The 564,660-nt window shown below is 46.9% G+C and overlaps 12 protein-coding genes, 5 long non-coding RNA genes and 3 other non-coding genes across 35 annotated transcripts in view; 11 read left to right on the forward strand and 9 right to left on the reverse strand.

The window, feature by feature from the left end:
• The window catches only part of LOC146427482 (uncharacterized), a 3,710-nt gene extending 661 nt beyond the window's left edge, over positions 1-3,049 (reverse strand). The window contains exons 1-2 of the mRNA XM_085081737.1: positions 2,908-3,049; positions 1-1,397 (exon numbers count right to left, since the gene is read on the reverse strand). The exon at positions 1-1,397 is cut by the window's left edge and continues 661 nt beyond it. Of these exons, the coding sequence (XP_084937863.1) occupies positions 164-1,381 (1,218 nt within the window). The 5' untranslated portion in view covers positions 1,382-1,397; positions 2,908-3,049 and the 3' untranslated portion in view covers positions 1-163. The remainder of the gene's footprint in view (positions 1,398-2,907) is intronic.
• A 46,900-nt stretch (positions 3,050-49,949) lies between these two features.
• LOC146427483 (uncharacterized) lies at positions 49,950-102,623 on the forward strand. The gene is made up of 78 exons (XM_085081604.1): positions 49,950-50,050; positions 50,155-50,222; positions 51,318-51,435; positions 51,930-52,017; positions 53,934-54,051; positions 56,047-56,151; positions 58,301-58,493; positions 59,334-59,470; positions 60,437-60,661; positions 61,190-61,331; positions 62,130-62,253; positions 64,257-64,448; positions 64,775-64,903; positions 65,664-65,843; positions 65,937-66,131; positions 66,573-66,721; positions 66,849-67,017; positions 67,809-67,943; positions 68,042-68,185; positions 68,281-68,482; positions 68,561-68,701; positions 69,298-69,480; positions 69,848-69,919; positions 70,157-70,283; positions 70,475-70,614; positions 70,912-71,115; positions 71,418-71,567; positions 72,024-72,203; positions 72,338-72,454; positions 72,784-72,933; positions 73,597-73,812; positions 74,567-74,671; positions 74,756-74,900; positions 75,003-75,217; positions 75,300-75,399; positions 75,987-76,153; positions 76,742-76,975; positions 77,335-77,432; positions 77,935-78,112; positions 78,320-78,547; positions 78,767-78,850; positions 79,015-79,188; positions 79,705-79,860; positions 80,142-80,262; positions 80,625-80,839; positions 81,481-81,732; positions 81,835-82,026; positions 82,993-83,142; positions 83,254-83,357; positions 83,764-83,981; positions 85,082-85,302; positions 85,644-85,790; positions 86,407-86,571; positions 87,243-87,394; positions 87,697-87,865; positions 88,479-88,587; positions 89,089-89,234; positions 89,571-89,696; positions 90,004-90,183; positions 90,501-90,725; positions 91,424-91,550; positions 91,796-91,995; positions 92,315-92,527; positions 93,580-93,725; positions 94,922-95,049; positions 96,044-96,176; positions 96,415-96,547; positions 97,005-97,157; positions 97,479-97,605; positions 97,795-98,006; positions 98,625-98,787; positions 98,908-98,990; positions 99,932-100,092; positions 100,330-100,459; positions 100,777-100,949; positions 101,036-101,114; positions 101,655-101,792; positions 102,152-102,623. Exons 2-78 carry the CDS (start codon positions 50,165-50,167, stop codon positions 102,193-102,195), a joined length of 11,802 nt encoding a protein of 3,933 aa, XP_084937730.1. The 5' UTR covers positions 49,950-50,050; positions 50,155-50,164; the 3' UTR covers positions 102,196-102,623.
• Positions 102,624-103,135: 512 nt separating this feature from the next.
• Positions 103,136-116,992, forward strand: C24HXorf65 (chromosome 24 CXorf65 homolog). 6 transcript variants are annotated; one of them, XM_085081682.1, is made up of 9 exons: positions 103,136-103,390; positions 103,550-103,587; positions 104,226-104,312; positions 105,072-105,188; positions 115,494-115,568; positions 115,883-115,987; positions 116,103-116,156; positions 116,238-116,356; positions 116,615-116,992. In XM_085081682.1, the coding sequence occupies exons 2-8, from the start codon at positions 103,563-103,565 to the stop codon at positions 116,312-116,314; spliced, it is 540 nt and encodes a 179-aa protein (XP_084937808.1). In that variant the 5' UTR covers positions 103,136-103,390; positions 103,550-103,562; the 3' UTR covers positions 116,315-116,356; positions 116,615-116,992. The 6 variants fall into 6 exon arrangements, with proteins under 6 accessions (XP_084937808.1, XP_084937806.1, XP_084937809.1 ...); XM_085081684.1 differs by having other exon boundaries at positions 103,137-103,390; positions 116,130-116,156; XM_085081680.1 differs by having other exon boundaries at positions 116,103-116,356.
• Positions 116,993-127,800: 10,808 nt separating this feature from the next.
• ATP12A (ATPase H+/K+ transporting non-gastric alpha2 subunit) lies at positions 127,801-148,173 on the reverse strand. The gene is made up of 23 exons (XM_085082027.1): positions 147,846-148,173; positions 145,921-146,070; positions 144,545-144,604; positions 143,496-143,699; positions 142,806-142,919; positions 142,241-142,375; positions 141,613-141,730; positions 140,816-141,089; positions 139,882-140,075; positions 139,346-139,455; positions 138,397-138,531; positions 137,908-138,100; positions 137,515-137,690; positions 136,362-136,498; positions 135,606-135,756; positions 133,572-133,740; positions 132,705-132,859; positions 132,080-132,203; positions 131,461-131,606; positions 130,723-130,856; positions 129,521-129,622; positions 128,460-128,551; positions 127,801-128,271 (listed from the first exon to the last, which is right to left on the reverse strand). The coding sequence occupies exons 1-23, from the start codon at positions 147,852-147,854 to the stop codon at positions 128,243-128,245; spliced, it is 3,111 nt and encodes a 1,036-aa protein (XP_084938153.1). The 5' UTR covers positions 147,855-148,173; the 3' UTR covers positions 127,801-128,242.
• Positions 148,174-165,737: 17,564 nt separating this feature from the next.
• LOC146427486 (uncharacterized) lies at positions 165,738-172,231 on the forward strand. Its single transcript, XR_014856397.1, has 3 exons — positions 165,738-166,955; positions 168,425-168,688; positions 168,784-172,231. It is a non-coding gene; the product is annotated as an uncharacterized LOC146427486 (long non-coding RNA).
• A 983-nt stretch (positions 172,232-173,214) lies between these two features.
• Positions 173,215-181,393, forward strand: SCN3B (sodium voltage-gated channel beta subunit 3). The gene is made up of 6 exons (XM_085081749.1): positions 173,215-173,861; positions 175,310-175,473; positions 176,686-176,911; positions 177,981-178,119; positions 178,625-178,721; positions 179,166-181,393. The coding sequence occupies exons 1-5, from the start codon at positions 173,807-173,809 to the stop codon at positions 178,686-178,688; spliced, it is 648 nt and encodes a 215-aa protein (XP_084937875.1). The 5' UTR covers positions 173,215-173,806; the 3' UTR covers positions 178,689-178,721; positions 179,166-181,393.
• A 3-nt stretch (positions 181,394-181,396) lies between these two features.
• On the reverse strand, positions 181,397-269,755 carry GRAMD1B (GRAM domain containing 1B). Of its 6 annotated transcripts, none has more exons than XM_085081744.1 (21): positions 269,028-269,755; positions 260,389-260,463; positions 216,614-216,824; positions 215,237-215,257; positions 209,464-209,484; positions 201,568-201,652; positions 200,404-200,507; positions 200,188-200,283; positions 199,767-199,847; positions 197,687-197,802; positions 197,085-197,241; positions 196,381-196,570; positions 195,722-195,865; positions 195,003-195,121; positions 194,217-194,359; positions 193,529-193,632; positions 192,657-192,860; positions 191,400-191,490; positions 189,185-189,292; positions 187,954-188,071; positions 181,397-187,343 (listed from the first exon to the last, which is right to left on the reverse strand). In XM_085081744.1, exons 1-21 carry the CDS (start codon positions 269,384-269,386, stop codon positions 187,254-187,256), a joined length of 2,637 nt encoding a protein of 878 aa, XP_084937870.1. In that variant the 5' UTR covers positions 269,387-269,755; the 3' UTR covers positions 181,397-187,253. The 6 variants fall into 6 exon arrangements, with proteins under 6 accessions (XP_084937870.1, XP_084937869.1, XP_084937871.1 ...); XM_085081743.1 differs by having other exon boundaries at positions 260,389-260,466; XM_085081745.1 differs by lacking the exon at positions 215,237-215,257 and having other exon boundaries at positions 260,389-260,466; positions 269,028-269,751.
• A 55,707-nt stretch (positions 269,756-325,462) lies between these two features.
• Positions 325,463-369,063, forward strand: CLMP (CXADR like cell adhesion molecule). The gene is made up of 7 exons (XM_085081614.1): positions 325,463-325,990; positions 358,601-358,758; positions 359,386-359,587; positions 360,770-360,937; positions 361,678-361,800; positions 363,714-363,855; positions 365,750-369,063. The coding sequence occupies exons 1-7, from the start codon at positions 325,963-325,965 to the stop codon at positions 366,042-366,044; spliced, it is 1,116 nt and encodes a 371-aa protein (XP_084937740.1). The 5' UTR covers positions 325,463-325,962; the 3' UTR covers positions 366,045-369,063.
• LOC146427490 (uncharacterized) lies at positions 347,794-348,278 on the reverse strand. The gene is made up of 2 exons (XR_014856373.1): positions 348,145-348,278; positions 347,794-347,948 (listed from the first exon to the last, which is right to left on the reverse strand). It is a non-coding gene; the product is annotated as an uncharacterized LOC146427490 (long non-coding RNA).
• A 3,387-nt stretch (positions 369,064-372,450) lies between the features above and the next one.
• On the forward strand, positions 372,451-377,643 carry HSPA8 (heat shock protein family A (Hsp70) member 8). Its single transcript, XM_085081571.1, has 9 exons — positions 372,451-372,609; positions 373,533-373,742; positions 374,198-374,403; positions 374,490-374,642; positions 374,749-375,304; positions 375,583-375,785; positions 376,033-376,231; positions 376,504-376,736; positions 377,145-377,643. The coding sequence occupies exons 2-9, from the start codon at positions 373,538-373,540 to the stop codon at positions 377,328-377,330; spliced, it is 1,941 nt and encodes a 646-aa protein (XP_084937697.1). The 5' UTR covers positions 372,451-372,609; positions 373,533-373,537; the 3' UTR covers positions 377,331-377,643.
• LOC146427492 (small nucleolar RNA SNORD14) lies at positions 375,415-375,511 on the forward strand. Its single transcript, XR_014856440.1, has one exon. It is a non-coding gene; the product is annotated as a small nucleolar RNA SNORD14 (small nucleolar RNA).
• On the forward strand, positions 375,862-375,958 carry LOC146427493 (small nucleolar RNA SNORD14). The gene has a single exon (XR_014856443.1). It is a non-coding gene; the product is annotated as a small nucleolar RNA SNORD14 (small nucleolar RNA).
• LOC146427494 (small nucleolar RNA SNORD14) lies at positions 376,811-376,907 on the forward strand. Its single transcript, XR_014856442.1, has one exon. It is a non-coding gene; the product is annotated as a small nucleolar RNA SNORD14 (small nucleolar RNA).
• Positions 377,644-399,490: 21,847 nt separating the features above from the next.
• BSX (brain specific homeobox) lies at positions 399,491-401,650 on the forward strand. The gene is made up of 3 exons (XM_085081999.1): positions 399,491-399,758; positions 400,449-400,645; positions 401,411-401,650. Exons 1-3 carry the CDS (start codon positions 399,491-399,493, stop codon positions 401,648-401,650), a joined length of 705 nt encoding a protein of 234 aa, XP_084938125.1.
• Positions 401,651-407,436: 5,786 nt separating this feature from the next.
• Positions 407,437-420,752, reverse strand: JHY (junctional cadherin complex regulator). Its single transcript, XM_085081714.1, has 8 exons — positions 420,297-420,752; positions 417,733-418,216; positions 413,691-413,792; positions 412,163-412,704; positions 411,183-411,426; positions 409,299-409,376; positions 408,578-408,703; positions 407,437-407,830 (listed from the first exon to the last, which is right to left on the reverse strand). Exons 1-8 carry the CDS (start codon positions 420,671-420,673, stop codon positions 407,639-407,641), a joined length of 2,145 nt encoding a protein of 714 aa, XP_084937840.1. The 5' UTR covers positions 420,674-420,752; the 3' UTR covers positions 407,437-407,638.
• A 2,266-nt stretch (positions 420,753-423,018) lies between these two features.
• Positions 423,019-435,747, reverse strand: CRTAM (cytotoxic and regulatory T cell molecule). Of its 5 annotated transcripts, XM_085081701.1 has the most exons (13): positions 435,308-435,747; positions 432,360-432,512; positions 431,260-431,412; positions 430,922-431,053; positions 427,817-427,987; positions 427,200-427,305; positions 427,120-427,163; positions 426,928-426,993; positions 425,841-425,903; positions 425,305-425,409; positions 423,822-423,989; positions 423,383-423,466; positions 423,019-423,251 (listed from the first exon to the last, which is right to left on the reverse strand). In XM_085081701.1, exons 1-13 carry the CDS (start codon positions 435,543-435,545, stop codon positions 423,100-423,102), a joined length of 1,635 nt encoding a protein of 544 aa, XP_084937827.1. In that variant the 5' UTR covers positions 435,546-435,747; the 3' UTR covers positions 423,019-423,099. The 5 variants fall into 5 exon arrangements, with proteins under 5 accessions (XP_084937827.1, XP_084937825.1, XP_084937826.1 ...); XM_085081699.1 differs by having other exon boundaries at positions 426,928-427,163; positions 435,308-435,746; XM_085081700.1 differs by having other exon boundaries at positions 427,120-427,305; positions 435,308-435,745.
• Positions 424,413-425,297, reverse strand: LOC146427498 (uncharacterized). Its single transcript, XR_014856367.1, has 2 exons — positions 425,107-425,297; positions 424,413-424,706 (listed from the first exon to the last, which is right to left on the reverse strand). It is a non-coding gene; the product is annotated as an uncharacterized LOC146427498 (long non-coding RNA).
• Positions 435,748-439,964: 4,217 nt separating the features above from the next.
• UBASH3B (ubiquitin associated and SH3 domain containing B) lies at positions 439,965-502,098 on the reverse strand. Of its 2 annotated transcripts, none has more exons than XM_085081832.1 (14): positions 501,788-502,098; positions 459,742-459,795; positions 459,017-459,203; positions 458,220-458,418; positions 455,988-456,157; positions 453,409-453,617; positions 450,050-450,185; positions 448,924-449,044; positions 447,920-448,042; positions 445,175-445,267; positions 444,026-444,170; positions 442,766-442,872; positions 441,658-441,767; positions 439,965-440,972 (listed from the first exon to the last, which is right to left on the reverse strand). In XM_085081832.1, exons 1-14 carry the CDS (start codon positions 501,937-501,939, stop codon positions 440,835-440,837), a joined length of 1,944 nt encoding a protein of 647 aa, XP_084937958.1. In that variant the 5' UTR covers positions 501,940-502,098; the 3' UTR covers positions 439,965-440,834. The 2 variants fall into 2 exon arrangements, with proteins under 2 accessions (XP_084937958.1, XP_084937959.1); XM_085081833.1 differs by having other exon boundaries at positions 459,738-459,795; positions 501,788-502,097.
• Positions 477,853-488,564, reverse strand: LOC146427500 (uncharacterized). Its single transcript, XR_014856390.1, has 2 exons — positions 483,072-488,564; positions 477,853-481,938 (listed from the first exon to the last, which is right to left on the reverse strand). It is a non-coding gene; the product is annotated as an uncharacterized LOC146427500 (long non-coding RNA).
• A 36,299-nt stretch (positions 502,099-538,397) lies between the features above and the next one.
• The window catches only part of LOC146427501 (uncharacterized), a 33,782-nt gene continuing 7,519 nt past the window's right edge, over positions 538,398-564,660 (forward strand). The window contains exons 1-2 of the long non-coding RNA XR_014856366.1: positions 538,398-538,687; positions 542,381-542,430. This is a non-coding gene — a long non-coding RNA (uncharacterized LOC146427501). The remainder of the gene's footprint in view (positions 538,688-542,380; positions 542,431-564,660) is intronic.

Here is a 564,660-nt window from a genome sequence, read left to right on the forward strand (position 1 = left end):
GAGAGCCTCTGGAAAGCTCTGTGAAAAAAAAACTTCTCAGATCTGCCTGGCAAGAATTCCCAAGTCCAAGAAACATTTTGCAAAATCCTGAGCCAGCAGCTGGGGTTTGTCACATCCTGAGGTCCATCGTCCTTGTCACTGGCCACCTGTGACCCCAAACAGCTCAACCTTCAGCATTTGCAGCCTCCATTTCCCCACTGCTCCCAAACCCCTCAGGCAGCAAGGGGAACACATCTGGGGACTCAGCCTCCTGCTCTGCAGGGCTGGGAACAGGAGTGAGGTGTTTTCCTGGGAGCAGCAGTGTTTGCTGGCTGACCCTGGGCTGTGGCTCTGCAGGACAGTCCCTGCTGCCCTCCTGTCCCACCCCACTGGTGGCTCCAGCCCTGGGCTGCTGCAGGAGCTCTCGGGGTCCCTCAGGCTCTGTGCAGCACAGAGGGCAGAGCACAGAGGACACACCTTGCTTTAGGTCACTCTGCTGCTTTGGCTGCTCTGGAGATGGCCACTGAGGGCACAGGGTCACTGCAGGGGTGGCACAGGGCACAGGGGACACCGCAGGAGCAGCACAGGGCACAGGGGACACCGCAGGGGTGGCACAAGGCACAGGCTCACCTCTCCCTGTGAACCCTGGAGGATTCTGCACTGCCAGGAGAGACACTACCTCTCTCAGCCAGCTGAGATCAGCCCTTTGGGGACACGGAGGGCTCACCTCAGCAGGGTCAGCCCTGCCTGTCCCCTCCCCAGCACACGGTGACATCTCCCTGCCTGTGCCACCCTCCCCAGGAGGCTCCATCTCACAGCCCTGGCCAGGCTCAGCCTCGCTCAAGAGCTCCAGGAGGGTGGGAATATTTCCATCCCGGAGGGTTATTCCAGCTCCCTCCCTGCCAGGCTGCCCTGGGCCCTGGGGCTGCTCCTGCTCTGCCCCCAGAGCTGTGCCTCCCACAGGCCGAGCCTCAGCAACATCAGGAACAAATCTGACTTCCACTTCTGTGTTCTTCACTTTCTCCTGCTGGTTGCCTGCTCGGGTCAAATCTTCAACCTCTCCTTCATCCTCCTCGTCAGCAGGGAGCACACAGAAATCCATGGGATTCCAGGCTGCCTCCCACCCTTCTGCCCTCCCCGTGGGATCCGTGGCAGAGCAGCTCTCTCCATTCTCCTCCAGAGCATCAGCGAAGGGCTGGCGGTCCTGCAGCCCTTTGGGGCCCTTCTTGGGGACTCTCAGGGCTGGGGTGGGGGGCTGAGTGTCCCACAAGGTGGCTGTGGCCCCCGGGGTGTGCAGGATGGGTTTGGTCTCGCTGCTCTCTCCGTTTGGTGCCTCCTCGCTCTGCCTCCTGCACCTCTCACAGAGCACACAGCACAGCTGCTGGCTGAAGCTGCTGCCCATCGTCACCCTGCAGGACCTGCGGGGAAAATGACATTACAGCAGCACTTTTTAGCATTAGAATGTCCTCACGGACCAGAGGTTTGTTGGTTTAGCTCCTACAGACACCTATGACCCCCAGGGAAGGTTGTGCACCAAAGGTCAGGTGTTGCTGATGAGCCACTAGCAGAGAGAGAAGATCTGGTTCTCTGTGTGCCATAAAAGAGAGTATTTTATTACTTAATTCCAACTTATACAGACTTTTCAAAGGTCACCCCGATTGGTCAGTCAGAAACCTCCCCCTAGGCAGACTGGCCAGGCCTGAACTGTCCAAATCTTGAGACACTGTTTTTAATAACATCCAAACTTTATCTTTGTTTATAAAACACAGGAAGAAGAGAGAAAAGAATTCTCTTGGAAAGGTCTGTGCTAGCCACAGTCAGGCAAGGTGTTCTCTTTGCTTCTTGCCCAAAATCCCAACTGAGCTTCCTACACCTGGGAATATTTTCTTCCCACACCTTGGGGAATAACCTTCAAGGCAGAGGTGAGAAAATCCCCACTGTCCAAGCTGAGCAGCTCAAAACCAAGAGTTTCAGTGCTCAGACAGCTCAGAACCCAAAGCCCAGGATTCCCATCAGTCACCCAGGCAGGTTTGTTAATTAGCAGGGGGGTAATCAGCACCCAGGAGGAAGTGCTGGTAATTCTGTCAATTAGCAGTTCAGGTGCAGCATGTTTGAAGGGCAACTCCATCAGTTGGAAGGGGCAAGTTAAGTTTAAACTTTGAGTTTAAACTACCACAAAATAACAACAATGGTCCTGGTTAATTAGGACAAAGGACTTGAACTACCCACAGAGAAAACGATTGAATTCTGGTTGAAGCCACATTTCCTTTTCAGGCCTGGTACAGAAAAAGGCAGTCCCAATCTCTGGGCTAACCAATCACAGAATAATCCATTAATTATGTCATTAAATATTTTAGGGCACCATGTTTTCCAGCTTCAGAGCAGCCCTCCAGCATCCTATTTCCAAGAGCTGTTAGAAATATTAAAATCTGAAGGCATTAAGCTGTGCCATGTGCTCTTAAACACCAAAATATTTTTTGAAGTCTGAGCTTATTTGTGGCCTTCATTTGGAATCACAGCAGAACACTTGGCTTAAGAACCAGAATTCCCAATAGTCAGATGGTTTCTATAAAGTTTCTACTTTTGTATTTGTGTTTCCTTTTCAAAAATTACCAAAAAAACCCCAAGGGAAAGAATTTTATGTTGTCCTTAAGTGCACCCCCTGAATAATTAATGGAAAATTAAACAACGAACATACTTGCATCAAAAGAAACCTCAGTTTTGAGTAACACTTTCAGCATTTCAACAAAAACTAAAAAGTAAACCTTCATACCATCATTTGAGGGCCCAAAGTGAGCTGAAAACCACACAGAATGGTCCCAGCATCTTGCAATTCATGTATTTTCCCAACACCACAATTAATCAAATGAAAACTAGAAAGCTGGGTTGAAAATTCTGAGGAAAAAAATTACCAAAAAAGTTACTTACCAGCTTAGAACAAAAAAACCCCCACCAGAACACAAGAAAAACCTCCCAGGTACCTTTTGCCCCCCCGAGCTCAACCTAAATACCACCAAGGGGTCACACAAATCCCCTTCCCCCTGCTCCTGGAGCACCAACCCCCTGAACCTTCAGTTCCCTCCCACTCCCATTCCCTTTGGGAAAAGCTGTTATCCTTTATTTTACAGCTGAGGGTGTTTTGGTGCTCGTTTTGTGCTGCTTTCTATCACAGAGAAAAGGAAAAATGAAAATGCAGCTTCTGTTTATCGAGGAAGAGTGAGCAACTGAGATATCCTGGGATAACACGAAGCAGAGGAACATTCCAGGATGGAGATTTGGGATTTCCCTTGGCTCTGGGTGACCTGCAGAGGGAGGGAATTCCCAGCTGTTGCCAGAGAGGAAATGGGACAACAACCCCACTCTCCCATCTCTGGGATTTCAGCACAAGGATGATGCAAGAATGGAAGATCCAACTCTCCAGTAATTAATTCACACCCAACAGTGGCAGCCCTTGTTCTACTCAAGACCTAGAGGCTGAGGCAAGAAGAATAAATGAAGTTTTCCTCCTGACTTTTTCCCCCTGAATTCCATGTTTTCCAGCTCCCTGTGGCTGCAGGGAATCTTTCAGCACGTTGGAAATCAGAGTTGTGGCTTCACTTTCAGGAATTTCTCCTCTATTGTCTTTAAATCTATTGAATGCCAAGAAAAAACCACCAAATCTGTGTCCTCAGTGTCCTTGGAGATCTTCCCTGAGTCAACAGAGGGCTCTGAGGCTTTTGGGGAATCTTTCCCCACATCCTTTTTTGGGAATCTTTCCCCACATCCACAACTCTTGCTGAGGAACACAAACCTGAGTGAACCTGGCCAGGATCTGCAAAATCCCAGGTGGATTCTTCCTTTTCTCTCCATGTCTCTCAGGGCAGCCTCTGCCTTTGAAAGTTTTCTCCCCTGGAGTCCTTAAACTGCTGTGGGTTTCTCTGGGTGGGCAGAAATCCTGCCTCCCCTCAGGAAGTGCTTTTTCCCCCTTTTCCCTTTTTTTTTTCCCCCACTTTTTCCTCATTTTTTCCCATCTCTCTTTCCCTTTCTTTCTCTCCTTTTTCCTTCCCCCTGTTTTTCCCCTTTTCCCCCCCCTTTCTCTCCTTTCCCCTTTTTTCCCTTTTCCCCTCTCTTTTTCTCCCATTTTTCCCATTTTTCCCATTTTCCCCTTTCCCCCTTTTCCCCTTTGTTCCATTCCCCTTTCCCCATTTTTCCCCATTTTTCCCCCTTTTTCCCCCTTTTTCCCCCATTTTCAGAAGGATCAGGTGTTATCCAGGCCAAATCCAGCCCAGGGTGCAGGACAGGGCTGGGAATGAATTACCCTGGTCAGATATTTTAACACTAAAATAACCCAGATCAATTCCATTAACACAAAATAATAGACCTAAAATAATAGACCTAAAAGGTTTATATGCTAAAATAATAGACCGAAAATGTGGCTTTTTCTTTGTGGTTTTCTCTATTGGCAGGGGAGGGATATGATCTCTTTTAAGGAGGAATAAATATGAGGTGAGAGAAAGTATTTTTGGTAAGATTTTTTTTTTTTTTGCTTTTGACAGCTCCTGGCTGTTCCCACACTTCTCACAGCCTGTGAGTCACTCCTTAGTCTACTTGCATTAACTTCCTCAGGACTTTATCACCTGTAAGTGTGATTAATTTGGGCCAAATTCAGCGGAAATTCCTCACCAGGCTCAGGAATAAAGAGTTTTCAGGCAGAGTTGGACAAAAAACAAATGGAATTATTAAACCCAGAGAGGACAGAGCTCCTGGTTTAAATCTGTTCCTCTTCCCTCCACCTTCCTTTTGTCCACCTCCTAAATTTTTAGTGGAATAAAAATAAAACCATGGATCCTGCCCTACATGGCACCCATCAACCACTGGAGACAACTTGGTGTGTTATAGGAAATAAAAAATGGAAGCAAAACTCTTTTACAAATTATTGTTTTAATATCAGCACCGCAGTTAAAATCGAACAGCCATGCAATTATGCTGTATAATTAAAAATACCCAGCGTGATAAAGCTTTTCCATGGCAGGACTGGAGAAAAAAACCCCAAAATGTCCTTTGGGAAAGGGACATTGTGTTGCTGCACAATGGAATTCCTTGACTTGAAGGAGAAAGAAGCTTCAAACTTCTGTTTTCTCAGCGAGATGTTGGATGGACTTGCAGAAGAATTGGTGCTCAGAGATTCCTGCAAATGCCCAGTTTGATCCTGGGGATAATTTATTGTATATAAAATTCGTGTTCTGTTGCACAAGGCTGGATGTTGTCAGCGTTTTGGGCTTTCCCTCTGTGGGGTAGGAAACTCCAACACACCCAAACTGTGATTTGACAGGTGCTTAATGACACCAGGATGTCACCAGGAATTTAATTTCCCCCATATTGTGTCCTGGCAGGTGGCAGAGGAATGTTCACCACGTCCATCAAACACAACTGCACATCACCAGCTGCTGTTAAACACACAGAAAATCCACTCAGAGTTACACACCTCCCTTGTTTTGGCATCTGGATGTGTTACAAATAAATCTCAGCCCACTAATTCCACTTTTTCTGGACATTATTCCCATCGGGTTTCTCCTCAGACTTGTGGCACATGCAAGATAACACTGATGCCATTTAAAAATAGGTGTCTGTGGCTTGGATTTAAATATTGTGACTTTGGGGTTTGACATGTTAACATGGTGAAATAAAGCAGAAAAATCTCATTTTACACCAATGTCTTGGTGTTTGGATTTACAGCACTGGAGGAAGACATGCACTGGAGGGATGAGGAGGAGAGAGCAGACATCACAATCTCTTCAGAGCAATGAAAATTATGGGTTAAAAAAGATGTTTTTCTCCAGAAACCTTAAAGCAAATCCCCCAGCTAAGCATGACTGAGCCTGAACAGGGTTAACAAACAGCTGAAACAGAAAAAAAAAATGAGACAATTTCTCAGCCCAGCAAGTGAAATGCAGCATTTTTACAGAAGGAGCTGCTTTGAACAGGAATGAAACTCGAGAGCCTGTGGTTCAAAACAGCTTTGGAGGATCCATGGGGCAAAGAGCTTTTCGAGTCAGGATGTCAAAGCCTCACTTTGGCAATCTCAATTAGAGACCAAGACCTCTTCACCTCATCACAGCACCTGGTTGTTCAGGCTCTGCACAGGAACCACAGCAGCTGGAGAAGAGCTGCATTTATCCAGCTTTTAGGCTTTTTCTCTCCCATCTCTTACCCAGTTCTTAGGTCTGGTTACAGCACCACAGAAAAAAAACCCCAAAAAAACGACAGATCTTTGTTGTAGCTGGTGGCTGAGACGGGTGGAAAACACTGAAATCAGAGTTCCAGCTGCAGATTTCCTTTGGTCCTGCACTGAATTTCAGGCCCTGAACCCAACCATGGAATTCAGATAACTGCATTTGCATCAAAACCCTAAAACCTGTCGGGTATCCTAAGCCCTAAAACCCATAGGGTATCCTAACCCCTAAAACCTGTAGGGTATCTTAAACCCTAAAACCTCTAGGGTATCCTAAACCCTAAAACCTGTAGGGTATCCTAAACCCTAAAACCTGTAGGGTATCCTAAGCCCTAAAACCTCTAGGGTATCCTAAACCCTAAAACCTCTAGGGTATCCTAACCCCTAAAACCTGTAGGGTATCCTACAGCCAAGTCTCAGCAGCACAGGGCTTGCTGCATTAAGAAGCTTCACCAATGGTGTGGAAAAATATTTTAAACTCTGTTGGCTGTTCAGCTGCTCACAGAGCTCCTCTTCAGTGTCCCAGAAGGCAAATCCTCATTTAATAACACGGAACAGAATCAGTTTCAATGTGGCAGCAGCAGCAGCCAGGCAGCTCCAGTCGCTGAGGACATCACCCTGAGGACACTGGGAATGCCACTCTGGAGCAGGAATTGTCACCTCTGTCACATCCATCGGGTTGTGTCCTGCGTGGAGACAAATCCCACTGCCCAGGGGAAACCCAGCCTGCAGGAGAGACATGTGAAATTGCCATGAAACTTCCTGAAATTGGGGATTTTCTGGAGGAGGTGTGGAAATTCGGGGCTGGAGGGGCTGTATGGTGACAGCCAGCATCTTCTGGACGCTGGGAGCTGGGGGAGGATAAGCACTGCAGGGGAAGCTGAGCACAGGGAGGGCTTAGGACTGAGAGAGGGGAAATGTTGGGTATTAGGAAGGAATTCCTCCCTGGGAGGGTGGGGAGGCCCTGGAACAGGCTGCCAGAGAAGCTGTGGCTGCCCCTGGATCCCTGGAAGTGTCCAAGGCCAGGCTGGACAGGGCTTGGAGCAACCTGGGATAGTGGAAATTGTCCCTGCCCATGGAACAAGATGATTTTTAAGGTCCCTTCCACCCCAAACCATTGTCTGATTTTATTCTAGGAATGCAGCCTGTCAGGAGAGCACACAGCTTTAGAAAAAAATGAAATCTGTCTGTTTTACACCCAAACTTTTCCACTCAAACTCAGTGCAGAGCCACCCTCCCCTTTGTCCAAGGCTAACACCTGATGCTCAGGGGTCACAAAATGCCTTTTGGCCACAAAAATCTCCATGGGGTAAAGAATCCATGTGCTGGGCAGGAGACAAATGGTAAAATATGCACAACAGCCCAGGCATTTCATCCAGTGGACAAGTTAAAAATCAGATTTCTGATATCTGCTAGCACACTAATAATTATATTGCACATAGCAGACTCATTTAATCCAACTGGGCTCAGCCCATAATTGCACAGAAAGTGCCTCTGGAGGACAGTTGCAAAGAGCTATTAAAATCATCCCCACAGAAATGAGTGATGCTGGCAGCAGCACAAATCACCTCCTGCCAGAGCAGCTCCCAGATCTGCTGGGGGATCACAGATCCTGCTGCTGACAATAAAGGAGCTGCTCAGTGCACTTTGGCTTTTTATTATTTGTTTCTCCCTAATTGCACTGATTTCCAGACAACACTGATGGCAGCCCAGCAGCATTTGTTCATTCAGCAGAGTGTCTCATGATGCCAGGTCAGCTTAAAAATAGACTCCTCTGTGGTGTGGAGCTCAGTTTGGAGATGATTTCTTGTCTGGAGCGTGAGTGATTACATGGATGGATTTCTCTTAGAGCTCTCCAGCTTGCTTTTCCTTTCCCAACCCACTAAAACCTCATCTGTAATCACACAGGAGATTGCAGCAGGGCTGTTAGTTTGGGAAATAATCTGTCTGTGCTGTTGAGCTTCCAACTTGCACGTGTATCAGGATGTTGTAAATGTTATTATCCCAACCAAAACTTCTGCTGAGCTCCTTTACATCCACTAGCAGAGTTTGAATTCTGGCCCTAACCCTCCTGGGGATGCTTTAGGATTTTAGCTTCTATATTTTCCATGTATCTGTAATCCTGTAATTTTTAGTGGATAACTCTGGGCTCCATACAGGTGCTAAGCTGCTGTTCTCTCATTTTTAGACAAAATTCCTCTCTAAGCTCAAACCTCAAGGACACCTCACTGTCTCAGAGCCCAAGATATGTAAACAGCAGTGAATTGGGGAGCAAACTTGGAGTAATTGACTTCATTAGCTGAAGCTGTAATTGGAGGATTAAACCTCAATATGCAAATGGACAGAACTTATAAAGTATGAAAAACTCATGACCTGCTGTCCATTTTGGGAGTAGCCCTGGGTGGGCTTTGTCTGCCCTAAATACACCTGAAATCCTTCAATAAATATAACTGCTTTTATTCTCTGAACTTTGTCCAGTCTCTGTTTTAGCTAAGCCTGACAAGGCATCACTGGAGGGGCAAAACTCAAGTTTTCAGCAAGATGGAATTTCACAGCTGGAAAAAAAAATGGAATTAAAGATATTAAAGCCCTTTTGGGAGTTGACAAGAGGTTAAAATGCCCACATAGCCACAACCACAGCTCAACAGCCCCACTGCCTGCGAGGTCACTGTGCTGTGACTCCAATTTAATTAAGAGGTGCTTCCATGGGGACAAAAAGGCTTCAGAGGTAATGCACTGTTAAAGGGCATGGAGCCAGCAATTGGCAGCAGTGGTGTGGCAGATAAAACCTTATCCCAAACTTCAGGCTCTGCTCCTCCCAGCAGCTGTCAAGTGTCTCTTGTACACCCAGCACAGCCAGCAGGGCTCTGAAGGAGAGTTGATAAAGCAGTTTAGAGCAAACAGCTCAGCTCAGAACACACAGCAAGCACAGAACATATGCAGAGCTCTCCCAGGGCAATTAAACACCAAAGCCAGGCCTGTAAAAAGGTGTTGAACATCTTCCAGAGAGCCCCTGCAGCAGGCTTGGCTGCTCAGCCTGTGAGGATGTGCATCCTGCTCCTCAGGCCAAGGTTAAAATCCATCCCTGCAACCAGCATTGCTGTGAAAACTCAACAGCTGGCCAGCCAGGGGCAGGGAAATCCCAGCCTGCTGCTTTCCCTGGGCTGATCTGTGCACTGTTCCCTCTGGACAAAGGGGAGGGTGGCCCTGCACTGATCTTTAGTAGAAAAATTTGGGAGTAAAACAGGCAGATTTCGTTTTTTCTAAAGGTGTGTGCTCTCCTGGCAGGCTGCATGCCTAGAATAAAATCAGAGAATGGTTTGGGGTGGAAGGGACCTTAAAAATCATCTTATTCCATACAACCATTGTATTCCAATTTCAGAGGGTAATATAAATAAGGAAGAATCCTAAAAAAACCCTCTGGATAAACATATATATGTGCTCTGGGCTCCAGCAGCAGTAACACATCCAGCTTAACACCCCAGCATTCGATTTTAAAATCTAACTGAATTTAGGCCTAAATTTGCCTTTTCTACAGAGTCAGAGCCTGCCAGCACTCCCTCCCCTCCACCCCAGTGTCAGAACGTGTACAGGAGATTATACAGATAATTTACACCAAAATCAGAGTAGCACTTGCTTCATAAAAACTGCAGAGAGCTCTCGGGAGAACAAAGTCTGCCTTTATCTGGGCAAACAGCACTTGCAGCAACACAAACATCCTCTCAGGTAGCTCCTAATCTGACAGGGGATTACAGGAGCTGCTGATTTGCTTTGCTTTGTTTTTGCTTTTTTTGCAGCTCTCACCATTGAGTTGCTGCACAAAAAGCACAGCAGTTCATCGGTGATTGACAGTTGTGTTAAGCTTTGCGGAGCAAAAACACCAAACTGAATGATGCTGCTGGTTTTAAGGGAGCAAAGAAAACTCCTTACAAATATCCTGATCCCTCTGAATCATCTGAACGTCGGAAATTTATTCAGCAGCCTGAAAAGTCTCAGATACTGATGAAAGCCAGGGGTTTTTTAAATACCTACACTTCTCTAACTGGCTTTGTGCTGCAGGATTTCCCCTGAGTCGTGTCTTGAGATGAAAGTTCTTGTTCAGAAGAAACACAGAACCAAACAGGCTCTGTGCTAACAGGTGCTGGGGGTGAGGAGCAGCAGGGAACACACAGAAATAGAAATTAAATTGGGAGTATAAATCAAATTTGGAGTATAAATGAAACAGGACTATGAATATCCACAAAAATGTGCAGCCAGCCTGGGATTCACACACCTGGATTCAGCTTCAGGGAAGGAGTGTGAGAAAGGGGCAGCTCCTGTCAGCACTGTGACAGTGAGGGAGGAAATTAATTCCAGCTTTTTCAAGTAATTTATTCACTGTAGGAAAAAACCCAACACTGGAACATAGGTGAGAACATGGGTTGGTAGCAAAGTTTTTCTGTCAGGTAGGAAGAACATTTACTATAAAAATGGTTGGGCTGTGCTTCCACAGAACCAGAAACCTTGAAGGTAACAAAACAAGCTGAGCTGAGAGTTTTAAGTCAAGACTAAGCTTGTTGGTGACTAAAACTTGGCTGGAATTCCACCACTGGAGCTTTGTGTGAATGGAATGAAACCATCAGTTCAGATGGAAGGAGAGAGTGGATTTCTGTGGGTAAAGGAAAGGCTGCAGAGGGTGTGGAGAAGGGCAAAAAGGAAGGGAGGGAGGAGGAAGGAAGGAAGGAAGGAAGGAAGGAAGGAAGGAAGGAAGGAAGGAAGGAAGGAAGGAAGGAAGGAAGGAAGGAAGGAAGGAAGGAAGGAAGGAAGGAAGGAAGGAAGGAAGGAAGGAAGGAAGGAAGGAAGGAAGGAAGGAAGGAAGGAAATCTACTGAGGAAGATTTGCTGCTAGAACACCACCCAGAGTTCTGGGGCTGGAGAGATGCAATCCTAGTGATGAAGGAGGAGGACAAATGGAGTTTGATCTGTTCTGGATGGTTTTAAGGCAGAGGAGGTGCAGAGAGAGGTGGAACTCTGAGTGAGCAGCTCAGAGGTGGTTCCTGCAGTGAAAGGCTCCCGAGGGCAGCACAGTTTTAGTCCAATTCCAGCCAAGTTTTAGCCACCAATAAACTTAGTCTTGACTTAAAACTCTCAGCTCAGCTCGTTTTGTTAACTTCAAGCTTTCTGGTTCTGTGGAAACACAACCCAACCTTTTTCACAAATTCACAAATCTCCCCTTTTCCTGAGGCTTCACCTCACCCAGAGCTGCTCCCGTTATTGAAATGGAGTCTGAAAATGAAGAGATTAAAGCTCTGCAGGAGCAGCAGTGGGTGAATTTCCTGGGGCTGCCAGGGATGCTCTACAGAAAGCATCACAAGAGGAGCCCAGGAGCACAAAGCCTCCCAATTAACTGAGCACAAGAGTAATTGCAAGAACAAAGCCATGGAGCAGCCTGGGCCATGTCTTCCCCCTTTTTTTTTTAGCAAGCCAAATGAAAGCTGGCTTAGGAGAAATAAGGACATAACTGTCGAGCAATTTTGAAAAGGAGAGTTGGTAGGAATGAAGAGAACTTCAAAAGATAAAATAATTTTTTTTTTAAGCCCTCATTATTGTAGCAGAGAGAAGAAAGTGTTAGGTCAGTGGGAGAGCCTGGAATTGCACGAAGCAAAGGGAAAATGAAGTCACAGAGCTAATAAAGGCGACTGATCAAAAATTGGAGCTGCCCTTGTTTGTGACAAAGAGCTTCTCCCCTCTGAGCTGTGATCTCCAAACCATCATCAATCACAGCAATTAAAGCTCTGCAGACTCCAGCCTGGCTCCTTCAGAGGGTTCAGCTGAAGGGACACAATTAACCCCACGATTCCCACACCCAGCACTGCTGCAGGGACACCTCTGCATGAAGGATTTACCCCACAGCCTCTACATCCACACACATCTATGTAATTTTTGGAGAAATTCCCCTTCCCTACACCTTTTTTTGGCCATGTTCAAGTGGCAGCATCCCAGCCTTTACAACTGAAGACATCAGAAATACATTTTGTTCTTAATCCCACCCCTTGTCTCACACAGCCATCCTTTAAAACTCCAAATAACAACCTTTATAGAGAGAATAAAATTCACATATTCCATTAAAATATTACTTTTTCTGGTTCGAAACTTTTTCTTTTCATGTATAAATAATAGTGTGAAAAAATGTATATGAGTATTTGAAAAAAAAAGTATGTAAGCATGTGAAAAAAATACATATTTTTCCTTAAGAGTTATTTTTATGCTAAAGGCTTCTGCTTTTTGTTTTAGTGCTGCAAATAAAAGGTTGTACTGAGGTAGTTAAGAACACCTGGGCTGGTGGTGTGGCTCTTCCTGTCCAGGAAAAAAAAAAAAAATAGGTGCTTTAATGCACTTTTGGTTGTACCAGATAAAAGTCAGGGTGTGTTTCCTGAGGTGAAATTCAGGATGTGTTCCTTGTTGCTGATTTTCATCTCTCTCAGTGCAGCTGAGGGGAAAAATTGGTATAAATAAAGAAAGAGCATAACCACCGAGGAGACAAAATAAATAATTCTCATATTCCCCTCGCTTGTAGAGTTGCTGGAGGTAAAATTGAATATAGAAAAGCAGGAAGGAGCGTCGGAGAAAGTGAAAGTTCAGCAAAATGAAATTCCATCAGGCTAAAGTGAGTTAGTCTCGTGTTTGGGAGGTAATCAGGTTGGGTGCAGCTCAGTGCTGAGGCTGGGAAGTGAAGTGTGCCTGACCTGTGTGAGACGTGGGGAAGCTGCTAAAATAGCCAAATATCAGCAGAGGAGTGGGGAAAAATATGTTCCAAGTGGTTTTAGAGAGAGCAGCTGGATAAAACTCAATTCAAAACTTGCTTCTTGCCACTCTGTGATCTTCTGGTGAAGCTTGGATTTAGCTTTCACTGCTGTTGAGAAGGGAAATTTGCAGGATAACTTGGCTTATTTTGGCTCTTCAAGTCGCAGGGTCAGAGAGGCTCTTTGCAAGGAGCTTGAGAAGTGGATTTTCTGTGTGTTCTCCTGAGGAATTATCAGACAGATCGTCCAGAACTAAGATCAAAGGTTTTGCCCTGACAGGAACTCTCCCTGTTCTCTATTTAGGACATAATTGAGGATTATTTAGTCCAAGCAGAAAGTCTTTTTTCTGTTCTCATTTTAAAACATGCATTAAAATAATATTTGGCTGTCAGAAACTTCATAATTCCATAAACCCCAGGTAGTTGTGCTAATCAAGGGCAGAACAACAGAGCTCTCAGCACTGCAAGCAATTTCCCTGCAGGGGAAAGAAACATCCCAAAAATGGACTTTGCATTGCATTGCCATGTGCTGCTCAGGCCACACATCGAGCTGCAGAATCAATAGAGCTCCTGAAACAAAAAGCCTGGACTGCCATGAAGGTTTAGCCAGCAAGGGAAATAAAATCCCTTTTAAGAGCACTCCTAATTTGGCTGATGTGGATAAATCTGCAAAACACTGCCTGCATTTATTGGGCAGGAAGGGCTGCAAGTTGGATGTGCATTTTCAGCTGTGAGGAATTGCAAGGCTCGTTAAAAGAAGAGGTTTGAAGAGATAAAGCTTTTGTGTAACTGAAAGGTGGCTTTTTGCCAATTAATGAGTTCTCTGCTGATTTTCCCCCCTTTTTTTGGGGCTGTCAGTGCAGCCTGGGAGGTTTCTTTGGAAAGCAACACCCTGCATTTTATAGAAATAAAAATAATCTTCAAATCTAAAATATTTCAATTTAAATCTGTCCACTTCCAGCCTCCTCAGAGGTTTTGTCTTGTCGCTCCCATGGAGATGAAGGAAGTCCTGGTGCTGATGGAACTCATCACCCACAAGGATTTCTCCTCGTGGCTGAGGCTCGTTGAGAAGGGTTTTTAAGAGCTAAAATTAATTAGTCCTTGCTCAGAGAAGCTCTTCAGGAAGCTGGTGGCTGAAGAGCTCCGTGACTGTTGCAGGTAATAAAATAACTGTATTTTCAGCCAAGGGACACTGATTAAATTGCTCTGGGGGTCACTGTTAGATAAGTGCTGTGTTATTGATGGAAAAATTAAACTAGGTGTAAACTGACTGTTCTGACCCCCAGAAATAAGCAGAAATTACCTGGCTTTCTGGCTGAAATGGATTAATTTGCAGTGGTGTTGGAATGGAGCAGCACTTGTGGCAATTCCCAGCTGGAATGGTTTGCATTTGGCATATTCCTCGTTGGAATTTGACCTTTTTTGGTTAATTAAGAACACCCTGCCAGTTGCTGTGGCCTTGCTCTGCTCCAGAGCAGAGACTCAGAGAGCTCCTTTCCTCAAAAATCAGGAATCTGTGATGGAGTTGCTCTTCCCTCCTAATTCATCCTCCTTTCTTGTAAGCACTGAGCTGAGAGTTCTGTGTGAATCCAGTCAGAAATCCTGAGCCTCTCCTCTCAGACTCCCCAGGCTCTCTGCATTGTTTCACAAGTCATAAATTGGGAAACTTCCCAAGCCTGGGCAGAACAGAGTATTCCTGGGCAGGTGATAAGCTCGTGGCCTTGCTTTCCAGTTCAGAGCTGGAATGCAGATTAGCCAGAGGTTTGAATGGAGATTTAATGGAGTCCTGAGCCTTCAGAGGGCTTGACAGAGAGGCTGCATGTGATTTTGGGCTCCCTCTGTGACTGAAACTGCAACAAATATCCAAAGGTCTTTACAGACTGGAATTCACCTTTCAGAGAAAGGATAGAGATGTTGGATCACAGATGTTTGATCACTGGTACCTCAGAGTCATCTGTCACACAGGGAATATTCAATATTTGGGAGTCACACAGCTCTGGGAGCTCCTTCTGGAAGGGAAACCTGGAGAGGACACTTTCTGAAAGCTCCAAACAAGACTTCAGCAAGATCCTTTAATTTTTTTTTTGTCCCTTTCACCTTTCAAATGCCCCTTAGGAGCCAGAACTCAGGTGCTGGACTTTATAAACTCAGTTTTGATTGGAATCCTCCAAGAAAAAGTGAGGAATAACACATTCCTACTGCAGGACAGCAGCTGTGAGTGGAAGTTCCTGGCTGGGATGGATTTTGCCCACAGACTGGAATTCAGGTTTCAGAGAAAGGATGCAGATTTTGGGTCACAGGCGAGCTGTTGGTACCTCAGAGTCACCTGTCACACTGGGAATATTCAATATTTGGGAATCACACAGCTGTGGGAGCTCCTTCTGGGAAGGGAAAGAGCTTTATCTCTTCAAACCTCTTCTTTCAATGAGCTTTGCAATTCCTCACAGCTGAAAATGCACATCCAACTTGCAGCCCTTCCTGCCCAATAAATGCAGGCAGTGTTTTGCAGGTTTATCCACATCAGCCAAATGAGGAGTGCTCTTAAGATGGATTTTATTTCCCTTGCTGGCTAAACCTTCATGGCAGTCCAGGCTTTTTGTTTCAGGAGCTCTATTGATTCTGCAGCTCGATGTGTGGCCTGAGCAGCACATGGCAATGCAATGCAAAGTCCATTTTTGGGATGTTTCTTTCCCCTGCAGGGAAATTGCTTGCAGTGCTCAGAGCTCTGTTGTTCTGCCCTTGATTAGCACAAATACCTGGGGCTTATGGAATTATGAAGTTTCTGACAGCCAAATATTATTTTAATGCATGTTTTAAAATGAGAACAGAAAAAAAAGACTTTCTGCTTGGACTAAATAATCCTCAATTATGTCCTAAATAGAGAACAGGGAGAGATCCTGTCAGGGCAAAACCTGTGCTACAAATATGGCATTTATTTTAATTTGCTACACATTTCAATTGGCTTTTGAAGGACAGGATTATAGGTTCAGACCAACTTTTTCTCCTTCAGGGCAGCTGATGAGTAAATGCACATGACTCTGGAGGTTCCACACCTTCAGCAGCCATGGTTTGGGTAAATGCAGAGTGGAAATTGAGTCCTGGGCTGTGTTTATTGTGCTACAAGCACCATGATGGGTAATAATGCTGAGGAGCTCCGGGAGGCTCATTTCCAGGAGAGCAGGAATGAAGCTTGCCAGGAATGAGAATGAAGAGGCTGATGCTGTGTGAGTTACAAAGTGCTGGTCAGGTGGGAAAATCCCAACCAGCTGAAATGATGGGAAAAGGGTGGAAAAAGGCATTTCAAGTGATTGTTGGGAAGATGGGTTGGTTTTTATTTTTCCTTTTGCTTAGAATAAGGAGAAGTATTTCTTTGTAGATACTTGGAAGAGGCTTTACTTTATCCTTTAGAGCTGAGGGTTTGTTCTGCCTGTGAAGATCCTGACCTCATCCAGTTTTCCTGAGGAGAAACTCAGGCATGAACCTCCAGTGGGAAATGTAGGTTATTTCCAAAACTTCCAAATTCTGCCCTCAGCTGGGAAGGAGGAATTTTGCCACTTAATTCATATTGTATTGGCAAAATTTGGGTTTGGATTTGTTTATCACTCTAGCGCCTGATTTATTTCCCACTGCTTTGATAATATTGAAGAGAATTTGATCCTTGCCTTAGTATGGTGATAAAGAATTTGGTGTCCTCACAGGCTCTGGTAATTTTCAGGAGTTTGGATCGAGGTGTCTCACCTCTGTCAGGCAGGTTATGGCAGAGAGGCAGAGAGAAGGAATATAATTCACAGATATTCCGTGTTTGACATGAAATAAAGCACAAAATGCACTGAGTGTCCTCTTGCTGCAGAAGGGAATCGCTGCCTGAATAAACTCATCTGTTTTTTCCCGAGAAAAGGAGGAATTTGGAGAGCTGGACTGGCAGTGAAAGCACCTCCTTGGGGAGGAATGATCCCTTGCAGAATGAGAGGCAGAGAGTGAAGATGGATACTTCAGTTCCCCTCGAAATGGAGGTGTTTGCTGCTTGTTATTTGATGGGGACATAAAAAAATGAACCAGGCTGATATTCCCCACGCTGCCATCGAGACCCTGTAGATTTATCACCACTTGTCACCTCCAATGGAGAATTAAGTGCACAGGGTGAGAGGTGGTTTTTCCCAAGTGCTCCCAAGCTTCATTTAAATTGGGAATCTAAGGGTGGCTATCGAAAAATGCCAATTTTCCCTGCGTGGTGGGAGAGAAGCTCCTTCAGGGAATGATTTGCATCACTCCTGACTTCGCTCCAGCCTCTGCAGCAATTGGTTTCCTCGGCTGAAATGAGCCCTGAGTGCTCCCAGAGGTGCCTGGGAATTCCTGATGGGAATTCCTGATGGGAATTCCTGATGGGAATGCTGGGCAGGATCCTGCTGGAAAATGAGTGTGTCACAAACCTGCTGGTGCAGCTGTGTGTCTGAGGGTGAGATAAAGTGGTTTTTCCAGCCTGGAAAAATGGCAGCTCTCCCTGTTTATAAAATATATCGACCCAGCAGCCCCATAATCCTGAGCTGGGCTTTGTCTCATTAGTCAGCAACTGGAAATTGCTGGAGCAATCCTGGGAATTAGCAGGAATTGCCATCTGGCCTGGCAAGAGGCTGATCCAAAGGTTTTTTGTGGATGTGTTGGGATGACTGAACACCATGTGCTTTAATCAGGCCCACCTGCATTCAAGCCTCTGTGAGTATTTTACCTGGAAAACCCAAATTTTTCATTATCAGCGCGGATTTGCTGCTGAGGAGAAGCAATTTTTTATCCCTGCTTGCTGAATGCTGATGGGGCTAGAAGGGGAAATAGTGAATTTGCCTTGCAGCAATTCTGAGGGTTATTTGGGGGCAGAATTTGTGTTTTCATGTGTTTTAATATTGCCAAAACACAACGAAATTGTGGGACTTGGGCTCTTCAGGGTTTCTGGGTTGAATTATCTACTTTTGGCCTTTAAAAAAAGCCTAAAAAGGGAGTTGCTGTTGTAGCCGGAGCTGTCCGTCGTGCTGAAATCCCAGGAATGCTGCAGGAATTCCTGCCCTGGAACACGTTGGGATACTGGGAATGATCTGAGGGCAGCAAACGGAGCATCCCTGGGAGGAGATGGGAATGAGGAATGTCTGCCAGGAAGTGCTGAGGGCAATAAACTGACCCAGGGAACACCAGGCAGGAATAATTTTGTTTCTTTTGATCCAGCAGCAAAATCCATCCAAAATAAACAAAAATTCCATCCAAAATAAACAAAAATCCATCTAAAATAAACAAAAATCCATCTAAAATAAACAAAAATCCATCCAAAATAAACGAAATTATTCTGTTTGGGGAACACGTGAGCTTCTCCCACTACAGGGAATTCAGGTGTGAATTTGAACCTGGAGGTGCTGGAGCCTCACAGATTAAAAAAAACTCAACAATTGCATGCTGAACACCTCCAGAAGACAGGCTGGCAGCCTCCTGGAGCTTCCTTCCTGGGATTTGTGGTGTTTTGGGAAGCTGGATGGACACCCCGTGCTGCTGTGGCTGTTCCTGCATGGCCTGAGGTGGGTGGAGAAGCTAAAATGAAATATCTCCTCCAGCTGGAAAATGCCAGAATAAAGCACTTTAAAGGTGATCAGGAGTCACCAGCACTGCCTCCCTGCTGCTCTTTAACTGCATTGTACAAACAGCCCATAATTTGCAATGTCTGCTTTCCTCCTTGGCTCCTTTGTCTTTCAGCTCCTTTTTTTCCATCTCCTTTTATGAAACTGTAATGTGCTGTGATGGTTCAGATCCCTTTGTGTGACCTCAGCTCATGATAGATAAATTCTTACACGGATTTGCCTGAGATGAAACCAGACAGAAATTACATTCCTCTGTGTTAACATGGCCCTTCCTTAATTGAAATTAATTTGTGGTTAAGGCTACAAGAGAATTACAATTTTCTGGAAGTAACACGAAGGGATAGACAGCTTTGTATGAGCAGAGCCTGCAATAATTATGTGTGAATGTCACAGAAGGGCTGGAGAAGTTTTCTGGTGGCTTCAGATGTGTGCAGTGATTCTCACATGGCCTCTGCTGGAGGAGCTCAGCATCAAAAGGGAGGGAAAAAGGGGAAGTTTTCACTGGTTTTGAGGGAATTTCCATTTTAATGGACTTCAAATTTCTATTTGGGGACTTGTACAAATTACTTTTAGGTCTGGAAGGGTTAACTGATGGATAATTTCTGGGGCAGGGAGTGATCTTGCAACAAACACCCACCACTGACCACTAAATCCCCCAAAATATTTCGCAGGACAAACCCTGTCAGTCTCCTCATTATCCCAGCCAAGTGGCCACGAGGATTTCCCAGCCACGAGCAAAACCCCGCAGATGCTCCACCTTCATTACTATTCCCACAAACCTGTCTTTCCTTCTGCTGAGCATTTCATGGCCCAATAAGCAGGACAGCACATCCTGCAAGGCAGGCTGAGCTGAGCCATCCCAGCCTCCCTCCTTTCTGCTTGGCTGCAGCTCCTGTTAACAGCACAACAAGAGCTCCTGTCCTGGGCTCTGCTTTCCTCGTGAGCTTTTGGATTTTTCTCCAGAGCTGCCTGATGTGCTCGTTGGAGCTTGAAGGGTTTCTTCCATGGCTGCAAGGTGTGTGGTGAGCACAGACCTTTCCCATGAGAAATTGTTCTCTCTTCTTCTTGTGTTTTATAAACAAAGATAAAGTTTGGATGTTATTAAAACAGTGTCTCGAGATACGGATTGTTCAGGCCTGGCCAATCAGCCTGGGGGGAGGTTTTGAATTGGCCCAATCCGAGTGATCTCTGAAAGTCTATATAAGTTGGAATTAATTAATAAATGTAGAACATTTTACCACACACTCGAGCCTCAGTCTCTCTCTCTCTGCTAGCGGTTCAACAGCGACAGATGTGTTGCTGTTTTGAGATGGGCACGGCGCACAGAAATAGAGCTCCAGGCCAGGAAGAAGGCAGAAAGGTCATTTATTGCTACAAAGTCTCTTTTATACTATGGCCATTGCCTCTAACTTGTTTTTCACATTATTCTATTGGTCAGGTATTCCTAGCACACAAGTTATGAGGAAAACAGCCTCCTTGCTGCAGGTGGGAAATCCTCTGCGATTTTCTGACTCATTGACTACAGTTTGTTTTGTTTCTTAGTTTTGTCCACTCTAAGGTTCTCATGGGTATGAGAAAGAGAGAGAGAGAGAGAGAGAAAGAGAGAGAGAGAGAAAGAAAGAGAGAAGGAAAGAGAGAAGGAAAGAGAGAAAGAGAGAGAGAAAGAAAAACAAAGAAAAAGAGAGAGAGAGAGAGAGAAAGAAAAGAAAGGAAAGAAAGGCAAGAAGATGGAGATGACATAGCACTTGTGCACTCTCAGGTTCCCTGGGTTAGGAAAATACTCAAACCTCCCAGATTTTCACCAGGAAAGGATCCATTCCCAGTCTCAAGTGCCCCTGGTACGGTGACAAGTGTTCAGTGCTTTTATATATCAACTTATGGACAACATTCCAGCTGCAAGGACTCAGAGCTCTCTCCAGAACTGCATTTCTCCTCCAGCTGGCACAGCAATAACCTCTTTAAAGGGAATAGCTGCCCATAAACGAGCAGAGAGCAGCAGAACTGCTTGTTGGAGGAGCAGAACTGCTTGTTGGAGGAGCAGAACTCTGCTGCTCTCCCCCAGGATGAACCTCTGGCGATGTGCAAATGCCTTTCCACCCCTCTGACAATGTGGAAATGCTTTCCCACCCCCCTGGCCTGGCTGTCCAGCTGTCACACCCAAGAAATGAGGAAAAACCCAACTTGTTTTCTCGCTGGGCATTCTTGTCTGCACTCGGAAGTGAAACAGCTGGGAGGAGAACGTTCCACGGCGTTTCCATGGGAACTCAGCAGCTTCTCCAAAGGGCACAAGCTGTGGATGCCTCTGAGTAATGATGTTCACATGTTCCCCAGCCTTATCCTTGGGCACCAGCAGATCCCTGGCTCTGGTTGCCTCGGTGACAGCGTTTTCCACCTCCTGGGCAGCCACAGGCTCGTTTGGATGCAAAGCAGAGATTTCTGCACCTCTCAGAGCATCTGCTGAACTCCTGGGGCTGTGGGTTCCTTTCCTGCCTGCTGGAAGTGTTCAGTGCCTGCAGAACTCCTTGGGGTGTTGAACTTTCTGAATGGTGACTCCATTTAAGAGTTATTTTACATCCTGGAAAATGAGGGACTTGAGAGGAAATTCATTTAATAGTTTCTAGTTTTGTGGTTTAATAGTTCCTCCGCTGCCTTAAAAGGGTTAAGTCCTTGTTTGAGTGCCTGAAACCTTATTTTATCATTCCATGTCAAAAATATTGGCAAACACCTGACTTCCCTTGGTATGCAACAAATCTCTTTTGATTCAATAAACTGCTTTTAGTCTGCTGGTTTTCCTCTGCTGGAGGTGTTGCTGTCTGAGTTGTGTGGCTTTATGGGGAACCATAACAACAAAAAGCACCAGCAAAGACTTTTGGAAGTCTGAGGTAAACTCTTCTGTGTTTGTAGGCTTTCTAGATGAAGTGTAACATCCAGTAAAATAAAAATAAATGGGTGCTTGCTGTGAGTGCACTGAAGTGGAGGGGGAGGAGGGAAAAGGACATTTCTTTCCACTAAAGCTGCAATAATTTAGGGAGGCAGAGAGCATTGCTCACAGTTTTTTTTTGAGCTGGCATCTTTATTTTAATGACCAAGGGCAGCCTGGTGTTTCTTAGTCAATTTTTTCGTGTTTGAGAAGCTAAGGAGAAATGTAGAAACCACATCACTCTGAGGAAAGTGATGTTCTAGCTCATCAGAGGGAATTATTTCTGCTTTTTAAAAGAGTTGAACAACCTGGATTGGGTGTTTCTGGTGGTCCAGAGGTGCTGGAGCTTTGGAGAAGGAGTTGCAAGAGGCTGGGAAGCTTTTAGACAAGCTGAGGAAAAGCTGAGTGTGTTCTAACAGACTGGGGCCAGATAGTACAAATAGGGGGGAAAATTGAGAAATTCAAGTTTTTTAATTACTTAAGTTGCTGCGATTCAGTGCAGGAGCTTTAAACCAGATCACAATTGAAATGAATTGCAGTTTAACAATCGGTTTGCAATCCCACTGAATTCCATACTGGCTGCCTGGATAGAGATCTGTGGATCTTCCTGGAAATGAGGGGAATAAGGTGACAAAGTGAAATATTCCTCGTGGCTCTGGCAGTGGAGAGAAGCCCTGGAAAAGTGCTAAAGAACTGGAATTATTCAGCAGCTGAGTGTTTAGCCCAGACCATTTCCAGCTACAAATCCATCTTTGAGGAGTCACACAATTGGTGTTAGCAGTGCTAATGAATGAGGAGAATCTCTCTTAATTGAGAGCTGCAATAGTTCTGTGGATTGGACTGCAGAAAGAGTTTCAATTTCTGGGAATTAGAGGCTCCCTTGGAGCCAAGCAGCCTTTTTCTCCTCTTCTCTTCTCTTTTCTCTTCTCTCTTCTCTTCTCTTCTCTTCTCTTCTCTTCTCTTCTCTTCTCTTCTCTTCTCCTCTCCTCTCCTCTCCTCTCCTCTCCTCTCCTCTCCTCTCCTCTCCTCTCCTCTCCTCTCCATGAAGAAAGCATCTGTTATCAGTGGGAGCTGAGAGGAAACTCCTGTATCTCATGCACAGACTGGGAATTGCTTCATCAAACTCCTCTGGGGTGAAATCTCCCCCCTGCTCTCCCCTGCTGAGGGCCAGGGAGAGGAATCTCTTTGGGGAATCTCACCTTCCTAAATCTCAGTGGAGCCCCTTGCTCGTGTTCCCCCTGTGCAGGGGAAGAAACCAAACCTTTCCAGGAGTACCCATATTTCTATATTCAGGTTACTTTTGAATGCTCTTCAAAAATACCATTAAATGAACCATTTATGGTTCATTAACCCTGAACCATTAATGGCTAAACCAGCACTATCTGAGGAGAATATTTGTGCTCAACCTGGGTGTTCAAAACCTCATTGGAGCTCCTCTGGAAAGCATGATTTGAAGATGTCTGTGATGCTCATGAGGAGCCTGAGGAGGTTCTGAGGATCTCCTGCTCTCCATTAAGGGGTTAACAAGGTGTCATCTCTGCCCTCACAGCCTCCCAAGAGCTGCTGTAAATCCTGCTGTACCAAACACTTCCCACTCGAGTGCAGCTGTTAATGGTGACCTTTACTGACAGATGGGAAAATCAGACACTGGCTGGGAGTTTATTCCTGCAGAGCTCAACAGGAGCTGTGTGAATCCAGCCCTGGACTTCCTCGGGCAGCAGATATTCCTCCTTTTCACAGGTAAATAACCACGCAGGGGGATGTAAAACCCAGGCCAGGGAGGGGCAGCTTGGTTGGTTTTTTACAAGCAGGATTCTCACACTTTCTCCTTCTGCCTTTTCCTGGCTCTGAGAAAGCTTAGCCCTGGCAGGGCCCATTAATTTTTAATTTAGTCCCCTCTATGCTGCACTGCTATTGTGGTTTATGAGGATATTATGTTGGAACAGAGGCCTGTAAAACAGGATTTTAAAGTTTGGAAAAGGCATGGTTGTCATACATAATATGCACGCTGTAGTAGAAATGAGTGGGTATTTATAGCACAGCTAATATTAATTATTTTTATTGTGATGTCAGCCTTGCAGGTCAACTGCAAGAGTAAGATGCTGTGGAAGCCAGAAACCTCCAGACATTAAATTATATTAATATGAAATGTTGAAAAGTGGTTAATTTGCATTGCTGCTTTTGTTTAAAATATTTTCTTGTATAAAGCCATCTCACCAGCGTGATATATGATTGTTAGGAGGGACATAATTCAGTCCCACTACAGGGGAAGCCCATGTGCTTACTGAATGGCAGAGCTGGGAGGTCCAGCCCTGTTTGAAATAAAAAATGACAGCAAAATAACATTTTTTGGGCAGCAAATTGCTATTTTTAATTGCTCACCGCATCTCTCTGTTGGTTGTGCTTAGTCAAGGTTATTGGCAAGGAGAAAATCTTCCTGTTCCTCCTAATTTTCATGTCACACAGATTCCTCCAAGGGATGTTTGATTCCCTCTGCTTCCTGAAAAGCTCCCTGGGAGGGGAAGCTGACAGCAAAATCCTCGCTGTGATTCTGTGCAGCTTTGGGAAGAAAGCTTTGGGAGATCAGGAGGAAAGCCCTGCAGTCCTTGAGGAGCTGTTTTGTACATCCTGGGGGGATCCCTGTAGGATCCTGAGATGGGTTTGAAGGTGGCTGCTAAAGCAGAGAAGAGAGTGAAATTGCTTCCTCTAAAATCTCCTCCTGAGCTGATCATTTCCTAAAAACTCAAATCCTGGCATTGCCATGCCATGGATTCCTCAGCTGCTCTGCCCTGGCTGTTTCACCAGAGCTGTGGTGAGCTGATGGCCTGGAAATAGAGGTTGGAGTGATCCTAAATAACCAGGGAATGATTCTGCTCTGAGCTGCTGAAGAGGAGAGTTGATGGAGGAATGTTTTCAAATTATCTCTGCTTTGTGTGCCTAGAAACCCACAAGGTGGAGATCTCACAGCTTTGGAGGGAATTTTCCAGCCTCTTGTGCAAGATGAGAAAAAGCTTTTATTAAATTGTGACATTGAGCTCATCCACCTCTTCATCTGGAGATCCTCACTTTGGATCAGGCTGAGGACCAGGCTGAGGTTGTTTTACTCCATGAGAAAACCCTTGATGTGGAAATAAGGAGCATCAGGAACACTTCAGACCTGTCTTGTTTGTCTGCAGGCAGAATGAAGAACCAAGAACTCAATGGCAGGGCTTGGTCTGTGCTGTGCCTTGCCTGAAGAGCTCAGCTTCAGAACCAGCTGAGCTGCTCTTGAAAAGGCTGCTGCCAGAGAGGGTGACTGATTCGAGAGGCTCATGCAGCCTGAAAATTGCGGCATCTTAAATCCCTGCAGCCTCCCTCCCTCCAAAACCACCCAAAGATAATGAAAACTTGATGGAGCGCAGGAGGAAGTTCCTCGTCAGCACACTGCAGTGGTGGGGAATCGGATTTTCACAGCTCACTAACCCCTTAAGTGTTTCATAAATCCACGAGATCTGCTCCCAGGATAAGGTGGCCCTGCAATCCGAGCAGACAGACTCTACCTGCTGTCATCCTTCTCGGAGCTGACCCTGCTCAGCAGGACCAATTACCCAGCTAACAAAGTGGAGACAAGTGTCTCCTCTGTGCCATCCTGCCCGAGCTGGAGGCATCGTGGTTGCCATGGCAATGTTGCTTGAGACACTGATAATGATGGTGGTGAGATAAAATAGGGAATGTAGGCTTTCCTCCTGGCTTTTGGTATGGATTTCCCTGGTTAATGATGAGCAGGAGGAGGGTTGGGCTTCTCCAAGCAGCCCTGGGTGCTGTGAGTGCTTGTGTGGGAAACTGGGGAGTTGGAGGTGTGGGGGATGCTGAAGGGAGGTTGGTGGGTGAGATTCTGTGCTGCATGGGAGAGCTGAGCAGGAACATCCCCAGGAATAACCCCAGGAACATCCCCAGGAATATCTCCAGGAATATCCCCCAGAGCTGAGCAGGAATATCTCCAGGAACATCCCCAGGAACATCCCCAGGAACATCCTCAGGAACATCCTCAGGAACATCCCCAGGAATATCCCCAGGAATATTCCCAGGAACATCCTTATGAACATCCTCATGAACATCCTCAGGAATATCCCCAGGAACATCTCCAAAAACATCCCCAGGAACATCCCCAGGAATATCCCCAGGAACATCCCCAGGAACATCCCCAGGAACATCCTCAGGAACATCCCCAGGAATATCCCCAGGAACATCCCCAAGAACATCTCCAAAAACATCCCCAGGAATATCTCCAGGAATATCCCAGGAATATCCCCAGGAAAGGCTCTTTGCAGGCTGCAGGGCAGGGAAAGCACATCCCAGGCTTTCCTGTAACTCTCTTCTTAAGCTTGGTGACACTTGTTCTGTGTGTCAGGGGAAGAATTCCTGTCCCACCCCCTCAGCTGCTCCTGGAGGAATCCCTGCTGGCCGTGGAATTGTAGAGCTGGGCAAAGGAAGAGTCACAAAGCTGAGACTTTCCAGGAGCTGATGGGACAAAGCCATGGATGTCCTGATCCTGCTGGTGGCAGGAGGCCCAGCTGGCACTCAGAAGGGACCTTAGGGATGAGCTGCTTGTCTCTCCATCCAGGAAAAACCCTGTGGAATGTGTCTTCTCAAGCTTTATTTTTTTGGAGAATTTTCCTGGCCCTTTAGCTGCTGACCTGTTTCAAGTCCTGGGCCAGGCTTCAGCTTGGTGGTTGAAAAATATTGATCAAAAAGGGCAAGTCGAAGGTTTTTCCCTTGTTTTCACAGCCTGACTGTCTACAAAGGTTATGGAAAGTCTGAACTTGTCTTCTGACAGGTTGACTTGAGTATTTGAACAATTGAGCTAAATTGGAGACAAGTGGATGATATTTTCAATCACAGTTTTGATGCAGGAGGTGCAGGACTGGCAGTCAGCCTGATTTATGGATATTATTGTTTAGGGACCTTGGGAAAATGGTGTCCCAGCTTGTTGCCTTGCTTTGCTTATTCAATATATGAAAAGCACTGACTGACCTTGAATCATTTAAATGTGGTTAATGTGCCTCAGCCTGGGGAGGGTTAAAAATTCCACATCCTGGTGTTGCATGTAATGAATTGTCCTAAGCCAAGATGACTTTCTCTGCACAGAATGGGCAGATTTGGTGCAGTTTTATCCTCTGTTTGCCCGGCCAGAGCAGTGATTGATGACCATCCTGTGTTTCCCAGAGCTCAGCACTCCCAGCTGCAGCTGTGGGTCAGAGAAACCCAACCTGGACCAAAGAATTGCTGATCCAACTGGCCAAGCTCTGCTTCTGTACAGACGGATTCCAAGTGGTTTTTTTAACAAATTCTGTGAGAAATGAAGCCTCTGTGCCCCGTGGGGATGTGAGATGTTGCTGGGTGAGGGCACAGAGCTGGGCTGGCAGCAGCAAGGCGCCGATTTGCATAGAGAAGGCAAATCCTTTACACAGTGCAGATAATGCACATTGTAAAACAGTTACAATAACATTCACTGCAGCCATGAAAACAATTTTACAGCAGATTAAACACACTTAGAAAAAGGGGAAAGATGAGTGAGAAGGCAATACTGACACTAAATTAGACTTGAGTCAGCAGCAGCGAGAGAACAGCAGAGAAAATGAGAAAATGTTCCAACTGTCCTGCTACATTTTTTTTTCCCCAGGCCAGCTCCATTCTGCTCTCACCTATTTTGTTGATTTGGGAAGCTTTGGGGCTCTCTGAGATAGTTATTAGTGGAAAACACTAGAACTGAGGTGAGCTTTACCTGAAATAGTGCTCAGAGGGCACATCAGTGACACAGTGACACAGCTGTTGGGCAAACAGTGGGTTGGTGGCTTTGGTCTTCCTTCTTTGTCATGCCAAACAACCTGTGAGTGCTTGAGAGTGCTGGAATCACCCTGCAGTGGGTCACTGGGCCAGCTGTGGGATGGATTGAAGGTGCATTATCAAGGGTGAGTTTCCTCTGCAGGGTTTGTCAGGCTGAGTTCTTTGTGAGGCTCAGAAGCTCAGGCAAGCGCTGAGTTTTGGTCCTGAAAAGGCCTTGAAAAATGAGTTTTGTGCCACTGTAAACCTGTAGGGCGTTGGAACCCACAAATTCTGGATTTCTGGGTAAGCTATGAAATGCTGTTTTCTGCCTCTGGATCACACAGACAGAAGGATCTCCACTGCCCAGGAGTTTTTGCCCAGGTGCTGAAGGTTCTGCCTAAGCCCTGAGGTCAAACATTGGCTGTGGCTGCTTGGCTGTGCCTACAGAATTTCCATTAATGAGCCACTGCTTCTTGACTCTCTGCATGTGTGTGCTGGCTGATGATGCAGGATTATCCTCCTGCAGCACACAGCCCCCTGCTCAGGAGGCAGTAATCTCGTTAGGAGGCAGATCTCATCTGATCGTTAAACACGGCGTGCTTACAACCCACTTGTCAGCTCTGCTTAATGCTGCATGCAGGGCTCTGCCAGAACCCTATTGATTCATTGGGATTGCTTGGCATCTTTGCAGATAATCATCCTTTTGCCTGACAGGCTGCTGGGCCTTTCAGGGGCACAGCTGGCCAGAAATGCCACCAGCTGTGGTGTTTGGGGGACTTTGTGGTGTTGTGGCTGTGGCTGGGCTCTCCTGCCTGGGATAACTCTGTTGGGGTTCAGGCTTAGTGTGGGTGACAGTGGTGGGAAGTAGACCAGTGTAAAAATTTTATATAACTTTAGTCAAAGGGTTCTGTTTGTCTTCACCCCTGGAAAAGGAATTTTAGGTTTCTCTCCAGGCATTGCTCTACCAGGTGAGGTCTGATGGACTCAGCATATCAACAGACTGGAGGAACCCAAAGATAAAGAGCTATCAGCAGAACATCAGCAGACAGCAGTGGCTATCTACACTGATACACAGAAATAAAACCCTGACAGAGGGGTGTGAGAGCAGTGAGAGCTGATAGAAATGTTCTATCACACCCTTGATCAATGTTTCCAGTCAGCCCCATTCACTGATTAAGGTGCCTGTGTGAATTAGCTCTTTTTTTGGTTAAAAATGAGCTGTTTCAATAGTTTTGAACCTTCAATGCCTGCTCAGGCACTGCTGCCCCTGTAGCTCTGTGACACTGCTCTGGGGAAGAAATTCTTGGAAAGTTTGGATATCTAAATGGTGCCAAAAATTCCCAAATTTGGGAGGCCAGGACATGGGAGAGTGCCTGTGGAAAACCTCCTAGTGGAAATCTGCTTGTCAATGGAGCTAATGCCTCCCTGTCCTTCCATCTGCACGAGTTGATTCTGATGGAAGATTGCAGCAGTTGTGCCTCCTGAAGGATGAGAGGGGGTTAAGTGAAAGTCAAGGAGCTGATTCTATCAGGATCATCTGGGATTTCCCGCTCTGGCAGATTCATTACTTTCAGAAATGATAACTGATTGTATCTGAAGAGGTGAGGGGGAGAGTGATTTAACTCGTGTCCATTACCTGTCAGCAAATAATGCTGTGTGCAGCTGTGAGGAGCCAAAGGAGTGCTCCTGACACTTCTTGGCTCTGCTGTTTGACTTTTCACTCAGAGCTGCTATTTGTGCTTCTTTTTTTTTTCATTTTTACACACAAATGCTCCATGGAAATTTCAATTCTCACGAGTGGAGGGAGAGGCACCTGTGGAATGTGTGCACTGAGTGCTCCTGGATAAGGGAGGCAAGTGGAGCGATTTGTTACGTGTTCAATCCTGCAATCCCTGAAAAACCTGGCCTGCTGCAATATTCTCATCTGCTAATCCCATTTCTACACGGCAAACAGTTTCCTGAAGTGTTGTTTGCACTCTGTCTCAGAGCAAATATGTATTCTTGATTTGAGAATAATTCCAGGTTTAAGTAACTTCTGCTTCCCTGTTCGCAAAAGTCATTGCTGTTAATTAGTCATGGGCAGAGATGAGATATTTATTTTAATGGGTTGTTTGCTCTAATTCCTGTATCCTTGTCTAGGTGTTTGGGGTGGAGGTGTAGGTCATGGTTAGTTGGCAAAGCAGACAAAGCCTGGCTGAAAGAGTTGTCAAATCCCCCTGGAATTCCCAGTGGAATGTGTTTGTCAGGCTGTGCAGCAATCCATGGGTTGGCAGCAGGAAATTCAGTGTCTCCCATGAGCTGTTCAGCTGGGGAGTGTCCCTGGTGGTAAGACAGCCTCTGGACTCCTCTGCAGTTTATTTGCTGCTCTGATGTGCTCTCCTGTCCAGCCTTGCTGCCACCTGGATTCTCCAGGTTTTAGGGATTTAATCTGTGTGGGGTTAGACTCTAAATGTTCCACATTCACAGCCCCGTGCAGGACGTGCTGAAAACCCTTCCTGGCCTGGGTGGAGTTCCCAGGAGCTCAAATTCCATCCTGACTCCTGACTGCCACCCTGCAGGACTGCTGGGAGCTGCCTTGGAGCTGATATATTCCATTTATCCACCCATAAATACTCCATTTCTCCATCTCCTATGCATCCAACTTGCCTCCCTGCTCTCTCCCAAGTTAAAATCCTGTGGTGCTGCTGTGAGGCTCATTAAGAAGTAGGGTTTGGAATATGTTCCAAGACTTTTATGGGAACAGCTCTCAGCAGCGGAGAGAGGTCGTATTTTGGTTGATTTCCCTGCGAAATAAAATGCAGAATATCTTGTGCTCGGTATTTTGGGGGTGTAAAACTTGTTTACAATGTGTGGAGCTGATGGAGTGAATGCAGTTTTACCCTGGCAGGGTTTTTTTTCTGGGGTTGAATATTAATAGAGAAATAGCTTTAAATTGTAGTCAGTGTAGTAAAAACGCTGTTAAATTCAGGAGAGGGACAATTCTCTTGCAGATGCTAAAAAAAAATAAAAATCCTGGAGGTTTCTATTTTCTGCCAGGCAAATAAAATGCCCAGAATTTGGGGTAGTTGAGCAGAATTTTTCACCTCAGTCATAGCAGCCTCCTCTAAAACAAACCCCCTAGCAAACTAGAACTTCCACTGGATTTAAATACCTGGAAGCTGTTTAATTAAATGGCATCTCTGGGAACATGACAGGTGGAGATCCATGTGAAGGACTGTGGGTTTGTAAAATCCTGCAAGAGTTTTAGTGGAAATAGTGCCAGATGCAGCAGCAACAGGCAGGACAAAGTTCTGTGAGCTTTGTGGGAGTTTTTTGCCTCATTTCTTGTGGGTTGGATGTTCCCTGGCAGGAGGGAAGAGGGAATTGTGAACCAAAGGCTCCTCTGCCTTCCCTGGAGCAGAGCTGCTGTCACTGCTGCTGTTCTGCTGTGGTCCTGGGAATTCTCCTGCCTTGGCAGGTGTGGGGATAACTCTGCCCCTGGCTGAGGAATGGGAGTGTTTGCTGAGGAGGAAGAGCCTCCATCTGTTCAGGAGAGCTGTGCTGAGCAGTGCCATCCTCATTACAGAGCAGCTCTCTCTCCTGGAATACGAAAGCACTTCTCATCCCATGATTTATTCACAGGGCTGGGGAAGGGAGAGGGACAGGGAGGTGGATTTTCCAAGAGGGGAATGGAAAGGGATGAGTTGCTTTGCCTTGCTTTGCATGGCAGTGCTAAGACCCTCAAGGAAAGTCCCCACAAAGAAAAAAAAAGAAATCACAGATCAAGTTCTTAGGACTTTTTCCAATCTTTCCTTGGCTTTCTCTTTCTATGTGATCTATTCACAGTTTCCTGCTGCTCTGATGAAGGTTTCCTGTGTTTTTCCTCCTCCTCTTGCCTAGCACTCCCTAGATCAGCATCAGTTTTCTGCTTCTCTTCAAGCTTCTCCTCTTTTGCATCTTGCTGTTCCTCCTCCCCTTCTTTTCCCCCTTTGTCTTCTTCTTCCTCTTTCTCACCATCCATCACATCAGGCTGAGGAGCATCAGTCTTTTTGTATTCTGCAGCACTGGGGTGTTTCTTCCCAGAACAGCAGGAAAAAAAAGAAAATCAGCATTTCTAACTGGAGATGCTGAAATTCCAGCCTCTGGAACACTGGAGAATATTCCATGGGTGTGGACTCCTTTTCTAGGTTTTGGTGCTCACTGCCCACACTCACCAGCTTTATCCAAAGCAAACTGACACAAAATGTGGTTTAATGTTTAATTCCACTCCCCTGCTTTGGCTGCCATTAGCACAGGGTGGGATAAGGAGAGAGAGGTGGCACAGGAGGAATGGATAAAAGCACTTTTTCTCAAGCCCTTTAGGGCTTTTCCAGCCCCAGGAGTTTTCTTACACCCTGCTTTGCTCTTGGCCTCTTACAGCCTGAATTCACAGTAATGTGAGAGCTCCTGTTTCACGTGGAAATCCAAAAAATTATTTGAAAGCATCACCTAAATTCACTCGTGAGCTGAGATTCCAGAGTGGATTCCATTGCTGGAACTTTCTGCAGCAACAGGAGCTTTTCAAGTGCCTCCTTCAGGGCACTGATCAGGCAGTGCTGGGCCATAAAAAAGGCATTTTGGGAGATTTGATGTGCAGTGTTGGTTCTGCTGCCTTTTCAAATCCACCTGCAGTGGAAACAGAGTGGGAAGAGAAGGTTGGTTGGGAAATGCTAATTACTGCTAATTAGTCAATAGTTCAATACTGGCTGTTGGAGGGAAAACAAGCAGGGTGGTGTGTGCACTTCCTTCCTGGGAGGAAGGAAAGGGAAAAAAGGGAATAATTGGGAAAGGGGAGTGAGAAACCAACAGACTTCTTCTGATTTAGTAACTCTGAACTTCAGCTCTCTGCCTGAGACTTTCCCAGGGAAGTTTTGATTATCTCTGCTGTGTTTAGCCCCAGCTTTTTGCAATGAAAATAAGAATATTTCTGGGTATGTGTGTTTATATCTAGACAAACAACAATAAAACCCCAGAACACACCTGTGTTTAACCTTTCTGACATTTTGAAGGATAATTAAGCGCAAAGGTACCAAGATACAAATATGACAAAACTGAGGATGGAAATTTGGGTTATGGGGAACAGAAGAAAGCAATTTATGCATGGCAAAAGAAAATCCTCATCCTCTGGCCACAGGTGGCTGGAAAACATCTTTCCCCCCAATACAGCCCAGCTTTGTGGTAGTTAGTGAACCTGAGATGTCTAGCAGAGCTGAGGGGGATTTATTTACATGCAATTTTATTTTCAGCTTTCTTTTGGCTGTTTTGACACCTCCTGGCAATTTTCCAAAGTGCTTAAACTGCACATTACAGTGAGGGATGTCTTTAAGCAGCTCCACATTGAAATTGGGTGAGGCTTATTTACTGTTTGACTCCTGGCTCTGACAGCATTTCTTTCTCCCAACGACTCCTGCTAAATGAGTTATTTTTCAGTGAGGCTGAGCAGATTCCCACACTTGCATCTCCTTTGCCATTTGCATTTCCTTTCTTTCCTGGCGCTGCCAATCACGGAGCTCCCTGGGAAAATGATGATTTTAGAAGCCAAATGTTGCCTGACAAGGTTTGTGCAGCAGAAGGGGCAGGAGAGCCAAGGAGGCTGAGGAGAACCTTGAAGCTTTCAGCTTTTGACTGACACAGGCAGCTGAATGAGAAAAACAACTTTATTTCATTTTATTCTTTGTTTTCTAACCAGGACGTATTGATTGAAAGACACAAGTAATGGTATTCCTGCAAAGAGGTTTAGGGTTGCTTTGATTAATGGGGTTTGGGATCCTTTTTTCCCATATCCACAGTGTCCAGGAGAAAAACAGAGTGGACAGAGATGCTCAGACTTTATTTGAAGGTCAGGATTTAATGGCCTTGGGGAGATGGGAGTTATTTCAGAATGATTCTCCTGTGGGACTTTAAAAACCACCTGCTTTGGGCTCTTCTTGCCTTAGAACTGAGCAAAGGCAGCTGGATGTGTTTACATCCTTGATTTCGATTTTTGCTGCTTTTGGAGCTCTGAGCTCCATTCTTTACCAAGCACTCAAGTAGGAGGGAGATTTACAAAATACAGATAACCCACAGCGGCCTTCAATTTGTCTGCCAGCACTCAGGTATTGCTCTGGTGAAGAGAAGGAAGATGCTGATGTTAAAATGAAGAATTTTCAATTCTTGAGCAGCATTTCTAAGTCTTTCTCCCTTGACTTTGGCTGTTGGACAAGAAATCACTTTGATTCTCTGGGTTTTGTGTTTACCTCTTGTTTTTGCCTCTTGTTTACCTGTTTTTGGTTTTTTTTTTGTGTGTGTTTCTGCCACAGAATTGATGTAATTTGGATCCCACGATGCTGACGAAGCTACAACTGCACAATTCATTTGTCTTTGCCAAAAGGAATCTGTCTTTATTTATATTTGTGGCTGTCAATTGGAACAGCTGTAAGGAGAGAGGATTTTGGGGCTGTTTTATCATTTGTCCTACAGCTGTGATTCTAAGAGATTCTCAAAAATTCTAAAATATTCTAAAAGATTCTAAAAAGATTCTAAAAGAGGTGTTGCCCCTTTAAGCCTGCTGTGCTCAGCAGAAGACTATTCCAAGTTTTGATCTAGGAAAACTCCTTAGGTAATTGGAAGTTTGCTTCCAAACAATCAATAACAAATGTCAGAAAGTACCAATCTATTCAGGCAATTAATTGGAGATGCTTAGGAGAAATTAATAATGAATGTTCAAGTGCTAGTTCCTTTTTAACCTTGCAACATTATCGAGACAAAGTAAACAGCAGAGGAATTAGAGTAAAGCAGACAAACTGGGGGGGAAATTAAGTATGCAAACGAGAGAACTGCATAAATCTCCATGTCATTAATTGAGGGAGAGTTCCTGAAATTATCATCTGGGCTGAATATTAAGTGTGATAAATAAAAATGAGATTTTATTTAAGAGGTGCTCTGTGGCGGGGGGGAATGGGAGGAAGCATTGCAGGCATCCCTCCAAGGATTGCAGCTTTTCCTGGTGCTCAGTGATGAACATGATGGATTTAATATTTGAGATGGATCCTGTTTCCTGTGCGTGCAAAGCAGCGATGATCAAAGCCTGGAATAACCACAGGCTTTTTATAACTTTTCATCAGGAAGGTTTGTAATTGCACTGCCTTTGTGTTTTACCTCCTGCAACCCCGAGGTTGTCTTGAGGAGTTGCAGCTGAGAAGAAAAGCAGGTAATTCACCTTCTGGCTGGGATCTGGGCTTGCTGGAAGTTCCTTCTTCAGGATGTCCTCTAAATGTTCTTCCTGCTGAAATTCCAGAAGTGTTTCTGGCACCTGAAGCACTTATACAAAATTCTCTGAAGAAGAAAACATTTACCAAAGCATCTCCCTGTTGATATCACGTGGAGTGTGCATTTTACAGAGGATTTCCTCTCAGAGTTCACAACGAACAGAGGTCTGGAGTATGTTTTAACTAATCCTGGTAGAGAATTACTGTTTTAAAGAGTAAAAAAGCAGTTTAGAGCTGTTATTTATACCATTCCCAGCTTCTTCTCCTCTGGCAGAATTCAGATGTGGGATACCTTAAATAAGAGCTAAATTCTATAACCTCCATATATGCAGCTGATATCTTACCTGATGGCATTAGGTACCCTGGCAATATTTAGAATATACTTTAATACCTGGTAAAACTGTTAAAATTGAGAGTTTAGCTGAATGGCTCCAGAATGAGTTATAAAATTGCTGTCAGTCATTACTGCAGTGAAGTTCTTTGGGATCTTCACCAGGAATTGCTGAGGAATTGGCTAAAACAACCACCAGAGGCAGCTTAGGAGCTTTTTCTGCATCTTCTCTCCATAAATCTCTTCCCTTTCTCCCTCTTTAAAAGCATTTGCTGAAATGCCCAAGGACTTGGATTTATTTCCTACCCATGGTTTTGGGATGAGGCTGCATTATTCATGGGGCAGCAAATCCCAATTTACCCTTTCCAAAGGATTTCCCCATTTATCCACCTCCTGCAGATGCACTTTGTGGCTGTCCAGTGATACTTCTCCCTTGCTCAGAATCACCTCCAGCTGGTAAAAGTCTGAAATTGTTCCTACCTTAACTCATGAGTGATGCAGTTAGGTGAGGCTTTAGTCTTAACCTCTGAAAATTCAACAGAAGTGATCTGCACTTAAAAATCAGAGTAGAGCTTTTCAGGATTGGTGTGAACTCATATTTGCCCTGAAATAAGTTGTTTTCAGCTTGAATATCACCCTGCAAATGCCTGATGTCTGGGATGTCTCACAGCTGCTGTTAAATCTCCACACAATATGTATTTTGTTTTCCTTTTCCAATTAAGATTGACGCATGGCTTTCATTCTTCCCCAGCAGTTATTGAAGAGCTGAACTTGCCAAAAGTGTGGCTCAAACTGTTTAGGGACATCTTTCTGGCTTTATGCATTTCCCTGGGAAGACAAAAAAAAAAAAAAAACTGGTTTTGTGAGGAGTATTGTAATTGCTTCAACAGGAAATGAATGTGGGGATGTGTCATGGTAAGTGTGACGAGATTAAATTTCTGCTGTCTCACTTCTCATTAGGAGCTGGAAAAATGAGGGTGTTAATTTTGAAGGGAAGTGACACCAGGGAGGGTGGGGAATGCAGGAGGGACTGTCTGATCAGCATCACTCAGATTTCAACCAAACATTCCCCTCCTCCATCCTCTTCCAGCCCCTCATTTTCTCCCACTGCAACAAGAAAAAAAAGGGAAATAACTCAGCAGGTTATTGGCTAAATCTCACCCTTGTTTTGCATTTGAAAATGGTGTCCCAATATTGATTTATTTCTGCTTTGATACTAATAGCTCAGAGTGGATATTCTGCTTATTTCTTCTCACTGCAACGAGATAAAAAAGGAAAATAACTCGGTGGGTTACAACCGAAATCCAGCCATGTTTTGCATTTGAAAATGGTGTCCCAATATTGATTTATTTCTGCTTTGATACTAATAGTTCAGAGAGGATATTCTGCTTATTTCTTCATCTTCTCTGGGAAGCCAAACAGCCTTGGGTGGCATTTGAAATTCAGGTTAAAAAGGGTAAAGTTTAGCAGGGGGAAGTTTCTAACTGAGCCCCCTGTTGGATAATGACTCCTCTGGGAAGAAAACACCAGGCACTGCTGGTGGAAAGAAGTTGGAATGACTTTTAAAAAATCCCCAAACTTCCCCCCAAGGTGTCAGGATGATCTATGAAATGCAGCTGCAAAGGTGATTCTGTGTAATCCTCATTTTGCTCCCAGTTTCAGGCATTAAAAGCAAAGAGAAGATGATGGAGCAGGAGGAGCTGAGCTCTGATGGTTCTGGCCAACACCTTGGAGAAGATATTTGAATTTTCCTGTGGGAGCTGGAGCCTTCCTGAGGGGATGGAGGAGTGGATATTCCTGCAGAACAAAAGCTTTGGGAGGAGTTGAAACCCAAGAGGGAAAATGTTAAATTTACCATGGATTTGTGAATGGAATGGTGGGAGCTCAGGTGCTCTCTCTTCATGAGCCCTAAATTCTGCCCAGGGTGGAATTCAGTAAATTCTATAGTACTGTAGTTTAGTGATTTAGTAAATAGATTTAGTAATTAGAAGTTAATTAGTAATTAGTAAATAGAAAGGTAAATTGAATGGTTTGGGTTTTTCCAAGTGATGATTTTCTCCAGTTGCAAGAATAAGAAAATTAAGAACTTCAGGATTTTACCTGAACACTGAAACTTCTCTGCTGCACCATCAGAACTGTCCAGCAACTCTTCAACAGCTCCTTTGGTTTCCCCCAAGAAAATCTGTTTACATGATGGGAAATTATTTCCCTACATGTTTTTACAAGTGATGAGCTGCCCTGCTGCCGTTTTTGGGATAATTGGCTTCTCCTGTGACTGCTTTGACACTGAGTGGTGCTGGCAAGGCTCAGCCTTTCTGTCTCAGCTCCAAAAGTGGTGTTTCTTGCTTGGTTTATTTGCCTAATATGCTTTTTTTTCCCCTTGAGCTCAGTAGAGATGTTGAATGTCAGCTGATCCTTTCAGAGTCCAGTTTGTTGGAAATTTGACTTCTGATTTATGTTGGGTCTGAAGGCAGTTTTTAACGGGAAGTTGAATGGTTTTTTTTTCCTACTAAAAATTTAAACATTAAAAAAAAACATCCAAAGAAGTACAAAACCACATCAGGGAAATGTAATTGAGAGATGGGAGATTTGAGACTCTGAAATAGTCACATTTCCTTTAATTTGTCTGGGTTTGTAGCCTGGTGTGGGATTTCCATCAGGGATTTCACATTTCAGATTAACCTGCCCTGAAAAGGTGACATCATTAATGATCAGTGATTGCAGCTTCAGCCCCTGGCAGCCCTGGGCATCAAAGGGACCAAAATCACAGGGGTGAGGCTGAGATGTCAGCCTGACTTCATCCCAAATTCCTGAATCCTGGCCAGGAGTGGATGCTGGACAGGATTGAGGCTCAGATAGCCAAAATTCTGAGCACTGATTCACTCCATGCTGAGGGTGACACTCTGGACTCAGTTTCATCCCATTTTTTTTCTGGAAAAACTCACAGATTTGTGTAAAACCCTGGACATCCTCTTCAGAATGGACCAAAATCCACAACAGTGAGCCTGACTTCATCCTGAATTCATCCTGAATCCTGGCCAGGAGTGGATGTTGGGCTGGGATTGAGGCTCAGATACCCAAAAATCTGAGCATTAATTCCCTCTGTGCTCTGGGTGACAATGTGCTTCACTCTAGACTCAGTTTCATCCCATTTTTTCCCTGGAAAAACCCACAGATTTGTGTAAAACCTCTCCAGGCTTGAGCTCTGCAGTGGAGAGATGCAACACGAAGGAGATAATTCTCGAATTCTCCCTTCCTGCTGCAGCCTCCACGGCATTGGAACAGAAAATAAAATTCAATTTTCTCTTCCCCTATGGAACAGAAAGTAAAAATTCAATTTTCACAGCATTTCCCTCCCAACCTTTCTCTCCCAATCCCTTTGCCAGAGGTGCTGGCCTGAGTAATCCATCCCTGAACTGCCTTGCCAGAGGTGAAAAAAAGGGAATAAAAAGCATTTTAAGTGCCTCCCTGTGACCCAGCAGCAGCATCAATGTGTCTGAGATGATCCAGGGCTTGTTAATTAATGTCCCTGCTTGATCCAAACCCCTGGCAGGTCGGACAGGCTGGAAAATCAGCACAAAGTGCTGTCTGGCTAATGAACTCTTGAAAACCAGCAGCAATTAAAGCATTAAGCTCTTCCCCTGGATTTTTTTTTTTTTTTTTGGTGTTAAATTGAAGGTTGTGAGAAAAGCAGAGCCATTAGGAGGGTTTTGTCGTCGTTCCTGAAAAGGATGAGGGGGGAAATGGGGTTGGAGGAGCAGGAGAGGAGCCAGGATTTCATATTTGGTTGAAATGCTCAGGGTTAGCTGGGCTTGATTCAGGATCCTTTTTAAAAAAAGCCAACAGAATGAAACAGAGTGAAACAAAAACCAAAAACGCCAAAACAAAACAAAACAAACAAAAAAAGAACCCCAACAAAAAAACAAAACCAAACCAAAACAAAAACCAAAAAAACCCAAACCAAAAGAAAACAAACAAAAACCCAACCAAAAAACCAAAACCAAAACAAAACAAGCAAAAACCCAACAAAAAACAACAAAAAACCCCCAAAACCCAAACCAAAAAAAAAAAGAAAAAAACAAAGAACCCTAACACCAAAATAAACCAACCAAACAACCAGGCCTGAACTGTCCAAATCTCGAGATACTGTTTTAATAACATCCAAACTTTATCTTTGTTTATAAAACACAGGAGAAAGTTCTCATGGGAAAGACCTGTGCTAGCCACATTGCCCAACATAGGCAGATTAAAACAATATAGTGCTAAAAATGAAAAAAGCACCTACTAATATTATTTTAGGTAGCAAAGAAGAATACAATTTAGGAAACCAATGCTCTTACCAAATCCAATTTTTTGGAGCTGGGGATGCATCAGAATCCTCACCCAATCCCACGGGAAGTAACCACAGGGCTGCGTCCAAGCCCAGGGGAGAAACTTTCCCTCACACTCCAATGTCCATGCAGAAAAGCTTCTACTTTTGCTGAGATTTTCGTGGTGTTTTATAGGAAAAAAAGTGTGGATTTGCGGTCACTTAAAAATTCTTCACACCTTGCAGCAAACCTGTGACAAACACAGCAATCTGTGCCAAAAACCCGCTGGAGCTCAGCTGGTGGCATTTGGGTTGGCTGCTGGTTTATTGGGATTTTTTGATTCTTTTTAGTTGGGTTGATATTTCAGAGTGGCTGCTGGATGGATGAGGAAGGAAAGAGAAGCTGTTCGATGTTGTTTTTTAAGTTGGGTTGCAATCAGAATTCTGTGCTGTGTTTCTTTTTTATTTCTTTTAAATGGAGTGTATTTTACATGTAAAAACCATTTTTTAACATTTAAATTTAAAAACCCCATTTTTTTACATTTTACACTTAAAAACCACACAGATTTTCGCAAATCCTGGTGCATGGGGTGTGTGAGGTTTCTCCCTGTAAATGAGGATGTCAATAAACCCATGGCTCCCCTAAATACCACCAGGTTCATGAGTTCACATCCAGGAATGTGGAATTTTCAGGAATATTTCCTCCCTTGGAAAACCAGGCAGAAAACAGTGTGGAAAATCTGCTTGTGGTGGAAGCAAGTTCAACAGTGAGAGTGTGAAGTTGTGGCAATCGAGCAGCAATTCCTCATTGAATTCCAAAAACCTCTTTATTTGCGAATTCTTGGCAAGGCTTGGCAGGGGCAGGAGTTGTAATACAAGTTTTGTTTCTCTTCCATCTGGGAATGCATTTCTGCTGGGAGATTGATTATTTTACTATTTCTTTCTTCGTTCTGCAGCTGCCTCTGCCACGATATTTATTTGAGGAAAAAAACACCCAACAAACCCAACCCAACAACTTACAAATAAGCATTTGCACAGAGCAAGTATTTGTAGATAAATACAGAGCCGAGCTTGCTTTTCCTCTGCTGACACAATATCTCTGAAATAACAGCCTGAATAAACGGAATAAATGGAATAAATGCTCTCAGAGCAGAATGCTTAGCTCAGGCCTTTGCTGCTGAAGGAATTGATTGTTGTAAAATGGTTTGTTTTGGGGATTATTTTGTGTTCTACCTCCTTCAGCCTCTCTTGGCTGCTTACTGCTTCGTTTGGAGCTGGTTTGGGGAGCTGTTTAAATTCAAACTTTGCTCTGGGTGCCTGGATTGTCTCATTTCTGTACAAAACCATTCATTCATCAGAAAATGCCTTCTCTGGGGCTTTTCCCAGCTGTGGAGAGAAGCAAGAGCCTTCTCCAGGATTGCTTTCCAGGAATTTTCTGGAAATTCCTGGCTGGAATCTGACCTAGAGCCATCCTGAGCAAGGATTTATTTCTTTTTTATCCAAATTTTATTCAAATTTATCTTGAGTGTAACTTATATTGAAAGCCCATGGGGAAGGTTTGGACTCCTGGCTGCCACCTGGAGAAGTTTAAAGGACTGGGAGTGAAATTTTGATTGAATAATTCTGAGGAATTATTCCCTCTCCCCAACTTGGCCTGATGTTTTCCCCTCTTCCTGCCCTGCAAATCAGATTTTTGAGCCCGTGGATTCTGCTCTGGATGTGCAGGAGGGAATGTAATTTTAAGGATATTCTCATTCTTTCTCCCTCAACCTCCAGGATTGTCTTTGGGGTGAGCTCAGCACTGAAGGGGATCTTTCTGTGCCTTCAAACCCAGGGAGGGCAAGAATTCATCAATATCCCTAATTCATCAATATCCTTAATTCATCAATATCCTTCATTCCTCAATACCCTCAATTCATCAATACCCTTAATCCACCAATTAATTCATCAATACCCTTAATTCATCAATACCCTCAATTCATCAATACCCTCAAATCATCAAAACCCTCAATTCATCAATACCCTCAATTCATCAATACTCTTAATTCATCAATACCCTCAATTCATCAATACCTTTAATTCTCCCCCTAAAGAAGCAATGCAAGGTTAAATTTCCTAAAGTTTCACCGCCCCACAGTGATCTCACACGCTTTATTTTATTCTGCATGAGCTGAAATGCAGAGCACTCCCCAAAAGTGGGATTTCAAATCCCCTCCAGGCCCCTTGCTGCTGTTCTTTCCCCCAACCTCTGTGTTCTTTCCATGATTAAAAATGGTTCTTATTGTCTCCAACCCAGATGGGTTTGCACACCTGCTGTGCCCTCCTGAAAATAAAACACCTTTTTCCTGAGCCTCTATTGCTCCCACTTTGGTGGGAGCTGGAGCTGTAATTTTCCCCTTCTGAGGTTATTTGGTGCTGCAATGGCTTTGGAGCTGGTGGCACCTGCCTTGGTGCTCAAAAATAGGGATTGAGGAAGGAAATGAAAGCCTGGGATGAGGATGGAAATGAAACCCCCTGCTTTGAAAATGATTCTGCTGCACTCCTCATGAATAGAACTCCTTCTCTCCGGGTCCTCTCCCTGCCAAGATTTCCCAGAGCCAGCTCTCAGCCCGCTGTTCTCCTGCCTTTGTCTCTCTGAGCTGACAATTAAGCTGCAGCTCAATTCTGTGGAGGGTCTGAATCCCTGACCTTGCCCTGATTGCAGTGTCAAAAGGGAGGCAGAATATGAAAACAAGAGCTGGGATTGCAGGAGAGCTCTGAAAACACTTCCCACTTGTCCAAGCATCACTCCTTCAACATCTCATCCTCTTCAGTTTTTACAGGTGACTGTGGTGTGGATAATGGCAGAGCAAATACAGCTTTGGAGAAAATAACCTCTGTCTGGGAATTACCTGCAAAAAAACCCTGATTTTTCTGTTTATTTTAAGCTGCCTTGGCTATTTTGACATCTTTTCCTCCAAATTTTTCCTCCAAATATCAACTGCTGCTGGTGGCAGAGCTGTGTCCTCCTTGTCCCAGAGGTGTCACAGCTGGCAGTGTCCCTCGGGGGCTGCTGGGGCTGAGCAGTGTCACCTGCAGCCCGAGCATCACACCAGGGAAACTCGGTGTGAAACTCAGATCCAAAGCCAAACTCGTTTCCACGACAAAATCACGGTGGCTGCTGGTGCTGCTAAGAATTTTGGCTCTGGTTTTGGCTTTGTGGAGCTTTTATGAAATCTCTGCTGGATTATTTGTGAAGGCTGAAGCAGTGGGAAGAGTCTGAGACAGGGATGGTGGTTGATCCACTTCATGAAGCATATTTTGCTCTCTAAAATATGGATAATGAGGAATAAGGATCCACTTCATGAAGCATGTTTTGCTCTCTGAAATGAGGATGGAACCTGCAGCCAAGAGGTGAGGAGGCAAATCTTTGCTGCCCCTGCAGAAAGACAAAAAAAAAAAAAAAAAGAAAATCTGTTGCAAAAGTCTCTAGCTGCTGCTAAAGAATTATTTAATAATGATAACAATTTAATAATTAAAGAATAAAATGCCCCTCTGTGTTATCACAGAGCCCTGTACAATCCCATCCTCCCCTGTTCATTTGAGTTTGGCTCCCCACTGAGCAGGATGGATGCATCCAGTGTATCCCAGGGAGCAGCAGGATCCACCCAGAGCTGGATTTCAGGAGGGCTGTGATGCCAGAACAGGATTACCTGAAACAGAGGCTAGACAAGGTTAGGAGAATAAGAAGAGGTTAGATTTATTAAAAGATTTTGAGGTACATTCAGGGCAGACAGAGCCTTGAGAGGCTACACCCAAAATGGACAGTGAGTCAGGAGTTCTGCACATTTTATAAGTTCTGTCTATTAGCATATTGAGGTTTAATCCTCCAATTACCCCTTCAGGTGATGATGTCAATCACCCCAAGTTTGCTCCCCAAATTCACTGTTTTTGCATATTTTGGGGCTCTGAGGCAGCAAAGTGTCCTTGGATTTTCCACCTGACAGGAAGTGTTTTGTCTAAAATGCTGGGAACAGAGGTTTTCAGCACTTTATATAGAACCTAAAGCTACACATCCAAACTACAGCTACATGAAAAATAAAAATCCTGAAGGCATCAGTTGGGTGGAAAGAGCTGAGGGAAGAACCTCTGAGCCTTCTGCCCCAGCAGCTGCTGAGCTGCTGAGCTGCAGATGTCCCCAAAGAGGGCTGCTCTCCCAAATTTCACATGCAAACAATAATTAGAGCAATCAATGCTCTGAACACAAATCCTGTTCAGGGCTGGCGTTGAAATAATCTCCCTTTTCTGCTGCAGTGGGGAAGGGAGAACAATGGAAGTGGAAACCATCGTTTTCAAGGGAAATTCTTTGTGGATGCCTTTGTGGCTTTGGAGGAAAACAAAGTACAGAAAACATGAATAGAAAATGCTTTGATTTCGGAGCGGAATTGACCTTCATTTTTCAGATGTAAACAAAATGGGTAAAATATCAAGAGAAAACAAGTTGCAGTGCTTCTTCTCCCTTTTCACTTGGTGACATTTCACCAGGCAATCTGTTTTCTTCCTCGAATTTCCAGTAAGAGAACCTAACATGTGATTGGTATTCTTGGAAATTGGTCCAACAGTCTTTCCAGGCAAGTTGGATGATTTGAAGTGAGTTCAGCTATTAGACACTGACATTTCTCCCTCTAAGAGCTTGGCTGGGTGCAGAATTTTAACACTTGTAAGTCTTCCAGGGCTCAGATTTTAAGAAGAAATTAAGGTCAAGGGATATGTGGAGAGAAAAAAAGTCACAGCTGTGAATTTTGGGGGTTATTTTGATGAGAAATATCTTAATGTAGAGGACTTTAAGTGCTCAATTCTGCATCACTCTTGCTCATGATGAAGAATAAGAAAAATTGGATTCCTGGCCCAGAGTAGTTGATAAGTGATAAAGAAAATTTGCATAAGAACAGCTCAAAGTGAACCCCAAAGTGCAGGAAATAAATTCATTGCTGCCTTTGTCCAGCAGAAATTATGATCAACAAATTGGAATTCATCTGTGTGATCTCCCAGAGTTTAGAAATGGAGATTTTTTTTCCTGTCTCACTTGGAATTTTCCAGACCCACTTTCCCCATCAGCAGTGCTGCCAGTCAGAGATGTGTCCCCTCTTTGAATTTCTTCCCCTTTTTTTAAAGCCTGTAAAGTGGATCTTTGAGGGGAAAAACGAAATGAACTCTCAAGCAAAGCTTAAAGGAACTTTTCAGTGCTGCTTGCTGAGCGACAGTGACTCACCAGCACAGAAAAAAAATCCACATTCTATGGAGCACAGCCTTTGTTCCAAGGAATAGGTGATTTTAACAATACCTTTTGAGATTTCTCTTCAGTCCCCTGGATGCTTCCCAGCTTTCTGTGCTGAAATTCCCCCTGGAAATAGGGGTGAGCTGCAGAAACTCAGCTGCCAGCAGCTGTTGCAATGGAAAAAGGGATGTGAAAGATGCTTGGAAGAATGGAATCAGCACGAGGGACTCCAACCTGCAGGTCCTCAAGTGCTTTTCTCCTAATTGCTAAAGCTTCCTGACACTCTTGGAGCAGCTAAAAGTGAGATAAAGTGGCTGTTCGAGTGTTTGAGCTTGGAAATGAGAAATAATGATTTTTGGGCACGCTGTGGGGAATAAATCAGGAATGTGGGTCTAATATATTTTTTTTATTTCCTGCTCTTATCAATTCCAGTGGATCCAAGGCGCCTCTAATTCAAACTGGACTTGTACAATATAAACTCTGTAAAACTTCCTGGGATAAATAAATATCCAAGCACCTTTGTTCAGGGCCACAAACCCCTGAAATGTGGATCATGTTGGCTTATAAAGACAGTAATTCCCAACAGGAATTCAGTTTGAACAAATGCCCTTTAGTCTCAGTCAGACACTGTGTGCATATTGAATATTTTCAGCTCTCACATGAATTCCTGATGGGATCCAAGTGGAATTTTTTTTTCCATCCAGTTGTTCCTCCTGGATGGACATGTTGGTTTCATCTCCCCTGTCCTGCCAGAGCCACTCCCTGCTTTCATCAGGATCTGAGTGCTGCACTGGAAACATCTCTTTTGTCAGAACTCTGGGATGAAGAGAGAGAAATCATTAAGAGCCTCTGATGGGCTCTGTGAGATTCCTTCATGTCCCACTCGCAGCTTTAGATAAACCACCTGCCTGATCTTCTGAAAGCCTTTTGTTTCCTCTTGTCCAGAGCTCCTTTCAATCATTTCTTATTCCATTGCTGGCACTCACTTCAGGCTTTTTCCTCTTTCTGCCAGCTCGGCCTTGGAGATTCCTGCCACACACCAATTTCCCTGCTCAAACCTGCTGCAAGGCCTTGGCAAGGCTTGAAAAGAATTCATTCTGCTGCTGCTGGCTGACAGGATTGATCCGGGCTTGGAGAGGATCTTCCAGGCTTTAAACTCTGCTGTCCCCTGCAAGAAGAGGCTTTTTGAAGTTGCCACAATTTGATAGTTAAATATATTTATATTTATTATCTATATATTATATATATAATATATATTATATAAATATTATATATTATATATTATATATTATATATATAACACATATATTTTATATATATTTTATGTATATATTCATATATTTATATGGTATTTACCTCTGTGGTGGTTGTGCTGATGTGGCTTTGTTTTGTTAGCTGCTGCTGTGATTTTTGTTGATTAAGAATGGAGGGAAATAATTAATGTCTGTGGTGGGGGGCATTTCCAAATTAAACTGCGATTTTCTCAGCAGTCAGCAGTTCCCTCTGCTTTCCTGCTGGGGCAGCAGGTTTGTTTGCCAATGAAATGCAGAGCAGGGGATGGAGAAAAGGAGATCTGGTGCTGGTTGGAGCTTTAAATTGGTGATCCTTTCTGCCCTGGCAGATCACAGAGCTCTTCATCCCTCTCCAGACCCAAAAAACTCCTCCCTTGGTCTCTTTGGCAAAACCTTTGCCCATTTTTCTTGCTTCCTCCAGCTATTCCAGCACCAGCTTGGTTTGGGAGTGAAGCCCTGGCCCTATTTCTATTTTTTGAATATTTTATGATCCAACTCCTCCAACTGTATGGAGGATCCAACAACATCAATCCCATTGCTGCCTATTTATTTCCTTTCCAGTGATGCACAAACCTCATTTTTGAAGCCACTTCCCCCTGAGCTTTCCATCAGCTGCTGGGGGGGATTTCAGATGTCCTTTTGGACAGCAAATCAGGGGATGTTGATCAGAATGAGGAGCTGGAAGACATCAAGAATTGCTGCTGGGCACAACTGGCTGTGGGGAGCAGAGATCTAAAGGGATTGAGCTTTTCCTGCCCTTCTCTTGAAGGACAACACAAGGAAATGGGAGATTTTCAGCAGTGTCTCTATGTAGTTTTTGTTAATTGCAGGATAATTATGTGGTGTGGTTAACAAATCTTGAATCCTCTCAGGGCAATCCAACAGAAATCCATCCTGGGCTGCAGTGGGATTTATAAAATTTCGGGAGCATTGACTTTCCTGGGACAACATCCAGGGAGAGCCCTGGGTTGTGCCTCAGGTTCAGCAGAGAAAATCCAAATTCTGGGAGGTGCAGCAGGAAGGGTCAGGCTGGTCCTGCCCATGCCAGAAAAGAAGAAATTCCTGCTCAGCTTCCTCAAAGACAAGTGGGATAAACACCCTGAGATCACGGAGAACATTTAACCAAGAGTTGAGCAGAGTTTGATTTGCAGGAGACAGAATGGATTAATCAACAGGTGTAGAGCAAACCGAGGGAATCCTGTCTGTCTGTCTGAGGGGAATTAATGGATGCTTTCAGCAGCATTTGTCACTCGAGCTGGGAGCACCTGGGGTTCAGACTTCTCCTTATTTGCTGTGTGTTCCTCCATTCTGTCCAAGCTGAGTTTGATGGAAATATATCTGATTTAGGTTATATCACTGTTGTCAAATCTCAGCCCTGTGGAAATCCAGGAATGTTTTGCTGTTGGTTCCTCTACAATCCCCACCTTGTTTTTTTCCCTCCCCTCCTGCTCCTTTCACTCCCCAACTCCATCACCTCTCCGTGCTGTGCTGCTGGATCTGATCTAGCTGATTTGTCTGATTTTCCATTCCAGCCATTTTATAAACCAAAATGCTGCCTTGAAGTTGCCATATCCTTCCTGCTGCTGCACATAAGGTTTTGATCCAAAATCACAGATTTTTTCCTTTTGTTTTGAAATCCCTGTTAGCTTTTGGGTGCTACTAAAAATTATATTTATACAAATAAGTCACAAAATAATTCCCAACGTTTTTCCCAGCTCCTGATTTCCCCCAGTTTTCAGCTCTGTGTCCTTTCCCCACTTCCCCTTTTCACCTCCACACTCGCTGTAGGTGAAACGAGATGTGCAATTTGGGGCATTTGCATATTTTTCATTTAGGAAAGGGATATTTTATCAGGTCGGATGGCTGAGGAAAATTGCCTCTGTGGAAATGGGAACCAATTTCGGGATGAGTGATGGCAGCTCCCTGCGAGCTTCCAGGTCATTCCTGTCCCTCCCTGTGCCTTCTCACCCCAAATCACCCCAAATCACCCCAAATCACCCCAAATTCCTGCCCTGGGGAGTTCCTGCTGGCTGCACATCTGGGAGGTGTTGCTGAGCTGAACAGAGTGAGATTTTTGGGGTCAAATCAAGACAAATGAGTGAGATTTTTGGGGTCAAATCAAGACAAATGGTGAAGGAGTCTGAATGTTTCAGGGCTGACTGATTTCTTTAGGATTGACCAAACAGTCCAGGAAAAGGCAGAGCTTTTCCAAACACAGCCAGGGCTGCAGGAGCAACATCCAGAGGAGAGATGAGTGTGTCAGTGCTGCAAGCTGAGCTATTTGTATCCCAGAGGGATGAATATGCTGATTCCTGGTCATCCTCCAGCACCTGCATGGAGAGGAAGACATTCCTATTTATTTTCCTGGCTGCAGCCACATTCCCATCCCTGCAGATGGATTTATAATTCCATCCATGTCCATTTGTTTGCCGACAGCAGAGGATGAAATGATAGCAGCTTTTCTTTAGAGCCAGGGAGAGAGAGCTGTGGCTCAGTGAAGTGGAGGGGTTTGGGGTGAATGCTGCTGCTGCTGCTGCTGCTGTGTGAAAGCAAATCCCAAAATCCTGCAGCGAGCTGAGGTCACTGCTGCCTCACAGTGCTTGAGGAGAAGCAATGAGGGCAGATTTTCCTGGCTGCAGGTCACAGTGGAAGTGGGAAGGTTCAAACTGGGTGTGGATGCAGCAGTTTTGGGAGGGTTTGTGTTGGGAATTGGGAATTCTCTGTGGTGCTGTCCTGGATTAAGGTGTGATGTCCAGCAGGCCACAGACCTTCAGAGCTCCAGGTGGCTGATGAGAGGAAGGACAAAGTCGGTGTTTCACCCCTCAAATGACCCCAGAATTAAACAGCTGATCCTTCCCCTTGCTCCAGAACTTCAGAGGGAATTTGACCTGTGAATTATCTCTGCATCAATCTGAGCATTCCCTAGCTAATTGGGGAAGTGGACACCACATCGAGTGAATCAAACCCTTCCTCTCATCCTTCCTGCCTCCTGTTGCATCTCCCATCTCTTCTGAACTTTCTGAAGTACGAGGGACAAGCAGGTCGAAAATGGGAAGAGAATTAAAAGCACTTGGCCTGGCGCCTGCCTTTACACTGTGCTGATTAGGTTTTAATTGGCAATTCTTGCCTGTAATATAAGATAATTGCAGAGATTTCCAGGAAGAGTTGTAGAATAGCAAGAAAAGACACATCTGAGTTCTGCTGGAGGAGTTTAATTAAAGACTCTTCAAAGTGCAACAGATGGTGCTTTGCTGGGCAGGAGAGACAGGCGTGAGGTCTGTCTGTGGATGTGATGGGATGGTCAGAGCTTCTCCTCCCTCCTGCCTGCAAATGTTCTCCACCACCTGCATTAGGGCACTTGGACAATTCAAGGACAATGCTCCATTTGTGTTTTGGTCCAAATTAGAAAGGTCTTTTTCCAGAAAGTGAAGTCAGGCAGCCACAGGGTGAAATTCCTCCTGTGGATGTGTGGCAGAGCTGTCCTTCTAATCTTTTTGCTCTCACTGAAGTTGTCCTCAGCTCCCTCCAGAAGTGAGCAGACAAGAGGGAATGGCTTCAGGCTGGAAGGGAGAAGGTTAGATGGGATATTGGGAAGGAATTGTTCCCTGTGAGGGTGGTGAGGTGCCCAGAGAAGCTGTGGCTGCCCCTGGATCCCTGGGAAGTGTCCAAGGCCAGCTTGGACAGAGCTTGGACCAACCTGGGATAGTGGAAGGTGTCCCTGCCAGGGGTGGGAATGATCTTTAAGAGGGAATGTTCTTTAAGTTCTCTTCCAACCCAAACCATTCTGGGATTCTATGAAACTTGGAAGAGCTTCTTTCCCCCCTAGACCCCAGCATCATCTAAGGGTTACCTTGGAAAAGGAAAAATCTGTGATTAATGAATATCAAAAGGGAGAATGCTGCTTCAGTAAGAGTTCAGCTGGGTCTTCAGCTTCCAGCAAAAACCTAAAACTGCAGAACAAACAAACAGGGCATGTTTCACCTGGGTGCTGAAGGAACTGAAGACATTTGGGACCCTGCAGGGCTCTTTTCTGGGGTGATCTTGGGCAGCCAGACAGGTCTGGGAGATGACAAATGTGCTTTGAATTTCCTTGTGAATGCTTGACAGGTGTTCATTATCTCCCATTTAAAGGCATTCATTTATCCCCCATTTATCCCCCATTATCTCCCGTTCAAAGGGGTTTTACCCCATTTTAGCCTCGCTGGGGCTGCAGGGAGTTAACTCTGTGTCCATCTCCTCTTCCTGCAGCTCGGTTTCCATTTCACTCCAGGCTGTGCTGCAAAGTGATTACCTGGAAGGGTTTGGGTTACACTGAACCTCAACAAAGGCAGCGCCAGACGCTCAGGAAACCTTTTAAACCTAAACTCTGAGCTTTTCTCTCTTTCAGCATTGCTGCCATGGCTCAGGCTTTGAGCTGGCTGGTTTTGTTCTGGAGCCTGAGGACTTTCCTCACAGGTGAGTGGGTGATTTACCTGTGCAGGAGAACTTCATTTTGGATTTGCTGGGTTTTGTTTTGAATTGTTGCTGATGCTGTTACCTTCTCAAAGCTGTAAACCATTAGAGATGGAAACTGTTTAGCTCACTTTCATCATCAAGGGGAATGAATTATTTTTAGGAATTCTTTCAGGAGAGAAGACAGAGAAGGTGAGGGCTGCATTCACCAAGAGGCTTTAATTTTCCAGGGAGGAAAAAAACCACACAAAAATGTCACTTTGCTCTGATAACAATAATCCCAGAGAGCTTCTTTGAGTGTAGAACAGAGGCAAGAAAACCTGGAATTTTCCTTCCCACCCTGCACACTCAGTTTGGTTCCCTGTGAGGAACTTCTGAAATCCTCATGGTTAGCAGAGTGAAGCCCAATTTTTAAAAATTAAAATTATTCCTTGGGAGAGAGGCATGGCAGAATCTAAATCTGATCATGAGAGCTGCAAAATGGGAAATAATTATTGTTTGTTCAATTCTTTAAGTTCAGCTTTCAGGTGATGAATTCTTTGTGAAGAATTTATTGCTGTCTTTTCATAGAATATCCTGTCAAGAGATTTCCTACAGAGGGATGGACTGAACAGCTGAAATAGAGAAAAAAGAGCAGCATTTTGATTGAAATGATGAAATTCTGGAATTGCACAACAGCACAGCACCTCCTTCATCTCTTGGCTCTTTCCATCTGTGCTGTTTGAGGTTTTTCAACTTTTTCAAAAGTTGAGCTTTTCAACTGTCTGGCAAACAAAAGATGATTTTTCCTAAAGCTGAGGAAGACATGGAAAAGGCTCCCTGCTACCTACAAGAGGTCTAGTTGGATAAATTGGGCATTTTCCTCAAGATTTTGTGCTCAGAATGTTTGCTTAGAAATCTTGAGGGGACAGATTTTAAACTTTAATTTCAGCCACCAGATTTTACACTTTAATTTTAGCCATCAGAACTTCAGACTGAGTGAGATAACAGGGAAACAATGCCATTGCACCACAGTGTGATAATTAATGGTTGTTCTGCTTGGAGTCTCGAATGTTTATCAATTGTACATTGAATTTATTTTATTTTATTTTATTTCAGAGGTCTCTTCCCTCTCAGCTGAGTGCAGCCTGGACTGTCAGAGGTTTTGCCTCATCGACTGCAGGCAGGGCTATTATTACACTGCTGGCAACTGCCTGGAGTGCCCAGCAGGCTTCTAGTAAGTCTCCTGAAATTGGGATTGAACACTTGGGATGTTTGACATTCAGTATTCCGAGGGTTGTAATGCAGGTCTGGAGGTCAGGCACAAAAAAAACCCCAAAAAACCCCAAAAAACCCCAGAGTGTCGTTTTTTCATATGTGAATAATCAGCTGAGCAGGAAACCCGCTAGGTTTGGGTTGAAACCTGCTTGATTTGGGTAAAAACCCGCTAGATTTGGATAAAAGCTCGCTAGATTTGGGTTGAAAACCACTAGATTCAGATAAAAACCCACTAGATTTGGGTTGAAACCCACTAGATTGGGATAAAAAACCACCAGATTTGGGTTCAAACCCATGATTTTGTGGCCACAAACATTTTATTTTGAGCAGTGGGCGAAAGGGGATATTCCTGTATTTACAAACCCCCCAGGCTGGCTGGCTGGCTGGGGATGGAATTCCAAAGGAATTCATTAATTTAATTGATGAATTCGTCATTTTTTCATCACCTCCCAGCTGCCCTGGAGGCCAAGCAGCTCCGAGGAAATGCCCACTGGGAACTGCAAACGAGCTCACTGCTCAGGGAGACATCTCAGCCTGCCAGGTGAAGTGCTTTTTGCCTCTCCTCCCCCATATTTTCCTTCCCATCATATTTTTGCAGCCTGCTTGGAGGTTTTTCAGGGAATTCCTGCACTTTGGGGCTCCCAGGAAGCAGGGTGTCCCTGCAGGTAGCCAGGAGGGAGCTCTGCCTCTGTGTCCTGTTTGTCCCACCGATGGGAAAATCACCATAGGGAACTGAAAATGATCCAAAATCTCTTTTGGCACCAGAGCTGGGGATCTCTGGAGCTGCTGGTTTGGGTTATTTGTGTAAAAAATGAGGTTCTGATGTCTTTTTGTAGTCTAGAAATGAAACTCGGGGTGATTTTAGTATAGGAGGTAATAGAAAAGTGGATTTTTATTGGAGTTTCAGGGGTGGTTATGGAGGAATATTTACACAAGTCTGCTCCCACAGGGGTGAGCACAGTTTTATGGATTTTAGGAAATTAGCAGAATTGATAAAAAGCACTAATTAGGAGGATAAGTGGTGATGTAATTTTTCTTAGGTCGAGCTTTTTTTCTGGAGCTTTCTACTTTTGGTACTAGTTGGATTTCTTTATGAAAATGTGTCACAAAGACTTTGTTTTCAGCCTTCCCAGGAAGAACCAAGATAGGAGAGGAGCCTTGTGCCCCCTGGGGTTTGGAGTTTTGGAATGTGTTTGGTCTTTTTAGTTGGGGAAAAGGGTAGGGAAAAGTACTGGGAAGGCTACAAATATAGAAAAGAAAAAATAGACATGTTTTAAAATCATATTTTAGTTATAAATATATATTTTTATATGATATATAATATATAAAAATATATCATATCATATATAAATATGTTTCATAGATAAATCTATTTTACATATAATATATAAAATAGATTTTATATATAGTGTATAAAATATAAACTTATATTTTTATAATATATATTATTTATAAATATATATTTTTATATATCACTAGCTATATATTATGTATAAATATATATTTATATAGTATGAAATTCATATATTATATATTATTAATATATAATAATATATTATATAGTACAAAATTAATTCCTCGGGGTGGGAATGTCTTGTTTAATGTAATTCCCTGTTGGATAGCAGGGTGTGGCTTTGATTCATCAAAGGAAAGCGTTCAGAGCACTTCAGGGCTGCAGAGCTAAGAGTCACAGGGTACCCTGAGCTGGAATAGATCCAGCAGGATCATCAAATCCAACCCCTGGCCCTGCAGACATCCCAACAATCCCACCCTGAGCAGCCCTGGGAGTGTTAGCCAAACACTCCTGGAGCTCTGGCAGCCTTGGGAATGTTCCCATTCCCTGTTCAGTGCCTGACAACCTCTGGAATGTTCCCATTCCCTGTTCAGTGCCTGACAACATCTGGAATGTTCCCATTCCCTGTTCAGTGCCTGACAACATCTGGAATGTTCCCATTCCTGCTCAGAGCCTGACAACCTCTGGTATGTTCCCATTCCCTGTTCAGTGCCTGACAACATCTGGAATGTTCCCATTCCTGCTCAGAGCCTGACAACCTCTGGTATGTTCCCATTCCCTGTTCAATGCCTGACAACATCTGGAATGTTCCTGTTCCCTGCTCAGAGCCCAGCACCTTCTGGGGAAAGAGCCTTTTCCTGACACAAAGATCCCTCTGTTGAAAGAAATAAATGTTTTTCAATCTAAATTCTGGCCCTGTTGGTGCTCAGCCCGTCTGCCTCCAGGAAAGCCCTGGAATGGTGGCTCAGGCTGTGGGTTTGAGGTGCCATTGCTGCATCTAGCAATTGTCATCGGAGAATGGAGCTGAAACAGTGAAGGGCAGAGAAGAAAGAATGCAGTAAAGGGATTTTCATGAGTTTTTCCTGACTCAGGTTTCCCTGGAATACTGCTTTGGGGCCCAAATTAGCCATTTTTCTGCTGTGGGTTTGTGTTTTCTCCCTCAGCCCTGTTCGGCAGGTCAGCAGTCAGACCCAAGCCGCACCTTCTGTGTCACCTGCACTGCTGCTTCCCTCCCAGCTGGGGACACTGGGGACACTGGGCCATGCCAGCCCTGCCCAGCAGGTAAATCCATCCCCCAGGTGTGTGCTGTGCTCACTGAAACACAGAATTTAAGGAGGCTGGAGTGGCATTTTTACCATAATAACATTTACCTGACTCAGTGGAACAGAGAGGCTCCTGGTGTAAAACTGGAGGTTCAAATGATTCCTGAGACCAAGCAGCTCTAAAGAGCCCATCAGGGGCAGAAATGAAAATGAGAGAAGCCCAAGGATCCCAGCTGGTTTTGGGATTGTTTTTGACAATCCTCCCAGCTGCTTTTTCACAGGAGAGGTGCAGCTGATGCAGCCCTGGATGTGCAAATGTCAGCAACAAGGGAAGCTTTTGCTTTCTCTTCTCTCCCTCTCTGATTCTTAACTGATCATCTGTAAAATTGGTTCCCAAACAGTCACAGCTCCCTCCCCTCCAGGACTCGATTCACTGGGTGCCACAAGTGCCATTTCTTGTCAGAGCTGTCGGCATTAGGAACCAAAGAGGGGAACACTGATTTTCTTACCTGATTTCTCTCTCTGCCTGACTCTCTCAAAGAAATCCAAACCAGCTTGTGTTTAGGAAATTGCTGTGTGCTGCTGAGGGTGTCACTGAGATGCACAGGGGAATAGAATGAGGTTTTGTTGCCTTTTGAAATTCTGATTCTTCAGCAAGAGGGCAGGGGAAGCTTTCCAGTGCTGAATGGCCACTGGCTGTAATTCCCCCATAAAAAGAGAGTTTTCTGCAGAATTAAAATCCTGGCATGTCCCAGGGAGGATTTGGTAGTCCAAGATTAGCTGATTCTTGGTGTTTGTTTCCTCTGAGTTATCACAGTGGCTTTTTGGTGTCTCTCCAAGCAAATCCCATCCTTCAGCACAGCCCCTGGAGAGGGAAGTTTGCAGCTGCAGGGAGCAGCAATGTCCCCAGTCCTTCCCTCCACCCTCAGGCTGTAATCCCCATTCCCCAGCCCACCTGAACCCCTGGAAAAGGCCCCTTATAGAGTGGGGTGTGGCTGTCAGTTTGTAGGATCAGCACTTTGCACTCTGAGGTTTTTCCATGCTTTTCTCTCTCCTCTAATCCCTGAATTCCATCGGGAGATGAATCCATCAGCAGCCCCAGGTGCCTCCTGCAGAGCCACCCAGCTCAGTAATTGAACTCTGATGTGTGTAATTAGAACCCCACCTATTAAATAATGAATTCCTGAGCTCCAGGTACCTCACCTGTTGTCCAGGAGAGTGGAAGAGCTCAGGGATCAGGAGCTCAGTGGTTCTGTGGGGGAGAGGAGAGAGCAGAGCATTTCTGTTATTTCCTGGGATTTGGTACAGAGTATCCCACGCTGGAATTCAGTGTTCCTAAATTTAATCCCCCCAGACCAACCCCAAAGCCCTGAGGTGAGAAGGAGCTGGAATTCCCTCACCAGCCTGAGATTCCCACCTTCTTTTTCCTGCTTTGACTGATTTTAATGACACCTAATCTGTGTATTTAGCACTGCCTGCGTGAGAGAAGTGCACAGCAATGGATTTCAGTGGCTCAGTTAATCCTTCCTCTTTCTCATTTTGCTCTTCAAACATCCATCTGGAGTTCAGGAAACTGCTTGATTATCACGTTCTGCAAAACCTGACTTGGGAAGAGCAGTTAATTCCAGGTGGATGTGAGCATTTTGTCTCTCCGTGTACAACTGGCAGCAGGATTTTAATTGAAAGGTGATGCACTGAACTGGAGAGAGGAATATGGTCCTTGGAAAAAATAACAGGAACACCTCAGCTGATCTTTAACCTCTGTGATCTTGGAGAGAGCAGAAGAATTGGAGTAGAAAGAGAGAGCAATTAACTCTAACCATGCTAATCAAACTAATTCAGCTAGAAATTTCCTTGTATGTTTTGCAGTTAAAAACGCCATTGTGTGTCAAATGTTTGAATTTCCTCTGCCAGCTCAGTTTTTACAAAAAGAAGAAATATCTTTAGATGTTTCTGAGAAGCCCAGAATGTCTTTTCTGAGCATAATGTTGTTTTTTTTTTAAATTCTCTGCAGGCCACTTCTGTCCTGATGGCTTTGCAGTTCCTCCATGCCCAGCTGGGAGCTTCAAGCCCAAGGAGGGAAATCTGAGATCCAACAGCAGCTCCTCCTGCTTGCCAGGTCTGTGCCCTAAAACATTGTCATTTTGGGCTTGCTGAGCTTACCCAGCACCTCAACTGTGAGGAAAAAGTCAGAAATTTTCTGGTTTTAAAGCTTATCAACAGCAGCTTCGCATGGGAGACACTTTTTAACACTTTTAGTGAAATTTTCCAGCCCAGTCTCCTCACTCAGACTCATTTTCAAGCTCTCTCCTGAGTGGGAACAGAGGAGTAGCATAATAAAGATTAACAAACCCCTTTTTCTTTGGGAAAGAGGTTCTTTATTTGTGTTTGAAGCACTCACAATAATCCTCAGCCCATTCCTGCAGCCAGGGGAAACGAGGTTACACAGCATGGAAAACCTTTTATTTTGGAACAGCAAAAAAAAAGCTATGAAATTTCTGCCTTCAGAAGCTGCAAAAGCCTTGCCCTGAAATTTAAAAACACCAAGCAGATGAGGGAATTTCATGTTCTGAGTGCTGCAAGGCAGCAGCACGAGGCTTCCAGGGATTTCCAGCTGTGATGCTTCCTCCTAAATATTGTTGTTTTGGTTTGGTTTTCTGAGGCAGCAGAACTTTGTTTTGTACACACAGGACTGAGTCACCCTAATGACTGGGGATGTGCTGAAAGCAATGGGATTTTTAGCTCAGTGATGGTGGAAATAAGTTGAAAAGGCAGAATAATGGAGGTTTGTTAGTAATTTCTGGTATGAAATCTTTGCTTGGGCATGGGAAGGGAGCTCTGGTTTGGTGTTTCGATAATCACACGTGGCTGAGGCTCACTCTGCCTGGGTTTGAGCAGCTCAGTGTCTCTCCCAATGGTATAAAAATGACTCTCTGTCCTTAAAAATGAGGTGCAAACAGGAAAATAGATGGAGGTTCAGAGAATGAGCTCAGCTCACCAAAGCAAACCTTGCCCAAGGCCAGGAGGTTCTATCCAGGGTTACCAATCCCAGCCAGGAGCACAAACCTGCAGTTCAGGTGTTCCCTTTGCATCTCTTGGGTTCTTCCCCTCCTGGGCTAAGAAAATCATTATCTCCTTCAAACCAAACCACATCTTTTCCATCTGATCATTTCTTTTCTAGCACACAGCTCAGCTGCTGAAGTGGCTTGACCATTGAATGACTTTTTTTTTCTTTACTCAAGAGTAAAAAACATGAATTAGTGTTTCCTTTTCACCACATTTGGGAACGTTCCGTAATGAAATGCACTTTCTGAACCTCCAACAGCAGCCAGGATGTTGGTTTATGATGTATTGATCCTGATGTGCCTTTAGGTTGCAACACAAACCTCTTTTGTTTAACACTTGGAGTTTTAGGGATGAACTAAAATCTGTCCTTCCAGCAGGTTTATCTCCAGCCTGAAAACCCCTTCATCCCCCTGGATCCAGAATGCAAGCATGGGAACAGCCCAGCTTTCCTGGAAATCCCAGGCTGTCTCCCAGCTGAGCCCCAGGCATGGTGATAGTTAACTGTACCTGCATCAGAGGCTGTTTGCAGGCTGATATGTTTATTATTTGAAACACCTCAATTATTTTAAATTTATTTTTTTCTGTTTATTTTATTTTATTCCATTTATTATTTAAAGCACCCCAATTCTATTTATTTTTTTCTGTTTATTTTTCTATTTTATTTTAATCCATTTATTGTTTAAAGCACTTTAATTCTACTATTTTTTCCTGTTTATTTTTGTTTATTTTTTTCTGTTTATTTTATTCCATTTCTTATTTAAAGCATCTTGATTCTTTTTATTTTATTTTTTATTTTATTCCATTTATTATTTAAAGCGCCTCAATTCTTTTTATTTTTTTTCCTGTTTATTTTTTCTGTTTATTTTATTCCATTTACTATGCAAAGCACCTCGATTCTATTTATTTTAAATTTTTTCCTGTTTATTTCTTTCTGTTTGTTTTAATTTACTGTTTAAAGCACCTCAATTCTTATCAGCATCTCTCAGACCACACAGCTGATGGTTTTAGTGCTTCCAGCAGCCACTAGCTGCACTAAATTCAGCCAATCCAACACCACCACCTCCTGGCTTTGCAGGAACTTCATTCCTCCTGTGGATGAACCATCAAACCTTGCTGCAGGTGGAAGCAGAAATTCAGTATTTTGCAGGATGCTCTGACCTCAGCAGGTTGTAATCCCTTTGTGACCCTAAATCTCTCTCTAGGCGCTGGGCTGTGTCTGAAGTGCCCTGCTGGCCATTTCTGCCCTGCTGGAGCCACTTTCCCCCAGCCCTGCCAGCCTGGCACCCACAACCCCCTGCCAGGGCAGGACAAGGCTGCAGACTGCACACCCTGCCCAGCAGGGACAGCTTGCACCCAGCCTGGCCTGGCCCAGCCCGACACCCAGTGCTCAGCAGGGTAAGCTGGAGGATTTTCTGTGCCTCTGCAGGAATTTCACCTCCTTTTCTTTCGCCTTGTGCAGCTTTTGCTGCTTTTCCCTGCTTGCCTCTCCCTGAGCTCACCCAGCACGGAGGTGTTGCTGGCTCATGGCTCCAGGAATGGTTCTGCAGCTTTCAGAGCTGCTGTCCCTTGGCTGGTGACATCCAGAAACCTCCTTCAGGCCCTGCTGATGGCTCTGCTCACCCAGGGAATCGTTTTGTCCTCCTGTTTTCCTCCCTGAACTCCGCCTGAGAAGTTCTGTGCTGCTGCAGCCTCCAAGGGCTGTTAGAATTCCCAAATCCCCAGGACCTCACAGCAGCTTCACCCCTTGGGGATGTGGAGAAGATTCCCCATTTCCAGCTGCTGGGATGGAGGGAAGAGAATCAGAGCCAGACCAGCTCTGAGAACCCCTGAGAATGGAATAGTTAAGACACAAATTGAAGATCACCACAAGCTGTCCCCATCAGGTTTTGTCACCTGCGCCAAGGTTTTATTGCAGCTCCTGGTGAATCAGTGTGACACAGAGTGTTCTGGGGGAAAGTTCCACAAAAGAAGTAGTAAAATTAGACAAAAATGAAGCCAAGACACTCATACCACGGCTGTGAACTTGACCTGGCTGAATAACCCAATTTTTGGTTAAAAAGTCTCACCCAGCCAGGCCATTCACAGAGCTTCACTGGAATTCTGCATTCTTGCTGCTCAGTTATGTTGCTGTCAGCCCTAAGTGCTTCAGCTCTCCCCCAGCTCCTCCATCCCAGTGTTTTTAGGGTGTTTTTGCAGAGTTCACCTCCCCTGGCACCAAAATCTGTATGTTCCCAGGTATGTGTGCCCAGCAGGCTCAGCCAGCCCTCACTCCCCCAGCAACGCCTGTCCTCCAGGAACTGTTGGCAACCACCTCGACCTCTTTGACAAGTCCCAGTGTGAGCCCTGCCCTGCAGGCTTTGTCTGTGCCAGAGGTACGTGCCTTTAGCACAAAATTAGGCTGGTTTTTGGAAAAAAAAAAATCACAGAGCCCACCAGAAGTGGGTCAGTGAGGCATCACAGCAATGGGAAATGGGAAAAAAAGTTTCCCTCTGTGCCTGCTGGATGAGGTAATTTTGCTCTGAGTTTTCTCTCTTTGTGCCAACCCTGGTTGCTGTTTAAACTCCATGACCTCGAGGCAGCCAGGTTTTACAGCCTTCCAAGTTTTTAGCTTTTTTTGTGGCCTCTTCACCTTCATCTCTGTGCCAGCTTTGGGCAGGGGCACCACACAGGAATTGGGGAATAATTGCTTTAGTAACCAGTTCTCTGATGGAGCCTCTGCTCAGCAGAGAAAGACATTATTGTTAAAATAATTTTAACATATGTTATTTTATTATTGCTGTTCCATTTTAAACGGGGGAAAGGCTCAAAATGAGGGGGAGATTGAACTCAGGGTTGTTCACAAGGAGCTGAAAACTCTGGGTGGAGTTGATGCCTTAGGATTTTAGCTTCTATATTTTTTGTGTATCTGTAGTATTAGTGTACAACTCTGGATTCTATATAGAGTGCTAAAACTCCTGTTTGCAGCATTTTTAGATAATTCTTCGAAAACTCAGAGTCTGAGGACTTCTTGCTGTCTCAGTAAACAGCACTGAATTGGGGAGCAAACTTGGAGTAATTGACTTCATTAGCTGAAGCTGTAATTGGAGGATTAAACCTCAACATGCAAATGACAGAACATATAAAATATGAAAAACCCATGACCTGCTGTCCATTTTGGGTGTAGCCCCTTGAGTGGCTTTGTCTACCCAAAATGCACCTGAAGGACTTCATTAAATTTAACTTCTTTTTATTCTCTTACCTTTGTCTACCCTCTGTTTTAGGTTAGTCTGTTAAGACATCAATATGAATCCACCACGCTGCCCTTCCCTGCTCTGAAATTCCTCCCTGTGTTTCCCCAGGCACAGGAGGCAAGCAGAAGCCTCCCAGCCCCTGCCCAGTTGGTCACTACTGCCCAGCAGGCACCAAGCACCCAGCCCAGCTCAGGTGTGCCCCTGGCACGTGGAGCAACAGGACCAGCCTGGCCTCAGCCCAGGAGTGCTCCCCTTGCCCTGCAGGATGGTTCTGTGCTGCAGGAGCTCGAGTTCCTACAGGGAGGTGCAGCTCGGGGCACTACTGCCCTCAAGGTGGGTGGCTTTGCGAGGAATTAGGGAGATTTGGGTCATTCCTGGCTCTGATAAAGGGGTGTTGTTCACAGAGGTGCATAGCAAACTGTATTTGTTGTGGATTTATATGGTTTGAACTGAACATATTTGTGCCATTATTCTTTCCCCCCTCAATCTGCAGACAATTACAAAGCCCAATCAAGTGCCTGATACAAGCAGTGATTCTAAGTTCAAATCCTCCTGCAAAAATTCTGCAATAATTGCTAAATGCTGGGGTGGTTGTGGTTTTGATTTTGTTTTGTTTTGTTTTTTGTTGTTTTTTTGTTGTTGTTGTTGTTGGTTTTTTTGTTAGTTTTTTTTCTGTTATTGTTTTGTTTTGTTTGGGGATTTTTTTTGCGGTTATCAGAGCTGCGAACAGCGATCTTTCTAAACACCTAAATATGTATTTCCAATTAAATCACGTCAACACTTAACAGCAACAAACCCCAGGAGGCCTCACTGTATTCAGATGCAGACTGAGGGTGTTTCTCTGCTCTGTTTTTTGGACAGGCAGCTGGAGGAGCACGCAGTTCCCCTGCCCTGCAGGATCCTACAGCACCAGGCTGGGCAGCGTTGGGCTGGAGAATTGCTCTGCCTGTCCTGCCGGAGCTTTCTGCCCCCCTGGCACCTCCAAACCTCTGCTGTGCCCACGGTGAGTGCAGGAAAATGCTGGGTGGCTGGGCAGGTACAAGGGAAAAAGCGCTATTTGTGGCTCTTCTGGGTTTAATTATGATTTTTTTGGAGTGTTAGAGGTGCCTTTCAGGCAAGTTTTGTCTGAATTGGGTGAGTTTTGCTGCAGAAACAGGAAATTTCCTTTCATCAAACTGTTGCCTTTTGGGCTGGTCTTAGAATTATGAGGCAGGCGTGGTTAAAGGGTTTTATTTTGGGGTTTTAATAGGATCTTAGGTGCACAACTCATCAAGGTGGAACACACCAAGATGCACTCACCATATCATGCATATATAATTATTATAGACTTTGCAAATTAGCATATCTGACAAGGCTTTCCCAATAAGAAACATAATAAATGAAGTAATGTAATGAAGTAATTTTAAAAAATTCCCCCCAAACGAGGCTAGAGTTTAGTTTACAAAATATGTTTTAGAAAGAAGATTTCAACCGAGGTTGAAACCTCGAGTTTTTGACAGCATAGAGCTCTCTGGCTTCTTGCTGTGGATGTTTGGTCTTTCTGCCTTGCAGAGCTCTAAAACTAAGCTAGAAAATCAGATTGCAAAAATTCCAAGCATGGAGGTTAAGGGTACAGAGGATACAGAGGATGTATAAAAGGTATAAAAATGTATAAAAGGGTATATTAAAAATATAATAGGGTATATAAAAAGAAAAGGCAAAAATCATCAGGCAGCAAAACCACCAGGAATTCAGGCTAGAGGTGCACTGTACTTGGCTTTTTGCTGTCTGGCAGTCTCCCTGTGCTGTGTTTTCCCCCCAGAGGATCCTTTCGCTCAGCCCCTGGCGCAGAGGAGGCTGCAGACTGCACCCCCTGTCCTGGGGGACACCACTGTCCCCAGCTGGGCACTGCCACCCCCCAGCCCTGCGGGGCTGGCAGCTTCTCCGTGAGTGAAAACCCCTTTATCCCATCCTCCAGCACTGGGATGGGCTTGGGAACTCCCAGGGGAGGCTGTGAGAGCCCCGAGGGAGGCACTGGGATGAGCCCAAGGATTTGGGGTGGTGTGGCTAGCACAGGTCTTTCTCATGAGAATTTTTTCCTGTGTTTTGTAAACAAAGATAAAGTTTGGATGTTATTAAAAACAGTGTCTCGAGATTTGGACAGTTCAGGCCTAGGGGGAGGTTTCTGGCTGACCAAGCTGGGTGACCTCTGAAAAGTCTATATAAGTTGGAATTAAATAATAAAAGCTCTCTTTTTATGCCACACTGAGAATCCGGGTCTTTTCTCTCTGCTAGCGGCTCAACAGCGACAGGGGTGGTTGTGTTCAGAGCTTTAAACCCCACTGGCTGGCTGTGCTGACCTACAAGGAGTTAATGTGGCAACACAGATTCTTTCCCATGGGAACTCTTCTTCTTCCTATATTTTATAAATAAAGTTTTTGTGTTATCTTTTGGAAGACAGGCAGTTCAAGCCTGGCCAGTCAGCCTAGGGGGAGGTTTTGAATTGGCCCAATCCGAACAGCCTGTGGAAGTCTATAGAAATTGTTAAAATAAATAATAAATTCAGAATCCTTGATCACCTGAGAAAGCTCCTGACTTTTCACTCTGCTAGCAGTCCAACAGCGACAGGTTAAAGTGCAATTCCAGAGGTTGGGAATGCTCCTGCACACCCAGCTCTGGAATTGCACCTCAATCCTGCTCCTGCTGCTCTTCCCACCCCAAAGGCATCCCAGTCCATCTGTCCTGTGGCTGTGGGGTGCAATTCTTGGGTTTTCACTGCACATTTTGCCACCTCTGTTCCCTTCCTGCTCCCAAGGGAGTGTGGGTTTGCAATGGAATTAAACTCCCAGGTGGTTGGGGAGGTAGAGCAGCAGGGTGGGGTGACAAATGGGGACAGTGCTAAGGTTTGGTTCATATTTATCTGCCCCAGACCTGTAATTAATAGTTGATAATTGATAATTGCCACGTTTCCCTGTTGGTGACAAGTTCCTGTATTCCAGTATCTCTATCCAGACCACTTTTCATCACTGCTCAGATTTGGGAAGCACCACTGGAACTCTTCATTGAGACTGGAGAGGAGATAAATCCCAAATGGAGATTTATATGTGGCAAACAGACCCAGATTATTCCTCATTTGCACTTGGAGTTGTGTGTAACAAGGACAAATGAGGGAATATGTCTGTATTTCCCCTGCTCCTGCTGGCAGAGGGTGTTGGATTCACTGCTGGGAGTTTGTGTGGATAATCCCCAGCCTGCTTTGTGGAGCACAGGCTTTCTCTTTGCAGGGTGGAGGCTCTGAATTGTATCCTGATTGCTGTCCAGAGCTGGGGGAAATTTGGAATTGGGAGGTTTTTTGTTGCCTGTGGTGTTGCTGAGCACAACAGGGAATGTTTTATATGAGCTGATTGTGATGAGCTAACCTACAAATGTAAATGAGCTTACCTAAAACAGAGACTGGACAAAGTTCAGAGAATAAAAAGCAGATATATTCATTGAAGGCCTTCAGGTGCATTCAGGGCAATCACAGCCCACCCAGGGCTACACCCAAAATGGACAGCAGGTCATAAATTTTTCATACTTTATAAGTTCTGTCCATTTGCATATTGAGGTTTAATCCTCCAATTCCAGCTTCAGCTAATGAAGTCAATTACTCCAAGTTTGCTCCCCAATTCACTGCTGTTTACATATCTTGGGGCTCTGAGACAGTGAGGTGTGCTTGAGGTTTGAGCTTAGAGAGGAATTTTGTCTAAAAATGAGAGAACAGCAGTTAGCACCTGTATGGAGCCCAGAGTTATACACTAAAAATTACAGGATTTCAGATACACGAAAAGCTAAAATCCTAAGGCGTCAGCTGCACTCACACCCTTGGGTTTTGCCTCACCACACCTTGCCCAGTGTGCAGAGGATTGCTCAGAGCTCCAAACTCCAACTGTCCCTTTTCCCATTGCAGGCGCCAGGCTCAGCCTCCTGCTCACCCTGCAGAGTTGGGCACTACTGTGCCAGCCAGCAGACCAGCCTGCAGGTGATGCTGCTGGCCATGGTGTGCCCAGCAGGGCTGCTGTGCCCCGAGGGACAGGCTGATGTCCCCAATGCCACCACCAACACCTGCCCACAGGGACACTTCTGTCCCCAGGGAGATGCTGTGAGTGACTCTGCCCTGGGGATTCACTGTTCTCTCTCACTGCGACGGTTGCTGTGGGAAAAACCTTTCCTAAGAATTTCTTTGCACTGATTTCTCTTCTCTTTGTGTGTTAATAGACCTTAGCAGTGTTTGCCCTGCATAGAACTGTTAATAATATAATAATATGTAATAACAGAATATAACAATAACATCAGGATGACACTTTCTGAGATGCTGTACACAATTATTCTCAATTCTTTTCACAGCTTTCACTGCTGCACGTTTGCCCTGTGGGCTGCAGGAGTCATTTTAGGATGTCAAAGACATTTTTTCCACTTAATTTCCAGGCCCAGCCTTGCCCCAATGGCACCTACAGTGAGCAGAGGGGGCTGAGCAGTGCTGCTGGATGTTCCCCCTGCCCTGCAGGGAAATTCTGCTACACAGAGGGGATGGAGCCTCCAGGAATTCCTCACCCTGTAAGTACAGCCCAGCTTCCCCTAAATTTCTACCCCAAATTTTTTATCCCGTAGCATTACATCAGCTAATGGAGCAAATTTGGTGCTTTGTGCCTGTTTTGTGTCTTTATTTTGCCTCCTGCCTGTCAGTGCAGCCTAGGAAAGAGAGTTCAAAGGTGAGGAATTGCTGCTAATGAGGTTTGGGATTTTTCACTGCAACTGTTTTGTCTCTGGGAAGAATGAACTCGTCAAATATTAATAGCTGCTAAAAAAAAGAAAAAGAAAGAAGTCTCCATTAAGAGTAAAAAAAAAGCAGATGGATTCTCTTCCACATGGATGAACCTGTGGGTTGATTGAAGAGCAAGGTGATAATTCTGTCCCAGTTACAGCTTTTCTCCAAGGGTGGAAGGAGAGCATCTCAAAACTTGTAGGGTTTCTCTCAATGACAAGATTTTCCCCTAAAGCCATCTTGCCTAAAATAATTATCCCACATGCTCAGAACTTTACTGGTAAAGCTGTAAATTCCCTTCCTTCCCTTCCTTTCTCCCCCATTTCCTTGCAGTGCAGAAACACCAGGTTATTCAAACTGCAGGTGAAGCTGAACAGATTCATAATAATAATAATAATATCAGGATAACACTTTTTGAGACACTGTACACAATTATTCTGAATTGTTTCACAGCTTTAGCTGCTGCACATTTGCCATTCAAGCTGCACATGAAGCTGAACAGATTCTTCTCATCTAGGAGGAAAGCAAACTAAGTGCATTTTTATTTTCCAGACAGGGGATTGCCCAGCTGGCTATCTCTGCCCTCCAGGCACTGGATTCCCCTTCTCCTTCCCCTGCATGCCAGGCAGCTTCTGGGACAATTCCAGCACGGAGGGAGCTGTTTGCAAAGCAAGCCCAGCTGGGCACTGCTGTGCCTCCCCTGCCATGACAGAGCCCCAGCCCTGCCCAGCAGTGAGTGATTCCCCTCTGTGCCACGGGAATAACTGCTTTATGGGATTTATTGGATACAAAAGCCCTAAATCATTAATCTGGTGTGTTTTGCAGGGTTTTTACTGCGCTGAGGGCTGCTCAGAGCCTGAGCCCTGCCCGGAGGGGACCTTCAGTGCCAGGCAGGGGCTGGCAGGAGCCTCGGGGTGCCAGCCCTGTGCTTGGGGTTCCTACTGTGCCAGCCCAGGGCAGACGGGGCCAAGTGGGCCCTGTGGGGCTGGATTTTACTGCCAGGGAAGAGCTCAGACTCCTGTAAGTCCCACTGAGGGGTTTTTCTCCTCCTTTTCTAATTCTGCTGCACTGTGTTGGTTTTATTTTCTTTTATTTTCCCCACTGTGGTGCCTTTTGTAAACCAAGGGGCTTGGAGTGTCCCAGTTTTGTGCTGCTCACTCTCGAGTTCATGGCACGAGGACCCTCAAAGGGTGGCCATGTCATGCTTTTAACCTCTTAATAACAGGTCACCAGGTAAAAAGTCCAGTGGATGTGAACCACAGTGTAAAATTTCATCCCTACTTATTCCCTTTGAATTTCCTTAAGTCAGCGTTGTCTGTTCTCTATACAAGATCACATCCCTTATGCTTTTTCTTTTTAAAAATTATCAAAAATATTTTAAATTATTAAATTATTAAAACAATTTTCTATATGTTAACCTCATTCTCTCCCTGTTTCTAACAATCCTTCTCCCACTCCCAGTGGCCCACGGATGGTGTGACAGGAGCTGTGTGTCCTGCTGGCTCCTACTGCCCCCCTGGCTCTGCCTTCCCCATCCCCTGCCCTGCAGGCACCTTCAGCAACACCAGTGGGCTCAGGAGCCTCCAGGAGTGCTTGGATTGCCCACCTGGGTGAGTTTTCTCCACCTCTGCAAGCAAACAGCAACCAGAGCTCCAAAATTCCAGTGACTTTATTGTATTGGGACTGTGAAAAAAGGCATTATTGCTACTCAAGGTGGTTTTTTTCCCCCCAACACAGGCTGTACTGTGATGGGACAAACAGCCAAGCTCCCTCAGGACCCTGTGAACCTGGTTACTTCTGCCCAGGAGGGGCCAGCAGTGCTCTGCAGCAAGTGGTGATGGAAGGACACTATTCCCTAGCAGGAGCTTTCAAAGCAGAGCCTTGTCCTCCTGGCAGCTTCCAGCCTGTGAGTGCCTGGTGGTGCAGCAGAGCCCTTGGGAACTGAAAAAAATGCGTGAGCAGAAATCCAGGAGGTGTTTGGCAGCTTGAAAAAGGCAGTTTTGGGGTTTCTGCTGACTTGGGTAATCACCACCTGCTTTGCTTTTACCCCACAGCAGAATAAGAACCAAAAACCTTTGGCTCAGGATATCAGATCACCAGTCCAGGGCTGCTGTCTGCAGCTCTTTGGGCAGTTTTTATTTGTGTTCTTGCACTGTACAGATCTAGAAGGGCTGCTGAGTCTTTGGCCTTGCAGGGCTGAAGTAACTTGTGCACATCCCTCACTTCTGTATCTTTTATATATATATATATATTTATATATTCAGTATTTTTTATATATATATTCGGTATTTTTTATATATATATTCAGTATTATATATAATACAGAAGATATATATAATACATATATATTATATATATGTATTATATATGATATATAAGATATATACAATACATACATATTTTAAATAAATATATAAATATAGAAAAAAAAAAAAAAACAAAAAAAAAAAAAAAAAATATACATAATATATAAATATATATAATGTATCTCTTTATGTATATATACATAAATAATATATATAATACAGAGCTGCACGGTGCTGTTCACAAACCCCAAACTTGCTCCATTCAGACTGCAGGTCCTTCCCTTCAGTGCTTATTTCATAGCAGGGAGTTGGCAGAATGCACAAAGTTGATTTATTCCCATTCCAAGCAGCAGCAGCAGCCCAGCCCTGCAGGCTCTGTGCTCTCTTTCAGGGCCGTGCTCAGTCTCAGTGCAGGGATTGCCCCGAGGGCACATTCTGCAGCGAGCCAGGCCTGGCTGTCCCCCAGGATTGTCCCAAAGGACATTTCTGCCTGCCTGGCAGCTCCTCACCTCTCCCCTGTCCAGCGGTAAGACGGATTTGTTTTCTAGGAGTTTTTCAGTATTTTGGTTTTCAGTGATTTTTCAGGAGGCTTCAGGGGCATCCAGTGGGTTTTTTTCTGTGCAGGGAACGTACACAGATGTGGAGAGGGCAGCATCCTGCAAGCCCTGCCCTGCGGGGATGTTCTGCAGCAGGGCAGGGCTGGCTGAGCCAGAGGGACATTGCCAGCCAGGGCATTACTGCAGCCAGGGCTCCAGCAGCTCCTCACCCGTGAGTGATCAGCATCCCACCTTGCTCAGCACCTTCTGCCTCCACCAAAGCTTTCCTCAACCGGAATTATTTGAGTTTCAACTCCCTGGCTTCAGGTGGGGCTTCCATTTGGAGATCTTTGCCCAGCAGGACATTATTGCCCAGCTGGCACCAGGCACCCCAGAGAGATGCCATGTCCTGCTGGCACCTGGAACGGCCAGAGAGGAGCCCAGGATGTCACCTGGTGCCTGCCTTGTGCCCCTGGCTTCTTCTGCAACATGTCTGGCCAGGATGCCCCTGTGGGACTCTGTGCACGAGGTGAGGCAAAGGCAGGATTTCTGCAGCTGCTTAGAAATTGGTTTTGACTTGGGGGAAAGAAATGTTTTCTGTTTTAAGGCTATTACTGCACGGGAAGGACAAAGACTGCAAGGCCAGAGGATGGTGTCACTGGAGATCTCTGTCCTCGGGGACATTTCTGCCCTGCAGGCTCAGCAGCACCTTCCCCGTGTCCCAGTGGGGAGTACAGCAATGCCACAGGTCAGGAGGGCAGAAATAAAACAGAGCAGAAATGCCACAGGTCAGGAACTGCAGCTTTGCAACTCCAGCATGACTCAGGGGAGATGGAAACACTGATCATAGTTTTTGTCTGTATCCAGGAAGGTCTTGAGCGCTGCTAGCTGCTGGGAATATTCAATATTTTGGGGGTATGGGGTAGAGCAAGGGGTGGAGCAGGAGTATTTGGTTATTTCCCCCTCGGTGTCACAGGAGGGATGTTTTCCCTGCTGCAGCAGCTGATGGGGTTTAGGTTTGGCAGAGTCACTCTGTGCACAGAGGGCTGGCAGCAGCTTTCCAGCTTTCCCTCTGCTCTGCCTGCCACCTAATGGGGAGACCTGGAGGTGACTCGGGCTGGTGGAGTGGAGTTTGCTGAACCAAATGCTCCTTGGAGAAACACAAATTTGAGGCTGGTGACTGTGGGAGAGCTAAAAAACAAACCACTTTATTTTGATTTCTGCTTCTCTAAGTGCACAAGGTACTTCTCTAAGTGCACAGCCAGGCAGAGGGGAGTTGTGCAGGTGGTATTTTACTACTGTTTCATTCCATGCTTCCTTTGAGCTCCTGCATTTCCCTCACAGGTCAGGATAGATGCTTTCCTTGTCCTGCTGGGTTTCACTGCTCCAAAGGGCTCCAACAGCGCTGCCCTCCTGGATTCTACTGCCCCCAGAAAACTGGGATCACTTTATATCCTTGTCCTCCTGGTACTTACAACCCCTCCTTTGGCCTGAGCCATGCTGAGAGGTGCCAGCAGTGCCCTGCAGGTGAGGAGATGCTCTGATTTCCCTGTTGGACCTAAGAGGGTGATGATCTCTCTCTCCTCAATCCTCTGGGGTTTTCACCTCTAGGAAATGCAAATGTAAAAATCCACAGTCTGAAGAGGATTCCTGTCCTGTTGGTGACCCCAGCGAGGCACAGGTTTTTGGGGGCTCTGCAGAAGGGTTTGGTTCACACCCAGGTTCCTCCTTCCCAGAGGAGCATGAGCTGAATGAGGATGGAGTTTTGTCACACTTGTGTGGCTGTTGAGGGATTTGATTCCTCCAACTCTTCCCTCTGCCTTCCAGTGCACAGCAGCTCTCCTGCTTTTCCCTCCCAGTTTACTGATCCTCTTTTCCCTCTGTGCTCTTCCAGGAATGTTCTGTGGAGATTGGGGATTGTCCTCTCCCAGTGGGCCCTGCTGGCCAGGATTCTTCTGCACAGCAGGTACAGAGCTGAGGATTCAGAGGGCAAAAGGAGTGCCAAAGCAGGAAGCTGTGGCCCTCTGGATCCTGCTGTCAGTTACTCCACTCTGCCATGGATTTCTGGCTCTATTGTCATGAGTCACAATCAGCTCCTCTCTTATTTCACCCATGGAAATGGTTATTTAGCCACGGGGAACAAACCTGCCTGTGAAACAACCCAAATCATTGAGGATCCCTTTGCTTTACCTCCCTCATGCAGGAGCAAGTGTCCCCAACCCCAGTGGAGCCACCAACATGAGCAGTGGTGGCCCCTGCCCCCCTGGACACTTCTGCCCAGCTGGCACCAGCACCCCCCAGCCATGCCCTGAGGGCACTTACTCAGACAGGTAAAGCTTCATGGCTCTGCTGATGCCAATTTTATTTCCTTTTTTATGTGTCCTTTAAGCAACGAAGTGCAGCTCAGCGAGGCTCACTGGAGATGTCCTTGCATTGATCAGAAGAGTTTTGTGGTTGTTTCACTTCACCAGAGCTGAGCTTTCACACCCACCGACTGAAACCCTTCCTTTGTCCCTCCCAGGCTGCACAACCAGCAGGATTCCAGCTGCACAGAGTGCCCTCCTGGCCATTTCTGTGCCTCCCGAGGTCTCACAGCCCCCTCAGGACTTTGCTCTCCTGGCTACTTCTGCCTGCCTGGGGCTTCCTCACCATCACCAGCCGGTGAGCAGCGCTGGGTGGAACTGGGGTTGGGCAACAGGCAGCTTTGAAACATGCTGCCTTTTCTCCCAATATTCCTGCTCCTGCCTCCTCTGTCATCCAAATCCCTGTGGGGATTTTGTACCACACGTGCCTGGGGTGAAGAGCAGCTGGTGTGTTATCAGATGAAATGCTTGCCCTGAGCACTGGGGAAGTTATCAGTGTTTGCCTGCGATGGGCACAGCTATTGCCACTTTTTGTGTCTCAGAAATAATGATTTCCAGGGAAGATTTCCAACCCACTGCCTCTCCTCCTTGCCAGGTGTGTGGGAGAAAGGAGGTCCTTGCCCTGTGAGCCACTTCTGCCCAGGAGGAAGCAGCTTCCCCTCTCCCTGCCCTGCAGGGACTTACAACAACCTCTCCAGACAAGCTCTGTGCTCCCCCTGTGCTCCAGGCTACTTCTGCCCAGAGAACACCACCAGCTACAGCACCAACCCCTGCCCAGCTGGGTTTTACTGCCCCAAAGGTGAGGTGGCCCTGGGGACAAGGAAATCCTTCAGCCAGGGTGAAACATCCTCCTTGAATGCAAGAAATTATCTTTGTGAACAGAGAGCTGAAGTGTCAGCCTGGTTCTTCATGGGGATAAACCCCAAACAATATTTTAAATTATAGCTATGCCTCACAAATTAAACAGCATCTGAAGGCTGTTTTGGCCATGAAGGGCTGTGAGGACCACAGTGGCAAAGGTGACAGGAATGATGCAGCAGGACTGAGAGCCAGGATTGTGTTTATGGTCTGTGGGAGATTCCTGCTCTCCTTGTCCCACAGGGACCAAGTTTGCCACGGAGTTTCCCTGTCCCAGAGGCTACTACAACCCTGACCCCATGAGCCAGAGCCTGGACAGCTGCCTGCCCTGCCCTCCTGGGCACTACTGCGGGCAGGAGGGGCTGACAGCTGCCTCGGGCCACTGTGACCCAGGTGAGTGTGGAGCTGTGGGTGTGGCACTGGGGACATCCTGGGAGGCTGATGCTTTCACCCTGCAGCTGTCACCACAGCCCTTCCAGCCTGTTGGCTGAAATGTAGGAATTTAGTAGGATTGAGCAGCCTTTGGGTGATGTGCTGGTCAGGTGAGCCCCAGGATGAGCCTGGTAGCCAGGAGCAGTCTGTGCATCTGAACCTTCCCAGGCAGCTGAACTGAGCCCTGTGGCCACAGAAAAGTACTGAATTTAAGGCTGCAAGATCTCTCACCATCTTTGTTAATATGGTTTTATATAGTACTAAATTTCATGGGAAATGATGGCCTGGTGGTGTTCAACTTGGGTGGTTTGAACTTGTCCCACACAAAGCCATCCCAGCTGCTTAATTTGTGATTTATTTATTTGATTATTGTGACAATTTGTGCCAGAGCTTCTCAGCCCCGTTTGCTGTTCCCAGGTTGGTTTTGCATCTCAGCAGCCTGGACCTCACAGCCCTTTGACCTGGACAACTACACCAGTGCCAACTGCCTGTGCCCTGCCACTGCCACCGGGGGCAAGTGCACAGCTGGCTTCTACTGTCCCCAGGGGAGCCCAGAGCCCCTGCCTTGTCCCCCAGGGCTCTACTGCAATGCCTCAGGTTGGTGTCTGTGGGGATGTTCCTGGAATTTCCATGGAGATGGAGCAGTGCTTCTCCCAGAAACTGCCAGCAGTGGTTTTTCCTGCTTTTCCCCCTTTATCTGAGCGTTGTCCCCCTGTCTGTCTGTCTTGCAGGGCTGGCTGTCCCCAGCGGGGAATGTGCTGCTGGGTTTTACTGTGCAGGGGCAGCTGCTGGCCCTAAACCCAGCGATGGTGTGACTGGCAACGTCTGCCCTGTGGGCTCTTTCTGCAGTAGGTGTTCAGCCCTGGGGGTTGCATGGCACAGAGTGCCTGAAACACTGACAGGGTGGGGCAGCTGCTGGCTGGGGTCTGAGCATGGTGGGAAAGTCCCAAATTAATCCTTCCCCTTCATTTGAAAGTGGGAGGTGACATCTCTGTCTCAATATCTGGACTTTAATTGGCTGAGTAAAACAAAGCCAATAACATCTGTCCCCTCCCATGCAGCACTGTTGGATCTAAGAGTGAAAAATAAGACTTCCCTGCTGCTGTTTTGTGTTCATCCAACCCCTGAGTGCAGCCATTCTGTCATTTTCCAGTTCTTTCTGTATTTCTCCTCGCAGCTGCAGCATCAGCAGCGCCCCAGCCCTGCCCAGCAGGCACCTTCTCCAGCCTGCCAGGGAGGAGAGCCCTTTCTGAGTGCCAGCCTTGCCCCTCTGGCTTCTACTGCCAGCAGCCTGGCCTCAGTGCCCCCACCGGGGAGTGCTGGGAAGGTGAGAGGGGAATGAAGTGCCCTGGGGATGTGCTCGAAGGACTGGGAGGGACAAATTCACAATAAAAGTCTTTCTGGGAGTGGAAAAGCCATTTCCCTGTGGGGAGAGCAGGCAGGAGCTAGAGGTGCTGCACAGCCAGAAAATAGGAGTTGTGTTTCCCAGGATCCAGATGTTGTTCTGTGCTTCCCCCAGACAACACCTGCCAGCTTGGTGGTGTTGTTTCCTCCTAATCCAAGTTTAGAGCTTTGCTGCTCACCTTGTTTCTCCTCTGTACTGGAGGAGAACATTTTGTCTCTCCCTGGAAAGGCCACTGAAGGTTAAAGCAGCTCAGATGTGAAAGCAGAATTAGCAACATCTGTGAATTCTGAGCAATTTAAATGGAAAAACTCAGATGTTCAGGGGGAAAACTTTATTTTAAGGGTTCCAGTAGCTGAAAGGGAGCACAGGGATCAGTGTTGGGTCATTAGGTGTTTTCCTGTGCCACCTGTCAGTTTTGCCCTGTTTTTTGGGGACCACTGGGGGTTAAATGTCCTATGAAGAGTGCAGTGAGTCAGACCAATAGCGATTTAAGGCCAGGTTAATTTTGTGTGTGCCTGCAGAAGCTGCTCTTTCACCCTGAGCAGCTCCTGTGACTCCATCCAGCACCTCCTCTGTCCTCCACAGGATTTTACTGTGACAGCCAGCAAGGGCCACTCATCGATGTCACCCTTTATCCCTGCCCACGAGGCTTTTACTGCCCACCAGGCACCAGCAGGAGCTCTCAGCACAGCTGCCCTGCAGGGACCTTTGGCCCCAGGCAAAAACTGCAATCTGTCCAGGAGTGCCAGAGATGCCCAGCAGGGAAATACTGTGAACTTCCTGGCCTTGCTGCCCCAACAGGTACATTGCTGCTCCTCTGAGCATCCTCATTCCTGCTGGAAATCATCGATGGCTGATGATTAGTGCAGAGGTTGGAGCTGGACTCCAGGGTTCTCACCTCAGCTGAGGTGAAATGTTTCATTTTACTTGTCAAGAACAGCTTGAAGAAGAAGAAAACCTCATTTTTTCTAAGCAAGAAGTGAGAGAAGGACTGCAGAAACCAGAATTCTATGTGTGATGCTTCTTTAAAAAAATCCAGTGTGGAGTTCTCCAGTGTCAAACCTGTCTAGATTTTTACTTAGAATTAGTTTGTGTTTTTAGCCTGGTTCCCAAATAATTAATCCTTCCATGCCATTGATGTGCTCATGATTAGGTTTAGCAAAGAGACAGAGGTCAAAACACTCAGCAATGACATCTCTCCATTTTTTCCAAGATTTTTTTTTCACATCTGATGATTTTTTTTTATTGGTCCTTGTCCTGACAGACCCTAATTCAGCAAAATTCTTAATATTTCAGGCTTCACTTTAGGATGTACTGAATGTGATTTTTAAGGTGAAATGTGTGCTGGGATATTGATTGGGATGTGGGATGTTTATTTATTGGGATGGGGGATGTTTATTGGAAGGTGGAGGCAGTGCTCAGGCTTCTCAATCTGTCCCTTGTCACCTGCATCTCCTCTGCTGCCCATTCCAGCAGGGATTGGTAGATGGCAAATGGCTGTATCTGAAATTTGTATTCCTGTGGTTTTTATTCTCCCATTATCCTGTTTTTCCAGGCGATTGTGCTGAGGGGTTTTGGTGTAAAAGTGGCTCCCGAGTGAGAAACCCCCAGGATGGAGAGTCAGGGCTGCCCTGCCCTGCTGGTCACTACTGTCCTGCAGGTAGGGCAGCTGTGGAGCAGCACTTCCCTTCATCCCAGCAATCCTGGCAGCATGTCCTCACCCTGCTGTGGCTGACCTTGCCAGGTGTCCCAGCGCCCCTGCCGTGCCCTGCTGGCACCTGGGCTGGCCGGGAGGGCAGCAGGAGTGTGCAGGAGTGCCAGCCCTGCCCTGGGGGACATTTCTGCAGTGGCACCGGGCAGAGGGCACCCTCGGGACCCTGCAGCCCTGGGTGAGTGGGGATGACCCCACACCCCACTGCCATGCCCTGCTGGGCTCTCTGAGGGTTTTTTTCCCTGTTTGAGATGCAGTTTTTCTGTTTGTCCTGCTGCAGGTTCTACTGTGCCAGGGGCGCCCAGAGCCCAACGCCCACCGATGGCCTGTCAGGAGCTCCGTGTCCAGCTGGTCACTTCTGTCCCCAGGGCTCCAGCAGCCCAGTCCCCTGTCCCCCTGGCTCCCACGGGCCCCATTCCCATGGAGAGCAGTGCCAGCCTTGCCCAGAGGGTCACTACTGTGTCCCTGGTGAGGAGCCCCAGCCGTGTCCCCAGGGTGAGTTCAAGTCACACTGAAATGCCAGCTTTGTCCTTGATTCTCCCAGCTCTGCTGATTCTGATCTGCTCTTCTTTTCCAGGGCATTTCTGTCCCCAGGGCACAGCTCTTCCCACTGCTTGTCCAGCAGGATCTTACAACCCTTCCCAGGGACAGAGCAGCTGCCTCCCCTGTCCTGAAGGGTGAGACACAGGGAGATTAGGGAGTGCTGGAAATGATTGTTTATCCATCACAGAGCAGGGGATGGGGGAAAATTAATTATTTGAGCACTGGAAAGCACTTGGGGAGGTGCTGTGGGGCAGCAGAGCAGCTGCTGGGCTGTTTGACACCACATTGGGGCCAGGAAAAGCCCTAACCCCACATCCAGCCCCACTGGGAGGGAATTTAGGCTGCTCAGAGCACAGAAACCATAAACTTACTGCATGTCTGGAGTAAAAACTGGTTCCCTTGGCAACAGGCTGGCACAGGGGAGAGGATCTCGAAAATCACCTGATGCTGAGCCTGGCTTTTCCCTGGGGGATTTATCTCCAATTACTGCCTGGATTGGAACTTGATTAACTTTTACAAGTTGATGAATCACAGCCTGGCTGTGTTGTGATTCAAGTTAAGAAAATGATGTCTCTGTGGCTTTTGCAATTATGCCATCAATTTGGCACTTGAGGAATCAACTCAGAGTGTAGTGATGATGCACAAGTGATGTGGTCCTTTCTGGTCAATCCAGCACAGGAGCCAAAATCCTCTTTTTTTTTTTCTTCTCTCTTTGGCCCAGGTTCTTCTGCCCCAAGAATTCCTCTTCCTTTCTGGAGAACCCATGTCCCCCTGGCCACTTCTGCCCTGCAGGCACTGCCTCTGCAGCTCAGTTCCCTTGTCCTAAAGGCACTTACAGCCCCCAGGCTGGCCGCAGCCGGAGCTCCCACTGCACCCCCTGTGAGCCAGGTGAGGCACAGCAGCCTCTCAGCGTGGTGACCCTGGGGACTGAGTGACCCTGGGGACTGAGTGACCCTGAGCTTCTGGGGCTGGTTTTGGTGCCTTGCTGGGATTACCTAAAACACAGGCTGGGCAAAGTTCAGAGAATAAAAAGCAGTTATATTTATTGAAGAGCCTTTGGGTGCATTTAGAGCAGACAAAGCCACTCAAGGGCTACACCCAAAATGGACAGCAGGTCATGAGTTTTTCATACTTTATAAGTTTTGTCCATTTGCATATGGAGGTTTAATCCTCCAATTACAGCTTCAGCTAATGAAGTCAATTACCCCAAGTTTGCTCCCCAATTCACTGCTGTTTACATGTCTTGGGGCTCTGAGACAGTGAGGTGTCCTTGAGGGGAATTGTTTTAACTAAAAAAGAGAGAACAGCAGTTTAGCACCCTGTGTGGAGTATGGAGTCTAGGGTTATACACTAAATAATGACAGGGTTTCAGATACACAAAAGTATAGAAGCTAAAATCCTAAGGCATCATTTTGCTCCCTGGAATGTCTCTCTGGGGGTTTCTGCCAGCACTGATGGCACTGTTTGCTCTCTCAGGTCACTTCTGTGCACTCCCCGGGCAGCCCCAGGTGACAGGACTGTGCCTGGCTGGGTTCTACTGCACTGGAGGATCTCCCAGCCCAAGCCCCAGGGATGGTGTGGTGGGGAACAGCTGCCCCCCAGGAGCCTACTGCCCTGGGGGCTCTGTCTCCCCCCTGCCCTGCCCGCCTGGCCGGTACAGCAGCTCTGCTGGGAACACTGGGATCCACGACTGCCTCCTGTGTGATGCAGGTAAAACACTGCAAAATGCTGAGTGATGAGATCACAGCCATTCCTAGGGCTCCTGTGCTGGAGCAGGCAGTCCTGAACAGCTGCTTTCCTGGAGAGAGGTGTTAGGGGGAGGACAGAGATAAATCTGCCACTTGTCCAGCTCAGAGGATGCTGGCAGTGCAGTGGAGATGGAGAGCTTCCCTTCCCACCCTTGCTCTGGGTATTCTCACCCTCAGAGGTGACACAAGTGCTGTTTGCCCTCTGCAGCTCTCCTCAGGAGAATCAAACACAATGAATATTTCCTCATCACAAATTTGCTGTTGTCTGGAGTAGCCAACATCTTTACTCTCCTTTCGTGGTGCCTCTTAATTTAATTTCAGGCTATTTCTGCAATGGCACTGGACTCGTGTCTCCCACTGGGCTGTGTGACCCTGGGTTCTACTGCAGTGGAGGCAGCATTTCTCCCAGACCTCCCAGGGTAAGCTGTGGTGTGCTGGAAATCGTGTAAAATATTCAAAATATCAGCGAAACTGAGTGTCTTAAGGTCACTAGAGTTCTCCTGCCCTGGATTAAACTCTCAACATCACCTCCTGCATCAGGTTTGTCTGGTTGATTGATGGTGAAAGGGAGAAGAGATAACAAAACACATCTGGCTTTCTTTGAGCTTCACATTGCAAATCTGAGCAGTAGTTCTGTTTTTCCATGTGGATGCTGCACAGCAGCCTGGGATGCCACATCAGATTAAAATTCCAGAGGTTAATAGTTCATGGGTTTGATTAGGATGCTGCAGCTGCCAGCCCTGCTCTGAGGCAAAATCCAGCAGGAATTTTTAAAGATGCTGACAAGAGTCAGCACTGTGCAGAGTTAAGGAGTGAGGGGGGATTTCAGGGTGAATGTCTGGCTCTCTTCACCTCCACAACATGACACAGAGCTTTCTACAAGGAGGTTTTGGGATGTAACTGTGGTGTTTTTCTCCCAAGCCAACAGCCAGCGGAGGTCCCTGTCCCCCAGGCCATGTGTGTGGGGTGGGCAGCAGCAGAGCCCAGCCGTGCCCTGCAGGGACCTACAGCCCCTCCTGGAGTGGCACTCAGTGCCTGGAGTGTCCTGAGGGCTTCTACTGCACCTCTGCTGCCTCCAACCTCACAGCTTGTCCTCCAGGTGGGTCTGGCTGTGCCATCCCTGGGCTCCTGGCTGGCCTCAGCCCTGAGCAGCTGCTTTTGGGGCAGGAGATGGGATTGACTGTCAGAGCAGTGACTAATTACAGGACAGACCCACCATTGTGGCTTGGGGTCAGTCCTTCCCAAAAAGAGATGAAGGGAATGCCTTTGGGAATCCTACCCATTCTGAAACCACATTTTCCTTCAGGTCACTACTGCCCCAGGAGCACAGAGTTTGCCACGCAGCACCCTTGTCCCCCTGGGACCTACAGTGACACTCTGAACCTCTGGGATGCTTCCCAGTGCCATCTGTGTCCTCCTGGCAGGGTTTGCTCCAGGCCAGGCCTGGCCAGGCCGGATGGACTCTGCTCACCTGGCTGGTTTTGTCCACCTGGATCCACAGCAAGCAAACTTGTGTTTCCTGGAAATTCCTCTGGTAGGGAGGGGAGCAGTCAAGGGTGGTGATGGTGGTTGTTGAGGGGGATATTGGGGTCACCTGAAGGATATTAGGGGGATATTGGGGTCACCAGGCTCAAGATGGCTTGCTTTCCCTTTTTTTCCCCTTAATTCAGTGCTCTAGCTCTGTTCTTCCTGAGCTATCTCAATGAAATACAGTGTAATTCTTACATTTCAACTCTGCCTTTCCCATTTGCAGCTCCAGCCCCAGGATCTGCTGGGCTGTGCCAAGCAGGAACCTTCTGTCCTGCTGGCTCATCTCTTCCCCTCCCCTGCCCTCCAGGTAGGAGCTGAGTCTTTCTTCCTGCTCACATCTTTCAGGTTGGGTTTTTGGTACCTAAATCCTCTTTCCCCTCATGCCAAGATCCCCAGGCAGCCCCAGCCTTGTGCTGGAACTGCTCCTGGCCTCTCCAAAAGACGCTGCTGCTGCTTTTCCCCATGCTCCAGGTCGGTTCTGTGCCAGCCCAGAGCTGGCAGCTCCCTCAGGTCCCTGCCAGGCTGGTTTCTACTGCTCAGGAGGCTCTGCAGTCCCAAACCCCAGGGATGGAGCAGTGGGAAACATCTGTCCCCAAGGCCACTTCTGCCCTGCAGGGAGTCACTCTCCAGCTCCCTGTCCCCCAGGTAGGTTTGCTCCCTGCTGGCATTTCCCTTCCCAGAGCTCTGCAGCCCTTTGCCAGGCTGGGCTGGAATTTTCCTCTATTCCCAAAGGAAAAGTTGCTCTCAGCATGGAAATTCAGCCACTGGATTGGAACATCAGCCCTGAATCACACAGGGATTGCAGAGCTGCCCTGGAGCTGCTGGTGGGGAGGGAAGCTCCCCCTCCACGGGAGAGATCATTAACAGCAGCACTAATGAGGCAAAGGGTTAAATTAGCTAAGAGGCTGTGGAACTTTTATTTCTTTCCTGGATTAATTTATAGTTTGTGTTAGCAAGGGATTGCACTGCTCAGAAATAAATAGGAATTCACCTTTAGCCTCTCCCAGGGAGTGCTGGGATTTTGGGAATTCCTTCCCAAACCAGCATCCTTCTGGGACTGGTGCAGCCAGAAAGTTCCTGTGTGAGCTGCAGCTTTGGGATCCTGATAATTCCTCCATGTAGGGATGCAATAATGGGATTTTGGTGGCTTTTTCTTCTCAGGCTCCTTCCTGCCTCACCCTGGTGGTCACTCAGCACAGGACTGCCAGCCCTGCTCCCCAGGCTGGTTCTGCTCCCAGCACGGCCAGAGCTCCCCAGAAGGGCTGTGTCAGGAGGGATGGTTTTGCCCAGCAGGATCTGTGTCAGACCAGCACTCAGGTAGGAATTCTTTGGGATTGTTCTTTACCTACGGGAGTTTGAGCAGCAAGATCCCTTCAAAATCTGATTTTACTTACAGCTGAAAGTTATGCTTAGAAATGGCTGTTGTAGTTAAAAATGTTTTCAAAAAATTATTCCAAGTAAGACAGGGTAAATTACTGGGTAATGCTAAGAAGCAGGAAAAATAGGGGATCTTCTCAAGGCAAAAAAAAAAAGAAAAAGCTGAAAAAAAATATATTTTTTTTTAATGTTAGAGGGGTATTTCTGTTTTTTGCTCCCAGATTATTTGTGTCCCGTGGGTCACTACTGCCCCCCTGGCAGCCCCAAGCCCCTGCCCTGTCCCCCTGGAGAATACCAGCAGCAGGCTGGCAAAAGCCAGTGTGAAACATGCCCAGCAGGAATGTGAGTGACGTGGATTTGCTCCTTCTTTTTGAACCTTTCTTAGGAATTACCAGGTGTATTTCCCTCTGCCTGAGGCTGCTCTGTGATGATGTACAAGATACACTTTGATGCACAAGACTGCTGCTCTTGTTCCTGTTTTCACACCACCTTTCCCTGTCTGGTGCCATTTTCTCATGAAAATGAAGTGGCTTCTTGTGTCCCAGGGAATCCCTGCTGGGATGGGCAGGGTGATCCTGGCTTTTTCTTCGGTTTTTCCAAGGAATTTCCTTCCCTTTCACTGTGTAGTCACTGCTTTGCATGGAGTTTATCTCTGGCAGAACAAAGGGACAGGAGGGATATTGGGATTTTTTTTTTTTTGGCAGGTTCTGTGCCCCACAGGAGCACCCAGGTGATGTCCAAGGGAACACCCACGGCGTGGCCAAACCCCTGGAGTGTCCAGCAGGACATTACTGCCCTCCAGGGACCAGAGCTGCCACCCAGTACCCATGTCCAGAGGGCACCTACAGCAACCAGAGCAGCCTGGCACACCCCAGGGGCTGCAGACCTTGTCCTGGGGGCACCTTCTGTGCCAGGGCAGGTAGGAATTGTGGGGGATTCAGCACAGCCCTGCTCTGCTTGGGGTCTGGGGATAGAGGGGAGTGCTTTGTGCAGCTCATCCAAATGGGAAGGAGCAGATTCAGGGATTTCTGGGACCCCTCGGGTAGGTTTGAAAGGTTTTTTGCAAACCATCTTTTGCAAGCTGATTTCAAGGCAGATTAAGGTGGTTTTGCCCTAGCAAAGGTTGTGAAACAAGAATCTTGGGGTTTAGGACTTATCTGGGTTTGATTGTCTCTGAGTGGAAAGACCAATAATGATCATTCACCTCTGAAAGGGAGATTTAGGAAACTCTCTGGGCTTTTATCCCTCTGCTCATCAGCTGTGGGAGGAAATATTGAGAGTATAGATCAAGCTTTTAACCCCTGATGGCCAGGAGGCTCTGGGACCATTGTGTCCCCAGAACTGTGGGGTTGGTTAATCCCAAAGCTGTGATTTAGGGGATGTCAGAAGTGTGGGGTTGGTTAATCCCAAAGCTGTGATTTAGGGGATGTCAGAACTGTGGGGTTGGTTAATCCCAAAGCTGGGATTTATGGGATGTCAGAACTGTGGGGTTGGTTAATCCCAAAGCTGTGATTTAGGGGATGTCCCTGCCTCACCTGACTCGCTGCTCGTGTCCTTTAGGGCTCTCAGCCCCGAGTGGTCAGTGCTGGCCTGGGCATTTCTGCACCTCCCAGGCACGTGTTCCCGGCCCTGTCAGGGATGCCACAGGGGCTCTGTGCCCCCCAGGGCATTTCTGCCCTGCAGGGAGCTCCGAGCCACAGCCCTGTCCTGCTGGCACCTTCCTGCCCCAGTCTGGGATGGGATCCCGCAATTCCTGCCTGCCCTGCCCTGCTGGGAAGTTCTGCCAGGGAGAAGGCCTGGCTGCAGTTTCTGGTGTGTATTGTGTGCTTCCAACATCCTTTTTTTCTCTTGGCTTGGATTTTTTTTTAAATGTTTTCTGGTTTCAATCCTAACCCCGCAGCTTTTCTCTTGCAGGGCCATGTCAGGCTGGGTATTTCTGTGACCCTGGATCCACACAGCCAGACCACAGGCACTGCCCTGCTGGCTCCTACTGCCCTGAAGGCTCAGAATTCCCAATCCCCTGCAGCCCTGGGAGCTTCAGCCCTGCCAGTGGGAAAGGGCAGGCAGCAGACTGCCAGCTGTGCCCAGCTGGGTTCTTCTGCAGTGGTGAGGATTGGAGGTTTCCTCACTTACCTCACTTTCCAGAGAGAGGAAAAATATTCCCCATCACAGCTCCATTTCTGACCCCCTTGGACACAGCAAGAACAAACAGAGTGCCCCAGGTCATTTTTAGTCAGTGATGCTTTCTAGCACTAAGCATAAACACCCCAAATCATTTTAATTCCAAAACCCCTGCTGGGTTCTTGGGAGCAGCCTCAGGTCACCCAGAACTCCTCGTGTGCTGTTCAACCTGCTCTCCACCTCCTGTGCATGTCTTACACGGCTCTGGCCTCGCAGGGAAACAAATATTGCTGGCAGGGAGCTCTCAGTCTGGCCAGCAGCCAGAGCTGGTCCTGCTCGGAGCTCTCACCATCTGCCTGCACAGGATGTTCATCTGCTCCCCAGCACAGAGCTTTGGGGTCACCCTGACAGTGACAAATTCACCCATCACCTTCCAGGGCAGAGAGGCTTTTCCTGGCTCAGGTGAGCAGCTGAAGCAGCAGGGGAGGAGTTGCTTGACGGAGCTAAGATGAGTTTTAGCAGAGCTGGAAGCACAACTGAGAGCCTCAAAATGCCAGCAGAGCTTTTGATGGGAGCCCTTTGTTTTCCCCAAGCGTTTAGCTCAGGACTGACTCACCTGGGTGAGGAGATGTTCTTTGCCTGAGGCTGAGCTCCAGGGAGTTGGTGCTTTCTGATGCCTGCTAGAGGTGGATGATGGACGAGATCATTATTTTGGATTTCCATTGTCTCTGATCTGGGCGAAACCACTTCTGAAGGGTCATGTTCTGCAGGCTCCTGCTGCTCATCTGCCTGACCTCCCCACCATCTGGGGCTCCTCCTGCCCCACGGGCTCTGCTTTCCTCTGCCCTGTGCCTGGCTGGGCCATCGAGGGAGGGAAGCTGGTGCTGTGCACAGACAATGTCATCATCTGTCCCAATCTCTCCTGAGCGAGATCCTTCCCTCATATCCCAGGTCCTGGAGCACAAACTCCTGAGCTGTGCCCTGCTGGGCACTTCTGCCTGCCAGGGACCAACTTCAGCACGGAGCACCCCTGTCCCAAGGGCACCTTTGGCCCCAGGACTGGTGCCACCAGCGAGTCTGACTGTGAGCCCTGCCCAGCAGGTGAGAGGGGACACAGGGGACAAACAGATGACTTCTCCTTTCCCATCACTGACCCCTCCAGGGCTGTTCTGTGCAGCTCCTCGCCCTGACGTTGTTCTCTGTTCTTTTCAGGGATGTATTGCTCAGCTCCAGGTCTGTCCCAGCCCTCTGGATTTTGTTATCCAGGTTATCACTGTGCCAAGGGAGCCACCAGCCCAGCGCCCTTCAAGCACAGGGTGAGTGCCAGGCAGCAGCAGCAGCAGCTCAGTGAGCCTGGGGACCTGGGGACCAGGTCTGTCACCATCTCCTGGCTTCTGGTGGCATGTTTTCCAAGCATTTCTGCTCCCTGAGAGCTCTGAGACATCCTACTCCTGATGTCTGCTGGAACACCTGGCTGCCCATGGATAAATTCTGGCCAGACCTTCATTTCTGCATTGCACTGGAGTGTGGGGTCTGGTATATCCTCTAAAATATGGCATCAGGGGCAGGATAACCAAAGCCAGGACCCTTTCATGCCAATGCTCTTTGCTTAGTTTCAGTGACAGCAAGTTTGTAGGACTGAGCTCCTCTGGGCCTTTCCCAGAACTTCTCTGCGCCAAATCCCACCTGGTGACACTTTCCCCCTGTATTCTCCCCATCCAGGTGGAATCCTCCAGCGCTGCCCTGCCTGCCAATGACATCTGCCCCGTGGGACACTTCTGTCCCCGTGGCACAGGGCACCCTGTGCCGTGTCCCCCTGGCTCCTTCTCCAGTGCCGTGGGGCTGGGGGCACAGGAGCAGTGCCAGCCCTGCCCGCCTGGCAGGGTCTGCAGTGGCCCAGGGCTGGCTGAGCTGGCCCAGGCGGGACTGTGTGACCCAGGGTGAGTGCCACGGTCACTGGGCGGGGACAAAGCACAGCTTAGCTGTGAGTTATAACCAAGGGAGATCCGAATTGCAGATCCTGGGCTTGTTCTCAGCCCTTGGGGTGGGATGTGGCTTTGCCTGGTAGTGATGCCTTGATGGGATAACCTGAGGTTACACAGAGTTAGGAGAATAAAAAGCAGATTAATTTATTTAAGTCCTTCAAGGGCATTTAGGGCAGACAGAGCCTACTCTGGAGCCTACACCCAAAATGGACAGAGAGTCACAAGTTTTTTATACTTTATAAGTTCTGTCCATTTGCATATTGAACTTTAATCCTCCAATTACAGCTTCAGCTGATGGAGTCAATTACTCCAAGCTTGCTCCCCCAATTCACTGTTTACATATCTTGGGCTCTGAGACAGCAAACTCTCCTTGGATTCCCAACTTAGAGGAATTGTTTTGTCTAAAAATGCTGAGAACAGGAGCTTTACCACCCTGTTTGGGGTCCAGAGCTAGACACCACAACTAAAGATATATGAAAAATATAGACACTAAAATCCTAAGGTATCAGTAGATATTCCTTTCCCCTTCATGTTTGCCTGACATCTTTTTTTCTGTTTTCAGTGAAAAAAAAATATTTTATATAAATCGCTATTGCAAATCCCTTATTTAGCCTCACAATCACACTTGCTGAGAATTTAGCCTTTTTTTCCCTTCTGAGTTCTCTTCCTCCACAAGGTGGTGCAAGAATCAGGGACAAGGCACCATTCCCAGCCTGTGCAATCCAGCAGGAAAGTGCCCTGAGCAGTGTCTGTCCAGCTCAGGAGCCTCAGAGCAAGAGGAAATCTGATTTCTTTTATAAGTGTAAGAGAGTCTTAGAAGTGATTTCAGTGCAGTGTAATGAAATTTCACGGGGAAAGGCTTCTGATAGCAGTTAGCACTTGAATTGCTTTGTCTAAAAACGAGAGAACAGCAGCTTAGCACCCTAGATGGAGCCCAGAGTTATACACTAGAGAATTACAGGATTACTGATGTATGAAAAATATAGAAGTTAAAATCCTAAAGCATTGCCATCCTCATCCCAGCTCTGGATTTTCTCTCTCTCTCTCTCTCTCAGCTATGTGTGCCTGGAAGGAAACTCTGCTCCCTGTCCCTCCGATGGGATCCATGGCTACAGATGTCCCCGTGGCTCCTACTGCCCTGGGGGCTCTGGGCAGGAGCTGCCCTGCCAGCCTGGCACCTTCAGCCCAGTGCCCGGGGCCAGTGCCTGCCTGCCCTGCCCACCCGGGCTGGCCTGTGCCTCTGCTGGCACCGTGCAGCCCCTCAGCTGCCCCAGAGGTGAGCCTGGGGTCTGCAAACCCCAAACTGGGTGAGGGGTGGGGGGTTCCTGTCTGTGCTCAGGGGGAGTGGGGTTTGCACTGTGCAAAGGCAAAGGGATCTTTGTGGCTGCAGTCACAGGTTCGGTTGCTGAAAAGGGGGATTTATGGTTTCTACTTAGCCTGGAATCAGATTGGGACCAGTTTTAATTTTGTCCTGTGTTTTCACTGATCACTGAATTCAGAAATCATTTTCAGCAGTGTTTTTTCTTTTTAAGCCTGGAGACAAGGGAAATGAGCTTTGCTCAGCACTCCCCTTCTCCCCTGTTCTGAGCAGAGTCTCCCTGCTCTCTCCATGCCCAGGGTACTTCTGTCCAGGCCAGACTGCTGTCCCTCTGCCCTGTCCCGAGGGGACCCTGAACCCCTTGGAGGGGGCAGTGGCCCCCACAGCCTGCAGGCAGTGCCCCGTGGGCAGGTTCTGCAGGGGAGAGGCCAACTGGGAGCCTGATGGTGAGTTTGGGGGATACCTGACCTCCCCCAGGACAGGGGCTGGGCTTCAGGGCTGAAACATCTCCCTGAATGGGGTAAAGGCTATTGCAGGACACCCTTCACCTGGGTCTGTGCTTATCAGCCATTCTTTGCTTCATTCTTCTCCCTGAGCATTTCTTTGGGGTGTTGTTTCTGTTACTGCATTGCTTTTCCTTCTCTCTCACAGATTTTTTTATGCTTTCACTTCCTTTAACACTTTTATCACTGCTCTTTCCATCCTCCAAAATCCTCCCCTCCCATTTACACACAGAGGAATTGTCCCTGGGCCAAAATTCCAGGGTTGGATACCTGGAAAGAAGAAAGGCAGAGCTCTTCCTATGGGAAACAAAACCCAGGGAAGCAGTTAGGGAGGAGATAAGGTGAGCAAACGCCAGGTGAGGTCAGTGAAGCAAAGAAAGGGATTGAGGCTAAGGGTTAACGAGGAGAGGGAAAGGCACAGCAAAGGTGACCAGCCCAGGCTATCAGCAGAGCTAACTCAGCACCAGGATGGGCTTTGGCCTCTCTGCTCTTATCTGCACCTTGGCAGCGGTCAGGAGAGCCTCTGGGTGGTGCTTTTCTCCCTCTGTGTGTGTCTCAGGTCTGTGCTCTGCTGGGTACTTCTGCCAAGGAGGAGCCACAGATGCCACCCCCCGTGGGACAGCCGTGTCCCCTCTCAGCGGGCCATGCCCTCGGGGACACTACTGCCCCCAGGGAACTCCATCCCCAGTCGCCTGCCCTGCTGGGACCCTCAACAACGCCACTGGTGAGTGGGATGCACCCCTGGTTTGTCCTGTGGTGACCAGCTGCCCCTAAGGTCAGTGGCCACATGTTCCTTTTTGCTGGTCTTAGAATTGTGAGCCAGACATGATTAAAGGGATAAAAGACTTCTATACCTCGGTAGTTTAATAGGATTCTATGGCACACCAGCTTTCCAAGGTGGGAAACACCAAAAATGCACACACTCTATAATGTATATACAATTTTATACACTTTGCAAATTAGCACATCTGTCTAGGATCCCCGAATAAGAAACTTAATAAATGAAGTAATGTGCCCCTGCTCTAAAGAATTCCCCCCCAGATGAGGCTTGAGTCTAGTTTACATAATATGTTCTAGAGAAGGTTTCAACCAAGGTTGACCCTCACATTTTTGATAGCATGGAGCTTTTTGGCCTCTTACTGTGAGCGTTTGGTCTTCCTGCCTAACAGAACTCCAAAACTAAGCTAGAATATCAAACTACAAAAGTTACAAGCTTGTAGGTTAAGGGTATAGAGGATACAGAGGACATATAAAAGGTATAAAAAAATGTATAAAAGGGTATATAAAAATATAATACTGTAAATATAAAGGCAAAACTTATCAGACATAATTTCCAGAGATGGTGACTACATGTCAGGTGTTCTCCCTGTGTCCCCTGTGTTTGTGTCCCCTCAGGAGGTGACTCCCAGGACAGCTGTGTCCCCTGCCACCCCGGGGCTTTCTGTGCCAGCGCCGGGCTGAGCTCTCCGACAGGACCTTGCTCTGAGGGGTTTTACTGCCCAGCAAACTTCAGCTCCATCAGCCCCACGGCCTTCCTGTGCCCCAAGGTGCTGCTGAGGGGTTCTCAGGGCTATTCCTGTGCCCCAAGGTGCTGCTGAGGGGTTCTCAGGGCTGTTCCTGTGCCCCAAGAGGGGTTCTCAGGGCTATTCCTGTGCCCCAAGGTGCTGCTGAGGGCACAGGGGGTTCTCACTCTGGGCAGGGCTGTTGGTGCCCCACGGTGCCAAAGGGTCACCCAGAGCTGATGGAAACACTGGTTTCACCCACACAGAGGTTTTGGGGATGCTGGGTTTATACAGACCCTGAGGTTGGCACTGTCCCCATGAAATCCTCTCCCTGCTGTGTCCTGCAGGGTCACTTCTGCAGCTCGGGGACAGTCCTGCCCAGGCTGTGCCCTGCCGGGCAGTACCAGCCAGCCCAGGGCTCTGCCACCTGCCTGCCCTGCCAGAGGGGATTCTACTGCCAGGAGCCTGTGGCTGGGAACCCCCAGCGCTGCCCAGCTCATTGCTACTGCCCCACAGGTACTCTGGCTTCCCAAGGGTTCAGTGGCTGTGACCCCAGTGTGTCACCTCAGGCCAGGGGATGGGGGGTGGCAAGGAGCCAGTGTGGCACAGTGGCCATCTGGGGGTCATTCAGCTTGAGAGTCTTGCCAGAGCATTGATGCCTTTGCTGGGCTTACCTGAAACAGAGGCCAGACAAGGTTAGGAGAATAAAAAGCAGATAAATTTATTATAATATTTCAGGTGCATTCAGGGCAAACAAAGCCCACTGGAGAGGCTACACCCAAAATGGACAGTGAGTCACGAGTTCTTCACATTTTATCAGTTCTGTCCATTAACATATTGAGCCTCAATTCTCCAATTACACCTTCAAGTGTTGATGTCAATCACCCCAAGTTTGCTCCTCCAGTTCACTGTTGGTTACATATTTTGGGGCTCTGAGGCAGCAAAGTGTCCTTGGATTTCCATGCAGAGGAATTGTTTTGACTCAGGGTGCTGGGAACAGAGGTTTTAGCCTTTTATATGAATCCCAGAACTACACCAAAGCTACAGATACATGAAGAATAGAAGGTAAAATTCTTGAGGCATCACTATAACACTCACAATGAAGTTTATTTTTGTCCCTTCCTTTTAGGGACAGGAGTTCCTCTCACTTGTCCAGAAGGCACCTTCACTCCTGAAAACATGACTGGCCTCTGGAATGAGAGGGAATGCCTGCCCTGCCTGCCTGGCCACTACTGCAGGTTAGCAATCAGCTCACCCTGGAGTTTTTCACTTTCTCTGGGGCAGTTTGGCACCCTTGTTTCGTGCTGGGAGAGCTCTTCCTGGCTTCTCTGCTGCATTTCTCTCACTCAAAGTAAATCAAAATATAAGCTTAGGCACAGGGTTGGGTGCAGAGGCATTGGATCTGCGAATTCTGGGAGGCAAAAGCAGTCTGGCATTGTTGTTGTGGGACAAAGAAGCACCTGAAAGAGGGAGTAGGTGGCATTTGTGAAATCATGGAAGTCATGCAGAAAGTCCAGCCCAGTGGAAAGTCACCTCAAGCAATTAGCCAAGGCCATGGAACTTGAACTGACTCACTTTAGTCATCTACACGTTTTCACAAGTGGAAAAATGTGTCTGTTTTCTTTCTCACATCAGAAGTCACTTTTAGTGCAAACTTTGCAGAGTTCCCATTGTCAATCCTCGCTCTGCACCAAACCAGCAGCAGCTCAGAGCACACAGACTGCTATTTTCCTCTCCAGGCACGGAAGGCTGGAAGGGAAATGTGCTGCTGGCTATTTCTGCCTGGCTGGAAGCTCCCAGGCTGCTCCCCAAGGCTTCCCCTTCTCCTGGCGTTTCCTGGCTGGGTGCCGCTGGGGCCAGCTGTGTGCAGGGCTGTGTCCTGCAGGTAGGTGAGCTTTTTAACCACATTTACCCCACAGAACACTGACTTGCTTCTCACCAAGGGGAGAGCACCTTATCTGGTTTAACACATTGCCATCCCTGCTTTAAGATTAGCTCTCCCTGTTGGTTTCCTCGTTTTTCGCATCTTTTGACCCCAAGGGGCTCAGACCAATAGGGCCACCTTGAATTTACAGTGCTGAGCTGCCAATCCAGAAGAATTTGAAGGCTCCTGGCTTGGCAAAAGTTCGTTCTGCAACAACAGCACACTCTAGCTCAGGTGTTTTTGCCCCTGGAATATCTGGATGTTTCACTTTTCTCTCTTTCCCACCCCTTTCTGCAGGTTTCTACTGCCTGGAGGGCTCGGAGGTGCCCACACCGTGTCCTGCCAACACTCTCCGAGCTCTTCCAGGGGCTGGGAAGAGGGAGGATTGCCTGCCCTGCCCACCAGGCCGCTGGTGCAAAGCAGGTTGGGGGGCAAACAGTGAGGGGAGGGGGTGGGAGCTGCTTTTTGAGGGAGTTTTGTGTGTTCCTGGCTCTGGTGAGGATGGCTTGGGTGTCAGATGTGGAACTGTGGGACAGAGAAAGGAGGCATTTAGCTGTTAATTCCAGCAAATATTGGAAATGTGGGAATTTAGGTCGCCAAATATCCCAGGTGGCAGAGGAGGGGCTGGGATGAGGAGGTGGATTGCAGGGGTTCAGGTAGCACCCAGGGTGGACATGGAGAAAAGGTTCCAATGGCATTGGAGATGCTCCCTGATGCTCTGTGTTTGTAGGGGACTCGGAGGCTCATCCCTGTCCTTTGGGACACTTCTGCTTCGGGAGCAATGGCAGTGACCCCAGCAGTGTCCTGGCTCCCCAGGAGTGTCCCCCACACACCTTCCGTGGGCACCCAGGGGCACGGAGCAGGGCAGAGTGCCAGCCCTGCCCGCCGGGCTACCTCTGCCCCTTGGCAGGTCAGTGCCCTGGGGGAAAGCCAGCCCTTCTCCCTCCTCTGGGGGAGAGAATTCCCTCCTTTTCCCTCCTCTGGGGGACGAAATTCCCTCCCTTTTCCCTCCTCTGGGTTGCAAAATTCCTTCCCTTCCCCACCTCTGGGTTACAAAATTCCCCAAGATGAGATAAGGAAGGGGAGAGCTAATTCCTGCTGGATCCTTTCTCCAAAATTCCCCAAGAGGAGATAGGCTCGAGCAGGAATTCTCTCTCCCTTTCCCTTTCCCCCAAATTCCCCTGTCCCTCCAACCTCCCTCTCCTCACTCCCTTCTCTTCCCAACAGGCCTGGCCAGCTTTGAGGATTACCCCTGTCCCCCTGGCCACTGGTGCCCTGGCAAAGGGGACACTTTCCCCTGCCCAGCTGGCACTGCCAGGATGCAGCCTGGTGCCAAATCCCTGGCAGAGTGTGCTCCCTGCTCGCCTGGGTACCACTGCCCGGATCCAGCGCTCACAGGGCTGCCCAACACCCAGGGGACACCTTGCACAGCTGGCTATGAGTGCCCAGCAGGTGACAGCACCTCGGTTTTCCTTATTCCCAGCAATTCCTCAGCCTAGATGGTGGATCAGCAGGGATTTAGTGTGGCTCTGGTCCCGTTCTCTCAGGATGTGATTCCTGTCTGATGCCTTAAGGATTTTAGCTTCTGTTCTTCATGTATCTCAAGCTTTAGTGTGTTGTTCTAGGCTTCATAAAGTGCTAAAAAGCTCTGTTCTCAGCATTTTAGACAAAACATTGCTCTCAGAAAATGCAAGGATATTCTGCTCCCTCAGAGCCCCAAAGTGTGTAAGCAACAGTGAATTGGGGGAGCAAACTTGGGGTGATTGACATCATCAGCTGAAGGGGTAATTGGAGAATTGAGGCTCAATATGTTAATGGACAGAACTGATAAAATGTGAAGAACTCGTGACTCACTGTCCATTTTGGGTGTAGCCTCTCCAGTGGGCTCTGTCTGCTCTAAATGTACCTAAGGCCTTTAATAAATTAATCTGTATTTTATTCTCTGAACTTTGTCTTGGCCTCTGTCAGAGCACTGAGGTATTAGCACTTCATTATAAATAATGAAATTGTTCCCAACAGTTCTGTGCCCTTTGGGGAGCAATAGGAAAAGCAGAGAGTTTATGGAAAAGTCCCCTTGCTCTCTGCCTCCCAGCACAGACTCCTCTGCTGTGGGAGTTTCCCATAAATGCTGTTCCCCGTTTCTCCTGCAGGGTCAGTGAATCCCAAGCCCTGCAGGCCTGGTTTTTACTGTGGAGCTCTGACAGGAGAGCCTTCCCTGTGTCCTGCTGGGTACCACTGCCCCGAGGGATCCTGGACATACAACAGCCCTGAGCAGCTGTGAGTATCAACTCCTAAAAACTCTGAATATTGGGAATTGTGCCTGGGATCCAACCTAAACCATGGCCTTTGTGCACTGTGCAAAAGGGATCTTCATGGCTGCAGTCACAGATTTGGTGGCAGAAGAGGGGGATTTATGATTTCTGAAATCAGAGTGAACCCATTTTTAATTTTGCCCTGTGTTTTCACTGATCACTGAATCCAGAAATAATTCCTAGAGATTTTTTTTCCTTTTTCCTCCCCAGGTGTGTGTTCCCATTCTACTGCCCCCCTGGCAGTGCCCACCCGCTGCCCTGTGAAGGAGGCCACATGGCCCTGAGCCTGCCTGGCCCCAGGGGCTCAGCTGAGAAATTCTGCAGGCTTTGTGCTGCAGGCACCTTCCGCAGTGACCCCCAAATCTCAGCCCCCTGCCAGCCCTGCCCAGCTGGCTTCACCTGCCCACCAGGTAAGCTTGGGGGAGGAGGGCAAGAAACAGCAGCTTAAATTAGAACCAGAGGGTTCTGAGTTCTGTGTGGGCAAAGCTCTCAGTGCTGTGCAGTTACAAAACCCTGGTGTGGGTTGTCATGTGGGTTTGCCACTGGATTTAGCTGGGGAAAGAAAAACTGAGATTTCTATTTAAATATGAATTAGACTGAAAAAAACGCTGCGCTGTACATGTGTGGATTTATATAGCCTTGTCTCTCTATATATAGAGATGTGTGGATGTGTCACTGGCACGAGCAAAGGGCACTCACTGGGGTCCCTAATGCCACCTCTCTGTGCAGGCAGTGCCAGCTACCAGCAGCAGCCGTGTCCCCGAGGCCATTACTGCCCGTCCCTGTCCCCTGTGCCACTGCCCTGTCCCCCGGGCACCCACGGCAGCAGCACCCTTGCCAAGCACAGAGAGGACTGCCAGGCCTGTCCTGCTGGCACCTTCAACCACCTCCCTGCCCAGGCTGCCTGCTTCCCCTGTGGCAGCTCTTCTTCCTCTCAGCCCGGTGAGTTTTGGGGTGGGAGTGGGATTTCCTCTCTGCTGAGGTGTCTCCTAATGGATCACAAGCCCTGGGATCCTCCTGAGTGGGTTTGGTGTGAGTTTTGCACTGAGTTTGGGTATGTGAGTGGGATTTCCCCTTTATTGAGGTGTTTCCTAATGGATAACCAGCCCTGGGATCCTCCTGGGTGGTTCTGCTGTGAGTTTCGGTGTGGCAGTGGGATTTCCCCTCTATTGAAGTGTTTCCTGATGGATCACAATCCCTGAGATCCTCCCAGCTCTAGGGGTGCTGCCAAGGCCCAGCAGCACTTCCTCTGTCCTACTCAGGAGGAGGATTCTATTTTCCAATCCTTTTCCCCCTCTTACACTTTTATCCAAGGGGATTTATCTCCTTAAAGGAAAGAAGAGGTGAGCAGCTCTACTAATTCTTGGTCTAAAGCAGTGGAATGTCACCAAGATTCCTTTAGCCACAATCTGGGGGCTTTGTGATAAATCTAGGTGTGCTTTGGAGCCCAAGGTGGGCACTGAGAGCAGGATGGGGTGAGATAAGGGTGGAAAAGTGTGGCACTGAGGGCAGGACGGAGTGGAAGAGGCTTCACAGGCAGGCAGCTGTGCCAGTACAGAGTGCCTGTTCATTACTCAGAGTATTTTCACTGCTGTCCCAGCATTTCAAATCAAGTGGATTTGATAGATTTGATGGAATCCTCAATGAATTTGAGGCTGTTGAGGCATGCAAGAGGCTCTTGGCAGCTTTGCCTGGCTGGTTGCCCCATCCAGGGGTTTCATCTCCAAATTAATTGCGGGTTTGTCAAAACACTGCTGCAAAGGAGCAGCTGGGCCTTTTTGCACCTCGGGCTGAATGGATGCTGCAGGAGAAGTTCTGATGATGGTGTTGGGGCAGCAAAAGCCAGCTGGCTGTTCTCTGGCTCAGCTCTGCCCTGCAAGAGGGACACAAATCCAGCAGAGGCACTAAAACCAGCACTGGGATGTGATAAAGAGTACAGGAGCTCCTTTTTTCCAGGCTGTTTTCCCCACCCTAACTCCAACCTGTGCTCCCAGGTGCCACCAGCTGCAGCTGCCATGGGCTCCACAGGGCTTTCCAGCAGTCAGATGCCTCCTGCATCTGCCAGGCAGGTTATGTTTATTATGATGAGAGAGGAAAGAACGACCCTGACAGCAACAGCGACCAGGATTGCCAAGCTCAGGTAAAATCAGGCTCCAAACCAGAATTGCTGTGGGATGTGGAGGAGAAGGAAGAGTGTTCAGGCCTTAGGCTGCAAGTCAAACAAATCTTTGAGGTGTTTTAATGGCCCTTTCTTTAGGATGTTTTCTTTACCAGGATCTTGTGGGGTTAAGTTTGAATTCATAAGAGATGGAGGCAAAGGATCTTTCCATGCCAGGGCAGTGGGGAGAAGCACAGTGTCTCAGGGGGAGGACAGATGCAGGAATTTAAGCCTCCTTATTGTTAATATGAAGTCCTTAATTAGCATTTTCATGGGCAGGGAGACACTAAAACTAATTCTTGTTTTAAAAGTGCATATTGTCAGTTTTTTCCTCTTTGTGAATGAACTTCTGCAGTGCAAAATCCCCTCCTGGCATGAGTTGCACAGCAATCTGGAGTGTCAAAATTCCACTCTGATTCCATCAACCATTTCCTTACAGCTGAACTTCTTCATTAGAACCTCATGAGGGCTTGGGATTGGTGGGGTGAAATTGAATTGAATTGGTGGTCTTGCTCTTTCTTTGATGCTTTCCTTGTTGGGTTGCCATTGTGTTGGAAGCCTGAAGTGCAGCAGTGGGGATGTTGCCCTTGGGCTGCTCTTAGGATTATGAGGCAGAGACAGTTAAAGGGTTTTACTTTGGTATTTTAATAGGATTTTGGGTGCACAGCTCCTCAAAGGTGGAACACACCAAAATACACACTCTGTATAACACATACATAATTTTTATGGATTTTGCAAATTACTATATTTGTCTAGAATTTTTTTACTAAGAAACTTAATAAGTGAAGTAGTGTCTCCCTTGTTTTAAGAATTCTTTCTCTAATGAGGCTAGAGCTTAGTTTACAAAATATGTTCTAGAGAGAACATATTTTGATAGTACACAAAGTATATAGTATATAATATATAGTATATATTATATATAGAATAGTAAACTTGGAGAGGTTTTTTGACAGTATAAAGCTCTCTGGATTTTTACTGTGGATGTTTGGTCTTTCTGCCTTGCAGAACTCCAAAACTAAGCTAGAATATTAGATCACAAAAATTCCAAGCACGTAGGCTAAGGGTCTAAAGGCTACAGAGGGCATATAAAGTGTATAAAAGGGTACATAAAACAGAAAAGGCAAGGGGGGAGGAGAATTTTAGGGTTGCTAGAGCTCACCAGTGTGGTTTTTCTGCAGGTGGCAGAGCTCTGTGCCCCTGGCGAGGTGCGGTTGGCATCCACCCGCCGCTGCGTTGTCCCCAAGCGCCACGACTGCACCGCTGCCTGCGGCACGGCGGGAGGAGAGCTCCACGCTCAGCTGGGCATGTGAGTCCCACAGCACAGGAACACCTCAGCAACACCTCACGGCGAGCCCTGAACAGCAGAGATGCTGATCCCATGGGTCATGCTGGGGTTGGCGGTTTTTGGGAAATTTCCATAGTTTGAGTTCCTTTATGTGGGAGTTCTGCCTTCAGTGGGGTCATTGGTTGTGTTCCTCTACCTGGAAAGGATTTCCCATGTTTCCACAGCTTGGGTGGAGACACCAGAGTCACCCAGGGACAAGGGGAGGGTGGGCAGAGCTCACATTTTCTGAGGTGTGCAACTTCTCCACGTGCCTCAGGCTGAGCCTCTCTAAAGTGGATGATCTATTAGATTTAGACCAGAGATGAAGAAATCAATCCTTGTTCCCCACATGTCTTTAATCGTCAAGAGTTTGGCTTGGGAGGAATCTTAAAGATCACCTAATTCCAGCAAAAAATCAATCCGTGTCCCCCCTGGACATCTTAAATGGTTTGGGTTGGGAGGAACCTCAAAGATCACCTAATTCCAACAAGAAACCAATCCTTGTCCACCCTTCAACATCTTTAATGGTTTAGGTTGGGAGGAACCTTAAAGATCATCTAATTCCAACCTCCTGACATGGGCAGGGAGATGCTAAAATCAGTTCTTGTCCTATGATACCATTTTTCTTTCTCTTTGGAAATGAACTTCTATATTTCAAAATCTCCCCCTGGCACGGGTTGCACAGAAATCTGGTGTGTCCAAATTCCACTCTGCTCCTTTCAACCATTCTGCTAAGGCTGAGCTTTAGGGAGGAGTGTGAAATGCTCTGTTAGAGGACTGGAGCTGGTCTGTGTTAGACACCAACCTGAACTGTTATTGGGGTGTCACATCTTGACCCTGGAGAGATGCACAGGGAGTTTGCTCCACCCTTTTTCCATGGATTCAGAGTGGGATCACCCACCCCGTGGGGTGTGAGAGCCTCTGGTGGAGTTTGCTGAGAAATCAGGGCTGCTCAAGGCTTTTGTCCCCTACTCAGATGTCACTGCAAGCAGTACATCTCTGCTGAGGAGCTCTGTGACCAGCTGTGCCTGCTGAGAGCCCCACGGATCTCACTGGGATTTGGGACCCACAGGGAGCTGCTGCTGAGGATGGACGAGGGGGAAACCAGGGTAGGTATGGAGGGAGGGATTGCTTCCTGAATATGCAGGTCTGGGAGAGCCCAGAAACTCCAGTGGTGTGAAGGAACTCCTCCAGGTGAGTTCAGGGCTGGTGCATCACAGAGAAACAACAATTCCTGGATTATAGGGTAAAAACCTCCTCCAGCAGCCCTTTAGAGCTGCAGTTACCCACAAATCAGGCTCTGAGCCCAGGGCTGGTTGGATCAGTGTTTCCCTCTGCTTTCCACAGGAGGTGTCCAACGTTCTGGGCCCAGATGAACACGTGCAGAACAGCCAGAGGGTGCACTTGGTTCTGTTCAGTCCCCAGGGAGTGCTGGGATTAGTTGTCTCCAGCACAGAAGTTCTGGATGCATTTCTCATGGGTAAGACTCGAGGCTGAACCCAAATTCCAGCCGCACCAAGCCATCCATTTCCTTCCATGCTGGCACAGCCAGTGGGTGGCAGGCTGGCACAGAGGGAATTCACTATTAGATGCTCCAAAATGTTTAAAAAGTAGGGAAATACCTTGTTCTGTCTGGGAGTAAACAATGGGGAATTCACTGACTGCGTGGTTAGGTCCTTTGGAATGGGTCAGACAAACATTGCAGGATGATTTTGGATTTCCAAGGAATTAGAAGGAAACTCCATTTGGAGGAAAATCTGTTGGCAGGTGTGTTGATTTGGCTTTGTGAGCTGGAATTGCCCACATTTACAAAAGAAATAATTCTCCAGGAATTGTCCAGACTTACAAAAGAAATAATTCTTCCTTGCTGTCAGATGTTGTCACACACTGCTCATATTGCAGGGTTCATTCTGGTTTTTTTTTCTTGCTTATGTCAGGAGATTTTTCCTCAGACCAGCTGCTGCAGAGAGGCCACAGAGCCCAGAGGATTTCCCCCAAAGCCACCCAGGCCTTGCCCCTCATCCCCAACCCCGTGGTGTGTCTGGACACAGGGGACACCATCCTCTTCCAGCTCAGCATCAATCCCCAGGGTGAGTGTGGCTGGGGCTGAGCAGATCTGTGTGTCCAAACCCTTCCAGAGCAGTGATTCCATGTTGGATATCCTGCATGGATCTATTCCTTCACCTCCCAGAGCTGCAGGCTGGGCTCTGTCAGGTGCTGCCCTGCTGGTTCCCACTTTTGAACTGGATTTCTGCAGACTTGCCCTGTGTTAGAGAGCAGGAATCTTTGTGGGGCAGTAATTAACCTCAATTAAACAAGCTGACAGGGCATTAGCTCTACAAAAGCAGTTCAGAGCTCTTTGGCAGTGAGCTGAGGTGGCTCAGAGCTGCTGACCATGCTGACCCACCCAGATCGAGCCTCCAGCCACTACCCCATCTACCAGAAGCAGCATCTCTTCAACAACAACCCAAACTGGGATTTTGGACCTTTCCGGAGGCTGGACCACCTCATCCAGGAGACTCAGCTCAACATCTCCTGGTAATTCCTGCTGTGGGGTGGGCAGGACTTGGGAGGGAGTTTTGGACAGAACCAGCAGGTCCTTGGTGGTGAAAACACCAAATTTTGCTGTGCTCAAGTCCTTGTCTTTAACCACCCTCACAGATGGAGGATTTCCTCCACTGAAGCAAGCTTGGATCAGGCAGTGCTTTCCTCATTTTTCTCCTCCAGGTTTGCCCATGTGTTCCTGGCCTCTGGGACATATGTTTTCAGGGACAGCTCCGTTCAGGAGCACTTCCTGATCGTGACAGTGAACGAAGCCAACGTCAGCTGTGACCCCAGGGCTGTGTCCTTCCAGCCCTCCTCCCTCTTCCAGCTGGCCAGACATGGCATTTTGAAGCAGCAGGACCTGAACTTGGCTCCCAACTGGGCTGCTATCACAGGTACAGCTAAAACTCTGGCATTCCTCCCTTCAGGTTTACCTTTCCTCTCCTTCTCTCAGTGTGTTTAAACAAGCATTTTCTTTGGAAATGCCATCAAACCACTGCTTTGTCAGCTTTAATCCCTCGTTTCTGAAGAGCTTCCCAAAGTCCATTGCTCTCCAGCCAAGAACCTGACTGTGCTGAGAGAGGGAAGGAGCAGTTGTGCTTCTCCCCACGCCCTGTTTGAAGAGCTCAGCTCACTGAGGGCTTTGTTTTCCTTGGCTTGAAAGCAGAAAGTGACAGTGTATTTCCGTGATAAACGGAGCTGAAATTAAATACATTAAACACATTGAACACATCACCTAAAAGTTGACTCAGGGCTAAACACAAGGTCAGGTCAGGTCTTTGCTCTGAGCCAGGTGTGGTGAGTGCTGTGTACACAGCAGTCCTGCAGTGGGAGGCCAGGCAACAACGAAAATGAAAATTTGGCTGGCAAGCACCATCCTGGCTCTGAAAACTCTGCTCCTCATCCCCCTGCAGCAGGAACAGGGAGAAGCAGAAGAATAATAAATAAAAAAATGCTGAATGGTGTTTTTGTGCTTCTCACTTCTTGCCCTCCTTCCCTCCCACCTTCCCCAGCGATTCTCTTTGTCCTGGGCTTCCTGGTGGTGCTGCTGACCACCCTGGCCATCGTGCTGCAGCCTGCTGGCCCCAAAATTAGCCCCCTGAAGAGCTGGAAGCCACGCTGGAGGAGCCTGGGAGAGCCACACATCCCACCTGAGTACATCCTCCTCAAGGACAGGTAAAGCCCAGCCTTTGCATGGTCCTGCAAAAAAAAAATCTACCCAAGAAACCTGGGCTGGGATCTGATCTTACTGAGGACAATGAGATGCTTTTCACCCTCTTCTGGCATTCCCTCCAGCCTCGAGTTCTACCAGATGCTTGGTCCTCGTTGTTCTGGAGAAGATGCTGATTCTGGAGAGAAAGGAGCAGTGCCCAGTGCAGGTGAAGTGCCCCAGGTCTTCTCCCATTGTTTTTTTCCCACTTTTCCCCCATTTTCTTGTCTTTTGTTAACTGTCTGGTGCAATATTTTCACACCTGCTCACCCAGAGTTTCCTGCACACACAGGAGGCCACACTGGCACTTTACTGAGCACATTTCCACAGCACACACACTTCCATCCCAGGCTTAATTCCAGGGAATTTAACCCCTGTCATTGGGATAGGTTGGAGATTTTTCCCTGAGGAATTAAGAGAGCAAATCCCCAGCCTTGCCAAGCCCTTTAAAACAGCAGCGAGTTGAGGTGACAGGTGAAGGAAATAAAGATATTTTAAGTGGGTTTTTTTTGCTTCCTCTGCTGGTTATTCCATTCCCTGAAGGCACGTGACTGCCAGGCCTTGTTTGCTTTCTGGGAATGAGCTGAGCTCGGGAATTTCGGGATGTGCTCAGGGAACAGCAGATGGCAGCAGGTAGTGATGCTGGGAGCATCCCTGGGAGCATCCCGGCCGTTTTCTGGACGATTTGGGAGCTGATAGTAACGCTCTGTCATCCTCCCCCTGGCTGGGGAACGAGAATTTCTCAAACACCTTCTGCCACATCCGTGGCTAGCACAGACCTTTCCCGTGAGAATTCTTTTCTCTCTTCTTCCGGTGTTTTTATAAACAAAGATAAAGTTTGGATGTTTGTTGAAACAGTTTCTGAAGATATGGACAGTTCAGGCCTAGGGGGAGGCTTTGAACTGACCAATCTGGGTGACCTTTGAAAAGTCTCTATAAATTGGAATTAAATAATAAAAGACACTTTTGCGCCACACTGAGAACTTGGTCCATTTTCTCTGCTAGCGGCTCAACAGCGACACACATCCATTTTCCTTCCTCACAAAACACAAAATAAACTCAAATAAACTCATGTCCAGTGTCTGAGTGTGAGCTTTCCCTGTGTTTCAGAGAGCAGCTTCCCCCCGAGGCTCCTGGAGGATTTCAGTGTTCGCACTCTCTACGATAAGCTGGAGGATCAGAATCTGCACTTGGCCTTGCAGCTGGCAAAGCACAGGATGGATGTGCTGCTGTTCCACAGCGGGATCAGCCAGAGCATCCAGAGCCTCGTGGTCAGTGGGGAGAGGATTTGGGGACAGGGAGCCTTGGAACAGTGAGAATTGTGAGATAAAGCATTCCCTTGAAGTGGAAGTTTATTGAGTTTATTTGTTGCAATGGGTGTTACTCTTTTCGACACCTTATTTTGGCACAAAATAATTTTTAATGGTTTTATATGAGGGATTTATGTGGGATTTTATATGGATTTTGAGGCTTGCAAAATATAACACTGCTGCTTTTTCTGTGAGCAGGACACGGTGCAAGCTCAGGATGGTGAAACCCTGAAAAACTCTGCCAGAAAAGGGATTTGTGAGCAGAAAGCTGCAGAGCAGAGCTGGGCAGCAGCAGGTGCTGAGCTGGGGGAGGATTGTCTCCAGCCAGGTGAGAGGAGCAGAGTGCAGAGCCAGGGACAAGTTCAGGGTGAGGGTGAAGCAGTGAGGAGGCTAAAAACAGCCCTGACTCATCCACAGGAGAGAAAATTGTGTCTGCCAGGGTTGTTTTGCCAAAGCTGCAAGCCTGAGTGCACCTGAACTCGGGGAGGGCTGAGCACAGAGTTCTTGGGAAATGTTGTGGATTTTGAGGGTTTCACACTATGTTTCCAAAGAAAAGCTCCTGCTCTGGGTGTTGTTCTGGATTTAATTGCAGTTTTCCCAATGATTCTGGAGAAACCCACTGAGATTTCCCGTTGGGTTCATCAGGTGCTCCGTGGCAGGAGGTGGCAGAGTTGATGAGAGCTCTGGAAGTGCTGCTTGGGAATTCTGCTGATGGGAGCAGAGCTGGGAAAGCAGAGCTGGAGCTCCAGGAACAGGAGGCAATGGGAGCTGCACCCTCCCTGCTCAGCCTGGCCAGGGAAAAGAAATCACAAGGCCAGGTGAGCTGCAGGTGGTTTTGGGCCTCCTCTCACCTTTCTGGGAGTTTTTCCATTTATTTAACTCTTGGGCTCTTTTTACCCCACAGGACCATGAGCTGCCTCAGCACTGGGAGCTCTTCAGTGGGAAAGAAGCTTTTTCCAGCCTCCCTGGGCATGAGGAGCATGGTGAGGGCAGTGCCACAGCTGTGGAGTGTTTTCAGAGGCTGATTCTATTCTAAGAGTGCAAAAATGGTGTCTGTGTTTGCTAACAGAGCAAATGCATCATTATGTTTCCCCATTTATGCTATTTTTTTTTTACTTTCACATAATTTTTAAATTTTTTGTATTTTTGCTGAGCTGCCAGCTCAGGGCAGCCACTTCTGCCTCCTCTATCCACCTGTAGGAGAGAAGTCAAAAAGTTTCCACCCTTTTCTGTCTTTCTCTGTAGGAGAGAAGTCAAGGAGTTTCCATCCCTTTACACCTTTCTCTGTAGGAGAGAAACCATGGAATTTTCATCCCTACAGACCCTTCACACCTTTATATGAAGTGACCACCTGTAGGGCAGAGTCTGGATGTCATTAGAATAATTAAATGCTACTATGGAGAGGCCAGGAAGATTCTCTCCCATCATTCTGTGATCCTCACAGCCTTCTCTCTGCCCACTATGGTATTTCCTCCTTGCAGAGCCTTTTCCTTTAGGTTTCAAAAAGTCCCCATTTCTCCCAGGTTTAGATCTGCAGCTGGTTTATCTGACTGAGCTGGAGCTGGAGGGTCTGATAGCAGCTTCCCCCCTTGCCAAGACCCTGTGTGAGATCAAGGAAGCTTTGGTGAACCTGCAGCAACCCTCAGCTCTTGGTGATTCAGGTAATTCATGTTTTTCCTCACCATGTGCTGCTTCAGAGCAGGAAATAAAGCAGGAGTTAAAATAAGCAGCATTTCTTCTGAACAGAGCATTTTCCTCAAGCAGTTGCTGAATTTTTTAGGCTGTGACGTGCAGAGTTTGAAATTAATAACGGCATGGGCTTGGTGTAATTATGGGAGGATCATTTGCATTAGTTTGAAATTCAGATATATTTAATTTCCAAAGGCCTGGCTCTGCCTGGATCCTGCAGTCCCTGGCTGCAGGTCCTGCCCTGGGTTATTCCTGTTGGATTTGGCTCTAGTGGTGCCACTTGGTGCCCACTGAATCTCCAGTGGGCCTTTATTCTGAATTTCTCCACCAGACAGCAAACACCAAGCCAGCCTGGGGAGCTCAGCCCTCTTCTGACTGCAGCACTCCTGGGATGAAGCTGCTGCTGGAATCAGAGGAGCTGCACTGCTCAGAGCACTGAAGGGACAGGAGAAGGAGCATTTCGTGTTCTGAGCTGTGAAATTAGCCACCAACTCACTTCCTGGAGGAGCTGGACTGACCCTTGGCAATGGATAAAGCTGGATTTTGGGAGAGGTGTTTTGGACAGAACTGCTTTACCTGGAGTGTCAGAACTGACAGATATTTAATTAAGCATGTATTTGGTCAAATACAAATCAGTATTGTGATCAATCATCCATCTTCTTCTTGCTTAACCTTGAAATATTTTCCCATTTATCTTGGATGATCAATAATTATCAATAATTTGTGGCCTGAGGAAGGAGGCTGAAGTCCTTGGTGTTACTAATTCCATGGTTTTCATTGCATCAATAAAGCAATAAGCATTAGACCACAGGTGGCATAAAAGCCTCAATTTATCCATATATTCTGTACAGCCTTTCTGATTCTGAAATGAAGGATATTTGTGAAGTTTTCCAGCATTTTACAGCCATACTCTCAAGCCTTGCCCAGCCCCTGTGCATGTTTTCAATGCACTCTGTAAGTTCTGCTGCAAAGTTCTCTCCAAATGTGATTTTTCTGAGCAAAGATACACTGGAACTCTTCCTCCACGGGTAGCTGCTGGTGTCCAGTGCTCTGGGAGCCTGATTTTTAATTTTTTAATATCCCTTTTCCCATTCTGCTCCTCTTGCCCTGCCTGCCAGGGTTGTGAGAAGGAATTGTTTCCATGGAAGAGGAGAGGAATCTCTTGCACAACACTGCTGATCTCCAGGGGAAGGGCAGCAACACAACACTTGCTGAATGTCAGCCAGCACAGCCCCCTGGCAACCCCAAACAGATCTAGCCAACAGCAAAGCCAATTCTCCTCTCACTGCAGCATTTCCTGCTTTGTTTCCATGGGAAGAGTTTGGTGATCCCAATCCTTCCTGACTCCCAGACACCAATCTGGCTTTGCTCCCTTGCCCTAACCCCAGTGGGTGTTCAGGGAGTGAGATTTGGGTGCCCAGGAGTTACAGCAGAAACTCTGAGCTTTGATCCCACCAGTGGATCCAGAGGAGCTGCAGGATTTTGCTGCTCCTTGAGGTAGTTCTGCATTTTCTGAGGATTTTGCCACTTCTGGTGGTTCTGCATTTTCCTTGCTCCCCAAAACCAAAAGGTTTGTTTCTCTTCCTCTGCTGTTTCACCCTGGGAGAATTTTGGGGCTTCCTGGGAATGGGAACAAGCAGGCAAACCCTGCAGAACCCCTGCAGGTCACTGGGATCGCCTGTTGGGGAATGTGGGAGGGAAATAAACCTGTCATTGCTTTGTTTTTCAGGTTTTCAGCTGATATGTTCATAACAGTCCTCCATGGAGGTAAGAATCTGTTGTGCTGTTTCTGATGTCCCCAGGGAAACCTGGTCCCCACCAGGTGACAAAGATCTCTCTGGGACTTGTGGCTCCAGAGCCTGTTTGTAAAAGGCAGGGCAGAAGGCAGCTGTAAACAAAATATGTCAAATTTTGATTGTAGCAGTATTTCCATGAGGAAATTGTTTTGTTTTAAATCAAACCAAAGATGCACATGTGGGATTTTGCTTGAAATTTCCTTTTTTCCACCTGCTGTGCTTTTCTTAATTTCAGTTGTAAGTGGAAAAACTCAGAGTTTCAAAGTATTTTGGGTATTTTTCTTTTTTTTTTTTCCTTCCCCACAAACCCAAAGGACATAAATGTAAAGACCAGAGCTTCACAGAGATTTTCTCTTTATGCTCTGCTGACAGTTCTTGGAAAGAACAAATAAAAAGAGGAGTGGTGCAGCTCTTGGGTTCATTGCACCTGTGAGGTGTTTGCTGCTGACAGCTCATTTCCCAGTGCTCTCTGGAACCTCCTGGAAGTCCAGCAGTGACATTCCCTCGTGCCAGGAGAGTTCCCTGATGAGAGATCAGCTGCAGGGTCACCCAATCTGCCATTTGGAGAGGTTTATTTTCAGTTTCTTTGACTTGTGCTTCTCTCAACAGAAAATAAAAAAGCTCTTTTCAACACCAACTGCAAGGTTGAGCTTCTCCTGGAGAGCATCAAGCGCTGCTGTGGCTGTGAGGAGGGAGGTAGGGCTGGAAGAGCTGCTGCTGGTTTTGTCCTTTGGAGCTCTTGTCCAACCTCCCTGTGTTCCTGTTGCTTTTTGCTGGTCTTAGAATTACGAGCCAGACATGGTTAAAGGGATAAAAGACTTCTATACCTCGGTATTTTAATAGGATCCTATGGCACACCAGCTTTTCAAGGTGGGAAACACCAAAAATGCACACACTCTATAATGTATATACAATTTTTATACACCTTGCAAATTAGCATATCTGTCTAGGATCCCCCAATAAAAAGCTTAATAAATGAAGTAAGGTGCCTCTGCTCTAAAGAATTCTCCCCCAAAATGAGGTTAGAGCTTAGTTTACAAAACATGTTCCAGAGAGAAGGTTTCAACCAAGGTTGAACCTCAAGTTTTTGATAGCATGGAGCTTTTTGGCCTCTTACTGTGAGTGTTTGGTCTTCTTGCCTAGCAGAACCCCAAAACTAAGTTAGAATATCAGAATAAAAAAATTACAAGCATGTAGACTAAGGGTACAGTGGATATATAAAAGGTATAAATATTTATATATTTATATATATATATGGGTGCATAAACTATAAAAGGGTATATAAGAAAGAAAATAAAAAAATCATCAGGCATCAGTTCCTCCTCAGAGGCTGCCTCTGGTTTTTCTTTGCCGCTGATCGACCCAGGCTGAGAGATTTAAACGCTGTGAGAAGACAAAGCTCAATAAAAACACCTAAAGAAATTGTCCATCTGAATACAATTCCGGGTTTTGCAGATGAAATCGAGCTGGCAGATGAGCAGGGCCAGGTGAAGGATTTGCTGCAGCACAAGGAGCTCTTTGGGTCAATACTCCTGCAGGAGAGGCAGCGCTGTGTCCTCCTCAAAGTCACACGTAGGTCCATGTGCCAGTCTCTGCACTCAAAACACTTCTAATTCCTTATAAAGAAATATTGCCTGATATATATATGATAATATATATTATATGTGTATTATATATATGATATACATGTGTATATATATTTATATATATTATATATATTTATAAATGTGTACATGTGTGTATCTGTGTGTATATCTATGTGTATCTATATGTGTATATATGTGTATCTGTGTGTATATATGTGTGTATATATGTGTATCTCTATGTGTATCTATGTATATCTATGTGTGTATATATGTGTGTGTATGTGTGTGTGTATGTGTGTGCATGATGGTGTGTGTCTATGATGTGTGTGTGTCTATGATGTGTGTGTGTCTGTGATGTGTGTCTGTGATGTGTGTCTGTGATGTGTGTGTCTGTGATGTGTGTGTGTCTGTGATGTGTGTGTGTCTGTGATGTGTGTGTGTCTGTGATGATGTGTGTGTGTCTGTGATGTGTGTGTGTCTGTGATGATGTGTGTGTGTCTGTGATGATGTGTGTGTGTCTGTGATGATGTGTGTGTGTCTGTGATGATGTGTGTGTGTCTGTGATGATGTGTGTGTGTCTGTGATGTGTGTGTGTCTCTGATGTGTGTGTGTCTGTGATGTGTGTGTGTCTGTGATGTCTGTGTGTCTGTGATGTGTGTGTGTCTGTGATGTGTGTCTGTGATGTGTGTGATGATGTGTGTGTGTCTGTGATGTGTGTGATGATGTGTGTGTGTCTGTGATGTGTGTGTGTCGGTGATGTGTGTGTGTCTGTGATGTGTGTGTGTCTGTGATGTGTGTGTGTCTGTGATGTGTGTGTCTGTGATGTGTGTGTGTCTGTGATGTGTGTGTGTCTGTGATGTGTGTGTGTCTGTGATGTGTGTGTGTCTGTGATGTGTGTGTGTCTGTGATGTGTGTGTCTGTGATGTGTGTGTGTCTGTGATGTGTGTGTGTCTGTGATGTGTGTGTGTCTGTGATGTGTGTGTGTCTGTGATGTGTGTGTGTCTGTGATGTGTGTGTCTGTGATGTGTGTGTGTCTGTGATGTGTGTGTGTCTGTGATGTGTGTGTGTCTGTGATGTGTGTGTGTCTGTGATGTGTGTGTGTCTGTGATGTGTGTGTCTGTGATGTGTGTGTGTCTGTGATGTGTGTGTGTCTGTGATGTGTGTGTGTCTGTGATGTGTGTGTGTCTGTGATGTGTGTGTGTCTGTGATGTGTGTGTCTGTGATGTGTGTGTGTCTGTGATGTGTGTGTGTCTGTGATGTGTGTGTGTCTGTGATGTGTGTGTGTCTGTGATGTGTGTGTGTCTGTGATGATCTGTGTGTCTGTGATGTGTGTGTGTCTGTGATGTGTGTGTCTGTGATGTGTGTGTGTCTGTGATGTGTGTGATGTGTGTGTGTCTGTGATGTGTGTGATGTGTGTGTGTCTGTGATGTGTGTGTGTCTGTGATGTGTGTGTGTCTGTGATGTGTGTGTGTCTGTGATGTGTGTGTGTCTATGGTGTGTGTGATGATGTGTGTGTCTATGATGATGTGTGTGTGTCTATGATGTGTGTGTGTGTCTGTGATGTGTGTGTGTGATGATGTGTGTGTCTATGATGATGTGTGTGTGTCTATGATGTGTGTGAGTCTATGATGATGTGTGTGTGCCTGTGATGTGTGTGTGTCGATGATGTGTGTGTGTGTCTATGATGATCTGTGTGTGTCTATGATGATGTGTGTGTCTATGATGTGTGTGTGTCGATGGTGGTGTGTGTGTGTCGATGGTGGTGTGTGTGTGTCGATGGTGGTGTGTGTGTGTCTATGATGATGTGTGTGTATCTATGATGTGTGTGATGATGTGTGTGTGTGTCTATGATGATGTGTGTGGATGATGTGTGTGTGTCTGTGATGTGTCTGTGATGTTTGTGGATGATGTGTGTGTGTCTGTGATGTGTGTGATGATGTGTGTGTGTCTGTGATGTGTGTGTGTCTGTGATGTGTGTGATGATGTGTGTCTATGATGTGTGTGTGTCTGTGATGTGTGTGATGATGTGTGTGTGTCTATGATGTGTGTGTCTGTGATGTGTGTCTATGATGTGTGTGTGTCTATGATGTGTGTGTGTCTATGATGATGTGTGTGTCTGTGATGTGTGTCTATGATGTGTGTGTGTCTATGATGTGTGTGTGTCTATGATGATGTGTGTGTCTATGATGTGTGTGATGATGTGTGTGATGATGTGTGTGTGTCTGTGATGTGTGTGATGATGTATGTGTGTCTGTGATGTGTGTGATGATGTGTGTGATGATGCGTGTGTGTCTGTGATGTGTCTGTGATGTGTGTGATGATGTGTGTGTGTCTGTGATGTGTGTGATGATGTGTGTGTGTCTATGATGTGTGTGATGATGTGTGTGTCTGTGATGTGTGTGTCTGTGATGTGTGTGATGATGTGTGTGTGTCTGCGATGTGTGTGTCTGTGATGTGTGTGTGTCTATGATGTGTGTGATGATGTGTGTGTCTGTGATGTGTGTGTGTCTATGATGTGTGTGTGTCTATGATGTGTGTGTGTCTATGATGTGTGTGTGTCTATGATGTGTGTGTGTGTCTATGATGTGTGTGTGTGTCTATGATGTGTGTGTGTGTCTGTGATGATGTGTGTGTGTCTATGATGATGTGTGTGTCTATGATGATGTTTGTGTGTCTATGATGATGTGTGTTACTATGATGTGTGTGCCTGTGATATGTGTGTGTGTATGATGTGTGTGTGTCTATGATGTGTGTGTCTGTGATGATGTGTGTGTGTCTATGATGTGTGTGTGTCTGTGATGTGTGTGTGTCTGTGATGTGTGTGTGTCCGTGATGTGTGTGTGTCTGTGATGTGTGTGTGTCTATGATGATGTGTGTGTGTCTATGATGATGTGTGTGTCTATGATGATGTGTGTGATGATGTGTGTGTGTCTATGATGATGTGTGTGTGTCTATGATGATGTGTGTGTCTATGATGATGTGTGTGATGATGTGTGTGTGTCTATGATGATGTGTGTGATGATGTGTGTGTGTCTGTGATGTGTGTGATGATGTGTGTGTGTCTATGATGTGTGTGTCTGTGATGTGTGTGATGATGTGTGTGTGTCTGTGATGTGTGTGTGTCTGTGATGTGTGTGATGATGTGTGTCTATGATGTGTGTGTGTCTGTGATGTGTGTGATGATGTGTGTGTCTATGATGTGTGTGTGTCTATGATGATGTGTGTGTCTATGATGTGTGTGATGATGTGTGTGTGTCTGTGATGTGTGTGATGATGTGTGTCTATGATGTGTGTGTCTGTGATGTGTGTGATGATGTGTGTGTGTCTATGATGTGTGTGTCTGTGATGTGTGTGATGATGTGTGTGTGTCTGTGATGTGTGTGATGATGTGTGTGTGTCTATGATGTGTGTGTGTCTATGATGTGTGTGATGATGTGTGTGTCTGTGATGTGTGTGTGTCTATGGTGTGTGTGATGATGTGTGTGTGTCTATGATGTGTGTGAGTCTATGATGATGTGTGTGTGTCTATGATGTGTGTGAGTCTATGATGATGTGTGTGTGTCTATGATGTGTGTGTGTCTATGATGTGTGTGTGTCTATGATGTGTGTGTCTATGATGTGTGTGTGTCTATGATGTGTGTGTGTCTATGATGATGTGTGTGTGTCTATGATGTGTGTGTGTCTATGATGATGTGTGTGTGTCTATGATTTGTGTGATGATGTGTGTGTGTCTATGATGTGTGTGTGTCTATGATGATGTGTGTGATGATGTGTGTGTGTCTGTGATATGTGTGTGTGTCTGTGATGTGTGTGTGTCTATGATGATGTGTGTGTGTCTATGATGTGTGTGTGTCTATGATGTGTGTGTGTCTATGATGATGTGTGTGTCTATGATGTGTGTGATGATGTGTGTGATGATGTGTGTGATGATGTGTGTGTGTCTATGATGATGTGTGTGATGATGTGTGTGTGTCTGTGATGTGTGTGATGATGTGTGTGTGTCTGTGATGTGTGTGATGATGTGTGTGTGTCTGTGATGATGTGTGTGATGATGTGTGTGTGTCTGTGATGTGTGTGATGATGTGTGTGTGTCTGTGATGTGTGTGTGTCGGTGATGTGTGTGTGTCTGTGATGTGTGTGGTGATATGTTTGTTTCTGTGATGTGTGTCTGTGATGTGTGTTTCTGTGATGTGTGTCTGTGATGTGTGTGTCTGTGATGTGTGTGTGTCTATGGTGTGTGTGATGATGTGTGTGTGTCTGTGATGTGTGTGTGTCTATGATGTGTGTGAGTCTATGATGATGTGTGTGTCTATGATGTGTGTGTGTCTATTATGATCTGTGTGTGTCTATGATGTGTGTGTGTCTATGATGTGTGTGTGTCTATGATGTGTGTGCCTGTGATGTGTGTGTGCCTGTGATGTGTGTGTGTCTATGATGTGTGTGTGTCTATGATGTGTGTGTGTCTGTGATGATGTGTGTCTGTGATGATGTGTGTGTGTCTGTGATGATGTGTGTGTGTCTGTGATGATGTGTGTCTATGATGTGTGTGTGTCTATGATGTGTGTGTGTCTATGATGTGTGTGTGTCTATGATGTGTGTGTGTCTATGATGTGTGTGTGTCTATGATGATGTGTGTGTGTCTGTGATGTGTGTGTGTCTGTGATGTGTGTGTGCCTGTGATGTGTGTGTGTCTATGATGTGTGTGATGATGTGTGTGTGGCTGTGATGTGTGTGTGTCTGTGATGTGTGTGTGTCTATGATGATGTGTGTGTGTCTATGATGATGTGTGTGTCTATGATGATGTGTGTGATGATGTGTGTGTGTCTGTGATGTGTGTGTGTCTGTGATGTGTGTGTGTCTGTGATGTGTGTGTGTCTATGATGTGTGTGTGTGTCTGTGATGTGTGTGTGTCTGTGATGTGTGTGTGTCTGTGATGTGTGTGTGTGTGTCTGTGATGTGTGTGTGTCTGTGATGTGTGTGTGATGATGTGTGTGTGTCTGTGATGTGTGTGTGTCTGTGATGTGTGTGATGATGTGTGTGTCCGTGATGTGTGTGTGTCTGTGATGTGTGTGTGTGTCTATGATGATGTGTGTGTCTATGATGTGTGTGATGATGTTTGTGTGTCTATGATGATGTGTGTGGATGATGTGTGTGATGATGTTTGTGTGTCTGTGATGTGTGTGTGCCTATGATGTGTGTGATGATGTGTGTGTGTCTATGATGATGTGTGTGGATGATGTGTGTGTGTCTGTGATGTGTCTGTGATGTGTGTGGATGATGTGTGTGTGTCTGTGATGTGTGTGATGATGTGTGTCTATGATGTGTGTGTGTCTGTGATGTGTGTGATGATGTGTGTGTGTCTATGATGTGTGTGTGTCTGTGATATGTGTGATGATGTGTGTGTCTATGATGTGTGTGTGTCTATGATGTGTGTGTTTGACTATGATGTGTGTGTCTATGATGTGTGTGATGATGTGTGTGTGTCTGTGATGTGTGTGATGATGTGTGTGATGTGTGTGTGTCTGCGATGTGTGTGATGATGTGTGTGTGTCTGTGATGTGTGTGATGATGTGTGTGTGTCTATGATGATGTGTGTGTCTATGATGATGTGTGTGATGATGTGTGTGTGTCTGTGATGTGTGTGATGATGTGTGTGTGTCTGTGATGTGTGTGATGATGTGTGTGTGTCTATGATGATGTGTGTGATGATGTGTGTGTGTCTATGATGATGTGTGTGATGATGTGTGTGTGTCTATGATGTGTGTGTGTCTATGATGTGTGTGTGTCTATGATGTGTGTGTGTCTATGATGTGTGTGTGTCTATGATGATGTGTGTGTGTCTATGATGTGTGTCTCTGTGATGATGTGTGTGATGATGTGTGTGTGTCTGTAATATGTGTGTGTCCATGATGTGTGTGTGTCTGTGATGTGTGTGTCTATGATGTGTGTGTGTCTATGATGATGTGTGTGTGTCTATGATGATGTGTGTGTGTCTATGATGATGTGTGTTTCTATGATGATGTGTGTGATGATGTGTGTGTGTCTATGATGATGTGTGTGATGATGTGTGTGTGTCTGTGATGTGTGTGTGTCTGTGATGTGTGTGTGTGTCTGTGATGTGTGTGTGTCTGTGATGTGTGTGTGTCTGTGATGTGTGTGTGTGTGTCTGTGATGTGTGTGTGTCTGTGATGTGTGTGTGATGATGTGTGTGTGTCTGTGATGTGTGTGTGTCTGTGATGTGTGTGATGATGTGTGTGTCCGTGATGTGTGTGTGTCTATGATGATGTGTGTGTCTATGATGTGTGTGATGATGTGTGTGTGTCTATGATGATGTGTGTGGATGATGTGTGTGTGTCTGTGATGTGTCTGTGATGTGTTTGGATGATGTGTGTGTGTCTGTGATGTGTGTGATGATGTGTGTCTATGATGTGTGTGTGTCTGTGATGTGTGTGATGATGTGTGTCTATGATGTGTGTGTGTCTGTGATGTGTGTGATGATGTGTGTGTGTCAATGATGTGTGTGTGTCTGTGATGTGTGTGTGTCTATGATATGTGTGTGTCTGTGATGTGTGTGATGATGTGTGTGTCTATGATGTGTGTGTTTGTCTATGATGTGTGCGTGTCTATGATGTGTGTGTGTGTCTGTGATGTGTGTGATGATGTGTGTGATGTGTGTGTGTCTGTGATGTGTGTGATGATGTGTGTGTGTCTGTGATGTGTGATGATGTGTGTGATGATGTGTGTGTGTCTGTGATGTGTGTGATGATGTGTGTGATGATGTGTGTGTGTCTGTGATGTGTGTGATGATGTGTGTGTGTCTATGATGATGTGTGTGTCTATGATGATGTGTGTGATGATGTGTGTGTGTCTATGATGATGTGTGTGATGATGTGTGTGTGTCTATGATGTGTGTGTGTCTATGATGATGTGTGTGATGATGTGTGTGTGTCTATGATGTGTGTGTGTCTATGATGATGTGTGTGATGATGTGTGTGTGTCTATGATGTGTGTGTGTCTATGATGTGTGTGATGATGTGTGTGATGATGTGTGTGTGTCTGTGATGTGTGTGATGATGTGTGTGTGTCTATGATGATGTGTGTGTCTATGATGATGTGTGTGATGATGTGTGTGTCTATGATGTGTGTGTGTGTCTGTGATGTGTGTGTCTATGATGTGTGTGTGTCTATGTGTGTGTGTGTCTATGATGTGTGTGTGTCTATGATGATGTGTGTGATGATGTGTGTGTGTCTATGATGTGTGTGTGTCTATGATGTGTGTGTGTCTATGATGATGTGTGTGTGTCTATGATGATGTGTGTGTGTCTATGATGATGTGTGTGTCTATGATGTGTGTGTGATGATGTGTGTGTCTATGATGATGTGTGTGATGATGTGTGTGTGTCTATGATGTGTGTGTGTGTCTATGATGTGTGTGTCTATGATGTGTGTGTGTCTATGGTGGTGTGTGTGATGATGTGTGTGTGTCTATGATGTGTGTGTCTATGATGTGTGTGTGTCTATGGTGGTGTGTGTGATGATGTGTGTGTGTCTATGATGATGTGTGTGATGATGTGTGTGTGTCTATGATGTGTGTGTGTCTATGATGTGTGTGTGTGTCTATGATGTGTGTGTCTATGATGTGTGTGATGATGGTGTGTGTGATGATGTGTGTGTGTCTATGATGATGTGTGTGATGATGTGTGTGTGTCTGTGATGTGTGTGTGTCTGTGATGTGTGTGATGATGTGTGTGATGATGTGTGTGTGTCTATGATGTGTGTGTGTCTATGATGTGTGTGTCTATGATGATGTGTGTGTGTCTATGATGATGTGTGTGATGATGTGTGTGTCTATGATGATGTGTGTGATGATGTGTGTGTGTCTATGATGATGTGTGTCTATGATGAGTGTGTGTCTATGATGTGTGTGTGTCTGTGATGTGTGTGTGCCTATGATGTGTGTGATGATGTGTGTGATGATGTGTATGTGTCTATGATGTGTGTGTGTCTATGATGATGTGTGTGATGATGTGTGTGTGTCTGTGATGTGTGTCTGTCTATGATGTGTGTGTGTCTATGATGTGTGTGTGTGTCTATGATGTGTGTGAGTCTATGATGATGTTTGTGTCTATGATGATATGTGTGTGTCTGTGATGTGTGTGTGTGTCTATGATGTGTGTGTGTCGATGATGTGTGTGTGTCTATGATGTGTGTGTGTCTATGATGATATGTGTGTGTGTCGATGATGTGTGTGTGTCTATGATGATCTGTGTGTGTCTATTATGATCTGTGTGTGTCTATGATGTGTGTGTGTCTATGATGCGTGTGTGTCTATGATGATCTGTGTGTGTCTATGATGTGTGTGTGTCTGTGATGTGTGTGATGATGTGTGTGTGTCTATGATGATGTGTGTGTCTATGATGATGTGTGTGTGTCTATGATGTGTGTGTGTCTATGATGTGTGTGTGTCTATGATGCGTGTGTGTCTATGATGATCTGTGTGTGTCTATGATGATCTGTGTGTGTCTGTGATGTGTGTGATGATGTGTGTGTGTCTATGATGTGTGTGTGTCTATGATGATGTGTGTGTGTCTATGATGTGTGTGTGTCTATGATGTGTGTGTGTCTATGATGCGTGTGTGTCTATGATGATCTGTGTGTGTCTATGATGATCTGTGTGTGTCTGTGATGTGTGTGATGATGTGTGTGTGTCTATGATGTGTGTGTGTCTATGATGATGTGTGTGTGTCTATGATGTGTGTGTGTCTATGATGTGTGTGTGTCTATGATGTGTGTGTGTCGATGGTGTGTGTCTATGATGTGTGTGTCTATGGTGGTGTGTGTGTGTCTATGATGATGTGTGTGATGATGTGTGTGTGTCTGTGATGTGTGTGTGTGATGATGTGTGTGTGTCTATGATGTGTGTGTGCCTGTGATGTGTGTGTCTGTGATGTGTGTGTCTGTGATGTGTGTGTGTCTGTGATGTGTGTGTGTCTATGATGTGTGTGTGTCTGTGATGTGTGTGTGTCTGTGATGTGTGTGTGTCTGTGATGTGTGTGTGTCTGTGATGTGTGTGTGTCTATGATGTGTGTGTGTCTGTGATGTGTGTGTGTCTATGATGTGTGTGTGTCTGTGATGTGTGTGTCTGTGATGTGTGTGTGTCTGTGATGTGTGTGTGTGTCTATGATGTGTGTGTCTATGATGATGTGTGTGTCTATGATGATGTGTGTGATGATGTGTGTGTGTCTATGATGTGTGTGTGTCTGTGATGTGTGTGTTTCTGTGATATGTGTGTGTGTGTCTGTGATGTGTGTGTGTCTGTGATGTGTGTGATGATGTGTGTGTGTCTGTGATGTGTGTGTGTCTGTGATGTGTGTGTGATGATGTGTGTGTGTCTGTGATGTGTGTGTGTCTGTGATGTGTGTGGTGATGTGTGTGTGTCTGTGATGTGTGTGATGATGTGTGTGTCCATGATGTGTGATGATGTTTGTGTGTCTGTGATGTGTAAGATGATTTGTGTGATGATGTGTGTGATGATGTGTGTGTGCCTATGATGTGTGTGTGTCTGTGATGTGTGTGTGTCTGTGATGTGTGATGTGTGTGGATGATGTGTGTGTGTCTGTGATGTGTGTGTGTCTGTGATGTGTGTGATGATGTGTGTGTGTCTGTGATGTGTGTGTGTCTGTGATGTGTGATGATGTGTGTGTGTCTGTGATGTGTGTGTGTCTGTGATGTGTGTGTGTCTGTGAGAGATGTGCATGATGTGTGTGTGTCTAATGTGTGTCTATGATGTGTGTGTGTCTGTGATGTGTGTGTGTCTGTGATGTGTGTGTGTGTCTATGATGATGTGTGTGTGTGTCTATGATGATGTGTGTGTCTATGATGTGTGTGTCTATGATGTTTGTGTGTCTATGATGTGTGTGTGTCTATGTGTGTATTTTTTTTTATATGTGTGTATATATTTTTTTTATATATATATATGTGTATTTCTTAAATAAATATTTGCCCACGCAAAGGGGAAGGCAGGAACTTAATAAAGTGGATTTGTGGCCTGGATTGCCAATTGGAGCCACTGAGCATCCTCAGCTCCACTCAGGAGCTGGTGAACACTTCCTGGAGGAAGAGCCAAACACCACAAACTGGGCTCTGAAATGAAGGCTGGGCTTGAACATGCTCTCCTGGAAGTCAAGGCTGCCTCCACCCAGGGCAGGAATCTCCTGATGGTCCCGTTTCTTCCTCTAGGAACATTTGGGTTGAGCATTTCTGCCTTTAATGCTGTGTTTCTCCCTCACAGGACAAGATGGTTCCCAAGAAGCTGTTTTTACACCATTGCTGAAAAACCAGAGCATTGTCACCCCAAAATTCCTGGGTAGGAGTCTGAAATCAATGTTTCTATAATCTTGTTCCTAAACATGAGAGGAGAAAACACCCTTTTAGTTGTCATCCTATTGGAGGAATAAATAAATCCTATTGGTGGCTGGAGTAAAGATATTTTTAATTTATAGCCAAAAGGAGAAAGCTTCATTTCCAGCATTAAAAACTGAGTAATGAAGAAAATATTGCTTAATCTCTTGTCACTGAGTGAGAAGTCCTGGAGCTGTGGAGGACACGGTGTGAACCATGGAACCACGAAAATTACATCGGATTTTCTCTTCTCAGCTGCTTTTTCTCTCCTCCCTGCAGCTAAACTGGGGAAGTCAGGGGATTCCAAATTGTCACCAACCCGAGGGAAACCCAGAAAATATGGCAAAAAACCCAACTTGCTTTTGGAAGCTTCATCCACAGAAGGTGAGTTCCTGACCTGAGTGAGAGCAGAAATTCCATTTTCTTTGTGTTCTCATCAGCTGCCTGGGAGGGTTTTGTGTTTCTCCTGCAGGTAAAAAGTTTTGTGTTTCTCTCGTAGGTAAACACTTTTGTGTTTCTCCTGCAGGTAAAAAGTTTTGTGCTTCTCCCGCAGGTAAAAAGTTTTGTGTTTCTCCTGCAGATAAAAGGTTTTGTGTTTCTCTCGCAGGTAAAAAGTTTTGTGGTTCTCCTGCAGGTAAAAAGAGTCAACCAGCACTGGGCAGCAAGAACAAAACCCTGGGATTGACTTCCAGAGAAACTGGGAAACACTGACAGTGCCAGACGGAAGGAGCTGCTTGGAGCTGAGTTTTGGAGGTTTGCTGGGTCATCCCCTGTTGATACACTGAATTTATGGGGCTGCTGGCAGAACCCTGGGATAGGCAATTCCTCAGTTTTGGGGTGATGACCCCACTGACCCAGACACAGCCCTGATCAATTCCCCTGATCCTCACAGACACAGAGCTGGGCTGGTGAATCACAGCCAGCTCATCTGTCACACAGTAGTTCTATTCCTGGCACTGTTCAATTGTTCACTTGACAAGTTCTCAGTGCTTTTATCTTGTATTTCACCAGCTTCTGCAATTCACTTTATAGCTCGTGAGATAGCTCCTATCTTCATGGGATGGACCCTGGCCAACAGAGGTGTTGATTCATCAGTCCTGCTGGGCAACAATCACACTGGAACATCCACTACGATTAGAAAAGTGTGTAAAACTGTGTGTAAAAATGCAAATCGCCCTGCAAAACCTAGAGATAAACCTTTCTTCCTCTAGGCTCCTCCTAAAAAAAATAAAACAGGCTGTAAAATGTAATTATCGAGGGCATAACTTTTATCTCTACACCACCCAGGTGTTCACTGATCTCGGAAAAATCCACAGGTGATTTTGAAGTCGCAGAACTTGGGCTTATGCACGTCTTTGGTTGCTGAAAATATATTGAATTAAACAAAAACATCTCCAAAATGTATTTTTTTAATTGTGGCACCCAAATAAGCAAAGGGCTGTTGGGATTTCCCAGCAAGATTCATGTACTCGTGGTGATAGAGTGAGGATTCCCTGTGTTTATGTGAGAATGACAGGAAAACCTTGGAAGTTTTTAGCTGTTGATGTCACAGGAAAGTGGGATCCATATTTTGTACAAGGAAAAGAAATGAAGCAGGACAAAATCTTTTTTAAATCAGGTTTCCAGCCCACTCATTAGAAGGGCTGGAAGGAAAGTGAAATGAGGAAGGAGAAACTTAGTTTTCCTTGTTTCCTTGTAGTGGTTGGGAGCATTAGACCCTGAAAAAGCAAGACCTGGAAATTCCACTTTTATCCACCACCAGCAACAGGCATCGATTCCCAATCTCCCCCTCACCCATCTGTCAGCCAGAGCGAGTTCTGACAAACCAAAGCCCAAAAATACCGCAAAATCTGCTCTGTTCCCTGGCAGAAATCTCCAGAGTCACCCAGCAACCACCCTTCACCTGCCCTCCCAAACCCAACCTGCAGGAGCCACAAAAGCTGCCAATAAACCCAATTCCTGGCCAGGCAAACACAGATAAGGTGGAGGAGAAGGTTTTCCAGCTCTTCCCGAGTTCCCCTGCAGAGCCCGGAGCTGCTCAGCGCGAGTGGCGCCAGGGAGGAGCGAGCTGATAACGGGATGTGGTCAACAAGGAAATCAGAGGGGTGTGGGTGGGTCAAAGGCCTCCTGCGGCTCAGGTCAGGCCCTTCTGGGCAGCTGGGATTGTTTCCCAAAATCCTGGAGCGGCAAACTCTCCGGGATCCACGGTGTGAGGTGAAGGGCAGGAAGGCACAGCCCTCGATAAGCTGGATGTGCTCCCCAAAAACACCGGGAAATCACAGGGAAAAGGGGCAGAAGTTGGGAGTTGGGGCTAAAACAAGACATGGCTCTGTTTCATGAAGTGCTGCTGGCAAGTTGGGTTGACTCCACATGCATGAAATTTTGATATATTTTGCTCTGGATGAGGTCAGGACCTGAGGGGTTTATTTTGGTCTTGTCAGAGGAGGCAGAGTTAATTTTTCCTCCTGTTGCCAAAGGAGGGTTGCACGCTCAGTAAACAGTCCTTGACCTCTCTCCTGGGGAAATAATTTTAGATTTAAGATGCAAATGTTATTTGATCCAGAGCAAGTCCATCAGCAAATGTCTCCCATCAATGATTTACCACCCCAAGGAGTTTTCCTGCAGTGTATTTACCTGTGTTTTGTAGGTCAGCAGTAACTAAGAACGAGGAAGACTTTGTAGTGTTATAAATCCTTTGCTTACCTTGGCTTCTCCACCTTCCCTGAGCAAACTGCACCTCCAAACCCCTTAGCTAAGCTCAGAAAGAAAATGTTCATGCAGGGAATCACCTCCCTGGGGTTTTATTCTTCTGTGGCCTTGTTTTTTTTCCCCACATCCTGACACATTCATTTAGGGTTTTTGCTTGGAATGTTCATGAAACACATTCACCTTTTGGACTGGGAGGGAATTTGAGGCTGGGTGGTGGAGATCCTGCACTCAAGGAGGAATTCACCTTGTGGAGAGGTTAAATCTCAGCCACAAGCTATTCTTCAACCTCTCTGGGTGCTGCTGGGGGGAAGGAAAGAACAGCCAAGAAAGCCCAGCTGCAGCTGGGAACTGGAAGGTTGGTCTTGGGAACATTCTGTGTGCTCAGGAGGGAATGAACTTTCCTGCAAAGCAGCTCAGACCTGGCAGAAATACGGGATGATTCCAACCTGACCTGGCAGAGCTGCTGAGAGACCCTTGGGAATTTAGGGTAAAATCCCTTTTGGCCACAATGAAAGCACTGATTCTGGCCAGGGCTGAGCTGCTCCCAGCTTGGCAAAGATTTAAAGCATGGAGAGCTCTCCATCTTTGCCAAATGACTGATCTGGACACCTAAAATGCAATAAGAATCGAACATCATTGTACTTCTGCCCTCATCCCAGGAGCTGGAAAGAGGGAAGCTGCTCCAGGGAGCTGCTGGCAAAGCTGTCCATGTTTGGGAGCAGCTGGAAGTGGTGGGAAATTGGAGCTGAGGTGGTTTGGAGTGTTTGGAACTCTGGGCTCTGTCCACAGCTGGTTTTTAGGGGAATGGAGCCAGGTGAGAACATCACATCAGGCTGTGGCTGCAAAGCTGGCAGGATTTGGGAAAACACACAGTGTGTCCCTGCCAGCACATCCAGGGAATGTCCCTTTGTGGGACAGCGTGGAAACTCTCAGAACTCATAAAAAATCTCTTTCTGAGCCTTTCCAGGTCACAGGCATCTTCTTTATACACCAGGCAGCCACAGAGCCTTTTCCTGCTATAAAATCCCTGTCTGGACTTCAGTTATCATCTATCAAAATCCCATAGGAAATGACATTTAGAGTGTACTTTGCCCTTAAGTCACTCTTCTGGGATGATTTTATTTGTGAGGGAAAAACAAAACACTGCATGAGGGAAAAGATGGTTTTACTGAGTAGAATTGGTTTGCTAGGGACAGTGAAGGTGATGGAAATGATCAAATTAGATCCAAGGGAAGCTCCTAAATGGCTGAAATTTAGCAAATGGTAGCTTCAGACAGGAATAATCTAAAAGGATGCTCCTGCACTATCATTTTCTGGCTGTCTTAGTGGTTTTTGGTTAAAGCAGAGACCTGACTCTCCTGCTCCTTGTGACCAGGGGAGTTGGCAAAAGCTTTGCTGTCTCCAGGTTGTTTTCTGCAGGGTTTTGATGTGATCTCTGTGACCAGCCTGCCACTGCTTTGACTCCTGCCCTGCTCAGCCTTTCCCTCATTTCTTGTCTCACACACTGAAATTCTCACTTTTCTGTCAAAAAGGAGGAGGCTGCAGGGAAGCAGTGCTGCAGGCATCTTTAAAAATAGCAGTCTGGGTGGTTTTCTTCCTCTTTCTGTCACATAACCAGTGCTTCTGCCTGGCTGCTCCCTGCTGCCAGCTCTCCCTGCAGGCAGGAGCAGAACTGTGCTCTGCAGAGCTGTGCTCAGAGAGCTCTCAGCTTTAACTCTCCCCATTCCCCACAGCTCTGCACCCCCAGGAGAAGTGAGAGCAGCTTCTTGAGGCTGTTGGGCTTTCTGCTTTGGGGGAATTCCCTGCTGGGGATTTGACTGTTTCCTTACTCAGTATATTCTGGTTTTTATTTTAATATTTAATGTAATTTAATTTTTTTTTTAAATCAGAACTTCTGGTGCTGCTGAGCTGTTCCATCTGCTCCCAGCCCTCTGGACTCTTCCCTCTGTCCATCTTTCTCTCCATCCCCACAGCTGCCAGGACTCTGCTGAATGCATTTTACACTTTATTTAGGATTCACCCATCAGGATTGCTGCTGTTGAGCTGCACACTCTGATTTACAAACCACTCAGAACACCAGGGAAATCACCGAGATTCTGGCTTTAAAAAAAATCACATTTTGGCTTTAAACCTGGATAGGTTTCATTTCAAATTTCTGATTTTTCCTCTCAGAAATCTGGTATAGAGGAGCAGCCTTCAGGCCTGGCTAGGGTAGGAATTTCTGCTTTAGCAGCAAGACTTGCCCAGAACAATGTGGTTTTTCCTGTCGTTTCTCGGTTGCACAGCCCCAAAAGTTGTCTTTCTATCCAGTTTTACGAGAGTGGTGGCTGGAGAAGTATGGAGAATATGCAGAGCCTGGATGGCTGAAGAAATCACAGCTTGGAAAAATAAATAATGCAACCACTTCCAATATTTTTATTGTCAAGAAAGTTTAAGATTAGGACTTTTCTTGCCTGCTGGCAGCAGGTGACTGATAAAATACTTTTTATTTCATCCCCTTGAGATTGGAATGGGATTGGGTTATTGATCTAACAGTGGGGTTCCACTATGATGTATAAAAGAGCCATTCAGAGAGCTTTTTGGGGTGAAATTTTGAGGACCAGAAGCTCAGCAATAAGCTGAGCTGGGTTTGGAGCTGAAGGCCCTGCTATTTCTATCAAAACTGTTATAAAATCTCTGGTTTTGTGAAAGGTGCAGCTCAGCTGGACAGACCCCAGGCTTTGGTGCCTTGCAGGAGAGAGAATTTAATGTCCAACCCCTTCCTTTGGCAGAGAAATCTTCTTATTTGTATATTTTTTAATCTTTTCTGCCTGTTTTGCACCTCACTGTACATCCCTTGTCCTGAAGGATATTTATTCTATTCCCTCTGGCAACAGAGAAAAGGAGAATTTTGTGTTACCATTTTGTGTTACCATCTACCACAAAATCAGTATTTTCTGATTTATCTTCTCCTTTATGGCTGCTGAGCCTTGCTGGTGCAAGAATTCTGATTTTTGGGCTTGCAGGCAGCTCCAGGGGTTCGTGTTCTTGCAGGGAATTAATCAGAATTAAGGCTGAATTTGCTGATTGCCCATCAGAGAGCCTTTGCTGCTGTTTGGAATGGCTTTGGTGTCCTTCTCCTGGGAAGGTTTTTGTATCTGGTGTAAAATTTTCAGTTCACCTGGATGTTTTAAGGGGATAAATACTGGAACATATCTGTTCCAAAGGGTTTTTATGTAGGAAAACAAGTCACAGGAGCCTGTCAGAGTGAGGGGGTGGAACACACAGGTACCAAGTTGAGCTCCTAAATTCCCTCTGGTTATTTTTCAAGATCATTCTGGTTTTTCATTTAAAAAAAAAAAACACCAAAAAAAACCCAAACAAAAAAGCAATTATTTGTCTTGTTCACTCAGGGTTTTGGCTTGGAATTGTCATGAAACACAGAAGGAATCAATCTTCCGAATCTTTTCAAAAAGAGTCATCACCTGCTGCAATAGATTTTCCAATTAAAGGGGCATTAGTTAAAAAAAAATCCCAATGGTGTTTAAGAGTAGATTGTTAAATAAAGAATGTAGTTCCAGACCATTTAGGGGTTTTGCTGGGTCTTCTAGAAAAAAAAATTGTGTTTGTCCTAAAATTTGTATTGCTCTCCTGGGTATTCTCCTTGAAATTCCTAGCAGAACATTCCGAGGGTTTTTAGCAGCACCAAACCAGCTGAAGTTGATTCCAGCTGAGCTCCATTTCCTAAATAGCATTTCAGAAATGTGAGCATTCAGCTGCTGCCAAATGAGCTTTGAAGATTGCATCTCCCAGGTTACAGCAGCTAGCTGTGCTGCTCTGGGGATTGGGGTAAATCCAGGGAATCTGCTGAGTGCACAAGGGCTGGGGGTAAATATCTGCAATTTCTCTGTTCATTTGGGTTTTATTCACAGCCTCATATTTTGTGCTTTCAGATGAAAACTCTCATTCCATCTTGGGAATTAATTTCTCATCGTGGAGTCGAAGGAGGCTGAGCTGTGCTCTGAGCAAGGCACTGAGTGTGATTACAAATGCAAACTGTGCTGGGCTTGCTGCTGCCTGGAATTTGATGGGCTGGGCGATTATGGGGTGCCAGAAAATACCTGCTCCTGGGGAGGTCCTTCCTGCTGGTGGGTCTGGACCAGTTTGGCACTCGTTGCAAAATAATGTTTTGGGGAAAGTTTGTGAACTTGACCTAGTGTAACAGGGCATGACTTGGGAGGAGGGGATTTCCCCCTGAGAAGAAGTAGAAGAAATGAATGTAGAGTTATCAGGGGATGGGGCTGGAAGAGCTCAGTGGGGTCTCTGAAAATCAGGGTGCTCTCTGTTGGGTAATTCCTAAGAAATTTCTGACAAAGTGTGAAGGTTCCAAATAATCCCATTCTTCCCATGGAATGTTGTCTCCCTCCCCATGGTTTGCTGGTGTGAGTTCCCCTTGCTGCACTCTCAGAGAAGGGATTCCCTCAGGAATGGCCATCCCAGGAACCTGTGGAATTGCAGGAACAACTCCAGGCTGTGAGCTGGGTGTGACTCCTCAGCATCCCTGTGGCCATTTCTGTCCCCAGTGGGTGTTGGCAACAGCTGTCTGCAAATATTTGCGTGAGAATGGGAATTTCTGTGGTTCCCTTCCCCTTCTGGCAGAGGTAAGCAGGGCCAGGAGTGTCCTGGTGGCTGCCAAGGAGATTTCTTGCACTAGAGGTGGTGAACCAGAAAAGAGTTTTCACTGTGTAATTTGGCTGCAATTTTTGTTTGAAAAGGTGACTCCTCCCTGTGAGTTCACAGCACTGAAGACACTCTCACTTTGTAGGAACACAAACCTTCACTTTATCCCTGTTGTCCTCACTGAAGGCTCAACATCACAAATTCTCTGAAATTCTTAATCTCTTGGATTATATTCTGTGGTTAAAAATGTAATCCAGGGACATCCTGGTTTTCAGGCATTTGCAGTGTGTTCCAAGGCTGATTTCCAGGGAAGGGAATGTCCTGAAAAGTCTCCACACCACTCTGAGATATCACACGTGGCTCTGCTGCTGCCCAGATCAGGCTGGGGTTTGATCCCAAGGGGAAATCCAGACTGGATTCCCAATCCATAGGAATCTCAGCACTTCCACAGCTCTGACAGAAGGCAGGAATTACTTTGTGTTCCCATCTTGAAGCTTGACTCACTCTGGGACAAATGGGCTCAACAACTCTGACTCATTCCAGATCTGTGTGTTGGGAAGGAGAATCTCAAACCCCACTAACTCCAGGATAAACTCCTGTTATGAGTACATTTTTGAGGATCAAGACACAGACCCCATGACAGCACAATTCACCACCTTACACAGATTTTATGAGTACATTTTTGAGAATCAAGACACAGACCCCATGACAGACCAATTCACCACCTTACACAGATTTTACAGCTGCATTGCACAACATTTTTGGCTCTAAATTCTCCCTTTCCCCTTTGCTCCAGAGGAACCCTTTGCCCTCAGCCAGCTCTCCCTTTCTCTGGGTTTGCTCCTCACCAGACTGCAGGAATTGCCAGTGAAAGGGAGGTGAAAGGGGAAAGTGTTGGGATTTTTTTGGAGCTGGGAGGGGAGATGGTGAGAGCTGGTTCAGACTGGAGGGAACTGTGCAAGGAGCTGCTGTGCAGCAAAAGGAGGTGAAGGAAAGCTGGGAAGCTCAGGGTAATCAGCAGGGACATCAGACCTGCCCAGGCTGGCTGGGGCTGGAGCAAGGAAGAGTTCTGTGTTCAGGAGAGATTGCTCAGGTTATGAGGTGGGGAGTTAACTCTTGCTGTGCTTGCAGTGCAGTTGTAGCAGAAAATCCCACCCTGCTTGAAGCTATATTAACTTTCAGTTCAAAATCTGCTTTTCTCCAGGGCACATCTGAATAATAAATGATTGCTTCTTACCTGGCTGAGGGCAATGTGTGCCCCTGCTGAGGCTGCAGAGAATTCACAAGGAATTCACAAGTAAGAACTGAGTGGAGGAATTGCATTTTCTGCTTATTACTTAGCACAAGAGTATTTCTCATTATTTGTTTGTTCATACATGTTCTCTCACCCTTCAAATAATGATAATAATTATAATAATAGTAGTGATAATAATAATAGTGATGGTGTGCATCTAATAGGAAAAAGGCTGAAGGTTCTGTGTGAGGCTGAATGGAAAAGCCAGACATAAACCTGACCTGAAAAACAAATTATCTTCCTTCCCAGCTCTCACATAAGGAGCTTGCCAGCTCAGTTTTTCAGATTTCTGGATTAGAGTGTGTTTATTCTGCCCAGATTTGGAATTTAACTAAACCCCTCTAAGATTTCTGATCTGGGAGCCACCAGGGCACGGTGAGCATCTTTAACCTGCTCACAAATGGGAGGCAAAGCAGATTAAAGGGAATAAACGCTGCAGCACTAAGTGTGAGAATTAGTTTGTGATGCTGCTACTTAAAAACCCATTCTGAGACCAGGCAGAAAGTGCCTTGGTGTGTATTTGAGTTTGCAGCTGGGTTATCTCACCTTCTCTGCACTTTTCCTCGTGCTTAACCTGAGCACTGCGATGCTGTCTGAGTTTATGGGGTTAAGAGGCTGTTCAGCTCCACATTCCCTTGCAGCAGGTCCCACTGGCCTGGGAGGTCCTGCTGCTCTTCCTGCTCTGCTCATGCAATGACCGACCTGCCCTGTCCTGGGCAGTAATTCCCAGCCCTGCTGGTTCCAACCAACCCCATGGGCAACCAGAGCATTCATTCTTCCCATGCCTCTGGTCTGTTTTCCTTTTGCAACCCTGCAAAGTTCCTCTGGGTCCATCCTCCTTTTGTAACACTGCAAAGTCTGGGAGGTTTAGAAACACCCAATCTGTCTCGAGGCATTCACAGGCTCTGCCTTTGTGATAAATCATGTTGGGGTTGGGATTTCTTGTCTTTTCTGCTGCTTTGCAAGGCTCTGAGTTGGACTTTCTGCTCAGGCGTGGATGTGGTAAAACAGATTGCAGAGAACATTTTGTCGTCTCGGGGAGATGTTGGTGTGATTGAGTCACAAGTTCTCTCAATTCTTCATCTCTAGAGATCTCAGGGTGCATTCAGAGCTCTCTCAGGTGTGATAAAGGAACATTTGGAACACCAAAGAGCATTTGTTGGCAATTCTTGCTAAAAACCAAAATTGACCCTGCAGGTGCAAACTATTTCAGAAGCATTTGCTGGGTTTGAGCTTTGCTCCAGATCATCAGCTCCCTTTTTATTATATATTTTATTTATATATAGATATTTATTTATTTTATATATTATATATTTTATTTTAATTTATTTTAAATTTAATTTATTTTTACTAACCTTCTAAGTGGCTTCTTCCCCCCCAGAAAATGATTATAGATGTGGGAAATGTGAGGCTGCAGTTCCTTCCCATCCCCCTTGCCCAGAGAACACATGGAGACATCATTCGGCAGCTTCCAGTTGCCATGACAGGAGACAGAATTCCTTTGCTCTCCTCTCAGGAGCATATGTGGAAGTTAAAATGAATGAATCACATCCATCTTTTAAGTTTTCCTCTCAAAATTCTCTTTTGATTCCCCTCCTCTGCTGCTGAGTTTTTTCCAGCTTGCATTGCTGTGTTTCTTCCTATTCCTTTATTTGACTCTTCTTCAAGCCCAGAGCAGCCAAAATTCCCTCTGGTGCTGCATTTCCCTGAGCCTGGATAGTCTGTGATATTTAAAAGGACATTCCTAGAAATACAATGACGAAGCCAGAATTATTTCTGCAGCGTTTGGCCTTGAAATCCTGGGAAATTCCTTTCCTGTGGCTCTGTGGTTTTCTCTTGCCATGCAGGAAAATCCTGAAAATCTATAGATAAAACATTCTGAGTATGGTTTTTTTTAGGGGTTGTTTTTGGTTGGTTGGTTGGTTTTATTTTGTTTTCTGGCTTTTGGTTGGGTTTTTTGTTATTTTTTTAAATTTTGGCAGCAAAATCTGTTGGCTGTGGCTGCAGCCAGAGGTGCTGTGGTTTTATCCAGATAGCAACAAAACAAAACAGGGAGAGCCAAAAGCCTCCTGCTCTTCCCAGGGATGTGTTTACGAGGTGAAAACTGCCAGGAGTTAGAGCACAACGAGAGAAAGTCCTTTTTGAAAGAATTCTTTGTAGTCTTCAGCCCGTGGGAAAAATCAGATTTTGCAGAGCAGCCAGTGTGCTTTTAATCCTAGATAATTCCACACAACCTCCCCAGGGGTATTCCAGGTGACCTCTCCAGGCATTTTTCCCAGGTTGTTTCAAAAAAACACGTTTTGTTTTTGAAGCAAAATAATAATACTGAAGTAAAATAATATTCCACATGACTTTCCAGGCATTTTTCCCAGGTTGTTTCAAAAAAATGCGTTTTGTTTTTGAAGCAAAATAGTAATATTGAAGCGAAATAATAATACTGTATTCTCTCCTGCTTCTGTGCAGCTCCCTCACCCTGAATTTCCTCTTTTCCTTTCCTCTTCTTCCCTCCATTTGGACAGGAATTTCGGGCAATCCGCAGGTGCTGCAAAGCAGGTTGTGCTGCAGCTGCTCCTCATATCTTCCCTATCTTTGAACCAGGAGATAAAATAAATCAGTGCTGGCTGCTGGCGAGTGCCAAGGTGTGAAATGAGCCACCCTGGCACCTCAGCCCGTGCTGCTGCTGAGCTCCAGGATTGCATCACCGTGATAACAGCGCGTTTATCTGGAATTATCTGGACCCACCCGTTGTTTTCAGGCTCATTTTCTGCTCTCTTCCTCCTTCCTTGGGAATTCCTCTTCTTTGCTTGTCTACAGGAAAAACACTGATAGCTGGGATAATTGATATGGGAGTAATTAGTGCCCAGCTAGGCTGTGAGGTGAGGGGTTTTGAGGAAGGAAGGTCACAAAATTCAAAAAGTATCTCCTAGCAGGGATGGGTGTGGATTTTGGGAATAGTTTTGGATTGGAAACAACTCCTCTCCTTCTCCTCCCTCAGCTCTTCCCTTGGTTTCTCTCCTCTATAATCCCTCTTGATGTTTGCTGCAATATTCTGCCTCTGCTTGTGGTCTAAAACTTGTCTAGGCTTGTATTTAAAAATGAAATATCAACATGGAATGTTTATTTTTTTTTTTTTTTGTTTTAAGATGGGGAAAGCTTTTGGCAGAACAAGAAATGTTCCTACTGGTTCTTGCTAAAGTCACCTCATGCAAGACTTGGTTTCAAATAGGACTTTACCTGTACCTAACTAATCCTAAATACCTAATTAATCCTAAAACTAATGACTCTAATATCTATTTTGTCTTGGAGATTGTCACCTTTGGGAGGCGAGCACTGAATTTGGGATCTCAAAGTGTTCAAATCCGCTGGTTTTAACCTTGATTTTCAAGACACCTTTGTCAGAATGGATCAATGTTTGGTCTGTTAATAGGGATTTAAAAAGCACAGTAAGAAAACCTCTTCTTTCCTCTGTGACCCTATTCCACTCATTTCCTTTTTGTCTCTATAAAAAAATAAGACAGAGAACAGTTTTCTGGAAAAAAAAACCATTTTATTATCAAATTATTCCTATACAGCACTTTTACCCTTGGCGAGGTAAAACAGAGCTATGCACTCCCTTGGAATTCAGTTCTACCCGAACAAAAACCAGCAAATAACACCTTCAGTGCAAATGAATGCCTCGGATTGTGTGGGATTCCTGTCTTTTGTTTGTTTTCCTCTCAGAGTGCTCTCCAGCTTCATCTTTGAACGAGGGGAAAATCGTAGCTGTTACAAAAATAGGTAGTATTTCAATTTCCAGGCTTTACAGTACAGTGGGAGGTAATTTCTCAGCCTCTAAAGTCCTTGTTTCTTCATTCAATTCATGAAATCTCTTCACCCCAGCACGGGGTGAATCCATGCTTGATATTGCACAGGCAGGACTTGAAAGCAGCAGAGGCTGGGTCAGCTGGGGAAGGAGCTCTCCTGTGCCCAGGGCTGTCTCAATAATACATATTCTTGTCCCACCAGCCTGCAGGAGGAGAAGGAAGGGAATTTAAAACAAGAAAAATTGGTTATTTTTTCCTCAGAAAGGAAAAGCAATCATTGGGGGAAATGGTTTGTTTTTCAGCAGTCAGCTGTGGGTGGGAGTGAAAGGGTGGGAAAAACCACATTTAATTAAAACATGAAAGTAAGATTTAATTAGGAGAATGCACTCACTTCCTGGGTATCTCCTGATGAGCAGCTTGCGGATTTCATCGTAGACCCAAATGAGGATGGCAAAAGGCACAGCCACAAACCAGTACTGGAACCTGCCAGGGAACAGAAACATCCAGAACCAGCTCAGCTGCACTTCTGGGCTCTCTGGCTGTGCTGTTCAATGGCACTGAAACAAATCTGGCCTCTTGGGCCTCTTCTTTTTCTTAATTAATCACTGGGATTGATGATGTGATGTGAAACCCCCCAGTCTTTAGTTAATGGATTAATTTATTCCAGGTCCTGTTCAGAAGGGAGTGTTGCCTGCTGGTATCACAGTAATAAATCACCTGACTGTGGTCTGTTTGGAATGAATGTTAAATGCTGTCTGTTGTCACCAAAGAAATATTTAAATGTTTGGTTTGCACAAGAAGGTTTTTGGATCCTCTGTAGTAAATCTAGGAGAAGCCACAGAATAATGTGGAAATTCTGGCAATAATGTCCTTTTTGGCCAAGAATTAGTGATAAATGTAATGAATGTTTTTAAATATTATTCGTGGAGTGGTGCTGCATGGGCTTCCTGCTCCCATTGTGTGTCCAGATGAGGAGGGAAGGAGTGATGCCTTAGGATTTTAGCTTCTATATTTGCCATGTATCTGTAATCCTGTAATTTTTAGTGTATAACTCTGGGCTCCATACAGGTGCTAAGCTGCTGTTCTCTCATTTTTAGACAAAATAATTCCTCTCTAAGCTCAAACCTCAAGGACACCTCACTGTCTCAGAGCCCCAAGATATGTAAACAGCAGTGAACTGGGGAGCAAACTTGGAGTAATTGACTTCATTAGCTGAAGCTGTAATTGGAGGATTAAACCTCAATATGCAAATGGACAGAACTTATAAAGTATGAAAAACTCATGACCTGCTGTCCATTTTGGGTGTAGCCCTAGGTGGCTTTGTCTGCCCTAAATACATCTGAAATCCTTCAATGAATATAACTGCTTTTTATTCTCTGAACTTATTCTAACCTCTGTTTTAGGTTAGCCCATCAGATGGCACAGGGGAAGCTCAGTGGCATCAGAACTCACCTGAGTGGAGTGAAGTTCAGGGCTGTGACATGTCCAAGGCCGTAGGTGAGGATCAGAGCAATTCCTATCTGGGAGAAAATCCCCACCCAGATGACTTTGTTCCTGCAGGAAAAGCAGAGAGGAAGAGTCAAACCCCTCAGTGCCTGCAGGAACCTCCTGAAATTCCCTACCATTCCATGAAATTCCCTGCAATTCTCTGCATTTCCCTGCACTCAGGGGCTGGGCTGGGCAGCTCTGTATTGCACTCTGAGTTCTCCTGGCTCTCCTGGCAGCATTCCCAGCTCCAATCCCTGCAGGAGACACCCAGGCTGAGTTGCTCAAGGCTCCTGTGGCTGGCAATGCTCAGGGTGACTCAGGTGTTAATGCAAGGAGGAAGCACACCTAGGTGTAGCTGCAGATAAAGGATGGAAAACAAATTGCTCTGCTATCAGAAAGCCCAGAGTCAATGCCAGCTTTCCTGCTGGCCTCTGGCCCAGCTGAGATTTGGGTATTTGGATAATTTGATATTGCAGCTCCCCTGGGACTGGAGGGCGCAGGGAGGTTTGCAGAGGGCGGCCAGCACTGTCCTGGCCAGTTTGGCCAGCTGCTATCTCCCTCCTCAGAGCTGGAGTTATCTCAGAGAAATCCAGACCTGCTATCTCTTGATAAGCACATAAAGGAGTGCAGAAAATAATCTGGGAGAGAAACTCCTGGTTTTTTTTAATAGTAAACATTTTAGTGAATGGGGAGTTAGTTTTAAGCTGATTTTCAGAGCATTTTCAGTGCAACCAGCACAATGTCTTTAAAGAAAACCTCTATCCTGAAGTGGGAAAGGGGCTGAGGGGAGGTGTAATAAAATATTTGCCTGAGATTTGTGATTGCTTAAGGCCAGACTTAATCTCTGTGCAAAGACTGAAAGTGAGAGGGGCAAATCACTGAGCTCCTGGACGGAGCAGGAGGCTGACTTGAGCTGTGGGTTTAGATTAGATAGGAGAAAATCCTTCCCTGTGAGGGAAATTCTTCCCAGGTGAGGCTCTGGGAAAGGAATTCCCAGAGAGGCTGTGGCTGCCCCTGGATCCCTGGAAGTGTCCAAGGCCAGGCTGAGTGAGGCTTGGAGCACCCTGGGATGGTGGAAGGTGTCTCTGCCATGGCAGAGGTGGAATGGGATGATTTTTAAGGTCCTTTCCCACCCAGATCATTGTGGGATTGTCTGCAAAACCCACCTGAAGAGGCCCTGCCGGAAAATGGAATTTCTGCGTGTTTTCCTGATGATCAGATCAGCCACCTGCTGGATGGTGATGCTGACAAAGAAGGCAGTGTAGCCAGTCCACTGCAGGTATGTCCGCTGGTATTTGGTCTGTGAAGGAAACACCAAAACAAAAGTGGTAAATCAGAGCCTCACATCTCCCCCAGGCCATTCCAAACCTTGCTGGGAGGCTTTATTTCAGTTCCCAAGGTGGGAAGGCAGAGTGACTCCAGATTTAGGCACAGAGTGGTGCGATTTGGTTCAGTTTTAGCCCGCGAGTCACGAGGCTGCAGCACGAGCTGGGGCTGAGGGGTGTTTATGTGGATTTATTGGTGCCTCCTGTGCCTTGTGATGCTGCAGGCTGAGGGAGGGGGAGGCTGCACAGGGCTTGGCAGAGGTGCTGCTCATTAGCAGGGCTGGCAGAGGATGGCAATGATTGATTTGGAGGAGTTCGAACATTAAGTCCAGAGAGCAAGATACACCTCTGAGTGAGAAATTACAGGAGAATGAATGAAAGAGCAGAGGCTGAATGGAAGAGCTGCCTGGCAGGGAGCTCTAAACAACCTCTCCCTAGGCAACATTGGATGAAAACTAAATTCTATTTGCATTTAAACCTCATTTGCATTCCCTACCCCTTTATTCTGGGCGAGAGCACAGAATTTTTAAGCAGCAGGTGGGCGAGAGACAGAGCAGGGAGTTTTCAGGGCTGCTTTACCCATTGCTGGCCGTAAGAATCCTCAAAGTCATTGATGGCATTGCTCTCCCAGTCGACTCTCACTCCCAGCAGGGTGGAAGGGAGGAATCCTTGCTCGGCATAGACGGTGAAATAGGTGACAAAAGCTCCCACTGACTGCATGATTCCTGCAAAAATAATTTATGGGGGCAGGAATGAGGAAAACCCCAAGTTGAGGAGCACTGGGGGATGTGCTGGATGTATGGAACATGCTAAAGGTGGTTTGAGAGTTCTTGGTGCACTAAATTTCTTGCCCTCTGTAGATAAAACATTGTTTTATCACCCAAGAAACAATTGCTCAAGAAGGATTTTGGATCTTCAGTAGTAAATCTAGAAGAAGGCATGGAATAATATGGAAATAATGACAATTATGAAATTGAAACATGCTAAAGGTGGGTTGAGAGATCTTGGTGCTCTAAATTTCTTGCCCTCTGTAGATAAAACATGTTTTTATTGCTGAATAATGAGCAACAAGATGGGCTTGGTGACTTTGCAGAGGAAGGAGCTGAGTCCCAGCCCCCAATTTTTTTTTTTTAAAAACAAATCAATCTGAGTCTGTGTTGCTTTGCTGACACAAGGCAGAGTTTGGGGTCCAACCTACCTATCTGCAGGTATGAATACACAGCCAGCTGCTCGTTCACCAGCCTGTCTTTCCTCTTGTTCCGAGGCCTCCTGTTCATGATGTCACTCTCAGCTTTCTCATATGCCAGTGCCACCGAGGGGATCTGTGACAGAAACAACCCATCAGGGTCTGGGGGGGCAGCTTTTGCCTGATTCTGGGGGGTTTTCAGCAATTTTCAGTTCCCAGTGGTTCTGTTGGAGGCTGGCAGGTACAGGAATCTGTGTGGATTCCTCTGAAGGTGGGAAGGGTTTGGGGAAGTTTGGGATTTCCACAGATCTGGTGAACACTGAAGGCTCTTTCAGATCCCTTGGGCTGGGCTGGATGGGATGGCAGGAAGCTGCAGAAATCCCTCTGATCCCTCAATTAAAACCCCCAGATATTTGCTCCCTGCTGATCTTAGCCTGGATCAGATGTCTTTGCTCTCTGCTCCCCCTCTGTTGTTTTCCACTCTCCTTCCTCTCCACCTGGTTGCTTTTAATCCCCTTTTTCACTGCCTCACTCAGCTGTAGGGTAAAGCCACCAACCCCTCTGTTCTGGATGTCCCTTTGCCCCCATTCCCTCTCCCTGGACAGGAATTTCCAGCAGGAAATGGCTGTAAACTCACAATATCCGTGCCCAGGTCGATGAAGAGGATGGTGATGGTGCCAATGGGCATTGGGATGCTGGCAATGATGTAGATGAGGAAGGGGCAGAGCTCAGCAATGTTCTTAGTCAGGGTGTAGGCAATGGTTTTCTTCAGGTTGTCAAAGATCAGGCGGCCTGGGGGGAGAGAAAATACTTCTGTCAAAGGGAATTTTTATCTTTTTCTTTTGTATTATTACTTTATATATTTAGGTTCGTATTTTATTTTTAGGCTTTCCAGAAAAAAATTGAAATTTATCTAAATGAAGTGAAAACATTTACTGCTTATTTTTACTTTTCCTCATATGTTTCCTCATGCATTTCGTAGCTTATTTTGTTGTTTTTAGTCTTTTTTTTTTAAACAACCCTCCCTTAGAACCTTCTGAAAACTCAAGTGTAATAGAACATTTCCTTCAGTGAGGAAGTCTGAGGGGAAAAGTCCCATTCCCCAAAATGCTGTAGTTGTAATGGAAACCACAAGCTCTTCACAGTGGAAGAAGAGTGGGATGAGTATTCCTGTCAGAGGAAGGTGAAGGTGATGTGTGAGAAAGTAATAGAGGGGAAAATGTGGAGAAAACAATTTATATCTTTGTGAGGCTTCAAACTGCACTGGAACGAGTCAGGAAGTGCTTTTATCTGGAGTTTGATCAAACAGAGACAGCAAAGCGTTATTCTGTGTGAGAGAGGGAGAGGATTTCCTTATTCTCTGATTGTTGTGTGTAAATTGAATTAATTCCCAGCTTTCCCAAATATCAAATAACAGATGCAGAAAGAGAAGAGAGGAGGGAAAGATCAGGAGGCTCTGGCAGTAGCTTGCAGCTCAAAATGGGAGAAACAACATTATCTTTACCTTCCTCCACTCCAGTGACAATGGAAGCAAAGTTATCATCCAGCAGGACCATGTCAGCTGCATTTTTGGCTGCATCAGAACCAGCAATCCCCATGGCAATCCCAATATCTGCTTTTTTAAGGGCAGGGGAGTCATTGACTCCATCTCCAGTCACAGCAACCACTGCTCCCTGGAACAAGCAAAAGGATCCAGCTGTGGATTTGGGAGGAGAGGGTGAATCCTGCCATCATCAATCTGTATTTCTAGCAGAAAAATTCTGACTGGGAGCTCTGAATCCTCTATGAACCCACATTAAACACAGGCAGGGACCAGGAGGGTGGTGGGTAGGGTTGGGAGAGCAACCTCAGAAATTTGTGTGGCTCCCTTTAGAGCAAAAACATGGAAAATTCAGGGATGTGATCCACTGCATCCTGAAGAGTGGACATAGATGCATTTCAAATGCAATTAATGTGATAGTTGGAATAGAAGGAGGATTAAAGATTTGGATGTCTGCTCTGTGGCCATGATCCATCCCTGTGTGAGCAGAGCCAGCTTCACCCCTGACATCTGTGGGGGATTTGATCAACACAACCTCTCTTCTCCTTTTTATTTTTTGTTTTAGGAAGGGCTACAGAGTCAGCCAGGTTCCAGCTGAACTGTAAATTCTGTAAGTGTTGAGTTAGATCCCATTCTCATCCTATCCCAACAGCTCCTGGCCATCATCCCTCTGTGCTGGGATTTCTCTCATAATCCAAAAGATGGAAAACTCTGATTATCCAGCTCATCTTCTTTGTTATCTCCCTGTGAAACCAACTTGAGGCTGTGCTCTAGCTGATGCAGAAGTCTGTGGCTCCATGCAAGGCAGGGTGTTCAGAGTGGGGGAAAAACTGATTAATAAAATGCTGAATTTCCTGTGCCTGGGGGGATTGAGCACAGTGTCACTACCTATAAATAATGCCATGTACTGAAGGGCTTATAAGCTCTAAGCACTAAACATAGCTGGAGCCTGGCTGGGGGAGGTTTGTTCCTTTTCATCCTCTCAAGAGCCAAATCTGCCCGCAGTGTGGGTGTCTGAGCAGTGCAGAACACGTTTACCCACCGTGTGCCTAGCAGAGACCATTCAAAAAATAAAGTACACGTGAAATGGAAAGATTTTATCTCTGTTTTTTCACTCTCCAGAGAGCACTCCAGGCTTAAACCCAGCGAGCTGATAGTGCTGATTGGGAAGCTTAGTGCTGGCAGAGGTACAAAAATAAAATAATATCTTGTACCACGTCTTCTCTGCTCAGTCCAGGCACAGCAGTAGCGTGGATTTAATTCACAAAATCTACTAGGAAGATGTCAGTTTTGAGTGGAGAGTATTTTGATGGCAATTTTTGTCTTTTACAGATATCTGTAAATGCCTTTTTTTTTTTCTTTTTTTTCTTTTCCCTTTCTGTGCTGGCTGCACTCCAGGCTGCTTTACATAATATTGCCCATGGATGGGACAAATTCTCCTTAATTCCTGCTTCCTGATTTACAGCCTTGGGAAGTAACACAGATAAGGCTTGGTGGTGCATAAATCATGCTCTGGCATTTCGTGGGGTTCATACCTCAGAGTCATAAGTGGTTTAGGGTGGAAAAGACCTGTGAGTTCACCTGTTGAGCCACTAAACAATTCCACTCCCAAACATTCCTGTGGGCAGGAGGACGTCGCTCTGAGCAGCCACAGGAGATAAGATGAGAGGATGTGGCAGCACCGTTGCTTTTATCTGGATTTAAAGAATTTCTGAGGAAATTCTCCTTCCCAAACAGGACACAGGAGGCTTTGTGTGCAGCACAGCTGTGACAGGGACAAGCCAGACCCTGACTGCAGCTCCAGACTCGGGGGAAAAACTCATTTTGCCACCAGGAGTGTAGCAGGAATCTGAGCGGCTTGGACTGAGTCCAGGCAGTGTTTGTGGCAATCTGTTAGATAATGTTCTGGCACGGGGAAAAGAGTATAAACAGAGCTCGGGGAGCACTGGGAATTGGCTCCCAGCCCTGGGATCTGTGGGTGACCTTTGCCAGCCTCACCTGCCTCTGACAGCCCTCCACGATAATCAGCTTCTGCTGGGGTGAGGTTCGGGCGAAGACGATTTCGGAGTGGTTGCAAAGGATCTCATCCAGCTGCTCCGAGCTCATGTCCTTCAGCTCCATCCCGTTCACCACGGCTGCTGTGGCCTCCCTGCAGGAGGGCATTTCCAGGGGTGAATTTCCAGGTTGAAAGGGTAAAAATAGTGTGGTCAAATGTGGGTGCAGCTGGATAGGGGGAAAGCAGTAGTTGCAGAGGGGTTTGTTGTTAACCAGCAGGTGCTGCAGAACTCCAGAGTGGCTCAGAGTTACCTGGAGACTGAGAGGACTCGTGGAAGCTTCAGAAAAAGCATTTCAAAGAGGCTTCTCAGTGGGAGGGACAGAGGAAGACATGGCTTCTGCAAAGAGCTTCCATCCTGCCCTTGTGATGTTATTGTTTCAGCACTTAAGGGGTGAAGGAGGAATTTGGGCTGATGGTCCAAATGAGGTCGTGTGATGCTGAATTTACATTTCGTGTATGTTTTGTCAAACGGGCAGTGACAGCAACTTCCACGTGATCTGCAAAGCCTAATTTGCTAGATTTTCCTCAAGGGCAGCAAAGATGAAAACCACAAAGTGAGCACATTTCAGTGGAGACGCCACGAGGGCAGGAATGTGTCGCAAAAAAAGCAGGAAGCAGAGGGGCTGGGGGATAAAATCAGGGTGGAGAGAGCAGGGAAATGAAGGCTCAGGTGCTGCCCAGGCTCTGCTGGCTCTCACCTCCTGTTCACCTGCTCCACGGGGATGTTGAGGCGCTTGGCAATGTCCTCCACGGTCTCACTGGTGGCTGAAATGATGCCCACGCTCTTGGCGATGGCCTTGGCCGTGATGGGATGGTCACCAGTGACCATAATGACCTGAGCAGGGACAAGTGAGTGACCAAGGGATAAGGCAGAGATAAGGGGAATGTCCACTGTTGCGGAGCAGGAAGCAGTTTGGGATCAGAGCAGTGCTGTGCACACAATAAAGGGAGATTATGGGATGTAATTGCCCAGCTCTGACTGACATCTGGGCTCTGCCTCTCCTGACTGAGGCTGCTTTAGCAGGGCTCTGAGGGAAGAACTCACAGGCAGCCAGATTACAATAATGCAGAATAAAGGAGCCTTTATATAAGGATCTATATTAGGTATGTGCAGTGGGGAGGGTTTGTTAGAATATTGCATCTTAAAATGGATCCTTGTGACTGAGGTGTCCTGACAGATAAGGCACAGCCTTTCCTCGCTTTTCTTGAAGAGAAGTTGCCAGATTTGTCTTCAGGCTACAGAAAATTTCATCAGGGTTGGGGCTTGGGATTCATCTCCTCTGAGATCTGTAATTCCAAATATGATTTTCCCCTGATTTAGATAGATTTCACCTCTGCTTGGAGCTGAAAGTTTACTTGTGGGTCCCCTGGGAATGAAATTAGGGAAATTAATACTTCAGGTTCAACTTGAATGGTTTTGAGATTAGTGATTCCTTTGAATAAATGTTCGTATCAGGTTCCCTGTGTCCTGCTGCCTTCTCTAGAATTTTTTCTGTCACCTTGCTCAGTTTACAAACAAGTAATTCCAGCTGGTGTGGGTTCTATATTCTAAAAACTCATCTGATGAGAGAGTATCTGAGTTTTTGCAAATTTGGATTTCCAGTTTTAAAACTCTGTGCAATTCCTGTAGTCTGATTCCCACTTAAATGACAATGTTTTGCCTCTGGGGACTTTCTAAGCTGCAATTACAGGATGGCATTAACTAACATTGGGATTTTTGGGAGCTGTTGTGTTGGAAGAAAGATAATTAATGATGATGTGGTGGAAGATCTTCTATTTTAAATACCTAAAACAATTACCAGAAGCCTTTCAGCAGCGGAATCACCACGTTTTTCCCTGACAAATCCCTACCTTGATCCCAGCGCTGCGGCACTTGGAGACAGCGTCAGGCACTGTGGAACGAGGAGGGTCAATCATGGACAGGAGACCCACAAAGCACAGGTTGGAGGTGGGGAAGTTCATGGAATCTGTGTCAAACTGGAAGCTCTCTGGGAACTGGTTTTCAGGCAGGTACAAGTGGCAGAAACCTGAAGAGAGATTGAGGGTGATGGGATGGGCAAGAGATAGTGGGAGGAAGAGAAGAGCTTGATAAATCATGAGGGTTTGCCCTTGTTTGTGCAACCCCAGTGCACTGAACCATTTTTCCAGGTATGCTGGATATGCCAAGACTTTAAACCCCATTTCACAGATTTTACAGCTGGATTTTGCTCCGTTTTCCCAGGCAGTCCCTGCAGCTGCACTCACCCAGCACTCTCTCTCCCATGCCCCCCAGCTCCATGTAGGCTGTTTGGAAAGCTTCTGCCTTCTCACTGTCCAGAGGCTCTTCCTTGCCGTTGATCATGATGGTGCTGCACCTCTCCAAAATCCTCTCTGGGGCTCCTTTCATCACCAGCAGGAAGCGTTTGTCGTGGGGGTCGTCGGTCTCATGGATGGAAAGCTGTGCCACAAACAGGAAATTAGCTGGAAGAGCTTAAATGGTCCTCATTTGTTTCTAGTTTTGCATGGAATTAATGTTCTTTGCCATTAGGATGTCATGTACTCCATCAAACGCACTGAGATGTATTCATTGCAGCTTAAATTGCCATCAATCCACTGAAATACATTCATTACAACTTAAATTTCTTCTGTTGTTGAATTACCCTATTAAGGCTTCAGGGTCACCCATTGTCACATTAGGCCCAGTGATAGAAACAATCAATCCAGCATGATTAAAAAAAAAAAAATGAAACCCACCTGGAATTTGTTGGTAGAGTTGAAAGGAATTTCAGCCACTTTCTTGTTCTGTGCTCTGATGCTCATCACATCCCCCAGAATGACCTCAGAGAATTTCAGCAGAGCTGTTTCAGAGGCATCTCCAACCACAATCCTCTGTGGGCACAAAGGAAGAAACTTTAATATTTTTCCGGGACTTCTTGAATATAAAAATGTAGATTCCTTGTGCAGCATGTCATGGAATCGTGGAATTGCAAAAGTCCAGGTGCTTTGAGCTGATTTCTTCTTTTGTGCCCACTACTATATTCAAGAAGTCCCAGAACAATATTTTTATTTTAAAATAGAATTAAAATTAAAATAGAAAATTGGGATGTCTAGTTTGCTCTTGGAGTTGGAACTGAGCCTCAGCAAAGAGAAGAAAAGAGTATTGGGAGCTGTAAAGCAGATTTGGGGTCACACTCAAGTCACTGCAGGTGAGCTGAGGGACAAACCCCAATTAATTTGAGGATGGCATTGATGAGTGAACAATAAATTTGTTCTGGTAGCCCAGTGACTGGAATTTACTACCTTCAAGCAGTCATGTGGAAAGACATTAATTAAGACATGTTCACCTCTGCTATATTAAATTAATAGTGCAGTAATTACTATTACTGCCACTTGTATTGCCTTTTTCCTGGCAGGCACAGCTGGGTTTGGACAATGCTCTGAGGCACAGAGATTTTTTGTGGTTGTCCTATTCAGGGCCAGGATTGGACTTTTGGATCTCTTCCAATTCAGGATATTCTGTGATTTTGTGAATTCATCCTCTTGGCTGTGTGGGTTTTTTCCCTCTTGTGTGAGTGAGCAGCAGTTAAACCTCTGTCAGTAGGAACTTAGAGGGCTGGCATGGTAAAATGAGATTGCTAAAGCCCAGCAGAGCAAATTGCTCTTCCAGAGGAAGGGAAATAAGCTGGTGTGAAGTCAGCAATACCTTCATGATGGGGAGGTTTTCCTGTCCTGGCCGGAATTCCGCCCGGTTGCAGAGAGTGACAATTTTGGATAACGCTGTCCACGTGGCAGAGCTTTGGTCAAAGGGCTGAGCTGGGAGGAGTAAAACACACATTGCAGCCTTTAGCACAGTGCATGGCACAAGCAGGAGCTTAAGAGTGAAAAAGCAGAATTGGCTTATTTGCAGAAAAAAAAAAAAATTGACAGGTTCTTTTATGGAAAAATATTTTTATGTGAATTTACCTCCCTCAGTGTTGGCAAAGGAGTTTGGGTGATGTTTCTATGCTTAACTCCCTACTAAATGTACTCTTGGCAAAAGGCTATGGAGTAGAACCTCCTCCAGATTTACTTCTATGAGTGGAGTTCAAATATTAACTCTTCTTTTCACCTCTCTGCATGGCTACAAAGGCATTTCCACGTGCAGAAGGAAGATCTGTCTGATTTAGCCATCAAAAGCCATTCCCAGCGGACATCCCAGCTTTGATCCCAGATCCTCCCCTTCCCACATCCCACATTTACTTGTCTGATCTTCACTGGTGTCGGCTGAGTAGATCTGGTTGTCAAACCAGAGGTGGGCAACAGTCATCCTGTTCTGGGTGAGAGTTCCTGTCTTGTCAGAGCAGATGATGGAGGTGGAGCCGAGCGTTTCCACAGCTTCCAGGTTCTTCACCAGGCAGTTCTTCTTGGCCATGCGCTTGGCTGTGAGGGACAGACTCACCTGGTGGGAGGAAAGGGGCCCTTTATTCATTTTGGCATTTTTTTAAGGCAATATTTTAAATTTTTTTAGCTTTTTTGTTGGCCGCATTGCATTTTTCCCCCTTTTTTTAAAATTAGAATCGGAGTCTAATTTTGGAATAATTCTAAATCGGAAACTAGTTGGGTTGTAATTAGAACAAGTAGATTTGCTGCTGATAGGAACCTGATAGATATAATAATAATAATAATATAATTTATTATTAAAAATAATAATATAAATATAAAAATATAAATAAAATAGGAATGTCTTATCAGTCCAGAGAGTGTCTGAGATGGAAGGACCTGCAATGGGCAGGGAGCTGCAGGTCACCAACCTCACAAATCCTGCAATAATTCCCTTCATTCTCACTCTGGTTGTTTGCTGCTGGGGTGCTTGAGAGCCAGCAGTGCTCAGCAGGTGTTCTGCCTCTCAGCCAGGGAGTTTAGTGGTGAATACGTGGGAATAAGTGGAGTTTTCACGTGGCTTTCAGGGTACAATGTCCCTGCTTCCAAGTGGGAACAGGTTGTGGGGAAATGAGTCACATCATTGTGCTCGGCAGCACTTGGAGAGCCTCCTTCCAAACCAGATTGAAGGCAAGTGACTCAGTCACACCAGAATTCCCAAATGGAAGGGCTTATCCTTGGAATCAAAGCCTCCACCCCATTCAGACCCAACTCAGGGCAGAGCTGGAGCGGCAAACAGCAAACCCAGCAGGACCTCACCGTCACGGTGGCCAGCAGCCCCTCCGGCACGTTGGCCACGATGATGCCGATGAGGAAGATGATGGAGTCAAGGATCTTGTAGCGCATGGAGACGGAGATGATGAAGAAGAGCACCCCGATGGAGATGGCCACTCCTGCCACCAGGTACACGAAGTGCTCGATCTCGATGGCGATGGGCGTCTTCTCGTTGCCCACGCCCGAGGCCAGCGAGGCGATGCGGCCGATGATGGTGCGGTCACCCGTGTTGATGACAATGCCCGTGGCAGTGCCTGCAGGGACACAAACTGTCACCTCCAGGGCACACAAACACCCCGAGGCAGCTGCAGCCTGGCAGCCCAACAGGTAGTGTTGGAAAAACCACAATTGAAATCGATTCAGATTCAAATCAATTAATTGATTAGTGCAGCCATAACCACACTGGGTGTTAGGACAAATGCTAACTGTGACCCCCGAGGTCACACTTTATTTTAATCTGCTCAGAATGAAATTCATGAAAAATTAAACCTCTCTGAAGTTGCTTGAAGCAGAATTGCTTAAATGAGTTAGCAGGACTAAGCAGCACCTGTGCAGGTACCATTTTGGGGACCCTTCTCTCTGTACCCTGATAAATAACAGAGAACAAAAATGTTCACTTCCCCTGAAGTCGCTGAATGGAGGTCAAAGACTAACTAGAAACAAAGATAAAAGGATGTAAGGTGTGCACAGAGGATGGTAGATGTGGCTGGAGCCAGTGGAGGAACAGAGCAAGGGGATCCAGTGGGATTTCCATGCCCAATTTCGGGATCAGCTCACCTTCCACGCAGGTGGTGGAGTAGAAGGCGATGTTCCTGGTCTCCAGGGGGTTCTCGTGGGTGAAGTCACAGGAGCGGGACTGGGGCTCTGACTCCCCTGTGAGTGAAGAATTGTCCACCTTTAATGAAACAGAGACAAGGCCATGTTAATTCAGCAGTGCACAGTGGTGTCCAGCCCAGGAGCTGAGGTGGCAGCTTAGTTAATAATCAGGGACATCCAAATCTCTCAGTGCCTTTTCTCTGAGCTTCTGCCATGCCTGAAACAACAGATTCCTCTGGGTATTCAGTTCAGCCAATGCTGTGGGTCTGCTGGTGGGATTTTCAGCAGCAGCCTGAAAAAAACCCCACAGTTTTGAGGATCTGCCTCCAGAGGAAACCCTCAATCCTGTGTTGGTGCATCTGCAAAGAGCAGGGCCAGAGCATGGCCTGGATCTGATGGCTTTGGGTGTCCAGGGAGGGAGCTGACAATCCTAGAGGAGCTCAGCATCCCATTCAGGCTTCTGCTCTCTGATTTCATTAATCATGTCTAATCCAAAAAACCATATTGGCTGTGCAGGAACTCCTTCTATACAACAAATCCCTCCAAACTCTGTTTTCCCTTTCCCAGAGCTCTCCCCAGCCCTGCTCACCTTGCAGCCCTGGGTGAAGATGAGGCGAATGTCTGCAGGGATTCTGTCCCCACCCTTGATCTCCACGATGTCCCCAACCACCAGCTGGTCTGCTGGCAGCTCCTTCTTCTCGGCATCCCTGAGGACCAGAGCTTGCTGGAAGGCAGAAATGGGACAGAAATTAGCCTTGTGCCACCCTCTGAACTGAGATCCTCCTGTCTGTTCTGAGATCCAGAGCAGGGTGAGGAAGAGGCACAGATTTGATATCCAGCTGGGCTGCTCAGGCTGGAATTTGGGGGATGTGAGAAGGGATGTGGCCTTGGAGATGGGGAAATGCCTTCCAACCATCAGGGCTGTGCAAAATGTGAAACCAGCACATTTCCCTGTTTCTTTCCAGGTTTTAACTGGGAGCTGAGCTCTCCAATCCAGGGGTGGATGGAAAACAAGGATGTGCATCCTGCCATTCACAGATCCATAAAAACAACCACTGTAATGGTTTGGCATTCAGGATTTTGTTATCTGGGCTTCCCTCATGCATTATTGGGGTGAATTTTGAGCTCAGCTGGAAGGCCTTGGTGGTTCTCACCTGGGGGATCATCTTGCTGAAGCTGGCCATGATGTTTGTGCTTTTGGCTTCTTGGTAATAAGCAAAGATGCCAGTGAGGATGACAACCAGAGCCAGGACTACTCCGAGGTAGAGCTGAGCAATAAAAGACATCATCTGGTTAATTTAAGGCAAGTTTTCAGCAATTCCTCTGCTAGAGTAAATCACAGTTCTGTTGCAGCAGGATTTTAAAATGAGGTGTTGGCCAGGTTAAAGATAGGGTAAGAAAAGGACTTTCAAGTGCTGCCCTGCAAATGATCAGTTAAATCTTTTGGGGGTTTTTTGGTGTGTATAAAAAAGGGTTTTAATACTAATTTTTCCCATCTATCAAAAATCCTTGTCTAACCTGACACAAACTCCAACAAATTAGAGTGTAACAAACAAAAATTTTTTTTTTTTAAATAGCAGAGTATAACTCAAAAGGGAATTAGTCAAAGACTTCAGTGCTGCTCTCAGAGTACTCAAGAGCTGTGATTATGCCCAGTGGTTATAAAACCTCCCCACAGCACTCTTTAAACAAGTGGTGTGTGAGGCATTTCTGAGCTTTTATCAGAAACCTTCAGCAGCAGAAGGGGAGAACAAGAGGCTTCCTTGTAGTTACTGAGTAACTGTGTAGTATTTCCACCCCTCAGATCCTCACAGGTCAGACCCTGAGGTTCCTCATGCACTCACGTTGTCGAAGGCTGAATCCACTCCCTGAGCCAGCTGAATGCCAAAGGAGATCCAGGAGAACCCAGCTCCGATCCAGAGCAGGATGGAGAAGCCTCCAATCATCTGCTTGAGGAATTTCACGATTTCGGGGGTGGCTTTGGGGGGAGTGAGGGCGTTGGGACCATCCCGAGCCAAAATCTCAGCTGCTCTTGCACTTGAAAGACCCTGCAGAAGGAGGGGACACGTTTAGAATGAAATCACAGAGAAAAAGATGTTTTCCCTCAGCTCAGAACAAAATTCAGAGGTTGACTGTGTCACAAACGACCTGCAACTCCAATTTCCAAACCTTCAGAGTGGCTGCTGTGAATTATCTGTTATGAAGAACCAGCTATTTCTTTCCTGGAGCAATGAATTTGAGGCCAAGTCCATCAGGAGTTTCCATTCTGGTGGTTGGCAATCAAACAAACCTGATCTAAGCGTTTGGAAAGGCAAGGAAAAAACTGACATTGGGTATTTTGCTGCTGTTTCTGCATTTCCACAAGGTGCTTGCAGCTCAGGGGGTTCTTGAGATTCTTGTCTGTGCTCTGGCTGTGCTGACTGCTTGGATATTCAAATGTCAGGTGTCAAAGGGACTCAGGTGTGTAATTTCTCAAATCTAGATTTTCCTTCACACCCAGCTCGTCCCACGCAGCTTTTGCTGGAAATCATTATGGTGAGAAATGAATTGTGGTGAAATCAAAACATCAGATAAAAGCTTTAGGAAAAATGAGCTCCTGAGGTCCCATTTTGCACAGGGAATTTTGGATTTCAAAGCAGTAGCTCAGCCTTCTCCAGACTCGGGAGAAATTCCACTTTAAATCCAAGTCAGTGCACGTTTCCTTGCTGGTTTAGGCTTTACTGGGAAATTCCACTTTAAATCCAAGTCAGTGCACATTTCCTTGCTGGTTTAGGCTTTGCTGGGAACACCAGTGCAGCCACACATATTTAATAATGAAATTGCTGCTCCTGGGAAGCTCTGGGGAGGCCAGAGGTGACTGATTGAGCTCCTTAACGATGCCCTGAGGACTTACTTTGTCAATGCTGGTGCCATACTTCTTCTCCAGTTCCGAGGTGCTGAGCCTGTGATCATCCTGCATTCCCAGAGAGAGAGAGAGAGAAAATTACAGTGAGAAAAAAATTACAGTGAGAAAACTCATCAGACTGTTGAAGTTTTTATTTCCAGATCTGGAGAGTGCTCAAACTGCCTGCCACCATGGATGCAATTGTATGACACCTCACTTTCATTAATTAGACAAACCTGCGCATTGATGAGCAAAATATCTTCCACTGGAAAATTATAAGTTTTTTTTTCTATTGATTTGCAGAGTGCTTTTGCAAATAGCTCCCTCCTCCAGCAAATCTGTCACCAGAACAGCATGGTGTGTTCATCCTGTGCTTCTCTGGGACAAATAATTCCTCTCAGGGCTCAGAATGTGTGTGACAACAACCTCTGCCCTCGATTGCCAGGGCAGGGAATGTGAAATTATCCTCCACTGCCTGGTGGAAAGAGGCAACAGGTTCTGAGCACAGTTAAAAAGGGTGTGGGAGAGGGAAATCTCAAAGCTCTTCTCCCTGGCCTGCAGTGACACCTCTGTGGTATCGCTGGCCTAATTATATCTTGTGCTGAACTGGGATTTAGAAGCCAAGAATTTGCGAGATCTCCCAATTGTTTTCTCAGGGTGATTCATGGGTACTTGGGTGAGTCAATTCCTGTCTGTGCTTTGGTTTCTCTTTGGAAACACCGAGTGAAGTCAAATCCCCTAGTGGCAAAGACAGCAGGGACTGAGAGATATGAACCTGCTGGGTGAATTGATCAGAGAATGAGGGATCAATCTCTGATTTTGGGGTTCCCTGAGCTCTGAAATGCCACCCAGGCTGTAAATAGCCTCTGCTGTGAGCTGCTCTCCCAGCAATCCCGAAAAGAGGTCAGTATAATTACCCTGATGTTTCAGATTGGGAAACTGGAATGTGTGGAGAGGAAGCAACATTTCCAAGAGCAGCCAGCAGGTCAGTGGTGAGGCAGGAGAGAAATATTGATTTCTTGAAGGTCAGAGCAGTTGATTTGGGTAAAACCCCAATTTTAATTGGGTAAAATCCCAATTAAAGCTGGGAAATGCTGGGATCTCTGGATTCTGCCTCTCCCTCAGACTCCTGGCTGGCTGTGCAGGTTGTCAGGATATACAGATGGCAGTGATTCCATCTGGGGAATGATTGACTCCTTTTTTGGGCAGATAATGTTCTGTACCACTGGTGCCCTAATTAGATCAGAATTGTTCTCCCGTTTTAGGTGTTCATCCTGCACAGCATCTTTCTGGGGAAAATCCTCCCCTGTGCTGGATTTTCAGAGCAGGGCACTGCAATTCCCTGGCTTTCATGGCATGTGGGATGGAAGCTCAGCAACACTCACCAGGTCCAGCTCTTTCTTGAGCTCTTCTGCCTTCTTCTTTTTTTTCTTGTTGCCTTTTAAGTCGTTGTGCTTCTCCTCCTCATCCTCGATCTCTGGTTTTCGCAGATCTTTTGTCCCGTAGATCTCAACTGAGTAAACATCAGACTTTTTCTGCAAAAGACCACAAAAAAAGTCAAACTCTGACAGATCTACTGCTTTTTAGGCAACCTACAAATTGCTCCATTCCCTTTCTCCTGGCTGTCAAGGTGTTTTTTCCTGCCTTGTCCTGAGATCCATCCAGGTTGTGTTGCTGGGATTGTGGTCAGGACACCATCAGATGGAAATTACAGAGATTCCTTTAGGGATGTGCAATATTTCCAGCAGTTTGTGATCCAACACCAAGTGTAGGAAAATACTGCCCAGGACCTCAGCATTGCTAGTGAAAATTATTAATTTATTTGTCAGCTCCAAGAAGAGATCAGTGGAAAAGCAAAAAAAAAAACTGTAAAAGGGAGGGGAAAATTATCCATTGAGAACTTGCTTGTTCCTGGAGCTTTTCAGGTCCATAAGGACAAGATTAACTTTTTCTAGCTAAAATTAACATTTACAAATTTCTATTTGCACTCCACGAAAGGCAGGACTGGAGGCAAACACCAGACTGGTAGCCAAGGAGGAGCTGCTGTGTTTCTGCTCACACAGAGCTCAGAACCAGCAGGGATTTAGCCAACAACTCCCTTATTTTTGCCAACAGAATATCAGGCACAAGGAGCTGTTGACCCAGGGAGGCTGCTGGACCTCAGGGAATGTTTTGCTTCCCGAGATAACTTGGGGGTTGTGCTGTTTCCAAACCCTCAGATAACTCTGGAGTGCAAACTTCCCTTCCTGCATAATCATAACGTTCCAGCTCCCAATTATCCTGGAAACCACACTGGCTGACCTCATTTTGGAGGCTTCCTTGTGGATTAAAGCCCAGATGTTTGGGAGATCCCCCTGGATGTCCCCTGGAGGGACAGCAGAGCACCAAGGGGCTCCTTGGAGATCCCACAGCAATGAGGAGTAGAGATCCCCATGGCTTACAGGGAGCTCAAATAATGGAAACAGCAAGGAAAAACCAGTAATCATTGGGATATCTTATGATTTAACCCTGGCACCTTATCCTCAGCTGATGCAAATCTAAATTTGTAAATGCTCATTTTATTTAGAAAAAGTCAATCTTGTAGTTATGGACCTGAAAAGCTCCTATTCTATTCCTATTCCTATTCCTATTCCTATGCCTATGCCTATTCCTATTCCTATTCCTAATCCTATATATTCCTATATATTCCTATTGCTATTCCTATTCCTATTCCCATTCCTGTTCCTATTCCCATTCCTATTCCTATTCCCATTCCTATTCCTATTCCAACACTTGATTTGGTTTGGTGATGCCCAACCCAGAGACAGGACATGCCTGTCCTTTGTATTTTTCTTCTGCCATGCTGAAGATTCCCAATCTGTTTTATCTACTGGGTTTTTTTCCTCACCTTCCTCCTCCTCTTCCTCCTCCTCTCTTTAACTCTCCCACCCAAAAATCTGTTCAGCTTTTAAAATCCCTATAAAGGAGAGAAAAAATCCCTATAAAGGAGAGAAACCAGGAGAGAAAGGCAACAGCTCTCTACTGGGAGAACTTAGCAGAAGGAGGAGAAAACTAAAGAAAATTGTTGAAGTTAGTAAAATCTTTTGCTCACTTGCAAGCGTGACCTATGTTAACCTTTAGCCTTCAGAGTTTCATAAAATCTCAGATTTTGCCTCAGATTTTTGGCTCAGCCAGTCCAAGAATTCTTCCCAACCCAAACTGGCACCAGGTATTAATTCAGTTCTTCACTTAGCCTGTATTTATAGCACAGATTTACCAAATTAAACTTCAGAAGAAACACGAGGTGCAGTTCCTTGAGCTCTGTACCCACCTTGACCATCTTGCTGAGCTTCTTTCTTTCCTGGTGGAGGGGAACAGCCAAGCCACAGCCTCTGGATGGAAACCCCAAATTCTCTGGATGAAAACCCCAAATTCTCTGGATGAAAACCCCAAATTCTCAGGATGAAAAGCCCAAATTCTCTGGACGACAAGCCCAAGGTCTTGGGGTCTTGGGGTCTGTGGTGGCTCAGAGCTGTCCTGCAGTCCCCAAGCTCCCCGAGGTGGTGTCTCCCTGTCCTGTGGCCAGCAGGGGTTAGCTGGAATTCTGCTCCCACCTCGGCATCCTCCAGGCAGGACGAGCTCCCTGTCCCAAGCCTGTGGAGAACGAGCCCTGCTGGCTGCTGCTTTATAAATCAGCATCTCTGCTGCCACTCCACCCCTCCCCTCGCAGGGCCAGCCCAGCTTCTGTTTCACCTGGAGTAGGTGGAAAAATACCACAGTAATGGGCATGTGGGTTTCAGGTCAGATAGGTTCTAATTATTCCTTTGTAGTGTTTGCTCACAAGTAGGGAACAGGTGGATTATTCATCTTGCTGGGAGCCAGGAGTTTCCTCCGGAGCTTTTTCCAGCTCCAGATCCCCTCGGGATCCCACTGGGCTGAAGGAGAGCTCTGCAGGTTGTGTCTCACCTGCCCAGGTGATGTTCTCTGGGCCTGAGGTCCCTCAAAGTCACATTTCTGCCCCATTTCGGTGCCAGCAGGGATTTCATGCTCTTTGAAGCTTCGTGGTTTGGACTTCACTCTCAATCCTTGCCTTGCATTTTGTGTGTTTTTCACCTTCATGCTGAGCTGGGAGAAATGCACTTCCTGGTGGTTTTTCTTACCTGAACAGCTCTTTGGTAGTCTGGCACCAATTAACAGCTCCCAGACAGGAGTGATAATGAGATTTGTGACACTTCTGGTACCTGGCTTGTCTCATCACTTGGGAGCAAAGCTGATTTCACTTCTGAGAAACTGATGGAAAATGATGAACTGATGGAAAGCTGAGTGAAAGATGGGGAATGATTTTCTGCAGTTTAACATTATTTGGGGAAAGACTTGTCTTTCATTCATCTGACCTTGCTGACCAACAACTCAGCAGTTGCTCTTTAATATTCTATAATCTTTAGTCTTTAATATGATATATATGATATGGTATATATTCTTTGACACTATATAATCCATAAACTTTAATTTAATATATATTCTTTAACACTATATCATCCATAAACTTTAATATGATATATGTTCTTTAATACTATAGAATCTATGAACTTTAATATGATATATACTCTTTAATACTATATAATCCATAAACTTTAAATCCCTTTGAGATACTGTGTGGTGCCACCAGTAAGTGACTCAAACTGTGGTCAGAAATCTGATGTATTAATGGAGATAACCAACGCTGCCTTTATCAAATCAAACAGGTAGAAGCTCTTATCGGAGGGGAAAATCCGAGTGACATCATTTATTACCTCAACAGGAGCAAGAATAATTTATATTCCCATCGAGTTTCCAGGAATTTGAGTCTCAGCCCTCCTCGAGCTGTTCCCACTTGGCAGTTTGTGTGTGTTGGTCTTTTTCCATGGCATTTTTCAATCCCGGGATGTTGCGCAAGGTGCAGGAGCACTCTGGAAAGGTTTCATGCTCCATTCCTGCTGCTTGATGTACTCACAGCTGGGTTTGTCTTGGAATTTCTTATTTTTCCTACATCTCTGAGTGCTGGAGGTTTCACAGTGTGAGCCAGAGCAGGGATGTATTGGCTGTACCCAGAGAGAATCTGTGTTTTGGGATTTCCAGCACTGAGATCCTCCTCTGTTCTGGGAAAGATGCAGAGCAGGGTGAAGAAGAGGCACAGGTTTGAGATCCAGCTGGGCTGCTCAGGCTGGAATTTGGGGGATGTAAGAAGGAAAATGGCCTTGGGGATGGGGAAATGCCTTCCAGCCATCAGGGCTGTGCAAAATGTGAAACCAGCATGTTTCCCTGTTCCTTTCCAGGCTTTAACTGGGAGCTGAGCTCTCCAATCTGTTGGTGGATAGAAAACAAGGATGTGCATCCTGCCATTCACAGATCCATAAAAACAACCACCGTGTACTTTTTAGTAATGATTTGTCATTCAGGACGTTTATCTGGGTCATTTGGGCAGTTTTTTTCCCTTTGCCTTCTATAAATCGCGGTGGCTTTTGCCTGGGGACGAATGTTAGAGATGCAAATGAGGGAAGTGTTTGGCAACAAAGCACCCGGTAACCCTGCTCCGCGGGGAATATTTCCTGACACATCTGTCTGCCCAGGGATGTGCTTCGTGCCCAGGAACTGAGCTGGGAAAGTCTCTGCAGACGATTAATTCGGTGTTTGCAGAGGATGGAGTTGGCTTTGCTGCTGACCAACCACCCGTGGCAAGCTCAAAGGGTAAATTCGATGTTAAAACCCTATGGCTAAAATTCCATTCAGCTTGTCAGCTGAGGGCTGTAAGGCATCCTTACAAAATAAGGATGAGAAGTGCTGTAAAAAGATAAATCTCTTATTTTTCATGGACCAGCATCAGGCGGTTGGACAGCTGGGATCATCCTCAGTCACTGGAGCCACTTGTCACTGACAAAAGAGTCACTTGCCACGGACAAAATCTGTGTTTTGCCATTGATTCTGCAGAAAATGTCCCAGAAACAGAACCCAGATGTGAACCCGAGCTGCAGTTTTGGGCAAGGGCTGCTGCACAGCCAAATCCTGCCCTGTGCCATGGCCTGGCAAGCTGTGGCATGTCCTGAGAGGAACACACCTGAACTGCTGGCACTGTCACGTGTGCTCTTCGTGTCACAAGAGCCACAGCTGGGCCAGCTGAGAGGGGAAAATGAGTTAGAACGGTGCTGCTTTCTGAGTATCAGGCTAGAAAATATAATGTGGGCTTTCTGAGTTATTCTGTCTCATTTTTTCACCGGAATTAAGACCTTTTTTGATCCTATTTAACTCCCATGTCCAAATGCCAGCCTGGGAAAAGACAGCCAGGAGAAGGGTTTGATGTTATTCAGCACAGGGAGGTCAGATTTCTTAACTCTCTGTGGCTGATCGCAGAGCTCAGATTGTCAAATTCCTTCAGGTTTGGAGGTAAAAGTGTGAATGTTTGTGAAGGATTTTGGAGTAAGCAGAATGCAATGGCTTTGCCTGGTGGACTTTGCTGTGTTATTTACATGTCTTGGATGAAGCAGGACAATCACTGGCAGTGGAAGGACCTGAAGCCGCAGAGAGGGCGGCAAATCGATGCCCAAATCTGCTGAAATGTGTTTAAATTTGCCCAAATTTAAATTTTCGCAGCGGTGGGGGGCGCCGGCTGCACTTCCGAGAACGGCCGGCAGAGGGCGCACGGCGCTCTGCGCTCAGCCATTCCCAAGGTAATTCCTGAAAAATTCCTTAAATTCCACAGAAATGAACTCCTGCCTGCCTGGGTGTCCCCGAGCACCCCTGTCACCTCCCCTGCAGGCTGCACCGGCACAGGAAGGGACCTGGAGCTGCTGGGGAGAGCCCAGAGGAGGTTCCAGGATGATCAGAGGGATGGAGCAGCTCTGCTGGGAGGAAAGGCTGGGAAAATTGGGATTATTCAGCCTTGCTGGAGGAGAGACCAGGGGTGACCTAATTGAGCCTAAAAGGGAATTTCTACAGCGGTCTGGAGTGACAGGACACGGAGGAATGGCTTCAAACAGAGAGAAGATTTAGATGGGATATTGGGAAGGAATTCCTCCCTGTGAGGGTGGGGAGGATCTGGGATGGAATTCCCAGAGAAGCTGTGGCTGCTCCATGATCCCTGGAAGTGTCCCAGGCCAGGTTGGACAGGGCTTGGAGCAATCTGGAATAGTGGAAAGTGTCTCTGCCATGGCAGGGATGGAACTGGATGGGTTTAAATTCCAACCCAAACCATCCTGGGGTTCTATGACTCTACAGAGAAATTATTTGCTTGGTTTTGTTTGGAGTTTGTTTGTTTGTTTCCTCCTTCAAGGCCAAAGGTAAAACAGAACCTGAGCTCTCTGAGGCAGAGAAGAGGAAGGGCTGAGGATTTATTCTGGGTTTTTGAGGATTTGTTCTGGGTTTGAGGATTTATTCTGGGTCTGAGCATTTATTCTGGGTCTGAGCATTTATTCTGGGTCTCTTACCCAGCAGGTAAGTTTTGAGGATTCCTCATTTCTTCACTCAGCAGAGAGCAGAAACTCCCCTTCCCTCTGTGCCAAGTGCTAAATCTCACCTGTCATTCTTCATTATTTAACCCAGAGATGTTCAACTATAATCCACAGGCCACAAATGATGAGCCAAGCACCTCTAAAAACCTCCCAGGAGCCAAATGAACACAAAGTTTAGGAGGCATTTGGGCAGAGGGAATTTAGGCATTGCCTGGAAACCACTCCTTGTCTGAGCATTCCCCTCCCGTGGGGGAATTGCACATTCTGCTTTCTGTGCTGCTCATGGAGCTCCTGAAAACCCAAATTTCTGGGCTTTTTCCCACCTCTAATTTTTCCTTTCTCGTTGATGAAAGATGAGCAGGAGATGCTGAGGAGCAAAGGGGTTAATTCCCAGCTTTCAGGATGGCATTTTAGATGCTGAGCTGTGCTGTAACCTCATTAGAGAGGCCATGATGACTCGATGTCCCCACAGAGCTGGCAGTGCCACCACAGCTTTAGGTCATTCCAGGGCAAGGTTTTGATTTTTATAGAAGGATTTGGCCTTTTCCTCAGCTTTTTGAAGCTGCTGCACTGCTGAGGTGAGTTCTGAATACCCACCAAGAGATGACACAGGTGGAATTTGTCATTTCACATCTATGTATTTCAATATATCCTTTATTTCTTCCCATGCCCTGGTTAATCCTGGGGAAAGCATTTGGTCTTTTCATTTCTAGTCCTGTTTGCTGAGGTTTTTTTTTGATTTCTACAATGATATTGGTCACTTTTTAATGTGGAAAGCTGCTCATTCCCAGCATTTTCATGTGGACCATCAAAAAGCCATGGCTGCCTTTAATTTATATATATCAGAGGGTGCTGAGCTCACTGCTGCCTGCCAAAAAAAAAAGCTCAAAAATCAGAATTTTTTGTTATAGGGGATATTGAGAATCAATTTTCCATTGACAGTTTCTGTCTGTGAGGAAGAAAACAAGTCACAATCTAGTCACAGCATCCAGGGCTGATTTACTCTTCTTAATATTTTATCTTCCTGCTTCCTCGTGCTCCTAAATCTGAACCATTACTGGGTTCATATTGGTTTAGAAATCAGTGAGAAAAATTGATCTTCCTCTTGGTAACTTCCTGGGGCTCTCAGGAACACTCAGGGCTGGAAATTGGTGCAAAAACTCAGCATAGCTTCTTTCTTTAAATGTGGTAATATTTCAAATATTTCATTATTTATAGGAGTTTGTAAATTCCAGCCTTTCTTTCAAACCTCTGCTGTCTTGGCTGCTTTGGTAAAAAAAAAAAAAATCTATTTTTCTTTTCAAATTGTTATCAGATGAGCAGAATAAGGAACTCACAGAGCCAGCCTGTGGTTTGCAGTCAGAATTTGCTCCTCCAGAACACACCCAGCCTCATTCCTGATGGACACCACAGAATTGTTCAGGATGGAATCAGGAAAACGGGGTGGTTAACAGAGGGATGTGAGTTTTGGCTCCCCTGCTGCTCAGTCTGGACACACAGGAAGAGGAATTGGGGTTCTGCAGGGGCGTGTTGACCCCAAAGCAGCTCTGCAGGCGCAGGGGAGGAAGTGGGCAGGCTTGTAAAACTGCTGGAAGGTGTGATGTGTCCTCAGCAGGCACAGCAGCATGGAATCCTGGCATGGTTTGGGTCACAGCGACCTTCAATCTCATCCCATTGCAGCTCTGCCAGGCAGGGAAATCTCCCACTGTCCCAGGCTGCTCCAAGCCCTGTGGTTCTGTCCAGAATCAGCAATGTGTGGTCAGCAAAAGTTTCCTTTTCCAGCCCCTGAAGAGTCTGATGCTTTAGGATTTTTGCTTCTGTATTTTCCATGTATCTGTAATCCTGTAATTTTTAGTGTATAACTCTGGGCTCCATACAGGTGCTAAGCTGCTGTTCTCTCATTTTTAGACAAAATTCCTCTCTAAGCTCAAACCTCAAGGACACCTCACTGTCTCAGAGCCCCAAGATATGTAAACAGCAGTGAATTGGGGAGCAAACTTGGAGTAATTGACTTCATTAGCTGAAGCTGGAATTGGAGGATTAAACCTCAATATGCAAATGGACAAAACTTATAAAATATGAAAAACTCATGACCTGCTGTCCATTTTGGGTGTAGCCCTGGGTGGGCTGTGATTGCCCTGAATGCACCTGAAGGCCTTCAATGAATATAACTGCTTTTTATTCTCTGAACTTTGTCTAACCTCTGTTTTAGCTAAGCCCATCAGCCATCACTGGAGTGCCAAAATCCTGGCTTTACAGCTCACAGCAGCTGCTGGCACAGGCAGCCAGGAGCTTTGGGCACAGCTTGCAGGGCTGGGGTGGCACAGAGGTGGCACAGGGGTGGCACAGGGGTGGCACAGAGGTGGCACAGAGGTGGCTTGTGGCTCACAGGAGCTGGCACAGCCTCACCTCTGCCAGGGTTGCAGGAGGAAGCAAAGTTAAAATGTCAGGAGTGGGAAAGGGTGTTGGGAGCTGTGGGCTTCGGTGGCTCGGTGGGGGAAGGAGGTGAGCCACGGTTCAAAACGGCTGTTCAAAGCTATTTTGGTGGTTTTGCTCTCCCAGAGAAGTGGGTGGGTTCTGTGGAGCTGCTCCTGGAGCAGGCAGAGGGGAAAGCATCCATGGAAGCATTTAAAGAGGAGGCTGTTTCCCCCTTTTCCCTCATTTTTCTATTTTATTTTTTCCCCCCTCTCATACAATATCGTCACAGTGGGATTCTGTTGGTTGCTTCAAAAAGAAAGGAAGGAAAACATTCTCCACTCAGCTCCTCATACCTCCTGAGGTATTTCAGACAACCTGCATGCACTTTGTTTTTTTTCATTTGTATTTCCTGCTGAAATCCTACCCTCCAGAAACTCTACCCTCTAGAAATCCTATCCTCTAGAAATGGTCACGTTTGTGCTCTTGAATAAAATTCAGAAAAACCTCCTGGGGTCAGGGAAAATGGCCTTGAAACGGTTCAAGGTGTTGCACAACTGAGCTGCAAATGCAAGCAGCATTTTCCCAGTGGAATTTGAGAATCACGAGGGTTGGTTGCACAGCTCGGTGGGAAATCCTCCCTGCACTCCTGCTGGGCCTGCTGCAGAAAATATTTTGGGTGAAGAAAAACTCGTTTGGTGTTTGCCAAAGCCACGTGGAGGGAATTGGCCACATCTCTGTGGCTGCCAGGGTACCTAAAGGTGCCACAGCATCCTGGGGCACAGAGCCTCACTGGGGGTGCCACAGGCAGGAATTCAGGGTAAGATGAGGATGTGGAGAGAGTGCTGGGGGAGCAATTCCCAGTGCAAATCCTCCCCTGGGTCTGGAAGGCTGTTTTCATCTCATCCTGGCTGTTCTGTCTAACCTGGTGCACTCCAGCTCCTGCCATGGTGCAGAAATCACCATGGAATCACTGTGGAATCACCATGGAATCACCATGGATCACCATGGAATCACTGTGGAATCACTGTGGAATCACCATGGAATCACTGTGGAATCACCATGGAATCACCATGGAATCACTGTGGGATCACCATGGAATCACTGTGGAATCACCATGGATCACCATGGAATCACCATGGATCACCATGGAATCACCATGGAATCACCATGGAATCACTGTGGAATCACCATGGATCACCATGGAATCACCATGGAATCACCATGGAATCACTGTGGAATCACCATGGAATCACCATGGATCACCATGGAATCACTGTGGAATCACCATGGAATCACCATGGAATCACCATGGAATCACTGTGGATCACCATGGATCACCATGGAATCACCATGGAATCACCATGGAATCACTGTGGAACATCCTGGCACTAAGGGAAGGAGGAAATTTTGGGTGCTGCAGGTCCATCCTGAGCAGCTGAAGGGATCAGCGCTGACATTCCCTTGCAATGCCATTCCTGGAGCTCCACCTCCCTCCCTGTCCCCTGGGAGGTGACAGAGGTGTGGAGAGAGCAAGGAGCCTCTGCAGCTCCTCAGAGCCTCCCAGCTCTGCCCAGCAGTGCCACCCTGACCTTGAGTTTCACCTCACACTTTCCACCTCGAGGCCCTTGGTGCTGCAGGAAACTCCAGCCTCACCTTTCCCCTGTTTTCCTGCAGGGAAAATGCCCTTGACTGTGATTTACCCTGGATGGTTGGAGTGCTGCTGAGAACCAGTCCAACCACCCACCACTGGAATAAAGGCACTTCAGTAAGAAATGCATAAAGTTACAGACCTGGGGCTTGGCTGGCAATGAATTCCCTATTTTTCAGTCTGTTTGGCTTTGGAAATCACTCAGGATAGCATGGGTAATGTTTTTTAAATTTCTTCTACCCACAAGGAATGCAAAATTTTTAGATGCATGACGTGCTCCAGTGTCTCCTAGCCTTATTTTAGGGAAGCATTTGTGTTGAGCAGCTCTGAAATGTTAAGTAGCAGAGGTTAGCTGGGTTTAGATTTTCTCCCTGCAGCTCTTTGTTTCATAAGTCAAGGCTGTGGTATCTGTTTTTGCTGTGCTCAGCTCGGGGAAGGTCACAGGTTTTTGTTCTCATGGTTAAAAAAAGAAATTAAAATGCCCTCAGTGAGTGAGAAGTAACATCTGTGTCAGGATTGGGGTTCTTTTCACCAGCAGATCGAAGAGGAGTTGGCAGAGGAGGTTGGGAGCATCATCTCCTCTCTGCAGATGGAGAAATGGACTCGTGGAAAGGCTGGACAGGAAATCTGGGAGAACTGTGACCTCTCCATGTGTGACCCTGGGCAGGAGGGTGAGGATGAACCCTGACTTCTCCATTTTCCTGATCTCTGTGTGTTCCTTGCCTGCTGAATTTGCTAAAGAGCTGCAAAACCTGAGTACAGAATAGCCTGGGATGGGATGGGATGGGATGGGATGGGATGGGATGGGATGGGATGGGATGGGATGGAGCTCCTCTAACCCAGCTCTGCTCTCACCACTCAGGCTGTCTCTGCAGCCAGGAGGAGGAAAGCAGCACCTCCAGCAGCAGTTTCTCCTGGTGGCAGCAGGGATGGATGATAATTACCCCGAGGAGGCTCTCTGTGCCCTGCCTGGAGGAAGGCAGAGCTCTCCAGATGACAGACCTGCTTTGAGGGCAGGCAGACAACTCCTGTCCTTGGGAACAAATGCACAGGGATGAGTCCAGATGGCATCATTTCAATATTAAACCAGCTTTGATTTGGCTTTTTTGTTCAGAAGTGCCTGAGCCAGCCCAGGATGGGAGCATGCATAGTCCTTGTGCATCCTGGGAACACATTTTTCTGGGAATTGAGCTGGTGCTGGTCACACTGATTTGCTGCAGAAATACTTGGCTGTTAATGCTGACTTTTCCTGAAAGAGGATCTCGCAAATCCCATCAAGTTTTGCTTCAAGAGTCAAATATTTTGAATGCATCTGGGGTGAGGAGATTTGGGGGAAAGCTAAGGATGAATGAAAGGCTCTCAGTGTGTCACCAAATCCATCTCAGCTCGCAAAGTTTTGTGATGAGTAAGTGACTCTGTTGGGAGCTGTGAGCCAAAATAGAATCACAAACTGCTTTGGGGTGGAAGTGCCTTAAAAATCATCTCATCCCACCCCTGCCATGATCAGGGACATCTTCCACCATCCCAGGGTGCTCCAAGCCCTGTCCAGCCTGGCCTTGGACACTTCCAGGGGCAGCCACAGCTTCTCTGGGCACCCTCAGGGGCTCCCCAGCCTCCCAGGAATAATTCATTCCTGAATATCCAATCTAAACCTGCCTTTCTGCAGCTTAAGGCTTTTGACAAGAGGGAAAGCAGAGTCCTTTTGGGGGTGGCTCTGACCTGAGTGGTTCCCAGCATGCAGGAGGTTGTTCCTCTCCTGGGACAAATGCCAGGTGCTCCATGGACTTGGAAGTGGGAGAGAGGAGTCAAAAGTGAACTAATTTACAGGAGACGCTCTGAGCTTAATAAGTGTCACTGTTGAGCTGCTAGCAGAGTAAGAAGACCCAGGTTCAAAGTGGCATCAAGAAGAAGATTTTATTATTTAATTCCAAATTATATAGACTTTTCAAAGGTCACCCAGATTGGTCAGTTCAAAGCCTCCCCCTAGGCCTGATTGGCCAGGCCTGAACTGTCCACATCCCAGAAACTGTTTTTAATAACATCCAAACTTTATCTTTGTTTATAAAACACAGGAAGAAGAGAGAGAATAATTCTCACGGGAAAGGTCTGTGCTAGCCACAGGCCTGACCTGAGTGGTTCCCAGCATGCAAGAGGTTGTTCCTCTCCTGGGACAAATGCCAGGTGCTCCATGGCTTTGGAAGTGGGAGAGAGGAGTCAAAAGTGAACTAATTTACAGGAGATGCTCTGAGCTTAGTAACAGCAAGGGCTGTGAGGTGCAAAGTGTGTTTATGTTCTTGATAACCCTGGGAAAACATGGGAAAGGCAGGGGATGGCTGAGTTATCCTGTCAAAGCTTTGTTCTGTTCCCCTCATGCTTTACAGCCTGTCCTGCAGAGATCCCTAGCAGCACAAGCATCAAGTGGTGCAAAGTGTTCACTTCAGTGATTTTGGGAAGTCGATTTTGGTGATTATTGCAAGACTCTGACTGCAGCCACTTCTGATGCCTTATCCAGGTTTACCTGAAGCAGAGGCCAGACAAAGTTAGGAGAATAAAAGCAGATTAATTCATTAAAGGCCTTTAGGTACATTTAGGGCACACAGAGCCTAGAGAGGCTACACCCAAAATAGACAGTGAGTCAGGAGTTCTCCATATTTTATAAATTCTGTCTATTAACATATTGAGCCTCAATTCTCCAATTACCCCTTCAGCTGATGATGTCAATCACCCCAAGCTTGTTTCCCCCAATTCACTGTTGTTTACATATTTTGGGGCTCTGAGGCACCTAAGTATCCTTGGATTTTCCACCTGAGAGGAATTGTTTTGTCTAAAATGCTTGGGAACAGCAGCTTCAGCACCCTGCATGGAGTCCAGAGCTACACACTAAACAGAAAAAATACAGAAAAAATACAGAAAAAATACAGAAACTAAAATCCATCACTCCCAGGGCAGTGTGAGGATGCTGGGATGAGAGCAGGGATGCAGTGCAGAGGATCCCAGAGCTGGGAGCAGCACAGCCCCAGCAGTGAGCAGAGTTCATCAGCCCTGCTGCCTCCCGGCGCTAATTGGTGTTTGCACAGCACTTTGCAAATATCAAAGCAGCGCTGAAATGCAGATGATAAATGTGCTGATTGGCCTCTCTGCTAATTAGGCAGGCAGGCAGTGGAGATGGATGTGAAATATGGGATTGGGTGGGATTTCTGTGCTACAGTGGGGTCTGGATGGATGGACTCATTCCCTTCCAAAGGGTGGGTGGGCTGGGAAAGCAGCTGAGCTTGGAATGTGCAGCATTTTGGGATCCTGACTCCACCAGGTGCCCTAAAATCCATGGGAACAGCCGTGCTAGTGGCTAATTCACTGTGAGCTCTTGTGTCACGAGGGTTAGAATGTCTGAGTTCTCACTGACATCCGTTTAGATCTGGGGATGTGCACAGCTCAGTCACTGACCCAGGGATTTATCTGACATGAACCATGTGCTTCCCAGCAGTAATAAACTCCAGCTTTATCTCCTTGTGATTGTTTTAAATTGCAGTGCAGCACAGAGAGTGCAGGGGGATGACTAGAAAATATCCCAAATGTGTATTATTATTATTCTTCTCTCCTATGAAAACTGTAATCACAGCAAATTAAAATACATGAGTTCGTATTTTCCTCCTTGGAAAGGAAGTCAGATCCTTCGATATTTCATGTGCACAGAATAATACTTTCATTTTAGCTGTTCCAGAACCCTGAACATTTACACTCCTTGGCACTGTGTTCCCAGCATGTAGGAGTTCAGGCTGCTGCACCATTTGGAAGCAGATTACTCCTTAACACAATATATTTTAAGATTAATAATTTCAGAAGTTTCTGGGCATCCGTTCAAGAGAAGAGCTCCCTGGAACAATGTCTGCTTTTATCAGGTTATTGCACGAAATCAGCACTGCATTCAGATATTGCTGTCTTGCAGTATCACCCTGAAGGATTTTATTCAGCGACTCAAGTGATACTACAAAATGAGCATCATTTTATCACCGAGTGAATGCATGTGAAACCAAACACCAGAAAGGAGGAATTAAATGCAATGCTGGCAGGAAACAAAGGCTGGGACACAGCAGTGGAACAGCTTTGCAAAGTTCAGGAAAGAAAAAAAATTGCATCATAAAGAAAATCGGGCTTAATAAATTACCAGTCCTGTGGGAATTGTCTTGTACTCTGAGAAGTAATTTTGTGTTTTTCTTCTCATCAGGATGATGAATGGGCTGGTTCTGCCTAGGGGAGAATGTTTAAGCACAAGGTAAGCACTAAAAATGAAAGCTCCATGTTTCTGCAGCTGCCCTTGGTGGAATTGGCTTCTGCAAGGAAGAGGCAGAAATTAGGATGGTTCCAAAGGAAATCAAGCAGTTCCATTCTGATCCATCAGAGAGAGATGATCCCTGGAGAAGTCCCTGGCTTATGCCAAATCATCTCAGCCACCCCAGGCACTTGATTTTGGATTCAAATGAGGAGACAGAAGCTTTCCAGCTCTCCAGCCTCCTGCAGGACCTGTCAGCAGTGGCCTTTGGGCTCAAACCAACCCTCCCAGCCAGGGAGAGCCAGCTGGAAATGACACCTTGGCAACAGTTAAATTAAGAGTTTTAATTAACAGAACCCCTTTTCTGCTGCACAGGTGCCCCATGGAGCTCTGTCAGGGTCAGGCTCTGATTTACACCTGCCTGGCTTCCTCCTGGGCTGACTCAGAGGCCAAGAAGTTTCAGTCCAGTATCTATTTTAATTTCTACACCTTGTTGGTTCCTCCTGAGAGGGATTGGATATCTCAGCTGGTATCACTGACATCTCCAGTGATAATCTGTGGGATGCAGAGTGTCAAGAAGTAAAAATCCCAAATGGATGGAGGCTGAGCATTGCCACTCCTGGGGGTAAATGACTCCACTTGCCCTATTCCCACCTTCTTTGGGGCCTTCTAGTGCTGCACTCCTGAAATAAATTCTCTTTTTTCCTATTTCTTGACTGTTTAACACTCTCCAGCTGGACTTTTTGCTCTAAACTCACATGTGAGTGCTGTGACCCTACAAATTCAGAGATCCATTTGCAGTCACGACAAGCCTGAACATGGATTTCCTTTTGCTCATTTCCCCCAGATTTTTGCCCAAGCAAAACTTTGCCTTCGCTTTTTTCCTGGATTCTTGCTCTAGCCAGAGCCTGGCTGTGGCCCTGGGTGCACTGAGCAGGACAGGGAGCTTTCACTTTCGGGTGTCACAGCCTTGGTTGTGATGAATTCCTTTGGTTTTGGGAGTGTGTGGGGTTTGTTGCGTTACAGAGCTTGTTTAGGGAGATAATCCACTTATCAGGCCAAGAGCACCTTCTCTCCCTAGCAGACAGCAAATTAGTTCTTCCCTTTCTGAGGGAGATAAAAAGGGATATTCTAACCCAGAGGAACAGGGCAGTGGCACGGGGATGACAAGATCAGAAACGACAGGAGAACAAGGAAATGAAAAACGCTTTTGTTGAAGAATGGGTGCAAAATCTGAGTGATTTACTGCAGCAGCTCATTCATCAGGGGAATTTGGCCTTGCCTCACTCTAATCTAAATTGAATCTAATTTAGATTCCAGGCAAGGGATGGGAATCCTTTCCTGAACCAAAACAAGCCTTGCCACCTCCTACCTTTTCATTACTCATTCCTTAATTTGTTTGGGTTTGTTATGTAGGACACTCAGGAAGAATAGCTTAAAGCTGTGTGTGCTGGGCTGAATCTGCTGTTCTGATCGCTGCTGTGCTGCACATGGGGCTGATTTTTGATCCCATTTCCATGCAGGGCTGGTTACATCCACATGCCTGGGACCCCCAGGAGGAGGGGTGTGAACATCTCCCTGTTTTTTTTCCTGAGTGCTGAATTGCCTGGGGGAGAAAACTGCAGCCTGGGGCTCAAACAGTTCCTGGGTTTTGGTCAAAAATCAGCTCTGCTCATGCAGAACCATCAATAGAACCATCAATAGAACCATCAATAGAACCATTAATCAGAACCATCAATCAGAACCATGGATCAGAACCATCCTGGAGGGAGGCTGGAGGCTGGTTCTCTGCACCTTTGGGTTCTCTGCCTGCTGACCTACTTTCTGTTCTTGCACTATAAGTCAATAAACAGCAAAACTTGGCCTCCCAGCCCGTGCATGTCTGGGAATGGCATCATCCCTTCCCTGGGGCTTGCCAGGGCTGCCAGCTGCTGCTCAAGGCACTCCTCAGTCCTCATCCAGGGCTCTCTTCCTGCTTAAAATGTGTGCCACAGGTTTTTCTGAGCCTTTTTGTGTTTTCTGGGGAGGGAGAGGTGAAATTCAGCCATTGATTCCAGCAGAGGTTTCTGTCCCAGACCAGTGCTGCCTCCTCATTCTTGAATTCCACGTCTGATTCTTTGCTTCTCTGCATCTTACCTCCCTCTTTCCTGGAAATCTATCCCAGTTCTGAGGTTTTTGCTTTTCTGGGAATGCTGTGCTGGCTGCAGGGATGTCCTGTGACCCTGTGGGGATGTTCTCCATGGCCTGGTCATCATCTCAGTGCCATAAATCCTGTCACACCTACAGGGATCATTCCCATTAGGCTAATTTGTCTCCTGCTGGCTCTGAACGAAACCTTGGGCTGTGCAGGCTGTTAAACCCCAAGGATAAAGGGGTGGATTGCAAATTCAGGACTTGAGAAAAGCCCTGCCTGCAAGCAGTGAGGGAGAAATGGGGAAATGGGCAAAAGGAGAGCTCAGCAGGGGTGGTGAGAGCAGCTTGGGTTGGGGGTTGATATCAGGATACAGCTTTGGCTACTGTTTAATTCCCTATTCTTTATTGAAACCCCAAAGTTCTGTTTTCTTTGCTGACTCCAAGCCTGTAGCTCATGTTACAAGTTTGGAGTGTTGCTGTTAATTTTGCTTCATTTCTGCTTGGGTCAGCCTGGAAGAAGGGAGCAGGTTTAAGAAATCTGTTTTCTCAGCCTGCAATGATCCACAGGCTGGAGAATCTGCTGGAAGAAGAAGCAAATCAGCAATTTCCCTGCAGAGCTGGAGGAACAGAAAAGGTTCAACATCCCCACTGGAGCAGAGCATGTCGGTTTGAAGCCCTGAGTGGCAGTGGGTTTGGTTTGCTCATCTCTCTGCCTCATTTCAGAGCTGTTTGCTGCTTTTTCCTCACGGAAAGCATTCCCAGCCTCGTGAGGCAGGTGGGAGGTGAGCCCAGCCAGCTGGGGATGGCAGCAGGGACGGTGGGGATGCAAAACCAAAACCCTCCAGCCCGTGTGAGCAGCTCTGAGCGCTCCAGGCAAAGGCTGGGAGCTCTGCTGGCTTGCAGGAGGAAATTCCAGTCGAAGCCGAGGCTGGCTTGACCTGGTTAGAGCAGAACACAGGGACAAAACAGCTCCTTTCCCAAGAATCATGTTGCCCAGGTGAGTGTTGGGGTCTGCTGTTCCGGATATCTCCTGCTCAAAAATCACCTCTCTTCTCCTCCAGCCTGCTTTAGTCATTCTCTCTCCTGCTTTTCTCCCCTCTGAATTTTCCTCTCAGCAGCTCAGCTCAGCTCTTGGATGCAGTTTGGCACATCCAGTCTGGTGGCACTTATTGCATCTTATTGCACGTGGAGCTGAAAGGAATTTGCATTTTGGTGTTTCTGGAATGCAGAGCCACCCCGTGAAATGGGAGTTGGCGGAATCAAAACTGAATTATCCTTTTAAATTCTTGATAATTACATCGGGGGGATCAGCATAAATTAGTATTTTTTTAAAGAAAATGTTTTTGGCTTAGCTTTAAACCAGCTGGAGATAAGGAATTCTGGACTGGCAATGTTATCATGCAGAAGGTGAGTTTTCCTGCTGTGATCAACGGCAGGTATTTCCCATGGCTGAATCTGAGATCTGCTGGGGTTTGGGTTGGGCTCATCCAGGTGAGCTGAGCTCTGTCATTTTCTGGGATCATATTTCCACAGAATCAGGAAATGCCACCACTGCCAGCCTGAGCAGATATCTTCAGTGATAATGCCAATTCTTGGATCAAAACCAGGACAAGACAAGGAGGCAGCTCCTTCTCACAGCTCTGTCTGTCCTGGATGAACCTCCCGAGCCAGCATTTTGGGCTTTGAGACCAAAATAACCCACAGGAGGATCTATACACTGCTGGAAATGCTCCTGGCTGCATCAGATCTTCCTGAAAAACCTCAGCCTGTGTCTGGAATTGTGCCATGGATTCCCAGAGTTGGGTTCAGCCTTGCTCTGTTCCATGCTCAGTGCCAGTCGTGGGATGTCTTTGAAGCTGCCTGGTGAGCATTTTTTGCTGGAAAACAGCAAATCAGCAGGACATGGAGTCGGCTGATGGAGAACTGTGGCTATTTGCATATTTAATAACTCACAAATCATGAAATGCAGGTGATTTAATGCCTCAAGAAGGAAAAATGCACGGGAAGAGGACAAAAAACACCATGAAACATTGCCAGGAGGGAAGCTGATTTTAGCACTGGAACCCAGTCAGCCAAGGACTCTCTGAAGTTAAAAAGACAAAGCTTTCCAGCACTTTAAAGCCCCGAGGTGCTCCCTGCTGTCTGGTGGCTCTGCTGCTCCAGGAGTGTGCTGGGAGCTGGGGAAGAGCCCATAAAGCTCTGCCTAGAAAGGGAAATGAGGTGAGGAGGTTTTGCTGAGCCAGGCGAGGCAGGGAAGGGAACAGGCAGTGCTGAAGCAGCCCTGGCGTGGTCATGGGGCAGCAATGCAGGAATGGGGGTCACTGCGGGGCGGAGGTGCCATAAAGTGGTCATTAGAGCAGGAAATGGGAAGTGCAGAGCCCTCAGCCCCAGCCCAGAGTTAACGTGTGGCCTTGAGCAAATCACCTCACCTCCGTCTGCCCCTGTTCACACTCTTCCTCCTGGCAGGGAGGGTTTGGCACCCTGCGGGTTCAGGAGATAAAGGATTTTATTATTTTATGGGTGGATGTGCACCCAGTGCCCACAGCAAGCAGCATTGCCCCTCCTTGTCTGTGTTGTCTATATTTCCAATTTAATATTTATAGACCCCACAGTAGCTGGGAAAAGAAAATCATCCTTAATACTCTTAACACTTAATGCTCTTTATTCCAGCTGAGGAGCTCGCCAGCGTTTTAGAGGGAGCACATTTCTCTCTAAATTGAAATGAGCTCCCTCAAGCTTTTCTTGAGGATGTGTGAAGTTTTATTGCTGCTGCCTCAGAAATGGCTTCACGCCTGTGCCTTCAGAGTGTGCACTAATGTGCTTTATTGCCTCTGTTCTTAGGGTAAACAACCAGGGGTGATGTTTATGTGTTTGCTGTTGCCCTGAGATGCTGGGAAGGGGTGGCGATGCCTTTGGTATGTGAGAAAATGGCTATTTATAGAAGGTTTTTTTTTCTTAGGAAGTGTCATTCCTTGTCTGATTGGCATCAGGGTGGGAGGGAGGAGGAGGAAGGACTTTTGTCGGAGGGCAGGGAGTTCCCTCCGTGCAGGAGGTGAGGAGCTGATCCTTGCCAGGATCCCACTGAAGTGCAGCTGACTGAGAACCTCTGGCAGGGATCTCTTTTATACTTCATTGCTTGGCTTTATTGGAATGACATTTCTGGCTTAAACCTGACCTATTTGATAGGAAAAGGGAATTTTGATAGAAAAAGGGAAGCCTTTTCCCCCAAAGGCTTTGTTCAGAGCCAAAAAGTGGACATCACCCCATGGTTTGCTTACCATCCCTGAGAGTTCTGAGTGAGCTCTGCCTCCCTCAGCCTGCCAGGACTGTTCTGCTGATCCTGTGGGGAAAAGCCTCGATAATATAAAATATTGGGGGCTTTCAAATGGAAACTCCACTTCCAGAACTGTTTGTAATCGAGGATTGTCTGCCCTGCATGAAGGAAGTCTGGATGAGGTGCTGAGAGCATCCTGAGTGCAGGAATGGTCAGAATTTAATCCCTCCTGTCCTGCTGGCTGGGTAGTGCCTTTGGAATGGGAATGATCCCAGTGCTTAGTGGGTCACACCAGTGACCTTTCACTTCATTCTTCCTGGGAATTCGTGGCCCCGTGGATGTTCCCAGCACGTCCACTTTTATATAAAAGATTTTATCAGTGAGGAATTTATTGTGTTCTCTTTCTGACATCACCAGTGAGGCTCCCTGTTATCTCTGGACCTGGACAAGGATCCTTTGGTGCTAAATCCACACAAACAGGGAAGAAAAGAAGGATTAGAGTCAAGTGGTTTCCATTTGATAATTCAAATATCTGCATTAGAATAAAGAAAAATGTTATGAAAGGAGTAGTATGAAAGTAAATTCTCTCAGGAGAGCAAACCTCTCTCAAGCACAGTAAAAACAAAAGCCTTGTTTTTTCCATCAGCAGCAAGTTGTGCTCATAATCACCTCCTTCTGGGAGCATAGTGCTGATATTGTGATTTCTGTGTGGGTGAGGGTGATCAGGACTGACCAGCAGCACTGTCCTGGAGCATCTCCAGCACTGGAAGGAAACTGTTTTTCCAAAGTGCCACCCAAAAAGGCGATTTTGGTGTTAATTTCGGGGGTGGGCAGGCAACCACGGCACCATCAGGAATCCCTTGATTCATCCCCCACTTATTGCTGTCAGCTGGCAGCGATTTCAGCTCCTTGCCAAAACCACCGACCTGGGCTGCTGACCTCATTCCTGCTGCCCTTGGAGCAGCAGCCTCGCTGACCTGCAGGCAATTACATGACTCCACCTGCCTCCGGAGCTCGGGGATGCTCTGCTGGTGGAATTGAGTTCTTCCCCGTGCCTTCCCGAGAAAACCTTTCCAGCGGGAGGAGCAGGGAGAGGAAGGAGAGGTGAACACGTGGAGTGGAGCAGGGCTGGAGCTGAATGCCAGGGTTCGGGCTGGGGAGGAATTCCTGCCTCCCTCCTGCTCTTGCTGTGCCGTGGAAATCTAATCCCGAAGGTTGGACAGGGATGATGCATCACTTAAGTCCTTTATGGCCAGATGCTTTCAGGATGTGTCAGAGCTGCTCTGCTGCAGACATTTCATGGCTCTGCTAAAGCAGGAAGCTCAGATCTCGGCCTGAAAGGGGACAATTTGCATATGCTCACCACCTATTAATTACTGCAGCTGATTAGTTGCCATGCGACCCTTTGATGTAGATTTGCACCCCCGGCTTGGGGTTTTTTTTTTTAAAGAGAATTAATATATTTCTGTAATAGAAACACAGAGAAATCAGTCTGAGGGAACTGATGTATTTCTGCAACATTTCAGCAGCTTGAGAAAAGGTGCGATGCAGACAAATCATTTCTTTGTAGATAAATTAAACAGAGTTTTCCTAGAGAAGAACTCAGTAAATCGTGGGGCAGAAAGCCCTCAGCGCGGTTTGTAAAGCATTTTCTCGGGAGCGGAGGGTCACTAGGGAGCAGCAGTGACCCCAGATGGGCTGGGCAGAGCAGAGGACAGGCAATGTGTCCGGCTGGCAGAGCAGCCCGCTGGCCCCGGAGGCACAGCGCTATCTGCCGGGGCTGCGGCAGTGCTGCTGCTGGGTGCAGCATCGCTCAGCTCGGGGTGCCTTCCGAGCGCCCGAGCACGGGCTGGGATGGACAAACACACACACAGACACACACACAGACACACATGGGTCCTCCCTTTTTCTTTTTATCTTTTTCTTTTTCTTTTCCTTTTTCTTTTTCTTTTTTTTCTTTTTCTTTCCTTTTCTTTTCCTCTTCTCCACCTCTTCTCCTCCTCTCCTCTTCTTCTTCTCTTCTTCTTCTTCTCTTCCTCTTGTTCCCCTCTTCTTCTTCTCTTCTCCTCCTCCTTCCTCTCCTTTTTCTTGTTTGCTGTTTAATGCCCTTCCCTTCCCTTCCCTTCCCTTCCCTTCCCTTCCCTTCCCTTCCCTTCCCTTCCCTTCCCTTCCCTTCCCTTCCCTTCCCTTCCCTTCCCTTCCCTTCCCTTCCCTTCCCTTCCCTCTTGCTCCTACCCAGGCATTTCCCATAAAATTTCCCCTAGGAGTATTTGGGATCTGGATGGAAACCTATGATGCCTCTAAACTTCTTCTTTTTTTTTTTCCTAACTGTTTCTTTGTTTAAAGTTAATAAAACAGCCCCTAAGCCAAGCAAACTGTAGCAGAATATACCCAGCCAGGAGGAGGAGCACTGCTTTGACACTAGTGCCAGCAAGGAATTTCCTTTGAAAAATTGGTGTTTTGGGGGGGGAAAAGTAAGATTTTACAGACTCAAAGCTCTGTGTAACTTCTAATGTTTTACACAGCAGCTTTGAATTTGACCAGGGAGATATTCCTCACTGACAGAAAACAAAAGACCTTTCAATTCTGTTGTATTTAAGCCGGAAAATTTCTCTCTTCTTCTCCTTCCTCTCCTTTATCTTGTGTGGTGTCTCATGTACCACACACATTTTTGTCATTTTAGATGAAAGATGATGACAATGTGCTACGAGCAGGACCGAGTTGGAAACCCACAGATGGAGGGTGCAAAACACAGCCAGAACACAAAAGAAGTTTCTGCTTCCCAATGGGAAACGTGATTAAAAGCAACAAGGAGCATCCAGCCAAAAATCTCATTTGCAAAGTCTCCTGGTCTTTGGAGGGATTTGAAAATTATTTATGCCTGTATTTGCTGAGAGCTGGGAGGAGATTCAGCCTTATTCATGTTTAAGGAAAAGCAGCAGCCAAGGTAAGGCAGCAACATTTGCTGAACAAGCTTTTCTCCACCAAAACGCAATCGCTGCACTGAGCTGAAATAATTGATGCATTTGTGTGTTTTACAAGCAGTGAGAATCCCGAAATTAAATGGGCAAATGTGAATGAATATGTGTGGCAACCTGACACGCTAATGGCTTTTCATCCAGCGCTGGAGGGAATGAGCTGAGAGAGTAGAGGACTAAAAGCAAATCTGTGGAAGTGCCACCTCATTAGGCTGGGAAGGGAAAAGCAGCCCTTCACTTCCAGCTCACAAAGACTTCCCTCTGTGCTTGATTTTCTTGGCATCCAGGCCCAGAAAACAATGCCCAAAAGCACCTGGAGCCACACCAGGGCTTAGAATTTCCAGGATGTATACAAGAGCACACCTCCAACTATGGCCTGTGTTGAAGGCCTGGAGGGAAAAAATTAAAAAGGTGTTTATTTAATTGCTGTCCACAACATGTTAGTGATGTGCAACAATGTGCTTTTCTTGGAAATGGAGAGGGGAATTCTCAGCCCCAGGGGATCCCTGACCCTGCCAGGCTCTGTGCATGCGCAGCCTCTGCCTGACGTGAGGCTGCTCCTCCTTTGAGGAAGCTTCTCCCTGGCTCTGGAGGGCAGGGAATGCTCACAGCCACTTCTGAAATCCAGCCCTGCTCCTTCCTTGGCCTGATGGAAAAACAATCCTCGGAGCCAAGGAGAGATAGAGGAGGTTGGGTTTGCTCTGGGAGAGGAGGATGGCAAAGGGAATGTGACTTGTGAGCAGGAAGGGAGAGCAGGAAATCAAGAGCAGGCACGATCTGGATCCAGTGGGAAGAGGTCCTGCAGTGACAGAAAACACAGGGCTGCTCAGGATGGAGCAGAGCTTCAGCAATCATAGGGATATTCACACATTCCATGGGGAGGTAGATATGGCAAAAAAAGGTGAGACACCAATGCAGGCAGATGTTTGTGTAGAGAGAGAATTGGGCAGCAGAGGCACTGTGGATATCTGCATTTAAGGCATTCATGAGGATCTACCCTCTGGAATATGGGTGGGAAGGGGCTGGGTGCACCTGGAAACTGCAGATCCAACCCTCAGCACTGCCTCTGTGCATCAGCTGGAGATGTGGGTGCAAAGGTGTGTGAAGAGCCAAGCTGGAGCTGTCTGTGCTTCAGAGCATTCCCAGGATCCAGGTGCTGGCAGGAACACAGGAAACTCATTTTCAACCTCGAGTGTGAAAAGGGAAAACTGAATGAGCCTTTCCAGCCCTCCAGGCACCCTGTGAAGGCAACCAGAGCAGCCATGGATTTGACTCAAGGATGCTGGAGTGTGTGGGCAGGATGCCTACATCCATCACATCCAACATCTCCCAACTGGCATTCATCATCCTGCAGGACTCTCCTGCAAACCCATCCTGGCTGGGGCTGCTCTGGGGGAGCAGTGCCAGGGGGTCTCTGTGGTTTTGGGTGGGTTTGGAGCCCTGCAGTCTGGGCTGGCAGTCTGCTGCTGCTGATTCTAGCCGTGCTGTGGCTGCTGTGCAGGGCTGGGCTGATGTGATGGGCATGGCAGGGGGAGCTCGGTGCCAGGCAGCCCAGACACGCAGGGCTCTGTTCCCACTGCCCTGTGCCAGCCCCAGGGACCATGGCAGCGAGGGATTAGTGGGGGCAGGGTGCTGAAATTATTTTTATCTCCTCGTCTTGTTGTGCCTGTGCACAAGTGCCAGCCTTTTCAGCCTTCTTTTTTTTTTTTTCTTTTTTTTCCTCCTGTGAAGCATTAACTGGGTGGGTTGCCATAGCAACCCCCGCATGATAAGTTGGGCTGCTTCTTGCAGAGATTCCTCCCTCAACAGCCAAGATTTCTCTCTCTCAATGCTCCTATCCCCTTCCCCATTTCCCCAGCAGTGCCAGTGCTCTCTGTGGTGCCCTAAAAGCTCCCCCTGCCCTCCAGCCAGTTCTCTGGAGGTGTCAGGGTGGGAAGGAGCAGCTTGTGCATCCATCTGGAGTGGGATGGGCTGGAAGGATCTCTGGCCTCCATCTCTAGTGCAGGGCTCAAAATTAAAACAGCCTTCCAGCCTGAAATCCTGATTATTTGCAAGTTTTCCTGAAGAGGGCAGGGAGGTGTTTGCTGCTCGTCCCAAACAGGCACAGGGTGACGTTGGAATGGTTCCCAGCTAAGCCCAGACTGAAGCAAGAATGAAATGATCTTGTCCTTTCATTCAGTCTCTCTGAACGAGCCCAGAGAAGTTTGGTTTGAATACAAAACCCCACACATGTTGGATGGACTGGGCATTCAATTTATTATTAAACTGGATGGACTATGGGCATTTATTCCAAATCACCCTGGATTTTGTCTGTGGTACACGAGGCAGGCTAGAGGTGAAGAGTCACAGGTGAAGGATAAACTTCTCCAGAGCTGGGGAAGAGGGTGTGACCTCCCTGATCTGTAGCTTTTCACGTTAAAATCCACCCAAATCCAAGGCCTTTTCTTCACCTCAGGGCCCCACTTCCCTTCTTTAAATAGCAGCCACAACGCTGGTCTAGAATGAAGTAACTGAGGTTGGTAGATGAGTGATTCTGAGGGAGAACTCATGACTTTTTCAGGATGTTTGTTTGCCGCTGTAATTTAAATTGTTTGGCAGCAGGTTCTGGAGTGCCTGGGGTTAGAGGAGAAGAGGTTCCTGTTTCTACCTGGGGAGCAGAAAGCAGGAGCAGCGAGGGCTGAGGGGTCAGTCAGACTCTGCCTGAGTCGGTGTGGTAGAGCTGCTGCTTCCTCTTAATCCTCTTGGCCCCTGAGTCTCCTCCCTGGCAGGATTGTCTGTAATAAATGTAATTAGAGCGGCAGCAGCACAAACAGTGCAGCCCTGCTGCTCCCTGCTCTGCTTGCTGCCTTCCTGGGAATAGCTGGGATTTCCACGGGGCTTTGTGGAGCAGGTGGGTGTCAAACCAGAGAGCCAGGGGCATCATCCAGTAGCTCCTGTGGCTATAAAAAACCCAGCAGCAGTGCTCATCTGCCATGCATGGCATGGATTGTTCCAGAAGGGTTAGGAGCAAATCCTTGTGGCTTTACCTGCCTTTCCCTTCATGCTGTTGTGATGATGACAAGGGGCAATGGGACAAAAGAAATGGCTCAATGTCCTTCGTGCAGCTCTGGTTATCACGTCTGCTGTTCAGGGAGAAAAGTCAGATTTTAAGATTTCTATATCCATGCTGGATGGCTTCTAAGGAGGGGATTGGAATTGTGGTGCTGGCATCTGCAGCTTGCAAGCTCTTGCTCTCCCAGGTCCCACCTGGCTCCTGGAGATGCATTAAATAGGTTTTTTTTCTTTTGGTGGGTTGGTGGAAGAGTGCACAGGTACCCAAAGAAACCTGGGAGCAGAGGGGACAGTGAGGACAACCTGACAGCCAGCATGGCCAGCGCTGTGGTTTCAGGAAGCACAGCCAGCCGTGGGCTGGCACAGGGCAGAGTAACCTGTGCAATCAGCTCAGAGAGGCAGAACAAGGGCTCAGGAGGTGTCCTTAACTGGGAATTACTTGGAGCAGTCCCAGCAGCCTGTGAGGGTGACGTGCAGGCAGCGTGTGGCTATTGGCAGATGATGAATGCAGCCTGCTGATACAAACACAATTAGATGATGTCTAGGAAGAGTGCTGACTTTGTTCTGTGCCTGCTTCCCTCGAGGAGAGCAGGGACCTGCTGCAAGTGTGTGCCTGCAGCACCAGACCCTTGTGTCCACCCGGGGTGGCCACAGAGCTGTGGCAGTGGCCACCAGCAGCAGCGTGTGCCCAGCTGAGAGCCTGGCTGCAGCTGAATCTGGTGTTTCTGCTGGCTGCAAGTGTCTCTGGGTGGGTCTGGCTGCCTGCACGCTGAGTTTGGGCACTGCCAGCCCGTTCCCTGTCAGGCTGAACTCCACAGATTGTGCTGTGTGTAGAGCTGCAGGTGCTTTAAAAGGTGATTGATTGAATAAACCCTTCATTTCTCCCTCTCTGTCCACTGTGACCTTCAAATCTGGAGGAGCCCTCCAGGGCACGGTGGCCTCAGTCCAAGAAGAGAAAGCCCAGCCTGCTGCTGGCATTAAATTCCCTGGAATCAGACAGGAACATGAGGCGAGAGGATTTCCCAGTATTTCCAACTGTGACCTTGGGAGCATGCAAATGTTAGCATTATACTTATTAGCAGCAGAGGCCTTTCTGTGACCCCGCAGGGATAACTCCCCCCATTTCTCCCCCCTTGGCTTTTTTTGGAGGCAGGGCAATGATGCTGATCTGTAGTGATGATCTGTAGAGACAGGGCAAGGAGCGAGGGCTACAAATGGAAAGGGAGGAAATGCAGATATTGGGGAAAAATGCAGATATTGGGGGGAAATGCAGATATTGGGAAGACATGCTTTGCCATGAGGGTGGTGACAGACCGTCCAGGGAGGTCGTGGCTGCCCCATCCCTGGCCGTGTTGGGAGGTTGGCTGTGGCTCGGTGGGAGTTGTCCCCGCACATGGCAGGGGGTGGGACTGGATGAGCTTTAAGGTCCATTCCAACGCCTTAACACCCGGCGATGACGCGATAGCCTGCCTGTGATCTGCCTCCAGCCGAGCTGGGCGCTGCCCGCGGGACCACCGGAGCCCCCGGTGCTTGTGCCGAGCCGGGAGGAGCCCGGGGCTGGGGGAGGCGGCCGCGCATGTGCCGGCAGTGCCCCCCGCCCGGGCTGCTCCGGCATCCTCGCCATCCTCCTCGCCATCCAGCTCTCCATCCAGCTCGCCATCCTCCCCGCGGGGCGCTGCGCCCCCAGCCCGCCCAACCACAGCTCCGCGGCCGCGCCCCGCCGAGCGTCTCCCGGCGCGGGGCACCTGCTGCTGCTGCTGCTCATCCTCCGATCCTCCTTCGCCGCTGCTGCTCCCCGAGCGCGGCTCCGCTCCGCCCGCGCCCTGCGCAGCGCCGGCCGCGCCCGCCGAGCCCCGGAGCTGTCCGGCTGGGGCTCGGGCTCTGTCCGTGGTGCTGCCGCCCCCGCGGCCGAGCCCAGCCCCGGGACCGCGCCCGCCGCCCGCTGCTGCTCGCCCGGCATCCTGTTGCGCCGGGAAGGCGGCGAGCGGGGGAAGAGCACCGTGCGAGGAGGCTGAGCATCGCCCCGGCTGGGAACAATGGCTGCGTTGCCGAGGATGCTCTGCGCGGCCGCGCTCGCCCTGCTGCTCTGGGGTAGGTGCTGCCATTCCCTCTCGCCTCCAGGCAGGTTCTCCAGCACCCCTGGGGCTGGCGGGATGCTGATGAAAGCAGGGGGAATGCTCCCTTCGTGCCTGCCTTCCGAGCGGCTGCCTTGGTGAGGGGAGAAGGGAATTACGCTCGGGCAGAGTTGGTGTGAGTGTGACAGAGTGAATGCGAGCGGAGAGAGCACCTCAGTGCCGAGCAGACTCACGGCACAAAGCATGACCGTGGTCTTTGCCGTTTGCCGTGGGATGGAGATTTGCAGTGTAATTTCCCATCGGCTTGCCTCGGGGAGGGTGTGCAGCCCATCAAGCGGTGTTTCAGTGCCGGTTTGCCGTGCGGTCTGTGTCAAGTGGAGTTAATCAATTGATTGCAACTGCAGTTCGGTTCCTGCCACGAGAAATGTTGGGTGGATTTGCCACACTGGATGTGCGTGTGCCTCCAGCTCTGTGTGTGGGTGCCTGGCTGTGCACAGAGCTCGTTGAACCAGAGTAAAGCAGGATCCAGGAGCTTTTCCTCCTTTCTCCCTGAAAGGTGACGCTGTCCGTGGAGCTGGTAGTACGGGAGAATTGGAATTGCTTCCAGGAATAGTCCCGGGATGATATGTTGCTTGAGAGAGTGGTTAATGGTGCCTCAGAGGCTGGGGAGGAGGGAGCAGCCAGCAAAGTCAGCGTCTGGGCTCTGGAGACAGCCCTGGCCAGACAGAGGCTGGGATTGTTTAGCCCAGGGGACAAATGTCAGCAGGGATTTGGTGGGAGATGTCGTGCTGAAACGATCCCTTTCTGCTCGTGTGTGGCTTCACATGCAACCATTTCTGTCCTCGTTGCAAGAGCAAGGCTTGAGAGTTGCCAGCGTTAGCACAGCTCTGCTTGGAAGCATTTTGAGCAGGAATGCCTGGAAAATCAATAACTCTTCCTGCTGCCAAATTTACTCCTGTCCAAGCCCCTTGGTTCCCAGTGGTGCCCAGGGACAGGAGGGGTGCTGGACCCTCGCAGATTTTGCTGAATTAAAGCATCCAGACCTTTCAACTTAGCACAAAGATTGAGCTGTTCCTCCACTCTGGAATTCTGGGCTTTCCCTCTTTCCCACATGCCAGCCTGTAATTGCTGCTCTAACAAGAGCATGCCCAGCACGCATGGGAGGGAATGAACAATGCCTTTAAAGTGGCATTAATTACCAGGGAAAGATGAAAGTTGTGGCAAAGCAGATGCTGGAGAGGTGAATCTGTGCGAAGTGATCACCCTCTGTTAATCATTATGAATTATTAATATTTCAGAGAAGGAAGCTTGGTAAAATCTGACATTTGAGACTTAGCTGTTATCAGACAGTGCTAGTAATAAATCAAACCATTTTCCACTGGGGACATTAATGCCAAGATGTGAATAACTGATGTTTCTTTCATCCTGTCTTAACGCTCCTTTCTCTGCTGCTCCTTCCCCCAGCTGGATTTTGCTCCTCAGTGTGTGTGGAAGTCCCATCTGAGACTGAGGCTGTCCAAGGGACAGACATGAAGCTGCTCTGCATCTCCTGCATGAAGAGGGAAGAGGTGACAGCCAGCACAACGGTGGAATGGTTCTACAGGCCTGAGGGAGGCAAGGATGAGCCTGTATGTATGGCTGGCAGCTCAGCCCTTTCCGTTCCTTTCCTTGCTTATCCCATTTCCACACCTGGGAGCAGCACAAACTCACAGCAGGAAAAGCTAGAATCAGTCCTTGAGTTCAAATATTTGAATTGTAGATAAATAAATGCCAATTTCCAGCCCCATTCCTTCAATACCTTAAGCCCAGTGTCTGAGGATGTCAAATATGGACTGACACTTGGCACCCTTGTCTGAATCAGTTCTGAATCCCAAAGCTGCTCTTTTGGAGGTGAAATTGGCCTCTCATAAGTCTGCAGGACAGGATTTGCTTCTTTTTGCCTCAGAGAAAGCAGTGTTATCCTGACTGTGGGAGGATCTGCTTTGGATTCCTGACAGGAAAAGGTACAATTGATTCTCAGAGTGAATCAAAATGGAAATTGCCCAGATGAGGGGCAGCTGGAATTCAAGGAAGAATGGTGAAATGGAGAACAAGATAAAGGCTGAATGCACATTTCTTTCCAGCTGTTTTATCTGAGTCTGAAGCATTAAATCAGTGGTTGTGATTGAGCAGGGCCAGGCAGGATAACAAATATTCTCCTGCCTGGGGGCTAAAGGGATCAGGCTAAGGAATGAGATGGAAATTCACTTTCAGTGACCCGGGGGATCCATTTGCCAGTAAATGGCACCCCAAAGAACACCAACCAAAGTGAGCTGGGGTGGGCAGGGCAGTGATGGGGGCTGTGGTCAGCCAGATTGTCACACTGGCATATTTACCCTGCAGCCATTCCATCTCAGCTGAACATCCCACAGCTCCCCAAAAAGGGCTGTTTGTCTCCACTCTCTGTATTCTGTGGTCCTTTCCTTAGCTGATCTCACATGCACTGATGACAGGCACTTTGCTGGCCACGGAAACTACAGAATCTCAGTTTTTGGTTTCATGGCTGATCCTTTGTGTCATTGTCCACGTGTGTCTGTGTTTTCCTGTGCCTCAGCTTTTCTCCCTCTGTGATGGAGACATTGAATTTCTGATAACTGATTTCTTCTGTCTTTTGATATCCATTTTTGTCTCCTATCTAGACATTGCCTTCTATCTCTTCTGATGTTTTGAGGCGAAGGCTGATGGCACACGAATAGCTGCTGTTACCAGGGCAGCTCAGAGCATCCCTGGCTGCAGCTGGAGGGATTTGCTGCCCCTGCCTCACCCCATGACTAACCACAACCATTCCCATTCCCTCACAGATCTACGAGTACAGGAAAACCAACCACGAGTTCCCGAGCCGTTTCAGCGGCCGGATCCAGTGGAACGGGAGCAAAGACATGCAGGACGTGTCCATCACCGTGCTGAACGTCACCCTCAACGACTCGGGCATCTACACCTGCAACATCACCCGCGAGTTCGAGTTCGAGATCCACCGGCCGCTCTTCACCAGCTCCCGGCTCATCCACCTCACCGTGGTGGAGGAGGGTAGGAAGGGCTGCCGGGAGGTGCTGGGTGCTGTCCCTGTGGGTGTTGTCACCCGGGGGTGGAGTTTGTCACCGCACGGCGGGAGAGGGCTCGGAGTTTGTCGGTGGCAAACACCACGCAGGGCTCGGGAGGAAAAACCTTGTTTGGTGGCTGGAGGATGTTTTGGGCACAGGCTGGTTGTGTGTGATGGTGGGAAGGCACAGAGCCTGGCACAGCTGGGCACAGCTGGGCACAGCTGGGCACAGCTGGGCACAGCTGGGCAGGCGCACGCAGAGGTTTCCAGCTCCTCCCGTGGCGGCTCTGGGATGTTACAGCCTCTCCCAGCGAGCTGCAGCGTTTCCTTGCTGCCACCCCCTCCCTCCTGGAACAACCACTCATTCTCCATTTTGCTGCTAGTCCCTGGCTTCTCCTCCTTCCCTTGTAGCGCTCCTGTAGAGTTCTTCCTGCTCCTCGTGGTGTTGCTGGGCTCGGTGCTGCAATCCCGGCGTGTCACAAACCCGTGGGAAACCTGCTGCTCTCAGGGCTTCCAGCCCTCTTGTCTGCCCTGTTCTTCCTCTCCCCCACGAGCACCTCGGGGTTTTGATCCCTTACAGATCGCCGGCGGCACGACAGAGCCGAGCAACACCAGCGAGTAGGGCACGGGGAGGAACCAGAGCGTGAGGATGAGCTAGGTGAGCAATCCGGGAGGACGCGGGGGTGGCACAGGATGCCGCGCTGGCTGAGCGTGTTGGATCCCGCTGGAGACACGCTCTGCCATCCCTGCCTGTTGCTGTGTTATCCTGCCTGTGGGAGGATCTCTGGGAGCTGCCCTGGATCCCTGACAGGGAAAGGAAATCTTGATTCTCGGAGTGAATCAAAATGGAGATTGCCCAGATGAGGGGCAGCTGGAATTGCAGAAAGAATGGTGAAATAGAGAACAAAATAAAGGCTGAATGTACATTTCTTTTGCCCTCCTCCCAGCCTAAAGGCACCTGGATATCTCTGGTGGGTTAGGAAGGGTGGCACAAGGGTGGAAAGTGCCCTTGGAGCTGCTTGAAAATGATCAGAGGTCATTTCCTTTCATTCACAGCTGGAGAAGACTTCACCTCTGTCATCTCAGAAATTATGATGTACATTCTGCTGGTCTTCCTCACCCTGTGGCTGCTGATTGAAATGATCTATTGCTACAGGAAGGTCTCCAAGGCAGAGGAGGCTGCCCAGGAAAACGCGTAAGTGTGGAGCCCCTGGAGATGAGAGCTGTTCTGTTCTGTTCTGTCCTGCCAGGGCTCCTCACATGTCCCAGAGCAGACTGCAAGATTAAACTTTGCTATTACACGGTCTGGTTGATGTTTGCTCTGTCCAAAATCCTAGCAGTGGTTAGGAACAGAGAAACAGTCCCCTCGCACCACACACCAGGGAGGGAGTGAACAGCATTCCAGGGGGTCTGGTTTGGATGGTGGAGATGCTCTGCTGGAAGGTCTGGTTCCATCCTGGCCCATTCCCATCTTTCCCCACACTGGGCCTGGATTGGAGCACTCTGTACAGCAGGAAGGCTGATGTGTAGGATTTTAGAGCAGGGAAGGTGTTTGTTCCTATGCCAAGGGGAATTTCCTACCCTGAGCATCTTCTACAGGTGACATTTGTTACCTCAGGGACTTCCAGGCACCCAGCAAAGCTGAGTTCACCCAAACTGGGGTTTACACTCTGTGCTTTCCTCCTTCCCTCCAACTACAGGACAGACTATCTTGCGATTCCGTCAGAAAACAAGGAAAACTGTCCTGTGCCTGTGGAGGAGTAGCAGAGAGGAGTCAGTGGAGTGAACGGCACCAAGGTGGGTGATGAGGAGACACCTGGCCACTGCTTGTGTCTGTCCACCCCTCAGCCTCCCTGCCGTGGGGCTGGACATTGCTGGGATGTGGCTCTGCTCCTCTCTGGAGCTTCCCAGTGACCTTAGAGGAACACAGGTGTCTTTAGTTGGGGCTGTGCTTGTCCTGCTTGAACCCCCAAACCAACACGTTCACCTTCAGGCCATGATGTCATCACACCTCCTTTGCCCATTCCTGTGGAGTTGGGAATCTTAACTTTCCCCTGGAGAAGGGCAGCTGTGCCCATGAGGACTGTGAGGGCTCTGTCTCCAAAGGAAACTCTTCTAGGAAGGAGTTTTTGTGTGCTAAAGGTTAAAATCTGCATCTTCCAAACTCCCATTCACCTCCCGTGCTGACTGTGTTGCGGTCCTCACTCCGGTGAGCTCCACGAGGAATTCTCTCCCTTGCAGGGGCTCTGAGGACAGAAGGACCATGCCAAACCAGCCAGGTTTGAGGGGAGCTCTGCGCCGTCGGGAGGAACCACGGGGAAGTGTAAATTCTCTCCCATTTGCCTTGGACTCTGTACAGCCTTGACTTTGGTCCCGTGACCCCAGCTGAGCTGCCAGCCCACTGCTGAAGGACTCTTCTGCTGAAGTGAACAGCACAGGGGTGTGGGCAGCATGGCTCCTTCCCCAGTTTCGGTTCCATCGTCACCTCGATGGCTTTGTAAATGTCACCTGTCACTTCTCAGCTGCTCTCACCGCCACCTTTATTTGCTAAACGCGCTCCTTCTCCATTGCAGAGGGTAAGGGTATGTATGGCACGCTGCTCTGAGCTGGGGGACTGCCAAGGAGGCTCTCTTAGGGGGTTATTCCACCACGTCCTGTGGCCCAAGCAGATTTATTGGTGTCAAAATAGGAAGAATTTAATTAGCTAATTAAGTCACTCTGGGCTTTGGGCTGTCCATGCACCAGCAGAATAGGGTGAGGACTGTAATGCACTAGAATTGAAAAGTGTGTGGTAGGGAGGACAGAAACCTGTGCCACGTTCACACTTTCTTCTGGAGGGAATTTAGATCCTGAATGAAGCATTCCTGCTCTGGGAAGGAGGATGATGTAAGTATAAAAATCCCCTTGCATTTATCAGCTGTCAAAACCCTCAGCTCCTTGCAGCAGGTTTGCTCCATGGGAGGAGGAACCTGCAGAGCCACATCCTGCAGCAGCTGGCAGGGCAAGGAATGGGATTCACCTTGTTCTGGGAAACCCCAGAAAGGGAGGCAGCCTCACGCTGGTAGGCAGGAGGAATAAATAGGATGCAAAACCCTCGCAGGATGGCAGTAAAATCGTTGTAGTTTTTATCACTGTGGTGACAGCTCTCTGGTGCTGTAGCAGCACCATCTAGAGGGATAGACAGAAAACACCCGTTTTCCTCAGTTAATCCTAATTCTCTCTTGGGGTAATTAATCACCAGTGTGAAAAGCCTGCGTTCATCGTAAATGATCCCCTGCTGCCCAGGAATCACACTGGAAATTCCATTTTGCCCCTGAAAATTTACTTTTTTGTAAATTTGTTTTCTGCCCTTTGGTGTAGATAAATTGAGCTCAACAGCTGGGATTGGAAGGAGGGAAAAGGCAGAAACGTTAGCCAGGGTGGAATTGAGACCAAGTGGGGAAGATCTGGGTTTGTTGTACGGCAGAGGTTGTGACATCCCTGCTGCAATGGAGCCTGTGCTGCTTTGCCAGAGTTGACAGAATTTTGCTCCACTGACCTCTTGTAAGTATTCCCAAAGTGCTCGTGACTCCAGGCATGCTCCCCACCTATGGAATCCCCTCTGCTTTGTTCTGCTGCTTTTTATGTGTTTGCTAAAATCACAAATTATCCCATTTGTAAGTCAGGCCCAGGCCAGATTCCCAACTGGCACTCGTTCAAAATTCCTTTTTTTAGAGTGGGTGTCAACTTTAGTAAATCCAGTGCAGTCTTCGTAGTAGGATTGCTCCCAAATCCAGAGCCAAGCCTGGCAAAGGGAGAACATTTTCCACATGAAGCTCACTTGCAGTCTGGGCATCAGTTCCCTAAAACCTGATATCCAAACGGGATGTCCAAAGGAATATCCAAGCAGCTCCGCTTTGAATTCAGCTGGATGTCATCTTTTTCCCTGCCCCAGTTTGCCTGGCAGAATCCTAAACTCAACAGAGGAGGGATTGGGTTGTAACTCTGGGATTGAGTTACATGGCATTGAGTCCATGAGGATTTTTTGGACACCTCTGTCCCACTTCAGCTCTGCTCCTCAGTCCCTGTGAACCACGGATAACCCTCTGGTGTCACCCTGTTCAATCAAAAAAAGGAGAGAAACCAAGGACTTCTTGAGAGCTACCTCAGGTGGTAAAGAAGGGTCGTCCCTTGTCCTGCACCTCCCCGTGTCCCGCAGGCATCTTCTGAAGATGCTGTTTTTTCAGACAGATCTTTCACTGTTCCGATTCCTGCAGACAGAGGTGACCATTGCCACGAGGTGTTCCGAGCAGGAGGAAAAGGGGTGCAAAGTTTTGCTCAAGAATCTCACAGTAAAAAGAATAATAATTTAAAAATTAGTGATTTTTCAAGACCTGGAAGAGATGGTCCTGGCAAAGACTCTCTCTGTGTGTTTGCACTGACAGAGGAGACTCCGGAACAGGCAGGATAATAAAAAGAACCAAGAGGCACACTGGTTGTTGGATAGATTTTTTAATTGATACCGTACTTCCATGGTACTAACTACTTACACGGAGTTTGGCTGCAGAGCCTGTACAATTCCTACGTTCCAGCATCGCTTTTGAACCGCGGGGTTTTGGTTTTTTTTAGGTTTTTTTGCGCACAGCGCAAAGTTTCCAACAGTCGGGACAACTCCTAAAACAAACCCACAATCCTTCCCCCACCCACCCCAGTCACCTCAGCCAACAGCCCCCTGCCTCCCGGGCTCTGGAGGGCATTCCAGGAGGGAAGTGGTGGTTGTAGGAGCTGCTGAGGAGAGGAGAGCCTCGTTCATCAGCAGCTGAGCACGGGGATTGCAGGATCCACGCGGGGAGAACACGCTCCGGGTTTTTAGCAGCTTTATCCAGCCCTGGAGCGCATGGTGGGAGATGAAACCCCACGGGAATGGTGCTGTCCCAGAGCCACGCCAGGCCACTCCCGGGAGGTTGTGGCACTGCCACTGCTCTGCTGCTCCTCCCTCCCTCCACGTCCAGCCCAGAGCCAGGTCGGTGCTTCCATCCCTGCTCTCCCAGTGCCGTTTTCCAGGAGCTGGGATTGCTGAGATGGGGATGACGTGCATGGCACAGGCTCCAGCTCTCTGCTGGATGAAGCTGTGACCCTAATTGCACCAGGAGCAGAGCAGGGATGTGACCACGTGGCTGCATTTGTTCCCTACCTACCCTCGGAGTTTGGGTTGGGGAAGGTGGCCTTTAACGTTAGCAATGGAATTGGCCTAAATGAGTGAGGTAACAGAAACGGCCCGAGGAGGAACCTCCCCGAGCCATGTGCAAATATAATTCCTTCAGCAGAAGGAAGTCCTTTTCCCTACTGAAAAAAAAATAAAATAAAATAAAATAAAACACATTCACTTGAAGAGCATACAGACTGCAGGAGGGGAAGGCAGGCAGGGACAGCACCAGGTCAGACCATCTATGACACAGGGAATGATTGTCCAGCAGCAGAGGTGGGAGGGGACAGGGAAAAGCCATAGCAAGCACTGCAAAACGTGTGGGAGAGGAGGAGGGCATGGCATGCCACAGATCCATGCTAAGAGAAGCCCATGCTGTCTGCCTAGGTCAGGGAATGGCCTCAAGCAGCAGTCGCCCAAGACACGAGGAGATTATTTGGCCAGTGTGCACATCTAGAAAAAGGAAGGTTTTATGGCACAGAGAGACTCGTGCTGGAGGGACTGCAAAGCACGGAGGTCAGAGCGTGTCCTGTGGGGGAATGGGCTGGGAAATCAGCACAGGAACCACACTGACACTGTTCTGGGAGCCACTTCCCTCGGGGGCTTTGCTCTCAGCGCCTCTGCTCTGAGCTGTGTTTTAAGCAAGCCCCTGCCAGGTGTTTTAAGTGGTGCTGAGACTGAAAAGACTAAGCCAGATTCCACGTGGCTGTGCCATGGAGAGATCTGTTGGTGGCAGGCTGGCACAGATCCCGTGGGGAGAAGCCCTGGAGCTGAGCAGGCAGTGCAGAAAGCACTGATCTGGCAAGAGCTGGGTGCTGGCAGCAGGACAGAGCTGCCCCCCTAGCCAGGCACTGCTGCTTTAAACAGTGATTTTAAGACTGTGGAACCAGAAAGTTCCAGCTCTAAGTCAGGAAAGAGTTGATTTCTGTGCTGGCTGGGAGGAGCAGGTGCTGACTGACACAGAGCTCCTGGGCAGAGCAGCTGCTGCAGCAACCAGAGCAAACCCTAAAGGTCTCACTCACACCAGAAGTGTCTCCAGCCACCCTCTGGAAAAGAAATTTCTACCTTCTTGCATAAAGGTAAGAAAAAGCTCCTGTGTGGCTACCTGGACAGTGCTGAGGAGTCAAGGAGGCTGAAAAGTCTGTCCTTATCTACAGCCAGGTGAGCTGCTGGAGCTGCCTGGTAAGGACACAGATGAGCATTCCAGGATTAGCATTCCTACAGAGGATATCCCAACACCTGCACTGTTATTTCAGAGGCAGTTTTGTGCCTTCAGGGCTCCAAATCCAGCAAAGCCTTGTGCTTTGAAACCTTTCCTCTCCCAATTCAGGGTCATATTACACTAAAGACGTTTCCTATCCCTAAGGTTTCTCTTTTTTTTAAGATGAGAAGCATCCAGGCAGGGTCAGGTGTCAGAGCTGGCTGTAAATGCAGCAGAACAGGCAGCTCAGGGGAGATCAAATTCGTGTGCCTTCCTTCTCTTCCCCCAAAGAACTCGAGGGAGCCAGGAAGGATTTAGTATCAGTTAGTGTGAGTTAATAGCAAAGTTTTCTGAGTGAAGAGTGCTTGAAGTGCAGAGCAGCTAAAAAGCATCATTATCCTGTTAATGCACAGCTTTCTCCTCTCCTTCCCACTGCAGGTGCCTTTCTATCTTTTATTTTTCCTTTTTTTTTTCCCCTGGAACGTGCAGACCCAGCAGTGCCCCTGCCTTGGCCATCTCACCACCTGCAATGACCTGGTTTTTGGTCCTTCACAGACCTTACAGGCAGGTGCCACATTAGATACTCTGGTATCTACTTGAGGAATGCCTGGTTGCACAGCAGCTTATCCAGGACCCAAATCCACACCTCCCAGATGTCAGAACTGCTCTGAGACAAGCACCAGCTGTGGATTTATCAGAGTTGAGGTTGGACCAAGCTCAGATCAGTGAGAATGTCACAAACTGGTGGATCAGAACCTTCTGCTCCTCCTCCTCCCTCCTCCCAACAGGAAGCATCTTCCTTGGCAGGAATTAGGCTACAAGCTGTTGCCATTACTTTGCTTGGCTGGCAAAATGCCTTTAAAAAAAAAAAAAAATCCCCATTTTTTTTCATTGTTCAGATCCTGCAAATCAAAGGCCAGCAGATGTGCAGGTGGAAGGGTCAGACTGGAAGCACCTGCTGGGGGAAGGATGGAGTAATAAAGGATTTCTGGCACAGGGGAGCAAGGGGAGAAGCAAAACCCTGCCTTGGCTGGGAGTGTTGAGGGAAACACCACCCTCTGTAACATTATTCAGCTTGCTCAGCCTCTCACTCCTAGAAAGTGTCACTGATCCCTCCAGGAAATGCAATCCAAAATTGTCTCTGGCTCCAGGAGGAGCTAACCTGTCAGCTGGGATTGATCAGGAGCTGATTCCCATCCCAGCTCTCCAGAGGAAGTGAAAACACTCCAAGGTATTGTTTAAGCCCTCACCCTTAGTGCCTTTAACACCTTGCTTTTCCCCTTTTTATTACCACTGTGAGAGACTGAGAGGCAATAAAAGATTGTGAATTCCATCCAACTACAAGCCAGACTGGCTGCCAAGTGGGAAAAAGAAATAACTAGGGAGAAAAAAAAACCCCTAAGTCCTCAAAGAGAAACCTCCCTCAGTGTGAAAGACATCACCAGTAGTTGGTGCTCACCAGCCCTGTGCTCTTAATAAATAATTGAACATTGCTGAGTGTCAGGGTAGGTGTCAAACAGTTTAAAAACCCAGTTTGATGTGCAGGTAGGACAAATATTAAAGTTGAGTTGCTACAGCTGCCTGGCCTGACAACAACTGAGCAGAGCTTGTGCAGTTCTGTCTCTGGAGCTCAGCCCAAGGGAACATCTTGAGCCTGCAGCTGGAAATCTGCAAATCTATCTGACAAAGATCATGTGAAATTGGTGAGAAACAGTTCTATCAGCAGCATTTAGCTGTGAGCCTCTCTGATTTCTCTGTCTCCATCCATCCATGTACAAAACCCTCCCAGCCAGGTGGAGGAGACCCTGACATTCCAGGTTCCTCTTTCAGTGTGTTTTTCCCTTCCTGCCATGGGCAGGGTGAATCCCAGGCATTCCTCCATGTCATCCTGCTGGAGGATTTAATTCCTGCTTGGAATTAAATTCCAGAGAAGGGAAATTCCAGCAGCAGGGGAATTTTGTGTGCTCAGTAATTGTGGGAGTGGCTCAGGGGGAAAGGGGACTCTGGGACAGTCTGGCAAGTCACAGTGGGGAAAAGGAGCCACAGAATGCCCTTCCAGGGCCCTAGCACCTCATTTTCATGGAACAGCAGCCATTTCAGCAGCCTCCCTGCAAAAAAGGCAGGGAGCAGTACAGTAGTCAGCAGCATTAAATTAAATAAATAGTCATAAATACACATTTCTCCCTGGTTTTCCCCAGCTGGGCTTTGCTTTCACAGTCTTTTTGATAACCTGGCTTCATCCAGGCTCCTTCAGTTGTGAGGCTGGTGTGGGGCATGTTTAGCACATGGAGGTTGCAGGCAGGTTGGGAGAAATCAGCAGGTTTTTCCTACATCCATTACCTTTCCCTAATCTGAGAGGGTTTTCCTTAGACTCCACTGAGGACATTCCTGGCAGAGAATGATGTGAGAGTAATTATCCACCCTGGTGCTCCCTGCTCTTCACTGCCCTCTGCAGCAATGGAGGAGCTGCAATTGCACCATTTCCAAACTGGGAATGTGCAGCTGCCTCCCTCCTGCCAGCCAGAAGGTGGAAAAATCCCAGTGTTGGACAAAGTGGGCTCCACATTCCCCTCATCTGCCTGGCTGGGTGATGGCAAAGCACGAATTAAACACTCCAAGCAGCAGCCTGGATCCCAGCCAGTGGAGTTTGTGCACAGCACAGCCTCCCTGCTCCTCCTCCTCCTCACCTGGCTGCTCATGGAGTCTGGAATTATCCCCCAGAACACCTGAAAATGCACTTTGGCCTTTTTTTAGTGCAGCTCCAGCACCTGGCTGACCCCCAGGGCCAATCTTCACACCCAGCCCTGTCCTGCTGGTCCATTTTTCCTTCCCTCCCTTGGTCCCTGTGACCCTTCCTGACCTCTCCTGGATTTTTGGAAGCTTTGTTTCTCTACAGCTGCAGTTATGTAAATATCCACAGTGCTGGCTGTTGCTGCATAGATGCAATGATATAAATTCATCCCAGGCAAGGAGAGGAAGCTGTTGTTTTTCCCCGTTTTCCCCCAGATTTTACAATTCAGGGGCTGGGTGAGTGAACAGGAGAGAGATTTGCTGAGCTGGGTAGTGGGAGTGGCTGCAAATCAACACTAATTTTGGGTTTCTCTCTCCATTTGTGTCCTCCCACTGTGGTGATTCCAGCAGTGATGCAGCACAGGGATGGCTCAGGGGCCCAAGCACACAGAAAGCTGCAGCACAGGCAAAGGGGACACTGTCACAGGGGTGGCTCTGGGAGGCACACACTGCCCTCCCCACCCTCCCCTTCCCTCCCTGCAGCATCAGCAGGCAGCAAATTGGTGTTTGTGGGAGGATTGCAGCTCAGCCACGCTCTGTGCTCTGCACTCTGAGCCAGACTGGCCACCCTGACAGCAAATTTCTACCCCAAATTTCTGCCTGCCAGGGGGATCTGCCCTCCACAGACCCACAGCAACTCCTCCTCCTCTCCAAACGTGGAATAGTTTTGCAAGGGGTCGACTGTGATTGCCAAAACCTCTGTGCCCTGAAGCCAGCAAGGTCAGGGAGGTGACAGTGTCCCCTTTTGGAGCTAAATAGAGTGAAGCAGGGACCTCCATGCACAGGGGGGACAGGGACAGGGACAGGGCAGGGGCACTCACACTGATGCTTCCCTTTGAAACAACAGAAACAAAACAGACAGACAGACACACAGCCAGGAATATTACAGAGGAGCAGTGCACACCTCAGTGCTGGGAGAGCACAGCCCTCCCACACACACACACCCCACGCTCCCAGAGACACTCCAGTCCAGCCAGTGTTGGAGGTCACTCCTTCCCCTCTTTAGGCTTTTTTTTTTTTTTTATCTCTTAAAATCTGTATATAATATATATATTTATATCTGTATATATATATATATATATTTATATATATATTTATATGTCCTATTTACACATATTGCACACCGTCCTCTGGCCTCCTGCATTCCTGCCTGTTAATGGAAACGTTTCCTTTTCTCCTCTGGATCTGAGCCGAAGTCCCGAGACCCGATGCCATTCTGGAGGTTTATTAGTGAGTCCTTCATCTGCAAGACAAGAGATTTCTCCACTGTGGAGGAGAAAAACTTTGGAATTTTTTGCCCTGTGAAGTAGCAATGCCGTTATTGTGGTTTTGGGAGTGGGGAGTCAGGGCTGGGATGTGAAAATGGGGAATGTTCTCTGAGGAGGGGATTCTCTATGCTTAGGGGAGAGCAGCTCTCATTTAGGGACTCCTGAGGAAGCAGCTCTCATTTCTGGACAATTTTCTCAGCAGCCCCATGTATTTTTAGGCAGCACACACTGAAATTCCTGCCTTTGTGCCAAGGGAATGTTTCCCCTTCCTCCACGTAACCTGCATGGAAATCCAGGGTTCAGATAAAACCAGTTTGCTCTCCGAACTGGGATGACAGAGATTGGTTACAAAAAGTGCCAAAACAAGCTTTTTGTCCTTACAGGATCCTCTCCTTGCCAGGCAGGGACCCTCTGGTGTGAGAGAGCAGCCGTGGCACCCTGAACTCCCCACCACCAGAGATGGATCTAAGGGAATTGACACATTGGGGGACTCTGGGGAAAGCTGGGAATGCTGAAGGATGGGGAGCAGGACTGGGAGGCCACAGTGACCCCCTGGTAGCCCTGCCTGGAGCCCTGCAGCCTCACCTGGTCTAGGAGCATCACGGAGGATTTGATGATCTCACGCCATTTCTGCAGCTCTGAGTCGTGGTACTTCTGCTGGGACTCCAGCAACTGGGCCCATTCTGTCTGGGACTGGGGTAACCTGCCAGAAAAACACAGGCAAGAGTCACAAAATCGTACCATTAAATGTGGTTTTAAATGAAAATCAAATCATTGTGTCCAGATTTGTACACAAAATCACGTCATTTGCACAGGAATCTCTGTGAGAAATTCCTATTAATTAGAAATATCTATTCCAGTTGTGAGGAATAGCTGCATTTGGTCTCTTTTCCATGGCAGGTATCAAGCCCTTCCCTTCAGACCCATTTAAACCCCCAAAACAGAAGTGGAATCAGGACAGATGGAAGCATTCCAGGTGCTTGGATGGCTTCAGACACTTCCACAGCAATCGTGGCTGCAACACAGAAATTACCCACATGGAGACACCCAGATAATTCCAGCCCTTGCACATTACACTGTGCAAAAGGCACATAAGTTCTGCACTTAAATACTGCTGGAGTAGTTTAAATAAACACCAAGAGTACCACAGGAAGATAAAATCACTTTGAGTATCTATAATCACTGGAAGCATCTATCCATGGGGATGCAGCAGGGCTGTTGTGTGGGAGGTAATAATTCCCTTTCCTAATCAGGAGAAATGACACAAATGGAGAAAAAATTCCACCACAATGGTGGCTGTGAATGCTTAAAGTGAGGCCCAGTGTAGCAAGGGAACAACTGGGACTCCAAAATAGGGACAAACTGGGACAAAACCACCTCAGACAAGTGGATTCAGGATGTTCTCAGCCTCTAAAAACAGACATTTCAGGCAGGACACCCTGCTGATATCTGGACTCACACCTTCCAAACCACAAACCTAGCAGAGTGTGTATCACAGCCCCAAATTCTCCTCTGAGTACAAAGGAATCTTTCTAAGACTCTGCTCTGCACACAGAGGGAAGTTTGGCAATCAAAAGAGGGGAAACGACCACCTTGGCCCAAAAACTGCTAAACATTTATTCACAGAGCATCCTCTGCTTCCTGGGATGTTGGGAAGAAGCAGAATGGCCTTAACTCTGCTCTTCAACTGCAGTGAGAACACTCATGGCCCTTCAGCTTCACCTGCTTTACCCCAAAAATGAGAGCCCAGAGCTCTGGTGAGCTGGGAAAGCTTCCAATATCCATCAAAAAGAAGGGAAAACCCTTCTGCCTGTACCTTTCCTGCAGCCTCAGGCCCTGCCACGCTGTCAGAGTCTGGGTGGTGTACTCCAACATCCAGAGTTTGTAGAACAGCATCATGTTGAGAATGACCAGCAGCACCAGACTGCAAGAAAAAGAGAGGAATCTGTCAGTTTAGGAGCATTTTATAGCTCATTTCTCTCCAGGAACGCCTGGGGGAAACACCCAGGAAGGTGTCTGAGGCCCAGTCCATGCTGTGAGTGGGAATTTAATCAGTGAGCACCCAAAACTTCACCTCGTGGAAGAAATGAGAGAGACAGACAGACAGATGACAGCTGAGACAGAACAGGCTGGGTGAGTGGATGTGCTGAATGCAGAGAAAGGGAGGGAAATGGGAGAGTGAAGAGGTCAAAAAAGAGAGAGACAGTACCTGAAACAGATCCTAATGGGAGCAGGGAAGAGAAAAGACGGAGCAGCTGCAGGTTAGAAACAGAGTGACACAAACAGGAGCAACTGGGCTGAGAGGAGGAGGCTCAGACAGAGCAGGAGGAGCAAGGAAGGAGCAGAGGGAGAGGCAGGAAGGACAGACAGGGATCTGTGTGCCTGCACTGTGGGGAAGGTCACTCTGGCTGCTGGCACAGCAGAGTTCACATCCAGCCTTGCCCGTGTCACCCCCTGGCACTGGGAACACACCACAGCCGTGCCCTGCCAGGTCCTGCCCTGCTCCTGTCATCCCCAGCAGCTCACAGGGGCATTTCCTCTCCTCCTGGGGAATATTCCAAAATTCCACACAGGGGCATTTCCTCTCCTCCTGGGGACTGAATTCCAAAATTCCATACAGGGGCATTTCCTCTCCTCCTGGGGAATGGATTCCAGAATTCCATTCAGGGGCATTTTCTCCCCTCATTGGGACTGAATTCCAAAATTCCATACAGGGCCCTTTCCTCTCCTCCTGGGGAATAGATTCCAAAATTCCACACATTTCCTCCCCTCATTGGGACTGAATTCCAAAATTCCACACAGGGCCATTTCCTCCCCTCCTGGGGAATGCATTCCAAAAAGCCAGGCTGGTGCCTGTCTCTGAACAGTGCAGCTATTCTGCTGGAAGAATGGCCCACTATGACCAGTTCAGTCAGGCGGGTGGCAACTGGCCAGAGGAGTATTCTGGGAACATCACAGAGGGCTCTCTGACCCCAGTGGGGCTGTCAGGAGACATTGGCATAAAGTATTTTTTATATCTTCTTATCACAACAGTGCTTTACACCACCTCATTTATCACTGGTTGGGTGTGCTGCAAACCTCTGTGCTCAGAAACAGAAAGGAGCTCACCTTGAACTCTAATTTCAGTCCCTAAATCCCAGCTTTTCCCCACCTCACTAAAAAGCTGGTGGAGCTTAAAGAAAAGCTTAGATCAGTGCTTTGGACTGCTCCACAGCACCTGCCCAGCACTGAATGAAGCCTGCTGTGAGCCCTGCAGAGGAGCAGGAAATCCATGGATTTTAGGCATTAAACTGAGCCACAGGGACACAAGAGGCCAATTCCCACCTCACTTGGAGCACACATCCCAGCCCAAGGCTACCAGCCCTGACAGGTGTGGCAGGAAAGTCACCCAAACCAAATAGCTCTTGCTGCTGAGCTGATGAAATCAATCTCTTGTGCTTCAGGTGTTTCTTTCCTTATTTTGCAGAAATCATCTCTGAAAAGTCCAGCTGTTTCCTGGCTGTACCTCTCATCAAAATTGCTGCCCAGGACCAGACATTAAAAAAAGGAAAGATGTGACAGGCTCCTCACAGACACTGAACCCTGCTGTGGTAGCACAGAGACTCCCAGAGAGCTTTGCACAGTCACTGTCCTTGGGAGCAGCTCGTTTGTCACCAATTCAATCACTAATTTTAAACTGCCCCCACACACAGAGCTTCTGTGTGCCACTGAAAATCTCTAAACTGAGTCCCTGCAATAAAAAATAAATAAAAAAAATAAAACGCTCATACTTGTTGGATTTCTTCTCTTGCAGGTATTGCCTCACTCTCCTTGCACAGCTCTCCCTGTCCTGATTGCCATTGTCATTGTCCCAGAAGGTCCCAGAGCTGCCTTTAGAACTCCCAGAACAGCTCTGCAAAGCCCATGTTTGGCTAAAACAAGGGCAAAACCGAGGGAAAGGAGAGAAAGGAGCACAGAGCTCGAGGAACACCGAAAAACCAAAAATGTTTACGGCTGGCTGGGAAGGCAAACAGAAAGAAAGCATCACTTACACGAAGCTGATGACAAGGAGCAGCTTGGAGACACTCTGCAGGTGGAAGCCACTGGGGCTCTCCTCGGGGATGTGCCGTGTCTGAGTGGAACCTGAGCAGATGGGATGCATTTGGGGTGAGAAATTGGGAAGGGCAACCCTTCATCCTCCACCCAACACAGCCTCCCTGCTCCTGACTGACAAAGCTCTTGTTCTTCTGATGCCTGATGATGTTTGCCTTTTTTATATACCCTTCTGTACATTTTTATACCTTTTATATATCCTCTGTATCCTCTAGACCCTTAACCTCCATGCTTGGAATTTTTGCATCTAATATTCTAACTTAGTTTTAGAGTTCTGCAAGGCAGAAAGACCAAACATCCACAGCAAGAAGCCAGAGAGCTCTATGCTATCAAAAACTCGAGGTTTCAACCTTGGTTGAAAACTTTTCTCTAGAACATATTTTGTAATCTAAACTCTAGGCTCATTCGGGGGTGCGATGTTTTAAAATAGGGGGAACATAACTTCATTTATTAAGTTTCTTACTGGGGGATTTTAGACAGATGTGCTAATTTGCAAAGTCCATAAAGATTGTATGTGCACTATATGGTGTGTACATCTCAGTGTGTTCCACCTTGATGAGCTGTGCACCTCAGATCCTATTAAAATACTGAAATAAAAACCTTGATGCCTTAGAATTTTAGCTTCTATATTTTCCATGTATCTGTAATCCTGTAATTTTTAGTGTATAACTCTGGGCTCCATACAGGGTGCTAAGCTGCTGTTCTCTCATTTTTAGACAAAACAATTCCTCTCTAAGCTCAAACCTCAAGCACACCTCACTGTCTCAGAGCCCCAAGATATGTAAACAGCAGTGAACTGGGGAGGAAACTTGGAGTAATTGACTTCATTAGCTGAAGCTGGAATTGGAGGATTAAACCTCAATATGCAAATGGACAGAACTTATGAAGTATGAAAAACCCATGACCTGCTGTCCATTTTGGGTGTAGCCCTGGGTGGCTTTGTCTGCCCTAAATGCACCTGAAGGGCTTCTCTGAACTTTGTCTAGCCTCTGTTTTATCTAAGCCCAACCAGACATCACCCTTTAAACCCTTTAACTGTGTCTACCTCATTTCCAAAACCACCCCAAAGGCACCACCTCCCCATCCCATCCCATCCCATCCCATCCCATCCCATCCCATCCCATCCCATCCCATCCCATCCCATCCCATCCCCATCCCATCCCATCCCCATCCCATCCCCACCCCCAGCCCCTCACCTGCCACGTGCTTGATGCGATGTGCCACCTCCTCGTCGGTGGGGGTGGTGACAGGGCTGAGCACCTCCTCCAGGTGTGGCACCCGCAGGTGGGTGTGAGCGCGTTTCCTCCGCCGCACCGTGGATTGCTTGCTCACCTTCTCTTTGGGGGATTGTCGGTGCACCTCGGCCAGGTAGGAGCTCTCTGTTTTGGTCAGCTCGCTCTCTGCGGCACCAAGAGGAGCAGTGAGGGTTGTGGCTTTGCAGGGAGGAAGGTTGAAGCTCTCCAAAGGCAGCTGCTGGGCCCAAAAGGTTGGCACAGCTGGAGAGATTTGTGCCCCATGCTCCTCACAGCTTGGCCAAACCTTCACCCCATACTGCCTGGCAGGATTTGATATCCTTATGTCTTCCTAAACTACATAAATCTGTAGGCAACTTAGGCAAAATGTGCTCCTTTTTTAATTTATTTTTTTATTGTATCTAATTTTTTAATTGTATCTGATTTTTTTCTATTTATATCCAATTTTTTACTATATTATCCTACTAAGTATTTCCAGTTAAATTCTTTTGAGCTAGAATTAACAGAACCCACTGCCCATGTACAGAAACCACAGAATATGACTCTGTCTTTACACAAATTGTTCTCAACCTGAGTCAGTAAGTGTTTATGAGTAAAATGTCACAGTAAGCCTCAGTTGCCCAAGATCTTTGATCATTAACCTTCTTTCCAAAGTTGTTTTCTAGAAGTCTAAGAGAGTCCCACGTACTAATTCCTTTAATTCCAGCAGGTAAAACCAACAAATGCTCTGGTAGCCACTTTCATAAGCCACTCAGGTTGGATCATGCTGCCCATTCTCAGGGAAACACAAGTGCCACTGTCATTGCCACCCTTACCCAAATGACGGAAATAATCCTCCAGGCCACTCCAGAAATTCTTCTCAATGAAGGATTTCACCAGCCCCCAAGGCTGTTTCCTGTAGCGTAATTCTGTGGAAACCCTGTCAGGAGCAAAGGGACAATCATTCCCCTGCTTTTGCTCCCCGGGGGTGACATCAGCTCACAGTCTTTGTCAGTGTAAATACAGGAAATCATCATGCACACTGTTATTTCTGGAATGCTCTCAGCCCTTCATGTTTCCAGAGGAGAAGCACTGCTGGAAAAGTCTTTCCAAAGGCGGGAAGAGCCAAGAGTACTCTGTGGACATTTGGTCACTTGGCAGACATTTAGGTTGTCATTACTGAAGTCACACAGAGTCACATGGATCTAGCTGTGCCTGGTTCCCAATTCCTCTGCTTCTCCCCCCAAGCACAGTCTCATGTATTGCTTATCTCATGTGATAACAGGCTCTGCAAACCTCTACATCCAAGAAGGATGAAAGAAAAATCTGTAAATCCTCTCCCTGATGGAGCTGTGACTCCTCCACACCTGACGTTTGCTCCGTGTCACCCCAGCAGGTGAAAATCCTTCTCTTTGTGACAGGAATGTCCCAGCAGCAGCACCAATAACCCCCTCAACCCCTCCCAACACACCCAAACAGCACAACTCCCTCCCAGAGGTGCCTTTTACCCCCCAGGAGAGGTACCTGAGTCGGCTTTTGTTTCTGGCAACACGAGTCAACGTGTAGCGGTTGATGGTGTAGAAATAATCGTGGTAGGGGACGTCGTGAGTTAGCACCTCTGCATCTATGACATAGCACTCGCTCTCCTGGCTGGCTTTGTACATTGTCTGCATGGAAAACAGAGTTCAAGGCTGCTTTTAGTGGGGTTAGGACACAGTTTTGAGAGATTGGCACCTCCAGGAGGACTTTACAATCAGGTGACACCCCATGGCCCAGCCCTGGCTCTGCAGGGAGCAGCTCACCCTGAAGGGAAGGCAGAGGAAAGCAAGGGTTTCACCCACATAACCTTATGGACATGTTTTAAAAAGGGAATTCAGCTCCAGCCTTCAGGGTTTTGTACAGAGGTGTTACAGACAGTGCCAGGTCGTTGTGACCTTTCCAAGTGTGACCTCCCTTCTGGTATCTGCCTACCTGAACTAAAACCAGAGGTTTGAGCATCAATTCCAGCTAATAAATGTTCTAGCATAAATTATTCTGTCATTCTAAACACCACAAAACCACATCAATCACTTCTTTTAAGCATTTCTGACGTGCTTTCCCCTTTGCTGGAAGAGCAAACCTCACCCAGAGGACAGACAGACACAGCCAAGCAGTGTAAGATTAACTACTCAAGGCTGCTGGGGAGTAAGTTAATACAGAGAAATGTGAATGGGAAATTGGGCAAGAACAATGAAAACATGTCCAGGAGAAGAAAATAACTCTCAGAGTGGATTCTACCAAGCTTGCCAGCCCTGCTGCCCTTGCACTCACCTGGGTCTCAGTGACTGTGGCAGTTTTGGGGGCCAGAGGGTTGGTGAGGGTGATGGTGTACAGGATCACTCTGGTCTGATTGCCGTTTTCCTCCTTCTTCCAGGGGTGAAAGATAATATCTGAGAGGACAAAAGAATATTCCAGTCAAGTGTTTGGAAATGGATCTCTGGTCAGCTCCCTGAGGAAATCTTAACCATATAACCAAGCTGGGGATGGTATTTCCTTCCCCTTGGAGAGCCTGGCTGCTCTAGAGCTCAGCTGAGGGTGAAGAAAAGGCTCCTGTGCTAAATGGGAATATATTCCCCTCTTTCAAGTGCAGGGAAAGGTGGAGAGGGTGGGGATTTATCTCCTCCAGCAAGCCTACAGTGACAGGGAAAGGAGACTGTGGCACACCAAGGGATGCTCCCTGCAGCTCTGTCTGTGCCAGTGTGGAACTAAAGAGCATTTTCCTCACCCTGCTAAGCCTTGAACAGAGGATCAGGCCTGAGGTGATGGTAAAAACATTACAAAATCTGCTTTTTCCATCAAGAAACTCTTCCAGCAGTTAGAAAATGTAACCACATGGACACACAGATTCTGCCTGCTGTTGCTTCCTGTCAGCACAGACCACACCATCCCAAAATCCACTCCGAACGTCACCCAACCAGACCAAACCCCACCTCCAAGGTGGAGACTCTCCCCTGCAGCCCCCTGGCAGAGCTCCAGCAGCAGCAGCTCACCCGAGAAGCGGCGCTGCTCCATGAAGTCCCTCTGGAACTGGGAGTCAGTGAAGAGCAGGTCGTAGAGCTTGTCCACGCTGAAGTTGAACACCTCGTTCACATACTGCCGCCCGTTCAGGTCCTCGTAGAAAGCTTGCACTTCCCCTGGGGGGAAAGAAATCCAGCATGACCCTCCAGGATGGTGGAGGATGTGTTTCCACAGCTCCAGAACTTCAGTATTTCAGGAAGAACCCAAAAAAGGGACTTCTAACCCTGTTTCTGCACTGATGCAAAGGCAAGAGTTGGAGCACCAGAAGGGTGATTAACTACACAGCTTATTTTAGGACATCATAAAATTTTTAGGCACATCCTAAATTTGAAACACATCCTAAAATTTAAAATGAAAGCCCAGGTTCTGGCCTAAAATCTGGCATTGTTGTTTTTCCAAGCCACAACCTCATGTTAATTCAGATTATCCCAAAAGCCAACATGAAGCTACACCCAGAGCAGCACATGGGATGAGATTTCCCACTTTCTGCAGCTCACAATGCCAATTCTTTCCATCTTCAGAACTCTCAGGGTCCAGGAAAGGATTTCAGTGTTTGCCACTCCATTCCCTGGCAGGAAAGGATGGGATAAGGCTGGAAACACCCCTGATGGAATGGCCATTCCCTACATACCTTCATCATGGGTGTCTGAGGAGTCACTGAGCTCAGTGGGAATGTCTTCATTGTCATTGAAGTCCAGGGAAGGCGAGTTCACAGGGCCAATGATGTCGATCTTCTCTCCCATGATGTTGGCAATGCCAAGGTCCTTCTCCACAGGACTCTCTGCCACTGCCTCCTCCTCCTCTGGGAGAACTCCATCGAACTGCAGCAAGGACAGGGCAGAACAAGAGCCAGATCAGCACCTGGAAATGGGGTTTGTTTCCAAAAACCTTACATTTGTGAGCCAATCCCTGAGTATTTGGCCTCGACATAGCTGGAGATTAAACAGAGAGAGGAGGACTATTATGTTTGTAATACCTCCTCTCAAAAAAATCAGTGCTCGAGCTTTGGACACCACGTCCAATCCTGGTTTTGCTCCTAACAAGCTAAAAAAAATTGAAGTAACATCTAAACAAGGTCTGCTCTGCCATAATACCAGGAGGACACACCCTGTTTTCCAGAGAACCACTGAAGGCAGAGAAGAAATTATAACTCCTTTATATCCAAGGGGTTATCTTTATCCACAAATAAAGTAAAATACACTTGCTGCTGAGAGTTCAACATCACTGACCAAGGACTGTCCCAGCAGCAGAAGAGGAACTGGAAGATGACCAAACCTCCAAAAACCTAGGAGCTGCTGGATCTCAGGCAAAAGGAATCCCTGGGACAGAACTCACCGAGGCTGGGGCTTCACTGCTGCCCGTGGAGGTCAGGGTGCTGGCAGTGACAGATTTCTTTGGCAGCTGAGGGCTGGCTTCTGGCTTGGCCTCCATGCTGCTCTTGGAGGAGCTGTCGTTGACTTCATTCTCCTCCACGGGGATTTCTTCACAGTAGCTGGGACGCCACAGAGAACACAGGTTTTTATCTTTACCCCTCTCACAACAGCTACAGCTGGACACACAGAGCAAGTGAGAATGGTCCTATGAAGTTTCCAGGCTGTCCAGAGGTAGGGGTGGCTCAGTGCAGGGGTGAGCAAGCCCTGATTTTTTGGGTGTTTATACCCAGACTGGCAAGCATCAGCACTTTCTGGCCATGGAACATTGCCTTGCCTTGTGACTGGGATGCTTTGGCTTTTCCAGAACTGCTCAGCTGGCTCAGCAGGCATTCCAATCCCTCCCAACTTCCACGAGGAAATGCTACACTTCCAGCTTTTTAGGCATCACACATTTAAGAGCAAACAGTCAAAATCCCAAAATCTCTCAGGACAAGCAGCACCTCCTGCTCTCCCAGGACAGCCTCTCCTCCCTGCCAGGCACAGAGCTCCTCTCTCCCCACTCACCCCATGGTGTTGAAGTCATCATCAGGAGGCACATAGTCTTCATCATCACTGGTCAGGCCCAGCTCGTTGCCATAGCACTGATGGACAAAGTGCCAGAGCTCCTTTGGACACAGAGGCTGCAACAGGGAATGGAGAACATCACGTATTTGCACCCAAAAATGCTGGAATATAATGAAAGTTTGGAGTTGCCATTGCCAGGGGATATTTATTGTCCTGAAAGGAGAAGTGAGAGATTCTGACAGCCCCTGGTGGGAGGTGAGAGCTTTTCAGTGGGCTCAGCTCGGTGAAATTCCATTTTATGGCGTTTAATTCATTCATCTCCAGTTTACAAATTGCCCCCACCAAGCACAAACAGGCCCTGTCACCAACAATCCTCCACCATCAGCCCATCAGGTTCTGCCCTAAAAATCTCACATTCTTATTTTCCCATGCCACAATCTCACATTAATTCACATTGTCACAAAAGGCTACACCCAGAGCAGCATATGGGATGAAATTTCCAACAAAACAATGCTGGAATGGGATAATTAAAGCAGTAAACCTGCATTTCTCTCCACAAATGCTTCCCCACCTCTTCTGCTGTGCCTCCATTTGATGTCTGCTGCCCCACCAAACCCCAACACTTTATGAGGGTTTTTTTCCCCTTCAACTCTGTTTAAATTAATGCTGCCTAGAGAATCCCAGCTGAATGGAAAATTATCTAAAACAGCAACAAAGAACAACATTTCCTGCTGCAGTTTGAAATAAAAAAGAGTTTGTATCACCAGACACTCCTGTGAAAAGTACATATTCAGTTAAAAAGAGAAAATTAATCATCCAGACCATTGATAAAAGCTGGGATTCTAGGGATTCAGCTCAGTTGATCACCACATGACTGTGACATGAGGCCCTGCAAAATGGGGCAGGAAAACTTGTGATTTCAAAATGTGATTTAGGGATGAAAGGGGATGGATTTTTACCCATGAGAAACTTATGACCAGCGACAATGATTTCTTGGTAATGAGGGGAAACAAACCCAGTGAGCTTTTGCTGAGTTGCTGGCTTGAATTTCTTCCCATAGTAACTGCATGGGATAAGGCAGGAATTTTTTAATCTAACTCCCCAAAGCATCAATCAAAAGCATGGGGAAAAAAAGCCTCTAATGAGGAACTTTTATCCAGAAAAATGTCTGACTGTTCCACCTCCTTCCCACACACATTAATTCCCAAACATTGCTTATCAGAAAAATTGCACTCAGCTCTTTCTCCCCCTCTCTCCTGCCAGCCATGGATCCCACATTTCTTCCCAAAAAGTCCTCTGGAAGTGCTTCCTGCCTTTATCATTCCCTAGTTCAGCTCCCTTCTGCCTTGACCTTGAGACCAAGGGTGCTGAATTCCGCTGGGAACTTCCCAAAGCTGCTCAGGTTACACCACATGGAACACCACAGGGCAAAGTGATCCTTCCTCCTGCTCAACCCCACCCTGGCTTTTGGGACAGGGTATTCCTGCTGCCTCATTCCTGCAGCGTTCCTGAGCTCCAGCCAGGATATCCTGAAATGCTGGGAGTGCTGGAACATCAGGCTAGAAACACCCCACAGGCTGAGGAACACATTCTTGGGGTCAAATATAGGATTTACAGGGTGTCTGGCACAGCAGGAGCACATTTATTTTAAAACCCAACTGCTCTTGCTGGGATTTGGGATGCCCTGGAAACTCATTTTCTGTCCTATCTGGACCTCCACACTTCTGGAGCACAGCCTGCTCTGCCTGCACTGTGAGTTATTTCTGCTGCTTTTTGAGCTGCTTTCTCGAGGGCTGCTTCACTGTGGAACTGCAGGCTTCAAAAAAAGACAAAAAATTCCCTCCTGAGACGCTGATTCCTCTCCTCAGGGAGGCAGGGTGGCACCTGCTGTGTGTGCACAGCACCAAATTCCCTACAAAAAGAGAATTGTGCCTGCAGTCATGAACCTGCTCTGCCTGAAGTCTTGTTTTTACTGTCCCTAAGTGATTTTCTGCACAAACATCACCCAGATGTGATGCTCCTGCCCACATCCCTCCCCTCCCTTCCAGCCCAGCCCAGCCCTGAGGCTGTGTCTCTGTACCTTGTCAAGGAGAGCGTTCTGCCACAGTCTGAACATCATCATGTACGTCCTGTCTCGAGCCCCAAAGGAAGTAAAAAAGTGCTGGATGGGGAGAGGTGGAGAGAAAAATCAGGTCAGGAAAAGCCAAAAGAACAGGGGAAGAAGACGACAAGGCTGTTTGGGATCACTTTCCAGCTGGAGTGAGCAGGCTGAAGCTCATGGGGAGGGCAGGGAGTGAGCAGTGAAACAGCTCTGGTGGGGATGTGCTGCTGTAAAATCTGGTGTTTTATGTGACCCCACACCCCACATGTGACCCCACACCCCAGCTCAGCACAAATCCTACTCCCAGCCCTTTTCTATGGATATTTCCCCAGTCTGGACAAATCCCACACCACACTCCAATTCCCCTGCCCCTGCCTGACCTCAGCCATGCAGGATGTACCTTTTCAGTGTCAGTGCAAACTTGGATGGCATTGGGAATGAGCCGTGCTGTCTTCTCCTTGGTCATGGAGCAGATGTCCTTCAAGCGAACTGTCAGCTGCAGCAGAGAGGGAAAAACACCAGGACAGGGAGAAACTGGTGAGAAAGGCAGGGGGAAGAGACCTCCCAGAGCAAAGCTGAGCACCAAGCCAGGTTTAGGGCAGAGGAAGAGCCTCACCAGGGTCTCCCAGCGGAAGATGTTGCTGTAGAAGCAGATCCAGTTCTCGGAGAGGTAGAGGCGGCCCTGCAGGAGGATGTCTCGCTGGAGAGCACATGAGTAATCTGTGGGAGGACAGCAAGGGACAGTCAGGAGCAGGAAAACCACAGGGTGGGACAGCCTGAAGGTGAGGATGAGCAGAAGCCACTCAACACACCAAGGCAGGGCCAGCAGGAGCCAAGCCCAGCTGCTGCTCTGTCCCCTGGGCTGTTCCTCCCAAGGACATGTCACACACAATCACTCTCCCTGACTGGTGATGCTGCCCTACCAGCTGCCCACTCTGCAGTGTCCTCTGCACTATTTCCAGATTTCATCTGTCTTTTCCTCACTGCCTCCCGGTGTCATTGGTCATTTCTCCCCCAGCTCAAGCATCCCTAAGGATTTCCATCCCTCTGCTGGGATGGGCATCTCTCACCAGTGATGTAAGGACAGGACCAGATGCTGTGCACCAGGCAGGCACTCACCAGCTGGGAGTGAGGAAGGGAAGAGCAGCCATGTGTGATCAGGAATGTTGGGGAAAAGGGAGGTGTGTATGATGCCTTCAGGATTTTTAGCTTCTATTCTTCATGGATCTGTGGCTTTGGTGTAGTTCTGGACTTCATAAAGTGCTGAAAACCTCTGTTCCCAGCGTTTTAGACAAAACAAGTGCTCAAAATTGAAAAATCCAAGGACACTTTGCTGCCTCAGAGCCCCAAAATGTGTCAACAACAGTGAATTGTGGGGAGCAAACTTGGTGTGGTTAACATAATCACCTGAAGGTGTAATTAGAGAATTGAGGCTCAATATGTTAATAGACAGAACTTATAAAATGTGAAGAACTCCTGACTCTCTGTCCATTTTGGGTGTAGCCTCACGAGGCAACTTTGTCTACCCTGAATGTACCTAAAGACCTTTAATAAATTAATCTGCATTTTATTCTAACTCTGTCTGGCCTGTTTCAGGTAAGCACCACATACATCATCCCCCACCAAATGAGGAAAACCCACCAGAAACCACAAAACCCAAGGGAAACGGGGGCTCTGAGACAAAACAGCCTTGCTCCTCAATGGCAACGCGTGAAGAACAAAAATCCAGATTTTCTGTGTGATTTTCCTCCCCAAACCCAGCCTGGAGGGCTTGCCTTACCTACAATGAGGCGCTCCGTGTCCGGGAGCTGCTTGAAGAGCTTCCTGAAATCCTCGTTCCGCTGCTTGTAGGTGGGGCTGAGCACCTGCAAGAACAGAGGCTCTGCTCAGCACAGGGGCAGGGAGCAGGGGAGGGGAAACAGGAACACCTCGGTGGAGGAGGAGAGGATCAGATGCACTGACAAAGCGCGAGGCCAGGAGCTCCCATCATAGCCCACGGTGATGGGAGGGTTTGGCCTTCAGGGCAGGGAGTGAGAGGAAGAGGAGAAGCTGACTTGGAAGAGCAAGTGGAGGGGGGAAAGGCTGTGCCCTGCCTGTGGAACGGGAATTCTGCCTGCCTGCAATCCTACACTGCCCGAGGTACAATGTGTGCTCTGCTGGTAATGTGTCAGTCACCTGCCAGCGCCCAGGAAGGGCACAGCTACCCCAGAACAGGGGTGGTTCACCCCAAAAATGGGTCATTCGGCACACAAAATAGGCGATTCGGAACACAAAATAGGTGATTTACCCCAGAAAATGGAGGATTTACCCCAGAAAATTATGTGCCCCAGAAAATGGATGATTGACCCCAGAAAATGGATGATTGACCCCAGAAAATGCATGATTTACCCCAGAAAATGGAGGATTTACCCCAGAAAACGGGTAATTCAGCACAGAAAATGGATGATTTACCCCAGAAAATGGGTGATTTACCCCAGAAAATGGAGGATTTACCCCAGAAAATGGGTAATTCAGCACAGAAAATGGGTGATTTACCCCAGAAAATGGATTATTTACCCCAGAAAATGGGTGATTCAGCCCTGCCAGAGGAACCTGAGCAAGCACTGCCACCAAGAGCCCAGAATTCCCCACCCCTCTCCCCACCCAGCAAACCCACAGCTCCATGCTGGGATGCTGAGGACACTTTTGGGGGCTCAGCAAAGGCTCTCCTGAACCGTGTCCTGCACTGATTTGTGTCCTGGCCTCACAGAAGGGCTCAGGAACACAGAGCTGCTGCTGCAAGGATATCTTCTGAGGGCAGAGCTTCCAACCAGACAAATTCACATCTCCCACAAAATCTCCAATGCTCTTTCTCTCACAAATGTACAGAAGAAGCCACCTGGGGTGCAACTTTTTCCCTCTCTATTTCTCCCCTAAAATCCTCTTCCAGAGGCACTGATCTCCCAGGGCAGAAAGGTGGGAAAAAAAATCCAATCCTAAAAATCAGAGTCATTCCAGGAGGAAGCTCCAGCTTGAGAATGGTGGTGGAGTCACAGGGGTGGGAGGAATGCAGAGTTTATTTGGAAATTAGCCTCCCAGCGCTGCCAAATGCTGTCAAATCAAAGCAGATCTGATGTTGCTTGCCAAATCACAGACAACCCCTCGCCCCCAACAGCATTCCCTGCTCCTCACACCGACTCAATGGACTGGAAACAGAATATTCCAACATCAGCTCAGCACTTCCAAGGTTTGCTTCAGCCCTGAAGGAAAGGATCTTACTCTGAGTAAAATCCGCCAAGCAGCAGATGACAGAAATATGGATTTTACTTACCAAAGCCCTGGCCTGAACATCTGGAAAAGATCTTGGGCTGAGATGGGCTCCAGCAGGAGCCCAAGCCAAGATTTCCAGGAACAAGCAGGCAGGATGGGGATGGAGAAGGGAGCAGGGATAGTGAGCAGGGCTGAGCTCTGGGCTCAGTGCAGCTAAGTGTGGAGAGACCTCTAACCTGCCCTAGCAGAGCTCTGCCAGGCTGCAAACAGCTCCTTTCAGAGACACTCACAGCTGGGATTTCATCAGATCCAGGGCTGACATTTCCTCCAGATAAATCCACAAGCCCCTCCAGGTCCCACCGCAGGCAGGGCAGCTCTTGATCCAGGAAAAGATCCCAGAGAGAGCCACATTCCAGCAGGGAATCCATGTCCTTCCCCCAGCACGGGCACAGCTCTGTGTCCTCTCCAACTCTGCTCTTCCTCTTCCTTGTTTGTGTTCAAAGTCGACCCAGACACAGCAGCTGGGCAGCAGTTTGGGTGTTTTCCCCTCCTTCCCTGCCCACATCCAGCAGGTCTGAGGCAGCCTCAGTGGATCTGAGTGAGGATTTGCCCTCCAGAATTTTCCCAAAGAGGCTCATCGGGGTGACTGTGCTGGCAGGCACTCTCTGTGCTCTCCTGCTGGGTTTCTGCCTCTGGGCATCCCTTGCAGCAGCCCTGGTAGCCCTGGCAGGTGTGTGCAGAGCACCTGAGCTGTCCCCAAGCCCAGCAGATGTCCAGCAGTGCAGCTCCAACCCCAAACAGCTCCGGCTGTGGCTCCTCCAGCCCTGCTGGGACTCACGCAGCTTCCAGGACCCGACAGGAAGGCAAACAGCTCTGAGTTCAGCTTTTCCCCCTCTTTGGCAGCAGAAAAGCAGCAATTCTCCCTCCTCAGGCTCTGCCCTGCCGTCCCTCTGCTCTCCAAGGCAGCACAGTGTCTGGGTTTCTCCTGAAGGGGCGGCTGGGGAAGATCCCAAACTGACTGCACATGCCTCAAGTTACTGGAGCTGGGGAATTCTGCCGGCCAATGCCCTGCAGTAACCCGGGCTCAGCCCTGCCTCCAGCAGATGTTTCCTGTCATGGAAAGTTGCTGGACAGAGTGTGCTGGGGAGGCGAGAGGGGAGAGCCTGGGCTGGAGGATGGGGCTGGCAGGAATCAGCCCTGGGACACCACAGGGACAGGGATCTGAGGGGCTGCAGCACTGCTGGCTGCATCTCTGAGCCCACTCTCCCCCTTGAAAAAAACAGGAACTTCTAGGATTCATTCATTAGTCAGGTCAGTTTGGAAATGAAGAACAAGGGATCCTCCAGCAAATGAACTCCCTGCAGGTCCAGGAGATTGCTGGGGTGCTGGCACTCCTTGTGTTCCTGTGCCCTGATCCCCAGCCTCTCCATGTCCCTGCAATCCCAGGAGGTTGTTTGGGGTGCTGGCACTCCCTGAGCCTCAGCTTCTCCATCTCTCTGCAATCCCAGGGGATTCTTTGGATTTCTTGGAGTGCTGGCACTCCTTGTGTCCCTCTGCCCCATGTCACAGGCTCTCCCTGTCCCTGCTCAGGTGTAGAAATGCCCAGATCTCTTTGTTTTCACCAAACACTGAAATAAACCCCTCGTTCTTCCTGCACTGGGCACAGAGAGCTAAAAAAACCACCAACCAAACAGCCTCTGCAAAGGCTCTGCTGCACTCCAGCCAGGGGTGTAGTTAGTTCACTGACAGCTCTGTCTGCTCAGCTGCACCCCAAAATCCTGCTGCTGCTAGGGAGCACACAGGTGTCTCTGTTCAGCACTGTTAGAGGGAAGCAGTGCCTCCATCTGCACCCCAAAATGAGGGAAAAATAAAAAATCCCCATTCTGTAGCCCGTGAAGGACAAAGAATTGAGGTTACAGCCACCTGCACTGCTTTACTGAATGGCCCTCTTTGCTGGAAACTCCAAATGGGATTGAATCAAAAAAAAACCCACCAGGATGTTTAATCTCCACCCCCAGGCACCTGCCTTGGCAGGGATGAATGGCAGCAGTGATGGGAAGAGCTGGCCTGGAGGTGCAGGCAGCAAACATTAACCCCACTGCAAACACAGGGACAGGACAGGGTGGCACTGCCAGGGCAGGGAAGAGGCTCCTTGGGGAAATGGGGACAACAGGGTCACTCCTCCTGGGGACATCTCCATGGGGACACCCACAGATCCTCCACGGGAAACCAAAAGCAAATATTGCTGGGGGATGGACAGGATGGGGAAGTCTGAGAGAACAAGAGCTGAGGATGTTCAGGTCACAGAAATCAGCGGGGCAGAGATGGCAGCAGGAAAAGAGGACAGGGCAAGGAAAACCTCATCCAATTCAAACAACTGATGGACTTTCACGATTTATATTCCTTCTGGGATAAACAGAATACACTCCCTGCTTGTGGGGGAGAGTTCAGACCCCACTGCTGCAAAAACCCTACAAAGAAAGTGGCCACCTGTCCCCCAGCATTTCCTCTAAACCCCTTCTGGCTGCTCAGATTTTCCATCTTTTCCCTTTTCCTCCTTTTAAAAGCGAATGAAGAGCAGAGGAAGGCACTTCACAGTACTCACTGCCCATCTGGGCTGGAAAATGGGTTTGAGTTCATCATCCTCACATGAGTTTGCACCCAAAGTTCACTGCTGATTTAGTGCCTCTACAAGCCAGCAACTGAGCCAGGCTGCCAATCCAGCCTGGAGACATGGAAAATCCGACAGGATGAAAAACACCTGAAAGGCAGGGAGTTCACACTGCTCCAGAAATGATTGGACCAAATGGTTGCTGGGATTTACAAGATGATTTTGTGCTGATTTACAGAGAAAAGGGCTCTTCAGCACCCTGGATTTTTGCATTAAACTGAATTTAACAATTGCTCCTGAGGGAAGATCTGCCATCTGTGGGGAAGGTGTTCCTGAAGTTCTCCCTGAAATGATGCAAAATTCCTCTTTGTATAGTTTGAGTCTTTCCAGCAGCTGAGTTTCCCCTCCACTGTGGTACCCACGAGGTCTCTGAGGAAAAGCCCAGCACATGAAGAGCAGCCAGGGCTGATTGCTCACCGTGCTCAGCCTTGTGATATCAGCTGATTCCTCAGAAGCTCAAGAGCTGCTCAGAGTTCCCCACAAAGCCTCTTTGCAGCATCACAACCCACCCCACACCCTCAGCCAGCTCCTGATTCCTCTTCCACAAGCTTTCCCTGCAGTTTTCCCAAAGGAAAACTCAGGGTTCTCCCCTTTTCCCATCTCCCTACTGGCATTTTGGGTTTAGTTTGGAGACTTCCAGCCCAGATTTGTTTGGAGAGCTCCAGCAGAAGAGCTCCTGCCCCACTGCCTGCAATCCTCAGGGCAGACTTTGCCCTCCCAAACTCTATTGATCTGCCCAGACTCACTGGGACAGCAAATATCTTAGTGGTATTTAACACCCAAAAGAGACAATTGGTGTCTTGTCACTGCTCAGGTCAGTTGTAAGAAGAAAAATATTCAAAGCATGTGGTGGATAAAAATAAAGGAATACAGAGCAGGGCAGACTTTGGGATCTAAACTGAAAATATTATATAGCTAAAGAGAAAAAAACCTTGTGGACACATTTAAATTTCACTTCTTCCCTGGTGTCATTGTGCTTTCACTCACTTTTCAAGATCATCTTATTTATTCCCTTTTCCAGAGCATCCTCTGGATTCTCCTGACGCCTGGTGCTGAATTTGAGAAGCAAACTTTGCTACAGAGGAGAAGAAACACTGCAGAATATAGAGACACACACCCTAATTTAGGAACAGGGAAATAGGAGGGTTCACAGCCCAGGTGAGACAGAATTAGGCAGGAAAACCACAGCAGATTCACCAGGCTGAGGCCTCAACTGTGACACTGAAACGAGAGCTCTTCATGCTCAGAAAAGAGGCTTTTTGCCCAAAATCCACAGAGAAGAAGGAAGCAGAGAGATTTCACCCCTGGCAGCAAAATATCTCCAGGTTGTCTCTAATTTTAATGACACCTGCTGGGTGACAAATTCCTTTTCTCAAGTGTGGGTTGCTGACATCCCACAGTGCAATTCCTCCTTGGGGTCCTCAGGGCAGTGAAACCCAAATTTCCACCCTCTCTGAGTACAGCAGGTGGACAGAGTTAAGTCACTTCTCTGTTTCGGTAAACCAAATTAAAAGTTTGGTTTTGAGGTCTATTCTTTTTTTTTTTTTTTAATGAATTGTTAAATTATTTAAAAAACAATAAATCCATTAAGAATAACTCACCCTGCAGACACACAACCCAAAGCAGACACAACTGATGGTTAAACCACAAGTGACCAACAGATTTTTCCTCCCTAAGAATCACAATATTTCCAAACCAAAGTCTCCATGTTTTTCCACATCAGAAACACCTCAGGGATTTTTTTTCTTCTTCCTTTCCACTGCCCTCCTGCTCTTCCACCACGAGGACATGAACACAAAGCAAACCCCAAAAGGCTGAGTGCCTTTTCTCCCAAATTAGGCTTCTCTCCTCAATCTCCCAGTGCACCTGGACCAGTTTGCATCTGTCCTCTGGAAAGCCAAGCAGAGAAAGCACCACCAGCCCGAGGGAGGGAAAGGTCTGCCAAACCAATCGTGACCTCAGCTCACCCCTTTCCTCCCCTTCTCAATGTCAATCCCAAAAAAAGCACTGCTGGGATCGAAAGGAGAACACACAGGGCAAGAGAAGTTGGTGGCATCTCAAGGAAAAATAAAAAATAGAGAAAAAGGAATCCAGGAGAGGGGAAAGGGAAGGTTCCAACTGGCCAAGAGGGATGCAGTGCTACAGAGACAAAAAGACCAGTTAAAAGCAGCAAGAATATGAAGTCATCTTAGCAAACTGGTGATGCCCTGGGGATTTTTTGAGGTGCTCTTTGAGGCAGGGATGATTTTTTGGGTTGTGTTTGCACAGTGTGGCACCCAGGGCTGCTGGGCTGGCATGGAGAACAGTGTGGAGGGTGTTTGCTCTGAGCATGGTGGGGTTGGTGAAAAATGAAACTGGGGGAAAGTGAGCAAAGAAAATGGTGAGGCTTCGTGAAGAGGGAAATTCCACTGAGTCATTCCTAGAGCTGCTCTCAGAGGGGAGAGGAATGGAGCAACCAGAATGGTCCAAATGGCAGAAAAATCCTGCCTGGAAGGAGCTGGCAAAGAAGGGAAGCTCTGTCTAGGAGATGCATTAGCAAATTTTTAATGGTAATAAGACTGCCAAGTAGGACTGACTGACTTCCTGGAGTCTGCAGCTCATCCATGTTTTCACACTGCTGCTTTTATCTGGCCAGATTGTCTCTGCTAACTAGAAAATGGGTTTGTTTTGCTTTGTTTATAAAGGAAAATCATGGGGTGGGGTGGGGAAAACCACAAAAAAATGCAGCCAGTGCTTACTCTCCGGATGTACTGTCTCTCATGCTGAAAATATATGGAGGAAAAACAAGAGAACAGAAAGATAAGATAGAGAGGACATGAAAACACAAGAGACCCACAGAAGCAGAGCACAGCAAAGCATCATGCAGCAGGGGAATGGAGCTCAGCAGCCACAGGCAGAAGCAGTGAGAGCCAAAGTCACCTTTAGGCTGGTGACAGATTCAGGTTTTGGCAGCAGCCAGGTCAGGCTCACACTGCCACACCCCACAGTCCTTAGCTGAGTCATTCCTAGACTTGTCCACCACTTTGGGCCCCCATGGTTTGTGTTTTGTTCTCCATGCTGCTGCCTCTATCCCTCTCTGCTCCTGAGATCTCTTCCTGCCCTTGCTGCACCCAGCAGGCTCCTAACTCTGCCTCTCTCAGCTCTGCCAACCTGCCCAGTTTCAGCCAAAATCACACCTTCTGCTGCCCACATTTGGCTGTCTAATGGCTGCAGGAGGGCAGCAACTGGGGCTGACCATGGGATGGCTGCTGCATTTGCCTATTTCTACTCCAGAGCCTCGAGGCTGGGGAGCTGACCGTGCAGAAGTGACCCCTTTGTGACCCACAGCAGGATGGAAACAACCCCAAGGCAGAAGCAAAGGGTGGTTGGTGTTTCTATGGGGTCTGGAAAATAACTCCTCTCTCGCCCCCACACCGCCCTGAGGGAGGCAAAGGGTCGGCAGGGTGGCAGCTCTGTCTGTCACCATGTCACCAGGTGTCACCACGTGTCACCACAGCACGGTCCCCCCGTGCTGAGAAAGCAGAGGTGCAGGATGTGGGGAGAACCACCAGAGTGACCAAAAGCACGTAGCTTTTGCTCTGTGCCTCTGGCATCCCTTTCCTCAGGGTGGCAGCCCTCCTCTGCCAGTGCTGAGCCATTTCCACCTCCTCCTCCTGGAAATGGTCAGAGTGCCCCAGTGCCACTGCAAAGCCCCTTTGCACCTTCCCCCCTCCCAGCCCAAATCCACCCAGGGACAAGAGAAATGGCAGTACTTACATTATACCAACTCTGGCTTTTCTGTAAGGACAAAATAAAAGAGAAGCATTAGTCAGCACAGAGATCTTAGGATCAAAAAGGAAGAGGGACAGAGAAAGCAGGTCCAGTCTGGTTTGTGTCATTAGTGAAGTGAAAGTGGGATTAAACAGCAGATTTCAATGGATTTCAGTGTGGTCTGACACAGTTATCCCCAGTTAGAGGAGCAAGGGACAAATCCAGCAGCAGGAGTCTGTCACAGGAAACAGGTCAGGCCAGGTGTGCATGTCCCCATGCACACAGACATGCTGTCACCTTTTCTGCAGACCAGCAGGGCCAGCCAGCAACAGAGGAGCTCATCATCATCACCATCATCATCACCATCACCATCATCATCACCATCATCATCACCATCACCACCATCACCATCATCATCACAATCATCACCATCACATCATCACTGCAGGGTCTTCCTTCTTGCCCTCAACACACTGCTAAGGCCAAGGACACAGCTTTGCTCACCAAAGGCAAATGTTCCAAGAGTATTTTGAATTTTAAAAGGGGAGACACACACACACACAGAGCCAGGAAAAGTGTTGTAGAAAATCGCTAGAAAAGCTAAGCAAGGAAAAAAAACAAGGCTGGGATTTTTTTTTTTTTCAGCATTTCAGTGCACAATGTTTTGCATCATCTGCACATGTGATTTTCTCCTCTCTTTTATTTTATTTCTTGTCCTTATCATGGCATTTCAGAAGGTTTGAGAGGACAGGCCACATGGCACGTTGGAGCACACAAAAGAGCTGGCTCAGCTTGGAAAGCCACGCTGGGCAATGTTCAGCTGGAGGTGAGATTTATCTGCACAGGGAGAGGAAGAAATGAGCTTCCCACTCCCCCTGCAGCCAGGCTGGCTTTCCAAGGGCAGCACACTGAGCAGGGCTGGCAGGATACACAGGAATCCCCAGTTTTGGGGGGATTTACCTCAGGGCAGTGAAGCCTGGGGGCACTGCAGCCTTTCCCACTGAGGGTGGGCAGCTACAGCTGTGCTGTCCTCTCTCCCAACCACTTCCACACCAAATTCATGGGAATAAAATAAATGGGAGCTGAGGATAACACACAGAACAGAAGCAATATTCCACTGCCTCTCCTTCTTTGGAGCCATCTTGCTTCTGACCTTGGAGGATTTTCCAGGCTTTGCACCCAGTTTGGAGCAGGAAGGGAAACAAACTGTGCTGTGATTTGCCCCAGAGCCTGCAGGAGTTTCCCTGGGAACTCAGCTCACAGGGACACAGAAAATGCACAATAACTGGGGTGGCCCAGCAAGGACACATGGGGTGTTCTGCCACAGGAAAGCAGTGCTAATGAGATCAGATTGGAGCAGAGATTCCTGGGAAGAAACTCTCACTGCTCCCTGCCCTGGATCTCCCTGCAGTTCCCTGTGCTCCTCCTGTGTCACATCCCTGGCACCTGGATCCACCACTGGCACTCCTGGATCCACCACTGGCACTCCTGGATCCACCCCTGGCACTCCTGGATCCATCATTGGCACTCCTGGATCCATCATTGGCACTCCTGGATCTATCCCTGGCACTCCTGGATCCATCCCTGGCACTCCTGGATCCATCATTGGCACTCCTGGATCCATCCCTGGCACTCCTGGATCCATCCCTGGCACTGCTGGATCCATCCCTGGCACTGCTGGATCCATCCCTGGCACTCCTGGAGCCAACATTTCCCAAGGATCCATAGCAGAGCTCCCAGTTTTTCTGGTCTCTACAGAAAAGCCCCACAGTAACACAGCGCACAGGCTAAAATAGCAAAATTTGACATTAAAAAGAGGAACAACCCGTTTCCCCAAATCCCAGGGAGCCAGTAAGAGCTGAAGAACTGAACACAGAGCATGGGTGATCAGCCAACCAGAGCAATTTCCTCTTCCTTCCCACTCTTTTCCATACTTGGCCATCCCCTCCATTCATAAAGGATCGGGTTGAAGTCATCCCTGTCTGCAAGTAGGACGTGGAAAAAGGCCTTATGCAACCCAGCCTCCACTAAAAAAAGCAGCAGGGTAATTAATCCCAACCATGCTCCCAGCACCTTGTCCTCAGGAGCACAGGGCCCGGCATGGAGTGATTTTCCTGCAGATTTGTTTTGCCATCTGTCTGCCTTAATGAGCAAAAGGCGTAACTCAGAGATTCCTGGGGAAAAAAAAAAAAACCTCATAATCAAGCTATAATTGGCACTCACACAACGGTGGCACTGCTGTCACCGTGGCTTCTCAGTCAGGGTGGCCATGCTGGGGTGTCAGCACAGCCCAACAGGATTTCACTCCCCTCTGCTGCATTCATTGCAGGAACTATTTTTTTTCCTCTCCTCATATTTGAATTTCCCCGAATCAAAAGGCCTCTATTAAGGAGCTCTGCAGGTTCTTCTTTAAGCTCTTCCACACCAAAAAAAAATTGTACTGACATCCATAATTATACTGGCATCCATAATTTTACCAACATCCTTAATTATACTGACATTCAAACTTCATCTTTTGCCTCCACCAAGCTCAACAGACTTGTCCAAAATCCAAAGAACCTCAGCCCTTAAATCTCTCTTCTATTTTATATATATATATTTATTTTTTTTAAACTCACTGAGTCAGAATACAGGGAGATGTGAACTGTGAAAATCAAGAGACAGTAAAATGGAGACGGAGGGGGGAAAAAGAAAGAAAAAAGGAAAAACATATCCTTACTTTGAGCAGGTTAAGTCTGTCATACTGGAAAAAGAAACCATAAGCATTAGAACTGAAAAGAGAAAATAAACAAGTAACAGAAGAAGGGAGTTGCACACAGACAGGGAGAAGATGTGAGTGGTTTGCACAGACAATGCTACAGGAGCAGAGAGCAGAGCTCACAGTTACTGGGGGCTGTAAGCAGGAAGGACTTGGGAGGAATGTGAAAAATGGAATTATTTTCTCTAAGCCTTTCATTGCTGCCTCTAAATATTCCTGATTTAGTGCTCTCCCACCTGCATGCACTGCCAGGGGAGGTTCCAGCTCTGCAGGGCACACAGGGAGCAGTGGTCACACAGAAAAACTTCACCCCGAGAGCTCCATCCAAAATTAGTTTTTACCTCTCAGCATGGGAGCAGCACCACAACTCACTCCTTGCTGCTCCCCAAGGGGAACAGAAACCTTTTGCCATTGGAATATGTGGCACAGAGCTCCAGGAGTGTCCCTAAATGCCTTTCACAGAGGCACAGAGCCAGGGTGAGGGCAGAGCTCACCTCATCTGTGCCCTTCCAAAAGCTGTGCTGTCCATTTGGCTTCTGAATGGCCACAGCTCCGGGAAATTGATGGAATTCATTCCCCAAACCCTCAGCCCAGCCCAAAATTATCAGAATTTCATGACCAACCACCTAAAGGGGGTTTATCCCATCAGTGGGAGGGGGGAATGAGAAGAGCCAAACTCTTCTCATCGCGGCAGGACAAGGTGTGACAGTCATGAGCTGCAGGAAGGGAATTCTACGTGGAGAGGAGGGAAAAGGCTGTTCACCAGAGTGGTTAAGCACTGGAGCAGGGGCCTGGCGAGGCTCTGGGATCTCCAGCCTTGGAGGGCTGCAAAGTGTGGCTGGACAAGTCTTCAGACCAAGCTGACTTAACCCTGCTTTGAGCAGGGGCTTGGGCAAGAGACCTCCTGAGATACCTTCCAACATAAACTGCTCTACAACCCCCCAGAACCTGCACCAAAATTCATGTTTTCCCCCTGACTTAATAGCAATCCTCAGCATTCACCATTAGCTATGGGCATTGGGAAGAATTTACAGGAAATCACTTTTATCCTTGGGCAAGAGCAAAATAGTTTAAAAATACATATTTCATCGTTGGCTGCTAGCAAAAAAATGGGGTTTTCCTGAGTTTGGAGAGCTGTTCCAGAAGCAGCAAAAGCCTCAGGCTGACTCAGACCTTGGTCCATGGCACAGAGGAGAGGTCAGGGTGGCAAAGCAAGCTGCAGGGAAGATTCCCTCGGGATGCAATTCCAGTGCTTAAAAACTCCTGGTGAAGCACTCCCTCTGACGGCAACGCTGCAGCACCACAGAACAGGACAGACAAAAGAGGGCAGGGGACTCAAGCAGATCTGTCAGCAATTGTACCAACACAGCAGCAAACTCATGGGCTCAAGCTGTTCCATCTCATTAGCCACCCAGGTTGGGAAATCAAACCGTTCTTCCTGCAGGACATGGGTGGGGAGAGGAGAAGAGGCTGAGAAAGGAGAGTTTCAACTCTTTGCCCTCACATTCTTTGTTCCTGAGTGCTCCCTGGAGGAGCAGACAGCACCACCATCTGCCTGGGGAGCAGCAGGGGGTTCAGTGCCTGAAATTCTGGGTTTGTGCCTGAGGGAGCAGCTTGTGGAGCATGGAACAGAGCTCCAGGCTGAACCTGGGTGACCCTTGTGGGTCCAACTTGGAATATTGTGTGTGAGCAGCACGGGAGGCTCTGGCAGGGATTCCCTGCCCTCTGAACCCATCTGGGCTCCACTCCCTCCTGTTTCACCAAGTGCCTCGCAGTGGTTGGGATTTTCCCCCCAGAAAAGCTGCAGGCACCTCCCAGCAGCACTGCACACACATTTTACAGACACCACTCTGCTCCAGGCTCCTTCCCAGCAATCCTTTTCCTAAAAACCTCCACCTCAGCACAGCCTGGCCATGAGCTGGCCTGGCCCACACAGCTCTACTCACCAGCAATCCTGTCAGACCTTCCACAGCATCTCTTTCACACCTCACCTGAGACTTTAGTCCCACAGTCCTCCTCTGCTGTTATCCCAGCTACAGATACCAAGCACAAGACAATCTGTCTAAAAAAAAGACACAAAGAAGCTTCCAGCAGACACCAGCAAACCATGCAAGGTCAGGCTGGTCACAAGGACCACGACCAAGGGAGGACAGTGAGCCAGCACTGCTCTCGGAGAACTTGCCTAGAAAGAAACCTGAGGCATCCACTGGGGAAAGGCCAAGACAGGGATTTTGTGGGTTGTGAAGCCATCCAAGCCATTCTGCTTTTTATCAAGTGGAAATGCCAACAGCCTGGCACTCTGTCCAAAAACATCCCACCTGCGTTTCTGCTTTTTCCACTCTTCTGGGGGGAGCACAGAGGTGCGAGATCAAATCCCAAATGATCTTATCTCCAGCCTGAGCACCCACAGAGGGATCTTCTCCACTTATCACCTCTCAGAGCGAGCCCATGAATTCTCACAATTCATTGGGGACAGGTCTGTTCTACCAGGTTCAAGCTGGGTTCATTTGAAATCACCGATCTTTAATATTTACATCACACAGGAGAGCGTGCAAGGGCAGTAAGCTGAGATCACTGGCCACGAAAATGCTATTCATCGTGAAAAGCAGGGAGGAAGTCATGGAGAACAACTCTCATTTCTGAAATCACGGAGGAAGGAGAGAGGAAGGAGAAGGGATTGTGGTTCTGTTCAGCTCCAGAGGATTTCTCCCTGGCAAAGACAGCAGCTCGCTCCAAGGGAGGGGGGAAAGCAGAACTTCAAGGCTACAACGATTTGGCAGCAGCTGAAGGAGTGTGATGAACAGGCCAGTTCTCACCCCGTGTGAGCAAATATTAACAAGATCCCAGCGATGTAAGTGAAACCAGCTTCCAGCTACAGGCACGGGGCTGAGCTCTTGCTGACATTCTCGCAGCCACAGCAGGAGAATGCCTGACTGGGGTCAGCACTCAGCACCAGGGCAGGGTTCCTGAGTGGTGAGACAGCTCTACAGTGGGGGACGGGAGAGAAAAAAGAAGGCTTACTTTGGAGAGGCGCTTGTGTGACTTAATCGGAGAGAAAGCATGCAGGAATGAAAAGAGAGAAATTAGGGAGAGAAGAAAAATTACCTCGCGGATCGAGAGAAGGAAAACCCACGCACCCAACAGAGAGCACTGTATCCCCCCTTTCCTTGTGGGAAGCACCAGGAATTGAAGTTAAGTTTTAGCAGCCACTGTGTTGGTAAAATTCTCACTCCTATCACCTGAATTCACAGGATTTTGTGGGCCAGGGTGATGCAGCTCCTCTCTGCAATTGCCCTTCCCAAGGAGCCTTTCCCTGGAGCATCCCCCAGTGTGGCTGCGAGCACAGCGTGCCCTGCATCCTGCCTGCCTCCCTGCAGGGCTTCCTCTGGGAGCACAGCGCTGGCAGCACCATCCCCGAGGTGTCACCCAGCCCTGGGACAGGGTTTGTAGGTCACTGTGTGCACAGGAAGCCAGGCTGACCTCAAGGGCGACCTCAGAACGCCAATGATTCAGCTTGAAAAACACTTTCCCCCCCTTTTCTGAGCTCCCAGAGTCCCCCGTGGTGGTGAGAGATCAGAATGTGGGCCACTGAGTCCTGTCTGCTCTGCTCAGTGGCCACACAGGGGAGGGGATGAAGAGTTCTTGTGTGTGTGACACAGTCCAGTGACAAATCAGGCAAAGATATAAAAACTCATTTTATACAAACCAGCAGGGTTCTGCCTGGGAAATTATTGAGGCTGAAACATCTCGCTTCAAAAACCTGGACAAACACAAGTGCTCCTGACAGCTGATGATAACACATCACTGATACTCCAGGGTTATAATCAATCATATTTGGCTCCCCAGCCCCTTGTGTGTGTTTCACCAGGTCCTACTGCTCACACAAAAACTCAGAGCCAAACCTGAAAACCTCCTCTCCTGCACAGCAAAGACAAGGCTGTTTCTAACATGGTCCAAAGACACAAAATGTTCCTGGGGAAAACATCTAACCAGGGCAAGTCTGTCAGAACACTGCAGTGATGGAATGGGCAGAGGGCTGGAAAACTGATTCTGTACAACTTGAACCTCATCTCAGAGGGCTTGGGCAGGACTGGGGAAATGCACTGGGGAAATATTATGTATTTCATGACCCTTCATGAGCCAGGTGATAAAAAGTCATTGCGACAGCTGATTTTCAAGGTCCTTCTCAAAACCACAGAGCCTCCCAAGGAACAGGACCTTGACTACAGAGAGTTGGAGTCAATGAGTTGACTCAGAGCAGAGGACTCCCAGTTGGGAGAACTTCCAGAAACGCAATGTGGGGAGAGGGAGGGAAGTCAGGCAGAGAGAAAAAGGCAGTGTGGTGCAAGTCCAGCACTGGGGACACACCGTGGCCAGAGCCGTCCGCTCGCTCCTCACCTTGGAGTTCTTGGCCCCACTGCGGCCTGACTGGGAGGAGCAGCTGCGCTGGACCCCCTGCTCCGGCGTGGAGGGGGATTTGTCCGAGGAGTGGTCAGAGCCCTTCTCCACCATGGCGTCCCCCGGGGCGTCCTGCGGCGTGGGCGAGCGGGAGCGTTTGCGCAGGATCGGGGAGCAGGCGGGCGTGCTGCGGTTGGAGTTACTGGCAGTACTGCGGGAGAGGAACAGACACAGCAGGGTTAGCCATCCGCAGGGCGAAGGCAGCTGCACCCACAGATTTCCCCACAGCACGGCAGGCTGAGCTGCTTCCTGCAGAAACGCACTCGGTGCCCCCGTGGGGTTAGGCAGTTCTCGCTGCCGGTGGCACAGGAACTGCTGGCAGTGCCTTTCCCACCCACCCTTCAGTCCCTCTGACCGCAGGGCAGTGCCCACCAGAATGAACCCAGTGACTCCTGCGGGCTCCCAGAGTCTCAAACGATGAGCTGAGCTTAAAAATAACCAAACATGCGCTCAAGGAAAAGGGAGATGTCAGCCTGTTCTTGATGAGCTTTGCCCCTCCTTTATCAGCGCAGCTAATTCCCAGCAGGATGCACAAAAATGGGGTCACACCTTGCAGAAAACACCCCATCAAAGAGCATCAGAAACACCAGGGCTCTGGGAGGGGAGCTGTGATGACGTTCAATGCAGCATTTCCTGTGCAGAACCATCCTTTCCCACACCAGTTAGAGCTCGGCATGAAAAAGGTTTGCTATAACTGAAGAGTCTTTGTGATTAAAACAAAAAAGAATTAAGTTCCTCTTTCACAACGGGAAAAGCAAGGCCCTTCAGAGTTTTACAGAAATTATGAGAAATTATGAGGGGAATGGAACTTCTCATCCCCCTTCCTCAGCATTTCCCCAACCCCTAAATCAGCAAGCCAGTAATGCACATATTAATACAGAACAGGAAAACTCAGATTTCCTCACTGCTCCTTCTCTTTTGATGCCTCTTCTTCCTGCCAGACTCTTCAAAACACCACATGCTACACCCATTTTCACTACATCACTCATTTCCTTCAGGAGACAAATCTATTTCTGACCACTGCAGACATCCTTGAGGCTTTTCCAGCTGGTGCTGCTCCAGCCAGCAGGTTACAGAGGCTGATCCAAGGGTTGGATCTGTGCTAATTTCTTCATGAGAATACCCAATGTTATCTCATGAGCAACACCAAACAGGCTACATCTGACAGCAGAGGCAGCAGGAAAAGGATGGAGGAATTGCAACTGCAAGGGAATGAATTGGAGAAGTTGGTACAATCAGACTCTTAAGGGCTATAATTTAAGCCAAATTATATAAACCAAGGCTTCCTTCTCACACTGATGCACAGCAAGGATCGTTTCCTTCCTGAAACTCTAGAAGAGCTGAGCACGTGCCTGAGCTTTCATTAATTCCCAGATAAAAATCATATCCATCTCTCACTCCTAAAGATGCCAAAACCATTTTACAAGGCTCAGACACGAGCAGACAATGCAGCACACTCCTCCAAGCAGTTATCAGGTCTGGTTTTGGTTTAGCACTGGATGAACTGGTCTCATAAATTAGCTTTTATTTGCTCTCTGCTTGTGTCAACGCTGAAGTGATGAAACTTTCCTTAAGCAGAAAGCACACAGCCAAGCTGCTCATGCAAACAGGGCTAGAATCAGATTTCCTAGGAGCTGGCAGTGGGCAGGAACAGCAGCATGGAGCTTCACAGGAACCCCTGGGAAGATGCTTTCACCAAAATAAAGTGTGCAAGGTCATATAGGTAATGAGCAGGCTTGGGAAAAATGGGTTTGCAAAATGTTCTGCAGGCAGGAAGTTGGATTAAATTACAGGTTCTGCTCTGTTACCTGTTTCTACTCAATGGGATGAGAAATATAGATATAGAACAATCAAAACCTGTTCAAATGACACCTAAACCTCCAATGCAGAGACAGGCAGAGCAATTCCCCCTCAGTTTGGGGTTCTTCATGAGCAATGGCACATCCCATTGTCACACCATCCTGTCCTGTGCCCTCCCTTTCCCTGGACAAGGCACAGGAATGCTGAATACTAAACCAGTGCAGCAATATTCAAGATCTAATCCCTCCAAACAGTAATTTGAAAGACAAATAAAAAAATGATTTGCGCTGTTCTCCCAGCAGCACTGCCTGCAGCAGTTCAGGTTATGTCATGAAGGAAAAATATCAGGGATTACTCAGCTTATTGAAAAGAAAGCATCAGGTTTCTTCAGAGACTTTTGGCTGATCCAGTTAAAAAGGGTGTTTCTCCTGCTAAACTCAATTTTAGAGCTGTACTAGTGACTCCAAGCTCATCAGCAATGCTTCCAGAGATGGAAATGGTTCTGAACTGCCATTTCTACAGACTCTAGAAAATGCAGTCTCCTAGCTAAAACCTCTAAATTCTGAGGCTCTGTTGCTCCTGCTTCCCCCCAGCACACTTGAGGCAACACAAGCTGGTTTATGGGAGAGATCCCCAAAAAGGCAAGGCAAGAATTTGAATCCACTGTCCTTGACTAGCACATCCCTGGGCTAAATTTGTCTCAACACACCTACTAATTTTCCCTCCACAGTTCTGCAAAACCTGAGTTCACCATGAACAAGCTCAGGCTCATTTTCAGCTCGTGCTGGTTCAGTTTCACTTTGAGCTCGAGCTCAGAGCAGCTCTGTACACACCAAGGCAGATTCAGTCCAGGCTCTGTTTGCTTTCAGTTTGCACTTGGGAGGTTTTGCTGCTGCTCAATGAAAGCACAGAGTGAGCAGCTCCAGACCAGGGTGCAGCTACATCACATGCAGGAGAAACTCAGGATGAAAATGCTTGAAAGCTGGGTGCTATTTTAATTTTTTTATGGTCTTACAAAGCTCCTCAAGGTGGGATTTTCAGTCACAACTGAGCACAGGAGAAGCATCAGCACTGCCTTGCTTAATTAGAGCTCTCAATTTCATTTTAACTCAGTTTTTAGAGTTTGCCCAGGCTCAGATCACACTGCCATAGCCACAGTTTTTGGTGCCAGGCACAGCCTCGGGCAGGTTTTGTCTTCTAAGCTTGTTTTTTTCATTTAAAAAACTAAATCCATCCACATATATTGTGTGTGGATTCTCACCTTTTCAGAGGTGGGGTGGGAAATCACATCAAGGGCTCTTTCTTTGGCTCTCCCTGAAGTCAGGGACACAAATCCCAAACCCACCAGGGCTGAATCCCTCTCCTCCTATCTGATGACTGGGAAAAGCTGAATATTCCTCACATCAAGGATTCCACAGATGGAGAAAACAAAGAGTCTGTGAATTGAACTTTATGACAGAGGGGATGGGAAAGCACAAGGCTGCCCCTGCCCTGAGCCCCAAAAAACTCTGCTGCTCTTGCTCCTTCCCTGGAGTTTGAATCCAGCCCAAGGCACAGCCATGACGAACGCTTTCTGCAGTTTCCATGGAGACCAAGGCCTGCCATTGAACCAGGATGCAATGCCTGAAATGCCAAAACGGCTTGACCCACTTTGAAAAAAAATAATTGTAATAAATAACGCTTTAGAGACCTAATTGCCCAGAGAGCATTCAGAGCCTCACATCACCCTGCAGAGTAGCCTTCAGTGGATGGGACAGATTAAGTGAGGACAGAACACAAACAAGCCCACCTAAGCTGCAGCCCCTTTGCTCCTGGGTGAAACCCCTGCAAAGAGCACTGCGAAGCACAGAAGGCTGAGTTTGTCTCCTTGCTTCACGTCCTTGCTGTGCCTAAAGGGAAAAACTTGTCCTAGGGTTGGAAAAATCCCATCAGCAAGCGTGGTGGGGATGGGGAAGGAGCCAAACTTTGCTCAGACACGGAGGAAAAGCATCAATATCCAACATGTAGTAAAGGAAAAGCATCAATATCCAATGTGCAGTAAAGGACTAGTAGCCTGGAATTGTAGTGATAGGACAAGAAGTAATAGGTTCAGACTGAAAGAGGGGAAATTTGGGATAAATATGTGAAAGGAATTGTTCCCTGGGAGGGTGGGGAGGCTCAGGGTGCCCAGAGAAGCTGTGGCTGCCCCTGGATCCCTGGAAGTGTCCCAAGCCAGGCTGGACAGGGCTTGGAGCACCCTGGGACAGTGGAAGGTGTCCCTGCCTGTGGGACAGATGATGTTTAAGGTCTTTTCCAATCCAAACCCTTCTGAGATTGTCTAAGCTCTCCTTCAGGCAGTGCAAAAGAACATCAGCAATGCACAGACAAGCCCCTGGTCACACCCTACCCTGGGACACAAGGCAGGATGCAGAAAGACCAAATTTCCTCCTCCAGCAGAGTATTTCCTGTAAAGATCTGGACCAAGAGATGAACAGGAGTGCACCAAGCAGTCACTTTGGGGAGAGGTATTGCACAAGTGAAGCTTGGTGCTCTCAGAGCTATAAAGGAACCCTGAGGATTCTTTACAACACTCCCAGGAGAGCTGGACAAGAAACCTGACTGTGTTCCAGCCTGTTAAATGAATTCTGCATGAATGACACCCAAGCAGTCCTGAAGTGACAGGAAACTCTGTCCATCCCACCAGATCCAAAATCACCACCCTGTCTGTCACTGCAGCACAGGCATCCCTGGGATTCACCCAAGCACTTGCACCAGTTCTTCCCCAAATCACAGGAGCCCCAGGAGGCAGCAGGCACCTCCAGGAGAGCCAATCCCAGCACCTGGGACACAGATAAATACAGCAAATCCCTTGGATCTGCCACGGGCAGGATGTGGGTTCAGCCAGGAGGAATCACTCTGTCAGGAAGAGGAGCAAAGGGTTGGCAGGAAGGGCAGCTTAGCTAAACCAGAGGAGCAGCTTCAGGTACAGAGCACTCCCCACCTTGGCTGTGACCATCAGCAGCTTCTCAGGGGACACAAAAACCACTGTGACACCATTCCCTGCAGTGCATTCCTCAACCCCTGTCACTTCCCAAGGAAGTCCTGATCTGCAAAGCTTAAAGGCCTCCAAGTCTCCCTCAGTTCTCCAAAGATTTTGCCTTCCAAGAGTCATCCTGCAATTACTCATTTCTCCCTGCAGCACTGACCTGATAATGAGCTCCTCCAGGCCCAAAACTGGGGTTTGTTCTGCAGTTGGAGCTTTATTCTGAAAGTGCTGAGCAATATGTGCCCAGACCAGCAAAGATGAACATACTGAAGCACATATTTAACTCTCTCTGTCTCAAATCTATGAACTCTGCAAAGTCCAGCCTGTGCCTTCACTTTTCTGAACAAGAGCAGAGGAGATCCTCGAGCACAACACAGAGCTGTGCTGATAGTCTGGGAAAGAGCAGGAAGGTCAGGAAGGCACCTCAGGCCTGGCTGCAGCACTGAAAAGAGTTAATTCTCCCCAGAAACAGCTATTAGAGGGGTTAATTAGACGCCTACAAAGATACTTTTCTGCCACACAGTCTGACATCAGTGGAAAAAGAGGAGATTCAGGAGCTCATTATGCAGTCTCCCAAACAGCAAGCAGATGGCAACAACTTTTGATCACCAACCTACACTCCCTGCAAATTGATAATCCAAGAATGAAAACCTCCACAGATCCTGGAGCAATTCCCTGGGCTCGCCATTGCTCTACAAGCAATAACGAAATGTTATATTTCTATTACATCTCCCAGCAAAAGAGATAAAAGAGAAAGCAGTAAGTCAAAAAGAAACAACACCTGCAGGGCTGTACAGAAACCAAGGAGTGTTTCATGACAAGTGCTTTGAAAAGAACCATAAAAATAGTCTGCCTTCTGCATGTTTTTTGGCAGAAAAGTCCACCCTTGTTTGAGATTTATTTGGTCTATTTTGACATTTTTGCAGAATGCTGTCCTCTTATGACATTCAATCACATGTTTACATATTCATGAAATAAAATTAATGCAATTATTATGCCTCAGAGGATTAGCAAATCACTGCAAGCATTAGGAAGGAATTTGCCTTCTGCCCACAGCCAGCAGTGCAAGGTTGGGCAGATGCATTATTAACCATGTCATTGTCCCTGTGGATCACCCGATCCTGGTTACCACTGGAGACAGACCATGGACAAATGGCCTCATCTCTCACAGAAACTCCCCCCAGGCTGGCTGGGAAGCAACCTTTCCCTTCTTGCTTGGAGTTACTGCAAAAATCCCAAGGAAAAGTTGGAAAATGTTTCTGAAATACAAGACAGAGCTGAATAATGCTGGCCAATAATGCACCAGCCACGAGGTGGAAAGGATCAAAAATGTGCAGAGAACCAGCATGGGTTATAAACCATACCCTAAACCCCTCCCTCAGTCACAAAGTATTGCAATTCCATTGCTCCAAAGCAGGAAAACCATGTCAAACCAAGTATGATGGGTAACACAAAGAAATCTGGGGAGCAAGAAAGGGGAAATAGCACCAAGTAAGAATTTCCCATCCCTCTGAAGGTGACAGACACAGCCCCACCGTGTCACCTGCAGGTCACCCACCCCACAGCTGTGCTTCCCCAGGAGGAACAGATCCAGGCTTTGTTCTCCTCTCCTCCCCACCACACTGTCAGCAGCAAGAACTGCAATATCTGATGCTCCCATCAGCATCTCCAAGCCTGGAACTTGGAGCAGAACAGAGCTCACAAGTCTCATCTGAAAAACAGACATAACAACAGCAGACACTGTAAACCACCTTTGATGTGAGGGAAGTTTTGAAAACCTGACGGCTCAAAGGATAAAAATAAAAATGAAAATAAATCCAGGCCTGTTTATTTCAATCCCCATCGTTTCCAGGCTAACATCAGACTCTCTGAATGGTTTGGGGATGCAGTGCTGCTGTCACATGTGCTCGGCTCCAAGGGAGAGTGAGATGAAGCAATAAACACCCAGGCTCATTTCTGGAGGAGGATGTAGGTGTGATACAACTCCCAGATTCCCTCAGCAACAGCTCAGGCACTTTTCCCATCTCCTGCTCTATGGACTTTATCCCCAGCACAGCGTTGTCCCCCTGAACACGTCCCAGTCTGGTGGCAGGGATTGGACAAACCCCAGATTAAAGTGTGCCTGAGGAAGGCTCTGAGCACACCTGCGGGGGAGGACAGGATATTGTGCAGCTCCGAGCCAGGAGACAAAGCTGGAGCTCTGCATCTTCCCACTCACTCCCCCAGCTCGGCAGCAGCAGCCTGCACAAGCTAATGGGAGATGTTGTGATCTTCAAAGCTGCCATCAAAGCCATCTCCTTTGTTCAGCCCTTGATGTTGCCTCGCTTTACCTTTCTGAAAATTATGCAACAATTGCACATCCTCCATGCATCCCCCTGCTCTGCTCCAGCCATGCAGCAGCACTGGCCAGCTCCAAGGTGAAAACACAGAAGGTTTTACCCTCTCAGCCCTTTGTTTGTCCTGGGGGATGGCTCAGCCTTGTCCCTCTCCTTTAACAGATTCTCTCTGGCTCCATCCGGCTGGTTGGCAGTGGCATGAGAAACTGGAGGTTTCTCCAAGAGAATGTTGGGGATTCCAAGTTATTGCAGTGCTGTAAAATATATCCCCAATGTCTGACTTGAAGTTGCCACCCTACTGAGTCAAAATCACAAGCTCCATCCTAAATCTATCTGCTCTTCCTGCAGATGCATGTGATTTAATGAAGGGAACAGGAATATATTCTCTTTTCTGAGCCATGATTTCCATGATGGACAGGACAATGCCACTCACCAGTAATCTAAGAAAAAGCAATTTTTTAGGGCATTCAGCAGATTCTGCCTGACTATAAACACACACAGTGTAATGAATTCTCACTTCCTACTACTCTCCCCTGCCAAAAAGAATTAAAAAAAAAAAGAAAAAAAAAAAAAGCCACCTGTACAGACCGTGGAGCACAAACCAAATCCTGCCTCTCCCCATCAGTGCAAACACACAACACCGGCAGAGGAAGGCAGAGCGGAACCACGAGCCCTTCTCAAGGCAAGCAAGGAGCACATGGGCAAACAAACCCAACCATATTCCCGCAGCAGCTCCGTGACGCATCCAGCCTCGACCCCCTCCTGCCCCTGGCTCTCCCCGGACCCAGATGTTGTGCAGGAATAATGTCCCCGTGGGAATGGGGGATGGGGGACACGGCAGGGCGTGGAGGGGAAAGGAGGAGGGGTGAGCGAGAATGAAAGCTGGGGGGGGGCGAAAAAAAAAAAAAAAGAAAATAAAAGAAAGAAGCAAAACAAAAAAACATTCAGATGTGCCCATTGTTTGGAACAATCGAAAAGGCTGTTTTAGCAATTCCGCTCGGCAGGAGAGGCCGGGGCACGCGCGTGGGGGCTGAACAAGATGGAAAATAAAAACCGAACGCAAAAGAAAAGGCGATCAGCCCGCGGGAAGGAAGAGAAAACGAAGCATCTCCGCACCATGATGTCACGCTGGCCGCTCCGGAGCCCCCCGAGCGGAGAGCAGCGGCGGCAGCAGCGACAACCAACATGGACTCCTCCGGCTTTAATCTGCCTGTGTGCCATGGAGGAGCCCTCGGCACGTGTGCCACGGCGGGGGACAGCGAGAACAGCAGAGCACCACTGACCTGGTCGCCATCGGGGAGCGTGGAGCGGCGCGGAGCGGCTAGGAATTCATTCGGGATTCATTGGGATGCGCTCGGGGCTCATTCATTCATGCACTCGTGCGTGGCGAGGAGCGGAGCGGCGAGGCGGCAGCGTACTCACCTCCTGCACCATGGCACGGCCCTTGCCGGGGGTTCACGGGCGGGCAGAGCCCTCGCTGGGCGCTGCCGAGCGGGCTGGCCCGGCCCCGGCCATGCCTGTCGCCCGTGATGCTGCCCGGTGTCGCCGGCAGCGCTCGCCGCTCCCGCACGCCCGCACAACACACGCGTGCGCAGCCGCTTTACATAATGCACCCGCTGCTCCCTCCCGCCGGCTGCAGCTGCCCCGGGAAGCGGCGAAAGGGACCCGAAATGCCTCCCGAGAACTTGGGCAAACCCTGCGGGGTAAAATATTGTCCGCCCACAGCGTCTCTCCGGACGGCCCCGCTCGCATCTGCCCCCGAAAAACCAGCAAAAGGGACCCTTTTTCCCCAAGAACTCGGGGAAACCCTGGGACTTAAAATCCGGCAGGTTGGGAACCTTGTGATTGTGATCTACAGCCTGTTGGGAACAATGTTGGGAACATTGTGGTTGTGATCCCTCCCTGCTGGCCCTGCTCAGGTCTGCCCCGGGAATCCTCAAATGGGACCCCAAATGCTTTCCAAGAACTTGGGCAAACCCTACGAGTTAAAACACTGACCACCCACAGCCTGTCCCCCGCCAGCCCCGCTGCATCTGCCCCGGGAACCCGCAAAACGGACCCCAAACGCTTCTCAAGAACTTAAACTGTGGCTTTAAATCCGACAGGCTGGAGACATTGTGTTTGTCACCCACTGCCTCCCTCCCTGCTGTCCCCGCTCGGGTCTGCCCCGGGAAACCTTCTAAAGGGACCCTAAAAGCTTCCCAAGAACTTGGGCAAACCCTGGGAGTTAAAATCCAACAGGTTGGAAACACTATCCAGCCACAGCCTCTCTCCCACTGGCCCTGCTGGATCTGCCCTGGGAACCCACAAAAGGGACCCCAAATGCTTCCCAAGAGCTTAAACAACCCCTACGAGTTAAAACACTGTGTTTGTCCACCCACAGCCTCTCTCCGGCCGGCCCCGCTCACATCTGCCCCGAGAAATGCACCAAAGGGACCCCAAATGCTTTCCAAGAACTCGGGCAAACCCCGGGAGTTAAAATCCGACAGGTTGGAAACATTGTGTTTGTCCTCCACACGCGCCGCGGGGAGAAAGTTTCACAACGTGTAGAGCGAGAACAGCCAGGAAAACTAAACCCTAATTAAGCAGCCGCGTGGATTATCTAAACTGAATTAAACAACGCTCATTCAGAGTTAAGGTGACCTCAACTCAATTTAGCTGGCTTTGTCTAGGAAGCTAATTTGGTTTCTTTTTCTTTTTTTTTTTTTTTCCCTGCTTATCCATGTGTAAACAGGCCTGGGATTTTTAAAGAAACATTATCAAGCAAGGTTTACAGCTCCACAGCAGCATGAGGAGGTGGTGTTTCTTTTGGGGACACTGTATCCCTACAGACCTGCTTGTGGACATCTTTATTCCACAATAAGGAGAAGGATTTCAGTCCCTCTCAATACAATTAGTAAGGGACAATAAGTGCCTCTCAGTACAATAAAAATTAGGCTGAAGGATGAGAAAGAAGAGAGCAAAACAATCACCCAGCTTGCACTTTTCCTTCCAGGCTATGAAGCCAGGCCTGTGTGTGCAAGGAAATGGTGCAGAAGTGAACTGGAACTGTTCTAACACCCCTGGCTTGAGCACAAGTGTGGAATGACACTGAATTATTGGGCTCTGGATGCTGTGGATGACCCCCTGGGGACACACTGCTCCCCACTGATAACAGAAGGAGCTGTGCCTCAAGCACAGCAAACACTCATCACTCTGCCCTCCGCCTGCTTTTGTTGCATTTTACCCTTTCCACACCCAGGGTCGAGCATTTTCTCTCCTCTTTACAATCATTCCCGGCTTGGAGTGCCAATTCCCAACGGAGCATCTTCCCAAAAGGCTGATTATCCGTCATTTCGCTGTCCTCACAATCAGTGGGAGCAGGAGCTGCTCCAGCAGGCTCAGACAGTGCAATTTAAATGATGCACAGGATTTTAAACTGAAATTTTACATTTTCACCACCACCATCTTTATCCGGATACTTCAACAGTACCATCACCTACATTTACTCAGAGGTTACACCTAGGTGCACATGAATTCAATATTTTGGTGCCACTGTTCTAATCAGTTCACCACTCCATGAAGTGATCCATCAGCCTGATGTCAATTCTGTTGTTTCCAGTGCTTCCCAAAGTTTGCCAGCTGGAGAATTTACACATTTATTCCAAGGAAATGGCATGTAACAGACAAATCTTCCCGTTCCCTGTGTCCAGTGGAACAGAACCTCACATCTCAGGGGTGTGACTCCCACTGAAATGCCATGTCTAGGATTGTGCCCAGGCTCCACGAGTGGATAATGTGGATAAACTCAGGTAAAAGCAACAAATACTAAAGGCACTGAATCCTCTCCACACAGCCTGGAGGCCAAGGATTGCCAAGATTTAAATGCTCACCTGGACCAGGTTTGGTCTTTCAGCTGAAAGTGCTAGAAGCTGTAACTGGACAAATTCTAGACAAGAGAAACCTATTTTGGGAAGCAAACAAAACTAACCACTGTAACTAATTCAAGGCTCAATTATCCATCTGTGGCAAACATTATTATGCAAGGGTTTGTGTTCTCCTAAATACTGTTCTGTACCTCGAACCAGAATCAATTCAAGCCTCATGCTTTGCATTCAGCAGGACTTGGAATGAGATCTCTGAATGGTCCCATTCTGTTTTACAGCCTATGGATCTTTCAGTGCTCTTTTTTCTGTTCCAGAAAGTGAGAAAATAGTCATAACCATAATTCTTAGCCTCTACAAATGTTGATATATTTAGTTCAAACTATTAAGCTTTGGACATGACACTATTTTTCAACAGACACAAGAGTTACACTGACCCAAATGCTGTGATGAAATTCAATATAATGGGTATTTCAGATCTGGAAGCACAGAGAGCACACAAAGGCTCAAAGCAGAGCATGGAGTGGCAGGGTATGCTCAACACATGAGGTTAAGTCTAACCCACCCTTCAGACTGTCAGGAGAGAAGATGAATCCAACAAAAGTTCTGCTCCCAAAAGCGCTGGGAGAGCAGGAGTAAAAATGCAGAGAAAAGCTTCTTAGGCTTTATCTGGCATGGCGTGCAAGGGGCAAAGGTATGGGGAATTTGGAAATTCACACAGCACCTCAAATGGTTCACTGACTTTATCAGATCTGCCAAGTGTCACCCCAAAGCCCTGAGCTGTACAAACACTTGTCACACCAGACATCCCTGGCACTGTGCACACAGCTTGTTTCGTGGTGATGGAAGTTAGATAACACTGCACTGAGAGAGGATCTTTGGGGGCTTTAAGGAAGTTCTTCTGACATAAAGCTGCAAGTTCCTGTTCTGTTCAAGAGCTGCAAGAACTCATTTTATATCAACTGGGTTTGCTTGCATGACTCTGGGGTTCGAGACTGAGGATAAGGTGATGGTTTTCCTGCTGACCTATTCACGGCATGGAATGCCCACACACCTCAGCCTGGACACCACAGCTCTGCCAAGCCCTGCAGAAGGACCTGGGCAGCCTTTCCCCCAAGGATGCTCCGATTTAGGGCTGTGTCAGGCTCTCCAGGCTCTTCCCCTACCCAAGTGCTCCTTCCCTGCCTGCAGGGCTGTGTTGTGCCTCTGTAACTCAAGCACTCTCATGCATATTGCATCCCCCAGCTCCGAGGAAATGAGGCACTGGCCGAGTAATTAAAGCCTGGGGCTGATGACAGATCCGAGGGAGACAGAGCAGGGCCTGAATGTCCAGCCTGCAGAGCATCAGGTGGGGCTGGGATCAGCTCTCCAGGCGGCCAGAGCAATCCTACCCTCCCTGGAAAGCCACACCAGCCATGCAGAACAAAAAGAAGCCTTTAAAAGTCTGTCTGCAGGACGTCAGGCAACAATGAGCACCCGGATTGGAAAACACACAGGGTTTCTCATTTCCCCCATAATTCTTTGTCCACCTTTAATACGATCTGTTTGGAAAACTTAAAGCCATGGGGACAGCTGCTCCCCAACATCTCTGCTCGTCAGCTGAGCTCAGAACACAACCAGAAGGACACACTTTCATTGTAGCTCCAGCCTTGCCTTTGGAAAAGACAACATCAGAAATATCAAGAAGCCAAGTCCTGAGGGAAAACTCAGTGCTACAACCTCAGGATGTGCAAGCAGGATTAGCATGAGTGGGTAACTGGGTGGCAATTAGCATTTTGCATGTTTAATTTTGCTCTTGCTCATCCCACAGCTGCTTTTCTGCAATTCACACTCCTTAGCTATGAATGGATGGACTCAGGGCACAGTAGGGGACATGGGGACATGGCACAGGGTGAGCTCCCTGACTGGAATATTGGTCCTGTCTGATAATTCTGCTCGGCCCATGTTGATAAATTTAATTCAAACGATTAAGGTTTGAACAAGACACATTTTTCAACAGTCACCAAGAGTTACACTGACCCAAATGCTGCCATGAAATTCAATATAATGGGTATTTCAGATCTCTCACTCCTGCCACTCCTCAAACCCTGCAGAATTCCCACCCTGGGAAGCAACAAGAAGCACTCTTCCTTCTCCCCTTGTGGAAAATCAAGTCCCAGACAGGTACCAGACCAAGCAACACTCTTTCTGAGCTGACAATGGCATTTTCACAGAGTCTGTGGATTCCTCCGGCAGTGGGGGCTGGAGGAGGCAGGAATCATGTGCTCCCAGGCATGGGGAGGGAGAGGGGGAGGAGGAGAACAAGGAGGGAGAGAGAACAAAGTGTCAACATCTTAACTGGGACACAGAAAGAGGCAGTTCTTAGTAAGAACTTAATCCAGGATTAACAAGGGGTCAGCTACCTCTGCAAGGAGACTGCACTAAAAGGAGCTAATTAGCTCTCCTTAATTGCACAGAAGGAGCCACACAGAATTAAAGGCATTCACCACCTCACCCAGGAAACACAGCCCTACCTGTTGTCCCCAACACCTCAATCAGCACGTGGGGAGCCTAAAGCAGGAGAGGAGCAGTGATGGAGGGAAGGGAACAGGTAGTGGGGAGGTTCAGCATCAAGCAGGGCTGGAGTGAGAGTGGAGCCTCCATCAGCTGGGAGAAGCATTTGCAGCATGGCCAGCAGCCATCCAGACAGCTTCTCCATCAACCACCGCCAGGAACTTCCCAAAATCCCTGAGGGAACTCCAGCTGTCACTTTCACAAACAGGGATATCCACGAGGATGTTTAACACAGCTCTGGCCTTCCTGAATTCAACAGGATCTCTGAAAACGAGGAGGAAGAGCAGCACAAGGGGAACCAGTTTTGCCCTGCAGGTTGAAACCAACATCCCACCACGGGCAGGCACTGCAGGATGAATGTCAGGATGAACAGAGAGCACACAGCACCACGGACAGCCAGCAGATCCCACCTGGGAACCACCAGGCTGGAATGATGCAGTGGAAAAGGCTGCCTGAGCTGCCCACCCACAAATCCCCTGCCTGGCACTCCTAATCATAAATTACAAAGACACTCACATATCTTAAGTTGCCTGTCAGCCTCTGCTTGGTGCTAAATCCATCTCCTTTTTGCTGCGGAACCATTCCATGTTCTGGTGCACATTTTACCCCAGCAGCCCTTGCTGTGCACTGACAGATAATGGATCCGGCAGTCAGAGCACTTGGAAATGAAGATTAACAGGCACATCAACAGCAGCTGTCTCTGAGATGGAGCACTAATAAAAGGGACTCCTGCATTTATTTGGGGTCTAGCACCGTGCTGAGGGCTTGGCAGGGCAGGCAGACAGGGGGCTGAGTGCATCCCAGAAGGATCGACATCCAGTTTGAGGGAAGACGAAGGGAAAAGCAAAACGGGTTGACCAGGGAAGGCAATCCTACTAACAAAAAAATAACAACAGAAACAGGAGCTCACTGTGAAATCATTGCAGTGGTGCCTCCATTATTTATCCTGCTTCTCTCCCCTCAGGACAGAGTTAAATGTCATGCCACCGCACTCGCAGTGGCATTGCAGGGGCAGCCACCAGGGGACAAGCAGCAACAAAATTTCACCTCAAACCCAACACAAACAAACGAGTTCTTGGGATGCCACTGGGAATATGAGACAGCCACCCCCTCTCTGTCCCCAGTGAGCAGCAACCCTCACTTGTGCTCCTGTGCAAGCTCAGCACAGAGAGAGAAGTCCCTGACATCTGGCTAAAGCTTCGATTATGCCATTGGGGAGAGAGGAACGAGCACCACCCAGGCTGGGCAGCAGCAGCCTCCTGGCACAGACAGCCCCACTCCTTCCACCCACCAACCCAATCCTGCTCCATTCCACAGGGCTGGGAGAGCTCAGATCTGATCATAAAGAGAAGGAGAAGTGTCCAAAAGGGCCCAGGGTCACACATCTCTCTCCAGCGCTGGCTGGTGCAGTGTGTGCTTCTGCATCATGTTATTGTGTTACAGCCATTCCAGCTGCTCCATTCCTCCCGGCTGTTCCCACAGCTTTATCCCACCCAAAACCTTCCTGCAGCTTCTCCACAGCACTGCCCCACTCTCCACCTTCAGGCTTGCCCTGTGCCACCTCTGATTTCCAATCCCAATCCACCCGGATCCATCCCAATCCCACTGACTTCTTTAACCTCACTTGACCCTTTCTTCCAGACTCCTGAAACCTGCTGGGCTCACCCAGAAATCACCAACACCAGCAGTGCAGCCCCTGCTCCCACAGAGCCAGAATATTTCTCCACCTCAATTCCTCCTCAGCTTTTCCCCCATCCCTTCCACCCCACCGAGATTCCCCCATCCATTCCCATCCCATCCCCATCCCCATCCCCATCCCCATCCCATCCCCATCCCATCCCCATCCCCATCCCATCCCATCCCCATCCCATCCCATCCCAGCCCCGCGCATCCTTTTTCCCTTGGCACCGCCTGGCCTCGCAGCACAGCCAGACACAAAGGAACCTGCGCGCACGGGAAGGAATCCCCGCCTGCCTGGGAGCTGAAAAAGCAGGAGCTAAACGATTCCATCGCCACCTGTTAGCGCATCGCCCTTCCCGGGAGGTTCCTCCCCGCTCCTCCGCGCTCTCCCTGCGGCCAGCGGCGACTCTGCCGGCGGGGAGGGCATGGAACCACTCGGGAACCTCGCTGCCGCTCAGAGGCATTTCACGGCGGCGAGAGGAGTTGACAAAAAGATTCCCCGCTCTGATAACGGCGTGGCATGGCTGGAACAAAGCCGCCTTTGCAACGCGCTGCCCGGCGCTGGCATCCGAGCTGGCTGCTGCCCACTGGGGAGAAAAGCTCCCGCTGTGGCTTTAAGAATGTCCCGCAGCCCGCATCGCCCGCTTAACCCTGCCTGCTCCTCGCTGCCCAGGCGAAATTCCGGCACTTCTCCTCTTCTCCTGCTCTTACCCATCTGCCCTGCCGCCCTGCTGCAGCTTCTCTGCGCTGCTGCACAGCCCAGCCGGAGCTTTACTCAATATTCTGTGCTGCTGCACATCCCTGGCATCCCAAACAGCGATTTATTAAAAATCCCTGCCCTCCCCGCTGTGCAAACCACCAGGGAGCACTTCGGTGACGACAAAGCAGCGGAGCAGCCAGCGTGGACACAAACATCCCAATCACCTCGAAATTCCACTTCCCTGCTCCCACAAAGCTGTCCCACTGCTCTGACTCTTCCCTCCCCAACCTTATCAGGCAGCACAAAGCAGCGATTTCCCCTAGAGAACAGCAGGCAGCGACAGCAGAAATATTTGCCTCCAACACAGCATTTCCCAGCACAAACCCTGCGGAAGGCCAGCCTCTGCACGGAGGTTATACAATGCAGAAGGTAACAGTGTGACTCATCTCGAAAGTGTATATAAACACACTTAAAAAACCTGTCTCGGGAAAAATAAGCAGCGGCTGTGTCGGATTGCCTTCTGGGGAAAGCAGGAACGCTGCCCTGCTGCTGTCCTTGGGTTGCTATCCACCCCGGGCAGGTGTAACAGAGAAAACAAAGCCATGGCCAGCGATTCAAAGAATTTAGAAAACAAGAAAGCAGCACGGATGGACAGGGGAAAAGCCCAGAGCAAATGAAAAATGTTCCTGCAACATGATACAGGAGCAGGGAGGACTAATGCAGTTTGGAGCTGGTCAATCACAGCTCACGGAATGATGAAATATTTGCTCTGTACGATCAGTTAATCCCAAGCAGGAACACGTTAGGAGGGTGGCAAACAACCAGAAAGATTTTCTTACAGAGCAACGAGTTCAAAGGGAAGCAACAAAAACATCAGGGCACTCATGAGGCTCGTTTATGAAAACAAACTCGAAGGGTAAACAAAGTGGAGTGGTCAACAAATATTTGAAGAATGTAAATATTGAAGAGAAAGAGACGCTGTATTAAAAGGTTTGGGGTGTTTTTTTGACCAAGGAGCAATGGGATTATATGAAGTTGTGGGAAAAAACCAAGCCTGAAGTCAAATCCTCACAGGCAGGAACAGAGGAGAAGTGGAAGAAACTTTTTCACTTGTCATGTTTATAAACAGCAACAGGTAACTTAATAAAGACAAAGTAGAACCATAGAACCACAGAATATCCTGAGCTGAATTACTGAAGTGCAGCTCCCTGCACAGATACCCCATTGGCAGGAGCATGGATCAATACCTCAAATAATATCATTTTTTATTCAGTCTCCAGTTCTGCTTTCCATGATTTTCAGCTCTTTAAAGAGGCAGCAGCCCAGTTTGCAGCTATCATGACTCCACAGGTTTGCAGTGATCAGAGTTAGAGATCTTTGAGTGTTCCAATTTAAAGGATTGCTTTGACTTGCTGAATTTTTGCTCCCAAAACTTCCAAGACACACATTTTGAGTTCCACGTGGGAAACGTTGCAAAGTGACATCCAAATCATCCCGAGTTCTTTAATCAGGGCTGAGATCCTTGAAAGAACAGCTGTCCTTAAGGCAGTTGTGGGATCTCCAAATATGAGCAAAGCACAGGATTTTGGGACAATTCTATGGATTCAGCTTGTGGCTTTGGGCAAATTCCCTGTGAGAAGTGCAGGGGACATGGAGGGATGGTTTGCATTTCTCATCCTGGCTCCTACATCAGTAGAATTTATTCTCTTTAGAGAATTGCTTGAAGCTATAATCATTTTTTACTCTCCTAAGCCAAGCTTCCAGTAGGGAATCAATACACAGCTACTAATAAACACAACAAAAGGAAAAACACCTTTAATCTCCGTGTGCCTCCTCTGCAAAGCAAGGTTAATTCCACTTCCTTTCTTCCACCCTTTGTCCATCTTGACTCATTAGGATGGAATCTCCTCCTCCAAACTGGAAGTGGGCATGAAAAATCTCCCAGCACAGCAAATCTGCTTTCAAGAGCCTCTCTCACTGTAAAACAACACCATTTTAGCAACAGCTCTATTTCCCAGGTCAGTTGTGCTATCAGCTGCCTTTAAAACAGAGAAGAATCCACAGGGAACTTATTCTTCCTGCTGGAAAAATAATACAGCAGGTATTTGAAGGAATGATGTAGCTTTAGTGCCCTGGGGCAGCCGCTGAATATTGCTGAGGTTCTGCAAGCTGTGGCCTCCAGACACATCCTTCTTTCATGGCCTGCAGCTCAGCAAGGCTTTTCCTCCCAAACCTCATTCCCAAAATGTGCTGAGGGGCAGCACAGGAGGCACATTTCTCTGTAAAAAAGCCAAATTCCAGCTCTGAGGGCTGCACAGCCACAAGGCAATCTCCTCATGAGCACAGGGCACTTCTCCCACATCTCTGAAGCTGCTTTATTTCTGGTCCTGTGGGGTCAGAAATACTCCAAAATTACAGCTCTGGCTCTGCAGCAGCTCTGCAATCCCTCTGTCTGTGCAAGGCTGGGAATTCACAGCTCTGGCTGTGTCCTCAGTGCCCCAGGGCTGAGAGCTCACAGGTGATGTCTGTGCCATCCTCAGGCCTGGACACCTCCTGCTGGCATTTAACCACAGCCTGATTTGCTCAGGAATTCATTAAGGAACAACCCTAATTAGAGGCAGTTGTTCTTACATTGAAGATAAACAAGTTGTGTATTCCTCCTCCAGCTAATTTGTTTTAATTTTATGTGCAAATCTGGATGGTTCTTCTGTTACCAAAGCTTTGCTACTCCTGAATATCCACCTCAAAATCCACCTTTTTTTTTTCCTCCCCAAGTCTCTTTCATTCCACTCATTTTCTCCTCCATTTTTCTCCTTCCAGTCCCAAGGCCTGAAATTAGGTGTGGTCCAAACCACACTCCTCCAAACCTGGTATTCCAAATGGTTTGAAAATGATTCCAAATACAGATCCCAAATATAAATATCTCCCCCAAAAAATCCACAAATTGCTCCTTCTCCACTCCTCTGCCACATGCACAGAGTGGCAGTGACATTGTCAAAGGAGAGTGGCAGCATTTTGCATCTTTTTTTAGTTGGGAAAAAAAGCAGAGCATCTGCCCCCAGGTCAGTTTGCTGTGACCACAGAGAGCATTCTGTCCTGGAAAAATGGTTGCAGGGGAATAAACCGCTGGAAAATGTAAAGTATAACCAACAGCACAGGCCTAAATCTGGCCAAGAGGAAAACTTCAGGAGAGGAGAAGCTCAGAGAAAATTCCAGCCTCTTGTGCATTCAGCTCTGCAAGGGCACCCAGAAGGAAAATCAATTCTGTGCAGAATTTTGGTTTTGGTGTCTCCATTTCTTGAGCTTGGATATTCTATCCTTGGATATATTATTGCTGTTGTATTGCCACTTATTTAATTTACCTCAGCCAGGCTCAAAAATCCTGAAATGAGTAGTTTGCAGCCATAATGAACATCGATTAAAAGAACAATGGCATTAAGATGCACTTTCTAACCAGGCCTGAACTCAGAAGCATTCATGGGAAGGTTCAAGTGAAAACACAGCAGCTGCTCAATCAACCACAGGAATACCATGAACTAGTTGAGAACAGAGAGAAATCTGTTTCCCAGCAGGAATTTCAGCTGGAAAAAGCAAAAGAGGCCTTGACCAGGACACGGTGACTCTGGCAGGAAGTGCCACAAGGGGGTTTTGATGGCAATTTTTGCCTCTTTCAGGTCTTTCTCAGCAGAAATTCCTTGCTGAGCAGAAATGAAGCAGAAATTTCAGCTGTGTGAGTGCTTCTGCCCAGTCCAACACAACCAGGGTGAATCAGACATGGGACACCACCCAGCACCCCCTCCCAGCACTTGTCCCCTGAAAATCTCTGCTCCAGGGGGAGGGAGGAGGGAGAGGAGAGAGGTTTGCCTCATTTTACAGGCAGGGAAAGTGGGGAGAGGCAACACCAGGGTACAAGTGGTCAGTACAGATCCAGGCTCTGGTGACTCCCAGCTCTCCCAGCCAGGAGCTTCTGTCCCTTTGGAGGTGACCAAGCAGTCAAACAGCACCCAGCAGCCACATTTCATCCCTTCCTCACTGGATTTCCCCCTTTTTATGCTTTTTAGAGAGGAGGAGAATCTCTGGAGGAGCCTCACTGCTGCCTCATTCACCTCCTGCCCTGGGCGAGCAGAGGCTGCAGAATTCCAGAGCAGTTCCAAGCAGTTTGCCCTTCACTTGACATTCCTGAGGCTGGAGACACTCAGCAAGGTGATCTTGCCGTCTGATAAGAGGGAAAGGCAATTTCCCGGCAAAACAAACGATTAGGATTCAATTAGCCAAAAAAGAATCTGCAGCCCGAGGAGAGATCTGGGGAGAGATTCTCTGCAAACTCTGGAAAGTGCAGCATCTTCACAGCCCAAGTCAAAAACTCCTCTGTCTGGGTGTCCTCAGGGAGGTTTCAATATGCACATATATATTAGAGAATAAAATTACAGATGTTTATCCAAATTTAAGTCAAACATCGCTGCCAAAAGCCAACCACATCACGAACAAAAAATACGAAAGGGATGCTTTTGCCAGTCTGTTATCACACAGAGCTACAGCAAACCCCATCTCAGATCAAGGGCTTCAAAATGACTTGGTTTTCCTTCAACTGGTCTCCTCCCACTGTAATTCCATATTTTTTCTGGCTCTCTTGGTGCCCACGAGTGCAGCCTGGCCAAGGGAATTGCATGCAAGGTTTTTCCTTGACTTTAATGCACTTGGATTGGGCTCCTCACTGCTTCCTAGGGCTTCCCACTATGGAAAAGACCAGAAAAAATAACACAAAAGACAGCTAAATTAGCACAAAACCTGCTAATTACCCCTCAGTCACTACGAGCCACAGAACCATCCACAACACAAATCTGCCAAAGTGGCTCTCCCAGTCACCTGGCACGAGATCTTCCTGCTGGAAAAAGGATGCAAAATGCACTTTATGGAGAGCCAGGAGGTTCAGGAGGTCTGGCCAGCTCAGAATGTTCTGGATGCAGGGGGAGACCAGCGACCTATTAATGAGGTTTTGCTCTTCCTGCCGCAGCGCCGGCAAATGGGAACATGGTGATTGCTCAGCTCCCTTTGCAGAATTCATAAGGAGTTAAGGCCTCACCATTCCCAAATACCAGAGGATATTTCTATGTATGTGGGTCATCCCGGAGGGTTTTTAGCTGAGGATTATCAGCACCTATTTCCTCCCCCTGAATAAAAGGAAGATGTAGACGCAGAAGAATCAATGAAGAGAGAGGAGACTGAAAATGCAACATTTTACCCTGTGATGTGAAGGTCGAACGGCACAATGTGCCCAGCAGCACAATTATGTAACTTTAACAGAACTATTTTGCTCAGCTTCTCCAGAAATTGGGGAAGAATCGATTTGGAAATCCAATTCGGTTTGGGATCGTTTGCAGTGCCACAGCACGACGTTCACTGTCGCTGCACGCAGCAGCTCCTTAAGTCTCCGCAGCTTCCACACGGAATTGGAAGTGATTTAAACAGCTTCATCATCTCCCTGGGTAATCAGCGAGGCACAAATCCCCAACACCCACGTTTGTCACCTCTGTGGCACAGCCAGGACTCTCCGCGTGGCAGTGGGGACAGAACCATCCCTCCTGTCCCTTTCTCACCAGCCTGGTGCTTCACATCTCAGAGGTGGAAGAGCAGAGCTGGGTGGGACAAGCGTGACAACTCAGGAAGCCCTCTGTCCCCTCCGCCACGCCCTGGGACATGGATTTCCAGAGCCAGGGAAGGGCAGAGCAGCCTGGTGAGGTACACAGAGCCCCCGAAGGCGCAGCCTCAGAACTGAAACTGCCTGGAGTCAATCTGCGCTGCTCCCTGACATCAAACAACTGCTAATTTTAGCTCTGCTGTTCTGTAACCCTACCTAGTTCCCATCCCACCCCCACAACTACATAATAGATCCTTCCTTCAGATAAGTAGGGTGTTGGAACATCGAGAGGGTTTTTTTTTTCTTTTTTCTCACCCACAGGCACTAGCAGAAAAATGAATTACAGATTTATTTTTAGTGGAGCCTTTGGCCCTTATTTCCTCTGTAGGTTCCAGATCGCAGGTTCTGCAGCTCAGAACTATTCTGATCAACACAGCAGCACAAGCAATGCAGAAGGAACCACAAAAGGAGGAAAATCAGACACGCAGAGTTTTATCCAGTATCCCATTTATGGGACAACAAGTTCAGCTACCAGCTTGTTTTTATCCCTGCAACGCTCTTTTGGCATAAGAGTCTCATTTTTCATGGAAGATCTAAATCAGTTTCCATCTCTGCTGGATCATGAGCTCCCCAAAACTCCTAAGAAGGAAGAGCAGGGCGAGCAGCACAGCCTGAGATGGGAGGGGAGGGAAAGCCTGCTGTGGTTTTTGGCTTTCTGAGATTTCAAGCTGGAGGCCTGGCTGATTCCAGTCCCTGAGGAGCTGAGAGATAACAGCAGTGTCAGCCTGGAGGCACCAGCTCTGTCTCACAATGCCATGTTGCAACATAAAGACGGCGACAGCACTAAAACCCAAAAACTGATTAAACCGAGACAGCAGACCCTGCTGAGACAAAGTGCTGTTGTCATCTGTCCTAACAGCATCCTCGGGGGCTGCAGCATCATCCCGGCCAGCAGGACGCTGTGACGGTGCAGCAGGTCCTTGCATCACGCCACTGTCACCCTGTGATGTCACCCAGGAGCTCCTGTGGCCCGTCAGGAGCGTGCTGTGCTGCAGAGCCCTGGGGACACCGCCTGGCAGCTGCCACCACATGGGGATGACATAATTCCGGGCTGGGTGAGGTGGTGCTGCAGGAAATGCAGGGCATGGTGAGAGGGGCAGCCTGCCAAAGCAGGGCCAGAGGTGGCCAGGGGGTCCCTGGTGACACACACGGTGGGGTCTGGGGGGAGCTGGCAGCACAGAAGGGATGTGGGGCTGGAAAACAGGGAGAAGTGCTGCTCCTCAGGGTCAGAGTGCTCCCCTGGCAGCGTTCTGTCCCTCCCTGGTACAGACAGAAATCATGTGTCTCCCTGAGCATGGCTCCAGGAGGAGATCGGGGTTAACCCCAGCAGTGCCACCCCGAGCAGGAACTGCTGCTCCTGCACAAGGACTGAAGGATTTGCTTGCATCCCATGCACTAAATGTGTGGTTTTTTTCTTTAGACAAATACTAACACTATAAAGCCTTTTGATATCATGTCCAAGCCACATTAAATACCCCAGCAAGTTTGGAGAGCTCTGCATTCATTCTCTCCTTAAATCTGTGCTCCTCCAGTCAATCCAGCAGGGCCAAACACAGATAAAACAGGATGAAATAGCATCCCTAACTCACCCTCCCGTGCCTGGATACCAAATAAACAAAACTGCCTGTAAATATCCTCAGGGGGAACAGAGTGACAGCTGCAAAGATCCGAAATGCTCTATAATTCAATACGGGGAGCAATCAGAACGTTTGATTTTGGGACTCAGAAGAAGATGAAGGGGGATGCTGAAGAGGCAGGGCTTGGGTAGCACTTCCCAAGTGTCCCCAGGAGAGCCAGGGGAACTGATTGGGTTCTCTATTGCTTCCCAGCCGAGCAGAGTGGCCCAGCAGTGCCCAGAGCCCCTGCCTGGAGCCCGGGAAGCGAGAGGGAAGAGTGGCACCTACTGCAGCCCTTCCTTCCCTCCTTCCTTCCTTCCTCCAGCCCACGCTAAGCTGCTTATGTCCCCAGGCCGGCCCTGAATCCTCCAGCAGAGCTCCCTGCCGAGCTCCCGGCCTGCCAAAACACCAACTGGGATCAACTGGGAGCGTCAGAGCACCCCAGTTCCACTCTGAGCAGCCCCGGGGGTGTGGGGAGGCAGGCAGGATGCAGTGGGGCACTGCAGATCCACAGCATCCCAGCTGGCAGCACATGCTCTGCTCTGCCGGTACTACACCGAGCGATTATGCAACTCCTCAGCCCAACTGCACAGCACAGAAGGCAGCAGATCGCTGCGAGAGAGAGGCTTTTTTTCTTTGGTTAAAAAAAAAAAAAGGTAAAATGTTTTCCAAAAATCCATCTCGTTTGTACAGTCGGGGTAAGGCATAGCCACGTACACACACAGGGAAAAAATAAAAGGCTCTCAGGGTAATTAAATGAAAGACAGAATTAGAGAAATTAGAAAAAGAGATGACCTATTGAGTCATGCCTGGCTCGGGTCTGTCCCCCGGGGCCCAGAGCAAGATGCTTCCTAGTGCTATACTGTACTGCTTTCATTTTTTGCACAGAAAAAAAAAAATTAAAATTAAAATAGCAACAATAAGTAAAATAACAAATGCAAAAAATAACTTTGCTGTTTTCTCACACTTTACAGGCGAGGATCTCAAAGCTCCACATTCATCCTGATGCAAACCAGAGCACTCGAGAGGGAGGCTGTTATTTCTATGATTACTTCCTTTTTCATTACAGTAAAAAAAAAAAAAAAAAGGATTAAGAAAAAGAAACAGGCCTTCCCATTGCTCTTGTCATCCACTTCAACCTAAATTACGAAGTCACATTCCACTATTAACTTTGGAACCGTTCCCATCTGATAAAGTCCTGGTTAAATCAATCTCATCATCATAATTCAAAAACTATTTATTCCAACTAAGTGGTTTTGACCTATTGGATACTTAAAATAGTTTTGACATACTCAGGATTCCATGCAAGCCTTTGGTGGTCAAGTATATACTATATTATATATATATATATGTATGTAATTGTATCCTCTATTACATATATATATATATATATTTACCTGTCCATGTAAAATACAAACTTGACCAACAAAAATATTTACAGTGTGAACATTTTGGATTCACACAGCTTTGTAAATTGCCTTTCACCCACACAGTGTTTTCCTTCACTGCCCACTTAGCCAAACCTGGCGAGTTTTCCCCCAAAACACCCAGGAAGGACGGAACAATTACCAAGCACTCGGGTACCTTGCTGGAAGCTCTCGGTTCCCTCGAACTCTGCTCTGTTCCTACAGCACCAAGGCTCATCCCCAAAAGCAGCTATTTAAAGGACAACCCGAGCAGGAGCCATTCCACGCACGCTGGATCCAAAACACTTTTTTCCCCCCACCTTTCTCCGGCAAAACCTGCCCGTGCTTATTTCCCTGTGTGACCCAACAGCCCCCGAGCCCGGGCGATGCTGCTCATGGCAGCGGAGCGGGGCTGGCGGCGGGGAGGAGATGCGGCCGGAGCCCGGGGAGGAGATGCCCGGAGAGGAGCGGCTGAGCCCTGCATCCATGCCCGGAGCTGTGCCGGCCCGAGCAGCCACTCTGCATCCATCCCCGGAGCTGTGCCGGCCAGGAGCGGCTGAGCCCTGCATCCATCCCCGGAGCTGTGCCCGGCCAGGAGAGGCCGAGAGCCTCATCCATCTCTGAATCCCGTGCCCGGCCAGGAGCGCCGCATCCATCCCCGGAGCTGTGCCCGGCTAGAAGTGGCCGAGAGCCGCATCCATCTCTGCATCCTGTGCCGGCCAGGAGCGGCTGTTTCCCGCATCCATCCCCGGAGCCTCTCCCGCTGCCTCCCTCCCTCCCTCCACCCGCATCCCGCAGCAGTCCGCCCGGCCATGCCGCAGCACGGCACCCGGCGGAGCGCGCATCCCTTTCCCCACCCGCAGCGCGGCGGCGATTTCGGGGAGGGGGCTCAGCATCCCCCCGCGCCCTCCCGGCGCGCTTACCAGGCGAGCTTGAACCCTTTCATTAGTACAGCCACGATAATCCGCTGCCCGTGTCCTTGTCTGCCCGCTGACAGCTCCAGAGGTCCCAGCACATATTGCAGCAGCCGCGGGCGGCGAGGGTCCCGCGGGGAGCGCCGAGCCCCATGCGCCGAGCCCCCCGCGCCGGGGCACGGCAGCCCCCCGCGCCCCCCGAGCGGCGGAGCGGCGCGCAGGGCTCCCCGCAGCAGCAGCAGCAGCAGCGCCGGGGGCTGAGCCGGCCCGCTCTCTGCTGAGCATGTGCAGCAGCGGCGGGACCGCGGCATGCCATGGCATCCGTGCTGCCCGCCGCGACACGCCGCGACACGCCGCGACACACGGCGCCCGGCCCCGCCGCGGGGTGAGCCCGCAGCCCCTCCCGGCTCTGCCCACCGCTCTGGGGCAGCCCGGAGCTAGGGAATGGCAGCCCGGGGGGAATGGAGCTGGAGGATCAGCCCGTGCCACCCCCCGCGCCATGGGCACGGGCACATCCTGCCCGCAGCGCTTTGTCCGACCTGGCCTTGGGCACCCGCAGGGATGGGGCAGCCACGGTTTCTCAGGGCAATCTGTTCCGGCGCCTCGCCCCCCTCACAGCAAAGAGCATTTCCTATTATCTCATCTAACCCCACTCTGGCAGTGTGAAGCTGTTCCCCCTTGCCCTGTCTCTCCACACTCTTCCAAAAGCCCCTCTCCATCTCTCCTGTAGGCTCCCTTCAGTCCTGGCCATATTTCCACCCTTGTGAACTCAATTTCTGGGGCCAGCAAGAACAAACTGGAGTGCAGAAGTTCCCTCACACACATGGATCGTTCTCCTTTGGTCTTTTCCTGCAGCAAGAGGTTTATTTGCTTTACTCTTCAAGCCCAAAGTCCTCTAGAAGGACCTGTAGAAGAACCTGGAGGAAGAGGCAGAACAAGCCCAAATCCTCTCCTCCCTCTCCAGGGCTGCAATATTTGGTAGTTGATCCTTGTGGGGGAATTTGCCAAACCACCACCTCAACTCCCTGACTATCCCAGAGCAGAGCTGAGCTGATTGTTCAGGCCAGAAAGAGAACTCCATCTCTGAGGATGCTCTGGAAGCTGGGACACATCACCTCAATTTCCCTCTTTCAATCTGCACCCATTCCTCCTTGTCCTATCACCACAGATCCTCACACAGATCCTTTCTCCAAGCACAGCCTGCTGCTCCTGAAGATGGCTTGGTAGGGAATGGGGCAGCATATTTCAAATAACTGAAAATTTAATTCTTTCTTCACTTCAAAAAGTGAAGCCTGGAGTGTCCAGGGATGAACATCCACATTCCTACTCCATACAGAGAGCTCTGAAGGTGTTTGGGCCTGGAACAGGGACAGTCCTGCTTGTAAATCCTGCAGGAATTCATCCATTTTAGGGGTGGTAGAGGAAAGACAGCAGGCAGCTATGTGTAAATAGAGATTCTACTCTCATGAAGGGCTTTTTGTGGTTTTTTGTTATTTTTTTGCACTCCTACCCCCATCCCCATGGCTGCAGATAATTAAGAGTGAAAAACCTTGACCTGTAAGATCACCACCTCCCTTCTGTTCACTGCTCAGAGGACAGGAAGGTGTTTGGGAACAGCTCTGTTCTAGTTTTCAAAGCTTTCAGTGACATTTGTCCAAGGAAACATTGAGACTCTGATCCCCTTTGGAAAGTAACAAATGTGGTTCTTTGCTTTCCTACTTCACCTGATGACGACAAAAGATCTTTTTTCTGATTCTCCCAAACCCTGAAGAGATGAACAGCAGCAAAGTCCCAGCTCTGGATTCAGCAGAAAGTCACTTTTGGAGGGTTTGGATCATTCCAGGGCTGGGGAAATGAAACAGGATCTGGGCAGTGGGGATGAATTTGGGAAATTTGGGAACTAACACCGAAATGGGGAATCCTGCAGGAGAGCAGGAGGGGAGATCCCAAATCCCTGCTTTGGGAGATGCTTCCAACAAGAACTTTCCAACACATTTCTTTGTTTATTTCTAGGCAAAAAGCAGAGATTTAACCATAAAGCTGGGCACAGGCCTTTCCACATGACAACCAGCACAGAAAAAAACCTTCAAATCTCACCCCACATAATCCCAGACTCAGCCCTCATTAGGTCCAACCCACACCAGCCTGGGCTGAGCTTTGAGCTGAGCTTTGAGCTGAGCTTTTCTCCATGAGATGCTCGGCAAGTGTGGCCTGCAGGTTGTCAAGGAGGGAGGCAAATCACAAATGCTGGAAAATGGGTCAGGAGACCTGCAAGCTTGGCAAATCTAGGACAGACTAATGCTGCAGAGTCACATGTTTGGAAATCAAAGCCCAGGCAAGAAAGGTATTAAGAGATAAGCAGTCATGCACTTTTTCTTTCTCTTTTTTTATCCAAATAATGGGAGGGTTGGGGAAATTATCAAAAGAAAGAGATAACTTGGAAGGGGTTGGTTTAAATGTCTGGCTGGTCACCTGGGCCACAATCCAGCTGGAATTTGCTGGCCAAAATCCTCCCAGCAGGAGCCTTGGAGGGACTGTGGGTCACCAACCAGCCCCAGGCAGGTGTCACTGCCATTTCCATTCCCATTTCCATTCCAATTCCCATTCCCAATCCCATTCCCAATCCCAATCCCAATCCCAATCTCACATTCTATCTGATCCAGCTGCATGGACAAACCCTTCCCTTACCCTCCATCCTCTGCATGTAACTATTCCAGCGAAAAAATAAAATTAAAAAAAGATATTAAAATTTAACTAAGGCAAGCCAAAAGCAGCTGTAGATATGGAGAGGGATGGGCTGTGCACAGCCACCTCCTCAGTGCTAAGAATACCTGTCAGTCACATGCAAGATGAACTCCAGATTAATTATCTGCCTACTCAATCCACCCCACAAAATGGGGAAATGGAAAAAAACCACTCAGAGCTGTGGCTTGAGGGGTCCAAACCCATTTGTGGCCTCTGATTTGGAAAAGGAAATCCTACAAATCCCTCTCTTCTCACTCCTCTGAGCAGCTACAGGTTGTAAATTCAGAAAATGGTTGTAAAAAGCATCCCTGATAGGGTGTTTTGTCTGTATAAATGTCAGTAAAACTGGCAAATATCTTAAATGATCATGTTTTGCATTCAAAAGAGCTTTCCCAAGCTGTTGGCATTTTGGTAAAAATTATTTTCTTTTTCCAAAAGAATAATTAAAAATAGTCAAGAAAGAGTAAACATTGGGTTTCCTTAGAGTTCGTTTTGATGTTTTGTGAAAATAAACATCATAATTGAGTTGAAGAGCAGCTCTGAAACATGTGCAGGTGTCCTTCCAGAACCATAAATATATATTTTCACCAACAGCCACCCTTCCTGCAAGATGTTAGACCAGAGATTCATTTTCCCCTCTAGCCATAAAGCCTGTAAATCAAAAGATTTTATTGGAATGCCATTGGGATTGTTTGGGGAAAGGACCTCATTTTTTCATTAGATGCATCATTTGCTTTGCATCAACAATAAATAAGAATAAGACAAGTTCATGTGGTCGTGTCGTCCTGCCCCATCCCTGTCCTTCTTCCCAGGAAAAATTCCCATCAACTTCAAAAAGAACTAAGATCATTCTCATCCTGGCCTAGAGCCAGCAACATTTGGAGTATTCCTGGTCCAGCTCAAGAATTCCATTAATAAAACCTCCCCTGGGGCTCCTGGTTGCTTCCACCAGCAGCCAGGAGGAGGAAGTCAAGCAGCAGCAGCAACAACACACAAACACTAAAACCAACAACAAAGCCAAAAAAAAAAAAAAAAATAGAATTTTCTCCCAAACTGAAGAAAAACTTGGAGATCAGGAGCAGCAGGAAAAAAAAAAAAGACCGGATGTGTTCCTGACCTGTAAGTACAAACTGTCAAAGCCTCATGAATTTTAAAAGTTAGCTCTAGAATACAAAAAAACAGAGTGGGTTTTTTTTTTTTTCCTGACCCCCCACTTGGATGAAAGAAATCCTGGATGGTGCTGTCCAGATAAAACAGGGCTTTCCATGGTCTCTGCAGAGGCAGAAACATCTGTACAGAGGGACAGGAATTAGGGCTTGGCGCTGGAAAAAAAAGGCAATTTTTGCCCAGGATTTTGCCACCACCCCAGTCAGGGCCTGGGTGGAAGCTGGAAGCACAGAGGTAACCACAGAAAGGAAAAAAGTCGTGCAATAATATTGAATATTTAGCACAGTTTGATTCACACACAGCTGGTCTGTCCTTCTCCCTCACACACACTTCTCCAGGCAATCCCAGCCAAGTGCTACCTGCTGAAAGCCAAGGAAATCATCCCCAAAAAGCTCCTTGGTGCTGGAAAAAGGCTTGGCTTTCCACTTCACTCATCAACCCCTTCCAGCTCAGGGGAAGAACATATTTCCTTCAAGGTGGAACAAATAAATCAGCTGCAATATCTCCCCCCACCCTAAAATCCTGAGGATTTCCATGTGGGTATTTGCAGGGCAGACAACAAGAACCTCTCAGTGTCAGGGGTGAAAGGCTGATTTTATAATCTCCATTTCCACTCTTGGATTACCTGGGAGGTGATCCCTGCTTTCCCAAGAAGCTCCACATTGAGCTGATTTTTCCCTCCCTTCTCCAAGAGTTTAATTCCTTTTCCTCTTGGCATTTTCCAAGTTCACCGACAGCTCTGGAAAGCCCCAAGATGAAGATGAATGGATTAAAACTGCACTTTTTTTTTTTTAATTTTTTTTTTTGAGCTAGATTTGGGGCCATTCTTTGGCATGGCAGGAAATGCCAGATTCTGAGGCAGCCTGGAAGGTGCCTCAGCAGCAAAGGAAGAGACACAATGGAGAGAAGCTGTGACAGAACATCCTGAAATCCCAGCCCATGGATCATTCCAGAAAACAAACCTCTTAAACCTGCTCAGGAGTTCTTCCAGGCTGACCCTAGCAGAAATTAGGAAAAATTAACAGCATCTCATTAATGCTCCAAACTCATTTTCAGCAAGGACAACAGAACTTTGGGGTTTCAATAAAGAATAGGGGATTAAACACCAGCACTTGCCAAGGTTAAGTCCAAATAAACCTGTGCACATTCCAGGAATATCCACATAATTAACTCCCAAGTTGTATCTGGTTTAGGAGTTTCAATCTCTACTCAGGTTTCCATTTCTCCAAAGAGAGAATTAGATTTTCAGTCCATTCACGCTGAGATGGTTCTTTAACACTGTAGGTCATGTTTCCCTTTAAAGAAACTACAAAAAACAGGTACAGAGAAAACGAATTTTGAAGTGGCTCTGTTGTTTGTGTCATTGAAAATGTCTATTTTTCAACCCAGAAGAGCTTGAGTTCCCCAAAATGCCACCACAACTCAGACTGAAGTGCCACAGACCCTCTAGCATCCTCAGTGGGATTTTTTTTTTTTAAACCCTACAGCTTGAAGTGGATTTGCAGCACTTGAAGTTCCAGCAAATATGACAGTGAGGGTGAGTTCACCTTCGCAAAACAACATTTATCCAGAAGCACATCTCACCATTTATTGACAAACACTTAAAAACTCAAAACCTGTATCAAGGAGCAACCCAGCCCCAGGGCAAAACCTTCACCAGCATCATCCAGGCTTGTGGGAAGTGGAATTGAAAAGGATGGGATGTTCTAGGTGGAATAAATGTAAAACTCAGCTTGGATTCTGCATGAGACATGAGCCCTTCAATGCTAGCAGCACAAATTGAGGGATTTAACCATGGATTTCTAAGGCCAGGAAGGAGTTTTTCCCTGGAATTCATGAGGAAATGTTGCCATGCTCAGGGATCCAGCCAGAGCAGCCTCAGAACCAGGGGGGTTATAACTGTGAATTAGTTAATTATTAATTAATTAGCCCTTCCCCAGGCTTTGCAAGCCACGGCTCTCTGCAGCACCACTTGGTGAGCTCATCCTCTGCACTCCAACCCCACTCTGATCCCCAGGAGAGTCCCTTAGTGGCCAAGGAAACCAGCCCTTGGCTCTAAAGGCACCCATGGTCCTTGCTGTGCTGTTCAGCCACTCGGTGGTGACAGCACGGTGCTTCCAGGCCATCCAGCCATTCCACCAAACCCAGCTGGATCCACCCAGCTCCACTCCCAGATTTCCAGGCTGCAGGGAAGCAGAGCCCGGCAAAAGCCAGCAGCACAGGCAACAGAGAAGCCTCGCAGAGAAGGGCGGATGCATCCATAAGCTCGAATTACTTTCTCGCTCGACACTCCCCCGAGATCCCTTCCAAAATAAAAAAAAGAAGCTGCCAGGAGGAATTTCTCCTCGCACAGCCATCCCTGGGAGTGGAAAGCTGCACCATCTAGTGTCCCTGCCTCACCCAGCAGCCCAGCAGGCTCTGCCAGCATCCCTGTTCCCACCTCGGATGCCTCGGGAGGACCACAAGCTCCCCTATTTCCCTCCCTGCCACCCCCGACCTTCACCTCCAGCACCACCACTCCAGCATTTCCTCCAACCTCACACCTGTAACATCCTCCCAGGGCTTCGTTTCATTTCATTTCATTTCATTTCATTTCATTTCATTTCATTTCACTATTTCATTTCATTTCCTCATCTCATTTCATTTCCCATCCTCAGCCCAGCGCTGGAGGGTGGGCAAGGGGCAGTAAAAGGGTGGAGAGACAGAGTAAGAAGGTGCCAAGCGAAACCACTTACGCACAGTGAGGCCGGCAGCATTTCCATCCTACCTTTGCTGTCGCCATATCAGACGTCTCCATGCTTTCTGCTTGGCCTAGCAGTGAACAAGGGCAGCGGGGGAGAAGGGAGGGAAGGAGGGAGGGAGGGGAGAGAAAGGGAAAGTCAAAAGAGGATGAAGAACAACAAGACAAACAGCTCGACGGGAGGGTGAGAACAATGGGAGTCGCTTAGGGGTTAATCCCGAGCTCTCCCTGCTGCCCCCCGGAGCAGGGCAGGGAAAGCATCTCAAGCAGGTGGTCCCAGTTTGGGGATTTGTTTGGAATTTGGCACAGGACCTGAGTCATTGCCTTGCCCCCAACTCCTCCCCCCTGCCACCACCCGGGGGTCGAGCAGGATGCTGAGGAGGGCTTCATCCTCCTCCTCCTCCTCCTCCTCCTCCCAGCTTCCCTTCCAGCCTGAGCTCCTGCAGGGCGCAGGGAACAGCCCAGCTCTCCCCCTGGGGAAGGGACAGTGCCACCACCACCCCCCGAGTGGGCATTCCAGGGGAAAAGGAAGAAAGCAGGCGGGCAGTGGGCAGTGCACAGGTGGAGGAGGAGTGCTCAGACACGAGGAGGATGGACGTGGGGAGGGAAGAGAAGAGTGCGAGGGCACAGGCAGACAGGTGAAGCAGCGATGGTGCAAAGCAGCCATACCAGAGACCAGGGACAGGGACACTGACAGGAGCAAAACGCGGGCTGGAGGCTCCTCAGCTGCATCCCACTGAGCTCACTCACCTCACAGCAACCCTCCCAGCACTGCTGCCAGCCCAGTAACTCTTTGGTGCACACTGGAGGCACGGAGCCCCAGCTCAAGGTGAGCTCGCTGCCAGCAGCAAGAGGCACCCGTACTGCGTGGCCCTGCCCGGATTGGCGGAGCACGGGGACTTCGTGCCGCCCCACTCATCCCCCAGCTTCTCCCTGCCGGTCCTCCTGGCCTACTTTGCTCTAGAAAATCAGCCTGGGAGGCTGGGAGGCAGCGCAGGGATGCTGCTCGCAGCTCCCGGGAGCACTGCTGGGATGGGCAGGGAGGGATGCTGGCTGGGAGGGAGGGAGGCAGGGAGAAAGCACCGCAGAGCTCAGGCAAACCCAGAGCCTCTGAGGGTGAGGAACATCGCCGCCTGAAAGTGCTTATTCATCCCGCCGTGCTCAGGAGCGCAGCAGGAGAGAGCAGAGAGCGGCAGAGGAATTTCCAGCGTGGTTTAAACTCGCCGAGGGGCAGCTGAGCCTCTGCAAAACCACGGCACTGTTAGCCCCTGAGTGCAGCTGAGCATCCCCAAAATCAGAGCACTGCCAGCCCCTGAAGGGCAGCTCAGCCTCCCCAAAATCAGAGCACTGCCACCCTCCTGAAGGGCAGCTCAGCCTCCCCAAAATCACAGCACTGTCACCCCCTGAAGGGTAGCTGAGCCCCCCAAAAAACAGAGCATTGCCACTCTCCTGAGTGCAGCTCAGCATCCCCAAAATCAGAGCACTGCCACCCCCTGAAGGGTAGCTGAGCCCCCCAAAAAACAGAGCATTGCCACCCTCCTGAGTGCAGCTCAGCATCCCCAAAATCAGAGCATTGCCACCTTCCTGAAGGGTAGCTCAGAATCCCCAAAATCACAGCACTGCCACCCCCTGAAGGGCAGCTGAGCCCCCCAAAAACCAGAGCACTGTTAGCCCCATGAAAGGCACCTCAGCCTCCCCAAAACCACAGCACTGCCACTCCCTAGGCACAGCTCTCTCACACACTCACCCCACAGAGCAGAGCCACCCGTGGGGGTTTGGTATATTCAATATTTTCCAGCCTGTGCTGGATGGAAATGGAACAGATGTCACCTTCCTGCCGACGGGCAAAGGGTCAGGCAGGCTGGGAACAGGCAGCAATTCTCAGCATCCAAAGCGCCCCAAAAAGGCCATCAGCACAGAGAACAGCCCTGTCTTGGCACAGAGAAAATGGATATTTTGCCATGTGTTTGTGCTGGGATGCATTCATGCATGCTTGCACCCACCAGAGCTGGCACACTGCACTCAGAATACACAAATGCTCTGCAAGAGGGGGGGCTTAGGTGGGATATTGGGAAGAAATTTTTCCCTGTGAGGGTGGGGAGGCCCTGGCTGTGGCTGTCCCTGGATCCCTGAAGTGTCCCAGGCCAGGCTGGACAGGGCTTGGAGCAACCTGGGACAGTGGAAGGTGTCCCTGCCATGGCAGGGGTGGCACTGGATGGGTTTAAGGTTCCTTCCATGCCAAGCCATTCCATGAATCCATGAAATACAGCCTTACCAGGGATACAAAGCCCATCCTATGAACTCATACTTCAGCCTCCTAAGACACCCAGCACAGACACAAAGACACACAAACAGCAATTCCACACACTGTGGACAATCTGCTCCTCAATCCCTCCTTCGTGAAGCCACCGATGTCCCTTAATGACATTTCTACTTCTGTGCATTTTCTACAAGTGCTCACAGCAGCATGGGAGGGAGAAAAAAAACCCCAAAACAGCTTTCTGAAGGACTTCCAGCAAAGAATCCTAATTCTACAATTCAGAAAAAAAGTTGAATTTCCACGTCGCAGCCTCTCTACAGCAGAGGCTCTCTGTAGCTCCAGAACTGAAAAGCAAACAGGAAACATCTCCCGAGGAAGTCCAGCGCTCGGAAGGGAACAGCCCACTGTGAAATGCCTGAGCTCTGGCTAGGAATCCGAGGCTCTATAAATAGCCACAGCCATGGTGGTGTTAGCCTGGGGTTCGAGCTCGTAATTGCCTCCGAAGGGAGATGTTAAAAATTAAAAAACATTGCTTTTTACATGCATTACCTGCCCCTTCAAACAGCCACAACTCTGTCACAACACAGCCATCAGGGCATCCTCTGGATGACTTCACACTCCCCACAGCAGCCTCACCTCTCCAAAACTCCCAGTGACTACAAAATTCCCTTCTCCAAGTGCCCACGCAGGGCAAACACAGGGCTGGGGAGGCTCAGACAGATTAATTCGCCAGGAAAGGTGCATGACCTGCAGGCAGAGAGTGCAACGTGCTGCCTGTGAGGCAGAGAATTCAGCTTGCTGCACTCCCTGATTCTCCCACATGGTAGAAAAAGGGAAGGCTGAAGGAGTTAGGGAAGCAGCAGCAAAAAAAGGAAAAAAAAAAACAACAAAAACAAACCCTCTGTGGGTCTGGGAAATGCATGCAAAACAAAACCTGTTAGTGACAAAGGCAGTGGGAGGGGAAATTAGAAACGGATCAGGAAATGTTATGGGGAGAGAGAAAAAAAACTGCCACAGAGAACGTGAGAGTGTAAGGGAGAGAGAGTTTAATTGGAATTAGAGAGAGTTTGATTGATATGCACCTCGGTGTGCAGGTGTACAGATCGCCAGGAAAATGGGCCAGCTGGGTAAAATCCCGAGTCCTTCTCGCAGTCAGCAGCGCTCTGCAGCCTGACAGGGCACAGCAGATGCCATCACAGCATCTGCCAGCCAGGGCACACCTCCATTTCCCTGGCAAAAAACCTCACCAGGGACTCCTCTCTGCTGCAGCAGCTGGGAAGTCACATGAGGTTCCATTTCCAGAAAAAAAAATATGCATTTCTCTGTCTCTCTGGGCATGATGGGAGCTGTAGTCTCATGGTCAGAGCTGAGAGTGTCTCAGAGCCATTTCTGAGCTCTGACTGCAGGTTTGGAAATGAGCAGCAAGGTGGAGCTGGGGGTGGTGGGAGGGAGAGGAAGGTGGGAGAGCAGCACAGCACCTTCAGAAATACAGAATGGAGAAAAACAGCTCTCCAGCAAGGGGAGAAGGAAAAGAATTCTCTAGAGAGAATTGGGAATAGGAAGAATGTTTGTGTCGGGAGAATGAGGGGCAGCAGCAGGAGGGCAGAGAACCTGGGATGAGTCAGGATGTTCCCACTGCTTTCTTGAGGAATATTATAATTTAAAAAATTCTGCTTTCACAGAGCCTTTTGGCTCCTTCCCTCCCTCCAGTGTCCTGCTGGAGCTCAACCTTCCCTTTTGCTGAGGTGCTGCAATAATCTCTCCCACCCCAGCAAAGCCTCAGTCACTCTGAAAAGCTGCTGAACAGAGAGCTCCGTGACTCATTTCCTCAGAGAGAAATTCCCTTTTATTTTCTGCTGAATTCAAAGGAATTCTGCTGAATTCAAGTGACATCTTCGAATTTCTGCCTTCACTGCAAAGAACTCGCAGCCACTGTGGAAAAGCAGCAGGATGTCATTACCTTGGGCAGAAATATTGTGGCCTGATCATTTTTGCACTTAGAGAGAAGGAGATCCTGAAATGTCTCATGGCTTGAAATAAATCCCATCACACCACAGCCCAGCACCTGAACAGGACAAGATTTTCACTCAGGATAATGCTGAACATGCAGCCTCTCAAAATCAGAGTGCTTTTAAATGCCTAAAGCCTTTAGACCTGTTGGAACTGAAGTCTTTCAGGTCCATCAGGCTAAATCTTCCTATGGAGTCCAACAACCTGGGGTTGGCAATGCCTGAGGGATCATCCATGGAGACACTGGAGAAACCAAACCTTCTGCTCCCATCCAGATCTGGAGGTATCTCATGCCATATCCTATAAAAAACAACCTCAAGTTTCAGATCAAGGGGTGAAGAACACACCCTCAGACATTTTTTGGGCTTAAGAATAAAAACCAATTGAGGGATGACTGCGATGGAAGAGAAAAATCCCGAATCCTTCATTTCTGAAACCTGAGACAGGAGAAAGCAGCTAAATCAGGGGGACAAAAACAGAGCTTGAGGCATTTCAGATCACACTCCCCTGGGAACCCAAAACCACCCCTGGTTTCTCAGGGCACTCATGGCTTGAGCTCACCTGAAGAAGGCTAAGATCCTTTTGCAGAGGAAAGAAATAATGAGATCATACAACACTGGAAACTCTGCCAGACCCATATCCCCCAAACAGGCCCATATTCCCTGACATTAAAACAAGAGGAAGGGGTTCAGGAGAGCCAAGGTTTGGGACTGGGCACTCCCAGGGGGAAGGAAAGCAGGCAGCAGAGGAAGCTGAAGGAAAACAGGAGGTTAAAGTTGGGGGAGAACAGGGAAAAAAAAGCAGAGGGGCTCAAGGACAGGGCTTGGCTGGTCCCATCCCAAAGCCTGACCTTGTTCCACCACCTCATCACCAAAATGCACAGCAAATCCTCTGCCCGGGCCAGGGAGGGAACGGATGGGGAGGGAAAGGAGGAGAGGGGAGAGGAGGAGAAGAAGAAAGGCAGAGGTCAGCAGCACTCACACGGTTACAGTCATCGGCAGCAAGGGGCAGGCTGTCCCAGCCAGCTCCCACCTGAGGGACAGTCAAAGAGGATAAAATCCCAGCCGGGTTACACACGCACAGTGGGGCAGGGGGAAAAGCAGCACAGAGCCGTGACCTCGGAGTCCAGCGAGGAAGGAGGCAGGGCTGCCATGGGGCAGCTCGGGGATGGCTTTTTTGGGGCTGCTGGTGGCGTGGCTGCAGCCTGGCCCCAGAGGAAGCAGCAGTGACGAGGCTGATGAGAGGGCAGAGCTGTGCTGGGAGCTCCAAGAGCTGGAGCTGCGCAGGGCTCTGGGCTCTCAGCTCTGCTCTCGGATTTCTCCCATCACAGGCAATTCCATTTTAAAGGAACAGCTGCCTTGGAGCTTTCTGCCAGCTGCACTGCTGCTGTGGGGTAAGGAGCACAGAGCTGAGGGGATTCATTCTCTGTTGAAACAAAGAGAATTGGAGAGTCATGATAACCAGAATGAAATCCTTAAGGCCAGAATTTACCAACCAGACTGTCACAGTGTTTCCTGAGTCTCCTGAAACAGGGGAGAAAAGACCTGGTGAAGAGTCAGGATGTTTAGCTCAGAAGGAAGCCAGAGGATGCCTTGCAGAGGTAGCATCCATAAAGGGATTTATGGATTCTACCATAAACAGATATAAATAAATAAATTCATCCATCCATCCATTCATGGATTCAAGCTCATTTAGAATGGTTAGTACCTCCCCTTTCTGACAGCTGACCAAGAAGTGTAAATATTTTCCAAGGTAACCACTGGAAATCTTTTCACATCCCAAAGACTTCTAGCACTAAAAGCATGGAATATCCACGATGAAGTGTGTGTGTGCTGACTGCAAAGCCAGGAAAGAGCTGATCTCTTCAGGGACATGGCATTATCTTGAAAGGCCAGCAGGATATTTCACCAAACCTGGGCAAAATAACTCAAATTCCCAGCTCAGACCAAGAGAATTCCCCTATTCCTACAGAGAATTAAGAAGAAATGCCCTGCACTGAGCAGCTGCACCTCAGGAAGAGCTGATGGCTGTGAGCAAAGGGCTCTGTGAGGACAGCAGCACAGGATTCCAGCTGAAGGAAGCTATTCCCAGATCCTTTTCCAGCAGTCCCTGGGGAGGCTGAGGCAGCACCAGCAAGGCTCAAGAGCACTTTCTCCTCAGCTGCTTGGGCAGAAGGATCAGCATCCCCTGTGCCCTCAGCTTCCCCAAGCTGGCAACAGCAAAACTCCAGCTCATTGTGGGCCCAGGTTGTCCAAAAACTCGAGTGGAGGAATGAAAAAGAAAAACATGCTGTAAAAAATAAACCTCCTGTTTGTGCCCTCTGGCATCTGCCAGTCCTGTCTGCCAATTTCTTGGCTCCACCAGTGGGTTTGAACTCACTTATTCCTGAACTTTTTCCTCCCACCTGTGCATTTATCCTTTTTACACCCACTGCACATCAAACAAGTCATTGTAAATGAAATTTTGCCCCATCTCATCCCCAGGATTGCTAAGTGAAGCTTGAAATCGTTGAGATTTTATTAAATTAAAAGGCAGATTAAAGCTGTAGCAACCCCAGGAGCTCCTGCCTTGGGACATCCTCCTCACCCCACAGCTGGGAGCTACAAACCCTGGGATAAGGGTGGGGAAAGATGGCATTTACACCTCACAGACACCACAAACAGCAGCTCCACCTCTAACTCGCCTTTTCAGCACAAGAACAGACATCCTGTGGTCCAGCTGGGACGTCTGGCATCATGTTTTAGACTTTTATGAAGTGGACACACATTCCCACCCTTCAGGAAGTCTTCTGAAATGGGCAATGTCCCTTTTAAACCGGATTTTGGCTGCAAATGTCACAAAGAAGCTAAAGGACACATTAAAGTACTTTCATTCTCACATATTTTTTTTATCCAAGTGCCAATCAGATTTACATTTGAGCTCTGTGCACCCAAGATCTCCTTGAACAGCACCCCAGAACACCCCCTAGGAAATTCCACACGCAAATAAACGTTCACAAAACACTCTTGCCAAGCGACAAACCACATCTGCAACGACCCACGAGGAAAACACATCAGGAAAAGGCATCCTGAAGAGCTACACCCCATCCCACCCCATCTTCCTTGAGCATCACCTTCGTTCCACTGCCCTGCACTCACCACTCGGGATGGAAGGAAGGGACAATGCACTCCCCGAGTTTTTCAGTGCAGCAGGAACACACTCCTGGCGTGACTCACGAGCACATCTTGCTCCTGCAGTGCTCCCGGAGTGAAGGGAGGTGGGTTTCTGTGACAGGCACACAAAGAGGTGTTGCCCACACGCTGCTTTTTGCTGAGAGAAACCTGCCCTCGTTTCCAGCAGCCTTTCATTCTGTTCTCAAGGCATGACTAGTGCAGCTAAAATTCCCAAATCTTGCAAGTAATAAGGTTGGAAGGACAGTTAGGAGCTCCTAAATGTAGCCCACACTCCCCAAATTCAAACTTTATCCCCATCAGGTGAGGTGGGAGCTCTGAGCTGGAGATTTAAAGCCAAATCTGCAATGTAAATCCCAGAAACCTGCAGAAACCTGGCCACAGGAACAGAATTCACCACCAGGCTGCCTGACAAACCTTTCTCTGCCTCTCTGAAACGCCCAGCTCTGCCTGGGAAAAGCTGAAACCAGTTGGGTTCTGGGAGTTTCTCTGCTGGTTCACTTCCTAGCAGAACTGAAGTATCAGCACTGCAACAGGAGCCACAGCAGCTTTGTCTTTCTCTGCTGCTGCTGCCCTTCATTTGGCCAAAAATTGGACCATTTTCAGACAATCTCAAAGCTCAGGGCCACACAGCCCCTCTGAGAATGGCTCCTTCTCTGCCCTGGGTGTGGGCCGGAAGGAGGTGTGAGCAGAACAAATCTGAATTAATCCCTCAGAACAAATCTGAATTAATCCCCTCAGCAAGCAGCCCTGCTCTCCGCGGCCAGTTGGCACCTCGGAGGCAGGGAAGGCAGCCCTGAGTGGGGCATGGCAGCAGGGAAATAAATGTAAAATGTGAAATGGGCCAAGGAGCCCAGGTTTGAGATGGTTTAGGTATGATCTCTATGTGAATCATTTGGATTTACAGCATTTAAATGTAAATAATCGTGATTTACAGCATGCAAATGTAAATAATTTTGGTTTACATTGGGTTTTTTGTGTAAATGATTTTTTTATTATCTCTTGTAAACTGCCATTCACTTCCCTCTCCTCCGTTTCCAACCTTGTTCTTTCCATGCTCTCCTCTTTTAATTAAAACTTTCAATTAAAACACTCTGCATCCTTAAACCTGATGGGAACAAGTCCTTGGACCAAGCAGGAACAGGCTCATGAATTTGGGGTTAATCTGGGGAAAATTCGAGGTAATTCATGTACAACTTTGCCTCCTTTCAGTGCCTATGGGCTCTGCTATGTGCACACATCTCATCCAAATCTGTGGCTGAAAGATCAAGGTTCAATCCCAACCTTACCCACATTTTTAAATTATTTAAGTCAATTTAAAGTTAATTTAAGTCAAGCACAATTATTTGGACCCACCCACTCAGCTCTGCCTGAATTTGTACTTACACAGAAGTGGTGTTTCAGCATCTGAGCAACTCAGACTTAATTCACCACCTCTGTTTTCCTGGGAGGTAAAAAATGGAATTCTCCTCATTTCATAAATAGCAACATGAAGTGACTCACCCAGGCAAGCAGCAAGCAAAGAAATCAGCCCTAAATTCCCACAAAATTACTCTCTCTGGCACATCCCACTAAATCCTTCCTCCTAAAAATACCCACAAAGGACACTGTTACCCCTAAATTCCCACAAAATTACTCTCCCTGGCACATCCCACCAAACCCTCCCTCCTAAAAACACCCACCAAGCACACTGCCACCCCGAGCTGAAGTTAACTCCCCTTCAGCACACCCCAGGCACCTCAGAGACAGGAGAACTCACACGGATTTGCAGAGGGAAAGCTTTTTCCTCAGGGAGGAGACGCAGGGCTGGCAGACCTGCCTCACCACGGTGCCACAGCACGCCTGGCCAGGGTGAGGCTTCTGCACCATGGCAGCACTGCCCAGCCCTCCAGCCAGCAGCAGCACCCAAAACTAGGGAGAAATGACTGCCAGAGAGCCCTGAGTGCATCCAGAGCTGGGCAAAACCTTCAGTTTTCTCCTGAAAGCTCCAGGAGCTGCAGCGTGGTGCTTGGAAATCCCTCGGTGAGAAGGGAGCTCTGCCAGCAGCACCCTCGGGTGGGTATCCAGGCTGGGAGCATCCCAGCCACCCTCAGCTGCGTGTTCTTCGTTTTTTTTCATCTCAGGATCAACTCAGCAACTCAGCATGCTTTTGTTTTTAGCTGGGGCAGCCTCTTTCAGCACTTTGCCAGCTGTGCTGAGGCTGCTGCAGCTCATTCCCTGCTCTGAGCTCCTTCTGCTCCTGCCCTGCTCGGGGACACCAGGGGCAGCAGCTGCACCTGCCAGGGCATCCCTGCTCCCCTTCTGCTCAGCTTTTGTCACATCTGACAGGCCTGATGGGATCCTGGGCCCTTGTGGGGTTTTTAGAGTTTTTTTTAAAAGAGTTGATGTGTCACTTGATAAGTGACCAGAACTGCCTTGGAGTTCATCAAAATTCTTTGAAATTCAAAATCAATTCTTTGACATTCAAAAATCAAAATTGGAGTTCTCAGAGCTCCAAACTCTTTTTCAGTGGTCAAAAATTTACCACCACAAAACCAGCCAGAAACAGCCTCCTGGTTCAATTTTTAGGAGTCTCAGAGATTCAAAATGACTCAGAAAAAATTCTCAGCTGTGCTATTTGTAATAGTAGTTAGCAAGCTCTCAAAGGCTATGTCATCCTTCTCACTCATTCATGTCCATATTACATAAAAAGGTGTGTTTGAGTTCTTTCTTGGTGAAGTTTCATGAGCACAAACCAACAAGATCCTACTACACCAGTAGAGCCTGAGGGAATTACAGCAGTAAATGAGGAGAAAAACCAGCAGAAAAGGCAATTTACTGCCCCTCACATGGATCATTTTAGGATCAGTATCCTCCATGAAAACAGAAGTTAAGTGTAATTAAATTTAAGCAGCAGGAACCTTGCAGGTCAGCAGGCTCAGCCTCACCTTGGCTCTGCATAAACAGGGTTGAGAAATCTGACTGTGCTGCTGAAATGTGGAAAATATCATTATCACCAACCAGAAATTTATTAACAAATCCTAACCCAGTTTAACCCCTGAAATTCCAGCTCAGGTGGACTAACAGCACATCACACAGAAGTGATGCCCTGAGAACCAAACTGCTTCACTGTCCTGCCTGCAAACACCTCTCAATCAATTAGGGATGTTCCGTTAATTAGCCCAGGCTCCACATCCTCGGGGAGATGGATAATTGGAGTGAAACAGAGAGGGAAAGGTGAGCTACAACTCCCAAGTGCCGATTGTGAGCCAAAACCCCTCTTGGGACATTAATTTGCTCCTCAGGGTCACTTTCAAGTGAGTCAATCCCTGCAATTTCAGGGGTTGGGTGAATTGTCCCACTTCAAACTGATGAAAAATGCAGCTTTTCAGACACTGCTAAAACCAAATTAAATCACATTTCCTGTCAGATGAATCAGAAAATAAATCAGTGATAACTCAGGGCTCACAGTTCCTGCCCAGCACAAGAAAACTCAGCAGATTCAGGCTCAAAAGTTGAACTACAAGATACAGCAGAACTCCTCATCATGTGGCTCTGAGCAAAGCAACAGTAATAAATCATGCGCCAAAATAAACAACAAAAAAAAACGTTTTTTCAACAGCTTTTGTGCCAATGCTGCAGTTTGGGGCAGTCATTAATCAACCCAAATTCGAGTTTGCTCTGGAACTTCCCAGCAGTTCTCACCCAGCTGCTGCACACAAGTTCTAGACTTCAGAGCTCTCAGAACACATCAAAAATGAACAAAACAACCCAGGATGCACCCAGGAAATTCCCCTGCTGTGTTTTTAGGGATCTGCTAATCCCAGCAAGTGTGGTGGAGCTGCTGGAAGTTGGGGAATGAGCCTCAAAGGAAAATCCAGGCTGCTTCAGGGGCTGGAGGCATTGTCCCACTTCTAATGAAAAATGCAGCTTTTCAGGCATTGGTGAGACCAAATTAAACCCCATTTATTGTTAAACAGCTCTGAGAAATACGAAGAAAATGAATCAGGAGCTGGACCAGCTGAGCAGGGAGTGGTGCCAGCACAGACTCACCTGTCCTCCCGCATGAAGGGACTCAGGAATCGCGCAGAGTCATCGTCGTGGCTGCTCTGCTGGCTGCTCTGCTGGCTGCTGCAACACAGACACCACAGTTAGGGCTGGGGGAACCCTGGGAAACGTGCAGCTGTAAATCCAGATTGAGGGAAACAGGCAAATCTGTGTAACCTCCTTGAAATATTCAGCTTTAAATCCAGATTGAGGAAAACAGACAAATCTGTGTAACCTCCTTGAAACAGTCAGCTTTAAATCCAGATTGAGGGAAACACAGGCAGAGCTGTGTAACCTCCTCTGGAATACCCAGCTTTAAATCCAGATCACAGAAAACAGATCTTTGTGAGCTCTGGAACACTCAGCTTTCAATCCAGATCGAGGGAAACACAGAGAGAGTTGGAGAACTCCCTTGAAACAGTCAGCTTTAAATCCAGATTGAGGAAAACACAGACAAGTCTGTCTAACCTCCTCTGGAATACTCAGCTTTAAATCCAGATCACAGAAACCAGGTCTTTGTGAGCTCAGTTTTAAATCCAGATAGAGGGAAACACAGACAAATCTTTGTAACCACATTTGGAACACTCAGCTTTCAATCCAGATCGAGAGAAACACAGACAGAGCTGTGTAACATCCTTGAAACACTCAGTTTTAAATCCAGATTGAGGGAAACACTGACAGAGCTGGAGAATCTCCTTGAAATATTCAGCTTTAAATCCAGATTGAGGGAAACACAGACAAATCTGGGAAACCTCCTCTGGAACACTCAGCTTTAAATCTGAATCAAGAAAAACACAGACAAATCTTTGTAACCTGTTCTGGAACACTCAGCTTTAAACCCAAATAAAGAAAAACACAGGCAGAGCTGTGTAACCTCCTTGAAACACTCAGCTTTCAATTCAGATCGAGGAAAACACATTCAGAGCTGGGGAACCCACTCTGGAACACTCAACTTTCAATCCAGATCACAGAAAACAGAGCTTTGTGACCTGTGGAGCACTCAGCTTTAACAGCAGGTCGAAGGAAACTCAAGGCTCACACTCCCCACTTGGGGTTGAAAAGCAAAAACAAGAAGAAGCATTAAGTTTCTATCTGATTTACAACTGCCAGGAGGGTTTGGAGTCTCTCAATCTCATTTTTCTGAGAACCTTTTGAAACACACGGGTGACTTGGCACATCACCTGGACAGCATCTCACCGTTCCTTCGAACAAAACATTCCAACTCCACACTGCTGGGTGTTTGCACTCTCCCCAGCCCCAGGTGGAAGCACAAAAGAGCTCTCAAAACCAACTTTTGAAGTGGCCAGCGCCGGATTTCTGGTGAGCCTTGCGAGCTGAGCCCACCAGATGTCACTGTCCCCCTTGCAATGGGTGTTTTGAGGGCGACAATCGCATTTCTGCACATTTATCCTGCCGAGCTCTCCTCACTCCCCTCCAGCAGCTCCAGGGACTCATCAGGATTCTGCTCCAGCTTCATTTCCTCGCTGGCAAGCCGTGGGCAGTGCTGGTTGTGCCTCAGGTGAGGCTGGAGGTGTTTTTGGATGAGATTCCACCAGCTCTGCTGGGTACCATTGGCTCTGCTGCCATGGCAACAGCACAGCCTGTGCATCCCACCCGGGACACTCCGGGAACTCAGACTGGGATCAATTCCTCTGCTGAGGAGCTGAGTTGTTAAATGAAATTACTTCAGGTCTCTGTCTCATGCTGGCAGTCACAGTTTGTGCTGCACATTGCAGTGTCCAGAGGCACAGAAATACAAATAGGGGACAAAAAACCAAAAAAAAGGACAAAAAATACAAATATCGACAATTACATCTTTTCATTGTAAAGAACAATTCTTAGCCAGTATCGTCTATTTTGGGGGGAAATGGTACCAAAACTGCAAACAGCACGTTTCCATCAAGTGTACTTAATAATTTAAAAAAAAGATAAAGGGATTAGTTTTCTCTTCCCTCTTCTGATAAGAGTTTTTGCCAAAGAATTTGCAGTTTTCTGCGAGGAGTAAAAAGCCAATGAACCTTATTATCGTTCAATATTTTCACTAAACACCTGCATTTTGACCAGCAGCTTCTCTGAGGCCTTCAAGGGCTCTTCCTGATTGAAATGACCTTTCTGAGAACGCAGCTCCTGTCCTGGGGACACGTTTAGCATTTGGGGACATCACCCACCTGGCATTGCCCACCCTTTCTGCCTCTAGAGCATGAGACAGAACATTGTTAGTGCTGTGAGAGAGAGGAGAGCAGGCTGAAGCTTTCAGAAAACACTAATTAGTGCCCAGGATTTATGAAAATCCTCAAAAAAACAATCAGAAATCAGCCTCTGAGGATGGACATAGGGAACCACAGAACTCCTGCAATAAGGGAATAAGAATTCTATGTTGGCTGCAGGATATAAATCAACAGCTGTGTAAGGAAAACACATTCCTAAATCAAAGAAACATTTTTCTTGCGTTTCTGAGCGTAATTATTGCCCAGTGAACTGGGAAAGAGCACAGAGGAAACCACCTTTACCCTCCTTTTTTCAAAGGAATTTTCCTCCTTTTGATAAGAGTAAGCATTGAAGGGATTATTTCCGTAATTTCTTGTTTCTGCACAGAAAACCCACCAAAGTCTGCCCTTTCAATTCAGATGGAACAAAACTTACCCAAGGAGAATTCCCAGTCAATCCCAGCCCAGCAATGCTGGGAATACCACTTGAAAATTCCCTTTAGGACAACTGAGATGAACCTTAGACCTTTCCCTGCTCATCCACCCATTAAAGCTCACATTCCAAATCAAGGCTTAAAAATTAACAGGAAGCAGGAATTGCAGCCCCTGGTGATACAAACCCTCAGCTCCAGATTAGGAGCAATGAGAAAATCAGAGAGAAATGAGTTTTTACAGCAAGTTGTCCCTTCAGCATGAGTTGTTCACTACAAGAGTGCTTTGGATAAAAGTCTGGGAGCTTTTCGCACAAAATGAAGTAATTTCAACATCCCCCCCAATAAGAAACTTAATAAATGAAGTCATTGTCCCTCTATTCTAATTAACCACCCTAAATGAGATTACAGCCCAGTTTACAAAATATGTTCCAGAGAGAGAGAGAATCCACCCGAGGTTGGAACCTCTAATTCTGAGATTGTTTAGATCTCTGGGAATGTTTGGTTTTGCTGCTTTGCAAAAACCCTAAACTAAGCTAAATATCAGACTGCAAGAATTATAAAGATATGGGGCTCAGGTGCAAAGAGTGTGTAAAGGGTAGAAGGGAAGGGAATGGCTATAAAAATATCTAAAAATGTATAAAAAGGATATAAAAAGAAAAGACAAAAATCACCAGGCATCATCCCCTCATCCCTTTCACAAAGGAAAACACCAACACCAACCTCAGCTGTCAGGACAAAGCCTTTCACCAACATCTTATTTAACAGCAAATATCTTATTTAACAACCAACAAGTTCTGCCTTGAACTCGAAGCAGCATCCAGTGGAAAACCACCGTGATAAGGAGAATTAATGAGAATTAATTGTTAAATAGCACTGACAGGCACAAGGCACAGCTCTCAGATGGCCCCGTGGCAAATATTTGCTGACCAGATAAGATCAACAGCGTTTCAGCTCCAGGCTGTTTGTAAATCAGTCCGTTTGGATACTCTGGGCTGACTGGTCACCCCAAACCACACAAATACTGAAAGGCAAATATTTTAAGAGAAAACCACAAACTACTGCACAAAGGCAGTGAGGTTCAGCCAAAAAAAATACCAGAGCTGGTGGAATTCACAGGCACTTGGCACGGATTAGCACAAACAAATGGCAAAAAAAAAAAAAAAAAAAAAAAAAAAATCTGCAGTTGCAGCAAACAGCACATCAGCAATCCCAGGAGAGACAGGCTTGCAGCAGCTGAAAAAAAGAAAAAAATCACTTTTTTGGGGAGCATTTTAGGCCTAATTTGAACTTGCAGGTTCAAAAGGGAAAAAGTTCCATGAATATTGAGTTGCTATTGGTGTGCTCTCACACTTCAGACGAGAAGAGACACCACAGAAAGGAAACTTTAGAGACACCACAAAAAGGGAACTCTGTGCTCCTGGCCTTTCCAAAGCCACCCAAGGCAGAGAAGAGCAGACCAACAGCTTTCCCCATCTGACATTTGCCTTCCCAAAAACCTCACTTAACCAACTCCAGCTACAAGCAGAACATGGAGGGGAAATGCATTTGCCTCTTCCTCGGTGAAATCATCAGTTCCTCTCAGGAAGGACATTTTAGCAAGGATTGGAGCAGAAAGGAGCAATCCCAGCCCACACCCAGTTCCCAGTTCTTGCTGGGTGCAGCCCCACTTCCTCCCCTCGGAGCCACAGCTGGAACAGCTGGAAGGTGGAAGTTCTGCAAAGGCTGTAAAACTGGGAACTGCAATGGTCAGAGTGGCTCACTGGGCAGCTTCTCAGAACGCTGTGACCTGGGGTGACCAAAAACCTCACCCAGCAGGGCTGCCCAGAGCTCTGCAACCACCACAGAGCACTTCCCTCTTCACTCTTTTTTAAGTTTTTTTAAATTTAAAAAAATATCAGGAAATACCTCCATGATATTACCTAAAAGTTCAGATCACTTTGCCATAATGGGAGAGGAACTGTAGCCTTTAATCTTATAAATTTTTGGGGTTTTTTGCTTTTCACAATGAGCGGTTTCTTAGGGGGAAAAATAAAAATCACATTGCTCAGGTTTTTTTCCCTCTAGGAAATACCACAATATTTGTCATAGGTGTGGAAGTAAAAGATGAATGAATATTAATTTATTCCCAGAAAAGCTCGGAGTGAATTTCAATTTAATTAAGGAAAGCAAAATCATTATGGAGTACCTGAAATTAAAGATTCACTGACCTTTATAAGCCAATTCAAAATATCTAAGCCACCTATTCGCAAACAGCATTTTTAGCTAAAGTTTCAACAAATCAGCAGTTCACTGTTAACTGATTTATCTCACTGAAGCAACCTAGAGAAAGTATTTTAAGGAAAAAAAGTAGAATTTTTACCTCAGAGCAGGAAGGGAAGCAGCTCAGAGCACAGAGCTGAGCAGTGCTGGAGAGTCTCCCCTCATTTGTTCCATTCTATAAGTTATCAAGATTTCATCTCAAAAACCTCCCCAGCTGTGTAGCTGCAGCTCAAGGAACCTGCAGCTCCTCAGCACAGACACTTCTCTGAGCTGGGATGGAATTCTTCTAATAAAACACCTCATTTTTAACGTGTTGGAGGCATTTTGGGACTCAGACAAGCCTTTCCTTTTGGGCGAACCCACAGCGAGTGTCGGAGTTCCCAGCAGAAAACCAACCTGAGTGAATCATCTTTAGAAATGCCAAGAGCTACTGAAGAAGCTAATCCGACAAAATCCACAAGTTTTGCAGCTTTTGGAGCACCAGCACTTCATTCCTAACCAATCTCAGGCCAAAAGGAGAGCTGTCCTTCACTTTAAACCTATAAAATCTACTCAGCATTTCTTGCCCAAAAATCACACGAAGGTCCTGAGATTCCTTCCGAGCAAGGGTGGCTTGAGGAGGTAAATAATAAATCAGCTCCCTCATGCCCACATCAATAATGCATGCAGGTTGCATGCACAGCAAAATGCCACCAGATTGCATCTCCAGGCTCTGAAGGGAGAAACATCATCATGTCTTAATAAAAAAACCATGCAGGGCTCATCCTCCATAAGGCTGTGTGCAGGTAATTATCTGGGTGGCAAGTGATGGGTGAGGAGTGAAGGTACAAAGCTGCCTGCATCCCTCCTAAAAATAATATTTTTATTATCTGAACACCGACCTTGAGCTTTGGATCATTATTTTTTGAACAAGGACACGTTCCAGGGAGAGTCCAACCTCCAGGAATTGCCTTCCTGCCCTTTCACCTTGAACAAAGCCGAGGAAAGGGTCTCACAGCCATCTCTGCTGTTTAATGGGAGGAAAGCACAGCCTCCCTCCTGCTCCAGCAGCTCCGGCAGGTAAACAAACCTCACAATTATCCAGGCTGTTAAAAACTAACCAGGCTGGAGTTTCCGGATGAGAACAGCAGCGCTGGAGCATTAGGGACAGCGTTGGGAGTGCCGAAAGCGTTTGTTTATTCACTTGGATGCTCACCGAGGGTCACAGAGCGATTGCTGTTGCTCGGGGCTATGGCAGAGAGCTCAGCCTGATTTCCTGGGAAAACCTTCCACCGAACAGGTCCAGGGCCACAGGATGGGGATAAAAGTTATTAGGCTCCAAAAATGGAATTCCAGCAGGTTGATAGGCAACTCAGCTGGAGAAATGGAGTGACTGGAGCAAACTGCATTTATTTCTCCAGCTTATTTCTCCATTTATTTCTCCATTTTTTTCTCTGATGGGTGTCCCTTTACCAGGTGAAATCTGGGGATTTGCACACCTGTAGGATGCCTGAGCTCCTAGCAGGGAATGAATGGCACATCTGGGGAATCTCTGTGACACCTGGACAGGCCAAGCCAGGGTTTGGGGAATGAACTGCTGGACAAAACCCTTCAGCCTCCAGCACAGCTGTGTCCCCAAAGGGTGGCACAGAAGTGGCACTGGTGGCATCTGTCACCAGCAGAACAGCAGCAGGACAGAGCCAGGGCTCTCTCTGAGTCTGAAGCAATCTGAAGCTCACAGGACACCAGCCCTGCTGGTTTAGGAATCGATTTCACTCAGGGCACAGCAAAGCTGACCCCACGTCTCTTTCCAATTAATGGCACACAACCCTTCAGGGTTTATCACCCTTTCCACGGCCAACTCCCCCCAGATTCTGCTTCCTCTGTGCTGTTTGCAGCTGGGGAGTGAAAGCCCAGGGATGATCTCTGCACTCTGCACAGTGCCCAGCAAACTGGGCTTTTCCACTTGGGCTAGGGAGGGAAAAATTCCATTTGAAAGCAGTGTTTGCCATGGCAGAAGGGGTGGGATTGGAGCCTGTGGCACATGAAGCAAGGAGGTGCCACGCTGGCTTTGGTATGCTAATGCCACCTAATCCAGCCACCACTTCACCTCTTTTCCAGTCCCTGCTTCAAAAACATCACCAAGAAATCTCTGATCTCTTGTCAGCATGGCCTTGGAAATGACATGTGTACAAGAAAAATCAGTTCTTTCTTGTGCCTTCACACCAGCAGAAACATGTCTTGGCCTGCCTGAAACACATGCCCCATCAATAAATCCCAATTAAGTCCTTCAGCTGAAGGATTGAATCCTTCATCCTCTGAACTTCAGACCTTAGCTTGGAGATTCTGACACTTCAGCACATGCCTCATGCATTATCTTCCCCATTTCATGTGCTGTACCTGAATCTCTCCTTGTCTCACCACAGCTACGTGAAAATCCGAAACATTTCCCAACCAAGAGATGTTTTTCAATGTGAACTTGCTGAGAGGGATTATCAGACCCTCAGTGGCATGCATTCATTGGTAAAAGTCCTTTAAAAATTAATAAGCTGACAGACTGACCTTGCTAAAGGGACCTGATGCCAGAAGAGTTATCACATAATCAGAGTGGATATTAAAAGCTCTGCCCTGGAAACAGTCAATCACCAGGGCAGACAGTGAGTCAGTGTGGTCTGGTGGGTGCAGAAATGCTAAGTTTCTCTTTTTCTGGACGTGCATCACATCATTTAAACACAAACCCACAGCTCAGCTGCATGGCAGCTGCAAGTGACGGAGGGAAACTTGACCCCCACTAAGCCAGCCTGAGGATTTATAAAGCACTAATTTCTTGGAGAAATCTTTACTGTGTCTGGTGCATTTGGGGCCTTCAGGAAAGGCAGATTGTTCCACTGCCCTGTGACAGGAAGAGTTAACTCCACTGCATGTGCCCTGCAGAGGTTACACAAGGTGCAGCTTTCTCTTCCTGTGGCCACACAATACAATGCTGGGCATTCGTTCCCCTGTGCTGACAGGCTCCTGGAGGGCTCTGGGAATGATCTGTGCCCTTCTGGGCCAGAGGACTGAGTGACTTTCAGGTCTGGAAAGCTGGCAAGGACTGAACTCAGACACCTCGACACACAGACCCACTGGGCTGCTTGGTTTATCTCTCTTCTCCTCTCTTTGCCCCAATACTGAACTAAAGATATCAAGGGAAATCTCAGTGGTAGGAATGAGCATCACCAACAAATGCCAGCAGAGGTTTGGCATCGCCAAAAAACACTGGCAGAGGTTTGGCATCACCAAAGACACTGGCAGAGGTTTGGCATCACCAACACTCTCAGAGGTTTGGCATCACCAACAAACACTGGCAGAGGTTTGGCATCACCAAAAAACACTGTCAGAGGTTTGGCATATCACCAACAAACACTTTCAAAGGTTTGGCATCACCACTCCTGCCCAGGTAATGCCAGCAGAGAGGTCACTCCTCTCTCTCAGGGTCTCCTCAGGACACCTTGGTGAAGTCAAATCTTCACCTCAGTGAAGTTAACTCTTCACCTTAGTGAAGGGAACTCTTGTCACCCGCTGGCTCTGTGTCACCTGGAGGACCACGAGCAAGGACAGAGCCTTGTCCTGCCATTCCCAGCCATCCTCCCTGGCACCAACCAGCACCGTGACACATTCCAGCCGACAGGCGAGGACAAACTCCAGCGAGAAGCACACCCAGCGCCCCGCCAGCCCCTTCCTGCCTGTCGGGGAGCAGGGATGGGGGAGCGGCCAGCAAACCTACCTGCTCTCACTGCACTCCTTCTTCTCTCGGACGCGCAGCCACTTCCGAAGGAGGAAGCGCTTGCGGCGCGGGGAGGCACTGGGAGTGGAGCAGTTGGACCAGGGGGTGTCCTCGTCACTGGACGGGGTGATCTCAATGGATGGGAGCTGCAGGTATTCCTTGCTGGAGGAAGGAGACTCCTGGAACCTGCCGGCCTCCAGGCTCTGCTCCTGCACGTTCTTCATCCGCCTCATCTTGAAGCGCTTCCTGCGCAGGGTCGGCGTGGACGAGCTGGACCAGGCGCAGCCCTCCAGCACCTGCTGCTCGGGGACCTGCAGCGCCGGGAGCTGCAGCGTTTCTGTCATGTTGGCAGCTGGCATCGGACGCCCTTTTCTCCTCCTGCTCCCACCCCCAGGCACCCTAGCTCGGATCGGGGTGTAAAACCACACCGCAAAGCCGCCGCTCGCCTTCCTCCCGCTTCCTCCTCCCTCTGGCCAGCTCTGCCCTCCCCGTCAGGCAGGAAACCTCATGTTCTTCACGTGCTCTCATCTAACACCAGCGCGCTGGGCAGGGACGGGATGCTCCGGACACACACATGCCACACGGGAAGCCAGTTTCAAGTTTCTTTTCTCCTTCTCTCCTCTACAAAAAGTCCCTCCCCTGCCGGGTGTCTCTGGGAGCAGATTTAGCAATGACACAAGGGTTGCTAGCCAAGGCTTGGCTGGGGTTCAGCTCCCCTGCCCAGCCTCCCTTTGCCTTCTGCCGGCTCGGGAAACAAAAACCTCCCCGCGAAGGAAGGAAGGAAGGAAGGAAGAAAGATTCCTGCTCTGGGAAAACTCGGCTGCGGTCTTCTCGAGAGGCGAGGCAAGCATGGAGAGGAGCGGCGTGGAGCTGTGGGGAGGGCAGAGAGAGAAACAGAGGGAGGGGAGGAACAGCGCTAGGTAAAAACCAGGAGAAAGAGAGGCAGGAGCAGCGTGCTGTGCTTGTGCAGCGGGTGAGACACGGGCAGTGGAACCGCGCTGCTTATCCCGAGAGACAGGGTTTGTGTTCCCCAACGCGCTGCTGCCACACATCACCCACTGGGAAAGGGGTGAGGAGGGGAAAAGCCTCCTGGAGGAGCCAATTGGGCAGGGTTGTCCCTTTTGTCCCACCTTCCTGCTCGGCCAGCCCAGCCCCGCAGGGAGGCAGCGAGCCAGCTTGGGCTTTCAGCCTTCTTTCACAATAATTTGAATTTTTTTTTTTTGGTCCCCATTGACTGCTCACGGAGGAGGAGGAGGGTTGAGGAGCAGCCAAAAAAGCAGCAGCAGCAGCAGCAGGTGGCACCAGAGCTGGTCGGGCTTTTCGCTCAGTTTCACCGAGTGAAAGCTGATTTAAAAGAGTTCTCGTGGGGCGATGCTGCTTCCAAAATGCAGGGGTGGAGGGGCTCAGGTGCAGAACCCACAGAGACACCACACAAGGACAGACACAGGACAGATCCCACATTTCAGGGGTGCTGAGGGAACTTTCTCAGGCATCCACACACCGAGGGGAAAACACTCGGAGCAGCAGCAGCCGCAGGACACGGCTGGAGAGATTCTGGTGATGAAATCAAACCGGGAAAAATGTGACAGATTCTCCATCAGGACCCTCTGAATTTCACTGAGTGATCCTGCATGAAGCTCTATTTCCATGTGAAAAAAATAAAAAATATACATAAAATTAAAATCTTTTAAGGCAGTGACTAAAATTCAGCTGTGTGAATTTCAAGCATGCTCTCTCTCAAAAAAAAAAAAGAAAATCAACACAAAAATATCTCTAAATCAATCTGACACAGCTTTAGTTTTCATTGTTCCGCAGCCTGAACCTTTAAAAATATTAGCTTCAGGTTAGAAAATATTTGTCAACCCAAATCAAAATAGTTATTCTTGCACGGACTGCCTCGGTTTTGTTTGAAAATAAACTTCACACGAACTCTGAACATCAGAAAGTGCCATCTAGGACAGAGATAAAGTGTCAGAAAAGGGAGATTTATAACAGCAGGAGCAGGGGGATAGGAAACATTTCAATCAAATGACAGAGCCGTTGAAATGCTCAAGTGCTATATTTAATTTCTGCTCTGTCCTTCTTGCTCTGCTCTCTCTGTAAGTTAATAGCTCGACAGCTCCTGAGATGGATTTCTGGAGAATCTGTCACCTCGCTCTCCATGCACCAGGTGCACACACACAAACAGAGTGCCTTCCACAAACACCCACTGGAAGGGAGAGAAACTCCACGAATATGGGTTGTTGGTTTCTTTTTCAGTCCAACACACAAAAATCTATAGTTTAGATAAAACTCCAACGTTTCAAAAGTTGCTTGAGTAGCTTTGCGTCTTCTCTGTCTCAGGGGCAGGTAAATCCCTTCTCTCCCTGCTCTGGAGGAAGCTGAGTACTTCAGCCACATCTTGCCATGATTTCTACCTTCTCACCACACCGTCAGAAGCATAACATGACTGGAGAACTGGAGAACCTCTAAATCCCAAAAATTCCATTTCATCTTCCCCCCAGGGGCAATCTGGGGATGAAACCCCTGGAGCATCACTCCTGAATTTTAACCAAGAGAAGGTGAACCTTCACACAATGCACCCCCTCCTCTGGGGGAAGGCATGAGCAGCCCTTTGGAGATTTTCATCAAGTTTTTTTCCATGAATTAATGAGTTTGCTCTCCCACGGAATCTTTCATCAGCTGCACCAGAGTCTCATTGAACTGCAGCCACAAGTACAAATAAGGGTCAAAGCTTGCATTCTCCTCCAGCACAGTGGACACTGCAAACCTTCAGAATCCCTACAGCAATTAGCTAATTAACCCTCAGCAGACTCATCAGCACTGCTCTGGGCCAGGGCAGCATTTGGGAATCAATTTACTATGCAAGAAAATCTGGTGATGTCACCAGGCTGATTTCTGCTGCCACAACCAACACAAATTCCTCACCCTCATCCCCACTGAACTTCAGTGGAGCTCACTTCAAGAAAAGACTTTTTTATCCTGGAAAAAGGGAATAATTCCCTGGGAATTCTCCCCCTCTGTGAGGCACCAGCACAGGGAGTGTCTCCTTTAACTCCCAGCCCTCCAGGGATTAGTAACCAACTCTGATTTCACTCCAGCACATTTTTATCCTGGAGAGGAGATGCTGGGCACCTGCCTGATGCTCTGGGATAAAAAAGAAGCTCTGCAATGGGAGCAGCTCCAGCACCTGCCATGGAGTGAGAGATTCCAGCCTGAGCCAGGACTATTTCTGACCCCATGCTGCTCCCAGGAGGGCTGGGCTTTGTTTAATGACGGTTCCTGCAGCTTAATGATCCATCTAATGATGGATTTATTCCAGCAACAAACTCTCCAGGTTGATCAGCAGCCTGTCTCCTGCACAGATATTCTGGGCGCTCCAGGGTCCTTGGAGGAAGGTTTGCAAATGGAGCAATTGGGAAAGAAAATTCCTGTGGAAAAATTAAAATCCCTTCCCTGAAGGAAGAGCATGAACTGATGGCAGCCCAGATTATTTCACAGTCTGCACCTTTCCACAAGGGATGGCAAAGTGGGAGATAATACAGAGCAGTGGTTGGCACTGAGAGTACACTGTAAACCACAATTTTATTAATGAAAAGCAGATCTTTTCAAGCACAGGAAACACATTACAGCTTCTTCAGAGGTTGAACCAAGTCCCTGAGCTGCACATCTGGCTGCAGCAGCTCTGCCAGCTCAGGCAGGGAGATTGGAGCACTCAGAGCCTTGCAAGAATTCAAGAATTCAAGCAGAATTCCCTTTTTTCTCTCCAGTTCAACACCACGTTTCACTCATTTCCCTTCCTGTGCACACAGCTGAGAGCAGCAGCTTCTGCAGGAGAAACCTGCAGCACAGGTGTGACCCTGCTGGGGCAAAACTCTGCTTTTCCAAAATTCCAAAACATGCAGGGAGCTTTTTGTTTGTTTGGCATTTTTGGTGAGAATGCTGAGCTAATTTTATTTTTAAACGAACAACTGCTACATTTATCCACATTTACTTTCATTTTCTACCATCCTTCTGCAGGAGCAGTGATGTTATCTTTGGAGCTGATCTCAGCCAGGCACTTCAGCCACCTTTTGGTGGTTTTGCTCATTAAATTAGACAAGTTCCATCACAATCTGACAGCTGAGAAGCTGTGGACACGTGCAAGCAGCACGAGTTGAGTGGCAATTCTCCTTTCAGTGCCCTGCAATCCCTTTAAAGGCTGCAGTTGCTCTCCCTGGAGCAGACAGAGCCCGTTGGATTTTGGCTGGTGACACCTGATCCCTGCATGTGCTGTTCTCTGGATCTCTGTTCCACAAGCAGACAACACAAATTTCACTGCAGGGCAGGAAATGGCAACTCTTGTTCTGCACAAGGCCAAATGGAAACCACCAAAACCATCTCTAAACTCCCAAGAGCCACTAAAGAGACAGAGGGACAGGAAAGGTTATTTCCTATGATTGGTAAATTCATTTTATACTAAATATCTAGAAATTTCTCGATACCCTTGCTGTCCATCTCCTCAGCTCTCCACAAAGCTGCTGCAGCCTCCCATCAGGCAAATGCCTGAGCACAAGTGTCAGAGTTCCTCCCCATCTCTCCAGCAGCCATTTGATCAAATATTTGGTGGACAACTGCAAACCCTTCTGCTCCAGCTGCCTGTGCCATTCACACCCTAATCCTGCACTTGTGGAAATGAAACCCTCCAAGTGCAGCTCCCCACCCCCAGCACAAATTCAATATACAGATATCACAGGGCACAGACAAATCTCTCTGTTGGGGTGTATTTCACGCCAAAAAACGTGTTTGATGCATGAAATGGGCACAGAAAACTCATCCCCGTGGTTCTGGTTTGCAGAAAAAGCACATGGAATGTGTTTGTAAGGCTTTGCCTCACCTGCAGCATCTATCTGGGGATAATTAATGATCTCCAGGCAGGCAGAGGTTCCCCTAAATGAGTGTGGAAAAGCTGAGAGCACAAAGGAAATCCCAGAGGAAATCCCACATTTATCAAGTGGAATCAGAGCTCTGAATGTTCCCCCAGGGCAGGAATTTCCACCTGAGTGTGCAGCTGCAGGTGAGAAACAATGGGTGAGGAATGCAGCAGGTCCTGAATATCCTAAAAACCACCACAGCTATTGCCCAAACAAACACCTGCCTCCTGGTCACACCTTCCCACAGCCATTTGTTCCTACATTTTATTGGTTCCTACATTTCATTTGTTCCTACATTTTATTGGTTCCTACATTTTATTGGTTCCTACATTTTATTTGTTCCTACATTTCATTCGTTCCTACATTTCATTTGTTCCTACATTTCATTTGTTCCTACATTTCATTTGTTCCTACATTTTATTTGTTCCTACATTTCATTTGTTCCTAGGTTTCCCCTTGCCAGGGATGCCTGGGGTGAGTTCCACTGCCAGCACAGGTTGTAAATAACCTAAATACACACAGATTTTTGTGTGCCAGAGTGTCTCACTGACCCAGATCCCAGCAGCAGCTGAGTGAAACAATTCCATTGTTTAATGGAATGGCCATCGTTCATTGGAATAGCTGGGAGCTGGCAGGCTGTGTCACCAGGAATCTGCTTTCCCCTGTTTTCCCTGCAAATTCTCATTATTATGTTCCAGTGAGGCTCCTGGGGAAAACAAAGTCAAACTCTCTAGAGAATCTCAGTCATGATCTCAAGCTTCACTGAAGTGCCCAGCAGGACTCAACTCCATGCATTCCCAGAGCTCCTAACACCATTAATAACCAACAACTAAACCATTTCCCCCCTTTTTCTTCCCTTTTTATATACAAGTGGCAGCAGAAGCAAACAGGTGATTCTCCTCCAGCTGTTTTAAGTCACATTGATCCATCATAATTCCTATTTTTATACACCAAGATCATCTCTCAGCAATTCAGGTTTGCAATAAGTGTGATTTCCAAGGAGAACTACCCAAAAAAAGCTTTATTTTCCTCAAAGCCAGGGAGATGAGGTATGGACCCTGGATGTCAGGGTTCCTGCATTTAGCTCCTTTGTCCTCCAGAGAAAACCATTTCACATTTTGTCTCAATTTCCTTTCGGATAACATTGAGATGAAGAGCTGCCTGATGTACTGGAACTGTGGAGGTTTAATTTAAGAAAGAACAGAAGTCACATGGTGATCTCAAAAGTCTCTCAGAATGTACAATCCAGGAGAATTCAGGAGCTCAGCTGAGCTCTGGGAGCTGAAAATTCCATCTCCTGTCGCCAACGAGATCAACTTCAGTACAAAACAAGCATCCATTTCAAGGTGGAAAACAAATAATTCCTTGTTACCTCTCCTTCCTGATCAGAACCAAAGCAGAAACTGGAATCCAACGGCTTGTGAGCTAGAAAATCTGTTTTGCTAAAAATGAATAATTTCCTGAGAAAATCTGTTTTGCCTGAAAATGAATAATTCATATGTCTGACAACCTCGCCGTCCTTTTTTCCTTTATTAAATCTGAGTAGGGGGGTTTTCACCACTGTTTGCTGAGCTTCAATCCTCAGAATTCTCCAATTCTGTCTCATCTGTGGTGCCAATTTCTCTCCTACCCTGTCAGAACCATAACTCAATTTGCAGGCAACAGGGAAATATTCTCGAGTTCCACATCAATCTGGCTGCTTCAATATTGCACCTCTGCTGTTTGTCTCTGCTCTTTTGATTTACAGCTCCCACCAAAATCCATGGCCACTGCTGCATGTTTACCACAATTTCCAGGCATGGGGGAGTTCCCAAATGCAAGGATCCCAAAATTTTGGTTTAAATTCTGCCTTAAACCAAGGGCTGTGATGAGTGCAGTGTGATGCAACACTATGTGGAAAGAGGAAAAGCAGATATTTTTAAAAATAATTAAAATTAGCCACATGTAAGTAATCAAAATAATCAATATTAGCACCAAAAGATACCTGGGACAGAAGTTGTTTTTCCTTCAATCAGTTAAAAAGAGGCTTTTCTTTGACAGATATTTGTTGAAAAAGGGGCATCCCTGGGTTTGGCTCAGTTGGCCACAATCTCAAAGAGTAAAACGTTTTATTTAAATATTAATTGTGTCCCAAGAAAGCAGAAAATCTGTCCATCTTTTGGGACCTCTTGGTCCTCTTCCCCTTCAGCTGCCTTAAAGAGAATAATCCTAAATTTCATCCCTAACAGATTGGACCTGTTGCATCTTTGATCTTCCCATCAATATATGGAATTGTCTCTGAAGTCACCCTAAGTGTGTTTCTGAGTTACCCCTGGGTTTGACCAAGCTGGAAAGAAGCTCATGAGCTTCAAGCATTTCTTCAGATCATCCAGAAAATTATTATGAGAATCCCAGGGAGAGTTTGCAGAGGGTGAATTCAGCTTTCCCCTCCAGCACAGCTAGAAATGCCAAAATTGAGGGTTCAATCCCTTTAGGAATTGGATCCTTGTAGGTTCAATCCCTTTCAGAATTGGATCCTCGTGGGTTCAATCCCTTTAGGAATTGGATCCTCGTGGGTTCAATCCCTTTAGGAATTGGATCCTTGTGGGTTCCCTTCCCACTCAGAATATTCTGTGACTCCATGATCTTAAATTCACATCACAAATCTCTTTGCTTCACCATCCAAACTGCAATTTGGATGTTTATCCAGGGATATAACAAAAGCCCTAAAAGGGTTTTACACCTGTCCAGTTCCCATTCCTGCCTCCCCAATCCTCAGCCCAGATCTGGCAGAACCCAAACACCTCCCAGGCACCACAATTGGCACCAATTTTCTTTCAAACTGTTCCTCCTCTGCCATCCTGTTAAACACAGCAATTGCTTTCAACATTTGGAGTGTCTGAGCTGCCACCAAACACTGCCAGGTGCTTTTGTGCTTTTCAGTGCTGATTTCTCCCATAAATTCACCAGCCAGACACAAAAAGCAGCTCTTTAACCCCAAGAAACCTCTCAGCCATCTCTGGCTGATCATTAACTGCTTCAGAGCTCTCCAAAGCAGCCACATCACTCATTTCTTTGGTCCAGTCGATTGAATTCCAAACTCCAGGGCTCCTTTCTGGTTCTGGGTGTTCCAAAAAGGAGCTCATTTTAGGGTTGTGCATGAGGCAGGAGGCACAGAGGGCACAGGGAAGGTGTTTGGGTGCCTGTAGGGTCCTCCCAGAACATCTCTTATTTGAATTTAGATCCTTCCAAAACATCTCTAATTGGAATTTAGATCCTTCCAAAACATCTCTAGTTGGAATTTGTCTCGCTTAAGAGTTTATCATGCTTGGGGTTAGTTTTTTTTTTTTTTTTCCTTTTTAACTTCAACATAAAGCAATTTTCAAGACTGAACTAATAATTTACAAGCAGGACATCTTTTCAAGCTCAAATTCCAGCTCCAGCTCGGAGAGGTGTGGGAGAAAAAGCCAATTCCAAGCGGTGCCACCCCATTTGGAACAGCGTTGGAAGGCGGGAAGAGATGAAATCTCTGAACCATGAATTCAGTGTTCGAAGTTCTGCCTCTTCGTTACAAAATCATTCAGCCCAGCCTCAGCCTCTGAATCAATAACCTCTGCAGGAATGAATCCCCAGCTCCTTGCAGAATCTTTTCATTAGTTATAAATACACCTGCCATTCATTTTTGCCCCGCTGCTCTCTCACTCCCACTCCTTCCCAGCCAGCCACTATTAGATCTGAGCAAACAATGACATTTATGAGATTATTTTCTAAAAATGATATTGCTGGGCCTCTCGTCACTGCGCCTCGGGCTGAGCTGCACAATGGCACCTTGGCAAGGTTGTAATAAAAAAGCAGAGATTAAACAGAAAGAAAAGGCCCCAGTAAGTGGAAGCTCAGTGAGGCATGAGATAAATGTCTTTTTGAACACACTGGAATCTGGCAATTAGCTCACACATCAGCGTGCCTGATGTGAATAACATCCAATAATTAAATGTAAGGCGCAGACCTTGTCTGAGTGGCTGGTTTGGAGCTGAAATAACCCATTTGTAATTAGGCATAGTTACAGTGGTGCTGGTAGCAGGGTGACTTCCAGGTGCTCAGTGAACTCTCCAAGAGTAAAACTTTTTGTTTAAATATTAATTGTGTCTCAAGAAAGCAAAAAACCTCTCCATTTTGGGAGACTTCTTGATCCTCTTCCCCTTCAGCTGCCTCCAAAGAGAATAATCCTAAATTTCATCCCTAACAGATTGGACCTGTTGCATCTTTGATCTTCACATCAATATATGGAATTGTCTCTGAAGTCACCCTAAGTGTGTTTCTGAGTTCTCCCTGGGTTTGAACAAGCTGGAAAGAAGCTCATGAGCTTCAAGCATTTCTTCAGATCATCCAGAGAATTATGATTAGAATCCCAGGGAGAGTTTGCAGATGGTGAATTCAGCTTTCCCCTCCAGCACAGCACAGGTAATTAATGGTTCATTAAATGGTAAAAGTAATTAATAATTTTACCAGATTTTACCTAAAGAAACTTGGGGCATGGAGGGGAAGGAGATTTATCTCACAGATTGGTTCCTGCACAGCCTTCCAGACAATCCTTGAATGTTACACAACTTGCACCAAATTTCAGTGAAATTTCCACTTCCACACCAATTGGGATTGTCCTGTTTTTTGGAAAGAACTTAATCCCAGCAGGAACCAAACCAGGGACAAAACTAATTGCTAATTGCCTCTACAAGCTCCTTGTGCTCAGTGGAATTAAACACTGTGCAGGAGTTGTTATGGAGTTTTTCCAAGCTTAGGAATGGACAGACAAATTAAACACACAAAGAGCTGTGTGCTGAGGCACAGAAATGCATCCCCAGGCAGCTCAGATCCCACCAATCTGCCCATTTAGTCCCAAATTCAGAGCACCTAATGAGGAGGCAGCAGCCAGACAGATGGAGGAGCAGGCTGAGTCTCTCCCCCTCGAGAAGTGAGGATTCAACAGCATCTGCTGCAGACATCCAGAAGGTTCCTGTCACACAAATAAAAATAATCATCATCTGTCAGCCTCAGATCACTGCAGCAGCAGTTCATGGGGAGCTGAGATTCTCAGCTCCAGGAAATCCAGGCGTTCTGGAGGAGGAATTCATGAGTGTGAACAGCACTGCCCTGGCAGAGGAATCTCCATCCCCTGGGGTTTCCCCCAACAAACTCACAGGCAGCTGCAGGAGTTGGGTGTTTAATGAATTTACACAATTTCTCAGCAGGTGATTGCAACAAGCCATTTTCTCTAATGAACCTATGCCAAAAAATTAGGACCAGAAGAATAGAAAAACGCAATTTATGTGTCTCAAAGGACCTTTCCTTTAAAAAAAGCCAACAAAACCCAAAACACTCTTAAGTAAGGGAATCAGCAGAGGAGGGAAATTAATGGAGAGGTAAAATTAGAGCACAACACTGCAGAGTTCCTCCCAGCTGGGGACAAAATGCCTGGAAAGGCATTGGAGCTGATCTGCCTCATTCCCTGGGCACAGTTTGTATCTCAGATTTAAGTTTGCAATCCAAGTGTGACCCCAAGAGCCACAGAAAGCACAGGGTTTATGCACAGCTCTGTCTCTGAGGTCTCTATGCAATGCAGAAAATCACATTTACCTGCCAGGTAATGAACTCCAGAAATGCAGAATAAAACTAAACCTAAGCTAGATACAATAGAAAGGACAAAGACCCATTATTTCACTCAAATAAGTCACTAATGAGCTCAAAGATGTGAACATCAGTTGAAGCAACAGGCTGAGGTGAACTCACATTCCTGAGATCCCTTCACATTTTCCTGCCCAATCCCATCTGTCACACAAAGCACTCACCACTGAGCTTATTTCTGAGGAGAAAAGAGCATCTAACACCCTATAATTCATATAATTCTACTCAAAACTGATATTTACCTTACACACAACCATATCTGTCATTTCCCTGCACATCCCTGGCCAGGAAGATGTGTTTTACAGCACTGACCTGCAGAACTCAGCAATTTTGTGTCTGTTTAGCACTGACACTCCAATTCCAGCAGCAAACTCCTCCACATTTATTGCAGCTTCCTTCACAAACACATCAAGGAAACTGCTCTTGTTCCATATCAAAAAAAAAAAACCACCACAAGTTACAAACTAATTTAGTGCCCATTGCTGCACATCCTCTCCTCACGCTTTGCTCCTGTTAGCTGATTTTTTTTAGTAGTTTTTGAACTAAAACTGCCAAGGTTTAGACAATAAATGCCCCGTAAAGCACACTTTCCCCACAGCCAGTGTGGAATGCTCGTGGTTATGCAGCACTCATGGGGTTAAACAGTCACCTCTGACCATCTCCATGGGGAAACCTCTGCCAAAAAAATCATTTATTCCATCCCCTTCAGGAGCTGAGGTGGTGCTGGAGGGGAAGCACACATGGAATGGGCAGAAAAGAGGAAGTGGAGGTGGTAAAATCACGGTAAATCCTGCTGGACAAAGCAGGAGAATCAGGCAGGAGATTCCACCATTCCCTTCCCAGCACCAGCCCAGGAGTGCTTGCAGAGCTTGAGGCAGCAAACAACGAGACTGTGATGGACAAAATTCACTTTATAACAGCTCTGACCCTCATCTGGCTGAAGCTGCAGGAAGTTCAGGGGTTTGCCCTGGCATTGCAGTGAGCACAGAGAGCAAGTGCAGCCCCAGTGCTCCTCCTGCAGCTGCCAGCAGCACCAGAAGGAGCAGCAGCTGCCAGGAGGGGCTCAAATCCCATCCTGATGTGTTCCCCACATGCTGCTTCCCTGAGGAGTCTGCAGCAGCTGCTTTGAGGGCAGAGAGATGTGAGAGGAGTTCTTCTGGCACAGAGAGCTTTGAAGACATGATTTTTTGGGAGCAGCCAGTGATTCCACACATCCTTTCTCCCTCCAGGAGGGCTCAGCAGCCTGAGTGAGTGTGCAAAAATTAAAGGGGTTTCCTCCCACCTCCCTAGGATGATCAGTGGGGTTGCAGCAGGAATTTGGCTTTTCCCCAGGTTTTTTCCCCTCGATGAAAATCCCCACCAGGGGTGCAGTGAAGCTGCCAGGGTGGGACAGCAGCAGGGATGCAGTGAGTTAGGGCTGAGCTGATCCTCCCTGGGCAAACTCCACGTCAGGCACCTCCAGCTCCAGGGGAGAGAGTGACAGAGACACAAAGAGCTGCACTTTTCCAGCAGGAGACTCAAGGCTGACATTTTCCCAGGTTCACGTCATTTCTTTAACGCAGCAGTTGATTATCCACCTCCAGGCACTGCAGGGAATTCAGCACTTCAGCCAAACTCACCAAACTTGACAGAATTTACCCTCCATTGATGAGTCATTAGCAGAGCTTTTCCCATTTTCCTCTCACTTCACTCCACTGGAATACAATCCCAGACCACTGGACTGACACACACAGCCAGGACTAATTTCCTTCAGAGAAATTCTAACCCTTTTTCCCAATTCTTCAAAAGGATCTTTCAAGATTACAGCCACAGGATGTGATTCAGAAACCCCTGCAAGCATCCAAGGCTCCCTTCCCTCCATCAGAACAAGTGAAACATCCCTGGAAGTGTGGAGGATGTGGGAACATGAATGGTGCTGCTCTTGACTCTTTGTCTTCAGTGACACAAATCACAGATCAGTCTGTATTTCTGTCAGACTGTGACACAAATCACAGAGCAGTCATTTTTGTTAAATAATTAAACTAATTCTTGCCCAAGCAGTTGAAATTTAAGTTCAAGCAGCTGGGTGGTGTAGGAAAGAACGTGGCCAAGCTCTGTTTCAGGGAGTTTAGGATCTGCCCTCTTGTTTTCTCCCAAAAATGTGTGGTTATCCTTTTGTCATCAGCTCCAGTGCAGATTTTCCACCAGCTTGATTTCCACATTTCCCAGGCTCAGCTCAGACTCTGCCATTCCAACCCCAGTCATTTCCTGATCTCTGCTCTGCTTCCAACACAAACCAGCTCTGCTTCCTGCTTCTCCTGAAATGACACAATCCTCTTGGTCCTGGCTTGACAGAATTTACTGGGAATATTGCACTTTCTTCCTCCTCTCAAAAAATACTGGAAGTTTTTCTTCTAAACTCTTTTTCTCTAGATATACAATCAGCTTCAATATTTTGAATAATTTAGGTTTAATATATTTCTTCCAACCTTCTTGAAATATTCAAACCCAAAGCTTATCTCCAGGAATCACTGTCCTTCTAGAACATTTGCCACCGAATGAAGTTTATTACACCATTGTTTTTTCATCTCAAATACCTTTATGGGCTACACACGTGGCACAGATAAGCTTAAATCTTGAAATCTTGAAATCTTTTTTTTTTTTTTTTCCCTTTTTGAGCTGCGACTTGCAGAGTTTGAGCTTTATTAAGCCAGGCAGTCCCTCGAGGGTTTTTTTCCACCGTATTAGAGAGGATCCAGAATAAGTAATAGGGCAGGGAACAGTGCCATCCTGCGTGTCAGGAGCACACAGCCACACTTGGGGGTAGCAGGGATCCCTCCAGCCCTGCTGAGCACATCCCAGCCCTTCCCTCCGAGATGTTGCCATAGAAACCTCGAGTTATGTCTATAGGGGAACAGGAGGAAAAAAAAAAAAGGTTTCCTAAAGGTATGGATGGAGCAGCTCCATGGAAACCAACCCTGGCTGTCAGAGGGATGGAGGAGGGGGTTTGTGTGGGAAGGCACGAGATGGTGATGATGATCATCTCGATATGCAAATAGCAGCCAGGAGAGGCAGCAGAGCTGTCAGTGCCTCAGCTGGGCTGGCTGGGGACTGGGGGGACAGGAGCTGCTGGCACTCTGGGGAGCAGGGGTTGGCCAGGACAGCTGGCAAATGGTGATGCCTCAGAGGCCAGGCAAGGTTAGGAGAAAAAAAAGCAGATTAATTTATTAAAGGAGGTGCATTCAGGGCAAGCAAAGCCTACTGGAGAGGCTACACCCAAAATGGACAATGAGTCATGAGGTCTCCACATTTTATAAGTTCTGTCCATTAACATATTGAGCCTCAATTCTGCAATTACCCCTTCAGGTGATGATGTCAATCACCCCAAGTTTGCTCCCCCAATTCACTGATGTTGACATATTTTGAGGCTCTGAGGAAACAAATATATCCTTGGATTTCTATTCAGAGGAATTGTTTTGGCCAAAGATGCTGGGAACAGAGGTTTTAGCGTTTTATATGAAGCCCAGAGCTACTGCAAATCTACAGATGCATGAAGAATAAAAACTAGAAACTCTTAAGGCATCAATGGCTCAAATATTCCCCACCCACACTGCCAGCAACCTGGCACAAACCCAAGGGGATCCAAGCTAAAAAGGGTTGGGAGAAGTCTCAATTCACACCACAGCCCTGGCTGGCTCCAACCTTACAAACACACCAGCCTGCTCGGAAAAAAATCAAGAAATTCCTGTTAAATTTGCATCCCACTTGTCTACAAACATCACCCCATCAGCCACTCTGGAAAAAAAACACAGTATTTATTCTTTAAATTGACGCTGGGAGTGCAGGCTCTGGAACAGAAACCTTCAGGAAATTCCCCTTTGCCGCATAAAGCAGGAGATTAAACCCCAGCAAGGCATATTATTGCTGGATGGTGCTGAAGCCAGCGAGGCCAAGAGTCAGCCACCCTGCACATCTCCGTCTGATGCTGTTACCCCCCAGCTCCCTCAACAGCCCTCTGAGGTGAACATATGCTGCTCTCTCATGGTGAAATAAGCATTTAAAGAGATCAGGAGCCTCCAGCAAATGAGTCAAATCTAATCCTTAATCAGCACTTGCTAGCTCACTAACCCCAGACGAATTATTTAATGCTGGTTTATTGAAACGATGAGAGCAGCTGGTTATCTGCAGCTTGACAGGGAGTTGAGGCCAGCCAGGACCTGCTCTGTTCATTCAGCACTGGGGAGGGTGAGGAGAGCACAGGGAACATCCAAACAGATGTGGGAGTGCCTCAAAAATTCTTCCAGAAAAGGGAAAAAAAAGAGCTTTTGCAGCATTTGGCTGCTTTATCACCGAGGAACACTTTGTGTGGTTATAAAAGGTACTGAGTTACAGACATGTGTGATAATCCCAGCCTTTTCTCTCCATTCTTTTCCCATTCTATTTCCCTTTGCCATTCTCTCTCTCTCTCAGAGATTATATTTTCTCGAAAGGAGTTTTGTTCTGGAGCATTCACATGAGTCCTTCCAGCTGGAGGACACAACCCTGAGCTGGGGGAATATTGTGCAACAACAGCCTCAGCTCTCAGCCAGACAGCCTCCACAGCAGCTATTCCTATTTTTTCCTATTCCTATTTTTCCATTCCCATTTTTCCATTCCCATTTTTCCATTCCCATTTTTCCATTCCCATTTTTCCATTCCCATTTTTCCATTCCCATTTTTCCATTCCCATTTTTCCATTCCCATTTTTCCATTCCCATTTTTCCATTCCCATTTTTTCAACTCCTATTTTTTCATTCCTATTTTTCTATTCCTATTTTTCCATTCCTATTTTTCCATTCCCATTTTTTCATTCCCATTTTTTCATTCCTATTTTTTCATTCCTATTTTTTCATTCCTATTTTTTCATTCCTATTCCTGGAGTTAACGTGAGGCAGAGCTCCTCCCCAGCAGGAGCAGAATTCCAGGGCACACACAGCTTCCTGCCCTGCCCCCAGTTTGCCAGCCCCTGCAATTCCATGTTTTTGCAATCTTACACCACACAGCCCTCAAACCTCTTCCTGCCCGGCTTGATTTCACATTCCCCCCCTCTGCTTGCCAAAACCTAGCTCCCAGAACACTTTATTTATAAAATTCTCCTCTCTCCAGGGCTCAGGAATAGCCTTCCTTGTCTCACCATGTTTTGAAAACTCTGCCTTCTCCACTGCAGAATGTTAAAACAAACCTCTGGGGGAAAAGACATCACAAACTCAGCAGGCAAATTATCATTTCAGTGGAACAGATCCATGAAAATTCCAGGATTATGTTCTTTGGGGCTCTTTGGGGCTCAGAATTGGTTTGCACCTTATGCCAGTGAGGGGAATCAAAGCTGAGCTTTAGATTAAAGATCAGTGTTGCTCCAGCAAGAACCAGACTCAGATTTTACATTTCCCAGGTGTTAATTCCAGGAGCATTTGGCTCCACGGAGACAAACAGTTTTAATAAGGAGTTTTGGTTAATCACCAGGCACAAGCAGGCAGGCAGACAAATCAATTCCCAGCAAACACCTCCCCAGCCCAGAGAGGAGCTGCAGGAGGTACCTGAGCTCCTCTCACATCTCCAGAGCACAAACACCCCCTGCTTCTCTTGGCCTGCCAGCCAGAGCCACAGGAACTGGGTAAACAGGCAGGAAAATATCCAGAGGAAGCTGGAAAACATTCCCAGCTCTTGCTCCTCTCCTTGACACGACTCCCAGGAGTTAAAGAAACATTTTCCCTGCTGGAATGGTTCAGATTCTTCCACTCGGCTGAACTTTGCACACCAAACCCTTTTCCTGATTTTTTTTTTCTCAGAACTTGTAAAACTCCAAGCCATTAAGTGGCTTTAAACAGAGAGGAATTTAAGACAACAGCTGGAGCACTGCTGACTCTGCCCCAATCCCCAGCAGGATATTCCTTTCCCAAGTATTTATGCCCTTCTACTGAAAATTTAGGATATTGAAGGATGTGTCTCTTGTCAACATAAATGTAAGTTTTCAGGAAGGTAAAATTCAGTGTGAAGGACCTCATGCAAGGTGCTGTTGTCAGAAAACACCTTCCAATATTTTCTCTGGGATGCAAATACACATAGAAAATTCTGTTTCTTCCCAGTCTCAAAAGTACAGAGTTTGTATTGCACTCCTTCCCCTCCCAGCCAGCACTGGGACAGCTGAGACACACCCACCTCACCTAACAGGAAATTCCCTGTTTATTCCAAGTCCATCATTTGTTGCCCACGTTCCTTGCTTGCACTGCAACTCCAATCATTTGTCATTCCAATCATTTAATTGCAGAATGACCACTAAATGCCATTGTCACCCTGGAGGTGGCAGTTCAGCATCACAAGGAGAAGGACATTGCTTGTAATAATCAGAATTCCAACCCAGGGGAGAGCAGCCACCCTTCATTCCCAGATTACCCTGACAGACCCTTGGAGTGTTTATTTTACTCTAAAGGCACCTCTTCCACATCATTAGAAATAATTATTAAATTCTTTTTCCCCCTCAATCACTCCATTACTTCAGTTGCTCTCTGATCCTGACACATGGAGTTGCATTTTTTGTTGCTCAGCTCTACAACCTGAGCTCTCCCTTTTTAATGAGAATATTTTGCTTTTTCCAATGGGTTCATTCCTCAATCCAAAACACTCAGGGAGGTGCAGCAGTTCCTGACTTCACTTCCCCCTCAGATAAGAATTCCAGTAAAGCAGAACAATCAGCTGAATTAACCCCCTAAGAATAAAAAAAAACAAATATTATCTCAAGAACTCTGCTTACGATCCGAGGGTGCTAAAGAAAGGAACAACAGACAGTAATGATTAGCAAGTTCTCCCCAGCTCTCCCAGCAAACACACAGATGGCACACAGACAGTCAAATGCTACACACACATTTCGTGACATTTTGGAAGCAGCACATTTGGATTTGAGTACACCAAGCTGTTACTCAGAGCAGCTTTTTTAAATTTTTTTCCCCATTTTTTTTTTTGCCACCGACAAAACCCTGCCTCGTTTATTTTCATCTTTAAACACACCCGCAGCACATTTCTTTGAGCATGCTCACAGTAAAACTATTAACATGGATCTGGATGTTGCTGTGACCAGTTTGCTTCTCCCTCTTGAGTCTGGAGGGAGCCAGTGGGGAAAGGCAAGCAATGTGTGAACCCAAGAAAAGGAGATTTAAAGGATCAGAGCCCTTCAGAAACTTTTCTTATTCCTGCTAGTGAAGTGACTTTTTGATGCCTCTGCCAAGTGGTTAAAGCTCTGAAAGAGCAGGTCAGGCAGTCCTGGGGTTCTTTGTCCACCACAGAGATGTTTTTGCCATCCTCCTTCTTCCCAACCCATGCAGCAAACGAAGATGCCCAATTAATTCCCCTTTTTAAATCAGACTCCAGCAGAATCCCTGCATTCTGGGGCTGATGCACCATCATGAAATATGCTTATTAAATAAAAGCCATTGCAGAGGTTTTATAAATAGGGAGGTTTTTTTACTGAGGAAGCAGAGCTGGCAGCCCAACAGCTGCCACAGCAGCAAGGGATAGGACAGAGATGTGGATTTCTGGATTTTGTCAAGCAGTTGTGTGGCAGGAAAACCCCAGCAGCATCTGCTGTGAGCCCAGAATTGTGCAGAATCATCCAAGCAGTCACCAGCACTCATCTTCAGAAGGGAACAACCCAGGAGCTGCTGACTCCCAAAATGCTGCTATATATAATATAATATATATAATGCTCACCTGAGCCTCTCACAGGCTTTATGCCAGAAATCAGAGACTCAGTTACTCCCATCCTCCAAACATCCCTTCAGCCACAAATCCCACTCTTATTTAAAGTTTCCACCACATCACAAAGGAGGAAAAGACAACTCCCTGGTGGGCAGGGTGTGCAGGTTTTGGCCTCCAGCAGATCTCAAGTCGTGCTCACCCTTCAGGATGAGGGGATGTCTCCAGAGAGACAGAGAGAGGAGCATCAGCAAGCAGATCATCTCAGCCACAATTACACTTGGCATTCAAATTGCAGCCCAGAATAATTCCGTTTAGCCTTCACTGACTAACGACTAAGAAATAAAAGGCATCAATAAACATCACAGAGGAACGACAGGCTGACATCAGAGCTCCTTCCATTGCTGCTCCTCGGGAAAGACTCAGAAACAGGGGGAAGGGAAGCTGCAAAAGCCCTGCTTGGAGAGCTCACTGCCTCTTGAACACAACCAGCTCACAGCAGCCACTGCAGGATCTCACAGAGATGAATGTGAAAACCAAGATTTATTTAGAAAAAAAAAAGAAAACCGAGATTATTTAGAAATAAACAGAGCGACTTTGGGTTAGGAGTGGGTTTGAAGGGCCTGGAATTTGAGCCATGGCACTTAATGACAGCATCTCTAGCAAAAGCCACTCCAACGTGTGTTTTACCCACCCAGAAGGTCCTAAACCCTTCTGTGTTTACCCTGAGAGCACTCAGTGTTTAAATAGATCTCGAGCAGTGTCCCCTTTCACAACCCAATTTAAAAAGCTTTGTCTGCTATTAGTTGCCATTTCAACAAGCCTGAGGTATAGTCAACTCAGAAACAGCACTCAGCACTGGTTTTAAATGACTTTTTGCCTTCAGCTGCAATGCCAAAAGCAGGGCACATGTCCCTTATCTGCCTCCTGCACACATTTGGTTCTTCACACCCCATAAAGCCCTGCCAGGAACCCACCTGGCTGCTCTGCTCCCTCCCAAGTGCCACTCCAGGGGGACAATGGCTGTGGCCACATGAAAGGCCAGCCTGGCAGTGACAGACAAACCCCATTGAAGAGCAAATGGCTCTGTGGTTCTGCAGGAGCAGCTCCTCTGATCCCTGCTGCAGCAGGGCGAGCTCAGCTTGGTGCCCCACAGCTGCAATCCACATAATCCCTGCTCTGCCACCAGTGTGCTCCGCTGGGAAAAGACAACAGTTTGGCTGATAAACCACTGATGGGATTAGAAGGTTTGTTTTTATCTCAGGTGTCCTGTTCCCTGGGGAATTCCTCGTGTCCAGCTGCCCCACCACAAACCCAGGGATGTCACCAGAGCCAGGACAGTGTCATTTCTCAGCCAAGGAGCTCCTGTTGAGGGCAGAGGCTCACCCTTTCAAATGGTCACTCCTCCCGAAAGCCCAGCTCTTCCTCAAAGGTACATTAGGGGATAAAAGGCTTAGCTACACAAATAGTAAACATCCAGCTGGCCTGAGCTGCTTACTCCAGCCATGGGATTGGAAAGGCTTGGGAAGGGAGAACCAAGTCACCCCTGAGCTCTGTAAGGGGTTTGAAAGGGAGAACAGAGACCCTGAGCACTATGAGAGTTCAGACAGGGAGCAAAAAGACCCTTCTGAGCTCTGTAAGGGTCTGGGAAGGGAGCAGAGAGACCCCTGAGATCTCTGAAGATTTGGAAAAGGAGCACCAAGTCACCCCAGAGCTCTGTAAGGGCTTGAAGAGGGAGCAGAGAGACTCCTGAGCTCTGTAAGGGGCTGAAGAGAGAGCACAGGGACTCCTGAGCTCTCTGAGAGTTCAGAAATGGAGCAAAAAGATCCTTCTGAGCTCTGCAAGGGTTTGGGAAGGGAGCACAAAGATCCTCTTAAATGCTCTGGGTGTTTGGAAAGGGAGCACCAGGTCCCCCCTGAGCTCTCTGAGGGTTTGGATAAGGAGCACAAAGTTTCCCCTGAACTCTCTAAGGGTTCAGAAAAGGAGCACAAATTCCCCCCTGAGATCTCCAAGGGCTCCTCAGCTCAGGGCAGCACTCAGTACAGATGCAGACAGAGCATTTCCAGGCTGAGATGCCACAGACAGCTCAAAATCACACCCAAACCATGCAAGGGGATCTCCCAGGGCAGAGGCTGAGCCATTCCCATCCAGAGCAGCCTCACAGCAGCCCCAAGTCCAAAGTTTTGGGGACACAACCCCATTCTGCCCTCGACAGCTTTGTTCAGTCAGAGATCAGCTCCAGTTCCCTTTGTACCCCAAGGCCTCATTAAAACAAAATTAGGAGCTTCTCTCAGACTGCCCAGCTAGACCAGAGCTGCTGTACACAGCAGTCAATTTTTAAACTTTCCCTTCCTTGTGGCACAAGGGAGAATTCTTTCAAACACTTAGGCTGCTCTAAGATGAAATAATTAGATTTCCCCCTCTCTGTCTAGCCTAGATCCCCAAAGCTTTCCCTGGCAAAGGCAAGGAAGAGCAGATGTTCAGTTCAGATGAGATTAAGAAGAAATGTTCCACATTGGTTCCCCTACCCTGTAGAAGAAAAGGTAGAGACTGAAATGAAAGGCAAGGGAAAAGATCTCTGATTTGATAACTGCTTCTGCTGTTAAAAGCGACAAGAAACTGGTGAAATTTGCCACCAAGAGGAAAATGAGGCAGAACCAAGGAGCTTGGCTTCAAAAATCACCTTGGCCTGAAGAACTTGGGTCCAGTCTATTGATTTTACCTTGCCAACCACTCATAAGGCTCCAAAACCAAATCCTAATTAATTGCTGGGCACCCCAGAGGCAGGAAAAGTTAAACATTAGAAGGGAAAAGAGTAATGGCAGAAGAAAGAAAAACCAGGGAGAGCCAAGGAGAAATTGATAAATTAGGTTAGAATAAAAAGTTTATATGTGTACATCAGCTGCAGTGACTCATGTGATAAAACATCCCACAGCCAATGGAGTTGTTTGGAGAGGTCTCCAGGGAGGAAAGCAAGAAAAAACAGAATAAAAACGAACCAAGACAATTATGTGGATGTTTCTTTCAGTCACAACACAGCTCAAGCTGAGGGTGAGAAGGGAGGCGAGGTGTGTGGGTTGAGACACAAATAACGATTAGAGCTGTTTTGTTAAACCTGTATCCAGATAAAAGGTTGCAATTCCCAGCCTGGTGATCAGAAAGAGATCATTCTGTAAGCATTTCCCAGCACAAAGGGTGGAGCTGATGATGGGAAGAAGCCTTTTTTCCCCATGATTTCCATTAGGGTTGGCCCAGTCCTGTCCCAACCATGGCAAAAGCAAACACTCACATGGGTGGGATGAACGAGCTGCTGGTTTGCTCCATCCTGCTTTTCCAACTTTTCCAGGTGTCCTGTTTGGAGAGATTTTTCTAGCACCTAGGTGTGATCAAAGCCCTGCCATGGGTAAGAAATCACATCCTAAAGGCTTCTCTCCAGCAGGACTGGGGGCAAAGCTGCCTGGCTTGGCTCAGGGCTTTGGAGCACACTGCTGTCACCAAGCTTTGCCTTTTTATCCTGCTAATCCCAGTAATCTCTGGCTCTTTAGTTAAGTTAGGCCCTCAGGAGTTACCAGTTTTATGCTCTGAAGATTCAGGATGGGGTTAGAGCAAATCCAGTTTTTTTTCCCTCGAGTCAAATCTCAGAACTCTCACTGAAGTGGGTAAGAATTACTAAATTAACTTTTTTTGTGTGAGCTCCTTAAGCAGCTCCTAAGGGAAATCCCCAGAGAGTCTGCAAACAGAAGGGCATATTCTGAAAGAGAACACTCTGGACACCTGAACATGAAATTACACAAATTAAGTGCTCTCTCCACCAATTTCCTCACCTGTAGAAGAGGGAAAACGTAAAAAAGAATTGAGACCATAAATTCTAGGACAAAGCACTACCACTGAAAGGCAGTGCTGATCCAGACCTAACCAAGCTGTCATCTCCCTCCCCAGAATTTCAGGTTTAGGGACTAAAAGTGGTAACAGAAAATGGGTTTGCACCTGGCAGGCAAATGCAGACCAAACACGTTCAAAGTGTGAGGAAAGGTGTGCTTGACTCCACAGAAAGGACAGCAGAGGGACAGGGAGTAAAATTGGAGAAAGGAAGTGAACAGGCAGCAGACAGGCAGGGGCCAGGTGGGTAAAAATAGCCTGGGTGAGTTTCTTATTTTGTTTGCCATAAATACATTACTGAGAGCTCTCAGCACAGCAGGAAGAAATCACCTTGGATGAACAAGGGGAGAATATTTCTCATTCTCTTCGAGTTGCATTCAACAAAAGGAGTTTGCAGAGCGACCCATGACTCCAGCCTGATTGTTCTTCTGCTTGAATTATTTACTGAGCACAGAGCTCCTGGGTTTGTGTTCACCAACAGCCTGTGCCTCTCATCACCAACCCCACAGGGACAGCTCTTAGCCTGAATAAAAGTGTGGTTTTTTGTAAAAAAACACACTTTCAATTCTCCCAGTCACTGCTCCAAGGCCACAGTCCCTGAGAGAAGCCCTCATGTCACCCAGGCTGTGTCACAAATCCACCTGGATGCAGCTCTGCCACATTCCCAGCATCCAGAATGTTACCCAAACTTGGGATTGACAGAAGCCATCCTTAATAATATCACAGAAGTAAAAAGGGAGATTTTACCCTTCAATATGGATGTGACAATATCAGATTAGAACATTGTTTTTGTAAATAAACCTTTACATCCACAGGTGCCACAGGAGCAGCACCCACCCCATGTAGCTGGAAATTCAGATCCTCCTTGATCTGATCTTGATCTTTGATCTTTTGATTTCGAGAAGCAGCCACCTCTTTGGCACATCACTTCTTTGGGCTTTCACTCTCCCTTGCAATAATTAATTCTGCTGGGGAAGTTTCTGGAAAGGTCAGTCGGAGCTCACAGTCGGTGCTTTGCCTGTGGATAATTGCAGGTGGAGAAATGCTCCGAGGAGCTTCAGGTGCAATAAGCACTCCTTGCTCACTTCCCTCCCTTCCTGGTGCTTACAAACCCTCTGCCAGCAAGTCCTGCGAGCTGAGAGGTCTTTAATCATTTGGGTACAGAAAGAATATTAACCCAACAGTGCTCCCTCCTGGGACTGTGGCCTCAGGCAAGGAGGAAGTCATTAGTTGGACTCTGCAGCCCCAACTCGCTCACAGCAGTGCAGCCGAGCTGCTGCTTGATTAATCTTTTATTTCAACACAGTTTATCTGGTAATGTTGGAGGTTATTTGTCCGTTTTCCCTGCCGCAGAGTTAATTAAAAGTGTAACAAAGAGCAACACGCAGTTCCAGGAGTGTTTTTTCCTGTGGTAGCATCACATAACCTGATGTATGTATTGTGCCAAGTCCTTCCTCCCTGACCCCAAAAACTGCATATTTTCACAGGAGCTGCTTCAAATAACCCCTAATTCCTTGGAAAATAATGGGAATAGAGCAAACCAGTGGTTCTGTGCAGTCAGAGGCCTCCCAGCCAGGCATGGGTAGTGTAAATGACCTAGTTAGGAATGGAAATGTGAGTGAGAAAACTGCAGGAACCTCACACTCAGTCAGGGGTTTCACTGCCCTGCCCAGCCCTGCTGTCCTACCAAACCACAAGTGGCACCAAACAATTTTGGTCCAAACAGCATCAACAATTTTGGGTTGTGACCACCTGGTCAGTTCGGGCAAACAAGCCAAGCAGAGCATGGGGGAAGATCCATCAAAAGATCCATCAGAGGGTCTATTGGAAGATCCATCAGAAGATCCATCAGAAGATCCGTCGGAAGATCCGTCGGAAGATCCATCTCCCTTCCCTGCATGTGCTCCATGTTTTGTGCAATTAATTCCATGCCATGTTTTGTGCAATTAACTCAAGCCAGGGCTGTCACATCCGAGGAGCTGTTCCCCGTGGAGGGCAGGAGGTCCTGCAGCCCCAGGCTCCTTGCCCTTTGCGCCATGTCGCGTTGTCACAGCGATGAGTGTCACCCCACGGCCGGGGACAGCAGCCTGCCCGCTCTCATCAGCTTCTCCCGGCAGACAGAAGGGCTGGAGGTGATCATAATTAGCTCCAAATGGCACTTCCAACCCTCTTCATCCCGAAATAGCTCGCACAGGACACGGGGAAGAGGTGGTGGAAAACTGCGGGGCAGCGGGTCGGAATTGGGGTGTAGGTCATGGAAAAGCCTCCAAGAGCACAGCACAAAACCAGAACCCAGCTGGCCATCCCCACCCATCCCTCCTGCCTCAGAGCTGAGGTTTCCAGCTCCTCCATCCCCGAATTTTTCCTTGTCATCAGCAGCCCAAACCACGACATTTTGCGTCCCTTAAAATTGCCGCTCCGTTTCCATCGCTTTCAGGCAGCCAAGTGTCACGAGCCTTCAAAATACCCCAATTCCATCGTGCCCATCTTGCCAGGCATCCACGGGAGGAGGGGAGGCTGCAGGGAGGATGCAGAAAGGCGTGGGCAGGTGTGAGAAGTGCTGCAAACAGCAGAAAGCTGATAACAGAAATAAAACTGTGCCTCCGCGGGAACTGGATGGGCTGAGAAACACAACACCTCCCCTGGGTGTGCAGACAGCAGACACCACGTGGGACACTCCAGCCCTGGTTTTGGGGTTGGAATTCCACAGTAGGATCAGACAGAGTTACAGGAGAAGCCTCAGCTACCCACCAGCACAAGAGTTGGATGTTTCCCCACAGCAGCAGGGAATATCCACAAAGCCAGAGCTGGTAAGAAAGGATAATTCTGATAATATCCTGTGAGAGGATAATTGTCTGCAAAGGAACATCAGCAGGGCACTTCTACAGGCAGCAGGATCACCAGGGGGTTTCCCACCAAGGTTTCAAGCCAAATCCTACAACCAGACGTGGGGATGGCACAGCAAGAGCTCCTGAGGTATCCAAAAGTAGGGAAAGGGTTTGGGGTGTGTAAGTTCTTACAGAGCAGTGAGAGAAGAGACTGTGCCTGAAACGGGCAGATTGGAGAAGTCTGGAGGAGAGCAGGAGAGAGGAAAAGCTGTGGTGCAGCCTGGTTCCCATCCCAGCTACAGAACATTTGGATTTTTCATTCCAACACCCTCTGGGATGCTGCTGGCAGCTCCTCCTGGCCACAGGCACAGCTCCACTCATTCAGCACCGTTTGGACACTGAGATATCAACACCCCCAAATCCCCACCAGCACCATCAGCAGGTTCCTGACCCTAACTGACCCTAAATGACCATTTTCTGTCACTGCAGGAGTGTGCAGTGGAGCAGGGACAGAGCTGCAGCCCCCGAGTGGCCTTGTTTGCTCTCTAATCAATCATTTCATCCTTAAATAAAAGTTAAAATACAGATGTCACCCTCTGCCAGCAGGGTGGACCCTGCTGTTCATGGATAGACAGCAGGCAAACCTCAGGCTTTTAACCTCAAAACCTCAGAGTTTCAGATAAACTGTTCAAGTATTTACAAATAAACACTTGTGAATTGTTAATAAACACTTGTTAATTCATAGGTGTGAAAGAGAAGGAAATTCCCCACATATGCTCAGTGACCACACACCTAACCCTCTTCAGTTTTGTTGGACTCTCCTTTAAGGAAATCATTTCTTTTAGAGACTCAAGGACTAAACCCAAATATTTTTAACTTCACCCTGCACCTGCATCCCCAGTGGAGATTGATCAGAGCATGGAAGTCACTGATTTGCATCTCATTATCATGGATGTTTACTGCAATCTGCAGCTCCAGGTCTGATCCCAGGGCAGATTGGGAATAAAGCTGTGCCCCACAACCCTTTGGGACAGGCAGAGGGCACAGGGCAGGTGAGCTCCAGAATGCAGCATCAGGAGAATGTAAATTGGTGGTGCTGAAAATAGGCTGTTCATGTAGAATCAGCAATTTGACTTTTTGCATCAAAAGACATTCCATAAAAACACTGGAAATGTGACAATTCCTCATTTCTCCCTCCTCTTTTCCTGCTGTGCATTTTGCTGTTGCTGTTTCCTATTCCTGCCCATCCCCAAACCAATTTCAGATTTTTCCTTAACCAAGAACCCACAACTCCAGCGACCTCAGCCCTTATGGCATAAATCAAATTTGGTCCAAGAGAAAAGCTTGAAAGTCTGTTTGAAAAAAAAAACCAAACAAAACAACAAAACCAAAAAAAACCAAACCAAAAAAACAGTGGAGTGTGAATATTTACATTAAGACATTTAAGTCATTGATGTTGTTAAAGAGCAGCAGATGCTGGAAATTCTCTGTACAAAAAAGCTCAAAGTCATTGAATAATTTCACCTCTGCCATGTGCACATCACTGGCTAAAAACCACATTATTCCCAGACAACTCAACTGCAAGTTGTTTGTCTTTTATAAATGGCAGCTTTGAAGGAAGTTAAGAAAAAACACACAAAAAAATAAGATTATTCCCTGCCAGGTGTTGCGCTTTGTTTCCTTGTCCTCCTGAAGGTCTCCTTCAAGGTTTAATTTTTTGAAGACATCAGGGAATCAGTCCTGTGTTTTCTTCTCACTCACAGCCTTTCCAAAATATCTCTTTTTTCTGGAAATCCCTTCATTCCACTGGCACTAATCAGGGATCCAAATACACTCCTGCTTCTCACCAGAATGAGCAGAATCCTCTTTATTTTGTGAAATTAGAAGGAATGAAGACATTCTGAGGCAGCATCTCAGGGTGGTGTTTGGAGGGGCTGTGCAGGTGTGTGATGCAAACCCCAAATATTCCCTAGAATTCCAACGTTTTCCATCCCTTCAAGGCTCCTGTCCCCACTGCTGCCACATCCACATTTTTTACACCATTTTTACATCATTTTACACCATTTTTACATAGTTTTTCTCCTCCAAGCTCCCTGCCAAGACTTCCCCCTGACCCCCTGGCACACACAGAACCCTCAAGAGCTCAGTTTCTGCTCCCTCCTGGTGTTCTTTTGTCTGGGAGCCCTTGATCTCTGCCTTCCGAGCAAGGAGCTGACTAATTGGCAGATGAATTTTAATGTCCACATTCACCGGAGGAAATTGGTGCTCTGAGGTGTCCAGCCCATGTTCTTTTCAGGGTAGGCAAAAAATTGAATTATTCAACTCTGCTGCTTCCGTGCTTAGGGAGGAAGAAAAGGCAACAGGAGCTTCAAGGCTTAAACTTTTGGTTTTCCAAGACCAAACTCCAGGCTTGTTATTAATATTCATAAAATATAGGTTGTAAAGGGGGAAAAAAACTATTCAGAGGTCATCTAATCCAGATCAAGCAAGATGCAAATCGTGGCCATTCTTATATACATGAAAATTCTGCTACAAAGATCTTATTTAACATTTACCCAATGGTTTCAGGCTTCTTGCATGGGAAAGGTCAAAAGCAGATGATGCTGACAGCACCTGATATCTCCATATTGACCTGAAATTTCTTTTTCCCTCTTTGCCTCAGCGTGTCCTCATGAAAAATGCACACGGGCACAATGGATTGGATCTCAAATCAGGCAGAATTTTGGGTTTAGATAAATGAAAGACAAGCTCTGGTCACCAATCAGTGTCCTTACATTCCATTTACAGGGCTTGCAATTGCTCTGAGCAGCAGGACATGAAGCTGTGGGAAAGACTAAACAGAAAAAAACCAGGGAATGTTTCCTAGACCTCAAGCTTTCACCTGCTTTTTCCTTTCAATTTGACATTTCTATCCAGATCCCAGCAGCTCAGGAAACCTGCCATCCCTGCATTCACTCCTTATGTTCACCATACAGCACTAATATTTTAGAAATATTTCTGTCAGGCATCCAGAGACTCACAGCCGCCTCAAACCCCCAAGATTACCAGTGTCATCTTTTATTTAAGGCCCTAATGCCTGCTCCTGAGAAGGATCACTGCTAATGAGATTAGCTGGGTGTGCATCTGGAGCTCAGTGTGCTCACAGAATCACCAGAATCCACCCTCCAGCCAAGGGGGTTTGGCAACTGTTTGGTGCTCTAAGCAATGCCTCCTCTCACACAGACACGTTTGTGTGGATTACAGGAGGTGTTCAAGCTCGTTCTGGAGGCACACAGACAACTGGCTGTAAAAAGTGGGGTCTCACTGATGCTAATTTGCTGCAATATTGCTGCTCTGAGAACTCAAAGGAGAGGTCTGGACTGACCTGCTGCGCTCCACAGCCTGCTAACTCCCATTTAGCCTGCTATTGCCAAGGCAATCACTTCAAGGAGGAAGCTAGGAAGAGTTGTTGACAGAGAGAAAAGCTGTTCGAGGAAAAGAAAATTAGAGGAAAACCCCCCAGAACTGAGGTACAAGAGCAGAGCGGAAGGTTTGGGATTGAAATTGAATAGCTGCACAAGCGCTTTGCAATCTTAAGGAGGTCCAAAAAAATACTCTCAGAGTTATCTGAGCACACCATCCTGTGTCAGTTATTGCTTTGGGGGATTTCAGTGCTCTGATTCCCAAAGACCTGCCCGAGACACTGAAATCCGGAATGAACAAAGCCAAAAGTAGCAGAATTTCTCACCCCCTCCAAAAAAACCCCAGCAGATCTCCCCCATCACAGCCTGGTCCACAGTCCATGTTAATAGCTTTACTTGCAGCAACTTCAATTCTCCAAACAAGCGCCCCAGCTCGCGCCGGACCCTCCAGAGGGGACAATCCCCCAAAATCCCTACTTTTATTCCACGCCGGCAGCGCGGCGCGGTCATTGCTCAGCCGGCTGAGAACCAAACCATCCCCAGCAGCTCCGGCAGCTCTTGCCGTGCTGTGCCAGCAGCAGCAGGGCTCTTACCTGGCTCTGCTGGCAGCGACACTCATCCATCAGCCGGAGCGGCGAGCGGAGCATCCCATGCGGGGAGGAGGAGGAGGAGGAGGAGGAGGAGGAGGAGGATGCGCTGCCGGAGCCTCAGCGGGATGCGGAGCGGCGACAGGCGGCACAGCCAGCCGGGCTGGAGCTCATGACAGCCCAAGGACACGCAGAGAGAGGCAGCAAGGCGGCTCGGAGCCTTTCCGAGCCTTTCGGAGCCTTCCCGAGCCTCTCGGAGGCTGTTAACCCTCCCCCGGCTGCGGCGCCGCTCGCCGATCTCCGGGGATGCTCCTGTCCAATCCAGCCGCTCCGGCGGCAACACCTCTTCCACGGCAGGTGGGATGTGGCAATCGGGAGGTTTAAAGGCTGTCAGAGCAGCGACAACCCCGCTGAAAACCCCCAAACCTGGGGGTGGGGATGGGGAAGGTACAAAAACCTCCTTATCAGCAGAAGGAGGAAACCCCTGGACTAACCAAATCCCAAACACACAGGACTGGAGGGGAAATCTCACAGTAGAGTGGGTCTGAATGTTTCTGTTATTAGGAATATTTCTATTTCCTCCTTTTAGAGCAGCGTTAGGGAGGTTTTGAGCATCTGCAGCAAGAACACAGTTCTTGGGGAGTTGAAGGATTTATTTGCTGCCAGAATCAGAGGGGTTAGAGCAACACCTGACAAATACCTGATACAAATGGCATAGAGGAGACACAGATGCTGAACCAGGTTAGGCTAAGGAAACACCAATACCTGATCCAAATGACACAGAGGAGACACAGATGAGAACCAGGTTAGGTTAAGGAAACACCAACACCTGATCCAAATGGCACAGAGAAGCCCCAGCTGCTGAAGCAGATTAGGTTAATGGGTAATCAGGTCCATTCCAGCATTAAACCACTTGCACTAGAGCACACCAGTCCTGCTGCCAGCAGCTCAGAGCTTTGTGTGATCCTCCCTTCCTCATCAGGATCACTTTCCTCTTGCACACTGCCTCGATTCAATGACCACAGACCAAATATTCCTTCCTTAAAAACACACCCTGGGGGTTTGGGCACCAGGCTCTCATTAAGTGTGATGAAGTCACAATCCATTGTGGGGAGTGAGGCTCAGCTGGCTGCTCCTGCTTCTAACCACAGCTCAATACAGCACCTGAGCCTTCCAGCCCTGACAGAAACCCCAAATCCCATCCTGGGGCTGCCAGCTCTCGGGGACAGAGTGATTTGTACAATGGACTGGGTTTTGGCAGGCTGGCATGGCCCACGCCAATCAGAGAGAGGAGAAATTAAAATTAAAAAGCACATTTCCTCAAAGGCACTCGCTCAGGACCAAACTCACACCACAGAGCACCAAGGTCAGGGAAATGAAGCACACAGTGAGGAGAGCAGATGGCAAAAAGCTTCACAAAGCAAACCCCAAGGATCAACATCCTTCCCCTCCCTGGACAGCCCCAGTCAGACCTTCCTCCCTCCTGTTTGCTCTCAAAGCAAACCTCAGGCTGCTCTCAGAGATCCAGACATTGGCAAACTCCAGTGTTTGTCCCTCAGTACCTGTGGGGCACAGGGCTGAGCCCAGCCAGGTTTTGCAAGGATGGGAACAGGCTGGAGCCAAAGAGATCTCCTAGAAAACAACTTTATCCAGCACTGGGAGCATTCCAGCCGCCAGACAAAGCTGCAGACAGGGCTAAAGGTTCTGTCTGCTCTGCAGGACACATCCCATTATCTTGGGCAGTAAATGCCACAAATAAACAGAGCCAGAGCAGGAGGGTCCTTCACCCTGCTCAGCCTGTCCTGCTGGAGCTGCTGGAATAGTCATGGGCAGCACGAGGAGAAGGGAAATCTGACATTTCCCAGAGAAGAGAGTGTCCCCTAATTCCCAGGGTGAAAGCCCCACTTCACAGAGGGGTAGAACCTCCACACTGTTCAGATTTATCATTAAATTAAAAAAATTAATACATATTAATAATATACATGATCTAATATAGAATATCTATTAATGAGATAAATATATATTACCTATTTATATATAATAAATACAGATAAATTTAAATTTATTAAATTTTCAGATTTAATGCTGAAAACCTGCCAGGATTCAGCCCTGGCTGCCACTGAGCTGTGCAACACTGACAGAGTCAACAAGCACCACCCTCATTCCAAGCACCTCACTGAAGTTGCTCTCTTGAGATGTTAAGCCAGAAAATCTCCTTAATTAACTTTTTCCCGTGAATTTGTCTTCTCGGGAGCACAACCAGCATTTAAGCCCATCACAGCATCAATTATTATTACTACTACTAATAATTATTATTATTATAAACATAACACAGCCCCATCCCTCGGTGTTTCACTGAGGAAACTTTGCCTGGACTCCTTAAAAAAGCACAGAACACACAGCAGACTGGAGGTGTAAAGCACTTTTCACTCTGCTCTGCAGGCAAAATGTTCTCTCTCTGCAAGAAACCACCCTGCAAATCCACATTTTAATCAGAATCTTGGGTTACTCTGCCCAGATTTGAATAAAAATTGGTGCTTAGGAGCCAAAATTTGTCAGGGATGCAGCCATGGTTCGAACACAACCCTGACTGGAGCTGGTTTGCTCTGTTCTCTTCATCCCTCTCACTCTGAGTTCTCCTCTATAAAAAGCAGAGCTGACCCTTTGCAGAAGCCAAACTCCTTCATGCATCACCTGCCAGCTCAGAAAAACATCCTTGAAGGGAGCTGTCAGTGCAGAGCTGAAAATATTCCGGAGATGGCAGAGTTACACGGGGATTTCCACGGGAGCAACCATGGTGACTTTTGAAGGCAAAAAGAACAGCGATGGCACCAAAAAAAAGCACATTTTCTGTGCTCACAGCCAGTGGGAAATTGGACATCCAGATCTGAATCTCTTCCCTTGGAAAAGGGGAAAATCTGTGCCCCATTTGACCTCTTCAGGCTCTGATCTCCCTCCTGCAAAGCAGGGAATCAACACAAAGCCAAGCCAGGGCTTCCCAGAAAAGGAATTTGGCCTCAAAGGCTCATGTGGATGTTGATAAGCTGCAAAAGGAAAACAGTTTCACAAACAAGAAAAAAAAAAAAAAACCCAAACCTCAAACGTTTTACTGAGCCCACCTAGACATGGGATTAAGTCTGTCTGCACAACAGGTTTGTATTTATTTCCCTCAAATATTGAGGTTTGTATTTATTCCCCTCAAATACTGAGGTTTGTGCTAAGACTCAACTCAAGAATAACAAAAACCCCAAACATTTCGCTTTTAACAAAGGAAAAAAAAAATAAAAATAGTAAAAAAATCAGTCAAACGCTGCCTTATTACTACACAAAATGAATTTCCTTTATTCTCTGAGCAGATTTAGCACCTCCATGGTGTTCCCTGCTTCAAAATGTTGCAGCAGCAGCAGCAGCCCTTCAAGGCAGAAATGCAGCATCCCATAAAGGCAGCAGACAAATTGGCAGGGATGGGATGAGAATTTGGGGCCATTCTGAAGGGGTCTCAGTGGTGCCATTGCTTTGCCTTTCAGACCTCATTAATTTAGGGCCACGTGTCCATTTCTGTCCTGCACCAAGCAGGGGAAGCAGCTGGAAGCTCAGCGCTGCAAGCACCAAAAAATTCCTAAATTACCCACAGCTCCAGCCAGCCAGGAACTGCTGGGATTAGCTTGTACTTCTTCAGCTGCCAATTAGAGGGAAAAGCCAAAAAAAAAAGGTCTCATTCTTCACTTGCAGGTCTTTAGGGGAGACCTGGGGGAAAGGGAAATTTGGCCCTCTTGTTGCAATGGGATTTATTTTCCCTTCCCACCAAGCAGAAATTTGAATGTGAGAAGTGGAGCAGGGAGAGAGGAAAGCAGAGTTTTTAAAGAGAGGAAATTCAAGGAGAAATGGAGCAGCTGCTGGTGTTTGGGATGTGGATAAATCTCGAATTTATATGATTTTAGAGGTCACCAGACATCAACTCAGCCCCTTGGGCATTGGGCAGGATTGTTCCCCACTGGGGATAGGTGGAATATTTAAATTCAAATCTCTCCTGACCACCATAAGCTGAGGATTGCTCAGTTCTTCTGTGGGAAATGACATCTAAACCAAGAACTTAAAGTCCTTAAAGAGAGGAAATTCAAGGAGAAATGGAGCAGCTCCTGGTGTTTGGGATGTGGATAAATCTCGAATTTATATGATTTTAGAGGTCACCAGACATCAACTAGAAACCAAAATTCCATGTTGGATTTCAATAAACATGTCCAGGAGAGTCTGGCTGTGTCATTTCCCATCCAAAGTGGCTTCACCTCCTCTCCTGGGAATCAGCAGTGCACTCAGACACTTCTCAGGAAATGTTTCCCCAAAAAACTTATTGTTTCCTAACCCACATCAAACCACTCAAACCACTCAAACACCTGCAGAGGGAAAAAATGAATATTTGTCAGCTGATCACAAGGTTGGATTTACAGTCTGTCAGCTCATCATTGCTGCACAAACATAAAAGGAGTTCCTCAGAAATGGGATTTTTTTTCCTTCTGTTGAAGAAGCAGCTCCTAAAGCTTTGCTCCAATTTCCTTCTGCATTTTCTGCCACGTGACCAAATTTAGTGTCAAATAAATCAGAAGATAAAATTTATCTCAGTACCTGGGAGTGCTGAAGCAGAGAAGTTAAAGCACATTTAGCCTGCAGAGAACTTGAACATAGAAATATTAATTTCCTCTCTGAACCATTTCTTGGTTTAAATGCCATTTTCCACAGAAGGGCTGAACATTCCTCAGGTTGTGGAGGTCAGGACATATTTGAAAACCACTTCTAACAGATATATATATTTTTTCTCCAGTTCAATATTCTGTAGAAATACTCAGAATTTCTCCAGTGAACCATTGCATGCTCCTCTGAACTCGTGGTTACTTCAGGCTACCCACTTAAAACAAGAAAAAAAAGCCCAGATGAGAAATTGGATGTAAAAAAAAATTAAAAAATAAAAAAACCCAAAAAGCCCTCATGCCCTGACAACAGGGCTGGGCAAAACAGACTTGGCAGCAAACAAATGTGAGAGCTTTGAGGGTTTTTTCTCGGGAAATAAACCTATTATCTGAGTCTGGCACGCTGGAAAACGACTCTATCTTTCTTTGGCAGACTTGTGGCTGAACTGCTCCTCAGTGAAACTTTTGGAGTGTCAGTTCCCTTCAATCCTCAGCTTTGGACCAGGAGAATAAACAAAGCTGTTGAGACAATCAAGCCCCTGGCAGGATGACTGACAAGGTCCTTTTTGAAATGATTAGATGATTCATTTACCTATTTTCAACCTCTGATGCCATTCCTGAAGGGTGAAAAACCCCAAATCCCATTTTCAAATTTCAGTCTGAATCCACAGATTGAGGTGGAGCCTCAGCTCCCTGGGCTGATCAAGCCAAAAAACTTCCACCAACATGTTTCTAAAAACTTTTTTTTCTCTCCTCCTATTAATGCTAACACTCGGATTTTGAAGTGGATTGCCTCACACACTGCTGAGGAACCTTTTCACTCCCATTTCCTGAGCAAATGGGCTCAGCACTGAAGATCAAGCACATTGTATAACCTGAGCAGAGCCTTGCAGGGTTTCCACAAATAAAAAGATTTGCAAATAATACAAAAAGGTCCCAAACCTGCAGAAGGCTGAGCTGTGTGGAGCTATCCAAGAGGATGACAAAATCCTGCTCTCCAGCAATGCCACTTGCAGGATTTGACAGGTTTAGGGCTGAAGTTCCAACCCTTCATCTTCAAATTTTACCTTTTTTTTTTTTCTTTTTCTTTTTTTTATGGAAAGGCAAATCTTTGTGCCAAGTTCTGCACCAATAAAAGGCTGGTGAGAGTCCAAATTTAAACTTCAAAAAGTAGATTCTACTCAGAGAAGTTGGTTCAACTCTTTGTTCATTGGGGAGGGAATATAAACCCTAGGTGAGGGCAGAATTGTTTTTTATAAGAAATATTTTTTTAGAATTTATTTTTTATTTATAATTTGAGAATCCAAATAAATTTCCAGATTAATGGCCACAACTGGGGATTTTTGCTTTAAGGTCAGGCAGAGAAAAGAGTCACAATATCTTCAATTTAGCCCTTTCCCCCCATCCCAGTGGTCATTGCCACCGAGGCCAAGAAAAGCACAAAATTTAAATTCCATTAGGCACAGCCAGGCAGCAATAAACAATAAATACCAGAGAGGAAAAGTTCACAAGGCCTCCAGGCTCCTTCTTTCGAGGGCTGTGGTGTTTAATAATAAATGGGAGATTAATACAGCTCTCCATCACCAGGGCAGACCCTGGGGGAAAATCCTGATTTTATTAGACCAATTTAACAAATTCCCAGTGTCTGCTCCTTCCCAAAGCCACCCAGACACACACAGCATCCAAATTTAGCTAATTTCCCTCTGCTTTCCAGCATTTCCACAAACAAAACCTCCGTCAGGGAGATCTCTGCAGCAGCAGCAGCAGAGAAGAAAGGGAGTGAAAATTCACCAGGATATCAAGGGCATCGTTCCTGCTGAGCAATAAAAGAGATCCTCTGCAAAATAAAATAATCAGGAACTTCCAGTGGGAGAGCAGGAGTTGCAGGGAGCAGATGGGGCTGAATTTCCTCGTTTTTCTGGAATTAAACCACAATAAGCATTGCCCAGCCTGGCCTTGGGAAGAATATGGACTGTGGCTGGTGATGCCAAACCCCAAACTTTTCAACTCTTCAAATACTTTAACACTTAAAAAGTCTTTATTCCTCAAACTCCAAGACTTGTGCTTAAGTAAAAATAACCTTAAAATGTCTTTATTCCTAAATGCCAAAAAAAACCCCAAAAAACAAAAAAAAACCAAACTTAAAAAGTCTTTATTCTCAAACTCCAAGATATGTGCTTAGGCCAAAAAAGGCCCTTAAAAACTCTTTATTCCTCAAATTCCAAGACTTGTGCTTAGGCAAAAATACTTTAAAAACCTCTTTATTCCTCAAATGTGCTCAGGCAAGAAAAACCTTAAAAACTCTTTATTCCTCAAATTCCTAGACATGTGCTATGGCAAAAAAAAATGTTAAAAACTCTTTATTCTCAAATTCCACACATAAACTTAAGTAAAAAAACTTAAAACTCTTTATTCCTCAACCTCCAAAATATGTGTTTAGGCAAAAAAACACCTTAAAAAGTCTTTATTCCCAAACTCCAAGATATGTGCTTAGGCCAAAAAAGCCCCTTAAAAACTCTTTATTCCTCAAATTCCAAGATTTGTGCTTAGGTAAAAATACTTTAAAAACCTCTTTATTCCTCAAACTCCAACACATGTGCTCAGGCAAGAAAAACCTTAAAAACTCTTTATTCCTCAAATTCCTAGACATGTGCTATGGCAAAAAAAAAAAAAAAAAGTTAAAAACTCTTTATTCCCAAATTCCAAGACATTAGCTTAAGCAAAAAAACTTAAAACACTTTATTCCTCAACCTCCAAAATGTGTGTTTAGGCAAAAAAACACCTTGAAAACTCTTTATTCCCAAACTCCAAGATATGTGTTTAGGCAAAAAAAACCTATCAGCTGCCTGGATCTTGAGCGTGGCCATTCTAAATATTTAAAAATGGGCTCTGCTTAAAAACCCAAAAATCATGGTTTCTTCTCCATCATTTCTTTCCATTTACGGGGAGAAATTTTAAAAATTTTAATATTTCATTAGGAAAGGGCAAGTCCCTGTTTCACAGCAGGTTCAGGATGCTGCTGCATCCCACTGGTGCTTCTCAGCAGCATCAGTGGAGTGGAAATAAGCTGAAATTCAGGATAACACGTTCCCTTCTGACCCTCATTTCCTTAGGGGTTGGCTTTTCCTGAGCTGCCCTGGCAGAAAATGTGATACCTGTTATCAAAACATACCTGTGAGACAGATTAGGGGAAAAAAAAAAAACCAAAAAGCCCCAAAATCATTTTTTAATTGAGCTTTTATACTTATTAACTGAAACAACATAATGAGAGAGGCAAGTTTTCAGCCTTAGTTATGGAAAGCTAAAAAAGGCCAATTATTACTTAATATATACCAAGGAGAAATAATCCAATGCAGAATAAAATTTGCTTCTTCTGGAGGTAAAGATTAGATCATTTTCAGCAGCAGCAACCAGAGAAAACTTGATATGAAATCTGAGGATTCAACTAATCCAATGTGAGAGACAAATCCCTACATGGAAGAATTGAGGCAAACACTTGCCTGTCTCAGTAAAAAACCTGGAGAAGCCTGGAACAAAAAAAAAATCCTTCATTTGCCCCTGGGTGATGAGCAGGATTTGAATTTTAAGCTCCCTAACAGAAGACAGTTACATGCAAATCCTTTCTTCCATTCTCTAGATCCAAACCATCTGAACACCTCTTGGGTTAGTTATTTATTTATTTATTCATTGTTCACCAGATCGAAAAGTATTAATATTCCACAGTTTCCTGGGCTGGCAGCATTTCAGGCTGTCGAGCAGCAAAGTAAAATATTCACAGCAACCACTCTGGGAAGATCTATCAGCAAACAGCCTCGGGGAGGAGAAAAAGAAGTGGTGGCATTTGCCAATATTTCAGTGTGACAAATTCCCTCATCAAAAGAAAACCTAAAAAACACCACACAGACGCCTTGCTAACAACTTTTTATTCACCCCCTGCTTTCTGTTGTATTTATATATATATATATTAATATATCACCTCCATACTGTGATTTTCTGCACACCCAGGTCACACTGCTCTTTCCCCAAGGCCGTTTTTTGGGGGTGAAAAGCTCCAGAGAACACAAACTGGGCTGCCTGTGGAGACAGAAGGTAAAGACAGAGTCACTCAGAGACTTCTCGCCGTGATTCACTTTTTCCCCATCCTCCCTGCAGGATTTGGGAGATGCAGAGCAGCTTTTTTGGCTGACAAGAGGTTGCGTGGCAAGAAGCAGAGAGATGTGTCTCCCAAAATCAAAAAGGAGAGGAGTTCTGCCAGTCTCCAGAGAGCAGGAGGGAAATTAGGAGGAAATTTGGAGCCCTGAGGGTCAGAACTGGTGGCAGGCAAGGCCAGCAGCACTTCCCTGCTTTTGACTCCTAAAGCTTGTGGCAGCAGCAGGTCTGCCAGCCTGGAACAATCACAATTATTTCCAGTACTGCAGCGAGTTATGGACCTTCCCAGGAAGAATTCATGCCAGAGTGTGGTTTTTCATAGCTACAGGGGATGCTTCAAATAGAGCAGGATGAATTCTTTTTGCTGGTATTACCCAGCCTTGTGCTCCTGCTGCTGCCTTGCCCTGCTAGGCTTTGTTACATAAGCACAGCCAGAGCTTTGCCAGAGGCTGAATTTCCCTTTTTTTTACATCAGGCAGATGAACTCCCCAGTCTGAGCAGGGGGGAAAAGCAGCTCCATCACATCTGGGTAATGAGAATCTGCATTACCTTGACAATTTTGTGTCACAAGCCCTTCCAGCCTCCTTCAGCAAATCCTTGTTGATTTATCCAGCCTGGAGAGAGGATGAGCTTTGCTGCAGAAACCTCAACATCACTCTGTGAAAAACTGGGGGGAAGAGAGAAGCTTGGAGTCAAAAATGGGGGAACAGCTGAGCTTTGCATCCCAAAATCTCAATATTGAAGCTCTGACTGAGCCAGAGATTCCCATCAGGACAGGGAGTTTGTGTTGTTGTTTCCCAGGAGGACACAGAATTCCCCACCCTGAGCTGCCAGGTGACTTCAGGGACTAAAGATCGAGATGCTTCCACAAAGAATTTTGGGGTTGCATTTGGGTGACGAGATCAGGATAAATCCAGGTTTAACCTCACTTCACCTGCTCCAAAATCCCTCCTTTTTTTCCCAGATCTCCTAGGGATGTTTTCAGGTCCTATGGATGGATCCTCACCCACATCTCCCTCCACATCCAAAGGCTGCTCACCCTTCCAGAGATCCTTAGGGAAAATTGAAAAGCTCCAACAGGCATTTCACTCTCTCAAAGGAGCAGAAACTTTCCCTTTTCAAACAGAAAAAAGAGAAATGTCCTCAAAAAGGGGAACTTTTTTTTTTCTATTTTTTTCCCCCTGAATCCTGTGTGTCTTGAAGGCAGGAGAAGCTGCTCAGATGTCAGCCACAAACTGCAGGGAGCAGGATGTGGCAAAGCCTCCTTGCAGCACTGCTGGGCTTATTTTAAGCCCTCTGTAATTGATTTAATTTGCATGCAGTGGCCTCGGCAGGGCAGGAACTCTGTTCTGCTGGGTGTTTACACAGCACCTCACTAAACAGATTGTCCATGCTTGAAGCTTCTAAATGTTAAATTGTAATAGTTCAACAGTGAGGGATGTAAATCTGTTTTTATCTCTGGCCTAAGGGGGTGAATCCAGCTCCTCAGGGGAGTCACAAGTGAGTTCCAAGGTGTTCTGAGTCAATCAGACACCATGTCAGACCACTGACCTTCAGAAGGCCTTTTTGGAGGTCAGATGGGGAATTGTGGTGCCACCAGACAGGTTGGGTTTGGCTGTCAGGGGTGGGAAAAGGACTTTTTCTGCCTCCCACCCTCCTGAACCTCACACCCTTGGGATGGTGAGGGAGGCAGATCTATGGCTCAGCAGGATTTTACAGAAATCTGTCAGAATTTCTTTAGCAACATCATCATCCCCAACACCATCAGTGCTCTCTCTCCACCATATTGCTGCTTTTGGACATTCCTGCTCCAAGTTTCTGGCTGTTCCCATCGAACAGGACACTCCACACTGCTGCCATGCCCTCTCACACCTCATTCTGGAGCCTAGAGCACAAACCCACCTGAATCCTCCCCGTGCTCAGCAATTCACAGCACATATTCTGCCTTCCTTCTCCTTCCTGAAATCCCTTTCCGGTGGAAAAATCTCCTTTCCCCACCAGCAGCACCAACACTCCCAGACCAGCTCTTCACCACCACCTTCCAGCTCAAATCTGTTTTTCTCTGATTCTCTGACACGACGGATTTTTGCCCAAAAACCAGAGAATTGTCTGAAATCTCGTTAAAAGCACAAATCCTGGCTGGTTATTTTGCCCTGGGGGTTTTGTTGCATTCACACACCCACAGCATCCCTGGGAGGATTTTTAAACAGCACCAGTGCAGCTCACAAACACTGCAGAACTGAGACCAAGCAGGCAAGGTTTCCTTTTGATGAAATAATCGAGCTGACAAGGCAATATCTTTGAAATTAAGCCAAAAATAGCTCCATTCAGCAGTGCCATCAACACCAACCACCAGGACCTCACTCCTTCCCACCAGTGCAGACCAAAGTCAGGAAGAAGAAATCCACCAGAAATAATCTCTCCTCAGACTTTCTGGGGCTCATTTAAAAATCTCCATTCCATTGCTAACCCAGGCTAGCCTCGCTTAACTTCCATTTCCAGATAAAAATCATGACCTAGAAATGAAATTTTTTTGCTGTGGGAAGCAGCAACGTTGATAATTGCAGTGCAGGGCAAGGAAAGATAAAAGCACTGGGGAAAGGCATGAAGTGTCTCAGGAGGCCTGGGCAGAAACACATTTAAGCTTTAACGTGGTGTGACATGTGCAGAGTTAATAAACTGTTGTTAGATGGTGATCCAACCTCGTGAATCCTCTTCCCAAATTCCAGGGATGAACACCAGGCTCTGGTCAGAAGCACTGCAGCTTTTCAAGCTAAGTGCTCTTTAAATTCCTTTTTTTCTCTGCTCGTCCTGTGCAGCAATTCCTGGATCTTGTGGGTCAGTTCTGGCAAAGAAATCAGCTTCACCTGCTGCCCTTTCCTGCTTGTCTCACTCACCCTTGCCTGGCTGCTCTGCCCGGAATTTTTGCTTCCCAGGATGTGTTCGGCAGAGCTGGAAAAGGAAAGGCTCGGCAGGGGCTCCACCTGCTGGGATACAGGGCAGCCTCGGGCTGGGGATCGCCCAAAACAGGGATGGGAGCTGAGCAAGGAGCTCAGGAATCACTGGAATTCACAGCATCCATGCAGACATTCCTTATCCCACCGAGCTGCAGATCCACGGGGCAGACACCTGGATGAGACAAAAACTGGATGTCTCATCCTTATTCAGCCACTCTAAATCTCATTTTTCCTCTGTGATTTGTGTTTCCCTGAGTGGAGCTGAGGACAAACCCTGCTGGGAAAGCTCCACCTGCCCTCCAGCCTGGAGCAAACCCTTCCAGGCAGCAAATCCTTCTGGATTCCCCAAAACAGGGATGAGGAGCTAAGCAAGGAGTTCAGGAGCCTCTGGAATTTATATCATCCATGTAGACATTCCTTATCCCACTGAGCTACAGATCCACTGGCAGACACCTGGATGAGACAAAAACTGAATACTTTAAAAACTGGATGTCCTCTCCTTATTTAGGTTCTGAAACCTCCTAAATCTCATTTTTCCTCTGTGATTTGTGCTTCCCAGAACATCCATGAGTGAGGACCTCTGGAATTCTTGTGTATTCCATGCAGTATTCCATGTGCCCATAATGCTGCAAATCCAAGGCACAGACACCTGGGTGAGACAAAAACTGGAAGTCCTCTGCTTATTCAGGCTCTGAGCCTTCCTAAATCTCATTTTTTGTGTGTGATCTGTGCTTCCCAGAACAACCCTGAGAACCTCTGGAATTCACAGCATCCATGCAGACATTCCTTATCCCACTGAGCTACAGATCCACTAGCAAACATCTGGATGAGACAAAAACTGAATCTTTAAAAAACTCGATGTCCTCTCCTTATTTAGGTTCTGAAACCTCCTAAATCTCATTTTTCCTCTGCGATTTGTGCTTCCCAGAGCATCCCTGAGTGAGAACCTCTGGAATTCGCAGCATCCCTGCAGAATTCTTGTGTTTTCCATGCAGTATTCCTTATGCCCATAATGCTGCAGATCCAAGGCACAGACACCTGGGTGAGACAAACACTGGATGTCCTCTCCTTATTTAGGTTCTGAGACCTCCTAAATCTCATTTTTCCTGTGTGATTTGTGCTTCCCAGAACAACCCTGAGTGAGAACCTCTGGAATTCACAGCATCCATGCAGACATTCCTTATCCCACTGAGCTACAGATCCACTAGCAAACATCTGGATGAGACAAAAACTGAATCTTTAAAGAACTGGATGTCCTCTCATTTAGGTTTTGAAACCTTCTAAATCTCATTTTTCCTCTGACTTGTGCTTCCCAGAGCATTCATGAGTGAGAACCTCTGGAATTCTTGTGTATTCCATGCAGCATTCCTTGTGCCCAAAACACTGCAGATCCAGGGCACAGACACCTGAATAAGACAAAACCTGGGTGTCCTCTCCTTATTTAGGTTCTGAAACCTCCTAAATCTCATTTTTCCTCTGTGATTTGTGCTTCCCAGAACATCCCTGAGTGAGAACCTCTGGAATTCACAGCATCCATACAGAATTCTTGTGTATTCCATGCAGTATTCCTTATGCCCATAATGCTGCAGATCCAAGGCACAGACACCTGGGTGAGACAAAACCTGGATGTCCTCTCCTTATTTGGGTTCTGAGACCTCATAAATTCATTTTTCCCCTGTGATTTGTGCTTCCCAGAACAATCCTGAGAACCTCTGGAATTCACAGCATCCATGCAGACATTCCTTGTGCCCAAATGCTGCAGATCCACTGGCAAACATCTGGATAAGACAAAAACTGAATCTTTAAAAAACTGGATGTCCTCTCCTTATTTAGGTTCTGATCCCTCCTAAATCTCATTTTTCCCCTGTGATTTGTGCTTCCCTGAGTGGAGCTGAGAACAAACCCCACTGGGAAAGCTCCCCCTGCCCTCCAGCCTGGAGCAAAACCTCCAGACAGCAAATCCCTCTGGATTTGACCTTCACACCCCTCAGTGTTGTATTTCCAGCACCAAGAACATTTTCCAGCAGGATTTTCCTGGTCAGGCAGGGTTTATCCCACATTTCAGGATAATCACAGCCAACAGGCCAAACTGCTGCAGCTTCCTGCAGGAATGTGGATGTGGAATGGGAGCAGAAGGAGGTTGTGCTCCTCAGGCATCCCACAGGCTTCCTGCACATGCAGTTGTTCCCTCTGACTGGAAAATCCCAATTTTGGTGGCAGCAGGGAGTAAGAGGAAGGCATTTCTATTTATTCCTCACACCTTTTTGTGTTTAAGGGGATTTTTTGTGAGGTTTTGGCAGTGTTTGGGTGAAAATGCAAGGTTTTGGGAGGTGGTTTTCCTTCCAGAAGCAGGCTGTGCTGCAGTGAAATGGAAAAAAAAAAACCCACGAAATCCTAAAAAAACAAAAACAAAAAAGTCGAAACCCCACACACTCAAAAAACCCAAAACAACAACAAAAAACCACCAAAAAAAAATCCCAAAACACCAAAAAACAATACAAAAAAGGACTTAAAAAAAAAAACTGGAAAAGCAAGCAAGCAAATAAACAAACAAAAAAACCAAACCAAAGCAAACCCACAAAAAATCAAAATATTGAAAATATTAAAAATGGTTGCCCCTAGAATTTTTTCAGGCCACAAACTCCTTTTACAATAAGAGCATCAATAGCACAAAAACATTTCCAGGTTGCCACTGACATTTTGTTGCTTGCAAAAAAAAGAGAAAGAATAGAAATATATCACAAACACCCAGTGCACACGAGGTTCATCCCTAGCGAGGCATGGATGGGATCCTACCAAACCTAAAATAAGGAATAGATTTTTCTAAAAATCAAAAAAAAATTTTAAAAAAAATAGAAATTCAGAAAATGAGGTGTTGCTTCTCCCACCACTGTATTGAGGTTTATCAGTGCTGAGAGGCTTGGAGGAGTTATCAGTCAGATATATTCATCAGAATGAGGAAAGATCTATTCATTCTCGTCACAAATTGATTTTTTTTTTTTCTTAAGGACAGCACAGAAAAAATCGAATCATTTCATTTTTCAAAGGCTTCTCATCAATCCTGGGCAGTGGAAGTGTTCCAGGGCAGCCCCAGATGGTGGAAATATCAAGTAGCTTCTTCTCCATGCCTCGTTTTTTATCTATTTCAGTTGCGTGTGGGATTTAAGTACATTGATTAATGGAGTAAAAAAGCCCTTTGAAATCTTCAGCAAAGACCCAGCGCTCAGGAAGTCGCTGCTATTAAAATTTCCAACTAATAAGCTACAGTTGGCTTTGTGTTCCTTTGATATGGATTTGATGGAGCTGCTTTTGAAAAGGGCAAATTAAAATTTACCAAATGGATTTTCCCTTAGCGCAGCATTTAGAAGTTGGAAAGAAAGAGCTGAGAGTAAAAAACAATTGTTAAGAAGGAAATTGTTGCGAGGTAAGGCTGTAAAAAATGGGAATTAAAGTGCTGGGAGCATCCCTGGATTTCAGCCTCCTCCTCCCGCCCGAGCCCACGAGGTGGCATCGTTACTAAAAGAATAAAGGCTCAGGAATTAATTATTTCACAACCCATTAACCAACAGCCAAACTCAACCCCCGAGCTCCGGCTGAAGTTGGGAGATTCCTTTTCCTCCAACAAAACAGCTTCCAAATGCCACTTAGTCCCTTCTAACCAAAGAAATCCAAAGTCAGATTGGCTGTTCTTCCTTTGCAGAGCACCTCCTGCCAGCAGAGAAAAATCAAATTGCATCCAGGCAGCTCCTCGGAGGGACAGGAGCCTCAGTGCAGTATCCATAATAGATATATTTGGTTTGAACAGCAGCTGCTGCCTGAGCTCCAGCTTTAATAAACCTGGGCCTGCCATGCCCCAGAGCTCTCATCCTGTTGTGCATCTCCTCTGCAGCCCTAATTTTCATAACAATAACATCAACAGAACTGCTCGCATCACTTCCATTGCTTTTGACATCTGCCTCAATATTTAATGACTGGAATAGGCCACTGCCTTCCATCTTCCTGTCCCTTGTTCCAAGCTGGAGATTTTTGCCTGTTTTGCCTCCCAATGATAAATATGTCCCCATTTTATGTGGCCAATTGCTGAGAAATGTTGCATCTCCATTCGGCAGAATAATAACATTTTTCTTCCCCTCTCAGCAGCAGTTTAATGTCAATACCCACAAAGCATTTACAGCAGGTATCTCATGGAGATAAAACTGTCCCCACTACAGATGGAGAGATAAGGAGTAAATTTAAGAGCTGAAATACAGTTTTATAATGATATATTAATCGTTAAGAGCAGCTAATTAACATATGGTTGGGGTGGAACATTCAGAGGCAGACACATCCTATCAAAGCCCAGCCGTGCTGATTCCACCTTTGAATCAACCTCATCTTCAAAACCTCCAGCTGAGATCAAAGTTTGTTAAAATCAATCCTGATCTCCACCTCATTTGTGAATTCATTCATCAACACCACCCTGACAGGAAAAGAGAATTTCTCCCTAATTAACGACTGAGCAGTTGCAACAATAAATGTTATTTTCTCTCAGCTATTCCCAGCCAGGCTGAACAATTCCAGGTTTCCAGCAGAGCAGGGAAGCTGAGGCTGTGCCGTTTCAGATCACCCTGCCCTTCTCCAGCCCCGCGCTAATCGATGTGACAGAGGAGAATCTCAAACAAGGTGACATTTTCTACCTCGCTGTGCAAAACACCGACTAGCAGCGGGTTGCATTCCCAAACTACCACGAGCACCTTTCCAGCTGAGGGGAAAACATCCTCAGCAATCCCTCATGCCTCAGGCAGGTTCTGCACACGCATGGATGGCAAAGACCTTGGAAAGATGCTGGGTGAGCTTTCCTGCAGGAGGAACGACAGAAAACAAACCCAAAATCTGCTCAGATTCTCCCCATCTGGTTAAATTTCTCTTTTTCAACCATGAAATGCTTCCCTCACCTCGTGTCCTTCCCTGGATTGCCAGGCAGGCTGTGAACACCTCCTCATTTCCATCGTTTCCCAGGTTGGGATTAACTTTTCCCGGAGCTCCTGAGGAAAAGAGTCCCCAGGCAGGCCAGAAAGCTGTTCCAAGAGAGGATTATCCCTTCTCCCAGGAATTACCTGTCCTTTCTCATCAGGCAGATGAGAGAAGCAACAGGGAGTGAATGCCAAGGCACAGCTGGATGAAGCAGCTTGGAGTTCTGTCCTCATGTTGGGTAAAATGGAATGGGAGAAGACCTTGCCCTCTGGCCAGAATTAGAGGATTAACTCGTAAAATCTGGGAATTCTAATTAAAATCTGGGACTTCTAATTAAAATCTGGGAATTCTAATGAACACAGGGAGCAGAACCTAACAGTGTTCTCAGCATGGAATTGATGCTCCATCGATGGGTGGCTTTCACTGCAGTTCTCAAATTAATGATCAAGAGAAGTTCTGGGAGATAAAAGCAAATTTTTCTCTTTTTCCTTTCGCCAGAACAAGGCAGCTCCTTCAGGAATGAATGCAGAGGGTTTGGCTCCTGACTGTTCTCACACTGCTACTCCACCTGACCCTGCAGCTTATAAAAATTAACATCCAGAAGCCAAGCTTGCAGCAGAGTTTGCCCAGTTAGAGGCACTAATCCTAGCAGAGCACGACTTGTCAATTATTCATGAAGCAGCATTTTCCTTTCCTCCCCGTGGTCAGACACCGAAAAAGCCACAGGATGTGGCAGATGATCTGTAACAACCTGCAGATCTGCCTGGAACACTTTCCCCCTTTAAACAAGCTTTTAGTTATGTTCAGCAGAGTGTGGAGCTTAATTTAAAAAGTCCAAAGGACCCAAGGAGCATCGAGAAACCCAATTTTTGGGGGGCAAATCCAGCCTTGTTCGCATTGGCATCCCAATTTTGATCAGCACATGAGACATTTGAGGTAATTCCCTCTCTGTTACATAACTGCCACCCCTTGCTGCCCCTCAGATATGCAATCTCTCCACTGCAGCCAGGTCCTGTCAGTGTACAGATCAGAGTACAGGTCCTGTCAGATTCACTGCCAAATTACTGCCAGCCATGGGTGAATGGAGGGCTGCAGAGCTGTCAGGGCAGAGCTCACAGTCAATGTCCTCTCTCAGGGCATCAGTCAAGAGAAAAAAAAACAAATCCCTGACCTTGGCAGAGCAGGGCTGAGTCTCTGCCTCACAGCTCTCTTTGGTTCCCAAAAATGAGGGATATTTGCTGCTCCATCCCTCCATTCTCCCTCTCAACACTTCAGCACCAGCAAGGCTTTCGCTTGGGAGTGACTGGAGAAAAGACAGGGCAGGGAAAGAGAGTGAGCTGCACGAAAGAGATGATTTTATTACATTTATTATCACACAGAAGAGAAGATTTTGTTAGGTTTATTATCACCTGGACAGGTGGGAGTTGTCTCAGCAGAAGGACAAAGCCAGGTCCCACCACAGACTACATTTCCTGTGTAGTCTAATTATTAAATCTAATTATTTCCAAACCTCAGATGGTTTTTTGCAACTTTTCTCTGCCCCAGCTGTGGGTGGAATACAAAGTAAACTCTGACTCTCCTTCCCTTCTGAAACTCAGAGGATTCATAACTTCAGTTATTCAGGGAAAAGGATCAAAATCCACCTCCAGACTGAGGGTGGTGATGCAGGAAAAGCTCATCAAAGGCTGGAAAAGATTTCCAGGATCATCAAGTCCACCTTTTGACCAAACATCCTCTCGTCAACCAGAGCAGAGCACTTTCAGTGTGACCAACAGTCAGAACAGCCAAATAAATGGGACAAAAAAGTTGCTGCTAACACTCTTTTTTTTTCTTCTTTTTTGAAAGGCCAAGATAATTTCAATTTAAACTCCAGGTTAATGTCAGGCAAACATCTGTCAGTAAAACCTCTCCAGGTATCTACAGCAATATCAGTGATTTTTCCCCAGAAAAGGAACTTCTTGGTGAATTTTCTCCCTGTTTTCCCTCTCTCTGCAAGGAATGGGATCCAGCAGTGGGGAAGAGCTCCATCTGCACACTTTACAGTGCCAGAATTCTGCTTCCCCCGGGTGAGACCACCCAGCAGCCCTGCTCACAGACAGCAGGGCACAACTTCCTACCATTTATCTCCCCGAGAGCTTTTTTGCTTTATCATCTCCCAGACATGTTATTTTGTCTCCAGCTCCGAAGAGACACACAATGTTCTCAGGAAAGATATTTACATTTTGAAAGCATTTCCATTAACTGGCTTTTTTCCCTTTTTTTTTTCCTTTTTTTTTTTTCCCCTTTTACTTTTTGAAGGTCACTCATAAATAATTCAGGGCTACATACTGAAAGAACATGCAAAGCTCAACTTTGTACATAAGCTGGGGCTAAAGGAGCGATTTCCATGGATAGAGAATCCCAGATGATGCTCCACATGGTGTGTAAAGATGTTTCAGCACAGGAATAATGCAGCTCTGAGGACAAAAACACACTCTGAGGTGCTTTAGGGGATTCTGTTGAGCTCAGGAATGTTTGATCCTGGCATACAGGCAGAGGGTGAGAGGCTACATGAGCTAAAAGCAGAGTTGTGAGCACACTGTGAGTCACACTAAAGCTCAGGACTGTTTCTGCTCTGTGCAATTCCACAGGAGCCCTGGCGTGGGGTGACAGATCAAAAATTGGTTTGGTCTGGTCTGGTCTGTTCATGATAAATATAAGGCTTAAGTTTTATTTTACTCTGTCGACTGAAAACAGTTGATTTTTTTTTCAATCTCTTAAGGCACTGTACACAAATTAGCTGTAAACTCTGCTGGTTATTAAACAAAGCTTGAGTGATCAATACACAGCAGCTCTCCCACCTGTGGAGGCAGAAAAATCCCAGTTTCCATTGTGGGTCCATACATCCCTTCAATCAAAGGTTCAGTGTTTGATTTTATTCCTCCAAGGCAGCCCTGGTGGGAGCTGGAGAGGGAAGAGCACTCCCTGCCAGGTGGGAATTCTGAGATCTGCCATGAGTCTGACCTGGTTGGAGCAGCAGCTAATGGAGATTCCCCGAGGATTTCCCCCATTCACAGCCCAAAATCTGCAACCACAGCAGCGTGAGTAACTCTCCCCCTGCAACTGGTTAAAGCAGATTATCTTCGTCACACGCCTCGAGTCCCAAAGGACTCCATCTCATCCCAGTCGTCCTTTGCAGGGTTGATTAATTCCCTGAAATGTATTGCCGTGACAAAAGACACGAGCCTTGCCCGGGACAGATCTGTCGAGTATCTGTTGGGAGCAGGAAATGAGTCACCTAAATTTGGGATCCACTTTCCCGCAGCATCTGTTCCTCATCCGAGGGCAGAGCGTGATAGTGAGCATCAGTTTACACACAGAATACACCAGTTGGAGTTCAAAAAACGCAGGGAGGTGCAGCTGGTAACCCCAAGGGGTGAGCCAAAGGGCCTGGCTGGTGAGCAGCTTGCTCCATGTGCACCTCAGCCACAGCAGGAGGAAAATCCTATTCCCATTCCATGTTTCTGGCAAAGGCTCCTTGTTTGGGGTGAGCCTCTCTCCAGCTGACTGCAGAGTACAAACCACATTTCTCCCCCTCCAGCTGAGAGATTTCCATCCCTACCTTTGACCTCTCTGTCCTTTCCCCTCCCCTCCCCTCCACCTTTTAGAAATATTTTGTATTTTAAGTTGGTCGCGAAAAAAAAAAATCTCGAGTTTGGAGCTTTTCCAGGTTGGAGCCTTCACGTCCCTGTCAGCAGAAGCCTCTGAGTTAAGAGAAAGAAATTTGCAAAAATCTGACACCTGCCACTTTCCATTGAGCTTTGGGTGGAAAATGTCCCTGGCCTCTTCCATTTTTAATGTCAGAGCCAGCCTGGCGGAAAAGATTACCTCCAGGTAAAGTCATTCAGAACAGGAGGCTGCCTGCCAAAGCCCTCCTCTCTCTCCCTGCTCCACCACCACAGCTCTGCTTTTCCAGGGATAACCCCACACAGGGGAGCTGCACAAAGCCCCACAGCCAGGATTTCGGGGAATTTGGGAGCCCAGGACTCGATCCTGGTGGGATTCTCCTGGGAAGCAATGGGGCAGGCTGTGCTTTCTGTAATTCCTTCACTACAACAACAACAACCAGCACATTTCAGGAGCTGGAGGAGAACAGAACAGGATTTCTGGGAATTCAGGAGTCCAGAACCTGATCCTGGTGGGATTCTCCTGGGCAGGAATGGGGTATTCTTACAGTAAGGATGACCCTTACAGCAACAATGACTCTAAGTAAGAATTCCAGCTCATTTCAGGAGCTGGAGGAGAACAGAACAGGATTTCAGGGAATTTGGGAGTCCAGAACCCAATCCTGGTGGGATTCTCCTGGGCAGGAATGGGGCAGGTTATGCTTTCTGCAATTCCTTCACAAAAACAGCAGCAGCAACAACAACCAGCTCATTTCTGGAGGAGAACAGAACAGGATTTCAGTGAATTTGGGACCCCAAGACCCAATCCTGGTGGGATTCCCCTGGGCAGGAATGGGGCAGGCTGTGCCTTCTGCAATTCTTTCACAAGGACAACAAGAACCAGCTCATTTTGGGAACTGGAGGAGAGCAGAACAGGATTTCTGCCCCTCAGGGTGTATTTGTGAGTCCAGGACCTGATCCTGGTGGAATTCTCCTGTCCCCTCTGCAATTCCTTCACAATTCCAGCTCATTTCAGGAGTTGGAAGAGAACAGAACAGAACAGAACACAACAGGATTTCTGGGAATTTGTGAGTCCAGGACCTGATCCTGGTGGGATTCTCCTGTCCCCTCAGCAATTCCTGCACAACAACCAGCTCAAGAGGTGCCAGTGTGGGAATCTCCAGCTTCACAGATATTTAACAACCTTCAAATGCCCTTTTTAGTCTTCAAGTGGAGGATCTCAGCTGGCAAAATCTGCTTTGTCCCCTAACCTGTAGGCTCACTGGGGAGCCTGCATTCCTTGTATCCTTCCAGGACCTGTCCAGCCAGGAAGGATTGGGATCCTCACATCCCTCCAGGACCTGTCCAAGCCTGAATTCCCCATCTCAGGCATGGAAGTGCCCATGGAGAGGTCTCAGGGCACAGCTGCTCATCCTCCTCTCAGCTTAATGGATTCCTTCAGCGCAACACAAAGTTCCTTTTTTTCATCAGAATTGGCTCCAAGTGCCATTTGGAGCTGAATGTTGTAACTTGAATGCTCCAAAATGGAAGGAAATAAAAGCAAAAGAGATGTCATTCTTGCCTCACTAATGCCAGGAGATACTGATGCTCTTTATTTATTGATGGAGTGCTCTCACTCCGGTCTAGCAATCTCAACATCCTCATGAATATTTCCATGCAGAGGGGAAGGAGATCCTTCTGCTTCTCTCCTTTCTGCTGGGACCATGAAAATTGGTTTCCTTTGAGATGCTGGGCTGTTGTCATTTGGCCACCAAGGAGCAGCAGCAAACTCATCTTGTCTCTCTGCTCTGACCAATCTCCTCGTAATCCACAGAAATTCAGGTTCAAGCAGCCAGGAAGAGCTTGGAGAAATATTCTTCATTTAATATCATGATTAATTCACAGCATGGGTAGGGCTTTTCCAAGTCCTTGAACCGGTGCCACCTCCCAGGAATGGTCACGGGAGGTGAAAAGGAACTCTTGAGGTTATTTATCAGATTCATAGTGAGGAGCAAAAAGAGGGAATAGGATTCCTTCAGAGCACAATGGCACTGGGTGGATCAGCCCAACACACTGATCCTACAGGAAAATTCCAGCAGGAGCCTGGCTGCAGTTCAGAGAATAAAAAGAAGATAAATTTATTTAAGAACCTTCAGGTGCATTCAGGGCACTCACAGCCCACCCAGGGCTACAGCCAAAATGGACAGCAGGTCATGAGTTTTTCATCCTTTATAAGTTCTGTCCATTTGCATATCAAGGTTTAATCCTCCAATTACAGCTTCAGCTAATGAAGTCAATTACTCCAAGTTTGCTCCCCAATTCACTGCTGTTTACATATCTTGGGTTCTGAGACAGTGAGGTGTGCTTGAGGTTTGAGCTTAGAGAGGAATTGTTTTGTCTAAAAATGAGAGAAGAGCAGCTTAGCACCTGTATGGAGTATGGAGTCTAGAGTTATACACTAAATAATTGCAGGATTTCAGATACACAAAAATACAGAAGCTAAAATCCTAAGGCATCACCACTGCTTGAGCTCTTCCAAGGGACAGGGCAGGATTTCATCCAGCCCTGAAACACTGCAGAGCTGTAAAGGAAACTCCATCCCAGCCTCCCATTTCCCTCACTGGAGATCTCCTCTCTCTTCCCCAGTGTCCTCTGGGTTTAAAAGGCTTTGACTGGAGCCCCTGGGGCTGTCAGGAGAGCTTTGCCCAGCGAGCAGGAAGCTTCCCAAGTGTCCCTGAGCCACCCAGAGTCATTGTCACCACCCTGGTGACCAACCTGCCGTCCTAACAGGAGCTGAAAGAGCAGGTCTGGGAACCTTCACTCCTCCAGCCTCACATTAAATTAGTAATATACATTAAATGATTGCCTTAGCTGGCATGATTTAAACATCACCTCGCAGGACATTTGCCTGGAGCAAGCTGCAGCAGAGGAGCTTTGGGATTATGTAGCTCAGCTATGCATGAGTGTTCAACATCATCTCTGCTCAGGGAAGTGTGGCCAGAGCCCTGCAGGAGCTCCAGGGAGTTCTGGAGCATATGGACACCTAAATTCATCAAAAATCACACGAAAATCAGGATTTTATAATGGTTTTGGACGGCCTGGAGGATTCCCATTTGTGGCTACCTTCCTTAAAAATCCCAACTCGGAGTTTCACTGGGTCAGGCACCCCAGAAATCCCAGGGATTTCATGAAATCTTAGCAGAAATGCCTCAAGTTACCTACACAGAGTTGTCTTCCTTTATTTATTAGTGCAACAGGACACCAAAGCATGGTTTGCAGTAATTAAATAGAGCAGTGGCATTGGTGCTGAGCTGCACAGTTAAACACAGGGAGAGCAGAGAGGAGAGGGAAAGGATGTGGAGATCACACAGTGACCAATCCTGCTGGGAAATCACCTCCTGGATCCCCCTCTGCCCTTCCCTAAGGCTGAATCATCGAGAAATGCAAGAGAAACAACTGAATCCATGAAAAAATACAGGAAAACCAGAGTGGGGATAACAACAGTCATAAAGCATTCTCTCCATTTCATTTCATTTCATTTCAATTTCATTTCATTTTTTTAAAGTTGCTTCTTTTCAAGGTCAGCACCTCTAGATAATATGTTCTACTATTAAGAGTAAAATAATTTATAAACCAAACATTTCCCATTTTCTTAACCAAAGCAAAGGATTTCTCTTTCCACAGGCAGCTGGCAGAGTTGTGTCCCACAGGCTGCAGCCTGTGCTGGAAGTGGCCAGGAATGTAAACTCCAGCCTGGGGTTTGCCAGAGGAGAGCTCAGAAAGGAGAAGTTGGACAGAAGTTACCTGGAAGTAATTCAGAAGCACATTATGGCTTGGAATTTTGGAGTATTATTATAGTTTTGGTTCACAAGAAACTTTAAATTTGCATTTAAAGTATCAAATTATTTGTTTAACCCTGAACAGAAAACTCCAAGTTCACCTTTTACCTTCAGCACTTTCATCACATTTACAGACATTACATTTTTTCTGCCATCACTTTGCACTTCTCCCCCAACCCTCCCTGTTTAATCCCCTGTACTCCACACCTGCATTCACCTTTTTTTTCTTGCAGTTGTAGCCTGAAAATTGGAGATAAAGACAAATTATTATTTGTTTATGGTGCTTTGGTGTATTTTTTAGACAAGTTGGTGATGTTTTATTCTCTGAAGTGTTCTGCTGGAGCTCGGCTTGTAGACAAAGGTCTTGTATTGTAAAAATATTGAAAGATTTTATGGTGATGAAAATTCAGCCTTGTAGGTTTTAACCTGGTTTGCTTTCTAGTATTAATCCAGTGTGAGTAGTTTATGCTCAGATTTTTGGGTTTGAAGCATCAGCACGAAGCCAGGAGATTGAAAATTCTCTTTCTGTGTGTGAGGAAATATTTACTTTTACCCTACTGAGAGGAGTTACAGCCTCACATAGGAAAATAAGACTATGAAATAATAACAGGGGTGTTTTCCCCTAAAAGAAACAAAAATAAACGTTGGAGCTTTGTGGACTGAGGCTCTGAGCTGGAGCTTTAAAGGACTTTGTAGTTGGTTTTTTTTGTCTCAAATGCATTTACTGAGTGCTGAACCTCACTGAAGGCAGATTTTCTGATACTAAATGACTAATAATGCTTTTATAATCAATTATTGAAGCCTGGCTGGGAGAGGAGAGCTCCTTAAACAACAACTGCATTACAAGGCAATGTCTGAGTCCAAATAAAGTGTAAAGCAGCCTTTCCTCCAGTGGCTGATTGTGAAAAGAAATCTGTGTGAAGGGTTTGATTTTGTTGTCTGTTCTGAGGATTATTTGTGTCATTTGGGGGTTTTTTGTGTGTTTTTGGTGGTTTTTTCAGTTGCAAACCCAAAAAGAGAACAGAAAGGGGTTTTGTTCAAGAGACACAAACTCAAAGTGATGAATGGATTTTGTTCTTTCACTGAATTTATCAATAAGCTGCTAAAATAATTTAAACTGTGTGAGATCAGTTGATATAGAGAGCCCTGGAGAAGAGAAAATAATGAGAAATAAACCAAGCTAAAGGGTGTTGGGCAAGCTCTTGGGATGTCAGATTTTTTAAGATTGAAGGGAATGCATTTTCTGAAAGGTTTGATCATCCAGATGTCAAGAAGCTAAAACTGAGACACCACAAAAACTGATCTGTGGCCCAAGAGGATTCCTAGATGTTTTAATCTGAACTCCATCATTTGGGGTTTGTCAACAGCATACAGGAGCTCTGATATACTGAAAAACTAACTCAATTTATCAAGGTTTTTTACCAAAAAAAATTGAAGGTTAACTCCAGCATCAGTTTCTCTTTGCCTGCTCTCCCTGGTGAGAATTCCTGCTGCACATCCCATGCAGCTCAGAGCTGCCAGAAATGTCCTGGAAGGAATTCACCCTCCTGCAAAAACCAAGTGCTGCAGAGAGGAGCTTTTCCCCAACCCCAACCAGCACAGAGTGACACCTCTGTCTGTGCTCTCACAGCCCTAAAGGAACTGCTGGAAAACCCAAAAACCAGAGGGAGAATCCCTCCCAGAGGAGAAAGGGATGTGGGAAGAGGATAGGAATGGTCTGGGGTGATGGAGAGGAGATTTTGGCTTCCCCTTCCACCCTCCCCATGCAGTTCCAGGGCTCCTCTCCAGCCCCGTGGTGAGGAATTGATTCCATCAAACCATCAGGACGCTGGGAATTCACAGCAGAGCTCAGGACATCTTCTGTCACTCCTGTAATGCAGAGAGACAAGCTCGGGGCTGCCTGCCTGCCAGAGCGGGGGAGGCTGACATGAATTTCTCTCCATTGATTCTGCACTGAGAATCAAGGGGGTTTTGGGTCCATTCAGGACCTAAATCAGCAGCAGGTTTGGTTAGGAGTGTGGGGAAAAGTTCTGGAGGGATTTGGTTCCATGGGATGGGCAGAGATGCTCAGTAGGAGCTCAGATATTCACCTAATGAAGATGGGATTTGGATAATCAATCTGTATTAGATGGATGTTTTAAAATATTGGGATACAGAGGGGAAATCAGTTCTGGAGAGGAAGAGCCAAATGCTGCTCTTGTCTCAATTTGAGGCTGGGAAGTGCAAATAAAACTTTAATGAAAATAGGTGCAGAAGGATGATTTTTATCCCTGTGATCCTCCCCGAATCTGTCTGAACCCAGGGTTTGATTCTGGCCAGGTTAGCACTGTTTGTTGTCTTCCCATAAATGCTTGGGAGTTGGGAATACACCAAAGGTACCAAATTCCTGCAGAGCATCCAGGAGTCGTGTCCCTCGCTGAGGGCTTCATGAAATATTTCTGCATTTCATAAAACATAGAACACCCTGAGCTGAGCCCAGCTCTGGCTCTGCACAGGGTTCCTTTTCACCCCAGGAGAGGGAGAGCAGCATTTCATCCCTGATTTGATGGGGGAACCATAGAGGAATTGTGGGCAGGTGGAGTTAGAAAAGAGGAAAAGCTTGAAAAAGGGAGTGTGACATCCCAAACCACAGGCTGGCAGCCTTGCCCGTGCTTTGCTTTGTTCCTTGAGGCTTTGCAAACACTTTCATAACTGTTCCGAGGGGAGGAATTTCTGCTCTGTAGTCCAAGGCTTTCCCTCAGCACCAAGGTGGGTAAATTTGCTCCATTTCCCTTCTGCTGTGCATGGAGGGCATTTCTTTCTGGGGTTTCTGGGGTGGTTTTAAAAATCTGCTGCCTTGAGTGAGGGTGAAGCTGAAATGGGCTGTGAAGGTCTCTCTGTGTGCATTAAAATGCTTTTTGGTAGGGAGTTAATATTTGCACCCCACAGCAGCCAGTTTCTGCTTGATTGGGCTTTTCCCTCAGCAGTAAAACATATCTACAATGTGAAATTAAATCCATTTTTAGGGAATCCCTTTCCCTCCTGAAAACTCCAGAAGAAAACCACGAAGCAGGCAGAGCAAGAGTTCCTTTAAGCCTGAAATCTCCAATTTCCAGTGCAGCAAAGAGCCCAAAGCTAATGTCTACATGGGATTGTGTTTATCATCCTCTTTTTCCAAGAATCTCCCTCCAACCCCTGAGTGACGAATCTGATCTTTTTTTCCAAGCCAGATTTTTTTTTTTCTTTTTGCTGCCTCCAAACTTAACTGTTTTGCCACTCGAGAAACCCTCGTTTCTCTCTCAAATCTCTATATTCCTGCTGGATTTTTTTGCTCTACCTCACCCACATGACTGGTCTTCACCATTAATCCCAGCTGATGGCAGGGAGGGGCTCGAGTGGGAGGCAGCCATGTGGTGAACATTGAGCTCAGTGTTTTCCCCCTGCCTCTCTCCTTCCCAGACAGGCAAAATTATTCTCTGCTGCCGTGGATGTGAAGTCCTCGCTGTGCTTTTCCTCTCCTCTCCCCGAAACTCTCTGAATTTGCAGAGATCCCAAAAATCCCCGGCCGGATCGGGATGGAAGATGGACCAGGAGATGACTAGCAGGAGGGAAGAAAGAGTGAAGTTGGTTTTTCTGGCACATGGATGCAATTACTGCATTCCAGAGGCGTTCCTTTGAATCCTGTGCAGGTCTGCCTGCCGTCCTTGGGAGAAGGGAAGGAAAAGGGAGGAAAAGTCCCTCTTGCTGGGAGACGGAATGTCTGCATTTTCAATCCTCCTTCTAGGTAGGTTGGCTTTTTGGTGCTCTTTGGGTTTTTATTTAATCAAACTTCCACCCAGCCCTCTCGGTGGGACTGGAATTCAGTGCTGGTGAGTTGGAGAAAAGGGGGTTGGTGAGGAGGAAACTTTGGTGGAAAACTGTAATTTTGAGTTCTGATCCTTTCCTGGCGGCTTCGTGAGCAGGTTGACAGCCAGAGAGCTCGGAATATCTGGATTAATTTAAAAAGTTGGTGGTTAAACAACCTCGTTTGGGAATGTTTTAAGAGGGCAGAATGTTTTCAGGGATAAACGAGAGAGGGGTTTGAACCTCTGGGGCGAAACAAGGTGAATAAAATGTCTTTGTTTCAGGCAGAGTGTCAAATTTGTTTAACTGTGTTGCTTTGCTTGGGCACTCGGCGTTCAGCTTTTGCAAATAAAAAAGGGGTTATTGTCTGCAATGGGTGGCTAAGATTAGAAACAGATGTGTTGGAGTGCAGCAGGGAGGAGAAGGGGGAGAAAAGGATGGGGGAAGGCGAGAAAAGGGAAAAAAGAGCTGCTGGAAGGAGGGAAAGGAAAGAGAGAGATTTGTTGGGGAAAAGAGAACGGAGAAGGAGAGTGAAGGAGAGCTGTTTGTTAACGTGCAGAGAAGAGTTTGCAGCCTGAGGGGCTCCTTGCCCACCCTGGTGGGGAGCAGCTCAGCTCTGAACCCTCTGTGGGGTGAGGATTGAGCTGCTGCCCACCCTGTCCATCCTGTCCATCCTGCCCACACCTCTGGGAATCCCAGGCTGTGCCAGACCTGCTGCAGGTGTGGGAAGGAGCTGAGCTGATCCCAGGAGGAGCTGAGCACCAGGGGATGAGGGATTTGAGGGCTGGGAACAGGCAGGACAGGATTTTGGAAAGCTCTGAAGAGCTGCAGCAGGGACAGCCCAGCTGGAGTTTCCCAGGTGTGGAACGTGAACCGGAGATGGATGTTTGGTGATGTGAAACACAACATCTGTACAGCTGCTGATCAATTGCAGAAGTGGCTCTGGGCGTTGCTGTCAGCAGAGGTTTTGTCTGTAGGGTTGTGGTGGGGTTTGGGTGAGCTGGGGGATCTGGGGATTGTCCCCCTGCACCTCTGCTCTGACCATTCGTGTCTCTGTGGGGTGGGGAGAGGTTTGGAGAGGAGTCCAGGAGATGGGAGCAGGGCTGAGGACAGCTGAGCTCTGCCAGGGCTGCCCAGCCCTGCAGCAAGTGGAATTTGGGGACACAGAAAGGTTGGTTGCTCACCTTACAAATGGGAATTGCAGCCTCTGATCCCATTCAGCTGCTGAATATTCCAACATGTGGAAGGTTTGGCGCAAAAGGAACAAACTGTTGCCGCAGAAAAGTGGTTTTGGCTGTGATGTAATGACAGCTTACCTTTGCTGTTTTGTCTATAAAACACAATTGGATTTATCAATATATTTTGATATACACATCTGCACTGTGACAGGAACACAGGAATGCAAACAGAAAGCACTTTGCCCTCACCTGCAGTCAGGTTTCTCAACCTCTTTTGTCCAAGCAGTGGTGAGGGGAGAATTCTCTCTAAAACTCCGAGCAAAACCTGGAATATTTTGTTTCCTGGTCCTGCACTAGTCACTGAGCTGACCCTGTGCTTTACCTGCAACACCAGCTTGGTCTTTCTGCTCCTTGTCCAGCTTCACTCTCCAATATTAGAAGAAAGTTCCAGGGAAAAGCAAGGGAATGTTGTGGTTCTCTGTTCCTAGATCCTCCTGAATGCAAGGAGGTGGGGAGTCTGATTTGCTGGCTAAATCTGGATTTTCTGCAGTAAAAAAGTACAGAACTGCCAGTGATGTCTTGCTATTTATTATTTTTGCTGATAAAGTGGAAGACTAATGTGGAAAAAAAGAAAGAGTTTAGAGAAACCTTGAAAGGAAGGTTTGGGTTTTCATCATGAAACATCCCAATAACATGGCTAATATATACAATTCTTGTCTTTTCCACTGTTTACCTCTCTGGGGCACACGAGCAGCTGTGTGAGGAGACAGGAAACAGGAGCCAATTTGTTTCGAAGAGACTTTATTCAAACAAGACAAGATGAAAGACTTTGCTGAGTGTGGACAAGAGCATGACCAGGCTCACTTTGCCAGGAAGGGAAAAGAGGCAAAGAAATGAGGAGGGAAAGGTGGTTGATGCTCTAAATGTGACAGAATTGTGACCAGCTGAGGGCTGAGGTGTCACAAACCTGGAAAAGCAGAATGGGAATTTCAAAGGGATTCTTCATTTCTGAGGGGAAAAAAGTTCATAATGGGATGTTGCATTTTCCACCCAGTAAAGAAGTAGCCAATTAAAGCCAATTTAATACATATTTGTTACAGAACTGATTTGAATTTTCAGGGCTGGAAAATCTCTGCCTTTCCCCCACTCTTAATTAATCATGAATGTTTTTATGACTCTTCCATTCAAGGAAAAAGCTGATTTTCTGGGATCCAGAGCGTTCCCAAGGGTGATGTTTGCATGCCTGGCTTTGTCAGTGTACTTTTCGTATGGTTCCATGTGCTTTGCTGAGCTGTTGGCAGGTGGGAGTGCTGCAGGCACTGCTGGGCTCGGGGCAGATGTGACACCCCAAATCCCACCCCTGCCCTCCAGCTGTGCCCACTGACCCTCCCCAGCAGGGCTGGGGGTCACTGTTGGGGAAGGTGAAATAGGAAAGCCTCGTAGATATGATTACCTTGCAAAAGATGCTGAGAATATGGAAAGTGTAAGCGAGATTGAGATGAAGACAAGGTTTGAGTTGAAGAATAACTAGAAAACAATGGTATGGCTACTGAAGGTAATCCCCCTTCTTGATGAAACAATCCCCTCTGCCTGCAGACAGGTCCAAGGGTCAGAGCAGACCCTGCTTGCTTGGCAGAGGGTCCAAAATGCAGCTTTTAAAGTTTAAAATATAACCCCTTATGGTAATGCTATGATTCTTATAGGTTGTATGTGAATTTTGTAGGGTTTGTAGCTTGTCCTAGATTGGTTAAAGAGAATTAGAATATTCAACATAAAAGGTTATTTATTGTATTGTAAACGGCAAATCACTCTCTTTTTTTGCCTCTCTCTTTCTCTTTCTCTCCCTTGCTTCTCTGACCTGCTCTGAGCTCCATCTTGCAGCCTGGCAGGTTTCTCACACCCACCCTCTTCCCAATAAACCCCCATGCTCTAAACCCCAACTTCAGAGATCTCTAGCTTCTATTCCATCCTCACAACCAAATACCACAGAATTCAATCCTACAGGTCACCAGGTGAAACAACCCCTGGGTGGTGACAGAGTGACCCAGCTGGGTGCAGTGGCAGCTGGGGGTCACTCTGGGGTGGCACTGAGAGCACAAATCCCTCCTGAGCAGCTCAGCTATGCCCTGGGAGTTCTGAGGTGGAGGGATCTCTTTCAGAGGAGTCCCAGAGTGCTCCTCAGCAGAAAGGTCAGGGAGCAGCTCCTCGCAGGGCTGCTGGCATGAGGAATGGGCTGTGACAGCAGCACTTGCCCAGGTGGCAGCGGGCTGGAGCTGGGAAATCCGAGCTGATGGGGAGGGCGCTGGGTGAGCCTGGGGCTGGGCTGCTGGAAAACCCAATCCTCCTGCTCCCAAAAACCTGCAGGGCTGGGATCCTGGAGATTCTGATCACTAAACCCTCCTGTCTTATGTCCCATAAGTATTTGGTTTTTGAAGGAGAGCTCTCGGTGAGCTCGCTGGGAATGGGGGATTAATGGGATGATGCTGCTTGGGAAAAGGAAAAACCAAAGAGACAGAGTTCAGGTGGCTTAAAACAAAGCTTGTGGACTTTTATTCCTGCTGGTTTCCCAGGAGGAGTAGAAAGCAAAGGAGACAGATTTCAGGTTACTTAAAACAAATCCAACAAACCTTGATTTCTGCTGGTTTCCCAGAAAGAGTAAAAACCAAAGGAGACATTTCAGGTTGCTTAAAACAAAGCTTGTGGACCTTTTATTCCCTCTGATTTTTCCAGGAGTAGTAAAAACCAAAGGAGACAGTTTTTAGTTTGCTTAAAACAAAGCTTGTGGACCTCTCATTCCTGTTGATTTCCCAGAAGCAGTAAAAAGCAAAGGAGACAATTTTCAGCTTGCTTAAAACAAAACTTATGGATCTCTATTTCTTGCTGATTTTCCGGGTATTTCCAAAATTTGTCAGTGACAACTAAAATATGTAATAAATTTGCTATTTTCTAGTGTTCTCTGGCTCCTTCTCTTGCCTTTGACTGTTCATTTCATGGTGCACTTGGTGGGAGAAGGGCTTTGCCCCATGTTCTTACAGAATTTAGAATTTAACTTGGCTCAGGAGTGCTGCAAAAACCCAACCTGTAGCTGTGAAAAGAAGTTTTGTGTGTGATTTTTTGTCTTGATTTCACCTCCCTATTGTCACTGCCTTCCGAAGGAATGCAGGGAACTCGGTTGTGTATTTAGCTTAAAAAAAAGGATTGTTCTCCCCAGGACAGCTTGGTGTAATTGATAATAATTCCTCTCAAATTCCAAGGGTGGACAACAAAACATCAACTGTGTGAAGCATTCAGGCTGTTGGAGGAGTGTGGATTTCATTCCAGAGCTCTTTATTGGAACTCTGCTCTGGGAATACCTAAGGAAAAGGGATTTATTTGGCATTCCAGGGGGAATTTGGAGGAGCCAGGCAGAGCTGAGCTGCTATCTGGCAGAATATCAGGGTTAACACTCCTGGTGAGACACTGCAGTTCTTCCCCAGCCAGGGATGGTTTGCATCAAATATTTGCAGTCGAGACACTTGATGATAAATTGCCTGTTTTTCTCCAGTGGTGTTTTGTTTTATGCGGAATAGTTTGGATTTTTAACGTCTAAAAAATATGTTTATTTTGGGGTTGTTTGTTGGGTTTGTTTTTTTTTTAATCCTTTCTGCTTTTTCCATTTTACCACGAGGAAGAAAAGGAGAAAAGAGTAACCTGCCAGAGCGAGGAAAAGCAGTGTGCCAAACTTGTGGAGATTAAGTCATTTTTATGGGAAATCAAGCTGGAGGGAAGGCAACTTTTCCCAATTTCCCATGGAAAAAAAGTGCTATTTTGCCTTTGTACCCACCCTTGTCTCCTCCACACAGAATTAGGGGTTGGTTTCTGTGGGTGCCACTTCAGAGGGACATTTTGAGCAGCACAAGCTCCTTCCCAGAAATGCCATTGCACAACTGCTGGGAGATATCCTGGTGTTTATCCTCAGGATCACAGAGAACAGCCCTGTTCTCCTCTAGGCAAACATGGGGTTTTTGAAGGGAATTCAGCAGGTTTGCAGTCTGGGATTTGTCTGCAGAACTGCAAAGAGATGTGAAGAGTCACTCTGACAGTCTTAAATGTGTTTAGAGAATCTTTTAAGTCTCATTCTTTGCTAAGCTCGACTAAAAACTGTGTATAGCACCAAGAAAATGTGATTCTGCAAGCTGCTTTCTCTGCCTTTCCCCCATAGTTATAGTCAAATTACACCTTATAATTCTAATTTTTTTAAAAAATCTATTTTCCCTGCGCTAGCCCAGTGCTTGTACCTCTGAAATGTGTTTTACTGTGCACATCTTGTGTGTCACAAACCAGGCAGCTCTGGGTGCAGAGGGAGCTTGGTGGTGCCTTGCTGAAAAGATGAATGACTCTGTTTTGGTTGGGGTTTTTTCTTTTCTTTTCTTTTTTTTCTTTTTATTTTTTTTTCTTTCCCAAAGCTGCTTCTTCATCCGTTTTTAGACGTGGTTGGTTCCAGCAGCAGCCCAGCAAAAAGTCAAGGGTGAAGTCGGGTCAGGGAGGTCTGACTAGAGACTGGACAGGGCAGGGAGGATGCAGGAACGGCAGGGCAGGAAGCACAACAATGGAAAATGTGTGAAAAGCCAACAGGCACGAGGCTGAACTCCAGCTTGTTCATCTCCTGGACTCTCTCCTCCCTTCAGGGATGCTGTGGGGAGTGACAGCAACCTCTGCCAGCCAGGGATTCAAACCTGGCCTGAAATACTGGGGAGGTGAAGGCAACAGAAAGCAGAAACTGGGTTATCAACCCAGAATAAAGCTGCTCCTCCTTACCAGAAATATCCCAGCTCTGGAAAAAGCAGGAATGTGAGGAGGGATGGCACTGCCCTGCTCAGCAGAGCACCAGGCCAGGCTTTAACCAACCACACCTTGTCACCTTGCTTTGTTCACCTCACTTGGTTTCATCAAAGCTTGGTTTATTTATCTCACCTGTTTTCATCACACCTTGGTTTGTTCACCTGACTCCTCGATGAGCTCTGTCTCTCCTTTGCAACAAGTTGGAAGCCTACAGACCTTGATTCCTGCTGATTTCCCACAAGCAGTGCAAACCAAAGCAGACAGTTTTCAGGTTGCTTAAAACAGAACTTGTGGACCTTTATTCCTGCTGATTTCCCAGAAGTAGTAAAGACCAAAGAAGGCAGTAAGGAGGACTGAGAAATTCCAAGGTGCTGAATGGGATGGGAGGTCACAAACCCCACCCTGTCCTCATCTGCCCCTTCCCTTTCTCCAGGAAATAATTTGGCAGCTGAAAAAAAGCGAATATTTAACTCAGCATTTCCCTTAATTAGCCAGCCCTGGATCCACAGAGTCAGAGCTGCTGTCCCACCAGAATCCCTGCACAGCACAGCTCTGAGCCTCCCTCTCCTCCTGGGGAGCTGCCATGGGTTTTTCTGCGGCAGGAAAACCAGGCTGAGCCCTCAGTGGATGTGAGTGATGGTTGGAAAGGTTGGAGTTCAGCTTGGTGCCTGCAGTGAGATTGCCTTGGGAAGGAGAAGGTCAGTGGGGATGGTGGTGTGTGTGTGACAGGAGGAGGCTGCTCTCCTGGGAACTGCTCTGAAATGGAGCTTGCAGGGTTAGAGGCAAGGGATGACCAGGGCTGGGCTGCTGCTGCTGCTTCTGGAGTGGAGAAAATCCCTCTGAGGTGAAGCTTTGCTTCACCCCAGCAGTGCCCAGAGAACATCTCCAGCCCTCTGACAGAGGGGAAGCTCAGACTGAGGTGTGTGCACAGTGCTGGAGCACTCAGAACACCTAAAACCTTCGCAGCTCTGACCTAAAACCATCTTCCTCCTAATACATAAACCCTTCATACTTAACCCTTCATACTTACACCCATTTTCCTTCTGACACACCTTCAAATGTGGATAGCAGTGATGAGCAGATCACTAACAAACAGCTGAAAGCTGAAATCCTTCACCTGGAGGGACTTCTCTCTATTTCTTAGTAAGATATTTATCACGTATTAATGGCCTTTTGGTGCCAGTGTGCTGAGAAACTCCACTAACAGTGTGAAACACTGCTGTGCTATCAGAGAAAGCTCACAGAGAGGAAATCCTGGGCTCTGTGTGCTGGGGCTCTGAATGACTTCATGCTGCATATGAAAATAGAAAAATTAGGGGTTTTATCTCATCTATGCCTAGAGTGTAATTGTGGCTGAGAGTTCTTTTGAGAAGATTCTTTCCCTCAGTGCCTGGATGTTGTTAAGTACAAAGAGGGCTGGGGAGAGACCTTTGCAGAACTGGAGTGTTAAAAAAAATAATTACTCCATTCCATTCCCTTTGTGCTTCAGCAGAACAGTGGAATGAGGTAGTTTTCCAGCATTTGGAATATTTGAGATGTGTGCTGGATGAGTCTCACCGCTCAGATTACCCAGGCTGCGTTTTTCCTTCAAGAGCTGCTGGGATTTTAAAGGTCACAGGGCTGTTTAATACAGATATGAACCTTTGTTGGGCAGGTAGGGCTGTGGAGTGCCAGAAATCACAGAGTGTCTTTGTGTCTGCTGTGCTTTCACACAACACAGCAAGCCTGCAATATTGAACTAAACCAGAGTCAGGCACTTCTTTATTTTTTTTTCATTTAAAAAAAAAAAAATATTGCAGGGTTTTCAACCTTGAAGGCAAATCACTTTATGACTTCATTGTTTAAATTTAGGTTTTGTTTTGCGGGGGGATCGTTAGACTCGGAGCAAAAGCCTTGTAGCCCAGGGACTGTCACTTCTGATTACTTCCAGTGACACTTCCAATTATTTCCAATCACAATTCCAGGGACAAGAGGAAAAAAGGAGCCACGTTCTCCAACATCAGGGATATTTTTTTTTCCCCTTTCCCCCTTTTCCTGAACAAAGGAGCATTTCTCCAACCTCTGCAGGGAGAGGTGCAGAGCTGCATTTAGAGCTGCTGTGGGATTTTATTCCAGAGTGAATCTGCTGGGGTGGGACTGCAGGCCGTGTCTGGCAATAACCCTGCCGTGGATCCTGCTTTGCTGAGGAATATTAAGGAAATTATTTCGTTTTCCCCAGGCACTTGCTGGCACTAGCACTCGTTTCTGAGCAGCTCCTGGCTGCTGGAGCCTCCCTGCCCCTTGTGAGACATGAACGTGCTCAGGAGCTGCTCTGCAGAGCCAGCAGATCAAAAAGGGACACAAAAACCTGCTGGGGTGACTTGCAGGGACACCAAACACAGGGGTTGGTGCAGTGTGCTTCGCCCAGATGAGCTGCTGTGCCCTCTGAAAAACGCAGCAGGAGCACTTCTGGATTTCTCTAGCAGCATCACTGGGAGCTCCTGGAGCATAAAAACATCTTAAAATGGTGTCAGAGCTTTCAATCACACTTGGTGAAGCTTCTCACTTGCTCAGTGGTGCTGGGCTGGGCTGGGAGGCTCTGCTGGGTGCAGGGGGTGTTGGCAGCTCTGCTTCATTTGCTTCAGAGCAGTGCAGGGCTCTGCAAAAAGGAGGTTTTACATTTTATTAATGTATATTTACTAATTGGATATTGTATTAATGATTGTTTGCTGTTTGGATATTGGGGTGTTGGCAGCTCTTTGCTTTATTTGCTTCAGAGCAGTGCAGGGCTCTGCAAAAAGGGGATTTTACATTTTATTAATGTGTATTTACTAACTGGATGTTTTATTAGTGATTGTTTGCTGCTTGGATATTGGGGGTGTTGGCTGCTCTTTGCTTCATTTGCTTCAGAGCAGTGCAAGGCTCTGCAAAAAGGGGATTTTATGCTGTATTAATGTATATTTACTGACTGGATGTTGTATTAATGATTATTACTGTTTGGATATTGGGCAAATGGATGAGCAGCAAACCTGGTGTTTCAGGGCCAGATTTGGAGAACCTGAGTTAATTTATAATGCTGGACCTGAACATTCCCAAAGCAGCAGCAAATGAAATTCAGCTTCACGTGGTGACAGAGAACCCTTTTCTCTTAAAGCAGAAATTAAAATTTCTGAATGTGGCTGAATGGCATTCTGGTGATTGCTCCTCACTGCCTGCAGCCCCTGCTGCTGGCTGAGTGCTGGGAATGTTCCCTTGCCCATCCTACTCAGCTCTGCTGGATGTCCCCAGGAGCCACCAGGGCCACCTCAGCCCTCCCTGCCAGGCCAAGGCAGGTGTGCTGCAGGATGGACGCTGCTGTGACATTCATTTTCAGGGTGTTTGTCACTCGAGGACACACCACACATCCTTTAGCTGAGCTTCCAGCAGCTCAGTTCCACCTGAGCAGTTTGGCATTCTGGCTGTGTGCAGACCTCTGAGGATTCCTGCTCAGCAGCCCTGATGCTTTCTGGCATTTGCTGTTTGGATGCCTGGCTGAGGTTGTTTCCATCCCAGGCACCCCGAGCTGAGTGTCACCGAGGTGGCACTTGGGGACAGCTGGGCTCTGCTGCCCCAGGAGCCTCAGCAGCTCACAGAAGGAGTTGTTCCAACCATCCAGCGTGATGGAGATGTTCCCACAGAGCAGCTTTGTCTGGGCTCTGGGCAAAACCTCTCCTCATTCCCATTGTTCCTTGCTTGGAGACAAAGGGAATTTTAACCACATAAAGCAGAGCTTTTGTGTTCACAAATGCTATGGGGTTTTTTTGTTGGTTTGTTTTTTGTTTTTTGGGTTTTTTTTTTTTCTATTCAAAGGGGAATTTTAAGCAATTTTTACTGTCTTCTGGTCAAAGAAGTATTCAGAACCTCGAGGTTCCAGCCTTGATTTCACCAGTGGCTCAGTGGTTTAGTGGCTCAGGCTTCATTTTTAAGTGATTCAGGCTTCATTTTTAATTGCCTGCTAGTTTTGAGTGTCCACTTCGAGTGTTAGAAAGGATTGACACTGCAATTTGTGAGTGTAGGAGCTTGGCCACATCAGATGGGGTGTCCTTTAACCCCCCAAATTTTTGGGGGTGCACTGGAAAGCTGCTTTGTGCTCATTCTAAAGCCTCAGCACTCAGAACCTTCCCCTCCTGAGCTGCAAAGTGCCCTGAAATCACTGCAGGAAAGCAGCTGAGAGTCTATTCCAGTCTCTTGGAGGTGGCAGATCTGGTTTAATGGGGGAAAGAGGTTTCCCATCAGCGCCACTCGCTGTGCCAAATGCATCCCAGCTCTCCTGCCTTTGTCAGCTCCTTCCATTTAGCCCCAGGCCACCCCTGGAGGCAACAAAACCCACAATTCTGCAGCTATCAGTGAATTCAGGCCCAATAGGACCTGCTGGAAGCTCCTGAGCTGCTCGGCTCTGCAGATAACCATCCTGAATGACACCAGGCTGCTCCTCTAATGACTGCAGCTCGTGTTTTTTTCCTGTTTAGCAGCGCCCTGGGCATGCTGCTCCCATTGTGGGGCAGCAAGGAATGCATTCCCATTAGGAAAAGGCTCCTTTCTCCATATCCTCCACAAAATCGGGATGTGGATGGAGGAAATTTAGCTTTATTGAGCAAGGCAGAGCTCTTCAGGCTGATATTTTCCTGGATTTTAAGGCAGGGAGTGTTTCTTTGCCTGTTTGCACTTTTCCTCACAGCCCTCGAAGGTTTGTATGGAAATCTTAAGTTTCAACCAGTCTTTAACTGGTTTTGTCCTGCTTGCTTCCCTCTGTGTCATTCCAGAGCAGAAATTCCTGCAGGAAAGCTGGGAACTGGAGTTGTCCAACTTAAATTCATTCTTTACTTCCTTCCCTTCCTCCTGACAAACACCTTCAAGCAAAACCACGCAGGGGGATAAAACAAAGCTGATAACAAAAGCTGATTATTCATGCATGTGGAATGATTTTAACTAGCCAGTTAGGCAATATTGACATTTTCCTGCCTTATTTGTGGCCTCCTGAGCGCTGCTGGAGCCTGGTTTTGGTTCACAGGCACCAATGGTGGGATGAAGCACAACCTGCTTGGTTTTCTGGGTTACAATGGTGGTGCAGGGCATGTCCTACCCCACCTCAGGGAATTAAAAACCGAAATATTTGCTATGGGTGATTCACTGCTGTGCTTTCTTACCCTCTATCACCATCCCTTAACAGAGGCAGTGCTGGGCAAGGGATGTCCTTTGCTGTGACCAATAAAATCTGCCTCAATCTGCCTTCCCCGAGGAGAACCCTCCCAATGCAAACCCTTTTTCTCACTCTGCCATGGCACACGACATATGCAGGAGCCTTTCCCCTTCCAGTGCCACCCCTGCCTGCCTTCCCCACCCCAGAGCAGCCTCAGAGCTTCTCCCCCACCGTGCTCTGATGCAAATGGGTGTGCAGCAGCTCTGTGCTGCTGGCTGGAGCTTTTCCTTCCAGTTCCTGTCCTCGGGCTTGTCCTCTCAAGATTTCCTTTTCTGCAGCGTGGAAAACCCAGAGAAACAGCAGCTCCAATAGCTCCTGGCAGCTTTCATGCTGATGAGACAGGCTGGGAGTGTGCTGGAGATCTGTTAACTCTCTGTGCACATCTTTTCTTGGGGATTTTGGGGTTTTTTACAAGCCTCTGGTGGGGCGTGGGATTGTCTGATTCTCGCAGTGTTTCTGTCCTCTCCCTGCACTGAAAGCACCTGGTTTAGCAAGTGGAGCTCAAGGACATCTTCAGCTCATGGAAGGCAAATTAATTTCCAGTTCCTGCGAGGAGGGAGATTCTCCAGGCAGGAATTAGCACTGCTTTCCCACCCTTGCTGCTGATTTAAATGCTGCTTCATCTTCTGTGATCATCTTATAAAAGCAAGAGGGAGGGAAAAAAAACCTCAAACACTGAAAAGCAAATAAATTCTGTTTTTTCTAAAATATCTGTGTGGAGATTGGAACTGAGCTCGCTCCATCCTCTTTCCTAGAAAAGATGTATTTAACTGGAAGTAGGAACTGCCTGGCAGTGAGAGTGAACTGCCCTGGATTTGGGAGGTTTGTGATGTTCCTCTCTTTGGAGCACACTTCAGAAGGAGAGATTTGATGTCCCAGCTTTGTTCTGACTCCTGCTGTGCCACTGCAAGCCTCAGTTCACACGGGGGACACAGCGTGTGGTCTCCTCATCCCCAAAACTCGACATTCCTATCAGCAAGTGAGGAGTGGAGGGTGGAGGAGGCTGTCAGAGGCTCTGGGATCGCTCTGGGCTGAGGAGAAGGAGTTTCGGAAGGATTTGAGCTCCGGGAGGAAAGGGCAGGAGCAGCTCTGTGCTCTGATCCGGAGGAAACAGCCCTGAAATCATTCTGGGGCTTTATTTTTCTGTGTCAGCACTGTCAGAGCCTATAATCCTCAAGCAAAGAGGCCAAGCTACCCTAGCCAGAGAAGGACTCCGAGTGAGGAATCCCCTTCAGCAAGGATGTGACAAGCAGACTGACAATGTAGAAGGAAAGGGAAAACATCCCCAGCCAATATGCATAAAATTAGGGCCTGATTATGAGGCAGAATTAAAAATAACCCAGGCAGAATTCCCCTGGTGGAGGGAGCAGCAGGATGGTGGTGCCAGGCAGGCATTTCTAACAGCAAAAATCAGGCAGGTAGTGATGCTGGGTGAGCACAAACTGCCTCCTTCCCTGGCTGGTGGGGACAGGAGGGTTATTCCTGCAGCCCCTTGGAGCAGCAGTCGCTGCTCATCTCCTCCTGTCCCCCTCTGATCCTGGAGTTGTGTATAATTGATGAACTTTCCTAGGAGATGCTGGGGAAATGTGCTGGGTGGCTGGGAGAGATGGGATTTCCTGCAGCAGCAGGGCTGGGCTGGGCTTTGGGGTGCAGAGTGTCCTGGTGGGCTCTGCTGGTCATCCTGGTGATTTTTGATCTTTTTTTTACACCCTTTTTACACATCTTTATACCCTCTCCTTGTATCCTTTACACATTCCTTGTTCCTCAGCCCTACATGTTTATAGCTCTTGTAGTTTGATATTTAGCTTAGTTTGGGGTTCTGCAGCATGGGAAGACTTATAGCTATCATTTATAACTATCATTATAAATGTTATAAACTATCATTTATAACTATCATTATAAATGTTATAAACTAACATTTAGAACTGTCTCAAAACTGGAGGCTCCAACCTCCTCTCTGGAACATGTTTGTGTAAACCAGGCTGTAGTCTCATTTAGGGAGGGTAATTAGAATAGGAGGACAATTATTTCATTTATTCAGTTTCTTATTGGGGGATTTAGGTAGATATGCTAATTTTTGGTGTCCATAAATTTGAATACACTTTATACAGGATGTGCTCTCAGCATATTTCCACATTTGACAAGTTGTGCACCTAAAATCCTATTAAAACCAAGGGAATACCCTTTTCCCCTATATTGCTGTGTCTGCTGCATATTTTTCTGCTTTTAAAGCATCATCCAACTTCCAGGTGTCCTGGAAAACTGAGCAGGGCACTTCCCTCTGCTTCAGGTGGAGGTGGACACCTCCTGCAGGAAGCACAAGCTTGGAAAATCGCATTTAAAACTTTATAGCCAAAAAAAAAAGTCATAATTCCTTGTGAGGAGGAGAGATGGGAAGACAGGAATCTGTGGGTTTGCTCCCAGCTCCAGCGGTGACTCTGTCATCTGTTGGAATGAAAATTTCCATGCTAAAACTCAATTCTGCTCTTGATGAACTCATCTCAACTCTCCAATCCAAGGCTTTTAAACAAACCCTTTTGAAGCCTTGGCTTCCCCAGCTGTAAAAAAAAAAAAAAAAGAAAAAAAAAAAAAAGAAAAAAAAGGGAAATATCTCATTATATAATGGAGTTTATGGTCTTCAGACCAAACGGGGAGTATTGGTAAATAATTTGATTATGGTTTTTATCAGGCTGCCCTCTGCAAAGAGCCCATGCTGCTGTCTGCTTGCATTTGGATTTGGTGTCTCTGGGATGGAGCTGTGCTGACACAGGCAGCTCTTGCAGCATTTAGGGAAGAAAGCTTTGAAATCTTAAGGAGCCACACAAGCCCTTGCCTGAATTCTTTATAAATTTTGTAGGAAACACACTCAACCACACTTCCTAAAAGAGGAAATGCTTGAGCCCTGTCTCCTGTGTTTAGGATAAACAGAGGCCAGATAATTTAATCTAAAAGGAAAAGGCTCTTTTGAGGATAAACAGCCTGAATAAAACATTTCTGAGCCATGGCCCCCTCCTGCCAGAGCAGTTTGGATCCTGCAGGATGCCAGGAGCAGCTCTGAGCAGGAGAATTGTCCTCACCACCACCCACCCTGGAAATCCTGCCTGCTCTGACCATCCTGGTACCAAAACCACCCCAAAAAAACCCCTTCAGGATCAACCAGCACCCTGCAGTTTGGCTAATTGTGTGTAAATGTCAAATACCACCCGGCAGACACTCTGGGTTTGTTTCTGGCCATTAATGAGGGCCAGATGGGGCAGTCTGGGCTGATGAACTCCAATAATCTGCAGTGTGGAGCTATTTGATTATTTTCTTTCGTTTTTTTTTCTCCCCTTCTCTACGAAGCAAAAAAATAACAAACAATTCCCAGCGCTGTGAAGCTGTTGCTGCTTTCTGCTGGGCTGGAGGAGGTCTGGGAGGGAAATCCAGGCTGGAGAGAGGGAAATCAGGGATGTGTATTCCTGTCACTGCAGATAGAGCAAGAGGAGAAAATGGGGATGTTAATTGTCAGTGCAAGAGTCACACATTTAATTCTGTGCCAGAATGTAATGAGGATGTGGCACAGAATAATAACAGGTACAATCAGGGCTGGGATGCTCACTTGCTTCCTGCTATTTAAAATATCCCCTCAGGCTGTTCGCTGTTTTCCAGTTATTTAAAATATTCACTCAGGCTGCTAGCTTGTTTCCAGTTGTCTAAAATATTGTATTAAAATGTTGCTTGCTATCTTGTTTCCAGATGTTTAAGATGTTCGCTTCTGCTGTTATCTTGTTTCCAGTTATTTAAGATGTTCACTTTTCCTGTTATCTCGTTTCCAGTTGTTTAAGATACTCATCTCACCTGTTATCTTGTTTCCAGTTATTACCAGGAGCTGGTTTTAGGGAAAGAACACAGGAGTAGGGTAAAATATAAAAAACTGATTATTCCTCAGCCGGTTTTTCCCCATCAGCAGGAACCAAGGTGCTCATTTAGGCAGAATTCCTCCTGCTGTGGCTCCCCAGGTTTGTCTCAGTTATTCCAGCCCTGGGAGATCTCACAATTCCATCAGTTTGCCTTGGGAGCTCTCTGGGCAGACAAATCAGAATTTCACTTCTCTTGCTCCTGCCTGAGAGCAAACACGGGAGTAAGGAGCTGGGAAGGCCAGGATTAGAGGAATTTATCTAAATGATTGTTTCACTCTGAAAAAATTCAGTATCAGGTGGAAATGGAAGAAAACCCACGAGTGGAATCAATTAGTTATAAGGAGAACTTATTGTTGGATATTAGGCAGTTTGGGAAAACCATGGATTTATTATCTTGGAGAAATAAATCTAATTTCACTTTCCTTCTGAATAGGCTCAATAGACAGAAATAACTTTCTGGACAGAAGAGAAGCACTTTGAATCTGTTTTCCAGCAGCTGGATGTTCCATTTCTTGATATAATTTCCATAATTCCTGGGGAAAATGGGTCCATTTCTCCCTTTGCCAGTGTTAGCATCATCTCTTCTGCCCAACGAGGCCACTTTGGGAAATGATCTCTGTTCTGTAGGATTAGACATCTCCAGACAGGAAAGGTGAGAATCTGCCAAAAAACTACACAAGTCAAGTTTTGCTCCTGCTGTGCTTGTTGTGGGCTAGGAAGATGTGTCAGGTTTTGCTGGAATTGTTTTATTGCTGTAACTCCAAGTTTGTCTTTTTCAAGGTATTTAAGGATTTTAAGGATTTTAAGGACTGCAAGCTCAGAATTAAAATTGGGATGCTGTTCAGCCTCGATGATCCCATCATTCCAAGCAAGTTCCCAGCTTGCCATGGGAGAAAGGGAACCAAACTGTGGAGGAAACTCGAGCTGACTGAGATTTTTTAATGTTTCATGGCTCACATCTGAGCTGAAATAAAAAGCTCAGACACCGCCTGAGTTTCTGGATCCGAACTGCTGAACTTGAGTGGATCTGATGAGTTGATGTCACAGAGAAAAGAGGTTTTCTCAGAGCGATGGAGGAGCTGAACCAAAACCAGGCTGAGGGACCTGTTGAGGGGGTTGAGCTTTGGATTTTTGGGAGTTTCATGGAGAACTCTCCATGGGGTGGAGAGCTGATCACCCCCATCTCCCTGCAGCTCTCTGTCTCTGGCTGGGTCAGGATGGAAGAAATGTGGAAATAATTGGAATGTGGGGCTTTGTTTAGGAGCTCCTGCTCAGTCTGGGTGAGGGGAAGGACCCTGCAGGACCCCCAGGCTGCTCCCAGCTGGGTTTGGGAATTCTGTGAGGCTGCAGATGCTCCAGGCTGTTTGCTGTCACACCCAGGATTTTGTCCGAATTTGCTCTCTGCACCTCCTGCTCAACCTGCTCACCTTTCCCAGTAAATCTATTTAAAACCAGCAGCGATGTGTCCAGGTGAGCACAGCATGTGTCACACCCACCCCGATGGATTGCTGCGATAATCTCCCTCTTTCCAGGGAATCTCAACTCATTGAGTCATGGAAATCCCAGCCTGGGTTCTTAATGAGCCCTGGATGCTAACAGCATCTGACAGGGAGGCTGGTTCATCAGCCTGCCCGGGCTGGGATCAGGACAGCCCCTGAGAGCTCTGAGTCGTGGAAATATCAGCCTCTTGGAGGCCTGGCAGGTTGGCAAAGGCAGGATGGAAACTAAATTTCAAGCAGTTTGTCACACCCAGGTGCTGATGGAGCTGCAGGGTCTGAAGCTGGGAACTCCGTGGTGATGTTCTGTGCTCTCTGCTGCACTGGAAATCGGTGAAACTCCATCAAAACTCACCTAATTCTGCTTTGAAAGATCTACTATTGCAGTTTTATTGTTGGTTGAGAGTTCAGTTGGTGGAACTGTGCACTTTCAAGGCCCCATTGAACTGCTATGGGCTAAAAATCTCTATTCTGAAACAAAGCTGCTTCATCAATCGCCACAAAGTCCAAATGCAGGTACAGAAATCTATTTCCAAATTTATTCCAATGACTGGACCAAGTGAGTTCTCACACTAAAACAGACCATGCAGGTGTCTGACTGACTTTCCTGTTTTCCTTCAGTCTGTCTGCTCAAATATCCTTTGTGACCCATCGGAGCTCCACATGAGAGGCCTGACTTCTCCTCAGCCTTATAATTTGTTCTAAAGATATCCACAAGGCTGCTTTTGTCCTCCTGAGAAACCCCAGGGGGGTTGAGGCTTTGTCAACCTTACCAGCTCTTTAAAATAACATTTAACCAACAGAAGTTCGGGGAAAATACAAAGCCAGAGGAATCTGAGTGCAATCACAGGCTGCTAAATGGGTGGCATTTGAAGGGGGTTGAAATTGTGAGGAATTGCAAAAAAAATCCTTCAGCTGTTTGTTTTTTCCCCAAGCCACTTGATAACCTAAAAGTTTTAAGTCTCAAATCCTCTTCTATGAGTTTCTTCCTCAGTCTCAACTTGCCTGGTGTCTCTTTTTCTACACACATTTTAAGATGCCCAGGATCACAGCTTAGTTATTCTTTATGCAGCAGCTAAATAAAATATATCCTTGTCCAATGTAAATAATACCAATCCACATCTCCAGCTAGGACCTGGAATTTGCCAAATTATATAGCCAGAAAAAAAAGCAAAAGAGAATTTTTACCAAGTAGTAATTTAGCCCTGAATGTGAAAGCCTCAGCTGCTTTAATTCTCCATATTCCTTTGGAATAAATCCCCTTCCCAAAGCAGGCAAGGCTGCTGCTTGTTTGTAGCATTTATCTCAAATTGTTTATTTATTCCATCCTAAAAGTTCTTTTGGGGGGGAAATCTCTTCTCAGCTCCCAAATGTGGCCGCAGCAGTAAATAGGAAGCTGTGACATTAAAAGTAATTGACATTAAAACGCTGTGACATTAAAATTAATCATGTTTGATGGATGGTGGAGACTGAACCCACAAGGCTCCCGGGTTCATGTTCCAGCAAGCTTTGACATTCATTCTCCCCCTCAGTTCCTGCAGCACTTATGTAACTTTTCCCCACCACTGGTCCCGAAATTGAGATGTCCTGGAGGGAGGGGTGGCTGGGGTGGGGAGGAGAAGGGATTTTCTTGGAATTCTCTGCTTGGGGAGGTGGTGTGGAAGAGTTGTTTTATTCTGAATTCGAAATTAATATCAGCTATTCAGAACTGGAGCTGAAATGGTCACATTGGTATGAAATGAAAATAAAAAGGATCACTGGGATGTTGGAGCAGAGCTGGTGGAGTTGGTGTGGAGCCTTTGTTCCCAGTGCTGGGACAATTCCAGGCAGAAAAAACCTTGTAAAAAACCCCCAAACCCAACCAAAAAACCCCCAAAACCCAACAAAAAAACCCCAAAACCCACCAAAAAACCCCCTTGGCTCTTGCAGCCCAAACAATGCCATTTTTTCTTGCCATTTTTAGTAAGAATGGGAAAACATTTCCTTTCTGCACCAGCAGTGCCAGGTTCAGGAGGAAACATTCCCAGCTGCCAGCATGGAGTGAAAAAGAAACTGAGTGCTTTTCCTTCAAGGCCTGGAGCTCCTCAGAGCTGGAGGGGATTTGCTCCAACCTGACACCTGGAAAAATCCAGCCAGGAATACTGGGAGAGCCAGGAAAGCTCATCATCCCCATGATTATTTCACAGAACAAGGCTTGTGTGAAATCCCAGCTCCCCAAAGAAGGGAGAGCTCCCCAAAACTCACCTAGAGGAGGGACAGAGAGGCAGAGATGCAGCATTTTTAATTTCCAGGACAGCATTTTCCAGCTGCCTTTTTTAGCCATGTGGAGCTGGAGAGGCCTCGGAAAACGAAGAGATGTTTTGGGAAAGAGCCAATTACCTCCTCCCAGCCTGAGCTCAGGGCTGGCTCCACTCCTAGCTGGAAACCAGAAGGAATGAGCTGATTTTGGGGTTTTTTTCCCATCCCACTGGGGGCTCTGTGAGGTGTCAATCTCTGGAAGTCAGCAAAGCCTTTTTTTCCAGGGGTGCCTTGCATGAGACTCTGTAAAATTGATATTTTTTTAAGCAAAAACTGTGTAAAAAAAAAAATTAGCTGCAGTTAAAGTTTGGCCTCATGGTTAGGGGATGAAAACTGCCAGGTGAGAGATTTCCTTTGGCTGGACATCATGAATTTTAGATTTATTCCCACCTTGGTAACTCTTGTCCCACCCTGAGTTATCCATCCTGTTTTCTATACCTGTTTTTCCCCTGCAAACTGAAAACAGGGAGAGTTCAGAGCTCCAGTGAGGAGAAAACTGAGATTTTAACAGAGAAAAGTTGTGATTTTGGTCCTTTTTTATCACCCAGGTGGCACTGTGGGATCTTTGCCTACGCAAGGAAGAAAAGTGAAAATTATAAGGTTTAAAAAAGTAAATAAATGACACTCCTGAATAGAGTATTTCCTTTTCTGGGCACTTTTCTACTTCCTTTTGTTGTCACCCAAGTCCCTGAGAGAAGCTTAGAATCCCTGAGATGGAAGGAATCCTTCAGGATTATCAAATCCAGCTCACCCCAATAAACCCACCATGCAGATTATCCCAAATTCTGGGATTTGGGAAGTAAAAACAACTTAGAAATTCACTTTTTTGGGCTGTTTTGCAGAAGTTTTTGGGCTGTTTTGGATCCCCCAGCTGTGGAGGAGGTGAAGGGGCTGAGGGTGAACAGCAGAGCCCAGAGAGCTCCACGCACAAAGTGCTTTTATCTGGGATTTTTTTCTGCCTCAAAATGCCTTTTAAAGCAGGGGGAGAAGCTGTGTCAGCTCCTATTACAGAAAATGGATTTTCCTGAAGAATTCAAGCCAGCAAAAAAACCCCATGAGTGCTGCAGAGAGCAGCCAAATATTTTGGTGGCTCCTCGTGGCGATTCTGGCTCCAGAAAATCGGGAATTTTTGAAGCCAAAATGAACCCCTTGGAACATTAGCTTGCAATAACACAAATTCCTTGCAGGAAAGCAGATTTTGTGGGGTTTGCAGATGTAAACTTGGGGTTATTTGTATTTCCAACATCACAGGAGGGAAAGGAAGCAAACTGGAGGGGTTGAGCTCCCCAGTTCTGGTTTCAATCCCCCAAATCACAGCTTTGAATGATATCAAATACCCTGCTGGGGTAAAATCTGAATATTTGCTGCGTCCCTTCTTGTGCTACTTTGTGGCAAATTCATTATTCATTAACAGCACTCCCAAATTTCAGTGCTGCCCAAATAAACATCAGGAAAACCCCAATATTTCATAGATGTTTTGCCCTGCAACCTCAGGCAATCCCAAAACAATATCAGGTGATGGATCTGACCACTCACTGGTTTATTTTCCTTTCCACATGATGGGAAAGAGCTGATACTGGAGTGAGAGTGACAGCTGGGACCTCCTCACAGGTATTTCAGCACAGAAAGAGGCTGAATTCATGAATTTCAGCACAGAAAGAGGCTGAATTAATCCAATTTCAGCACAAAAATGCTGAATTCATCAAATTTCAGCACAAAAATGCTGAATTCATCCAATTTCAGCACAGAAAGAGGCTGAATTCATTAATTTCAGCACAGAAAGAGTCTGAATTCATCAAATTTCAGCACAGAAATGCTGAATTCATCAAATTTCAGAACAAAAAGAGGCTGAATTAATCAAATTTCAGCACAAAACGAGGCTGAATTCATCACATCCTGAGCTCTATTGTCCCCCAGACCACCCAGGCTGGGGTTTGGAGCTCACCTGGGCTGTCACAGTGCCTGAAACCACCTGTGGCCCCTCAGGGACTCCTCTGCAGAGGAAAAGAGCTTTCTGTGCCTATTTTGGGGCAGTTTAGATGTTGCAGTGAAGCAGCAAAGACGAAGGTTTGAAGACTTGACTCTCCAGGATCCATCCCTGACTCCAGCCATGGAGTTTGGCACAGAGCAGTCAGTGAAAAGGCATTTCTGGAGGTGTGTGGCTCACAGCAGGCTCAGCTCCCTTTGGAACAATCCCAAGGATGTTCATTCCACATCCTATTCCAGTGCTTGACTGCTCTCAAATTGAATTTTTTCCCCAAAATCTGACTGGAACTGAAATTCCCCTGTTAGGACTTCTCCCACCCAGCTGTGCACCTCTGACAAGTCTGGCTCTGATTCCTTCAATTTTCCTGTTCCCTCAGTCAGCTTTACCTCTTTCCCCCCTGAGGCTCTGCAGGATTCCTCACTCAGATGGGAAAGGACAGAAGGGAGATGAGAGAAGCTGCAGCTTGAACAGGAAACCCAACTTGTTCTGCAGGGCTTGAGGTTCCCTTTTACCTTGAGCTGAAATGTTTCCCTCAGGGGATATTGCCCAGTTTGGGGCTCCCCAGAGTGAGATAAATGTTGGATGAGTCCTGCTAAGGACTACAAACATCATCAGAGTGTCTGCTTGGAGGGGATTTGGATTGCCTTGGGAAATTCTTTCTGACCTCCTCTGTCCTGTGGTTCACTTCTGGCAAAACTGAGATATAGGGGTTTGTAGTGGGTGCTGCAGGTGTTTTGTTGTCCTCAAAAAGTGGCTCTGAAGATGATGCTTTGATCAAAGAAAATCCAAACTAGCTGTTCCCAGGATGGGATCAGTGTAGTGTAGTCTGATTTTTGTTCTCAGACTCTTCTCCAGTGGTTTCTGATGTTTATTCAGCTTTGTGAAAAGTCAGGGCTGTTGATAAAAACACTCCTTGGTGTTAGGGAGATCAGTTGGTGGAGCTGTGGTGTGGACATCAGTCTGAATGAGGACACAGGGATGGTTTCCAGAGCTGGAGATGGCCTGAGAAGGAGGGAGGAACACCCCCAGTGTGGGGCTGGTCAGCAGTGCTCCCATTCCCCATTCCCCATTCCCCATTCCCCATTCCTCTCTCCCCATTCCCCAATCCCCATTCCCCATTCCCCATTTCCCATTCCTCATTCCCCATTCCCATTCCTCATTCCCCATTCCCATTCCTCATTCCCCATTCCCAGCTGACCTTTGCAGTGTGTGTGCTGATCAGGGTTGCCCTTTTCACATCCAATTAGCAGCACTGTTGCCTGAATCCCATTTTCACCCTCCTCCTCCTCCCTCCAAACCTCTCCCTGCTCAGCCCCCTGGAAACTCCCTGCTGCTCACCAGGGCTTCAGCTCTCACTCAGGGTGGTTTTTTTGCCCTCAGCAGGCTGATCCCCAATCCCTGCCCTTCCAAAGGGCTCTGTCTCTCCAGCCTCACTCGGGGCATCCCTCTCTGTGCCAGGGAACTGCTCTGCTCTTTCCCAGCAAAGGTCACAGGAATATTTGGCAGGAGAGAAGCTCACAATCTCCTCGCTCAGGGTTCCCTCCAGCCATGGCCCTGGGCTTTCACAGATCCGGGGGCTCTGCAGGACCCTTGGTATTTGAGAACATGGAAAATGTGTGTAACAACTCAGCTGCTGGCAGGGGAGCCCAGGGTGGGCAGGAGGAACATCTGCTTCCCTGCCAGCCTCATCCCTGTGACCATCAGCAGTGCTGCAGCTCCCGTGGACTCAGCTCTCTGCAATAACATCCCTCTCTGTCCCCCCAAAACGCTGGCAGGTTTTGTTCTACCTCAGGGAAAGCTGAAGTTTTATTTTTGGTCTTCCCACCTGCATTTTGGAAAGGTTGCTAAAATCAGAATTGAAAAGTGGTAATTTGGGCATCTTTCTGAGGGAAGGGAAATGGAGCTGCTTTCCTGTTTAGTCCTGATGTCTTTTCCAAGAATCCTAATTGGGGACTTAACTCATCCTTTGAACCTTTACAGATGAACATTTTCATACATCTACACTCAAACTGAAAAAGAAAGGGCACAGCTTTGTAAGTAAAGAAGTTTAAAAAAATCCCCAAACCAACCAATAAACACAATTTGAAAAAAAAAACAACAAACGCAATTTCCCAGATGTTTTTAAATCTCCCAAAATTTTGACAGAAGCAAAAAAAAAAAATTAATATTTCTTCATTTTCTCAGGCTGTTTCTTAGGCTGCAGCAGTGTTGCTGCACTTTTTATTGTGCATGATCCTGTCCTTTTTAGGTTTGCAGGCTGCTGTCAGGTGGAGTGGATCCAGAAGTTGGGATTTGGCAATTAGCTCCAAAGCTGGAGCCCTGTGGGGAGCAGAATCCCCCTCTGGCTCTTGTCACTGCAGGAGAACACCTTGGGTCACTGAAAACAAAAACATATATATAAAAATGCAGGAATGATGTTAAATACTTCGTGTTAAATAACATTTCTTACTTTCCTGTGTCTGAGTTTTCAGTGTCTCCCTGAATTTCAGGATGTGCAGTGCTGTCAGCCCAAAGAGCTGCTCTGCTCCCCTTTGCAAAGGGAGAATCCTTTCCAAACTGTGCTTTGTCTCCTTTTAAAGTTCTCAGCAGCGCAGTGTTCAGCCCAGTCCTTGGCTTGGAAATATGATTGAGAAGAAATTTGGGATAATTTGGAGCACAGGGGTGAGGTGAGCACACCTCGAGGTGAGGCTGAGCTCAGAGCAGTGTGAACTCACAGAGCTGCAGTGAGTTCCCTGGGCAATTCCAGCTCCCTGAAATGCAGCTGGGAGTCTCTCCCAGTGTCTGCAGTGGGGTTTGCATTCCTCACTAATCCTCACTGCTTCAGAAAGGAGGATTCAGAGCTCCTCCTCCTCTCTGAGAGCTCAGGGCAAGGTCCAGATGCTGCAAACCCTGGAAACGGCGGAAAAAATTAGAGGAAAGATGTTCATATTCCCAGAATCTGTTTGCAGCTGGTACAGAGCTGTGCCAAACTCCATGGGAAGAGCAGGGAGGGAGTTGATTCCCAGAGACCAGAATTAAAAAGTTGATCCTTTATTTAATTCCATCTGGTTCACACCAGAGCCAGCGAAAGATGAGGATCAAACAATGAGGTTTCTTTCATTTTCTTAACTCTGCCTTCAATTAATAGGAAAATAATTGCTCCTGCCTGCAACGGAATGGATGAGAAAGAGGCTGCAAACATCTGGATTGACAGAGTTTGCTCACCACTGCTCCAGAGTGAAGCTGCTGCTCCTCAGCCTGTGCAGTTTGCACCTTGGCTCCATCTCTGGAGCGTTCAGAGTTTCATTTCCCCCTCCCAGGACTTCTGGGGGTGCTGGGGAGGAGCTGCTGCTGCTCATTTTGTGCCTCGGGGTAGCCGTGGCTTTGAGGCTGAGCGGAGATGAAAAGTGACAGAGTGTTAATACATTAGGCATTCATTTTGTATCGTATTAGCGGCGCTTGTAGCGGGGAAGGGAGATGTCACAGCCGGTTAGGTGCAATTAGGAGCCACAGATGAACATCTCGGGGAGGTGAGAGGCATGTGCTGAGCTGGGAGTGAAGGCTGTGCCTTCAGACTGCTGGAAATGGGAGCTGGGGGAAAGCTGCAGGGAGGGATGGAGCTCACCTGGGAATACCTGGAGTTTCTTTATGGCAAGTTGAGAACGAGTTGAATTTCCAGAGGTGCCTGATGGTTTTTTGTCTTTTCTTTTTTATACATTTTTATACCCTTTTACTATATTTTTATAGCCATTCCCTTCCCTGGTACCCTTTACACACTCTTTGTACCTTAGCCCCACATATTTATAATTCTTGTAGTTTGATATTTAGCTTAGTTGGGGTTTTTGCAAAGCAGCAAAACCAAACATTCCCAGAGATCTAAACTCTGTCAGAATTAGAGGTTCCAACCTCGGATGGATTCTCTCTCTCTCTGGAACATATTTTGTAAACTGGGCTGTAATCTCATTTAGGGTGAGTAATTAGAATAGAGGGACAATGACTTCATTTATTAAGTTTCTTTTGGGGGGATTTAGGTAGCTATGTTAATTTGTGAGGTCCATAAAATTGTATACATACTGTACAAGATGTGCTTCTCAGCGTGTTTTCACCTTTGACAAATGTGCACCAAAGATCCTATTAAAATGAAGGTAAATTCCCTTTTCCCTTTACTGCTGTGGCTGCTTCACATTCCTACCAACCAAAAAGGCAACACCAGGACACCCAGCAGCTCACTGCCTCCTGATTAAAATCTTACACCTCCAAGCAAAAGGATAAAAATAATACAGGGAATCCTCACCCCAACATTTTTATCAGGAATCCTTTTCAATCTCTCAACTCTCTTCCCGTCTCCCCAGTTTTCTGAGTTAGCTGATGCAACCTCCTCCTCGGATTTCAAACCGGGCGAGGAAAGCTCTGATGGACAAATCCTGCTTTGAAAACAGTTTTGTTGCTGTCTCTTTGGGTTTGTATTCTGGATTCTGCTCGGTGTCTGCCTTGGGCACAGAACTTCATTTCTCTGTGCCTTCATTTGTGGCTCCCTGAACTGACAGCAACAAGAGATTCCCTGGGAGACTGAGGCCTAAGAATATTCCTCAGACAAGAGAAATCCTAGAAATTATTACTGAAACCATCTTCCTGCTCGCAGTTTTTTGAAACCAGGCAGAAGGAGTGAAATTTCCGATGTTTTGGGATGGAATGTTTAGGGGTTTTTGTTCTTTCAAAGCTTTAAGTACAAAAAGCAGCCCAGAGATGCCTGGGAAAAAAGGGAATATCAGACAGCCATTGGTGCTTCTTCCCTCCAGGAATGTGAGATCTGCACTGACAAAGTCCCAGCTGCATCCCTGAAAGGCTTGGCTGAGCTGATACAGGAGACACCTGGACTAATTTAGTGATAAAACTGCCTGGACCGAAGGCAAAGGCATTTCACACATTCCTGTGCACAAGCACTCCGTGAAGCGTTAAATGGGAAGATGCAGTGCTGGTGCCTTGTTTTCTGTTCTCCAGGGATGTAAAGCCAGAATCTCCTGGAGTTTTTAAAGTGCAAGGAGAAAACGGAAAGCACATCCAGAGCTGCTGGCTGCCTGTGAAGGTCTCTGACTAATGGAGTGTTCAATGCTTTTTTCCAGTATTCTCAAACCTTTTTAAGCTTTGGATTCAATGTGGGTTGGTGCTGAAGGTTCACTTTGGCATTTTTAGGGACAGAGTTTTGCCTCTTTACTGTAGGTGAGATTTCTAGTGGCATGAGGTCGCTGGGCACTGCAGGACCTGTCCTTCACCAATCTTCAACCCACCAGGGAATCCTCGGATTTTCCCAGGGGAATATTTCAGCCTTGCTGCTAGGGAGGGTGGCTGATCCCCTCCAGACATCAGACATTTACTCACACAGGGTGTGCACTGCTGCTGTGCTGCTGGGTGAGTTCTCCCACATCCCTGCATGGCTCAGCCAAGATTTCCTAAGGAAAATCTTGGATTTGCCAAGAAAGGAAGGATTTCCAAATGCAAGGAAGGATTGCTGGGCACTGCTGATATTTCTGTTGGTAAATTATCCCCAGCCCAACTCCAGCCCCATCCTGCTGAGCTGCTGCAAACCCCCAAAATCCAGAGGCTTTGCTTTGCGAAATGCTGGTTTTCCTGCTCTCCCCAAGCCTTCCTCTCTCCTCTGCAGCCTCAATTCCAAACTCTTCACGTCACCACTTGGAAACCCAGCCGCATGCAGGACTCTGTGTTTGCTCAGCCTCCCCCAGCTCAGCACATGTGGTTCCAATTGCAGAGGCTCTGCAGCGCTGTGTGGATGAGGATGGGGCTGGGCTGACCCCTCTCCTTCCCCCCAGCCTGTTCCGGGCAGGGAGAGCCCCTTTATCTCGCTTTTTTCGTATTTGGGATGTTTTCTCCCCACCGCGGAATTGCTGCAGGCGGAGGGGAGGCTGCAGGCAGCATGCTGGGGCCAAGCCGTGGTCACTGGGAGCACTGGGGCTCTCGGGAGAAGGCGACCCTTGGCCTGTGTGTCAGTGCCAGCCAAGGAACACAGCGAGCAGATGTCCCCGAGCACAGCATTAATTGTCCCCAGGGGAGCACGGCCGCCTCCCGCCTCTTCTCCTCGCAGCGCCAGGAATGCAGCAGAGCTGTCTGCAAGGAGACACTGCTGGATGTTTATTTTGGCCCCAAACGCTGTCAGGGTAACTGTTAGGGCTGGTGTGGTCTGAGCATGAGTGGGGCTGGCGACCTTTTGGGTTCTCCTCATAACTCTGGATAAACCAACACAGCTTTCTTTGTCCTGTTTAAAACTGGGGAAGAGAGTCCAAGGGGACAAAAATCTTAGAACTGCTTAGAGCTGTTCAGTCTGTCATCACTGCCGAGCAGCACTGGGGGGGGAAGCTGTTTGGTTTCTCAAGAGTTTCATTTGAAGACCCACCGAGCCTCAAATGCTGGAGTGTGGAACTCGTCTGTGGTCTCCTCGCTGATTGAACTCCCAAGTCACGCAAGCAGCCCAGCGACTTCGGCTCGAGATGTAATTCCTTGGCCATAAAAGTCGTTGTCAGCCTCCTGCCCCAGCAGCTCAGATTCTGAATGTGCTGCTTGCAAAACGCTGGGGTTTTTCTCCTTAGTGCTGCATGGGGGGCAGGCTCTTGCTTTTTCATCGAGGAACTCAGTAAATCATTTCCTCCAGCAAGATGAGACTCCAACAGATGTGAAATGTCTTGAATTCCTGGCTGTGAGGGAGTGGATCAGAGCTGCAGGCTGTCCTGGGCTTTTTGGTTTTAACTCCCAAATAGATTATTCCTGTATATGCCTAATTTAGACACATTCTGTTTGCAGACACTTTGATTTTAGCTCAAGAATAGCCAGGCAAAATGCAGGATTATTCAGCTAAAGGAACATTCTGGTGGAGTTCTGTGGATATTTATTCTCTCTGGGCTAATTTGAGCTTTAGGTAGGAAGTTCTTGCTTATTTGGATTATTTTTACTAAAACGAAGTACTTAAAAAAGCAGATCTGGCTGAGAGCAGCTCCAACATGGAAATAATTAATTAAACCTCCTTCATGCACTGAGGTGTTTTTTCCACCAGCCTGGATTTTGGGACGAGTGTGTGACTCAGGACCACAGGGGACAAAAATTCCTCCTGGGAAGGATCCCTTTTCCAGTCAGTGGAGTCACCCAGACATGAGGATGACTTTTAGGAGTCTCCCCAGAACAAAACAGTTGAGAACTTGTCTGCAGGGGACAATTCCTGCTCTGGAGAGGATGTGATGCACCCTGACATCAGGCCTGGCTCGCTGTTCCTGTCACACTTTCACCCAGGAAACATTTTGATCCTAACGAACAAAAACAGGCAGAGCACCTGTCACAGGTGAGACGGGAATTGTTCAGACAGGGGACAAACTGAGGGTGTGGATCGAGCTGCAATTCCTGCCTTGGCTGCTGGCTGGAAGGAAGTTCTCCTCAGCAGCAGATTTCAGGCGTTCCCTGAGTGGCTTCTGAGGTCTGGAGCTGCAGGGAAATTGCAGGTTGGATTTCTGCTCCTCCCTGGACATCAGGGCTTTGGAATAGAGGCTGATCTTGGATAAAAAGCCAAAATAAAGTATAAAAAATGTCGCTGAAGGATAAACTTCACAGCTGTTCCTGAAGAAGCTGAAATTTTTGAAGATCTGTTTTGGATATTCACATCTGAAATGAGCTTTGGTGCAGATATGGTTTGGGCCACACAAAGAATTATTCTGCATTTCTTTTTTCTTGATTCCCTGAGTCTTTTCTAGGCTGTTCCTCCTAATTCCAGCAGTTCAGTGATACAGCCCAACCTATTACTTTTTAAATAGCAGAATCTATTTTTAGCATTGCTCCCTAATTCAAACCTTCTGAACCTACTGAAAGATTTAAAATCTGGAAGCTCTTTAGCTTTTAGGACGTGAATTTGCCTACAAATAAAAACGTCAGCAAAGCATTTATTTCCCCTTTGATTCTGCTCGTCTGGCAATGTATATTTGATGTTGGGCTGTGGGTGTGTTTGTGTTCATACACAGAATGGTGATGGGTATGGAAACACTCTGAGGGATGGATGTGAAGGATTTTCAGCATGGATGTGAAAATGTGGGATCCTGGTAAGGATTCAGGCATGGAAACACAACTTGGGATGGACATAATTTGTGATAAGGCCAAATAAAATCCCAGTTTATTCAGCATTTGCTGCTTGCTGTGTTGCACAGCCTCCTTAGTTCTACACTCATTTCAAAGGGCTGATTCTGAGGAAATTGAAACCCTCTTACAACAAAAGGAGAAGTCCTTAAAATGCTGAAATGAGTTCTGAGGAATTCTTCCACACTGACATCTTTGCGTGAGGGATCCAGGCTGTTGTCCATGGATTTTTTTTTTATAATTTAAACCCTGCCATGTGTGCAAGGCAGAAGGGGCTGAGAAAGGCTAAAATCCCCTCTGAGCTCTTTCCCTGGCCAACCTCGTGTGGGCACAGCCTGGATGGCTTCGGGTTTGATTAAAATCTTTGTTGCTGTGTGTTCCATGGAGATTTCAACATGGGGAGGAGGAGAGGATCATTTTCTGCTGTCTGCAGGGTGCTGGCTGAGTTATTGTCCTCAGAACAATGGGGAGAAGAGTCACACAGGGTTTGCACCAAAGCCTTCAGGCCAATGCATCCAAAAACATTTTTAAAAAAAGAGTTGGAATAAGTAGGAAAACCAATCCCACCTCCTGCTGGAGTCATGGGACAGGAGCTGAGTAAATCCAAAAGCAGCCATTCCCCACAGGATGTGGAAGGAGGATGAGGGTTTTGGGGGAAGAAGTGCGGAGCCTGCAGAAATGTGGAATTATTTTGGATGGGATTGCTGGGAAAATCATCCCTTTTTTTCATCTGCTGAGTGAAGCATCCAGCGCTGAGGCCACCCAGGGCTTTGGGAGGGGAAGGTTTGGAGTCAAAGGGCTCCCAGGGATAAATCTTTTTGCAATCCAGCCCTGAGTCCTGGCCAGTGCTGCTGGACTTCCACATTCCTCTGGAAGTCTTGGAAATTAAATTTAAACTGGGCAGGGAAATGGTTAAAAGCATCTCATTTTTTGGGGCTGTCCTTGCAAGGCCTCATCTGCACAACTCCAGACAACTTCAGGGAATGGTTATTCCTCTTTGGATAATAAAGCAATTTTAATAACCTGGGAGGGACCTGCATCTGTTCCTCACTCCTTTTTCCTCTCCTATTCCATAAATTCCAGCAGATAGCTACACATAAATCACAATTCCATCCCTGTTTGCTGCAGCCAGACCCTCCCCAAATTATGGAAAATATGAGATTTGTTCGTGTTGAGTTCTCTTTGGATTTTTGGGACTAATTTTGGGTACTTGGATGGGTACTTTTGGGTACTTGGATGAGGCTGTTTTGGGTTCCTTTTAACAGGTAGAGGTGACTGGAAAGCAATAAAGTGAAGGGTGCTGCCCAGAGCAGCTGCAAAACTCAAAATCCTTTGGGAGTTTTCAGGCATTGTTAAAGGATTAATAAGGATTAAAGAGACAAATCAGGGATTTTTAAATAAGATTTTTTCCTAATAACGTTATGGAAAAGTTTGCACAGTGCCTGGTTATTGAATCAGTGCTGAATCAGCTCCGAATTATTTCTGGTTCTTTGAGAAAAATAAAGGGATCTTTAGGAATTTTTTTGCTATTCCACTGGATATCTCCCTGATTTTTCTCCCTATTTTCCATTTACAAGCACAGGACTCTCCCTCAAACCCCCAGATATTTTCTGGGAGCAGCAAAAATCACTCCAAGGTGTGAACTTTGCCAAACCCACCGCGAAAGGAACGAAAACTGTCACAATCTCCCAAAATATTTATAATTTCACACGAAAAGCCTCGACCAGGATGAAGTTTTAACCCACAGGTTTTGCCCAAACCCTCAGAGCTCCACAAATGTCACAAATGCCGTGTGAATGTCCCCACCGCGGGCTAAATTAAGGTTATTGATCAGTGATTGGAGCGCTAATGAGGGCAGAGAGCAGCAGCGGGGGCTCCAGGGAAAAGCTGGATCCGTCCTGGGCAGGAATCCTAATTGTATTTGGCAGATGGAGCTTTGAGAGCTGCGAACGCAGTGCTAAAGTGGATTACTTTTCCCTTTAAAGAAAGCAGCTAATGTGGCCGAAAAGGAGCTTTCACTGCCATCAATTCGTGCTGGGGAGGAGAGATTGGGCTTTGGCAAGATTCCACCTGGGTTGAAATTCTCATTGTTTTACGCACAAAGTGGGTGATAACTCTTGATAAAGGGGTTGGGAAGGATGAATTAAATATCAAAATGTCATGGTAATTCGGGTAGGTCTGAGAATGGGAGCAGGAACAGAAGGAATTTTCTAAAAGTTGATTCTGAAAAAAAGTGGAAAAGATGAGAAAGTGTCGTGTTGGATGTAAATCTTCTGTCTGCTTTTCAATTGAAGGTTCAGCATTCCCTGTTTAAATAGTACAAAAGCATATAAATAGAAAATAATAATATAAAAAGTACAGGAACAAATCCAGCCTGCGTAACTGGCACTTCTTATGCTCTGTCCTCCCAGGACTGTGTGTTCAGTCCCACATGTGACTTCCCAGGGCTGCAAACTTCCCCAGTTTTCATCAGTTTTGCAATATTTGGCCCAAGAAGCAAAATATTTCCTCCCACTTCATTTCACAGAAAAGAAAAAAAAAACAGAAAAAAAGGAAAAAAAAGTTTTAGGATTTTGTCTTGAACAGCAAAGACTGCAGAACAACCCAAGATCCCTCTGAAGATTCATATCCCAAAGGGCAGAAATCCCCACGGAAATTTGGTTGGCAAATTTTTGGTTTTAACCTGGGACATCCCTGACCCCAACGCCTGTAACTTTCCCCTCCCTCTGACCTTGTGGCTCAGTTTTAACTGACTTTGAGCTTTCCGTGGTGACTCCACGTCCTCAAGCTGGAGATGGGCAAAGCCAGGAACTTATGGCGGATTTTTGTTCAGTTTTAGCACGGATGCAGAATAAAAACTCGAGCAGACTGTGCCTAACGCAGTGCTAGCTGAACATCCTATTTTCCTGCCGTGCATCACCTCCTGGGTCAGATTTTAGGGCGTCAACACCCATTTTGGGGTTTTTTTTGTCTCACATTCCAAGGGCTCTGCTTCCCTCTAGTGGATCCGCTCAGCACTTTGCTTTTTCTTTCTTTTTCAGACCCTGACGAAGCGTTTTTGACAACTCTTTTCTTTTTTGAACGTTGCTATTCAAAGCTACTTCCCAATCTTACTTGTCCCACGGTTTCCTTAAGTTTAACCCTCTTCTTGCTGGGCTGGTTGCTTATTTCCAGCGCTGAAATACATTAATATTATCCAGTTTTAGAGAAGAGACTCCAAGCTTTTGCCAGAGTGCCAGAGGGATAAACTGAAGGTTTTCTGGGTGGAAATGATGCTTTTGAATTGAGGCAGTAAGAGGTGAAGGCAGAGCTGGGGGGGGTGATCCTGAATTTGGGGTGTGCAGAGGGTGTGGGTGAGATGTGAGCACTGCCAGCTGACAGGGTGTGAAACCATCTGCTCCAATATCGGTGTGAAAATTCCCAGCTATGGATCGATGTCTCCTCAAATCAGCTGCAATCTGTGCAGGGAGTAGAGCTTTGCTGGGAGGAAAATGAGGAAGAATCCAGCGAAATTTTATCAGGTAACCCCACTGGGGTTTGTCTTGCAGCCTCCTGTTCGGTTTGGTTCTGCGAGGCTCAGACGGAATTCAAGCGAGTGGCAGAGGAGAACGTCACCCTGCCGTGCCACCACCGCCTGGGGCTGCTGGAGCAGGGCAGCCTGGACATCGAGTGGCTGCTGCACATCTCCGAGACGGTGCAGAAAGCGGTGGGTTTGCCGAGAAAATCACTTTATTTCCACATCCCCTGCGTTTAACAGCGCTGCTGGGATGATGTTTGCAAGTTATTTTATTTATTCTGATGTTTAGCAAACACAGCCGATGGAGAGAGATCTGTAATGTGTAAAAGGTATTTGATATCCACACATGCTGGGTTGGGACAGGTTGTGTTACAGTGGAATTTTTTTTTAAGTGTAGCCAATCTTGGTTAGATAAAGTTCAGGATTCAGAATTGCCCTTCAGGCTTGCAGAATAACCTTGGGCTTTGCAGGCCCACTTTTGGAATCCTTGGTTTCAGGACAAAACACAGCAGTTTGGGCCTTATAAAAATGAGGTCTGCAGTGGTGTAAATTAGCACAGCCAAACCCACAGAGTGCTTTGATGCGTCGTGGCACAAACTGCTATCTATTTCAACACTTGTATCAATGCCCAGCATAAATCTCCAGGAGAAATATATTTCATACATCATTCTCAGGGTAGAAATCCAGGTTTGCTTTCCCACCCTGCCTGTGTGACCCTTGACAAGTCACTTAATCACAGTGTGGAGTTCCTGAAACGCTCGGATTTGTTGTTCCATGTGAAAATAAAACGACAACTCCATGTCTGTGTGCTCCTAGGTGATCACCTACTCGGGGGGCCGTGTCTATGATGACCTGAACGAGGAGCAGAAAGGTCGTGTTTCCTTCACCTCCAACTTCCTGGCTGGAGATGCATCCTTGCAGATCATCTCCCTGCAGTCCAGCGATGCAGGGAAATACATCTGCAAGGTTAAAAACGCCGGGCAGTACGAGTGGGCTCGCATCACCCTCAAGGTTGTAGGTAAGGACACTTTATTGTCCTCCCAGGGGGGAAAAAATAAAAATCCAGACTCACTTCCCGGGGAGAGATTTATTTCGGCAGGGTGTAAATACACAGATCGTGTTTCAGCACCCAATTCTGTCTGCCTTGGCAATTTTTGGCAAAGGACAGGCCACAGGAAGAGCCTCCAGAACTGGTGGGAGGTAGTTGTGATGAGCTGCAAACCCATTCTGCCCAAAGCATCCCGATGATCTCATCACCCAAAGCAGGCTGATATTCCATCTCAGCTGCCATCAGCCTGCCCACACCTCCTGCTGGGGACTGGCACTTGGTGTCCCTGCAGCAGCCCAACTGATCCGAGTCACTGCAGGTGACAAATCAGCAGCTGGGGCTGGCATTTCCCACCCATGTTTTCAGTCTCTTTTTCACACACTCGGCGATCCCAGGAAGAGTCCTGTGGCCTGCAGGATACTGAGGGGAGAAGGAAGAGCTGGAGAAGTGAAGGGAGGGAAAGATGTTCTCTAAATTGTCCCTGGAAGAGGAATGTGGTGGTTGAGCTCCACTGGTGCAAGTAACCATGAGGCAAAGTGACATGGAGTGTTAGGATGTCATTTTTATGACTGAGCCAGCCAGCTCCACTATGGGGTTGTAGCTAAAATCCCCTAAAAACCGTCCCTGGTGTGATTCTGATGCCTGACGAGGTTTCCTAAAATAGAGGGTGGACAAAGTTAGGAGAATAAAAAGCAGATAAATTTATTGAAGGCCTTCAGGTGCATTTAGGGCAGACAGAGCCTATTCGAGAGGCTACACCCAAAATGGACAGTGAGTCATGAGTTTTTAATACTTTGTAAATTCTGTCCATTAACCTATTGAGCCTTAATCATCCAATTACACCTTCAGGTGATGGAGTCAATTACCCCAAGTTTGCTCCCCCAATTCATTGCTATTTACATATTTTGGAGCCCTGAGGCAGCAAAGTGTCCTTGGATTCCCAACTGAGAGGAATTGTTTTGTCTAAAAAATGCTGGGAACAGGAGCTTTAGCACTCTATATGGAGTCCAGAGCCACACACTAAAACTACAGATACACTAAAGCTAAAATCCTAGGCATCAACTCCTTAGCTCTTTCCAGGGAAGGCAAACCTTGGAAGCTTTTAACCACCACAGGAAAGGTGTCTGCATGGCCTGTCTTTTCTCCTCGCAGAGAAACCCTCCAAGCCCAAGTGCTGGCTGGAAGGGGAGCTGCAGGAGGGGAAGGAGCTGTCCCTGCAGTGCCGCTCGGCCTCGGGCACTGCGCCCATCTCCTACCGCTGGCAGCGCATCAGCCCGGAGGACGAGAGAGCAGAGCACCTCCCGCCCAACTCCAGAGTCAGTAAGTCGGGCAATTCATCCCTCCCTTCCCTCGGGGCTCGGCGGGCGGCGGGTGGAGGGGACGGTGATGCTCCAGGAGTTAACAAATCGCTTTCCCATCGTTGTGGAAGTTGCTCCAACCCCAAAGTCCGGTTTGTGCCCCAATGCGCTACCCACAGTTCAAGTTTCTCAGTTACTCCTGAGAAACAAAAGCCCTCCAGCAGTATTTTTAATGTTAGAGAGTCAAGGCGTTACTTTATCCTCTGGCCAGGATGTTGTTCTGTTCCTCAGAAATCATCTCGTCCACACACAGCCAAGGTGTGCAGAGAGAATCATTCCATGACACATGAATTTTACTGGATTTTTCAGATATTTTATACAGTCAAAACTCGCAGAAAAGTGTTGGTTCAGTGCTCATTGGTCCCAAATTGCAGTTTCTAGTTTTTGGTTTCCTATTGGATCCAGATTTCTTGTCTCCTATGCTAATTAGGTATTCTTTGTTATCTCTCTTGTCTCAGACTATATGTGTTTGACCATGCCTGAGGTTTGGAGCTGATGTTCCACTAAAGGCCACTGATAGTCTTTCGGGCTACTCCCACTGTGTTGAGATGCTAAATGGTGCAACATTCCTTAAAAAAAACCTCCAAAAATTCCTTCACCTCAGGCAAAGACAAACAAATCCTGACTAGAGAAATACAAATTGTAAAAACACAATTTTTAAATTGTTTCTAACAACTCCGGGGTTGTTTTTTCCCGTTGCAGACATCTCCAACCCCGGGCAGGTGCTGCTGAAGAATCTCACCCGGATGAGCACGGGGCTGTACCAGTGTGTCGCCACCAACGAGGCGGGGCAGGAGAGCTGCGCCCTGCAGGTGACAGTGCAGCGTAAGTGGCACTCAGGGTCCCTGTCCTGCTCCAGGAGGGACACGCTGCCCCCCAGCTCTGCCACCTGCAAAACTCTGTGCCGAACTGATGTCTGAAACAGGCATCCTGAAACAGAGGGCAAGAGAATTAGGGGTATAAAAAGCGGATAAATTTATTCAAGGCTTTCAAGGTACACTCGGGCAAGCAAAGTCATCTCGAGGTAAAACACTCAAAATGGACTCTGGGTCAGGAGCTCTTCACCTTTTATAAGTTTTGCCTTATTAGCACATTGGTCCCTAATTCTCCAATCACACCTTCAGGCCATTATATTAACCACCCCAGGCCTTGCTTCCCCCTTTCCATCCTCGTTTACATGTTTTGCAAACAAGGGTAACAAATATGTCCTTGAATTTCTATCCAGAGAGCTTTGTTTTGGTTAAATGTGTTGGGAACAGAGGTTTGCAGCATTCTGTAAGAGCACAGAACTACACTGAGTTACAGACACATGGAGAGAAAAACAAAATTATTAAGGCATCGAAACCTTTGCCCTTTCATACTTTAATCACGTGAAATAATTATTTATCACGCTTTTAATTCGCACTGCAGCCCTCACCCAAAACGGTGACAACAGCACAACCTGAGCCCAAACGGTGGTTTTGTCACTTTAGATGTCCGGGTCGGGTAGAAACTTTGATTTTCAGAATGATTCATGAAACACAGGCAGGGGAAATGGTGAGTTAGAGGTTCTTCTGACTGGAGTGATTGCATGAGGTTACTCTCAGGTATAACTCTGGATATTCCATCATTCCAAATCATGTATTTGCTGCACTTGGGACAGCAAATTATCTAAAGGCAGTTGGACAGGCTGACAGTGACACGGAATAATCTGCAGGACAAAAAGTAACTTTCGACATGATTTAGTTTTAATCAGGATTTAGTCATTTCTGCCTGAAGAGCAGAGGTTAAAATCCCCTGCCTAACCCCACCAGGAGGGTGCATCTCTCCTGGGGTGTCTTTTGCCATCTGCTTGCCAGAAAAAGGGTGGAGTTTATCACCCAAACCCCAACAACAGAGTTTCGCAGCTCTCACTGCTGCAACTGCTCTGATAAGACTCCCAGCAAAGAATTTCCTCTTGGAAAATCCATAGCTTTGGAATTTTTCTGCCCAGCCAAGCCTGAAATAACTGGAATATGGAATAAGGCAAACCGGTTTGCCTCGGGCATGTGAAGTAAAAGCGTCCAGGCAGCTTTTATGCCAATTGAGCTGAATTGGTTTAAAACCTCGCTTGGGTTTTGTTAAACCCTCCGGAGGGACTGAGCCTTAAGGAAACAACTTTCAGCCAAGCCCAACATAACCACTTTTATCAGAAGAAGTTGTCATAAAGTATCAGCGAAAGGCCTGTAATTCATGGGAAATGTTCTCTCATTAGCTTGGCTGGTTGGGATGATAAATGCCCTGCTCAGGATGGTCTTCCTTTCCTCCTCCTTTCACCCCACCTCAGGTCACCCCACCAGCTGAATAATTAATTTTGTGAGTGAGTTGTATCGTTTAAAAGTAAATTGAAGGGGGGAAAGAATATTTATGGGGAAACCTTCTTAGTTCAAACACTCTTGTGCCTCTGGGATGCTGCCTGGTGTTTCACACGTTTCCTTTCTTCCTATTTTCTGTGCACTGAAAATGGGATTTTCCTTCCTCATTTCAACTCTGCCCCACACCGCAGGCCCAGCACTTGTGATCCCACTTCTCCAGAGGTGATCCCTTTGCTCGCTGCCAGCTCAGATAAACTGGTTCGACTTCTGTGTGGGGACACGCCTAAAAAAATAAACTTAAAACCTTCTGTGCCGAGTTCTACCCAGCGCTGGGAGTTGTAGGCTGGACTAGAACCTGATCACACCAAGAAAAGTTCACCAATAAATGTATTTTCTGCACAACAGATGCCCAAAACATCGGCATGATCGCCGGGGCAGTGTGCGGAGTGGTGGTGGGACTGTCCCTCCTGGTCCTGGTGGTGAGGCTGACGATAAGGAGGAAAGAAAAGAAGAGATACGAGGAAGAGGAGGCCCCGAATGAAATCAGGTAACGCCTTTTATTTAATCCCACCTCCCACACTCCCTCCTCGCAGTTTCACACGGCTTTGCAGCGCGGTTTGAAGGAACTATAAGTAGCTTTAAGCGTCTTCAAAGGTTGCTCCAGAAAGCTTTTAAAGTCTCTGTGAAGTAGCAGCGACAAATTTCTTGACTGAGAATCTTTGTGAAGACTTTCCAGAAAATTAGATTCAACTCCCCCCCTCCTCCCCCCGGGCAAATCAGCACAGACCTCAACCAACTGTTTTCTCTCACATTTGCAATTTCAGTATGTTTAAAGCATTTGCATATTCTTTTATGGCGTTCAAGTAAAGCTGCTTGTCCCTTGTGGTTCTGAGAGGGTTTGGGGGTGATTTCCTTTCCTCCTTTCTTTCCTTTCCTTTCCCTTCCCCTCTTCTTCCCCCCATTCTTTCCCCCTTCCTTCCCCCTCTTTTCCCCTCTTCTTTCTCCCTTCTTTCCCCGTTGTCTTCCCTCTTGTTTCCTCCCTTTCCCCCTCTCATTCCCCCCTTTTTTTCTCTTCTTCCCACCTTTCCCCCTTCCCCCCTTTTTTCTCCTTCTTTCCCTTCTTTTCCCCTTTCTCTTCTTTCTCCCTTCTTTCCCTCCCCCCTTCTCCCCTTCTTTCTTCCTTTTTCCCCCCTTTTTCCCCCTCTTCTTTCTTCCTCCTTTCTCCCTTCTTTCCCCTTTTCCCCTCTCACTTGCAGTTTCCCTTGGGCACACAATGAAGCAGAGAACTTCTCTGAGTCCTCCTTGAGCCCTCTGAGCAACTGCTCCCCTGGATTTAGCTCCGGGTGAGCAACCCGAGCAGGGAGGGGAGCAGGAGCACCAGGAATGCTCCCGGAGCTCATCTGCTCCCTGGCCCTGAGCTCCCCTAGGCAGGGCTTGGGCTCCAGCCAGAGCCTCAGCCGCTCGGGAAGGAAAGCGCTGGAAAGAGCTATTTCCAGGAATGAGTTAGAGCCGCTGCCGCCCTCGAAGAAACAAACCCTTGATCCATCTTTGTGTCTATTTCTACGGCCGCCCGGCCCCGTGTGACATCTCTGTGTCACCAGGCACCTCTAATCCCTGCAGCAGCTGACTGCTCTCGGGTTGCCTGCACTGAGGCAGTCTCTGCTGATTTCTTGCCCTTTTCCTGTTTCCTTTGCACTCACATCTTGCCTTTTCGGTTTGAGCCTCACCCTCTCGTTATCACCTTTTCGCGCCTGACTGTTACATCCTCCCCCTCTTTCTCCCTCTTTCTCTCCGGACCCACTCCTTGCGCTTCTTTCACTACCCTCGGGGGTGATTTGAAGTGGAAGAACCAGTTCCAGGCAGTCTTGCCTTTTGTCATTCGGGCTGAGGATTGCAGGGCAGACAGCTCTATCTGCTCTGTTTGCTCTGACACTCGGCGTTCATTGCACTCACAGAGCTGTTTGTGAGCAAAATGGTTATTCCAAACGTGTTTATTCCAAACGTGTTTATTCCAAACGTGTTTACCAAGAGCCCTAAAGGGCAATGGGGAGTTTGAGCCACAAAGTTACACAGCAGAGAGTTTGGATAAGTCCTGCAGGATAGTTTGTCCTGAAAGGGGAAAGCCCGTGGGAAAGGGAAGGGATGGCCTTGGAAATGTGTGATTTTCAAACTCCAGCAGATGCAAGTGTTGGATAAATAAGTGCTGCTGTTGTGAGCAGGAGGAACGCCTTTGATAATCTCCCTTCTCCTCCCAATTCTGTTCCAAACCCTTAAAGGAGAAGCAGTGCCAGATCCCTACCAAACTAAACTAACTCCCAAAAATAACGTTTCAATCCATAACTTGGAAAAACTCCCCACCAGGTGATTTGCAGGTGATTTTTACCCGCGGCAGCACTGCAGAGGGGTTCAATAATCTTCCCTCCCCGTGTCTCTGGTTGCAGGGAGGACGCAGAGGCGCCCAAGGCTCACCTCGTCAAGCCCAGCTCCTCCTCCTCGGGCTCCAGGAGCTCCCGCTCGGGTTCCTCCTCCACCAGGTCCACAGCCAACAGTGCCTCCCGCAGCCAGCGGACTTTGTCCACCGAAGCCACTCCCCACCTCACCCCTCCCCAGTACAGCCACCGGCAGCTGGAGAGGAAGGACACGGAGCCAAAGAGAGTCGACTACAACCACCTGGTGAAGATGGGAGGCACGGCGGTGATGGTGCCCGCGCAGAGCAGGGCGTTCCAGACCGTGTGAATGAGTGAATGAGTGCCCACCGAGCGTCCTGCTGCCCAAAAACCACCTCACACACCACCAGCCACGTAGGAATCGCTAGGGTAGCTAGTTCTCTTCCTGGTCAGCTTAAATCTTAATCACTTGGGGTTATTCACACCACGCGAAGCCCTCCACTGAGCTCTTTCTGAGCATCTTCCAGCACTGAGGTTCTGATAATTTTCTTTTATTGAAGAAAGATACATTGGAGGGAGAAAGGAGCTTCTTTCTAAATTATCTTTTTTTTTTTTTTTAATGGAACACTGAGCATTTCAACACTACGACAGCAAAGCGCTGTACAAGTGAAAAGAAGCCAAACCTCAGGATTTTTAAAAAGGGATCAACAGAGACTTCAATATCCCAGAGAGGTCCTGTGGGAAGGGAGAAATCTCCTGGACTGGTTTTGGAGAAGTTTCTCGGAGATGCATTGTCTTAAGTGAAGATTTGGAGGCAGGCTCTCTGCTGAGGGTGTTCAGCCTCAAAGGGAACTGACAGGTGCTTCATATTTTCTGCGTTCAGTGGAATACTGGAGGCTGTAACTACAGTGGAAATGAAAGAATCACTCAAAAAAAAAAAAAAAGGACAAGAGATGCAGTATTAAGGTGTCTGAACTAAACCCTGTACTAAAGAGAAAGGACCTTTTCTATCAAGCAAACAGAGGTGCTTTAATTGCCAGAATAAACTTAACGATCAAACCCCCAGAGACAGGGCCGGGAGCCTGACTCTGCTGCCCTGGGCAGCACTGCAAAACCTCGGCAGCCCCAGGGAGGGTTGGCTGTGCCAAATGAGCCTTAGGAGAGGAGATGAGGGCACTGAATCCAGCAGGGAGCAGTGCCCCGAACGGGGAGGGCCAGCGATGTGCCAAAAGGACTGCATGGAGCATCGGGAAGGGGTTAGCTCCAGGTGGAGGATCGGCCAGGTTTGGGGGAGGTTGGTTTGGTTTTCTGCTGGAGAAGCCTTATGGGAAGGTGTTCCCACACTGAACGGACAGCACTCCTGAGATGAGCTCCAGGGAAGGCCTGAAGGATCCCCTGACAGAGGAAAGCACACCTGGGACAGGTAAACAAGTACAAAATGCTGCTTCCACTGGGAAATCTCCATGGATGTTGTCCCACTCCACACCAAACGCTGGGCCATGTGCTACAGCTGAGGCTTAAACCTGCAGCAAGACTCTTAAAAATTGCAAGGATTGTAAAAAATGTTTGTTGAGATGAACCAGGATAAGCGTTTCCAAGGAATATGAAGTTAGGGAAGGATGGGAGGGAGGGAGGGACCAATGCAGAGTTCTGTCACTGATATTTTCCTCTGAAGGACTTGGCTCTGACCACTGCTACACACAAGACACTGAGCTTGTAGGTTCTAGATTCCTGTATTCCTAGCCTGGGGATTTGCTATTTAAAAAATGAGGGTGTTTGGGTATTTTTTTTTTTTCCCATTTGAGGGAGGGAAGGTTTTCTCCAATTTGTGGAAAGAGCCTACAGAAGATGGATGAGCACAGAAGAACCACAGATCTATAACTTTCACTCCAGGACTGTCATTAATCTCCTTTTCTGACTGAGACCCAGAATTCTAATTTCTTTACTTGAGACCTTTAACAACCTGATCAAAGCCAAGCCCTGCTCGGGCTACTTCCATAAGGGAAACAATTTTCAAACTTGCCTCACACTCTGTGAGAACTTCCCTTTCTAGTCACCCAAAATTCCGTTGCTTTCTCCACCCCAGATTTAACCCTTGGCAGGATAAATCGCTGATGCTGTGCAGGGGAAATGATCCAAAGTCACAGCTTTCAATAAGGGAGACCTGGTGTTTGATAAGCTGCTACTTAATAAGTACTTGCTACTTGATAAGCAGCTCCTGGTGTTGGATCCTCTGTCATTTCCCCCAGGATGCTCCAGGAGCACAGCCCTGCATCAGCCCTGTTTGAAGCAGCAGCTCTGAGTGTCTGTGATTGCTCTGCAGCTGCTCTTTTCCTGAGCCCTGAAGGCTCAGGCACTCCAAAGCACTCCCAAGCCACTCCAGAGCTGGGAAAATCCCAGGAGCAGGAATAGGATGGCTGAAGCAGCTTGTGGGTTCTCCTGTGGTTGCTCACTGTGCTGAACATCCCCTGTCTGCCCCCGAGGATCCTCACTGCCTCCACAGAAACCCAGGAGTGCTTTGGCCATGCCTGAGCACCCAGGAGCTCTTTGTCACAAAGGCAGGGTGACAATTCCAGCAGCTGAGCTGGCCGCAGCTCACAGCCAAAGGCTCGGGGGCAGTTTGGAGTCACAGCCCAGCCTGGTAATTAGCAGTGAGGAATCTCCTCTCTGCAGCCTGGAGGGGAGGAGAATTTGCCCTGGCAGGTTTTCCTGGAGCCCTTGGGAATGGGCTGTGTCCATCCAGCTCTCTCCTGCTGTCCTGGAACAGAGAAGCCACTTGTCCTGGGACCAGTCTGGTGACACGGGCTGGGAGCTTGGGGAGCCCTGGGGATGGTCAGGCAGAGCTGCAGAGGCTGAAGCTGCTCTGGTGATCAATCCTGGCTGCTCCAAGCTCTGCTGGCTTGGAATTTCCAGGCCCTGCTGGGATGCACTGCCCAGGTATTCCAGCCCACACCTCAGTGACCTCCCCGGGAAGGGACAAGCTCATCACCCACAGGGAACAGGAGAAAGGGATCATTCCAAAGGTATCCTATTTTCCAAGCTCCACACCATCAGGAGTTGCACAAGGGAAGCAAACAAGCCAAACTCTGTTTTGTAAAATAGTGTATTAAAGCAGTTACTGTCATATACCAGCTATTACTTGTGTGATTAAATGCCTACCATGTTATGTAGCTTTTTGTTTCTCAGCAGCTAAGCTAAGCTTCCATCTCTGCTATGATTGGTGTACTTGTACTGTGTCTGAACAACTCAGAGGAAAGCAAATATTTATTATTGATTCCTTTGAATCAATGATTTCATAATTTTTCTTTTTTTGGTTGGTTGTTTTATAAATAAAGGTGCTGCAGCTGAAGCACTGCAGCTCAACTCAACTTGTGCCATTTTCCGTGGTGTGTTCCATGCTGTCAAGTACGGGGAAAAAAGGATGAGTTAAAAATACCATTTTTAAGCTAAGGAGGCCTATGTGCATATTTGCATGGGAAGCGTGGGGAAAATGGGAAATTTTTTCAGTCTCAATTCTGTGACATTTCCCAGAAAAAGTGAAACCCTGGCTGTGTGGAAGTAAATGTTGTTTTGTCTTCCACGCAGCCACTTCACCTGGGCTATTTTGGCTGAGGACACGAGTGCTGGAAGCCAACCTGGTAAATAATTCCAGCCCAACAACCCCTGGTGGCTTCATCCTCCCCCATCCTGTGACCTTCCTGCTGAACCAGCCCACGTGTTTGGCTTCCTCATGAGCCGTGAGGTGAGGAGGAAACCTTGAGCTGCGTTCAGACAGTCCAGATCTCTGCAGATAAACGTTGGGAGGCAGCTCACGGCAAGCTCCAGACGGGGAGCTGGGGGTGGGATTTAGGGGAATTAACCGTGATGCTGGCTGGTTTCTCTCAGCCTTTCTTCCCCCGCAGGGTGTTTTGCAGAGGTCTCCCGACATCAGCAATAGTTGTTACTGAAATCTGGGAGTAAAAATTGCGACATAATTAGGCAGTGGTTGAAACAAAACAGGGTGACAACACAGTGGTCTCCTAGGTGTGTCCTGTCTGTCCCGAATTCCAGAGCTGTTCCCGGCTCCCACTGGAGTTGGTGACATTAAAAACCCGTTTTGAGAGGAGTTGTGCAGTTGCAGTTACAGGATCAGGAATTTTGGGTTATTTTTAACCCGAGCAGTTTGTCCTGACACACTGAAAGGGGGAACCCCGTGGGAAAGGGAAGTGATGGCCTTGGAAATGTGTGATTTTCAAACTCCAGCAGATGCAAGTGTTGGATAAATAAGCGCTGCTGTTGTGAGCAGGAGGAATGCCTTTGATAATCTCCCTTCTCCTCCCAATTCTGTCTCAAACCCTTAAAGGAGAAGCAGTGCCAGATCCCTACCAAACTAAACTAACTCCCAAAAATAACGTTTCAATCCATAACTTGAAAAAAAACTCCACGCCAAATCCTCAAACCCGCCCAGCACGCCGAGCCTTAATTTTTTGCGATATCAAGCAAACGAGCTCCTTTTGTCCACTTTAACAGCCTCTAATTTCGGCTGTAATGAGTCATTTGCGAACTGCCCTCCTCCCCGCACTGACTCACTGCAGTTCCAGGCTGCCTCCCCTTGCTCTCAGCCTGCTCTGCTGAGCAAAGTGTGCTTGCACATCCGAAATGTCACTGTGCAACACCAAGGTGCAGGCAGCGCTATTCTTAGGTCCCACCGAAATTCTGCCCGTCGTTTGGAAAAAAAAAAAATAAAATAACCCCAAAGAAATACCCCCAAAGGCAACACAGCATGGTGGATTCAGTGTGGGTTGCGCTGAGGAGCATCTCTGGAGTAAGCTGGGAGCAGAATGGCTGAACTGTGGACAGGGTGGGGTGTGCTCTGCACGCCTTGCCTGGCCAGGTGTACCACGGTTGGGATGGAATCCCCTTATCTGGAAAGGCACACTTGGTGCCCCATGACACAGAGCCCCTTCCCTTGTCCTGCTTTGAACCTTCCACACCCAAATTCCACCTCCAAACTGCCCTCGGATGTCACCCCAAGGTCCCCATTCAGGTTCCAGCCCTGTGTGTGAAGAACAGGAGCCACAAACTGGCTCAGCACCAGGGAATTCCCGTGGGTCCAGCAGATCTGCCCTGGTGCTGTGGGACTGGAGTTAGTGGGGTGAGGAACTGGAGTTAGTGGGGTTGGACTGGAGTTAGTGGGGTGGAACTGGAGTTAGTGGGGTTGGACTGGAGTTAGTGGGGTGAGGAACTGGAGTTAATGGGGTGAGGAACTGGTGTTAGTGGGGTGGGACTGGAGTTAGTGGGGTTGGACTGGAGTTAGTGGGGTGGAACTGGAGTTAGTGGGGTTGGACTGGAGTTAGTGGGGTGAGGAACTGGAGTTAATGGGGTGAGGAACTGGTGTTAGTGGGGTGGGACTGGAGTTAGTGGTCTGGCAGTGGTCACCAGCCGAGCTGGGGACTCTGTGTCACGTCCCCTCGTTGAGGTCACCCCAAATTGCCGTGGAAAGGGATGTTGACACCCATGTTTCAGGATGTGGCTTGCACACAGCAAGTTATCACGGCTGAACAGAAGGAGGAGGCTGAGGGATCTGTTGCTGTGTCCCTGCGTTGGATTTTGGAGTGTTTTTGTGCAAAGCCAACCTGGGAGCACCTGAAATGCTTTTTGTGGTGCAGTTTGAAGCTGTTAACATTGCAGTTCCTTTGCCTGTTTCCCCCTGGGCCACAGCCAGGACTTGGTTTGTGTTCTCTGCTCCAAGAAGAGCAGAGTTGGTTTGGTTTGTGTTCTCTCCTCCCTGGCCTCTCCACTCGGCCTTTATTCCATGTAAACACTGCATGTCCTGATGCAACCCACAGCACCCAGAGTGACCTCAGGTGATTCCTGACCTCTGCTCAGCTCCCCTCAGCCCCAGGGACACCGAACAGCCCTGCTTTTCCACCACTGCCCTCTGCACGGCAATAAATCCCTGCTGACAGCTGGGTTATCCAGCCGCAGCGACATGCCAAGGGGGAACACCCTGTCCTTGGCTCGTCTGGGGGCTGCTGGTGGATGGGAACATTTAAAATGGAATATAACTAATGGAGACGCTGAGATGGGTTTTGCTCTGTGGCATAAATAAAGCTCCACAAGCACGGGTTCCTGAGTGAAAGAGGGCGCGGGGGTGAAGCTGGCAGGGCTCCCTTGCCCTGCAGAAGGGAACATGGAGGATGCTGATTGTTGTGCGTGCAGACTGACCGAGCACACGCTGCGGGAAGCACTGCAGAGCCCCAGGCAATGGCTGCGAGCACGGCAGTGAGCGATGCCGCCATTCCTGAAGGGCAAGAAGCACACCGCGGGGCACACGGGGCTCGGGAGGCACAGGGGGATCCCGGCGGGCTCTGCCCAGGATCGCCCCTCATGGCGCCGCCATCTTGCGCTTCCCCTTCCCCGCCGCTCTCCTTCCCCACCGCCCTCTATGCAAATCACCCGCCATTCCCGCGCGCCCATTGGCCCCTCCCGCCCCATTGCTAAATATGCAAACCAGACCCCGCCGCGCCGCGCGCCGATTGGCTGTCGAGCCCGCCATCCCTCCGGGCCCCTCCCACCCGCCGTGTCGTCACCGGCGGCGCGGGCTTTGATTGGTCGAGCCGCGCGGAGAGCCCCGCCCGCCGCGGGGTTTGGGGGGGAGCGGGGAAAGCGCATGAAGGTTCGAGAACGCGGGGCCGGCCGGCGCGCAACGCCCCCTTCCGGCGCGCGTCACGCACGGCGCGAGCCAATCAGCGGCGGGCGAGGAGGCAGGAACCGCGCGCTGATTGGTCGGAGCTGCGCGGAGGAGGCGTGGCCTTCTGGAAGGTTCTGGGTGGGTATAAAAGAGCGGCGCGGCGGGCGCGGGGCATTGAGCGAGCCGGAGCCGAGCTGAGAGGCTGTCCCGTGTGTGAACGAGAGAGCGGGCCGGACTGCGGGTAATGGGGCTGGGGGGAGCGCCGGGTGGCGCGGGGAGGGCGCGGGGGGATGCACCCGCCTTGGGAGGGCGGAGGCAGGGTGCGGGAGGCGGCTCTGGGCCGGCCTGGGAGCGGCGGGGGGCCGCGGCGGGTGGTTTTATAGCCTGCGGGTCCGTTCCGCTGCGGGGATGGGGTTGGAGCGGCGGATACAGTCCGATTTTGGTCGCTGCGGTGCTTTTTATAATCCCGGCATTTACGGAGTTTTTTTTCTATATGTGCCATGCCGCGGGAGGGGGAGGGGATGCTCCGCTTTCTCCCGCCGCCCCCATTAGTTTCTCCGTAGCCGGGGGAGGGGAGAGGAGAAGAGGGCAGGGCTCCAGGAGCCGCAGCGCCCATCTTGCCTCCTTGAGGGGCGGCCCGAGGCGGTGCCGGGGCATAGCGGGGGCCGCAGGGCCCGGCGGTGGGGAGGGAAGGAGCCGCGGGGGTGGAGAAGGGCTGCGTGCGGCGTGCGGGGGGATGGCAGGGAGGGGTTCGGTGCCGCGCGGGCTGGGGCTGGGGCTGTGCCAGCGCACGCGGCCCTCCCGCCGGGAACTCCATTTCCCGGCAGCCCCCGGCCACGCCCCGCGGCCCCGGTCACGTTGCGTGGGCGGCGCGGTGCACGCTGGGACTTGGAGTCCGGCGCCACGTGGTGCGGCGGGGAGCCGCCAAGCGGCGGAGGAGGGGAATGCAGGCGCTGTGGGATAGCGGGGCTGGGATTGCAGCGATCAGCCTGCAGGGATCCGGTTACAACCCCTTGCCATGGGACACCTTAACCAGGGTGCTCCCAGCCCCATCCCACCTGCCCTTGAACACTAAAAGGATTGCTTAGCCACAGTTTGGGCAACATTTATCAACTTCACTTTTAATTAAATTATACTTATTTTTTCTTATGTGCTTTTTTTCAGACAAAATGTCGAAGGGACCAGCTGTCGGGATTGATCTTGGCACCACCTATTCCTGTGTTGGTGTCTTCCAGCATGGGAAGGTGGAAATCATTGCCAACGACCAGGGCAACCGCACCACGCCGAGCTATGTGGCCTTCACAGACACAGAGAGGCTCATCGGTGATGCTGCCAAGAACCAGGTGGCCATGAACCCAACCAACACAGTCTTCGGTGAGGCTGCAGGATTGGCACGTTTGATGTACCAGTTAGCTTGGCAATAAAAGATTTTTCCCTGGTTGTAAGAATTACTAATAGCAAGGTTAAAGTTTTTTCTTGCAGGTAAAAATACCTAAATTATCTCTAGTCTAAACAGAGCTGCATTATTGAAAGTATAACTTTATTATGTACAGGGAAAGCATTTTCCTTACAGCAGGTTTTTCCGGGCAGTTGGTCTTAAAGACTAACTGATAAGGACTCATTCTAATTTAAGGTTTGGCATTTGCAACTTTTTTGAGGTAATATCACTGAGTTTCTGCACATCAAAGAGGTGAAACTTAGTAGTTTCTGCCCCTGAGTTACTAAGGCAGCAGTAAAGGATAATGGTCTAGGGTTGTTCATATTTTTTAGGAAGGATTTCACATTTATAACTGAACAATCATTATTAATACAGTCAAATCCTTTTCCAGACGCCAAGCGGTTGATTGGGCGCAGATTCGATGACTCTGTGGTGCAGTCTGACATGAAGCACTGGCCCTTCACTGTGGTGAACGACGCTGGCAGACCCAAGGTCCAGGTCGAGTACAAAGGCGAGACAAAGAGTTTCTACCCAGAAGAAATCTCTTCCATGGTTTTAACCAAAATGAAGGAAATTGCAGAGGCTTATCTTGGAAAGGTGAGTCCAGGACTAAAGTGAAATGTGCTGAGTAGTTCTGTGGGAGAACTTCACATCCATAACTGAGTTGTTTATTATTTCTGCAGACTGTTACCAATGCAGTAGTGACTGTCCCAGCCTATTTCAACGACTCTCAGCGCCAGGCAACGAAAGATGCTGGAACCATTGCAGGGCTCAACGTCCTGCGAATCATCAACGAGCCCACAGCAGCTGCCATTGCCTATGGGCTGGACAAGAAGGTATGGAGGGGTCACTTTCTGTGAGCTGATAAAGTATTAGTGACTAAGGTGATAAAAAGTAGTAGTAGGGAGTGAGTTGAGTAATGAAAATTGGTGTTTTATCCAGGTTGGTGCTGAAAGGAATGTCCTCATCTTCGATCTGGGCGGCGGCACCTTCGATGTCTCCATCCTGACCATCGAAGATGGCATCTTCGAGGTGAAATCCACAGCAGGGGACACCCACCTGGGTGGGGAGGACTTCGACAACCGCATGGTGAACCACTTCATCGCCGAGTTCAAGCGCAAGCACAAGAAGGACATCAGCGAGAACAAGCGCGCCGTGCGCCGCCTGCGCACAGCCTGCGAGCGCGCCAAGCGCACCCTGTCCTCCTCCACCCAGGCCAGCATCGAGATTGACTCCCTCTATGAGGGCATCGACTTCTACACCTCCATCACCAGGGCTCGCTTCGAGGAGCTCAATGCTGACCTCTTCAGGGGCACCCTGGACCCCGTGGAGAAGGCCCTGAGGGATGCCAAGCTGGACAAGTCTCAGATCCACGACATCGTGCTGGTGGGAGGCTCCACTCGTATTCCCAAGATCCAGAAGCTGCTGCAGGACTTCTTCAACGGCAAAGAGCTCAACAAGAGCATCAACCCTGATGAGGCTGTGGCTTATGGAGCAGGTAATTAATCACTGACACTCTGCAGCTCTCGTGGTACAAACCCATGTAGGCCCTGGGTGTTCCACCTGATAAACTAAAGCTTTTCAAAGCTGTAAAAATCTCCCTTGGACTTGCAATGATGAATCAGATTCCAAAGCCATTCGTAGTTTCCACCAGAAGTCGAAAGACTTGTGTTGGTCCAAGTACCTTCCTTGGATGTCTGAGCGAGCCATGTGCCTCATCTCAGTTTGCAGTGTGTTTTTTGCAGGGTTTTTAATGCTCTTTATCTCTCTCCCCAGCTGTGCAGGCTGCTATCCTGTCTGGTGACAAGTCTGAGAACGTGCAGGACCTGCTGCTGCTGGATGTGACTCCCCTGTCCCTGGGTATCGAGACAGCAGGAGGGGTCATGACAGTCCTGATCAAGCGCAACACCACCATCCCCACCAAGCAGACCCAGACCTTCACAACCTACTCTGACAACCAGCCCGGGGTGCTGATCCAGGTAAGCAGAGAGCTCTGGCCTTAGCTGGGATTGCACTTGGGGAGTGTTGTGTCCTTAAAAGTTAGGAAACCCCTGGTTGCTGTGATGAAAGTGACTCCAAAGCCATTCGTAGTTTCCACCAGAAGTCGAAAGACTTGTGTTGGTCCAAGTTCCTTCCTTGGATGTCTGAGCGACCATTGCCTTGAGGATGGTAAATCAATAACTCATTATGATTTTATTGACATAATTGGATGGTTTTGCCCTGCAGGTGTATGAAGGAGAACGTGCTATGACTAAGGACAACAACTTGCTGGGCAAGTTTGAGCTGACTGGCATTCCCCCTGCTCCCAGAGGAGTCCCTCAGATCGAAGTCACCTTTGATATCGATGCCAATGGCATCCTGAATGTGTCTGCTGTGGACAAGAGCACTGGCAAGGAGAACAAGATCACCATCACAAATGACAAGGGTAAGGATCCCCTGCTCCTGAGGGTGGGAGAGAGGAGAGCACTTAAATATTGACTTGTGAACCTCTGCCTTCTGGTTTTGGCCATAGTTGGCATTTCCACATGGATTTATATCTGAGAACAGTCATTTTTTAGTGCAATAGTTCATGAATTCCTAAGAAGGCACATTCTGGGCCTCTTCTGCCTGCCTAAACATGAAGTGTGTAATTTTTGGGAATCAGTGGTCCTTCCCTAAAAATGAGAGTCCAAACCTCATGACTTCTGTTCCCTGCAGGCCGACTGAGCAAGGAGGACATCGAGAGGATGGTGCAGGAGGCAGAGAAGTACAAGGCAGAGGACGAGAAGCAGAGAGATAAGGTGTCCTCCAAGAACTCCCTGGAGTCCTATGCTTTCAACATGAAAGCCACTGTGGAAGATGAGAAGCTCCAGGGCAAGATCTCTGATGAGGACAAGCAGAAAATCCTGGACAAATGCAATGAGATCATCAACTGGCTGGACAAGAACCAGGTATGTGAGATGGCATGTTTACTTCTAGCCTGGCTGAGCTGCAGGGAAAGCTCAGGATGGAGGAGAAGCATTGGTTGCTGTGATGAAAGTGACTCCAAAGCCATTCGTAGTTTCCACCAGAAGTCGAAAGACTGGTGTTGGTCCAAGTTCCTTCCTTGGATGTCTGAGCAACCACAGCTTGGGAACACAGTTTCCAATCCCTCGTGTTCCCAGCTGGAATGTGTTAGAGAAGCTCTTGCTGCTCCAGGAGCAGTGTGAGATATGCTAAAGCAAACAGAAATACTGCAGGTGTGACCTGGTGGGGCTAAAGCAGCCCAGATGGTCAGAACACATAACTGAGATGGTGTTGGCTCCTCCCTGGGCTGTGCCCACAGGACAGCAGCACCTGAGCTCTCTGTTCTCTTGCAGACTGCCGAGAAGGAGGAGTTTGAGCACCAGCAGAAGGAGCTGGAGAAGGTGTGCAACCCCATCATCACCAAGCTGTACCAGAGCGCAGGAGGGATGCCCGGCGGCATGCCTGGAGGATTCCCCGGGGGTGGAGCTCCTCCCTCCGGCGGAGCCTCCTCTGGCCCAACCATCGAGGAGGTGGACTAAGGACACAGGGAAATGCATTCCACTAGCAGTTAGTGTTGGAGGAGACCCCCAGCCAGGGTGGGGGTTGGAGTGAAGGACCCAAACCTGTAGGCACATCTGGGTTTATTTTGCCAGATTAAAAACTCCATAACTCAGCTGCTGTAAGGAAAAAAAAAAATAAGAAAAATGAAACGAAACGAAACATTTTCTGGGCATTTTAAATACTTGAAAATGTGCGCAGGTGGGAGATGAATACCATTGCACTTTACAGTACTGTAAATGAGTGGAAATGCAATTCATGTCCTAAAGAATAAAAACTATTTAATGGGCATCACACTGTCTCTGCCTTCACTTCTTTCTGTCAGCTGACCAGAGTAATTAAAAGGAAAATAACCTAAATACAGGTAATTAATGCTATCTGAGCATGATCCAGGTGGGTACTGCAGTTGGGAAAAGGTGGTTGGGAAACTCCTTGGGCAGTAGGGTCTGGAAGCATTTCTAGAGAATAACTTTTAAAGCTTTTAATCATTGAGCTGTAGTGGGAAATGGCATCTTCTGAGTACTAAAATAACAACTGAGTAATTAGTCATAACAGCCACTTTAGCTGAGGCATCTCAACTTCCAAGTAAGTGAGAAAGTGAGTTCAGCAGTGTCTGAATTTGGAGAAGGTATTTGGCTGGAGGGTGGTGTTTGCAGTTATAATTGGCAATACACCATACTGTTTTATGAAAAATGATACATAGATGTGTGTTAGATGGTTGCAGTGGAATCAACAATTTTCATTGAATAGTGACTTCAGTCCATAAATTCCTTGAATGGAATTGCGAAAGAAAGGTGGGAGAAATAATCCAGTTCAGTGCTGAAAGGAGATTTTAAATAAGCACTGTCTATCACCCAGCTCCAAGGAAATGTTCTCTCCTGAACCATTCGTCTCAATCCTGCCCCAAGATCCCAGCAGCAATCCATCAGCTGATTCCTCAGCTTCCATCTGCCTTTATTTTTGTGCTAGAGCTGGGGCTTGACACCCAGAATTTAATAAAATAAAATCTTAGTGTATGCAAAGCAATCCAAGGATTCTTTCCACACCAGCATTACTGTCTGTCTCCTTCCCTCATCTCCATATCCTGAGCATAACCCCCCCTGCTCTGGGCTGTCCCTGTTCTCGGGTCACCTCTGTCCCCTCCCAGCTCCCTGTGCTGGCCTGAGGAGCAGCCATAAAACATCCCTGGACTATCCCAAACCCCAAACACAGCCCTGGCCAAGCTGCAGAGGGGGAACTCACATGTCACAGCCCAAACCAGGTGATCTTGGCTGAGGACAGAGACAGGGCTGTCCCTCAGTGTCCCCACGCTGCCTGTGAATTGCCAGCTCTTCTAATTCCCTAATAATAACCAATGAATTACCAACACTAATTAATTAGTCACACCAAACAGGGAGGGAAAATAGCAGGGTGTAAATGGGTTTTAGCTGGGGACCCTGGTGGCACTGCTGGTGCTGAGCCACCAGATAGCAGCACCTGCCCACGGAATGGCAGAGAGGCCCTGATTTAGTCACCCCCTGTAGGCTTTGAATCTCACCCTAAAGTATTTACGATGTTTAAAAGCATCCAGAGCAGCCCCTCCCATTAATAGTGAGCCCTTGGTGCCTGAAGGGATGCTAGCTGGAAATGGGGTTTGGAATGTGGTGTTTTAGGGTATTTTGTTGGGTTAAGGGTGTTCCTGGGGGTTTGCAGAGCTCTGGTTCAAACCCACAGCCTGGTGGGGCTCGGGGAGGAATTTCCCAGTTAAATCCTACAGTCCATGCTGAGGGGATGTGGGAGCAGAGGGGATAGAAGGAGCTTTGGAGAAGCTCTGACAGTTTTTAAGGAAGAAACCACAACTGAGAGTTTACAGGGGTTAAACATTTGTGTTTGGTGATTAAACCCAGCTTTACAAATAACCTGCAGGATAATTAACCTCAAGGATAATTAACCCAGCTCTGCTCCTTTTCCCTACCTTGGAGAAGAGGGAACTCCTTAACCCCCAGCAAGTGCAAAGGTGCTGTTAAACTCTTCCAAAGAGTCCTTAAAAACCTATATAGGCGAAAAACCAGAATAAAAACCCTCAGGAAAGGTGAGATTTGGGTGTGCCATGCAGGGTGGCAACAGCTGGCTGTGAGGAAAGGCAGGGATGGAAGCCGTGCTGGGAAAGTTTCATTTTAGGAGGGATTGGGGAAGGCAAAAGGCAGCTGAAGCAGGAGAGGATCAGTGAGCACACAGAGACACCCAGCATCCTCCTCCTCCTCTTCCCTGCTCTTCCTCCCCTCTCCATCACCCCTTCCCTGCTGATCCCCCCAAAGCCCACCCGGCAATGATTTCCCCCTGGAGTTCAGGATTTTTCCAGCCCTCATTCCCCCCGCACTCTCCAGCACAAACCCCAGCGCGCTAACGTGTCCCGAGCCGCCTGCAGCCGGCGTTCGGCTGTCATTAGAAAGTGAGTGAAGTGCTAATGCCACCCTCCCCTCTCCTGTCACCCTGCATTAATGCACCTCTGCCAGCGCCAGGCATCGACAGCCCATCGACTGCCGCTAAGAGAGGCAGGCTGCCGAAATTGGGGCTGATGCAGGAAATAAAGGGTATTGACCGAGGCACCGCCGTGCCCCAGCGGCCTTTAATCTATTAGTGCCCTTGATGGGGCTGGTTTAATGCAGCTTTAGTGGCAATCGCGGCTCTGCTCCTCACCCTGCCTGCTGGGAGCGCCGGGGGATGGCAGAGCTGGGCTGCTGGTGATGCTCCGAGCTCATGGGGATTGATCGTGGCCGGGCTGGGGAGGCTGGGTTATCATTATTGCATTAAACCCTTTAATGGTTATCAAATATGAACCCTTCTCCCGTTCCATGTAGGAATTGTGGTGATGGCTCAGCCACGTCGAGCTGATTTCGCTGCAATTAGCTGATGCTCCTGAGTGGTCTCTGTGCCTCTCCCTGTGGATTGATCCCTGGAGAGCTCCTCTCACGTGGCACAGGGATTTGGGGTTGTATCTGAGGCATCCTGAGTTAAAATTCATCCCAAATAACAACAGGATTTCCTGGTTCCCTTTCTGAGCTGGTGGAGAGGATGCTCAGTGTTATTCCTCATATCAGGAGCCAGGGAGTGGCTGGAGCTGTTCCAGGGAGGGTCAGGCTGGATTTTAGGAAAAGGTTCTTCCCCCAGAGGGTGTTTGGGCATAGCCTGAGGCTGCCAGAGTTCCAGGAGTTTGGGCATTGTGGGGTTTTGGGGTGTCTGGGCAGGGCCAGGGATTGGGCTGGATGATCCCTGTGGGTTCCTTCAAACTCAGGATATTCCATTTCGTGCCTCAGTTTCCTATTTGACCAATGGAGTTGCTTTTCCCTACTCATTTGGGGTTTAGGGATGAAAAGGGCCAATTCTTGTGACCAAAATCTTCCCCTTACTCAGACAGGCTGTTCATTCCCATTAATGAGGGAGAAAATTCCCCTTCCAAAGTGTTCTTGATTTCTCCCTGACAATGACACCAGTTCTGTTGTTTTTCCCATAGAACCAGAGCAGGGCTGCATCCCAAATATTCCAGGCATCCTTTGGAGCACAGCAGGGAAAACCAGGAGCTTTTCCCCCTCCCAGGGTGTGTTGTTCTCCACATGAGCACCTTGTACTGGGACATTTTGGGGTTCCTCTTGGCTCCCCACCCTCTACAGGTGCAATCTTGTGGGTTTGGGCTTGGTTTTTTACCATTAAACTGGGCCAAGTCCTCGGAATTCCTCTCCATTTCACTTTTCCTCCTCGGGAGTGGCACATGAAGTCAGAGGTTAATTCCTGGAGCTGGAAAACCCCAGAGGAACTGTGGGAATCCCAGGGACTCTCATCAGCTGCCCAGGACACCCTCCTGCCCTCTCTCCCACCCCAGCACCTTCCCAAATCCCACAGACAGATAAAACCTGGACGAGCCCAGCTCTGGGGAAGCTCCGGAATGCATTTGTATTCCGGATCCATTGAAAGCCTGTCTTCCTTGGCACCTTTCCATTAAAACCCCGGACGCTCTGGAAAAAAGCTCCATCTTAATTTGAACAAACTGATTCCAGTTTCCTCGGGCAGGCAGAGCCGTTCCTGCAGAGTCCTTTATCAGTATTCTGCGCTGCCTCCTGCCAGATGCTCATTTGCTGTTGCCTCAACCTGTGCTGACCTCATTTTCTCTCACAGAGCAGCGAAGGATTTGGTAAAAATTAGTTATATTAGTGGCTCCCGATCCAGCCAGTTTATTTGTGATATGACAAATATTTCAGCCATTAGGATCTTTCCGTCTCTTAGCGGCTTAAATGCACTCACTTATATTCCAAATCACTGCTTAATTTAAAAGCCTATTTGTGCAGATTGGCGCAGGCAGGGAGAAAACCTGCGGAACACTCACCCCTTCCGAGAGGCCTGAGGCGAGATTGGATCCCCCACTCCATAACTTCACACTCCCTAATCACTGCGGGCGAGGCAGGAGCACAGCAATTCCGGGGAGGAAGGGTGGGAGTGAAGCTGGCAAAGCAGGGCTGGGTGGCTCTGCCTGGCTGGGCCTCAGTTTCCCCTCCTGCCCTGCAGGGATTTTGGGAATGAGGACAGGAGGCACTGCAGGGTTCAGGAAGAGCAGGGGGAATGCATGGAAAATCATGGAATGGTTTGACCTCAAAGCTCATCCCACTCCACCTCCTGCCACCAGCCCAGCTTGCTCCAAGCCCATCCAGCCTGCCTGGCCTTGGACACTTCCAGGGAAGTGTTTGGATTCCTGGGGATGTTTTCACATTTCCCACACTCCAAACACTGCCATGGAATAAATCACCTTGCTGAGCTTTCGATCCTGCAGTGCAGGGCTCTGCCTGGCTGTGCCTCAGTTTCCCCTCCTGCCCTGCAGGGATTTGGGAATGAGGACAGGAGGCACTGCAGGGTTAGGGAAGAGCAGGGGGAATTCATGGAAAATCATGGAATGGTTTGACCTCAAAGCTCATCCCAACTCCACCTCCTGCCACCAGCCCAGCTTGCTCCAAGCCCATCCAGCCTGGTCTTGGACACTTCCAGGGAACTGTTTGGATTCCTGGGGATGTTATCATATTCCCCCACTCCAATGAAATAAATCACCTTGCTGAGCTCTCGATCCTGCAGTCCAGGGCTCTGCCTGGCTGTGCCTCAGTTTCCCCTCCTGCCCTGCAGGGATTTTGGGGTTGGGAATGAGGCCAGGAGTCACTGCAGGGTTAGGGAAGGGCAGGAGGGATTCCAAGCTGGCAGCAGGTGGGAAATCATGGAATCATGGAATGGTTTGACCTCAAATCTCATCCCACTCCACCTCCTGCCACAGCTTGCTCCCAGCTTGCTCTAACCCCATCCAGCCTGGCCTTGGACACTTCCAGGGAACTGTTTGGATTCCTGGGGATGTTTCCACATTTCCCACACTCCAAACACTGCCATGGAATAAATCACCTAGCCGGGCTCTCAATCCCACAGTCCAGGGCGGGAGGGAAGTGCTGGCAGCACAGGGAAGGTGCAGAATCACCCCTTGCTGCTTGAACTCCTCCTCACACCCAGCCAGGCCACTTCTCCAGGGTTTTTCCCACACCCAGGAGGCTCCAACGCTTCCTTCGGAGCCTTTTCCATTTATATTTGCTGGAGATAACCAGGAACCTAAAAACTCCAGGGAGTTTTTAGGGCTGTGCAAAGATCCCAGTGACATCCCAGGATGTGAGCTAGCTGCACCCACCAGGCTGTCCTTGTCCTCTCCCTCCCTGTACCTCCCTGGGGAATTTCTCTGTGAGGGTTTTTCCCTGGAAAAATTCACAGGAAATTCACAGGAATTTCCCTGTGAGGTTTTTTTTCGTTGTTGTTGTTGTTTTTTGTTTTTTTCTCCCAAAGCTGGGAAGCCAAATGCAGTTTTTGTGATGCATTTTCTGTCTCTCCTGCCACCCCACTCTCCCTGGAGCTCAGATCCTGGGGTGACACACACCCGACTTTTTCAGGAGCTCACACACAAAGGCTGAAGTGGATTTTTGAGGAATAAAGGATGCACAGGTGATCCCAGTAAACCTCTGCCTCTGCAGCTCTGCAGGGGAACCAACTCCAGGTCTTTCCCTGGGGACTGTGTTATTCCTGCTGTTATTCCTGTTGTTATTCCTGTTATTCCTGTAGTTATTCCTGTTGTTATTCCTGTAGTTATTCCTGGTGTTATTCCTGGTGTTATTCCTGGTGTAATTCCTGGTTTTCCCTCACCTCCTCCCAGGTGTGCAGCTGGGTTTCTTGAATCCTGAACCTCTCTGCCCTGCAGATTTCATGGATTTCAGTGTTGGGAAGACAAGGAATTCACCAGCTTGACAAGGCAATGCCCAAAATATAATTTCCCGTGAGGGAAGGCTTTGTGCTGGTGGAATTTGTCACTCGTTGCTGCTCCAGACAATTCTGCAAAGCATCTTTGGGGTTGTGAAGAAGTAAGAAAAGGAATTTATAAGTAAAATTCTGCTCCCAGGATTTTGCAATTATGCAATCACTGCTTTTCAGCTGGGATGTCTGACATCCTTAAAGGTAAAATATTTTTAAATCAGCAGCTTATGGCAGAGGATTCTGATTAAAAATAATTAAATTTTCCTGCCCCTTTCCCCATTCAGGAGTGCTGATGGAGACAGATTTAATTGCTAGGCAAAGCCTCCCAACCCGGAGCAAACTGCAATTCTTGCTCAGCTTCCCTCAACTTGCGAGACTCTGGGAGTTCAGATGCTGATGGAAGTGAATCGATTTTCCCCGATATTGAAAGCTTCCCAAAAAAAAAACCAACAAAAAACCCCTCAACAAAAAAAAAAAAAACAAACCCCAACCCACCTCCTGTGACGCCAGTCCCATGGTTCCAATTAAAATCACCTGTTAACCTAAAAAGGTCTCTTTTTAAAAAGGGTTTAAAAGATTTTCGTTTAATTGATTCCGTGGAAAATGCCCTTTACAATTACCACTATAAACTACTTGTTTCCCACTGAGTAAGACCCAATTTGAGATGTTTATCAAGACTTTGCACTCTTGCCACTCTCCATACTGAGTTCTAAAATTCCTTATTGACGGCCTGCATCTGTCAGCGAGGGATATTTTTAGTTGGTGGCAAGAAAGCTTTTTAAAAGGTTGTAATGGCTTGATTTTTGTGGGCTCTGCAGCCTCAAGGAATAAATCAGCTCTGAATGGCTTCAGGAGTGGGGGCAGTGCTGGGTTCTCCCATTGCAGGGCAGGAAAATCCCAGGATGTAACAAATTTCTCCTTCCCTTCCTCTCAGTGTTTCCATGAAGATTTAGTGCAAAAATCACCCTTCTCGGTTTTCTGATTTTCTGATATTTTAAAATTCTAAAATTTTATTTAAATAATATTTAAAATTCTAAAAATTTTTCATTTTCTATCTCTTTTTACCCTGAACTTCTTCGTAATTAATAAACCTCGTGGCACTGATTAATGAAAAATAATAAACAATTAACAAACCTGGTGGCACTGATTGGGTCATATAATTCTAAAATAATGATTCTAAAAATTATATAATTCTAATAATAATTCTAAAATAGAATTCTAAAATATTAGAATTAATGTTTAATAATAATTCTAAATATTATTTTTAAAATAATTCTAAATACTATTTCGAATTTTGGGGCTGCAGTTGGACTTTGATGAATTCCTTCCCACCCAGGATATTCCACCATTTGTTCTCAAAAAGCCCCACGATTTCATTGAGATGAGTTTGCTGTTTAAAGGCAATTTATTCATCCCCTTTTGCCCTCTCACTGTGCAGATTTAATTTCATTTTTTCTGCAAGAAAAGGGTCATGAAGGATCTGGAAATCCAAGCTCAGCTCGTTGGGTGTTTGGAGGAGGCAAGAAAAACTCAATTTTGAGATTGGAGGTTTTCCCTGAGGAAACGAATTTCCCTTTTTCTTTTCTCCTCTCTCCTCCTGGGAAAGAAGAATTCTCCAACTCTTCAACCCAAGGAGGTTAAAATCTTGAGGAATCAAATCATTCCTGTAACCCCAACCCTCAGAACATGGGAAATACCAATATTTTAGCAGCCAAAAACCCCTTTATTCTGCAATTTTACACCTTGGATCCCTCAGGTTTCCAGCAGAGGCTGGAAAGGGAATTTTCCAGGAAGGATTTTCCTGCAGAAAGGAATCTCCACCTGCTGCTTGCTGGCAATTGGGGTTTTTCTCAGGAAATCCAGCAGCATCTCTGGATTTGTGAGTCCTTCAGGCACCAGAGGGAAAGGGATTGTTCTCCCTGGCAGTCAGGACAGAATTTGGATAGAATTTGATAGAATCTGGATAGGTTTGGATAGAATTTGGATAGAATCTGGAAAGAATTTGATAGAATTTGTTAGAATTTGGAGAGAATTTGGATAGAATCTGATAGAATCTGGATAGAATTTGATAGAATTTGGATAGATTTGGATAGGTTTGGATAGAATTTGGATAGAATTTGATAGAATTTGGATAAGATTTGATAGAATTTGGTAGAATTTGGACAGAATTTGGATAGAAACTGGATAGAATCTGGATGGAATTTGATAGAATTTGGATAGAATCTGGATAGAATTTGATAGAATCTTGAAATAATTTGGATAGAATTTGATAGAATTAGGGTAGAATTTGAATAGAATTTGGATAGAATCTGGATAGAATTTGATAGAATTTGGATAGAATCTGGATAGAATTTGGATAGAATCTGGATAGAATTTGATAGAATTTGGATAGAATTTGATAGAATTGGGATAGAATTTGATAGAATCTGGATAGAATTTGGATAGAATTTGATAGAATTTGATAGAATTTGATAGAATCTGGATAGAAACTGGATAGAATTTGGATATAATCTGGATAGAATCTGGATAGAATTTGATAGAATTTGATAAAATCTGGATAGAATTTGATAGAATTTGATAAAATCTGGATAGAATTTGATAGCATTTGGATAGAATTTGGATAAAATATGGATAGAATTTGATAGAATTTGATAGAATCTGGATAGAATTTGATAGAATTTGTTTAGAATTTGATAGAATTTAGCAAATACCAATCCAGGAGGGTTTTTTCCCCTTGTAAACCCATTTGTGTCTCCATTAAAGGAGAAGGAAAGAACTTCCATTTGGCTCCAGGAGCTCTTGGACTTTGTGCCTCTTCCCCAGCACAGCAAAATAAAAACCCCAATTCCCCTCCTAAAGCTGCATCTCCTGCACTTTGCTCTGCCTGGATTTCAACCTTCCTCCAACATTTTTTTTTGGGGAGGAAAAAAAAGGTCATTTTTGTGCTGCTCAGCAGCAACACCACAATTCCTCTCCAACAAAACCCACTTCAAACCCAACCCAGCTCTCTGACCTGACAAAAACCCCTCAGAAAGGACCCAAAACCCCAATAAATTACCCCAATTACGGTTTTATACAAGCACAGAGTTTCTTTCCCACAGTTTAAATTCAATTTTTTACCCAGGACAGCAGAGAGATGATGATACCTTAGAACCCCTGAATAATTACAAACCACAACAGGTTAAAATGTCCAACACCAAGGTGATTAATATGGGCTTAATTAGGGGGTTATTGTAGCAGCTTAATTAGGAGAGCCCTAATTAGCCTATTTGTCCCAATTTTCGCCGAGCAGCTAACAAAAATCAAATGGAAAATATTGTCATTTAAAAGGCATTCTCAGCCTGGGGTGATTACGAGAAGAGATTTAATTATTTATTGAGAACGGTGAGGTGCAGAAATCACCTCTTTTGTGACAAAAAGTGAGGCTGCCAGCCAAAAAAATAAATCCCCAGCAGGTTCAGCCCTGGGATTTAGGTGTCAATCCGTGGAGAAATCTGGGAGGTTTCACCCTGGTGAGGTTTGGTTTGCAAATCTTAATTTACAAATTTTGATTTTGGGGTTTTTTTTGGGGTGCTGAGCAGTGCCAAAGAGAGCCTGGAGTCCCTGAATTTCCTGCTTTTTGGTGCCTCCAGGGGTCAGAGGCTGTTTGAGGAATATCTGAGTGGATTTAAAGGGTTTGGAGCTGAACTTCCTCTCCCCAACATCCTCAAAAGGAAAAAGGGAGAAAATCAGCGATATTGAGAGGAAAATTCCAGGTGTGGCTTTGCCAGGGAGAGCAGCAGATTTTATTTCAGGTGCTCAGGGTTGAAATAAGTCTTTTTTTCTGTTGATGTTTGACATATTTGTGCTGTCAGAGCCTCCTTGAAGCTGCTGTGGCACTGATGGAGCTGGGAAATCCCTCCTGTGGGATCTCCAGCCTCTGGCCATGGAAAAAAAACTGCAGAAATTCTCATTTTCTGGGAAGTTAACCAAAATAACCAACTCTCTGATCCCTGCTGGTGTGGATCAAATCATTCCTGTAACCCCAACCCTCAGAACATGGGAAATACGAATATTTTAGCAGCCAAAAAAACCCTTTATTCTGCAATTTTACACCTTGGATCCCTCAGGTTTCCAGCAGAAGCTGGAAAGGGAATTTTCCAGGAAGGATTTTCCTGCAGAAAGGAATCTCCACCTGCTGCTTGCTGGCAACTGGGGTTTTTCCCAGGAAATCCAGCAGCATCTCTGGATTTGTGAGTCCTTCAGGCACCAGAGGGAAAGGAGTTTTTCTCCCTGGATAGAATTTAGCAAATACCAATCCAGGAAAAGTTTTTTTTTTCATGTAAACCCATTTGTATCTCCATTAAAGGAAAAAGAAACAGGACACAACTCATATTCAAGAATTCAGCAAACACCAATCCAGGAGATGATTTTTCTCCTTATAAACCCATTTGTGTCTCTATTAAAGAAAAAGGAAACAGGACATACTAAAAATTTAGCAAATACCAGTCCAGGGGAGGTTTATTCCTTGCAAACCCACTTGTGTCTCCATTAAAGAAGGAAACAAGGCACAACCCATATTCAAGAATTTAACAAACACCATTCCAGAAGATGTTTCTCCCTTATAAACCCATTTGTGTCTCTACTAAAGGAAAAAGAAACGAGGCACAACCCATATTCAAGAATTCAGCAAACACCAATCCAGAAGAGGTTTTTTTCCTTATAAACCCATTTATGTCTCCATTAAAGGAGAAGGAAATGTCAAAACCCATATCCACCAACTCAGGGATTTTGGGGTTTTCCTTTTTTTCCCCCAGGATTTTTTTCCTCCTGCTGCCCATCCCAGTGGATTAGGCTGCTCATTTACTGGGATTTGCAAACCTCTCCCCGTGGCTGAGCTGAGCAGATGAGCCTCCAAGATTCCTCCCTTTCTTGTGCATTTAGGGGTGAAAAATCCTCAGCAAGGATTCAATTAGCATCATATCTGCCGGGCTGGGCTGGGGCTGCACCCACATTTGGGTCTCACAATGGCAGCATCTGCTTTGTTAGGAGTTGCTAATTGATCCTGACGTGCCCAGTTATTATTATTTGTCCACAATGTCCTCTGGGGGGAATGCTTGGGGAGGAAGGGATGAGGCAAGCATGAAAAGAAATTTTTTTTTTGTTTTATTTTTCTGCTGTTTCTCGGAGTTCCTTTCAGCAGGAAAAGCTGGGGTTGACCTCTCGTGTTGCCTCATTCACAGGAAGGTCTCTGACTTCTGCACTTGACTTGGGTGAGGCTCATTTGCCTCTGGAAGTTTGGGTTTGTAAATTTATATTTTTTTTCATCAGGAAATGCATAGCCAACACTGCCAGGAAGGCTTCTAAATGGCGTGGGATGGACTCCTGTTGTTATATGAGGATTAAAATTGCCTTTTTTTGTTTTTCCTGATGATGATTCAGACCAGCTTGGCCAGGCTGGCAATCACAGGATCTCTCCACAAAACAAATAAAGACCTGGAAACACCTTTTGAAGCTCCAAAACTCCATCCATGGTGGGAAGTGCAAAGTGTGTTCAGAGCTTGATCATTTAAATTGAGGAAGGAACTCCCTCTAAATTCCCTTAAACACCTTCTGAAGGTCTTTTGCTGCAGAATTCAGGCAGCACCGATTTTTTGGTGTCATCTCAAAGGGGAAAATTGAGTTAAATTGTGAGGCTGAGGGTGGGAAGCAGAGAGAACCTGTGATGCATTTCAATATCTTTTTATCTTTTATTTTCACCTCTGCTTTTCTCTATCTATATCTATCTTTTTCTCTATTTATCTGTATCTTTTTATCCTTCCTTCCTTCCTTCCTTCCTTCCTTCCTTCCTTCCTTCCTTCCTTCCTTCCTTCCTTCCTTCCTTCCTTCCTTCCTTCCTTCCTTCCTTCCTCTTTCTTCTCTTTCTTTCTCTTTCTTTCTTTCTTTCTTTCTTTCTCTTTCTTTCTTTCTTTCTTTCTTTCTTTCTTTCTTTCTTTCTTTCTTTCTTTCTTTCTTTCTTTCTTTCTTTCTTTCTTTCTTTCCTTTCTTTCTTTCTTTCTTTCTTTCTTTCTTTCTTTCTTTCTTTCTTTCTTTCTTTCTTTCTTTCTTTCTTTCTTTCTCTCTCTCTCTCTCTCTCTCTCTCTCTCTCTCTCTTTCACTCTCTCTCTCTTTCTCTCTCTCTTTTTCTCTCTCTTTCTCCCTTTCTTTGTCTTTCTCTCTTTCTTTCTGTCTTTCTGTCTTTCTCTCTCTCTTTCTCTCTTTCTCTCCTTCCTTTCTTTCTTTCATTCTTTCTTTCCTTCTTTCTTTCCTTCTTGCTTTCTTTCATACAAATATAAATATGCTTCATCTATAAGGACCTTAGAAAGCGCTTAGAAGAAGAAAAACAGAATTACCAAGATCCACAAACCCAAACCCTGCTAATCCCAATTTTCCCATCCCCCAGCAAACCCAAGGAGAACTCTTTGCTCCACAACCCAATCCAGAAACCCCAGCAGAGCCCAGAATTCCCAAAATCCCCTTCCCCAAGCCCCTCTGATCCCAGCAACACCAACCACCACTCCCAGAGCTGCCAAGCCTCTCAGATTCGGTGGGACTAACTTATTAGGGAGCATTAATAAAACTTGTTACCCTAATTGGAAGAAATGCTTAAATCAAACTCAAGGCTTCAGGCATTAATGGATGGCAGGGAAGGCATGAGGCTTCCTGTCCTTTTAGGATTGGATGGCAATAACCTCCCAGCGATGACAGCTAAATTAGAGAAGATGGCTTTCCATAATTTCTCCAAACAATCACTTAATGGGAGCGGTGTAATTCCACAAAACAGGCGAATGGAGTACTGATCCATTTTATGGAACCATCAATAAACTAAACCTTGCCTGCTTTTAAGATTAAACTGGGAGGGAGGGGGAAAAAAAGGAAAAAAAAAAATAAATAAAAAGGGGGAAAAAAAAAAAAAAAAAGCCTGCAGGCAGCGAAAGGGAGAAAAAAGAGTATTTATCTTTACCCAGAAAATTTGTGTGCTAGTAAAGTGCAGGCAGTGACAGGAATTTCAATTATTTAATCAAAAAGAAAATGAAAGTGGCTTTAAGTGTTGTGATTTGAGCCAGTGAAATCTAATGTGGGCTCACATTGAATATGAGGAAAATGGGAAGAAAATTAAAGCTGCTCCTACTTAAATCATGTGGTTACAAATGGTAAATTAGTTTCTCGATGTTTTCATTTAAGTGTTTAAGTGGAAGGTTTTATTCTTAATGTAGTGTTGTGACACAGAATAAAAACCTTATCTGTCTCTATGGTTTTTTTTTTTTTTTTTTCCCTCTCTCTTCCTCCCCTCCTGTGTTGCCTTAGAAGGCAAAAGGGGAAAAAGCTGCAGCAGTGTTTGGCTGCTTTTGTGAAAATTGGGAGGCAATATGCTTTCACCACAAGCTCATTAAGGTAATAGATGAATAATGTCTATTAAAAATGCACTAGGCTAAATGAATTTAATGTGTGCTGGGGGGGGAATTGCGTTTGCCAGAGGATGCAAACTGGAAAATTCTCTTTTTTTAAAAATTTTTTTTAATTATTTGGAGGCTCGAGGGCTGATCTCAGTGGGGCAGAAATGGGAGGCTGAGAGAAAGATCCACCACCTCCTAAAATTCTAAAATCCCAAGTATTTTGGAGAACATTTTCCATGATTTGTGGATATTTTTTTGCTGTTTTCCTGCCTCCAAGCTTAATATCCTTAATTTTCCATGTGATTTCTCAATAACAACGTGGGAAAACTCGTTTGAAAACCCCTCAATGCCAAGGCTGGGTCCCCAAAAAGCCAAAAAACCCCCAAAATTTGGGTAAAAATCCCTTTCTTTGCCTTGCTGAATGTGGGGATTGCATTGCACTGAGCATTAACTAACTTTGAAGAGCAGAAAACACATTTATGAACTAGGAAACCTCATTCTGAAAAATCCCAGCTGGATGGAGGTGAAATCAACACCTAAAATGGCAGAATTTTCTCCCATCAGTAAGAAATCAGCATTTTTCTAAGTCTGGGTGATTTTCCATCACATTTCTTCAGTTTTAAAAGGAAATAACAAACTTCAGAGATTTCCTGCCTTCTATCTAGAAACTTCCAGCAGGAATATTTGGGGAAAATGTATATTTGAGATGTCTAATTGTGCAATTAATCTGATTGAAATTGGCTCCTGGAAAGAGGAGGTTTAGAGAGGGGAAAAAAGAAAAAGTTTTTTTTTGGAGACAAAAAAATTCACTTTTTTTTGAGCAGGAAATCATATCAAACTAAAATACCAGGGGTAGCTGGGCTGAATCAAAAACGGCAGAGCTAAAGAAAATGGGTTGGAAAAATCATTCAAATATCACCTTATTAACCTGTTCTGAGGAATTCCTGTTTAGATCTCCTAAACCATTTTAATATTTCCCTTTGCAGTGAATATTGACAAACGTGAGGAAGTGTTTTTGAACCTCACCCAACATTCCCTTCCTTTGAATCCCTCACCCTGGCAATGGACAAAACGCCATTTCCAAATGCAATTTCCACTTTTAAAGCATTATTTGAAGATGCATTTGTGAGATGCTGACTTGATTCTCTCTCTCTCTTTTTTTTATTTTATTTTCCTTTTTTTTCCTTCCTCCCCCCCCAGACCTGTCATCCACTTCTGGAGTGCTTAAAATAAAGTGCACAGATACAGAGGAAGCTGCACCAGTCAAGAAGCCACATAATACAAAAATGTTTCGAGTAAAGTGTGTTACTCAGATCTTTCTAAAGTACATTTCTGCCTTTATTCTGAAGGCCACAGCACAGCCAACTCTGCCTAATGCAAGTAATGGAACCAATCTCTGCCTTTGATCATCAAAAAGGTGATTTTTTTTTTTTTTGATTTTTTTTTTTTTGGGAGGTTGTAAACTAGTTTCGCAATCTGTTTGGGGGCAAACATGAAAAGCAAACAAGGTTTAATTATCTCGCAAGAAAAGGCAATTCCTGTTCCCAGAGGGTTGTGTGGCTGGGCAGGTGACCCACGGAGGTCTCAGGTGGAATTGGTGACATTTGTGTGGCTGAAAGTGATGCAACAATTTGTGGGTTTAAACTGGCTGGGGAAAGCCGAGCCAAGTGCACTGAGGCTTGTCCTGAGTGATTTATAAAATCCACTTTTCTGCTGGAATTGACCTTTTAACCGGAGGCTGAACGGTGGTTGCCAAAGCTGAGCGTGGAGTTTGTGGATAACCACGGATTTTCCAGGGAAAGGCTGAAAACACAAACCCAAAAACGAGAGCTTTGCAGAGATCTGGAGATAAATATCCTCATTCCCCTATTCATAAACATTATTTCCTCTGCACATTCATTGTGATGGACCAAATAGAATTTAAACGCTTTGAAAAATGTTTTTTTTATTCCCCAGGTTGGATGATTCTGTGTGTTTGACGAGGAGCTGTGGGTCAGAATGGATGTTCCCAACATCTCCCTCTGACCTCAGAGAGCAGCATTTGTCTGCTTTTCCTTTTTAAGGTTTCAGAACGAGACTCTTTAAAGCTGGGGAGCAAAAAGTGGGATTGAAAAGGGATCAAAGTCTTTGCCTCGTTGAGGTTTTTGTGCTCCTGAGGGTTTTGTAGGAGTTACTCCTGAGGGTTTTGAGTTACTCCTGAGGGTTTTGAGTTACTCCTCGCTTGCTCCAGGTTGGGGATTGGATTTTGGGGTTGGAAAAGGGTTTGGCTTGGAAATTGGATTGGATTGGATTGGAAATCGGATTGGAAAAGGGTTTGTCTGAGTGGAAAAGGAACATGAAGGTTCCAGGAGCAGCCTGGAGCTGCAGAGTGTGGCAAACGATCAGAGGGAAGCCCCGGAGAACAGCAGGAAAACAACGGAATAAATACAAATAAAATCAAGGTTGAACGGCTAAGAAAGGGAAAAAGAGGATTATCGCAGCCCAGAGGTTAAAAGCAAGGATGTTCATGGCTCAGACTGCACGAAATTCGGGGAACAAGGGAGGTCCTGAGCCATTAGTGCGAAAAGAGGGAATCAAAAGGTGGAGTTGTGCTGCTGATTGTTCCACAGCTGGAAGGAGAGCAGAGCAGGGAGCATTAATGGGCTAAAGGCAACAACAAAGCGGCGAGCACAGCAGCAGGAATGGATTTTTGAGAGAGCAGAGGATTAGCCCAAATCCCAAAGTACAGATGGTCCTGGGTGGAATAATCACCTCTGCCTCGAGGGAGCCAGCAGTGGGCAAGGGCTGGGAACAGGAATTGATGGGGAACCAAATGAAGAGGGGATAATTGAAAGCAGGTCCCAGGGAAAGTTGGGAGCATCCATCCCGATTTGTGAGTCATTCGGGAGAGAAAGGGAAGGGGAGAGAGAGAAAGTGAGAGAGAAAGAGAAAGACAGAAAGAAAGAAAGAGAGAAAGAGAGAGAAAGAAGAGAGAGAAAGAGCAAGAGAAAGGAAGAGAGAGAGAAAAAGAAAGAGAGAAAAAGAGAGAGAGAGAAAGAGAGAAAGAGAGAGAGAGAGAGAGAGAGAGAAAGAAAGAGAGAAAGAAAGAAAGAGAAGAGAAGAGAGAAGAGAAGAGAAAGAGGAGAGAAAGAGAAGAGAAGAGAAGAGAAGAGAAGAGAAGAGAAGAGAAGAGAAGAGAAGAGAAGAGAAGAAGAAAGAGAGAAAGAAGAGAAGAGAAGAGAAGAGAAGAGAAGAGAAGAGAAAGAGAGGAAGGAAGGAAGGAAGGAAGGAAGGAAGGAAGGAAGGAAGGAAGGAAGGAAGGAAGGAAGGAAGGAAGGAAGGAAGGAAGGAAGGAAGGAAGGAAGGAAGGAAGGAAGATCTTGCTGTGTTTTGGAAAAGTCCAAATCTCCCTCCTGAAGTTGAAAACAAATATGAGATAATTAAAAATATCTCAATTAATCAGTGTCAGTGTTTTAAGGGAAGTGTTTTCATCAAACCTGTCAATGTTACCACTTTCATTCTCTGCCTTCAGAAAATGCTCAGGGTTATCAGAAAATGAGGCAAATTTTCACTGCTGAGATAAAATTCTGGATTTGGGAATGAATCTGCTGAGCCCACGCATGGATAGCTGAGTTTGGGAGCTGTGTAAGGCAATCACAGTGTTTTCACACTTCCCATTTCATTTTGCCTGCCAGTGATGCCACATCACTTTTTATCCCCAGGATTCCTGCAGTTCTTGGTGGGATAGAAGCCTCAAAAATGCCTTCCTGTCTCAAAACCTTCTTCACATGGTCCTCTCCCATTAGCAACTCTTCCATTCTTCCCCCTGTGCTTTTCACCTGGCACTTTAGCCCTGGAATTTCAGAGATTCTGTCAGAATTACTCAGAGCTGGCTTTTAACCTTTATTTATTTAACTTTTATAAAACCTCCAGGCTGATTTCCCCTCAGTTTCCCATTCTGGCTGCTCAGTGCAGATGAAGGACACTGCCAGGCTGGGCAATGACACATTTTAGAGGCAGCAGAAGCCAAGGGGTGGTTGAGCTGTGAGCCTTGGAAAATCTTCCCCTCGTTAGGAGGCAAACTCCTCTTTGGAGCTTCATTTCCCCTCTCTCAGCCTTGGCACAACCTCAACCCATCCTCTGAGCCCTCCTGGAGCTGCCAGGGCAGAGCAGAGGCTTTCCAGCAGTAAAATATTCCCAAAATCACAGAATATTCCAGGCTGCAACGAACCCACGAGGAGCACAGCTCCTGATTCTCTGCAGCAACGCTGAAATGCCAAAAAAACTTCCCCTGCAGGCCCAACCTGGTTCTCCAGGGGTTCCCACTGATAAAATCCCTCATCCCCAACACAGCAACCCTGCTCCTGGCTTTTCCTCAGGAGCTGCTTGCCAGGTGGATCTGGGATGGAGAGCTGTGGGGAAATGGCAGATTTCGGGCAAAGCAGGCAGGATGAAGATGGGGAAATGGCCTGGATCAGGCAGGAGTGTTTTTCCCTCTCGCTGTGGCAGAGGCACTCGGGCATGGGAAGTGGCTGAGGCTGAAGCATCCTGCATGGAACATTCTCCATTAAGGCCAGCTTTGTGTTCAAAGCCCTGTGTGTGTGTGTATTTTGTGTTTGGCTGCTCAACCTGGCCTCTTCAGCCTCTCTGCCGCAGCCAGGCTCCCATTTGGATCCTATCAAGGCTGCCTGGTTTTAATTTAACCCTTCCTTTTGGAGTGGCTCGGTCTTGAAAGGCATGAAAAGGCTCCTGAGCTGCCTTACCTCCTCGAGAGGCACGGCAAGGTAAGTGCTGTATTTTTAAACCACACCAAATTTATCCCTCATGCAGCACGCTGAAATCAAGCTGCCGGCATCCACGGAGCTGAGCTGACCTTCTAAATGACCCCCGAGGGTTTAAGTCAAATATAGTTCTGGTTGGGTAAAATTCTCCCTGTGATGCCTTCAAATGATGCTAAGTGTGCAAGTGATGATGGTTGGTGTTCATCAAAGCAAAGGTTTTCTCTTGTTGAATCAAAAATGGGGATGTGTCGCTCCCAGCAAGTTTATAAAGCTCTTTAAACCTGGAGAAATCATTTTATTTTATTGGTGGAACAAGAGATCAACTCCTCAGCAGTGTGGCTGCCTGGGTCAGGTGTCACTCAGGAGGTCTGGATGGTTTGGGGTGCCAGGCTGAGGTGTTGGAGTCCCACAAGGTGTTCAGGGGGAGATGGGAAAATGCAAAATTGAGGGACAATTCTGCTCCAGGGAGCAAAACAGCCAAAGGGCAAAACAAGTATTAAGCTATGTTTTTAAAGTAAAATGATAGTGAAGTATTTCTGTAATTTTTGTAATAGTAGTGAAAGTTCTAGGGGTGGATGTGTGGGATTTGTTGTGTTGTGTTGGAATATTTAGGGTAGGAAACTTTCATCTGTTTAGTTGAGTTGTTTTTGTTATTCTGTGTTAAGATTGTGTGTTGAATGTTGATTTTAGTGACATTAATGGGTGAAGCTTTACCCATCCTGCCCTGATCCTGATCTGCCTTTCCCTCCTGGAGATTCCCTCAGCCCAGCAGCTCCTCAGCTCCTGCCCAGCTCTGGGGCAATTTCAGCTGGATCAGGGCAAAAGCTGAGGGACCCAGCAGGGTCTGTTCTCCCGGGAATTTGGAGCAAATGGGATGTGCATGGGAAAATCTCTGCAGGTGTGTTGTGTGTGCAGCCTGGGAAAAGGGCTGATCTGGGGAGGGTTTGGGGGTTCCTGGGTGACATCATCGCCCCAGGGAGCTGCAGGGAGGGACAAAATAGGTAAGGGACTTTGGGGGCAAAGGGGTCACCCAGCCAGCCTTGCCTGGCAGCCCATTGCTGTCCCCAAAAGCTGGGAAATGTTCCATTTCAACAATCCCAGGCTGTGAGGGCTGCAGGGGAGAGGTTCCCCCGTTCTGGATTGCCTTCCTGTCCCTCCACAGGTTGGGGTTATTCCCTCTGCTCCTCACCCCAAACCAGCCCAGGGAGAGGCTGCTGAGCCCAAAGTGTCCCTGCAGGGTTTGGGGACAGCTTTGGCTGCAATTGAACACCAAAGCACAACCCCTTTCCCCCTCTGCTTCATTAACTGTGCCCTAAACACAGAGAAACCCCCCAGAAAACCCCAAAAAGCCCAGCCAGTGTGGCTGCCAGGTAATTTTCTGTCTCATTCCCAAAGCCCAGTCTGGCTGAGGTGACACAGATTTAATCCTCCAGCTCTGCTCTAAACACCCACATTTACCCCCCAAGCGCCCAGCAAAGCCCCAGCCCGGCAGGGACATCTCAGCTGATGAAATGGCTCCTCAAGCAGCTTACAAACTGCCTGTTTCATCACCATTAATTCATTTCATCATTTGCTCCTCGGAGAAAGTTGGGAGGATTGTTGGGTTTTTGAATCCTTCAGCCAAAAAACTCGGGGTGGTGCTGAAATGGTCATTTCGGGGCGGGGGGGGACTCTAAAACAGAATTATTATATTTATCTATTCATTTCTCTATTTAATTTTTTATCTTTTTATATCTTTATTTATTTATCAATTTCTCTATTTATTTATTTATCTATTTATCTATTTATTTCTTTTTCCCGGGGAAAAAGGGGGAATTTTGTGGGCAGCACAGAGTCCTGGGAGGTTTCTCCTGCTTCCCTGCATCGGTGCAAGCAAGGATATGTATGAATAAATACAGATATTTTATATATATATATAAAATATAGAAGAATATAATAGGCAATATAAATACAAATATAAAGCATAAAATAAAGACAGAAATGCATATATGGTTAGAAATATATAAATATCTGATGCTGAAGTGTGTGGGAACTGCCTGGGCACTGCAGCATGAACCAAGTATGAACAAATATAGATATTTTATATATATATATATAATAGAAGAATATAATAGGCAATATAAATAAAAATATAAAGGATAAAATAAAGACAGAAATGCATATATGGTTAAAAATATATAAATATCCGATGCTGGAGCGTGTGAGGACTGCCTGGGCACTACAGAATAAACCCAAGTGTGGGTGTGGCTGTGCCAGGTGCCTCTCTGTCCCCTCCCGAATTTGGGCTCCGGAAGGAGCCACCTCTGTCCCCTCCCGAATTTGGGCTGGGGGAAGAAGCCACCTCTGTCCCCTCTGTCCCCTCCCTGCCCACGCGTGGCTGTGCCCGAGGCAAAGCCAGCGCCGCTGGCAAACTGGGGAGCTGCACCTTCATTAGAGCCCCGCGGTTGCCATTTCTATTCTTTCCGAGCTTTTTTCCTCATCTATTTACCATTTACCAGCTCATCCATATGGAAGGCATGGCTTACACCTCCCCGAGAACTGTACTTTTAGGACTAATTGATTCGGGTAATTAATTTGTTCTACCTGCTGGATCAGATGGAAACGCTGTCCGTGTGCCCAAGGATTAGCACTTGTCTTTCTAACATCTTTCTTAATTATCTAATAGCATGGGTTGTGCGAATTCTGCCTCTATTAGAACACTTTTACTATTAACGGCAGTGATTGGAATTGTGATGACAACTCGATTTCAACAAATTAGAGCTCAAAATCGGGAGATGAAGGAGAAGCGCCTTCTTTTAATTTCCCTGAGTTTAACATCAATAATTAGAGCAATTTTCCGAGATGCGAACCGAAATTATCTCGGCTAGGATGTGGTGTATCACCCTCATTTGAGCAAATTGACTCCGGGGAAATGAATGGTGCAGATTAGGGGGGTGAAGAAGGGGAAGGGAAAAAAAAAGGACAAACAGAGAAAGACCCCAAAAAAAAAATAAAAAGAAAAGTGTTGGCGCAACAGAGAGCGGGGAAGGGTTGGGAACAAAACCCTGAGAGGGAAGGAGAAGCTCCGTGCGCGGGGAGAGGTTGGGAGCGTGGGAAAGAGCCGCTGGTTTGTTTTCTCCCAAGTTTTTTAAAAAGAAAAAAAGGGGGAAAAAAGCAGGAGATGACGGCGCGTTTGGGAGCAGCGCGGCGCAGGGAGCGGGGCTGAGCGCGGGGCGCAGCGCGGGGGAGGCTGCGCGGCTGCGGAGCTGCTCCGAGAGACTCCCAGCGACTCCCGAGCGGCTCCTCGCCCCCTCCTCGCCCCCGGGGTGCTTTGGGTGGCCCGCCAGGCCCGTCCCCCCCCCGCTCGCCATTGGCTCAGCGCGCATCCCCCTTGCCAGCGCGCCTCAAAGGCGCGCAGCGCCCCGCGCATCCCCAGCCCGCCCGCCTCGCCTCCCCTGCCTCCTCACTCCATCGCTGCCCGGGCGAGAGATTTTTTTTTAACCATTATCATTATTTATTTTGCCCGCTGTATTTTTTAAAAAACCCGTCGTTTATTCATTTTTACCGTTATTCCCATTTCCTCCCGCCGGCCCGGGGCTGCAGCCGCTCACCCCCTCCGTCTCCTCCCGCAGCTCCGCCGCTCCCTCCCTCCCTTCCCCGCCGCCCGAGGGGGACAGAGGCGACATGAACCTCAACTTCACGGCGCCGGTGCACCCCATCTCGACGGCCAGGCCCACGTCGTTCTTCATCGAGGACATCCTGCTGCACAAGCCCAAACCCCTGCGGGAGGTGCCCCCCGAGCCCTTCCCCGGCTCGCTGGCGTCCCGCGTGCCCCTCTTGGACTATGGGTACCCCCTGATGCCCGCGCCGACCCTGCTGGCGCCGCACCCGCACCCTGCCCTGCACAAGCCGGAGCATCACCACCACCACCCCTACTTCCTCACCACCTCGGGTAAGGGCGGCTAACCGGCCGGGTTTGGGGACTCGGGTGGGGACAGGAGTGACAGAGCCGCTCTGGGGCGGCGGAGCATCTTCCTGCATCCCCCGGGGCAGCCTCTTCGTTAGCAGGTGCCCGAAATCCTGGGGGTTCCCCTCTGTTTTTCCCTTTCATTTTAATTTTTTAAAAACCACTTTTATTTTGGGATCGATGACCTCGCTTTTTCCTCGCGTTGTTCAGCCGGGTTTTGCTTTCCCACCTCCTGTTTCCTCTCCCGCACCCCGGGGCTCTGCCCGTTCCCTGGCCCGTTCCTTGCTCTGCAGGGAGAAAACCTCCAAAGTTTCCCAAGCTGCGCACCAGCGGGGCAGCGCAGGTGCCCCTTTCCTCCCCCCAGCCTTTTCCAGGGCTCTCCCGGTTTTTCCCATGCCCATTTCGTTGTGGTTTTATGTCCGGGAAGTTCAGCTGTCCCCTTCACCTTCCCGGGCTGGGAACCTTCGGCAAATCCCTGTTTTCAGCGCAACAAAAACCCCCAAACCCAAACCAATAACTCCACCTCAAAAACGAAATCAACGAAAACAACGACCAAAAATTCCCAGAGGCTGGGGGAGAGCCCAGCCCGGGAAAAACCCGACATTCCTGGGGGTTCTCCGGCGATCCATCTCCCTCCCCGACCGCAGCGCTGCTCTCCTCCGTGTGTCCCCCCAGGAATGCCCGTGCCAGCCCTTTTCCAGCACCACGCTCACGCCGAGCTGCCCGGGAAGCACTGCCGCCGCCGCAAAGCCCGCACCGTGTTCTCCGACTCGCAGCTCTCCGGCCTGGAGAAGAGGTTTGAGATCCAGCGGTACCTCTCCACCCCGGAGCGGGTGGAGCTGGCCACGGCGCTCAGCCTCTCCGAGACCCAGGTAGGGCAGCGGGACGGGCTTGGGCACCTGTCCGCACCTCCCAGCCCCTGCAGCATCCCCGCATCGCAGTCTGCATCCCCAAATCCCATTCAGCATCCCCACATCCTCAGTAGCATCCCCAAATCCCGTTCAGCATCCCCACATCCCATTCAGCATCCCCAAATCACACTCAGCATCCTCACATCCCGAGAGCATCCTACGGATCACTTCCAGCATCCCTGCATCCCGAGAGGCATCTCCACATCCCGAGGAGAATCCCCACATCCCATTCAGCAACTCCACATCCCGTTCAGCATCCCCAAATCCCATTCAGCATCCCCAGATACCGAGGAGCATCCCCACATCCCATTCAGCAACCCCACATCCTGTCAGCATCCCCAAATCCCATTCAGCGTCCCCACATTCCGAGAGACATCCCCACATCTCCCCCGGATCAGTTCCTGCATCCCGTTCAGCATCCCAACATCCCCTCCAGCATCCTCCGTATCACATCCCCTCCTGAATCCCCACATCCCACCCACTCAGCATCCCCCGGACAATTCCCAGCATCCTCGCATCCCACTCAGCATCCCCACATCCCCTCCCGAATCCCCACATCCATCCCATTCAGCATCCCATTCACCATCCCCTCCAGCCGTCCTTCCCATCACGTTCCCTCCCGAATCCCCACATCCATCCCCCCAGCATCCGTATCCCTTTAATTTTTATTTGGTTTCCCCCCTCGTTTTTTTCAAATCTTTCTCGCCCTTTCCCTGCTCTCCCCAGGTGAAAACCTGGTTCCAGAACCGCCGCATGAAGCACAAAAAGCAGCTGCGGAAGACGCAGGACGACCCGAAGCAGGCGGGCGGGGAGGAGAGCCGGGAGCAGAGCTCCCCCGAGCCCGAGCTGCCCGAGGCGGCGGGCACCGAGCCCCGCAAGGCTCCCCCCGGCCCCTTCCTGCTGCAGGACCCCGAGGACGAGGTGGACATCCTGGAGGAAGGGGACATCTGTCCCCACCGCCTCTAGGACAGCCGCGGCTCTCCGCCGCTCCTCGGCAATGCCCCGCAGGTCGCCCCAGCCTCGGGAACGCGCCCAGGGAAGGAGGGCACGGCTCGGGAAGGGGGTGAGGATGGCGGGGAGCCCCCTGCCCTCCCGGGGGACAAGGTGGCGATGTCCCCGAGGGCGTTGGGACCCCGCGGTGTCCCCCAGCATCACCCCAAGCCTGGGCTTCGCTCGGAAACCTGCCGCGGGGGGAGCAAAGCGAGCCGAGTTTCCTTTAGGTTCCTCCTTCCCTTCGAAGCGTCGGACTTTTTCCTCGTTCCCCGAACTTTTCCTCGGGTTTCAAATAAATGTATCCTGGTGGCAGCATGCTGTGGTTCCCGGGAGCGGCAGGCAGGGCGAATTTCCCCCGCTAGTCCCCAATCCCTAAATCCTCGCCGCTCTTCCCACGCTCGCCGTCTCCATCCCCAGGGCGGGAGGTCGGGCAGAGCTTCCGAGACACGCACAAATCAAAAGAAATGGTAAGAAAAGCCCTCCGAAGGAAGAGGTAAGGCAAAAAAATCCGGTTTATTTAATCCCGATGTGGGGAAGGGAAGGGAAAGCATCGCCAAGAACTCGATCCTTGCCAGGGCTGCTCGGAGCAAACGCGCTCCCAGCCGGGAAAAAAGGGATTTTTCCAGCTTGGAGAAGTCTCGGCAGGCTGATTCCTGCCCGGCTGCCAGGTGGGAATCCCGGAGAGTTCCCTTTTGCTCTGGAACAGCCCCGGAGCTGCTCCGGCGGGTGGCTCCTGTCCCCTGTCCCCTGTCCCCTGTCCCCTGTCCTCTGTCCCCTGTCCCCTGTCCCCTGTCCCCTGTCCCCTGTCCCCTGTCCCCTGTCCCTGCGCGCTCCGTGCCGCTCAGCTGCAGCAGCCCCGGCCGCGCTCGCTTTGCCTTTCTCTCCCCGCCAGGGAAATGGGCTTCATTTCCAGATAAATTCCGATTTTTATCATTTATTTTTGGTTGGTTTGGTTGGTTATTTTCCTCATTCCGGGCTGAGCTGCTCGCTGGGTTAACGCGCCGGGAACGCCGCGGAAGCTTCACATCTCCGGGGAGGAGGAGATGCTGGGATTGGGAATTTTCCCGATAAAAACCTGGAGCAGGGGCTGTGCTGGCTCAGATATTCCCCGTGCTGCATCAGAACCACGGCGGTGTTTCGTTAGGATATTTAATTTATTTCCTTAATTTTTAATTTTTTTTTTAATCGGGAATTTGATTTGGTTGTCTGGCGTTATCAGCACTTTCCGGGCATTTTGGCTGATGGGACACGTTGTTTTGTGAGGGGAAAACGTTTGATTTTCCTGTTTAATATATAAAATATAGATCACTGAAATGTGTGCGTTTGCTTCTTTTTTTTTGTGAGCTTCCCTTCCTGTTCTTTCCATGTAAAATAAAGATCACAGAGGAAAATCCCCACTACCCATCCACTAATCCAGGAAAAAACTGCTTGAATTTAACAAACCCTTTCAGCACAATAATTCCCACCAAAAAAAAATTCCACCCACCTCCCCAAAAATTCGGATTTAGAAAGCAAATCGAGCATTTTCCTCCTGAAACTCGGCGTGCTTTGGAGCAGAGCCGCCTGGAAATGCTGCTCCCGACTCCGGGGTTTTTCCCTTTTCCACGGGCAGGGATGTGATGGCAGCTGGAAAAGCTGGGAATGTGACACTTTTCCTGTCACCCACCGAGGGTTTGGCGCTGTGCTCGTTGTCAGCCTCACCCGAGCACGCGTTTCATTGGGAATTGTTAAAAATGATATCCAAGACAAGCTCTGTGTGGGATTTATTTTTAATATTTTTCTGCCCATGTCTGCTGTCCCCAAGGCTGGGAATGGCTCTGCTCTGGGGCTCAGTGATGTCCCAAAATCCACGAGAAAAAGTCAAAATATGACTCAAAGAATCCCCAAAGCTCTGCTGTCTCTCCCCTGCCACTCCAGAAATTCCTCCCCCAAAGGATTTTTGCAGCTCAATAAAACAAACCCCACAAGCATCTTCACCTCTGGGTGATTTTAGACACCTCGGCTGACAATTAAAGCTCCAAATCCCATTAAAAACTACAAACTTTGAGTGCCAAACACAGGCAGAGTGGGAACTTCCCCAGCCCAGGGATGTCCCCATCCCAGCTGGACACCACCGAGCCTTGCAGGTAACAGGAAAATTTGGGGAAAAGCTGCTCATCCCACAAAATTTGGCGCAAAAACCCTTGAGATGGACAGCTGAAGGAAAGAGTCACTGCCAGAGAAATTCCCTGTGGCACCAGCCAGCTCCTGCCCAGCTGCTCTTGGAATAAAGGAAATTAATTTCATTTGGAGATCATCACTTTTTCTGCAGTTTTTTTTTCCTGCTCTTCCCAAGAACCTCGAGGAGTAGGAGAGAAATTTAAAGCTGCTCTCACTTTTTAAAAAAAATTATTTCATGCATTCATGTAGGAAATGCTGGAGTGGAAGTGGAGTGAAGGAAATAATTGCTGGAAATAGGAAATGTTGGTGGACTTCCTGTTTTCCAAGAAGATTTTAATTTTCATTAAATTTGAATTTTCATTAAAATTCTACTGATTTTCATCAAAATTCTTCAGTGAGTTTTGTATGGGTTTTTTAAATTAAATTATTTTCTGGTGATTAATTTAACACCTAAGTGGTGATTTTTTATTTATTTTTTTGGTCATTGATTTTCATTATAGAAAATCAAAACCCAACCCATAAAATCCTGCCATGAACCTTTGCTTTCTGCTTTGATTTTGAGCATTTCCCTGCATGCTGCCTTCAACATTTTTAACTTTTCTGTCTCTTGAAAGCACTTCCAACCCCAATTTTTTCATCCTATGGCCAGAGCTCCACAAAAGCAGATAAAATATGGGTTTTGTGGGCAGTTATAGGGTAAATAATTTGCAATTTTTTGCTGTCACACACACGTGGAGGTGTAACTAACTCATGGCCAAGCTCAGCACGATGGAAAATTCTTTCTGCAGCTTCCTCTCCTCATTTCTCTCTGCTGCCTGATGGATTCAGGGAATTTTTTTTTATCCCTGATGTTCTGAAGTTCCTGCAGGTGTGGATCGTGCTGAGGAACTTTTCCTCTCTTCTAGTCCCAATAACAAACATCACCTTATTTAACTGCAAATTCCAGCTTGGATGCTCCCAGTTGGGTTTAAAAGTGATTTTTGTCTCAGATTTATCTTGTTTGAAGCATTCAGTGAGTTGCCAAAACCTCCTGTGGTTTCACTCCTCACCTTTTTCTTTACAGCTGCAATGGTGGCTTTGAGGTTTGCCTTTATTTGAGGTTTTCAGCTGATAAAAATTAACATTTTTGGGGTGTCAGGAGGTGTTCATGCCTTTTGTGAGGTGCTGGGAAGGCAACTTGGGTTATTTTGGGGAGAAACCCAATGGGGATGTTATTGCAGCAGCACTTTGGAGGTAGAATTGACCCCAAATCCTTTCCCACTGAAGGTGATTTCAGCTGCAACTCATCCAGAATGTAAAATATTTAAAAATGGGAAGATCTTGCATGGAAAATGTTGGGAATTTCCATGGGATGAGCAGACAGACAGCTCAGAGCCACCACAGCACCATGGCAGGTTCTGCTCCCTCCCAATCCCTCCCTCAATCCCTAATTCAACATTCAAGGCAATTACACAATGAAATAAATTTAATATTGATTTAAATATTTAGCCTTCCTAATCTGAAATGAAATTTTGGCTTTTTATTTTTTTAATTTTAAGCAGGTGGATGTTCATCTTTTGCTCCTGTGGTCTCCTTTTTTGTGCCACCACATCTGTGAGGGGCAGGGAAAATCTGAATTACTACTGAGGTCGATCAGCTTTCCTTTTGGTGTAATTATGCCTTTTTCTGGGATTTAAAAATCCCAAACCATCAGGACAAACAGACATTTCCAAATAATTTGTGACATGCCCACGATCAGTGCCGAAAAATATTTTTTTTCCTAAAAAATTCCTTCTTTTAACCAAAAAAAAAAGCCCCAAAGGAGCCCAGAAATCCCCCTAAATCATGGGAGGAGGATGCCAGGCAGGGAAGGAAGGTGATCAATTAAGACATTAAGCATTTTGCACCACATGGCCACATCTGCATGGCAGCCAAATCATGCAGCCATCAGCTCATTTTCAGGGGGCTGCTGCCTACTTCAACCCAATCCTCACATCAAAGAGAACATGGCTGCTTGCATTTTCTAATCAGAAAAGGGATGCTAATTTAGCTTCCTTAATGTGTGGTGATAAGAGACTTCTTCAATTAACTGAATTCTATAGGCCAGCAAATAATAATAAAAAAAAAAAAAAAATAAAAAAAGGGGATACAAAGGGAGTCAGGCTGGAAAGGCAGAAGTTCTCATTAAATCAAAGGTCCAATATTCATTACCTCCAGCATCTGGGGCTAAACACTAAACATGGAGCTCATCAAAGGGGGTTTAATGGGTTAAATTGAGAATATAATCGAATTAAAATATTAGATACGAGCAAACAGCTCTTTGATATTCATCTGGAGGTTTCATTAAAGCAGGCACTCGAGGTTTGTGTGAAGGGGGATTAGCACTTTGCAGCAGCAACAACAAGTTGAGGTGCCCTGAGCAGAAATGATTCACAGTGCCAGCGTTGGGTTGGGAAAATAAAAGTGGGGAAGCAAAGCATGGAATGATTTTTCCTTGGGAAAAACCCAAAGGAGAGGGGAAAGAGGCTGAGGAGGAGGAAGGTTCTGTTCCAGGAGGTGGAATTGGATGCTGGGAGTGACACCAATGTAATGGAGAACTTTCCCCTGCAGCCTGAGCCACGTTCCCACACTGGGCAATGCTCCTTCCACCAGGAATATTCTGCTTCTTCCCCAAAATATTCTGTGGTTTTCAACCTGAACTTCCAGCTGGGAATCCAGGAGGCTGATTCCTGAAGTTCCTGTTGCTCAGGGGGTCAGGAGGGCTTTGAAGCGACAGCCATGTCCTTTGCCATGAGGAAGGGCAGTGTGGTGATCACTTTTCTCCTTATTAAATTGGGAGTTTCCCATAAAAAAGAGACACAATAAACAGGATAAAGCAATTCCACATCATCCCAAGGCGGTTGGGTTTTCATCCCTTTCATCCAGTCTGTTTTCTAGGAGATTTTACCCCAAATTCCCTTGCTGTGTGCTCTAATCCCATCTCAGATGTTGACTTAATTCATAATTTCCTAAGTCAGAGCAATGGAAGCATCCTGAGGAACCCATCTGCTTGTTGTTAGTTTGACAGACTTAATCTGTTAAAAGCTGTTTCCTCTCAAACATGCAGCTCTCAATTATCCTCAGTTACCCAATATATTTTCCAACTGCTCCTGGCTAATCACAGATTGTCTGCAAGCTCAGCCAGGGCTGGTTTGGAATTTTCTTGTCCCAGATGAAGCTTCAAAATTTTGGGCTTGATGAGGCAACTCTTCACTAGGAGATAACAGAGCAGTAATTAAATAATTAGCATTGTGGCATTACCAACTGCTGTGATTGGTGCACAGTTTTGCTCTCTTTTTTAGCAGCAATGGATTATTTTTGGCTTTATTTTTGGGCAAAAGTCTCCTCTGCACTTCAGAAAGGGAAATATTGCTTGTATTAAAGTCATCAGGTAAAAAAAAAAGTTTATTTTTAACGTTTTGTAGATTGTTTGATGTGTTTGATATGTTTAAAATATGTTGATATGTTTAAAAAATTATATGTTTAAAAATGATCCAGCTGTGAGAAGCCAAGAGCTGATTGGTCTGAAAAATGCAATTTCTGGATCATTTATTTCGAAGAAAAAATAACAGAGGATCAGATTTAAAGTGCTACAAATGCAAATGGTCAATTTATTAAACAAAATAAAGGAGAACCAATTCTAACACGTAAAAAGAATTAAACTTAAACCACTTTAAATTTAAATTTCAGTGGGTTGGGAAATCAATAAGTGATGGTTCCAGCTCCCAATAAAACAATTCAGACACTTTTGCCTTGAAGAAATCCCTAATATTTCCCAAATACCTAGAGGATATGAAGGGCTTGGAAAGCAGCCACAACTTCCTTCTCCTTCTCATGTCTGTTCCACAGAGTTTCCAGAGATGGGATTTGGGGTAAGATGATCCCATTTGCAGCTTTTTCCTCTTTCCCCTCTTGCTCTGAATGTCTTGTAGTGTAAGTCTTTGGTCTTGGAATCTTCTTGGCATATTCCAGTGCCTAAAACCAGCAAAATTGGGGTGATTGGTTAGGAGGAAATCTGACCAACATCTCCAAGAATATTTAGGTGCATTGAGTAAGACTTCCCTGAATTCCTGATCTTTTTTCCTGACAGAATTCTATCCCAGATTGTTCAGTGGTGACTGCAAAACAACCCAGCCCAAGATTTGCTTCCTGGCATCACAGGACTGAACCTTAAACTTAACACTGCAGCAGTGGTTTATTTTAATAAAGAAAGAGCAACATCAGCCTATGAAGTTTAGAAACATTTTTTCCCAGTCTCATTAAGCTCTTGTCCTCGGTTTTGCAGGTTAGCATGGCAAGTTTAGGGTTTACTGCAGGATGGACTTAAACATCAAAATTAACAAGCAAAATGATGCCTGGAACCTGGAAGGCTGCCTTGGAGAGGGAATGGAGACAGAAATCCTGAACTGACAGAGCCCTGGTTAACCTGGGATGGGTTTTGTGTCTGATTGGCAAACCCCTCTTGAGTCTCCAGGGGAAGTTTCATTGTCTCAAGTTCCTGGTGAATTCCTTCTCCTGAAGGAATTCCAACCTCTTTTGACATCCAACCAATACAGTTTTGTCTCCTGTTGGTTTGTGTTTGGGAATCAATGCAAGGAACTGAGGAATTCTGATCTTAAACTGCACAGCTTTGCTCCTGCAGTTCCCACTTGTCACCTTGCAGAAATTCCCTTTAGAGGAATTTACCTTCTTCTTATCTTTAGAGTGAATTTACCTCCTTACCTTCTGCCTGGACACTGAAGGCACCTGGGGTTTTGTAGGTAAAACACTCTGCACCACAGTGATGTTTTTCATGTTATATTCCTTAATTTGCCTGGAATATTCCTTTTGCAGCTCCAGCTTCTGTTTCTGAGGAAAGGAGAAAAGGAATTCAATGCCTGAGTGGATCCATCGATGAAACACTTTTCCCACCAATATTCCATTTCCACCTCAACCTGGCTTTGCCATCGATCCTCCCTCAGAGCACAACAGGAACCCCTGAGAAATGGCACAGCTTTTTTTTAGTTGTTTTTTCCCTTTTAAGAGCTTTTCCCTGCTCTCTGCAGAGGCTGGAGCTCAGCAGCAATGGCTCAGGTCCATCTTTATCCTCAATGTCCTGAACAATCTGTCTCCATTTCTCCAGAGAGCAGCCAGCAATTTTCTTGGGTTTGCACAACTCCTTTTGCTTCCACTTGAAAATTAGGTGGAGCTTTACACTGGCAATGACAACTCAGCCACAGGAGTTTGTCCTTTACTGCTGTGCAATTAGCTCTGAGTAATTCCTGTTCCTGGATTAAAAACATTAGAGGGTTAAAATTATCCACATTTTTCCCCTTCTGTTTGAATTTTCCTGTAGGATCTAAAGCTAGCCAAGGATATAAAGGATGAGAAAATCATAAATCACTGCTCAGCAGTGATTTCTCTGCCACTCTCCCCTGCCTAAATTCATTTTTGGGTCACTCACTTTCTCTTTGATTGCTTCATAATCAGGTCCGAGACCCCCAAGCTTCATATTGGGATGGATGTAGAATTTTGAGCACAGCTGAAAAATGAACAGCAGATTTTCCTCAATATGATTTCACAGAGAGAATAATTAAAGGAAGTTTTGCAGTGGAAACCTTCAGGATTTCATTTGCAATCTCAGCCTTACCCCTGGCACGTCTCATTTTGAACAAGTGACCAACAGGACTGAGTTAATTGCCCAAGTCAAATGACACAGAATTTCCTTTGGATCTAGGTGGGAAATTGCCAATTATCCAAAGCACAAAGTGATATTTTCTCGGTCAAAAAAGACCTTTTGTCAGTTTTATTTTTAAACACTTTAAACCACCCATTTGACTGTGATTAGAATGAGCCTCCAAAGAAGCTGCTGTGAGAGAAGCAGATAAAAATACCCGACTTTGATGGCAAAAAATTTAGGAAAATGATGTTAGTGATAGTAACCTTTCCTTGTTCTCAAAGCTGCACTGGAAAATTGTCCACAGACAGCAGAAAAATCCATGTTTTGCAGCACAGTAAAAGCTTTACAAGTGTATAGTGATGGGTGATGCCATTTCAGTATTTCAGGACATTACACTGAGACCACGATGCTTCTACAATAATTTTATTCTCTTTCAAGACCTCTAGATTATTTTTAGAAGGGAATTATGTTTCAAAAACTTCTCAGTGAAGCTCATTGTGATCAGCTCTGTAGCAATTTGGATCACAGAGTAAAACACCAAGATATTTCCATCTGCAAATCAAATGGGCATTGCTTCAAAATAGAGATTCAAGTTAAACTCAACTGCAGAGAAATTAATTCTATACACTAAACTTCCCATTTGAGGTTTCTTTGTGTCAGCTATCCCTATTGTTATATGAGATAAATCCCTATTGTTATGTGAGATAACTCACTAATTTTTAATTTTAGGCACAGTGAGGAGTTCATTTCTCTGTCTGCCACCAAAGCAGAGTTTTGTCACTTCTGCAATGAGCACAAGTGCATTTGTTTATTAGGAAAAACTGGATTTTTCTGGGAGACACCAACAGCTTCTCTGTGCATTCCTCACTTATAAAGCGTGAGAAAACTGCTGGAAATACAGGACAACAAACAATGGCTTGAAGAGAAAGGGAAGGAAATCTGCCCTTCAGTTACTATCATAATCCTGCTAATTCTTCTCAGAGGCACTCAGGCAGCAATCCCCAAACTGCCTCCTAGATGAAACACAGCAATCATTACTCCAGCTTAGTTTGTCTGCCCCGAGATTGGGAGCAAACTTCTGAACCATTTAATTTGTCATGGACACCCAGGGACAGCTCTCTGCAGCTGTGGTAAGTGCTGACACCAGGAAAGGTGACACAGAGGGGACAAAGAGAGCCAAGTTTTAATGAGGAGCCAAATGGGATCATCAGGAGGTTTGGAATCAAGTTTGTGCCGTTAGCTTTCCAAATCCTCTAAGTTTGGGGTTGGAATCCCTTGGAAAGGAGGAGATTTGCTGGACAGCAAATGAGCATGACCAGGATAATGGATTGCTCAGATCTGAGGCCAGGCTGCCTGCTGCTCCACACAGCCTGATCCGAAAGAATTCTATCTGAGCAGAACTTAGAGGACAAACAGGGCTCTGTGTGTCCCTAAAGCTAATCCAGGCTGGCCCAGGGAGAGCTGGTGGATCCCTTTGCTCTTTGGGCTAAAATGATTGCAGTGTTTGTTTTGAATGCTCTGCCCATGTGCTTTTTGTAACAGCAAAATATTTCTCAGTCCCCATTACTTCTCTTTCTTTTAAACAACTTTGGATTATTAGGAAGAAATAATGTGAATCAGAGGGGGAACAGAAATGTCAAACCACCCAACTCCCATCTCTTTGCTCACCTGCTTGCTGCCTCTGGGCTGGTTTTGCTGTCCCATTTGTACAGATCCTTCTGAGCTGCTTCGCCACATTTTCCCTGGATTTTCTCCTGGATGTGCCAGTGAATCTCTCTCCAGCTGGCACAGGGCAGGTGGCAGCAAACTCCAGAGCCAGCTGTCAGCAAAGCCACCTCCTCTCAAACCAGACACCCCTGGGTGATGCTGCTCCATCATTTCTGTCAGTGTTCCACAAGAGGCTGTTGGTAAACTGACAACAAAACGTGGAAAAGGCTTTAAAAAGTGAGGGGGAAAGAGGAAAAATCTGAATTTACAGCCAGCACGGAGCTCAACAAGCAACCTGTACATGGAATATGGGAACAGGGAGATGGAAAGATGGGGATTTCTCCATGACTGACTGTTTGCACCCAAGTGTAGGGAAAATAAATGGAAAAAACTAAACTTTCAGCCTGATGGAAAGGGAGCTGAAGGCAATGAAAGCTGTCTGCAAATGGCTTTGGATCAGGCCTGCTGAGTACGGGAAGAATTATCTGTTTATATGAGAAAGAACCTTCATTTTTTAAATCAAGGCAGGTGAAATTCTACAAAACTGAGGATTTTCCTGCTCTTTAGGGAGCCAGAACTGACATTGGACTGGCCCTGGATATCCACCCTGCAAAGCCAATTTTGCTACAAACTCTTAATTCATGCACAATATTCTTTCCTATCCATATTTCAAACTTTTCCTTCCAGCTTTTCAGAAGGAAACTTTCAGTTGTGGCAAATTCCAGAACAGAAATGTCCTCTTGCAATGCAATATTTAAAAATCAATAGCTATAATGAATCTTAAAATTAGTAGTAAATTACAATGACAGGTTTGTAGCAAAATAACTTTATAATCTGGACTTTCAAACATTTTCTTGTCCATTAATTTATTTTCTGGGTGTCACAGTGCTGTGATAATATTATTTTATCACTTATATCCTCCCCACAAACTGTTCTGGTACCTGTTATCCTCATGAATATGATTTTTGAACTCCTGATGTGGTGCTTGATCCTTCAGCCTTCCCTCAAAGCTGCCACTAAAATAAGGTACATAACCAGTGAGGCTGGTTGAGTGCTGCTGCTGCTCCTGTGGAACTCCACCTGGAGAGTCATGCTGCTGTTTCCTGCTCTCCTTGCTGGGATATTCTGGATAGAAAACCTCTGCTGGGTTAAAACTCCCCAATATTGGGGGAAAAGAAGAGGTAGATAAGGGCAAATCTGGGTGAATTGAATTTGGGGGATTGTTTAAGGCGATTTTGGAGTTTTCTGCTGGGTCAGGACGGGAAGAATGTGGATTCAGATATTCCTGCAGAGCTCTGCTGCTGTCCTGCTCCCCTGCAGGGGGAACAGCCAGAAATCCTGGTTTTTGCAGGTGACTGTGGTGCCAAAACTCTGGATCTGCTGCTCCTCCTGGGGCTTGTTGCCCATCATTCCTTGAGAAAACTCCTCCACTGAGGGTCTGGTTGGATTCCATTTTATTCCTCGGGGAGAACTTGTGCTGCTCCTGAAACAAATCACCAAAAGCTGGTGAATGTCAATGACTGAATGAATATCTAATATATTTTAGATATTCATCACACCCATCAAAATCCCTCTGTGCTGCTTGGATCTAACCCTGCTCATGGCTGGAGTTATTCCAAAATTAAAATTTCTGGGAACCCTCAGTCCAGAACAGAAGCACAGGTGTCACTCAGGAATAACTCTGCATCAAAACTTTGCTTAATGGCCTGAGAAAAAATTCTGCATTATCCAAACAGCTCCTTGCAGATGCAAACCAGATGTGGAGAATGTGGAATGAAGGAGTTTTACCTCCAGGAGGGGCAAAAACAAACAGCAGCATAAAATCCTGTTGGTGCTTTACAGCAGTGCAGCTTCCAGCCTTGAAATTCCAGAATTTAAAGAGTGCCTGGACCACTTCAAATACTTGTAGTACACAGAGAGTAACTGGATTTGCCAAAAGAAATCACAGTCCTTGGGTTTTTATCAGTGGTGATAAACTGGTCCTTTTATTGCTCCATAGACTGAAGCATTGCATTGGTTTTAAGGCCAGCAAAAATCAGATTTACAGATTTAAAAGTGTGGAGGAAGTGAGTGTAACTTCTACTTGGAACATTTTGTGGTTGATGGTAATTAATTAACTCCCCCTTAATTTTAGGGGACAGATAAGGCAGAAATAGTTAAGTTCTGGCTCAGAATCCTCACAAATCACCAAACATCTACTAGTTTGCAGTTTTACATTATCAACCAAATAATCTCCTAAATAGATACTAATAGATTCTGTGAGCTCAGAATTCTTTGGCATTTTGCTTTAAAATTCTCCACTGCACAAAGCACACATGCATTAAATGATAATGATTATCTATTGATATATATTTAAGGATTTATTGTCAGTGATCAGTACTTTAAAAGCAACAAGATGACAGCTTTAAACGTTTAAATTCAGTGCTTTTACAGCTATATTTCAATTATGAAATTGTACTGAAAAGTAACCTTGAGCTGCTGTCCTTTTGGGTTCCATTTATCTTCAGGTTTCATTTTCCCAGCCTGGAATGGTGTGACACTCTGGAGTGGCTCTTCCTCAACTGGTGTAACCTAAAACCCAGGAATGTTCAGGAAAAATTGAAAGGATTTAAAAGCATTTAAAAGTCTTGGGGAAATAAAGAGAAATAAAGAGAGATAAAGAGAAATAATTTAGAATTAACATGCTAAAGTTTGGCATTATAGAATCTATACCAAGGCAAGAAATGGTTAAAAGAGAAAAGGAAGCAAAACCCAGTTAGCAGCTGGGAAGGAGTTTTCCTCCTACTTTTAAGAAGAAGAAAGGGAAGGAAAATTGCAGGAAGTGTGCAGCCCTGAAACCTTCTTGTAACTCTCAAATGCCTGGGCTCCTCCATTTCTATGAGAGCCACTGGATGCACCTAATAACAGAAAAACAGGCAGAAACCAGCCTGGCCAGGCAATCAGACACATCCTGGGCCTCAACAAGAGAGCCTTGCAGGGAAAGCTGGCAAAACACAGTAATGGAGGGTGAAAAGGACAAGGAGTCCAGGCAGGAATGAAGCCTGGAACACACAGAGCCTGCAAAACAAGCTCCCAGACAGGGAGAGAGAGCTGCACGTGGCCACAGCGTGGCTGGGAATTGGATTGGAGAAAGGTGTTGAGGGTGGCAGTGATGCCCTTGTAAATATAGCAATAATTAAATTTGTACTCGAAATAAACTTCTTAAAAAATTCTATAAAACTGCAGGAAAGCAGATTTTTAGCATTTTTCAATTTATATTTTTTGTCCTAAATAATTTGTCCTAAATAATTTGGGACAAAATAAATACTCAGCAGAACAAAAAATAATTTGTTCTGCTGAATATTTTAGCAGGTGTGACCCGAATGGGGTGTGTTGGGCAGTGTCCCTGTGGCACAGGAATTTCTGCTCCACTGGGGAAATCTGCCCTGAGAAGGTATTTGTGACCAAGAGAATGATGAACTGAAAACCATCAGTGGGAAGAAAATGTGGGAAGCTGAGGGGGAAAGAGATTAGGACAGCTAGAAAAAGGTGGGGAGGGTTTATTGCTGAATTTCTGGGTGATCTCCTGGCTCTGAATTCAATGTGGATCCCATCAGTGGCGACTGGAAAAATTCACCAGAAAATTAAAAAATACCACAGAGGTTTGCTGAGCTGTGGACACACACAGCTCTGCAGCGAATAAGATGTTTTTGGTGGAACCAACTGACTCATTGCTGGAGTGCTGGGCAGGTAAAACATACTTCTACATTATCTCTTTGAAAGAGGAACAGGACACAACCTCTGCCAGCATTTTCTTTTTTTTTTTTTTTTTTTCTTGCCAACCATTCTATTAATACCAATCAAATTGAGCAAATGATCAAATGAAATTGCATTTTGAGAATCATAAGCTGTGTAATGCCTATTCTGTTAAATTGAGGCCCATAATTGCTTCTCCACTGAAAAAGATACAACAAAGGCAGCAATCATGGCATGTCATTATCCCAGACTGGCAAACCAGCCTTTGCAGGGAGGACTTCAAAGGCTTGTGGTTCTCGAATTGCATTTGGCTGCTATTGTTGAAGCCCAGGCAATCTTGATTAGGTGTTTACACCGAGGTAAGGCTCAGTGCACAGAGAGTCTGAGTGCCTTGGTCTAGAGCCATTAAAAAATTGTACATTATGTTCCTGGCTTTGAAGTAAGGGGCTCGGAGGTAGGGAAGCAACTCAGATGGAGCACAGCTGAGCTAGGTTGGGCCACTGCTTCTCTTTTTGCCTCTCTTTTTCTCAAAGGAACTCATCAGCGGGCTCTTTAAGAATCAGGCAGCACTGCAAAGAACTTGCTGCTGGATAAAATGCTATATAAATTTGTGAATATCCAGGTTGATGGTATGTTTAGGTAGATGCAGCGCAGAGATAAGAGCAGTAAATCTTGCAGGAGGAGGCTGGAAATATTTTAACTTGTGCTATGTCAGCTGTGCACAAAGTCCTGACTTTGGTGTGAACACTAGTCATGACCACAGCCCTGACAGGCAGCAGTGATCAGATCAATCAATCCAATTTCAACCAGCAAAGCTCCAAATAACCCAGTTTAGGCAAGCACAGTTTGATCACTGCAGCACAAAACGTGTAGCTTGTTTGCTTCTCGGTGTTTCTGCACTTTGGATACATTTCCAGGTGAGGTGACCCCAGCTGGCTCCTGGACCAATGTAAGATCCTTCCTCAGGCCTTTTTGTTCACCTCTTCCAACAAGACTGAGCCACGGATAAATTGGTTAAGAATGAGGAAATATTTCTTCCTGTCCTGCAGCAAATCCAAAGGGGGCTGACAGGAGGTGGTGATGCTGCTCATGGAATCACAGGATTGGGGGATGGTTGGGTGGGAAGGAACCCTAAAGCTCATCCAGTTCCACCCCTACCATCAGCAGGGACATCTTCCCCTACCCCAGGGTGCTCCAAGCCCTGTCCTGGAACACTTCCAGCCATGGGAAGTTCACAATTCCCTGGACAATCTGCAGTTGCAGCTGCATGAACTTGTCTGGGATAGGAACAGACCTTCCTACAGACCTGTAGGCCCCATGGCCACTGCAGCAAGACAATCTCATCTCACAGCCCTGATTCTAACAGATTCCTTTTCCTATTCCCTATTTTCATACAGTGTCTACACAATGAAGTCCTGATCCCTGGCTCCAGCACTTCAATAGGAAAGATTTCCACAATTCCCTGAATAGCAAACATAATCATATCAACACAGCTCTAATTAGCATCCATCTACACTCATTATTTTTATCATCCTCCAAATTAGAACTGAAAACAAAACAAATGCTCTTAATAGCTCTGCTAGAAACAAAATCTTGTCCATCATTCCTGCCACTGGAATGCAGTCAGAACATTCCCTCCAACGTGGTGTCAACTCTTCATTAGCCTTGGCAGAGGTGTCACTTGAAGCACAAAGTCCCTGCAGCTTTCCAAGGTGAGAATTTTCTATGTGGAGTCATTCAGTGACCCCTCCTTCCCATTATGCATAATAAGTAGCAAGGAAAAGCAATAAACTCCTGCATAATGGTTCATTAGGAAGTGTAATTACATTTCCACTTGACCCTTCCCACAAGTTGGCTGACTCTGCAGTCAGTCAGGGCTTCAGACACAAGTGCTGATGTGGCCAATGTCAGAGTCGGTCTGGGATCTTGACAGGCTTGAGATGTCAACCCATGGAGATCTCACAGAGCTCAAGGCCAAGCACAGAGCAGAGGAAGTCACAAAGATGCTGCAGGGCTGGAGCTGCTCTGGAGCCAGGCTGGGAGAGCTGGGAATGTTCCCCTGGAGAAGGGAAGGATCCAGGGAGAGCCCAGAGCTCCTGCCAGGGCCTAAAGGAGCTCCAGGAGAGCTGCAGAGGGACTGGGGACAAGGGATGGAGGGACAGGACACAGGGAATGGCTTCCCACTGCCAGAGGGCAGGGATGGATGGGATCTTGGGAAGGAATTGTTCCCTGACATGGCTGTGGTTGTCCCTGGATCCCTGAAGTGTCCCAGGCCAGGCTGGACAGGGCTTGGAGCAAGCTGGGACAGGGGAAGGTGTCCCTGCCCATGGCAGGGGTGGCACTGGATGAGCTTCAAGGTTCCTTCCAACCCACTTTGCCTTTGCTCCATGGAGCAAACCCTGGAACATGCCATTAGCAGAGATCATTGTTATCAAATTCATGATGGCCAAGCAGAAAGAGATCAGAGGCAGCAGAAAAACAAGCACTGGGAAGGGGTGATGCAGATGTCAGGAAGGAAGAGAGAATTTCTTTAGCATAAAGATCAAAAAGTAGAGTGAGATGTGTGACACTTCCCTGGCCAGGAGCACAGGCAGCTGGAATGTGGCCATACTGGGCTTGGGAGCAACTGGAGATTTGTCAGTTATTCCAGAAAGGGGGAAAAAGGTTCTCCCTGGAAATCCTAAATTCCTACTTGCACGATGGATTGCAAAGCTGAGAGTTGAACACCAGACAGACCTCAGCCTATACCAATTAGAAAATCTGTAAATTCACCCACCTGCCCTTGAAGAACTTGCTTTTTATTGTGCAGCTCAAGATAGGAATTTCTCTTCTCTGAGTGTAAGCCCAAAGTCCGTTTATTTTTTCTCACAAAGTTTTTTTTCGCTCTCTGGGGTGGATTTTGCTGAATGGGAGGAGGAAAAGCCCAGCCAGGATTATCTTTGGAGCCAAAGCCATCTGCAGGGTCTCTCCTTTTGGCTTGTGGCCCAACAGGTTCACTGCTGGCACCAACATTTGCTCCATGAAAACTGAATAATTCTGGACCAGACTCTGAGAGTGACTCTTGGGTCTTTGCCTCCTGTTGATTCTTCTCCAAGGAGTCATCAGAATGGAGGTAAAATGAATCTGATGAAAAGTCCTCACTGCTTCCTCCAGAAACTTGGGATGCTTTTTCTGCCTTTAACAATGCTGCTCCCTTTTTTGTGCTCTTCCAGTGAGGGTTGTACCTTAGGTTGGAATATTTGTCCACTGGTCGTTTCTTCCTAATTGAAAAACAAACACTGAATTATTTCTGCACAAACTGTACAAATTCTGTATTGTTTCAGTGTGCAAACAAATGCCCTGCTATGGGCAAATGACTTATTTCAGGATCAGAATCAGAGCAGTTTTATAAAAAATTTGAGTAGAAAATTTAGTCAGGGGTTCCTCTTCCTTTTTAATTTTCATCATCAGTGAATGATAAATTGGTCTAACACTCAGATCACAGCAGACTACAATCATTATCCTAAATTTGGCATAGAAATTTCAAGTCTTAGTAGAATCAGGTAAAAGGTGAAATGATAAATTGCATTGGTTCTGTTAAAAATTATATAGTCCACAAAAGGCAGAGCTTTTTATTCCTTTTTCAAAGACTCTGCTGAGTGAAATAAAAGTGAAATTTCTGGTAAAATCTGTCTCTCAAGTGTCCCTTTGAGATTGTATAAGCAAGAACAGCCTCCAGCTCTGTATTCTTATTTTCTCTTCTCCTATGATTTTCCCTATGAAAAATCATGATGCTTTGATAAAAAAACTTCCTTCTATAAAAGATTTTAAATCCCTTTTTATTTAAAAAATAGGCTGTGGCTGAGATAGGAGCAGGAAAACATAAATGGGAAAGGTCTCTGGGTTTGACAATTCTCTTAACAAGTGGCCAAATCATTGCTCCGAATTACATTTGTCATAAAGCAAAGACAGATGCTCTGCCTTAAAAAACCCACAACTGATCCAATTTCTGATTTAAGATCTGATCCAATGGGAGGAAAACCAACTTCAGGAGTCAAACACATCCAAATAGGCTTCCAGGAGATGTGCAGGCAGTGGCAGGAGTAAAGAATGGGGCAGAAAAAAGCTTTAAATACAGTTTTTCCTCCCCTGGACCTGCAGTTCAGCCCTGTGAATCTCGGTGAATCTGCCAAAGGAACATTCACAGGCACTGAAAAGTGGTCAATTCTCCAACTCCTATTAAAGAAATCTGCTGGATTCCCCAACCTGTGACCTAGTTAATGCTATTAACATTTCCATAAATCATTTATTCACCCCTTCTCAACGAGTCCCATGCCTCTGCCTGTATTTCAAGTGGCTCCTAAGAACAAAAATAATCTGTTTGTCTTTGCTTTTCAAGGTGAGCATTGGTGCCACAGTACCCTGGAGATGATTTCTCCCATTATTCCCCGTTGGCAGGAGCTGCAGGTGAACAGGACTAGGTGAGGCTGGTTTGAAGTGAGTACAGAAATATGTGAGCTAATTGCCAGGATTGAAATGGCAGAGGAGAATGCTAAAGAGTTCCTTTGTGCTGCAATGTGTGCAGAGAGAGCCCAAGAGTGGGACTCAGCCCAGGTCACTGCACGGGGACAAAATGAGTGTGAAGAGCTCCTTCATCCCTAATCATCCCCAGGCAGACAAAAAGGGCACCTTTTATTCCTCCTTTTATTCCTGGGGAGGTTAGATGGACTCTGTGCTCCTCAACAAAAGTGTGGGGAGCAGCCAGCAGATGCAGCGTTTCCTCTTCAAATTCCGAGCTTGGTAATGGATGTAGAGAGGGGGTTTCATGTGGATGTGCTGGGATATTTGCTCTGCTTAATGGACTGCCATGGAGTGCTTACTGGGCTAAGTTCAAACAAAAATAAAATCAAATTTCCATTTAATGAAGAGCCTCACATTCAGCACGGTATTCAGGCCGAAAAAATTACTAAAAATTAGAGCATGTTTCTAGTACAATTAACATCATTTGCACTCACAATAAAATATTCAATAACTGGCCATTTTGCTTGTTGAGGAGGTGAATAAAAGCATGCTATTAATCATTTAGCCTTCATTTGTTTGTCATTTTATTTTAAGTAGACTATTAAATTGAAACTGCACGTTGTTATTACTTGGGGTTTAATGTAATCCCTTTAAACTTGAGAATTATTCCCAATTTATCCAGGGTTAAACCTTTCATGCATATGGCAGGATATTCAATTTTATGTCTTTTATTTCATGTACCAAGTGAATGCTTTCTGAAGGATGTTTAAATGTGGCACTGAGGAACATCAGGTTTTAAAGTGTCAGAATGCTTCTGCTGTACTGAAGTTTTAACCTTACCTTCCAATGCCACCAATCTTTTGTTTCCCTTTTGCACTTTGGTCACACTCAGCTCCTTTCTCCTCAGAACTCATCTCCTCCAAGCTGTCCTCTTCCAAGCTGCCATCCCCCAGGATGTCATCAAGATCCAGAGCCAGCAGCTCCTCATTTTCCAGGATCCTCTGCTTCACTCCCTGCTGGTATTGCCTCTCCTCAGCCAAACTCTCCGAGTCTGACTCCTGGGAATCCTCCAGGCTGGAGGAAGAGCTCCTCTCTAATTCCCACTTTGCAGGCTGGAAAACGGGTGGCATGAGGACTTTGGGAGGGACGTGGATTTTATTCATGTTGTAAGTGTGTGGGGAAGAGACTGAGATGGAGTTGACGTTTGAGGAATTCATCCTGTGCTTTGCTCTGATGGTTCACACCAGCCCTGTGGTTGGAGAATACATAAACATAAAACATTGTTCACTTTCTATTTGTTAAAAGCTGCTGTTGTGGGTGCTACCATTGCCTTAGGCTCAGAATTTGACTTTCTATTGATCAGACAACTCTTTATTTCCATCTGTCACACCGATTTTCCTTTGAGCACTAACATCAAGGTCTCTGTATACCAAATACAAGATTTATTGCTATATAAATGCTACGAAATCTCTACTATTGGTGGTAATGAATAATGCAGAAACAGCCTATGACAAAGAAAACGAAGCTGAGACAAAGCAACAAGATGTTATCCATCCAATTTGAGAGCTCAAATGAATTTTGTTTGTTCTCTTTATGCAACTTTATACCCTCTGGACAAGTAAAATCAGTAAAAGCAACAGGGTGTGACAGGGAACACAGTGAGAACTGGAAATCTTTCTAAATTAGCAGGAGAGTTTCTTTCCACTCGCTGCAAGTGTTCAGAAGTGATTTGCACTGCCAGATATTGCCAAAGTAAAGCAGGAAGGAGGAAAAAGAGTATTTTGTGCTGCAATGTGCATTAGTCCCAGCACTGCCCTGGCACCAGCCTGCTCAGAGGTGCACAGTGAATGTCACTTTAGCACCTGGGGACAACTCATTTTGGGTTTTTCAGCCCTGCTGGTCACACCGAGCTCACCCTGCCACCTGGACAGTCCCCAGTGTCCCCTGTGTCCCCTGTGTCCCCTGCTGCCATCACTGACTACCTGCAGCCTGGACAGAGCAGGGATGGCAGGGAAGGTGGAATCTCAGACTGGAGCAGAACGCAGCCCTGGAGGGAAGGCAGAGTGTCCCCAGAGACCTCTGCTGTCCCCAACTCCCTGTCCCTGGTCCCCTGTCCTCCATCCCCCCCTTCCCTGCCCCTTGTCCCGTGTCCTGTCCCCACTCCCCTGTGCCCTCTCCATGTCCATGTCCCTGTCCCCTCTCCCGTGTCCCTGTCCCCTGTCCATCTCACCCTCGGTGTCCCCGGTTCATTCCCGGGCCCATTCCTGGCTGTGTCCCTGTCCCTTTCCCCCTCTCCCGTGTCCCTGGCCTATGTCCCTGTCCCTCTCCAGTGTCGCTGGCTCTGTCCCCTCTCCTGTGTCCCTCTCCCCCTCTCCCCTGTCCCTCTCCCCCTGTCCTGTGTCCCTGTCCCGTGTCCCTGTCTTTCTCCCCATCTCCCCTGTTCCTCCTCCCTTGTCCCTCTCCCCCCTCCCATGTCCCTGGCCCATGTCCCTGTCCCTCTCCCATGTCCCTGTCCCGTGTCCTTGACCCTCTCCCGTGTCGCTGGCCCGTGTCCCTGTCCCCTCTCCTGTGTCCCCTTCCACCTGTCCCCTGTCCCTCTCACCCTGGCTGTCCCCGGCTCATCCCGGGCCCATCCCCGGCCCTGTCCCCTGTCCCTCTCACCCTGGGTGTCCCCGGCTCATCCCGGGCCCATTCCCGGCCCTGGCCCTGTCGCTGTCGCCGCCGTTGCCATGGCAGCCCCGCAGGACGCTGCCCGCACCTCCCAAGCGCGGTGCCGGCGGGGGGAGCGCGGTTCCCCCCCTGCGGCGGGGACAGTGGTACGGCCCGGGAGCAGCCCTTGCCATCGATACACTGAATTATTGCCATTGATACACTGAATTATTGCCATTGAAAATGGAATTGTTCCCACTGAAACACGGGAAACGCAGGGCCGTTCATCCCATTCGGTGTTCAACCCCCATTTGTCGTTATTTTTCGTGCTTCCAGGGAGAAATAATAGGCTCGAATGGGATTTATTTCATGGGATTAATGAGATTTATAGTGCCCAGTTCTGGGTTTCTTGGTGCAGGAAAGACAGGGAGGTGCTGCAGGGGCAGGATGGGTCCTGGGGAACCCCCCGGCTCTCCTGACTGCATTCCAGGATTTGGGCAGTCCCATGTGGAATATCTTCCCAGAATCATAAAATCACAGAATAATTTGGGTCGAATTTCTGGGTTGGGGGGGTTTTTTTGGTTTTTTGGCTTTTTTTGTTTTGGCTTTTTTTGTTTTTGTTTTTTGTTTTGTTTTGGGGTTTTTTTTTGCTTGTTTGGGTTTTTTGGGGGTTTTTTTGTTTGTTTTGGTTTGTTTTTTGGGGTTTTTTTTTAACCCTTTGGACATCAGGCTGCTGCCCAGCTTGGTTAAATCCAGCTGGGGGTGCAGGTTTGGGGTCACAGACAGAAAACACAAACCCCACTTTGTTTGTAGCACCTGGGATTCCCTACTTGCTCACAGAGGAGGTGAAAAAAGCAATATATAAATAACCTCCTGTTGGCCTGGATGTCTTCACAGCACCCTAATTGCATCCTTGAAAGCAAATCCCTTCATTTTAATACAAAACTTTATTACAAATAGCAAGAAACCACATTTTTCTGCACATTTCCCATCGCTATACATCCGTCTCCTTCCCACAGTTAAACATTTTCTCACTTATTACAATGTTTTTATCCCCTGAAATCTTCCCTGTGCTTTCCAGATTCTTCTCTTTGCTTTCCACATATCCTTCTGTCACGTATTGCAGGTTGGATTTGGGATTGACAGCTGAAACACAAAAAATATTTATTATTTATTATTAACAGGTTGTAGGTAAGAGTGGCTGCCACCTGCTCTGGTCAGCAGCAATTAATTAAAACAAGAATTCATTGGAAAAAATGTTAATTAAAGTTTTTTACCCTCTCCATTCTTCTCATGCCCTGGACTGTCTTCGTTGGATTTGGATTTATAACTCTCCAGCGTTTGCTCTGAAACATCATTTTCTGGGGGGAAAAAACCCAAATTTCATTCAGAAAATCTGATTTTTTTCCCCAGAAGATCCCATTTTTTTCCCCAGAAGATCACTTTTTTCCCTCAGAAGATCACTTTTTTCCCCCAAAAGATCACTTTTTTCCCCCAAAAGATCACATTTTTTTCCCCCAGAAAATCACTTTTTTCCCCCAGAAAAATCAGATTTTTTCCCCACAAAACCAGATTTTTTCCCCACAAAAATCAGATTTTTTCCCCACAATTCTTTCTCACGCTCTGCCTTGAGCACAAAAACCCCGAGAGGAAAGCTCTAAAATGGGGAATTCACCAATCCCAAGGAAAAAAAAACTCTGTTTTTTCATCACTCACCTCTCTTCCACACCCCGTGGGCTTTTTTCAGCTTCAGCACAAAGAGCAGGACGATGATGAGCAGCACCAGAACCAGAGCAGCCACCAGCACTGGCAGCAGGAGATTCCTTTCCTTCTTCACCATGCCTTTGGACTCAGGATTTTGCTCTGCAACAGAGGCAGGTGGAGCTCGGTGGTGTTAATTGTCCTCTGCTAATTAAGACAAGAGTGAGAGCACCTGGGCCAGGCTAGACCAACATAGTGTGGGAGCAAAATTCACTTTTTGGGCTTCATTTTAGCTTCATTTTAGCATGTGAGGTCAGATTTTTTTATTGCCTGAACAAGAAAAAAACCAACTGAGATCAGCAGCCTCGTGCTCTGGCACAGCAAATGGTAAAATTTAAATGATTTATCTTTTTTTTTAATGGTTGTGTTTTTGTAGTCTCAATCCAGAGTTATAGGATTACAGATGAACACGGTGTGGGAGCAGAATTTACTTTTTTGGGCTCAATTTTAGCATGTGAGGTCAGATTTTTTACTCCATGAACAAGAAAAAACCAACAAGATCAGCAGCCTCGTGCTCTGGCCCAGCAAATGGTAAAATTTAAATGATTTTTCTTTTTTTTGATGGTTGTGTTTTTGTAGTCTCAATCCAGAGTTATAGGATTACAGATGAACATGGTGTGGGAGCAGAATTTACTTTTTTGGGCTTCATTTTAGCATGTGAGGTCAGATTTTTTACTCCATGAACAAGAAAAAACCAACTGAGATTGGCAGCCTCGTGCTCTGGCACAGCAAATGGTAAAATTTAACTTTTTTTGGGTTTTTTTTCTGATGATTGTGTTTCTGTGGTCTCCCCCAGGATTAGAGGATTACAGTTGAACATGGTGGGGGAGAAGAATTCACCTTTTTGGACCTAATTTTAGCATTTGAGGTCAGATTTTTTTAATTGCCTGAACAAGAAAAAAACTATTGAAATCAGCAGCCTAGTGCTCTGGCACAGCAAATGGTAAAATTTAGCGTTTTTTTAACATGGTTGTGTTTCTGTGGTCTCCTCCCAGGATTAGAGGATTACAGTTGAACATGATGGGGGAGCAGAATTCACCTTTTTGGACTTAATTTTAGGATGTAAAGTCAGATTTTTTTATTGCCTGAACAAGAAAAAAATTATTGAAATCAGCAGCCTCGTGCTCTGGCCTGACAAGTGGTAAAATTTAGCTTTTTTTTCTTCCTGATGGTTGTGTTTCTGTGGTCTCCTCCAGGATTAGAGGATTATAGATTAACATGGTGTGGGAGCAAAATTCACCTTTTTGGACTTAATTTGAAGATGTAAAGTCAGATTTTTTCATTGCATGGAGCAGAAAATCTAGTTGAAATCAGCAGCCTAGTGCTCTGGCCCAGCAAACAGTAAAATTTAGCTTTTTTTTCCTGGATGGTTGTGTTTCTATGGTCTCCTCTCGAGTCTGAGGAGGGCACTTTTGGAAGTTGATGAAGGATTTTGTACCCAAGGTGAGGATGGAAATCCCAGTTGTGTTGTCATGTGCTGGTGTTGTCTCTGTCCTGGGCAGTTCCTCTCCTGTGCCATTCCCACCTGCTGCTGTTTGAGCTCCTGCAGGGAGGGAAAGGAGAACAATATCTCTCTGAAGGGAATGGTTAAGAAATGCTTATTTCTTAAACATAAAAAGAAATAAAATTTCTCATTTGTTATTTCTTAGCTTTGGAGTCCAGGGCACTTTGGTCTGTGCTCACTGCCCTGACTATATTTAATTTTATTCTGAAGATCTCCCAAGATTTATGAACTGCAAATCCTCATTCTCTGACACATTGATAGAGAAACAATTTACAGTCAAATTAAAACCAAGCTGAGCTTGGTCATCTGAAGGTTTTCCATCAGTTTGCTCTTCTTGCCTGAAAAACCAGGAATGAGCAGAAATCCTTCTGCTTCAAGCAGATATTTTGGGATTTATGCCTTTGACTACTCCTTTACTGCCCAGCCCTGTCCCTTGCCACCACCCTGATGGTGTGAAGGTAAATTCTTACCACTGAAATCATCAGAACTCCATGAACTTCCCAACTCTTCTGTTGTCAGTGTTCCTTCAGGCCCTGTGCAGATAGAGACACAGACTATATATTCTTATGTACAATATATAATATATAATATATAATATTGTATACAATTATTTATAATATACAGTTTATGGTCTAATTAACTCTGATTTGCAAAGCTGAAATGCTGGTTCATGATGGGTACACCAAAATTTTGCATTAATAAGAGATATTCCTCCTTATCAGATAAGCACACCTAGTAAAAGCCACAGAGCTCCAGGGTGCTTTGGGTTGGAAGGGATTTTAAACATCCTCTAGTTCCATCCCCTCTTAAAACATTCAGGTTTGTCCATCAACACGTGTCAGGATTTCTCAGAGGAGGGTTCATCAGGATGTGTTCACTCTGTGGTGTTTGTAATCATCCATGAATCACTTTTGAACCAACACAAACCAAGAGTTTGTGCATTTCCAAGCAGCAGTGGATTTGTCACTTAGCCTGTCATGCTGAGCAGCTGCAAACCCCTTGGCGAGGTTTTGGCCAATTTATTTGGGCAGTGGAGCTCTTGACTGAGCTGGGAAAACTCCCGAATTCAGAAGTCCAGCCTGGTCCGAGCAGGGCTGAAGTGTTGTTGCACAGTGCCATCTAGTGCAGCCCAGCAGAGCATCCCAGCCTGCCTCCCTCCTTCCTCCTCCCTCCTTCCTTCTTCCTTCCTCCTCCTTCCTTCCTCCTCCTTCCTTCCTCCTCCTTCCTTCCTCCTCCTTCCTTCCTCCTCCTTCCTTCCTCCTCCTTCCTTCCTCCTCCTTCCTTCCTCCTCCTTCCTTCCTCCCTCCTTCCTCCCTCCTCCCAGGACAGGGATTTGGGCTGCTTGCAGGGCTGGGAAGCTGAGCAGCAGGCAGGGAATGCTGAGCTCTGTGTCCCACACTTCCCTGTGACATGGGATGGAATGCTGGGCTTGGCAGCATTTCTGTGTTTGCCATTTCTGGTTGGATAGATTTCTGCATTTGCCATTTCTGGTTCGATGGATTTCTGCATTTGTAGTTTTAGGGTTTGGTAAATTCAGGTCACTGAGACCAAACTCACCGTTAGATGTGACATCTGCTGTGGGGTTTTGCTGGGCTGGTGCTGCTGCTGAGCTGGGAACTGCTGGTTCTTCTGGGGATGCAGAAGGGCTGGAAATTGCTGGATTCTCTGAAGGGCTGGAAATTGCTGGATTCTCTGAAGGGCTGGGAACTGCTGCATCTTCTGGGGATGCAGAAGGGCTGAGAACTACAGGATATTTTGGGGATGCAGAAGGGCTGGGAACTGCTGGATTCTCTGAAGGGCTGGGAACTGCTGGATCTTTTTGGGATGCAGAAGGGCTGGGAACTGCTGGATTCTCTGAAGGGCTGGGAACTGCTGGATTTGCAGAAGGGCTGGTAACTTCTACATCCTCTGAAAGTCTGGTTGATTGATTGGATTCTAAAGAACCCCCCAAAACATGATAAAAATCAGAAAACATGCTTTGCCACTGAACTGATCCTTGAAAAATGACCCTGCCCTGCTCCATGCTCCATGTTTGGGTTCTCTGTCTGATCAGGGGTCCCTGCCACCCTCAGCCTTCCTGTCCTCAGAACATATTTGGTGCTCTGAAATGAGGAATAAAATGAAACACTTTGCTTTGGGCAGCTTGGGGCAGACATTGCTGCTCAGATCTGCCACCGAGGAACAACTCCAAACCCTTTTTGCCCAGATTTCTCATTTCAAAGCAGATCCCAAACCCTTTTCCCCCAAATTTCTCATTTCAAAGCAGATCCCAAACCATTTTTGCCCAGATTTCTCACTTATAGCAGATCCCAAACCTTTTTTGCCCAGATTTCTCACTTATAAGCAGATCCCCACACCAGGCAGCAGACTCTGGGCTGTTTTTTTGTGTATTTGAACAATTTCCACACCCTCAGGGCAGGGATTGGGATAGGAGGAGCTGCAGTACCTGTGCTGGGCAGGTCCTGGAAGGGGAAAGCTGCCATCAGCTTGTGTCCCCGCAGTGCAGGGTGCTGGATGACACAGCTAGCTGTCACTTTGGGGCTGTAGCTGAGCACTCTCAGCGTGCTGGTTGTGCTCCATTTCTTCCCATCAGCTCCCAGCTGGTGCCTCGTGTCACCTGCACAGCCACGGGGAGAAGAAATGGGAGTGATTTCTGCTCCAGAGCAATAAATAAAAGCATTTGTATCATTTCTATAACCCCACAATCCTGTTCTCCACCATTCCTGCAGTGCAGGTTTGACTCTTCCCCTTTTCCAGCTGTGGGAAGTTAAACATGAGGATTGCTGGCTTTGCCATGAGGAATTAGGGAGGCTCTGGTGAAATTCCCAGTCCTCCAGGTAACACTGGATAGATGGAAAAATCAAGATGTGTTTGAACAGCCCTGGTGGAGAGGGAGGTGGTTGAGATGTGCACAACTATTCCTGTTTCTAATGCAGAGGTTCTGATGTTTCCCCTTGCTCTGCTACCTTGAAATGAAAGAAATTCCTCATTTCCAAATGAACTTTACAGGTAATTCCCTTTCTCACCCAGACCAGCATTTCCCAACCCTTTTTCCATCCCCAGCAGGGCCACAAAAGAGCTCCAAAAGCATTTCAGGGTGGTTTTGCTGGGAAGGAAATCATCTTTGTCAGCAGCAGCTCAGTAATTACAGCTGCTTTGCCCCTGCTGAGCCCTGGTGGAACTGAGGTGTTGGCAGTAATTAAGATTTATTAGCTATTTTTCTGATTAGTGTAAATATTTGCAGGGAGTGATTAAAGCTGGGAATGGAAGGGGGAGGAAGGAGAGTTACTCCAGGCCTTCAAAAAAAGGAAAAAAAAGGATGAAAAAGGGCTTTGCTGAGGGTTGTGAGGTGACAGCTCAGGGATTTTCTGAGGATCCTGCTCCAAAGGCAAGGAGGAGATAAAGTTTTGTGTTAAAATAAGTGGGGAAATGCCTCGTTGGCTTTAAGGAGGTGTTTGGTGTCTGAATTGAGCCTTGTGGTGTGACAAGTAATTCACTTTATCAGGGTGGTTTCAGGCTCGGGGAACCCCCTGGCTTTAGAAAACCACTGTGAGAAACAGATATCAAAAATTCGAGGTGCCACAGGGAGGTTTTTAGAACTCCCCAGCTGCTATTCCCCAGACACAGGCAGGAGTTTCAAACCTCCTTTTCCAAAATCATTCACTGCTCCAGAGCCCCTTTATCTGCATTAATACCCCTGCACCTCCCAACCTGAGCTATTTTTATTTTTAACTCTCATTTCTATCTCCATTCAGGCCAGAAAACACAATTCTCTGTTGTTTTCTAGAGCTCTTAGTTAAAAATAACCCATCTCGGGGACAAGGGGAGATGACAAACTTTGAATATGTTGCTTGATGATGCAAAACACACTTGGTGATGTGTGAAAGAAATGTATTTGCATCTGGGAGTGTTTTTCTCACATTTTGATACAGATGTGCCCCAGAGCTAATAAATCAGTGATTGTTAGAATAATATTATTTATTATTTATATTTATTATTTATTATTTCTATTAGAATGGCAGCTGATTGTGCAGCACACAGGGTAAAGGAGCAGAAAGGCTGCTGGGGCTTGGAAAATTGTGGCTCCAGGAATTTGGGTTTATTATATTCCAGTGGAATTCGGTGCTGAGGTTCTAAGGTTTGGGGCTCATTTTATTCCAGTAAAATTTAGTGCTGAGGTTCTTTTTATCCCTAAGTGGAATTTCATGCTGAGCTTCCAAGGCTTTGGGCTCATTTTATTCCACTGGAATTTCATGCTGAAGTTCTAAGATTTGGGTTCATTTTATCCCCAAGTGGAATTTAATGCTGAAATTTCAAGGTTTTGGGGCTCCTTTTATTCTACTGGAATTTCATGCTGAAGTTCTAGGGATTTGGGTTCATTTTATTCCAGTGGAATTCAATGCTGAGATTCCAAAGGTTTGGGGCTCATTTTATCCCAGCAGAATTTAGTGCTGAGGTTCCAAGGATCTGGGTTAATTTTATTCCAGTGGAATTTAGTGCTGAGATTCTAATGTTTGGGTTTATTTAAGCCCAGTGGAATTTAGTGCTGAGGTTCCAAGGTTTGGGTTCATTTTATTCCACTGGAATTTCATGCTGACATTCTAGGGATTTGGGTTCATTTTATTCCAGTGGAATTTAGTGCTGAGGTTCTAAGATTGGGGTTCTTTTTATCCCCAAGTGGAATTTAATGCTGAAATTCCAGGGGTTTGGGGCTCATTTTATCCCAGCAGAATTTAGTGCTAAGGTTCCAAGGATTTGGGTTCATTTTATTCCAGTGGAATTCAGTGCTGAGGTTCTAAGATTTGGGTTCATTTTATCCCTAAGTGGAATTTCATGCTGAGGTTCCAGGGGTTTGGGTTCATTTTATCCCAGGGGAATTTCATGCTCAAGTTCTAAGATTTGGGTTTATTTTATCCCAATGGAATTCAGTGCTGAAGGTCCAGGGGTTTGGGGCTCATTTTATCCCCAAGTGCAATTTAATGCTGAGGTTTCAAGGTTTTGGGGCTCATTTTCTCCCAGCAGAATTTAGTGCTGAGGTTCTAGGGATTTGGGTTCATTTTATTCCAGTGGAATTCAATACTGAGATTCTAAGGTTTGGGTTTATTTAAACCCAGTGGAATTTAGTGCTGAGGTTCCAGGGGTTTGAGGCTCATTTTATCTCAGTGGAATTTAGTGCTGAGGTTCTAAGATTTGGGTTCTTTTTATCCCCAAGTGGAATTTAATTCTGAAATTCCAAGGTTTTGGGGCTCATTTTCTCCCAGCAGAATTTAGTGCTGAGGTTCTAGGGATTTGGGTTCATTTTATTCCAGTGGAATTTCATGCTGAGGTTCTAAGATTTGGGTTCTTTCCATCCCAGTGGAATTTAGTGCTGAGGTTCTAAGATTTAAGTTCATCCCAGTGCAATTTCATGCTGCCTATTCCCCAGCCCTGCACCAGGTATTAAGGATCAAGTGCAGACCAAACTGACATTTCACCCCCAGTATTTTTAAACTGCCCAAAACTGATAAATAAGGTAAATTTTACTCCTCAACCCTATTCTTTGAGCTCTTACCTGGCAGCTCTATCCCATTATCCAGCAGCCAGGAGACCTTGGGCTGAGGTTTGGATCCCTGGGTGTGGCAGGACAGTGTGATGCCTCTTCCTGCATCTTGGGACACTTCCAGCACTGGGTGAGAAGGAGCAGCTGCAGCAGGGAGGGTTAGGATCAGTTAGGGAGCATTTTTTAAATCATTTTAACGAGTATTATCGGCAGGGACTGAGCTAAGAGCAGGATGAGGTGTTAAGCACTGTAAAATTTCATGGGAAAATGCAGGTTTGGATTTGAGGAGAAAATTTTAACTTTGGCTTTGTCCTGCTGCTCTGGGAAAAAAACCAGGTGAGGGAACTTACCCAAAATCTCAACCTTCTGGCTCTTGCTTTTGAAGTGTTTGCCATAGTGGAAACATCTGTAAACTCCTTCATCCTGCACTGTCACGTTGGGCAGCTGGATGGATAATTCCTCCTGGGAGTAATGCAGGAGTTTGTACCTCTGGTCTCTTAAAACTGCAAGGAAAAGATAAAATCAGCATGTTATTGGTGTTGGTGCAGGAGAGGAAATCAAAGCATGAGGAGAGTTTTTATTATGGCATTTTAAATGTTTAGTTTTTAATGGAAGATTTAAATGAAATATCCCCGTGGATGTTTCTGCTCTGCTGTACAATCCCTTTCTCTCTCTTGCCTCTCTAGTTTTTATTTCTTTATTCTTTTATTACTGTTTCACAGGAGCCCCCAGGGTCAGGCCAACAAGTCTGTGAACTTTCCCCACAGTTGCAGCACAGAAAATGCAACTTTTTGCCCTTAAATTGAACTGAAACTGGGGGTTTGCACAGTCATCAGGGAGAAAGAAACCCTCAGCTCCTGGGCAGCTTCAGAGGGAGTTTGACACCAAATCTGGATAAATCCCAGTCCTTATTCTCATTAAAACAAGTATTAAATCATGGTTTTAAGTAGAATAATAGCTGGAAATTTGTGTTGTAGCTGTAGTGAAGGCCGAGGGGTGGATTTTGTGTAATTTGGGGGTTTTTTTCCCCTTGTGTTATGATGTTATTTGCAGATTTGATATAAGGACCTTTCTTTGTTCTTTCCTTTCTGTTTCCTTGCTTTTCTCTCTTTCTTTTCTTTTCTTTTCTTTTCTTTTCTTTTCTTTTCTTTTCTTTTCTTTTCTTTTCCTCTCTTTTTCTTCTCTCTCTCTCTCTCTCTCTCTCTTTCTTTTTCTCTCTTTCTTTCCTTCCTTTCTTTTTCTCTCTCTCTTTTCCTTTCTTTCCCTTTCTGTTTCCTTTAGTTGTTATTTTGGTTGGTTTTTTTTGTTGTTGTTGTGAGTGAAAATTCTATGTCAATGTCGATTTTGATGATTAATGAGTAATTAATGTATTATATACAATATAATTTAATGATTAATAAATAATTAATGACCCCCCCAGCCCCCTGGAAAGGGAGGATTTCCCACTTACCCCGCTGGGCGTTGAGGAAAATGGTGAAACCACGAGGGTTTAACCACTGCAGGGCAGAGCTGCTGTCGCTGAGGGAGCTGAGGGTGCACTGCAAATTCAGGTTTTCTCCTTCCTGCAGGGTCACAGTGTCACTGGCAGTCAATGGAAACTCCCCTGTCACACACCAGGGGAAAAACGAGTGGGAAATGGTGACATGAAGCAAAGCAATAACATTTTGCACAGAGTAATTTGGCAATTTTCCTTTCTTTTTAAGGGTTTTTTATAGTTCTGCATGGTGTAGGGATATAAATAAATCACTCTCACTGGACAGATCATCACAAAGTTTGGGATCTTCAATTATTAAACCAGTTTTAGTTATTAGCCAATTCAATATTTCATTATTAGCCAGTAAAGAACTCCTAGCAGACCCACTTCATGCACTTTCTCCCTGTATTTCAACACAAACCTCCAATTTTCAATTATTATTCCATTATTATAACCTAACCATATCTAAGGTTCCTTTCAACCCAAACCATTCTCTAATCCTTGTCACCTTCTGGAGCTGTTGAACCTAATTTTCTCAGTGTATGACTGAGCAGTGAACAATTTTCCAGCACCTCTGAAAAATGAGGCTTTTTTATTCAGAAATCATAATGCTACAACTGCTTGGCAACTTATTGTGGAAAAAAAACCCCAAACCTGGCCTGGCACAGGTTAGTAAAATGAAATTTCATTCTCTCTTCTCGCAGCTCATTTCACAGGCAGGCAGTAAAATGTAGTTTTTTCTCTCCAGACATTCTAAGGTAGATAAAACACTTTGTGAAAATATTTGATGACCTGGAATTAATTGCCTTCTCCAGACAAAAACCATGCCCTGGAGAACACTAAAGTGGTGCCTGGGTTAAGGAAATAGGCAGCAGCCCAGTTTTGTTTTTTATTCCTGTTTTGTGGGTTTTGATTTGATTTTCCAGGTAGCTGTTGGCTGCCAGTTCCCACTGCAGGTTGGGGAAATGAATCTTTATGACCTTCAGGGGAGATTTTCACGTTCTGAAAAATTTTAAATCTCTCAGAAAAGAAGTTTTTTTTGTCAGGCATTTTGCTGGACCTGACATTTTACCCCCAGAATCAGAGGAAAGTCTTGTTTCTCATGGGGACTGAGGCTGTCCCTGTCCTTGAGAGGAGCTGTGGCAGGAGGTGAGAGTTGTCTGAGAGGCACCTGGGGGCTGTCTGTGGTTTTCCACAGAGCCCTGGGGTATTTCTGTCCCCGTGATGGTTTCCTGTCACCAGCAGCAGCGTGGGGTCCTGCAAATCACACCTTTGGGGGTGAGAACAGTGAGAAGAGCTGGAGGTGTTGCTTGCATTTCCAAGCCAGGGCGTAAATGTAATTTCCACGGGAGACCACTGGAAAATGGGCTTCATGCAGAGAGTGACTCACAGGGCAAACCTCCTTCCCTGCAGCTTGGTTTGGCTCTGATCTTCAGCCTCTGCTGCCCACCAGGACAGGCACTAAATGTGGGAGATACCCCTGATGCTTTAATAGGCTTTCCTAAAACAGAGGCTAGACAAAGTTCAGAGAATAAAAGCAGTTATATTCATTGAAGGCCTTCAGATACATTCAGGGCAATCACAGCCCACCCAGGGCTACACCCAAAATGCACAGCAGGTCATGAGTTTTTCATACTTTATAAGTTCTGTCCATTTGCATGTTGAGGTTTAATCCTCCAATTACAGCTTCAGCTAATGAAGTCAATTACTCCAAGTTTGCTCCCCAGTTCACTGCTGTTTACATATCTTGGGGCTCTGAGACAGTGAGGTGTCCTTGAGGTTTGAGCTCAGAGAGGAATTGTTTTGTCTAAAAATGAGAGAACAGCAGCTCAGCACCCTAGATGGAGCCCAGAGTTCTACACTAAAAATTACAGGATTACAGATACATGGAAAATAGAGAAGCTAAAATCCCAAGGCATCACTCCCATGCCAGCCATGGGTGGTGCCTCTTGCACCATGTGGATACCACCTGGACAAACCACTCTGGCATGGAGTGCAGGGATAGATCCACCTTCCTGGCAGGAAAGTGTGACCATTTCTTGCTGGAAATTGCAGGATGGTTCTGTTCTGGTTGCTGTTCTTGCAGCCCTCAGGAAGTGCCTGTGAGCTCCTTGCACTGAGGTTGCACTCAGAGCATCAGTGCAGAGTTATCTGTGAGCCTGGAGCCCACAGAGCCACCCTGGGTCATTAATTTTTTCTGTCCTGGGGCTGCTGAGCTGGGAATGGAACTGAATTCACTCTGGAAGTCAAGGCAGCAACTACAATTTGATCCTGCAGGAGTTTGGGGCAAAGCTGGGGGAAAGAGCTTGAGCTGAGAATTAGCAACGAGCAGCTGCTGCTGTTTCTGCTCCAGCAGAACCAAGAAGGGAGAGGGAATATTGCTCCAGCACTGGGGTAATAAATCCATTTCTCCTGCTAAGGTCAGGAGTGAAGCCTGCAGGAATCTTGAGCATGGGTTGCTGCCTTCCTTCCTTTCCTTCAATTTTTTCCTTGTTTGACACAGATGTGAACCTGTCACAGTCAGATATGAACCTGACACACTCTCCTGTGTCAGGAGACAAAGACAAAGCAGCTCCTCCTCCTCTAGCTAGACTGAGGACATGGAACCTCCAAAGTGCTTTTCTCTTTCAAAGTGCTTTGCAAGAGCTCCCTGAATTACCCTGACCTGCATCAGCCTCTCCTCACACCATGCATGAACCAAAGTACACTGAGCAGTGATCCACTGACAGAACCTTTGGACATCCCAATGCTTTGCCACCTCAAGCTGCCAGGAGGTTTGGTCTAGGAGCCAGCTGGGAATGAGCTTTGGGAATGGGGTGGGAACACTCCATTGCCATCCAGAGCCCAACCCCAAAGCCTCGTGCTGCAAATCTGGGAGCAGAGCTGTCCAGGGGAGCTGGGATAGGCAAAGAGCCACGGCTTACCTTGCAGCAGGAGCAGAGCCACCGTGTGCAGCAGCCTGGGGACACTCATGCTGAGCTGAGCTGAGCTGGGCTGAGCTTGGCTTCCTCTCTGTGCTGCTGCAGCACCACAGGTCCCTTTTGAGCCCGGGGGGAACACATTTACCATGACTTCATCACCTCCAGCCTCTCTGCCCTCTCTCTCTGCCCCCAGCTCGTGTTTCCTCTGTGTTGGCGAGTGGTGAGAAGGCAGTGACCTCATGGAGCCCTCAGGTGGGACTGGTGGGTGACAGGATGGGGACACTTTGTCTCCCACCCCTGCCTCAGCTCAGGGAGAGAGGCACGGCCAGGGAAAAGGTAAAGGAGAAGAGAAATGTGGATTTGAGGTCACCCTGCTGCTGTGATCCTACAGGATTTAATCCCCCAGGATCAGGAACAGCTCTTATTTGGAGGATGTTGGAAAAGCTGCTTGAAAACCCAATTGTGTGGTTTAAATCCCCAGACAGAAAAAATGTCACTCTTGGGTCATTCTGCTCTTGTCCCAGGAGGTTTTTGCCTGGCTGTGCTTGCAGGGATGCTGGAGAAAGGGGATTTGTGGGATCTGTGGCTCTGCAGGGAGCACAGAGCTCGGGAGCTGCTTGGGGAAAGTGACCTGAGCACAGGCAGGAGGGCTGGGGACAGCAGCAGCTCCCAGGGCACAGTTTGGGGATCCCTGTCCCCCTGCAGTCCCAGGGCTGTGTCTGAAGGGTGTTATCCCAGCTCTGGGTGTCCCCAGGGCTGTGAGAACCACTGACATCACCATTTTATCCAAGTGTGTTTTGTGATTTGTGATTTCCTAAAAGAATCTTTGGCAGCTCCTCCTCTGGCCCTTCTGTGCCCAAAATGAAGTGTGGACAACTATTACTGTCTAAAGGAACTGGATTTAATAGATAATTCTGGTTTAAAAACTGTGTGCCTTTGCAGGATGTGGGTTTGAGTGGAGTGGACAAAATGGTTCATTATAAATATATTTTTTTGTTTTTAATTTATTAGAACCTCTTTCCATGAAACCTTCAGGGGCAGGGAAGTGCATCACTCAGTGGATATTTGATTGATAAAAGCTCTTTGATAAAATGGTTTTATGTTCATCATCATTGATCAATTTTACTGGAAAACAGAGCTGTAGGTCATGAATTTAATGCAGTTGGGTTGAAAGGAAAGAGAAAAATGAAAGATTCAAAAGGAAAGATTAAAAAGGAAAGATTAAAAAATCCAGATCAAGAAAGGTGTGTTGGAAAAGTAAGTTTGGGTTGAAAGTTGTGCCTCCAGCTCCACACATCCAACCAACCTGAGAGTGAAATAACTTTGGGGAAAAAAAAACCAACCAAAAAAAAAAATTAAAATAAATAAATAAAGTGAGACTGAATCCAGAGGGAAAACCTCATCCCTGAGCATGGAAAACCAGAGCTGAGGGAATTTTGTGCCACCTGCTGTCAAGTGGATGAATTTCAGCCTCAGAAATAGATAAAACTGCAGCTCCAAACCCCACCAAACCCCAGAGGAAATCTGAACTAGGAAGGGCGTTTGGCATCTTTATAAAATCACCTCCGAGATATTTTTGTCTGCCTTCCGAGGATTCCTTTTAATGGGAGAAGCAAATCCAAACGCAGTGGTTGTTCCAACAGTTGTTAGCACTCGAAAATGAGATTAAAAACAACCACCCACCCCCCTGCCTGCCCCAGCACACCCCAAAATAAAAAAATACAGATGGCACAGGTAATTCCAGCTCTTTTTGGCAATACAGTTCTTGGGGTTTGGTTTTAAACAGCAAACTTTTTTTTTTTTTTTCTCTCTCTCAAATAAATACAATCTGTTCACACTAAAAAAAAAATATATAATAATAAACAGAATGATACAAGAGGTTGAAAGTGAAACATAAAAAAAACCCCATCAAGTCTGAAGAGATGTCACAGAGAGAAAGCTCAGAAAATCCATTTTTAATGGGAAATAAGAAAGGACCTGGCTGTTCCTTTCTTTTTTATTTTATTTATTATTTTCTGCTGTGGGTCATGAAGGTTCCCCAGGGAATGAATTTGAGGAAGTGAGGAGCAGCAACAGTGACTGAGAGCCAACAGCCCCTGCTAAATGACATTTATTTTGTTCTCTGCTCACCATCCCAAGCATGTCTGCTCCTTTCACCATCTCATAGCTATTTAAGACCTCAAAACAATTTCCTCTGCGCCTCTTTTAAAAGAAACAAACCCAGACCACAAACCAAAGCCATTATTTGGTGATAAAAGTGATCACTCTTGTAACAACATTCACTAGAATTTCACAGCAGGAGGATTCTGCCCTGAAACTTCAGTTGGAGTGAAAAGGGAAATATTTCAATTTTTTACTGAAGTTATTACGGTCTGGATCCTCATTTTGCATAAACAAGCAAAGCTCTGTTGATAATGTCTCAAATTATTTAATTCTTGGCTTTTTCTAGGCCGTAAATTGCAAATTATGGAAATAGTGGATTAGCAATTTATTCTTGGCAGGTTTGCAGTTTTATTCCTTAATTGTGGAGAGAGGGAAAAATCTGGGAAGTGCTGTCAATAAAACTTGGGATCTGATGCAGCTCACAGTGAAGGAAAAGATTTTGGAGAGATCAAGTTTAATGTTCTGGGAAAAAACCACTGGAGTGACATGAAATCCACATTCATGAGCAGCAATGGAGTGAAAGAGAAGCAGCAATTCTTGTGTCTTCTTAACTTCTCAATTCGAAATTTAAAAGGAACGTATTTTCTCTTTTTTTTTTTCCCCCAAAAAAGCTTTATCAACATGACTGTTGAACACAAACCCCTTAAGAAAACTCAAAATGCTGAAGAAAATAAGATTTTTTTTCTCCCTGTGATTCTTGACACCTAATTCGAGACAAAACTACAATTGTCAAAATATTTCCCAAACATCCAAAAATATACTTTTTTATTCTTTAAAGAAGACTATTTTCCCATCTACCTCCTCAACCAGCACACTTTTTTCTGTATTATTATATTCAAAGAGCAGCTAACACCACTCCAATTGTGCATTCAGGTTTAGTTCCCTCTCTGTTTCATGCTCCTGGAGAAAATTCCTTCAAAAATGTCACAACTCCAGCAGGACCTCCACTGCTTTCTACAGGCAATAAATATTCCAAAAGAACAATATTAAAAAAGCTGGAGAATTCACACACCTCAGAAAAAAAAAAAAATATTTGAGTGATTGTCAAATATTTAATTTTAAATTTTTTTTTGCGTGGAGGAAATCAAGCCAGAAACGCTCTTCAGAATGTCTGTACACAGCCAAAATAATTAGTTTAAATTACAATTAATTAAAAATTAACCTGACAGCCATAAAACCACACAGGAGGAGTTTTGTTTCTCTCCTGCCCTAAATGATCTCCCTGCCTTTTCAGTTCCATCCCTGCTGGATGCACTTAGCTATGGTGTTTGACACAATCACAAAGGTAGAAATATCAGAATATTCCTATGGATTGGGGAAATATCCAGGATGTGGCACAGGCTGGGCTCTCTGCTGGCTGGGAATGTGGATAAATCTGCTGGGATCTCCCTGGAAAACTCAAAACTGAGCTCCAAACTGAGCTCAACCCTTGGGATTTGTTAGGTTTTGCCTCCTTTGGGAAGAGGGAATTGCAGTTTGGCACTCCTTGGTTGTTCTGGCAGCTTGGGGGAGGTGAGGCCAGCTCTGCCCAAGGGGAACATTCCCCAAAATGCCACCAAAACCTTGAATTTTGTGTGAATAATCAAATCTGGCTTCTCACACATTTCAAACCAGGGCATTGAACACTTTCAGCAGAGGCAAAGCTGGACAAGAACAGCAGAAATCCCCTCCTGGTCCATCTGAACGTGCCTTGGATGATGATTTTTGTTTATTATTTCATGGTTTTGTTGCCCAGAGAAGGTTTTGTGGTTTTTAATTTGTTACATTTCAAGGTGGGACTGGATGAGTTTGAAGGTCTTTTCCAACCCAAACCATTCTGTGGTGATTTTATTTCTGGGAACACTCAGACTTGTGGCTAAAACCAAGAAAAGAAGTTTGCCTAAACCTCTTCCATCCATTTAAACACATTTTTAAGCGTTTAAAGTGTTTCTGCTGACAGAAATCCTGCACTGCTGAAATGTCTGAAGTTATTTTGCCCCAAGGCTGATAACTTTTGATAACTCTAATCCAAAAAAACCCAACCCTGCTCTGATGTCCCTTTATATTATAAATCCCCACTGAGGTGTATTTTGTGATGATTTTAGCATCCTGCAGGCTCTGGCACTGAAAAGACCCCAAATATTTTGGTTAAAGATGGAAAATTTCCTCTTCCCCTTCTCTCCAAATCCCCCAGTGGATAAACAGCATCTCAACAGGCCAAATGTTGCTCCTAATTTTAAGTGTTGTGGGGTTTTTTTAGCTGCTTTGTCTTTCTGACAGATGGCACTGGGGAATTGAGGATGAGGAAGCAAAGCACTGAATTCCAGCAGCTTTTGGATTCCAGCAGTTCTGGAATTTTTGGATTCCAGCAATCCTGCCTGCTGCAGAACTCACCAGGATGGGAAATGGGGGAGCCACCACTGGGTAAGTGACCTGAAAAAAATCCCAAAATGAAAGGGAAAATCCCTTTTCCAAGTTCTGAAGGGAATCCAAGTGGCACAAAACACTTTAGGCTCTGTCTGGACACAAGGGTGGATTTTAATAATCAAAGTAAAGGAATAAAAACCCCAAAGTGAACTTCCTAAATCCCTCAGGTTTGGTTGGAAAAGGCTTCTTCTATCTCCACCTAAAAGCAACTCCTCCCAGCCTTTGTTGTGCCAACTTTTGATGCTCAAACTTAGGAATTTTCCTCTGAAATTCGGAATTTTTCTCTAAAAATCAACCAATCTCTGCACAATACCCAACAGCATTCCCATCTCTCTGCTGGGGCAGAGGACAGGAACAACCTGCTGCACTCATTTCCAGCAGCTTGGGGGATGGAATTATTTTTGTGGAAGGTGCAGAGGGGTTTGGGGGCTGCGAGTGGAGCAAGCTGAACGAGTGGTGCTGAACAAGCCTGCGGGAAAATGTCGCAAAAATAGCAGTGAGAAAACAACCTCAGCATCCTGCCTGACACAGGGCTTTGTGTTCCTACCGTGCTGCAGGTGGCAGTGAAATTGTCACCAGTGAAATAATTGTCACCAGTGAAATTGTCACCAGTGAAAGTGTCACCAGTGAAAGTGTCACCAGTGAAAGTGTCACCAGTGAAAGTGTCACCAGTTAAAATGTCACCAGTTGAAATGTCACCAAAACTCCCTGCAAGGTGGGGAAACCAACCCAAGCTCGCTCTGCAAGACCTTCAAGCTGCATTTTAATATTTTTCCCCCCCTCAAACCGGCCTGTTTCTGTTGTAAATGAGATTTTTTTTTGCACGTGGCTGTGTGAGATATGCCTGGAGTGACCCACTGGGCAGGTGAGGAGTGGTTTTCCCACTGTCAATGAAACACAATTAAGAAGAGACATTCTCCAGCTCTTGGAAAGGCCGTGGGTTGTCCTTGCTGGGATTTCCCTATTCCTGCAGGAGGGTTTCTCTCCAGTTAAAGCCTCCAGTTGGTCCATGAGTGAGAGGGAGGATGGGAGGGTCTGTGAGCTGCCAAACGCCAGTGTCTCCCAGTTCCTCGCAGGAGCAAAACCCCAAGTATGGAATCTGTGGGGGAAAAAAAAGGTAGGAATTGAGCTGGGAAATCCCAACAGATGAACCCCTAAGCGTTTCACCCTTTTTTCTCCCTTTTCCCTCTCCCAAAGTCCATTTTCAGGAGGTGATTTACAGACTGAGCATCACCAAACACAGGAAAAAACCAGATTCTAGCCTTGGAATGGGGTTTAAATAGCTCAGGCCAAACATGGGCCCAAATCAGCACAGCTTTGGAGGGAAATATGGATATTCCTGCAGCTCAGGGGTCTCCAGATGAACCCTGAGTATCCCAGGGAGCCTCTGCAAGGCTGGCAGGGGGCAGGAAAGGAAAGAAAGTAAAAAACCGCATTAGAATTTCCAGTCTTTTGATGGTTTTGATGGCTCTTTGGGGTGGGATGTGAAGTGCTGTAGGGCAGAAGTGCCCTGCTCGGTGTGCTGAGGGGTTTGGGGTCTCTGTACAGTCCCACAGAGCACAGAACAGCCCCACAAAGCAGTATCAGGTGAGCACTGACCCCACAAACACAGAGCAGCCCCACAAACCCATCCCAAGTGAGCACTGACCCCAAACTCTGTCCCAACAGTGAGAGAATCCTCTCAATCCCTTCTGCTTCCCTCTCCTGCCTCCTGAAAGGAGTCAAACTCAGAGCAAACGCTGCTCCAGCAGACTGTAAATAGTTTTTCCCTGGCTGGCAATTACCTTTCTGACCATCTGTACAAAATCCTTGGAGTTCTGGGGGGACAGCCCCTGGAGCTGGCAGGTACAAGCCTCCAGGGAGGATGCATGAGCCACAATCAGGATGTTATTTCCTGAAATAAAGGGGAAAAACCACAGGCTGAAGGCAGAGTTAGGCACTGGTGCCCAAGAGCAAGGAGATATTTACAGATTGGATTTTATAACAATGGATCAAAGTGTGAATTAAGGGGGGAAATGTGGTTTGTTAACACGTTTAGAACTTTTCTCAATTTTCAGGGTAATGGTTAACTCACTCCTGCTTGGTTTAAAAATGCTTTCTGGGGAAAACAAGAATTCCAGTGAGATCTCAGCTGTGTTGGGAAGCAGATGCCTTTTTGCCCACGCCAAAAAAATTAATTCCTATTACAACAAACACTTTAATTTCAGTGCTGCCTTTCCACAGTGGCAGCTTTGCATTTCCATTTCCATAATTCTTTACAACCAATGCCCCACTGTGCTACTGAAGGTTGTGTGCAAACCATTCAAATCAAAGCTCAGAGTGTGGAGCAGTGAAATGAAATCAGTGAAAACAGCGGAATTTAGGAATGCTGAGAATGCTGTGAATGAAAAATAACAGCTGGGGGGTTCTTGGAGAATTTCAATATTGGGTTTGGAGAAATGCTCTAAGGTCTTTGTGGGGAATTTAATTTGGAGGAGGAGCTCAGACAGGGGAGGGAAAATCCCATTTGATGCTGGGAATGCACAGCAGAGGGAAAATAGTTCATTTATCCTTTGGGAAACAGCTTGCATTGGGTAGGAATCCCAAAAATAATTCTGAGATTTAGCTTTATGGCCCTTCCTTGTAAGCTGAGCATATCTAAAATGAAAATAGTTCATTTATTCCCTTGGGAAACAGCTTGCATTGGGTAGGAATCCCAAAAATAATTCTGCTATTTAGCTTTATGGCTCTTCCTTGTAATATAAGCTGAGCATATCTAAAATCACAGTGCAGGAGCTTGTGGGAGAGAGGATGAGAAATCCAGCTGTTGGAATTCATCCCCCAAAGAGGGAAAGGAATATTGGCATTCCCACCCCAGCCTGGCTGGTTTTTCACTCCCTCTGCAGAACTCACCTTTGCCTTTACATTCACTGATGATTTCCTTGGTCACCTGGTAGCTCCTGCTGATGTAGCTATCGTAGGACTCAGAAACCACCAACTTGCTGACAGGAATATGAGGTCTGTGAGCACAAAAATAGGTCCAGTGAATGGTAAAAGCACGAGAATTCTCAGGGCAAGGTCTGTGAGCACAAAAACGTGGCCAGAAAATGGTAAAAGCAAAAATAAGTGCAAGGTCTGTGAGCAGAAAAACATGTGCAGTAAATGGTAAAAGGAAAAGAATTCTAAGTGCAAGTTGTGATTCATCTGAGAAAATCTTGTTTTAAGTCGATCCCCAGAACTGGGGGCCACCGTGGGGATTTTTAAACTTGTAAATGTGACTTTTAAAACTTGTAAAAGTAATTTTTCCCTCCGCTCAGTGATCTGATGGACAGGAATTCCACTTGGGAGAGCTCCCAAGAGCAGCTCTTCTCTCACACTGAGAATATTCCCTATAATTTTCCCGGAATCGTTATGGTTTTCCCAGCAGACATGGATTTTTTTTGAGGCAGAGACTCTCCTGACTCACTCAGAGCCTCACTGTGCTGAGTGTCAGCCTCGTGATGTCCTTCCAGGGATAAATCCAGAGTGAGGAATTCTATTCCAATCCCCTGGAATTGCTGGGATTTTAGCTGCAGGCTGGAATGACACAGCACAAGTGCTTCATGATGGAAGTGCTTTATGGTGGAATTACCTATGAAAAAACCAGCGTTTTTTATTCTTTACCTTTTCCTTCTTTCCTTTTTGCTTTACCATTTCCTTCTTTTTTTTCTTTACCATTTCTTTCTTTTTTTTGCTTTACCATTCCCATCTTTTTTTTCTTTACCATTTCCTTATTTTTTTCCTTTACCATTCCCTTCTTTTCTTTTTTCTTTACCATTCCCTTCTTTTTCTTTCTTTACCTTTCCCTTCTTTTTTTTTGTACCTTTTAATCCTTCAATTGCTCATCCCACCCGAAGGTTCTTAAACACAGGGGTGCAGCAGGACACAGGGAAACACCAGCATTTCAGGTGATACCACAGAGCAAATTGTGAGAAATTTGGTAGGAAATTTGCTTTATAATTTGGTGGGAAATTTGCTTTATAATTAGGTTTTCAAGCCACGTTCAGCCCAACAACCTCCAAACTGACTCCGGGAACCTCAACACCTCTTCCACTCACAGCCTAACCTTAAAAACTCAGCAGAATTCAGTGCTAATCTTCAAACCAACCCCTCAGAGCCCCCGATCTGTGCTACCTGTAGGTTGTATCAACGCTTAGAGTAGCTGCAGCTAAGTCCAGCGGGGGGATCCAGGCGGGCAGGGTGCTCCCTGACACCCACTTGGTCCACTCAAACAAGCCTGGCTCTATGCGGATCTTCAGCTTGTTCTCCTGCTGCATTCCTGGAAAAGAGGGAGAGGTGGCAATGGGAGCGGCTGGGAAGGGAGAAAAAAGCTGTAATACTTCAGTCTGATGGTTATATAATTTTTTTTTTCCCTATGGGAAATGAAGTGTTTAATGTGTGTATTTAATATATTTAATATAGTGTTTAATATATGCCAGGGAATGTCAGCCTCTGGCTGGCAGCTGGTGAAATTAGGAAAAGGTTCCTGATGGATGACGCTAATATAAAATATATTTCTATGGAAATAATCTGTGTTTTAGGCAGAAAGTGAGAAAAATCCAGGCTCTCCCTATGGTTTCTTACCTTTAAAATTCCTGATGGATTTTGCTAATATAAAATATATTCCCGTGGAAATAATCTGTGTTTTATGTGAAAATTCAGTGGAGGAAATTCAGTGGAAAATTCAGAGGAAAATTCAGAGGAAAATTCAGTGCCTTCCTTGTGGGTTCTTATCTTTAAAATTCCTGATGGATTTTGCTAACATAAAATATATTCCCATGGAAATAATCTGTGTTTTATGCAGAAAGTGAGGAAAATCCAGGCTCTCCCTATGGTTTCTTACCTTTAAAATTCCTGATGGATTTTGTTAATATAAACTATATTTCTATGGAAATAATCTGTGTTTTATGCAGAAAGTGAGGAAAATTCAGCCCCTTTCTTGTGGGTTCTTACCTTTAAAATTCCTTATGGATTTTGCTAATATAAAATATATTTCTATAGAAATAATCTGTGTTTTAGGCAGAAAGTGAGGGAAATCCAAGCTCTCCCTGTGGGTTCTTACCTTTAAAAAGGTTCCTTATGGATTTTGCTAATATAAAATATATTTCTATGGAAATAATCTGTGTTTTACACAGAAAGTGAGGAAAATTCAGCCTCTCCCTCGTGGTTTCTTATCTTTAAAATTCCTGATGGATTTTGCTAATATAAAATATATTCCCACAGAAATAATCTGTATTTTATGTGAAAGTGAGGGAAATCCAGGCTCTCCCCGTGGTTTCTTACCTTTCAGGATATTGTGAGCTGTCTGCACACACCGCAGGGATGGGGAGCTGTAGATGTAGTCTACAATGGTATTTGTTTCTAGCAAGGCTTCACCTGCAAGGAAACGTTGATATTTGTGAACAAATCCAGATTAATGGCATTGCAAAGGGATATCCTGTCACCCAGCAGGGAGCTGCTCCTCGTGGGTCTGACCAAAAAAACACCCAGAAAAATCACAGAGGTCTTGGATTTAGTTTCATTTCATTTATAATGATTCAACACAACTCAAACCCAGCTTAATCCAACCAGCTGGAATCTTTGCTGGCATAAATCAGAATTTCATCACACACTGGGAGATCACTGCAAACGAGAAAAGAATCAACTCCACTGCCAGGGTTTTTAATATTCCTGCATTGTTAATGTTCCTGAGGGAACTGGAGGAGAACAGGGATCTGCTCAGCCTGTGGAGAGCAGGAGACACATGTTTGTTCTGTTGGCAGAGCAGGACAGGAGTGGCAGCAAGGAGGGGACAATGACCCTGGCAGTGGCTGTCACTGTGTGGAGCTGAGCTGGAAATCTCTAGGGAGAGTGCAGGAATTTAGGAGAGGGACATTGTCCCGGATTAGAGACAAATTGGGAGGAAGAAAGCAGCTTTAATACTTCGGTTTGATTGTTAAATAATTTTTTTTTTCCTATGGAAAATGAAGTATTTAATGTATGTATTTAATATATTGAATATAGTAATTAATATAGACATCCTGTCATAGAGAAGCTGCTCACAGGCTTTGGTCAGCACAGGAATTGTGGCTCTGGAGCCATTGAGGCCACAGCTGCAGTTGTGTCCTTGGACACCTGGAATGCCAAAGCAAAGTGTGTCCTCAAACCCTTTTAATGCCCCACAAAGTGTGTCCTTAGACCCCTGAATGCCACCAGTAAAGGGTGTCCTCAGACCTCTGTAATGCCACCAGCAAAGTGTGTCCTCAAGCCCTTTTAATTCCCCACAAAGTGTGTCCTTGGACCCCTGAATGCCACAGCAGTGTGCCTTTGGACACCTGGATTGGCACCAGCCAAGTGTGTCCTTGGACCCCTTTAATTCCCCACAAACTGTGTCCTTGGACACCTTTAATTCCCCCCAAAATGTGTCTTTGGACCCCTTTTTTACCACCAGCAAAGTGTGTCCTTGTATCCCTTTAATTCCTCCCAAAATGTGTCCTGAAACCCCTTTAATTCCCCCCAAATTGTCCTTAGACCCCTGAATGCCACCAGTAAAGGGTGTCCTCAGACCTCTTTGATGCCAAAGCAAAGTGTGTCTTGAATGCCACCAGCAAAATGTGTCCTGAAACCCCTTTAATTCCCCCAAAAGGTGTCCTCAAACCCCTTTAATTCCCCCAAAACATGTCCTCAAACCCCTTTAATTCCCCCAAAATGTATCCTCAAACCCCTTCAATTCCCCCCAAAACGTGTCCCTTTATTGCCACCAGCCAAGTGTGCAGTGCTGTCACATCCTCCCTCCTGCCAAGTGCAGACTGCCAGCCCTGCTGCCATGTGGCCACAAGTCTGAGCATCCTGCTGCTGCTGCTGCTGCTGCAGTGTGATTTATTTGTGTTCAAAACCGCCAGGATAATTTTAGCTGCCCTAGTTTGGATGTGACCAGCGAGGAAGGATTGGAGGAGGAGGAGATGCTCAGTGTCTTTAAGGGGCTTGGCTGCCCTAATCGCAGCTCTGGGACCTGGGAAGGATTTTCTGTGCACAAAAGCAAGGGGCTCAGAAGTCAGGGAGGGTGGGAGAGCACTGGGAATGATCTGGGCTGTGGTTTTGACAACAGAAAGCCAGGCAGGCTGGTAGAAATATATTGGTGAGGGAAATTGGAGGTGAAAAAAGCATATTTTATATTGGTGAAGGAAAACTGGAGATGAAAAAAGCATATTTTGCATGAGGTCATGGTCACGCTGCTGCATTTCTGCCCAACATGGATGATAACAAAATCTCCCAAATGCACCCATCCTGCTGGTGGCTCTGATTTCACCCCATGTCCTACATTTTCTGCTTTGCCTTTTCCTCAGCTGCAGCAGCTGAAGGACACGAGGTCTCCTCTGAAAGAGGGAGATTGCTGGGCAAGGAGAAAGGACTTTGCAAAGCTTCTAGAAACGTTAAAATCCCATTAGCTCAGGGCATCCAATCCATTCTTTCCTGCCTTGCACTTTACCTTTCTCTGATGGGGAGTGTGAGAGGAAGACAGTGAAGCTTCCCTGGGCAAGCTTTTCGTGCAATCATGGAATAGTTTGGGTTGGAAAAAAACCAAAAATCCCAAAAGAAGGGACAACTTCCACCATCCCTGGTTGCTCCAAGCCCCGTTCAGTGTAACCTTGGGCACTTCCAGGGATGTGGAAATGCAAGCTTTTCGTGGAATCATGGAATAGTTTGGGTTGGAAAAAACCAAAAACCAAAAATCCCAAAAGCAGGGACACCTTCCAGTATCCCAGAGTGCTCCAAGCCCCATTCAATGCAACCTTGGGCACTTCTAGGGATGTGGAAGTGCAAGCTTTTCGTGGAATCATGGAATAGTTTGGGTTGGAAAAAACCAAAAACCAAAAATCCCAAAAGCAGGGACAACTTCCACCATCCCTGGTTGCTCCAAGCCCCATTCAATGCAACCTTGGGCACTTCCAGGGATGGGGAGAACTTTGCCACCCTCAGAGGGAAGAATCCCTTCCCAAAATCCCATCCAAATCCTCCCTCTTTCAGCTCAGACTGAGCAGCACTCACCCACGAGCCTGGCCTGGGTGCAGCCCAGCACGGTGATGGGAGCATCCTTCTCGTAGTCCCTGAAACCACCACTCCTCTGAGGTAAGTTGTGAGGCATGTTCAGGTTGCTGCGCATGTACCTTCCTGCAGGGAGAGGGGCCAGGCTGCAGTCAGTGCCTCAGGCAGAAAGGGAATCGTGCCAGACAGAGGCAGAAACAGCAGAGATGATTTTTTCCCCTCTCCCACCACCCTGGTTGTGCTTAGCAGGTCCTTGACGTGGCTCTTGAGCAGTTTTTTCCCCATCAGGAATCTCAAACAGAATTAAATCAAACACCTTTCACCAGCTCGAGATCAGCAGGGAATGTGGCTAATGGTTTTTTTTAGTTTTCTTTAGGATGGATTTTTCTAAAGTTTTCTTTAGGATGGATTTTTCTAAAGTTTTCTTCAGGGTGGATTTCCCCCAATGGAAATAATTTCTATCCCACAACAAACGTTACATTTTTACAGGAGGCTGGAATGTCAGAGCTCTTCAGCCACAGTGTAGAAAGAAGGGAGGTGTGAAATCATCCTTTGGCTACAAGATATTGGTATTTTTGATAGTTTTGAATGGAAAAAAAACTTCTAGGACAAATTTCTGATTTGCTCTAAGGCCAACAGAGCCTGGAGTTGTAATCTGTTAATTATAGTCTGAAACACAAGCATATGACTGGGTTGAAAACACCAATTTATGCCCCCAAAACCACTCTGAGCAGTGTTATGCTCATTTAGGACTCAGAGCCAGCTGTGCAAAATACTTTCTTGATGGTACAAATGTTTTCACTGAACACTGACTGCATGTGCTCTTTGGTGATGTAACTGCAATCACTCCTGCAATATTTCCCAACATACTAAAAAATAGAGTATTTCCTCCCTGACTCGACTTTCTGCTTCTGACTGTAGAAAAAAACCATAATTTCATGTTCAAACCCACAACTTCCACCCGGCAGAGGCCACTCTCCTTCCTGCAGGGAATCCCAGGAGCTCACCTTTGGCATCAAAGCACTGGGACAGCCAGTACTTCCCAAAAACCACATCCATCCTCTCGCCGTGCCTGCAGACGAACAGGCAGCGCTTCTGGGGGCCAGGCTGGCTGCTGATCCTCAGGGGCTGCGGGCAAGGACAGCACGTGTCACCTTCAGCACAGGGCACAGGGGGCTGAGCCACCCCCAGGAGCCAGCAGACTCCTGCAAACATCACAGGGGAGGCTGCAGGGTTTGTGGTTTTGGTGGATTTGGGGAGCTCTTTGGGAATTTATGATACTGGAGGGAGGAGAGGGTGGGGCACTGTCACCCTAGCTGGAGGGGCAGTTTGGGGACAGCAATGCCTGGGGTTGATTGTGACATTCAAAACCTTTATACCTTGTGCTGCAGGGAGTGAAAAGATCCCAGGGCGTGAATTTCTGGGGAAATGCATTCACTGGGAGCTTGTCCCTAAAGGTTTTGGGGTGTGGGGTCCCTACCTGCAGAGAGATCTGAGGAGCCAGGCTCTTCCTGCTCTGCCCTCCTGCAAATATCACAGGGAAGGCTGCAGGATTTGTGATTTTTGTGGATTTGTGGAGCTCTTTGTGAATTTATAATACTGGAGGGAGCAGAGGGTGGGGCACTGTCACCCTAGCTGGAGGGGCAGTTTGGGGACAGCAATGCCTGGGGTTGATTGTGGCATTCAAAAACTTTGTATCTTGTGCTTCAGGCAGTGAAAAAAGCCCAGGGGGTGAATTTTTGGGGGAAATCCATTCCCTGGAGCTTATTCCCAGTGGTTTTGGGGTGTGGGGTCCCTACCTGCAGAGAGATCTGAGTTACCCCCAGGAGCCAGCAGCAGGCTCCTCCTGCTTTTCCTGTGTGCAAACATCACAAGGAAGGCTGCAGGATTTGTTATTGTATGGATTTGTGGAGCTCTTCGGGAATTTATGATCCTGGAGGGAGCAGAGGGTGGGGCTGTGCCACCCTAGCTGGAGGGGCAGTTTGGGGACAGCAATGCCTGGGGTTGATTGTGGCATTCAAAACCTTTATACCTTGTGCTGCAGGCAGTGAAAAGAGCCCAGGGGTGAATTTTTGGGGGAAATCCATTCCCTGGAAGCTCATCCCCAGTGGTGTTGGGGTGTGGGGTCCCTACCTGCACGTTCTGGCAGATGATGGTCAGTGGCCCAGCATCCCCTGGCCCTTGGTCCTCCTGCTGCCTCCTCTCCAGAGCTCCATCAGCAAAGGCTTGCAGGGATGGGCAAGGTGTGGTATTCAGAATGGAGTAGGACCTGCCAAAAATAGAAAAATATTGGCTTTGGGAATGCTTTGTGTGCTCAGGATGCTCTCAGAACATTTCTGCAGCCCTCGGGAGCTTCTGGTAATTACTGTTGTGATGTTATTTCATTATTATTTGGCTTTTAGTGCTGCCCAGAGAGCACCTTGCCAGGTGATGCACAACGTGAGGAGATAAATCCCACCTCATGGGCTGTTTCCTTAGAAACAATCTACAGAACAATTCCCAAACTTCAGGCTGGGAGGCTCTCTCAGCCCTGGAATATTCTCCTGGAAAATGCCAGGACCTTCCTGACCACCCCAGCATGCTCATAACATCACCTGGGGTCAAGTCTGTGTCTCTGACCATGGACTTTGGGTCCAAAACTTGGGAATTAAAGGCTACAAGGAGTTTTCCTTCAACTTTATAGCACAAGTTGTGGCTTCAGCAGGAAGGTGGGGACTCTCCCTGGGCATTTTTGAGGGTTCTTGTGCCCAAAACAGCTCCTACCCCCTGGCAGGACCTGCTGCACTCAGCCCTGTTCCTGCATTTTCCAGTGCTGCCCATTCCCTTTCCCACCTCTATGGGATTTTATTGCCCCCAGTGCTTCCAAAGTGATCTAACAAATCCCATTCTCCCTCCAGAGCCTTGTCTAAGGATTTTCCCTCTGAACAAAGCTCTCATTCCCAGATCCTCAAGGACTTGGACCAAAACCCTGGGGACTAAACTGTGACAGGCAATGACAGACCCTGTGCTGACTCAGTTACCTCTGCTTAGTCATTAAGAAAAGGACATTAGCAGGTAATGGATGTGGTCATTCACTTTGACAGAAATAGCTGCCAGAGCAGCTTTTCAGTGCTTTAAATGTGTCAGGAGTTCTTCCTGATATCCTCAGTGAGGGTGGAATCTCAGAGGGGTTTCACAGCTGTTAAAATAACCCTGAGCATCTCTGCCTGTGGGACAAAAATAGGTCACCTGCATTTTTGTTGAGAGCTGATCTTCTGGGATATCAGGGTTTAAAGGAGGAAAAAAACCCAGCAGGCTGTTGGTCCTGGTGTGTTATCTGGTGGAATTAGGGTGCTGGATTATTCCTGAGTTCCCAGCAAGGGCTGCCCCAAGGAATTGTTCTCCTCATTGCCCAGGTGGAGCATCAGTCAGCACAGATCCCTCCTCACTAACCCCAAAACTTGGATATCTCGATGTGAAAAGAATCTCAGCGTGGAAAGAATCTCAGTTCCTAGCCAGGACCCATCTCTGCTTCTGGAAAAATGAATATTCTTCCAGCTTGCAGCCCTTCCTCCCATTTCAGCTCCTTCCTGCTTTGCCCATATGACATTTTTAAGGACACTGCTCTGGAAAACACCAAGGATTTTTTGGGTTCTCTTTGCCCCCAGGAGCTGCCACATGATTCCTGAGGCTTTCCTTTCTCTCTAAGCCTTTGAATAAAGGCCACAAATGCTTCACCATCTATTTACAGACGGCAGGACTCGCTGGGAACGGTGCTGAGGTAAAGGCAAACTGGCTCAGAGTGCCAGCAGAAGAGCCACCAGCCTGTCCCCAGTGCTGCCACCAGCCTGTCCCCAGCACTGCCACCAGCCTGTCCCCAGTGCTGCCTCCTCCCTGCTGCTGGAAAACACAAACTGCTGAGGCTATTCCAGCTGAGTCATCTGCTGAGGAGAGGTCATTGCTTGGGAGCTTTTCCCAAAGGCTCGTGGTTCCTCTGCTTGGCAAGCAGGGACTGAGGACAGACAACATCCCCTGCCTCGGGATTGGGATGGTGCCTTGGGTTCTCTGATCTGTCAGGGGGATTGAGGGGGAAATGAGGGGGAATTGAGGGGGAAATGAGGGGGAAATGAGGGATCTCTGGCTGTGCCTGATGGGACTCAGGGCTGAGCTCCAGAAGGAGGTGATGGTGGCTGTCACACCTGGGACTGTCCTGTGCCTGCTCTGTGTCTGTCATTCACCTCCCTGCAGTTGGGGAGCCTGAAAAATCTCAGGCAAGAGCAGCCTGGGGTGTTCTTTTCTGCTCTTTTTGTTTCCCGTGTTCTGTTTGATTTGGGGAGGCTCAGTCTGCATTCAGAGCTGAGCTGGGGCAGCTCTGGCTCTCCTGGATCAGGAGTTACCAACAGCTTTTCTTTTCTGTTCAAAGCTCTCCCCACAGGCCAGCTTTGCACTGAAATGTGAAATCCAGACTGTCTGTGCTTTGTTCTCTATCTCCATCCCCTCCCTGGGTATCTAACCTGCTGTGATGGAACCAAATTTGTGTTTTCATGGTGCTTGGAATGTGCCTCTCCCCTCTCTTTGCCACCTTTTCCTCTTATGGGAAATAATAGAAATTATTCCCTACACCTCAGGTTTGCCAAAGGTGCTTAGATATCAATCCACCCCTCAAACACCCTTTTTAAAATTGCTTTTTGACTAATTCCCACCAAAACCAAGAGGCATAACCTTTCTCAAAAGATGAGGGCTGCATTCTCACTGAAGCCAATGGCAAGTTTCTGAAGACTCTACTAAATATCCTAAGAAATGCTGCTGATCCCAAGTCCTTTTCAGCAGGGAATTATGCACAGAAGATGTCTCTTCCCAAATTAATGCTCAAATTTACACCTTTCTGATCCCAGGCCCACCCCAGAGGTGTTTGCACAGCAGTGCCTGCAGCAGCCATCTGCTCCAGCTCCACAAACCAGCAGCAATCCTGGCAGTGAGAAAGAGCTGCTGCAGCATCTCAGCTGAAAAAAAAAAAATCACCTTGTCCTCTAACCCCATCATTAAAATCAACATTCAGCATACAATTTTAACTTAGAACAACAGAAAAAAAACAACTGAACTAAACAGATAGAAAAGGGAAAAGTTGCTCTCATCAGATCCAGAAATAATGTAAAAATACAGAATGGAAAGGAGAAATGACACAAAATCCACCCCTGGAAATTTCACTGCAATTATGACACAAATACTTCACTACCATTCCACTTTAAAAAGTGGAATTTTTTTTTTTTAAAGGTATTTATTATACCTTAATACCTGTTTTACCCGTTATTTCTCCCATTTTTGGGAGCTAAATAAAACTCCAAAAACCCCCTCGTCCTCTAACTTCACGCTAAGAGAGAGCATCTGCTCCTCCTTGGCAGATGAGATGAAGCTCTGCCTGCCAATTCCTTCCCCTCAGCGACCTTCCCAGCCTCCCTCCAGGCTGGGATTTCACCAATCCAGCTGAAATCCCTTTTCCCAGCTCTACCCACCCATGGAACACCCAGGTGCCACACTCATCCGCCTTGGTGATGTAGTTCTCAGGCAGCAGCCCCGAGCAGCCCGTGGCCAGGGAAATGCCATAAATCCAACCCTCGCTGGTGCTGCTTTGCTCCACTGGGGACATGAAAATGAAGTCCCCTGGCACCAACTCCAGCTCGTCGTCGTTCTGGGGGGTGTAGGGGTAGATGACCTGGAGAGTCTGGGGGAGAAAAAGCACAAAAGGGGTTGTGAGTGGAAGGGAATCTTCAGCAGAGTGGGGCAGGAGTGAGGCATTGGGATTTTAGCTTCTATATTTTCCATGTATCTGTAATCCTGTAATTTTTAGTGTATAACTCTGGGCTCCATACAGGTGCTGAGCTGCTGTTCTCTCATTTTTAGACAAAACAATTCCTCTCTGAGCTCAAACCTCAAGGACACCTCACTGTCTCAGAGCCCAAGATATGTAAACAGCAGTGAATTGGGGAGCAAACTTGGAGTAATTGACTTCATTAGCTGCAGCTGGAATTGGAGGATTAAACCTCAACATGCAAATGGACAGAACTTATAAAAGATGAAAAACTCATGACCTGCTGTCCATTTTGGGTGGCTTTGTCTGCCCTAAATGCACCTGAAGGCCTTCAATAAATATAAATCTAACTGCTTTTTATGCTCTGAACTTTGTCTAGCTCTGTTTTAGGTAAGCCTGTTAAGGCATCAGGAGCACTCCAGCCTTTAACCTCAGCTCTTCTCCCAGTGCTTTATCCAGGAAAGCTTTCCTTCAGGGAATTCCTGCCACTCTTTGCTGTTGGAAAGCTTTTCTAGGTATTTAATTCTTCCCAACTTGATTCCAGTTGTGTCTTCAGTAACCAGGGGAAGATGATTTTTATGAGCAAGCAAAGCCATGACTGCGTGTTTAAATCCAAACACCCTGTTAAACATGGAATTGAATTCTGGAATTTAGACAGCTCTGGTGGTCACTGACCATTCTTGATTTCCCTACTCATGTTTGAGCTGAAAAGGCATTTCTGTTTGCTGCTGCTTTTGAAGACAGGGCAGAGTAGCTCTTGTGGGGCTGAAAGATTTGACATGCTGGGAATTCAAGGGAATTTTCACAGGAAAAAAACCACAGGCAATGAGAATTTCTGGGATGTGGCCACACTGTTTCCTCAGTGTTTCCTGACATGAACAAGACTAAATTAAAAGGTGGGGGGAAAAATCACTGAGTGTGATTCTGTAATTCACTTGACATGGATTGAACGTCTGCAGGAGGTTTCCTTGGAAGTGGCTGCAGAAATCCTCCATTTAGGAGAAAAGAAATTCTCCATTTAGGAGAACAGAAATCCCCCATTAAGAGGAGAACAGAAATCCTCCATTTAGGAGGAGAACAGCCATGTCCCTGTGCCTGGCCAAGCCTGACTTGTGCAGTGTCCCTATGACAGAGAAGCCACCATCTGCTGAGCAGCTCAGCTCTCCTGCTGCTGCCAGCCCTCGTTAATCCTCCTGCACCATCTGTGGCATCCTCAAGGAGGACAGGAACCAGTCCTGTCCCCTGAGAGTGCAGGGCCAGAGCTTCCCACATGGCTGGGGTGGGATCTGCAGAGCTGGAGCTGCTTTTGATCAGTGAGTGATCAGTTTTGATCAGTGAGTGATCAGATTTGATCAGTGAGTGATCAGATTTGATCGGTGAGCGATCAGTTTTGATCAGTGAGTGATCAGTTTTGATCAGTGAGGATCATTGATTCCATGGAGTTTCCAAAGGACTCAGCTCTCTGGGTAGGGAAGGAGGATGGAAGCACAGACTGGGCTGGCTCTCTCCAGGAGCTCTGGGATTTGTGGTGGATCCTGTGCTGCGCTAAAGGAGCTTTTTCCCAGCTCAGCCACAGGTTTTGTGTGTCTGGTTCTGGGCCTTGGTGGGGTTAATCACCCCAAGCTCAGACGGCCAAGCTCCTGAGGCTGAGCAGACATGTCCCTGCTCCAGACATTGATCCATCTCATCCTGAGATGGACATCTGAGATAGTTCAGATGTCTCATCTCCTGGAGGTGCCTTTTTCTCCATACTGCACCTCAGACCAGAGATCAAACTTTACTGTATTTCAGATAAATCCCACACATGGCTTCTCTAGGCTCAATCTGCAAAACGGAATTGATATTCCTTTCTATATTTTATAATTTTATGAAACAATATAATTAGGGAAATTATCTTATGAGACTTTGATATTTCAGTTGCAGAATCCATATGAGTAATTGGAACATAAAGGCTGTGAGGCTGAGTGTTTGTGACGTGATGAAATCAAATGTTGTGGTTAATAACAAAGGTCAAGACTGCACAACAGGACTGAGCTGGTCAGGTTAAAATCCTGGGGTGGCTCTGGAGAGATCAGCCCAGCCCATGCTGAGCTCACAGCAGAGTCATAATTAGAATTAATTAATCAGCAGGACATTATTCCCACCAGAAGGAAGGAACGCAGTGGGGGAAAGAGCAAGTCTGGACTGTAAAACCCCAAAACAAGGCACTAAGGTGTGTTTGCTGACTGTTCTGCTTGGGATTTTGGGCTTTTTTTGGGGATGAAACAATCTCTAGGAGGTTACCTCGTGGTTGACAAAGCGAATGTCCCTGGAGAAGATGGCAGCCACCCAGTCACAGCCCAGCTTGACGTCGATGCTCTGCGCCAGCTTCTCCAGCGTGGGCAGGTGGCTGCTCTGGAAGTGATAGGCCAGGGTGACGTGCAGCTGCTTCTTGTGGGGCTCCACGTGCACATCTGCAGGGGGAAAGGGAAGTTAAAAACCCATTTCTGCCAGATTAGGGGATTTTGGGAGGGCTGAGAGTGACTGTCACCTCTAGCGGGAGCTGGATGTGCAAAGGTGCTCCAGTGGAACTGCAGGGCAGCTTGGAAAGGCTGGGAATTCTCTAATATCCTGAGCTCTCTGATGGATCAAATGATCAGATTTGGGGTCTGATTCAGCCCTGAGTCCCTGCAGGGTGCCAGACAAAGCATCCTTGCCAAACTGCCAAACAACAACTGGGACAATACTTAACTGCAATTCTGAACGCGCTGGAGCTCCTGCCAAAAATCAAAAAGACACTTTTCCAGGTAGTGGGGAGGCTTTTGTGAGCAGCTGAGGATCTTTCCAAAATAAGCAGGTTAAAAAGCATGATTTTTCACTCTCCCTCTATTTTTCTCTCCCTCTATTTTTCTCTCTGCTGCACTAACATCTACAAATCCATGGAATTTGCAAGTTGATGAAATCTTTTCCCTGGACATTAGTTGGATTATCAGTTTGGCCACTGAGGGTGAGGTATTCCCAAATTGTGGAAACAAGCAGTGATGTAATAAGGATTCAAAATGATCCTGCAGAAAAAAGAACCTGCATTAGGAAAAGATTCCAGGTGAAAATATGTGAAATATTGGGACTCTTCCAGCAGATGTGGAAATCATAGGATACATTGTTTGCATGTAATTTATTCTTGCTTATTCAACCAAAAATTGCAATTAAATTTGACTGATTATTCAGTCCAAATTGCAGCTATTCAGAGACTCCAAGTGCCAGCCAGGGGTAGCTTTGCAAGCTCATCCATATTTTGTTGTTGGTGTTGGTTTTGATCAGCAATAAAATGTATGTTCAGGATCTCTGAAAAAGCCCCAGAGACTTTAATGTGATAACCTGAGGAAGCTGTGGCTGCAATGTAGGGTTTTTTTTTCCCCCAAAAAAACCTGATTTGGCCTGAAGTGGAGCAGTCTCAGAAAATTGTAAGGAGCCACCAATGCTTCTTCATTCTGGCTCAGTGGGTTTTTTTGGGGGTAAAAATCACCCCTGGTTGTGTTGTGAGCAATCCAAGCTGAGCTCTGCAGTGATGCAGGCTGGAGGATTAATCAGGGAGATATCCCAGTGCTCCCAGAGTGTTGGGAATTCCCACTTTGGAGGGAACTGGAGACACCCAGAGAGGCTGCTCAGCACTGGAGACCACTGGAGATATTCTGGTTATTTCCCCTCCAGGAGCAGGAGAGGACCATGGAGACATCCCTGCGAGCACTGAGGTTGGAAAGGACATTTGGGATCTTCTCCCAGCGCCTTCTTTACCCCCTAGAAATGCAGCAAAATGGCATGCATGGCCTTGAAATGGTCGAGGAGAGCTCTGTGGTGGTGGCTGGAGGTGGTGAGGAGGCAGGAAATGCTGAGCCTCGCTCAGGGTGTCTGCGTGAGAGGCTAAGGAACCAGCAAATGTCAACTTCCCCTTCAGAGGCAGAGCTGGAAACTCACAGAGAGGAGATCTTCAGCTGAAAAGCACTGAAAGCCAAAGCATGGCGTGGGGTGTTCACCTCAGGCTCTGAGTTTGCACCTGAAAATCAGGGGTTGGCTTTGGGAGCTTTGCTTCTTGGTGGCCTCAGAGATTTGGGGTTCTGAAAATGCCCAAACCATGAGCTTTGGGGTTCTGAAAATGCCAAAACGATGAGCTTTGGGTTTCTGAAAATGTCCAAACCATGAGCTTTGGGTTCTGAAAATGCCCAAACCATGAGCTTTGGCTGCTGCTTTGCTTCTTGGTGGCCTCAGAGCTTTGGGTTTCTGACAATTCCCAAGTTGGGCTCCTCCATGGCATCAGAGATTTCCTGACAATTCCAAAGCTGGGCTCCTCCATGGCCTCAGAGCTTTGTTTTTCTGACAATTCCCAAGTTGGGCTCCTCCATGGCCTCAGAGCTTTGTTTTTCTGACAATTCCCAAGTTGGGCTCCTCCATGGCATCAGAGATTTCCTGACAATTCCCAAGCTGGGCTCCTTGATGGCACCAGAGCTTTGTTTTTCTGACAATGCCCAAGTCACTCACCTGCTTTGGAGGCTGCCTCTGCAGCAAAGTCTGCAGCAAACTTCTTGAGCACCTCAGCACTCTCCTCCTTGACGAAGAGGCCGATGAAGTTGGAGGAGGTGTAGAGCTCCAGGGGCAGAGGGGCAGGGAATTTGCATTTCCAGCGCATCACTGTGGCCTGCAGGGCTTCTGTGAGAGCATCCACCTTGCTGTCCTCGCACTGCCAAGGGAAGGAGAGGCTTTGCTCAGCAGAGGAAAGGGTGGGGTGGCTGGGAATGATCTACCTTGACTCTCAGGGGGTGAGAAAAAGCACAGGGGCATGGGGAAAAAAATAAAAAATCTGTGTTTAGAAATGCTCTGCCCCTCCCTTGTCCTCAAAGCAGGATCAGCTATCCACAAATAACCTTCCCAACCTCCCCACACCCATCCTCATGCTCAGGAACACTTGAGAGGATGAGAATTGAGTCTTCTGCTGCTGAAAACAACAGCTTAAAAAAACAATTGCTTCCTCAAGAAACCCAGGCATCGGGCAAAACCTCCCCAGCTCCCCCCTAAACCAGGATGAACCGTGGAAATCTCACTCAGGAATGGCTAAAGGAGGGAGAGGAGAGGAGAGGAGAGGAGAGGAGAGGAGAGGAGAGGAGAGGAGAGGAGAGGAGAGGAGAGGAGAGGAGAGGAGAGGAGAGGAGAGGAGAGGAGAGGAGAGGAGAAGAGAAGAGAAGAGAAGAGAAGAGAAGAGAAGAGAAGAGAAGAGAAGAGAAGAGAAGAGAAGAGAAGAGAAGAGAAGAGAAGAGAAGAGAAGAGAATCTCTGCTTTACCATGAAGAACTGGCACAGGGTGATGTGTGGGAAGATGTTGTGAGCTTTGTTCTTGCCACAGATCTGCTTTGACTGCTGCCAGAACTCGGAGAGTTTCTGTGCCAGGGGCCCGGTGGGGCGCAGGTACAGGACATACTCCCGGGGCAGGGTGTCATCCAGGAACGGGTCACCCACATGGGAGAAGAGCCTGGCAGGCAGAAAAAAATGTTAAATTGATAGATAATGACAGATTTCTCCCCCAGCAAAATGATCTTCCCTTGTGCTGGCTTCTATTCATTGTCCCTTTATGGGAAAAATCAGCTCTGCTGGGTCAGGCAGAGCTGCCCTGCCTCACTTGCAGCCATCACTGCTGCTGGGTAATACAGAAAATTGGGTTTTAGTTTCAGCAGATCTGAGCCAGGTCACTGCTCCTGCCTTTTGTGCCTTTCAGTGTGTGAAACACAGGCAGGAGAGCACTAGAAATCGCTGCACAGCTCTGAGAAGCTCTCAGCTTTTCTGCTCAGCTGCAGAGTTTGGGTTCTTCCTCTCACCTATTTCTCCTTCTGCAGATCCCAAATTCTCTCAGACCAGCCTCATCCCTGCATTGCTTATTTGCAGCACTGAAACACTAATCCTGCAGGTGCTTTTCAGACAACCCCCCTGTTTCAATAGTCCACATTCTAAAGGCTAAAACCTTCAATTGGGCAGTTCCTTTTACTTTTTAACATTTATTACTTCATACCAACCAGTCGCATGCTGCTTGAACACTCCTTCCACCTGTCGATGCCAGCGCCTTTTGTCTGCAGAGAGAGCAAAATAAAAAGGGAATTTCAGTGCTGCTGGGCCCTGGGGCTCCTGCCACAGCTGTTGCTGTGTGTTTGGAAACCTGTGAGATGCTTTTTGCACTTTTCTCAGCCCTGGGGCTGTTTTTTTGGATGTGCCACCTGTCAAATCCATTAATTGTTTGAAGGGCAAAGGATGAGATATGGACCTCTGGGTTTTCCCACTTCCCTGCTTTTTCTGGACAGAGAGACATCAGCATTTCATGGTCTCTTCAGCATGAAACCCCAAAGGTTTGGGGCTGAAAGTGCAGGCATTGTACCGAGGACAAGAAAAATTCAACAGCCACGAGAGGGCAGAAAGCAGAGAGTTCCCAGGTTAGAACAGTTCCCTTCACTCCTGGCTACACTCACAGAGCCCTTCTGCTTCCAGCCCTTCAGGATGCCTCTAAATCCCTTTTCTCTCCAGCTGGGAACACCCAAGGCTCCTGTTCAGCAATTTTCCAGAGCAAACCGGCACGAGAATCAGCTTTAGACATGGAATTGTGTTTTCCAAATGCTTAACATCAGCACAGGGCAGCAGCTGTGGATCAGCTCAGCTCAGCTCTGTAACACCAGTGACAGCCACAGGGATGGATTCACCCAGAATCCAAAAGAAACAGAAATTCTGAGTGAAGGAGGCAGAAAAGGAGAGAGATTTTAGGGTCGTGGGGCAGAGACAGCTCTCAGTAGGGGAAGGTGTGAAATTCCCTGTGAATTGGTGATTTCCAGGCTTCCTACTCAGGGAAAAGGGGGAAATCTCCAGGGTTCAGCCCAGGGCAGCTGGGACCCTCCAGGATTTCTTGCTGAGTGTGTGACCATGGCTTTCTCAGCCCTTCTGCTGCAGGGGTGACTCTCCCAGAGCTCTGTACCCATGGAGGATATTCCTGCAGCTTTCCCCACCAGCCTCAGCCATGTGCTGTTGACTCAGCTGTGCTCCAGCTCTGCCCTTGCCTTCCCCACCCCTTGAATATACACATTTCTGCTCGTTTGGAGGGTAAGAGGAAGGCAGAAAGATAATGCTGGGGAAGAAAAAAAAAAGAAAAAAAAGAAAGGGCTGTGTTGCAAATGTGTGATTATGAAAATACTTCCTCCCCAAGTGGTTTTGCTGCCCTTATCTGCCAGAGTTCCCTCGAGATCAGCAGAGGGCTGGGCGCAGCACCTGCTGCCTCCTGCAAGGATGGATTTGGGGTGGTGACTGTGGGTCAGGATTTCTGCCCTGCTGACCTCGCCCTGCTCTGGAAAGGGTTCCAGCAGAGCAGCCCCTGCTTTGTTTTGGGAAGGCAGAGAGCTCAGAGATAAGGGAGGCTCTCTGCTCTGCTGTTCCTGGAGCTCAGCAGGGACTGTGGATTTCCCTGCTTCCATCACCATTTGTTGTGTTCAGCTCCTCTCCTGTTGTGTTCAGTTCCTGCTCTTTAAACACGACTGGGATGTGACTCTGCAGACCTCTCCTCTGCAATCTGGGGGTTAAATCACCCTCCCAGTGAAGCTGTGGCTCTGAAATGAGTATTTTCTCCTGGATTTCCTCTGCCCATTCCCCAGCACAGATGTCAGGAGGAGCTGTGCACAGTCCAGGCTCTGCCACCCACCCTTGGTGACTCTTTTCCTTCATGAACTGATGATTATTTGGAATAAATCCCCCAGAGGAGCTCTGCTGGAATCAACTGCAGCTTCCTGCAGTGCCTGGGGAGCCCAAAGGGTGTCAGAGAGCACTGGGCTGGACTCACACACTGTTCATGTGTGATTTCCAAAGTGCCTCCATCATCCTCAGGGACAATAAAGTCCCTTTTCAATTTAATTTTCTGTGTGAGGAGGAAATGCTGCACAAAGCAAACAAAAGCCAAAGGATATTTTTATCCCTGGACCTACAACTGAAAGATTCTTTTTTTTTTTTCCCTTATTTTTTAATTTAGTGCAGGGAATGGTGCTGATGACTATTCAATCTCTGAATCCCTCCCAAAAACCCACCCTGGCCCAAACCTGCAGAGGACCCATCCTCCAGTTCTTGGGCTAAGATCAGCTTTTTAAAAGTTGACTACTCCAAACTGGTCAGAGCCACACAAAAGTGGCCTGATTTTCACAACTGCTGAGTGCAGTGGGAGCTAGAAAACATATCCTGCTCCTGAGAAAACCAGGTCACTTAATTAGGTGACAAATGATGGCTTAGGTGCTCAGATTTACTCACGCTGGGTAGCAAACGCTGGCTGGAGCATTAGAGAAAATTATGACTCAGATGAACCAGAAAAGAGGAGGAAGTAAGAAAATAACTTATTTTTCAGAATTTACTGGATGATATCACGCAGCAACCATTTCTGGGCACGCAAAGTGGATTCAGGTAGGGCACAAGGAGCTTTGTGCAGCATTGCTGCTCCCTTGAGCCACCCAATTCTTGATTTCTGCTGAAGTTCAGAGAAATCATTTCACATGGAAGAGTCATTTTGAACAGACAGCAAGGCAGAGGTTCTGTGCAACTGCAGGATTTAAGGAAAGGGAAAAAAATCCCAACAGCAATGTCTGGAAAAAAAAATCCTAACAGCAATGTGTGCCAAATGCACAGCAGGTGTTTTATCCACCACAAAGAGTTAGATGCACTTGATTCTTCACCCTCAAAAGCTGTGACACTCCTCAATGTCAAGGCCTTGAAATGAAAGCCTTTCCCCACTTAATCTCTGGTTAAACAGGATGAAATATTACCAGGAAGCATCCCAGCTAAACAGTTGATCCTTTGGCCCAAAATATTCCAGCAGAATTGGTGTTGCTGCCCTGGTCTGCACATTGAAGTGTAAATGTAAAATGTGAATTTTAACCCCAGCTCGCTTCATGGGAGAGCACAGAGCTCTGGGAGCTGCAGAACTCAACACTGTTTAAGGGTTTTTGGCTTCCTGTCACTTCAGGGAAGGGAAAAAAAGGGGAATGTCAGTTCAGCTCGGAAATATGTATCAATAAACAGAAAGTGCAATGGCCAAATCCCATTTACTGCAGGGGAAATGACTGTGATGGGGAATGAGGAATTAACCACAGGGAGAACCTTCAGTCTCAGAATTACCACTGAAATCCTCCCTGGGCTGAGTGCTCAGCCTGCTGCTCCTGGTGCAGGTTAAAAACTTAATTCAAGTTTGATTCAAGCCCAGATTAAAACAGGAATAGTTTCCAGTGGGGAACAGAGCAGAGCAAGGGGGGAAATATTCTGAGATAAAACAGAATGCAGATAAAGATATATCACGATGAAGGTTGGAAATAGTTTGTTGTAGTTTATTTATGGCTTGTTGAGTTTTAAGGGTGATCTGTCGTGGCGAATTTAAATTAGAATTTTTTTGTTAATCTATTGGATGAAGCAGAAATTGTGTAGTGGTGAGTTTTCAATAGGGTTGTAGTTAATTAATGGTGTGCAAACTTCAGGGGTTGATGCCCCCAGCAGGGATTTCCTCAGCAAAATTTCCTGATTTGCTTCCCCTGAGCAAAACCCCTCTGAGGGGTGAATTCACCACCTGAATCTTTGGCCCATCCAACATTTTAGCTGTGTAAATAGCAGTTTTTAAAAAATATGATGGAACTCCTTGGCTCTCCTCATCAGGTTCCACTCAAAGGGCTGATTTTTTTTACCTCACAGAGGGTAAAACAGGAATTACAGCTCCTGATTTATGCCCAATGAGTTTGAAAGAAGGATGCTGTCAAACAGAGAAACAGAATTTTATATCCTCCAGGAATATCAAATAAGCACCTTCATTTTTTGCTCCTTTGTGCCCATAAAACATATTTATACAAACCTATATATTCAGTAGCTTTATGTATCTATTTAAAGCTTGGCTTTTTCCATCTCTGCTGGTTTATGGTAAAAGAATAGAAAGGAAAATGCTGGCTGGCTCCTGGGGAAAAATAGGAATTTTCTGGCTGTGGCTGCAGCTGCTGTTTGGATATTTAAATACATGGTCAGGATATTTAAATCAATATTTAAATCTCTCCTTGCCTTAAATGTCAAAGCCATGGGGTGGGAGGTCCTGAATTCAAACTCTGCTCTAAAACCCACAGGAAAGCTGTTAAAAATTCTCCACAAACAGTAAAATTCCCAATATTTTTTGTGTGTTTTTTTCCCAAACTGCCCACCGAGTGACCTTTCCAGATTCCTGAGTTTTTACAGGTTTAATCAATTGTTTATTAACAGCCCAACAATGGCAATGTGTCTGTTTCAGGCTTTCAATAAACAATTGCACACTGAGGAAGTTTTGCAAGGGAAATTTCTGTGCATTTAACCACTTGGTAATTCCATGTGGGGGAAAAACACCCAAATTCCTTATTTCTCCTCCACACCAAACCAGCCCCAGTGGGGTTTTCTTCCCAAATTCCTGTGCTCCTCTGAACTCTCAACACACAGAATTCACCCCCAAAAAAAATCATATGATGCTTCTGTTCTCTTTTGGGTGACCTTGCAGCTATAAATAGGGACAGGAAGATCTCAGCAGGGATCCAATTCCTGTTTAGGGCAGGAGGTTGGGGTTGTTCCTTTTCTCTACTTGTGAAGGGAAAACCAACAAAACTCTGAGTGTTTTTGTGAGAACAACTCAGAATAATTCATCTTTCCTCCCTTCACTGAGTTTTACCTTAAAACTCAGTTTTCCAGGAGTTTTTCTCCTGCTGTTTTCCTGCCTGATGCCTGAGATAAATACCTGTTCATGCTGAACTTGGTGATTTTAATTTCAGCCACATCCTCCCTGGGGCAGGAGCTGATTTTTCACCCCAAGATCTCCCTTTGGAGATCACAGGCATGGAAAAGCCCCAGGAAAAGCCAGGAAAAAACCAGGAAAAGCCATGAAAAGCCCCAGGAAAAGCCATGAAAACACCCCAGGTCTTGCCTGGAATACAGAAACTTCCAGAGGGAATTGGGGAATTGCCTGGGAGCACCAAGATTTCCAATCATTCTGCATCCTGGAGGTCACAGAAATGTTTCTGGAAGGTGCCTGACAGCCTGGTGAGGCTCAAAACTCCCTTCCTCCCTCTTCCCAAGGGTTGGCTGCTTATTCCCAGCTCTGGAATAGCAAGCAGGAAAGAGAGGGAAATGGGAAATGGGATCAGAAATAAGTTCAGGAAATACTCTGCTGTGTATTTGGATTCCCCACAATTTAAAATGCTTTCTTCAGAGGAGGAGCAAACTGCAGCCTGGCCACAGGAGGAGGAGGAGGATGGTGATTTTTCTGAGCAAAGAGCAATGGTCTGGGCATGTGTGTGTTGCTTTTTAGGGTTATGTAAGATTTTGAAGGTGGATTTTTCCCCCTCATGTGCACCAAGCAGTTTCCTAATCCCCTGCTCAGCCAGCTTGGTGGAGCAAAAGGAGAGGGAAGTTCAGACTGGTAAAAAGTGTGGGATAAAGGCAGGAATGGAGCAGCATTGAACATTTTTAAAGAGACACACGGATTAGAGAGGAAGAGGATATTCCTGTCCTCAGAACAACACCAGTGCAGGTTTTCTGCATGTCCAAGTCCTGCCAGTCCCTGCAGGATGGAGCAGGAATGAGGTTTTTTTGGGCTGATTTAAAATCCCTCTGTCCTTTTATTCTCCCCTTCAGCTGCAAAACCCTGTTTGCTTATAATCGTGCTCCTGATTTGCTTTTTAATTTCTGTTTTGGATGACATTTGTTCTGCAGCTTCCTAGTTCACTTCCTTTGGCTTCTCCCCCCATGTGCTAATCTGGAAACGTTGCTCAGACCAGCTCTGAAAATAGCAGGAGGCCTGGAGCTGGGAATTTGAGAAAATGATGTCTCACAATTCCCTAATAAACCCACAGAAATTGGCAGCACCTCAGCTGCCTGGTTCAGACTCAAAAATGAGTCCAAAATTGCCATCAGGGCAATTACAGGAAAATGAGGATGGGGTTAGGGAAGGTGGGAAATAACTGCTGCTGTGAAAGGGTTTTGCAGAATTGTGACCATTAGCAAAACAGCCAAACAGATCCATTTAAACAAAAACCAAACAAATCAATCCCCCCAGAACTGGAGCACATGCAGCAGGGGCTCATCCCCTCCAAACACCTGATTTTCCCAGTGGCCAGAATGCAGCAGAGTGACCACGATTCCATCCTTCCCAGCGAGCAGCAGCTCTCATCCCAGTGCTATTAATATCATTTGAGCAAACCAGGAAGACAATGTCTTTGCAAGGAGCCAAGCTGGAGGTTGAAGGATGCTCCAAGGACCATCTGGAGGCTCAGTGATAGCCAGAAAAGGAAGCAGTTGTCATGCTGATTGGGAAGAAATTAAGTCCCTCGCAGTGTTTGAGGCAAAAATGACACTTTTTTTCTCCCCAATTGCCTTTCTCCCTCTCCAGGAATGGGATTTGCCATTTGGGATCAAGGTCCTCTTGCTGCCACAGCATTTCTCTCCCCTCAGCAGTGGGTTTTAGGCTGGAGGAGCTGCCATGGCTGCTGGTGGCACCCTGTGGGTCACCATTGTCCCTCTGCCACCTGGCCATCTGTCACAGCCCTTCTGCAGGTCCCCAGGGCCAGCACAGCTCCAGCACTGCTGCCCCAAATTTCGGAGCCCCACAGCCCCTCATTCAGGCTGCTGGAGCAGCTCAGGGCTCTCTGCCCAGCCTCAAGCTCCTTTCCAGCCCCACTTTACTCCTCTCTACATCGAACTTTTTAGTAGATCTTTCAGAAGGGGGGAAAAAAAAAAGCCACAAGTAGCACTTTAAAGTGCCAGTGTTAACATTTTCCAGCTTCTTGGGGTTTCAAAACAGGAAGTTTGGGGGCGGTGCAGTTGCACAATTTGCCAGAAAGCTGCAGTTCTGTGAAGCTGGTGACACTGGGGCTGCACAGGAACTGGAGCCCTGCTGGCCACCGAGGCTGGGACACTGTGGGACTCGTTCTCAGCAGGTTTTGATGTGCTGCTCCTGTCAGCAGAGCCCTGGCTGAGCTCCTCCTGGCTGCTGGTTTGTCCTGCAGGGTCAGAGCAGAGCTCAGTGCTCAGGGGAAGGAGATACCACAGAGCAGAGCCTGAAATAAAGCACTGAGCTGCTTGGTTTGGATCTTGGGAGGAAACTTGGGATGCAAAATTCCTCCTGGGTGAGTCCAGGGCTTTGTGCCATGGATGCCAGCAGAGGGAGAGTCAGAGTGTTGGGCTGAGTGTGCTCTGCTGGCAGGGATGAGATTTAGATTGAGGTGCAAACAAGAGATTTGGGTCAAAACTTGGTCAGGATGTGTCCTGTAAGCCAAATGATAGAATCCCAGAATGGTTTGGGTTGGAATGGATCTTAGAGATCATCTGGTTCCATCAGGGACACCTTCCACCATCCCAGGGTGCTCCTGTCCCACCTGGCCTGGGACATTTCCAGGGATCCAGGGGCAGCCACAGCTTCTCTGGGAAGTTCTTCCAGAGCCTCACCACCCTCATGGTGAAGAACTTCTTCCACAAATCCTTCCACTGTTTCACTCCCCTTCTATCTGGTGAAGGAGGGGATATCCTGTCCTTGCCAGCAAGGGGTGAGTTCACCACCCACACCCCAACATCTGCACTCAGCCTAATTTGGTTTTCTTTGCACTTTTTACATCAATTTTTACATTTATCCCCTGCAATGTTCCTTCTGACCCTTATTTCCTTCTCAAATCACAATATCCCCTTCTTCAGGGGTAGTGTTTGTCCCTCCTGGGGACTCTCCCAGCTCCTGGCAGCTTTGCACTCCCAGCTTTGCTGAAAAGGCAAACCCTGGGGCTGGAAAATAGGAAGCAGAAGCCTGGCGAGAAGCTCAGGCTGCTCTCACACCTAAAATAGCCTCGGGCAAAGCAGCAAGAAGGAAGTCAGAGAAATTAAGGAAGGTGGAAGGAAGAAGAAGGGTGGGGTGCTGAAATAGTTGGGTTAAAGGCAAAAAGAGAGACCCAAAATAGCCTCTTGCTCTAGACAGCTCTGTTCAGGAAATTTTCGAAGCCTCGTTGTTTTCAGTAATAGTCCCAGAGAAATTCGGGGTGTTTCACAATGTTCCAAATTAGTGCTCCTCACTTGTCTTTGGTCATCTAGAGAGGACCAATTTATGTCAATATTCATTATATCAATATATACACAGAAAAGTTGGCCAAGAGCCCCAAAGTGCTGCAGGAAAAGGGGGAAAGGACAATAATGAGTGACATTTGCCACTGACTCAAGGCTAGAACACCCCAGAACTGGGGCTGGCAGTCCCCTGCTGCTACAGACTCATTTTGGGGGTGAGAAAACTCACCCAGGGCTCAGCCTCTTGCCTCAGAGATTCTGAACTGTGTGGTTAGCTGCAGCTAATGTCAAAGTTTCCATCAGGGGAAAGAGAAAACAAGCGAGGTAGGAAACTCTGCTCTGCATTTCGGTTTGGGGGGTCTGTGTTTGGTCCCTTTCAAGTCACTTTGGAGTCCTCAGGTGATGCAGAAGCTGTAAAAATACACAATTATTTTGCTGTTATAACCATCATGAGTCATAAACTCATGGCCAGGCATTAATACCAGATTAAATATTAAAAATGCCCCTCCAGTGTTTGGCTCAATAATCTGGATTTTTTTTTTCATGAGGTCTAACCAAGAAACTCCAAAATCCTTACTAGGGAAGGGTTAAAAAAAACCCCCCACATTAAAAATAAATATGTTTGAAGTCTAAAAGGGAACAGGAAATGAAGAATTGTGATAAACTGAGAAACACTGAGATAAAGAAGGATCTAAGAACCTAATGAGAAAGCTTCACCACAGACTGGGAAGATTTCCCTGCATTTTCCCTCATTCTGTTATGTCCTGTCAGCTCTAAATGCAGAGCCTTTATTCCTGCTCCTGCAGAATATTTAAGTGAATCACAAAAAAAAAGAAATAGGAAAGCTTTAATGAGACCTGGATTTAGTAATTATCCCTCCACCAAAGAGTACTTATGCATCTCTTTAACTTCAAGCATGTACTTACAGCCTCACACTGCTCTGATGCACAGCCTGTGCTGGGAGGTTGTAGCAAATCAGGGCTTTGCAAATCCTCCTTCCAGCAACATTTCCAAGGATTTTTAAACCAAGTGTTTGCTGTGATAAAAGGAACTTTGCTCAGCTGGCTGCACACCTGGGGGTTTGATGCTGGCAGGGGTGTGGGTTTGCAGGAGTGTTTGCTCATAAAAATCCCCTGGAGCAGGAAAAGTCTGGCAAACCAGCTGCACAGTCCCTCTGTGTCCCCTCAGCACAGGGTCCTCCTTGAGCCAGGTCATACCCTTTAATTTAGTGAAATAATCCCAAATCCAGCAGCTATGGCAGTGCACTGGTTAATTAAAGTGAAATAATCTCAGATCTAGAGGGTATCACAGTGCATTGGTTAATTTAGTGAAATAATCCCAAATCCAGCAAGTATCACAATGCACTGGTTAATTAAAGTGAAATAATCCCAAATCCAGCAGGGATTGCAGTGCACTGGTTAATTAAAGTGAAATAAATAATAATAAATAATAATTAAAGTGAAATCCCAAATCCAGCAGCTATGGCAGTGCACTGGTTATTTTAGTGAAATAATCCCAAATCCAGCAGGTATGGCAATGCATTGGTTAATTAAAGTGAAATAATCCCAAATCCAGCAGGTATGGCAATGCATTGGTTAATTAAAGTGAAATAATCCCAAATCCAGCAGGTATCACATTGCACTGGTTAATTTAGTGAAATAATCCCAAATCCAGCAGGGATTGCAGTGCACTGGTTAGTGAAATGATCCCAAATCCAGCAGGTATCACAGTGGACTGGTTATTTTAGTGAAATAATCCCAAATCCAGCAGGTATCACCATTGTCATTTTGATTTCTGACCCCTAAGAAGTGGCAGCAATGGGGTGGGAATGAATAAGCACAGAGTCCTCATTCCTTTTTCCCAAAGAAAAGGAAAATTCCTTTTTGTTTTGTGTTGTTGTGATGATCACAGACACAACCTGTCCTCTACCTCCTTTATCCACATCCTCGGCCAGAACTCCTCTGGATGTTCTGGGTGCCTAAATTCTGAGATTTGGGGCTTTTTTTTCCATCCAGCCCTCTGTCCCTAAGGATTGCCAGCCGAGCTGAGCTGCCTGAGCACAAAGTGCTTTTTCCCAAGGCTTTTCCCTTCCTCCCTTCCTTCTCCCACCTCACCCCAGCTCTTCCCCAGCCCTGGGGACACATCTCCTCCCCGTGGGGGATGCCAGGCCTTGGCTGCTCGCCTTGGGGACCTCGTTAGCCCGGCAGGAATTGTCACCCAGACACACAGACAGACAGACAGGCAGCACCTCGTTCCCAGAGCGCAGCTCTCCCCCGCGCCCAGCGCTGCTGTGGGGGTGTGCTGCTAAAATTATTCATTTTAGGGGAAAAAAAAAAACCTTTCACGGCCAAGCCCCATCTTCTCTGGGTTTTTCCTGTGTGGTTGATAGCTAGAAAGCAGCCTGGGAAGTGTAATTTTTCTTTCTTTGCACCTGTTGTGGCCATATTTATATTATGTTTATATATTAATTTTATATATGTATATGTATAAAATAAATATATAAATACATAAACAAAAACTAAACCAATAAATAAAATTTATAGATTATATAAAATCTATTATTTATATATTGTATACTTATATCGTGTTTATATATTTTATACATAAATATATAAAGTTGATTTATATATTTATATATAATTTATGTATTTATATCTATCGTTATATGTAAAATAACATCAATGCCTCTCCCTACACTTGTTTCTGGGGAGCTGGAACAAGGAAAATTAATAAATAAAATGGATGACAGGTGCTTAGGAAGGTTAGTTGTAAGGTTGGTTTTTAAAGATGAGTTTGTGCTGCAGGATCCTGGAGGACATGGACTTTGTGAGCTTCCTTTTTTGATAAATATTTAGGAGCTGCCTTGCAAAAAGTAGGCAAAAAAGGAGAATATATCAGTTCAGAGGAATTCTTTGCAGTAAATTTCAGAGGCTGATAAGTTGAGGTTGACTGAGGTATGTCTGATTAGCCATAGAATCATGGAATCCCAGGATGGTTTGGGCTGGAAGGGACCTGAAAAATCATCCAGCCATGGCAGGGACACCTGCCACTGTCCCAAATTGCTCCAAACCCATCAGGTGTGTTTCCCAAAGGATGCTGTGCTGCATCCCTGTGGTGTCCATGGGGTCTCCAACCTCCTGCAACAACTCCTGAGCCTGTTGGGATGTTTACACCCAGCACTGGATATTTACACCCAGTAGAGGATATTTACACCCAGCAGTGGATATTTACACCCAGCAGTGGATATTTACACCCAGCAGTGGATATTTACACCCAGCAGTGGATATTTACACCCAGCAGTGGATATTTAAACCCAGTGGGCAGAGATGTGGAGCTGTCAGGGGTGTTTCATGTCTTGCAGCTTCTGTAGGATGCAAAATAAATAAAAAATAGGATTGCACAACAGGAGTGCAGCATCTGGGAGAGATGGGGAGGTGAGGTTATCACCTGACAGAAACAAGGAAAAGCATCAGCCACCAGCCAGGGGGACACAGGGCTTTGGGAATTGTCCTGGAATTCCCAGAGCTGCTCTTCCCAGCCAGGGCAGCTCCAGAGGCACTCCAGCAGCTCCTGCCATGGATCCTGCAGGATATATTTCATATAGAGCAATATATATATATACATTTTCCTGCTGTGGATTCAGCAGGGGAGGCAGAGCTGCTGTGCAGAGAGAGCTGAAGGGCTCAGAGCTGAGAGAGCACAGACCAAGAAACAGCCACAGATGGGGAAAGGTTTGCAGGAAACGCTGTCCTGGGGAAGCCAAAACGTGTTTTCAGCCAGCCAAAGGTGTCAGGCCCAGAGCTGAGGCTCTGAGCAGCCAGTGGTGCAGGTGAAGAGCTCCAGCTGGACCCTGCAGAGAGCTCAGCCCTTCCTCAGCCCTGCCAGCAACCCACAGAGCCCCTGGAGACACAGATAAGGAGCTCCACGAAATGAGGTTTGCTCTGGGTGTGCAGGTGCTCCACATCCCTGGGGCAATCCAGCACTTCAGGCTGCAAACCAAACCCTTTCACTGCAGTGCAATCCTCTTTGTTCTGCAGTTTAACATTTCACGCTTTCTCTCCGCTGAGCACAAATAAACTGCGTGGAGTGAGGCTGGAAGTGAATTATCTGGGCAAATTCTGTAGGTTGGAGACAAACCTCAGTCCCATTTAGGGGTTTGGGGATACTTATGGATTCTGAGTCCAGTTCTGCCTGTTTTTTTCCTGGATTCAGCCTGGATTTTGCCTGGATTCTGCCTGGATTCAGCCTGGATTTTGCCTGAATTCAGCCTGGATTCTGCCTGGGTTTTGCCTGGATTTTGCCTGGATTCTGCTTGGATTCTGCCTGGTTTTTGCCTGGATTCTGCCTGAATTTTGCCTGGATTCCTGGCTGGGAATAACTCCATCCTGCCAGGCAGGTGAACATGCTCTGTGCTGAGCTGCATGGAGACCACGAGGCTTTCAGAAGAGCTCAGCATCAGCCTAATTTTGCTCCCAGTGGCATTGAATGAGGCAGAATTAGGCTGAGCTGCTGAAAAGCTCTATCCTATCTTCCTCTCGCTGTAGTTGCCTAAAAATAAGGAGTCCAATTAAATCTACAGCAGTACAAAGTATGAGGGAATGCATAATTAATTTTAAAAAATCCAAAGCTGTCTTACAGCACTGATCAGCATTTAGCAATCCTGCCACCAGCTCCTACTCTCTTCATTCTTCCTTTTTTAATCAGTGATTATTGTTGTATCTCCTGACAGTGTGATCACATATTCTGGTGGTATTTCAACAACCCTGGAGCTGTAAACAGACCCACAGGAGGAAAATGAGGGAGGGAAAAATTCATTATCCACCCCAGCCCTGCTCCTGACATCTCACTGGAGCCCTGATAGTGGTGAAGGGTGAAAATTCAAGGCTTTCATTTGCAACGCAGATGAGAAACCAAAAGCTGAGAGAGAAGAAATTGCACGTCCAAGGTCACCTCCCGGAGTTATTACTCTCCTTATTGCTGTTTTGCTGTAGCCAGCACTCCCAAAAAGGGGGTTTTGGTGTCCCAACAGAGCACAGGGCTGTGTCACCTCCCAGACAAGTGTTTCACACTTGTGCTCTCGCAGTGCAGCTGAGGGGAGCTGCAGAGGATGTGCTCCTGGCAGGAATCCCCAGAGCTGGGCTGGATCCACAGCAAATCTGGAGTCACTCCATCTGGGTCCCCCAGAGCAGAATCTGCTGTTTATTTCGGGTGCCAGCTGTTGGTGGGAAACAGAGGGACAACAGGCAGGATGTGTGTCTGGGTGATGCTCAGATTTCCCCACTTTCCCCTTTTCTAAGTGAGAATTTGGGCTAAATCCATTCCTTTGTGGCAGCAAATGTGCTCAGTTAGAAACCTCATGCTCCAGCACGGCCAGGCTTTTGCCTCGAGGAGGTTCTGAGGGGAAATCCCTGCAAAAGGCAGCGCTGATGGCACCAATTGTTCCCTTTGTGGAGTGAATGGTGCTGGTGGCATTGTCCCTTTGGAACAGAGACCTGCTGCAGGCTGTCCCTACCCTCCTCAGGCCACTTGGCTTGGCTTTTCCAAGATGACTGAACTGTCTGTAAATTCCTGAGAAAAGTCTGGAAGCTCCTGGGAAAAAAGTGAGATGGAGTTCAGACAGGAGGATCACCCGCTTGCAATGCATTTAGTGTGAAATTCCTCCTCCCCTCTGCCTTTCCCCTGCCTCTCCTTGTGCCTCATCCTTTTCCCCTGCTCCTTTGGGCCATGAATTCCTGCTGGCACTGCCAGCTCCAGAGGTGTGACATTTTCCTGGGCTCTTCCAGCAAAGCTTTCTAATCAGTGCAGTTAGACAGGGGGAAAAAAAAAATAAAAAACCAATAGTGAGAGGTAAACCATTCAGTGTAGTCTCTGCACTCCCCAGGGGGAGGATCTCTTACCTTAAGCCATGAAAGCAGATTTTACATGTGACTCATGATTTCCTTCTTCTCCACTAAATACCTTTTGTAAAAAAAAAAAGCTGATGAAATTCTTAGGGAAAGATCAGTGGAGTGAAATTCAGCAGGAAGTTCTGTTTGCTGTAGGTTGGTGTAGAGAAGCTCGAGGAGCACAAAAAGGGATCTCAGAGCTCTCGAGGGACTTTTATTTGTACAAACATCAGCCCTGAGCTGTGCTGGTGTTTTTCTGTCTGTTCAACAGAAGGATTCTTCTCTCCTGAGTTTCAAACAGAATTTCCAGCAGTATTTTACCATTCTGTTTGGTGCATTTCTGAAGCATCACCCCTCCCAATGCATTCAGGGCTCCAGGATCCAGCTCTGCTGCTGTCAGATTTAAAAATAAAGATCTCGATGAGAGATTTTTTTATATAAAAAAGTAATTTTTACTTCTCTGCTGCCTTTGCTGACTGGGCATTGGTTTCCAGCTATAGGCTGCTGCTCTGAACTACGCATTTGAAGTTATTTTTGAAATGTGTTATTACCCCGAAGTGGCATCTCTCCCTTTTTTTGATGCATAATTTAGATTTTAGCCTCTCATAAATTACATGCCTAAGGAACTGCTGATGCTTCTGGGAAAGCAAAAGAAAAAAATAAAAAACCCAACAACAAAATAAGCCTGTACAAAGTATTCTTTGTGGAGACTGTTCTGGATATAAACACATTTATGCTTCTCTGAGTTTTTCCCCTATTTTTGTCTCTGGGATGTTTACACAAATACAGAACCTCTATTGTTGGGTGATTGGCCAAGATCAGGGAGATCTTAGGAATTCTGCCTGCAGATCATCTGCAGTGGGAAATCACAGCTCTTGGTGGGACCCAGATGGATGGATGGGGTAGAAAAGAAAGCAAAAAAATTAAGTAAATTTGTTTTTTTTAAATGGAGGAGCTTCTTCCTTGCAGAGCAGGAAGGCCAGGCAGCAGAACTCAAGGGAAAATAGGATTATTAAAGTGGTGAGGGGGCTTGAGTAACTCAATCTCGTGCTGGATTTGGTTCTCTTACTGGTTGATGTTGACAAATCTATTTATTTCTGGGTGCATTTTCTCCTGTGCTCAAAATAGAGGAAGGGAGGTCTCTGCCTGTTGCTCATTTTCTTTAGATTACCACAGAATTTCTTCCAAAATCTGCTGAAAAAGAAAAAAAAAAAAATCCCAGTGGTTTCCAAATCTCTCTGGCCTAAATATTTCTAATTAAAGGTGAGGGCATTTTGGACAAGATCCCACCGTGGATGAAATGTCAAAGCTCCCTACTGAACTTGGCTTGTAATTAGCAATGCCAGCTCTGGAGTTAATTAAAATCCCAGAAAATAAAGCTTTTGTTGGAAAACAAGGTGAAGATTGAGGAAGGTTCTGCATTGTACCTGAGTGATTGTAACTGAGTTCATCTGCTGCTCCTGAGGTTCAAATGAGGAAATAATTGCCTGAAATTATCTATGCAAGGAAAATTGAGATACGAGGGGGGGATGGAGAAAAAAAAATAAAGTCAAAATTGGGATGTTTTTCTAAGTATTGGAGGCAACATCAGCAGGTTTTTAAGTGTGTAATTTATGAGGGAAGTGATTCAAATGAAATTAGGCACTCTGAAAAATCAGCAAAGTGTTGAGGACATAATAACCTTTGAAGAATTTTAAAAAGCCATTTCGTATTCATATTATTCGAGTTCCTCACTCCTGTAATTTCACCTCTTTTTCTTCTTTTTTTTTATTGGTTGTTGTTATTTTAATGGCACAGCTCCTAATATCAAGTGATTATTGCAGAATCGTTAGAGTTTCATCAGAAAAGGCAAAGTCAATCCATAGCCTTCCTGGGGAGAAAAGCTCTAGGAAACAACTTCAGTCTATCCTAAATCTTTAAGAGATTGTGAGGGGGAGAAAAAAAATCAAGTTTTAATATTCTGCTAATGAAATCTCATGTCTTTAAGCTTCTGTCCTCAGTCAAGCTCTGAGTTTTGCAGATCTCTACAGGATGGAGAGAAAAAATGCTCAGAAACTCCAACCCTTAAAATTTGTGGCAGTTTCCCAAAATTATTAAAAATTCCTGGCAGCTTTTAGTGAGGATGTGGCTGTTTTTCTCTGTCCCTCCATGCCATTAATAGGGAGAGCATTTTCGGGTCAATTCACCACCAGGTAAAAACCTCCTCACTCTATTCCAGTTCCCATCATTTTCCTCCTCTCCAATCCGCTTGAATTATTTCAGACATTTCCCACACACAAAACTCTTCCTCGAGGTTTTTTTGAAGCCACGCAATCCTGGCTCAAAGCCCAACCAGTGACAACATCACACCTTGCCCAAATCCATGAGGATTGAGGCTGAAAAATCACCTTTTTTTCCTGTCTGAGAGTTACATGTTTCCAAACGCAACACGCGGTTTTTGCCGCTGCTGAAAAAAGGTGAAATTCTCCACCTCGGATTTATTTTTAGGAGTTTTTTGATGACAATAAAAAGTTCTGATAAAGTGTTCTGCTGGACATTTCAGCCTCTGAAATGGAAATGTGAGGTTTGCTGGAAGGTCACCTGCAGGCAGGTTGGGTTTATCATCCTCTGGGTGAAGAAAGGCAACACCAGAGCCCTAAAGTCCCAATCCCACCAAGGCTGAAATCTGCTTCAAAAGGCCCCAAACAATAACCTTTCAGTGGATTCCATCACTTCCCTAATCAACAAAACACGATTCCCTCTCTGGCTTATCTGAGCTGCCAAGTCCTGAGCTGCACCACAATGGTTGCATTGTTCTTGCAGCCTGCGGGTTGAAATGTATTTTGGTAACTGCTGCTCTTTAGAACACAATTGTCTGCTGACAGTTATTCCAGAAAAGCGTTAACTCCTTCCAAGCACAGGAAATTTCTTCTAAGCAACGTCTTCCAAGCCTTGAGAAGGTCTATTTTTATTTTATTTTTTTTTTTTAATTTCTTCCCCCCACGAAGAACAGAAAGGAAGCTAAACCTGGGACTCTCAGTGTTAGATAACATGTAAATGATGGTGAGTCAGAGTGGAAAATCGTAGATAAAAATTGCACAAAGGCTTATTTAAGCACCATCTCATGATTCCTTCCCTGGGCATGAGCGTGTGAGATATACTCACACACACACACTCCAGAATAATGCTACTATTTGTCCATCCATCCCTCTGCCCCGCAGCTGCCTGGGAAGGGATGAGATCCAGAATAAAAAATGTACATGCATATTCATATTTATGTTCACATCCATCTCACATTCCCCACTGAGGCACGGATGAACCCTGGACCACATTTGTGACAAACACCCCAATTCCCAGTTTTTCTCATAGAAAAGCTCACTGGGGTTTTTGCTGGGTTACTAATGGGATATTCCTATTTTCCACTCTGGAAAACAGGCATAGGGGGAAAACAAGGAGCTGCTGGGTGATCCTGAGAACCCAAAGCTTGGGGATGGATTCCAAGCGATGGTTTCCCAGATTTTATTCCTTGAACTAGACAAGAACCACAAGAAGTGCTTGGGAAGAAGGTCAGGAGAGGCAGAGATGTGACTTGTGGCAGGAAACACAGAGAGCAAGGTGCTGGGGTTTTGTCACTCTGTGCATGTGGTGTTTCTGCAATCCAAGCTCAAGCAGCAGCCAAGCTCTGCAAACAAACCCAAAAGAAGAGCCAAATATGTTAGTAGGAGTTGGAGAGCAATTCCAGCAGTGACTGAGGGTTTAGGGATGGGAGATACTCCTGTCTCCTGAATCTGTAAACCTTCCTCAGCTAAGGAAATATCCCGTGAGAGAAGAGAAAACATCTTGGCCAAAACAACAAAAGGTTTTAATTCCTGAAGGACACAGCTTCACAGCTAACTGCCAGAAACCACGGCTGGATTTCTGGAGAAAGGCTGAAAAAGTGCATTATATTGTAGAGAAGGAGTTTCCATCTTACTCATCCTGCCCAGCTCCCCAGAGCCCAGAGCTGTTCCCGGCAGGATCCTTTCATTTCTCTCTGCAGCTCAGCGCTGGGAGCTGAAGGAGCAGGGCCAGCCAACCTCACAATTAGAACTGCTCTTCCTAATGCTCTCCAGCAATTTGTCTCTGCTCATTTTCATGCATTAGCCTTTATGAGCTTCACGAGGCCACCTTAATTGCATTCCCTTCTGGCTGCTTTGGGGAAGGATGTTTTTCTTTTTCTTTTGCATGGATTGAAAGCAGAGTTTGGAGCCAATGTCCTGGGAGCCAGAGCAGGGAGCTGGCAGGGATCATCATCATCATCATCATCATCATCATCATCATCATTATCTTTATTCCTCGTGGGGAACAGCCCTGGCTGCCAATCCCACATCCCAGCCCTGGGATGCTCCAGCCAGAGCATGGAATCCACAGCCAATGTCACCCAAACAATGCCCATTTTATTCCTTTCATTCCCTCGGAGCAGCTCTGGGTTTCTCTGCTTTATCACAGCTTCTTCTTTATCCCAATGATTCTTTTCTTCCTGAGCACCTCAGCTCAGGGGTTTTCACCCAGAACTGGGAGCTTCCCAAATCCAAACCACCTCGCTTTGCAAAGATCTGCCTTGCTTCACTTCAGCCTCCTCTAAAAACCATCCCTGAAAGAATTCCTAAATTCCTAAGAATTTGGAATTCCTAGAACTGGAATGGCTCCATGCTGGAATGGAGCTCAGCAAGTTCCAGAGGGAAATAAACAGTGTTTAGCTGTTTAAACTCCGTTTTTTAGGGATATTCTGGACGGACAGGGTGCAGTCCTGTATTCCCATCTCGGTGGGAATCTCCAGTTCCTGCTGCACTTCCCTCCCCACCTCCCCTTGCCCTGTCTGCCCTCACAAGATGCCACCTCCCCAATCCTTTTGAGGTTTATTTTAGTAAAGAGCATCAATAAATGGCTGATCAGGAGCTTGGCACCTTGGTGGCAAAAGGAGCCTTTTTGGTTCTGCCAGTATCTGCATTATTAATGCAAAAATCAGGATGAGTTGTGAGGAACCAGAATTTTCCTGCTCTGTACCACGGGACATCAAGGGCTGTGAGGATGGATCAAGCTGCTCTATTTGTATTTTAAGGAGCTTTTACCGCTGGCATTTCCCAAATTTCAACAGATTTTCTCATTAACCTGAGAAAGTGCTTTTAAAACAGGGAGCATTTTGTATAAGGAGGCAACAACCCCTGACTGTGGCCAGGCTGGATGAGCAGCAGATTGTGGGGAAAGGCAGAAAATGTGTCCTGGGCTCATGTGAGCTTTGAGGGAGGCAACTCATCACCAAAGGCACACAAAGAGCCATTTACAGGAATGACTTATTCAGCTTTCAGTGGGTGACAGTGATGTGGCTGTTCTTGGGGCAGGAGGAGCAGCTCCTCTCCACTCACATCTCACAACTGCATTTTTCAGTCCTCTAGGAACCTTCCTGAGAGTTTTTTTTTCAGAGTCTTATTGCTTTTTATCCATCACTGCTGTTTGCCTGGTTCTCTCTGGGATTAAATCCCACTTATGCTGAAGTGGCAAAATTCAAATCTTGGGTTTGGTTGAGAATCACAGAATTCCAGACTGGTTTAGGTTGGAAGGGACATTAATAATCATCTCATTCATCCCCTTTCCACTATCCCAGGTTGCTCCAAACCCTGTCCAACCTGGCCTTGGACACTTCCAGGGATGCAGGGACAGCCACAGCTTCTCTGGGTGCCAGGGCCTCACCACCCTTAAATAAAAGTTCGTTTTTTTCTTCATAAACAATTCCTTCCATACATCAAACCTAAATTCCCCCTCTTTCAATTAAAAAAAATAAATAAAAGGGGGTCAAATAGTCTGCTAAGAGTTTTCCCCAATAAATTTAATTCCCAACTGATTTTAGGAGAGGGAATAGAAGGCAGGGAGGTGTGGCAAAAAAGGAAAAGTCAGAATTGATGTTTGTAATTTGCTCCTGGAAGCAGGAAGGTTTGCACTGCAGTGCTGATGGATGGGGAGAGAAATGGGCACCCAAATTTGGGCTCATTAAGGACCATCCACGGGGCTGGAATTCAGCCTCAGGAAGGGATTTTTGAGTTTTGGCTGCAGGCAGGTGAAGTTCCATGAAAAGAACATGAGAATCACATGGAAATGATCTGGTTTAGTGCTGAGATGAAAAGTGGAGAAGCCAAGAGTGTGCCAAGCTGCTCTTGCATGGTAAATGGCTCTTGCATTGTCCCCAAGTGCCACTTGCAGGGTGCCTGACTTTGCTCAGGACCTCCTGAATCGCCAGAGGGGCTAAAAAGGCCCAAAAAGAGCTTGAGCAAAGCAGAGAGGGAGTGAAGGCTAAAGGCTGCTCTAACCACCAAGTATCAACTTCAGCACCCACCCACCTCCCACACACAACTAGAAATAACTTGAAATAATTTATTTAAGTGTGTCTGTATGGCAGTTACGTCTTTAATGACTTAAAGGGACGGCGTTTCGCTTCGGAATAAAGGTGAATTTCCCACCATTGCAGGGGAACTGTGGCTCCTGCACCCGATTTTTGGAGTATTTCTGAGTGTTTTACAGCACTCAGTGGATTGAACTGCTGTCTCAGGTAGTCATTACCTTTATTATCAGAGAGAAAAGCACAAATGGGTTCAGCAGCTAAACTTAGCACACGGTAATTCAGGGAGAGAACAAGGAACAAGACAATTCTCCCATCCTGCTCGCTGAATATTAGAAGGGGAAAACAAAATACATCTCATCTTCCTTCTGCTCCTGTTGTTTGTTGCCTCAGGCATTGTCTTTTTGTGGATAATAACACATTCAGGGCAAAGAGTTAAGCAGGAATGTTGATGGCAGAATGCTGGGGATGTCATTTCGGAAGGAGGAGTGGAAGGAAGCACACCCAGTAAAATTCCATGTTGGAATTCTCCAGGCTCATCAGGGATGGAAGCATCTGACTGAGTCACGTTGTGAATGTCATTAATATGGTGAAGAGCTCAAATCCCTGGAATTGTCTCTCCTTTTCTCTAAAGACCTTTGCCTTGGCAACAAGCCACAGTTTGATCCAGCTGCTTCCAGGAAATTCTGATTTTCATGTGTTTAGCATATCAGTACCTTTGTAGAATTAATTTGGGTTTTATCAGCAGAGGAATATCCTTGAACGTGCTTTGTTTTTATTTTAATGGGCTCCACTCATTTCGACCTTGCAAGTGGGCAGGAGAGCTGATAAAACCAAGGTTTTGCTGTTTTCACCACAGCAGGAGAATTGCAAGAGAGGAAAAAGAGCTCAAAGCCAGCAGAGCTGTTTGGTGGTTTCTGTGCTCACAGCTCGGCAGGGACAGCACAGCCCCAGAGACAGAGAGGATCTCAGCTCACACTTTTGGCATTATTTAGGATCATTTAGGTTGGAAAAGATCTCCAGATCACCAACTGCTCCCCCAGCCCTGCCCGTGTCCCCAAGTGCCACATCCAGGCTGACCTTTATAACTCCCCCTGCTCCTTCTTCTGCCTCCACGACTGAATTAAAACCATTATTTGGTGCTTGGCATCCCTGCCCATGGCAAGGGGTTGGAAAAAATTCTCTTTAGGGTCCTTCATACCCCAAACCACTCCATGATCCTGCGATTCTGGAGCAGGCAGAGGTCTGAGATGAACTGGGGTGTCCCCATATTTCCCCTCAGCCCTGTGGCTGCTCCCAGAGTGTGACATTTGGGGACTCCTGCCCTGTGAGTGTTTCCTCCTCGTCGCTGAGTAGGAAACACTCAAAGAACCACTTCCTGTGCTGGCAGTGGGGCAAGATGAAATTCGGGTGAGTTTTGCATTTCTCTGAGCCCTGAAACAGCCAGCAGGGAGCAAAGAGCATGTGGCATTACCCTTTTGCTAGCAGATGGAATCTCCTGATCTTTAAAGCACCTTTTCCCCTGATTACAGCACAGAAAAGCGAATTTCAGCCCCCAGGCTGACAATTCTCAAGGACAAACACAATCCCCCCAGACAAACCCAACAGCTTCTCATCCCGAGGAGTTCCAGAAATGCTCTTTTGAAGGCACAACACCTGAGCTGGCTGCGAGCTCACATTTCAGCTCGCCTGGAACAAAGCAGAAAGCAAGGAGGCAGTCAAGCCCTGGCAGCCTCTGAGGCTCCTCTCGCCTCCATTTCCCTTTTTGGTGGCAGATGGCAGCTTTGCAGGGGTGTTCAATCTGCTCACAACTAATGGGGTGTTGTTTCCTCGAATGCTCCAGCCTTTTCCACAGGAACTAAACCATCCATCCTCACTAAAACACGGCACAGCCCAGCAGTCAAGAGACTAAAATGTGACTGGGGGTAAAAAAAAAAATTTAAAAAAAATTTAAAAAATCACACCACCTACATCGCCCAGCCCCCTCTGAAATAAACAGGGTTGTTTACTATATTTTCTCATGTCTCCTGTCAGTCTGAGAGCTGAACCCTGTGTGCTGCTCACAGCCAGGAATGCTCAGATCTGCAGGGTGGGAGATGCCCTGAGAGCTGCTGTTTGTTCAAAGGATAAGGAACAATTCCTGCCCTGAAGTGCTCACTGAAAGAGAGGAGGGAACAAACAGTCCATGGGTCAGAGGATGGAATAAACAGCCTTTGGGACCTGCTGGCTCCTGCAGGGAGTGGGTCAGATGTGCTGGGTAGGTCTCAGATATTAAGTTTTCCGTTCCCAAACCAGCATGATTTCCATGGCAGCACCATCATTTTGGATTTTCCCCTTTCCCATAAGCTCTGGCTGTGTCTGGGAGGGTTCAGCTGGCTGACAAGCCACCAAGGAGGCAAATCCATGATGCTCCTGCTGCTGGGTGGAATTGAAGTGAAGCTGGAGCCAGGAGCTGGCAGCACTCTTGGGGACAGAGGGGATGGCATTTGGAGAGCAGCTTTCACTCAGGTCACCCCCCTGTGCACCCCAGGGTGTCCTGGGTGACAGGACAGTCATGCAATGAGGTTTTTGCATCAGTCTGCTTTTTCAGTGGAATTGTTAGCAAGAACTAGAGGGGCTTCATCCAGCAAATATTTAGAATCACACAAACACACAACAGGGTAAGGTGTGTGCAGGATGTGTGATGGAGCTTGGCTGGGGGCAGGCAGCACTTATAAAACTGCTCAATATTTGGCCATTCACATGACTCTCAGCTTTGCTCCAGAACTGAACATTGAGACCTGTTTGTGTGACTCTTTTTCCATCCCGTCAGCAGCTGAACTTTCTGTCACCTCCCACCGCTGCACCTGCTCAGAGCAGAACCCAAACAGCCTCCAGTCGCTGCTGAGGCTCGAGGTGACCCAGGTTTAGATGTCCTTCTGCCCTCCCAGGCCTGCAGGGAGAAGTTTTGGGTTCAATCCCAGCATCTGGAGTGCATTTGGTGGCAGAATAAAGCTTCATTCATCCTCCACGTGCAGATCTTCACCATCACAGTGCTTCTGCCCAAACCCACCTGGGTAAAATCCTCATCTCTGCAGCCCTGCTGTTGGCCCTGAGCATTTTGGCCTCTCCTGTTTTCCCTGCAGGCTGTGATCAGGGAAAATCCTCTTGCAGTGGATCTGTTGTGAAGGAAGAGAGGTGGAAGTGCAGCTCTGGTGGTGCCAGCATGAGCTGTGAGGTGGCCTTGGCTGAGCTCACCTGGACAAGCTCTGTTCTCAAATGTCAGGAGCAATGAACAAACTGGAGAGGAACCAGCTGGATGGAAGGATTTCCCCACCTTGATCTGCCCCAAGTGACTGCCCAGCTGAACCTCTGTCACCTCTGCAGGACATTGACCTTCCCTCCCAGCTCAGAGGAAGTAAGAGATCCCAGCGATGTCACAGCCTGGCTCTGGGTCAGTTCGGATTCCATCTCTGCAGGGTTGGTTCCAAGGACCTTCCAGCTCCTTGCAGGTGCAGATCTCAGCTCTCTTGGGGCTCCTTCCTTCTGGATAATGATAATGGAGCACAATTTCCTTCCAATATTCCTCTATCCTTTCCCCTCCACCTTCAATCAACTCCACCCAGCCAAGAATAAACTCAGCTGAGAATCCAAGGAATTAGGCACTGGGATTTGCTGACATCCCACTGCCCCATGACTGTAAACTGGTTGATAACTGTTCATCCCAGAGCTGGCTCAGAGCAGAGCCACATGACTGCTGTGCCTGACAGTGCCTCGTTCCTGCTTTTGCTGAATAATTTCTGGGGTGTTCCAGCAAGGCTGAGCTCAGAGTGCTGTGACAGCAAAGTGTGACACAGACATCCCTGCAGCCAGGAGAGCAGGGGAATGCCAGGCAGATAAGACTCTCACACTGAAATGTTTAGATAATTTTTTATCTAAAAGGGAGAAGGGGGATTTCCCACTTCTGCTGAATGCCTTTTGGCTTCCCATCAAGAGGGAATTGAGCTCAACAACACCCACCAACCTCTTGTTTGCAGGAACTTGTATCCTCAGATCTAACTTGTACCCTCAGATCTCTCTGACTTGTACCTTCAGATCTCTCATTTTCCTTCAGAAATCACAAAGATTGGACTCGAGATTCTAAACTGCATTTGCTAGGATTTAATCTCACAAGTCAGATCTCTGCTCCCATTGATTTTCTGTGTCTCTGCAGTGTTGCCTTTGAAATCTCTGCTACAGATTTCCTGTACAGATTTCCTCCTGCCCTCAGCCTGGCACCTGATGGGGCTGCAGATGCCCAGCCCAGGTGAATTCTGGCTCTCTTAATACCTCCTGAAGGCCAGCATTTCAATCTCTCTGACCCAACTGTCAAAACTCATCCTGAGATTAATAACTGAACTCCTCCAAATGCATTTAAAATAGCCAAGGGCATGTCCATGCTTTCTCCCAGCTCTCTCAATAAAAATTTACAAGCAGCATCCACACGAGTGTTGGAGGAATACAAGGCTTAGATATCTCTGGGGAGAGAGGGAAAGCAGATGTTTGACTTTTTTTTTTTGCCATGAACCTGCTAAACTCAATTTTGGGTTCTCCTAGATGTGTTTAAGCCACATAAAATAAAAGCTCAGGAGCCTTGGGCAACCTCTGGAGTTGATGCAGATGGTTATTTAGACAATCTGAGATCTGAACTTGAGAGTTTTTGTGCTTAAAAACACAGACAAAGACACTTGAGTGCTTTTAGGATGATGCATTGAGTGGTGGGACTTACTGGCACCCAGCGTTGTGGTTCAAGCATAGATTGCATTAAGAAAGGGAAATTAACATTAATATTGGCTTAATGGTGGCTTTCAAGCATTTGGGGCCAAATGCAAAGTTTGGCTCAGGAAATTTCCAAGCTGGTGACTGGAATGAGAACAAAGAGCTGCTTCAAGGTGCTTTGAGCCAAACAAACCTTTCCTCCAACGGTGCAAATCCATATTTTTGTGTGTGCACATCAGGGCAAGGCTGAGCCTGTGTTACTGTCACAGCCTGGCTGCACAATTCCTGCCATCCCTCACAGCCAGGGCTGCAGGCTGAGCTCCGGGGGACACCTGTGGCACCTGTTTGTCACCAGGCAAACGTGACCAGGATGCTCATTTGTTTCCTGCCAGCACATCCTGTGCGCTCAGCCGTGCGACCAGGGGAGGCACAGAAAAGGCAAAACCAGACAAATCCTCATCCCAGCCAGGCTCTGAGGAGGATCTGCTGGGTCTCCTGTTCTTCTGAAACCCCAAATATAAATTCTTTGACAACAGCCTGGTGCTCATCCAGTCCACAGCTCGCAAAGCAGGGCTGAGACAGAAATGAACTCGTTGTGCAAAGGGGAGATTTTATTCATCAATCATCCCACCAGGGTGGTCAGGAAGACCTACAAATATGTTGTAGGACAGGTTTGGGTTTCCAATGTCAACCCTCTCACATAATTTCCTTGTGGCTGAATCATTTCACCCCACAGACCCTCTGCAATCATTCACTGGGGGATTAAGGTGCATTTTTCAGTTTTATTACATGTTTGTCATCATTGTTCAGGTCTTTTCCACACCAAGAAGTTCTCAGGGTTTCTACTTCTAATTCTGATGGTTTGCACTGTAGAGAGGGGGGAAAAAATAAAGAAGAAAGCAAACCACACATTGGCCACAAATGGCTGCTTAAATTCAGATATCCATGCCCTGCCTGTGTTGCAGGAACATTGTGTATGTGTGGATAAATGTGTGCACATGCCTGGATATATATAGAAAATAGGTATTTTCTGTGTGGTTTTACAACTACCAGCCCTAAGCAACCTCAGGGATATTCAGCATTACGTATATGTTGCACTTGGATATTTTCAACTGCCTCAGGACGTTTGGGGGGAGCTGGGGAGGAGTTGCAGAAGAGCTGCAGAGGTAGAAGAAGTGATTTCCCTTCCCTCCCCAGGTTCAGAAGTGCCCAGGAGACAAACTGCCCCTGGCTTGGGTGCTGACAACTCCCCTGGGACTGGGAGGAGGCAGAGCAGGGAGAGACCCCAAATGCCAGGGCTGGGTGGAAGAAAGGACCTCCACTGTCTTCTCTCTGCTTCTCTTGTGGCTTGTGAAGATCATGGAGACACAGAAAAGTCAGAAGTGATCCAAGAGACCAGAAAAATATGACTTACAAAAAGCCAGAGCAGTTCTAAAACTCGCACACTTCAGGAGAGGGAGAACTATTGTTCCTCTCCCTTGAATGCATCACAAAGAGCAGGGGAGAGTAAGACACAAAAATCCTGAATTTCAACATTTCTTTTCACCTAAGGTGGGCCAGCAGTGAAATCACCTGTCACCAGAGCACTGCTGTCACCAGAGCACTGCTGTCACCAGAGCACTGCTGTCACCAGAGCTAAGCCCAGAAATAGCCACTGCTGGCAGATTTACAGCTCCACATTTCTGACCTTTGCTTCCTGCCCCGAGCAGGAACAGTCTCTGTCTGACACTCCTGGGAAAGCAAGGCAGGGAGGTGTTTCTGGGATGAATATGAGATTCTGCAAAAGCAGAGACCCTGAGAAGGGAAAACATCTGCACAAAAACCCCAGCAAAGCTGAGCAGCACGGCTGGGAAGCATTAATGTGACAGGGAGGAAAGGTAGCTGAACGACCTCCGAGGGGAGGGACAGGCTCTGCTGAGGTCACAGTGGCCATGGCCACCTCCACAGCTGCTCTTCTTGTCCCCCAAACCTCTGCCAAGGTGTCCCCTGGCGTGGGGACATGGGTCAGAGGATGGAATGTGACTGGGTGCTCACAGGGATTTGGGGAACTCCTGGGAGTCAGACCCAAAGTTAATTCAGTACTCTGTGCAAACCTTAAGCAGTAAAGCAAAGCACAGCACCCTCTGAGACCCAGAGGGCTGGGCTGGTTGGGTTTTTGCTGTGTGGAACCATTTTGAACCTGTGCAGAGTGGGGAAATGACTCTGTTGGTAAGCAGGCTGTGCTCAGGGAGGCACAGAGCAAAATATTCCTCTACCTCAGTCCATGCCATTCACTGAAATCAATGATTATAAACATGTGTTTAGGGCTTTCTTACATCAGAACCTAAAAGCCTCACCAGATCCCATCCAGCCACCAGCACAGAAGATCCATTGTCACCAATTCCTGCAAACATTGCCACCTTCCCTCCCCAGCCTGGCCTTCTGAGCAGCTGAAGCTCTGCCAATCTCCTGGCCAACCTTATCGCATTTCCTGGCCAGGGCAGGCTCAGAGCTCTCTGGGTATCAGCAGCACACAAGCCAGGCAGGGAAATCAATGCTTCCAGAGGCTGATGGATCCAAGGCAATGATTCCTCTTCAAGGCAGCGTGCTCTGCATGAGGCTGGACAAAGGGAGGCTTTGACAGCCATTGATTTTTGAGGAGATGCATCTTTGGCTGGGGTTGGAAATGAGTTGTTTAAAGGCACAAAAATCCATGCTGGCCTGGGGAAGGTGCTTGTGGCTGTGCAGAGCAGGCAGGGATGAGGCTGCAGCCCCTAATGAGGAGAATTGAGAGGGGCTGTGCTGCAGATACAGAAGTGCTCTGCTGTGAGAAACCAGACGGGGAGAGCTGATAACGAGAATGAAGAACTTCCTTTGATTATCGCCTCCCATTTCCTCTAATGCAATCTACATCTTGAAAGAAAGCTCTTGTGTTAGATGTGAGATCCCCCTGCCTCCTCCGTGTGGTCAGGAGATCTTAAGCAGCAGCATTGAAAGAGAAAGGTTAACCTGAATGAGGTAGAAAATGAGGTAGAATATAAACTTTTTTTTTTTCCTGAATTGTAAGATGCATTAATGCAACGTAACACCATGAGTGCAAGTGGAGCCAGCAGCCAAATCTGGCAGGCAGGAAAGTGCAGAACTTAGCTGTGGGAGCAGCTAAGAGAATCCCTGAGACTGAGCAGGAGAGGATGGAATTGTTGTGTGCTCAGATGCCTAAATACTTTTTAAACTCTAGCCCCAAACCCCCACCAAAAATACCTCCTGGATCCCTAGATGATGTCAGCCATCCCACCCCAGGCTGTGTATTGGAACTGGGCTGGTAATTTAGCTTTGGCCAAAGGAGAGGCTGAGTTTGCCACGAGCAGGTGCAGATTTTGGATGTTTCCATTTCGGTTGCAGAAGGGTTTCCAAGGAGGGCAGGATGCATCTGGCATTGGCTGTGAGCACTCACACATGCCTGCTTTTCCGTGTTGAAACCCGAAAAATTGACAGCCAGGTCTGAAAACAGAAGCTAAATCCTTCTGTCCTTGCAGCTCCCCTCCCTGCGAAGGGGGATGGAGAGAACACTTATCACCCTGCGGATGGCAGAGAAGCTGCTGGAGATTTCTGTGCTTTCCTCACCCCACAGTGGGAGGCAGAGCATGCATAGCTCTTCCAGGGCAATGCCTGAGCTCCAAACCCTGCTCCTTTGAGGCCTGGATGGGCTTAGATAAAACAGAGGATAGACAAAGTTAGGAGAATAAAAAGCAGTTATATCTATTGAAAACCTTCAGGTGTATTTAGGGCAGACAGAGCCACTCAAGGGCTACACCCAAAATGGACAGCAGGTCATGAGTTTTTCATACTTTATAAGTTCTGTCCATTTGCATATTGAGGTTTAATCCTCCAATTACAGCTTCAGCTAATGAAGTCAATTACTCCAAGTTTGCTCCCCAATTCACTGCTGTTTACATATCTTGGGCTCTGAGACAGCAAAGTATCCTTGGATTCCAAGCTTTAGAGGAATTGTTTTGTCTAAAAATGAGAGAACAGCAGCTTAGCACCCTAGATGGAGTCTAGAGTTATCCACCAAAATTACGGATACATGAAAAATATAGAAGCTAAAATCCTGAGGCATCACCTTCCCAAGGAGATGAAGGCCATGGGCAATGGGCACAGCGGTGAGAGGATGGAATTGCACATTTCAGAGCAAACAGGATGCACAAACACACAGAGAAAACCCTTCCAGATGAACACCCAAGAGGAAATGAAATGAGTGACGCCGATCCAGATAACCAAATCGAGCAGCTCTGATGTGGGGTGGCAGTTAGCTCACGGTAACACCAGCAGCAAAGCACTCACAGCAAAGCTCCACCCTGCACTGGAGTTAAAAACAGAATTGTTCCAAGGCCGTGCTGAGTAATCTCAGTTCAACCCAACGGAGCTGCTCGTGCGTTTGAACTCGAGCAGCACCTTTGAATTGCTTGCCAGGCTGGCACTGAAATCCCCCCTGGGTTCTTCCCAATCATGTGGGGACCTGCATGGCTGCTGGGAGCTCAAGGGAGAGCATTCCCTGTGCCCAACGTGCTGCTGCAGAGCCCAGCTCTGCCCTAACCTCCAAAACCACACCAAAATTATCCCTTCAGCACCCCTCAGCAGCTCCCAAACCCTGCTGGGATGTTGCCACTATTCTCTGCTTGTTTTACCACCACCACCAGCACACCACCATGAGTTTTCAGGAATTTTCACTGCAACCAAAAAACTCGTCTCTGCTTTGACTCATACCTTGAAGCAAAGGGACAATTATCTAATCACAACACTCAATCCCCCTTTTCGTAAGCTCATCTAAATTGTTCCACTGCTTCAGATAGTTCAGTGATTAGAGAGAGATTCCACAAATAAACTGCCTGCGTGTTCCTGGCAATCAGGACGAGCTCTGCAAGCAAGGGGAAGATAAAGCAGCATGGAAAAAGGATTCCTTCCTCACCAGCGCTCACACCCAGCCTCAGAAACCACAACATTTCATGTCTATTACTGAAATGAAAGTCACATCAAAGGTCCTGGGCGATTTGGGGATGTGCTGCAGCAAAACTGAGATAATATCCAGTGGGTGGAAGGTTGAGCTGGATGTGTGGAACAGCAGCTAATTGCCACCTAGGAGCACATTTTGGGGTTATTGATGGCCTGATGGCAAATCCAAATCACCCAGCCCTAAACCCAGTGCTGCCAGACTGTCTTTGTGTCCTCAGGCACAAACCTTAAAATGCTTTAATGTTTAATTTGCAGAGACACTGAGCATCCCTCAGCCAAGATTTTCCAAAGTGGCTTTGTACTTGAGCTGATCCATTTTGGACTCCCCAAAAGGCTTTGGCTATCCAAGGCCCTCAGGTTTCATGATCAGTTCCTTCCAAAGAACAAACCCCAACCCCAGCAGCACAACTTCCTCCTGTGTGCTGCTAAGTTAGATTTTTAGGGGATTTTTTTTTGGGCTTTTGGTGATCCAAGGGGGAGTCCTGCCCTTTTTGTGGTCCAGACACGACGCCTGTGCCCCATCACCATTACAGCTCACATCCTCAATGAATTTATCCTCTGAAACACCAGTGAGACAGGGATTTACTGCATTCCTGAGCCCAAAGAAGGCAGCACCCTGCCCTTGGAGCTGGCTGTGGCTCAAGGAACCGAGGAAGATGCTTTTCCTGGGCTGGTGGCTCTGCTTGTGGTGCTCATTTCAGCTCCCTGTCAGATCTGACAAGGTTTCCCACTGACCTTTTGCTGTCAGAAAGGATGAAAAGCCCCTGTGAGTGTTTCCTCCCCACTGCCCCCAACTCCCATAGAATCCTGAGATGGTTTTGGCTGCTGGAGTTGGGTGAGGAGCTCTGACACTCTCTGCTCCCAACCCTCCCAGCCCCCCTGGCTGTCAGCAGGGACTGAGGGGACATCTCTGCCATCCTTCTCCCCTAACAGAAGCTGCTGGCAGCAAACATGTGAAATTCCCAAGCTGTCATCCCGGGAAATCCCAAGACACCTCAGCAAGCTCCTGGTCCTCTGGAAATCAGCAGTGGCAGCAATTCTGGGAGAGTTTTATCTCCATTTGTCACGGAGCTTGGTGAGGGGTGAAGAGAGGGAGGAAATATCACCAAGACATGGCAGAGCTGTTCCCACGCTTGGGATCCCAGAATTTATTCCCAAACCTCCTCCTGGCCTCAGGCTCTTTGGGGTGACACATTTCTGTGAAGGACATCTCCATTTCCCCCTCCTGCTGTCACATTTTCTCCGGGCAGCCTCAGCCCTACCCTTTGCAATTCCCTTTGCAATTCCCTTTGCAACTCCCTGTGCAGCAGATGGGTCTGTCTGAACCCCCAGGATGATCCCAGAAATCAGCAGCTGCTCCTGGAGCTTCCCAGGAGGAGATGAAAAGGATCTCAGCAGGCCCTGTGCCCCTGGCCAGGCTGAGTCACAGCAGAGAGCTGGCAGGACACAGGCAGGGCGAAGATCACAAATTCCTCCACGTGGGATGAGCTTGCAGAGGAGTCACAGGCTGTGCCAGGAACGGCTGGCAAATGGTGGGAGGAAGATGTGAGTCCAGCTGAATCCCAGGCACACTGAGTACTTCCAGCTCATCATCCTTCCCCCTGGAACTCCCCAGGGCTGAAAAGCCTTTGATCTCAGTGAGGATGAGCAGGAAGCGGAGGAAGATGGAAAAGATACATTTGTCCCCAAAGTCGGGGGGTTTGCAGGGACTTCAGTCCTCTCTCTGAGATAGCATCTGGTGGCTTCTCTGGGAAGCTGGATGATGAAATGAAGAATCCTCATCGAGGCTGACCTTCCCATGCAAGCAGAAGATTTTACCTCAGGGAGTAGAAAAGGAAATGCCAGGGGGAGCAAGTCATTCTCCCCCTGAAAATGCACTGGTTTTACCAAATCTGCCCAAAACCTAAAAATCCTCCATCCAGCTGGTTGCAGGTTGGTGTGGAGGTGATAACTGTGCAGCTCATACCACACAGACCTCATGGCAGAGATGGACTGATGGCCAAACAGGACAGAGGATGGAGTGTCCTGTGAGCTGGAGGGAAGCAGCAGCAGCTGTGCTGTGCTGTGCCATCACCCACTGTGGGTCTCTGGGCCCTTCTGACTCATCCTCTGCTGCCCTGACGTGTTTTGAGTCCCAAATAATCCATGTTCCCGTGGATCCAGCTGCCTGGGAAAGCAGGATTATGTTCCCCAGCTCCAGGCAGAGAGCTGGAGCCACCATTTATAAAATACTCCACATAAATACGCTGTGAAACACCTGAGGTTTATATTTTCCTTCCCAGAGGCTTCCATCCTGATTCTTTTTTATGCCCAGGCTTTTCTGCACTCCCTGAATGGTATAAAATACCCATTTCTCTAAAGGAAGCTTTGCTAGCAATGCAAGTTGGGTTATTTCTGGGGAAGATGCTCAGCTGGTTGTGTTATTATTGCTCCAACAAAGGAAATGGTGCTGGGCTGATTTACACTGCTGGAAGGCTTTGCCCCTCAGAACATGAATGCATTTATGGTGCAGCTATGAGGAGACTGTAAAAGGAACAGAAATGTGATTTGTAAGGTGCAGCTGTAAACTCCATTTACTCCCAGGCTTGTTGCTGTTGCTTACAGACTGGTGTGAATATGAAACCAGCTCCAAATCTGGGCTAGCTGGGGATTTCATTGAATGGAGCCTGGGAGAACTGACTTATCCCAGCCTCATAGATTGTGATTTGACACTTAACTGGGGCTTGGCAGCTCCTCTCAGAAGGAAATATCGATTGTGAGGCAAAAATCCAATATAATTGTAGAACAAGGGAGCAGGACATCATTGACACCACTTAGAGGCTGCAATTCTGGAGAGCCCTTTGTCTCGAGTGGATGGCAAATGTTAATTAAGGTGCCCTGTCTGCCATCAGGAGCCTCCATGGATTGTCTCCTGCTGCATTTTCCTGTCTGTAAAACGGGAATTGTACTTATTTGGGAGTAGCTGCTCCTCACAGTGCTGTTCTCAGGCAGCTGTGAATTTACCCATCAATCTGACTCGCTGTAACTATGGGTAACCAGTGGGGAAAAGGCATTTTGGAGGCAATGCTGGGATCAGGGCCTGACTGCTTCCTCTCCCCATCCTCCCTCTCTCTCTCTGCCTCCTATTTGGTGTCAGCTCCTGGAGCAGGGAGGATGTTTACCTTTCCTCCTTGCACAACAGGGCTGTGCGACACAAAAATCAGGCTGCTGCTCCCTTGGGGCCATTCGGGGGGAAAATGGTACCAGGGGAACAATGACAACAGGGGTTTCATCTCAGCACCAAGTCAGGGCTGGAAATTTGCATCACGAAACTGCAAATCGCTCTCGGTGAAATGGGGAACAGCTCAGAAAACAGAAAACCAGCACTATTTTGTGTATTTTGGGTCCTTCCAGTGGCATTTAATGCCTTTTGGAGTGGAAATGTGTGGGACATCTTGGTCTCAGCCATCCCAGCACGAGGGCTTGGCTGAGTTAGGCCATCAATGGGATGAGTTGCTGGATTTCATTAAGCAGAGGGGAAAGGAAAATAGTCATTTTTACGAATCAGGAGATGAGAAATCTCCCTGAAACACCCCCAGCTCCACACTGGCAATTATGTCACAGTCAGCAGCCCCAAATGATTAATTCTGTACGATCATGAGGAGCAGAGCATCACCAGCACTCCATGAAAGGGTGACAAGTGGCACTTGCCTTGTGTTTGATCATGGCAGGGAATGATGGGTGTGAGTGAAACGCAGCTAAAACCTCTTCCCATGCCAGGCTGCAGGTTTAGCACTCAGGGCAGACATCCCCAGGTTTGCTCAGCAGCAGCATTCCCACGCTGATCTCCTGCTGACAGGGCTGCAAGGTGCTGGCAGTGCCACAGCTCAGCCTCGAGGGCATGGATTTGGTGTGTGGGGAAAGCAAAGACATCAAACACATCTCCTCTCCCTCACTCCGAGCCCCAGTTTATAATTGCTAGTCTTCTGTTTAAATTGTATTCAGGTCCTGACAGTACCTGACAGGATATTGTCACACCTGTGCCCTCCGTGCCCATCCTGGCTCTTTTGGGAATCTTGGTGAGAAATGGGGAGGCTGAGGCTTCCCAGGGAATGGAGGAGCATTCCTGCATTCCCAGGTGTGTGAGGTTGGTATCTCACCTCTGTTGTGGGTATTTGGGAGTGCCTCAAGGAGCACCTTTCACTGTTGGGATCTGCTAAAGCTTCAGGAGGAGTTTTAGGAGTGGGTTTGAATGGCTAGCACCTCATGAACACAGACAGAAAGTACAAGATGTCCAAACCAGTTCCTGCAGGCTGTCAGCTGCTTTGGGACAGTGAATTCAGCAATTCCCTCTGTTTCTCCCTGCTGCTTTTCCCCTCCACTTTCTGTGACTTCAGCAACTCCCTCTATTTCTCCCTGGGTTTTTTTTTTTTCCCTGTTGCTCTCCAGACTCAGCCTTTGTGCACAGAGCCCAGCAAACCAGGCAGGACTCTTCCCCTGGGCTCTGTTTGCAGAGGGGCTGAGCGAGACCCAGCGCAGGCTTTGTGGAGCACAAAGGCTGCAGAGAGCCTTGGTGATGGAATCCAAAACGCTGTCAGCTGCTGAGCTACAGCTCCTTTGATGACTCTGCTTGTTGAGGATAATTAGACTGGTGCAGCACAGACACACACACGGATGTCTCTATTCTCTTTGCAATTGCACAGCACATGCTGTGAATCCTCGATGAGCTCTTAGTTAAAACCCAGGGAAGTGTTTTCGGCTGTGAGCAAAGCTTGGGAGTCCAAATTCACTTTCAGAGGCGACTTAAAAAAAAAACCCACAAAAGCGTCCTCAGGTTTAGCACTTCCCAGGTTTAGCGCTTGATATTTAAAAGCACCAGATTTTTAGGGTTTTAATTTTTTTTTCTCGTGATCTCTCAAAGGATGGAATTCCCCCCTGATTTCTGCCAGTCTCGAGGGCTCACAGCATCCTCTGAGCACAGGAAAGTGGCGGCAATAATCCAGGGATGAACTTCCAGAGGGCTTTACAAGAGGCAGAATTCCGCAGGAAACAGCCCAACACGCTGCCCCTGCCCCCGAGGGGAAGGAAAATCAGCATTTAATGCCAACAGGGCTCCATTCAAACAGGCCATGCTGTGGATATCTGAAATCCTGAGCTCCTCCAGCGACTCTTTGTCTTGAGAATCTCATCAGGAAATTTAAACAGGCTCCTGACAGTGGTATCAGCTCTGGAGCCAGGTGAAGAGAAAAATAAAGAAAAAAAAGATAACAGAGGTATCTGTATCCCCCAAAGCTGATAGGAAGATTGGAAGGGAATTGCATCCTAAGGATCAAGTCTTTAACTGCCTGGGGCTTTGACACAGCAGGCACAGAGCAGTTTTTCAGGCTCCCTCAGTGACATGGGAGGTCTGGGTTGCACTTTCTGCAGCTCCTAGTGCAGAGGGTAGGATGGAGTTCAGGACCTTGGCCCCGAGACAAGGAAATCATCAGAGGGACGGAAGCCCAAGGAAATGTTTTCTTGTCACCATGTAATTTTAATACCAAAACAAACCAAGCTCTCAGGGACCAGGAAACTGTCTGACATCTCTGACTGCATTTGCCAAAGTTTGATAGCCTTGAAAACCACATCAGAGCAATGCAGGGAATGCTGGCTGAGCTGGGGCCTCACTGCACATGGTGATGCTGCTCACCACTCAGATCTGAGATCCCAGGGAAGTGTGGGCTGTGCAGGCACCAGGAAGGGCTTTGCTTTTTGTTTTCTGAACACACACAAACTCATGCTCTGGGCCAGCAATCCTGCAGTGACTCCCTGACCTTGGCTGAGCAATCTGTGCAGGGATGCTCTGCCCTTAAACTCTTTCCTCGATGTCTGTGGCAGAAGCATTTTCTCTGTTGGGCTCAGACCCGAATATCTGATTTTTCCACTCCTCCCAGCCATCAGAGATGATTAATGGCAGTTTTGTGTCCAGCATCCTGAGTCACTGAGGTCACACCAAGCACTGCTGCTGCCATTATCATTTCACAATGTGATCTTATCACAGGCATGACTTCTCTGCCTCTGATAAGAGCTCTCCCTCCCTCTGAAAATGTTATACAACACCATGGAACTTGTTGTTCTGCTTAGACCAAGTCTAGGTCTTGTCATGAACAGACTGAAACTCCACAGATTCAGGTGCAAGTATCAGCCTAACTATAGATTTGATATCTAAGCTTCTCTGCTGCTCAGTTTTCAGAATATACAGTGGAAATAAAGAGCCCTCTGTGGTTTCTCACTTTACATCTTTGAAATAAGGAACTGTCTCATGGCAATCCCCCTGCCCCAAACACACTGGAGCTGCTGAATCCTGCAGGAATCACTCAGTCCCACAGCAGAAATCTGCAGTGAAGCCAAAGATAAAAAAACCTAAAAATCCACGTGCAGACAGAGCAGCCAGGGGGCTCAGTCCCAAATGGATGACTCTGAAGCCTTTCTGCAGAGCACCTTCCTGGCAGCTGCTGCCTCCATCCCACTGTCCCTGTCCCACTGCAGAGCTGCTGGATCCCCTCCAGCACAGATGGACAAAATCCTTCGGAGGCCTCAGTGCTGACCCAGGAACTGCAATGCTCAAACTACAGCAGTTCATGGCTCAAACTGTTCCAGTCTCATCCCCTAAACCCAGAGCTGAACTCAGGGAGCCAGGGGGTGGTGACAGTGACCTCCTGAAGGAGCAGCTCCAGCACCTTCTGCCCCTGTCACCATTTGCAGAGTGCAGACAGAGCACAAACTCTTCCTAGGAAGCTCCTACTCACAAATATCCACGGGCAGCACTGGAAAAATGGAAGAATTTTGCTTAAATGGTTTCTCTGCCACAGCTCTACCCAACCCCAACCTCACTGCCTTGTGGGATCAGCACAGACAGGGCGTTAGGGAAACTTTCCCCTGAGCCTTTGTGGCTACAACACCTGGATTTGCCATCCAGCTGGAGGTTTCCTCCAGTGCTGCTAAACCTGGAAATCACTTTCAGTGGAGCCTCCCAAGCTGCTGCTTCCAGCAACATTCCTGTCATCGGCTTCTTCCCTTGGGATGGGGTTTCCCTCCATGCCTTGGGCCAACACAGTCACTGGGAATCACAAAAATCCTCCAAGCACTCGGGCTCAAGTGGAACTTGGGGCTGGTTTTGGGCTGGGTGAAATTTCAGGGTGAATTTCAGCCAGGAATATTTGCAGAAAACAAACACCCTGAAGGCAAGGCCGTGAAGGAAGGAAAGGAAGGAAGGGAAACCTTCCTGAAGGAAGGGAAACCACTTCAAAATCCCAAAATTACGAGCAGCACTTTGCTTCCATGCAGTGATTTCCCAAATCCAGCTCCAGCCTTAGAGGAAGGAGAGACTCCCAGCCTTGCTGTGCTGAAATCCAGCTATGTTGCTATGTCTGTTACTAAGCAAAACATGTCTTAGCAGGCTAAAAACACTCTGAAAACACCAGAGGAGGTTTTACTGTTTGTAAACTGGATCTGAGCTGCTTTTCCTCGACAATAATGAAAGCCTTAATACTCCTAAACTCTCATCGTTTCTGAGAAGGCAAATGCAAGCCAGGCTGGTTTTATTCAGGTCCAGGGGAATTAACTCCTCTCCAGGCCATGAACACAGAATTAAAGACTTTTCCAGACTCAGATGATGGGAAGGAATATCCATTTAGCTTTGGAAAGCTTTGCCACCTGTGTCATCTCTTGTGCTTATCAGAAAGAGCACAGTGACAGAAAAAGCACAATAGCTCTAATTTAGGTGTTCTGGTTATGGACAGTGATTTACCCAGCCTGAGTGATGCCAAGGAGCAGGGAATTATCTTCATTTTTTAGGCCTGGATCTCTTCTCAAACAGCATCTCAGAGCTGTGGCTTGAATTCAGAGCTTCACGCAGAACTGAAACATTTTCAATTTTACACATTTATGTATTCATGCCCATATGTGCACGCAGAATTAAAACAAAGAAAGCAGGATTATTAATTTTTTTCTCATGCTAGAATTTTAATTTTCTGGTTGTGACAATGTTTGGGAGGAGTTTAAAGGCTGACATGAAACTTTCAAAACTCGCACATTCTGGAGCCACATTGATTTCTGCACCAGGCAGGATAAATAACTTTCAATAATTTAAGTTGGGTCAAAGGTCTTCTTCCATCCTGAATGAAACTGCAGTCCATCACTATATATATATTTTTTTAATTTTAGCCTTTTATAGACACATTATGGTTTTTTTTTTAATTGCTCCTACATGCATGAGAGTTTTAAGTGATCCCCCGTGGTTTTGATGGCCTGTAAATCACATTGTGCTTTTTCTTCTCTCTACTCTCAGGGATATATTGAGATTATACACAATAGTGAGAGGTGCTGGCAGGCAGATTAGACGAGAATTAGGTGCAACCACTGATGGGAGATTCATAACAAGGTGATAAACAGTATTTTGGGGCATCTGGGAAAAAAAAGTTTGTATGAAATCCCTTTTTAGAGGAATCCTCTTGTTGTGTTCAGGGTATTGAAGCACTGGGGTCAAGTTAGGCTTTTGTGTGGACAAAGGTGAAATGTTTTTCTTGATGCCCAAGTTGCAAAATGGGAATTGTAACATCACCTTTGCCCTCCTTCCTTGCTTCAATCAGAAACTACTCGGGGCAGGGCCAGTCTGTGGGAGCAGAGAGTGCCTAAGCTAATGGGCTAATTGCAAAATAAAATAATAATGGCTGTGAGCTGGCAGAGCCCAGCGAGGCTGAGCAGCTCGTGGGGATGGTTCACAGGGGTTTGAGCAGGAAAAAGCTCCCAGAGGTGGTTTGAACATCTCCCTGGAGTCTGGAGGAGCTCTGAATGGTGCTGGTGATGGGAAGAAGAACAGACAGAGCTGTGCCAACACATCCTGCAGAGGGGGAGCAGGGAAAAGCTGCAAGGTGTCAGGCTGGGCTGTGGGACATCAGTGCAGCTCCACTGATCTCAGTCCCAGCCCTCAATGTGGCTCAGCTCAGACGGGAAGGACACAGCCTTGGATGGGCCCTTTGTCCCCAGAGCCCCATAAATCACCTGCAGCACAGACAGATAAAGGCTCATTTAATAACCCAGCATCCATGGCAGTCTTGTCCTTGCTCCCTGACACCCTCTCTCGGTTCCAGACCATTTTCTGTCCTTGTCTGAGCCATCCAGCATCACTTGGAAATCACATTTAGCCTTTCCCCTTCATTATTTGAACACATATAGGGTAAAGCTGGAAGTTGGGCGGTGTGAGTTCTCCCCAGGATCTCACTCCTGGCTCAACCCCTCACCTGAAAACTCTGATTCCAGTTCAGCCCTGTGTCTGTGACCCTGCCTGACCTGTCCCTCCCTGTCCCCTGTCCCAGTCAGTCCCCCCAGCCCCACCACAGAGCCAGGAGGCCCTGAAGCCAGCAGTGATGGTATTTTGTGACATGCCTGACAGACTTGTCTGACAACTCGGAGGTTTGTTTTGCATAAGCCACCCAAACAGATGGTCACCACTTTTAAGTACCAGCCTGGCTCGTGTTTGTGTGCAGGAGCTGCAGGAACAGAACTGAAATTCCCCTGAATTCACTGATTTCTCTGTCTCCTGTGGCTTTGGGGCAGGAAGCAGAATTGGGAGAGTTTTGGTGGCTACTTCTCCATATCTCTGGGAGGGAAATGGTGTTTTTACCTCCCTGGCACCTCAGCATTCCCTTTCAGCCACACTTACACACATGCTGTGAGTTCAAAAGCATTTTCTGGGCAGCAGTGACCTGCAGGCAATGTCCCTTTGCCATGCACTCCTGTCCCCCAACCTGTATTCCATTCCCCACTGCACCCTCGGTGGCACTGCTCGGGTTTGATTGGTTTTATTTCCGTTTTGCTCCCTGTCTGAATTGTAATGATGGATTATCTGCAGTGTTTCCAGCAGGCTGGAACAGGGGGGACTGCTCCTTCAGATGGTCAGAGGTGTCTCTCCCAGCAGAGAGCTGAGCTGTGTCACAGGGTTATCTCGAATTCAGTGTCCACACAGCTCTACCTGGTTGGATTTCCAATAAGTGCTTTTTGCATTTAGGGATATTTTACCCCTTTTTCTGCCTTGCTCCCTGCGTTTAACCTTCTCTGCTTCGTGTGATGAAGCTCTGAGTGCATTTTAATAACTGTCAGTGCTTCCTTGGGCAGGAATGTGACCCAAAGAGAACTCCTGAGTCAGGTAAGAGCAGGGCTGCCTGGCAGCCTTGATGGCACTGTTGTGCAGGTAACAACCACTTCCATTCATGGGATCAAGCTGGTTTTTTTTCCCTCCAGCTCCACATCTTTTCTTCCAGCCGAGCAGAGCATGAAGTCACCGCTCTGCTCTGCTCTTCATTTGCATTCCCTGTATAGAGAAGCTGTGTGCTGATCTCAGGAGATAACTGACTGACAGCCATAAGGAGTGCGAGCAGCACCGTGGAAAACACAAACAAGATTTCCTGGGTGTGCTGGTGCATCCATGCAATCCCAGCAATCCACAAGGAACATATGTCCTTAAACTGCATGGGCCTGGCTCTGTATTTATAAAAAAACTGCGACAAGGCAGGCTGTAAACCCCGGAGTTCTGATCAGGATCACAACAGACGGAAAACTTGGGGAGATCCAGGAACCACCCCGATCCCCACTGGTTTCATTTGCATCCCAAAGCGAGCAGTCCCACTTCAGAGTCACTCTGGTTCACCACTAAGTTTCATTAGTTTTCTGCCTGATGAATTTAAAGCACACGCAGGGAGATTACACCAGGGCAGAAATCGGGCAAGAAAAACGGAACCACTTCAGGCTACAGGAATTTACTTCTATCTGCCTCTTGGGTGACTTAAAGACAATCCCCCGGCTGTCCGAGCTAAACCAGTTCGAACTGGGGTTGTAAAAACTGCCTGTCTAGCAATCCCAAACTTCCCGGCCATGCGGGCAGGCTGCGGGGACAGGACCCGGTGTGCCCGGGGCTCCTGCCTGGCTGCCGGAGGATGCGAGACAGAGCATCCCGCGGGTCCTGCAGCTCCGGGAGAGCATCCCGCGGGTCCTGCAGCTCTGGGAGAGCATCCCCTGCTCGGGGAGAGCATCCCCTGCTCGGGGAGAGCATCCCCCTGCTCCGAGAAAGCATCCCCCTGCTCGGGGAGAGCATCCCCCTGCCCCGGGAGATCATCCCCCTGCTCCCAGAGAGCATCCCCTGCTCCGGGAGAGCATCCCCCTGCCCCGGGATAGCATCCCTCTGCTCCGGGTGATCATCCCCCCTGCTCCGGGAGAGCATCCCCTGTTCCGGGAGATCATCCCCCTGCCCCGGGAGATCATCCCCCTGCTCCCAGAGAGCATTCCCCCTGCTCCGGGAGAGCATCCCCGCTGCCAGAGAGCATTCCCAGCTGTCCAGGCCGATCCGAAAAGGCATCCCCGGGCCGTATATCCCCCGCAGCCCCGGAGAGCATCGCCCCGCTGCCCCGGCAGCGCAGCGCTCCGCGGCCGGCAGAGCATTTCCCGCTGCCCTGGCAGCTCCGGGCCGCTCCGGGAGCGTATCCTCTCGCAGCCGGGAAAGCACTGCCCGCTGCCGGCAGAGCAGCTCCTCTGTCCGGGCCGCTCCGGCTCCGCATCCCCCGCGGCTCCGGGAATACATCCCCCGGCTCCGGGAGCTCATCCCCCGCTGTCCGGGCCGCTCCGGGAGCTCATCCCCCGCTGTCCGGGCCGCTCCGGGAGCTCATCTCCCGCTGTCCGGGCCGCTCCGGGAGCGCATTCCCGGGCCCGGCAGAGCATCTCATCTCTCCGGCAGTGCCTCCCCCCGTGTCCGGCAGCGCATCCCCCGCTCCGGGAGTGAATCCCTCGTCTCCGGAGCTCATCTCCCTTCTCCGTGAGTGCATCCCCCCGCTCCGGCAGCGCATCCCCGCCGCTTCCCGGCTGGATTCCCGGCTGGATTCCCGGCTGGATTCCCGGCTGGATTCCCGGCCGGCTCCCCGGCTCTCCCTCCCCGCGGCGGTCCGGAGCAGCTCCCTCCCTTCCCTCCCTTCCCTCCCTTCCCTCGGCGAAGCGAAAGCGAGGAGGCAGAAGGCTCGGCGCAGCACTTACGCCCGTGCTTTGGGGAAGCCCATGGAGAGCAGGATGTCCAGCGACGAGCCATGTTTGATGGTCCCGGCGCGGTGCTGGCGGTTCCGCCGGGGGATGACTTTGCTGTAGAGCTCCTCTCTGGCAGCCATGGCGAGCGCGGCGGGCTGGGCCATCAGCGCGCTGCCATCGCCGCCCGCGCAGGGCCATGCACGCCGCGGGCTCGGGGACAGCGCCGGGGACAGCCGCACGGCCGCCCGGCCCCGAGCCGCACCGCACCGCCCACTCGGGCGCACCCCGCGGGGAGCGTGCGGAGGGATGCGGGGATGGAGGGAGGGAGGGATGGAGGGATGGAGGGAGGGATGGGTGCGGGGGGAGCGCAGCCCGGGATGCCCCCGCCCCGCCGAGGGGGTGGGAGATGAGCGGGAGAGGGCAGGAGAAATGAAGGTTTTCCTTTAAAAAAAAAAAAAAAAAAAAAAAAAGGGAAAAAGCACGTGCACGCGCGGTTATTTTGGGGTTTTTTGTTTGCTTGGCCTTTATTGCAATTGTTTGTTATTTGTTTATTTGATATATTACTTTATTTTGGGTTTCTTTTGCCTTTATTATAATGGTTATATTTATTTATTTGTGCATTTATTTATATATAGCTCTAAAAATTTTGTTTCTTTCTTTCGTTCTTTTGTTCTTTCTTTCTTTCTTTCCTTCCTTCTTTCCTTCTTTCCTTCTTTCCTTCTTTCTTTCATTCCCTCTCTCTTTTTTTCTTTGTCTCTTTCTCTCTGTCTCTGTATCTCTGTCTCTCTCTCATTTTTTTCAGGAAATCCTCCCTGCGATCCTCACCAAACTTCACACAGAGCAAGGAGGGGAGGTCAGAACTCACACCTATCTCCCTCTGCCCCTGACTGTGATGGAATGGTTTGGGAAAGGACCTGAAGGGACCTTAAAGCTCATCTCATTCCACTCCCATCCACGGCAGGGACACCTTCCCCTGTCCCAGGCTGCTCCAAACCCTGTCCAGCCTGGCCTGGGACACTTCAGGGATCCAGGGAACAATTCCTTCCCAAGATCCCATCCATCCCTGCCCTCTGGCACTGGGAAGCCATTCCCTGTGTCCTGTCACTCCATCCCCTGTCCCCAGTCCCTCTGCAGCTCTCCTGCAGCCCCTTTAGGATTCTGAGCTCTCCCTGGATCCTTCCCTTCTCCAGGGGAACATTCCCAGCTCTCCCAGCCTGCCTCCAGAGCAGCTCCAGCCCTGCAGCAGCTCCATGCTTTCCCCTGGATCTCCATGCTGTCTGTGGTTAACCTGGATGTGCTCAGAGGCAAACGAGTTCAGCTCCAAAATGTTCTCCTCATCCCTGAGTCTCCATCTGCTCTCCTCCCACACTGCAGGTTCCATGGGTGGGACAGGCAGATACTCCTGCTTTCCTCCTCCTTGTATTTCAAGTCATCCTTCTCCCTATTTTTTTTCCTCTTCTTTCCACTTTTCTTGTCACTTTTAAAGACAGGCAGAGCCTTCTGCTGCTCTTCCCAGCAGGCCCAGTGGAGAGCAGCCTGAAACCCCAACCCTGCAAGCCAATAAAAACCCATTAAGAGGCATTTTTAAAAATAGTTTATGTTGGGGAAGGAAATCAACACTGGCAATGACAAATCTATCACTGCAGTTATTATTACTCGCATTAGGGAAAACCAACAGCCCATTTCCATTTTGTTGTATCAATGAAGGGGAAAAAAAAAAAAAAATTCCCCTCCCAGCTCTCTGCTCACTCTCCTCCTGTGCCAGTTGATTTTCTGCCTCTTTATCCACAGGGAAAAGCCATCCCTGAAGAGAAGATGCCATGAAAATTCCAGCTCCAGAAGGCACAAAAAAACCCCAAAAACCAAAAAAGTGCTGCTTGTTCCTCACTCAAAATCACTTTAAACTCCTCTGATGTTGCTGAGGTTCTTGTATTTGCAATTATTAATTGGCAAGGAGCTCATTAAAGCCAGTGGGTGAAGCCAGGGAGTGTTTGGTCATGGATTTCAGCCGTGAAATCAGGATTCCCTTTTAATTCAGGGGGAGAATTAAGGGTTATTAATAACAATATTTTGCTGAAATATGGATTGCTGGAGCACCCAGAAGGGTTTGGAATCATCCCAGGCATGCTGGGAGCACCACAGAGGAGCTGTGATGGGCAAGATGAAAATCCCAAAAAGGACACTGATCCCAGATTCCCTGCAGGAAATTCCCAGGAGGACACAGCGACCTGCAGCCAGCAGAAAAGATTTTAACTTTCCTCCCTGTGCCTCCCTCCTGCACGTTCTGCTGCTCCAGCTGAATGACTCAATCAGGAAATAACAATAAAAATGAAATTGGCTATGCAAGCAACTTCCAGGGACTTTGCCCAGATGGGAATTTCTTTCCTCTGGCTGTGACAGATTCACACAAATCAATTAAAAAAAAAAAAAAAAAAAATCCACATTAGAAAAGTTGTAATATTGAAGTTTTGTTGCTTGGATGAGTTTGCTGCAACAACTCCACTGGAAGCATCAAAGATGTTTTAATTTGAACAGGAATAGGAATTTTTTTTATACAGAAACCTTTTGTTTGGGAAGCAGTTCTTTTTCTACCCCCAGCTATCAAATATGTGCCTGGAAATAAAGCTTCCACCCACCTTTTTTTCTTTTTTTTTTTTTTATATTGTGAGCTGAAAATGAAAGCTGTCTCCGCGATCAGAAAGGGAAAGGGAAGAAAGTAAAAGTAGAAAGCGAATTTTTTAAAAGGAGAACACAGAGAAAAATGTGTTTTCCTCCATCAAAATGAACAATGATTTTAGTGAAAAAAAATTGGAATATACAGAATGATTTGATCTGCATGAAATCTGTGATATTCAGTTTATTTAAAATGCTGTCAGATTTTCACAGAAAACTTTTCTGGTTTGGGTTTTTGGGGTTTTTTTTTTGTTTTGTTTTGGGGTTTTTTTTTTGTTGTTTTTTAAAATTTTTTTTACATGTGTTGCTGGCCTGATCCTTGATATTTCTACAAGTGCTCACTTATTGCTGCTCATCATCTTCCTGACTCAGTGCAACAAGTTTTGGGTGCCCAAAGCCAGAAAAAGTCTGCAAACTCCTGCAGCAACACCCTTGTCTGCATCCTCTGGGAAATCCTACCATTTTCCTGAATCAACCCCAAATATTACCCCTTTACCCCCAGAAAAATGCATTTTTAGGGGATTATTTTCATCCCTTCCCTCGGTACAATGCAGAATTGAGGGGGGAGTGTTTTAAAGTGGGAAATTTCAATAGGAAGAGGAATTGGAGCCAAATTTAGCCCTTTTTCCCAGCCTGATGTTCCCTCCTGGCTCTGCCTCTCCCCCTAACAATGGGAATATTCTGAAATAAACTGCACAGTGGCAGGAAACGGAGCAGGGGCTTTGCTTTCCTTGAGAAAAGGGGGTCAGACACCTTCAAAAGTCCTTTTTTGAGGCAAAATTTGCTGTTTCCTAGACTTTGAGCCCAATCCTGCAATAATTTGCAGGCTTAAAGGCATTTTTAGAGTCAGATATTCCAACTTCAGGCCTCCAACCCTCCAGTCCATCCTCTCTTTCTTAAACAAATTCCAGCCAATCCTCGAGCAGCTGAACGTGCTGCTCAAGGATTTTTAGTTTTAAATAATTAAAAATAAAACCCAGCCCACCCTCTGCACTTTTCCCTCCCTCTCACCCCTTTTTATTTTATTTTTTTTCAGTTTCCCGAGTTTCCAAGCGTCAAGGATTGGTGATTTACGGCTGAGGAAAATCAACAGCTGCCTCACACTCGATTCAGAGCAGCATGAAAATTATTAGCTGGGAGTTTTAGTGAAGCTCAGAGCAGAGGAACAGCAAACTTCAGCTCGTGAAAGTGGAAGAACGACATTCCTGAGAGCAGCCTTGAGGCTTAAAGCACCTTTGTCCAGTTTTTTTTTTTACCTGGTGGGGCTGGAGAGTGGAGCTGGAAGGAGCATTTCTTGCTGGGATAATTGCTAATTCCCTTCCTTGCCATCCATCTGCCAAGGTATTTCCCCATTTTTCCCTCATCACCGCAGTGTCTGAGTGACCCCAGAGGGTTTAAAAATAGAAATAGCAGCTGGTTGTGGAACAGGATCCTGCTCTCTGTCCAGAAGGCTGGGAAAGGACTTTTTTTTTTACCCTATTTTTCCCTCACCTCAAAGCTCTGCTGTGAGATTTGGGTTTTCCTCTCCTTGGATACCAAAACAGCCTTGGAATGGAGAAGAAGTCTGCAAGTTCTGGGGAAATGATCAGCCAAGTCCCACGAAGTTCATTGAAACGGCAAATGGCAGAGATAAGCAAAAATTTGAAAAGGAAATATTTCTAATGTAGCCATCAGACAAGCTTAGGGACACAGGAGATTGATTTTTAATGTGTATGATAAGAATTTTAGCTGGAAAACATCACTTTAACAATGCAGGGATTCTGATTAGAGAAGAGGATCCTTTTACAGGGACATTTGTGTCCATTATAAATACATTTCTGGAGCTCGAGAGGAACTTAAAGATGTCATTTCAATATGAATGAGCATCATCCAACTTCCTGCTTCTGCTGGAAGTGTCTGCAATTTATTTCATATTTAAATCTTCATTAGATGAATGGCTGAAAGAGAGAGGCTGCTCTGTGTAAATTAAATCCCACCGTCTGTGGCTCCGTGTGGAACTCTTTGCAATCATTTACTCAAATCTTACATTCATCCTTTGGAGCATAAATTTCCAAGGAGCTTTGATTTCAGCTCCTACTGCTTTTATGTGAGTGGTGCAGAGAATTAAATATTATCAATCCAAACTCTGATCATATTTAGCATGAACCTCGCTCTTGTCATCTGCAAAAAAAAAAAAAAAAAAGAATAAAAAAGGATAATTGAAAATTCCTGATTAAGACAGCCCTGAAAATGCACACATAGGTTTGATTTTACTACTCAGAGTAAACTTGTTGTATTCCTAGTAAGGAAATTACTCCCTGGATCTGCTGGGGCCCAAGGTGAGACTCACTGCCTGACAAACACATCCCCAAAAAAATGAATTTCTCAGTGCTCTGTGGCTCTGTCTGTGGTCTCTCACTTGTTTCATCCTGCTTGTGTTTCGCCTTTGGATTTCCAGGGATAAACACAACAAGGGAGGCAAACAAGGGAAGAAAAAAAGAGTTCCTGTTTGCAAATCGCTGCCCATCTGTTTCTCATTCTGTTGGACTCCAGGGAACATTTCCACCCTGTGTACATCTCGTTTTGGAGAAGGCAGGCTGGATGGGGCTGGGAGCTGCCGTGGGGAGCTGCATTCCCGTTTTTTCCTGGGATCTGTGGGTTCCTGCAGGAATTCAGGGAGGTGAGAACAGCCTGACTGAGAAAAGGTCTTCTGGCAACTCTTAAAATCCAGTTCTCCTCCAAATTTTATGGAAATTTAGTGGAAATGCAAAGGTATCCTGCAGAAATCCTCTTCACACCCCTCAAAATAAAGAATGAAAAATCAAAAATTTAAAAAAAAAAAAAAAAAGGTTTTGTTTAGCAAAGTGTTTCTGAGCCATTCGGCAGCAGCGTGAAGATGGAGAGTTGTTGGTTGAGTTCAAAGTACAGCCTGAAAGCTCATTAAATCCCATTAAATCGGGTGGGATTTCCTCTAAATGCTGCAGGAAAAAAGCCCCAGAGTGGTTGGATTCAGATTGCTGCTCCAGGTTCAGACTTGTTGCCATTGCAGGGGCACTGTGATGAGGAGTAGCTGATGGAATAATTGGATTTAGATGAGAAAAAGTGGATAATTACAGCTGTACCTCCTTGCAGTCCAACTCAGCTTAAGCCTGGGTTTAAATCCCAACCTTTGCTCAGGTATTTGGGGTGAAATCAGCAGAATATTTGGGATCAGCACAAGGGGAATGTTTCCCAGCAGGAAATCCCAAACCTTTCAGAGCCCTGTGTGAGCACAGAGCCCAAACCCAGAGTGATCCTGCTGCTCCCTCCCTGCTAGGGCTGCATTTTGGTGCTGCACTTCCCTCTTGTGTTGGCTGAAAATACTGGATTTGTTCCCCAAATCCTGCTGAATGCACCTTTAGTTTGCCCTCTCTCAATTCTCCCCTTCCCTATGACTTTCTGGGATAATGGAATAATTCCCCATGTCGTTTTTTTATTTTTTTCCCCTGTTTTTGTGCACTGAACAGCACAAAATAATTCTGCCCAGCTTGGCAACCACATGGCTGAGGCTGCAAGAAGAGGAGCTGTGCTGGGATGGTGACATTTTCACTTTTTGATGAACAAAAAGAAGAGATTTCTCCCAAAAAGGAAAAACCCTTCCTGTCCTTTCTCCCTCCAGTCCATGGAGTTTAAACCAGTGGCAAAATCAGGGTCTGTCCCAGAGCTAATAAACCTAAATTCTGGTTGTATACCCTGACTTTTTTTAGCAGTGATGAGTTTTTCCATCAGCTGTTGTGTTCCACTCCTGGTTTCTAATTTTTTAATTTTTTTTCTGTGAAGAAAAAATCATGTAGTACTAAAACATCCTGAAAAATGAAGTACAGTGACTCCAGTTAATCATCTCTCACTGGGATGAATAAGAAGGTTGAAGTGTCACAGTGTGACTAATGGTGTTTTTTCCCCAATTTTGCCGTTCCCAAGCTTTTTTTCCTGGAGTTTGAGGTCTCAGGATTTCCAAGCAGAGCTCTACCACAACACATATGGAAGTTCTGCTTCACTGCTGTAAGATTTCACTGCATTCTGCAAAAATATTTGGGTACTTTGACAAATCCCAAACCCCAACAAACCCAGTTTTATGGCAGATGGGGTTTTGCAGAGCACAAACCCTGGTGGCACAGGCAGACAGATGCCTCAGCTCTGGATGTGACACCACCAAGCTCGGGATTTATTTTTTTTTGGGCTCAGCTTGCCTCGCTCAGCTCTGCTGGAAGGGATTTCTCACACTGAATATTGCATGGCAATGTTTGCCACTCCTGTCCTTGGAAACCTTGGAGTTGCTGTGCTGAAATTTATCCACCTCTGGGGTGAGATGCTGCTGCTGCTGCTGCTGCTGCTGCTTGGCAAAAGTTCTCCAGGGCTGTTTAAATATGGAATTTTTTCCTATTTTTCCCCGTGCAAAGCAGGTTTGCCTGATGCCCCTTAGTGCCCACCCCGTTATTGGTGTTCACCCCATTATTGGTGTCCACCCCACTAATCAATAGCTCCCTAATCAATTGATTAGCAGCAGGAAGAACTTCCCAGCAGGTCAGGGAAAAGAGGGATGAGAACATTTGATTTTAATGCGTTTTGTTTCCGTTCGCCCTCCTCCTTGGAAGCCTGGCAATGATTTATGACAAAACGAGGTAAAAAAATAAAAAATAAAAAATGAAAACTGAATCCAGGTCCAGGATCTGAGGGCCAAGAGGGTGCTGGAGGATGAGGTTTGCAGACATGATGTCAGTTTTTAATAGGGCTGCATTAACATGTTTTGGATCCTGAGCTTCTCAGATGAATCCAAGGAGCTCTGGGAGTGCTGGAAGAAGGGTTGGGATGATTTTTCCATCCTTCGAAAAGCCCAGGAGCTTTTAAAGAAACCCATGGCAAACTGAATGAGCTGATTTAATTCATCTCTGCTTCTCTAATGGAGATTCCTCTTCCCTTTAACTGCCTTTAACTTCTTCCTGGTAAAACATTTTTCTGGCCAGGAGGAGCAACATCTCAGTTGTGCAGGTTACAGCGAGTTAACTCATTTTTTGGGTGCTAAATCAGGTTTTTCTGTGCGTTTTCAAGAAGTCTGGTGGGTGAAACAGAATTAAAACCTTAATTTCTGAATGCCAGGTTTGGCACAGGTGTTGAGAGTTATGAGAAATGGGTGATTAGGAACTCAGCAAAGCTGTGCTGAGAAAAATCAAACTACAGTCCTTCCTTTGGTGGGTGAGGAGGGTGGAAGTTTCCAGTCTTTCCAACTGAGGTTTTGCTTTATTTTTCATGGAGCTTCACTGAGTTTTATCCCATTTCTTCTGCCGTGGTCTCTTAAAGCGTTAAAGAAGAAAAGAAGCCTTTGGAGGTAGGAAAATTTAATTTTTCAGCTGGATATTCTGGGTGTGGAGATGGGTTTGTGGTGATTTAAAATATCATTTGTAAGCTGTGATTCTAGCAAATCGTTGGCATTATTTTGTTTTGTCCAGCTTGGAGTCCAGAGTGAATTCCAAGTTTTTGCAGGGATTGCTTGGAGGAGCCATGGGATGAAAATCCCTGTAAATATTTGGTTTTTAAGCACTGAACCCCTCTGGGGTGGTGGAGTTTGGAATTACAGACCAATTTATAATGGAATTTCAGGCTGCAAAATTCCCTGACACCTGAACTTCACCCTCCAGGTGTTTCCTAGGAATTTTTTGAGAAAGGATCATCCCAGTGATTCAGAAACCTCGAGTTTCTCTGCGGGAGATCAGTGAGAGAATTCTTTCATAGCATTCTCACTCATTTCTAGACCTTTTCCATACTCAAGGCCAGGTGAAAGCAGTGCACAAGGAGCGCCTGGAGAGCTTTTTTTAATCTGAAAATGGCTTTTTTGCCCCATCTAGTGGGTGCACCGTGTATTGAGCCTGGATTTGTTGTATTTTAATGCCAGCACTGAGTTTATCCAAGGCAGTTTGCAGTCCCCAGTTCCTGTTTTGCCTTCTGTTTGGGCAATAATTGTGTGTGAGAAGGGCACAGAACAGAGAAATAGCTCGAGCATTTCTTACTGACAGAACAGGGCACGTTTATCCCAAAAAGAGCAGAAAATCCTGGAAAATGCCAGATTTTTTTGGGGGGTTGAGTGTTGAAAAGCTTGCCCAGCTGCAGGTTTGCAGTGCCTGGGGTGGAGAGGATCAGCTGAGAGCTGAGCACAGAGAACTGTTGTGTTTCACAAGGAGCTGAGGAGCCAAAAACCTTTCCCATGGATGCTGGGGAGCCATAATTCCATTTTTCTGTTTTATCCTTGCAATTGGTGTGACTAGAGGACAGCAGAAATCACAGTGATAGGCTGGAAAAAGGTTTTCCAGCTTCTCTTGGAATATCTGTTATTTTTTTATTTTATTTTGTTGTCTTTGGATTTCCTCTGAGGGGACAAATTCAGTTTTCACCTGGTGTGACTTCTGCCTGAGAAAATCCCTGGGCTGGGAAGACAAAGCATGGAAGGATATCTCTGTCCACATCCCATTCCTTCCACACAAACCCAATTATTTTCCTGGAATTTAGTGATAGGAATTAGAGCTGGAAGTTTGAGATATGAAGGAAAAATTTGTGTCTGAAGATTTTTGAGCAGTGTGTGTGCAAACTGATAAAGTGTGGGTGGAATTTCCAACCATCCTCTGCTGGAAAAGGTGATGAACTCTTGCTGGTGATGTGCATTCCTGGCTGGAATTCAAGAATGACAGGTTGCTCAGAGAAAACCTGTGGTTTTAACACTTTCTCCCACCCAGATGTCGAGTCCAGGCTGTGATTTTTCAGGAAACTTTCACAGGGAAATGAGATTCCTTGAGCAGAGCAGCTGCTGGCCCAGGGGGCTGAGTTTTCAGCTGGGGTGTGAAAGGCTCCAGCAATCAGATCTGAGCCTAAATAGGGAATTTTCACAGAATTCCAGATTGGCTTGGCTTGGAAGGAACCTTAAAATTCATCTTGTTCCACTCCCCAGGTTCTCCAAACCCTTCCACTATCTCAGATTCTCCAAACCCTTCCATCCCAGCCTCAATCCCAAGGGAATTTGGCTGGATGTGCTCTACAGTCCATCCTGTGGTTTGTTCCAACAGGGAATATCTGACCCAACATCCCTCACAACTCTTTTTATTTTGTGTTGTTCTGACAAAGTGTTTCTCAATGAGAGTTATGAATAAAAAATTCAGCCCAGCTGCCAACCCCAAATGGCCTTGCTGTGATAGCTGCTAACAGGAAAATAAATAAATCCACCAGGGAAGAGAGGCTGGAATGCTGATCTGCATTTAGCAACAGTCATTCTGCATTTGGACAACTCTGTTCCATTGGTGGGCAATGGGATTTGGGTCACTTTGAGAGATCTGTTGGGATTTTCCAAGGGTTTGGAGTGTGTTTTGTCCTTAGACATCCTTGTGGAGCTTCCAGCACTTGCAGGGGGCTGAAACCAGATAGCAGGGAAGGTTACAATAATAATAACAACACCCTCTGCATTTCATGCTCTGATCAAACAGACAACACTCCGGGGAGCTCCTTGGTCAAAGTTCAGCTCCTCACACTTGCAGGCAGCTCCAGGACTCAGGGGGAATTTAGAATATCTGCTTCACTCCTCATCAGGCACAGAATATCCAGTTACCCACTGGAGAGCTGCAGCTGAGGTGGGAAAAGTCACAATCATAAAAAAAAATGAAAGGAGAGGAGGAAATCAGTGCTGTTTCCAGTGTCCAGAGGTCTTCCCATGGCTGGTTGAGGCATTAAATAACATTCCCAGGTTTTCACAAGGGCTGGAGGGTGGTCTGAGATGGAGAGATAGAATCTCTCCTGTCTGTCCAAGCAGCTCAGTGGAAACTTGCAGGAAACAACAGAAACAGCGGAAAAAAAAAAATAAATTCTCTGCCTCAGAGCACGACAGATGGGTCACCTCTGCTGCAGGTCACTTCTCATCGCTGCTGCCAGCGTGGGGCAGAATCAGAAATGTCACTGTGAGGCAACAGCAGAGCTGCAGCTTTGTGGATCTGTTTGGAACCACAGCTCCCTTTGTCACAAGTGTTTGGGGTTTTCATCTGTCAGCCCCAATCCATCCTAACAGGGCTCCTGGCAGGAGATGTTTGCTGTTCTGGGAGCTGAATGGGAGCAGCCAGGCAGGGAGGAGATCCTCCAGCTCTGCTGGGTGGGTGAGGGACAGGAGGTGGGTGAGGGACAGGAGGTGGGTGAGGGACACAGAGGTGGCTCTGGGTTGTCACTGGGAAGATGGAGCTGCAGACACCTTCCCAGGATGTCCCCTGGATTTATCCAAGGTCACTCAAGGAGTTTGCAGCAGTGCCAGGACCTGTACCAGCTCAGTGTGATGCCTCAAGAATAAGCTATTTTTCATCTAAATTCAAACCCCACCGTTTCCCAGCAGCTTCAGGGCCTCAGTGTAACCCATTCCCACAGCATTCATCACCGTGGCACCTTGGTGATGCCACCCTCCTCATCCCTTAACCTTGCCAGAGCCTGTCATGAATATTCCCAGCCTCTTTCATGCCTTTCCAGATGAGATGAGCACACTTTTCCACTCTCTGCCTCCACCTCCACTGCACAGCCTGCCTGATAAACACCCCATCCCTTATACCCACGGAAATATGAGATAAAAATCGAGATAAAGCACCGAGAGGGTTTCCAATTAGCAAATCTTGCATTTGGCTGTATTTTGGAGCATCTCTGCTCCCTCCCCATCTCGAGTTGGGCACTCAAACAACGCTGGCTGTCACTGCACAGCCTGCCAGCTGCAGAAAATCAAGGCATCAGCCTTTTTTAATTGAATGCATAATGAGGTGACTGGCAGGTTTAATTAACAAAACTCATCCTGTGCATGCACCTGGAGGTGAAAATAAGTTTAATCAAGAGGAGTTGGCAAGTGCCAACAGCTCTGTCATGGTTTCCCCCCCTCGCCCCCCTCTTAGTTTGGTTTGTTTCAGCCAGGCTTTCTGTTTGCAAAAATGGCTCTGGGTGCTGATTAATTATCTTTTGCCCGAGATTGATGAGTTGTTGCAGCCTGCCTGGTAATGAGAGCCACTGCTCCTGGACAAGCTGCACTGGAAGCTTTAATAATCAGGATAAACTACTGAGGGCAAACATTCAACCCTGAATTAGAGTAACCCTCGAGGACTTCATCCCTGTGAGGAAAATTTGGCCTTAAAATGTGCGGGCTTATGGCTGAGGGAAGGTGGATTCCTGCTGGAGAGGGTGGTGGGGAGTTTTCTTAGGAGGCAAAGATTGAGGGAGAAGCCATGAGGGCTCTGAATGACTTCTGGTTTGAAGTGGCACCTTTGGAGGCACACTGAGAGGGTAAAAAGTCACTGATAGAAGGGGAAAAAATACCTGAATGCCTTTCCTGTTGGTACAAAATCATGGATAGAAGGGAAAAGGTGCCTGAATGCCTTGCCTGTACGTAAAAAGTCATGGATAGAAGGGAAAAAAATGCCTGAATGCCTTTCCTGTAGGTACAAAATCATGGATAGAAGGGGGAAAAAAAGCACCTGAATGCCTTTCCTGTTGGTAAAAAATCATGGATAGAAGAGGAAAAGTGCCTGAATGCCTTTCCTGCTGCTGAAGGCAAGGCAGGAGAATATATTTTTGTGTGTAAGGACAGCCTGGGCCACCATTCCCTGTCCCCACAAGACAGGACACTCACCCCACGTCCATCATCCACCTGGATCCCCAAATGCAGAGCTGGGAGGGTGCAGCTGCAGCCCAGAGGTGGCACTGGGTGGCTGGCTGTCCCCAGTTTGGCCAGCTGCTGGCTCTGGGGGTTCTTCTGGTCCCTGTGCCCTCACCCAGCTAGCAAAGGTGTCTCCAAACTCCCTTCCAGCAAAGGTTGTGGGCGTCGCACGGGGAGGTTAATGCATTCAGCCTGTCAAAATATTCTCCCTGCTACTCACCCACTTAACATGCCCTCTCTTTCTCTTGCCTGAAAAGGCATTTGCTATGGTATTCTAATACATGGTCTGTGTTCAAGATGTTACTGACAGCTGTTGTATGACTGCGGGAAGGAAATTATGACTCCCTAATGATAACATGTCACGGCGTGTCTCTCTGCTTTTCTTCTCCCCTCGCGGTACAATTCTGCTGCCAGCGCCTCAGTCGGTGTGCTGAGAGCAGGGAAAGTGGCCTGGATGCTTCCATTTGCCAAATAATGGGGAGGAATTTTCTCTCTCTCTGCTGCTGAGGTTCTTCCTGTGGCAGTTCTGGTGTCCTCAGTGGAAGGAGGACGTGGAAGTGTTGGAATAAATTCAAAGGAGGGTGATGAGGATGAGAGAGCTGTGGAAAAAGCAAGGTTGTGTGGAGAGCTCATAGCACCTCCCAGGATCTGCAGGGAAGCTGGGGAGGGACTCTACAAATGGAAATGATGCCTTAATAATTTTAGGGTTTTTTTCTCTCCGTGTGTCTGTAACTCGGTGTAGCTCTGTGCTCTTACAGAATGCTGAAAACCTCTGTTCCCAACACATTTAGCCAAAACAAAGCTCTCTGGATAGAGATTCAAGGACATATTCGTTACCCTAGGGCTTGAAAATATATAAACCATGGTGACATGGGGGAAGCAAGGCCTGGGGTGATCAATATCATCGCCTGAAGGTGTGATTGGAGAATTAGGGACCAATGTGCTAATAAGACAAAACTTATAAAAGGTGAAGAGCTCCTGACCCAGAGTCCATTTTGGGAGTTTTCCCTCGAGGGGACTTTGCTTGCCCGAATGTGCCTTGAAGGCCTTGAATAAATTTATCCGCTTTTTGCACTCCTAATTCATCTGCCCTCTGTTTCAGATAGCCTGCTCTGTTTTAGGCATCAGAACAGCAGCACGAGGGGGAATGGGTTAAACTGAAATTTGGGTTAGATAGTGGGAAGGAATTGTTCCCTGGCTGGATTTCCCAGAGAAGCTGTGGCTGCCCCATCCCTGCAAGTGTCCAAGGCCAGGTTGGAACAACCTTTTCTAACTGGTGGTGTCCCTGCCCACAGCAGGGGTTGGAATGAGATCAGCTTTAAGGTCATTTCCAACCCACACCAGTCAGGATTCTGTGGAGCTGTTGGAAGAGATGCTCCATGTGGAAATCTGACCTTTTGTGCTTTGGGATGCTGCACATCCCAAAATCTCATCCAGCTTTCCTTGGAGCTGCTGCTCAGTGAAGGATCAGGCATTCAGGGTCATGAACTGTGTGCACTCAGGTGTCTGCCAGTTCAACCCTCCCGTGATTTTTATGGCTTTTCCCTGATAAATCCTGGAAAATAAATATATCAGTGGCTGAAAGCTGGGGGAGAAGGAGCCCCACAAGCCCCTCTCTGCTGTGATCTCACACCTCCAGCCTCTGCAGGGAATCTTGGCACGAAACCCTAATGAGAAGTGACCAAAAAACCAAAAAAAGTCCTTTGCATCTGCTTTACAGAACTTAGCAGAGTGACAAGTGTGTTTAACCTAGATTTGAATTCCCCTGGTGTGGGAAAGTTCCTGTGCCCAGGCAGAAGGCCCAGAAGGGTCATGCATCATTTACAAGCCCGTGTTCCAAACCAGGGGGTGGCTGGGAGTGGAAATGCAGCTTCAGAACTCTCAGCTCAGCAGGAGCCTCTGTTCTGGGCAGGGACAGAACCCAACTGATGAACAGCTTCTGGCAAGGCCAGGAGGGCTTGGTTCCCTCTTGCTGCCTGCTGGCACGACAGGGAAAATGGCCTTTCCCTGTGGAAGTCCCTGCTGCTGACTGCTTGTCCCCTCTGTGCACCTTCTGTGTGGCTTTGACAGGATTTGGGGGCTCCTAGAGCCACCCAGCAGGTAAAACCTCCCTCTGTGTGACACTGCTGGATTCCTGATTGCTGCTGCTCAGGGTGAAAGGCTACTCATTGCAAGCTTTTTTTTAAAGAGAATCTTGAAATATTTGGAATTATGGAGCAGCAGCACCAACCTGGTGATATCTGGGGATTGTGGGGAGAGTCAAACTGGGGCTCCTGGAGCTGGGAATTCACTGAACACCCCACAGGGTTGCTGAGAACCTGGATGAGCTGCCTGTGCTGTGCCCAGTCTTGTCATAGTCCTGAATGGAGAAATTCCCAGGGGGATCTTGTGAGGTGACCCCAGAGCCCTCTTCATCTTGGGATTTTGGAGATCCAAGGCGCGTGGCTTGTGCATTTTTGGAGTGGGACTTAGATTTTGGAAGTCTTTAAAACAGCGACCTTTTAGACCACTTGGACGTGCTGTGGGTTCCCTTGTTTCTGTGGGTTCCCTTGTTTTTCTGCCCTCTGAGCTGCACAGCAGATCAGCAGGATTTCTCCTGGACAATCTGCCTGTGTCTCTCAGAAGGGATTTTCATATTGCCTTTGAGAAGAGAATAAACCTGCAGGAAGGGAGAACACCCCAGGAAGTTGTTCCAACACCTGACCACCACAGAAACCTGAACAAGCTGCCTTCCCCCTCTACTGCTCAGGGTGGGAATATGGCAATGTCTGCACATCCTCACTTCTCCAAAATTCACTTCCAGCACAGGCAAGATGCCATTCCTGCTTCAATTTGAGAAAAAAACCATAAATTCCTTTACCCTTGCCCCTGAACTAGGGGTGCAATCCACCTGTTTGCAGCAATTGCACAAGAGCTCTGCACAGCACAAGCCTTGTTTTGTAGTAACACATCTCTGTCCCACGGACACGAATAGTTTTGATGCCCTAAAAGTTGGGGATTTTTTGGGATTGAGGCCAGGAATGGAGTAAAGATGCCTTTCCCTTCATCCTCTTTCTGCTGATAGACAAATGGATGAGAACACAAGTAGATCCATCTACACAAATAGATGTGCACAGGGCGAGCTTTACAGGCTTTCCCCTCCCAGAATAATCTAAATAATATATCTAAATAATCTAAATACGGCTCAGGTGGCTGGGAGGGAGAAGGGAAGAGCCGCAGCCACAGGAGGTCAGTGTTGCACTGCGGAAATGGCAGCGAAAAGTCAGAGTGGCCTTGGAGGAAAACTTGACCCAGCGGGGAGGTGAATTCCTCTCGGGCACTTCTGGGGAGTTGGCCACGCTGTGCTCAGCAGAGGGAAGGATTTGCTGCTGGAAGGAGCAGCGGTTTGGGGAAGGAAAATCTGGGGAAGGAAGAATATGGAGTGCAGGGTGGATTTGATGCCTTGGGGAGCTGCGAGCTGGCAGGAGGTGGCTCAGGGTGGGGTGGAGCTGCAGGTTGTCCCCTCCAAACGCCATCCCTGGTGTCCTCTGCAGCCCAGGCCATTTTTTGGAGGAGCAGCTGGCCCAGAGGGTGTCCAGCACGGCAGGTGGGCTGCCAGCCTCTCCGCTCCACTTATCAAGGCCCCAAAGCCCTTCCAGCCCTGATCCCAATCCCTCCTCCCGCCATCCCTGCCGCCAGGGTGGTCCAGGGGCAGGTTGGAGCAGGAGGCGTGAGGGATGCTGCGGCTGCTGAAAGGGGATTTGCATTCCAGGGGATTCCAGTGTCCAGCCGCTCTGCTCCCTCGGGGCTCTGGAATGGGTTTTAGGGCCTTTCCTGGGGAGCTCTGGCAGCTGTTTGATGTGGTGGCAGAGCTCTCAGAGAATGGCTGGGCCAGTGACAGCAGTGAAACTCGAATATTCTCCAGTAGGCTCTGCGGTTCCTTCATTAGAAACAGACAGATAAACAAACAAATTACAGCCCATTATGAGCATGTCCTTCAGTTCCTCTTCAAACAGCTTTTTTTTGCTGTTTTAAAAAGCCTTAAATAAGGACACAGCCTCCTCAGTCTTGGCCATAAACTGTTGGCTCGAAGCTTTCCTTGTGCCTCTGGAGCTGTTGTTGTCTTTGCTGTCTTCGGAGTGTCTGATGTGAGCTTTTAATTCGTTTGGCTTTGGCTGGTGAGAGGCTTCAGAAGGAGATTCCTTGTGTGCTTTTTGATGTTACACCGCAAAGAATCTCCCTTTTTTTCCAAATGCTCTGCTGAAACCCCATTTAAAATAATAATATTTTTTTAAAAACCAAAAAGCACCCCAAAAAACCAGACCAAAAAACACCCCGAAAAGCAACCAAGAAAAGAAAAAAAAAAAGTTTCACGCAGCCAGGCTGGGAGGAAGTGGGGTGACCCATGGAAATGGTTTTTGTGTCACTCACAAAGGCCCCAGCGCTGTGGTGATGGGCTCAGCCAAAAGATCTGCACTCATTTGGGCAGGGCTGGGCTGAGTTGTCTTTGCAGGCTTGGAAACATCACGTGAAACACTCTGGGAGAATCCAGCCAGGATTTTTCCTCCTCCAAAAGAGACAAATACCTGTTTGGCTTCGTCTGACTTCTGCTTTATTCTCTGCTGGCACTGAGCTCTGATGTTGGGACTCTGTTCCTGTTCTCCATGCCTCTCATTTGGCCACCTGGGATTCTTCCCACTCTTAAAGCTGAGGGAGAGGGAAAAATAAATCCATTGCCACGGATTAAAACATTTTTCCCACTCAGTGTCTTTGCCTTTTGCTGACTGAGGGGCTTTGGGAATATTTGATTTGGAGACTAAAACCCAAACAGGTGCCTTGGGTGCAGCCTGTGAATCCTCAGCTTGCTGAAAGGGCTTTGTGTTTTTGGAGAGGACAAACCGATGCACTGACCCTTTTCAGGAGCATCTGATGCGTGCACCGTGATTAGAAAGAGTAGGGGAAGTTAAAAATAACCTGTGGAGGAGGCATTCTAATGAGCAATTATCATTCCTTTCCATTGACTTTTTGCAGCAAGACTCTCCATGTGTTTAGTCTTCTCCAAAGAACATGCCAGATGTTAGAGTGACTTGTTAAGTCCCTGAATTCTATTCTCACTGGTGTTCTGAACCATTGTAGGGTCTTTTTTATTATTTTTTTTTGTAACTATTAAAATAATTGGGCCCCGAACATTCTGACCTGATAATGCAAAAGAATCTTGGCTGGCTTTCCTAAGGGTCAGGATTTGTGAATAGAAAACTCGGGGAGGGTTTGGCGGAACAAAGAAATGTTTCTGCATGCAAAGATCTTCAATAAGTTAATCTGAGGTGGAATCATCTGGCTTCAGAAATCGTGCCTCCTGGCAAAATCTGACTTTTGCATTTCAACATCCTGAACTTTAGTCTTCAAGGAAGCTTTTGTGCTCGTGGGGCTCTGCTGCTCTCCCAAAAGAGAGCGCTTTAGAAATGATTGACGACGATTCCACCTTTGCGAAATTTTCGTGTTTTTCGGGGGGAAAAGCGACGAGGAAAAAAAAGCAAAGGTCTCCTTACAAAGCCACCGGAGCTTTGTTCCCTCGCAGGAATCTTAATTGGATTAAAATACAAATCTGTATATTGTGATTTTGCATGCCATGGATCCCACCCTCTTGTTTTTAGGCGCATTGGCCAAACTCAATGAAGTGCACGGTCAATGTTTGAGCTCTGCCTTTGGTGTCCCTCGGTTGGAGCTCATTAAGCATTCGGGGAATAATAATTCTGGGACTTGAACTTTGATCTGAGGAATCTGGGAAAGAAAGGGCCGGAAATTGCAGCGGGCTGATTAGCTACCCCAAGTTGATCAACTTTTCTGCCAGATGCAGGCAGAGCTCCCAGAGGCTGCAGGACAATGGTGGGGGTGAGGCAGAGCCGTGTTGTGTCTGCTCTGCCATCACATCCCATTACTGTCTGCCATGCAGATGGCACTTTGAACCACTGCACAGCCAGCCAGAGCCTTTGTCCAAATATCTGCTCAGCAAAAAAAAAACAATCATAATTTATTTTATTTCTTTTTTTAGTCATGTTTGTTGATTTTCACACATTTGCGAGTGGTGCGGTTTGATCCGGGCTGGAAACACTGAATTCTCTGGAGAAAACCTTTCCCTCAGAGCTTTGCCTGAGCTTTTCTTGGGTGTGACTATGAATTTGGGGGAATTTCAGTGGGGCACTGAATTAAAGTGAGGCCAAACTGGGGTAGGCTGTGGAGTTTTACATGAGCAGTGCTTTATTCCTAGGAGGAAATTTAGATTGCAGTATAAACCCCAAAATGCCTCCATTTGGAACAAGGCAGGGTTTGCCATGTATTTCCATTTCCCCCAGAAATATCAGGAGGATCTCAGCTGGAATTCAAGCACATGTTGTGACAACCTCAGCTCGATGACGAACCAGCTTTAGAGCTCTGCTGTGTCTGGCTGGGGATTTTCTGACCTTGGCGATTGAGAACTCCCAGCTGGAACTGAGACAGGAGTGCAGGAAAGCTGCTTCTCCTGAGCAGAGCTGGAGACTTGGAAATCTTCCTTCTTGCAAAGGAAGTGTCCTTACCACCACCAAAATAACCTCAAAAATACCAAAATATCGACCCCTCCATCGCTGGGAAACCTTCCTGGTTGTTGTTGCTTCTCCTTCAAACTTGGGACACTTTTGGTTTCTGTCAAGAGACGCATCAAATGTCTACCTCAATATCCAAGGGAAATAAATATCCACAAGCTCAGTGCCATGTTTCTGGATGCTTGGCCAGCTGGCAAAGCAGGAACGGGATGTGGAGCTTTTCCAGAAGGGCTTCTGATGAAGACAAATTTTTCTTTTTTTTTTCTTGTTCCTGCTAGAAATCAAATGCTAAATATTGTAGTTGAAAACCCAAATGATTTAGGTTCCAGCAATAAGACATCCTGGTGCCTCGTGAGCTGGGATTGATCCCTTTCTGGTCCTTTTCTCAGGCTCGGGGGTGATGCAGTGGTCCTTCACATGGAAATGTACTCAGGATGTTTTCCAGGAGGAAAATCACTGTCAGAGCAAATAATATTGTTTGAAAGAAAGTTTCCTCTTCAAATGAAAAGCCGTAATACGATTTTGGCAGGATCCCATCTGCCTCCCGTTGCAGACACTCCGTGTTGTGGTTGTGTGTAGCATCAGGAACGATCTTTAATGTGATTTTGGAAATTCTGTGTTGAGTGACTGGGTCTCAGTTTTCATGCTGGAGAGGTGTCTCCTTGTCAGGGAGCCAAACATTCTGTCAGATTCCATGTTTTCTGTCCCTATATAAAGCTGAGGTTTGGTTCCAGGCTCAGTGACGGAGGAAGCTGACACTATTCCAACATGTTGTTCATATCCTGAAGTCTTTTAATTTCCCCTGGCTGCTGTTGCAACAGCACCGTTTCACTGAATAAATTAATCACAACGCAAGATTTGTCGAACACCGAGCCTCAAAGCCCAGCTTCCACTTGTGACTGGCAGAAAGCTCTTCCAGCGGGTGGTTTGCCATTCTTTTCCCCCCTCCACGGGTGAAACGGTTACAAGAACCTCTGCTATTGTTGCTGGAAAAAAGTGGCTTCCTGCGATATAAAGTAATTTTTTTTTCAAATAGGAAACATATGGCTGGTCCCTAACAACAAAGTAATATTCAGGTGCTGATGGCATATGCCTCCAGTCCTGTCACAGGAAGCTATCTTGGAAATCTGGTGGCAGAGGCTTATCCACGCTAATTTTCAGGAAGTGGGGTGGGGGGATGGAATCTGAGCCCGATATCAGAAATACATTTCCATTTTTAATCCGGTTCTGGAAGTTCTTTGCCGTCCCTGCTTTAGGACGTGCAGCAATAAACAAATCCTGTGTGAGGTCTGCAGTGCTCTGTTTAATACTCATCTGAGGAATAAAAAAAACCCCAATAATTTCATGATGAGAGCCTCTCTCAGGGGTTGGTGTCTCCCACGAGGAGTGACAGGAAAAGGGGGAATAGCTCCAAACTGAAAGTGAGGAGGTTTAGGTTGGATATTAGGAAAAAAATAAAAATCTTTGCTCTGGTTGTGGTGGAATAGGTTGCCCAGAGGAGTTGTGGCTCCTCATCCCTGGAAGTGTTCTCTGCTCTTCCATGGTTTTCTGGGATCTCCAAGAGTTGCTGGGGTCATTATTCTTTCTGGGTTACTTTGCTCTTGTGGTTCTAAACCTTACTAGAGCCAGGACTTGGACTGAACCATAGTTGGGGATTTTATTTTTATCCTCCACCGCTGGCATTTTTGCTTCTAATTATTAATAATATTTACCTTTGTTTCCTTTGTGAGCCAAAATTTTTTTTTTTCTTTCCTTCTGGGTTCTGGCTGAAAACTTGAATTTTTACTTAAAAATGGAAGTGTTGTTCATCATAGCCCAGATATTCAGGATATTCAGGTCGCTTCTCAGCTTGAGGTTGGGTTGGGCTTGCAGCCCGAAGTGAGGTTGGTCAGAGCTGATCTGGGGATTTGCTGTCCCAGGGAGATCCAAACAAACCAGGGATGTGTGGAATCAGCCCCACTGGGGAGGGAATCACACTGTTTTGGTGTCAAGCCACCAAAATTCTTGGTGATTTTATCTTCCTTTCCACAATCTTGCATTTGGGGTTGCTCAGAGTGCTGCCCACTCCTCTCCCCACCCTCACCCTCATTACTGCTCAGTTACCCAATTAGTGCTCTCACACCTGCAGATTCTTCATCTCCAAACGTTTAACCCTTTGGAGGGTCACAGCTGGAGAAATGTCAGCACGTGGGGGAAAAAAAATCTGTGGGTTTGGAGTGACTTTGTGTCAGGAAAGGAGGTTGGAATTTGTTTGATGCCCATATTTCAGGAGCTGACAGCAGAGTGGTTTTCATTTGTCAGTGAGCTCTGAGGAGGCAAATGGCTTTAACTTCCAGCATCAGGAAATAAATAGACAATCAAGAATGCCAAGGTTTTCCAGTGGAGAGGCTGAATCCTGCAGGAATGTTCTCCAGAGCTGCAGCAAGTTGCAAAGAGACACAACAGCTCAGCAGGATTGATTAAGTGCCTGCAACTCTGCCTCTGAGATAGGGCTGTAATAAAAGTGACAAATGGGGGAGAAGAGTGTGGCTGCTGGAAACTTAGCATGGCTGAAGGAAAAAAAAAATGCTCAGGGTAATTTATTGTCAATGAAGAACCATCAGCAGGAGAGAGGGAACCTAATTCATCCCAATTAATTAGGTGTGGGACTGAAACCTTGGTCTTGCACAGCTCCAGCCATGGAGTCACTGAGGCTCTCGGAGGACTCTGACTGCAAAACCTTGAAATGAATTTTAATTGTTGGTTCAAAGCTCTGCCAGAACAATAACCAGGAAAAGCCCTCTGGGCAGACCTGGGGTGGGAATGTCGCTGTTATCAGCAGCTTCCAGAGGCTCCACCTGGGTGTTGTTCTGTTATTTTAGCGCTGGGGGTTTGAGGGGTTTGTGCTGTTTGAAGGGACAGCGTGGGGTGGCACAGCCTGGTGTCACCCTGTCATCTCCAGAGGTCCTTCCAACCTCAGCTCTCCTGGCCTTCTGTGGCCAGCCAGCCCCTCAGCAGCTCCCCCAAAATCCTGCAGGTGGTTCAGCACCACCCTGCCCTCCCCAGCCCCACAAACACAGCGCCCTGCTGCTGACCAAGAAACCTGGCGGCATTCCCAGCTCGTTTTCCCTTCTCCCAAACCTTAGGAAGCACTAAATCCATATGGGTATTGTGGGATGGAGAGAGGGAAATCTGAATCCCACTTTTTTTTTTTTTTTTTCCCCCCAGAAAAGCTTCAGAGGGATAAAGCACAAAGCTGTTCTGGTGGGGCTGGGTGAGGCTGCTGTGCACAGAAGGGATCCCAGCACGCCGATAAAAGGATAATTTCATGTGATGTCATTCCCACTGAAGCTCCAGGCAAAGCCAGAGTGGTCAGCTTGAGCCTGGGGGGAGCAGAGAGGAGGAGGAGGAGGAGGACATCCCAGAACGGGAATGCTTTTACAAATAAAGGACCAACAATAAAGGGAAAAAAAACCCGCTCAGGCTCTTCCTCCGCCGGGTTTGTGTGTGCAATGCCTGAGCAGGGAGCTTGCCCTACAGAAATGATTTGTTAGACAAGTCCAGCCGGAGCTGGGAGCAGGGGGAGGTGGATGCGAGGAGCCGGCGGAGGGGGAGCTTGGAATGGCTTCAGGAATGACTGATGGGCTCGGCTGAACATTTTATCCGACTACTACCTTATGGAAAAGGGGGGGGAGAATGAGGAGGGGAAAGGGGGAGAAGTGAGAAAAGGCAAATGGAGAAAGGCTGGGCTGTCTGCTCTCCAGCGTCGTGATATTTTATTTTCCGCCGCTAAATGCAAAATTGATTTTTCTTTTTTTTTTTTTTTTAAGATGCATTAAAAAAAAAAAAAAAAAAAGGCAAGCGGCTTCTACCTCTCTCTTCTAATTCCCAGACAAAGGAAGCTGGAGCAGACACCCCAGACAATGGATAGTCTTGTCTCCTTTAAGCATTTGCCTTTCTCAGCAGTTAAGGTTAAAAAAAAAAAAGGAAAAAAAAAAAAAAAAGAACCAGAAAACCCTAATTGAAGGAATGAATTAAAAAGATGACCCCGGAAAAACGCGGCAGCCTTTTTTTATTTGACGAGGAATCAAGTTCACAGTGTGTCAGCAGAGGTGCTGCGCTTCGGGCTTTTATTTGTTTCCTGGCAAGAAGAACATTCCTTTTCAGCCCCGTATCATCCTCTCATCTTCTCCCTCCCTCCTTCCATCCCTCTCTTCCTCGTCTCGCATCCTTTTTCCTTCCTCCCTTTTTTCTCGCTCACCCCCTCGCCCTTTTTTCTCTTTGCCTGCCAGTTCAGGCATTCTCACATACATTACCCCTTCCTTTCATCTCCGGGGTGACCTGAAATGACCTTTTGCCTGGCACTAGACGTGACTTAACTGATAATAGCAGATACTTGGGGGCCTCAAGCGGTGGCTTGTCTCGGCACGTAGAGGGAGGGGAAAGAAAGGGGAAAAAAACAGAAAAAAAGGAGGAAAAAACCAGAAAAAAGAGGAAAAAAATAGAAAAAAAATCCCTATTTTAATTTTTTTTTTTCCTGGGGAAAGCACAGGTTTCTCTTTGCAGCAGCATTTCCTGCGAGGCAGCAATTAATGCCACTTCGTGCAGCTCGTTGCCCGTGAGATAAAATCCTCCAAAAAAGCATCCCCGGGAGTGTCGAACCCAAAACTGTCGAGGAGCTAAAGGAGGGGGAGAGAAATGTGTGTGCAAGTGGTTAAAAACTCCACAGCAGCATCCTGGTGCCACTGGCGCTCTGCATTGCGTCTTCCCTCCTTTGTGCTCCGAGCACTTGTTGGAAAAGCACAAATGTCCTTCTGTCTCCAATAATCGCCACTTTTAGGTGACTAATCTGGGCGAAAGGTTATTATTTGGCTCCTTAATGTCCCTTGAAGCCATCGCGGCAGAGATAAGATTGCAGCCAGCCCCGCTGGGGCTCTGATTTTTTTTAATTTTCGCTATTTATTTGGATACTCGGTGAGGCTGGGTGAGTTACCACAGCAACGACTGTGAGTCTTGAACATGAAAGGGCTCTTATTGTGCCATGTGGTGCCTCAGAGATACAGAGAAAGGAGGAGGCGGGGAGGAGAATTCCTCTTTGGAGAAAACAATAGCCAGACGTTATGTGAACTTTTGGGGCTTTATTAGAAAGTTGGAGGCGAGGGGGGGAAATGGAGCTAAGGCAGTGTGCAGTGGGGAGGAAAAAAAAATGGGGTGATTTAGGGAAGTTTGGGGAGAGAGAGGTGTGTGTTTGTGGAAATATTAATGAATGGAGTTGGAAATAAAAACTGGATCTATATATATTTGTGTTCAGTTTTGTGTTTAGTTCTTTCCTCAGCCTTGTCAGGCTGCCCAGGCAGATCAGAGCTCAGGGGCAGAACCCGAAGTGCATTTTTTTTTTTTAATTTAATTTCATTTTTTGAACTTTCTGCTGCCCTTTCTCTGCACAGAAAGCAAAAGGGGCGTTGGAGTGTCAGGAGAGGTACCAGAGTGCAGTCTGGCTCTCATTGTCCCCAATAAGGCAGCGACTGCAGCTCCAGACAATGGGAAATCCTGGAGAATGGGGTTACCAAAGGGTGCAGAGCAGTGAATTGCTGCGTGTGGCAGCAAGCTGGGTGCAGTGGAGCTCGTTAGTTGGGATTTTCTGCCACCTTGGCTGCTCCAGTGCCACCCCAGTGTCCCTGGGTTGGGTTCCCTGTGTCCCAGAGGGGTTTGTTTGCTCCTCTGCTGAGCCCTGGTTTGGTTTTTCCCTCCCTGGGGCAGCTCAGGGTGTCTCTGCTCTGCAGAACACTCAGATTCCCACCTGGTGTAAAACTGTGCAAAACTATCCCAAATATCCAGGCATTCATCCCAATTCCAGGCTGGCAGCATTTTGTTGGGGTGAACATCCTCAGAATTCATGGGGTTTGGCACCCTGGCACCTGCCAGAGCTCAGGGAGTTCCCAAACTCATTTCCTTCCCAAACACCCATTTGTGAGTCAATTCAGGTTTTTTTTCTGCCAACTGCAGGGTTTGGGGTGAAGGCAGAGAGGTGGGAATGTGGGATGGACCTGCTGGGATGACAACTCTGCTGGTTCAGCCTGTCCTGCTCAGCCTGGGGTGGCAGGGAGGTGTTATCCAGGATTTTGTGGTTTTCCAGGATGTGTTGGCACTGGACAATCCCCAAAACTCCCTGGGAAACTCATCCCCAACTCCCACGCTTTGAGATCATTTATTTGGGGGGATCCTGCTGCTTGCCCTGCAATTTCCACGCTTCAGTCATCACAACTGAGCAAAGTTCTTGGAGTTCCCCTAAAATTTCAGGGAAATATTAGCTTTTGATGAAGGAAAAGAGATTTCACTGGATGTTCCAGCAACTTTGAAACAACCCTGAGTCATTTATAAAGTGTTTCCCATTCCTCTCTGCTCTGAGACATTCAAATCTTGGTGTGTTGTTGTCAGTAAATTAGCATCAGACATAAAGAAATAAAAATCTGGCTTGATCAGTTAATATTAGAGGAATAACCATCTCTCTGTGGAGTCTCTGGGGTATTTAATCTCATCAGGTTTGTCTGTGTTTTGTGTATACACTGAATATTTGCTGGCCTGGAATATTTTTATACTGAAATTCTTTTTCCCTGCTATGCGTGGTTTAAGAACTTTAAATTTTGGGTACCATTATGCAACTACTTAGGATTCCTTTCCCTCTTCCAGCACAAGTTCAAACTCTTTTCTTAATTAATTACCTGAGTTTCCAGCTCTCCTTTTAAGCAGCCCACTTGCTAAATGGAGTGAAGTGGATTAAATTACTGTTGCAGGTGGAGAACAAGGCCAATCATGGTTTATTGCCTGAAAAGCATCAGTGCCTGAAGTGATGATGATTGTACATTCCTGAGGCTGGGCGAATCTCAGCTGGCTGAGTGTCTCTGCAGCAGGAAAAATTCCTGCCTCCTTTCAGTTATGGGATGCCTGGAAGTTGGGCTGAGATCTGGCAGGGAAATATTGGCTCTAAACCTCCCTGTGATTGTCCAGCTAGTGTGAGATTAAGGGGAAAAAAGTTGGGTTAAATCTCTAATGTCTTTATCAACGAGAAAAAAAGCACGTGGTGAAGTGATTTGGCTTTGATGGCTGGTGAGGCTGAGGAAAAATGGGTTAGAAATAGCATTTTGCTGATTATTCCTGTGCCAGTCACACCTCAAATATGTTCAAATCATCTTTGTCTTCCCTGCTTTGCTGTAGTTGGACCAAAGGCAACATCCAGTCACCAAAATCCCAAAATTTCCTGCCTTCTGCTGGCACAGCTTTCCCTAAACACCTGAAGGCAGAACAGAACGTGGGTCTGAACTCCAAAAATTCCTTAATTCTGTATTTGCAGAGTTCCCCTCACAACAGGACAACAGACACTCTGCAAGAGGAACAAAACAGCATCTAGGATATGGCAGAGATGGTTCTAAGCAATAAATTGGCCTTTTTTCACTTTAAAAGATGTGGCTGTGGCACCTTGAGGATGTGGTTTGGTGCTGGGCTCAGCAGGATTGAGTCGGGCTAGATGTTCTTGGAAATTGATAATGATTTTATGATTTAATGCAGAACTGCTTGTGTATAAATATACATATGAACTCCTCATACAGAGGGCTTTATAAATGGAGAAATAAATAAAAGAAAGGGAAAGGAGCAGAGTCCCAGCAAACTGCCACAAAACCCTGCAGCTCTCCTGTCCCCTGCTATGGAGATATCCTGCTATCTCCTCACCCCATGCTCTGAGATGTGGAAACTCATTCCATATCAGCCACCCAGCAGTTGTTTCCTCTTTAATCAATTGCTTAACTCCTGCAAGTTAAAACCACCAACACAACACGATTTAGACGAGTTTGGCTTCTGAGGAAATCTTTGCAGAAGCTGGGGAGTGCATCAGGCATGTGGAAAAGGCTGTTAAAAGCATTTCTAGTGCTGGGGAATTTGAAAACAGAGGAACACGAAAAGGAAATGATGTCCGCGGTGAGCTGGAGGGGTTTGTGCATCTCAGGAGAGAAACTGGAGTGTTTCTCCAGAGTTCTGAGCCCTGAAAAGTTGTGTGTCCTCCCAGCTGGCAGGGGAGCAGCAGGAGCTGAGAGGAGGGGAAGCTTTGAGCCCCTCTGCCTCTCCTCCTTTTCCAGTGGAGATCCTAAATCCTGTCCTGCTGCTCAGGATGAGGTGTGGAGCCTGACTGGTGCTGGAAGTTGGGATTCCTGCTGGATATTCCCACCATTTCCATCAATTCCCATCCATGACCTCGAGCACAGAGCTGCAAACTCTCTCTGTGAGTGGCAGCAGTGGGTTTGGGGTGCTATAAAGTGAAGGCTCACTGTGTCCATAACTCCATCCACCCCCTGGAATGCAGGAATTCCTGACTGAGCTGGTCCAGTTCCCAGCAGAGGAACTGGGATTTGGCTTAGCAAGGCCATGATGCAGGAAAAGCCAATTTCCCAGCTCAGGTGAGGAGCAGCCAGCCAGGCTGAGCATTCCCAGGGGCTGCAGCTTCATCCCCACGTGCTTTACAGAGCCAGCTGGAACTGGGAAGAGCTCAGGGAATATTCTGTGAGCTGAGGGCTGGGGAGCAGGATGGGATCTGCAAACTGCACATCATGGAAGTTGAATTTAGGTGCAACTTCAGAGCAAAGCTTGGGCTGGACCTGAGAGCTCTGTGTCACCCTGGGCTCCATTAAATACGTGAGCACTGCTGAGCCAGGGGAAATCACATGCAAGGAGTCTCCTTTGGGAATTATTTCCCCCTGGAAGTTGCCAACAGAAGGAAGGAAAGCTGCTAATAAAGAAGGAAAGCAGAGGTTTATCCCTGAATTTATTTTTCTTCACTTTATTTAGTGATTGTTCGCAATGAGAGGCTGTGGTTGGAGCTGGCTGTGCTGTGCAGAGAGATTTGAAATGTCACCAGTGCAGGGAGAGGCAGTGGGGCTCTGGAGCTGAGGGTGACACTCCCTGGGTGAGGACAATGCAGGTGCCAATCCCTGCTCCAAGCACTTCTCTGGGATTTGTCCCATGGCTGCTTAATGCAAAGGAAAAAGGTTTATTGTTGAATTAAGCCTGTTGTGTTCCCAAATATATAAGTGATAAATACCTGTCTGTAGAGACACTGCATTTACAATGTGCATTAACTCTTCACCATGAATTTCTGCCAAAGTTCATGACTGAAATCTGCTTTAATCCCCACTTCACAACCTGGTTTTGCTCTCTTTGAGGCATTTTCTCTTCCTGAGGCACCTGCAGTGTTTTGTTGGGTCAGCAGACAGGTGAATGCATCATCTCCTTGTGCATGGGGCAGGAATGGCAGAGCAGCACCCACTGCTCCTGCTCTGTTCAAACTGCATCCTAAATATTTGGGTTTTTTTTTTTCTTCTGCTGTACAGGTTATATTCACCCATGGTTATAACATAATTACATGAATTCCTTGTGTTGTGGTAGAAGAACAAACCCCCAGCAGAAGTATGTGAGGCAGTCTGGAGTGGTTTTTCCTCTCCTGCTCTGGGTGTTATTATTTGTTCCTCTAAACCTTGTTTGTCTGTAATTGTTTGTTTAAATGTAAAAACAAAAAAAAAGGCTACAAACACTTTACCACTAGGTGTAGCACTCAATAGCAGGAGTTTCAGTCCTGCTGACTCTTTCACAATTACAGATTGGTGGCAGGAACAGCTCTGAAAGTGGTTTCCAAGTAAACACCAGGCAAAGTTCTGCCTGCACGAAAGCTTGATGGAGATGTTTTGTGCATTTATTGCATTTATCTCTATAACAAAGGAGAAGTTTTCACTCCTCTGCTGGGCACTGAGGTAGTTACTCCAAGCTCTGCAGTGATCTGAAGCTATGTGAATTCCCCCAGGCACCTTAAAAACTTAAAAAATCACTTAAAGAGCTCATAAAAAAATTAAAAAATAAAGTATTATTGTGGTGCCCAGTTAAAGAAGTGATGCAGCCACACAGACAACAGCATTTGCAGGACAAGGGACTTTTAAATTCATGGGACATAAGACAAACATCCCCTGACACTTGTTTTGACCCTGCAAACTACTTAAGCAGGATAAGCCAAGTTACCAACAGGCAAAGAAAGGATAAGGGAGATATTGAGAAGAAAGGAGAGTTCTTGGAATAAATCAGCGACCAGGCAGTGGCTTGAAAAGGCAGGGAGTTTGTATTTGATGGAAAAAAAATCGTGTGAAAAGAGCAGATGCATTCAGGTGAGAGTTAAAAATCAATTGGTGCAGCTAAAGCTGTTTGGGAGTTTCTGGATATAGACATTTCCATTGGGAAGTGTCAATATATCCAAAATCAAAGCGTTCAGCTCAGTTTTAATGACATTTTCCAGGAGTTCTTTCAGGTGGGATGAGAGAGAATCTTGCTTTCTTTTGTCAAATAAAATACTGTTCTATCAGAACAAAGTTTTTCAAATCAAGGTGGTCACATTTAAAATGCTCCAAGGCTTGGGGATCCCCAAAATCAGAGCTGCTCCTTGGGGGAAAGGATTATTCACTTTGTTAAATGTTTTTAAAAATGCTTGGGGAGCTCTCAGCAAAGCCAATGCCATCCCCAGAGTGAGGTTTTGTAGTCATCACACAAAAATCAAACACTGATATGGTTCTGTTAGTGTAAATCTCAAAAAAATCTCCAAAGTGAAGTGGGGAAATTACAATTGCTTAATGCAAAGTAAAAAGATTTCTTGTTGAATTAAGCCTGTTGTGTTTCTAAATATATAAGTGATAAATGCCTGTCTGTAGAGACACTGCATTTAAAATATCCATCCACTCTTTGTTATGAGTTTCTGCCAAAGTTGATAACTGAAATCTGCTTTAATCCCCACTTCACAACTTGGTTTTGCTCTCTTTGGGTCATTTTCTCTGCCTGAGGCACCTGCAGTGTTTTGTTGGGTCAGCAGACAGGTAAAAGCAGCAATTGTTTGTTTAAATGTCAAAAAAAAAAAAAGCCACAAACACTTTACCACAAGGTGTAGCACTCAATATCAAGAGTCCTCAATACCAAGAGGTATATTAGGGTAATAAATAACAGCAGCAATAAATACTCTTGGCATTAATCCTCAACACCAAGACTATTTTAGTCCTGCTGACTCTTCAACACACGGAATTCCACAGAAAATCCAGAGGGAGATTCCTGGGAATGATGTACTTCCCAGGAAAAGCTCTCAGAGGTGGGATTTCAGGCACACTGTGCTGACTCTCAGCCCAGGGAGGTGCTGGAGAACATGGATATTATTGCCTTTTTTCTGCCTCTGTTGCTGTGCCCAGCTGGCATTTTGCTCTCTCAGCCTCGCCTGTGCTGCCAGCTCCTGGGAAGTGCTAAATCTGGAGGTTTGCATGTGGGAATAAGTCGAGGTTGATGTCCAAATTCTGGCCAGCCACGGTGTAGGGTGTTTAATTTAGGCTGGAAAAGTCCAGCAGAGGAAAAAATCTTTCAAAGAAGTTGAAAGTTGCTTTTCAAAGAAATCTTCCAGATTTCCTGAGGCTGTAGGATGAGAAAAGCCACCTTCTGGCCTGCTCTGGGTTCTGTAGGGCTGGTTGGATTTGGGGTCCATTCTTGTGCCACTGTGATGTTTAATAAATCCTCCCTTTCCCCTTGTCCCTTGTGATGCTGCTGGTGAATGTTTTCTGCTCTTAACTTCGTGTTCAGCTCTGATATTCTCTGCTCAACTGAGGCACCTTCACCAGGCTGGGATTAGGCACCAGAAAACCCTTTAATCCTGCAGGGATTGATACACAGCAAGTCCTTTCATGCTGACAAAAACACATCCAACCCATTCAGCGCAATAAAATGGCTTTTAGCTCTACTTGATCAGAAGCAAAACCCTAAACCTTTTTTGCCTCATATCAGAAATTACAAACAAATCATGATTTCCCCCCCCCCTTTTCCTCTTTTTTTCTCCTCTCTTTTAAAGTATCATGTCCTATTGAAGTTGAGCTGTTTTCAGGTTAGAAATGCAGCACAAATGATGCAGCTCAGCTCCTTCAGAAGAATTGCACTTCACCATCTCTCCACAAGCATTTCTCACATGTACCTGAGCACACAAAACATTTAGCCTTGAGACAGCTCTCTCCTGAGAGAGGAGGAAAATTAAATTCCCTGAGCTCAGTGCTGTTGCTTGTGCAGTTTGTCTTTTTCTCCTCCTCCCATCAACTTGGTTTCGCCAGGAATGTAAGGCCAGAGGTTGGTCACAGGGAAATGCCTGCAATGAGGCACTGAAAAAATCACCTTTAATCAAGTTGGTGGAGTTAAAAAGCATCATAGGCCAGGAGGAAAGAGGAATCCCAAATTTCTGAGAGATGCAAAAGCAGAGGCAGCAAGAGAAGGAGAAGCAGAGCTCGTGATTCCTGAGGAACTGAGGGAATGCTGACCTAGGCTGGATCAGGCAGTGCAGCTCCAGACAATCCTGAAGGAGGTTTAGATTGGATATTTAGGAAGAATTACTTCCCTGTGAGGGTGGTGAGAGGCTGGGATGGAATTCTCAGAGAAGCTGGGGCTGCCATGGATCCCTGAAGTGTCCAAGGCCAGGCTGGACAGGGCTTGGAGCACCCTGGGACAGTGGAAAGTGTCCCACAGCAGGGGTGGCACTGGATGGGCTTTAAGGTCCTTCCAACCCAAACCATCCTGGGACTTTATGATTTCTGTAAAATTGAGTTTGAATCCCCTGGAGTGCTGTGGCTGCATCTTTGCTGCATTATTTGCTGTCTCAGCTTCATCACAGCAGCCTTTGATTGCATTTAGCCAGGGAATGTGAAGTGTTTTGCCCCAAAGTTGTGTGGAAGATCAGCCTTGGGAACTGCTGTGCTTCCTGCTCGGTCCTTGCACCATCTTCAGAGTTAAACTGTCTTGTAATGGAACATTTAACATGTCTGGATTACCTGCTGCACCCTAAATATGATATTTAGTATTCTGTCAAATTAATGCAGTAAATTCTTCTCTATTTTCATAAGTGCCAAAGTTGGAGGAGACCTGGAGTTTGGTAAATTGTTGTACACATCACACTTTCTCTCCTCTGCCTCTGGCTGCTGGGGTTTGACCAAAGAATCTCTTTAGCAGGAGAGATGCTAAAATCTCTTTATTCAACCTTCATTTCCTTCACTGAATTCCCTCCAGCAGCAGCCCAAAGTCCCTTTGAGTCAGACTTTGCCCTGCCTCAGGTCCGAGCTCTGAAGGACCCTCCTTGGCATCCTTTGCCCTCTTCCCTGCCCCATCTGATCTCCTGGAGGTTCCTCTCTCTTGGGGACATTTGGGGACACAGAATTATCTAAAACATGAGTGAGTTCTCCCACTTTTCCATAGGATCAAGGTCTCCTGGGTCACTTTTTCTCTCACTGCAAAGTCGGAATAAGCTTTACTGGAGCAGCAGGACCAGCTCCACCCACCCCAACAGGCTCCAAACCCCACATCCCACCCCAAATCCCCAGAGCCTCTCCCGGGCAGTTCAATGAGCATGGAAAAGCCAGGATGTTTCTCCAACCTCTCACAGGCAGAACATGCTTTTTGCAGTTCCAGCAGGAGCCCGGGAGCCCAACTCCCGCTGGAAACCAAGAGATTTGAGCCTTCTGAGTCACTGCAAGCCTTTTGAAAAGCTCTTCTGCGGCCAGAAGCGAACATGACAGTTCAGAGGAGCACAAACCGAGCTCCACCCTTCAGAGCCTTTCTTCAATTTGTCCTTCCCCACCAAGGATTGCGGGATGGATGCATCTGGGCGCTGAGAACAATGGGGATGCAGACAGCATTCCTTGGGAAATCCAGATTTTCCCCTCTGTAGTGCTTCCAGCGGCCACAAGGAAGCACAGCCAGGTAGAGCCGAGCTGGCACAGGCAGCAGTGCCTGCTGCTTGCATATGGTGGAAAAATCGGGATGCGCCTGCGATCCCCGCGGGCAGGGGAGATGCTGTAAATAGCATGGCCACGTTTCAAGCTCTCACAGCACGACGGGAAGCGATCCAGGCTTTGCTGGTGTCAGGAAGGAGAGCAGGAACGCGTTTTATGTGTCCTGGGGGGGAAAGGGAGAGGCAAAGCTGTCCCAGCTGGAGCTGCTGGCTGCGGGAGGGGTGAGTGGTTGGCGCTGGAGAAAAGTGGCAGCGTTGGGGGAACAATGGTGCCATGCTGGATGTGGTGCCACAGCAGAGCCTTTGCAGGTCTGTGCCGCAGGGCACAGCTGTGCTGGTTGGGCAGAACGTGTGGCACCATCCCAAACCCCAGAGATCCTCTGTCCAAAGCTTGTCCTGGGGGCTTTTCCCTCATCCAGCCTTTCCCAGCCCTGGCCCTGATTCAGGGATGCCTGGAGGAGACTGTTCTGCTCTCCCTGCTGATGACAGCCCATCAGAGAGGCACCTCATAGCTTCCAAACATGGGATAGATCCCTTTTCTCCTCCTCCTTTCCATCCTGCCCAGCTTTCTGCTGTTTATTGCAGAGCCTAAAGGGTGTTTGAGCACCTTGGGCATTGAATAGAGTTAGCTGGTGTGGAGCAACCTGGAGTTACCTGGAGCTGCAGAGTCACAGGCAGGAGTGATCCCTGGGGGAAATTAAATTGCTCAGAAAGAGATGTAATCCATGTGTCAGAACAGCATATATATATATAATACAGAAAAAATATATTTATTTTCTGATGGAGACACAGACACATTTCTGAGCTCATCTCGAGGTGCAGACACCATAACTTTGGCAGGCAGTGCTTTTCCCTAAATCCCTGCAGAGCAGAGTTTTGTGGCCTCGGATGCCCTGGATGATTTTCCTTTCAGCAGGAAAAGCAGAGGGAATGTGTTTTCCACTTGGACACAGGGCCCGTCTGAGAGCTGGGCCAGCGCTGTGCTAAATAAATCATCGTGCCAGGCGCTCCTGGCTAATTAGGCATGAAGGGAATCAGCAGTCTGCTCCCCCCGGCCTGACTCACTCACGGCACATTTGCCATGTGCCTGCAGCTCCCAGGGCTGGCTATTCACCGGGAAAATGCAGCCCTGGGGTGCTGGGGAGCCATGGCAGTGGCTGTGGGATTTGGGATTTGGGATTGGTGAGGGTGGGAGTGGGATTGGTGAGCGTGGGATTTGGGATTGGTGAGGATGGGGTTAGGATTGGTGAGGATGGGGTTGGGATTGGTGAGGATGGGATTTGAGATTGGTGAGGATGGGATTGGGATTGGTGAGGGTGGGATTTGGGATTGGTGAGGATGGGATTGAGATTTGTTAGGATGGGGTTGGGATTGGTGAGGATGGGATTGATATTTGGGATTGGTGAGGATGGGGTTGGGATTGGTGACGATGGGGTTTGGGATTGGTGAGGATAGGAGTGGGACTGGTGACAATGGGGTTGGGATTGGTGAGGATGGGACTGGGATTTGTTAGGATGGGGTCGGAATTGGTGAGAATGGGATTTGGGATTGCTGAGGCTGGAATCAGGATTGGTGAGGATGGGGTTAGGATTAGTGAGGATGGGAGTGGGGTTGGTGACAGTGGGATTGGTGAGGATGGGATTTGGGATTGCTGAGGCTGGAATCAGGATTGCTGAGGATGGGATGAGGATTGGTGAGGATGGGGTTAGGATTGGTGAGGATGGCATTTGTGGTTGCAGCTTGAATGTCTCCCAGAGTTCTCGTGCAGGTGACAGGAGGGCTGCACACTTCAGCTCTGGGGTCATCATGTCTTGCTGTCCCCACAGCCAGTGCCACCCCATGTCACCCCACGGTGCTCCAAAGCTTCTTCATTTCTGTGTCCTCCTCCTGCTGGCAATCCAAACTTGAGGTGTGCCTTGCTCATCCAGCTGGGCTGCAGGAGTGGGGATGGCAGGGAGGAATTCTTTACTCAGAGGGCAGTGAGGCCCTGGCACAGGGTGCCCAGAGAAGCTGTGGCTGCCCCTGGATCCCTGGAAGTGTCCCAGGCCAGGCTGGACAGGGCTTGGAGCAACCTGGGATGATGGAAGTTGTCCCTGGCCATGGCAGGAGGTGGAATTAGTTGATCTTTAAGGTTCCTTTCAACTCAAACCATATGCTCAACTGCATATTTTAGCCTTGGGTCCATCAGCTCAGAGCTCGAGGTAAATCCTTTCAGGCCCTGTCCCCCTGCTCTCCATGACCATCCATGAACACCTGATAGGTTCAGTTCCTGGCACATCCCAGAAAAGCTTCTGAGATGGTCCAGAGAAGATAAAATTCCAATTCAACTGCCTGTTAGGAAAGTCCCCATTAGGGACTTTATGCATCCAAGGGAAACTGGGGACTTTCCTGACCAGAGAAAAACTTTGGGATATGAAGTGGAAACACAGCAAAGGGAAAAGCCTTTTGGTTGCTGCATTTGGGTTTAATTAGCTTGCCATGGCTGCTGCTCCAAACCAGCCCAAAACTTTCTCTGGGGGTTTCCAAAACCTCTTCAAGCTCAGCACAGCTTGGTTTTGTCATGTAGGATTGGGACTTTTCTTTTTATGATTCTGGATGAAAAAAGGGAGACCAGGGGTGTGTGGGCAAGGAAACAATTTTTGAAAGAAATGACATCACTTGGTTGCACTTAGGAGCAGAGTGGTTCTGAACTGTATTAGTGTGAATATATTCCCTCTGTGCACTGTCAAAATTTGCAGGCTAAACTTGGTCTCTGTTCCCAAGGTCTGGGCTGTTTGGGCTCCAGAAATTTAATCTCTGCCATGGTTTGTCCTGCTGAAATCCCACAGTCTGGCTTTGCTCAGACACCCAGGTCATGATGGGCTTTTAACCTATTTTAAAATTTAGAGCGAAATAGAGGCCTTAGAGTGTAATGCTCACCCAGTTGTGGTTGGGATTGGTGCTCCTCACTCTGACACTATCATGGCTTGTGTTATTTCATTTTAATTCTGGAATTTGGCATTCTCCTGAAGGCTGTGACGGGGCAGTCAGGACAGCAGCGACTCCAAGACAAAAAGGCTCCATTTCTACTCCTATTGTAGAGGGGAATTGAGACGTGAGAGCCAAGTGGAACCTCCAGCAAAAACTGGAAGGCTCGAAATACAATGGAAAGCTTTAAAAATAACCCATGCAATTTTGCAGAATTGCTTCTCTCCGGCATTTCCCCGTGAATTTGAGGAGGGGGGTTTGCTGCTGCACGGGGCTGAGGCACAGCAATGGTGTAAATTGCAAACTGAAGTGCCAAAACCAGTCTGGCCTGTGCAGGTCACTGGAGTAGACACAGCTCTAGCCTGAAAGCATTTGTAATCTAAAACCCCAGCGCTATTCCCATTGGAGGTAATGACAAAACTCCATGTGATTGCAAACGGAACAGGATTAGACCCTAACTAAATAAAAGGAGCTTTTTTTTTTTTTTCCCCTTTTCTTTTTTTTTTTTTTTTTGAAAGTCACCAGATACTCCTTCCCCGCGACAAACTCAAACAGCTTTTGTTCAGGAGTCCAAGAACCTCGTTTAGTCTGGAGGGGAAAAAAAAAAAAACAAAACCCCAACAAAACTTCTTTCCTCACTTTTGGAAAGACAAGATTCGAAAGAGAATTCCCATCTGTTATTGGAGCATTTAATCATTCTCTAAAAGCCGGCGCAGTTTTATTTTCTCTGGGGAGCGAGCAGCATTAGCTGAGGCATAAAGCAAACTCCGCCAAGTGTAGAAAAAACTCACCCTGATGTCCTGTTTGACAAACTGACCCGCGGGTCACAACCTGAGTTTATTGATCCGGGGGGCCTTGTCTGGGTGCCTGGCATGTTTTCTGGACTTTGGTTTCAGCTGCATTCCTCACTTCTGAAAGAGGGGGTGTGGATTTCTGCTAGGAGTAACCACTGGGAAGGAAGTAATGTTCATTAAGTGTGCAGGCAGTGCAGGACGAAGCATGCTCAGTGGGAAAGCTTCGCTGCCCTGCCTGTCAAGCCCGAGGTTTGAACTCACTCCAGAATGCAGGATTTACTTTTCAAGGAAGAAACACTACCTGGCCGGGCTGCATTTTTGCCTTCCCTCCTCGGCAGAGTGGAAACAATGTTCTTTTGATGCTTTCCTGCCGGTGGGAATCTCGCCCTGGAGAAGGAGACAAAGTTTGCTACCTGTGGGACGAAGACTGCCTAGGTCAGTACGAGGGGGCGCAGAGGAACTTTGCCAGCGGCTTTTGTGACTTTTGAACTCCTCATTTCTGCTCTCCTCTATCCCTTCCCACCTCGGGCAAAGCTGAACTTTTTGAGGAAAAAAAAAATATTTCAGCAGCTCTCTCTGCTGGTTCATTCTTTCTGCTGAAGGTAAAGTTGGTTTAAGTGAAAACAGCACAGCTTTGCTTAACTTTTGAGCTTAACTTTCGCAAAGTCTACTTGGTGGTAGAACAAAGGTTTATTTTCTTTGCTTTTGCCTCTTTTTCTTCTTTTTTCGTGGCTCCTATAAATGCAATCCTGGGCTTCCAGCGTGTGTTTTAAAAGCCTGTTCCCCCTTCTCTCCCCGCCCTCTGCCTTAGAGCTGAAAATGAGACTCGTTCTTGAATAATAAACTCTGTGTTATCAAGCAAATCTTGTGCCTTGTTCATGTGATTGTTCCCAGTCCCAGCATCGGTGGTTTTTGCCTTTTAATACGTTTTCCAGTTCTTTCTGGTAAAGGAATTGCAAAACTGTTAGCAGAGAGGTGAGAGAAAGCAATTTTAGCTGATAACTAAATTTTACTCGATGGCTGAATTTTTAAGCTTTTCAGTTTTTAAGTGCTCTCTACTTTTTGATTTTAAAAGCATATTTAGAACTCCTATCTCAAGGATTCAAAATATTCCCAACCTCAGGATGAGAAAAGAGAATTTTTTGTCTTTTTTTGTGAGACTTTGTGCTGCCTAATGGAGATTTTTCTGAACATAGGCCAAATGGTCAAGAAACAAAACGACCACTGAATAAGAAGTGAAATGGACTCAAATAATTAGAAACTGCCTGTAGTTAATGATTGTTTGAAGTGGGTCAGAAACATTTGGCAGCTTCTGGTGTTAAATTTTGTCCTGGGATGTACTTGGGAATGGTTCTGTGGGTTATCAAAAGTTGGAATTTAAGTTTGCACATTTGAGGAGTGAGTGCAGACTTGGATATTTGAATTTGAGAGACTGAAGAAATGACTTAAAGACCCTCAAACGTGAGGTCCTTGTGTTTAAAAGCTGTATATTTTTTATTTGGCTGCTGCAAACTGGGAGTTATCCCATGCCCAGGAGCTCAGCAGGAAAAAAGGGAGAGCAGGTATGATGTGTATTCCTCCTCCTCGGAGGATCAGGGGTGCAGAATAGCTCTGCAAACTCCATGAGTTTTGCTGCTGCTCACTGAAAACAAAACTCTGTGCAGGGGGGGAGAGGAATTGCTGGATCTCCCTGTGGATTCCCACTGGGATTACTGCAGAGGGGGATAGGAATAGTGGGTTTTGCTGGATCTCTTGGTGGATTCCTACTGGGATTAATGCATGGAGGGAGGGAGAGGGGCAGTGGGTTTTGCTGGATCTCCCCATGGATTCCCACTGGGATTAAAACTGCAGAGTGGGATAGGAATAGTGGTTTTTGCTGGATCTCTTGGTGGATTCCCCCTAGGATTATTACTGCAGAGGAGCAGTGGTTTTTGCTGGATCTCCCTGTAGATTCCCACTGGGATTATTACTGCAGAGTGGGATAGGAAGAGGGGATTTTGCTGGATCTCCCTGTGGATTCCCACTGGGATTACTGCAGGGAGGAGATGAGCAGTGAATTTTGCTGGATCTCCCTGTGGATTCCCACTAGGATTACCTGCCTCGTGCCCAGGGAGGGACAGAGGGCAGCCAGGCCAGGCAGAAGGAATCTGCAAACCCCCAAAGCTGGAGCTCTCTGATCTCTCCCTGCATTCATCCCCTGAGATCCCAGGAAGTTTTTGGTGAGGGAAGGGTGGGGAAATGTCTTTGCCTTTGGATTTGGGGGCCTGGTGGGGTTGAGGTGCAGATGGACACGGTGTGGCCACAGGGATCTCTCTCTCCCCTCCACATTCCAGCCCTCCATTTCCCTGCCTGGGCAATGGGGAGGCTCTTTTGTGAGGCACTTTGCATATTTATAGGAGCAAAAAATTGCCTTGTGCTTCCAGAGGAGAGATAAAGCCAGGCTGCAAAGCTGGACATCCTTCTCTGAGTTTTGAATGTGGATTTTTGGTGTCTCAGATTTATCCCAGATCCAGGGGCACTGGAAAAGCAAAGGATTGTCCTTTTCCAGGCACAAACGTGGCCTCCCCATTGTTCCTTTGCAGGTATCCAAATCGCACAAATCCAGCTTTGTATGAACCCACTTTGTATGCAGAATTAAAATTCGGGACAGGAAATGCTTTGGGATTATTGAATTTCCCTTCCTAGGGTTGGGATTTTGCAATTTATAGGTTTGCAGAGGTTGGAAGTGGCAAACAACTCTTGGTCCATGGAGGCCAAGCTTTACTCACCCTACCTGGGATGTGGAATATTCTTCTCCATTAAACTAATCTCAGCCAGATTTTGGCCAATAAACCATTTAGTCTCCTGTCCTGCTGTATTTTCAGCCTTAATTATGGATATATTTCTTCCTTCACCTCCCCAGGCATTCCCAGGGCAAGTCTGCTCCTGTTTGTTGGTTAGATTTAAATCCTTCTTTATTTTTAAAACAAGGGAGGGGAATTCCACCGTTCCTGGAAAGGCCCAGGTCTTTCTAAGGTTTCCTTTACCATTTCTGAGGTTCCATTTAGCTCCAGAGTGGAACAAAACATTGCAAATGTGTGTAACCTCATTTTCTGCCCTTCATTTGGGTGCTGAATCCTGGGGCTTTTTAACCATTTAAATGGGGAAAAAACTAAATGTGTCTCTAAGAGGTTCCATGTATGGTTTTGCTCTTTGAAATGGAGATATCTTCTTCCAGATCTAACCAGGATCAACAGGCAGAGGTGGAATTTGGATGGAGGAAGCAGGAATTGAGGAATGGGCTGGATCTCATTCCTTGATCTGCAAAGCTGTTCCTGCTTTGGGATGTGCAGAGCTCTTGGAGTTCTGGAGCACTTCAGGCAGCTCCCAGTGCTCCCAAATCCCTTTTTTTTTAATGGAAAATTGGAAATTTCTCAGAGCATTATGAGAATGAGGATGGTTTTGGATGGATCCAAAACACCTTGGAAAAGGGAACCAGCTGGGATGGGGAAACAGCCTCTGGTGGGTCATTGCTGACCTGCAGATGCTCAGTGGGATGTGTGCAGATAAATCCCTGGGATTGCTGGGATGCTCTCCAAAGAGCAGGAATTTCCATGCTGAGGAGCACAGGGAAGTGTAAAACAAGGGATGATTTATTTCAGAGGAAGCTGCACTAGGTGAGGACATGGAAAAAGCACTAATGACTGTGGTTTTTCATGTCTAGTGCAGAAGTGTGAGGGAAGAACTGCAAATGGTACCTCAGGCAGGGTTTGAGGGCATCTCAGGCAGAAATGTGCATCATCATCACCCTCCTGTCCTCGAGAAGAAGCAAGGAGCAGCAGGACAGGTCACTGCAGGCTCTTCTGCCTAATGTTTGACAGAATCATGTGCCTCGAAGCACTTGGGAACATCTCACATGTGTCCCTTTCCCTGTCCCCAACCTGAGCTGCAGGGAATGAGCCATGGAGGAGCTGGAAACTGGCTAAAAACATCTTTACAAGTCCACAACAAACCCCTTTTCCCTCAAGGTGTTGTTTTTTTTCCCTAAAAGGCAATGATGTTGCAGGTGCTGCTGCCTCGTTTGAAATGTGGGCTAGTGTGAGCAGAAATCCTGGTGTTAACGGTGAATTCCTCCCTTTATTTTTGCAGGTAGCAGTGGAAATGAAAAGCAATTCCATTTCCCACATTGCTCCAGGAATGTAAGTACAAACGCAATTTATTTTGCCCCAGGTGGAGGTGTGAGTCTGACGATCAAAGCACGACGGGCGTGTTAATGTTCTGTGGGCTTTGGGAAAAAAAAAAGCAAACAAACAGAGAGGTCAGGGGAAAGTTACTTATTTGACATTTTCTTGCTGGCTTTGCAGAAAATCAGGGTTCATTTGGATTTAGATGCAGCTGCATTCGGGCCAAAGCTGTCTCTGGAGAAGTCTGGGAGGGACAGGAGGGGAGGAAAGCTTTTAGCTCTGTCTGTTGAGAAACCTCCTGGGTCGCAATTTCCAAAACTCCTGCGGGACCGAGAAGTTGAACTCCTATTTTTAGCAGCATGGTGGGAGCTTAAATCAGGCTTTAAAGCTTTTAGGAAGCTGGCAAGGCAGGTGGGAACCCCGTGGGATCTGGGAAGTGTCTGAACAGGTTGTGAGCCTCACTCGGAGAGTTAATACTTAACTCACCACAGGGACATTAGCAAAACCCACTTGACTCCTGCATCCATCTCCCCACGTCCAAATCCTTATAAATCTCCTACCTCCTGATTTCAGAGGATTTGGGATGTGGAAATACCGACGGCTGAGTTTGAGGTTCTCCATGATTTTGAATGCATTACGCACTGCTTTCAGATCACGAGCGAAATTAAGGAATGTAACGCGAATTTCGGTGTCTGTTGGTGCCTCCTGCACTTTTTCTGGAGTTCACCGAAGTTCAGGGGATTTTTTTTTTGTTTGTTTTTGTCTGAGGTTTTGTTTGAGAGGTTGGAGAGCACTGCAGAATTTCAGCTGAAGTTCAGCACAGATTCTGCTCTGGGCAAAAAGTTTCCAGAGTTCAGCATCCTAAGAATCTCCTTCCTAAACAACAGAACTCTCCTTTCTAAGAGCTCGAACTTTCTGCATCGCTATGCAAATTCCCCATAGAAATGGGGCTTTTCTGAGCTGCTCTCGGGGTTCAGGTGGTTGAAAAAAAAACGAGCTTTGTGTTGCCCAGGCAGCAGGGACTTGGGTTGCTCCACAGTGCCTTTGTCTGGGGATGTGTAAAGCCCTCAATGCGTCATTCTTTCTGCTTCAGCTGTTAGAGACTCCCATCTTCTCTATTGATTTTACCCAGAGTTCTGCCTGCCCTTGAAGGTGTGACCTGTACCTCGGGCTAATTTATTTCTGTCATGGCTGCAGCATGTTTGAGAGGGCAGAGGGGGTAGGAGGGAGAACAATGAATCCAACGTGGAATATAAATCCCGAGGCTTGCAGCCCTTCAGACATTCCAGCACATGCCCCATTCTCCCGGTCGGCATTCTGCACGGTCTTGGATTAAAAGGGAGGGAAAAGAAAAAAAGGCCAAAAAAAAAAAAAAAAAAAAGGCATTTGTCTAGCTAATCAGGTGAGCCATTGTGGGTAATCCCTTTGGTCACACACGCTGGCATGGATATTAAAATTTGCTGGGCTTCGAAACCACTTACAATGACGTCTTAGTTTGGGAACGTGAATGGAAAGGCTCACCTTGATGGCCTTAGGAGTGTTTTGGAGCTGAGCACTGAAAAATCTGCCTTGTGGGGTATGGGTGGGCAGAGTTTTGTGCTGAGAACTCATTTTGGTGGGGAGTGCAATGGGGAATTTTCCTTTTCCTTAATTTTATTTTACACTGTCTCACGTTTTCTGTTAAACTTTTATGGACTTAAATCTAAATTTAAATGGCTGGTGAGCACAGAAGTTTAAACTTTGCAATTACTGAGCTGAAGTTCTTGGCCCAGGATTTCTCCAGGAAAAAAAACTTGTTGCTCCCAAGTTCCCTTGGAGAAAAGCTGAGCATCCTGTGCTGGAAAACTGCAGGAAAACTTGGCCTAAATTCAAAATTTAGAGTGAAATCTGATTCATTTCTGTGGGATTTGGGTTCTGAGCGGGTCTGTGTGCCACAGCCATAAATGGGGGGTTTTTTCCCTCTCTTCCCCCAAAGATTTTGTGCAGAAATATTATGGTAGCATCTGCAGAGGGGAAAAGCAGAACAGGAGGAGTCAATTCGGAGCAGAAATGGGAATAAAAAGAAGATTTATGATTAATGGAAGGGGCACGGGGTTATAATAATAAATTAAATGGTCCATTGGCATATAAAGTGTATACTTTTACACCTCCACTTTGCTCAGATATATATCTATATATAGATATATAAAGATAGATGATAGATAGATAGATAGATAGATAGACAGATAGATAAACAGATGGATAGATAGATAGATAGATGGAGATATATATATATATATATCTAAATCTAAGATCTCTGCCAATATATTGATTATTCCCAGGGAATTCCAGCTGCAGCCTCCCTGGATCTTGGCATCTCTGTGTTTATGGGTCTCACCCTTTTCCCTTGTTCCCCCAGGGCAATAAAAGCAGACAAGATCCGGCCTTTTCAGAGCTCTGCCACTCCTAAAACACAGCCAGGGAGGGAGGAGAGGCACTTCCAGCACTGGAAAGACTCTGGGTGCTTCTCTGAAGGATTTTTTTTGATTTCCAAGGAAAAGCTGGAATTGAGAGGGAGAAATAGCAGTGCTGAGCTGTTAAATCTTGGGGTCTGATACCTTTCTGAAACACTCAGAGTAATTCTGGCTAAAATCCACCTCGAGGGTTTTTTTAGGGAGCATTTCACTGGAGAAGAGTGGCCCAAAATGTTATTTCCCTGATTTTTCCTCGAGGACTATATTTACTCAAAGTGGGAAAATATTGGGCAGTTTATAAACTGGAGTGAAACCTGAAGATCTCAGTGTTTCCTCCTCTCTTGTGTCACCTCTACCAAAGTGATTCTGTGCTTCAGTTATGAAGTTTTGATTTTCAGTTATGAAGTTCTGAGAGTTCCTCAGCTTGGTGACTTCAGTGATTCCCTCCCCAAAATCCAGGTTTTTGGCAGAGGTTGCAGCTCTGGTGGTGTGGCACAGGGTGAAGGTTTCTCCTCTGACTTTCATCTCCACGCCATTTCCATTTCATTGCTGTTCTCTCCCTTCACCCACTGGGCAGCTTTGGGAATTCAGGAAGGAAGAAGAGAAGAATTAAAATTCTCAACACCCTCAATGGAGCTGCTGAATACTGGGAATTCTCCTCCTTTGCTTTCAGACTCTTCAGAGCTGTCAGCACTGAACACACCAATCCAGTTCATGTTTCCTTGCTGTTTTGGGGGTTTTGGGATTTTTTCCTCCTTTCCTGGTGTCCTGGGAAGGTCTTGGTGTGCTCAGGTGACCCCAGAGGACTGTCAGGGAGGGGAGGAAGGAGTCCCAGGGCTGCTGGAACAGAGAGTACCAGCACAGCCCAGTCCTGCAGATAACATGTCCAAGGCATAATGGGAGATTTTTAGGACTGAAAAAGCATCTCAGTAATGCAGCTGAGAGGTTATTATTGGATATCTTATAAACCAAAAACATTGCTTTTTCTTTTCTTTTCTTTTCTTTTCTTTTCTTTTCTTTTCTTTTCTTTTCTTTTCTTTTCTTTTCTTTCTCTCTTCTCTTCTCTCTTCTCTCTTCTCTTCTCTTCTCTTCTCTTCTCTTCTCCTTTTTTTTTTTTTTTTGGATAGCGAAACGAAGGCAAAAGAAAAAAAAGAAAAATACCCAAAGCTGGGTTGCAAAATAATTTAAATAGATGAGCTGGCCTCTCATGTGCTCCCCAGATGTACAGTCCCATATGTCTGTTCTGTTAGGCTGATTATGGAATACATGCATTTCTAGCTGGGAGCAAAGGGAGGATTGATTTCTTTCTGGAGTGCTTTGGCTGTTGCCGTGTTCAAGATAATTAAACATCGGAGCTGAAATGGAGCTGAGCTGAAAAAGGAGCATTGCTGCACCTCTGGATGGAAAAAACTGTGAGCTTTTCTGGGCAGAAGTTAATTTTGTTTTAAGTGATGATGCACAGATAAAATGCACTGAGGTGCACTGAGCCCCTTTGTGGTCACTCTTGTTCTTGGGGGAAAGAGATTTGATGGAAACTTCATTCACTTCCAAACTAAATGGAGTAAAATCTAAGTCAAACCACTTTGATTGTGAAGTATGAAGTCCAAACAAGGTTTTAAGCAGTGCTCAACTAAGTCACCTCAAAAATTAATATAGTTTGATTATTCTGAGTGCTCTGGTGCAGATGTTTGGTCCAAAGTCCACTTTTAAATTTATCATTCCCTGCTTGCAGTATTTAGATTTTTTGTTTTCCTTTAAGACTCCAAGATAATGTGCTAATTTCAGCTTTCACAAGATAAAAACCATATTGCAGAGAACATCTTTGAGAATATGAACCCCAGAGGTGTCAATATCTGAATTCAAGCAATTCCAGGCTCATTTTAAAGGTGTTCTTGCTTCTGAAAGTTCAGATCTGTAAATGCTGAGGATGGTTCCCTGCCCTGGAGGGAGTGATGGATATGGAATTTTAGTCAGTGTCAGAACTGGGAATCTGATCTCGGTAAAGTCAAGCTTAGCACTGAATTATTCCATACAAGGAGGGAAAACAGCTTGGCTGAGGGATATCCAGGGTTAGGATGGAATTCAGTTGGGTGTGGGTTTGGATCTACAGCAGGACAGAATGCTTTGGGTTGGGAAAAACCTTAAATCTTGTTCAGTACCATCCCTGCCATGGGCCCAGGTTGCTCCAAACCCTGTCCAGCCTGGCCTTGGACACTTCAGGGATCCAGGGGCAGCCACAGCTTCTCTGGGAAATCCATTCCAGCCCCTCAGCACCCTCCCAGGGAGGAATTTCTCCCTAAATATCCAATCTCAACCTGTTCTCGTTCAGGCTGAAGCCATTCCCCCTGTCCTGTCCCTCCATCCTTGTCCCAAGTCCCTCTGCAGCTCTGAGCTGCCAGCACAGCCTGGAGCTCCCCAGGACAGAGTGATGAGAGTTCCTCAGCTGCAATTAAACCCCAGAAATGTGCAAATCTGTGTGCTGGACACTTAAAACTTTGTTATTCCTCTATTTCGAAGTGAGGGCATTTCTCAAACCTGCCATGGGTGGAGGAACAATCATTTCCTAGAGATTTCCTAGAGATTTCCTAGATAGGGACCAAGAAAATCAGGCACCTGGTGGGTTTTCTTTCCCCCCATGCTGCTGCAAGCTTGATGGGGCAAATAATTGAAGATCTCTGTGTGTTTCTCAGTTCCCTCACCTGTCAGTGGGGGAATCACTTCACAGGGGACTGGAAGGATCATTATAATGATATTTGGAATTTGCTTTCATATGCTGGGAAGGAGAGTGGGAGCTTCACATGCACCAGAGAAAAGGGGAAAAAGTAGGTTAGCCTGTCTGAGCTTGTCATGCTTCTCCTGTGTCAGCAAACTGGGGGAGACAAGAGAAAGGAGAGGAAGAGAGATCAAAAGAATACATTAAATTAAAAAGTAAACAGGGGAAGTTTAACTTGAAGCAGCGAGGAGGGAGCTGCACTGGGCTTGGGTTTTCCAGCATGGGCTGAGTTGTTGGACATCAGCAGCCAAAAATCCCAGGGAAATCCCTGTGTGGGATGAGCTGAGGGTGCTCTGTGTGTGAACAGAGGAATTTTGGAGGGATTTTTGGCTGATGGTGGAGAAAGGAGGGAGCTGGTCCAGCTGGGATGCTCAGAGTGGAAATCTCCAGGTAATTTGTGTCACCTGAGGTGTGATGGCAGTGACAGGAAAGGGTTGTCCCTGCTGGGCCTGGTCACTGGCAGTGCTTGGGCAAAAAACATTAATAAATGGGATTTTCATCTCCTCCCAACTCTTGGCAAACTTTAGGGACTCCCTAAAGCACAGGCTGGAGCAGCTAAGCCAAACTTTATTGTTGAATTTTAATGGAAGTTAAAATAACCTGAATCTCCAACAGCCTGGCTTAGTGGAAGGTGTGAGATGAACTTTTAAGGTTCCTTCCAACCCAAACCATCCTGGGATTCTGGGACCAGGCAGAGCTCAGAGCTGGGGTGATGTTCTATTCCCTTTAATCTGTTCTGTCTGCTCCTGAAATAGGCCAAGGAATCTTTCAATGCAGATCTATATGGTGAATTTTCCATATAAAGCAGAGGGAGAAGAACAAAAAGCACATGGGGGGAAATTCCTGCCAGTCAATATATGGAGGGTTAGTTATATTTTTACAGAATTATAGGTCAAACACTGGGCTGCCAAAAGCAATCATACCAGCTGTAATCTCCTTTAACTGTATCCAGTCAGGAAAGACGAAAAATTGTTTTTCTGCCTTTGAAGAATGGAAATATCTTTTCCCATACCCACTCTGACCTGTTTTACTGTAACAGATTCTGGATCCACTCAGCTAAATCACCATCAGCAGAGTGTGATGGGAACAAATTGCACCACAAAGCTTATCCTAAAACTCTGCCTTTTGCACCTTCAGCAGCTGGGGAGGTTTTTTTTTTTGAAGGAAAAGTGCTCCATTTGCATCCTAAGCCTCCTCCATCTGCCTTATCTGTGGCCAGGCTGGGCCACTTGGAGCCCAGCTTTGTGTGGTATAATCTTATTTTTACACACAGCCAGGCTGTTGGGCTGTGGGGCATGGGAAACCAACCCCAACCACGAATTTCCTCCGAGGTGCTGCAGAAAAGTGAGTTTTTCAACGGACTTGGGAGCGGGGTGGAGTAGAAACCTCTTGGGAAAACTAAGGGGAAGGTTCTCCAGGCAGCTGAGGTGGGAACAGAGTTGGGCTGAGGTAATTCAGCCCAAAATCAGGTGAAAACACCCCAGAAAATGAGGAGGGCAGGACTTGAGGCAAACACACCTGAAAGGCATCAGGAGCAGAGCTTTTTGCTTGGTGAGCTGCAAAATCCTTGCAGAGGAACATCTTAGAGCACTTGGGGTGTTGGTGAAGAAATGGGGCATTCAAAGGTAGGGAACTCTCTGCGTTTGTGTTTTAATTCAAATTGTTTTGAATTAAAAATTCAAGTGTTTTACTTCAGCTTTTACATGGGGTGGGAAAACCAGCTTGGACTTTTTGGAGCAGATTTGTGTTGTGCTGAGTGGCTGGGAAAGGCTGTAGGGAGATGTTGTGATGAAGTAATGGCATTTTGTTCATCTTTCAAACCTTGCAAAAGGATGTTGTTTCACCCCAAAAAAAATTTTTTTGGAAGGTGTGGAACAGTCATCCAAACAGCTGAGGGTTTTGTGTGTGATTTTTGTGTGTCAGACTCACAGCAGAGATTATTCCCAAGGGCAGGTGGTGACAGGACAAGGGGAATGGCTTCAAACTCCCAGGAAATAGGTTTGGATGGAACATTTAGGAAGAAATTCTTTATGATGAGGGTGCTGAGGCCCTGGCACAGAGTGTTCAGAGATCCCTGGCAGTGTTCCAGGCCAGGCTGGATGGAGCTTTGAACACCCTGGGATGGTGAAAAGTGTCCCTAGAAGGTTCCATGACCTGGTGAAGGTGACCATCATCACCCACAGCAGTGAAACAGAAGCTCCAGACTGAGTTTGTGATGAAATATCTCCTCAAGTGCTGTTAGCAAGCAGTGGAGCCAGCTTGAACCCAAAAGAGAATCTTGTGGTGCTGATGATGTGCAGCTTTGGGTGTAAAACTGCCTTGCACAGTTTCAATTGCTGACTTCATGCAGAATAGATTTTAAGGTTCTGGTGCATTTGCAGAGTAGAGTAATCCCAGAACCAGTATTGGTTTTTTCAGCTGGGTAAGCAAAATGCAGGTGTGGTTTCTAACTGTTATTTGAAGATTAATGCAAATCTGAATTATACCAAAGAGTATTTAGCTTTTAATTCAGAACTGCATGTGGCAAGTGAGTGGTTTCTGCTGCAGAAAATATTTGGGGGTTTGAGGCAAACTGCAGCCTTTTTGGTTTTGATTCCATTGCTCACAGTCAGCTTAGATGGTGGATTTAGTGATGCCATAAAACAGAGGCTGGGTTTGGTATTTACACACTCATTTTTGTGGTTCCCTGATGGTGCTGGAGATGTGCTGGGTGTCAGACCATCACCACTGCAACAGCCTGCTTCTTGCTCCTCTTTAAATCCTGCTTTTCCTTCCTCTTTGCCTGGTTCTTCCTCCTTTCTAAATCCTATTTTTCCTTCCTCTTTGCCTGGTTCTTGCTCCTCTCTAAATCCTGTTTTTCCCTCCTCTTTACCTGGTTCTTGCTCCTCTCTAAATCCTGTTTTTCCCTCCTCTTTACCTGGTTCTTGCTTCTCTTTAAATCTTATTTTCCCCTCCTCTTTGCTTGGTTCTTCCTCCTCTCTAAATCCTCTTTTTCCCTCCTCTTTGCCTGGTTCTTGCTCCTCTCTAAATTCTGTTTTTCCCTCCTCTTTACCTGGTTCTTGCTTCTCTTTAAATGTTATTTCCCCCTCCTCTTTGCCTGGTTCTTCCTCATCTCTAAATCCCATTTTTCCCTCCTCTTTGCCTGCTTCTTGCTCCTCTCTAAATATTTGTTTTTCCTCCTCTCTAAATCCTGTTTTTCCTTTCTCTTTGCCTGGTTCTTCCTGCTCTGCAAATCCTGGTTCTTCCTCCTCTTTGCCTGGTTCTTCCCCCTCTCTAAATCCTGTTTTCCCTCCTCTTTGCCTGGTTCTTGCTCCTCTCTAAATCCCATTTTCCCCTCCTCTGTGCCTTTGTGCAAACCAAGCAGCAGCCACTTCCCCTTTTCCCAGCAGTCCTGAGCAGTGAGGAAGGCTGGCCAGTGGCCAATTCATTTCAACCTCTGGAATAATAGTTTGCTCTCTAATGAATAGTCTGGCTTTAAATCTCCCCATTCAGTGGTGGTGGCACTCCTGGAGCTGACAGGTACTTATGAGACACTGAGGAAAGGTCATTTGTTGGGTGTAACTTTCATTGATTCGTCCAGAGAACCTCCTGGTCTTTCCTTTAAGGCAATAAAAAGAGGCAAAAACCAGGCAGAAAACTCATTAATTTTCTCATATTTGCTTCAGAAGCCACAAATAACCCGTGTAAAGTCAGCAGTTTCCTATTTAAATGTCACAAAATTCAGCTTCGTGGTTGGCACTGCCTTATTCTGATTGGGGAAACTGAGGCACAGAGCAATGGGAATATTTTCTCTGGACATTAGGTGTTAATCCCAGACTGGAATTTGGGATCTCCTTGCTCTGCCTTGCAGAGAGCTGGAGGAACACCACAGTTGGGAGATTTATTGCTCATTTCATCCCTCTTCCCCCACACCCATAAATCAAATGCTACCATTTTCTTCCTGAAGTTGGAGCTTAATGAACCTAAAAGCAATCTGAGGAAGCAGCACAAAAAACTGGCTGTGCTCAAGCCCTGTTCCATTTACAAATGAGAACCCAGAGCCTTGGTAAAGTTATTTTTACTGTAACTTGAGTTTACTTTCCATAGGAGTTGCCAGACCTATATTTCAAGGGTTGGCTTCTCGATGCCCAGGAGAATAAAGTGACTTTGACATCTCCTAAACCAGGCTGGGAGGGAATGGCTCCTACCTGGATTAATGATTGGACTCCATGGGCTTTTCCAGCCTTAGAGATTCTGTTATTTTATCTGCTCGAATGGGCTTAAATCTCACCTTTTTTTGCCCTAATTCTGAATTTTTCTGTGTAAAATTAAGACTTGGAGGAGATAATGTTTGTGCAGGACTCTCAGGATGCTGTGAGGGAAGAGTAAAACCCTTCTGGTGGATGTGGAGCTCCCAAATCCCTGGAATTGTCCTTGGAAAGCTGAACTGGTGTGAGAAGAGGGTGGTGAACTGTTAAAAATTAGGTTCCTCAGAATTAAAAAAGTGAGGCTGAATAAAAGATTCTTTATCAGAAAAGACCCCACAGCAAAGTCAGGGAGATGTGTGGATCTTGGGAGAGGATGTTGGTGCAGAAGACATGGAAATCAGGATAGGAGAAGGGGAGAAAAATGGTTTGGCAATGCTGAAGTCAGAGGGAGCAGGAAAAAAATCCGGATTGATGCTTTTCCAGTTGATTCCCAATTCTAATTGCTCCATCTCTCCCCTTTTTGCTTTGATTTGGTGGCAGTCAGGGATGGCACAGTGTGATCAGAGGCAAAATGATGCCTGTTGTGGTTTTTCCTGTGTCAGTATGACTTCCTGGAGGACCAAACCTTCAGTGTTATCCCTGTTTGACAGAGGGGAGTGGAGGATTGGGGAAAGGAAGTCACCCAGCAAAATGAAACCAAAATCTGCTCTTGATGGAGAGGAATTGGTCAGACTGGAGCAGTTTGATTGCTCCAGGGTACAGGATGGAAAACCTGCTTCAGGAATTGGCCATTCTGTACATCAGGCCACAGCAGAAAATGAAGGTTATTTGGTACAGAAACAAAGTGTTGGTCCAAAGATGATTGAAGTCCTGGAATTCTTTCACTGGGAGCAAATCTTGGTCTAACAGTGGATAAAACCCCACGGATCTGCAGTAAACACTCCTCACTCAGAGCATGGCCAGTGCTGGATTTCCAGATGGACAACGGTCCCTGTTGGTGATGAAGAGGTGCAAAACTCCCATTTTTGAACTCTCTATACACCCTGAATTCTTCCATAAGGCCAATTGACTTCTGTTTGGAGGAGGAGGGAAGGGAAAAAACGGAGGTAAACTGCAACAAAAGCGAAAGGGAGAGGAAGCAGAAGGTATTTACTTCTCACCTGCTACAAATTACCCTGCAGCAGAAAGCAGCAAGGAGGAGGAGTGGGATGATGAAGGAACAAAAGGCTTTTCTGCCTCCAAACGCACCAAGGTGGGAGCTCTGCGTTGCTCAGGAGTTTGGTTTCACCAGCCAGACACATCCTAGGGAAGGCTGGGAAGGGCTAACCCACAGCTCTGGGGGCTTTTTTTGCTCCCTAATGACACTCAGGCTTTGTCCCCTGGCCGGGCAGCTTTTTGCTCGCAGGCTAGAGTTACAGTTGTGGCAGAACTCGTTCCATATTGGCGTTTGATCCTGGGAGAAGGGGAAAAAATCTGGTCAATGCGGTTCTCATTAGCCAAAAAAGCTGTAACATGCTGGAGTCATTAGTAGTTTGTTGATTGAGTTAACCGTGCAAGGCGGGCTGCAATTGATCATCTGCATTCTCATTAAATATGCCGCGGTCTCGGGGAGTTTGTTATGGAGCTGCTTGGAAGGGAGACAGGAGGAATCTTGGTTCCACAGCACCGGTTTTAAAAATCCCTTTTGGCTTCAGGCTCGAAGTGTATAATTAATATCAGGGATGGGACTGAGGTGTGATATAAAAATAATATTTTTTGCTGAAGTGTTACTCGGCAGGGTTGTGTTTCAGCTTGAAATGGGAAGAGAGATGGAGGCTGAAACTCGAATCCAAATCTAAACTTTCTTAGTGGCGAGGGGCTGTGGCTGCAGGATTTCCACTTGGCCCTGTCTGGCAGGTATTTGAAGGAAGGAAGCATTGCTGTGCTTCATTTAAAGATAATGAGGTCTAATAAACCCTAACCAAAAGTCAAATTCACTTCATCTTTGCCTTGCTCATAAGCGAGTCAATAAGTGAAAAATCTCTGTATGGGGAGAGGCGATAGAATTTCACTTTCAAGAAACGGGTGAACAGGAGTTGCTGAAGAGTGTTACCTTGAAAATATATCATGATCACTTTAAACCTTGTCTGTGTCTCTCAGCTTTTGAAATGCTGAAGATCACATCTTGAGGGAATTTGTTGGAGCCTTTGAAGTATTTTTATGTTAGGCCCCTATGGCAGAAGATTGTGCAGATCAAGAAAGTACCGAGTAGATTTATTCACAGAAAATGCATTTAAATTACCCAGCTATACAGGCGCACATTCTTCATTTATAGCCTGGTGTCTGGGCTCTGAAATCCTCCCAAGAATTGAGGTCATAGAATTGGAAAATGAGCTTCTGTACACCATCCTTCTGGCCTTTCGGATGTAATGGAGTCTGCACTGTGTGGCAAATTGGACGGAATTCAGAGAAGAGCAACAAAAACAATTAAGGGAGGAGAGGAACTGACTTACATGGAAAGATTAAAGCGTTACAAATTTGTGGCTTGGTGAAGCAGAGACTACTGCAAGTCGTTGGAAGTTTCTGGAGACAGGAATGCAGCTTCAAAATCCCTGGTCTTGTCTGAGCCTGTTTTTGTTTGTGTGTTTGTTTGAAAGGAAAATCTTTTCCTCATCTGGTGTAACTTACCCCAGTGCCAGTGCAAACAATGGAGAGAGGGATCTGGGCCAAATTAGACTGTCTAAAAACGTGGCCCTTGCACTCTTTAAAAACTGGCCCAGCAGGGTGGAAGTTTGGGGAGCTGAGTGGTGTTTGAACTCCTGCAAGGTAATTCCTGGTTTATTCACAATGCAAAATGGTTAAATGTGGAAGATATTTGGATATCTGCCTTCTGCAGCACCTCTGCAAAATGCTGGCAAGAGGCAGAAAGCTTAATTTTTTTTTTTTAAATGCTTCAGCTGAATATTGGCAAATGATGGACTGAGAGGGCAATTTCTGCCACCTTGTTCTTCACGTAGTCTTGAGGAAATTCAGGCAATGAAGAAAGCCTAAAGCAGTCCCAGCAAACGTGGGATGTTGCCACGGGAAGGCTGCAGGTGTAACCCAGCCTGAGTGGATGGGATGTGGCCCTTGCCCAGAGGAGCAGCCCATAAATACCCCAATACTGAGTGGGGGTGGCTGGAGAAGGCACAGCAGCTCGAGTTTCCAGCCTCAGCATCCCTGGGCTGTGTCCCTGCTGGGGGACTGGGGTGGTGGAGCTCTGCAGACACAAGGCGCGGATTGTTCCCCGAGCTCCGCGGGGATTGAGTTACAGTCAGGCTGAGCAATTAAAACCGTGGGCTGGCTCGGAGGAGAATGAAGTGTGAAGCCCATTGTACTGAGAAATGGTCTCAGAAGGGAAGTGATGCAGGCCTTGGTGCTTGGGAAGTGCGACTTGTCCTGAGGATGGAGTGCTAATTGAAGCATCGTGGCCAAGTTTTAAGTGAGAAGTTAATTTCTGGCTCCCTTGGCTGCTCCTTGTTCCAGCTGGGCAGGGAGGGATTCCATCCCAGGGCTGGAGCCTGCTGTGCTTGGCTGAAGGGGGAGTTCAGGAGGTGCCACCTTCCCCATTAGGATGGCTTTTATGGGATGGCTGAGGAGATGCTACCTTCCCCATTAGAATGGCTTTTATGGGATGGTGAAGCTGCCAGGGAGCAGGAGGAGATGGAAAGGTGGGAGCTTCTGCCTGGAAGCTGCTGCAGATACCAGTTTCCATTGTAATTCATGATCTTCACTGAGGGGTGGAAGGCACCAAGCCTCCAAAACATAATTAGGACTAATTTTCAGTCTTGCTGTTTGCACCAAAAAGCAAAATCCCTAAAGGGCGTGTGAAGATTGCATTGCCATTGCCTCCATCCCATTCCTCTGGGTCAGGAGTGGGGAGCAGTGCCTGCCACATCCCTCCTCAGCTCCAGGGGTGAGCAGGGAGCAGCAGCAAGCATCACCCTCCTGCAATGCTGGAAAAGAGGGATTTGGAGTGTGTGAACGAGGCAGGCAGACAGGAATACCGAATGTGGACCGAGCATGCCGGGGGAATTGTTTCCATAGAAACCCAACCAGGGAGGCTCACAGGCTCCCCCAGCTCAGACTTACAAATTCATGTGATTACCTTAATGGTCAACAGAATGCAGGGAGAGGAGGTGATTAGGAAAATCTGATCCGAGTTTGCTGCAGATGTGGGAGTGTTGCGCTGGGTTTCCTAGCTGAGGGAACTCGGAGTGGCTGGGATGTGCTGCAGAAAATCAGGATTAACTCCTGGGCAGTGAATGGTGCCCTACTGGTGTCAAAAAAAAAAACCCAATCAGGCCTAGTTTCTTTCAATTATTGAAGGAAAAACTGTTTTCATGTGTTTCTTGCTGCAGTGTTTTCCCACCTTTGTTGGCTAAATGTTTTGCAGACATCACCTTTGCATGTAAATCCCCAATATTCAGAAATGCCTCAGGAAATGTTCTGAAATGTCCTCCATGGCAGCACAAACCTTTCCTTGCCAGAATTGACGAGGCGCCCTGGGAGCCTGTGTTCTTCATTTGTTCCTGGAAGGATTTCTTCTTGGAAAATCCAAGATGTTTAGGGCTAATTTATGATCCTCCAGCCTCTTCGGAGAAACCAACACCTACAGGAGCTCCCAAATGCAACACCCATGTTTTGTCAACTGTTGAGCCAAATTTGGTGTGGAGAAGAGGCTAAAGGAGGTCAGAGAACCCCAAATGGAACACAGAGGTGTCAAGGATTAGTGCAGATGTGGGGATTTGGTTCCTCTGACCATTTCCTGCAGCTCTGGAGTTTAATTTGGGCTGAGCTGACTTGGTCTGTCTGATTTTCTAGAGTAGCCAAGCTTCAGAACCCACAAATTTCATCCTTAATGACAGTGATTTGTGCTCTTTCTTGAAGGGACTGTGTGTTTGGAGGGGAGAGGAGAGGCAGGAAGTGGAGATTTGGACAATTTGGGACAAGATTTGCCCACTGCCCTGATCTCCAAGGAGCAGCTCCACAGCCAGAACATATTTGATGTTACCCAGAATACATGTGATGTTATTTTTCTGTGTGCACACGGGGAGCAAAGCAAAATAAATGCTGAAATTATGGGGGAAATGCCTCCCAGGCTCTCCTTCTGGTTTCCCCAACCTCTCAAAAAAGTTTCTGGAGAGCCTGGAAGCCTTCAGCCTCACCCAGCTCCGGGCTGGTGTCTTGATAAGCACAGATAATTGTCCTGCAGCTCCGAGAGGAAAACATCTGAGGGTTGGGAAGGGTCAGCCAGGAATGACAGAGCTGCAAACATGCAGGGAAATCAAAGAGCTGCAGGGTTCCACCCAGGAGAGCCCAGAGGAGGCCCCAGAGCAGGATTGGCAGGAAGAGAGCCCAGAGAGGAGCATTTTTCCTCTCGGATTTGTGTGAGTTCAGCATTAACCCCGACCTGTGTTCTGCTGCCTTTGTTTTGGAAATGTCTCCCTTAGACTCACGGCTGGGTTTGTTCTTCCAGAGCTCCTCAGCTGGTTGGTTTTGTGGTGAATTGAGTAATATTTGATATTTTTCTGAAGGAACTGAATTGCAGAGTGAGAAGGGAGGCACCCTAATTTCAGCTGGAAGCTCTGTTTGATGCTAAAATTAAAATTTTGGCTGCAGCAGGGTTAATTTTGCTCCTGCAGGCTGCGTTTGGGATTTGTGCTGTAATAACAGGGATGGTTCAGCTCCTGCTGAGCACAGAGCCCTCCTCTGCACCTCACCCCACAAACGGGGTGTACGTTGGGGACACAGCCAGGACAAGTGACCCCGAGTGACCACAGGGATCTCCCAGATTGTCCCCAACAGAAAAAAAAACTGGGAAGCCACTCTGGATTTCCCAAAATAAGGCTGGAAAAGGTGCAGCCTGTCCCCAAACCCTGTCTCTGAGCAAACATCTGCTGGAAGGAGAAGGTTGGTTGGTTACTGATGGGTTTTCTTCCTCATCAACTGATCGTGGGAAGCAAATTTTGGCCACAGTTTCTCCTTCTTTTTCCTTCTTTCAACCCCAAATAGTTTCCCAAGCAAAGCCTTGATGTTTGTGCCTCCAGTGGGGTTGATTTAGCAGGAGCAGAGCACTGAGTCTGCTAAACACAACTAACCCAACACCCTTTCAGGAAAAAAAATTAATTAAATGGCAAACAAACCGATTAATAGCAGGAGTGAGGAGAGCAGCTCAGCCCAACTTTGTTGAGTTTCAATCTGAGCAGAGTTTTTGCTGAGCTGCCTCTGCATCCCAGATGGAATTGGTTTCCAGTTCTCCTCTCCCCTGCCCCATCTCCAAAGCCATTTCATCTGATGGTGTTGGGTGATCTTTGTGGAATTATTCCTTGACTTTGATCCGAAATCCATCGCTAATGGTTATTTAAGCTTTTTTTTCCCTGTGCTCTCTGGTTGTTTTAATTTCAGGGAGCCCATCGAGGAGTTTAAGTGTGTATTAGTTATCATATTGATGGATCAGCCAAGCAGGGAGCATTTGGAAATTCACATATTCCTTTTCCATTGACCTGTGATGTTTGAAGGATAAGGCTCTGCATGCCATTAGCATCCCACAACCATTCCTGGCCAGATTTTGATTTGGGGTTGGGATATTTTCAGTGTGCAAATGTAGATTTTTGGTTCCATTAATCCATCCGAGGGTGTTAATTGGTTTGTTTGCCATTTATTTAATATTTTTCCCTGGGTTAGGTTGTGTTCAGCAGACTCAGTGCTCTGCACCTGCTAAATCAACCCCACTGATGGCAGATTTGGGGAATAAACCCCACTGGAGGCACAAACAACATCAATATTTCACTTGAGAATCCATTTGGGGTCGATAGAAAGAAAAAGAAGGAGAAACTGTGTCCAAAATTTGCTTCCCATGATCAGTTGTACTCCCAGTTCAGAGTGTGATGATTTTTGACAGAGGTTGGGATTTTCCCACTGCTTCACCCCAACTTCTTGCAGATATAACTGCTAAAATAAGTCAGAAATGGGTTAAAACTTGGTAACTTGTGTGATCCAAGGAGATCTCTCCAGTCTTTAATTCAGGTGATCCAGATGTGGAATCAATATTTCCACCCTCTCCAGCAGTATTTTGAGGCTCGATTCACTCGGGTGTGGAAATCACTCCATGATCCTCAGCTAAAAAATATAAAATGCAGGAGCACAGGCTGTGGGTGTGGTAAAGAATATTCTCTTTAAAATTCCACAGGTCTCTCCCCCCACTGCCTCTCCAGAGTCCTGCTAACTGCACCAGGACTCAGATCTGGTCCTTAGGCAGAGAATTAATCTGGATTATTCTTACAAAACCCCATCTCAAGTGAAACTTTTGCCGATATTTTTCCCAGAAGATTCTTCTCTTTCAGTCCAGAATTTTATCAGCGATTCTTATGCTAACAGGGGTCAGGAGATGAGATGTTTCTCACGTTACACTTGAAGCTTCTCATGAATAATGGCCTGTATCACCTCTATTGTCTGTCCAAAACATAAGCAACCAGACATAAGGCCAGAGGAGAAATTTAAAGAGTGCTGAATAAGCCAGCAGGACGGACCAAGAGCTGAGATAATCGGGGAGTGAAACAAATACAAGGTGGAGCAGATGGTTATTTGGGGAAATCTCCGAGCAGATTAACTAGCAGGCAGTGCAGAATGAGGCAGTCTCCAGTTCAAAAGTCCCCTGAAATCTTCAGAGCGAGATGAACAGAAGCACAGATGAACATCACTGTAGCCAAAATGAATTGGAGGTCATTATTCCCCAGCGAATTTTCTTAAGTGTTAAGTAGAGCACATCAGGCTTTTCACGGGGATCTGAGGGGGGTTGGCTTGCTTAAGACCATCCCTTGCTCCTCTGCAAGGGCAATCTGTCCATTTGAAAACAAATTTTTATTGTCCTCCTCTCCTTCCCCCTAATTATTTTCTTTGCCCTTTGTGTTCTCTCATATCTATGTGTGACTGAATTGTGTATGGAGGGAAAAAAAAAAAAATAGCTGCAGTCTGAGTGGGATGAGAATCCCAAAATATGTGGCACTGGAAATTCCCATCATGGAAATTCGAGTTTCCCCCCAAGCCCTTCAATCTTTTTCCTTCAGCGAGGCTGCAGCTGCCATCTGATTTGTATTTATATATGCTCTTTATAGATATTAATGCAATAACAGATTAAACCTAAAGTAACTGTTACTACACAGAGACATCTCAGGGGTCTGATCTCGCAAACATTAATGCCTCTGAATAACTTTAATCTTGTGCATTGTGTATTTGAATTTAATGGGGAACTCTTGCATGCCAAAGTTTCTCACATTTGCGAATGTTTGCCGCAACTTCAGACTTCCCCCATATGTTGATGTCAATTTGTTTTTGCAACCTCAAGACGGTTTAGAAACCTAAGCCTCTGATCACGGTTTGTGGCTGGCTGTTTTTGCACTTCTGCTGCCTCCACTGGGCCAGATTTCCAATGGGGAAAAATGGGAAAAATGGGCTAAACCCTCACTGCTGACCCAACCTACTCAGCCCAGGTTAAGTTTCCCTCACAGGGAATTCTCCAGGTATTTTATTTTTAGCAAAACCATAGGTAACTTGAGTTTCGGTGTGGTAATGCTGTTTTGCCAGGATCAGCTTCCCAAACCTCTTTCTGAAGGTGAGACCCTAAAGGAAAACTTGGGAAATATCCCAGGGGAGTTGTGTAAATAACAGGAATGTCCAGGATGCAGCCAGGGAGGTGAATCCAACTCACCCAGTGCTACAACAGTTCAGCCCTGTTGGATCACCTGTTCTCTATTTTTCCCATGACAAGAACTGTTTAGAGGATGTTAATTCCATGATGTTTCTGCTAAATATAAGGTTTTGATAAAAAACCTTAAATAGGGTTGATCTGGGAATATTTTGGGAAGGAACCAAAAGCCTTGAAGCTTCCTAGACAGGTGTTGAAGCTCCTGCACACCCTCCAGTGAGCCAAAGCAGTCGAAATTCCTCATTTTTCTGCCTTTGAAGCTCTGAATCTCACTCAGAGCACTCTCAGCCTGTTGTAATCCACTGCTGGGAAGCAGTGGTTGCTTTGGAGTTCAATAATAATGGTAATTTTACAGCCTAATGTCAGGGTAATAAACTCTTCCACCAGGCAACTACTGTGACCACCAGGAAAGTTTTATTTCTCCAGGTTCAACAGTTTCCCTGTGACTAATGTACCCTTGGAGGAGAGGTGACTTCACTTTCAAAAGAGCACTGATGTGTCTGTGTTTGCAGTTAAGGCTCACTAACCACTGGCATAAATCTGATAAGCATCTGATGGAGCCCAATTATCCCATTTCTCAGCTTTTTGAGTGAATAAGACTTATTTTCTAGCCCACAGGAATGTAAATAGATGGGTTTCATTCCTGCATCCTGGCATTTATTTAAGATTAAGCTCTTTTTTCTGAGAGTTATCACCGTACCTGTCAAGAGTAAATATATTTGGGTGTTGTGTTTACAGCTGTAGGAGAGGGAGAAGAGCAATAAGAGGGTGAAAACCAAGGTACCAAATACATGGAAATTGTTACACACTTGAATTAATTAGATATTTCCTTAAAAGAATGCTTATTAATGAGATATTGCTTAACAAATAACATTGTCCATAACCACTTTCTCCCAAGCTCACACTCTGACAGGAATGCACAAAACTGATCACTGTGAATGTCACAAGGTTGTGTGGGACAGTTGAAATACTGGCCAAGGCTTTAGAAATTTAGTATTTTCAAATGCAATAGGATGTTCAAGAGTTTTATTAGTTTTAGGCTGCCACAGCCTAAATCCTAATAATTTGAAATCCTAATGTTACTCATCCGAGGGGTGGAGACTTGGAGAGGTCTGGATTTAAATATCAAGAAATTAGAATATTTAATATTCTATTTAAAAATATTTAAATATCAAGAAATCAAGAAATAAATATCAAGCAAAGCAGTCAGAATCTGCTTTTAACCAGTAAAGAGAAGGGGAAAAGTCCAGAGAGGGAATGATCTGAACTACTTTAGGTCTTGTGGTAGGAAGAAATGAGTTTCCTGTTGGAAATGTTGCTCTTTCCATTCATCGTGGAGGGGAAACGCATCAATAATTTTGGGAGTTGATTTTTGACAGTAAAAAATGAGATGTTATGAGTGCAGTGTCATGCAATGTCTGTATGTGAAAAGTTTAGGAGTTGGAAGGTGCAGAGAAAAGCCCAGGGGTTGGTTGGATTTTGTTTCTGTGGTTTTAAGCAGAGCTCACCATTCTGAAAGTCTTTGCAGCATCTCCAGGCACAACCCTTGAAAGAAAAATGTAAAAAAAGTTCTTTTATAAAACCAAGTTGGCACTACTAAAATATTTCTGTGAAAGTAGCCTCCAGGTTTTATTGAGGTGCCTAGAAGACATAGAATTCTCCTCATATCTGTCCCTCCCCTCACCTGAACATTTAAACCATTTAAGCCTTCTAATTCCATGCCCATCCTCCAAATATTTTAGCACCTGGATGACACTGAAGGTCCCTTTTAACCCAACCCATCCTTTAATTCTCTGACCTCATCTACCTTCAGGACTTTCCTCTGATTTCCTCATCTATTCCTGTTGTCAGGTAATGATTTGTAAAAGGTAGATTCTGAAATACTTTTATTTGGGTGCAAAGGGTTGATTGTAGCCCTCTGGATTTGGGGAAAGCTGAGGATTCCCAGCTGAGGAGGCACCAGGGACATGTTAGAGATTGCATTGATTTCTTTAACTCTCACCTGGAATTGTATTCATCACATGCAGGAGCACCAGGAGCATTGGGAAGGTGTCTGTAGTGGAAGGGAAAAAAAGGAAGAATTCCCATGTCAGTGCTGGGATTGATCCTTGGCTGCTGAATTCCCAGAAATGCATGAGACAAAGGGTTGGCTCCCAAAATTTGGGGTTGGCCATGCATTTGGGCAGTCCAGGGGGGGATATTTTTGTCTGTCTGTCCAGAAACAAGGAGCTACCTGGCCCTGCTGGCAGAACCCACACTTTTGCAGACAGAAGCTTTAGCAGATGCTGCCTCAGCCCAGCCCTGATCGAGGCAAACAATCAGAAAAACCTTCTCTCCATCAAACTCATTTGCAGAAATCTCTCCCCAGGAAAGAGAGAGGAGGAAAAGGAGCCTGAGGATTCTCCCCAAAAGCTTGTCCAAACCTCTTTGAAAAGCAAAAAAAAGGGAAGATAGCAGTGTGTGAGGCTGTGTGCAGCTACAGCAGAGGGAGGCAGATGCAAGCAGGGCTGCCTGTGCCTTGTGAAGCTCTGAGAGCTCCTGGAAAGCAGCCAGAGCTGAAATCATGGCTGGAGGCAGCAGCACCCTGCTCCCCCTCTGCCTGACCTGCTCCCAGACGAGATATTTGGACTTTATGGAGCACCAAGTGGGCCTTGCAGTGCTCAGAGCTGGGAATCTGCAGGCAGGGATGAGCTGGGAAAACCTTGTGTGATGGCAGAGCAGCCCCTGGGGTTAACACCACCTCCCTGGGTGGAGCTGCTGACACACAGAACCCAGTGGGGTTGCTGTTCTGTAGGTCAGGAGAGGTGCTGGGGTTGTTCTTGGAGGTCACTGAGGTGTTTGTGCCTCCAGAAGCTGCTCTCCCGAAATTTTGGGGTGTCCCCACACACCTGCAGCTGTGTCTTTGTGTCCTCTGCAGAGAAAGGACAAGAAATACATCAATTCTATACTATGCAATAGAAATATTTTGCATTTATCTTCCTATCCAAAGCTCCTTTCGGCCTGGAATCCCAGATTTTGGGGTTTTTTTCCAGATTTCTTTAGCCTGCAATAGTTCTGCCCTCCTATTTCACTGCAGAGGGATTGTCTGTGCTCCGACATGATTTATTTATTTATTGTGCTTTGTCTGGGCACCTCAGACTGTGCTTGAGTTGCAGTTATTTTGCAAGTCAGCTCATGGGCTCTGTCCTGTTTTGCTGCTGTTGCCCTGGAGTTTTCAGTTCCCATCCTGGGTGCTCAGCCTGTGTCTGCCTCCCTGTGTGTGGCATGGATGGGCACATTGAGCTGCAGCATTCAGAAAGCTTTATTCTTCTTTTTTTGTTTAGGTGGGGGATTTTTTTGGAGCTTTTTCCCTTTTTTTTTTTTTTGGAGTTTTTTCCCCTTTTTTTGGAGTTTTTTCCCTTTTTTTTGGAGTTTTTTTTCCATTTTTTTTGAGTTTTTTCCCCTTTTTTTGGTTTTTTTTTTCCTTTTGAGAGGCTGCTGAAATCTGAAATTGCCGAAATTCGATCATAAAAGATGTCAGGAGGCAAACAGAGCCAGAAATGATCCTTTACGAGCGCTCTTTGATATTTGGGGAAGTGAACCTTGAAAACCTCTCTTGTTTCCTGTTGTTCCATTCCTTGTTTTCTCTCACTGAGGTTTTTTTTTTTTCCCTTTTCCGAAGACTTCCAAAGTACACAACCTCCCTGAGAGTCTATTGCTCCCAGAAGAAGGTTTTTCTGCAGGTTTTGACCCCAAGCCCATCTCCCATCCCAGCTGCAGCTCCTTTTCCTTTGAGGTGAAGCCAAAGCTGCCGAAATTCGGTCAGAGCTGGAGGTTGAAGCCTTATGTGACCTAGAGGAAAGGTTGGGCTTGGTGAGGGAATTTCACCTCCAGTTTCCTCTCCAGGGCAACACAATGGGATCTTTCTGGAGCCAAAATTTATCTGTCACCCCTGGTGATCAACACTTGGCTCCTGCAGGATCCTCCAAATCATTCCTTCCTTCCAAATCTTGGTTTGAACTCAATATTCAGAGAGGCTGTTTGGTAAGCTGGGCATTTAAGGCACAAAAATCTACCTTTTAAACACGAAAAACTTGCAAATGAGCTCCTTTGAATCATCCCTGTGCA

Source organism: Lichenostomus cassidix, chromosome 24 (genome assembly GCF_008360975.1).
Source record: "Lichenostomus cassidix isolate B80296 chromosome 24, HeHo_3.0, whole genome shotgun sequence".
NCBI lineage: Eukaryota > Metazoa > Chordata > Aves > Passeriformes > Meliphagidae > Lichenostomus > Lichenostomus cassidix.

What these genes read in the sequence shown, in the direction of transcription:
- SCN3B (XM_085081749.1), top strand. Translation starts at nt 173,807, where the DNA reads ATGGCTGCGTTGCCGAGGATGCTCTGCGCGGCCGCGCTCGCCCTGCTG. An exon ending in AGGGAGGCAAGGATGAGCCT is followed by an intron (nt 175,474 to 176,685) that starts GTATGTATGGCT and finishes ATTCCCTCACAG; the next exon opens with ATCTACGAGTACAGGAAAAC. An exon ending in GAGGCTGCCCAGGAAAACGC is followed by an intron (nt 178,120 to 178,624) that starts GTAAGTGTGGAG and finishes CTCCAACTACAG; the next exon opens with GACAGACTATCTTGCGATTC.
- HSPA8 (XM_085081571.1), top strand. Translation starts at nt 373,538, where the DNA reads ATGTCGAAGGGACCAGCTGTCGGGATTGATCTTGGCACCACCTATTCC. An exon ending in CCTATGGGCTGGACAAGAAG is followed by an intron (nt 374,643 to 374,748) that starts GTATGGAGGGGT and finishes TGTTTTATCCAG; the next exon opens with GTTGGTGCTGAAAGGAATGT. An exon ending in GGCTGTGGCTTATGGAGCAG is followed by an intron (nt 375,305 to 375,582) that starts GTAATTAATCAC and finishes CTCTCTCCCCAG; the next exon opens with CTGTGCAGGCTGCTATCCTG.
- GRAMD1B (XM_085081743.1), bottom strand. Translation starts at nt 269,386, where the DNA reads ATGCCAGCTGCCAACATGACAGAAACGCTGCAGCTCCCGGCGCTGCAG. An exon ending in AAAGCCAGAGTTGGTATAAT is followed by an intron (nt 201,653 to 209,463) that starts GTAAGTACTGCC and finishes CTGTTCTTGCAG; the next exon opens with GTGCTCAGCCCCACCTACAA. An exon ending in GATGACTTCAACACCATGGG is followed by an intron (nt 197,242 to 197,686) that starts GTGAGTGGGGAG and finishes GTGGCGTCCCAG; the next exon opens with CTACTGTGAAGAAATCCCCG.
- LOC146427483 (XM_085081604.1), top strand. Translation starts at nt 50,165, where the DNA reads ATGGCTCAGGCTTTGAGCTGGCTGGTTTTGTTCTGGAGCCTGAGGACT. An exon ending in CAGCTCCTCCTGCTTGCCAG is followed by an intron (nt 56,152 to 58,300) that starts GTCTGTGCCCTA and finishes ATCTCTCTCTAG; the next exon opens with GCGCTGGGCTGTGTCTGAAG. An exon ending in TCTGTCCCCAGGGAGATGCT is followed by an intron (nt 64,449 to 64,774) that starts GTGAGTGACTCT and finishes CTTAATTTCCAG; the next exon opens with GCCCAGCCTTGCCCCAATGG.
- C24HXorf65 (XM_085081680.1), top strand. Translation starts at nt 103,563, where the DNA reads ATGTTCATAACAGTCCTCCATGGAG. An exon ending in TGTCACCCCAAAATTCCTGG is followed by an intron (nt 115,569 to 115,882) that starts GTAGGAGTCTGA and finishes TCCTCCCTGCAG; the next exon opens with CTAAACTGGGGAAGTCAGGG. An exon ending in GGAAGCTTCATCCACAGAAG is followed by an intron (nt 115,988 to 116,102) that starts GTGAGTTCCTGA and finishes TTTCTCTCGTAG; the next exon opens with GTAAACACTTTTGTGTTTCT.
- BSX (XM_085081999.1), top strand. Translation starts at nt 399,491, where the DNA reads ATGAACCTCAACTTCACGGCGCCGGTGCACCCCATCTCGACGGCCAGG. An exon ending in CTACTTCCTCACCACCTCGG is followed by an intron (nt 399,759 to 400,448) that starts GTAAGGGCGGCT and finishes GTGTCCCCCCAG; the next exon opens with GAATGCCCGTGCCAGCCCTT. An exon ending in TCAGCCTCTCCGAGACCCAG is followed by an intron (nt 400,646 to 401,410) that starts GTAGGGCAGCGG and finishes TGCTCTCCCCAG; the next exon opens with GTGAAAACCTGGTTCCAGAA.
- CRTAM (XM_085081697.1), bottom strand. Translation starts at nt 435,545, where the DNA reads ATGAGGTCACTGCCTTCTCACCACTCGCCAACACAGAGGAAACACGAG. An exon ending in CCAGGACCTGCCCAGCACAG is followed by an intron (nt 427,306 to 427,816) that starts GTACTGCAGCTC and finishes GGGGTTCTTTAG; the next exon opens with AATCCAATCAATCAACCAGA. An exon ending in GCATGAGAAGAATGGAGAGG is followed by an intron (nt 423,252 to 423,382) that starts GTAAAAAACTTT and finishes TTTGTGTTTCAG; the next exon opens with CTGTCAATCCCAAATCCAAC.
- JHY (XM_085081714.1), bottom strand. Translation starts at nt 420,673, where the DNA reads ATGAATTCCTCAAACGTCAACTCCATCTCAGTCTCTTCCCCACACACT. An exon ending in CAAAAGGACAGCAGCTCAAG is followed by an intron (nt 412,705 to 413,690) that starts GTTACTTTTCAG and finishes GATTTGTTTCAG; the next exon opens with GAGCAGCACAAGTTCTCCCC. An exon ending in CATATTCATGAGGATAACAG is followed by an intron (nt 411,427 to 412,162) that starts GTACCAGAACAG and finishes TTTTGTTGTCAG; the next exon opens with TTTACCAACAGCCTCTTGTG.
- UBASH3B (XM_085081832.1), bottom strand. Translation starts at nt 501,939, where the DNA reads ATGGCCCAGCCCGCCGCGCTCGCCATGGCTGCCAGAGAGGAGCTCTAC. An exon ending in GTTCAAGCAGCATGCGACTG is followed by an intron (nt 459,204 to 459,741) that starts GTTGGTATGAAG and finishes TCTGCCTGCCAG; the next exon opens with GCTCTTCTCCCATGTGGGTG. An exon ending in CACCCAGGCCAGGCTCGTGG is followed by an intron (nt 445,268 to 447,919) that starts GTGAGTGCTGCT and finishes GTTTCCTTGCAG; the next exon opens with GTGAAGCCTTGCTAGAAACA.
- CLMP (XM_085081614.1), top strand. Translation starts at nt 325,963, where the DNA reads ATGTCTGCATTTTCAATCCTCCTTCTAG. An exon ending in ATTTTCAATCCTCCTTCTAG is followed by an intron (nt 325,991 to 358,600) that starts GTAGGTTGGCTT and finishes TTTGTCTTGCAG; the next exon opens with CCTCCTGTTCGGTTTGGTTC. An exon ending in CCTGCAGGTGACAGTGCAGC is followed by an intron (nt 361,801 to 363,713) that starts GTAAGTGGCACT and finishes TCTGCACAACAG; the next exon opens with ATGCCCAAAACATCGGCATG.
- ATP12A (XM_085082027.1), bottom strand. An exon ending in GTATTCATACCTGCAGATAG is followed by an intron (nt 131,607 to 132,079) that starts GTAGGTTGGACC and finishes TTATTTTTGCAG; the next exon opens with GAATCATGCAGTCAGTGGGA. An exon ending in CTGAACTTCACTCCACTCAG is followed by an intron (nt 128,552 to 129,520) that starts GTGAGTTCTGAT and finishes GTTCCCTGGCAG; the next exon opens with GTTCCAGTACTGGTTTGTGG.